At 45.6% G+C, this 576,716-nt stretch overlaps 3 long non-coding RNA genes across 3 annotated transcripts; 2 read left to right on the forward strand and 1 right to left on the reverse strand.

The window, feature by feature from the left end:
• Window positions 1-158,793: 158,793 nt before the first annotated feature.
• Window positions 158,794-170,983, reverse strand: LOC134732706 (uncharacterized). The gene is made up of 3 exons (XR_010116128.1): window positions 170,864-170,983; window positions 170,532-170,601; window positions 158,794-158,857 (listed from the first exon to the last, which is right to left on the reverse strand). It is a non-coding gene; the product is annotated as an uncharacterized lncRNA (long non-coding RNA).
• Window positions 170,984-251,211: 80,228 nt separating this feature from the next.
• On the forward strand, window positions 251,212-259,651 carry LOC129464799 (uncharacterized). The gene is made up of 3 exons (XR_008651751.1): window positions 251,212-251,234; window positions 252,267-252,442; window positions 259,407-259,651. It is a non-coding gene; the product is annotated as an uncharacterized lncRNA (long non-coding RNA).
• Window positions 259,652-359,214: 99,563 nt separating this feature from the next.
• LOC134732707 (uncharacterized) lies at window positions 359,215-361,949 on the forward strand. The gene is made up of 3 exons (XR_010116129.1): window positions 359,215-359,285; window positions 359,377-360,528; window positions 361,752-361,949. It is a non-coding gene; the product is annotated as an uncharacterized lncRNA (long non-coding RNA).
• The last annotated feature ends 214,767 nt before the right edge of the window (window positions 361,950-576,716 follow it).

Consider the following 576,716-nt stretch of genomic DNA (forward strand, 5'->3'; position numbering starts at 1 on the left):
CCTCTCATGGCAGCCGACTTTACAGGGCACTGGCTCTGCAGTCTCCAGGGAATGTCCCTTCCTTCCCATCCCTTCACACCTGCAGGCAGCATCTGCTGGTGTTCACCTGCCCTGCGGCTGCACCACCCCTGGAAATATCTTGTACATTAACTCTCCTCAATCCTACTTATTCCTTTTTTTTTTTTTATTTTGGGATAGAGTCTTTCTCTGTTGCTCAGGCTGGAGTGCAGTGGTGCCATGATGGCTCACTGCAGCCTTGACCTCCCAGGTTCAAAGGATCCTCCCAACTCAGCCTCCCAAGTAGATGGGACTACAGGTGCACAGCACCATGCCCAGCTAATTTTTTATTATTTGTAGAGACGGGGTCTCACTATGTTGCCCAAGCTGGTCTCAAACTCCTGGGTTCAAGCAGTCCTCCTGCCTTGGCTTCCCAAAATGCTGGGATTACAGGTGTGTGCCACCACACCCAGCCTCTCCTCAATTATTCTGTGTGCTTGCTGCCTATTTTGGGGTGGGACTCTGATAGATACATTCAGCATATCTGTTGTCCATTTGTTTTATTCCAATCTGTCCACGTCATTTTTGTTTTGTGCATGTTTCTTTTAAACACTACATGACTGGATTTCTAAAAATAGGCACTCTGAGAACTCTTTATTTTTGAACAATTGATATATAATTAGTATTACGGTTGGATTTATTTCCACTATATTATTTTGTGTTCACGATTTTTCATGCCAGTTCTTTGCTCTTTTTATTTCTCCTTTTCAATCTTGTATTGTATTGATTACTTTTTTATTACTTTTTTCCCCTCTGTTTCTATGTAAGTTATGTATTCTATTTATATTCTTTTGGTGATTACCCTTAAAATGTCAACAAGCATACTTGACCTACAAAAGTCTAAAGTTAATCAATATCTCTACTCTTTACTCCAACTCTCTAAGGACATATCAACTTTCATATTATTCTTTTCAATATTTTCCACCTCCTTTTAACCCCCAAATTATTCATCTTGATTACTATTGTTCCTACAGTCACAGTGTGCTCAGATTAACCCAGAGTTTCACCACTTTCTTTGTTCACTATTGCTTCTTATATCTAGTCCTTTTATTTGGGTTAATTTTCTCCTTACTCAAGTGCATTCTTTGGCGAGTTTTTCAGTGAAGGTCAATTCATCTTAGTATCTTTTTTTTTTTTTTTTTTTTTTTTTTTTTGCTCATTACCCCACCCTCACTCTTTAATAACAGTTTGCTGGGTGCAGAATTCTTGCTGGACCTTTATCATCTGGCAGTAACTGGCAATCATATTCCTTTCTTTCCGGCACCATTAGTACTAATGAGGCCAATCTGATTATCTCATTGACACTCTCCTTAGAGGCCCCTCTTTTCCCTGGATGCTTCTAAGACTTATTTTTGGGATTCTTCAGTTCCACCAGAATATTAGCGTCAATGTGTTTCCACCCCTGTCACTTGAACTCTGGGATTCCTTAGTAAAGCTCTGTCTCTTTCACGAAACCTTGAACAGTGGATTCATCCCATCTTCTAGAGCTCCTCATTGTGGCTTTTATGCTTTCTTCAGGAACTCTATCATCTCTTTCTCACCTCCCTGGGCCTCCCTTCTTCCTACCTCTCTGGGCCACACGGCACGTCATTCATTAAATCTCTCTCACACATATTCACTTCGCTGTGAAATCCGTCCATTGAATTTTACGTCAGAGTGGCTAGCGTTGTTCTCGTTTTTAGAAATTATATCTTATTTCTTTCAAGTATATCTCACCTAAAATGGATTCCTAGCTCTTCTTTGGTAGCTTAAAATAATGGAAACACAATACTCTACAGTCTCCGTAATAGTGATACTGGCCGGGAGTGCTGGCTCATGTCTGTAATCCCAGCACTTTAGGAGGCTGAGGGAGGCACATCATTTGAGGTCAGGAGTTCGAAACCAGCCTAGCCAACATGGTGAAACCCAGTCTCTTCTAAAAATAAAAAATTAGCCAGGAATGGTGGAGCATTCCTGTAATCCCAGCTACTCGGGAGGCTGAGGCAGGAGAATCACTTGAACCCAGGAGGCAGAGGTTGCAGTGAGCAGAGATCAGGCCATTGCACTCCAGCCTAGGAAAAAAGAGTGAAAATCCATCTCAAAAAAAATAAAAGTGACACTCGTTCTCTCTGTTAGGGGCTCATGCTTTCATTTGCTGTGTCTTCTGACTTTTCCTCACAGAGATTCGTGATGTTGATGATTCATTATTTGTGTGTTTTCTATGAGAAAACGGTGTGCTGGATGGATGGTCCTACAGAGTTTCCGTCTTTTTTTTTTTTCATTTTTTTCTTTTTGCCAGGGAATAGATAAGTCTGTAGTCCCTGAACACTTTGTGTCTTAATTCATCAATTTGCAATTCTTATATGGTCCCAGTCATATGCATGTGGACCTCACTTGCAAGTCACACACTGGAGCTTTGATTGAATGCAGGGTCTTTTTTTTTTTTTTTTTTTTTTTTTTTTACTTTAAGTTCTGGGATATATGTGCAAAATGTGCAGGTTCGTTAAGTAGGTATACATGTGCCATGGTGGTTTGCTGCATCTATCAACGCTTCACCTAGGTTTTAAGCCCTGCATGCATTAGGTATTTGTCCTAATGCTCTCCCTCCCCTAGCCCCCAACCCCCCAACAGGCCCTAGTGTGTGATGTTCCCCTCTCTGTGTCCATGTGTTCTCATTGTTCAACTCCCACTTGTGAGTGAGAACATGCAGTATTTGGTTTTCTGTTCCTGTGTTAGTTTGCTGAGAATTATGGCTTCCAGCTTCGTCCACGTCACTGCAAAGGACATGATCTCATTTATTTTTATGGCTGCATAATATTCTGTGGTGTACGTGTGCCACATTTTCTTTATTCATTCTATCATTGATGGGCATTTGGGTTGGTTCCATGTCTTTGCTATTGTAAATAGTGAATGCAGGATCTTTTTGAAACGTTTTTCTTTAAGCTTCCAGCAGATGACCAGCTACCTTTTTTGCTACCTTTTGCTTTTCCAGGCTAGCATTTGGGGTCTTCTTTTGTTCCTCAAGCATCTCCACAATTAGAAACCATCTCACTTCACACGGTGCAGAAATTGTTCTTCCAGGCCCTTGACGAAGCAGACACTAGCACGGGTCTCACTGTGTGAGGAAAAGTCAGGAGAGCCGCAGCCAGGCTGGCCAGCATGGAACCAGGACGGACGGCTCCTCTGAGGGGAGGAGCCAGGGGAGAAGCTGGGGAAAGGGATGCAAGGGAGGCTTGGTTAAGCTTCGGAGAGTCTTCCAGCCAGTGTGGGCTGTCCGGGGAGGCCCAGGTCTCAAACACAGGCAGCCCCCGGGCAGCTTGGTGTCTACACAAATATGCCATGAGTCTTTGAGAATATCAGCAACCCCAGACCTCCCACCCGTGCTTCATCTGGAGTCTGCGATGCCCATTCTCCTGATGGCCCCAAAGCCAGGGAACAGGTCTCTCATGGAGGCTGACCTAATCCCAAGCCCAGGGACCCATTCCAAGGGTTCTCTGAGCAAGCTTTGAGCTCCCTGTTCATTTCTGACATGGAAGGACTTCCTGTTTTTTTTCTAACTCAGCTGTGTATTTATGCATTTACTTATTTTAATTAATATTTCCTTACATATTATTAGGGAGACAGTTTCAGCTTTAGCGGGGGGCCTGCACATTAACAAAGTTTTTTTGTTTTGTTTTGTTTTGATTTTTTTTTTTGAGATGGAGTCTCGCTCTGTCGCCCAGGCTGGAGTGCAGTGGTGCGATCTCGGCTCACTGCAGGCTCCGCTCCCCGGGTTCACACCATTCTCCTGCCTCAGCCTCCCATGTAGCTGGGACTACAGGCCCCCACCACCACGCCCGGCTAATTTTTTTGTATTTTTTTTTTTAGTAGAGACGGAGTTTCACCATGTTAGCCAGGATGGTCTCGATCTCCTGACCTCGTGATCCGCCCACCTAGGCCTCCCAAAGTGCTGGGATTACAGGCGTGAGCCACCACGCCCGGCCACAAAGTAATATTTTGTTTACAATTGTAGACAAAGTGTAAGGCTTTCCATTTGAACAGTTTCTTGGAATGCATTGCCTTGTTCTTTGTGATGTGTCTCCGCCCTCACTTGACACTGAAAGCCATCCCAAGTGGATCCTGGGCCTCTCTGGAAAAGCTAATTGGTGTGTGTGTATGGCGACAGGGAAGCCTTGCCCATAGGAATCAACTTAATCAGCTTCGGTTATTTGTTACTGTTACTTAGTAACCCATCGGTTCTCTGTAAGGCTCTCCTTCCCTTTACATTTCTGAACTTACAAGGATCTGATTTAACAGATATCTTCCAGAAGTTTCATAGGTGTCTTCATCGTGGTGATGAAGTGAACAAGCACTGAGCTTTCTGCAGGTGCGGTTCTGATACCGGCTCATGCATTCATTACCGCCAGCCGCCGTGCTCCCCTGCAGAATGGGAAATCGCCACTTCTTCCCTTGGTACTTTTCCTCACCTGCAGCACCCCCCAGTCCTGGGCACTGGCGACCAGCAGAGCCCCCAATCCAATCCCACCAGTTGTCTCTGCTTTAGGGCCTTGCCCTGGCCCCTCTGGATCCAGTCCTTTGTTGACATGACTAGGAAACCTTTCTTCTTTAAAACAGATCCCATAAACATCACCCTCTGTCCTCCCCTAACTCGAAGAAGAGGAGAAGGAGGTCTGGTGCAGACAGCAGTGATCCCCTGACCCCCGGGCTCCACACTGCTGAGGAAGGCAGAGCTGAGCTCCAGGCAGAGATGGGTGGGGGTCATGGAGTCCCTGAGTCCAGAATCGAGCCTGAATTTGCCCTGACACTGCGTCTCCATGTGTGAGGCCAGCACATCCAGGCAGAGCTGTCGTTTTCTTGCCATCAAATGCATCCTCACCGACAGGTTACTTCAGGGCTGCAGCCTCACTGCTCAAATTAGCACGCCCTCCCCAAAGCTCACCCCAGTGTACTCAGAGCCGCCAGCACGTAATTAGCTGATGATAAATATTTGTTGAACTGAAATGAACTCTCTGGAAACAAAATTATTTGAACATGATTAAATAGTTTTTTGATGACTCAAGGTCATCATTGTGAACCATAATTATTCCATTTTGTTATATTGAAGAGGTGGCTTGAGGCACTATTAGTCTGGCCAAATTACCCCCAGTAGCTATTCCTTTGGGGTCTGTCTTCTTTTCCTTCCTCTCCTCAGGGACAGCTGTCTTTCGCTGCAGCTGCTCTGACACTACGTCTGGTACGTCTCCCACGCTGCCGCTCAGGGTAATTCAACATCAGGACCTGCAGGTAGGCCACAGCCTTGCAGGAGAGATGTGCCCTCCAGTTCCATCAGCAGCCTCAGTCTCCCTCCTGGTACAGAGTCCTCCCGTTTTGTCTCAAGAGTGTCAGACGCTGACACTCCCAAAGAGGGGAGCACACAAAGGCTCCAGCCTCCAGGCCCCCCACACCTTGGCATCTCCTGCTGACCCCCAATCTGTGGCCGGATGTTAGAATGTCCTGACCACCGGAACGTCTGACCCCTGGAGGTGGCGGGAATTACAGTAGCTACTTATCAGAAACTGATACCAGGAATGATTCATCCAGTCCTGCCCAGGATTGAGAGCGGCACCAACAGCTCTGGAGAGCCTGTCATGTTCAGTAAGAACTGAGACCCCCAGACTCCCACAGCAGCAGAGCCCCTGATTCAGCAGGGCCGGCTGTCCATGGTTGCTGCGGCCTTAATATTCTCCGCAGTGCCCCACCCACAGCACACATGTGGGTTCTGCACGGTCACCAAGCTGGTGCCGGTCTGGCCGTGCTCACGTCCACTGCCTGGGCCCTCCCTCCTCTTGTCTGTCCTCCCCAACTCCCTCACCCACTGTCCGATGGCTCTGGGTGCCTACACAATGGCAAGCACAGGCAGATGCCGGCCGGAGACTGCAGAGTGGGAGGAGGGGAGCCAGGGCATTCCTCCTCCTCCTCTTCTGTTTTGACTGCACCCCCATCAGTGCGTGCCACAGTTTGAGGTTCCTCTAGCTGCAGATGGTCCCCCTTTGTGAGGTCCCTGGGTCTAGCCTTCCTTAGTCCCACCAGCTCTGTGTTCCGGCAACACCCTCACCTCAGCTCCTCCTTCCCGGAAGCACTAAGTGGATTGCTGCCATCACCCTGCCGATTGCTGAATCCTTTGGCTTTTCAATTTTCCTGGTACTTTTGTAACACCCCTGTCCCATCAACTGGCTTGGATTGTTTTCTTGACTGGGCTGAGATGAATACATAGCTTTTACACTACTTGCTGAACTGGGAGTCTATGGTCTGGATCCATAATGACTAAATACCCATAGGGTGTTCAGCTAAAGCCAGGGAAAAAGGGAAGGTCAGTTCCTTCCTGCCACTGCTGTGAGTTGGTTTTTATTTTTAAATCTCTTCATCAAAGATCATATCCAAAAGTTGTCACCTCGCAAAAAGACCTAAAATCCACTTATTTCACAAGCACAGTTAAGTAGGGCTCCAACTAAAGTGCTGAATCTGCAGCAGGTGTAGATGAGCTGGGCCGTCACCTATGACAGTGTTCATGGTGCGTGCCCGGGGGAAGTGCCGATGCACACACAGAGGGTGTAGAGTATGATGTGCATTGCCAGCACACAGGCACAGGAAGGAGGACACACACAGGCTGATGACGCACTACCAAGCTCCAGGACCAGCCACTACACTGCACCCTTCAGCTGGGCTCAGACCCAAGAGGGTGTCTGTGCTGTGGCTGCCAGGGAAGCATTAGGAAGCTGTGTTGGCATGAATGAAATTCAGATACTCACATTTTGACACTGGAGATCAAGCCAGGATTCAACCCAGAATATTTAAGCTGGAGTCTTGACAAGTAGGAAATATGCACCTGAAAGTTTCTTTTTCACTGGAATATCGATGTCTTATTATATACCAAGGCAGATGCTTTGATGTTTAGGCAAATGAAGAAATAAAATAAACATCTTCATCCTGCACTTATTTAATGTTATACATCCCATGTTTGCTTTATTAATAAAAGTAGCTTAAAAAGATTAATAAAAAGAAAAGAATAGAAGACATTTCCAATCCTTCAGGAAAAGTTCTCCCATAGCCTGTGTTCGTAAATTGCTGCACCAGAGGCTATGGCCACGTGCATGCGAATTGGCCAACATTTTAGATTGTCCCAATGTGCTGATAATAAAAAAACAGTAGATCTATGTAAATGATCAGTGACAATGCCCTTTTCCTTCAGTGTACATCCATGAATACAACCACACAAATGTTGATTGAAAATCAGCTGCCCAAATGGACATGTTCACCTTAAAATAATGATTCTCAAATGAATTTAATTCCTATGAAACATGAAAACATTGTATTTTATTTTATTATTTATTTATTTATTTTTGAGACGGAGTCGCGCTCTGTCGCCCAGGCTGGAGTGCAGTGGCGCGATCTCGGCTCACTGCAAGCTCTGCCTCCCGGGTTCACGCCATTCTCCTGCCTCAGCCTCTCCGAGTAGCTGGGACTACAGGCGCCCACCACCACGCCCGGCTAATTTTTTGTATTTTTAGTAGAGACGGGGTTTCACCGTGGTCTTGATCTCCTGACCTCGTGATCCGCCCGCCTCGGCCTCCCAAAGTGCTGGGATTACAGGCGTGAGGCACCGCGCCCGGCCGAAAACATTTCCTACTCATAAGTAGGCGTGATTGACGTTTGGCGTCTATCGTACAAGGAAATGCGCGGTGGTAGCGCCTGCATTGCGCTTGGGGAGCTGCCTGCACGTGTTTGGAGAGTGGACCACATTCTTGTGCGCACCAAGCTTCGTGCTCACCCACCCCGCTTCTGCTCCATCCTGGGTAGGTGCAGCTATCCCATAGCTCTGCAATCTTTTCCTTTTTTCTCCCTGTCAGGAATCCACTGCCCCCACTACGGCAATGGCCATTAGGAACAAGAAATACATCACCTAGACACAAATTGTCTTCTTTCTCTTGTGTGACAGTTTCCAATTCTGTTTTCCCATTCTAGTTCTTATCTTGCATGCAAAATAAAGATTTTGTAAATGACTCAATACCTTGCACCCACACCTTCTCAGTTTCTACGGAAGGAGTCTTGGTCCTGCAGGCCCCTAAACACTCAGGCTTTCTCTGAAGCTTGCAGAAGAAGCTTGTAGCACAGCTGTGCTACATGAACCCCTCAAGCGTGGGTGGACATCGCTGCAGAGGGGCGTGTAGGTGCTGGGTCACTGCTCAGGACCCAGGCACCTCACTGAGGAGAGTCTGAAACTGCAAGCGTTGTTGCCTTTAGGATGCTGAGACTTTGGTCTTACTTAACATTCCTGGAGTCTCTATAGCAGCCAGAGGACATGCGGTCTTTGCGTCTGCAACAACTGTAAACTGAAACCAACGCTTCGATTGACTTAGTCTTCCAGGCGGCATTACAGCCAGTCTACATTTCTTAATCAGAGTTATCTCATCATGCCGCAGGCGTGGGCCCTTAGGTAACTTCCTCTTCTGCTGAAATTTAATTCCAGTTAACAGATATGTATGACCGACGCTCACACTCTACACTAATATAAGCGAGGAGATTGGGAGAGGAGCCCTTCAGGAAGAGACAGGGTCAGAGGAGAAGGCTTATGGGCTGGTGGCGTGGGGAGGGGGCAGGAAGGTGGGCCCTGGAGGGCGTGAGCGTCTCCCTGGTGGGAAAGAGCAATGGGATCCTTACAGGCTTTCAGGGAGTGGGACGCAAACCCTCTGCCATCATCTCCAGAGAAAGGAATTAGACCCCTTCATCCTAGCTTCTTTCAAAGAACCCTCCTCCACTGACCCCAGGCCCAGTATGCCCCATCTGTTTGAGTAGAGTCAGGAAGAGAGAACCTGCATGATTCTGTCGGGGAGAGCAGGTGACCTCACAGTCCTGAAAGCATCCACGTTCCAGCTCATAGGCTGGGGGAGTCAATTAAGAACATGATTGTCCTCTAGCACAGCCCACTGTAGCATCTCACAATCAAACACAAAATGGATTTTGAATCAAGATGACTGGCTCCACAGTTTCATAAGAAATTTTGCTAGCCTGGCTTGACTTACTGCCTGCATTGAATTCAATTCAGATTTCATTAATTCCAACACATTTTCATGGACTATCTTCTCACAGACAGGGACAACCTGGAGAATATAAAGTTAAAAGAATATGCCTCCCACCTTCCTGGAGGCTGCTGTGCCCTCAAAAAAAGAAAAAGAAAAAAAAAAAAAAAAAAGAGGAAAGAGCTGTAAGTTAATCCCAGTGCTGAAGACGAACTCTTAACTGTATTTCACATTTATCCTTTAGAACTTTTAATAGCAAAGGCTTTCTCCTGCTTCAATTAACCTGTAATTTTGTAGACGCTATCTTATTTTTGTCCAGGGAACAGCATGACTGCAACACGACTCATGAGGGCATCTGATGAGTTTGGTGTGGAATAACAATCTCTGGGGTAATGTAACATTTCAGACTCCAATGCTCAGTAAAGTTTTTTCCATACTGAAGGGGGGACATCAAATAAATGAGTTAAACTTGAATTAAGGATGGTGTAAAGCAGATGCATCCGTCTCTATGTTGGTGACATTGTCAGGAGATCCTACCTTATCGGGGTTTACACGTGGCAGCCCACGGTCAGGAGCCCACGATATCTCGTGATTGCACAGCCCTTCAAGCTTGACACGTTCTTTTTCTTCTCCTGTTTCTTTTTCTTCTCGTGAAGAGCACACAACCATTTGTAGGGCTCTAGTAAAGACACAGCGACAGCATCTCCTGTTTGCCCTGAGATGGTGTTTCACACGTTTTAGATTACGGAGCTTAAATTAGCATGTGCGATAAGAGAGGCTGCATCTTTTCTTGTCATCAGGACAGCCTGTGCTGGCCGCTGAGGCCGGGATGGTGACCTCCACACAGGCGGCCTGCAGTAAGGCGAGTCGCTGTTGGAAATTATTTATCACCCGAGCGGGTCATTCCGTTTCAGACTCCGAGGCCCACGCATCTAATTGACACAGCAATAATGGCCTATGAACTTTTGATCCACTTAATTGTTAATAAGAGGTTTGATTAGCAAATAAAAGGCCTATTAGGTGAGCTGGCTCTTTTTTTATAATAGCAGAGGTACACATCTTGCGAAAAGAAAAATGAAAGTATTGCTGCGTTCCCCCCTTTTAAATAAGCCACTTGTTCTTTGATGTTAAGTAACGTTAACTCCGAAGTTTGGACATCCTGGGAAACTCACATGTAGACACAGGCATGCTATATATATATTTTAAAATGTGCTTATAAATGCATTTTTGATCGTCATAATTCTCATAATTCTTATGATGCTTGCCCTGTATGAATGCAATTTAGAATTTCACTGGCTCAGTGTAAACTGCAGAAGAAGCCATAGATTGATCTTACGCAATTGATTTCCTTCTTTTCTTTTTCTAAAATGAAATGGAATTTATATTTTTCTGATAATTAGCATACTATATGCTCATTGTAATGAGTAATTTAAAGTACTATATGCTCAGTTTTAAAAAGTGAAAATCACCCATAATTCTGCCTCTGAGAGATAAAACTATTGTTAACACAGTGTGGACCACTGAGCCCAGCTTGCACCCTGGGCAGCTCCAGGGGAGGCTGGTCATGCCATGCTCTGCTTCCGTGGCTCCAGAGCTGGACACAGCAGAGGCTGCACAGTCCCTGAGGCAGCCTGCATGTGTTTGTGTAAATTATGTGGAATTGAGGGTCTGTATGATTGTAAAAATATGCTTATATTGTTTAGAATCAGATTTCAGTATAGCAAAAATGTCAATGGCTTCCCCAAAGAGATATCATTGTATTCTGAGTCCTCCACAAAGAATGTCATGCCTTGACATGTCTATACGGCTGTCCTTAATTGGCACGTAGAAATGGATTCTCTGGTAGCCTAGTGCATTGTGGGTCAGGGTGGATCTCAATGTGGAGGCCCCGCATTGCAAGTGCAGCTGTTCTGCTCGGCCTGCAGCAGGTGGCAGGGACAGGCAGGTGTGCGTCACTAGAACCACGCTGCACTTCGGATGCTGCTCACAGTGTGATGGGATGGAACCACGCAGGAGAGGCTCTGCTGCCATCTCACCGTTAAGGCTCAGCAGGTGCCGTGCTAATACATGCTTGAGAGTGAACACCTCAGGCTGTCAATCACCCCAGCTCTACAGCATCCTGCATCCTGGCCCCCTGACTCATGCAGCGTGTGACCTTGCATGATTCACATACTCCCTGAGCCCCCCACGCCCCTTCTCCATATGAAGCGTGGGGATTGAGGTGAGCCTCTCTGAGATCGGAATGTGGAAAACACTCTGCAATAAGAACATGAACCCTATTGTTCTGACTTATAACACTATTTTCAGTAACAGAAATCAGAGAGTTGCATGTTTGTGTGATTTAGTTTCATCAAATAACCTAGTTCCTAAGTGGCAGACAAGATCAGCTGTGTTGATAACACAGGAAGCAGGGCAGAAGGCGAGCATCAGCACATGAGACGCTGCAGGTGTGGCTCACCTGAGTGGGGTGGTGGCAGGAGGAGCTCCACGGAGCTCCAATCAGCAGCTCGAGGATGATGGCCTTTACTCACGCTCTATACCCAGCCCGGTGGCCTCAGCATCAGGCGATAGGTTTTGCATATTTCAGCAGAGTGTTTTCACCCGCAGTTATCCCTGGCTCCAGGTCATCTAAGGCCGATAGATGCTACACTGGACGGGCCAGCTCACGGCCTTCATCCACCAGGAGAGGAGCGGCCCGAAGTGTTTTCAGAGCTAGACCCAGGAAGAATGGTCACCTGGCATGAGGGAAATATTTTCAGAGAACTGTGTGTGGGCGGGAAGTGTCTGCCGGAATAAGCAAAGAGGCAGGTGTGAGAGAAGAGGTGCACCCCAGGAAGACACATCTGGGAGGGTCCAGGGGCCTAGGCTTGGTCCAGCGAGGGCAGAAGACTTCCGGGAGAAGCCCATCTTGTGGCCGCACCCTGTGGCTGGGGCACCAGGACAGCCGGATGGGTGCATCAAGGGCACAGCTTCTTCGATGTCTGTGGTGCCTGCTCATGATCTGGTGGCCCCTGCCAGGGTGTGGAGTTTCAGAGAGAGCTGGTGGACAGGGAGTGGCCCAATGCCACAGAGGCCAGTTCTTTGGGAGCAATGTGAACGGTCAGGAGGAACTCTGGAGAAGGTGCAGACATCTCATTCCCAGCGACCTGATGGCGCCTGTGCATCCTGGTGGGCACCCATCTGTGCTCTAGATGGGGCAATCCAGCACAAGTCCTCAACCTGGAGCCAGGGCCCTGCTCCCTCTCACCTCCGTGGCATCCTTGGCCATGCCTGTCCCACCCCACACTCCTACGTGCCCTCAGAAAAGGAGGAAGGGAGGGCCTGTTCCTATTCTGCCCTGAAGCTTACCTCCACCCTGCCCAACACATGCAACGTGTCTCTATAAGACCACTCATTTTTTAGCCCCAAACATGTGCTGTTTTCCCCTATTTTCTCATTCTATCTTGTGTTTCTCTCCCGTTGTTCTATAAGATTCTAGAAGGTCAAAAGCATAGTGCGCACTTAGCACAGTTCTTGTCACCAAGATGTGAGATGCATGAATGACTCATTAAACAGGTGAGTATCAGTAGAAGCCACACTTCTTCGACACCAAAGTGAGCAAATAGGGAGAGACTTCAGTCATGACAAGCATTTTGAAACTTCTGCACAAAAGCAGAAATTGTCATTTTCGATGTTTATATATTTGTACAGAAACTTACAATAAAATTTAAAAAGCAGAATGAGAATGGAAGTGTGAATGGGCACGTTGAAGTGTTGGTGTTGAGTTCCATAAAACTAGTTGTAGTTCTGACCCAAAGCACTTCCATTGGACACCAATTCTCCATGGGGAACACCCTGTCAACGTCACTGAATTTGTCACTTTCTCCACAGGGAATCATTTGGAAGGCATGGAATACGGCAAAGAATAAAAATCTGAAGTTAAAACTTGAGAAAATATGTATATTAACAATTAAATTCCATCTGAATTATGATTCCATGTGAACAAAAGATAAGTTCTTAAATCGAGAGAAATACTTTGCCTAATGGCACATATAAACCTGGGGCTGATAATAAATTAATGAGAAGAATGGAGAAAATAACGCAGGGACTAATTATTTCCTCATCCAAAGATTGTATCTCAAACCATGTCTACCTGACACTAGGCAAAGCGCCGACCTAGTAAATATCATGTTATTTAATCAAGAAGAGTCAACTCGCTTATTTCAAGCCAAACAATTTAACTCTGAGAACATAATTACTTGAATCAGTTATCTACATTGAATAAATTAAGCAGCTAATTGTTACATTTTTACTTCATTTTCTCTTATTGCAGCTTTACATGAGATAATACAAATCTGTTACTTCTTGAAACATGCAAATCATTTCTCTTTACCTCCAAAACGCTCATTTGTCACCATAAAATTTTCAGGTCAGAATTTCACATCCATGATGGAGTAACTGATCCTGAAGCAACCTTCTCCCCCTGAACAGCCGTAAAAACGGACGGACGAGATGAGACAGTGGTGTTCAGCCAATGTCCAGGGAGTAGAAAAAGAAGGTAAACTCAGAATGTGAACTCCATGGTCACCCAGCTCTCATGTGGGGACAATCCACAATTGCAGAACAATGTGCTGGTTTTTGCAAAGTAAGATGATCCCACTGAATTGAGGAGGCAGAGGTCAGCGTTTAAGACACCAAGACCAGTGTGAATCTGTGGGATGAGGCATTGAGACAAGAGAGCTTCTGGTGAGGGATCTCATTAAACAGGTGAGTATCAGTAGAAGCCACATTGGATTCCATAAGAAGATCCCCCTGCGAGTCCATGGCTAGAAGCTGGGCTGCACATATGTGGGGTGAGAACTTCTGAGGCTTGCCACACAGCAGCTGCTATGGACCTGAGAACAGAAAGGAGATGCTGGAGACCGGGCAGTGATGGCCAAGAGAGGATCCAGGCTGCATTTGGAGTTCCAGCCCTGCCAGAGTGGGATGGTCTCTGAAGACCTTGCTTATACTCCTGACATCCAGCAGACACCTCAGAAAGGCTGAGCTTAGCAGCACAGAGCATCAACCAGAGCAAGGCATGTTCTAGATCTACCCTAACAAAGTGCAAAACCCAGTCTACACAAGTTAAATGAAATTAGGCAGCTATTTACTGCCTTCAAAAATAAGAATCATAATCTTTCAGGGAAAGAAAATGAAGGCCAGAATTTCTAAATTATACCACACATTCTGACTTCATTATTCCTTCAAAAATAATTAAGGTATAAAGAAAAAGGAAAATGGCATTAGCCACCAAAGAATTTATGGCTACAAATACTGATATGTGTACATGCATACACATACAGTTTCATGAAGTAAAGAAAAAACATGGTCATAATCAAATAATGAAGGGATCTGAGTAGAGAATAAATGATATAAAAAAATCAAAATAATATTTCAGAGGTGAAAAAATAACAAATAAAATCCAATGGATGCTCTTGGTAGCTTGTAGATGATGGAGGAGAAAAAGTTGTACTTGAAGGCAGAAAAACAGAAACTACCCATTCTTAAAATGAGACAGAAAATGACTTGGAGAAAATTAAAGTGAGCTTCAGGACTTGCATAAAATTATTACGTGGTTCAACATTCAGTGAATTGGAACATCAGAAGGAACAGAAAGCAAGCTTGGGATAGGAAAAAATATAATTGAAAAAAAATTACTAAACCTTCCTGAATTTGATTTTGATTTATAAGACACTGACTAACAGATCCAAGAATATCAGTGAATCGTGTGTGTGTGTGTATGTGTGTGTAGCAGGGGTGTGGGAGAGAGACAGAAAGATGCAGAGAGAGATAGAGAGAGACAGAAGGACAGAAAATGAACCACAACTAGATACATCATAGCCAAAGAGCCCAAAAAAAGATAAAATGACAGTCTTGAAGGCAGCCAAGAAACAAAATAAAACACAACAGCAGAAGGCGTGCAGAGAACAAGGATATTACTCATTTTTTATCATAAACAATGGAAACCAGTAGACAATGGAACACCATCTTTACAGTGCTAAAAAGAAGAGAAAAAGAAATCCTATATTCAAATATAATATTTTTTAAAGAGTGAAATAAAGACATTTTAAGATTTAAAAAATCTGAGAATGCTGAAGGGACATTATATACAATGGAAACTTGAATGCACAGGGAAGAATATATTGAAAGTGGAATCTGAAGAGATGAATATAAAATAATTTGAGTAATTTCTTTTCTTTCTTTCATAATCTATTCAAAATACAACTTTTGCCAGAGAAAAAAACAACAGCACTGTATGATGGGGATTTTATCTCTGCAGAAGTGTATATATTATATATATATATATATATATGTATACACATACACCTATATAAACACACACACAGACATGCACATGCACATAATATGGCAATTTCAAAAACAATGAGGGAGGGGTAGGTAGGATTATATACAGCAAATTTATTACATATTTAAAGTGAGATACAGGCAATATCAGGCATAAAGTAAGGTTTCAAGTGGGAGAAAATAAACTATTGAACCGAAGTAGACTAATAAGTTGAGGATGCTTATTATTAGCCTTAGATAACTGCCAATAATGATAATAAATAATTGTAGATTAGAAGCTAAAAGGTGAAATCAAAAGGAATATTAAACTATTTTATTACTTCAAGCAAAATAGCAATAGAATAACAGAGGGAGTAAAGGAATAAATGAGGACCGAAGAGTGAAATGGTAGATTCAACACAATCATATCAAGTACATTAAAAGCAAATGGACTCATTATGCAAAAATATAAGACAGAGATTTTAGACTGATTGGAAAAGCCAGATCTGACTAAATTCTGTCTACTAGTGATGTGTTTTAAATATAAAGACAATCATTGAAAGTAAAAGGATGAGATAGATATAGCATGCAAAAATTAACATGGGAAAGTTGGTTTGGTTATATAGCTATACAACAAAATAATAAACTGGATGTCTTCAATTTTAAAATGTTAAGGTCTTCAAAAGACAGCCAGGCCTGGTGGCACATGCCTGTAGTCTCAGCTACTTGGGAGGCCGAGGAGGAAGGAGGGAGGATTGCTTGAGCCCAGGTGACAGTGGGCTATAATGGCTCCACTGCACCCCAAATTTGCTGATAGAGCAAGGCCCTGTCTCAAAAAAAAAAAAGCTTCAAAAGATGTTATTAAGGACATAAAAAAATCAATCTACAGCCTGGGAGAAATGGTCACAACACATATGTATGACCAAAGATTTGTATACAGAATTTCTACACACATATTTATTAATATATATACACATATATTTGTATAATACTACATATAGACATATACATGCATATTTATGTAATGTATAAATTTGTGTAATACATATATATCTACATAGATATACATAAATGTATGCAAATGAACAATAATAAAAAATGTTGTAACAAGATAAACATCCTAATAAAAATGAGTGAACTATTTAAATAGTCATTTCACAAAAGAAAACATATAAGTGACCAACAAGCATGTGAAAGGTGCTCAGTATAATAAGTTGTCACGTATATTCACAGTAAATTCACAATGATCCCAAATCCCACTGAACTTTAAAAGATTAGTAGTGTAAAATGTTGAAGTGGACAGAGCTAATGGAAGTCTCATATCCTGCTGGTGAGAGTATAAAATGTCAGAGCCATTTTGCCCAACGATTATAAAGTCAAGCCTATATTTACTATACACTTACTATATGACCTGCTCCTAAATATTTAACTAGAAGAAAGAGAAAGTTATGCCCATAAAAATATCTTATAAAAAAATGTTCAAAGCAGCTGTATCCATAATAGCCCCAAACTGGAAACGACACCCTTGTTTATCAGTAGACGGATAGATAAATAAATTTCAGGGCATTGGTGCAACAGAAGAATGTTCAGCAACAAAAACAATGAATTACTAGCAACCAGCATAGGTGAACCTCACAGGCGTTATGCTGAGCAAAAGAGTCCAGACACAGGAAGTAAATACTATGCAGTCCCATTTATACGAATTTCTGGAACAGGCAAAATCAATCTGGACTACTAAGAATCGGATCAGCGTTGACTTGAAGAGGTGTCTTTTGGCGGGGCAGAGACCTGAGAAAGCTTTCTGGGGCTTGAGAAATGTCCAGCGTCTTGATGGAAGTAGTTACTAAGATGTGCATGTTTATTAAAGCTCATCATATACTGTACACTTAAAATGTATAAATTTTTTGTATGTAAGTTACACCCCAACAAAGCTGATTAAAAGCTAGTTAGCCCAAGTGAGAGTTCACAAAGCCATCTGAGCTCTCTATGTCATGTTCTCTGCAACCATCGGTATTGTCCTGTGTCAGACTTTGGGTGGGGGGGGGGGACAGTCAAGCATGCAGCACCCCCAAGGAAGCAGCAAAACCAGGGCAGAAGATCCGCTGCTGGCCACCGTGCATAGTCACATCTGAATGCCTGTGGTTGCGTCTCGGGAAGGTGGAGATCAAGGGCTAATCAATTCTCACGGCATCAGCAGCTTCCATCCGGCTCTCCCTTCTGCCAGCTTGCTAATTGTATTGAGAATGGACCTATTGTTTGGAAAATCTGACAAGTAAAATTGTTTCATCCAAGACTGCTCATCCGTAGTCATGTTTCCAAAAGAAAGTGGCATAAAATGGAGTAAATGTTCATTGTTGGTCACCAGTGAGTGGGTACTCTGGACTCCTTACTTTGAAATTTCGTTACTTTCCTTAGAGGTACAATTTTCTTCTAGTTACTTAAAACGTCAAACACTCATGCTATCTAAAATTTTAGCCAATTATGCTTCTTATTTACTGCTTAAAGCAGTCGGCGTTATCTATAATAAACTTGTCAACTTCATTCGCAATTTATATCAACTATAGTTTATGAGCTTCATCACCTTAGAAGCACTACCAATTTTGCTTTTTTTATTTTCTTTCGAAGCCCATAGAGTCTAATGTTTCCTACTTTGCTTAGATTATTGTTTTGTCATTAACATTTGTTTTGGCTTTAGTCCCAGCTCTTCAATCAGCACGTTATCATTTCACAATTAAAATGTCTAATTTATTTCCTCATGTTCCTGATGTTATTGAAGTTGGCTAGCACTCTCTAGAAAGGATGCCAAAACCTTCGTCGGTACCAAGGTAACAAAACATTTGTCTCCTTTTATTTTTCTGTTTTCATTATACAAATAAAATAAAATATTTAACCTATAGTCAGATGCAAATTAATTTATCTTTATTTATTTTATGAAGAAATTACTTTGCCTTAAAGGTGCTTTTGTAATCTCTCATTATCTCATTAAAAAAGGAGGTATTGTTATAAAATGTAATATTAAGATATTAATTTTAATGAAACAGTAATTCTAAAAGATACCTTACAGCTATAGATAATGCTTTAAGGGAAAGAGAAACAGTTTATCTTCATTGCCTTTTTAAGCTGACATGTCTATAAATTATTAACATGATAAGCAGAATAACTCTACTGAAATTTTTAAAATGGAACTAAAATATAATTTCTTTGCCTTGACACTTAAGATTTTCCTTTTTGAAGTTGCATTTATTCCTAATATAAACATTTAAAATTAATTGAGGTGACTGTTAAATTCATCCCGAGAATAGATAGGCCTGAACCTGGCTGGGCCGAGTGCAGCCCGTGACTGGGTTTGGAAGGCTGGGTTTTTGTGATCGATGAGGCTCTCAGCCTGTGAGGTCCCCGGAGCCAGCTCTCTGGGCTTCCACCTATCATCACTCACTGAAGTCAGCCTGCTGGCCAGGAGATGAGGCAGTGTCACCAAAGATCAGAACGCAGCATTTATCCACGTTCACTTATTCTGCAAATGTTTCCTGAGATCACACTAGGCACTGGGCTCCATCCAGCGCTGAAAACAAAAACAAGCGGTCCCTGTCCTCAGGGGAATTTCATTCTAGTGAGGGAGAAATAAGAATTGAGAAATGCCTTTAGAAATCATGACCAGGGTGGAGCTGAGCTCATCAATGTCACAAGGCCCTGTTAGGGGATCTATTCTGATAGCTGAAAGCGAAGCTTGGTGGGTTAGGACGCCACTTTAGCTTTAGCTCTCAGGAGTCTAAGGGGTGCCAGGGCTCAGCTGGGCAGTTGGCACTTGGGGCCTCTCACGCTGTTGCAGTCAGATGTTGCCGGGGCCGGACTCGCCTGAGGCTCAGCCAAGCTGGATACCCAAGATGGCGCACTGGCACGGCTGGCAGTGGATCCTGGTTGTAGCCTGGCTGCTCAGATATCAGCCAGAGCCTGGAAGGTGACCGCTCTGTTGCTTGAGCTTCTCAGGACACAGTGGGTGGCATCCCAGAGGCAGCATCCAAGAGCGAGCATTCCAAAGGGCGAGAAGAAGGAGCTCAAGGCTGTCAAAAGTCTCCATCAGATTGTCACAGTGTCACAGGCTGAGCTGCTCCATCAGAGCAATCCTAGAGCCCACCCAGATGGACGGGGGTCAGAAAAACAGCCTCTTCCCAGCATGAGCTGGGCAAGATCCTACTGCTGAAGGGCATGTGGGATGGAAGAGAGTGGTGCCATCAGGTTGGGAAAACACAGTTTATCACCGGTTCTAGGAAAGCTCCTGGGACCTAGTGATGTTCATGCAGAGACCATCAAGATAATAGGAGGTAAAGCCATTAAACACTTATCATGTTTATGTGCCGAGGGTCCAAGCACCTTCACACGTATTCCCCCTCATTTAGTCCTTACAACCTTCCTAAGGGGTAGCTAATATTTCATGTTAGAGATAAGGAATCTGAGGCACAAGGCATCGAGCAACTGCTGAGGTCATGTCTGCTATGAGGCTAGAACCACCCGTCTGCTACTACACAGCATGAGATTTATCCTCCATGATGTCACATAAAATACTGGGCAGGGTTTTTGCCAGCTTAGTAGCGCAGGGGTGTTGCATGTACCTGCCCTCAGGTGGACAAGGACTCAGGTAGGGTGAAGAAAGGAGTACAAGGGCAAGAACGAGGGCAGGGGGCCAGCATGAGGGGTCCAGAAGGGAGTCCTGGGCACGTGGCAGGAGGCTCTGAAGGCAAGTCTGGGAGTTTAGTTTTTCTCAGGGAGAAGGAAAACCTCTGAAATATTTTAAGCATGAGAATTTCCCGGTGACCTAAGTCATCTCCCAAGGTCACTGTAGCTTGCTGTTGGAAAATGAATTTCAGGGAAAATGGAACATCAGGAAAAAAAGGCAGGATCCAGGCAAGGCTGCTGCACCTGCTCATGGGGAAGACTGAGGGTGGATGAAGGCAGAGGCAGCAGCAACAAAGCAACGATGTGTTTGGAGGGACACAAGATGGAAAGGCCACATGGGCACGGTGAGGGAGGGAGGCAGCACGGAGGTGCGCCAGGGCCTCAGATTTCTGTAATGAAGGCCATCTTGATGGTGGCATCTGTTTCTGAGAAGGGAACCCACACTGCGGAAGGAGCAGATTTGGGGAGAAAGCCAAGAGTGTGTTGGTCGACTTTCTTGCCTCACTTTACTGAGACTTTTCCTTGAAGACTGAGCAAAATTGTTAGCATACCCACAATAGACTATTCCACATGTCTCGAGCTCCCCAGGGATTGATGTCTCAAATCTTGGGTAACAGGATCAAAATGGTCACCTTTTGGCTTGGGAAGGGGGCAGATTTTCGAGTAACATGGTGCCTGATACCATCCTCACCAGCAGCATCTCCAGGGTGTTGGCCATGAAGACCTCCAGGCTCCTTTTGGGGATGTCACCTGACTTAGCACACAGACGGTCAGGAGTGGAGAGTAAAGAAGTGTGGCTGAAGTGAAGTGAGAGGGGGCTGGAGAAATGGGGGGCGGATCAGAAATGGAGGTACAGGTAGAATTTATCTATCGCTTTTCCCAGGTTAAGTATTTTGCTGTTGTTGTTGTTGTTGTTGTTGACAGTATGCCCTTTCAGTTAATTAAAATAAAAGGGCCAAAGCAACACCTTAACCCTTAAATTGATAGATAAGGCCCAGCTCCGTGCAACAATAGGTGATGTTTTTCAGCTGCCAGGGGAGAGGACCAGAGCTGTCGGTGGCATGAGTTTTTGAGGCATTTTGCGGGGCTCCTCTCTAGAGAAGAGGCATCTCATTCTCATGAAAACACGAGTTTCAGGGAGAATCAATTCTATCACAGTGGCCATAACACTACTTGGTGGTCCAAGATCTTGGGGAGAAAGAAATAAAAAATCATTTAAATTGAGGTTATAGATAGAATTTTCTCTTTAAGATCAACATTATATACAGCTTAAAAGTGGCTCTTTCAGTTTGGAAATGGGTCAGATATATTCATTACATTGACTTTCTTTCAGATCTTGATGCTCAAGGAAGGGTTGCTTATTGGTATTTATTTTGCTCTAAATTAGCTATTTGCTTATTGACCCAAAATAGTTATCATCTCAGCTGGAAATATATTGGAACTCTGGTTGCCAAACAAATATTCTGCAAAAGATGAATAAAAGCATATGGGAGGAAAACCCCACCAAGCCTGGCCTGCCGGGGCTCTGGAAGGCGTTCTGGCTGGCAGCCATGTGCCCCGCCGCACGCCGGCATCCGGGGATGACAGTGATCGATTTAACAGTGGGAAGGTATTAATGATATTCAGCGCTGATGGCTGAGGCACTTCACCGTCATTTGCATTTCGATTCATCATCTCTGCATTTATCATTATGAAGAGGACGCCAGAGCTAATTAAAGTCTGGGCTAACAGGGTGCCCGGGGAGGCTGGGGGGCACTAACGCCGAGGAAGACCTGGGAAAGTTTCCAGCAGGAAGGACACCAACCTTACAGCAAACCCAATTAACTTAATTCTTAACGAATCCATGTGAGGCTCTTCCAATTGGGTAGACTGGGAGATTTAAACCACACTTCATATTTTATGCTTAAATCCAGGGCTCGGCGCTAACATGGCTTGGCTGGTGTTCTCTTATTCCATCCCCCGGACCCACAAAACCCCATCTTTGAAAGTCCTTACATTTTGAAATCCAGAATACACATTTTCAGTGTACGTTTTTAGATAGAAACATTGTGGTTTTTGTTTGTATGGCGCTGCAAACTCCTATACCGTTGCTTCAGAATTCAAAGAAAAAATTCTCTACAAACGTAATTCAAAGAATAAATTCTGGACCATTTATTCTCTATATTAACACAAATCATTGATGCACATATTCAGAATAAAATGAGACAATTATAATTCCGTTGTAGAATAAATACACCACAAGTTATGGTTCCCAATGTCTATTTTTCACTATGTGCAAAATTTCCTTCATGCATTTTCATCTGTGTTTTCCACCCTTAGTATCCATGACAATAAATGGCATCATTAAAGGAATGTAATTTTTCTTTATGGGTTTTAATTAGACACTGACATTTTGATTCTTCTTTGCCACTGCATAGCAGATCTACAGTAGGTGGTTTTGGAGGGTTCAATTCAGTTCTTTACTCTGAAGTTGATCCAGGAAAATTGAAGACACCCTTTGATACGGTTTGGCTCTGTGTCTCCACCCATATCTCATCTTGAATCGTGATTCCCATGTGTCGAGGGCAGGACCTGGTGGGAGGCGATTGGATCACGGGCGCGGTTCCCCCATGCTGTTCCCTGGATAGTGAGTGAGTTCTCACGAGATCTGGTGGTTGAAAGGTGCTTGGCACTTCCCCTTTGTGCTCTCTCTCTCCTGCTCCACCACGGTGAGACGTGCCTGCTTCCTGCTTCCCCTTCACTTTCTGCCATGATTGTAAGTTTCCTGAGGCCTCCCCAGCCATGTGGAACCATGAGTCAAACCTCTTTTCTTTATGAATTACCCAGTGTCAGGTAGTTCTTTATGGCAGTGTGAAAATGGACTAATACACCTTTGGAGAAAGCTCTCTGTGGAGTCATATTGAAGAGAAATGGAGAAGACTGATCTTGACATTTTGTAGAACTGGGACACCTCTCTGGGAAGCACCCTCTCTCCCCTGATGAATGGAGACGGGTGGCCCTCTACAGCCCCTGACTTGATGGTACAACAGAAGAAGGCAAGGTAAATGGTGGCCACACATAGTGATGTGCATCCCAAGGAATGGCCGGGTCCCGATTTAAGACAAAGGTTTTACAAAGACTCTTCTCCCTGTGGAACGACAGTGGGTGAAGCATTGCTTGAAAGAAAATGAGAGGTGAATCTTTGTGTCCATCTGTACCATTTCTGTGCTAGGGCACACCATGGCTTCTTCACGGCCACTGTGTGTGGGACTAACTCTCTTCTTTTGTCCTACAGATGAAGCAACCACAGGTCAGGAAGGTCAGCCTCCCACCTGGGCAGCTGGGTGGCTGCCTCTGCCCCTTCATCCCTGTGTGACCCTCACGTCCAGCAGTGGAGTCAGGGCTTCTTGTCTACTTCAACCTGGGGCCTGGAGCCCTCCCCTGGAAAGGAATCCCAAGACTACTGGGGCCAGGGGAGCCTCATTTATAGCTGGGCTGTGTCTCCCGGCCCTGAGCAGAGGAGCTGCACAGCAATTGTGCAGCAAACACTGGGGAAGGGAATGACAGACGAATGAACACACGTGCTGGGAACCCTCGCCTGACTCTCACCCCCTGCACACTCAGACTGTACCATGGGGTTGCACCCTAAGGTCCCATCTGTATCCAACCCTCACTCCTGCTCTGAGCCATTTTATTCTTTTTTTTTTTGAGACAAGGTTTCTCTGTCCCCCAGGCTGGAGTGCAGTGGTGTGAACACAGCTCACTGCAGCCTTGATCTACTGGGCTCAAGCAGTCTTCCCAGCTAAATTTCCCAAGTAGCTGGATGACAGATGCACACTACCACACTCAGCTAATTTTTTATTTAATTTATAGAGATGGAGGTCACACTATGTTGCCCTGGCTGCTTTCAAATTCCTGGGCTCAACGGATCCTGTTCCCTTGGCCTTCCAAAATGTTGGGATTATAGGCATGAGCCACCATTTCCAGCCTACCTCTTCCTTCTTAAGCAGCCCCCTGGCTCCCAGCTGGCTTGAGTCCTGCCCATGGAGTGGCCCCTGCTGCCAGCACTCCCTGAAACGGATCGCATTTCTGCAGAGCTTCCCACGGGCTTCTGGAATCACGGCTGGTCCAGCCCTCTGGTTCCCCCTCTGCCCCTCTCCATGAAGCCAATCTGTGATGTCCCCATGGAGGGACTGTGATCTCTGCAGTGAATGTGGCACCCTGAGCATGGCAACAAAGAAAACCATGTGATGCAATAGTCAGAGTTATATATTTAATGAAAAATAACAAAGTCTGAAATTGATGAAATTAAGCTTTTCCTGTTACCAACTTAATGTTAATCTAGAAAGCTCACCTGCGATTTTGAACATTGTGTTTCTATACTAATTTATCTCACAAACGAACTGCATTATTCTGAATTCACAAGTAGGAGCACATGGAATTAAAATGGTCTGGGCAGAATTAAACACTTCTGAGCCAGAGGTGAACACTTAGCACAGAAATACAGCACGTCATTCAGCACAGCATCCATTATCCCACCCTTCATTAAGCCACTAACCTTGTGGTTCACCAAAGATATACAGAGGCCGAGTTTTCCATTTCATAATTCAATTCCAGTGAGCCAGTTCTCAAAGTGTGCAAACTTCTCCCAGGAGGGAGTTCAGCACCATTATCATCCACATGGCCATTATTACCCTCAAAAGACATTTATTAAGCACTTAATTGTGCATTGCATCGGGCTAGATGGTGAAGAGAGAAACTGAATTTCCTGTCTTCTGTGAACTTACTGGGCATACAAGAAAGTGAATAAAATGACAAACCAAGAAAAGAAATAGAGAGTTAAAGAAAGCAACAGGTTAGAGGCTGTAGGCAGTACCCAGGAAAGAGAATCAGCCCGTGTCCCAGAGCTGGAGGAGTGGGTAAGACCCGCTGCCTTGGACCTGTGCAGAGACAGGCAAGGTGACAGCAAGTTTCAGAAACCTCAGGGCATCGTGAGTTGATCTTTGTATCCGGTGAGATGAGATTGGAGACTATTCTTCTAAGTGAAGTAACTCAGGAATGGAAAACCAAACATCCTATGTTCTCACTCATAAGTGGGAGCTAGGCCATGAGGATGCAAAGGCATAAGAATGATACATTGGACCTTGGAGACTCAGGGGTAAAGGGTAGGAAGAGTTTGAGGGATAAAAGACTACAATTTGGATGCAGTGTATATTGCTAGGGTGATGAATGCATCAAAATCTTACAAATCACCACTAAAGAACTCACTCATGTAACCAAACACTACCTGTTTCCCAATAACCTGTGGAAATTAAATTAGAAAAAAAAGAAGCACAAGGATCTAAAATAATGACGACTTTGAATAGCAACAGCAATAACCTTGTGAATGCACTTTAGAGGTCCTGACTTTGTCCCTTGTTTTCACTCTCTAATGTCACAAGTGTTAGACTTTGCTTAGAAAGCAGAGGCAGTGTCCCATCACCACGCAGAGAGACTGCAGGTCCCCGGAGAGGATGGGGACAGGTCAGAAACAGACTCCCAGCTTGGCTCAGCCTCTGAGGCCCACAAGAACACTACAGCAGTGAGGGGTTGTGTCTGTCTTTCCTGGGCTCTGGGGCCCCACCTGGGTAGGGTCGGCCGGGGGATGGCATGGCTTCCTTGCCAAGGTCGGCTGGCTGCAGAAGTGCAGGCCAGGCAGTCTTGGGCTTGCTGGGAGCCCTGGCTTTCTGTGTTTTCCAGCCTGCTTGCTCCACAGTGTTCTCATCTCGGTTCCAGACGTGTGGACAGACACCCTCTCTGATTCCCAAATCTCCACTGTAAATTCCTGGAGAAAGTTGCAATTGGTCCATGTTTGGTCAGGCAACAGACTCGCTGCCCGGGGCCTGTGGCAAGTGCCCACCAGTGGATGGGTGATCTCGGTGTGCTGGAACACTGCCCCACCTTAAGGATTTGCTGCAGAAGTCACCAGGACCCTCAGGGGATGGACACCATGAACTCTGAGAAACTTTCTAATCAAATTAATCAACATGTAGCATTTCGGTCAAGAGACAACATGCTACTTTGCCACTGAAAACTTTCTATCAGCTTTATTTAGTTTTATTTTACTTGTTATATCATACAAAATTATTTGTGTTGTCATTATTGAGGCATCAATTAATGTTCAGTAAAATCTGCTCATTTTACTTGTGCAGAGGGGTGCATATTGGCAGCTGTCTATCATCGTGAAACACCGCCTTCTGCCCATTTGCAGTTGATCCTCTCTCCCCAAGCCTGGCCCCTGGTGGATGCTCATCTGTTTTCTTTCACTCTGTTTTGCCATTTCTAGATTTTTATATGGATAAAATTATTTAGCATGAGTATTTTTTTGCCTGGTGTTTTTCACTTAGCAGCACGCTTTTGAAACGCAGGCATGCCGTTGTTGTCGTGTGGCTCACCCGTCTCCTGCTGAGAGATACTGCACGATGTGGATGTGGCACGATGTGTTCGTTCATCCACAGCAGATGGCGGTTGGGTCCCTTCCAGCCTGGGCAGCTGCGGATCATGCAGGTAGGAGCTTTCATATATGCGTGTCTGTGTAGGTGTGTATCTTCATTTCTCTTGGGTAGATCCTAGGAGTGGCATTGCGGGGAGGTTGTGATGTTTAGTTTCAGAACATGCTGCCGGACTCTTTTCCAACATGGCTGCACCATTTTGCATTCCCACCAGCAAAGCAGGAGCGCTTCCATTGCTCCCCCTCCTCACCAACACTCCCTGTGATCAGCCGGCTTCACTTTATTCTCCTAGTTGCTGGGCAGTGACGACCTCCCTCCTTCTTTTGATTGACATGCTTGAGTTTTCATGCTCAATTCATGCCGGTATATTTTTAAATGTTGCGTTCACACCATCAGTAGGGGCCACTGTTGAAGCAGCACCATGCTTGGCTCACAGGCAGCAAGCGCATTATTACCTGTGGTCATGACTGTTGCTGTCAGGGCAAGTGGCCTTGCCGGTGCCAGCAGCGGAAGCGCAGCAAAGTGCATTTGAGAACCTCTAAGACGTGTCTGCATGTGGCATTTGGAACCCCGAGCTTCATGTGGGTCTTGTGTTGGGAGACCTACCCCTGTGTATTCTGCCTGCTTTTCTCCACATCCCATGACCACCTGCCACGAATGCTGTCTTTACTCAACAGCACAGCTGTCGCTTAAACCAGTAAGTTTTCCTTTCTCTCCTTGGCTTAAATATAACCCCAGACCCTGACTATCATCCTCTGGCTGAATCAGAGCAATCTTTACAACTTGATGTTTATTAAAAGCACAGCCTGTGGATTCGTAGAGAGATTGTGTCATTTTCAACTCCATTTTATCACAGTTCTTTGAATCTGCCTGTTGTGAACTGAATGTTTGTGCCTCCTCATTCAATGTTGAAGCCTTAACCCCTAATATGACGGCGTGAGGAGGGGAGGCCTTTAAGAGGTGATTAGGGAGAGATGAGCTCACCTGAGTGGGGCCCCTTCTTCCTGATAGGATTAGTGTCCTTATAAGAGCAAGAGAGACCAGAGTTAGAAAGCAGATGAGTGGCTGCCAGAGGCAGAAGAGCAGGGAGAATGGGCTGCAGAGCTTCTTTTGGGGGTGATGGAAAAATGTTCTACAGTTACATAATGAGGATGGTTGTATGACTCTATGAATAGACTAAAAACACTTGATTGTACACTTCAAAAGGGGGGATGTTATGATATTTGAATTATATCTCAGTAAGTGTCATTAAAAATACAACAGTGATGGCTCACGCCTATACTCCCAGCCCTTTGGGAGGCTGAGGCAGGAGGATCATTTGAGCCCAGGACTTTGAGACTAGCCTCTGCAACATAGTAAGACCCCATCTCTACAAAAATTAAGAAAATAAATTAGCGTGGGGTGGTGGCAGGCACCTGTAGTCACAGCCACTCTGACTCGGGAGGCTGAGGTGGGAGGCTGAGGTAGGAGGACTGCTTGAGCCCAGGAGGCTGTGCACCACTGCACTCCAGCCTGGGTAACAGAGCAAGACCCTGTCTCAAAACAAACAAACAAACAAACAAAAACAAACAAAAAACCCCAACAAAACCTAGAACTATAAATGGACTAACTAGTTCTACTAAATATACCCATTTTGATTAACCTTTTGTTGGGTGTACCTGGACACTGGAGCTATTTTGACAGATTCAGGGCAGACTTCAGGCTCTTTGCCTCTGGGATGGAGACTGGAGAGGTCTTCAGAGACACCCAGAGATCGCTGACTGCAACTATTCAAAAATGTTTATGAAAACAAGTCTTTGTCCAGGAGCATGTGGATATGCAGGAATCCTTATTGCCAATTCTTATTTTATGATAGAATAACGAATATGTAATATCCTGTAATTAATATTTTCTATTTAGAAACTTCTAAAGAGCAGACACCTGAAATGATCAGCAAACTTTGAATGAGTTTTAGATCTGTTGTTGGATTTTCTGATATGTGCTACATTTATCAATTTCCGCAACTGTTCAGTTTAATCCTGTTACTACGTGATTAAATATTAAACGTATTTAGGGTAAGTTAATTCCCAGGCTCTACAGTTAATCCAAGCCCAGGAAGGTCAATGAATCAAGAATTTGAAGCACATCAAAGGTGCTGTTTGGAGAAACTCCACACTTCATCATAGACAGTCGCGTGCTGCTCAGCTGTGTGACTTGTGCCTGGAACTGCTACTGAAGTTGGGGTAAAGGGAGAGTCACAGGCTCTGTGGGCTCTCGGGAGCTCCCTGTTCCATGGGGAGAGCAGGCCTCTACACCTCTTGGCTCCCTGTCCTGGAGGGAGCCACACATGCCATCCTCACCCCTCCTACAAGGCCACCTCCACAGCCTCTGCCCCAGCTCTGGAACAGCGGGGCTCCTCACTCTGTGTCCCCTGCAGCATCTTCCCACTGTAGCTGGGCCCCAACACCCCCGGCGGGGTTACTGGTCTTTGTTTAGTGGCCCTTTTCGCCACCCAGACTGAGAGCACCCCAAGATTGGGGCTGGTCCCCACTAATGTCAGCCCAGAGCACGTGAATAGCACTCAGCCCTGAGCCTTCTCGGATGGCAGTGGAGTGGACGGTGTGCTGTAATTCTGTTCATGTGCAGACATTTCAGAACCCAGGGTGGGTATGGGGGATACATGGAAACGAGCCCTTCCTCTCTTCCACTATTGCTTGTGCTGATGTTTAAAGAGAAAGGGAGATGGAAGCTACCCTATAAATATGCCTCAATTCTCTGAGAAAACATCTGCAAGGCTGATTCGGAGGGGCCCACAACTGCTTTCTTGTTGTCATAAAGTCCGTGGTGGAACAGAAAGTGCTTGGGCCAGAGGGAGCTGAAACCCATCATTTTAAATTGGGCTGAAAAAAGCCATTCAGTTCCACTCCATCTGAGCTTACAAAAGCCTTTGCTCAGGCCTCCGAAGACCCCAGCCACCACCCGCTCCTGGTCCTGGTGCCCCGCAGGCCACGCTGACGCAGACTGGAGGAAAACAGCTTGGAAGCGTTTGGCTGGAAGGGGGACACATCCAGGGCTTGGAGGCAACACCACCGCCTTGCCTGTGGGCACTTTTCCTTTTGTCCCATCAGGAGGTTGCTCCCATCAGGAGGCTGCTCCACCACACAGACACCCACGGCAGGGTCTGCACATGCAAACATGCACACAGGTACACACTACACAGACACACAGCAGAGTCTGCACACACGAGCATGCACACAGGCACACACTACACAGACATGCACAGCAGAGTCTGCACAAGCAAACATACACACAGGCACACACTACACAGACACACAAGCATGCACATGGGCACACAATACATAAACACTCACAGCAGAGTCCGCACATGTGAGCATGCACATGGGCACACACTACACAGATACACACAACACAGTCCTCACATGCAAGCATGCACACAGGCACACAATACATAGACACGCACATCAGAGTCTGCACATGTGAACATGCACACAGGCACACACTACACAGATATGTACAGCAGAGTCTGCACATGCGAGCATGCACACAGGGCACACAATACAATACATAGACATGCACATCAGAGTCGGCACATGCAAGCATGCACACAGACACACAATACACAGACATACACAGCAGAGCCCGCACACACATGCCTGTCCACAGGCACGCACCACACAGACACACACAGCAGAGCCCGCACGCGCATGCGTTGCACACAGGCACGCACCACACAGACACACACAGCAGAGCCCGCACACGCATGCGTGCACACAGGCACGCACCACACAGACACACACAGCAGAGCCCGCACGCGCATGCGTGCACACAGGCACGCACCACACAAGAGATCCAGGAAGAAGACCCGGAGGTTTTAACAAAACAGGAGAAGACACACGCTTTTTGAAAAAGAGAAAAAACACTATAAAGGCCGAAGTTGAACTCATCGATTGCTGGTCACAGTGAGCCAGCGCTCCCAGGTGCGTGGGAGCAGGAACCAGGCTGTGGAGCTCTTCTGTCTGCTCCAGGGAGAGAGTCTTTGCTCGTGGCCTCTGTGTTGCTAATGAAGTCAGTGGAGCCCAGCACAAGTATGTGAAGCCTGCAGACCAGACTGCTGTCTGGGTCCAGGGGCCGCGTGGCATGTGACACTGAATATATTGGTCCCTGTCCCCATGGCTGTGCACCCCAATCCCAGGGCTTGAGCCTCCAGGTGAAGTGAGAAGAATGGGAGGGAAGAGGCACCAGCAGCAGGTACAGGCAGGTCAAGCCTCAGACGGCTTCACGGCTGGGACACCTGGACCGAGGTAGCCAGTGAACAAGGGCAAAGGGCTTTGCAGCAGCAATGGCGCAAGGCCAGGATGTGGTGTGCATCCCCATAACCATGCAAAGCTTGGCCTGGTGTTTTCTGAGCTTCTTTGAGAGGCACAACCAGAAAAGGAAACACCACTGCATTTTTCCTAGGAATGATTAGAGTAGTCACTCTTATCCCAACCACCAGTCAGTGTTGCTAGGAAGGTCAATGTCTGTAACAGATCCTCAGAACCCAGCAAATCCAAACCCTTCTGCTCCTCAAAAAGGACACAGAGTGGGCTGGGACAATCTGAACCCATCACTGAAAAAGAAGTGAAAACTTAAAAGACACAGGGTAAGAGCAGTGCTCCCACAGTTAGTTTATTGGAAAACTGTGAATTATTTATATATTGAAAGAGAAAAAGGCATTTGCTAATGAGAAATATTGTAATAAATAGATAGATAGACAGATGACTGGATGGATAGATGGATGGATAGATAGATAGATGAATGGGCAGATAGACAGACAGACAGACAGACAGACAGACAGACAGATAGTCAGATGGATGGGTGGATGGATGGATGGATAGATGGATGGAAGAATGAATGGGTGGATGGATGGATGGATGGATGAATAGATAGATGGTTAAATGAATAGATAGATGATAGATGAATAGACAGATGAATGGATGATAGATAGATGATAGATAGATAGATAGATAGATAGATAGATAGATAGATAGATAGATAATGGATGGAAGGGCAAATAGATGGACGGATGCATGAATGAAGGATAGATAGATAGATAGATGATAGATAGATAGATAGATAGATAGATAGATAGATAGATAGATAGATGATAGATAGATAGATAATGGATGGAAGGGCAAATAGATGGACGGATGCATGAATGAAGGATAGATGATAGATAGATAGATGATAGATAGATAGATAGATAGATAGATAGATAGATAGATAGATAGATAGATAGATAGAGGAATGGATGGATAATTGGGGGAAAATAAGTGTTGACAAGCACGTGATTCTTAGGACTTATTATAAGATGTAACTCCTGAGTGTCTTAAAGGACTCTGGTATGATAAACCAGAGGCATCATGGTGGCAGAGGTCACTGGGGATGCTTCTTATTTGATAGAGAAAGGCTCCCAGTCTGACAGCAGAAGTGACTTTGAGTTTCTCTGTGTAGAACAGAGCTGCACCCACCATTGTTAGTAGGTTAGTTCCCTGGGTGTAGATGCTGAGTTCAGGGTGAGGGCCCCAAGCTTCTGCTGCTGAAGGATGGCCCCAGCAGATGAGTGTGTGTGTGTGTGTGTGTGTGTGTGTGTGTGTGTGTGTATTTCTGAGCAGTTCCTTCTGAGGGGCTCAAGCCAGATCAAAGAACAGAATCCAAACCCCAGAACCAAGGGGGACCCTTGGAGATGATCCTTTCCTGCTGGCAGTCCACAGGAAGTGAGAAGGGGAATGTCCTTGAGTGAGTTTCTCAAGGTGTCGTGGTGTCAAATCCGTCCCCTCCACTCATCAAAGCAGGGGCAACCACAGCTGCTGGTTGACTAGCATGTATGTGTAACGGGTTTGGAGTTGAAAATAGAGAATCAAATACAGTATCATTTCCCAAAGGAAACTCCTCAGCACTACCCGAGTGACCAGGGTTATTCAGGATCCCTTGGAGGAGTAGGGTAGAACTTCTCCAGTCACAGGTGTGTTCTCTAGTTGCTGGTGAGCCAGAGAGGTTCGTTTTGGCCTCATAAACATTAACATGCACCTGCCAGCACCTCCACCACTTCCCTTGCGTGAGGTTAGGTAGGAAAGTTCGGGAGCTGGACCTGCTGTAATTACGGTCGGGGTGGACTGGGCAGGAGAGGAACTTACACCTACTCATTTGGGCAATGCCGAGGATTTTCCTGTGGGAAATGATATTGTATTTTATTCTCTATTTTCAACTCCAAACCAGCTATATGCACGTGCTAGTCAACCGACAGTTGTGGTCTCCCCGGGGGACTCAGTGGGGTGGACGCCGTGCCCAGGGCCGATCAGGAAGAGGTGAGAGAGGATGAGGAGAGGCAGGTGAGAGGCCTGCAGAGAAGGTGTGCAGGCTCTTTCCTGGTCTCCTTTTCTTTTCTCATTGTTTTCTTTGCTTCCAACCTCATTCTAATTGTCTCCACTTTCACTTAAAATTTTAAAGCCACTTCCTGTTTCCTCTTTCTCTCTTTCCACTTAAAAAAAAGTTTTGTTTCCCTCCATCACCCCACGCCCCCGCCCTGTCCGCTTCTTGCCCCAAGATTGTCTTAAACCTTTTCCTTTCGCCCTCCCCTCTGGCCTTCCTGCTGTTTCTTTTTTTTACAATTTTTAAGTTATTGAGAGCCTCCTGTGGCCACAGCTCCCCTGCTGGGCCGGTGACAATGGGTGAGGCCAGCGGCTTCTATAGAAGGCCAGGCTTCAGGGCACGGCTTCCTTCAGCGGGCTGCAGAGGAGGGGGAGGCAGGCCTGAGGCTCTGGTGGATGACAAAGGCTCCTTCATGCCCTTTTGCTCCTTCAGAGGGGGCGGGTGGGCTGTGCCCAGTGCACAGGCAACCTCCAGGGCCCTCTGTGGCTGCCTTTTGTGGAAAAGGTTTCCCAGAAATTCATTGCTGAATGGCTCCTGGAAACCCGATCCCTTCTCCTCTGCACTCTGCTTTGCGTTCCTCTCCTTTCTGCATCAGTGAGGCATCCTGTGAGCTGAAGGTTCCAAAGGAGACGGTCCAATGTCACTGTCCTCCAAGAGGTTAGGTGAAGATGACATTTTCTAATAAAACTGCAAAAGGGTTTGTGAATGCCTCGTTATTTTTAACTTCATCTCATTGAAAGCACAGAAACACAAACATGGAGAACTGGATTAAAACAGAAAACAGACCTAAAAGCACAACAGAAGCATCAGAGCGAGCCTTTAAAATAGCTCCGAGTTTTGGGTTTGTTCTGCCAGGGAGTTTTCTGAAGAGTAGCGTATCTCCCTCCGGACTTGCAGCGGGCATGTGTGAGTTTAAGAGGCACAATGAGCGGTTCGTGTCCCAGCTGCATGCCCACAGACGCAGGATCGTGCAATGCAAACAGAGAACGAGACCCTTCCTCCCCACCGCCCCCCAGGACTCAGTTCAGTGACAAACACAAGAACACCGAGCCACCAAATAAAACAGAAAGACACCGTTTTGTTAAGCGCCCTGTCTACGCAAACCGAACAAACAGGGCTGGGGCTGGATTCTGCGGCAGCCACAGGGCCGTCATTAGAGCTAACAAGCGGAGGAAGGCGCCGAACAGAAGTACAAAGTCAACCTCATGAAAAATAAGAAGGGGAAGGAGGAGAAACAACTCTAAACAAGTTGTTTTTGCGGCTGCTCTTTGTGATAAGGGACGCCTCTGCTGCTTGCTGTCAGCCCGGTGCCGTCTGCCGCAGGAAGCCAGGGGTCCTTGAAGGAGGAGACGCTCCTGAATTATTGATCAATGATTAGCAAATGCAATCGAAATTGTAGACTCGATGTTGTGCAGCAATCCATAATTTATGAGTGGACAAAATAGGAGGTAGCGGAGGTAGCAGTAGGTGATTTCAGCCCCCATATTGATTACTTAAAACAACAGGAGGTAAGTATACTCTGACAGATGGAACAAAAGCTGCCAGCTCCCGGGCTGTCCGTCAGCACAGCCCACGAGCTGGGGGAATACGCCGACTGCAGAAGCAAATGCATTTCTATTGTGTCTCTTTGATCATTCTGCTGTTCTACGAGACCAAAGGACATATTTGTTTATAATTTATGTATTCTCTTACCGTGAAAGATTGATGGTTCCCTGTTAGATGCTCTCGTATCTAAATATCCAGGTAGTTTGTACCTGTGACAGCCGGCAAAGCGGTGTGAACACTGTGAAAGCGTTTTCCGCCGTCCACGCGGTGTCCCGGGGTGGGGGGAGGAGGACAGCAGGGGCCACACTCACTCCAGCCACCCTCAAGGCCTTGCCCCTGGGGACTCTGCTGGGACACAGCTGAAGATGACCCGATTGTAACTCAACAGTCAGGTTTTCTCAGGGTGGGCATCTGTTGTAGGGGACGTGTTTGCTTCTGAAGAAGAAGTTTTAAAAAGGACCGTTCAGAAGAGAAAATTCTATTTGATTTCCCACATTCATGAAAATTCTATGTTAAAAATACATAATTTTAATTATAGACACAGTAACAGACAGTTTGGTTAATTTAGAACAGTCGTTCTCAACTTGGGTGGGGGGTGATTTTGCCCCCGCAGGGGACATTGAACAATGTCTGGGGATATTTTGGGATGTCACAACCGGCATGGGTGCTGCTGCTGTGGGTGAGGAGAGGCCAGGGAGGCCACTGGCATCATAAGATACAATACCCAGGACCGGCCCCGTCAGCAGAGAACCCCCCAGCCCCAGAGCCAGAGGGTGCCCAGGCTGCAGAATCCTGATTTAGAGGATAGAAACAAAAGAAAGGAAAAGAAATAAAGCACCCCTCCTTCCCAGCGAGACCCAGACATCTCCTCTGAAGGGTGCTGGCTCCCAGCTCTGTGAGCACCTGCTCAGGGACTGGCTCTGCTGTCCACCTGCCCGGGGCCAGCTGACCAGCCGAGATAAGTGAGGTGGTCTCTGAACCTCTGGGTCACTGCCCCTTCCCCTGTGACAGGGGGAGGACAAGCGTATCCCCTCATAGTGTGATGTAGAGTGTCCCAGACAAGGCACAGAGCCTGGCACAGAGTGTGCATTGAATGTAGGTTAATTCATCAGTGTATGCATTCTGGCCATTGTTTCACTAAAGAGCACAAACTCCAGCTCAGCTCTGTCACATCAAGAATTCTGTGCAGCATCTCAGCTCTACTTACTTCGTTTTACATCTATCTATCATCTATCTATAATCATCTATTATCTATCTATTCATCTATCTATCCATCTATCTTTCATTTATTTATTGATCTATAAATCTGAAGAGATGAGTTAAAACAGCTCCAACAACTTTTCTAATTCCCAGCCAAAAAAGAATGTAGTGAGAATTGAGAATAAGAAGGATGGTTTTAAATAACCCTATTTTTAAGATCTGCAAAACTCTGTAAAATATTGCAGAATAATATTATAAATGACAACAGAAGTGACACAGCAAACCCTGTTTTTGAAAGTCACTGTGAAATAGATGATGGATAGAAAAACAATCTTACATTAGGGGAAAATATTCAAAGAGGCTTCTGAAATCAGTTTGAAACTCCTGCCCTCTATGGTTTTAAAAATGTAAAACAAACAAAATGGAATTTATTCACCAGCATCTTCATGGTTTTTCATCATCTTTCTTAGAAGTATAGCTTTTAACTAAACTATATTTTTGGAGTAGTGGTTTAGCAAATAAAAAAAGCAAAGAAAAGAAAAAACATGCCGTCATTCCAGTTGTTCTAATTATTTTACGGTGAAGACCTAGGAAATCATGAAACAACTACACAGGCAATAGCTTCTAAGCCTTTGTAGATTGCTTACTTCTTTAGGAAATGGAAACAAGCTACACACCCATGGCACCCCACATGGCATACAGAATGCCAGGGGCCCCTGGGTTTCTGAAGCCCACATTCAGACCCTGTGACTTTGATCACTTGTTGCAGCATGAGATGAGGTCTCAGGATATTGCTATACATCGTGCTTCCTCTGCAGACTTCTATTTATGTATAACAGCTCTGTGAGATATGTGACTGAGGATGCACGGAGGCTACCAAACTCATCAGGAGTAGATGATGAGTTTATCTGTTCATTAATAGACTTTTCCTAAACTGCTGAAAATAATTCAGGTTCATAAACCCTGAATTTGCAACTGATAATTAAGAACTGCAAAGTACATGATGTAGTCTGCTAAGTCTAGCAAATTTTGGTGCCTAGCTATGGATTACAGCTCATCAGTGCAGGCTGTCTCATTAGAACATCCCACTCTATGAGGAGATTGCAGCTATCCTGGGAAGCCCTACAATGTCTGGCCAGGTGTGGCTGCTTTATCTGCATGGCTGCATCCCTAGGAAGGTGGGACCCACGTATCCTCACCCTGGATCCCACTGCAACCAACGGAGTGGAGCAGGAGTGATGTTATGTGACTTCCCAGGCCAGGTCATAAAAGGTAACCCAGGCTCTAACTTCAAAAACCCATTGCCGTCCTAAGCTGTCACATCAGAAATACAGCTGCCCCATGGCCACTGGGCCAGAGGGCCACATGTGGATGCTCAGGTCAAAAGTCCCAGCTGAGCTCAGGCTTCCAGCTACCCCACAAACCAGGCATGTGAGGTGTGCCATCCTGAGTCCCCCACAGCAGCCATCTGCCCCTGAGCATCACTGGAGGGCCTCTGTCCATGCCCCTGAGAACAGAAGAACCACCCAGCTGAGCCCTGCACAATTCCTGACTCATCTCACCAAATCATGGAGTATGAAATAGTGGGGCTTTTTTGTTTGTTTGTTTGTTTGTTTGTTTGTTTGTTTTGACAGAGTCTTATTCTGTCACCCAGGCTGGAGTGCAGTGGTGCCATCTAGGCTCACTGCAAACTCCGCCTCCTGGGTTCAAGCAATTCTCCTGCCTCAGCCTCCCTAGTAGCTGGGATTACAGGCACCCACCATCACACCTGGCTAATTTTTGTATTTTTTTAGTAGAGATGGGTTTCACCATGTTAGTCAGGTTGGTCTTGAACTCCTGATTTCAGGTGATCTGCACACCTCAGCCTCCCAAAGTGCTGGGATTACAGGCATGAGCCACCATGCCTGGCCAACAGTGGTTCTTTTAAGCCACTGAGTTTGGAGTAGTTTGTTACACAACAATAGACAACTGGAATACCAGGATAATCCAAAATTACAATGGGAAGGATTCTATGGTTAAAATAACATAAACGTATTAATAATTTATTTCAAAGGTGGCATGTTATTTCAGTGGCTTTCAGATCCCAGATTACAAACCACTGTTAGAAATTGTACACAAACAGTATCACACAGGAAAGCTTGGCTTTATCACCTGCAGTACAGTCTGATATTTTCTCTTCTGTTTCACTCTTATTTTGTTATTAAAATGCTGACAAAAGGCAGTGAGTTGCTTCCAGCACCTGCTGTGGGTCACGGCCCAGAGTTTGAAAAACACAGCAGGATACACTTTCCTGTCCACAGTGACAGCTCCTATTGGCTTTATTACTTTGTTTGAAATGGAGGTACTTTATTTTTCTAACACCTGTTTGGAAAATGTAATTTCCTTTAAGGTTAGCACTTGCTTCACTTGCTCTGGAGCTGTTGAGAGGCACATTCAGGTTTCTGAAATGCTGCTGAAATCTGGTTCTTTTACATGTCCTCAGAACCTGTGTCTGGGGGGCCATTGGAAGTGTCTACTGCATAGAATGGCAGACTTGCAAGAAGTCCACCCTTGACCACAGAACTTTCCACATTTTTTATTAATTGACTTGGTGTTTTCTTACTTCCATTTCTGCTTGATGAAAAATCACCTGATTTTAATTTTACAGGAGTAGTTCATAAAATTCAGTGATTTCCCATTCAAGCCCCAGGCTCCTCCTCCTCCTCAAAGCTCTGTCTGTATCCTTTCCCTGCGGCGCTGAGCGTGCTGGGGGCCCATCCTGGCAGCTTCCCTGATATGGCTCCTGGCATCGGTGGTCACCCAACTTCTCCTAGGTCATCTCCAGTGTCCTCCAGCCGACACTGGCTGTGTCTCCTGGGACCCACACACCTGGTCACAGAGGAAGAAGCTGGCCTGCCTGCCCTCAGCAATGTGGGCTCCCCTCTGAGGGCACACACACTTTCTGGGCTCCCTCACCAGACACAGGCTCCCTGCAGCCCCCCAGCTGCAGATAGCACTAGTGGGGGCCTCTCCTGATGCCCTGCACTCTGGACAGGCAGGGCTGGCCCCTTTTTGGGGGTCCTTAGTGGAGGTCTGGCCACTCCTTCCCTCCCGCCTCAGGCTGCAGAGAGGGTGATGGGAAGGAGGATTCCACCTGTGCCCTGACTAAATCGGTTCTTCCCTAATTTCTGTAGATGTTACTTTCTTCAGAGTCCAGGAGAACAGTTTTGAATTGAGTTTCCCTGGCTAGGAAAAATTTCTCCTGACTCTTGCTCCTGGATGAACTCTGAGTTCAAGGCTTAGGCTTTGCATATTCAACTAATTTAAAGAACAATAGTCTGCTCTTCCTAAAACACTCTTTTATGGAAAAAGCCTGGTCTTAAAAACCAAAACGTTCTGTCTTTCACAAGAACTGATTCTGCTTTATGCTTAAAAACAAAGCAAAATAAAAAGGTATACCCAACAATCGCAACCATGAAGATGCCTGTACTTAGAAATTCACTGGATTTTTTTCCTCTGGATTCTGGCGTGTTCTTTCTTCCATGGGGCATGTGTGTGTTTGTGGTGTGTGTCTGTCTTTGTGTGTGTGTGTTTGTGTTTGTATGTTTGTGTTTGTATGTGCATGTGTTTTTGTGTGTGTCTGCATGTGTTTCTGTGTGTCTATGTGTGTTTGTGTATGTGTGCATTTGTGTGTGGAGGGGTCTGTGTGTGTGTCTGTGTCTGCGTGACTGCATGTGTCTCTGTGTGTGTCTGTGTGTGTCTCTGTGTGTGTCTGTGTGTCCGTGTTTGTGTGTGTGCCTGTGTATCTGTGTGTGTGTCTGTGTGTATTTGTGTCTGTGTGTGTCTGTGTATCTATGTGTCCATCTCTGTGTGTCTGTGTGTTTGTGTGTCTGTGTGTGTTTGCATGTGTGTGTTTGTGTCTGTGTCTTTATGTGTGTCTGTGTGTGTGTGTCTCTGTGTGTCTGTGTGCCTATTTGTATCTCTGTCTTTGTGTGCCTGTTTGTGTGTCTGTATGTGTGTCTGTTTATGTGTCTGCGTGTGTGTGTGTGTCTGTGTCTGTCTCTGTGTGTGTGTCTGGATGTTTCTGTGTTTGCATGTGTGTGTGTCTACGTGTGTGTCTGTGTGTGCCTTTGTGTGTTTCTGTGTCTGTGTGTGTTTATGTGTGTGTGCCTGTGTGTCTGTGTGTATTTGTGTCTGTGTGTGTGTCTCTGTGTCTGTGTGTCTGTGTGTGTTTGTGCGTGTGTGTTTGCATGTGTGTGTTTAATGTGTCTGTGTCTGTGTATCTTTGTGTGTGTCTGTGTGTGTTTGTGTGTATGTCTCTGTGTGTATCTGTGTGTGTGTTTGTGTGTGTCTCTGTGTGTCTCTGTGTGTGCCTGTGTGTCTATTTGTGTCTCTGTGTTTGTGTGTCTGTTTGTGTGTCTGTATATGTGGGTGTCTCTGTGTTTTTGTGTCTGCCTGTGTGTGTCTGTGTGTATGTGTCTGGATGTCTCTGTTTGCATGTGTGTTTGTGTGTATGTCTATGTGTGTGTCTGTGTGTGTGCTTTTGTGTGTTTCTGTGTATGTGTGTGTGTTTCTGTGTGTGTCTGTGTGTGTGGTGTGTCTGTGTGTGTGTTATGGAGGAGGACTCCTAGAAGCATAAAGGAGACCAGCAAGACAAAGATCACTTTGCTCTGGACTCCGCCCAATCATAGATAATTACAGAGATTCATGAACTCCAACTGTCTTTTCCTCAAAACAGTGAGCACGTAAAACAGAACAGAACAAAACAAAAATTTGTCTGAAAATGAAGAGGCCAAATAAAGACAATAAAACCATAATAAAAGGATACTGCATAAGAAAATTTAAAGAAACCTAGACAAGTTCACTGGAAAGAAAATCAAAGCTCTTACTTTATACATGATTCCTGGGTTCTGTGAACTTGAGGGGAAAATTAGAAAAAGCTGGGTGTGGCCCTTAATTCTGTCCAACCTGACAAAAATAAACATTTAATTGTGTGAGTTTCCACGTCACTTGGCCGAGAGCATGGACACATCAACATTCCATGAGCTGAAATGCGTGGCAGTCATAGCAGACAGTGCACTCACCCTTACTAAGAAAGTGTCCCTGCATTCTCTCACTGTCCTGTTCCAAGACGGACCAGAGTTTCGGGGTCCCTGGGTTGTTTTTTGTCACCTGCCACACCTCCGGTGCCTGTGACTGAGCGAGTGGTGGATCTGTTTTCGGGGTTGGGAGGAAAGAGTCTTTGAGGATGGAGCTGCAGGACCCTTGCTTTGCTTTCTCATGATTTGATGCTTCTCGAGATAGCATGGCTACAAATCCTGCCAGATGCGGGGTCCTGACACTGTGGTCGCCCTGACTTTCACGTCTTGTGTAGCTGCTGCCCTCTGATGCCAGCTTATTAAGTGAACTCTGCCTTTTAAAGATTAATTGATTCATGAACTTAAATATAGGGCTGTGTTTGTAGAAGGCCTTTTTCCTTTGTGATGCTATTTAATGATTCAAAGGGGTCTCATTATAGCAGCATGGCACCCTATTCTCCAGCTGCTGTGCCATATGCTGCAGCCACCCGCGGACGCAGGGAGGGACGGGGGGCCTCTGCCTGGAGGAGAAGCCCGTGGCCGGGAAGGAGCTTCTCTCTTTCTGGGTCCCTGGTTTCTGCCTTGCTGACCAGCACCCCAGGGCTGAATTACTACTGCTCACCTGCAAGTAAATAAACAAGACATATTTTAAAGGAAAACGAAACACAAGCCAGTGTGGGACACGAAACCGCATGTGCTTTCTGTTGGAATCTTGTTGGGATGTTTTTCCAGAGGTTCGCCGTGTGAGGCTGTGTTAAGATGAGTTATTTTAGGCCAAGTTTCCTTTGGTAAATCAGTTACTTCACTCCTTAGATGACATGGTACACGAACACACTTTATAAGAATTTGGTTTCTTAGTAAATTATATTCTAGTAAATGTTACAAGGAGTTCCAGCAAAAGGCGGTGCAGGGTGATTGTCCCGCTGGAGCCATTGTGGGGGTTTAGGGGGCTGAGTGAGAGAGGCAGTTGGGCAGCTCCATGGCCCAGGACGGAGAACGCTGCCCCCACGGCCCCATGGCCCAGCACTGAGAACGCTGTCCCTGCACCTAGAGGCCAGACACTCAGGGTTGGAAAGGAAAATAGGGACGAGAGATTCTGTGTGGCCCGCGTAAAATGGAAAGAAACCTCTGAGAGGAGCTGGAAGCTGGAGCAGCTGCCACTGTGAATCTCCAAACACTGTTAAAAGGCAGGGCGATCAGAGGGGCCAATGGGTTTTTCCCACCAGATATGGAAAATTAAGTGCCACTCTTGGCCTCTTGCTGGTCTGTGAGGCGTGGCTGAGTTTCAGACTGCAGGCTGCAGATGCTGGACAGTTGACCTTGACACCATGGAGTCCCCGGTTGGCCTTGGGTGGCACACACTTCTGCAGGTGACTGCCCTGAGCCTGGGTGTTCTGCATTTGTGGGGTGCAGAGTCTGTGATCTGATGCTATTTGGTGTCTTTGAAACCCTTCAGAAAGCAAGGTGCACGTGGATGTTGCTTTATCTGAAACAATTCCACAGGCCCCGCAGGAACTGCTAATGTATTCATTCTGGGCAAAGACAGCATGAGACACAGCTGCAGAAAGACCTCACCTCTCTGACTGCAGCCACCCCTCCACCTGAGGCAGAGCAGAGGAAAAGCTGGGAGGGAACCCATTTCGTACACAGAGACTTCCATACTTCCCTGGGATTTTATCATTTCTTTTGGCATTTTGTTATCTGAGTGCCTTCATACAGCATTGGACCTCTGATACCCTATGCGAGGACTAAGAATAGACTAGGAGTGAGTTCCACCCAGATGCACCAAGGTCAAGGAGCTGCTTAGATCGACCTGCAGATCCTGTGCTTTTCCAGCCCATGATGGAGCAGGAGCTGCCTCTATCCTGGGACTCACAGGGAGAAAGGCCCTGGCCACCCACCTTGTCCACCTCTTAAAATCGGTTCTATCAGCCCCCATGGCCGGATCAGCACCTGTCCACTCTTTAGCAAGTTATAAAGACAACTTATTAAATACACAATCATGTGCCTCATAAAGACATTTCAATCAATGACAGACCACATAGATGATATTGGTTCCATAACATTATAAGACTGTATTTTTACTGTAGCTTTTCTATGTTTAGATACACAAATCCCTACCATTGTGTTACCATTGCTTGCAGTATTCAGTACAGTAGCATGGTGTGCAGGTTTGTAGCCTGGGAGCAATAGTGTGTACCACACAGCCCAGGTGTGTAGTAGGCTAGAACATCTACGTGTGTGTAAGAACACTCTACAGTGTCTACACAATAACAAAATTGCCTAAAGATGCATTTCTCAGAACGCATCCCCACTGTTAAGCGACGTATGACTGGTTATAGTTGATTTGTTAACATTGAACTTGCAGCCAACTGCTCTATAACTCATGCCTGAAGCAAGCTCATCTAACACAACTGTTTGCTCCATAAGGCACATCACAGCCTTCTTGCCCTGGACAGCACTGTAGCAGTATGCATGGGGAGTGTTTTAAACTGCAAAACCACAAACAAAAAGCACAAAAACGAAAAAAAAAAACCCTCCCGAAACATGTGGCACTAAGTAGGCTACAGAAAGGACAATTATGTACTGCATGAGTGCTGAAACAAGAGGGTGCACACACACATACATGTATAATACACACACATACATACACAGGCACACAAACATACACATGAGGCACACACACATACACAACACAGGCACACACACATACACATAATACACACACAAGCATATAACACAGGCACACACATACATAATACACACATATACATACAGGCACACACACATACACACATAATACACACATATATACACACAGGCACACACACATACACATATAACAGACACATATACACACAGGCACACACACATACACATATAACACACACATATACACACAGGCACACACACATACACATATAATACACACACAGGCACACACACATTAATACACACACATATACACACAGGCACACACAACACACATATAATACACATACACACAGACACACACACATATACACACACATTTACAAACAGGCACACACAAATACACATATAATACACACATGCTCACATACATAGAAACACACAGATATGCACACACAAAATACACATATATACATGCTTACATGCACAGACACACACATGCATATACAATACACACACATGCATACACACATACATATACACAGACATGCACATTCACAATACATGCATACACATATATGTGCACACATATGTACACACATGCATACGTACACATACACACATATAATACACACATACGTACACATTCACACATGTAATACACACAAACACATATATACACACATATATAATACACACATACACACATATACACACATATATAATACACACATACACACATATACACACATACATACACACATACCCACACACATACACAAAAATACACACTCACACACACAGTGCCTTGAAGACTGGTCCTGTTTCTCCAGGTTGGCTGTGTGCGTTGCAGCCCAGGTCAGCTCTGAGTAGCAGCCTTTGGGAACAAAGCTGTCAACGTCACATGGTAATTTCCTATCAAGTGTCTTGGCTCATCTCCAGAGACAGCCTCATATTTTTGCCCTCATATTTCATGAAGTGAAATGAGATTAATTTCAGCTTCTTCATGTATGGTATGATTGATTCAATGAAAAATTTATTCATTCATTTGTTCATTCAGACATTGGCAAAGGCACACTTAGTCTCTCTGCTAGGGGTTGGGGTGGTTTGTGGAGAAGAAGAATCAATAGACTTGCTTTTGCCCTAAGTCACATTTTGTCCCCATCACTCCCTTCCTTCCTTCTTTTATTTCTTGATCACATTCTGTATGTCCTAAATATCACTAGAGATAAAAATATGGGTCAGAAGTAATTCTGTCTTCAGGAATGTGGCTTCCAAAGTGGGGTGTTTGCAAACAGTGCCCTGTGATGTATCAAGTGTTCCTTGATATTCGGTATCTCTTGAAAAACTGGCTTCCCGGGGCACTTCCCCAGATCTAGTGTCTGCCCTAAGTGCCCGTGAGCCTCATAAAGGCTCTAGTCTAGAGTAAATACTTAACTTGGTTAAAGCCGCTAACGTGAGGCCGGGACTGCGCGAGCCATGGCTCCAGTGCCTGGGTTTCTAGGTAAGCCCATCTCCAGGATCCTAGTGAGAGGAAACCAGGCTTCAACAATCAGGAGCTGCCCACTGCACTCTCACTGGGGAGTTTCCACCCAGATGATCCCAGCAGGGCTAGTGGCCCTCTTCAGACGGCAACGATTTTCCTCGCCTGGCTCTGTTTACCATGCAGTCTTCCTCCTGCCATGCCGGTGAAGCCAGGACCAGCTTGTCCAGAGCTGCCGGGTTCCTGCATCCCCATCCACTCAAGCCAGCTCTCTGAAACTGGAATGTGCCTCAGTTTATCTTCTTACAATGTTAACGTAGTGTCTCCCAGGCCTGAGACCTGCAGAGTGGACACCATTGATGGGTGCAGGGGGACGTCCAGGTCAGGAGGGCACAGAGGGGCTGGCTCAGTGTGGGCAGTGATGGGCCAGGTGAGCAGGCGGAGGACCTACCTCTTCCTGAACTCTCAGAGGAGGGAGCCTGCCTGCTCCCCCTACATGCTGGAGAAATTTCCCTGGACAGAATGCGTGTTTCCATTTGACACGAAGCCCACCTAGAGTGCTGGTAGTTGTTCTGGAATTGTCTTTTCGGCACAGGGTCCCACTGTGTGTTCTCTCCTTCTGTGAGGAGTCTCAAGAGGATGTGGGGCCAGCACCATCACCTCCTCTACCTTTCCGAGGAGAAGACAGGGAAACTTCCTTCTACCACAAAGGCCTCAAACTGCTTCTGGATCCTTGGAAATCCTGGCTACTTGAATTTGTTTACTGATTTCCTTTGCTTTCTTTACATCCTTAACAGTTTTACGAGTCCTTATGATTCTTGTGTTCATTTCTGGGTTATTAATAGCTTGTGAATAGCCCTTGCCCCTGTGTTCACTGGGGGAATTAAAGGTCTTGTTGATTTGTAACATGTGTTGCATGTCACTGCACCGCCCCAGTGCACACCCTCACTGCCCCAGGATCAAGCTACTGTGGGTTCTGCCCCAGGCACTGAGTCTCGGTGGCCAGAAAGGCCTTCAAACTGTTGGTTGACAAACCAGCCACACAATGGTCATGAAGCCGTGGAAAGAGCAATTCTCCGGCCACCTCAGTAGCCTCACCTATGTCTCGGGGACTAAGGAAGTCTTGAAGATGAGACTCAAAGTAGTTCAAACTCCAGGGAGTTTGCCGCAGACGTGGGGCAGAGGATGTCTTCAGGCAGAAAAAATGGCTCATTTGGGCTCTTATGGTGAAGTTAGGAAGTGAATGACAGCTGATTATTCACTCAAATAGCACAGGGCAAGACTGCGTGGCACTCAATGGACCACTGAGTTTCCTAAGAAAAAACTGCTGAAAGTGGAACAGAGAGCAGGATGCAGAGCACAGCCCAGGCACTGGACAGGAGTCTCCCTTCCATGCTGTCGGATGTTCATTCCAGAGGCGGTAAGTCAGCGGGACGAACGGGTCAGGGAAGTAGAAACAAGTGAGGCCGCGGAGACGGCCTATGCGCTCCCTTCCCGGCACCCATGTGGCCACCTGGCAGCACTGGCAGGGAATCCGCAACATGCAGAAGGGCCTGAGAGCCCCACCTGCGCTGGGCCTGAGAGGAGAGCGAGCTGCTGGCTCAGCTGCTGCTCCAGGAGTGTCTGGACCAAGTCTGCCCTGCCCTGACTTGTCACTCAGTCTGCTCCTATCTCTCTGTGCTGTGCGCCTCTGAGTATCCTGAGCCTGAAACGTTCAGGGCTCCTCCATGGACTGCAGTCCTCAGCCTCCCTGAACTGTCTGTGGTGCAGAAAGACTGGCGTCATCTCAGGCTCCGGGGAGCAGAAGGTGGCCCCTCTGGGACTCTGCCCTTATAGACTGTGTGCCTGGTTTGCTGCACTTGTTGAAGTGTTATTCTGAACTTTGCCTGGGGAATCTGATGAGCAACTCTCAGTTTATTAATTAATGGCGATATTTGTATTTCATGATTGCAAACTTGCACATAATGTGACTTGATCTTGCTAGCAGAGGAGGTTTTGCCTGGGTAGTGCCCGAGGAGTGAGTTCTGAGTTCACAAGGAGACAGCGTCTTGTGTTGTCCTCAAGAATGAAGGCTCCTCCCACTTCCCCAGCTTCTCCATTGAAAGGATGAGAGGTGTTTCCTCTAGAAATATCCAGGCTGTCTTTCGGGAAGTTAATTTTATGATTTCAAAACTATGGCCCTATTTTGACTTTTAGAACAGATATTTACTAGTCTGTTCTCACACTGCTATAATGACCTACCTGAGACTGGGTAATTTATGAAGAAAAGAGGTTTAATTAACTCACAGTTCCACAGGCTTAACAGGAAGCATGGCTGGGAGGCCTCAGGAAACTTATAATCATGACAGACGGCAAAGCGGAAGCAAACAGGTTTTACCACAACGGCGTAGGAGAGAGTGAAGGGGGAAGTGCCACCGGGTAACACCATTGGATCTCATGAGCACTCACTCACTACCACCAGAACAGCAAGGGGGAAACCCACCCGCATGAGTCAATCCCCTCCCGCCTGCCCCTCCACCAACAGTGGGGACCACAATCTGAGATAAGATTTGGGTGGGGACACAGAGCCAAACCATATCAATATGCTTAAGGAAAGTAGTTTTTATTGATTCCTTTATAAAGTTGAAGGTGCAGGAGTCTCCATATTTTTGAATCATATTTATAACATCTGAAAGACCTGGGCAACGATATTTTAAGAATTGCTGTTTATTTTCAAGTTCTATGCAAAATATGTGCATATGCTCCCCGCATAGGCATAGTGTGTATTCATTAGAAAGTGGGCATTTAATTGCAGAAATAATGTCCAACCGGTCGTGGGTGTTCACTATCCAACTTACCTTGTGGAATGTCTAACATAAGCAATGAACTAGGAACTGCCTGAATGCTAGAGATGTCTGGTCTGAAGTGAGTCACACTTATTTTTGTTTGTAAGCAGATCCACATTAAACAAATAAAATCACACTTGTCGGCCGGGCGTGGTGGCTGACGCCTGTAATCCCAGCACTTTGGGAGGCCAAGGCAGGCAGATCACCTGAGTTCCGGAGTTCCAGACCAGCCTGACCAACATGGAGAAACCCTGTTTCTACTAAAAATACAAAATTAGCTGGGCGTGGTGGCGCATGCCTGTAATCCCAGCTACTTGGGAGGTTGAGGCAAGAGAATCGCTTGAACCCAGGAGGCAGAGGTTGTAGTGAGCTGATATCGCACCATTGCACTCCAGCCTGGGCAACAAGAGTGAAACTCTGTCTCAAAAAAAAAAAAAAAAAAAATCACATTTGTCCTGGTGGGAACACAGGAGTGGAAGACAGGAAGGGAGAAGAAAGGCAGGCAGAGAGCTCAGAGCTCCGAGCCCAGCGTCTAGCCAGGCTGGCAGCCCCCAGGGAGCTCTGCAGCCAGGCCAGCAAAGGAAGATTCAGAATCAGGATTTCTAAGGCGGTTTTTGTGACCCAGGGATGAGCAGCTTGCTTTCCGGGAACAAGCACAGCAGCGTCCTCCCACCTTGGCGGTTGAGCATGCAGACTCATCCCTCTCTATGGTCACTGTAGTGGGACCCCTGCTTGAGAATCTGCTTAAGATTCTCGCTTTTCTGTTCACCTTCTAATGAGTACTTCATCCACAATAACCTATGTTTTTTTCCTAAAAAATAGTATAAATAAAGTCATAGCACAGGCTCCTCCTTTTATCGGGTGACTCTGAAGGGACAATCCTGTGTTAGCAGCCTTTTTTGGAAGATATATTGGACTTTAATAAAATTTGATCAATGCATTTAAGTCAAATTGAATTATATGTAAGTGGATAGGGTTGACATATGTTTCAATATCTGCGAGTGATACATTATTCTCCAGTGAGCATAAAATTTAATGAAATATAAATACCCATTAATCCTCATGTTTCAACCAATCAGTCACTGTTGCTCCTGCCTGCTGTGAGCAGAAGCAGGCCCAGAAAGTCATCTGTTTCATCTAAGCAGGAGCTCCAACCTGGAAAGACATCAGAAGGCTGTGAAAGAGAGGAGGCAGAGGCTGGGGAGGCTGCCAGCACCTTTGTGGGGACGCCTCGTGCAGCAAACAAAACCACGCACAGAGTCTGCGAGCAGAGGGGCTGGTGCCTTTGAAATTGTCTGGGGAGAAGTACAAGAGTAGAGCGACAACTCCTTCCCTGAACATATTCTTGCCTTCTTGTGTTAAAGTTGATCTGTTGCTAGACATTGTGCAAAGTGCCAGGCTATGCCAGTTCTGCAACCAGGAGCCACACAAAGCCATCAGGCTGCACAGGAAGACCGGGTCCTTACCTTGTCCTGCATGGGGAATGGGGCAATGTGTCACCAGCAATTTCCCCTTCAAATGTATATACTGGGATAGAAAAATAGAATAAGAGAAGGGGGCTGGGCGCGGTGGCTCAAGCCTGTCATCCCAGCACTTTGGGAGGCCAAGGCAGATTACTTGAAGTCAGGAGTTCGACACTAGCCTGGCTAACATGGTGAAACCCCATTTCTACTAAAAATACAAAAATTAGCTGGGCATGGTGGCAAACACTTGTAATCCCAGCTACTCGGGAGGGTGAGACAGGAGAATCACTTGAACCCAGGAGGCAGAGGTTGCAGTGAGCTGACAAAGCACTACTGCACTCCAGGCTGGGGAACAGAGTAAGACTCGGTCTCAAAAAAAAAAAAAAAAGAATAAAAGAAGGGGTGAAACGTGGCCATTTTCATTTCTAATCAAACACTTTTTGGACTGCACTGGTGCCTGTGCCTTTTTCCTTTGCTTCTAAGAAGGAACCAGAACTCTCAGCATCACCATCTCGGAGACTGAGTGTGCAGCTGCTGCATGCTTGTCCTCTGAGTCCCATCTCCATGATCTGAGGACGCTCTGCCCCCAACTCTGGGCCTGGGTTGTCACTCATAAGTTGTCCTATGCCCTCAGACCCCATGAACCAAAGAAGCACTTGGATAACTGCAAACCACTGGCGGCGAATCATGTGCTGTGATGTGAAGGGCTATTTATCCACAACATCTTCCTTTTGAGGGGCTGCATTGTATTTCACAGAAAGTCTCAGCCAAGGGTGGTGTTAATGTCTTCAAAATGAGACCCACCAGCCAGTTACCTGGCTGGTTTAATTAAAGTGCAAATGCATTCACTGAGCTCCAGCCCCATGAGCCACACCGTGCTTGGTGATGAGAGAGCACTGGGAAGAACCGAGGTGTGTGCCCGGTTCTGGGCCATTAGGGAGGCTAGGGGGCCAGAACATCGTCATTAAGAGGAACCATCAAAGCCCAGAGGTGTGACAGCCGCGTGTGTGAGGGCTTCAGGGAAGGGGAAAGTCACCTGGAATAGAGGGGAGACATGCATAGGAATGGGGGGCAGCCCCTATGGACAGGAGGAGCTGGCATCGCATCCCCAGGGAGGAGAGGAGGGCCCTGGAGGCAGAGGGGAACCAGCAGTGGGACGTGAAGGAGGGACCTGAGGCTGCCCGAATCCCTCTTTCTGATAGCGGGAGGCCACTAAGCAGGCGGCCCTGGAGTTATGGATGGAAAACCCATCACGGTGCCTCCCAGGCCAGGCTCTCTGCTGCCCCAGCTGTACCGAAGCCTTCACATGTTGCAGCTGGGATACAGGAAGAAGCAAGCAGGCAGCCATCCTGGAAGGAAGGCCAGTGTGGCTGAGACGGCCCCCAGCTCTGGGGCTCCCAGGCAGCTCTGCTCCCTGCAGCCATTCCAGGGACGCAGGGCTGAGTCTTTACTTCTGCGGGCAACGCGACTAGGGCCCAGGTAAGGAAGTGATCAAGTGCCCGCAGGTGGAACCAGAGCTGAGGGTGGAAAATGTGCCCTCTTCCATGCTTAATGCCAGCAGGCGTGTTTTCACTTGAGATTTTCTTTTTAAACACAGGAAAGAAACACACAGTCACAAGGAAGATTTGTAAACTGGTAAGAGAGGTGAGACCCCCAAAGTAAAGATGGAGTTTTTGTTAATTGGATGGAGATTTATGATGCCACTAATGTATTTATTGACATTTTTATTTTTCCATATGCTTAACTCCCAGTTAATTAATTTACATAACATTACATGGAGAGGACTGCTCTTCTCATTTTTATTTCACAGACGAGAGCCATAAAATTAACTAAATTTAAACAGCCCACAGCAGAGGAAGGATGCGTATTTCTGCCTGTCGTCCATAAATATAACAAGGGGAAAACCAGCGAGACGCTGACTGCCCCACCAATTGGAAATCCAGCGGTGAATTTTAGAGAGTGATGATTTTTGTACACATCTTGGAATCTAAATGATGTGCGGTGATACAGGCCAATAGACTTTAAAAATCTGTTTCCTTGTGTGTAGAATGAATGAGGACCACCGATTCCAGGAGCTTCTCAGGAGGTGCCTGGGAGCCTGCTGCTGTGCCAGGCCCGGCAAGGCCCAGCCTTCTTCTCGGGGCCATCCCAGGTCACACACTGGGCCCTGGGGTCCTGGGAAAAAGATACATTTTAACTCTGGATTTTAAGATGCTGGGACAGTGCCTGACTTTACGCACATGAAGCAGAATTCAAGTTCCCTGTGGTAAGATTTACATCTGGTTTTGACTTCTTAGTGCACTTTGAAATATGTTAAAATAAGAGATAATGTGCAAAGTGTCTTAACAAACACACGAAATCCACAAAAGATCACAAGGGAATTTTGGAGGTGATGGACACGTTAACTACCTGGATTGTGGGGACGGTATTGCAGGTGTGTATCTATGCTGCAACCCTTCAGAATGTTTCCATTAAATATGTGTCCCCAAATAAGGGATGGGAAGAGTTGCCGTCACGATCAGGAGTTACACAGACCGCTGCTGGCACCACCCAAAGCTGGGTGACACCTTGGCCACGTTCCACCATGGACCTTTGAGAAAATCAGGAGAAGCACCCAGGTGGCCCTGGAGTTGTGGTTGGAAAACCCGTCGCAGTGCCTCACAAGCCCGGCTTTCTGCTGCCCCAACTGTACCGAGAGCCACGTAAAGCCATCAGGCTGCAGTGTCAGAGGAGCAGGTGGGAAAAGAGAAAGTCCACTGTGGATGTTTTTAAAATTAAAACAAGCTTTGATTTTAATTTGTAAGACTCTCTGTTTTCAGATAATCCACCTTTCTCCATTTTACACTAGTAAAAAGAAAGCATCAGCTTCAGACGCCCATGCCCTCACTGCCGACTGGCACCTGGGGTTTGGGGTCCTCCGAGGTGCAAGGAAATCTATGTCTCGCCGTCAGTCTCCAGGGACACGGGACAGCAAAACTGCAGCATCTGCCAGCAGCCGTGCAGAGCTACGCTACGTTATCACCTAGATTCGGGCAGTCTCCTAGCCAGAAAGGCCTGGTGTGGCCGGGGGACAGTTGTCAAGTCCCTGCAAAACACATCTCATGATTTAAATGATCCACTGTGGAAGCTTAAAGCTGGAAATTTTGCACAGTGGATGGTGCTCAGCCCTCTCTGGGTTGAAGAGAGAAGCAACAGCTTTCTTGTCTATAATTCAGTTTGGACCAAGCTCCTTGTGTCTGTTACTAGCTGTGGCCTCTCAACTCTAAACTCACCCTCCTGGAGTAAACCCAGCCTTGCTGCACGAGGGTTGACTCTGCCAGGACGTCTCTTCCCTGCCAACTTCATCGTGTTGGACTCCGCCAACCTGGGCACCCGTGGAGACCATGGGCCTGGATTGCCCCTTTCTCCTCCTAAGTTGCTGTCATTCCTGACAGCATTTCTCCTGCAATGGCCTCTGGCTGGGTACGGTGTCCAGCTTCTGCAGTCCCCATGCAGCCTCATCTCACGGTCATGAAGACCCCAAATCAGCCATCAACACCCGCTCGTCCTCAGGGGCCTGGGGTCTGACTCCTGCTCCTCACAAACCCTCCCCACGTTCCTGGGGCCTCAGTGCAAGGGGCACAGCTGTTCCATTTCAGGATTCCCACATTAGTTTTCTTTCTCCAGTATCTATCTAATCAATTTCCTATATCCAAATATTTCTGCTAAAATATTGAGCGTCATTTCTGATTTCCAGGCTAAACTTTTGACTGATCACTCACACATCTAGGACACCAAAAAAACTAGAATGTGAGAAAGAATATTCTGAGATAGCAAAATAGGTGCCCTGGAGTCTATATCCACAGGTGTGTTTTTCTAAGTTACGGACTCCCTGCTGTGTGCCAAGCAATGTGGTAAATGCGGCAGGCACCAGGGCCAAGTAGCTCCTGCCCTCTGTACATTGGATCAGAAAGCACAAGAAGTCAGCCACAGGTACTACCGGCCAGCGGATCAGGAGACTGTGGGATTCGAAGACAGAACAATTAATTCTGATGCTGTGGATTTCACAGGAGAGGCAAACCAGAGCTGGACATTGAAGAATGAGAGGTTTGGCCAGCAGAGTGAGGGATGGGGCTCTCTGCAGGGAGGAAGCGGCATGAGGCAAAGCATGCCACTGGGAGGAGGAGCTTCCAACCTCACCTGGAGCCTTCCAAGCTGGCCGGCAAAACTAGGAATGGACACTTAGAAAACTGTAAAGTCCCACACCAATAAGCCTAGAGACGTTCAGACCCGGAGGAGTAAGACCAGGCAGTCTATTGGCAAAAGAGGCATCAAACCACAGGATTCCAACACAGGCCTTCTTAAGAAGAGTTCAGGGCAACGCTCCGTGAGTGCGTCACTGGGCTTTGAGGCCCTGCTGTCCTGCAGTTCAGGGCAGGCGGTGACTGCAAAGTGACGGCCGAATGCACCTGACGTCCTTAGCCAATGAATTCTGTCAGCAGTTTCAGAAAAGAATAAGGTGACATAATAATTTTAGGAATGATGAAGGGACAATGATTTAAACACACACAAAAAAGAAGTTTTGGAGTCTAAAGGGGGATTCATTTGGCTTTTCGGGAAACAGGATTTCGCATTGTCCACCCCTCCCTGTTGGGGAGGAGGAGAGCTCGCTGGAGTTGGAGGCTGCCTGGGACCTCTGCATATGGGGACAGTGAATGCTCTGTCCACGTTCATGAAGCGCACTGGGAAAAGGTGCCTTTCAAAGCCCAACTCCTGCAAAGAAGCCATTCGATGCCCATTTCTCAAGGGGAACACTAAGGCACTGATTAGCCACACCAATGCCCAGACACGCCAGCCAGCAGCACACACCATGCTGCACCCAGGATGCGCACCCTGGGATCCGAGCCGCACAGCGCCCACCGAGGCCTGTTCCCACCCACTTCAGAGCCTGCAGTCAGTGCCAGGGATTTAAGAATAAACTGCCCACTTCCCCTCCTCTCATTCAACGTGCCGTTTTCTCTCCCCGCTGCCTTTCACGCCAAGCCTCCGAAGCTGCGACTTCAAGACAGGCCTTTTCATTCCAGCGCTGGCGCCGCCCAGCCCCCGGCTCTTTGTGCCGCCGTCTGCCCAGCAGCCCAGGCTTGGCGACCGCGCTGCACAGCTTTTGTGATTCTGCTGATGATCCCAGCCTTTATGTTCCATCCAATGCTATTTCCATTTTCCTGAATTCCTTCCTGCGAGGATGCCTGTGGTGCAGCCAATGCGCTGCCTCATCTGGGACCATCTTTCAATTAACCTCGCAGACGAGCCTGGCCCATCTCGAGAATGCCAGAAGAGAGCTTCCGAGGAAGAAAAACCTCAAGGTCGCAGAGCTCTTCAGATTTAATAAGCTGGCTATGATCTCGCAGTCCCACTGAATGGAGAGAATACGGGAAACAGCTCTGGGCAAGCGCGAATCCTGAATGGAAGCAAAGCGCTGCTTCCTTTTAAAGAGAGAACTGTGACCCCATGGGATGCGGAGGCCCGTTCTGCCCCGGGGGATGGACAAGCCCTACTTGGCACAGGTGGTGCTCAGGGAACCTCAGACCTGGCCTCACACTCCCTGGAAGCTCTGGGCTGTGTGGTGTGATCTGGCTTGACTTGCTTCCCGTGATGAGGATGCCAGAATGATCCAGAATGTGGCCAGAACCATATACTCTAAAAGCAATCAAACAAAATGCATACAGTCTTCTGCTGCCTAAGGATGTTTGGTCAAGAATAGACTGTGTATAGGATGGTGGCCCCATAAGATTGTAATACCATATTTTTACTGTAGCATTTCATGTTTAGATCTGTTTACATACAAATCCTGACCATTGTGTAACAACTGCCTGCATTATTCAGCACAATTTCAGGTCTGTAGCTTAGAAGCAATAGGCTAGGCCATACAGCCCAGGCGTGTAGCAGGCTAGACCCTCTAGGTCTAAGGACACCCTGTGACATTCACACGGGGAGGGAATCACCTGAGCATGCATCTCCCAGGAAGTGTCCCCGTCTTGATTTGAAGAGACGAGTGACTGTACTTTGTGGGGTACAGTTCGTGTCATTTCCTCAGTCCTGCGAGTCCCTACAGGGGACTTTTAACAAACTGCCAGATGCTTTGTTAACTGCTTAATACGCATTTTTTACTTAAGCCTCTCAACCGCCCCTAACTTGGGTAGTATTATTGTCCCCTTTTAACCGATAAGAAAACTAAGATTTTGAGAGGACAAGTAACTCAGCCAGGATAAAAAGTCAGCAAGTTTGTGACCTAATTTCAGAGGCCACACTGGGATTCACTGCGCCCCATTCCCTGCTCCCCCCTCTCCAATGAATTGAAGCATCATTCATCAGGTCTGTGAAAGTGTATTGCTTGACTACTGAGCACCAAGTCCTGTGCTGTGCACTTCTGATCACATGAGTTGGAGAAGATAATGAGAAAATGATAAACAATGAATAAGCCTTCAAGGAGACCTTGAATAGGAAAGATGGGGATACCCAGGGATAAATGCAAGAAGCACAAGCGTTTTGAAAACTGTGTGTGTGTGTGTGCGTGTGTATGTGTGCGTGCGTGTGTGTGCGTGTGTGTGTGCGTGTGTGCGTGTGTGTGTGCGTGTGCATGTGTGTGTGCGTGTGCATGTGTGTGTGCGTGTGTGTATGTGCGTGTGTGTGTGTGTGTGTGCGTGTGTGTGTGTGTGTTTGGGAAAGAAGAAAGGACAGTAAGATAACTCTTCACTAAAATTATTTTAATAAGTATAGATGCATATGTGTTTTTTTTCCTTGCCAGTATTTGATTGTATTCAGATCTGTAGTAAGTGAAAAGGTCTCCATTTCCTACCTGGAAGAACAGGAAAAGTCAAGGCTGGACAAGGCTTCTCGAGTAAAACTCCAACCTGATGAAAACCCTGTATTACTCCACAGAGGCAATGTTTTTTAGCTTCCAGGAAGAATTTTGCTATTGTTTCAAACACGTTTTGAAAAATCAATATGGTACACTAGAACCGCATTTTTAAAAATTTTTAATTTAGTATTTCTAAATTTAAAATTAATTTGAATAACAGCCATATTTGTGTGTTTTGAAAAATCCAAAATCCTTAGCCGAAGAACATTGTAGAGGCACAAGTTGAACTGTCAGTTGGGCTACTCTGCTGTGACTTCTGGCTGGCCAGGTATGCCTCTTTCCACAGTTCTCTTCCTTCAGGTTTTCAGTGACTCAGACAGGTCATATCAAAAGTCATACAAGTAAAGCTAGCAACACATTTAAAGTTGCTCAATGGCCATATGGCTAAAAGGCAGTGCCCACCTAATAGATGTTGTTCCATAGAATAAAGCGAGGCTCCATCCTATACACAGTGCAAGACTCAATAATATTTGTGGACTTACCTTGAAGTAAGCAGAGAGAAGCACAGACAGAGAGGCTGCAATCCTTGGGGGATATTTGCTTGTTTCCTGGGAGGTGGGGGCTCCGTCCACCCACGGATTCACAGCAAAATAAAAGTGAAAACACTTAACTAAATTCTCTACATATATTAATGTTCAAACCATGGTAACCACAGAGCAGTGCATTGAACAAGAGTTAAGCATTTTCTTTGACCCTTTTCATATAATATAGAGAAAAATAAATCTTAACAACATGGACTTCTGTGCTAGGAACTACAGACCCAAACTAAAGGGATTTTCTTCTTTTGTGATAGAAACTGAGCTACATGTTTAGAGCTCTATTTCCTATTCATCTTTCTACCTCACTCACTCCTCTGTGAAGTGCAGGGTCAACCAGCCCAGCTGTCTAACTCAAGGCTGTGAGACGTTTCTGCCTCCTAAATAGAAATACCCCTTGGATGCCCAAGGTGGGCTGCAGAGCAGAGCCCTTGCCTCTCCCTGCACAATAGGACCACCTGCAAGGGAGCGCAGAAACAGTAGGTGCACCTGCTCGCCAATCCTCTCCCTGGACTCATCCCACTGGTGTGGGAGGAGCAAGGCTTTTCTGAAGCCCCCTGAGTGGCTTGTGTATAGTCAAGGTTGAGAAGCACCAGGCCAAGAGCTGGAAACCTCCATGTCAGAGGCCTGGCTAGGTGGTGGGTTCCACCTGTGCTTGGTGACTGAGCTTCTTGCCTCCATTTGATTTTTTTTTTTTTTTTTTTTTTGAGATGGAGTCTCGCTCTGTCTCCCAGGCTGGAGTGCAGTGGCGCTATCTCAGCTCACTGCAAGCTCCGCCTCCTGGGCTCACGTCATTCTCCTGCCTCAGCCTCTCCGAGTAGCTGGGACTACAGGCGCCCGCCACCACGCCCGGCTAATTTTTTGTATTTTTAGTAGAGACGGGGTTTCACCATGTTAGCCAGGACGGTCTCGATCTCCTGACCTTGTGATCTGCCCACCTCGGCCTCCCAAAGTGCTGGGATTACAGGCATGAGCCACAGCGCCGGACCCTCCATTTGATTTTTATTAAATCCTCCAGGCATGGCCTGTAGTCCCTCAAACTGAAACCAAGATCCATTAGGCTTTTTAAAAACTTAATAAGAAAATAGTGGAAGGGAATGCCAAATTTCTCCTTGATCTATATCTTTGTGCCTATGGCCCTGCATTGCATAGGGAATCCCTGTTCACTGGAGGACAGTAGGAAATCCAGAGGAGCAAAGAAAAAAGTCCCAGTCACTCATTCAGTACACAGCCTTCGTCCGCAGGGACATCTGCCTGCACTGCAGCTGGGACTGCCTTGGAGACCACGCAGACCCGGATGTGCATTTGGATTGCCCAGCTGCACCCCTCCCACCTCCATGATCTGCAGACACCAGCTCCGCAGGTACTGCTCACCAGGTGCAAAACCAGAAGAGTGTGCTCTCAAGCATTTGCTGATAAATGGAAAAATGAAGAAACAGCCCCTCTGCAGAGTCCAGCTCAGCCTCAGACAGACCTGAGCACGCCTCCACAGGGAGGGTGGGCAGGCTTGGAATATTGCTGAGGGGCAGGAAAAAGCTGACTTGCCTACACAGGACCGCAGAGGCAGAAAGGGTCTCAGCATGTGTCCTCCGAGGCTTGCTTGTGGCGTCACCTCCTCCAGGGAGTGTTCCCATGCCAGTTTCTCTGGCCGAGATGGGCACTGGTCTCTGTCCTTGCACAGCACTGTGTGTGTCTGGGATGGCCAGTATGGCAGGATGAGATGTTGCTGTCTGGCCTTGTGATGAGGATGCATGTGAGTCAGGAGGAGGTAACGTCTTACGTGCCTTTGCACCAAGCAGGAGGCTGCCCCCGGGGCCCCTGAGCATATGCCCTTGTGGTGATCACACTCCTATCGGCATCTCAGTGATTAGCATGCTACAGCCAGGCTGCGCTCAGGGGGTGGTCTGTCTCACCCAGATCTTTAGCCTGAGTCAGAACAGCAGCCGGTTCTCAGTGTGACAGGAAATGAGACACCAGCACATCCTAGAGCAGCATCCCCACACTGAGTTCCATACGGCACCCATCTCCTACAGAACATTGGCACCATTCCTCAAAGAAAGGGCTGCATGATCATCATACAGCCCAGAGAACACTTGGACCAGTTAGTAGGTTTGTCTTCAACTCAGCAAAGGGTTCATGATGGCCTTGTTTCACTTGGCCAAGTAACCCCTTGATCAGGGCAGCATCTATTAATGATCCCAGAGACAGTCAGACATTTCCGCAAGGGGCACTGGGCCTCCACTGGACCCAGAAACAGAATCACCAGGGCTGGGGTAAGTCTCTGGGAGGAAGGGGCCGAGAAGATACTGCTTAGAAGCTGGGAAGTGATTCTTGAATTCCAGGCCTTGCTGCGTCAGCCAAGGACACTGGAGAACAAAGAAAGATGTAGGCTTTTGATCCACTGGTGTTCTGGCCCTTTCTCTACCACGCATTCATTCAATGTGCACTTCTGAACAAGAATCCCCAACGTGTCCAATTACACATTTTTATAAGGCCTTCTCCTTCCCAACACCGTGGTCAAGACCAACGTGCCCCAGTTGCCATCACCTCGACTCACTTAGCACCCACTCATCCCACCTTGCCAAAGGCACCGTGTTCCCCCCACACTGATGGCTTTTTTTCACTTTCTTTCTGTTTCATGGCAGGGATTTCCTATGGCTGTGAAATAAGATGCTCACATTGAAGCACAGACAAGAGGTCAGGAGGGGCCCGTGAGTGTGGGGTCCTGAAATCCACACTCAGTAAGTGTCCTGGTGCAGGAAGCGATCAGCCGTCACCTGCTGCTGCTGAGTGGACCCGGGGCTCACCAGCCTACGTGTCACTTGTGCCCTTGACAGGAGCAACATTCCGGGAGTGGTGGGGCCGGCACTCTGGTTCAAATGGGACAAGAGGAAATAGAAATTGGCGAAAGACACCAACAGACAATGAACTCAGGAGGGCAACCATTTTGAGTGAGCTCACAAAAGTCATTCGAGGCTTTGTTCCTACTGCGTTTGTTTAAGAACACACACGACAAAAACAAACAGAAAAGAACTCTTTTCAATGCTCATATTTTTGGTGTTAGATTGACATCGTTATTCCAGGTTGTTTCACACCTGGTGTAGGATAAAGCAAGTGAGAATTTATGTTGATGTCACTCCAGCTGGGATTTGCAGTATAAAAGTAAGAAAAACAAAGGTAATACAAACAAGGTTAAAAACTATTTCCCCAAATTTGAATTGGAAATGAGAATAAACTCATGATATTATCTTTTCAAGATTTACATCATGCCCTAGCTCTGAATCAAAGGTAGCAAGGAGCTGCCCTGGCCCTGAATTGAGCAGTGTGAGAGCCAGAGGCCCTCAAAAGGGACAAGTCGGGGGTTGGCTCCCAGCAGGTGCAGGGAAGGCTCCTCTGTGCTAAGAGAGTGACTGCCAAGAAGACAGGTGCCAACATGGGCCAGCATGGGTGGCCTCGGAGCAGGTGGACAGTCTCTGCAGAGGTTCTATCCTCTCGGGAGTGCAGAAAGCAAGGCTACCAGCTGAGAGCAGGAGGGGGAGGCAGGTGTGGGAGGAGAAGGTATGAAACCATCCTCTAGCCCTGGGGACCTGGGATGGGAGAGAAGGGGTTGGGTTGATGGAGTGAGGTGCAGGCTGCACTGCACAGAGAACCCCAGGCTCGGAGATGATGGTCCTCCTGGAAGCTGGAGCTATCAGCACAATTGTGTCCAGGGTCTAGTACACAGACTTGGAGCAGGCATTTTGGGTGTGTGCTGGGAGGGAGCTCACATCGAAAACAGCATCAACGAGGCGATGGGGACTGGGGCAAGGGGCAGTGAGCCAACGGGAGTGTCCATGAATTGAAGACCCCAGTGGGGCTGCGGCTTTGGAGCTGAGGGTCCTGAGGGCAGGAACAGAGAAAGGACGAGCAGGTGGTTGGTGAGTGGAGACCACAAGCGGTTCCCGATTTCTTAGGATCGCAGGGGTGAGTGCTGAGTGGGGTGGGAGGGTCTCGGGAGGAGAGAAGGATCACAGTTCCCATTGTTGGAATCACAAGACTAGGCTGGGGAGACCCACAGTCCGGGCCTCTTGTGTCAGTGCAGGCCAAGCCTGTCATGACATAGATCCTGACGGGAGCGAAGCCTGAGTGTGGTAAAGTGGAGGCAGACAGATGGGAATTAGAGCATAGGATGGAAATCCTCAGAAAAAGAGAAAGAATTATAAAAATCCAGGACTCTCAAGTCCCAGGCTATGCCAGCCTCCATCCCATGAATCAGAAGCAAAACCACCAGCCAGGCGAGGTTGGTTTATGAAAACAGCGTCCTCGTATCCAAACCTGCATAACTGGACATAGTAAGAAATCACTGACCCCTTTCCCACCAAGCCTCGCTCACTTTGCGACCTGCTAGAATGAGGGCCTTGACTCAGCACGGGTGCACTTTGATGATGAGATTCGTGATGAGTGGATGCAAAGCTCAGGACTGATGCCATCTATGTCTCCCTGGACAAATGAATGCAAGCCCCAGCGACCCACGTCCAGGGGCAGCAGGGGGTGGGGGGTCTGGAAAACCAGAGAGGAGGCGTTGCCGTCCAGCAGTCACTGAGAGAGGGTGAGGCCAGAGTGATCCAGGCCTGGAACAAGGATGGGACCCAGTGACAGCAGGCTCCTGAGTGTCGGAATGTATTTTCCATGTACTAAGTGTCAGGCTTCTCAGTATGGAGATGCTTTAAAAAGCTCAGGAGAAAACTCAAAGCCACAGTTAATTTTTAAGTTGCTATTCCCTTACTATTACATATCCACAGGGTGTAGGCTGAGTTTTATTTTTATCAAAATAAAACTAGAATAATAATAATAATAACTAAAACCTCGTCCCTATTTACAGATTTATACTGACTTACATGAGACAGTGATTAAAATGCTATAATCATTTTTCTGTCGGGCAAAGATTATACATTATCTGTAGGTAGTTCTTATTCTCTTTGTGATTGAAAACTCGAGTCTGTCTACAAATCATTGTTAAAATGCATATTGTTAGAATATGATAATTGTTGATTTTGCAGTTTGTCTTTTTTCTCCATTTTCTTATTCCTTCATCCTGTTTATTAATTTATTATTCAGTCATTTATTAAACCTGTTGAATTTTCTAGTCCCCCAGGGGAAAAAAATCACAGAGCTAGATGGTTTCTCTCCTAAAGCTGTGAAATAACAACAAAGTCCTGGGTGTGCACCTGTGACGTTGCCTCACGGTGACTAGGGAGTGTCAGTGCCTGAGGTCAGCCCACGGGACAGGATCTGATGGCCCTAAGAAGCGTTTTGTTGTCAGCTGTGGTGTCAGTTTACCGCCTCTCTCCAGAGTGTTCTGCAAGGAAGAGGACTGTGGCAGAGCAGAAAGGGCCAAGGAAGGTCCACTCTGAAGGCAGGAGGCCACGTGCCTGTCCCAGGATCCCAGAGCCAGGACTGCAGTCGGGGACCATTCAGGCTGGACTGAGTGGCCACGCTGAGGCTCCAACTGAGATCTGGAGCTTTAGGAGAATGGAAATATCACATGCCTACAATTTTAGTGTGGGACTGAATGTGCACTTCCTCTGTGACACCCTCTGTTATTAACACCAGGGCGCCCTTCTAGCTTATTTGGGAATGGTTCCTGTGCACAGGGTGGAAACACTGGGTGACTGGTAGCCTCTAGTGTGTCGCTGAAATTGTATATAAGCTGGTATTTTCATTTGGAAAATCCAGACTTTGTATGAGTCATAGTATACAGTTGCAAAGAAGAAGACCAGTTCCAAGTTGTAAAAGCAAACGTGAGCTTAGTTAAGGCTGTTATTAGCCCCCACGACTTCAGGACAAGTAAGACCCAGACGTAGGTGCCAAGAACAGCATTTGGAAGTGACACCCAGCCACTGGGCAAGAGTCCTCTGGTGGCTCACACCTTTAATCCTAGCACTTTTGGAGGCCAAGGCAGGTGGATCACCTGAGGTCAGGAGTTCGAGACTAGACTGGCCAATATGGCTTAACCCAGTCTCTACTAAAAATACAAAAATTAGCCAGGTGTGGTGGTGCGCACCTGAAATCCCAGCTACTCAGGAGGCTGAGGCAGGAGAATCATTTGAACCCGGGAGGCAGAGGTTGCAGTGAGTTGAGATTGTGCCACTGCCCTCCAGCCTGGGCAACAGGGCAAGACTACATCTCAAAAATAAATAAATAAAGAGTCTTCTGCCCACATCCCCAAAGCTGTCCAGGCTTCTGGTCCTGCCCTCGTGGGCTGGGTGCAAGATCCTCCAGGTGGCTGTTCCCAGACAGCAGGTGCTCCTGGGGGGCAGATGCCTTATCTTGTCTTCCCAGATCACCCCCTGGCACACTAAGACAGCGTCTTATGCAGTTCTGCATGGCAGTCCCCAGCTGCACATCAGCTCTGCTGTGGAAGAAAACCGTCCTTGCAGCTGGAGGAGCCCTGGTCACTCTGATGTGGGCTGATGTGCTGCCCTGCCCCTCTGATCATCCAGGAAGGTTTGTCTAGTCACCGTTTCAGCACACCAACACAAAACCCAGGTTATTGTTAAAAGACGCCTATCTGGCTGGGCGTGGTGGCTCATGCCTATAATCCCAGCACTTTGGGAGAAGGGGGCAGGTGGATTGCTTGATCCCGGGAGTTTGACATCAGCCTGGGCAACATGGTGAAACCCCATCTCTACAAAAAAATATAAAAAGTAGCTGGACTTGGGTGGCATGTGCCTGTCATCCCAGCTAATGGGGAGTTTGAAGCTGGAGGATCACCTGAGCCCAAGGAAGTTAAGGCTGCGGTGAGCCAAGTTAGTGCCACTGCATTCCAGCCTGGGTGACAGAGTGAGACCCTGTCTCAAAAAGAATGCACATTTTATTCTTTAAAGTTTCCTCATTGTTGGACAAAACATTCAGAGAGTGGGCTGTCATATTGCAGGGGAGATTGTGACACGGAATTTGCTACTAACGCTTTGCCAGCATTCATCCAATATTCAGTATCAATGTCACCAGGATGAGAGGCGAGATGTAATGGGAATTACAACTGGGTGTTTTTTTTCTTTAAATGCACTTTTTGATGAGTGATACATGTTTGAGCATGGGTTCTTTTAAAATCACAGTGTGTTTTCATCAAAAGGGCTAAACCAAGAGTAAGAGATCCCCAGCTCTGAGGGAGAGAGTATAAATGTTTATGAAAGTGTGTGTGTGTCTCTAAGTTGCCCTGTCTTTGTCTGCTATATAAGTGTATCTCAACAGGCTAAATAGGTATTTCTGAATTTGTTTATAAATAAAATACACTTAATATCTCTTTATATGCACAATATTTCAGGGTAATCTCATTATTGCCTGGACTATCATGAATAAACTGGAATCAATTAGACGATGTAAAAGGAGGAAGATCCTTGGAAGTCCTAGATCAGAGCATTTTTATAAAAATGCTTACATTTGGCAGCCTTGCTGACCCATCCAGTGATTTGCATTATAATAGTTACATTATAAGTACGCATTTTTCTCTGTCACTGTGATGTAGAAGATTTAATACCACAGTGAGCGTGACATATCTGAAACTGTAAGAGAAGCTGTTGAAAACAGAGTCATTTCTGAAGGTTTTATAAATGCCTTATGGTCCATTTATTTAAATATTGTCAATATATAACCAGAAGCTCATTTGGTAAAATTTTACAGTGTTGCCTCCTTCTTTCCCATCATTTTTCATCTTTAAGTTGTGGCTGCTCTTTGTGAGGTACGGGAATATAGCTTACTGCAAACCCAGTATTTCCACGTTCTCAACAACCCAGCCCTGCACAGTGGAAGCCCCACAAACGTCTCCCCACCTGGAGGTGAGGAGGGGAGCAGCAGGGCTCGCCATCTGAGGCCCGCACACCTGCATCCATGAAAAGCCTCCTCCTGCTCCTAGCTTCTCTGATTGGCTGAAAGTGACATCACAGAAGCCCAGAGCCAGCGTTTTGGGCAAGCCCAGGTGCTACACAGCGTCGAGTCGTGATATGCACCTCGCTCGTCTTTCAGAGTCTGCCTGGTAAAAAGTTTGAAGTTAAGAACAGATAAACAGAATGCACCCAAAATGAGCAGCTATTAATCCCTCCATTCTAAAAAGGCCACCTGCAGGACAGCAAAGGGTGGCCCCAGGGCACTCATCAGAGCGTAGTGCTGACTTGAAGAGGGTATCATTTTATTGACGGTTATTTGCCCAAGTGAAAATCAGAGCTATCAGTGGTCCCTTCAGGGGTATCTAGTTACAGGGTATTTACTCTCTCACCTTATTTATGCAGGGTTTTGCCACAGTGGTTCCAATATTTTTAGTTGGAACGTGTTGGAGAACAAGAACATTTGGTGGTGCATTAGTCCATTTTCACGCTGCTGATAAGGACATACCCAAGACTGGGTAATTTATAAGAGAAAAAGGTTTAATTGACTCACAGTTCCACCTGACTAGGGAGACCTCACAATCATGGTGAAAGATGAAGGAAGAGCAAAGGGATGTCTTACATGGCGGCCCGCAAAGAGATAATTTGTGCAGAGAAACTCCCCTTTATAAAACCATCAGATCCCCTGAGACTTATTAACAACCCCAAGAACTGTACAAGAAAGACCCGCCCTCCTGATTCAGTTACCTCCAACCGGGTCCCTCCCGTGACACGTGGGGATTATGGGAGCTACAGTTTGAGATTTGGGTGGGGACACAGCCAAACCATATTGGGGGAAGTTGATATTTTGCTAGGAATCTATGCGGAATTCACCGTTACTTCAGCATCGTCCTTCAAACATGGCGTCTCAGCCCAATTGTGTTGCTATAACAAAATGCCACAGACTGAGTATAAGAGAAGGAAAAGGATTTCTCATTGGTTGGGAAGGTGGAGAGTCCAAGGTCACCGCACCAGAAAGTTCAATGTCTGGCAAGGATGTCATCTTCTCACATCCTCACATGATACAGAGGGTGGAAGGGAATAAGGCACTAGGGTTTCCCTCCATCCCCTTTTATGAAGCCGCTTATCCCATGCATGAGAGCCCCACCCTCATGAGCAACCACCTCCTAAAGCTCCACCTCTTAATACCATTGGCAATTAAGTTTCAACGTGAATTTTGGGAGATACATTCAGATCATAGACCATCCTCTAATTTCTTCCACGTATAATTTAAATTGGTATTATCCAATCATATCAGTGACATTTATTCAACTGGCTTCTTAATTTTGCTCAACAAATATTTATCAACACCTAAACAATACATGCCAGATATTCTACCAGGTCACTGGAATAAAGATGATAGCACACCTAGGAATTAGCCATCTGTCAAGTGAAGGTTGCATTTTGGAATGGGAGAGCAAGGGGCTTGCACCACTGCAGTACCAAGCAGGCCAGGCCTTGACACTCAGCTTACTACACACAGCCACTTTTCATCTCTGTACTACAGAGAATGTAGCAGTCAGGATCAGCTAGGTGTGCTGCAGTAACAAGCATGGGAAAGCTTCCTTTCCTGTTGCAGCACTGTCATTTGTGGGCTGTCATCTCCCCAGGAGAGCTCCCTCCACAGGCCGGCCCTGCACTGCAGGTTGCATTGCCTCAGGACAGCTTTCTGTCTGTGTGCCCTTCCCCAGTGTCAAAGCCAGGAAAAGCGTGGGTTAGCAAACAAAATAATGACCATGAACCTCTTCTCCTTGGAAGTGATCCATGGTACTTTGACTCCCATTTTATTGGCTTAACCAAGTCACATGATTATGACTATCTTCAAAGGGAGTGAGGAGGTGCTCTCTTCCCTCCACAGCTGCAAGAAGAAGAGACCCTGCCCTAGTGGCTCAGTCTAGTGATGGAGACCTTGAGTATGAGCTACTCACATGCCATTTTATTGAACATGAGTGACAGGCAGCTCACTCTCAGTAAATGACACTGCTGAGCTTGAACTCAGGCAGTCTTTCTATGGAACTGTCCACATGGCTGGATTGCTGTGTGTGGCACTGCCTCCAGAAACCACAGAGGAGTCCGGGGTTTCTAGGGGAAGCCCAGGTACCCTTCAATGTGGCAGTGGCCATGGCCCCGCAGAGGCAGGGGAGGGAATTAAAGGAGGGGCTCGAGAGCTGTGCTCAGTGCAGGGCAGTGCAGATGGAGGTGCAGGTGGAGTGTGGGTGTCTTCCTGGCCAAATGCAGCTGAACCCCTGGCTGCAACATGCCCATCTGTGGGGAGGCCCTCTGCTGGGCACTAGCCTCTGATTGACTGTTGTAGCAGCCTTGGCTAATTGAACTAGCAGACACATTTCTATTCTTCCTCAAAATGCGTTAGCAAAGCAGAAGGCATACCTGTGACTTGGGGTTGGGTTTACTTTTTCAGGCTTCTTTGAGGCTGCAGGGGACTGTTGTCCCTGAGAAGCCAGACAATGTGTTAAATATTTTATGAGGTTGGAATTTTTTACCTCATTCACATCATTTCGCTTGTTTTAATAATTATATGTTTTCAATGTTTTCTATATTTGTTATAGGGTTTAAAATAATAATGCTTAAAATTTCAGCTTAAAATCTGCCAGCCATGATTTTTGAATCTGGGTCATTCCTGTAGACTCTCATGTTCATCTGAATTGACTTTTATTACAATGTTTCTAAGTACGTACAAATAGGATGGTGGGTACAAGTGTCTCATGCTTGTATCATCCATACAACCATAAAACTAAAACTGATTTTTAAATTAAACATAAGCAAAATTTCAAATCCTATGTAATTCAAACTGCAACATAAATTTAATGTGACAGATGAGGTTGTTTTGCTGAAACACAATTGGAGAAGGACAGGAAGGTCAGCCTAACCCACAATCTTGCATTAGTTGTCCACAGTGCCTGTAATCACACATTAGAGAGTAATTCAACCAACATTCAAATATCCCAGGAGGGGTAACATGTCAACTCGTTTTCATCAATCAATGTCTCTGTTTTGTGGTTCTGTGAAAACCCAGGGTCCTCTGGTTCCACAAATGTTTGATTCTGCTTTTACCCTAAAAAGTATGTTTTTAAACTCAAATATTAGACACATACACAAACCAATGCATTGTAAACAAGACAGAACCCAGTGGAGACCCTGACATGTCACTGAGGAGCTCTGGTAGTCTGCTTTTTTGGAATATACCACTGACACGTTTAGACCTGGCCATTTGGTCATGAAGGCTGGGGCTCTCCCTGGTCATTTTTAAATTAAAGCCTGTGTGTGTGTATCTGTTGTGTGTCTCTGTTAGTGTAAAATCACATGTGATTCCCATAGCACCTCGTAGTTGTGAAAAATAAGGTAACACATCCCCAATAGTACAGTACACGTTCATTATTTTTGGAAGTTTTAATGTCTCTTATCTGACCTTTTATAAGCTGAATAACCTCATTTAGACAACTCAAGGTCAAAATGTTATAATGCTTAGACCCATGCTTTGGGCCAGGGAAGAAATGGGAGTTCAAGAAACATATCAACCCAGATTCTGGTTGTTTTGAAACTCCGAGTAAATACCTAAACAAGGTCAAGACTGAAGTATCTGAGATTTATTAAAATGACGTTGGATACTATTTAAGCCACATTTGATAAATATTTTATGTGCAAGAATGAAGATTCAAACTGACTGTGGAAATATATGTCAAATTCACGGACTCCCTCTAAATCACATACATAGAATACACAAGATGTGGTCTGGTGTTATTGGGTATCCTTAGCATTTTAACTTTGAAATAGCAATACCTTTTCATTTTTAAGCTTCTACAATAATTCAGCTGAAACACAACTTCAAGTTAAGCAATTAGAAAAGTTGCTACAAGTTGTAGCTGCTTAGTTTTGTAAGTCAGAAGATTCTTGACGCTTTGCAAGCTAAAGAAATTACCAAAAAACTGAGTGATAAGGCAAATATGAGTCTAACAAATAACCCTAATTAAAGTTTGCATTAATCAAAACCTCCCAATCTTTGGATTGATTTTTGCTACATGTAAATATAAATTTGAGCATATCAAATTAATTCATATGACTCAAACACTACTTTTCTCTCCTTTTTATATCATGGAGCTTTGAGAAAAAGTAATTTTAAGAAAGTTATACTGCAAAAAAAGTTTGAAATATATTGAAATAATGTCTTTTGAAAAGCATGGACAGGGATTTGAGAAATAAGGTTAAAAATAAAAAGTGAAGTCATTTTGGCTACAGAAAAGGAAATAGGCACAGAATATTACAGAGAGAGCAAGTTTAAGGATGGGGAACCAGGAGCTTCTCTGAGACAACACTGGGTCGTGGGACCCCTGGATGGGTGTTGTGGTCTGAATGTCTGCATCCTCCTTAAATTTCTGTGTTGAAATCCTAATCCCCAAGGTTACGGTATTAGGATAGGTTCTTTTGGGAGGTAATTAGGATGATGGCGAAGCCCTCACGACAGGATTAGCACCCTTATGAGAAGAGACCCCAGAGAGCGCCCTGTCACTTCCCCCAGGAGGACAAGAGAAGACACAGCCTATGAATCAGGAAGTGATCCTCAGCAGACACTGAATCTGCTGGTGCCTGGATCATAGATTTCCCAGCCTGCAGAACGCTGAGCAACACACTTCTGTTGTTTAAAAGACATTCAGTAGATGGTATTTTGTTATAACAGGCTAAACCAACTAAGACAGGGATGAGAAAGGCAGTGGCATCAGCATGGGAAACCCACTGTACCCACTTCCCAAGGGTGTTGAGATGCCTCAAGCTGGTTTGCTATTGAAGTTTTAAAATTTGAGATTTTAAAATCTCATGAGATTCATGAACTCCACATTTACTTTATGCAGTACTGATATTAGTGATGTGCTATTGAGAGAATGTTAGACGGAAAATACCTCATGAGTGAATTGACTTCACCTTTGGAATGCAGTGGTATTTGATATGACCACTATTAAAATAAGTCCTCACATTAACAAGTAAATAGGCAAAAACAGATAAGTAGATGCTAACAATATATTTCAAAAATAAATGTTAATTACTAATAAAAAAACTCTTAGTAATCTACAAATGGAAATTACAGTCTTTGTACATGGTTTTCAAGATCTCATCTGAAACACTCAAGGTCAGACTTGGAGTTAAAACAAGAGAAATTTATGTTAACTTTAAGAACAATAAGTGATCTTGGTTAATATTATCTTTTCTTGTCAGTTCAAGCCAATGCAATAAGGCAAGAAAAATATAAGATTTATGAATAATGCAGGTTATAAAAACAACATTTTCAGTATTTGCAGAAGATAAAAATATCTACCTGGAAATTCAAAAGACTTAACTGAAAAACTATTGGAAATAATAGGATAGGTGGTTTGTTACAATACACACAAAATGTACACTCTATATATCAGCAGACACATGCAATCTTTGGAAAAAGAGATATGATTTGTAAAGAGGTGCATTCACACAGTGTGCATGTACATAGGAAAAAATACAGAGATAAATGTAAAATTAACCCTACTAATGCACATAAAATAATACCATACGTGAAAAGATGTAAATAAGCTAATGAATAGAACTCTCAGTATTATGAATATGTCAATTTTTATAAATTAGTTAATAAGTGCTAGTTCAACATAAATTTTGTCTAAATTTGCTTAGAAAATGAGATAATTCTTCTAAAATTTACTTAAAAGAATAAATACATGACAAATTTTCATTTTAAAATGCCAAGTCATAGAGCATCTTGCAAAGGCATACCAATGGAAAAATGGTGAGTCCAGAGGCAGACTCAACTCTGAGTAAGAATGTTGTATATTGTAATTCAGCACTGCAGATCATAGGAAACCATGCACTATTTACAAAATGGTTTTGAGCTACTGTTTAACCGTTTAGAAAAAAAAGTTAAATGACATTAACACAAATTTTAGAAGGTACTTATATATAAATTATAAATTTAATAATAAAAATAAAATACTACAGAAAAACACTGTGCAACAGAAATATAAGTCACATATGCAATTTAAATTTTGTAATAGCCAAATTAAAAAGTACAAGTAAACAGGTGAAATCAATTTTAATAATACATTTTATTTATTCCAATAGATCCAAAATTATCATTTTAACAGGTACTCAATATAAAAATTGAATTTTTCCACTCTTTTTTTCATACTAAGATTTTGCAATTTAGTATGCACATCTCACTTTGGAGCAGTCATATTTTAAGTGTTCAATAATTACATTGTATCAGGCAGTGGAAGCCAGAAGATAAACACAAGTGAGAATTTACATTTATAATTTCCTATTAAGTCCCCCTAAGCATAACGCCAAAGGCAAAAAAAATCCCACAAAGATTCAACTATGTGTCCATAGAGTATAAAAATCATCTTTATATAAAAATAGTTATTAAAACACAAATATTTATCAGAACAAGAAACACTTTGATAGAAAAATGAACAAAGATCTCCCAGCAATTCACAAAAGTCAAACACAAACACTCAATGAGCAAATAAAATAAAAAGAACAAAAACACTAGAGACGTCATGCAATTTAAACATTGGACATTGTTTTAAGAAATCAGATTACTGGAATAAATATCAGAAGTGCCGGCTCTCTCAGGCAGTTTTACAGCTTTCCTGCTGGGGTTGGGAGAGAGATGCGAACCCTCTTCTCAGCATGGGTTCGGATCCCAGTGTCAGCACTTATATCTGGGTTACCTTACAAGAATTAGTTAATCCCTCAGATCTTCTATTGCTTCATTTGTAAAACGAGAATAAGAATAAAGCTTGCTCCGCTTGGCTACTGTAAAGATTAAATAAGACTGTGTGTGTAGAAGCTAGAACGCAATAACCAAGCAATAAATCTCACCTCATTACCAGAGACAGTATTTTTTCAGATAACAAACGTACATTGAGAACAACTATTTGTAAATTACAATTATTTATATAATGACTTAGCTGAGTAATCTTTGTTGTATAGTACACTGCTCATTTTCTGTAGGTAACATAATTTAATTGGAAAAATAAGTGTGGATTGCATCCTCTTATCTCTCTCCAGGTTTTTCCAGCCATTATTTGTGATTACATACAGTTTTAGAGAAGTGTAGACTCTTCAAGTTACCCATTGTGAGCTCGTAATGCACTTACAGAGCCTGCTTCATCCATCCAATGGCACATATGTGCCCTGTGTGTGTTTGAGTTCATATGTTGGCTAAAGACTAGTTATAGGCAGCTGACCCTGGAACATCGTATGATCAGTACAGAGATTTCTGAGAAGCATGTTTATATCTGTGTTTATATGGAAATGTGCTACTTTCCTTCCCTCTTCGGTGGAGTGTCAGAGCTGCCCTGTGAAGGAAATAATGCATGCAGTGGTCCATTTCCAAGACAAAGTGTTGAACCGGCTTAGGTCGGCAAACTACAGAAGACACAGGATATACTAGGCCCCTGCTTGGATCACCGATGCCGGCTTGTCAGCCTCCCCCTCCTCACCTGCCCCCTTCCCCACTTGTTTCCCTCACCCGAACCAAAGAAGTTTAGTCTAAGTTAAAAGTTTACTAGCCTACAAAATAGCTCATTTTGTCTGTTCTTATCAGCCTGCCCAGCTACTTAGGTCGTAAGTTCTCCGAGTCTCTGAGTCCATTCTTTGAGTTTAAATGACTATGTTTGTTTTCACACCGGAAGTGATAATGTGCTGGAATATTAAACATGTTTGAATTCCAGACAATGCACAATTAACTACAAAACTTGCAATTTAATTATTATTCTATCATGACATAATTTTAGAACTGGGAGGACTCAGAAAATATTTAGTCTGAAAATATCTTTTTAAAGCAAAGCTGGAAGCAGGGGCTGGGAAAACAAGTCTGTGAATGAATTGAGCCCAACCCAGGACTTCCCCATCCCGGCAGCAATTCTTCGTGGCACCTTGCTGTGTAGAGTTTTCTAAAGTTAACAAACTGCAAAGCTTCACAATTGAAATGCCATTTTACTGTATGCTTAATAAATTGTGCTTTTTTGATGGAAACATTTGCCTCTGGGGTCTTTAGTCTACACATACCCAGAGACAGGCACGTGCTCACACATGCACACACGTGAGCACACACACACTAACATGTCTCCACCCCGTCAGGTGGAACCTGCATTTGTCTGAGGAATGGCGAGCTTTTAAGCCTGCGTGATTACAGAATTCCTAGATCCTGACAGTGGCTGGAAACTGAAATTACTACCTTGCAGATGTCCACATTTGGTTAAGTCTCCAAATGAACTGCTTCAAATAAGAACTTAATTTCGGTTTAATAGGACAGCCAGTGTGTACTAATTAAAGACAAAATGATTCTTGAAAAGGCATTTACTGAGTGTTTAACAAGTATGTAATAGGAGCGGACCAGCTACATACTGTGGCTGCTGAACTTAGACAACTGGGTTCTTACTAACCAATTGGTGTTTACTCATCAGGAAAGACCTATCTTGGCAAACCTTCATCACTTCACAGGGCAGAATTTCTGGCCACTGCAGGTAGACGCTTAGGTTTAATTGTTTCACGGCACGTCTTGGGATTCCAGAGGTTTTCCTCCCGTAAATCAGTGACTCTTTTGACTGCTTCAGATTCTTTGCTTACTCTCATTTTTTTCATTTTGTCTGAATCCATTAATAAGTCCTTTCATTTTATGCTGGCTTATAGATATTTTTAGTTTACATTGAAAATTTGAAATTAAAATATTTAAGTCATTTTCTATTTTTACCAGTAAGATATTTTTATCCATTATGCAAAAATCCATGTTGAAAAAGGTGGATGCAACTTGTAGCGTACATTGAAATGGTTAAACATTTTTGGTTTAATAAGAAATTATGGAGTCACCAAATCAGAGCAGAGCTGTCTTAGTCTGATCAGGCTGCTGTAACAAAACACCATGGAATGGGAAGCTTCAACAACAGCCAAACCATGTCCCAGGGCTCTGGAAGCTGGGAGTCGGAGACCAGGGGGCCGGCAGGGCGAGCTCCACAAAGGGCCCCCTTCTGGCTCAGAGATGTCCTCCTGCACGCTGAGTCCTTACATGGCAGAGAATAAGGAAGCTCCCTGGATCTCTTCTTATAAGGACACCAATCAATCACATCGCATGGTTCTCACCCTCACGACCTCATCTAGCACTGGTTACCTCCTGCAGGCCCCACCTCCAAATCCCATCCCATGGAGGGGTAGGGCTTAAACACAGGAATTGTGGAGGAACACAGTTCACTCCGTATCCACAGTGGTTTCCAGGAAAAATGAAAGTGCTTTTATGGAAAGTAAAGGAATGAGAGAAGAAACGTAAATACAGCACTAATTCCCCAGTCTCCACTGAATTCTCCCGTAGCTGGTTTCATAGAATATTCCTGGATAGAATGTGCCCTCCACAGTTCTGGGAATGTATGAATACTGAAACCGCCTCCAGATATATACAGATATTTTAAGTAACAGCAAACGTTTTTCATTTACATAATAACTACACCCAGTACTTTGGCTTTGCAGAGCCAGGGGAAATCACCACCAATTGCTGTTCTATTCTTTTGCTTGGATTCAGGACAGACACTTCTGCCCTGCTCTGACACGTCCAGGAGCTGCCTCATCCTTCTGATGGGCCTGCCTTGGCCTGGGTCCCCTGGGTTCTGAAATCTTCAGTTTGCCCTTCTAGGTGACCACAGGCCAACTCTGGGTGTCCCCAGGGATCCTCTCTCCACAGAGGCCTCCTGCCCCAGGGAGGGCCCACAGCATCCTCGGACCCCACAGGACAGTGGTCATCAGAGGTTGGTTTGCTTCATTAGAGGTGGCAGCCAGGCTCCTCCTGGAGGGACCTTTGCTTCCTGATCCTTCCCAGCACTCTGGGCTTTGGACTCTCACACCTCTGATTCCTGCTGGCACAGGGGCTCCATTTGATGGGGACCCTCCCTTGGGGTGAGGCTGGTGCTGCAGCCAATAGGGTGTTGACCACCCCACACAGGGGAGAACTGGCACAGGCCACAGAAGGGCAGCCAGGAAAACCTTGGAGTTGGGAGACCCCTAAAAAGTGAGCAGATGGGAACACCATCCAGGAAAACAGGCTCGTCCCAAAAACTCTTGTAAGGGAAGACCAAGGATGTCAAATCCAGTTAACTGGTGCTCAGTCATCCCAGGAAAAATGGAGACAGCTCACCGTGTCCTCCTGCCCAGCCTCAGCACTGCACTGGTGGGCTTAGCAGCTATCTAGAGACCACATGGTTCATCGCAAGCACTTCAGGGGGTAGCTGAGACCCCGAAACATGGCTTCTCTTTTGGCCTGGCATGAACACACTTGGACCAGATAGCAAGGACGGCATGCTGGTTTCCTTCAACCTTCTTTATAAGAACAAAACACTTATTTTCCATACTTAGTTTCCCAGTACATTTGTTTTTACCTTAGGATTTTACTTTTACCTTAGAGCTTCACCTACCTCAGGGTCATCCAGCACCCGTGAGTGGTCACCGACCCAGACACCACAGTGGCTGTGTCTTGTTTCACGTGGACATGGGCGTCCTCTTCTGAGGGACACCGTGAAAGGCATGGGCCTCTCCTGGGAGAAGAGCTTTCAAATTCAGGGCTATGGTTTTCCTCAACAGTAACCATGATGTCAAAAACCAGCCCTTTTTAACAGCTATGTTCTGATTGTAAAAATCACTAAACTCTAATGATAATGACATATTTAGGCCAGACATGTTTCAAAAATAAATGCTTTGGAAAATGCCTAATTGTTGACTATTCCAAATGCCACTGGCATCTTGGCAAACTTGTATAAATGTAATCCCATGTATAGAATTTTAAAAATTATGTGGTAGTTTTTCAAGTAGCATTTGAATATTTTTTAAATAGTTAAATAGGAATGGTAGTGGTGATTTGTTCTTTAGAAAGAATTACATCTCTATTCATCTTTTTTTAAACTAATTTCACCTAACAAATCATGATGGGGTGAGGGTGGGATTTGAATTGTAAGTGTTGGCATCTCTGAGTGAAATATATTACACCAGACGCTTCAGTCTCCATCATAATTGTGTCACATCTCACCAGGATTTTCATAATGCACCATGTGCGATGGCTGCTGGGAAGCAGATGTAGTTGCCAGGCAGAGCAAAAGGTGTGAGCACTTATTATTTCCCAAATTCAATAAAGTGGTAAGAAGATTTATGATAAAAGAATGGCTTCAAGTTCATACTACCTAAATAGTGAAACCATGGACTTTTCACCCACATTGACGTGAACCAGGACAGCAGGCACAAAAGGGTCAAAATTGTCATCATCATGATAATAACTCACATACATAGCACATGCTTTGAGGGGCCCTTTGCTAGCCACTTTACATACGTGAAGTCCTCAGTTCTCACCGGGACCCTAAGAGGAAGGTTCAGTCATGAGCACCTTCGGCTTAAAGATGAGAAAATTGGGGTTCAGAGAGGTCAAGAGACTGGCCAGGGTCACGGGGCTGGAGCCTGGAAGAGCAGCTTCACGTCCAGTTGCACCTGAGGGTAAGCATCCTGGGTTCCATGTGAACTGCCTCTCCCATAGCACCAGGGGTAGGTGCACACATGCCTAGAAACACAGGCACAAGCATGCATGTGTGCACATATTCACGCAGGTGCTTGCATACATGCATGGGCACACATGTATGCAAGTGCAAGTACGCACACAAGCACATGCGTGCACACAGGCACTAACAAGCGCACATCCACTCAAGTGTGCATGGATGTATTTGAATGCACAGTCAGACACTGACACATATACCCAAAAGCATTGCATGTGTCCAAACACAGGCACACAAAGCATGCACACGTGCACATGCAAATGAGCATACACACACACACACAAACATAGGTACATACCCAAACAGGCACATGTGCACACATGATCCCATAACAGAGATATACGCATGTATGCAGGTACACACTCACAGAGGTACTTATGTGTACACACCCAAACCTATGCACACACCCATGTGCAGGAAGTCAGTGCACACACACACGAGCACTGTCAACACGAAGGTCAGCTCTGTGAAGTGTGTATGAGAAGCTGAATGTGGCAAATGAGAAGATCCATGGAACGTGACATGTTATTTCACCTTTAAGCTGAATTGTAGGGGTCCAGGCATTTGTGAAGGGCTGACCTCTCAGACCCTCATCATATCACCACCCACGGTCTCCAGGCAATTAGGGTCCCAGCCGGCGTGGCGGCCTCACCATCACCCTCTGTCAGCTGGGCTTTGGGGGGAGGGCTCTTTCTCCAAACAGAGTGCTCAGCCGTCTTCTGGCCTCTCCTTGTTTATCAAGACGTTCCTTCTGCCCAGTGCCGCGACCCACTCGCATGCGGATGGAGGTGGAGGAAGATGTGCGTCTTTCTCTGAAGGGCCCTGCCCAGCCATTCCAGAACCCACCACCTCACCACAGACAGCTGCTCCTTCCAGGGCTGTGAGCTGCTCCTAGGGAGAGAAAAAAGTGTCCTCACTCAACAGGACCCTGACGAAGAGAAAGGCTCTGTCGTTGCAGGGATGGCCTCTAACGTCTTCCCGCCTGATGTCCCTGTGTCCGGCAGCAGCGTGGTCCCTGCAGCCTCTTCCTTCCGGCCTGGATCCTGACTCTGGCCTCCACCACACCAGGCCATGCCCCTCGGCCCCACAGGGCCCCACAGCTCTCCTTGTGGTCTAGACATTGCATGCTTATCTTGGCATTGGCTTCTGATAAATTCTTTGGTTTGAATCATCTGCCTCTCCCAGAGGCTGGTGCCCCTAGTTCTGCACAACCAGCAGAATAAGCCAGCTTCATGGACTTGTCTCTTCGTTCAACTTATTTGGGTGGCTTTGCAGGTGGGCGATTGCACAGACAAGTGCCTCCTTGGCCCTGTCTCAGGTGTGGGACCCACAGAGGTGATCTTCCCTCCTGTTTTTGTTACTATCATCTTCTTGACTAGCCATTTCTATATGCAAACCAGCCAATAACCAGTTTACAATTGATTAGATAGACTGGGAATTTTCATTAGGTGAAAGACAGGCTGGAGGTGGGTCTCAACTATGGTGTGGTCATCTCAAAAATATATACTAACAATTCAATGATGAGCTTAACATTTTTGATGTTTTTTTGATTTTAGTTCAACAAAATGAATTAGCTTCATAAAAAAGTTTTGCTATTTTTTCAACTTGAGCGAAGATATTAAATATTAATATAACTAATTCATCTTTAAAAATTGTAGATGTTTATCAGTGCACTTATTTTTGAATTCTGTTGCATGCAGCTTAATCCACTTATTTTATCTTATTTATTTATTTATTTGAGATGGTGTCTCACTCTGTCGTCTAGGCTGGACTGCAGTGGTGCGGTCTCGGTTCACTGCAACCTCTGCCTCCTGGGTTCAAGTGATTCTCCTGCTTCAGCCTCCCAAGTAGCTGAGATTACAGGCATGTGCCATCACAACAGGCTAGTTTTTTTTGTTGTTTGTTTTGGTTTTTTTTGTATTTTTAGTACAGACAGGGTTTCATCATGTTGGCCAGGCTAGTCTTGAACTTTTGACCTCAGGTGAGCCATTGCACCCAGCCTCAATTCACTTATTTTAAAATCAAGTTGCATACTATCTGAAGTAATGACATACACTTTTCTTGCCTTTTTATCATTGGAATCTGCCAATTTGTGCTAGATGGAGAAGGTATGGAACATACAGATAAAGATAGCAGATGGTAAATTGCTACTCTCTTCGTGAGGACATTTCCTGTTAACCCTGCAAGGCTTCATGTCCCCCATTCCTAAGGGCACAGAAGCAAAATTCAACAGAAGAACATGTGGTGGCCATTCACGGTGAATGTGCCTGGCATTCTGAGACCTCGTCTGCCATCCTTAAGATAACGTCCACGGTGAGTGAGCCTGGGATTCTGAGACCTCGTCTACCATCCTTAAGATAACGTCCACGGTGAGTGCACCTGGCATTCTGAGACCACATCGACCATCCTAAAGATAACGTCCTACCTCCTTCTTGATTTCTATGTAATGCCCTCACATGTTATCTTCATCTAATAATGAGTAAATTTTAAATAGAAATAAATTTCATTGAGGAACAATCTTCAGAACTAAAACAAAAATGTAATCTTTCTCCTTGTGTCTTACGGCTTAGAATGTTGGAAAATGCTTTGAGCGCAATTCAGTGAGAAACATGAGGCACTCTAGATGATTTCAGAAGAAAAGCTTATATTTAAAGATGCAAAATGTTTCTTTTATTTTGGAGTGTAGAAGGGAATCGGCAATTACAATGGGTGTTTGAATGTTCTTGTCAGCCAACTCCTGTGTGTTCCGTGAAGAAGACTTGGGACGAATGAGAACATTTGTTTTCATAACAGAATCCACCAAATGGTTTAAAAGAGCCATTTCCCCTGACAGTTGTGAAAGTGAAAGCTGATTGGTAGAAATTTTCCTCTGGCCGCCTACTTAGCACCTAGCCAGAGCATTTACCGCTATGTCTGCCTTTGCTTTCAACATAAGGAGTTTCGGTTCGTTTTCTTTTTCTGCATCAGAGACAGAAGCTGTGAGAGGCAATTGAGCAACTTCATGCTCCACAGCCCGGCTGCCAGGGAGCTGCATTGGCACTTCTGCAAGGAACTGGGGCACACACAGCTGGACCTCAACATTAATTCCTCAATAATTCATGACGCGCCTATGAAACTTTAATGGTGAGTTCGAAAGTAATGGCGTGGCTGCCATGTCCCCTGATTGTTCATAGAGCAAGTTGCCTGGAAATGCTGTGGACGCTCCATTGGAACCCACCATCCCCGGCTGAAAGGAATGCAAAAGGTGAGTTTAGAAAATGCTGTACCGTCTGCTAGTCACTGAGAACAAAGCAGAAACATCACCTGGAAAGCACTAAAGTTCATGAAAACATGACATCTGTGGCCATAATCATTTAATTTTCTGTCCTCCATCCCCCGCTCACCTTAAATACAAATATCACAAGGTCTTTAGACTGTTTGCACAATTGGATAGTTTCGATAGAGAAGGAAAAAGAACAGGCACATTCTGAGTCGTTCCAGAAATAAGAAATAGGCCCAACAGCTGCCATAAAAAGGCAAATCTGGTCTCTCGTAAGGAAGACTTGTCTAGTAAAGTCATTCACGAAAGTAAGAGATGCCTCATGGGACAGTAAATAGTGAGATCAAAGCAGTAAGAGATGCCTCATGGGACAGTAAATAGTGAGATCAAAGCAGTAAGAGATGCCTCATGGGATAGTAAATACTGAGCTCAAAGCTGAAACAATTGCTATGGAGGGTGTGGAATCAGATGATGCAGCTCCTATGGTCCAGATGACCAGGAGTCCTCCAGCCACTCAGCTGGGCCTGGCTGGCTGATCGGAACCCAGCGCTGTTTGTTCCACGGCTACGCTGGCCACTTCAGGTGCAACTGCCCAGCCAGGGCTGATCCGCAGACACCTCTGGGTGCGGCTGGTGGAGGCCGCTCTGCAGAAACAACTCTCTGCCGTTGCCCAGGTAAGAATTGTGGCAAGGAAAAGGCAAAAAGGCGCCAGAGACTTCCAGGTGGCACCGACTCCCCACTGAGCCCGGCAGGCGCAGCTCCTGGCTGAGACTACTTTCAGGAGCGTCAGAAAATGCTTGCATGTCTTTTGGAATCAGAGGAGAGAATGAACTTCTAAGTCAAAAAAAAGTTTTAATATGTAATATGAATATATTTGTCTTTATACCAAAGCAGCTGAAAAATACACTTTTTTGTTTGTATTTTATATGTTTTATGGAGGGAGGGATCCATGAGAGCAGAAGCCTGGAGTGTGGAGGAGTACTGCCCTGTCTGCTTGCGGTCTCAGGGGTCTCTGGGGGTCCAGGGGCCCCAGGTCTTGGAGTCTTTGGGTCTCAGGATCTCAGGGCTCTCTAGGTTCTCAGTGTCTCTAGGTTTTCAGAGTCTCTAAGGTCTTGGGGTCTCCAGGGTCAGGGCGTGTTGGAGGCACAAGGAGTCCCAGAAGAGCTCCCTCGGGTCCTCGGAATTACAGGGGCCCTCTGGCTGCCCTCAGGCCGTTTGGAACCTGCTGGAGGCTCAGCCTGGTCCTGTGCAATGACCTTATGTTTCTAGAACAGATTTTCTTCAAACACATATTGTCTTTAACAAATATTGGTGCAGAAACAGCCTCCACTCTGTGTCCATGGAAGAACAGCTCCTGATTCTGCACGGAGACACAAGCAGAGCCAACACCAGGTGTCCCACGTGGCCAGCAGATCCACCCTTGGCTCTGCATGCCCAGGGCCAGATTCACCCACGTGTTGTTTGCACACTTGCACTAGAGTACTAGGCCCCAATGCAGGAAAACATCTGATAATTCATGTTTCCAATCATTACATCAGTCATCCCAGCGCAGCCAGGCAGTCTGACTTGAACCAGCAATAATTTTGCTGAGAGCACTGGGACACCATATTTTCACTCCATCGATATTTTCTGTGCCTGGCAAAGTTGGCCCAGGGGTGACATGCCAGGGTGCCCTGAGGTGCCCAGCCTGGGCAGCCACGTGCTCCGCTAGTCATATCTGCCTCAGCATCCCAATTTGCTCACCTAGCAATGCCTGCCACAGCAAGCAAGCCTGCCAAGTTAGTCATGCCCACTCTCACCTGAACAACCTCAACCTGCAATGTCTGCCAGGCCTGGAACTTGCTGTCCTCCTCCCCACGCCACAGGTGTCTTTACCCCTCCACAGGTGTCCCTGCCTCCTCCATGCAGGTGTCCTTGTGCCACCTGCAAGTATCCCTGTCTCCCCAGAAGGTTTCCCTGTCCCCCTTTTTTTTACAGATGTCTCTGTCTCCACCATAGGAATCCCTGTCCCTACACAGATGTCCCTGCCTCCTCACTAGATGTCCCTGCCCTCTCCCCTGACAGGTATCCCCATGCCCACCACAGGTGTTCCTGTCTCTCTCCTGTAGGTGAACCTGCCCCCTCTGCTAAGAGGAGCTCCACTCAAGGGAGGGGGACAGTCAGCCCAGGACACACGGCCAGCTAGGATCTGTTTCCTGCTGGGCTGAGCACAAGTTCAATGTTTTAACTATTTTTAACAATTTCATTTATATCCTTGATAGTAGCCCTTTGTTCAAAAAAATGTATCACAAACATCACATCCCATTCTATTGTGTGCTTTTCTACTTTCTTAGTATCCACATACACCTATAAATATATGTGGGATGTGTGTATTTTAATTGTTACCAGTCACTAATATATAGGAATATAATTGGTCTTTGCATGACAATTTTGTACATAGCGATTTTCTCGATCTCCTTTTTTTTTTCACTTTTTTTGAGACGGAGCCTCGCACTGTCACCCAAGCTGGAGTGCAGCGGCACGATCTCAGCTCACTGCAACCTCCGCCTCCCGGGTTCAAGCAATTCTTCTGCCTCAGTCTCCCTAGTAGCTGGGACTACAGGTGTCCACCATCACGCCCCACTACTTTTTGTATTTTTAGTAGAGATGGGGTTTAGCCATGTTGGCCAGGGTGGTCTCGAACTCCTGACTTCAAGCAATCCACCCATCTCAGCCTCCGGTAGTGCTGGGATTACAAGAGTGAGCCACCACTCTCGGCCTCAATCTACTTTTTAATTTTAAAAATCATTTTGGATTATTTATATATATGATCATGTCATTTACAAAAACAATTTTATTTCTTCTTTTTGATTGTCTATATTTTATTTTGCTGAGTGTGCACATATGCATGTATTTGTATTCTCATTTCTCATGTCAGAGGAAAGATTTCAATATTTCATCTTTACATATGACGTTACCTATAAGTTGTTCTAAAAATACTCTTTGTCAGATTTTTTTTAAGTTTCTTTCTATATCTTAATTGCTGGAATTTGTAGAATTTATAGCAAAGAGAATTTAACTTTTCACATGCTATATTTACAACTTGTAAGATGTTTAAAAAAATATCTTTGTTACTTTGTTGAAGCAGTATTATGTATTGAATGACTTTCAAATGTGAAATTCAATTTGCTCTCCTTGAAGCAAGCTAAACTTTATTGTGGCATTTTCTCATTTTTCATATATTGGTGGATTTGCTCAGAAAACTATCAGGGCCTAGAGATTTCTTCACTGGAAAATTTTTACTTATGTATTTAATTTCATAATACATTCAGGGATATTACAGTGTTTTATTTTTTCTTGTGTCACTTTCAGAAAGTTGTATTTTTCTAGTCATTTAGCAATTTCATTTAAGTTTTCAAATTCATTGCCATACCTTGTCCACAATTCCCTCACATTAGCTTTCAATGTCTGTAGGGTCTATAGTATATCACATTTTCACAGATATTGGTTTTATGGCCTTCTCTTTCTCTCTGTCTCTCTCTCTGCATTCTCTCCCCCTTATGATCTGTCTTGCCAAGTTATTAATTTTATTAGTTTATTCAAACTAATTATTTTTATTATATTATTGGGTTGCATTTTGCTACTTTTAGCTCGTACTTTTATTATGGGCCATTTTTTTTACTGTGCCTTAATCTTTTAAATTTCTCAATGCATGAATTATGAAAAATACATTTAATGCCATAACTTTTCTCGAGACAAAATGTTAGGTACGTTACTCAAGTTTTCATATAAGAGTTTTTATTTTGATTATTTTAAAATATTTTAAAATTGATGTTATGATTAATTCCTTGACATCATTTATATAGAGGTGCATTCCTTTATTTTGAAATATATAGGTATTTTCTACCATTTGACCCAGCAATCCCATTACCGGGTATATACCCAAAGGATTATCGATCATGCTACTATAAAGACACATGCACACATATGTTTATTGGGGCACTATTCACAATAGCAAAGACTTGGAACCAACCCAAATGTCCATCAATGATAGACTGGATTAAGAAAATGTGGCACATGTACCCCATGGAATACTATGCAGCCATGAAAAAGGATGAGTTCATGTCCTTTGTAAGGACATGGATGAAGCTGGAAGCCATCATTCTCAGCAAACTATTGTAAGGACAGAAAACCAAACACCACATGTTCTCACTCATAGGTGGGAATTGAACAATGAGAACACTTGGACATGGGGTGGGGAACATCACACACCAGGGCCTGTCATGGGGTGGGTGGAGCGGGGAGGGACAGCATTAGGAGATATACCTAATGTAAATGACGAGTTAATGGGTGCAGCACATCAACATGGCACATGTACACATATGTAACAAACCTGCACATTGTACACATGTACCCTAGAACTTAAAGTATAATAAAAACAAACAAACAAAAAAAGCAACTACTATTCCCCCTGAATGCAAATATGCAGACGTTTTATAAATTTATTAACCCTTACAGACAAAAGAATGTAATAAAATTTCTAGCAGGATAAAAAAAGAAATATATAGGTATTTTCTAGTTTATTCTTCTTATTTTGAGTTTTCGCTTGCTTCTACTGATGTCAGAATTTATACTGTGAATGATTTCAGGCCTGTGAAATTTGTTGAATCTTGTTTTAGGGCCTAGAACTGGCCAATTTTTTTACTGCTGTATCATCCCTCAAAAGAATGCTTATTCTGTAGTTGTTAGCTGTGGTGTTCTGTGTATGTTAATTGGGACACACTTATTAATCATTTTATTGAAATCTTCTTCATCTGCACTGGTTTATGCCTGCTCTATTAATTTTTGTGAAGTGTGTTAAATTATCCAAATATGGTCAAGCACCATGGCTCATGCCTGCAATCCCAGCACTTTGGGAGGCTGAGGCAGGCAGATCACTTGAGGTCAGGAGTTGAGAGCAGCCTGGTCAACATGATGAAACCCCGTCTTTACTAAAACTGTAGAAAATTAGCCGAGCATGGTGGTGAACGCCTGTAATCCCAGCTACTCAGGAGGCTGAGGCAGGAGAGTAGCTTGAACCTGGAAGGCAAATGTTGCAATAAGCCGAGATCATGCCACTGCACTCCAGCCTGTGCAACAACAGTGAAACTCTGTCTCAAAAAAAAATTATCCAAATACAATTTTGCAGTTTTAAATTTCTCCTTTAAAGTTTCTCACTTTGTCATCTATATACTGAATCTCAAGTATGTAAAAGCATTGGAAAGTAATCTGTTTTTTTAACTTATTCTTCCAGTCTCTGCCTTTCAGTAAAGGAGTTAATCAATTTACTATTAATGTAATTACTAATAAGGTAGGATTTTCACCTGTCACTTTGCTATTATTTTCTATATTTCTTGTATCTTTTAATTCCTCTATTCTCCCTTATTGCCTTCTCTTGTGTTAAGTAGGTATTTTAATAGCCTTGTAATATCTTTGGAGTTCTTTTCTTTTGTGATTCACCTGAGGATTATAATTAACATCTTAATTTGTAACAATTTAGTTTATTTTAATATTAACTTAACCACAATAGTATATAAAAACTTTGCTTCTATATAGCTCCATTCCTCTCTTCCTCCTCTTTTGTGTTGTTATAAATTACATATTTATACATAATTAATTGTATGTAATAAATTAAGGCCTTAAGTGTTGTAAATCCAGCCACATGTGTTTGTAATTTTTGCATTATATAGGTTTTTAATCAAATAAGAGAAAAAGGGAGTTATAAAATGTCTTACACACTTCAGACTTCTCTAATGAGATACCATGGAGTAGGTGGCTTATAAAACAACAGACAGAAATTTGTTTTTCATAGTCCTGGAGGCTGATGATGTGAGATCAGGGTGCCAGCATGGTCAGGTTCTGGTGAGGGCCCTCTTCTATGTTGCAGACAGACAACTCCTATCCATATATTCACATGACAGATACAGAAAAAGGGAACTCTCCGGGCTTTCCTGTATAAGGGCACTAACCTCAATTATGAGGGCTCCAACATCATGACCTAATACCTTTCAATATATGAATTTTGAAGAGACATAAACATTCAGAGATATATATATATAATATAATCTAAATATATATCTGAATGTATACATGTATACATACACTTTCAGTGTGTATATATATATGTGTGTGTCTGTGTATAGATACATTCAGCATATATATATATATATATATGCTGAATGTATCTTCCATTTCTTTACTCATGGATTTGAGTTCACTTTCTAACATCTCTTCATTTAATCTTAAAAATCTCCTTTTAGTTATTTATTATAGATCAGATTTGACAGTAACAGTTCTTTTTAAAGTTTTTATTTATTTGGAAATACTGTAACTTCTTCATTTTTAAAGGACAGTACTTCAGGGTATAGAATTCTTGGGTTGATAATGTTTTGACTATGTCATTCCACTATCTTCTAGCCTCTATTGTCTGTAAGAAGAAATTAGCTGTTAATCTTATTGATAATAACTTATGCACGATTAGTTGCTTCTGTGTTGCCACTGAAAACCGTAACTCTGTCTTTGACTCTCAACAATTTAATTATAATATGTCTTGGTTGGCTCTCTGAGTTTATTCTACATTGAAGTCATTTAATATTTTTAGACATTTAGATTAATGTTTTTCATTAAATTTGGGGAGTTTTTGACCATTATTTTCTAAAATAACCTTTTTTTATCCTTTCTTTATCTCCTATCCTTCTAAAAATCCATTATGCATATGTTAGTGTGCTTGATGGTGTACCACAGGTCTCTGAGGCTCTGTTCATTTATCTTCATATTTTTTTCTCTCTGTTTCTCACTAGACAATTCCAATTGACCTTTCTTCGAATTTGTGGATTCCTGCTCAAATCCAATGTTGAGCCACTATAGTAAAATCTTCATTTCATTTATTGTAGTATTTAACTCAAAAACTTCTACACAAAAGTTTCCTTTTTGTATCTTGTATTTTTTTATATACTCTCTATTTGGTGAGATATGATCTTCATACTTCCATTTAGTTATTTAGCCATGGCTCCCTTTAGATCTTTGGACATATTTAAAACAATTTTTTAAAATGCTTTGGCTGTTATTTCTAACATCTGAATTCTTTAAGGACAGTTTCTATTTACTGCACTTGACCTCACTACCCCTTTATGTTTGGCCCATACCTCTTTGTTTATTTGTATGTCTCATATTTGTTGTTGCTAAAAATTGAACATTTCTCATATGTAATGTGGCAACTCTGGTGATTAAATTCTCCTCATTTGCAGGGTTTTATGTTGATGTTCTTTGTTGCTTTGTTTTAGTTTGCTTACTTACTAATTAATTCTGTGTTTTTTCATTACGTGTGGCCACTGAAGTCTCTACACTTTGATGGTCAGCTAATGAGAAGACAGGTATTTTCTTAGATGCCTGGAACCAATAAGTCTACAAGTCTTTGCTGAAGGACTTTGTGTGCAGATTGGGGAACACCTTTAATACGTAGTGAGCCAGGAAACACTCTGCCTTTTTCTTTACTTCCTGCTTGTACACAACCTCAAGATTAGCTAGAGGTGAGAGCTTAATGCCTTCTCTGCTCTTTCTTAAGCATCAACACAGCCCTATGTACTCACATGTCCTTCTAGATTCCCAGGAATACTGTGCAGTTTCTGAAGCTGCATTGATACTGCATTTTCTAGCTGTTCCTTTTTAGTTATTTGATTAGCTTATTGGTTAGCCTAACTGTTGCCCCCACTGTTATCTGCTCCCTCAAGCAACCTCAATGTTCAACAATTGATTGTAATTGTTTTTGACATACATCACTGTAGGAAAGGCTGTTATTCTGAGTGAACTTCATGTGATGTCAAAAGTAAGCACAGCCTCATGAGTGAGTCTTCCCAGGATCTACCAGACAGGTCAAATAATGCCAATTCTTTGCTTTGAAGGGTCTCCAGCCCAATTAATTCCTCCACAGTGGCTTTTAAGATTCCACTGTGATTGTAGGCTATGGGTTTTTAAACCTACCTAGAGCTGGGAAGGAGAACATGTGAATAGGAAAAAGTAAAATGCCATAAAGCTCCTGCTTACTGAGATTCATTGTTTTTTTTTCCTTAAATAAACACTCTTTGGATTGCTTTGAAGCTTTAGTTAATTTTCAGAGCTTTGAAAAAGTTGATTCTGACAAACTCCACGCTGTTCTGCTTAGCGTTACGTGTGAGAAAATTTTCAGAGGTCCTTACTTTGCTATTTTCACTGACGTCTAGTTTCCTAACTTGGCTTTTAAAAGTTGTGTCCCATGGCACGGAATTCTAGTTTGGGAGTTGTTTTAGTTTCAGCATTTTCAATATGTCATATGTCATATTTTGGCTTCCATTGTTGAGAAGTCAGCCATGGGTCTTACTATCTTTGTTTTGCACTTTTGCAGTTTGGGTGATCTTTTTGGTCTGGATTTTAAAACTATTTCTTCTTTGTTGTTGCTGCCACTGCTGCTGTTGTTGACGGTGGTGGGGTTCTCTCTTCTACTAGATATTTGAATTTTTCATTGTCACAGTGACTGGAATCATTACTGGCATTTTCTTGGCAAACACTGGGAATTCACAACTTCTGTGATGCATGGGGGAGTCCTGCGAGCTACCAAAGGATTTCAATCCATTTCAGTGGTGCCATTGGTGGCTTGCTGAGGAGTCATGACAAGGGAGGGTTAAGTGACTGGAGAGAAACCCGCACCACACATGACTTCCATGCTGTGGTGTCCCACGCTTAGGACCCTCCACTGCTGGGGCAGAGAGTCACAACTTTTACCTTTCATGGACAACATGATCTCAGAAACTAAAAAGGTCCATATCTCCTGGGGAACGTCCTCAGATATGCCTACAACTATGTGTCTGGGGAAGCCCCCATGGGGACCCTGACTCAGAGAGCAAAGCGTAGAGCAGAAATTGAGATGCATTTTCCTGTAGAAATTGGCAGTCAGATGGAGTGAGTTGTAGAATCCTTGTCTCACAGGAAGAAGCACGTCATTCGTTAAAGTCAGTAAGCAGCTTCAGTTCTGAGGTGTCAGGATGGCTCTCACTGTGAAGATGCTGAGGGCTTGGGTCTAGAATTCAGGAAAACATGCTTTTCCAGTCTTGTTTTTCAGAAGTCAACAGATCAGGTGAAATAGAGATAGTACGATTCTATCTATGCCTATGAAATAAAGAATAAGACTTAAAAGGCCCATTCATGGTTGTTCATCAGCCACTCTCTCCTTTTTATTTCAATCTAGGCAAAGCTAGACACTCTTCATGTAAATTTTTCAATTTGAAGACTTCATAAGGCATCAAGTCATGAAAGAGAAAGAGCTCATAAAAATCATCTCATGCCTATTAAAAGTTCTAATTATTAACTTGGGGTCAATTTACTTCCTCCTCTGAAATCTAGTATCTGGCTAAATAGCAGTTTGGATTTTTTGTCTGTTATGGTAGCAATACTTTCATTTTCATGTCAACCCTGTCCTTTGCTGTCCCTCTCTATGTAGAGAACATCTAGGATGCATAAAGTTCTCTCACGAATGCAGTTCTGCAAGGGAAAAAGGAAATAAAGATAATTCCTGTGTAGCCAATATACAAACAGAGAATTCATGTTCATGCATCGTTGCCTGATGGGGTTTTGTAGATAAATTCTTGGGGACATAAAAGTGCCCAGTGGATTATTTGAGACTGATAAGTGTGCGGTTTTACTGCAGCCTAAGGGCCCACCGCATATCTGGTGTTATCTCAAGGGAATGATGCACTGTGGGTTGTTGATCTTCACAGCCTAGATCTATCTCCTCAGTGTTCTATAAAGTCAACCGATCACAGCACGCTAGGGTGCTGCTCCCAAATAAATGTCTTCAGTTTCTGATATCTGAGCCTGTCCCCTAAAACTCACCACACTCCCTCTCATTCTTCCCCGAGGATTCTCAGTGTCTGGAGACTTAATTCCTGCTGCTCTTTTAGAAGAGTAAAAGCCATATTTTATGTCCTGCAAGACAGTGTAGCAAGGGCAACTGCTAGAGAAAAGGGCAGCTTTTGTAACTCCGAAGTGCTCCAAAAATCGGCATAGGCAATTAGATTCTGCCGCTCCAAGAACAACAAGACCATTGAATGTGGAGGACAAGGGCTTTAAATAATAGAAACTCCTATTAGGTGAATTTATGAAGAAACTGTTTAAAGTTATAACAATAATGTGTACCCTTCAATACATTCTACTCAGTGAATATGTAAGTGGTCCTGAATCATTTATGCCAACATGCAGGAAACTGATAAATTTTGAACAAATTTAATTGAAATCACCCCTGGAGTGAGTGTGAAGGCAGGATTAAATTTAATGGTCTCACGGAGTGTCGAAGCCCAAGACTGCTCCCTTCTGAAGTCTATTTTTTTTCCTAAATAAAAGATTCCAAACCTCAGTCAGGAATGAATGTGAGTTTAATCACATCGGAGAAATGAAAAGCATGTTAGTCTGCCATGTAATGAGACTTAAAGAAGATGTTTAACCACACAGACCACAAAGTTGAGCTTCCCTCTAATACCAGGATACGGAGAAACCCCTGCCCTCCTGGGAACAGATGCTGTTGTCCTGGCGCCATCCCCTGGGGTGTCTTTTCCTAGGGCGCCCTTGCATTTGGAGGGTGTGTCCCCAGGCATGACGTTCGCTGTCCAGGAAGGCATCCCCACTGGGCGCAGCCTCGGGCTGATTCAGAAAGTGCCACCTGCCCAACTCAGAAGTTACAAATCCTGGCCAGGCGCAATGACTCACACCTGTAATCCCAACACTTTGGGAGGCGAAGGCAGACAGATCACGAGGTCAGGAGTTCGAGACCAGCCTGGCCAACATGGTGAAACCCCGTCTCTGCTAAAAATACAAAAATGAGCCAGGCATGGTGGTGGGTGCCTGTAGTCCCAGCTACTCGGGAGGCTGAGCCAGGAGAATGACTCGAACCCCGCAGGCGGAGGTTGCAGTGAGCAGAAATCATGCAGCTGCACTCCAGCCTGGGCGACAGAGTGAGACTCATGTCTCAAAAAAAAAAGTTACAAATCCTCAACTGACACCTTAGGGACCGCACGTGAGCAGACAGGGCCAGCTCTTCCAAGTCACAGAAAGCTCGGGTGGCGCGAACTCCCTGAAACAGAAGCGCTCCCCCATGTCAGGAGCCCCGTGTGTTTTGTGTGTTCTTGTAGAATCAACCTCAGCTGGAGAGGGGCTTTCTAACTCCTCTGAGGTCGTTTGTAGAGAGCTATAGGTTTGCCGAGCGGCCTCCATCTCCCGCAGGGAGCATTAGCGTGTACCAGGAGAATCAGGTTCCACTGGCCCACCAGGCTGTCTCTGGAGCTTCACTGGGGGAAGACGGCATTTTCTTTCTGCCTCTCAGAGGCCTAGGGATGGTGGGGAAAGAGGGTCCGCCCCAGCTGGCTGATGGCTGAGAGGCCCAGGGCCCTGCTTTGTCATCATCTGAGCCTCTCAGCTGGATGCCTGGGAGAACTGGAAGGGACAGGCAGTTTGTTCATTCAACTTATATTTTTGAGTAATTTTAATAATAGCGGATCTATGCTTCCTAATCCGGTTCCACGGGGTCAGTGGGGGCCAGGCCAGCATCTACAAGGAGTCCAGGGTGAGGTGCCAGGGGAGACGCCAACAGAGTTGCCCAGGAGGAGGTGCCCAGGGGGAGGTCCCTGGGGGAGGGGCCCAGGGGGAGGGTCTCAGGGGGAGGTGCCATGGAAGGTACCTCCGACAAGGCGTGGAGAAGTTCCCCCTCCCTCACCCGCAGGAGTCCTTGCACCATCCATCAGAATGAGAGGAGCCGGCCTTGTGGGATGATGGATTTACAATCCTGAAAAATGTAACTCTGTTAACAGAACTCCGAACATCATAGCCATCACTTCTTTACACGTGAAATGGCCGATCTAGGAAAGAGCTCCCACATGTCAGCCAGAGATTTCCATAAATAGCATCTACAATCTAATTTCTATAGAAATGATCGTAGAAGAGAGTTTAAAAAATAAAAACCAAAACCAACAATCACAACATCAACTCAAAGACTGAAAAGCCACTGCCGCTGGTGTTGGAGGAGATGAAAGAGGTGGTTCTAGGAGGGACTCCACCCCTCACTCCACAGCTGTCTGAGAGGCTCAAGGCCTCAAGGAAGCAGCGGAGAGACGATGGAACTGGGTCCGGACGCCTCCTCCAGGCAGGCAGCACCCAGGAGGCAGGAGGGGCTGGGCTTCCTGGAAGGAAAGTACTCATTTGGCCCCAGGTGAGCTGAGGTCACCCGTGTGCCTGAGACGGGGCCAGCTACCTCCTCCACCACAATCAAGTGATTGTAAGAATGAAATATGAAGAACAACCCAACTTCTGTGTGAAGAGCTGTAGACAGATCTCAGCTCTACAGAAAAATAGAGGAAAAAAAAGGGTACGCTCCTTTCCACTTCCCCACAATTATTATCTTCTGCAGTTTGTATTTCTATTGTATGGATACTGCCCAATAAATAAAAATCCCTTTCTCTCTCCCTCTCCTTCTCTGATCTGTCTTCCTCTTTATCCCTCCCTCCCTCTCATTTCTCTCTCCTCCCTGTAAATATTTCTCTCCGCTTGCCCTGTCCCCACAGTGAACATCTTGACACAGAGGAAGTCCGGGTAGTACCTAGGTGGAGTGTTTTCCACCCTGAGTCTAGCAGTCCCAGCCTGTTGCAGCAAAGCCACGTAAGAAGATGGAAGGCGAGGAAACCCACAAAGCACTCATCTGAACACACAGTGCAGATTAGAGCCGATGGTTCTGCACCCTCCTTCCATAACCAGGCTGGGCTCGGCCCAACTCCACTCACTGGAGCTTGTCCTTGGAGCCCAGAGCCTTCATTTTCACTTCATTTCCAAATATAAAGCCATCAGCTGTGTCAGGCACTTTGATTTCTCTGGATGTCAGGCTTGATTTTCAAATGTAAATGTGCCCCAGGTTAGTCTTAGTAAGTTACCTGGCCTGGGACCAGGAGCACACCTGTCAGGTGCGGCCCCCTGACCTTCCACCTTCGTGTAATCCTTCATGTTTCTCATCAAAGGCACCCTCCCGCCAGCCCGGAGCTGAATGCAGAATTATTCTCAAAGGAATTTATGACAAATACAATAATTCCTTTTAATGCAGGGATTGCTTTATCCACCAGCACATTAAGTATAGTACAGCACCAGGAAACAGCCATTATGTCTACAATTACCATATCATAGTTAGACAACACAATTCATCCTATAATTGGAGTGTGGAATACACAGTTTCCTCAGCACAGCGCCTCCGATGCGGCCCTAGAACATGGGTACAAAGTGCTCAGCCAGGGCCCAGGGTATTCTTTCGGGGTCATTCACACCTTAGAGGCTGTTTGTGGTATTGCAATGTCTTTACCAGACCCCCTCTGCTTCTGCTGAGTTTTCCTTGGTACCTGACTTTTAGGTTATATCAGTCTGATTTCTATATCAGAAGCTAGAGGCTTCAGGAGTGATGGGAGCACGTCTGATGCAGCTGTGCCTTTCTTCCTCTCGGGCTGGCACCCTCCTCTCCGTGACAACGGAACCACTCCTGGGAACTTCCATCTGCCCCTGGGACTGAGCTTGAAGTTCTCACACTGCCCCCACCCAACAGCATAAGAACAAGTCTGAAAACTCAAAGTCGTCCCCTTACAGAAGAGAGGCCAGTCGGGTGCTACATGATGACGGAATGGCATTTTATAACTTCCCTTTTCTCACAAAAATACGTGACACGTGCATCTCCATGCCCTGGCTTCTTCCAGAACCTCTCTGAATGTCTGTGCAGGATCCCGCTGTACAAGTGGTCCTCTGTGTCACCAGCCTGCGATGATGGGACTTATCAATGGTGCTATGGACAGAACGCTGCCTCCCTCACATCTCTATGTTGAAGCCCCTACCCCACAATGCAGTGGTGTTTGGAGATGGGGCCTGTGGGTGACAGGGTAGTTTAATGAGGTCCTGAGGTGGGGCCTCCAGGGTGGGATTTTTGACCTTAGAGGAGAGACACCAGAGAGACTTATTCTCTACCATTCAAGGACAGCAAAGAAGGTGGCCGTCCACAGCATGGCAGTGGGTCCTCCCCAGCCCCTGACCAGGCTGGCATCTTGATCCTGGACTTCCAGCCTCCAGAAGCATGAGAAAATGAATCCCGTTGTTGAAGCCACCCAGGCTATGGATTTCACTACGGCGGCCCGAGCAGACTCGTACAGGGGGATTTCAGTTTTATGATTATGAGAAATGGCTCAGTGGATGTGTGACCTGCTTTTCTAGTTTGCAATATGTCAGGAGCACTTTTTTCTGACAATTAATTACACTTAAATATGAGATTTGAAGTGTTCTGATTATGAAAGCAATGGCTGCAGCAATTTCAAAAAGTAATAAAAGTATTTCTTAAAAGAAAACTAAAGATAACTCATAGTCTTACTTCCCAGATTTATTTCAACGTGTTACAGTAGTGTTCTCCCTAGACTTTTTCTCTGTAAATAGGTATGTATGTAGAGAGATGATAGATAATTTGTGGTTTTCTCTTAGAAGTTTGGGATCGGCTGGGCGCGGTGGCTCACGCTTGTAATCCCAGCACTTTGGGAGGCCGAGGCGGGTGGATCACGAGGTCAGGAGATCGAGACCATGGTGAAACCCCGTCTCTACTAAAAATACAAAAAATTAGCCGGGCGTGGTGGCGGGCGCCTGTAGTCCCAGCTACTCGGAGAGGCTGAGGCAGGAGAATGGCGTGAACCTGGGAGGCGGAGCTTGCAGTGAGCCGAGATTGCGCCACTGCACTCCAGCCTGGGCGACAGAGCGAGACTCCGTCTCAAAAAAAAAAAAAGTTTGGGATCATTACATCACTTTTTAAAAATTCTACTTTTTAAATGTGTATAATATGAGAAAGTTTGCTTGCCATCGTATAGCATTTTGTAGTAAGGACACGCCATGCTATGTTGATTATTTTTCTTACAACTGGTCCTGTTCACACTTTTACTGTTATAAACTACACTATAATGGACATGTGTGTGCATAAATCCTCTTGGCATTTCTAATTATTTTCATAGGATGTATTTCATAGGAAGTGATTTCTGAATGTAACCAAATAAACTGATCTAACAGCATTTTAAGCATGTGCATTATTTTCTATCCTCCAAGAATGAAAGTAATGTGAAGCAATTTAATGGTCGGATAGCACAAAGCCAACATCTGGGCTTTACTGGAGTTCAGCACAGCTTCTTCCACCTTCTCACTCCTTCCAGACACGTAGATGGTACATGCAGTATATGCTTTAAAATCAAAGGAAAATAATAGTGGATTTGCAGAACTTGATCTGGGCTAATCTTGTCTCCTTCTCGGGCAAGACTAACTACAAAACCAAAAACAAACAGACAAATGAAAATAAGATATAACTATAAAACATTTGTTTTAGGACTTCGACAAGTTTGTAAATGAAGAATTGTGGCTACAGTGAAAGCTAAGAGGAAAGAGAATCTAATTCCACCAGAGGTGCAAGGAATACCTTTTTGGGTCCTTTAGTAAAAATACCTGGAATTATGGGTACAACTTCTGGAGAATCTCCAGTGTTAATTACATTTATCAGCATAGCCCTCCCAGGTGTTTTATGCAGGAGCCTTTGTCCTTTGGAGCAGTTACAATGAGGAACATGTTCCAAACAGGCACAGCGATTCCCTTCTCATCTTCATTTGCTGCTGGCCAGGAAAAATCCAGGGTCCGTGAGTTCCCACTGCCACGTGTTCACTCACTGTTTTGGAAGTTGATTTTGATGATTTTCTGCATAGCATGATGAAATGGAAGTAGCCCTTGGCTGTTGGATTTGGCAAAAGAGAGGATTTGGCTAACGAAGGTCAATGGTAAAGGTGATTTTTTCACCTGGAAGAAAATTCTGGTGAGGTGGTTTCTCCCAGAAGTTACCTCCAGGGACTGTAAGTGAAGGGGCCACAGGGAGTGAAAGCCACAGATAAAAATCAGTGCAGTGAAAGGTTTGATAAATGTCTTTTCTCTCTTTATTGTACAACTGCAAATTCATCTCTACATGAAAAATAGACCATCTCTTTGAAAATGTTCAAAGACATTCTTTCCACATTCTGAAGCTGTTTGTGAAAGATCTCTGTTAATATGTGCTCATGGGAGTGGCATTTTACCAGAGGCTTTATGTTTAATATTTCAAATATATAGGAGTAATATTAAAAGACAGGTTGTCTGAGTATGTGTTAGTTATTACATAAGGTTGGACTCTCCAAAAACACTGAATTTGGGTGAGAGCCTAAGGTTTATGGCTGAAGATAATGTAATGTCGTATAGAGGTTTAGGAATGAAAATATGAAAGGCTTATGACTTTTAAGACCATCTATGTTAATGATTCTTTAGCAAAATTGTTTTCATCTATAAATGCACATAGTGTTTATTCTCACCTTTGATTTTATTTAAAGATTCTGTGGATTTTATTTCACATCAGATGACTCTGACAAGTTTATGCTAGTAAAGTATGCAATTAGATGTGATTCCAATCTTTCTAATTAATTGAGTTACCATCAGGGTAAGAATAATGTTGTAAAAATATGTGTATGTGGGCGGTGTTCCCTTGGGCAAGGTAAGATGCACACAAGATGAAACCATGATCAAAAAGAAAGAAACATTTAACTTAAAATTAAAAGTACACATTGCATTGTTGAATAGAAAGAATAAAAATCATATACATCTTGCATTCTCTGCAAATGTGTTTATGTTTATTAGGTATGAATTTGCCTAGAGTAATCTCAAATAGAAACATGCTCTGTTTTGGGGACATTTACTGTCTTCACCCCTTTGACTTCAGGGAATGAGTTAGACAGCGTGAAACTCTGGGCAATGGGAGTGCAGGCTGGACTCAGCCCAGTGCCCTGTTTTCTCCGCAGGCACGAAGCGCACAGCTACTATGGTTTTTCTCAAAGCCCCATTTTTCAAAAACTAAAAAACTTGTGTAAACATATGCTAACCGTCTACTTGCAGGCGGTTGACTTTGCATATATGCACAGACATGAACCCATCAGCAGCCAGAGAAGACCTTAGAGATGATTTCTTTATTTTTATTCATTGTGATGTATTGGCTTATGTTGTTAGGTCCATACTACACCTAGACACAATTTTAAAATATTTTAAAAGTACTTTTTTTTTTTTGGAGACAGAGTCTCGCTCTGTCGCCCAGGCTGGAGTGCAGTGGCACGATCTCAGCTCACTGCAAGCTCCGCCTCCCGTGTTCATGCCATTCTCCCGCCTCAGCCTCCCGAGTAGCTGGGACTACAGGCACCCGCCACCACACCCAGCTAATTTTTTGTATTTTTAGTAGAGACGGGATTTTACCGTGTTACACAGGATGATCTCGATCTCCTGACCTCGTGATCCACCTGCCTCGGCCTCCCAAAGTGCTGGGATTACAAGCATGAGTCACCGCGCCGGGCCACTTTTCTCATTTTTGTAGTTTCTAGTCAGGCAGTTAATCAGGCACGGGACATGTCTGATGTGTGTTTGTAAAAATCATATGTAATTGACAGTGTTGACAAAGAAAGTTGACTGTGCTGTTAGTGTGGGCTGGTATTTTACGTACATTGTCACACCCAATCATAGCAATGGCTTGGCCAGACAGGTACTATTATCATGACTCTGTTTTACAGGTGAGGCCCTTGAGGCTTCAGGAGTTTAGGTGAGTTTTCCAGAGTCCCTAGAACTAGGGAGTGACAGCAGGACTTTGCCATGATCTGAAGCTACTGCCCTTGCCAGCCTCGCTAGGCTAGCATTGCTCAGCCTGACACTGTGGATATTTGGGGACATGCTTTTCTTGCGGGAGGGAGTTGTCCTATGTATTTTGGGTTGTTTAGCAACATCCTGGACTCTGTCTACTAAACGTCAGTAGTAGCCACCAGTCGTGACAATGAAAAACGTCTCCCAACAGCGCCAAATGTGCCCTGGAGAAAAGCCACCTGGGTTGAGATGCAGTGGGTGCCTTCTCTCCTCTGCTGATGCAGCAGCTCTTATCTCTGACCCAGGGCTCCTCCTTCCCAGCCCTGAGCTTTGGCCTGGTCACTAGGGCCTCATGTAACCCCACCTTCCTTCCACTGTCCCCAAGGGGTGGCCAGGCCTTCTGGGAGCCACAGCCCAGTCCCCAGAACAGCTGGTGGGGCTGAAGTTCTCACCAATGGGAGGGTTCCAGCCAGAGTCCACTGGGCCGGAGACTGCACCAGTGATATGATCATTCCAAAGCTTTGAGCTTTGTGGGAAAGAACAGCCAGGAACATTTGGATCAATGATCTGAACAGAGATACAGAACCAGCATGCCTTGAAGTAGGGTAGCTTGTTCCCTGACAGGGTGCTAGGGGAGAGAGCCCAGGCTTCCCCCAGCCAGTAGCTGCTTGCACTGCTCTCAGGGGCTGGCACTCACATCCTGCTGAACCCACCTTGGGGTGGCCTTGCTGAGCTTGACCTCCCTGACACTCATCAAGCTTATTCAGAAAAGACAAGGAAACCACGGTCTTGCTGGAGGGTGGGCAAGGTCTTCTCCCTTCAGGACACTTGGCTGCACAGAACCTTAGAGATTCTGAGAACATTCCTCAATCCCAGGGAACTCCTTTTGCACACCATGATGGCCCAAATTTCTGAGATGGAAGATGGCCTAATTAGCTAGAGGAGAAAAACATCTGTCCACGGACCAGAAACATTGCCAGCAGGGGAGCCATTGGAGCCAGAGGTATGATATGGTTTGGCTGTGTCCCCACCCAAATCCCATCTTGAACTGTATCTCCCACAATCCCCACATGGTTGGGAGGGACCTGGTGGGAGGTGATTGAATCATGGTGGTGGGTCTTTCCTGTGCTGTTCTTGTGACAGTAAGTCTCACGAGATCTGATGGTTTTATAATGGGGGGTTCCCCTGCACAAGTTCTCTCTCTTTGCCTGCTGCCATCCATGTAAGACATGACTTGTTTCTTCTTGCCTTTCCCCATGATTGTGAGGCCTCCCCAGCAAGGTAGAACTGTAAGTCCATTAAACCTCTTTCTTCTGTAAATCACCCAGTCTCTGGTATGTCTTTATCAGGAGTGTGAAAACAGACTAATACAAGGTGCAAAGGGAAAGTCAGTCAAAGAGCCCCAGAGAAGCAGAGGGGCAGAAAGAGATGCTGGGGAAGGAGGAAGTTCGGAGAGGCAGAATCAGGTCCTTCAGACACAGCAGCGAGGCTGCAGGGGACAGCATGGTGCCCTTTCCAGACAAACACTCTCAGCACTCTTGGCTTGTATTGCTTTTTAATATGTTTTAATTTCCAAAAATTATGTTGGGAGTACCAGCTACTTTTGTTTTAATTTTTCATTTGGCAGTTCTGGCCCCCTTCTCCTCATCATTCAACAATGACAAAGCCATCGGTAGCCTTCACAGTAATTAAGCTCTGATTAATTCCAGAACTGTTCTCAATGCGGTTCACTTAGACATAGCTCCTTCTCTCAGTCAAGAAAACCGAGGCAGGTGGGGCTCAGCAACTCACTCAAGGTCACAACGTGCCAGGCGGGCAGGGCCAGGGCTGTGGGCTGCCAGCTTCTCCAGGCGATGGCTCAGCTCACTGAACCCACCTGAATGAATGATTTTTAAAACATACATTTCCATTTAGTGATTCATGCTGGGTCTAATTCACTTGCTGTTTAATGTCACTTAGAATCGTCCGGGGACTAAGCCCCACAGAGAACAGATTTTAAAAGTATATTTTAAAGATAAAGATGGGGCTTTAATATTCTACAGAGTTTCAAATCCCTGGACAAAGAATGTCAGCTTAAATTTAAAAGAAGCCCTCTAATATCTGTCTCGGAAAAAGAAAAAGGCAGCATGTGCCTTCGAGGGAGCAGGGGACTCACCTTTTTCAAATTACAGTTTTCAAGTCTGATACAGCCAGATAATCATCAGCGGCTCAAATAAAATCATTATTTTGTCAGAGAGAAAAAGCATGTTCAAGGGGAAAATTAATGACAGCAGAGAAAGAACAAAGTTGAGTCCTAACAGAGAGGCTTCTGCTAAGATTAAAGGAGGGTTTGCGCTTCCCTCGGCTTCAGGTGTTACTCAAAATTCACTGTAAAGGTTGCATAAAAATCTTTTCTTGACAAAAGCGGGGATTGGGCAACCTTTTCAGGAGAAATGTGAAACTTCGTTTCCCCCACCCCCGATCATAGCTTCAGATGTTTGGGTACATCTATTTTTTTTTTTCAGGCTGTTAGTTCTCACTTTTAATCTTAACTATCACAGCATTATTTTAACCTAGGGGCAGAATCAGAAGTAAAAATTATGGTGACCCCAGAATAGCATCCCCTCCTGGAGGGAAAAATCATTCTTGATGATTTAGAAAGAAATTTAAAGAGGCATCTAAGCCTTTTAAACCCAAATTCAAAGCGCGAACTCGGAAGCAGGGTGGCCACATTTTGGCAACCAGCTTCTCACTATAACATCAACCGATTTTAATTTGGTGGCTGTGGGATGGGAGGGAGGGCTGCATGCCTCCCCCAGGCCGGGTGTTTTCCCAGGAACCTAAACTCACCCATGGTCCATCTGGGTGCCCGCAGGCTGGAGCCTGCACTCCTATAAGGATCCACGGAGGCTGCAGTTTGTCTCTGGAGGGCTGCATTCGTTATCCCAGCCACACTGTTACCGTCTCCAGCCTCTCCTTTCTTCCACAGGTGGCTGGGACTGTAGGGTTAGGCTTGGACCCCACTGCTTTGAAAGCTGGAGGAGGAGTCCACAGGTCTAGGCTGGAGGGGATGGAGGAGAGAGAGGCCTGGCTGGTGGCAAGAGGAGGCTTTGGAGTGTCTGGTGCTGCCTTGGTTGTCCCAGGCGTGCCCCTGTTAGCCACTCCTCCGCTCAGTTGAAATTTCATGGTGGGAGGGCACTCAGACGTTTGTGTGGTCACTACTGGATGGTCCCTGCATCTCTTTTATTCATTTGGTTTTCTCTCAAGAGGGTCTGGTTGCTCAAAGAGATGGTCCGCAGGGAATGTTCTCTTTCAGGGCCTCACTCAAGCAAAACCTGCCTTTTCCAAATTCTCACTTCCGTGTGCTCCTCAAAGGTCATTAACCAGTGGGAAGTTCTCATAAGAGAGTAATTTCAATCCTTGCTTGTATACTAAGATCTGGGGAGAGGAAGATTATCTAATATTTGAGTCTGTAAGTGCACTTCACTTGAACAGAATAAAATTATTAATATTATTATTATAAGATTAGCAATGTGGACACTGTTACTGACAAGCGTGTGAATTGTTCCATTTCCTTCACTAGATTCAGGGATTTGGCCGCTATGTCTCTTGTAGATGAAGCTGTTTTGCACAGCCTAAATTTCCAAACTTCTGATTGTTGATAATGTGGGAATGTTTATTCTAAGTCATTTCTAGGGAGTTCCGGATCTAGGGGACTGAATGAGAACGTGAGGACTTTTGTTTCTTCTGTACTTGAAGGCCTGGTGGGCCCTACACACCCACATGCATTCAGAGAACTAACACGCAAAACAGAGACGCTTCACAAAAGCACACCCACTTCATTCTAGGCACAATTTGTACACTTTGGTTGAGGGTCACTTCATGCTTCTGTTGGGAAAGGCAGATTTACAGAGTGACAACATAGAACCTTGGTTATGTTTCTATCATGAAAGTTAACACCTGCATTCAGGTCCTGGAAATATCAGTTGGGTCTAGATTTTATTTCTACACAGAGGAACAATGGATGAACGGCTGGGCAGATGACTGCTCCGGCAGCCCCCAAGAGAAGGCTGCAGAGGAGGCAGGGGTGCCTGAATCATTCCGCATCTCCCCATCCAGGACCTGGACAGTCCACCTCTGTCCCTGCTGTCTTCAGGGTCTGTTGGGGGTAGCAGGGAGCAGAGCTTGGGGGCCAAGTTTAGGGAAGCCCAAGACCTTCATGGCTGCTATTGATTGCACAACAGACAGGTGTCTTTTCAACAAGAGATCATAAGTATAGGCATAGTTCACATCTACTAAGTGTCTTCTAAAAGGAAAAAAAAAAAACTTTAATTTCAAACCATATTTGAAACCTAGTTTCAGTTACATATTCTTAATTCAGATGGGAACAAAATAGCGAGAGTTGGATATCAGCCTAAAGACAGGACTCATGCTTGCACTGGAGAAATTTTACTTCTTGTGAAAGAGTTTGGCATTCATAAAGAGCAGAGAGAAGTGGGGGCAGGAGAGACAGCACACATCTTGCAAATAAGTAATGAGCTTGAAATGGACATAGAGATCAATGGTATGCAAAATACTGCCAGAAGTCTAGAGTGTACCCCAAGGCTTCCTGCTGGGACCTGGGGTGCTTCACCTGGGACCAACACTTCCCATATCTCAGCCCCGTTAAAACAGCTTTTCTGACCTGCTGCGTTTGAAAATGGGAGCTCAGAGGAGGCGCCGGTGGTTAATCACACTCTCTGCTCTCAGAATACCAAATGAAAAAGATGAGGGAAAGAACAGATGTGCAAGCCAGAAACGGAGAAGTTAAACCAAAGAAAAGAGGCACCTGGGAAAGACAGGCCTGTTCCAGAAAGGGTTGGCTCAAGAGTTTCTACAGGACGGAGAAAGAACTGCTGCCGAACTCACGAACACCACTGAGAGCCAACAACACCACGGGTGCGTGTGTGTAAATCTCTCCGCCAGGAGCAGGAGCGCCCTGTGCTCTCAGAGAACTGCTGGGGGGACCAGCACCCCAGGATGGGCACCCACATCCTCTCAGCATCATATGGGGTCTGAAGACAGCACACTCACACGCCATCCACACAGACTGTCCTGAATCTTTAAACCTTCTGTCACTGAATTCTACACAGCCCCCTTGCCCATGAGCAGCCCCCGGTCCTGAATGAGGTTAACCTCATTCCTGCACGCACCCATTTTTTTAGGGGATTATTGTCTTGCCAAGGACTTATGAGCAATATTCTAGCTAATTCAGCATATTTCTCCCAGCCTTCTGTGTGATATTTTGTTGGAACTCACACCTAACCAAGTCTGAGAAGTGGTGTGTAGAGGCGCTGCTTGACTTTTGCAAAGCAAAAGCAGCCAAAGCGCCACTGGTTCCGACTGGGTGACGGCTGTGCTTAGGCCCTGGAGCGGGCCTTGGCAGGCATGTTTACCTTCTGGGTAAACACAAACATGATAGCATCGCCCGGACGATGAATAGAGCTTTTGTGAGAGTGTTACGGGTGTTACAGTACTTAAAGGAGACACATCTTACTCCAAGATAACTTTAAATGGATTTAAAGTGCATTGCTTGAAACATTGTTATTTTAAGAGGATCTGGTTAAATCTCCCACACTTTTAGGAATTCTGCCTCCCAAGAGGTTGCTTTTCAGTGTGCCCCTTCCGTAGGAGTGCAGGAGGCCACAGAGAAGGCGGAGGAGAAAGACCCATCTGTCCTCTGTCCAGCATTTCCGTAGCTATAGGACCGAGTTTAAAAATCGAGGCAGTAGCCTTGGAGCAATTGATTTTATGACTTGCAAGTGGGCCCACAATCCCTGCACACCAGAAAGAGGACCTACTTGGGGGAAAGAACTCACCACAAGGGTGAGGGAGGGCCATGTCCCCACCCAGGGGCAACGTGGTGCAGTCTGAGAAAAACGAGGTGTGGTCCGCAGGCGCCGTGTGCGAAAGAAACGTGAACGGGAAAGGCCACCTGCGTCTGGGAGGTCTCCAGGCCAGCAGAACGTGAGAAATACTGAAGGCTCTTTCCAGAGCAGTGCTCAATGGTTCAGGGGTTGGACAACAAAATAGAAACTTTGAGGGAAGATTTTCAAACACCTGAATTCTTTAATTGAATAGAAGAGAAAAAAGTACTGTCTTCCCTCCTCTAACATTTCCAGAAAGGACCAAAGATTGGCTGCCACAGGCCACATTTTCAAGGTAGGTTAGCTGTGTCTCTAGAGTTCTAGAATAATCTACCTGTGTGTCTTGCCGAAGCAGCTAAGTGGCCTACCTGCTCCTTCCTTCCCCCACGTTTCTTATCTCCCAGTAGAGCAAGGTGTGGATTGAATCAATCCTGGATTTACTGAGGATCAACTAGGTGTCACTGTGGTAGCAGGGAAAATACCCAAGGCTGAGTCGGGCACCTGCTCAGGATTGGGGGCTGGGCTGGGGCTGGGAGGGGGAGGTGGTGAAGAGGAGGTTTAAGACGGGTTATCATTTCTCCCGCCAATCCACTGATGTTGCTAATATGATCAGAATGGGCAGGCTGCCCCGTGACTGAGGTTCGTCTACACATAGACGAGGCCAAGCTCCACCCAGGCAGCCCACGGAGTCCTGGCTCACACGCTCACCTCCTCCTGACCCAGGCAGCCCACATGCCACCCAGCCACCTGTTTCAATTACAGACTTTAAAATATTTATTCTATATGGTTATGAAAACTTGATACTGTATACAACATTTGATCTTGTTCTTAAAAAGAAAAAAAGAATAAAAGGATTAGAGAGGAATGGAATTGCATCCTAGACAGCTTCCTTTAGGAAGGTAATGACCAGGGAGGCTGTTTCCACACCACTCTCTCTCCGTATTCGAGATCCCCTCACCACCCCCAGCTCCTATAACAGGATCGGGTTAATGAAGAGGAGCTGTAAGGTTTGTGTTTTCAATGCATGCGCTGACAGGCAAAGGGGGACTGATTGAGAGCAGAGAACCCCAAATAGGCCCAGCTCAAGACAAATGAAGGCTGGGTTGGGGGGTGGGGTGTGGTCATGGGGAGCAGGGGGAAAGACAAGAAGAAAATGAACAAATTAACAATTTGGCATAAAACGTATAAATGCAGTTTGATTTATAAACTGGAAGGGTGATAAAATATCATCAGGGCAAAACAATAGTATTTAAATGTTTGCAAGGGACACAAGCCCTTCCAAACAAATGCGCGATAGCAGCGTGCATCTGTGGGAAGAGCGTGCTGGAGATCGACAGACCCCTAGTGTGTGGCCTCGTCCAGGCTCTGCTGTCCCCACTGAGGGGTCTCTTCTCTGCAGTCATGGCGCTCTGAGAAAAGCGTTGCGCCATCAAATAGAAACCACAGCAGGAAGGCAAAGGAGACACAGCAGCCTCTAACCGTCGCCCGTCCATGACAGTCGCCCACCAAGCGGTTGAAATCCAGCAACTCAGAGGAAGAAATCCACATTTCGTATATAGTTGCATGGCTGCTACGGCCCGTTTTAGACCACAGGAGACCTTAGTGTCCGTGAGTTTACTGCAGAATGCTTGCCTTGCAAGGTCTGGAAGAAGCAGAACAGGGGCAGGGCCCCCGGGCCAAGATGGAAGCTGGGTCCCTGCTTCTCATGAAGGGCTCTGACTGTGCCCTCCCTGCACCCTCCACCTGCATCTCCTGATCCCCCGCTCCGCTGCAGCCATGGTGCACACACAGGCCAATGAGCGTGTGGGTTTGCACTCACGTCCATGGAGGGCGTGCGGTCCCAAGCCTCCGGGCTCAGCATGCACAGCCCTGCCAGGCCGCCAGCATGGAGGGCTGGAACAGCAGGGACCCAAGGAGCCCTGAAGCCTGCGAGGGAGGTATTGGCAGGCAGGCTGCTTCCTCCTGAGGCTGTGAGGAAGAAACTCTCCCAGGACCCTCTCCTACCTTCTAGGGGTTTCCTGCAATGAGTGCTGTTCCTTGGCTTGTGGAAGCCTCATCTCACCTCTGCTCCATCTTCACAGTGCTGTCCCGTGTGTGTCTGTCTCTGTGCCCAAGTCCCCCTTTTGATAAGGACATTGATCATGTGGATTAGGTCTGCCCACTCCAGTATGACCTCATCTTAACTAATGAACTCTGCAATGACCCTATCCCCTTTTAAGTTTTATTTTATTTTCAATTAACACATAAAAATTGTACATATTTATGGGGTACACATTGTGTAATGATCAAATCCAGGGAATTATCATCCATCACTTATTTGTGTTGAGAACATTCAAAATCCTTTCCAGCCATATTCTGAAATACACAGTACATCATTGCTAACTCTAGTTACCCCACTGTGCAACGGAACCCCAGAACTTATTCCTCCCTTCTAACTTTGTGTCCACTGACCAACCCCTCCCTGCAACCCATCACTCCACCAGCCTCTGTTCCCTGCTGTTCTTCTTCTACTTCTAGGAGATCAACTTTTTTAGATCCCACATAAAAGTGAGATCACAAGGCATCTGCCTTTCTGAGACTGAAAGGCAAATACTTAACATAAAGTCTTCCGGGTTTATCCACGTTACTGTAATGCCAAGATTTTATTCTTTTCATGGCTGAATAGTATTCCACCGTGTACACACAGCACATGTGCTCTATCCATTCATCTGTAGATCGGCCCTTAGGGGGATACCATGTCTTGACTATTGCGCATGCAGGCGATAGTCTTTTGAAATAGTCCTTTTGAATTACTGATTTCCTTTCCTTTGGATAAATACCCAGCAGTGAGATTTTTTAGCTCGATTTTTAGTGTTTTGAGGAAGCTCTGCGCTGTTCTTCTCAGGGGTTGTACTAATTTATGTTCCCACCAACAGCATGTAAGTGTTCCTCTTTCTCCACATCCTCACCAGCACTTGTTATATTTTGTGCGACAAACCTATTTCTAAGTATGGCCGCATTCTGATGTACTGGGGTTACAATTTTCTCATGAATATTTTGGGGAAGCAAGTCAATCTGTAACACTCAGGTGCAACATTTAAAGGCTGCCAAAACACTCAGTCTCCCAAATATATAATATTTTAATGCAATATTTTAAAATGTCTAAATTAATGCAAAATATCCATGATGGACAAAAATATAAGAACGTGGCATAAATACAGGATCCGAATTGCGAATTTTTCACCTTGACTTCAGGCTTCCTTGTGGCTCAGTGCAGGACAGTCACGGATCCTGCTTTTATTGAAAAACTTGATACTTTGGTGATAATGGACTTTCGTTTGCATTAACTTTTTTTAATATGGCACTGAATGTGATTTATCTCATGGCCGGCTGTGTCGTGTCCCTTGCCTGTGCCCGAGGTGAGCACCTGCTAGCTTTCCCCAGTCCTGGCTTCTCTAGGGTTCAGTCTGATGGAGACAAAAGTCAGCAAAACTACCGAGGAAGCTGTGTCAGGGCTTGTGTGTCCCATGGATAATGGCGTTTCCAAGCATCCCCAAGATCTATGTCTTCTGAAGACTCCTCATGCAAGGGTCGGGGTCTGCCCGGCAGCCAGAGTCAGAAACTGACTGCGTGCCCACTAAGGCCCCAGTAGAGGGGCCAGGGAGAGAAAGAGTGTCTCCTGGAGACAGGCCAGACCCTAAACTGATGTGATGAGAACACGGGGACAGAAGTTTCCCAGCACCATCCACTCCCCAGCTCCAAACGATTCTCCCCGCAAGCAACAGGTAAGAAGAGCAAGTGCCCACAGGGGCTGGCCTCTCCTTCCTTTCCGTTTTCTTCTCTAACCTGCCCAGGTTGGGCCTGGGGGAGGGGAGGAGGCCAGGCCCCAGGTGCCAACTGACGGTGATGGAGTCACTTGCACAGCAGCCTCTCCTTGACCCCAGCTCCCGCTGGGCCTGAATTCTCACCTCTCCTCTGTCCTCAAGGTGGTAACACTAGACCTCTCGCTCCACCCAGGTGACCCTCCAGCCAGGATCGCTGGCATCTGAATGACCCCGGCTCTCTGATTTTCCTGAAACCACACGAGCTCCCTGCCTTGGAGCAAGCCTGCCCTGCTCTTGATGTTTAATGGGGCTTTTGGTGATAAAACTTGTACCATGATTAAAGCAATGATTGTATCTTCTGTGCTCAGCACAGCACCTCTTCATGCATTAGTAATACAGGCATTCAATAAAGCCTCATCTGCCTTCCGCTGACAATTGTTTAACTTTTCTCTACACTGCGAGGCTCGTGTTCTTTCTGCAGGATGACAAAGCTTGCTGCAAGGCGGGGAGACACTCCCATTGAATCTGGACTTTAATTATGGATGCCCTGCATGGCACATTCTTCTACGTGTGTTTCTTCCCTCCAACAACACCCATTTAAGTCAATAATCAAAGAGGGGTGGAGACAAATGTTGTGTAAGTCCAGCCAGAGATGGCTCCTCATACCTGGCTGACTCAATGTCCTTGTCATCCTCCCACAGGATACTCACTCCAAGATTTGCCACCACAGCTGCCCCGGAAGGCCTGTGCCGACCACCTCAGAAGATGGTTCTCCTCTCTATTGGCCATGCTTTAAAAAGTAAGTTGCTGCAATCCAAAGCTAAAATTGCATTCAACTATCTGAGTTCCTCAAGCAAAGTTAGGATCACAGCCACCTTTGCAATGAGCGGCAGGTGCTCCCTGCCCCGATTTTGACCATTCTTTGTGTGTTTCCAAGCTGCAGAGTGGGACAAGCTTAGAGAGGGTTTCCCCTGAGCTCCCTGAGCGAGAAGTGGTGTTTTCTTGGCATGTTGATATAGTTTCTCCCTGCTTTCATCATATATCTGTTTAGCTCATGCTAACAGATTGAGTTGCGTGGCACAGAAGGATGTCACTTCTTTTTTTTTTTTTTTGAGATGGAGTCTCGCTCTGTCCCCCAGGCTGGAGTGCAGTGGCATGATCTCCGCTCACTGCAAGCTCTGCCTCCCGGGTTCACACCATTCTCCTGCCTCAGCCTCCCGAGTAGCTGGGACTACAGGTGCCTGCCACCACGCCTGGCTAATTTTTTGTATTTTTTAGTAGAAATGGGGTTTCACCATGTTAGCCAGGATGGTCTCAATCTCCTGACCTCATGATCCACCCACCTCGGCCTCCCAAAGCCCTGGGATTACAGGCATGAGCCACCGCGCCTGGCCAGAAGGATGTCACTTCTAACAGGGACATAGCAAACCAGCTCACGAGATCCCTGAATTCTGCCATCAGTGAACAGAGGATCGAGTGGTCATTCCACAGTCTCAAAGACAGGCCTGGCTCTGCATTCTGACATTCTGGTGTCCAAGCCTCAGGTTTTACCTTATTGTAAAGATCATAATTTCAGTCCACCTGGTGGGAGTGGCTAGTGATTACATCATGCACGTGAGCCTCTAATTTGGAATGTTCTGGGTGGAGAGAGCAAAGCTGCCATGGGCCGAAACCCTTCTCTGGGCACTCTTGCTCTAAACGTCGAAGCATCACCCAACCCTACCCTGTTTGTGTGTAGGGTCCCTGCATCTATAGGGGAACCTGCTCAGTACAGCCAGGTGAAGTGAGTCATGGAGAGAAATGAAGTGCATGTTCATCCATTGGAAGGAAGGCATCACGTTTTTTCCTAACCTGCACCTATCATACCCCCTTTCCATTATGAAGTGGTGGCTGTAGATGCCCCAAAGGCCAGTCATGTGCCAGCCTTCCGGCCCCAACAGGTGCTCACACACCCACACAAGCATGCACACCCATGCACACACACGGCACAACCCTTCACACAGGCACATACATGCACACATATACACACACATGCACACTTCTCCACACAGGCACGCACACACACACACATCCACACCCCTCCACACAGATATGCAGAGGCATATACACGCACACAAAAACACACACATCCACACCCCTTTACACAGACATGCACAGGCACATACACACACACACACACACACACTTCTCCACACAGGCATACACACACACATATCCACACCCCTCCACACAGATATGCAGAGGCATATACACACACACACACACATGCACACCCCTCCACGCAGGCATACACACACACACACACACACATCCACACCCCTCCATACAGATATGCAGAGGCATATAACGCACACACACACACACATCCACACCCCTTTACACAGACATGCACAGGCACATACACACACACACACATGCACACTTCTCCACACAGGCATACACACACACATATCCACACCCCTCCACACAGATATGCAGAGGCACATACACGCACACAAAAACACACACATCCACACCCCTTTACACAAACATGCACAGGCACATACACGCGCACACACACACACACACATGCACACCCCTCCACACAGGCATGCACAGGCACATACACGCACATGCTCACTTGTCACAGAAAGACTCTGGCTCTGCAGACCCCACAGGGCTCCAGGAGGGCTCCTGATCCTCCCTGCTTCATTTCCACACAAGGCCACTCTGCCCCGTGCAAGAGGTCACATCCAGTTCGTTGCTCGTTTAGAAATATTTTTTTTCCTGTAAAGAGGAAGACCCATACATTTAATAAGGAAACGCAGGACTCTACATTTGTAGAAGTATCTGAAGTTTTTAATGAAAACATTTCTACTAGCTCAAAATGCAAAAAAGATTTCCAAATGTCCTCTCTGATATGCATCTTCTTCAGGCTCAGGATGGTCTCTCAGAGGCTGGTGAGCTCCCCTGCTTTCTTTCTAGAATGTTTAGTGGATGTGTGTCAAAGTAGCAGCAAGAAGGACAATGGACAAACTTGTGGTTTTTAATTGTCGTTTCTGAGATACCGGAGCAACAAATCTGGCTGCCATGAGCAGTGATTCTGCAGCAAATTTCCCACTTTTGTTGTTGAAAGCTGATCCCTCTGCTAAGCTGTGCTAGAGCTGAACTGTAAGAATCTTGGAAAACTTTGCCAACATTACTCAAAATAGGCAGCTAGATTTTTTTTTTTTTTTATCATTTCCAGGTGCATTTCGGGGATAAGAGAGTTCTAATGGACCTAAATTGGCTGTGTGATCCAAACCCCAGAAGTTTTACTCACACATTTCAAAGAGATACTGCTTTGGAGTCTTATAGGAAGATAATATGTTCCCAAATCAAGCATACTGATCTGCAGGACCGCTCAACACATTTCCCGTAAATGCTTAAAAACTATTTTCTTCCAAACAGTCTTATCTCAGTTATCATTTTCTTATTCCAAACTCAGGGATGAGATGCCCCTGCCACCAGCCGGAAGGACTTGCAGCATTAGGCTACACATGCTCTAAAATGTGCTGAGGATGCAAGATCCAATTTAAGGACCTGCAGCAGGTGCCCCTCACCACCAACAGACCCCAAGGCCCTGCCAGCATCCTGGGTTCAGGGCAGTCTCATTCAAGGTGCAACTGTTTTCCTCCTTGGGCAGACATGATGTTGACGGCCCCTATTTTAGACAGAACAGTTTCCCAACAGAAAACTTTAAAAGACTGAAGTTTAAGAAGAAATTAGCTTCTCATGAAAATGCTTTCTAATACAGTTCCCTCAAACCAGAAAACACTGTGTGTGTGTGTGTGTGTGTGTGTATGTGTGTGTGTGTGTGTTTAGTTAGGATCTATTTGGGACAAGAAAGTTGGGATCTTTATTTTGACCTTGGATCTGGGAGCAGATAGACACCACTCACCACTGAAGAGATTGTACATTTCACTTCTGATTCTTAGGACTATGAACTCTGGGACAAAAAGTACATCAGTATATGGCCAAATAAGAAGAGGTGGGGAATCAGTGAGGTGCCCTCATTGAGCTAATTTTCCTGAGTTCAGAACCTTGTGGAATTTCTCATAAGCTCAGCCAGGTTCATCCTGGTGAATTTCTTCCCAAGAGACCCATTCTACAGAGCCCTGGCCCAGCTGTCGCCTCCTCCTTAAAGCACTTTCAAAAGCTCCTGGTCTTTTGAAGTGACATATATTCTGGCTCTTGAAGCCTTTCTACCCATCCTTTATTTACCTAGGTGCATTCCCCACTACGGGCCCATGCCGGATTCCTGTTTTCGGGTATTCTGGTGTGAGGAGTTCATGCACATCATGCCTACATCTGCCCTCTGGCCTGGAGGGTTCCATGCTGTTGTTCTCAGTGTCTAGACTCAGTGCCACCTGCATTTGATTATATTCTCTCTTCATTTCTGTCCAGGTATCCTTCATGTGTGGAGTCCCCCACTCCACCCCAAGGAAAGCCCTTTCGGTACCTCTTTGAGCTCTTAAAGGCAGGGACTGGGCTTCATGCTTCATTGGTGCCTGCTGTACCCAGCGAAGGTCTGGACACCTATTAATCAGTCCAGAAATGGTTGTTGGCTTTGAAGCTGCCAGGGAAGAGGGGCCACCCTTCTGGCCAGAATCCTCTAGATGCAGAGCCCTCACCCCCCAGGGACGGATGGGTTCTGGCCCTTTCCACCTGGCGAGATTCCTGGCAACGTGGAGCAGGTGATTGTGCTGCTGGAGCAGAACAGTAGAGCCTCCAGGCTGGGTGGCGGATCCCGCATCAGGGTGAGATACGCTGACCAGGGCTGGAGATGCTGTTACTCGGACTCTACCAGAAAGGAGCAGGATTCCCTGCTGGGCTTTCCTTCCCAGCCCAGTGAAGCAAGCTCAGGACACCTGCTCATGGCCATGTGAAGGTGATAGGGATGCCAGATGTGACAAGGTCTGTGTTCCAATCAGCTTGGCCAGAGCAGGTGGTGTCTGAGAGGGATCCCGCTCCTCTACAAATGAGCATAGTTTTTTTACTAACCCATGCTCTGAGAGGGCCTTTGGAAACATATCCTTGAAATACACTAACATTGTCTGTTTACTCTAAAGACTTAAGGACCAGAACCACGATTTAATCAAAATCTGAATCTCCCTTAAACACCTTTCAAAGTCTCCAGGCATCCGGATACTCCTTGGCTAAGCTTTGCATTCCACTTCTGAGTCTAGCTGAAAATTAAACGTGACGCTCACGAGCAGCCTGGCTTGGTCCCTTTGGGTCACAGATCAATAGCGCTTTGCATCTGCCCTTTATGGTTGCACTCAGGCTATTTATTCTTTTTGACACACATTAAAAAATATTACAAAGAATGTAGTTAGCATATTTAAAAAGGTAAGGAATCTGTTTTCTCTTTACATGAACAAACCTGGTAAACAAATGAGCTTCTCTAGACAGGTGAATATCCATTGAGATTGTTTCTTGGAGTTTAAGGTACATTATTGAAGGCTTACATCCTTTTTCTCTTCTAAATTTCACTGGGTTGAGAGGAACAATCATTGCCTCTAAAGTACTTGGAAAGGACCATGAATAAAGATGGATGAAAAGGAGTGTGTTCATTTTCATGCATCTTACTGGTTTTTGCTGCAAAATTACTGATTTACTTTTTGAATTTGAACAAATTTGATGCAAGATAACGATTTATGTATAGACTGGTGAGAAAGATAAGCTGACTATAAAAACCAAAGGCAAAAGCCATTATTTTTAGAGATGGGTCATTCATGGACTGGCAGCCCCTAAGGAACTGTAGGTAGAAGTCCCAGTGGTGGGGAGTCAGCCGCCCAGCCCTGCAAGGATACCCTCGGACACACTGCACGGGAGGCTCTGCTCTCTGTTCTCTGAAATGCAATTTATCTTATGCACACACACACACACACACACACACAAACACACAGAGAGAGAGAGAGAGAAATACACAGGCACTCACATGGAGACGCCCCTCAATCCATATAAGCACATAGATGACACCCAACAATTTCCAGAGTGACCAGATTGGAGAGCGAAGGCATCACTGCAGTGCTCATGGCAGTTGGCAGCTGCAATGTCAACTTGGTTGTAGCTGTCTCTCCTGGCTGACATCTGGACCACATGGAGACAGGCAGCTCTCATTAGCTGAGATGACCTTGTCTTTACCTGGCCAGAGGGAAGACTTCCCAAGAATGGTGAGAAAAATCTCACTTCCACTTTGGGCCGTGGGAGGTACTGGATGTTGGTCTGAGTGCTGGCCAGGCCTTCTTATAAATTCTGAATATTTACCTAGCCCCATCCTGGAGCTGTGAGTTACCACTTACATATTAGAGTGCTCCCACCATTGAAAAGAAATGGCTGCTTCAGACAGCTTCGGGTCTTCAGGCATTGGTCTAAACATAGGAAGGACTCCTCAGTCGAGCTTTGTGTTATGAACCTGAGTCTAGTTGAAAATTAAATCTGATGCCCAGGAGCAGCCTGGCTTGGTCCCTTTGGGTCACAGGTCGATAGCACTTTGCACCTGGCCTTCGCTGGAGCTCTCAGGATGCTGACTTCTTTTGACACACATTTTTTAAAAAGCACCAAATGCAAGCACAATATTATGATCAAGCTTTAATTTATTCTATAAGACAATGTTGTAATCAATACTGTAAGCACACACCTTGTTTTCTGTGTGAGCTGGGAGAATGATGTCCATTCATGCAATTCGGATTGATTTGGCTGGGGAAAAGATATGCTTTCCAGACTCTGCAAAGGGGAGACCAGGGCTCTGCTTGAGAGTCCGGAAATCTTTCTTCTGAAGCATGAATGAGCAACCTCTCAGCATTCAGGCTACCCTCCGGTTCCCCTTGGAGTAACTGGGAGCTCAAGGGACCCCAGGACAAAAGCCAGTGGCCACTGAGCTCCTGAGACTGTCATCAGAGCCACTGCCAAAAGCCTCTCTTTGCTGATTACTACAGCAGGGAAGCTTAATCTTTGGACCATTGGAAGGCAGTACTTCTCTGAGGATTGTTTCAAGTAAAAGGAAAGCAAACAAACAAAAAACAGGAGAGGGGCATATTGAACCCAGTGCCTCAGAGTCCTCGTATTAGCCTCTTGAGTGGTGTGGTGGTGTAGCCTGGAGTATTTGGTGGAGCTGCATCAGGCCGTGGGGAAGCAGGACCCCAACTGTGCCTGCCACTCTGCTTTACAGCTCCATCATTTGGAAGGCAGCTATGCTCACCACTGTACCACCAATGCCTGGCTGCCTCATGTGTGAAGAGAAAGCCCAGCAAGTTTCCTGGAGTGGGCCCAGTCTCTGATGAAGAAATGGGGCAGCCAACATAACGGAGCTACAGTATGATTGCTGGGGGTCAAAACCTGATGAAAGATGTTCGCACTGCAGAAATGCTAGCCAGGGATCACACATCTCTTCGTGGATAGAGCTAAGTCCCTTATGCTTTTAAGAGGAAATTTTAAAACTGGTTTTTTCAGAGGTTTGGCCAAAGACAAATTATTTGGAGAATAGAGCCAAGGAATAATGCTACTTGAGTATCCAAGAGACCACATTATCAATGAGTTCAATTTGGAAGAATTAATAATGACATGTTTATGTGTGTGTGTGTGTGCGTGTGTGTGTCTGCGTGTGTATGTTTCTCTATGTCTGTGTGCATGTCTGTGTGTGTCTGTGTATGTGTTTGTGTGTGTGTCTATGTGTTTGTATGTATGTCTGCCTGTGTCTGTGTGTATGCCTGCCTGTGTCTGTGTGTGTGTCTATGTGTGTTTGTGTGTGCACTTTTGTGTGTGTGTCTGAGTGTGTCTGTGTGTATGTGTGTCCGTGTGTGCCTTCCGTGTGTGTCTGTGTCTGTGTGTATGTCTGCCTGTGTCTGTGTGTGTGCCTGTGTGTGTTTGTGTGTGTGTCTGGGTCTGTGTGTATCTGTGTCTGCCTGTGTCTGTGTCTGTGTGTGTTTGTGTGTGCTTTTGTGTTTGTGTCTAAGTGTGTCTGTGTGTGTCGTCCGTGTGTGTCTGTGTCTGTGTGTATTTGTGTGTATGTCTGCCTGTGTCTGTGTGCCTGTGGGTGTGTGTGTGTGTCTGTCTGTGTGTGTGTCTGTGTGTGTCTGTGTGTGTTTGTGTGTGTGTGTGCCTTCTATTCAATCAATGAGATGTGTCTTTGATATGACCCTGTCTCCATGGGGCCACCCACACTCTCATGTTGAACTGCAGGACACAGGCTTGACTGTCTCCATCACCAGGGAGAGAGAGTTGATGAGACAGACCCCACAGTGACCCCTTCCATGAAACCATGAGACAGACAACCAGATGGGCTTGGCCCCACCATGGTTATTTCATTTTAAGAGTCCCCATTTGTGTTAACTTCCTTCCTGCATTTTATTTATTAAATAAAGAGACAGAATTTTTTGTTTTGCTTATTATTTACTGGATTCCTTGCCAATTCAATAGTGAGATGGAAAACCGGTGTCTTGTTCAGCCTCCTGTGAGTAAGAAATTGTCTATTTATGGAAAAATAATATTTTTTTCTTCTAGTACAGAACACATTCGAGGAATTTCAGCAGTGGAACGCCCCTGTCCATTCAAGAGTGCCCATATGCAATGTTCTCACCTTCTATTCTGTCCTAGGTTCTATTGTTTCCTTTATCTTCCCAATAATGCTAAGCCCACCCATAAAATAATGGAAACCTGATAGAGTGCTTCGAGTTATAAAGAGAAGCTCCAGAGTAGTGGGCATGTCTTGGACTGGATCCCATGAAAATTAAATACTAAGTTGATGAAGCAATCTCATTAGTGGGTCGATTTAACTATGTGGTATTCCCTGGCTTAGATCCCTAAAGAAAGTATTCAAAAGTGGTTTGAGTGTATTTTGTTTCTTAGAAAATTGAATTAATCAAGTGACAATACATTTGTTAGAAATGAGTACAAGTTATTAAAAATATTCAACGAGGATTTATTGTGCTCCAGTTGTGAGCCAGGCATGTCTGGGTGGTGGGGATGCTGCTGTGAACATGGCGGGCCAAGTCCCAGACCTCATAAGCCTTATCACCAAGTGTCATTTATTTTCCATTTAGAATAATTTATCTCTGTAACTTCTTTATTACCAGTTCTTTATTGAGTTCCTATGGTTATTATATTTTAAATTATAAAAAACAATAAAATTTAACCATATAACTTGGTGTTACTGCTTGCTTGATGGCTCAGGAGGCCAATCTATGCCTTGGCAATGGCTACAGAAATGTATCTTGCTTCTCAGTGCATCTAATATTCTAAGAGGTGGACCACTTGATGAAAATCTGATGCAAGTTAAATTTCTAAAACAAGCATTAAGATTTTTTGTGTTCTATTAAAACATTAAATGTAGTATTTCTTTAAACAATGTCTTAGATTGGATTAGTGTATGTTTAAATTTGTATAAATTTATATAAATAGACTAATCCGGATTCCACAAAGACTGTTAAAGCCTCTTCCATTGTCTGACGGGGTGAAGGTACCCAGGTCTGTGCGGCCCGTGGAGTGGTGTAGAAATGGGGCAGCTCGTTGCCGTGAGCATTTACCTGTTCATCCAGCCTGGGGTTGCTGTGACAACACGTCCCCAAAGGCCAGCTGTCTCCAAAATGCCCAGGATCTCGTCTTGGAAGTCATAGGATGATCAACCATCACTTCATGCTCAGAGCCAAGAGGCTCCTCGGTGCCATACCTGGGAAAGTCGCAGGTAAACTGGTCAGGCTGATCCCTCTACGTCCGCCACACTCAGCTTCTCAAGTAAGTCAAGGAAGCAGCCTGGCCTCAAGAGGGAGCAAATCCACTTCTCGGCGGGGGGCGTGGCAAAAATGTGATCATCTCAACCACACACAACATAAAGGAAGTCCTGATAGCATGGGAACATATGGAGAAGAAGACACACATGGTTGCAGAGATACCATTCTCCCCAAACTACTCCCTAAATTTCATGCAATTACAGTTCAAATTTCTATATTGTCCACTGTGGAAGATTAAAGTCCAAAAACAGCCAGTAGATGGATATATTTCCTAACACTCTAAAGTGGAAGAGCAATGACAGAGTAAAGATAGATGAAATTGTTACATCACGTTTAACACATTTATTATTCGTATGGGAAAGTTTGGTGAAGTTAAATTCTTACCTTACACCATACATGAAACTGTACCATAAGACCTCAGTGTCAAAATCAACATCTTAAAACATTTTGAAGATGATGTAGGTGGTTACTTTCATTATTTGGGGTTAAAAATTATTTCCTCAAAAAGACACAAATGCAGGAGGAGTAAAGAAAAACATATAAACTTTTCATTATATTAACATTAAAGACTGGGCAAAAAAAAAAAAGCACCATTAACAAGGAGATAAGAAAAGTCAATAACTCGTATTGTAATTAAGTAAGCGAAGGATTGGTTTCATGAATTAAAGAGAAGTCTTTAAATATATGTAATCTTACAGGACTATATACAAGGGAAAATATACAAAGAAATAGATGACAAAGCAAAGAATTAAAATATAGAATTTACAGAAAGGGACATTGGAATGATTCAGATAAATGAAAATTAAGGTATCAGACCATACTCATTAGTTTGGCAAAAACGTTTAAAGTCTGACTCTAGGAAGTTTGGTTGAGAAAGTAGAGAATTTAGGCATCTCATACTCTGCTGGTGAGGGTAGAGTATGAATTAATAAAATAACTTCAGAGGCAAACATGGTGAAGCCGAAGACATCTCTATATGAGTCCATTTCTAGGTAGGTGTCCTAAGAATGTTGATTTCAATATTGTTTCAGATAGGAAAAAAAAAACAGAAACAATGTAAATATGTAGCACAAAAGAGAGTTGGTAAATAAATGATGCAAAATTCATGAACGGAGCACTTCACAGGAGTTTAAATCATGGACTTCATCTGAAGCAGGGATCTGCAGACTATAGCCCACAAACTAAATCTGGCCAGCTGCCTGCTTTTGCAAATACAGTTTGGCTGGAACCCAGCCAAGCCCATTGGGTTATGTATTATCAATGGCTACTTTCACGTGACAAGGATACAGTTGAGTAGTTGCCCACAAAGCCTAAAACATCTATTATCTGCCTCTTTACAGAAAAAGTCTAAGGCAATATTTCAGAACCTAACATGGTACAACAACTCCAAAGCAAGTTGCAGAAAGAGATCTGCAGTGCAATGCCATGTTGATCTAAAGTGTAACAACATGTGAAATAGTACTCTCTATTGTTTATGGATAAGCAGATGTGTAGCAAAAGTTAAAAGGAAAAAACCCCACAGGACAATTAACACCAAATCTTCGGTGCAGGTGCTTCTGGGGAAGAAAGGGGAATCCAATGGGAGAGGCACACTCAGGGAGGGGCACACTCAGGGTGCTAGCATTGGCTTAGTCATTTTTCTATTTCTTTAAAAATGATCTGGACAATACAACTACATTCTAGGATTTGAGGCCGACGTGGGTTTGGGTGTAAAACATTCATTACATTGTTCTCTACACATTTCATGAGAAAATGAACTGGCAGAGGACAGCGGGAGAAGCTTAGGGCTGGGTGTAAGCAACCTGCACCCTCTTTAGGAGACAGGCAATCGCAGAAGGCGACCAGGGAGGTCTTGGGGTCCCCAGCTCCTCCACCCCTGCTTTATTTTGTTTGTTTATTTCACTAGAGTAAGTTTCAAAGGCTTTTCAGATATAAGAAACATACAGAAATAGGTAACAACGTAAAATCAGCATAAACTGGATTAAAACTTCTAAAGCAGATGGTGGGTCTCCATTGAAAGTGTCGATAAACACTTCAGGGGTGTCAAAGAAAAAACTAAAAGTGGAGACCACAGTTTCCATAGAGCCTCAAGACCAACTGCCCATTGCCATGTAGCCCAAACTTAAGTCATCCTGATTTCCCCCAAATTTAAGCTCTAATCATAAACAAAACATGAAACATAAGCTTTACGTCCTTGTCAGCATTATTCAGTAACATTAGGCCAATCAACTACAGACAAATTAGCTTGATCAGTTATTTTTGCCTTTAAGAAGAATGTTAGTGTGTAACAGCCAATGACAAAAAGTTCCAAATACCTCCTCCAGCTGTTCTGTGACCACTCTAAGTGGAGCTTCTTGCCACTTTTGATGGCAAATCTCTGGTTTCACAAACTGTTCTTTTGTATGCACAATAAACTACGTGTTTTAATTTTAATCAGATTACATTTTTGACAGGGCTAAAATTTGCTGGAAAAATGACCTACATCCAAATCCAGCATATCGTGGTAATTAGGTATTTCTCCTTTTTCATCCACAGAATAATACACATTTCACTTCTGAGATTATTTTGCAGTGGAAGGTAGGCATATCAAGAGGTAGCTTGAGAAATTCAGGCACAAGAGCTGCGTCCTCTTGGTTCCTAAGGGTTGCAGCTTGGATTCCCGAATTGCTGCAGGTTGAGACAGAAATCAGGGTTCAGGCGGTCTATTAGGCAGTGCTCTTGGGTTGGCCCCTGTGAGAAGTGGGTCAACATGGATTAAGCAAAGAGGAGGTGGCTGCAGGGCTGTCTCCACGGAGGCCTGGACCCACCCCGGGCAGCTCCCAAGTGAGAGGGCTCTGTAGACTCTTCTCAGGGTGGGGCTGGCTCAGAAGGTTGCCCCAGAAGGAGGTGTGACTTTGGGCGGAGCAGGCACTTCCCCTGAGGTGGCCACTGACAAAACTGACACAGAAGGCTGTCTGCTGGCCTCACTCCCAGCAGCTAAGGAGATGCGTTTTCCATCGTTAAAGGTAGACCCAGGTGACGCCTCCACTGTCACCTACACCCGTCTTTTATAAACAGTGACTTTCCGGGTTAACAAAATCCCAGAGCACTTTATACACTTTAAAGGCACATGATTACTGACCTTCGGTAAAGCTGCAGTTACCTAAAGCCAGTGTTCCTCTAGTTCAGCATCTTCTGGACTATTTTATTAGGGGTTCAATTTTGCTTTATTGAGCTTTATTGGGTAAGCTGTTGTTTGGAAGTAATTTTGATTATTAGAGAAGTTAGATGGAGTTCATATCTTCCTTCCTTGAGGGTCTGCAGGATTCAATTGTATTCCGTCTCATCCAGCTCAAGTGCTGTGCATTTAATATGACTAGGCAGGCTTCCCACCGTGCCAGCTGAGCCAAAATCAGAGGAGCAAGGCGCCCTCCTGAAGGGGTCGTATCCTCCCTGGGCTCAGAGGACTAAAATCCGTCATCAAGAAAAGGGGCTTTGAAAGGAGGCTAGCCTCGATTTTTTGAAAGACTAGTATCTCCTAGCCTCTCAAAAATTGAAGTTTTCTCACCAGAAAAATATGGAGTCACTGCTTCTTCTATCATGGAAGGGTTGTTCAGATCAAATTAGATTTCACATTTTACAAATTAAATGCCTGCTAAGAAGTAGGTACTACATTGGGCCAGGTGTGGTGGCTCATGCCTGTAATTTCAGCACTTTGGGAGGTCAAGGCGGGCAGACCACTTGAGGTCAGGAGTTCGAGACTAGCCTGGCCAACATGGTGAAACCCTGTCTCTACTAAAAATGCAAAAACTTGCTGGGCGTGGTGGTGGGAGCCTGTAATCCCAGCTACTCGGGAGGCTGAGGCAGGAGGATCACTTGAACTTGAGAGGTGAAGGTTGCATTAAGCAGAGATTGCGCCACTGCACTCCAGCCTAGGCAATAGAATGAGACTCAGTCTCACAGAAAAAAAAAAAAGACATAGGTACTAAATTAATATAAGTTTTGTTTCATCCTATTCCCTTAAAATTCTACTAGATCTCCCTCTCTCATTTGACATAGGTAACCAATTGCTCTCACGTTACTTACTAAATAAATATTTCCCCAAATAATTGGATATGTTGTTTAAAGTTTCACATAAAGCACTTATACACCCTAGGCTCAGCCTCTGGTTTTCTATTGTGTTCTGTTGACCTGCTTGTCTACACCTGTACCAGCACCACATCCAACCCACATCCAATCCCTTTTGCTTCCAGCTGTGACAAGCCAGGAACTCTGTTTTGAGGTTGGTGACCTCAACAGTCTTGACCTTGAGCTCGCCTGTGCTCTGAGCTTCTGGGTCCACTTTGCTGATCCTCTGGTCTGCATTCTCCCTGCTGTTTCTATTTTATGTTTTCTTTGTGTTTCCAGAGACATTCATGGGAGATCTCTGGTTTGTTTCCCTGCAATGTGTCACTCATACATGGCACTGTGCTGGTGATGCAAGTGAGCTCTCCAAAGATGCAAACTTGGTTGATTGTTCGTTTGTTTGTTTGTTTGTTTGTTTTCACATCTTCATGGTTCTCCAGTGCATTCCCTGCAAAATCTCTCCAAAGCTTCACCATTTCAATCAAGCTGTCTCATGCCCTCTCTCTTCAACTGGGACCTTCGGTTTTGTTAAGAAAATTAAGTTCACTTTTGTCCTCCATGTGTCAAGGTCTCTGCCATTTTTCTCAGTGGTTCTCCTACATCTTTACTGGCCCTCCTGCACCCTCCCGGCCTCACACCTCCTCCTCCTCTCTGTGATCCAAGACCCACGCTCCCTCCTTGCCTGGTGAGCAGATCCTTGCCTAGGTCCTTGGTGGGATGGCTCTGTGGAAAGGCCTCTTCCAACATTCAACTCCATTGTTCCCCACTCTCCTCATCTTCAAAAGCCGCACATGATCCTCCTGCCTTCTATCACAGAGCCCTGTCTCTTTCCTTTACAGACTAATGGCCCCAGTTTAATGATCTGGTAAACGAATTCCTCACCAACTTCTGATTTTCTGTGGTGTATCTTGCCCTTTCTGAGCTGTCATCTGTATGAAGACCTGCGGCCCTGCCCTGACTTCATCCCCCTTGCTCTTTCTCTAGCACTGCTGGCTACTGTGGCAACCTTCACCTGCGACAACACTCTTCCCCTGACCCCCAGGCCAACCACAGATAAATCCATTCTTCTGGCTCCTTAATCTTAAACAGATAGGTTTGTCACCTTCATTTTCTTCTCATCTAAATTCACTTAGGTGTTGCCATTGCTCGTGTGATTCTCCACATAACCCTGCTTTTACTTCAGCTCCGAGAGAATGATTCTCCCACCTTCATGTAACAGCTTGAGCACAATTATTCTTAGGTTTGTATTTCCAATCCTGGCCTCACTCCTGTCTTCAGTTTCTTTATTTGCAACACCTCTTGAGCAGTTGTATTCGAGGCCATGACTTAAAGTTAGCCTGTGAAAACCCAATAGAGCTCTCTACCCATTTGTCTTGCTGATGACCCAAATTCCCGTTTCCTTTCCTGGGAATGCTGTCCCAGGGTGCAGAATTGAGGCCTCGTCTCTAATACTGGGCTTCTTCCCCAGACAAGCTCTCCCTCCCCAAACAATGTGAATGTCCAGAAGCAAGAGATGATATTCCTTTTTCATTTCCATGTATAAAAAGGGCTTTATGTGGCCAGGAGTGGCCGTTCACACCTGTAATCCCAGCACTTTGGGAGGCAGAGGTGGGCAGATCACCTGAGGTCAGGAGTTCGAGACCAGCCTGACCAATATGATGAAACCTCGTCTCTACTGAAAATACAAAAATTAGCCGGGCATGGTAGCACGAACCTGTAATCCCAGCTACTTGGGAGGCTGAGACAGGAGAATCGCTTGAACCTGGGAAGCGGAGATGCAGTGAGCTGAGATCACGCTATTGCACTCCAGCCTGAGCAACAAGAGCAAAACTCTGTCTCAAAAAAACCAAAATGCTTAATGCCTAGAAATATCTTTTTTTTTCTTTTTTTTTTTTTTTTGAGATGGAGGCTCGCTCTGTTGCCCAGGCTGGAGTGCAATGGCACCATCTTGGCTCACTGCAAGCTCTGCCTCCCAGCTTCATGCCATTCTCCTGCCTCAGCCTCCTGAGTTGCTGGGACTACAGGCACCCACCACCACACCCGGCTAATTTTTTGTATTTTTAGTAGAGACGGGGTTTCACTGTGTTAACCAGGATGGTCTCGATCTCCTGACCTCATGATCCGCCTGCCTTGGCCTCCCAAAATGGCTATTGAATTACCTCACTCATCAAATCATCAAATTTTGTTATATCTTCTTTTCCACTTTGATGGCCTCTCTACTTACATTGAAAATACAAAACACTTTTCTGTTAAGTTTTTAATTCAGTGTCTGTGTGTCTGCATGTGTGTGTTTGTGTGTGTGGATTTTCCTATAAGGACATTGTGATTATTTGTTTCTATATAATTCATTTTGACACTGAACTCATCCACTGCCCCAGCCTATTGTGAACTGGTTAAGCCTATTAGTAACCACTCTTTGGCAGTTCTGTGTCATCTGAGTGTCTGCTTGAGATGGCAGCAATTTCATTATCCAAGGCATTGATTCACCTTTTAGACAAATAACCTGGGACAAGGCCTGAGAACAGGACAGGGAATTCTGTTCCAGGTTGGCATGGGTCCACTGGTTCACACACTTGATTTGGTCAAAGGATGTGCTGAAATGCAGATCTCCCAGCAATCAAAGACACTATTTATTAAAAGCTGGTTGTGTTGACACTTTCCTATATGATTGAATTCTTAGAGCAGCTGATGTCATGGATATTTTTATCCTCTTTAAATGGAGCAGGATGCTCAGGAAGGACTCTTTGATAACACCGTGGACTATCTGAGACATCCACTCACTTTCATAACATTCCCTCTGCTCGAATCAATTATACTAATCACTTGTGTTTAGTCAAAGTTTCCTAAAACCACTGCACACATGTGCACCAAAATTGCACCAGCACAGAATTCTCTGCCTCCCCAATATTTATCTCTGCTTAGCCTTGCTGTGTGATACTTTAAGGAAGCCCTCTATTCGCACAGTCTCTGCTTCAAGCTCTGTAAAAAAGAATATATAAGATTATATTCTACAGGTGTTATGGGATTTAATGAGATCGTTTATATAAAGCATTTTCATCGTTGCCTATGGTATAGATGTTCAATAAGAGTGATCACTTACCCTTTCCCTGCCTCCCTCCGTGGCTGTTATAACTACTGCCTGGGAAGTTCATTTGCTGATAAATCATCCATTAAATTGTAGCATTGATTTGCTCTTATCGTGAAATCTTATTAAAGCATTTTATTATTATGTGGGGTTTTTTTCCAAATACTTACTGTCTTGACAACTAGATTAAAAGCTTCTAAGAAGCAAGAGGAAGTCAGGATGTGGTAGGGCCCCTGAAAGTATAGAAGTATAGCTCAGTGCTTCTCATGGTGATGTCCAGATTCCCAGCTTTGATATGCAAGATGATACCAGGTGTGCGTGTGTGCATGTGCATGTGTGTGTGTGCATGCGTGTGTGTTGTGCGTGCTTGTGTGTGCGTGCATGTGTGTGCGTGTGTGTGTGTGTGGGGGGGGGTGTGTGTGTCTTGTTTGCTCTGAAATACCCTCTTGAAGACCAATTATAGGATTACAGGTAATTTGCATTTAATTATTCATACTTTCTATAATTTTCCAATTTTACATCAAAGCTATTTTTATAATTATAATGAATAAATACATCCCACTAAATGGCACGGAAAAAACATAAAATTCACTGATTGGGTCTTTTAATGTTAATTTGTTGATTCCTAATTTAAGGTCTAGCTACGCAACATGGCTGACTCTATGTACAGATGAAAAGATGGAGACAGGAGGGTAAAATGCAGCACCCTAGGCATAGCACTCGATAAATAAGTGTTGATTTGTGACAGCATGTACTGACAATCTCCAAAATTGAAAGCAGAAAGGAAAAGAACAGCATTCTCTGCACTCTTGATCCTGGCTGCTCTCCCCTCTCTCTCTCTCTCAGTCCTGTTTTAGGTGTCCCGTGAATGGCTGATAGCTTGCTAAGCCCTGGAGAGGAAAGAGATGGGATCATTAATCTTGGTTATGGCCAGCTCCTCGCTAACACAGGGCCACTTTCCCTTGGTACCTTGCCCTCTCGACACAGAGAGATCCTTTTGATGCCAAAGAGAAGATCCAGCACATACATAATTTAAATCTTTAAAATTCTAAAGTAAATGTATTTATCCATTTTGACAAGAGTACAGAGAGAACATTCCCAGGCATTTTATCTTTAAAAACTTCATTCTCGAACATGTCTGCATTGCTAAGCCCCAGACTTCTTTATGACTATCATGACGAATTGTTCTAGACCTCAACATGAAAGGTTTAAAGTCACAGAAGAAGCTGGTTTTCTCCTGGGATGCATTCTGAAAAAGCACAGGTGTGGGTCTGCTGGGAAGAGAAAGGAAAAGGAACGGGAGGCAACTGAAGTGAAGGCTGAGAGCAGCAGGCTACGGGATGCTTGTCTCACTCAAGTAGCAAAAGCTGACTGTTGCTGTTCTCACTGACCGTAGTGAAGATTGCCAATCCGTAAATTAATGGGCCTGTTTCAAGAATCAGCATCAGAAAAACGACCTCAATGGACACCGGGGCTTACTGTCTTCCCTACCTATCAGCAGCGGACAGTTTTTCGTAACAGTCCTTTCCTTCTTTGGGAAAGAGTACAGATGAAACATAACTTCTGATAAAAATCTGTGTAAGTTTATGGGTTATGGTTCACATCATAGATTTTCAGGTTTATTTTCTAACTCACAATGCACTGATGAATCTTAATAGAAAGGAAACAAAAAGTGATTTCCTTGTCTTTGTGACTTCTAGACCATAAACTTTTGGAGGATGAAAGGTAGCCAGGCTCCCAGCAATTGCACAAGATGTGAACCAGGTTGGAAGGGATTCTTACTCCAACTAACAAAATGCACAGATAAAGTATTCCTTAAGATTTATTTCTGTCCAAATTCAGGTGGGACATCTTGTTCTAAATTCAGTTCCCTGATCTCCGGGTAAGTTTTCTGTTTTCCCAAAGTTGCCTTTTGTTGTTTCTGGTAAAAATGTGATGCAGACGCCCAAGTTCTGGGACTCCACTGTGAGTGCACGCTATGAGAAGGACGGGAGAGGAAGCGGCTCAGCAGCTGGGGGCGGCCAGAGCCCAGGTGTGGCGGAGTGCGGGTCTGTTAGGAGGCTCAGCACCATCCCCAGGATGCACCAACGCCCTGGGCGGAGGGCTGCTGTCTTCTTCTGCGAGTGAGAGCAGACTAAAGACTGGTGAGGTGATCACATTTCTCTGTCTGACTCGCATTCCAGAATATTCTGTTGAATGAGCAAGAAGGAGGTCGGAGGAAAGCCTTATGCCTGTAGCTGCCTGCGGGCAGCGAGGAGCGTCTTTCCGGGCAGCTGAGCTGTGATGCCTTCCCGCAGCCATGTGGCTCCTCCTCCCCTGGCCGCCCATCGCCCCACGGGATTCCTTGGGTTTCATCCACGTCTGGGAGCTCTCGTGGCACGGAGCCCACTAGCCGGTTCGGAGCTGGAGGTCCCGTCGCAGCTGCCCGTAGCCGAGGCATCCGAAACTCTTCCATGGGAGAGAGAGGACCCACAGGCCGCATCTCCACAGAGAGGGTCCTACGTTGTGATGCTTCCAAACTTCCTCTGAAACTTGCACCACTGACCAGGGAGGAGGTCTTGGCAGACACTCCTGGGCAATCATGTACTTTTGAATAATTGCCAGTTTTCACTGGCGAGAGTATTATCCCATGACACTTACATGCATGTGTGTGATGATTTGTGAGACAATGTGTTTATATAGTTAAATAATCCTGTATGCATATATGTATGCTTATGCCTGTTTGTGATGAATCTCTGCTCGTTTCCTTTTCTGAGGTTTGGGTAGATGTCTCATGCTGCCCTTTTGATTCTGGACATTTAGTCTGTGAACCCAGAGACTATCAGCTGGATGACAGGAACACGAAGAAATACTCTGGACATTTAGTCTGTGAACCCAGAGACTATCAGCTGGATGACAGGAACACGAAGAAATACTCTGGACATTTAGTCTGTGAACCCAGAGACTATCAGCTGGATGACAGGAACACGAAGAAATACTCCTCACCGCTGCACAGCAAGGCTGCCTCCCACAAGGACCATGGCCCTGCTGTCACTGCTTCATCTTGTGGGTGAGTCTTAGACCTGTGGACTGGCAGGCTGTGGACAGGTGAGACGCTCTGTGGGCTGAGCTGGTGGCCTCTCAAGCAGCCAAGGCCCCACCCTTCGTGTCTCCTGTACCTTCGTCCTGTCCAGGAAGAGCCACAGCCGTGGCTCTGAGGTCTGGAGGCCACATGCAGCTCCACACGCAGGTATCAGTGACTCCAAGTCTCAGTGCTGCTGGGCACTGGCGTTATTTCTCACCTTCTGAAATCTTCGAGAGCCTCTGTGTATTTCACTTCAAATAGAGACTAATTTCTAACCTGTGTTGACTGTGGGGTGGCCCTGAGCCATGTGCTTGGCCCTGTGGAAAGCGTCTGGGTCCCGAGTGGACATTTCTTCATTTGTGAAGGCAAGGGCCATGGCATGGTGAGGGTGGCAGCCTGGCACCCCTGTGACCACTACCCCGGGCTCCTTTCTCTCTGTTGACCTTCTGGCTTGCACCTCCTGACCTGTGACACCTTCCGATTGTTATCTAATCAATTCAGCTGAAATTAAAAAGCTGTGTTTGTATTTGCTCTCACACCCTTGGCGCAGTGTTGGAGGCTGTGACCTTCCTGTATTGGTGTCTGGCTGCTGACGGCGCACTGCCACCAGATTGCTTTGCTAATAAATAATGAAGCACCATCTGAGGTCAGGGAGGGCTGCTGGGCCAAGCAGGACCTGCCCCCACCCAGACCCCGCCTCCTGGGAGGTCCTTGAATGGAAATTGCAGCTGGCACTTGCTCGGGAAGCACTTTACTTTCTTGACTTTCAGTGCATTCATCTGATTTGCAAGAGGTTGATTTTTATTTTGTTTTTATTATGGTAAAATGCACATAACAGAAAAATGACCGTTTGAACCAGTTTTAGGTGTACACTACCATGGCATTAAATTCATACAAAATATTGGGTTAACCATCACCACTATTTCCAGAACGTTTTCATGATCCCAAACAAAAACTTTATATCCATTAAACAATAAGTCCCCACCTGCTCCTTCCACAGCCCCCGGAAGTCTGTGTTCTGCCTCTGGCTCTGAGAATTGGCCCTCTGGCTATTTCCTACATGCGGAATCATACATCTGACCTTCTGTTCCGGCTTCTTTCACTTAGCGTAGCACTGCAGGGTTCATCCATGTTTGAGCATGAATCAGTGCTTCCTAAGCAGGAGTTGATTTTTAGCAACTTCACTCTTTATGCCACATACAGATAAGTGAAGAATTTGGAAAACATTTCAGTATCAAACTAAAATGCCCATAGAAAGCACAATTCTCTGAAAATAGAAAGAAGTCTCACCTGCTTTGAAACTCAGAAAATTAAAAAGGCCACTTGAAAGAAATGCCTGAAAATTAACTCTAAGTTTGCTCTAATGAGCATTTCAAAGACTCAGCAATTGATCATCTGGCATTGTGTTGGAACACAGTGAATCGTGGCTATGTGAAACCACTTCACTTTACAAACTCGAGCAAGCATTTAATTATAGGATACAAGAAAATGAAAATACATCTAAATTATTATAATACATGAGGATGATAAGTAGCCAATTTTAAAATATATGTATGATTTGGTATTTATTTTAAGCTTAGAGAATTTATGAAAAAAGTGAGAGCCTGATAGAATTCACATGTTGACTAGGTACTTTGTTTCTGATTTCATGTCTTCTGGCGCCTATCCCAAACCAGTTGCTGCATTCACACTGCCTCAAGACACTACAGCCCAATCTCTGAGGTCCCAGAGGGTTTGGGGAAGAAGTGGGTGGGAGCCACAGGGACAGAGGCCAGATCTGCCTGCTCTGCCCCTCTCTGAGTTCTCAGGGTTAAACCCAGGGTCTGGTACTGGCAAGTGAGGTTTGAACATAACAACTGAAGCGACCAAGAAGGCAGGTAGCCTAGGGAGGTGCCTCAGTGTGGAGCCATCCTAAAAATCTTGGCACCTGGAAGAGACAGTACCACTCAGAGGACATCCTGATGCCTGGCCACAGTGACCCAAGGCACACATCTTCAGCATCCATCCCCTGAGTCTGGCCCCTTTCTGCACCATGCCCATCGACTCCTTAGCCTGAATTATGTGATCCTCAAGGCTCTCCTAGTACTTAGTGCTTTAGTTCGTCTCTTCCTGGGGTACATATCAGGACAATGATAATAACTTAGTGATAATGGTGGTGATGACAATGAGTTGATGTTGATGATGATGATGATGATGGTGATGTGATGGTAATGGTGATGGTGATGATGATGATGGGGATAATGATGATGGTGATGGTGATAAGAATGAGGATGATGATGATGTTGATAGTAATGATGATAATTATGATGATGGTGATGGTGATGATAATGATGATGGTGATGGTGATGATGATAGGGATGCTAATCATGGGCATGGTGATTGTGATGATGATGACAGGGATGGTGATGGTGATAATGATGATGATGATGGTGATAATTATGGTGATGATGATGGGGATGATGACGATAGTGATGGTTAGGATACTGATGATGATAGTGATGGTAATGGTGGTGATGGAGATAATAATGATGATCTTGATGGTGTGGTGATGACAATGATGGTGTTGATGGTGATGATAATGATAATGATGATGAATGTGATGGTGTTCATGATGATCGTGATAGTGAAGATGATGATGATGACAGTGGTGATGGTGGTGATGGTGATGATAATGATGGTTATGGTAATAGTAATGTTAATCGTGGTGATGGTGTGGTGATGACAAGGATGATGATGTTGATAGTGATTATAGGATGATGATTATGGTGATGGTGGTGGTGGTGATAATGGTGACAATGGTAAGAGAAATAACTTCAATTTATTGAATTCCTACTATATACTGGGCATGGTAAGATTTCTCTGCATTCTTTGCTCAAAGTAAAAAGCAGTACTGTTACCCCTGCACAAGGACACAGGTCAGCAAGATGAAGCTGTTTGTTCAAGGCACCTAGTGGGAGTGGCAGAACTGGCTGACAGGTGTCACTTGCTATCTACAGAGCTTTTTCTCTTCCCAGTGTTTGATGTTGGTTGATAGAAAAAACCCCTGTGAGCTTCTCCCTCTCTTCTTTAAAACACTCAAGATGTGCCAATTGGTGAGAGTGGTGTGATCTGGCAACCACAGATTCTACATTTGACCTATTACATAAGGAGATTTCCTCTTTTAAATGTACTTTTCTCATCTATAGTGTATTCTCTCCAGGTGCTGTCTAAACATGGGTTACTTTCCCATCACCCCGATCCGCATCTCTAGCTTCTTTCTGAGTGCCACAGCTCTAGTTAACTCATTTTGCTTCTACTTCTTATGGAGAACCAACGGCTGTAGAATTCAAAGGGAGCCAAAATCTCAGGTGGGATGTATAAAGATTGTAGGTTATTAAGACAGATCGAAATGGAGGGTTTTCTATTGCCTTGTCTCACATTATTTTTAATAAGTGGACACTAAGAATTCTTTATTTTAGGCCAGTATCTTTTGTAAATTTGGAAAATAATTGAAAAAAGTGGATTATAAAGAAGCCTAGAAAAAATAGAGAAAGAATTAAATGTCCATGAAGAGACAATTATTTGCTTTCCATGCTTCATTAAAGCAAATAAAATCTTCAAAGCATTTTCCACATTTGATTACAGTGTCAAAATACAACTTAAGACATTTTCTTTACTTGAACATTACATGACACCCTCACCCCAGCTAATGTATGCACATAATTGTGTAGATAAGCAAAAGAAGTAAGTTATTATGTTTTAATGGGGCAACTGATTTATTTCTATTATTTCACCAGAATATTTCATTCAAAATTACACAAAAATACAACTCTTCAATTATAATGTTAAATACTTCTTGATGGAGAATAATACTTTATTTTTTTGAAAATCTGATATCTGTATTTTTATGTGCATTTATTACACATATAAAATTGACTTTTCTCACTTCATACCACTGACTTTTATTATGACTTTAGATGAGTGACATAACTCTAGCTGAATGCCAGCCGATTAGATTATCAGCAGTAAGTATAAAAAAATACAGCAGTAAGTATAAAAAAATTATACAGTAAGTATAAAAAAATGAAGAAACAGAGGCAAAGAACACAGAGAGTAACAGGTGTTTCCAAAGTATGAAAAATAGAGCATAAAGAAAAGATTATTGGAAGTGATAGCCATTCTCTATGGCTGGTTGACCTGCTGAATCTCCTTAGCCACTATAGTCAGGACACCGGGATGGTGAGTTGCAAGGTGGAACGACAGTTATGTTTCTATAGCACTTTACCAGGCTGCAAAGTGACCAAACTACTCTTTAGCTTCTAAGGTATTATAGATGGCAGGAGGCTTCTCTTGTATCCCCACAGAGCTCAGGAAAATGATGAACATGTAATAGATAATTCATATATGACCTCTGGTTTTTAATTTGCCTCAAAATGATGATATTTAGAAGTCCGCATGAAACAAAACTATGTCATTTTCCTTAAACCTATGACATTATCACTGTGTGGAAGGCTGGCACATGCTTTTGTAAATGCAGAACATCAACTGGCCCTTCTCCTTCTGTCTTTGCTGGTTTCACAAGTGGGCCTACAAAGAATTTTCTGATTTTGTAACAATCTCTCCCATAAATACCAAAATATTATTTTTATCCTGAACATTCAGTAACTTTACATCATAGAAAAGTATTGAATAAAGTGGATGTTTTGGCAAATTAAAAAAAAGTCACTATTCATTTAGGAATTTGGCAGGAGAAATCTTAATTTGTATGTTAAAATTTCCTCCCTGAGTTTCCACTGAAAAGAAAATACGCTCTTTCTCGTTTTTGTTTTGTTTTTTTTTCCTACTCCAGGAAAATCCGTGTATTTATTGAAAATATCTGTGTATTTCACTTTGTCCTGCTGTTGAAAGGACACTTTAAAGCCTATCGTGTCAGATAAAAGTGCTGGGCGTGCCCACGACAGAGTGAAGAGACTGGTTTGCCTATAATGTTGAAGCAAATATTTACAGGGAAAGAATTGAGAGGTGAGGCTGAAAACAACATTAGAGGGGCTTCTCTTTCAACATGGATGAGTGAAAACCTAAAACCAGCTATAAATTCTAGATAAACTACAGAGACAGCTGTCTGGACCCCTTTGGAGACTGAACAATGCCCAGGATATAATCCAAAATTACTCAACACAAGAAGACTCAGGAAAATATGACCCAGTATAAAGGGAAAAGCCAAAAACAGATCCCAAGCCCAAGATGATTCTGAGGTTGGGCATCTTCAAAAAGGGCTTCAAAGCTCTACTGTTACTATGCTCGTAAGGATAAAGAAAAATATGTTTGTGATCAATACAGAGATAGAAAAATTTACCAGTAAAATTGAAGACATCTATAAAATTTTATAGATACTTCATAATTTTAAAAAATCTGAAATTTAAAAAATATCACCAGAAATGTAAAGACTCATTGGCTTTGAAAATAGATCAATAAAGATCATCTAATATAAATAAGAGAGAACTAGAGGTAACTGGAATCCCAGAAGAGGAGGAAAGAGAAAATGGAAGGGAAAAATAAATATTTGAAATTTAACTGAAAATTAGGGGTAATGACTTGATTTTTTGTGTATAATCTCAAATGCTGAAATGGAAGATCTTTTAGGAATTTTGAACTCTGGGGAATTTTCGAATAATAGCCAGATGCATACTAAGGAAGGAAGACCACAGAGACATAGAGACCGTGGGGAAGCTGTTGCGGTTTTCTATATGATAATGGTAAGGCAAAAACTAGCACATTGTTGATGAAAATTGAGATAAAGACACTATTTGAGAGACTCTTCTTATTGAGTGACAGGACAGGATTGCTGTTAAGGGAATGTAACTAGTTAAGAAAAACTTGGAAGCTTCTGGAGTGGGTGGATGGAGAATGATGCTCCTACATGAAATTCTGCATGTTATGGGATAGCCCACGCCACGGAGTAGACAGGACAAGAGGAAAGTGTTGCCTGGAAATGCCCTCATCCCACTCTCCTACCTCACTTATGAAATAGAGCTCTTTAGAACCTTATTTTGCATTTCTAGAACTTAATTGTGTGCTCAAAGGATGGTTTGTTCTCACTAGTGATGGTTCAAATAAGGTGATGTGGCTCTAAAGATAACGAATGTATCCTTGGGCAAGACTTAAACAGTTAATTGTGGACATGGGTCACTCAAGCTATTGAGCTTCCATATTCTGTAACACAGCCAAGCTAGAGAGGACAGGAAGGGAATGGACCTTGCAGCTTATGTGACAGGGCATACAAGCTTCAGGATGGTTACCTTTTGAGGCAAACGGAGTGTTATGTGGTCAGCACACCTGGGCCAGAATGTAGGTGGCAAAGCGTCCAGAAGGGCACTAGAGAAATGGCAGTGAAGTATCCGGGGGCCGGGAGGTGAATGGTCCTCCCATGGGTCTGGACCAGTCTGAGCAGTACAGGGAACTAGAGACAGATGTCAAGGACATGTTTTCAGAGGCTGTCTCTCAGGTTGTGTCACAGAAAAAGAGACTCTGACCAGAGCTGGAGGGGGCAGTTCCATGGGTGAAAGCAGAAAGGACTTGAGCTTCAGTTAATCTGAGAATGAGAGGGAGAGGTTTGCTCCACAGGAAAGCAAAGGCCCAGGAGCATGGGCCCTGGTGGGATGGAGAAGGTAACAGCTTGAATCAACAGGAGTGACTGTTGATGACCTGTGAATGGAAGATGTCACCAAGGAAGGCCAAAAGAATTTGGGGCTCTCTGTGAATCTGGACATGCAGTAGCAGTTAACATTGCAAGGTTACAGTGCTGGGAGTGTTTACCTGTCCACTTCCAACAAGAATGAGGGACTACCCCCACCCACCACCAGGAAAGTTTCTGGAAAGTGAAGTGCTCACCCCTCAGTACTAACTGGAAAAGGCCCAGCTGAGAGCCGGAGGCAGGCGACTGCATGCCCCAGCCTTCTGCAGCACCCACACCTCATGTCCTGCTTGAGTGGTGGTGTGCTGACTGCCGAGGTTGTTGCAGCGGCAGGCTCTGAGGCCAAGGAGGGTCCCTCGGAGCAGGTGGGTATGCCAGGGCACTTCCACTCGGAGGCCCACAGATTGCACAGGGATCTCCCATGCACCCTCACTGGGATGCATTTCCGGCTGCTGAGGGGTCCGAACTGCCTTTTCCAAGGAGATTTCAGGAACCCTCTCTCTTTAGATCCCTCCAGCACCTGACCAGCCTCCAAGTGTCAAATCAAAATCAGAGAAGCAAACAAACCATGCATGTTGCTCACATCTGCTTTTGGGTCATTTTTCTTCAGTCTCCTGTGTTGGTTTCCTTATGCATGCCTTTGCCACCCAAAACCATTCAGATGCAGTTACTTTGATGGGAACAGCCGGAAAATCAAATGCAGTCAGGATTTTAAAATGATCCTTCTACCTACCATAAACGGGTCTAAATACAAGCACATTTGGAGTGCTACACAGGTGTATATTTTAATTTTTAGAATTTACATTTGAGGGCTGGGCACAGTGGTTCACACCTGTAATCTCAGAACTTTGGGAGGCTGAGGCAGGTGGATCACTTGAGGTCAGGAGTTTGAGACCAGCCTGGCCAACATGGTGAAACCTCATCTCTACTAAAAATAAAATTAGCAAGATATGGTGATGTACTCCTGCAATCTCAGCTATTTGGGAGACTGAGGCATGAGAATCACTTGAAGCCGGGAGGCGGAGTTTGCAGTGAGCCATGATTGTGCCACTGCACTCCAGCCTGAGCAACAGAGTGAGATTCTGTCTCAAAAAAATACAAACAAAAAAAAGAATTTACATTTGAGTTTTGATTCTGTTTAACACAATTTTATTCTATCCAATTTGGGGGAGTATATTAATGTCATAAAGCAAGATACTGGTGACAAAGTGGGGTGAATGCATGACTCAGGGAAGCCAGTTGGGACACTCCCCTAATGCTGTGCTGCTTGTCCTCTGAGGGCCTAAAACGTGTGAGGATTGACATGTGGTTTCTGGAGCATAGGCAACAGGAACAGGTGCACCCAGGCAGCAGCGCACATCCTGCCTTGGGCTTTCTAACAGCAAGTTGAATTGTTCATGTTTGGATTAATATGTGCCTGAGATGCATTTTATTAGAAATATTTTCATCTTCCATGGTAGATCCATCAAATTGAAGTTAATTGACCAAAAAATGCTAATGATTAGTTATTCCCAATTGCTACTTCACATATTAAGAATTAGGTGAATGGAAAGCTCTGTGAAAAGCATTATTATGAACGAGGAAACACTTAATAATAAAATATGGCCAATCTGATTTGCAATACCCATCATCTCACAATCTCACCAACAAATGTTCATTAAAGGTTCAAAAGAACACACTTTATTGTGGGTCGTGTATTAAGCATGTGCTGTTCTCCAGACAAAGGTGAGGCAGAGAAGTGGGAAAATTTCCCATGAGCACTCAGAAAAGAATGAGAACATTGAGTTTAATGATGGAGAATTATAAGCAAAGTCTGCATGTAGAGGAGAAAAAGTGCAAGAATAAAAATTGCCTTGTGTAGGAAAGAAATTTGTTATTGCCCTGACGAGATTAACTGTGGTAATTGGCACTGTTTTTTTTTTTTTTTAACATATTGTGCAGCCCTGCAGAGGCGGTGGTAATAAATAATGTGCACTTAGCTGCTCCATTGGTCATTCGTAGCCATATCACAGCCACCTCCCCCATTCAGGGAAGATAAATGTGATTTAAATTAATAGCCGGTCCTAAATAACTCCTCAGCTGGTAAACGGCCCATTTATCAGGCCCAGACAGGCAGTGTCCTTTGATTCATGGCCCCCCCCTTACAATGTGAAGGGTGCGTACAAAAATTGTTATTACTTTTTAATAAAGTGTAGCAGTCAGTCTTCAGTCATTTATCAGAAACGGTGGCATTCTGACAAACAGAAATATCTTAGCAGTGGATGAATGAGAGGGATAAAGGACACATTTCTCAACAAAAATAATCACTGCCTAAATAATCTCATAAAAGTCAGTTTTTAAGTACCTTGAAATAAATGTATTCAGAAAGATACAGCCCTTGTGTGTTGTAGAACTGAAACCTAAACAAACTATTTTAACATTCACCTTCGCAGAGAGGAACAGCTTTGCTACTGTGGCCACCTCTTTGTATGGTAAGGATTCTAATGCATGCAGAACCAGGTGCAGACTGCAGTTGTAAAAGAGCCACCTACACCCTTCCACCACCAACGGGGAGTAAGCAGAAATCTCGTGACTGTGCAGCAGAGACCTGCAGGCATAAATCAAATGCTAGGAAGAGGTGATGAGAACGGAGAATGTGTGACAACTTCCCACATTTTTAACACTGAAACTCTGTTGTTATTTTTAATATTCTCCTCTTTAATATCTTTCACAACAGCAGTGCGCTTGATTAGATCTTGATTTATTTTGCAGCTGACGACTCTCAGATTCCCATGCTTTTGAAAATATACTTGCAATTACCCACATAATTGGATTGGTCAGCAAAAATTACGAAGGAAGCTCAAAGCCTTCTCTCCACTGAAATCCTTTCTCTCTTAATTAAATAACAAGTACAGAGTCTCCAGTGTCAGCAGGTCGTCCTTTCAAAGACGTCGGTCAGGTCAGAAGGCTGCTGAATGCCGATGGCTTCCTCAGCCATCTCCTTTGTGCTCCTGGATATCAGGCAAAACTAGAGGGCTCCCCACCGCTGCTTTTTGCTACACATAACCACTGCGGTGGCAGGAACCTTGGCCAAATCGACTTTTGTAGGGCACACAGCAACCATAACCAATGAGTTAGCAACATCAGAAAGGCTTAGGAGTGGAATGTTCTTTGCAATTTGTAGCGCTTGAACTGTGATACCATTTCCAAGCCTCACTAAAGTGTGACTTTCCAATGAACTGACGTATCTTAAAGAAGGGATGCCTGGAAATCAATTTAACTCTTAAGAGAAACTTGAGTGTCTCCCCTTCCTACACTGTCTTGCTCCTTTTCTTACGTCAGTCCAGATATAAAGGATTTTACCTCTCTGGATTAGTTCAAATTTTTACATTTAAATTCCTTAAAAGATATTGAAATCTCTATTTGATAGGCATTGTTAAATGAATTAACATTAATGAATGTGTCAAGAGGTCAGAACAGTGTCTGGCAAGTACCACACGATTGTTGGACATCACTCTTGAGGCTAATGCACTCACGCACCACTAACATAAGAAAATGGAGCAAAAGGTGATGTCGATGAAATAAACAAAAGTAAAAATAATTGAAAAGGTCATACATACCCTTCAGAGGATTTGGGGTTTTAAAACAAATTTTCTCTGGCTGATGTTGTCAAAAGCCATAACCAGGCAGACTGAGCAACTTGAGCCATGTCACCATTTTTGTAGATGTTTATTCCACTGAACAGTATGGCTTCATTCTGGATACAGGGGTCACTTAGTCTGTCCCTAGTCATTTCTGTATCCTGTGAATTTTCAGGTCTACGATATCAGCTCACCACACACAAAAAAAGCCAAGGTTGGCACTACAGCTCAATGTCACCAAAACAAAAGTAGTCATTTTCACTGCAATGGCAAAAAAAAAAAAAAAAATTGTGTTTTAGTAATGCATATATTCTCTCCCCTAAACATGATTAAAAAAATATGTTGTGATCTCCCATGGTTCAGGCTCCATTTACAAAGAAGGGCTGCATTTCGCAACTTTTCTAGATGTGGGTGTTCCTGGGAAGCCAGTGTCTCAATCCAGTAATAAATATTAAAAGTTTCCTTCCAGCTGCATTAGCGTGAGTCCTGGATCTTCAGAAGCGGCATCGCCTTGCAATATATGGATTGTCAGATCAGGCACACATTTGCAACATGTTCTGCTATTTCTGTGGAAGAATATGATTCTTAGCTATTCAATTAAGGAGAGTTTTAAGGGAAAGAGTTCTTGTGGAGGAAAAGGAATAGCTTGCTGCTGGTGCTGTCAGAGCTATATTTGATTTCTTTTTCTAAAACCAGTTTCTTCATATTTTCATTCGAATTATATTTTCTATCTATGGATTAGTGTTTTAATTTTTACACCCCAGTCCCTCACTACCATTGGTTATAGCAAAAGAATCTCTGGCCACCAGTTGGTCTGTTACACGTAAACGGGATGTGGGGAATGAGTCAAGGTGCAGGAGAGCCTGTCCTCTGTCCCTAATGCAGTTCTTAGACGCCTAAATAATGTGAATTTTAAAGACAGAAACACTTTGCTTGCACATTTTCTGGAAAGTGAGCAGGCCAGCTCAGCCACCAGTGTTAGACTCAGGGGCCTCCTCCATCAGTTCCACAGTAGAGAATGGAGCACTTCCGAACCCCCCAGAGGACTGGCTGCCCTGCGCTTCCTACACAGGTAATAGTCAATCCATTAACCTTTGCTTCCAGCTTGACCCACAGCCTCACGCAGCTCCCGCACCCCTCTTTTAATACTTTCCCCTTAATAGTTGCTCACCCGCAGCTGGAAAGGGCAGAGCAGCTCCTTGCGACATCGCCTGTGCCCTACAGTAATAAGCTTCGGCTCCCTTTCTTCCCACCTCCTGGCTCACTCTAGTGTCAGCGACCATTTTTCTTTCTTTCTTTCTTTTTTTTAAAGAAGCTAATCTAAAAAGAGCTGTGGAGGCAGAGGTCGTGTTAAACTGTAACGCAAATGTTATTCCTCGATTATCTGGCTGGGGTAAATGTCAACTGCTTGAGGCTAAAGCAATTGGAGAGCGTGTGTGCGGCTCGAGGCTGGGCTGCGGCCTGGGTTGCACTGGCAGCCTTGCTTCCCCAGTTTCTCCCTCCTCGCACGTGGCCCAGCCTGACCAGCTGGGGCTGGGCCAGGTCGCCGCATTTTCTTCTCACCCCGAACCTTTCCCTGCGTGCACCTGTCTTTAATAAACACCTCTGGTAAGTTAAGTCTGTCCCCTGAATGTCACGCATCCTCTTGGAGAACAGGATCGCCTTTAATAACAAAGGCAATGTGTGCTCTACCCCACGTGCATGCTGCATGCAGATACTGGGGTTTTTGCTACAGAGGTTAAACGCCAAACACCGAATGTGTTCTGCAGACTAAAAAGTATTGGTACACTAAGTTAGAGTAAAGCCTTAATAGTTCATATGAACATGTATATTTTACATACAAAAAAGAGACAGAAAAATAGCGGAATTAGAAAATGTCTGGGTGCCCTGCTAGGCCGCTGATGGATGGGGGAAAAGCTAAAAAGAGAAGGAGCCAGCCCTCTCTTTAGGACAACGAGGTGGGATCCTGCCCACCAGGGCTGCACCCCGAGCCTGGGCTTCTCCACCGCGTCCATTCTCCTCCTCTCCTCTACAAGGTGGGGAAGAAGCTGGCCTTAATCTCAGTGAAGCAAGCTTTCCAGTGAGGGGCACTGTCCTGAAGCCCACATTTTTTTTTTGTTTTGAGACAGAGTCTCGCTGTTGCCCAGGCTGGAGTGCAATGGTGCGATCTCTGCTCACTGCAGGCTCTGCCCCCCCGGGGTTCACGCCATTCTCCTGCCTCAGCCTCCCGAGTAGCTGGGACTACAGGCACCTGCCACCACGCCCGGCTAATTTTTTGTATTTTTAGTAGAGACGGGGTTTCACTGTGTTAGCCAGGATGGTCTCGATCTCCTGACCTCCTGATCAGCCCGCCTCAGCCTCCCAAAGTGCTGGGATTACAGGCGTGAGCCACCGTGCCTGGCCGAAGCTGACATTTTTAATGTTCCTGGTGGAGAGGGCACAGAGCACCCCCTCGTTGTCCACAGTTGGCACTGGGGTGGGAAGGGGAGCTCAGAGCCACCCAGGAGTGCAGAAACGGGAGGAGGATCCCTTCCACCAGTCAGAAGGGAGCTCTGGATAGGGACACATCACAGTTGGTCACCAGTGTGGATGCAGGTTTGGGTTTCACTTCTGCTCTCTTTCTTTTTTCTTTCCTTTTTAAATTTATTTTCTGGTCCATTTCCCTGGGTGACAGGTGAATCTTACTACCCTCTAATTTCAAGTGTAGGGATGTATGTATTTGTAATTTAAAGCCAGCAGTGGCAGGTCACATGCTGTCCAAATGACAGGGCATGAATAGCAGCTAATGCCTCTGCTCACCCAGGAGGCGGGCAGGTGGCAGGGCCAGTGCACGGGCCCCTGGGTTCACGGGGAGCCTCAGAAGTGCTCCCGGTGAAAGTGAAGGTGAAGGTGCTCCCCAGATCTTGCTTCAGACCCAGGCTGTCCAGTCCTGGCACTCACCTGCAGAACCCCTGATGAGGACCCTTTTCAAAGTGCCTGCCCCTTGGCAGAGGTCCTGGAGAATTCTGGAGGAGACAGGCAGGCCCCAGGGAAGACAGTTGTCTGGGGGCAGAAGGCTTCAATGTGAGGTTAAGAAAACCCACCATGGAGATGATCCCATTCGGCTGCTATGAATCCCCAGATTTCCCCCTTCCAACACATCCCAGACCCTAGGGAACAGCCGGCGAAGAGCCCACCAGCCCTCCTCACCCTCCCTCGCCATGTTCCATGGGATGACTTCTGGATCTGAGTTACATGGAAACAAAATGGTCTAAACCAGTATTTCTCAGATTATCTGTGGAGAAAGTCCGTGTGTGTGTGTGTGTGTGTGTGTGTGTGTTTAGTTATTTTCCAACTGATGTGTATGAACACTTTTTAAAAATATTTTTAAAAATTCCTAGTATGAGGAAATTTTACACTCATAAAATTCTATACTCAAATGCATTTTAGTATTAGATTCAACAGACATAAAACTGTCCTGTCCAGTTGTTAAAAAATACTTTCCAGTGCTTCAGTCCTGTTTCTATGCTCATCTCCTATGAGTCAGTAACAAATAGTTGTCAGAAGAGTTTGCACTCTCCCCAGATGACGTGCCTGTCTTTAAGCAAGATTTATTCACCTAGAAAAGACAAACAAAAACCAAGATGCTGGTAGAAAATAATGACAACCATAAAACCTGCAGTTCACTGAGCGTGCACTGTGCCTCAGCTCTGGCAAAGATGGTTTCCTGTTGAGTCTGCATAAAGTATGAGAATTTTTAAATGACTGCCGCACTATTTCAGATGCCAAAGCTAAGGCGTAAGGTAGGCTTGCCTGTCCAAGGTGAGTGCACAGTGAGGGCAAAGCAAAGGCACGCCTAGGAGCATGTCGCTGGTCCTGGTCAGTGCCCTCCTGGGGGATGGGAGTCATGGGGGTGGCTCTGTCCCTGGGGGAGCCAGGCCACACAGATGACTGCTTTCCCCAAGAAAAAATCCACGGTTTCCCTTTCCTACTCTTGCATTGGTGTAGACCAAGGCATGGTTTACCTAATATTCAAAAGAAAGAATAAAGTGATACATCAAATTTTTAAAATTCGGAATAAAAATTGCACATATATGCCACTATTTTTTAGATGCTGAGATAAATATGGCTTAAATGGAAACTGATGATTTATGTGTTTCTCTGTTCAGTGAATATTAGATATTTGCACATTAAAATATAGAGGAAGAATTTAAATCTAATTCTAGCTCTTTCAAATGTTTAATTGTATTCTAATTTTATGATAATGAATTAAAAGGTTATCATGTGTTGATGTAACATCTTCCTTCAAAAGAATTCCATGCATTTGTTGAAGAAAAAAATGGGCTTTGCTAGCTTCCTGTAACGTATTTTGGTGAGATCACCATAGATGAATTATTTCCCATAGTAATTAGCGTACAGGGTACTGCCCAGAGACACTGACTATTTTAAAGCATTATTTATATTGCTCTCTTTCTAACAGGACTTTGCAGATATTTATGAAACTCCAACATTTGCGTTGCTTCTTTTTATCTTTCTGTTCACCTGGCCCTGTTACAGCCTAATTGAAATACAATAATTATAAATGGGCTTAGTTCCTCGATTTAATTTCCTTGCAAGCAGTGTAATTTGTTTTTCTTTGGCTTTGTTAATATACTTTAATTAAAAGATTTAACAAAGCTAAGAAAACAAAACGCCATTGGGGGCATTGCACCCTGGGTTCCTTCTGCAAAACAACACTATTTGGCTGTGTTCAAGTCCATCTTCTAAAGGGTAAGAGAGAGAAGTCCTCCTGTACAGACTGAATAAAGCTTACAAGCCCCATATACTCAGAGCATTGATTAGTTACAGAGGCAGGAATGGCACAGAGCTCAGGAGCAGGAGCTACCTTTGTAGCCAACACTGCCACAGCCACAATGTATGTCTTTGGGTGGATAGTTAATTCAACTGAGCCTCCATTTCCTCATCATCTTAAATGGGCACTGATATATGTACCAGGCAGCTAGTTTGAGTAATACATGTCTTGTTCTGACAAAGTTCTTATTAGCATAATTTTCTGGGGCAAGGTGGCTAGTTAATCACCAGCAAATGTGTTTCCCAAATTTGGATAAATAATTTAATCTACAAAATTAAATGGATTATTATAATGTCAATAAAACATTTTAAAAATATGTTTCTACATCTCTTAAAGTGCTAATGACCAGCTAATACTAAAAACCATTTTAAGTCGATTTTACAAATATTTTGTCTGAATACAAAATGCCTTACTGCAGTTCTTGATTGTTTAAGTACATGGCTGGATTTGCTTTGCTCAAGTCTACAAATCAATTTAGAAGCATCCTAATCCCCCTGGGATGGCAAACAAGAAGAAGCAACACAGAACACCAATGAGAAAACAGCCCTGAGGTCAGGAAACCATGCCAAGTCTGCTACCAATCAGTAACGTGAACTTGAAAAGTCACTTAAACTCTGCGGGCTTCAGTCTCCCCTGTGAAATAGGTAGGTGGGACTTATCAACTTGCAGGAAAGGAAGTCTTTCCAGCACAGAGAAACGGGGGTGGCTTTGCCAGCATGGCCCACACAGCCACGCATCTCATGGTGTTCAACCTTCCACCACTCAGAATCCCCTTGTTATATGAATATCTGGGTTATCAGCAAAACATGAGCCAATAACTTGCTAATAACAGAAGAGTCACTTTTGAGGCATCGGTCATAAATATGTATGATTGCTTAAGAAGCCATGAGTCACTCAAGATGAGGAACAATGGGAAATAAACATCAACATAAGGCATAGTCTTTGCAATTAAAGCTCCTTTTCTCTAGGTCAGGAAGCAGCCGTCAAATTCAGTCTTAGCCAACATACTCATACCTGCAAAAGGAATTTAGGCACGCTGCATACTAGCATGGGCTGAGCTTGGGGTTAGGAATCAGAAAATAACCATGACTGGCGTGGCTGCACTCACCTGCTTGATCTTGAGCAAGGCCTTTAGCCACTCTGAGTCTCACCTGCATCACCTTTCAATGGAGGTAATAAGGTAATAAGCGTTTTGACGTTTTCAGAGACAAACAAGATAATATGCACAAAGATGTTTTGAGAACTGTAATATGCTTTGCAAATGTTAGTCTTTTAGCTAGGATTTTATTTCAGATTGTAAATTATATTATGATTGAAGAAAACTTATTGGTGGAAGTTGAGCTCGAATTGGGTTCTGAAGGATGACTGAAATTCAGATAAACAGAGATGATTCTAAAGTGGAGAATTTACTCTGGGGAATTTGTGGACCAGCCAGGCCCCTGCCTGTAGGGAACAGACACTGGGTGCTGGAAGAAGTGTAAGTGGTGGGTGTTAAAGGCAAGCAAGGGTTGGCGGCCTTGGGAACCGAGCGTGCTTGCTAATACATTAGGTGAGTACCACCATCCCACAGCTGTATGACAACTCCCACTTATACCATGCATTCAATAGTTTACCAATCACATGTTAGAAAAAAAAAAGACCATTTAGGGGTAATTACAATCATGAAAAATGCCAGGAACATCTCTAAATATCTCAAAAATGCCCGTGGCCCCAGTGGCACAGCAGGGGATGTTCTACTGTGCTGGCATCCACCTCGTAGTCTTCTGTGCATTGCCACAAGGAGCTCTGGGCACCCAGGAATTTCCAGGTGACATGGACTTCAGTATTTCAAGTAGTATTTGTGAGCAGTCAACATCATGTATCATTTTCCTTTCTATGAATCAGAAAACAAAGAACATACTGTTGCTACACAACTTAGGAAGAAAATGTGAACATTTCTATTACTCAACAGTGTGGACACAATATGTGGTCCTAAAAGGGAAGACAGTTACCCGTGAAAAACATCACCATCCTGATTAGGTTCTGGATTCCACGCAAAATGATTTCCTGAAACACATCATGGATTTGGAAGTTTTTGCAGCATCCATGAAAAGGCACTTGGTAAAACTAACAGCTAACTTATTGAATTTTTTTAAACAATTGAAAGTTACTTGATATTCTTTTGATAGCTTCTACCATTGCCATATACTTTGTATTATTGCACAGATACAGCATTATCTCTTTAATATGCTGTGTTGCCTGATAAATTATGCCACTGTTTGTTGGCTGTGGATGTTGCCTTTTATTCGTTTTTTCATGGTCTCAGGAAGGAAAATGAAACAAAACAAAAGAACGCTCTGATGAAAACAAATTAATTCTAGTTTTATTCATTCAGCAAATGTTTATTGAGGGCCCAGTTCATGCCAGGAGGTTATGGGTAAAGACTATTTGAGGGCCCTGAGTTTTTCAGGGACAGAAAGGAGGGGCTAAGGCTCAATACCAAGCCAATAGCCCAGGATTGAAGTGCTGAGAAAGATGGTCCCAAAGGTGTTTAAGAGAGAACAAAAACCCAACAGTAAATTTTAATACAGAGAAAATAGGATGCTCCAATTACAGAAAAAAATAAAGTTGACTTTAAAGCAGTTTGTTTAAGAAACTGAAAATTGGTGCTATCGATAGAATGAAATAATTGGTTAGTATAATAGCCTTTGTATTGAATGTGTTAAGTTTATTTATCCATGAGTCATTTTTAGAAAGCCCCTTATGTGCCAAGTGATAAAAAGAAAAAACAAATCAAAGTAAAAATATTAGTCCTCAATTTGTCTAGTGGGCCAGATAAAGTAACTATAAAAATCAGTAGGATAGGTTGTGTAAAAGCAGTACTTAGAAAAAATTCTACCACAACGAAAGTGATAAAAAATGATACAAAGAGATATAGCAAAAAAATACAATCCATTCAAATAGAATAGGAAATGTTCAAATAGTATACATATAATTAATATAAATAAATATATAATATAAATAAAACATATAAACAAGTGCTATAAATATAACTTGTAAAACATATATCTTATTATATTTCATGTTTATAATGCATATCTATATATAATCTATAACAAGAGTAAGAAATAGGAGAGAGATGACCCAAAAACAGAGGGGAAAAAAACAAACAATAATAAAATGGTAGATAGAAACCCAACCATATTGATAATTACACTAAATGTAAATGGTCTAAAAGGCAGAGATTATCAAATTGCATCTAATTTAAAGATATTCAGTTCCAGGCTCTTTCAGTAAACCCATTTTAATGATAAAAACACAGTAAGTTTGTAAAACTATTTTTAAAAATTCTATTTAGACACTAATCGAAAGAGACATGGAGTAGCTATATTAAGGTCAAAGCACAATTGGAAACAATAAATATTGCTGAGATAAAAAGAATATTACATAGTGATAAACAGGTCAACTTACCAAGAGGACATAACCATTATATGTGTGTCTGCACCTAACAACAGAGATTCAAAATACATAAAGTAAAAACTTACAGAATTTTAAGAAAAAAATTGATAAATCTATAATTATAGTTGGATACCTCAACATCGCCTTGGCAATTAGACAGAACTACTACTTAGAACAAGCAGACAAATGCAGAAATAACTCATGAGAATCTGAACTACATTATCAAAAAACCTGACATAATTGACATTTGAAGATGACTCCATCCAACAATAGTAGGATACATATTCTTTTCAGGTGTACACTGAACATTCACCAAGATACATGATATTCTGCAATGAACCATACATCTAATTTAGAATAATTCAAATTAAACAAACTGTATCTTAAACCATAATGGAATTAAATTAGAGATCAATAACACAAATTATTAGGAAGCACCCTTAGATATTTGATAAAGAAAAGACTTCTAAGTAATTTGTGGGTCAAAGAGAAAATCATAACAGAGATTAGAAACAAGTTTTTAAATAAATAAAAAACTTTTTTAAAATATTAAAGTTTGTGACATGAAGCTAACACCTACATAAAAAAAGTTTGTAGCATTAAAATGTTTATATTCAAAAAGGAGAATATGTCAAATCCATGCTCTAAGCTTCTAGTAAATTAAAACCAAAGCAAGCAGGAGGAAGAAACTAACAATAAGACTAGAACATGGTGGAATTGAAAACAGAAAAATAATAGAAATAAAATATTTTTTTAAAAAGATAAATAAAATTAACAAATCTCTGGCCAGATTGGCTAAGAATAAGAAAGAATTACCAGTACAGGAATAAAAAGGTGACATTACTATAAATCCTACTAAAATTAAAAGAATAATAAAGAAATTTAACAAATTATTCATAAACTTGACAATTTAAATAAATGAAATATATAAATTCCTTGAAAAATACATGCTACAAAAGCTGATTCCAGAAGAAACAGATAACTTCAATAATCATATTGTGTTAAAAAGACATTGGTTTTGTATTTGAAAACATTCCTACAAAGAAAATTCCGTGCCCATATTAGACCAAACATTTAAGGAAGAAAAACTACTGATTGGGCACAAACTTCCCTAGACAATTGGAAGGCGGGATCAATTTACAACTCAACTTATGTGGCTGGCATTACCTGTTACAAACAACAGAGCACGACATTGTTCTGAAATTATAGACCAATATTACTCATGAATATAGATGCAAAAATCCTCCACAAAGTTTAAGCAAGTCAAATCTATCAAGATAGAAAGAGAATAATAAAACAAGGTCAAATGACATTTATTCCAGGAATGCAAGGCTGCTTCAACATTCAAAAATCAATTCATGTAATTCATCATATTCACAGACTGAAAAAGAAAAACCATTTCAATCATACAACAAAATCCAATGACTAATTCTGTTAAAAAACTCTCAGCAAATTTCTTAATCTTAGGGATGCCTTAATCTATAAGACGTCTTATTAAGGCCATCTTTAAAAAATTCTTCAGCTGACATTGTACTTAATAATGCTTTCTCCCTAAGATTGAGAACAGACAAGAATGTCTACAACCTTTACTCCTTTTCAACATTGTACTCAAGGTTCTAGCAAGTGTAGAAGATCAAGGAATAGAAGCAAGACATTCAAAAATAAAATAAAGAAATAAAATAGTTGTATTCCCAAAGTGAAGGAGAAAATTATGTAAGCCATAGAGACAGGTGAATGCTTTCCAATGGAAGGAAAACCAGAGCTGAGATTAGAAAGCAGGGTTGAGATTTGTCATCAGACCACAGGAGAGAAACATTCTTCAAGTGGATCCAAAGAACAAGGAGAGATCCTGGCGTATTCAGGATCTGAGATGATTGCAGAGTCCAGTTCCTATGGATGAGGGAGTGGTGGGGAAGAGGTGCCACAGCTGGACAGGGTCCTTCCTGCATGAGCACTGCAGGCCCTGGACCATGTGTGGCAGATGCAAGACCATGGCGTGTGGGGGAGAGTGAGGGTGGCCCCTGGGGTGCTGGTCCTGATTTTCTTGACACAGAATGTGCTCTTTGGGGTAGCTTTATCCCCCCTTTTCTGAATTTCTTCCCAATTTTTAAAAATCAAGAAATTTCACACCAAATAGTGGGGATTTCTAGTAGATGGAAGGAGAAGTGAGTTTACATCTCTGCATGAAGAGAGTCCACTGGCAGGTGCCGAGAAATGCATTTCCTGTAACCAGATGACACCAGCTGCTGTTCCCTGTGGAACTCTGCACTGAGTGTGGGGTGTGGGCAGATTGGAGTGGCTGGAGGCTGAATGCAAGGACCAGGAGGCCTGGGAAATGATGAGCCTGGACACCGCATGGGTGGAGTGGAGGAGGCAGGTGAAGAGACCCCAGGAGCCAGATTCACCACGTGGTGCTGACTGCCAGGAGAAGAGTGATGAGGGACGCTGGGCTGACCTCAGGGTTCCAGGTTGTTGCTCGCACTGATCCTCGTGACGTTGCTGTCATCATCTTCACTTCTAACCACTCTCTTCACTTCTAACACTTATTTTTAATACAAATTTTCATCGTTAAAATAATTAACTTGCCATGCTCTTGCAAGTACAGTACAGCTGTTAAAGAGGGGAATGGTTGTATTTGTAGGGTACAGAAAGCTTTGTTGGATAACTGTAGACCACGGTTTCCATGGGATGATGTAGAAGTGGTATAGAGTGAAGAGATACTGAAGCAAAGCTCTATGTGGACACCTGGCATTTCCACCCTAGCTCAAGAACACAGAAAATCCTTCTCCCTTTTACAGTAATAACCAATGGAAAGCTCACTCTGTGCCAGCCAGTTTTCTAAGTATGATACATGTTTTAACTCTTTTAGTTCTCACAATTGCTGTGTCATTATTCCCATTTTCCAGATGAAGGAATGGGGTCCAGAGAGTTGAAATCGCTTGCCCGGAGAAGGAGACAGTGCCCCACAGAGCTAGAGTTGAACACAGGCCATCTGAACCCTGAGGCTGAGCTCCTGACTGCGACAAGCATTGTTTTGATGCAATGCTTTGGAGAATGTACTTTTAGGGCGAGATCCATCAAACCAATTCAATTTCTTTGTCTAGTTTTCACAGAACAAAGATGGTTTGTTTTCTGTTTCTTGAAATTATTTTCATTAGAGTTAACGATCTTTCATGTACTTTTTTAGTTTCTTTCTTTCTTTTTTTTTTGAAATGAAGTCTCACTCCATCAATCAGGCTGGAGTGCAGTGGCATGATCTGCCTCCTGAATTCAAGCAATTCTCTTGCCTCAGCCTCCTCAGTAGCTGGGATTACAGGTGCCCACCACCATGCCCAGCTAATTTTTGTATTTTTAGTAGAGACAAGGTTTTGCCATGTTGGCTAGGCTGGCCTCCAACTCCTGACCTCAGGTGATCTGCCTGCCTCGGCCTCCCAAAGTGCTGGAATTAAAGGCATGAGCCACTGCTCCCAACCCCATGTAATTTTTTTTTAAACAGCTGTTTCGGTTTTGTTGTTGTTGTTTGCTTGTTTGTTTTTTGTCATTAGTTTTAACAAGAGCAGTTTTTCCTGGAGTCAAGTTTGCTGTCACAAAATTTGTCAGAAAGATTTCACTATTTTGCCATGTTTTAGTCAATGATAAATTTTAAGGTATAATATTATCCAATGTCAGTTCTGTTTTTCTTGGTTATTAACATCTGTAATATTTATTATGATTTGCCTTATTTCTTGCTTAATACATTAGAAAATTCAGAGCAATTCTTCCCATGGATCTCAGATTTCCTCTGACGAGCAAAGGGTGAAGCGTCTTAACCTCAGGGTTGAATGAAGTCTCTAGGCGTGAGGGCAGAATCATGGGTCACAGCTCTGTTTTCAGCCTTAGACTTTCATAGGCCATCTTCCCCTGTTAGTTGTGTTAGTTTTCTTTTGTATGCTCCCTCCAATTCCTTAGAAGACTTTTGTTTTATTTTGTTTTAAATGCAAGATAGGGAATCAAAAGGCTCACTAGTCATTATAACATATGGGAGAAAACCTTAAATTAAGAGCACTGAAAACCAAACAATCAACATACACTCGGCATTCTGAGAAGACCTCTTCTTTCTCCGGAAACTTCCCTCCTTTTTTAAATTTTATTTTATTCTTTGGAGACTGACTCTCACTTTGTAGCCCAGGCTGGAGTGTACTGGCACAATCTTGGCTCACTGCAGCCTCCGCCTCCCGGGTGCAAGTGATTCTCCCACCTCAGCCTCCAGAGTAGCTGGGATTACAGGCGTGCACCACCACGTCTGGTGAATTTTTGTATTTTTGGCAGAGATGGGGGTTTCCCTATGTTGGCCAGGCTGGTCTTGAACTCCTGACTTCAAGTGATCCTCCCGCCTCGGCCTCCCAAAGTGCTGGGATTACAGGTGTGAGCCACCGTGCCCAGCCAGAAACTTCCCTTCTCCCTCCCCTTTCCCCTGAGTTTGCTCAGGGCTGTGGAGCGCCAGCCCCCCTCACACTTAGCAACAGTCATATTTAGTGATCTTCTCATCCGTTTAAATATACCTGCTTGATTCTAAATTAAATATGCAAAAAATTGGGGTTGCAGATCAGTTAACTTGTATAGTCTTCAAAAAATTGTGAAGAATAAGTGGTTCTCCTCAGAATAGCCCCTCCCAGATCTCTCCATTGGCCAGTTGTCCCGTGCAGACAATATGATGATGAAGATGATGATGATGATGGTGATGGACACCTAATAGCATTTCCTGCTCCCAAGCAGCTTTCGGAAGCGTGCTTTGAGTTCTTGACCTTTACGAAAAAGTGAACAGTTGTACGCTTAGGACAGATTTTTCAGTGTGTTTAAGGCTTGTGATGACATGTCATTAGAGTATGCTTTTTTCAGGTGGCCAGGACCAGAGATAGTGAATGGGGCTTACTGTCTGAGCGCCTGAGGAAATCCAAGGGCAGCCAGCCTCCCAGAAGGCATCCAGCCTGGGGCTGGAGCAGATGAGAGGTCCTGTGTTGCTGCTAAAACTCCCCAGCAGGACAGGAGACACCGCGGCCCTTGTTCAGCCCTCTGGTTGGGGCGGCACCTGCTGCTCAGCTTTGGAGACGCTACTCAGTTCTTTCTATTCTGACCCCACCTGTCCGTGATGCTCAACTGCGCGAAGCTTCTCTCTGCTCTATTTATCTTAAATAAACTCAGCTCTTGGTGCAGCATCCATCCCAGCTGCGCATTAGGAGCTTCCTTCTCTCGCTCACATTGCTCAGGAACGTTGGGGATGGGGTCTTTGTTGTTCAAAGCCCCTTGGGGAGTTGTCTCTGGTTTTCAGCTGCTCATGCCAGGGCCTCATGCTCTATCCCAAAGCCGGGCCTCTGCCGCTGGCCATTCGGCCTCCTGGTGAGTGACTATGCCACCAGGAGCGCCACTGGCAAGCCCAAAGCAGCGGCACTTAGCATTTTGCTCTGTCCCGTGCATGCACCACCGATTTTGGAGCCCTGATTCCTTGGAGGGCTGTTGGGACTGACTGGCAGGTCTCTGCCACAGGAGGGACCCACCCCACCTCCAGGCCCCAGCATCACAGGCCTAGCCTTTCCTTAGCGCTGTACCTTGGCTCCCAAAATGCCATACCATCAAGCCTGTTTAGCTCTTGTGCCCAGAACCCAGGCTTCAAAACCTCATGTGTCCCTGTACTCCTGTGGGGTAAGGAAGACCCCAGCATCCAAGTTGGCAGTGCTGTTGGCCAGAACTGGTCTGCAGGAAGATAAGGCAGCTGTATTTCAGTTGGCTTAGGAGTAGGTTGTGCCAGCAACCCTTAATGCATTGTATATGTAACGGCTTTCTCTCAAGCTCCCTAAAATACTGAACTGGCTGTCCAGCCCCCATCATGCAGATGTGTCCTGGCAGGATCCCACCCCTGGTACCCTCTTGAGCTCAGTGTGTAGAGTCAGATGGGAAATGACCCTCTGGTCACTGCAGCCCAGGAGACAGAACTTGGAACTTCTCGAAAGGGGGCTCTGGACATGGCACCAGATAAAGAACCTGGACACGTCCTAGGTTTATGGAATTATCAAGTTCTTTTCAAATAATTGACTTGGAAGTGTTTGTTCTGTTTTCTTTGTGAATTTAACAGTGAATGACACACCCAAGCTGGACCAAGGGTTGGGCAGGTTCAAATGCAGGAGCCAGCAGTGCCAACCCTCCCAGCCTGCCTGAGGAGCAGAGCCAGCAAAATGCTGGGGCGAGGGGCAGTTAGGGGCAGGGAGGTGGATGGGCTGTTGCCAGGTGATGCTCACCAACACTGGGTTGTGTTTCTAGCAGATTTCTTGAGGGCAGGGCTCAGTAATCGAGGCCCAGGAGCTCGGACAGAAAGCGGCTGCCTTTATGCCTAGGCTGGTTCTCCTGAGCTCTGCTGTCTCACCATGACCACCACAGCTGTGGTCTTTGAGAATGTTGAAACATCTAGACTAATACTGAAATGGGAGGAGTCCCCTTATCCCCTTGCAGGGCACGCAACAGGGGTGTGGCTTGCTTCTTCCTTGCCCCACTGCTCAAACCCCTAGGGGGAGGGTGCAGATGGGCAGGTCGTGGGAAGCGTTTTTGGGCTTCGACCCCACAGCAGAGTCTAGGGTTGAGTGTTTACAGCTTCCAAAGCCCCAGTGGGTGTGTGTTACAGTCTGCTCTTTCAGCTCTACCATCTGCAGGCGGCTTGTGTCAATCAGCTGTTAGACCCTTTGCCTTATCGCAAGGACAGAGAGCTTTCTGTATCCCAGGTTCTTGCCTTAGTGTACCAGAAAAATTGGATCACATGTGAGAGCTTGGAGGATGGGTGCAAGGTTTTATTGAGTGGTGGAGGTAGCTCTCAGCGAGGTGGATAGGGAACCAGAAGGGGGATGGAGTGGGAAGGTGGTCTTCCCCTGGAGTCAAGTTGCCCAGTGGCCAGACTGTCCTCTGACTTCTCCCGACAGAATTCCAAGTTGTCCTGGTGGCGATGGCCTGCCAGTGTCTGCCGGTGTCTGCCAGTGTCTGTTCTTCTGCTCCTCCCGACATCCAGATGCTTGTGTCTGTGCCTTCAAGGGTCTCGGGTTTCTATGGGCATGGGATGCAGGGCATGGCAGGCCAGCGTAGTCTTGGAAATGCAACATTTGGGCAGGAAAACAGGAGTGCCTGTTCTCACTTAGGTCCATGGGCACAGGCCTGAGGGTGGAGCTCTCTCTCCAGGGACCCTGCCCTTCCCTACCCAGCACTTCCCGGCCCCTCCTGTATCAATATACGAAGCTGTTTCTCTTGTCTGCCCGCAGACGTCTACCTCCTCCACATTTGATGAAAATGATGAAGATACATTAATGAGGGGCAGGGAGTGATCTCCACACTCATTTCACAGAGCAGACATTCAGGGAGGCCTTGGAGACATGGATTCCACTCTCCCCAAATTCACACTCCCTGTAACACTGAGAACTGAGGAAACTGAGGTGCAGGGGAAGGTAATGATCCCATCGTTCTTTGTTTGACAGTTGTGGGAGAGGATCAATAAAGTCCTGTTTATAAAAGAGCTGAGTTCCTTAGAGGATGGTGGTTATAAATATCAGGGTGTGTGTAATCAGGTCAGTGTGGAGAGGGGGCCTTGTATTTACCCAGGAGAGCAGGAGGAGACTCAGCCTCTTGCAGCCCTGAAATATCCTCTCTCCGCACACACGCAACACTTCCCAATCATCACGAGCTGCCCCCGCGCACGGGGCCTGGCACGAGTAATGAGAAGGCGGTGTCTGAGTGACAGCAGGATGCCCGGGAAAGGGCAGCCCCGCATGGGGCCTGGCAGGGCGCCCCCGCGCGGTGATTCAGGGAGAGCTTCGCGGAGGGAAGCGGCTTCCGCACAGCGCAGCAGGTTCCTCAGCCAGGCGACCTGCAGCCAGCCCTGAGCTACTCCGTGGCGCCCCGAGACTCCCCCCTTTGCAGCGAGAGCCCAGCATTAGAGACACGGTCCGTGCAGCGGGGGACCATGGTGATGGACTGCTCACCACCGGCTCAGTGAAAACCCAAAAGAGGTTTAGCGTAAAGAATTAAATTGCAGAAAATGCACAGTCATTTCAGCTCTCAAGTTGAAGAGCAACAAAAAGACAGGCTGCATAGACAAAAGATGCAGCTGGTTCCCAAGGTTTAGGTTTTATCCCATTCTCAGGGGCACACGTGTGGTGTTCTGTAGCTTATGAATGGGAGTGTGTGGAGACCCTCAAATACAGCCAGGAGCTCGGCTGTCATCACACAGGTTTCTGGGTGGCAGCCCCCATCATGCGTGGTCAAATCAAGATGAACGGGACAGCCCAGCTCACCTGCACACACCTGAAAATGATGCTTACAAGCTGTCACATGGGGAAGAAAGTGCTGGTTGACAGTCTCCCTGTGTAATCCTTAGAAATGGTAAACCCTTCTTCAAGAACCCTGGCATCATTCTAAATATTCATATGGGGATCATTTAAAAATTACTTTTAAACAACTTTAGATTTGCTAAATGATAGCCGTGAACAGACACTATTCATGATTTGGAAAATGTATTTTTCCCGTAAGTCCCCTGTAAAACATATTTTCTATCAGAACAGTTTCAAATCCTATACTCCTGGAGTTATCAGTTTTAAGCTATGTTTTTATTCCATTGCATCAAAATAAAGTAACCAAATCCAAAGTTAAATCTCCGATCATTGCCCACAACAGCCCCAGCAATTCCCATAGAAAGTTGTCTGCCTTTTTTTCTATAAAGTAGGGAGCGATATTCTCCAAATGCCTGCACAACTTTCTATTTAAATCCAGAGCTGAAGATGGGATTCAGCTTGTCAACACCATGAAAGGAAATAGGAAAAGGCCATTTAAAACACCATGTACTGGGCTAAAGAAAATACAAATATTTTCCTATTATTAGAAGAGGATTAAGAAAACTCTAGAAAATAATGACAGTATCATTTCAACATATATTTAACATGCTCTAAAATGTATTTAAAAAAATGAATGCCTCCCCCCAAAAAACAAACAACAACAACACCAAAACAAAACAAAACAAATAAAAACAAGAATAAGCAAGAAGCTGCAGTGGAAAGGAACAGACAACTCCACATGAGCCAGAAAGACTGAGCTATGCTGCAGATCTGCATTGGAGCATGTAACATGGAAGTCTCCAGACTGCGTCCCCAAATGTGGATTTGCCTCTCCTAGGTATTTGCTGCACTTCTCTCTTTGTGCCTGGCTCATTTCACTCAGCATCGTGTCCTCAGGGTCCACGTGTGTTGTAGCATGAGGCAGAATTTCCTAACTTTGTAAGGCTGAATCGTATTCCCTCCTGTGGATGGACCCCAGTATGTAACCACTCATTCGTCTCTGGGCCAATGTGCATTTTAACAGGCACTCTAGGCCAGCAGCCGTGGCTCATGCCTGTAATCCCAGCACTTTGGGAGGCGGAGGTGGGCAGATCATGAGATAAGGAGATCAAGACCATCCTGGCTAACATGGTGAAACCCGATCTCCACAAAAAAATTAGCCAGTTGTGGTGGCACGTGCCTGTAGTCCCAGCTACTTGGGAGGCTGAGGCAGGGGAATTGCTTGAACCTGGGAGGCTGAGGTCGCAGTGAGCCGAGATCACGCCACTGCACTCCAGCCTAGCGACAGAGTGAGACTCCATCTCAAAAAAAGAAAAAAGAGAAAAAATAACAGGAACTCTATGACCGATTGTAACCAGCAGCCTTGCTTGGCCTCAGGTCACTCTTAAGGATGTTTCCCACCTCCCAGTTACCCTTCTATCCCTAAGACATGCCCCCAGCACTGCCTCACTGCGGCTTCAGTGAGCCACCAATGCCCCTCGATGTCAACCTCCTTGTGCAATTCAGGTGGACTTTTCCTGGCGTCTTGCACCCCCTGGCACTGTCAATGCCCCTGATTTCTTCCCCAGCTTGCATCCAATCCTGCTCCAGATTAATCCCCACATCAAGTGCCCTCTCCTGGTCCTGTCTCTGCAGCACTGGGTCACACCCTGTTCTGTGGCCTGGTCTCTGATCTTTATGACTGAGCAAACCCACCTGTCCCTAGCCCACAGTGGTCACCTGTGGGGGAATCGATCTGCTGGGCTTTGTAGCCACCCAGGTCCTTCTGAACAGAACCCCTGCCCTGCCCACATCTACTCTGGGCAGTGGAGACTGTCCCTCCAAGCAGGCGTTCAGATGAGCAACAGTTCAGCAGCTGGAGATGTGGTCAAGGGCAGACTGTGGACGTGGCTCCACGGAGGGTGAGGGGCCAGAGCTGTCCAAAGTTCAGCAGCACAGGTGTTCCGAGCGTCTGGACCTGGGGCGTCAGCATTGTCTCCATGGGGTGCTGAGGACGCTGCTCCTGGCTCCAGGACAGCCCAGCCCGTTCTGCGACCATCGCTGGCACTCTGTCAATGGACTAGACTAATAGTGTGATTTACTTCTGTCTTAAGCTAGCTGGGGTGTTTCCTGCTGCAACTATGACAAGGAATGCAGGTAAGCACCGGGAGACAGCACAGGCAGCAGCCTTGGCAGGAAAGGGAGCTTTGGGCAGGCTCTCGGGCCTGGGCAGGCAAGGGACTGTTGAGGACCAAAAGGTGGCCACCAGAAGGCCATGGTCCACAGAAGCTGAACAGCCTACTAAATTTTAACCTCCGGCCACCTGAAATGAAATCAAAGGCGAGACGTTGGCATCAGGTAGAATAAAGAACACAGAGATTTAGGGCTGCAGGGCTGCATGACTTGAAGAGAAGGGAGTCCTCAAAATGCACTCTACCTGGCTTGGGTGGGGTTAGGGAACCTAGGACCATCCAGACAGGGCCTGGGTGTCCCAGCCTCTCTCAGCCTCATGCTGAGGGCGCTGAGCATGGCTTTGCAGATGCTGAACAGCACTGGCAGTGGCACTGGAAGTCAGTCTGCCAGGCCTCTCCTGTGAGCATCAGAACCCTGGTCAAAAGAGAGTGGGAGCCCACAGGGAAAAGTAATAAACAGGAGAATTTGGGTGACTCAGAGAGCCCTCAAGCCCCCAGCCCCAGGGACCCCTTCTGCAGGGGAGGCAGCCTCCCCGCTGCTTCTGGTCCAGCCATTCCTGCCTTGCTTCCTGGCCCTGTTAGGATTTTGTGTGAGACGTTTGCTTTTGTACGGATGCCAGCTCTATACATGTTCTTTGTGGCCAAACATACAAACTGAACCAAACCTCAATGTGCCCTCGGACAGTAATTTGCAAGATCTTCATAATTTATCTCAGCGAAACCTTGGAGAGTCAATGTTGAAATGAGTTAGGAAAACAAGCAAAAATAAAATAATCTTAGATTGAGTTGAATTTATTAACACATTTGTGCATCTACCAAAAAATTCTAGATGCAGTTACTAAGCTTAGACACTAGGTACGATTTTGTCTCTTGCCTAGTTGATTGAACAGAAACTTGCTAGTGGCCTATCTTGAACCAAATTGGAAAAACAATTCTTGGATTATTACAGGGATAGGAACCCAGATCTCAGCAGATGAGGGCGACAGATGAGATTTGTTACCACGGCTGCTCCTCACTTCTGACTGCGCCCCCGGCACGTCCTTTCCGGGGATGAGGTGGCCGCCATCGTGGCCGGGGCTCCAGAAACTCTGAGACGGACTCCTGTTAATTGCCTCTCAGCCTGCAGATGAAGTGAGGAGGCGCCCTGGGAACGGTCCCTGGTTTCAGTGAGAATGGCCCTGTGGCAGCAACTATCTGCAGGCAGTTGGGCAGGTTGATAAGCAGATCTCCTGCCATCTCATCTGCGAGGGGCCACTGGATCCCCCTGTCCTCGGGAGTGAAAGAGAGGCCTGCTCTCAGGTCCAGCATCCTGCACCCAGGGCTGACGGAAGAGATTCTGAGGAGTTCACCCTAAGTGGAAAAGCTCTTCTCAGTCACCCAGTTTCTGCTTCTGCACCCACTTTGGTGATTGGTCTCTATTCACCTCCCAGCGATTCTCAAATTCCGTTCCTTGTGCCAGGACCAGGGCCAGACAGAGCTTCACCAGTGAGGGAAATGAGGAAGATGAGGTGTGCGCTGCATGGAGGAAAACGCACTTACTACAGGTGAATGTCTTTTAGTCTGGGGTTCCGTCTCCACGCTGCATTTTTGTTACGGAGTCCCTTATCTACTTATGAATAAATGGTGGTTTATTTTGTCATCACAGAGCAAGAAAATAATGGCAAATCTATTTTGAACTTCAAAAAGTTTTCGAAATTCTATTTGTCAAGGAAATTTGAAAGGTAGAAACCATTAATTTGGAAAAAAAAAAAAAGGAAAATATGATTGTCACTAGTCTAGCAAAGAATAAAAAGAAAATCAAGCTTCCCCAAGGTGCTGAAAACAATATCTGTGAAGCTGCACATTTCCAAGTTCCGGGCTCCCCATGCCGTCGTGAAGCTGTGTTTGACCGGATTTGCCTCTCTCATCACTAGTGACCTAGAGCCACACTTTGCCTTGTGGGAGCTACCCCGGGTCACAGAATCACTGCGCATAAGTCTGGATCTCTGCATTGTGGGTCACGGTCACCAGGGGCATTGGAAAGGCCTGCAAGCCGGATCCCCAGCTCCCATCCTCTGGAGCCAGCATCACCCCCAGGCTTGTGGCCCCTTTGCCTTATTGCATAGTTGACTATCTTTAAAATGGAGGGAGTAACACTGTGAAGTAAGTAGGAAATTCAAAATAAAAGAAAAGGGAGGGAGAGTCCTGCAAAGCTAGAAAAATAAAAATACTTTTAACCAGGATGACAACTGGGAATTTTCTTCAACAGGTGTCTTCTGCAGAGATGTCAAAGCCGCTTCCCAGTTGGTGGCGATTCTTCTGAGAGTTGGTTGCATTTCCATTCACAAATGGGCCATCAGCCTGCAGGAAAGGGCCGTTGGCATTTCGGGTAGGAGGGCACACTTAGCTTCTGAGAAGGGGAAAGGTGCTCCCATCCCTGCCCTTCTGTGGCTGAGCTGGGCTCCTCCACGGGCAGGACCCAAGGCCAGGCAGGCAGAGCTCAGTGAGCACCATTGGGGCTGAGGATCTGCACAGCCTGGGGGTCCGAGGACTTGCCACCCACAGACTGTCAGCCTCTGGAACCTCTGCAGGGGGGCTGTGTCTCCAGGGCACATGTGTGCTCAGCGCATTCCCTGCCTGCAGTCCCGCTCCCCGAGAAATCTGATGCCCAGGCCGTGGGGTAGCTGCAGCCCTGGAGTCACGACGTCACCATGTCTGTTTCTTCTGGTCTGCTGACCACCTTGAACCAACCGCCACCAAGCACCAGGGCCAGGATCGGCCCAGAGACAGAAGGGGCCACAGACATGGAGCTGTGTGAACAAGATGCTGAACACCATCCACCAATAGAACAGCTCAGACAAGGCCACTGAGTCCGTCGAATCTTCTCTACGATGTGATCCACAGACAATGCACAGGCTCTATGTGTTTACAACGAGCAGCTTTTGTGAATTTTGCTCTTATACAAATAACACGAATAACTAGAGCCCGTCTTCTACTGCTTTCATTTTCTGCCGAGATTTTAAAGGATTCACCTTAAAATTTGAATTTTGTTATCAGAAATAACTCATACTCCATTGACCTAGGATGTCTGAGGCTGTTTTGGGCTGCCATTCAGGGGCTCTTGTAGATTGAGCAGTTCCCAGACTCACATGGCTCACTCTCCTCACTTCCCTGGGAAGATGGGAAAAGAGCCTGGGAAATTCTCACCCTCTATGTCCTTTGGGGTCCCATGAACAGTCTGTCATCGTTCAGTCATTGTCAGTGTGTAAAGTAACTTTGGTAACTGGAAAGTTTGCAATGGGGTCAAGTCACCACAGTAAATATCTACACCACCCCCCAACATGGCACCAGACACTGACTCCTACCATGTCTGTATCGATACCGCTCCATTGGATAAAGCCGTGAGTTTGCAGTTTTCCTTCCTAGGAAATGGGAAGGAGATCTGTTCTGCAGGGTTATAGTGAAGCTCAGGCTAATTTAACAAACCTAAAAACCAGACTCCTACTAGATTATTTAGAACTCAGGAATACGTGCCATACAACATAGTTTGTTTTGCACAAATATCAGCCAAAATCCACATGTTGGAGGCTACAAACCTGGGGTCCTTGTTCTTTCCTTCTGCAGAAGCCTAAGGAGGACATCTGGTCTCTGCGTGCAAGATCAGAGACTGACAGGACTCAGCCATCTTCTTACAGGATTGAAAAGACATTTTAAGTGAGTTTCAAGGGCTGTTTAGGGCTTCACCTGACATCTTAGAAAAAACATTTATTCCTTGGGATTCACCTACAGCTTTTAAGGTTCTGATTGATCCCAGGACAGAAACACTTGGCCCAAGTGACCTTCTTGGACACACCGAGGTGTGGCCGGGGTGACCAATAGGGAGGCTGGACTCTGGGCCAGGCTGCAGAGAGCAAAGCGAACCAAGGAGAGGCCAGACAGTCTCAGACTCTTGAAGTCCAGCCGCCTCCTCTCCACAGCTAGGAAATGATTCTCAGACTTCTAGGCTCTTTGCAGAATACTAACCACCACCAAACACTGCTTGTTAGTGAGTGGACAGACAGGCTCAAGAATTTGTGCTTTGTAAAACCAATCTTGCTTGGCAATAGAGTGTTAAAAGCACTAGGAGGTTTTAATTAGATTTCTGGATTTCAAACCCCAGCATGCAATATAGGCTTTATGAACAGAGAGATGAGTAATCATTTCAACATGAAGTCTGGGGTGGAAAGAATGGATTCAATCACTTCCTTAATCAGACATCTTCAGGGTTCAAACCACACTCAGGGTGGCTAGGAGATTTTATCCCGCATTCCCTGTACGAGAGACTGAAATGGTGAGCAGGAAATTGAACTGTTCTCATACAGGAAATAACAGCACTCTGTCAAAATCTACAGAAGAAACATGTGTTCAAATTTTCTGTCAATGCCCAACATATCGAATCAGGGAGCAAGAGGGGGGTAAAATTACAGGAGTCATGGTCCTATCAGCTCAGGGCAGCATCCTGCAGCATGGGGTCAGCAGTTGAGTGTCCTGGATTTGCAGAAACAGGCTGGATGAATGCAGAGGTTTCTCCCATAAACATATATACAACCTATAAAACTTGTACATACATTATGTGCATGTGTATGTAATATGTAGTATAATATATAACATGCAATACATAATAGAATGCATTGACTATAATGCCATATATTTGTATGTAATTTCTGCAATTTTAAGCCAGTTCTTGTTGCCTCCCTTTATCTGGAGCTCTTCCTTTATTTGGGTTGTAAATTATGAATAACTATTGGCTATGGCTATTGTTTTGCACAAGCTGAGAAATATTCTACTGTATTGCACCGTTTTTACTATGTAGCACTCATCAGTTGATGGACGCTTAGGTAGTTTCCATGTCTCGGCTATTGTGAAAAATGCTGCAGTGAACATGTGGTCATGGATAGCTTTCATTTCCCTTGGGTATATACCCAAAAGAGGGATTTCTGTGTCAGGTGGTAGTTCTATTTTGTAATGTCTTCAGGAATCTTCATACTATTTTTGTTAATAGTGGCTACACCAATCTACATTCTCACATACGGTGTATAAGTGCTCCTGTTTCTCCACATCCTCACCAACACCTTTTATCCCATCTTTTCGATAACAACCATTCTAACTGGACTGAGGGGGTATCTCATCGTGGTTTTGATTTGCATCTCCCTGATGATTAGTGATGTTGAGTAACTTTTCATGTACCTGTTGGCCATTTTTATGTCTTCTTTGGAGAAATATCTATTCAGGCTCTTTGCCTAGCATGATGTAGGAAAATGATCCCTATCTGAGTCATTTTATTTAAGTCGGTTTATTACGGTCAACTCTTAGTTGGGTCTTGTTTTCTTATTTACTCTGACAATCTCTTTCTTTCATTGTTGTATTTATACCATAGAAATTTAAAATAATTATTGATTTATTTGTATTAGTATCAGCCATATTTGTAACTTTTCTGGATGTTGCATTTGTCCTTTGTTTCTGCACCCCACCCCCTTTTCTGCCTTCTCTGGCAGAAGTACTATAAGATTATATTTTATTTCCTCTCTTAGCATTCAGTTCTCTTAAAAATATTTACTGTGCTGGGTGTGGTGGCTCACACCTATAATCCTAGCACTTCGGGAGGCCGAGGAGGGTGTATCTCTTGAGGTCAGGAGTTCAAGACCAGCCTGGCCAACATGGTGAAACCCCATCGCTATAAACAAACAAATAAATAAATAAATAAACATTAGCTGGGCGTGGTGACCTAGACCTGTAATCCCAGCTACTCCGGCGGCTGAGGCATGAGAATTGCTTGAACCTGGGAAGCCGAGATCACACCACTGTACTCCAGCTTGGGCAACAGAGTGAAATTGTTTCTCAAAAACAAAAAAAAAATTACTAGCTGTCCCAGACTTTTCTCAAGGGCATGTTAACTAATGTAAATCCACTTTGAAATACCACTATGCCTTCTTTTTATTTTTTTTTTTTGAGAGATTTGTAGTTTGATTTAGTCTCACTCAGATTAATTCTGCTTTTGCTGCCTTTGCTTTTGGTGTCATATCCATGGGATCAATCCCAGGAAAGGAAACAATCAGCAGAGTGAAAAGGCAACCTACACAATGGGAGAACATATCTGCAAACCATGCACTGAGCAAGAGATTAATTTTCAGAATAATGGCCGGATGTGGTGGCTTACACCCAACTCAACAGTTTGGTAGGCTGAGGCAGGTGGATTGTTTTAGGTCAGGAGTTCAAGACCAGACTGGCCAACACGGTGAAACCCTGTCTCTGCTAAAAATACAAAAATTAGTCAGGCACAGTGGTGCACATCTATAATCCCAGCTATTTGGGAGGCTGAGGCAGGAGAATCACTTGAGCCCGGGAGGCAGAGGTTGCAGTGAGCCGAGATCACACCTCTTCACTCCAGCCTGGGCAACAGAGGGAGACTCTGTCTCAAAAAAAAAAAAAAAAAAATCAAAATATATAAGGAACCCCTGCAACTCAATTGCAAAATAAGTAATAACCCATTTGAAAAATGGACTGCAGACCTGAATAGACATTTCTCCAAAGAAGATATACAAAGGCCAGCAGGTACAGGAGGTCCTCACTTAGTGTCATCAATAGATTCTTAGAAAATGCAACTTTAAAAAACGATGCCTAATGAAGCCAATCGTACCATAGGCTAATTGATGTAAAGCAGGGTTAAGGTCCTACAGCATATTTCCTGTCACTAAAACCATCATCCAACTGCTAAAGACCAAAACACTTATAATATTAAGCATTGAAATAAACGTGAGCTGTACATACATGATTTACCCAATTATTTCAGTTCAGGGCTGCAGGGAGACAGAATATATCCCAGCAGCTCAGGGCACAAAGCAAAAACGAACCCAGAACCATGAGGGAATCTTTCTCATTTTTGTCTTGTGAGAATCTAATGTGGTTTGGGTCTGTGCCCCCACCCAAATCCCACATCGAATTGTGATCCCCAGTATTGGAGGAGGGACCTGGTGGGAGGTGGCTGGGTCATGGGGGTGGATATCTCCCTTGCTGCTCTCACAATAGTGAGCATGTTCTCACCCCCTCTCTCCCTCCCTCCTGCCTGGCCATGTAAAATGTTCCTGCTTCCCCTTCTTCTTCCACCATGATTTTAAGTTTCCTGAGGCACCCCCAGCCATGCTCCCTGTACAGCCTGCAGAATTGTGAGCCAATTAAGCCTCTTTTCTTTATAGATCACCCAGTTTTAGGTATTTCTTTATAGCAGTGCATAAACGGAATAATACAGAACCTAATGAGGTTGCTGGAGGTAAAAATCATTAAAATGTGGGGTCTCCTCAAGACTGCAGTCCTCCAGGAGCTTCTCACTCTCAGCTTCCAGAAATTCACTATAATTCCTATTTACAAGTTTCTACAGTTCATGGATCCTGGGGCCCCTGCTCCGGGTAAGCCCATCTGAGCTGGACTTCCTATATGTGCTCTCTCTTTACAAATGTACTTTACTGATGGGTCTAAAGAAAGTCACTGATTTTCAGTTTGTTCAGATTTTCTTGCTGTAGGGATGGGAGTGAAACCTTACACACACTCTTAATGTGTTGGTGCAGAGGCCGGAAGTTCACGTGTCTATGTTCATCTTCCTAAGTCATTGAAATAAGGGGAAGCACAGATCAGTAATGAAAATACAGTCTCCAACTTATGATAGTTGGATTTAGGATTTTTCAACTTAACAATTGTGAAAAAGAAATGCACATTGAGTAGAAACCGTACTTCAAACACTCATACAACCATTTTATTTTTCACTTCTAGTCCAGTATTCAATGAATTGAATGAGACATTCAACACTATTACAAAGTAAGCTTTGTGTTAGGTGATTGCCTAAATGTAGGCTAGTATCAGTGTTCTTAGCATGGTTAGGTAGGCTAGGCTATGCTAGGCTATGATGTTCAGTAGGTTGGGTTTATTAAATGCGTTTCTACTTGGGATATTTTCAACTTACGAATGAGTTTATCAAGAGGTAGCCTCATGGTAAGTCAAGGAGCATCTGTGTACACAAACTTGTAATTAGCATGATATATACACACACATCCCACATTAAGCTGCCCAAATAGCTCAAGTACCTCCACTATCTGTCTACACTCACCTGTTTCCTTGGCCTGTACCAGATCTCATCAGATCATCATATAGGGCCCTCAAATGCCACCCCCGAAGTCCAGAAGCCACTGGCACTCTCTCCTCTGCACAGAAATGCCAACTCTAAACTTTTCTAGGGTTGAGCCGTGGAGGTCTGGCTCGGTCTTTAAAATTTATCTAAAGTTATTTTCTCTGTGAAAGCTAACACTTAAATAGATTGATTAATTCATTTATTTGTGCATTCTGTTAACAAGCAATCTCAAAGGCCTCACAATGGCTCAGAACTGAATTCATTTCTGGGGAGCCCCGGTCCTAGCTCCACATTCCACAGATGGGGGAGCCTTGATATCTGGGATGGCATTGAATGTATTAGTCCTTGTTTTTTTCTTTCTTTCTTTCTTTTTTCTTTTTTTTTTTTTAAGTCTCACTCTGTCACCAGGCTAGAGTGCAGTGGTGCAATCTCGACTCACTGCAACCTCCACCTCCCAGGCTCAAGCAGTTCTCCAGCCTTAGCCTCCCGTGTAGCTGGGACTACAGATGCATGCCACCATGCCCAGCTAATTTTTGTATTTTTAGTAGAGATGGGGTTTCACCATGTTGGCCAGGCTGGTCTCGATCTCTTGACCTCATGATATGCCCGCCTCGGCCTCCCAAAGTGCTGGAATTACAGGTGTGAGCCACCACACCTGGCCTTCCTTGTGTTTTAATGATGTTTCCATCCATTCGGCCACTCCTGGAGGCCAGGGCCTACATTTTCACTTGTCCTTGATTCCCCCAAGCACCTCTGTGAGCCCTCTCAGGGTTGCCTGATTGGTTCAGTGAAGACTTTGTTCTGGGAGGTTCAATTCCACCACTGACAAATGCCTCGATAGCTGAACAAGAAGCCCACATGGGAGATGTGGGCATGGGGAAACTCGGCTGACTTGGGCTGCAAAGGGCCTCAAGCTGAATGCACATGCATCCAAAACCTATTTTGATATTTAGTGTATTTTTAATAATTTAGAGCCTTATTAGTGTTTCTAGTCCAAAATGCAGAAAGCAAGTGCAACAATTTCTTGTAATTTTTGGTCAAAAATTGGTTTGATTAAGGATAGATACTATTTTCATACAACTGAAATACTTTCTGAAACATTAGCTGAAATGCTCCCCCACCCCAACTAAGAACTGGATATCTCAGGAAACATCAAAGGTAGGTGAACGTGTTGTGCTATTACTGCAAAACTGTAAGAAGTGGGATTGTTAAAGAAATGAAGAGAGAAGTAATAGAAGTTGCTGTCGCCATGGCTGTGGCATCGGAGACTACACAGGGAATACTCCAAGAAGGTCTAGAGAAGGGTGAGGCGCTTTGAGGGGAAAGGAGAGGGAAGGAGAGGCACCAGGCCCTCCTCAGCCCCAGCCCAGGCCCTGGCTGCCCCCTAGAGTCCAGGGGCAGTAGTCTGGGCTTTGTGCCCTCATTTCTGTTTCATGGAAGGAATGTCTCAATGAAGCCCAAACTTTTGTTTCTAATAGTTGTTTGTTTGTAATAAGTATTTCTTCATATTAAACTTGTTTAAAAAGATCACTCGGTCACACTTGGGACTTACGAAAGCTCTGGGAAGATGCACAGATGTTCTTCCTTCTCAGGGTTTGCAGGGATGAAGTGTGTTTCCCTGTGGATTTAAAAGGTGACCCACTGGCTTACTGTCTGCAGTATCAGTTAAGCACATACTGATTATGTATTAGACTGTTTTCATGCTGCTGATAAAGACATATCCAAGACTGGGCAATTTACAAAAGAAAGAGGTTTAATTGGACTCACTGTTCTATGTGACTGAGGAGGCTACACAATCATGGTGGAAGGCAAAAGGCATGTCTCACGTGGTAGCAGACAAGAGAAGCAGAGAACTTGTGCAGGGAAACTCCCCTTTATAAAACCATCAGATCACATGAGATGTATTCACTATCATGAGAACAGCACAGGAAAGACCGACCCCCATGATTTGATTACCTCCTACCAGGTCCCTCCCACATGTGGCAATTGTGGGAGCTACAATTCAAGATGAGATTTGGGTGGGGACACAGCCAAACCACATCAGATCATGAAACCTAAATGCTTGTTTGTTGGATGATCCACCCATTTCCTTCCTCACCTGGTGTCACATCACTGGGGGCAGCCCTGGTTGTACAAGTTGTGAGTTGCCTAAGACTTGCAATAATTCCAATTCATGTAAGTGAAGAAAATACTGAATGCCTGTGTGCTCTGACCCTGCAATGCAGGTGCCTCACCTCTGTTAACTGGAGAGTGGCAGGGCTGCAGCAGGCAGCTAGTCTCTGGGCGGCAGTCAGGGTCCTGGTCTTCTGGTTCACCCCTACCCAGCTGAGCAGCTGGACCCCCTGTTTCTCCAAAAACATTGTTGCTCCCAGGTTCGGTGGGGAGCAGGAAGCCAGGCTTCAGCTCCTTCAGGCTCTTGTGTGTTTCACTGAACCCATAAACATAAACAATTCTTTCAGAGCCATATCTGAGGGTCAGAAACATGAGCCACCTCTTTTAAATGAACGTATCTTTCAGTAACAAAAAGGAAAAGTTTTGAAAGAAAGGGGGAAATGATTGGCAGTCTTATCTCAAATTAGCATGGGGGCAGCATGTCATGGGCTGATTCTTACTAAAACGTGCCCTCAAGGCTAACATCACCCTCCAGCCACATGCCATCTCCTGAGAGCCAAGCCATGCTGACCACTCTGCCTGCAGGCCTGCTTGTGGGTGGGGCGATGGCTGGAGCTGGTAGAAGAGCATGGCCCAGGCCTGAGGTCGACTCTGTGAGGGGGGCGGGGACCTGGGCAGAGGCAGGGGTCCGCAGAAGCCCCAGTAGCCTGGGCCCACTTCAGGCAAGAGCTCACCGGCACACGTGTGTTTTTGAGTGTGGGTGCACCTCTGCAAAAATGCTGGCTTTTTCTGGAAAGCATCTTATTTTCTTGGTAAACACTGAAGTATTTGGGGACCAAAATATCTGATTTATAGACACTGTATATATAGATAAAAAGTGAAAAACTGTGCTTGTGGAGTGGGAGGGGAAGGGAGAAAGACAGAGTGAGGGGCAGGAGGTTTTCCAACAACACTTAAAAGAAGTCAGGGTGGGGACTATGCAGAGGGGAGATGGATTTTGTTGACTCTCTACCTATTTCTTCTTTCTCTTTAATATTTTCCCTCCAGAAGGGTGGGTTCCCCTGAGGATGTTATATTTAGAAAAGCAGTTGGAATGAGAGGGTTACCTTTCAAATCCTCCAGCTAGTTGATCAAATAGAGCCTCCTTGTTTCTAGCTCTGAGGCACAATTATGTGTAAGCAGGACCCCCTCTGAGAATTCAATTCAGTGAGAACCCAAAACTGGAGCTGGCATGGGAGCCCATTTGTGTCTTAGCTAACATAATTATTCCAACACTAATCCTCTGCTAACACATCTGTCCTTTCTTTCTGTGCGGAGAATAGGAAATCATACACTATGCGTGGAAGTTGTTTCAGCTGTGTGCGTGTCTGTGTTTTGCTAGCAGAATGATTCTTTTGGATGGAAGTTTCCTTTATAGCTTGTGGCAGAGCAGCCCTGATCACCCCTCTGACTCTGGCAGGGTGCAGGAGCATAAAGCTTTCCTTTCTCAAAGTGCATTTAGATCCTATCACTCCTCACCCGAACCCTATGTACTCAGCTTGGCAAATAGAAATCATTCCATATTACAGATTAAAATATAGTGAAATTCAGATCAGCTGGATTATGGCCACACGGCCAATCCCACTGGCCTAGATGGGGCTAGAAGGCACTGCTCCCAGACGTGCAGAGCTAAGGCTTCACCCAGCAGGGATGGGAGCAGGCCATGGCCGCCCTCGGAATTCAGGCTTGTCTCAGAAAACCAAGGTGGAAGCAAGTTCCCCACTCCTCCTTATGTGCTCCTCATTCTCCTCCTCCTCCTCCTTCTCCTCTCTGGCTGAAGGGCTATTCTCCAATGGCTTCTGCACCCAGCTTAGAGCTGCCTTCCTGGGCATGACCATATATGTTGGGACCTGAGAAGCTACAACCTCGGTGTGTTACTTATGGGTTATGCACATCCCTTCAATGTAAGGACTAGCTTAGGGTCAAGCCTGCAAGCCAGCTCCAGGGCAGCTGATTTCTGTGGTGGATACACACGTGCGGTGCACTAGGAGTCAGGCCTTGAGCTACACTACCTCCCTCATTTTTGGCACCGTGGAGAGGCAGCGAAGCGTCCCAATCTTTGGAGTTTTGTCGGATGTGAAACATCAGGCCCTTGGGTGTGAGACACTTCCTTATCTGTGTGAGCAGGACATATACCTGTCCTTTCCCCCACAGGAGGCTCCTGAGGCTGAACTAAAAGGACAGGCTCTGCCCCCACAATTGCTACCTGCTGGACCCTCACAGCTACTGGGAGTGGAGAGAGCAAGGCCCTAGGAACTGGGACAGTTGTTTTTTATTTTTGTAAATAATTTCTGAAGACTGACATAACTCACAGCCATTTCATTAAGAGGCTGAGATGATTAAATGGTTTAATCTAAAACGCAGAGAAAATCCCATTCAAGAGGAGCAAGATCTCTGAGTCTGGAACCAGTGCTTGAATCTGCTCCAGGTAGAGCAGGGGCTTTCTTGAGCGTGGTGGGAACTGGAGCAGTGGCCCAGCAGGGTCAAAGGCAGGGCCAGGCTGGGTCACCCAACCCTCCCCCCAGCCTGCTCTGACAACGCTGCCCAGGTTGTGCCTCGTGGATTCAGTGCCCTTGGTTGGGCAAGCACAGGTCACCAGCAGAAGTGAACCCACTTTGCCCTGATGGCAGCGGAAGGGGAAAGCCATGGCCTTGTGGGCCCAAAACAAGCGTGAGTTGGGTGACCTCATGCACACACAATGCTGTGCAGATTCGGGGTAAGGCACTATATTAGCCCGTTCTCATATTGCTGTAAAGAACTACCTGAGACTGGCCGGGTGTGGTGGCTCACGCCTGTAATCCCAGCACTCTGGGAGGCCAAGGCGGGCAGATCACCTGAGGTCAGGAGTTCAAGACCAGCCTGGTCATGGTGACACCCCATCTCTACTAAAAATACAAGTAGCCCAAGGGACCTCCTGGGTGGAAGAGACCCCTGAACGCGCATGAGGGCAGCACAATGAAAAACTGGCTCCCTCGATTCTTACACAGAACTATTTTACCCCATTTGACATTTTAAAGGATAAACTAAGGTGTTGGGATATTTTGCAAGTATTCCTCCATATTTATTCTCGCCATTCCCCATTCATGGTTTCAGGAGGGACCAGTCAGATGGCACCGAAGTCTCATGAGACTCTGTGTCTTAACTCCTGTCTGAAGTTTCTGGAAGCCTGTGTGGCTGAGAGGAGAGAGGCTCTGCGTGGTCATCAAACTGGAGGGTCCTGGGGATGGGCAGAAGAGGCTCCTGGGAGGTCTGACGACACTGTCCTGGGTCCTAGGAATCTCCCTCATCATCAAGATATGACCCTGGGAGAGGAGGCAGTGGGACAACTGAGACTGAATCCCCAGTACCCCAAGGGCAGCAGAGGCCACACAGGGAGTGAGCTGGAGCAATAGCAAAAGAAAGCTCCTGTATTTGATGGTCTCCAGAATTCAGACACTGACTTGCCTCTTGTTAGAGAAACTGCAGAAAATAAGCACTGGGAAATGACCAGTGGGGTCCAGGACACTTTGATGTGACCCAGACCTTGGCTGCCCGAACAGTGGTCCAGGGATTAGAACACTGACGTCGCCTGGGGGTGGTAAGAAATAGAACCCCATCTTCCCCCCAGATGCTGAGCTGGAATCCGCTGCTTCACCAGGTCCTAAGCTCCCCACACACCTCAAAGTGGGAGAAGCCAGATTTTCTTGAAGACCCCATTCTGTCCACTTTGAATGAATGCCCCACTCACTCAGCTAGAAGGGCAGAGAGGTACTCACGGTGCCTGGCACGGGTCCAGGGGCCACCTAAATGTCCACGAAGGGCAGACAATGCCAGAGGTGACCTCCTAGACCAATAGGCAACCACACAAACATGCAGAGAGGACCAGGACTCCTAGAGCAAAATGTTATGCAAAAAGAGGCTCAATCCACACCCTTATTAATATTTTGTTAAACACAGCATGTATACATGTGGGACATGCTTCTAAACAATATCAAAGGAACAATTGTAATGTTTGCATTGTCATTTGTTAGAGTAATGGAATTAAAACACATGATCTTGGCTGCTTCCCTCTCTCCCTGAGCTTACGTTATAATAGTCTGATTTTAAAATGACATTATCAATGTATTTATCAATATCACAGGCCATAAATATAAGTTAAAATATTGAATTGAAATGAAACAAAACACAATGAGGATCTTATACACTGGAGGAAAGGAGTTGCTTAGAAAGTCTTGCTAGAAGTGGAGGCGCTCCCTCACCCTGGCCAACTGAAAATGCAGGTGTGATCATTTGTGCAGAGCACACAGTGCATGGGTAACCGCCTTTTCCCTTGTGATTTTGCTTCTGGGTTTCTCTTTGGTGGCAGGTAAACACTATGTTGGCATCTGACCGCATTTGGGAGTACCGGGCCCACTCACCTGGACAAGGGGCTCTGAAGGCACGGTCTGTGTCCTGTGTTTCTGTGATATCCCACAGCACCCGCCATGACTTGAAAACAGAAGGCATTAATACAGCTGTGAATTTGGTTTCTTTGGGACATTTTGACAAAATAATAATGATAGTCACATGTGCTACATGTTAACTCTGCACTTCTGTACAAGGCAGAAATAAACACATTTTTATTTGTATTATCTCCATTCTCACACATACACACAAAAACCCTGTGAAGTAGGGAGTGGTATTCATCCTTATCTTACAGATGAAGAAACTGAGGTGCAAAGGGATAAGGTAAATTCATCAAGCAACTTACTCATCATTGAAGAGTGGCAAAAGTGCCAGACGCATTGAGTGTGCTGAAATGTGGTTTTATCGTGCTGGTTGTCAGGAGCCTGCAGTGGGTGATATGATAGGCTAATGGATAGCATTACTCTCTGAATGGGAGTCACCACTATCTGGAAGATAGAGAGTATTTTGCAGAAATATAACATTGCCATGTATTCTCATGGTAAGAGGATGCTAACTATTCTATCTGGTACACGATAATGATCAGCGGCTTTAGACTCAGGCACGCTCGTCCTAAGACCTTTCCTCACCAGGATAATTTCTCAAGACAGATCATTAACTGAAGTTCTCCTTAGACGACAGACACCAGAAGACAAAGACATTTACAGAGCCACCCTTGGGAGCCCAGTTGTCATCTTGGCTCGGGAAGTGCCCACATTCGTCTGCTAAGTGTGGGAGTCATCTGGAGCTCCGCTGGGGGCCATCTGGGACTAGAAATTTGACTGGAGTTTGTAAGCAGGACCCCCTTCCAAGAGCAGAGAAAGCGTAGCCTGGGGGGCTGTCCCTGTGGATCCGGAGCACCTCTGGAAGGGACACATCCCAGGAAGACGCGCGGGGGCCCTCCTGGCCGCCTCTGGTAAGTCTTTCAGGCCTGTCTTCACCAGCGTGAATTTATCTCTTTCAAAGGGCAGACACTGACGTCTGCATGTGTACTGAGCATCCTATGTTTTCTGGAAAGTGAATGTGCGGAAGCAGCTAACAGGACACGGGCGTACGTGAGCAGATTTATCCTGCCTGCCTGCTGAAGATGCTGTCGGCCGGAGGCTGAACTGCCAGCTTCACAGATTTCCTATAAGTTGCCCATTATTAAATTTTAATTACATAGTTGAACTAAGAGCTTTATGCTAATAAAGACAAACTAGAAATAAAACTTTCAAGAGGGACAGTTGTCCTAATCTATCTCACTTGGGTCTAGGGAGACAGATCATTGTTACAATGGAGTCCTCATCTGTGATGCTGAGAGATTTACTTAAATGGCAGCCACACTTGCAGAGTGACAAGAAACTCCCAGCTTCGTCTTTAGATACAAAACCATCACAGGTGCGTAGCTGTTTCGGACCCACAGAGTAGACCTGGCTGATGTCTCCAACGTAATCCGCCACCACAGAGAGTGGCAACGTTCACTTCCTCGGGAAAGGGGATGGCAATCTTGAAGCTGCTCTTGCAGCTTTACTGCATTGCAGAAAAATACAAAGTGAGCCTGTTCTTTCAGGGGCAAAGTGAGATGGGGCGCAGGCTGGGAGGACTTCTGGGTTCGTTGGAGAGTTTAACCTCTTTTCAAGGGAGGGTCACTATGGGAGGACTTCTGGGTTCGTTGGAGAGTTTAACCTCTTTTCAAGGGAGGGTCACTATGTTAGCAGGAGCATCTGCTGAGCTCGCTTCGGGATGGCAAGTGTCTGTCATCTATAGAGGCCACGTCCAGAACGGTCACTGATCACGGCTGCATGATGGGGTTGCGTCATTTTCACCTGGACCACAGACACTAAGTCCACTGGTCACGCTCCCCCTTTATTTTTTTCTCTAGTCCACATGGTATACTGCCTCTTCAATTGTTTTTCTCAACTCAAGAAGAATTGTGTCCTCTCACTCTTGCTCAGAGACCTTCACTGAGATCCTGTAACACTTTTGTAATTTATAAACCATAAGCCGCTTTATTAACTCGATACATTATGGATGGTGCTGTCTGCCAATACAGATAGGCATTGTCTTCGTTTTGTTTTGTGTGTGATCATGTTTTCGTCAAAAAGCACCAGGCGTTTCCGGATAACCACAGGAGGACAAACACAGGTTTGTCTCTCCACATCCCAAAAACCCAAGATGTCAGTAAAAGACGATGAAGGTATAAAATAAAAAGAAAAACTACTAAAGAAGTGATTACCACAAATGGAAGATGCCAAGACATGCCCGTGACTGGGAAGCTGAGGAGGGTGGGGGGCAGAGGAAGGCCACAATGAGCTGCTTGCAGAGGGTTGGGGACAGCGCTGGTCTCCAGGAGGGAGACCCATTGTAGGGGCAGATCCCCACCGAGCCGAGACCACGTGGAAAGAAGTCCAGGTAAGGAGCCCTGATCTCAGGCCCCCTCCCAGCCATGAGCAGCACCCTTCAGAAAAGCCTGCTCTGGGGGCTGTAGCTTCTGGGTCAGCAGGTGCAGCCAGGGCAGGAGGAGGGCTTACAATCAATGTACTGAACAAACTGGCCTTAGATGCAGACAGAAAACAGCTTACTTAATTTTTTTCCTCAACCTTGTTCTCCCCTGGGGACCACCTTCTTCCTCTCCTGGATTATAGCTTGAGTGGATTCCTTAGCTATTCAGGCCCCTCTGAGTGAAATTTATAAGCCCATCCTGTTCAATATTAAAGCTCCTATCTCTTGCCCAGGGTCAGACTCCCCACCCCCCGCCTTCTGCAGGTCCACAGTGCCACAGGGAAGACGTGTTTCCCCCACAACAGAATGCTGAAGGATTCGCCTCTGGAGGGAATGACTAGCTCGATCCTGACACACAGAAAAATGGTCCTGTCTCAGCTCCTTATAAATCCACCACCAGATGAGCTCTTCCAAGTACCCAGAAGCTCAGTCAGCAGTTTGGCAACTGTCTTCAATACAGGGGAAGAGCCATGGGGCAACGCTTTGTTGAGGGGAGCCATGAAAGCTTTTACCAAGAGAGATAGAATCCAAACTTTCTCTAGGAAGGTACAGGAAGACATTTCACCAAATAGTGGAATAACTCCAGGAAAAGAGAGGTATCAGCTCTAGGAGTCAGAAGCTCAAACCCAGGCAAAAGGCAGAGAAAAGCACCAGAATGAGGGTGAACAGAGACGACATCTGAGGGCAGCCCTGACGACAGCCTGTGTTAGAAAATAAAGAAGAGAGGAAGGAGGCAGGAAGGAGGAGAGAAGAGGGAGGAAGGAAGGGAGAGAGGAAGGAGGGAAGAAGGAGGAGAGAAGAGGGAGGAAGGAAGAGAGAGAGGGAAAAAGGGAAAAGAAGATGGAAGAGAAGAAAAAAGGAGGAAAGGGGAGGAATGGAGAAAAAAAGAAGGGAAAGGAGGGAGAGAGGGAAGAAGGGAGGGAGGAAGGAAGGAAGGAAGGAAGGAAGGAAGGAAGGAAGGAAGGAAGGAAGGAAGGAAGGAAGGCAGGCCATAATTTATGGAAAGTATTAACCCTGTTGAGAATTTTGGAGTTAGTGCTGTGAGATCATGAAAGTTTCTCAAGACTAAGCAAATGAAAAAGCAAGGCAATTATTACCTTTCTCTTCAAAAGTATGTGTGTCTCTGGTGTGTGTGTGTGTGTGTGTCTCTGGGGTGTGTGTGTGTGTGTGTGTGTGTGTGTGTAAGAGAGATTTTTCCGAATTGTGACATGATTCCATTACAGAATGAGGAAAGGAAAGTTTGGGTGCTTGGTGGCAGGGAATATAAAAGGGCAAGGAACACAATAGAAAATGTCTAAAATAATTTTAAAAAGCAAGCGATGACAGAAGTCATTGATTGTGGAAGTCAAGGGTCACTCCCAAGGGCAATGCTTGTTCAAGTAGGGTCCCCAGGGCCAGGAGCGTGGAAGTTACCAGGACTTGTTGGAGATGCAGATTCTGGGCCCTCCACAGACCTAACTCCGCCACCCTGGGCTGGGGCCCTGTCTGGGGGAGACCCTGAGAGGCAGGACCTGGGGCCGGCTGGGAGGCTGGGACCAATCAGGGATGGGTTTAGTCTTCCCTCGTAAACCTTGAGAAAAGATTTGACTTTGTACATGTGTTTTTCTTTTCTGATGAAAACAAATGCTCAATTTTTCAGAGAAATATAAACACACGGAAAAATTAAAACCATAAAATGCTGCCCCTAGTATTCACTATTTCAGTGTGCACTTTTTTTTTCCGTTAATATTTTTGGGAGAGAACAGGACGGGATGGGCCTGAGGAAATGAGGGTGAGGCTACAGCTGTCCTTCACTTTCGGCTCTAACTAGCTCCACACTGCACACTCACAATGTGCACGCATGGCATTCACAGCAGAACGATCAAGCCCCAGTTCCAGTGTTTCCAGAGTCAGGGTCTCCCTGTGAGGCCCCAGCCCAGCCAGCTCCAGCCTCACCTGCACAGCCGTGGTCTCCCTGGCAGCCAGGGGTCCTGCCCACTCCCACTGCAGCATCACAGGCCCCCTCTCTTGCAGCCTCCGTGACCTGATGCAGTGACTGTGTGATGAGAGCGTACCCATGAGACTCTCCACTCCTTCAGTAGGGACTGTGCGTGCCCCTCGGCTCTGCCCCCAGAACGCGGTGAGATGCCTCACAAATTGCCCCACTGAGCCCAGACGTTCGCTTAACTCCCTTCAGATGCATTTGGGCTTTTGTGTCTCTCTCTTGCTCTGACATTTGGCCCCAGAAGGCGGGGAACAGGGCCTCCTGAACTCTACTGGATGGTGTCTAATGCCAGTTGTGACACAGGGGCCACACACAGGGAGCTGATTTGTAGGGGAGAGAACCGTATCTGTGACGGCCCAGAAGGCCCTCAGGGAAGGCCCTGCCCGACGCTTCAGGTCTCCTGGAGTCTCCTGGTCCATCCTTCCACATCAGTTACTGAAAAAGTGATACTCGGTGGGCCTGGCCCTCTGTGTCTGAGCACAGGGCTACACTGTGCCCTGGCCCCAGGGGACAGCTTGGTCTAAGGGCATTGCTCTGGCCAGATCTAATGCCAGCAGCTCTGCTCAGCCTGAGTCTCTGCACAGCATTCCTCCCTCTGTGGCTGAGGACAGGGCTGACCAAACTGTGCAGCTGAGCACAGGCACCCACGCCAGTGTCCCCGCATCGCCGGGTTTCACTCTATCCTGAAGTCTCATATCTGTTCTAAAATTTGACAGGATGCCTGGGGAGATTAAACCCAATAGTAAATGTAACATTTTCAAAATTAAAAATACAATGAGCAACATCAATGTGAGAATAATTATAAATAAACAATTAATCAGCAGAGAGAAATCTACAAGTGGAAAATCATGTGAATGTCCCAACAGTGAACATCTAGAACTCTATAAAATGCAATTAAATTACACAAACTATAATTAACTTGCCGTCTCCTGCAGCCTTATTTAAAAGAGCATTGCTATAAAGACGTTCCACGATACCTGCACTAAAGGAAGGTGAGGCACGGCTTGCCCACTGCTTTTCTCTCCTATTCAGCAGAACTTTCTAGTTGCCAAGGTTAACGAATCCACTTAACCCACAGAGACCTGAGGGGCAAGAACTAGGTCCTGACACTACCCATGTCACCAGGAAATGGCCTCCGGTGAAACGGCGTCCCCACAACTGCTCCCTGGCTCCGAGATTACTGGCCGAGGACGGTCTTTTCTATGATGGGGGCTGAAGTCCGCCATGAGGCATGCCTTCCAGCCTGGCGTCCACTCCAGCATGTTGTGTGGGATGCCCGTTATCCTGCGAGTCAGGTCTTGTTTAGGGAACTGGGTCCACACAAGGAAGCAGCATAAAGGCCTCTGTCCTTCCATCGCTTACTGAAGCAGCAGCGGGACCCTCGGAGGGAGAGAAGGCAGAGCTGGGGTGGGAAGGCAGGGCAGGGGGGTGGCATGGAGACAGGGGGTCAAAGGCAGGAGGTCATTGGAGGTGACATTTGAGTGAAGGGTGGAAGGAGGTGAGAAAATAAGTCATAGTGACACCTGTGGAGTGAGGCCCTGGGGAGGCACGGAGGGCAGGTGCAAAGGTCCTGCTGTGGGCATGTGCCCGGGGCACCCCAGGAGCAAACCTGGGCACTGCGGCTGGGCCAAGGAGAACAAGCCAAGGATGAGGGGAGCACCCAGAGCGAGGGGAGGCTCAGGCAGGGTCAGAAGGAGTCAGTCTCCTAGTAAGGTAGAGACCGTGGGATGCGTCCAGCAGAAGGAGGGGGCCAGAGGGCATCCTGTTGAGCCTGTTTGCCTTCTGGTTGAAGAGCAAGAGCTTTGCCGCTGTGTTGAGAATGGCTGTGAACTGGAAGCAGGGGACCAGGGCGGAGGCCACAGGAGGGGGTCCAGGTGAGAGGGGGTGCGGCTTGGGCCAGGGAGACGGTGTGGAGAAGGAGCTGGTCAGGGGTAATTTGAAGGGAGAGATGGCAGGGCCTTCCATGTCCTCAGTGCCAGTGGCTACAAGAAAGATGAGACAAGGATGACACCCAGGCTTGTCCTGAGTGCCCGGAAGAGCCAGCGACCGCCATCTCTCCAGATGGAATGAAGGAGGAGCAGGTCCTGGAGAAGCCAGTGACCATCATGACTCTGGAAGGAATAAAGGAGGAACAGGTCCTGGGGGAGGGGATGTGGCGAGCTGGGCAGCACTTGTAGAGTTTGCAATCCTGTATCCAGAAAAGATGTTCACGTTTGTGATAACTTTATCCTTGAGATCATTAAAATGCTAACAGTTTAACTCTGGAGAAATCCGGATGGGCCTTATGTCATTCTGGGTATGGAATCCCCCCAGACTCCTAAAACCCACTACGGTGTTGAACTCTAGAATCAAAACCAGTTTATGAAAATGGCTGGAAGCTGAGAACCCAATTATTCCACACAGAGGCACGCTCTCCACGGAGCTTCTGGCCCAGTTTCTTAATTCACTGACTCGATTATATTAACTGGGGAATGAGATTGGTTTGCCTCTTTGGAGGTTTTCTTGACTCTGTTGGTGACTGAGGGGATAGAGATCTGGGCTTCCTGTTCCGGATTTTGAGGGTTTCCACACGGCCTATGAATGCAAAATCAGGAGCTCAAGACATGCTCCTGGTTCAGATAAATTGAAAGTAAAATTTTCTCCAACAGCAAGACAGGAAAAGGAAGACAGAACTATCGTGCTGGCTCTCCTCCCTCTGCACGCCAACCTTAAATTAAAGTACCTGGTGTCAGGCAAGGCACTCAAGGGGAAGGTGTGAGGTTCTGTGTCTGAATGAATTGGGGGTGGAGGGGATAGACAGAAGCCCCTCGTCCCAGGCCGCAAGGGGGAAGCCCGTTTCTCTACACTGGGGTGCCTTCGCTAATAATGGCGAGACAGTTGGCTTCTCACATCTGCAGCAAAAGAGAGAGAGAGACGGGATGGAAGTCATTCCCAGGCCACACCAGCTGCTGCCACTGCCTTCCCTGCTGAGCCTGAAGCCCTGGGCCCCACTGGCAGTGGAGCAAGCTGTTGACATCCCCAACTTATGCTACCTGGGGACAGTGGGCTGATGAAGGCAGGCGGCTCTCATCTGGTGAGGGGTGCAGAAATCGGTGCCCACAGCGCGAACACAGACCAACACACAGAACAGATGGCCAGACACCCACTCGGCTCTGCTTCTGGGGCTGTTTACATTCTTAAGTGACTAATTTTGACATGTTATACTACTAATGAAGTTTTTCAGTGTGACCCGGTAAACTGCTGTGCAGCCGAGACCGCGTGACTTAGCTTTACAGACCTGTGTTTTCCTATTCCACCAGCAGCCGACGGCTGACGCAGCTCGGGTGGAATCACAGTGAACGCTGTGTCACCCGGGATGGGCTGCGTGGAGAAACTTCCTGAGATGTCTGCTTGCAGTCCAAATTGGGACCTGCAGACTTTTCTCTAGCCACATGCCTGCGTCGCCAGTCTGTAAATGTTCTTGAGGACAGGAAATAAAACCGGGCAGTCTGGCAGCCTGGCCCTGTGGCCCCACGAGACCACGGAGGCCGAGCAAGCGCCATCGCTGTGGCTCCTGAGCCGATGGGCAGCTGCCCATCTTTCGGATCACTTCTTGTGTCTGAAAACTGAGCCCCCTGTGGGTAAGAACCCGTGGCCTAGCGAGGCTTCCAACACTCCACAACTTTTCTGGGCAGACGTCCTGCTGCAGAGAGAGCTTTTCTCCTGACACATCGTTGGTTTATATGCACTTCAGGAGGCGGCCAAAACACACAGCCTGCACAGAACGAAGACCCACATGGAGAAAACGGAGACCCGTGAACTGATCTGAACCGCGTGTGGTTCAGCTTAGGGTGACCCCGGACAAAAATTCAGGCAGCTTCTTAAGTTTCTCAAACCAGTTTGCATGTTCAGACTCAGCAGTCTGTAAATCAAAACCACCTAGAGAAACAGGCCATGAAGCCCGTGCCCAGCTCACCTGGACCCTGTCTGCACAGTAAGCTGTGCGGTTGACACGCTGTGCCATGCACGTGCCAAGCAAGCATGAACGATGGCAGGGCTGAGTGCTGCTGCTACCCTCAGGAACCTGCCCCGCCTTCCAGCTACTTCCAGAAATCAGACACCGAAAGTGTAGAATGGGTGCAGAGATAAGTCTCTTGCAAGTGGAATTTGAGCAAATAATCTAGATTAACTGCCTGTTAACAAATGAGCATGTATATTAAACACATCTGTGTGTATTACGTATGCCCTTATTTATAGATACGGATTTGTGGATATCCAAAGTATTTTCATAGCAACACTGAATAATAAAATTCTTATTAATTCTGATAGTTATTAATAATTTAAATGAATACTACTGCTCTATTTTGTGGTTATAAAGAGTTCATATTAAAAGTAGATAATTTATCAATTTTCTATCAAGTCTTAATATATCTCTAATCTTACATTTAGTTCCATATATTTTTCTCACTTGTATGCTTATTATTTCTGAGGATGCAAACTAAAGTAAAATATAACCCTTTGTCTGAAGGAACTTGGTAACATAGAAAGTCATATCTATAGATACAATATGACACAGAAGGATAACTCTATGAACACTGGATCAATATAATATCCAGTGGCTTATAACTACAGTATCACTAAAAGACAGATTGGACAAGCTATCACTTGACAGCAATGCCAACCTAGATAAAGAGTACTCTAAATAGAATTTTAGAGTAATAAAGGCACTATCTAATCACTGTTTAAACAAATAAACCCAGCAGATCTTATAATTAGCCATATCTTAAATATATAACTTAACAATTAGGATATAGTGACCATAGAAAGACATAGAGTCAGGACGGGTTGATACAAACACTTATCCTGTTAAAAGTGGTCTAATCAAAACAAAAGATTTGTATCTCACCCAAATTTTGAATAATACACATCTCTACTTAGCCACATATCCCATATCCGCTGGTGTAGAATTGAGATCTATGTAAAAAAAAATCTTTATCTGTACAAGTGTGCTTACAATAGTGTTCATGGGAAAAGCTGACCACAAACAGTGGGAAACTAAGTCCTCTTACGGGGACGTGGACAATTCTAATCTGAAATCATGTAGGCAATACCTTCACGGTGAAATGAGAGGCCCAATTTCCTGGAGCCCTTGAGCAAGTCTCCCTCTACGAGACGGGGGACTCCAGGCTGGAGGTGGGGTGAGATGGGCTGGAGTTGGGGTTTATGTGCCCAAGGGGCACCCCTCTGCAGACCTTAACAGGGGTAGCATCCAGGAAACAGATTGCCATCTTTTAAATCTGCATATCTTGGAGGTAAGTAGGGGAAAGACCCCACTGTGTCTCATCTTCATGGGCCGATGTGGATTCTTTGCAACAAAGTTACAGTGTTGGAAAGCAAGTGGGTGAAGTCACATTTCTGTGTGGCTGGAGTTCTCTGAGCAAAACTTCCTGGCAAACTGGGTTAAAGGATGAGGAAAGGCACACAATCCTTGAAAGTTGAAAAAACAATACCCCAGAGAGATTTCAAGTACATCTCTCCTGGAATAATCTTTTAAATTCTAAACTCCTAGAGTCCTTCTTTATGTCAGAAAGCAGGAAGGGATTTGTTTATGTCAGAAAGCAGGGGTTTCTTTGCTCTGGAGACAGCACAGCAGTGCGGTAGTTCTTACAGAAGCATGAGATTTGTAATTTGGGGATCCCCCCTGTAGTGCAAACCCCCGTTTTGTACATGCAGGTGACTTCTGTGTCTCAGCAGGATTGGGGCATGGGACATGAGCATTACAATTATCCCGGAAGTCAATCATCAGTCTTCCTTTGATCCAGAAACTTCGTGTGTGCTGTTAAGATAAAAGAAATAAGTATAAATATTGAAAACTTATCAGATGCTTCAGAGGGTCCCAGACGCAACACCACATTGGGGTCCTTTTTGTTCCAATCACTGAACTCAGAGAGTTGGAGGCGGGATGCCTTCTTCTTCATGGCAGCACAAAACTGTGGCACTTTGAACCCTTCTCCAATGGGCAGAGATCGGCACAGCCGGAAATCATCTCACAAACTGCCTTTTGTGCAGAGTGCTCCTGAGTCCTGAAAGGAATGTCTCTGAAATTCTAGCAACACTGGGAGAATGCAAAGAGTGAAGTTGACTGTTTGTTGCACAAGATTCATTAACAGGAGCGTGAGCATGAGGAGAGAACTCAGAGAGGCCCCAGTGGCCACTACCCTCAATGTTTCCTCAGTGCCCAGCAACTTCCCACATCTGCCTTTTCTTCCTGCTTTCTTTTTTTTTTTTTTTTTTTTTTTGAGACGGAGTCTTGCTCTGTCGCCCAGGCTGGAGTACAGTGGCGCAATCTCGGCTCACTGCAAGCTCCGCCTCCCGGGTTCACGCCATTCTCCTGCCTCAGCCTCTCCGAGTACCTGGGACTACAGGCGCCCGCCACCACGCCCGACTAAGTTTTTGTATTTTTAGTAGAGACGGGGTTTCACCATGGTCTTGATCTCCTGACCTCGTGATCCACCCGCCTCGGCCTCCCAAAGTGCTGGGATTACAAGCGTGAGCCACCGCGCCTGGCCTTCTTCCTGCTTTCTTAGCAGTTGTAAAAGAAACCAAAGAATCAAAGGTTGTAGAGGCGGCTGTCAGCATTTCCCCTCTGGGTACAGCTTGCGGGAAGATTTGCAGGTGAACTCAGTGTGGACGTCTTCTCTATTTTGTAATTTACTTTCTGGAAGACTTCGCTTTCCAAGAGAGGGATCATTTTTCTCTACACTATAAGAATGATGTCACTCTCTTAAGGTTGAGAAGTAAAACTTGCACTAATCATAAAATTCCTGTTCTTGTCCAGAAAAGTATTAAGACATCAAGTCTCAGCCTGACCAAGGAATGGCAGGGTGTCTGTTCTGGATTAGAAACCTCCTCCCCTCCAGTCGCAAAGGCTGTTAATCATCACCATGGCGTCTCCGGTTAACAAGGTCAGAAACGCCAGGAGGACAGGATGTGGCTCCTCTCTCCTTGTGCCATCTATGGCCCGACTCTGAACCATTCTTCCTACACCCAGGACAATGTCAGAGGAAAACCCTGGGTGCACCGGGGGCTTTTGTTTGGATTAAAATAAGATTGGTCTTCAGACTTGAGAGCCAAGGGACCTAGAAAATGCAAGATGCCAAAAGCCAAGGAGCAACTGAGGACCAGAAAGCATCATGTCCTGCAGAGGAGACCAAGTGCTTAGGATATTTTAAATCTCCCGGAAGAAAACCCCCATGCACAAGGAAAAGTTTTAAATTGTAAATATTGTGATGACTGAAAAGAGACTGGAAGAGTGAATATCAGCCAAATGGACCTCATGATGAATGGACAGACAAAACAGACATCGGGGCAGCTGCGTGCCCTTTGCTGGGTGCACGGGGTGAGGTCTACGGCGGTAAGCAGACAGACAGACAGACAGACAGACAGGACAGACGGGGGCCAGACCACAGGCGCGATGGACTCAGCCTGACTTTGTGCATTTCCTTCACGTGCTGCATTCCCTGCGTCTTTGTGAGCTGAGCAGCCTCGGTCCCAAACAGCGTTGCTGCAGCCGGGGTTTTGCAGACACGTGACTAGGAAGCAGCGGAGTGCAGACAGGGAGAGAGGAAATGATGGAGGCAGGTGTGCCACCCGTGGTGAGCTGGCAGCTGCTGTTGGTTGCGGTTCCACCAGGCCCGGCTGTGCTCCCTGGGTGCCTACTGCAGGACCCAGAGCCTGTACCTCAGCTGGTGGGTGTGGGGGGGGGGTGTGCAGGAAACAGCACAGAGCTCCAAAGAGGGAGAATTTAGAGAAAAGGGAATCATTAAGAAATGGGTGATGTGCTTGGCGTGCATCAAATGGGCCCATCCTGTGCTGAGCTGCTCCGGCCTCCTCTCACCAATGTCTGAGCATGCTGTCAACGTGGGGGCCATCAGCAATTGCTCAGGCCTGCCCTCTTTGTTTCAGAGCCCTCCATTCAGCAAATGTCCTCTCACTGTGGCCCCCCACAGCCTGCAGAACGATGGATGACCGGGATCCACGTGAGTTTCCTGGCCAGACGTTACAGCCCCTGCAGCATCTGGAAGAACGGCAGGGTGGAGAGCAGGTGACCCTAAGGAGGGGCTGAGACGCCTCCTGAGCCGTGGGTGTCCATCAGCTGCATGGCCGCGGAGCTCCTCAGCCTCAGCACCTGCTCACACTGGAGAAGCTGTGACCTTCCTAGCTTTGCTGCAAGAGTTCCCCAGAGCAACAATCCATTATGGGCACTGGGGGAAGCGCCGGTGTCATGTGAGGAGTTAGGCTAAACTCAGATCCTTTTCAGCCTCCCAACCTGAAAATCTATGGCTATCAAGATTCCTGTCATAGCTTTCTCTCGCCAAGCGCCAACTATGCATTAGAAATAGTAGTGTGTGTGTTAGCTATCACAACAATGTCCATAGAATTCTGGGAGGTGGGTTTTCTCTCCCCCAGTTATCCCTGGAGAACACAGAGGCTGACAAGCCCACTGGTCTGCTCCATCCCACGCAGCAAATAGGCCCCTGGTCAGCCTGGATCTGTCCGAGGCCGATTGACCTCAGGGCTATGCCCTTTCATTTCAACACCAGTCAAGGTGGTCACATGGTAACATGTGAATATGTTTTTGAAACTAATGTTGACCATGGCATGCCTTGTCATTCTAGGGATCATTACCCCACAAACCACTCTAGAAAAGTGCCCACAATTTTCGATTCTAAAACAGTTTCAAGGTTGGTTGGATGTCGGCGAACACTTTCGGGGAAAGCCTATTTTTTGAGGTGACCCTGTAGGATACTCACGGAATGTGAAGGCTTGCCTATAAAACGGCAAGGTTTTCTGCGATACGGAAACACCACCTGTGATTTCACAGGCCAGCAGCAGGGTTGTGGGGAAAGTCTGGCTGTGGGGTGAGCCCAATCTGGACTCCCACCCTCATTCCCAGGTAAAGGGCTTGGCATCCCTGCCTGCGGGCTGGGGTCGGGGCGCCACACCCCATTCTATCAATCATGGGGGCTCATGCATAAGGACATAGAGACACCCATGACAGGGCCACAGTGGAGCATGTTGCTTGCATTCCTACGGGCCAAGAGAAGAAGGAGAGAAGACTTCCATGTGGCCGGCGAGTCCTTCCCAATTCCAGACATAAAGTGTCTGACCCTCAGGAACCACACACACCTCATAAACAGATGGGAGAAGCAGAGATAGAACTTGTGCCTGGGATAACCTCACTGAGCCTGTAAAGATGTGAGAGGCAGACTGGCCAGGCTGTGGGTGGAAACTGGCCAGCTGGTCATCAGCTCTCCTAAGCATCAGTTACAGGTACAGAGGCTCGTTCCAGGAAGGGATGAGGTCTGACCCAGAGATTTCATCCATCCGTGACAACGTCAGCTCTGCCCATTGGCCTGTCATTCACATGAGGCTGAGTTCCTGCTGAAGAATGGTGAAGTTAAAGCAATGTCTATCCCATTGTTTGCATAGGTAAATTTTCCTTGCCTCTAGAACTGGAACGAGAATACCTAATTTGAACAGTTCTTCAGAGACTTCACAAGCGTTGCATATTCAAGGAACCCAGCAGAGAACCTGGGACATGGTGGGTAAGAAGCAAACAGGAGCCCCAGAGACCAAAGACTGAAATTATGCAGACAGCCCCTCACTCTGGGAACTGTCCTCTGGTCCCTCAAGGACACGAGACACTCCCTAATTCCTGATGCCGTTTCTTACTTGGTGATACCTGTGTGGTTTTCCTCCCTCGGACCTGCCATTTTTATGGACAACAATAACCCTGCATTCCAGGTGCCTTCTGCCCGGGGGATTCTGTTGCAGGCCTGCTGAGTACACGCTCTGTTTTCCCTCCTGACTCTCAGCACAGTTCAGCAATTCATTTCTCAGGAAGGGCCAGCCAGGCAGTCTGCGGGTTGCCCTTCCGCGCCTGGAGTGAGCACACGGCGTCGTCTGACCTTGAGAGGGCAGGCGGACGGCGAAATATGAAGCTCAGTACCTGACTCATGAATCGCCACGTCAGACTGAACATAATGGAAGCAAATTATGCACAAACAAGCTGTGGGTTAGATGAGTGATCATTAGTTTTGAGCTCCTGTTTTCAGCCTAATCCACTAGAAAATTAACTCATGTGGGGCAGGTAGTATGGTTTTCTTTGGTATCCAAAAAGCCACTCTGGCTGTCGTGTTTGGCCGGGCTCCTGCGTTTTGTGGCTGAGTTCCACGCTATTAGTTGCCTTGTGGAGGAGCTCCGGGGGCTGCCCCAGGACACCCCAACCCCACTGAAGCAGTGTCTGGGACCAGGGGCAAAACTAATGAACAAGAATTAAAATATCAACGACATCTGTTGCTCAAAGAACCGCACATGCAGGAGTGAAATGCCGTGGGCAGTTTGTTAGCGCGCCTGTGACCTTCATGAAGAGAGGGTCTTCCTTACCCTCCGGGGCGGGGACCGCACCTCTGGGCGCTCCAAACTGCAGACTCCTCTCCCAGAGCTTCCCCAACCACGGTTGTGTTGGAGTTTACCTAACCTTTTATTTTCTTAAATTCAGGAATGTGCACTTGGAACTTGTTTGTTTGTTTTTTAAGATGGTTTCGCTCTTGTGGTCCAGGCTGGAGTGCAGTGGTGCGATCTCGGCTCACTGCAACCTCTGCCTCCTAGGTTCAAGTGATTCTCCTGCCTCAGCCTCCCTGAGTTGCTGGGATTACAGATGTGTACCCCATGCCTGGCTTTTTTTTTTTTTTTTGTATTTTTAGTAGAGATGGGGTTTCACCATATTGGCCAGGCTGGTCTCAAACTCCTGACCTCAGGTAATCCACCAGCCTCGGCCTCCCAAAGTGCTTGGATTCCAGGTGTGAGCTACTGCGCCCGGCCTGGGATGTATTTTTTAAACTTTAGTGACCTGAGCAAGGAGCCCACGTGGGCCCCCGCTGTGTTCCACAGTATTCCCTGTGAGCTGGCGGGGTCCTTCCTCACTGTGGGTGCTACAGAAGCAGAGGGGTCACAGAGGCAAGCCCTGCAGAGAGAGCGGCTCCCCTCGCCGGCAGCCCTGTAGAGATGAGCAGGGGGTTGACACAAAAAACGTGCTCCCATAGGTGGCTTACTTGAGCTTGCGAAGGCCAAACAGAGCCCTGGCCCCCATCTCTGCTTTCACAGGAGCCGTGTAAAAGGAGGCCAGGTAGGCACCTGCAAGCCCCTGGGTGTGGCAGATTCACCTCAGGATGCCCCGTGCCTGCTGTATCCTGGGCAAGGCATCTTGATACACGGGTGACCAAAAGGGAAACCACCACCGAGAAATTTAAGTCTGTGCTTAATTAAGAAATGTAAGCTTAGGTGCAGTTCCTGGATCTGATGGCTGTGTATGTTCATCTGTATGTTTGGAAACTGAAACTTATTTTTTATTATGATTATTATACTTTAAGTTTTAGGGTACATGTGCACAATGTGCAGGTTTGTTACATATGTATCCATGTGCCATGTTGGTGTGCTGCACCCATTAACTCGTCATTTAGCACAGGTATATCTCCTAATGCTGTCCCTCCCCCCTCCCCCCACCCCACAACAGGCCCCAGAGTGTAATGTTCCCCTTCTTGTGTCCAAACTTATTAACTGACATAAAATATAAATACATAGTCAAGTGCAGAACTTTTCATGGCCCCAAGTCGAGCTTTTCTCAAAATCCCCTGAGGTTGAGGAGACCTAGAGTGGACCCGGCTTATGGGAGAAAACAACCCATGATGCGCTTTGGAATGAAAGACAAAGACTCCGGCCTGTGAAGCCATCATGGCAGCGGTTTCCACCCGCACTGTTTGGGCTTCAGTCACTCCAGGGACCCTACTTGTCCCTGCAGGGACCAGCAAGCGCATCACTGGCCCTCGTGGGCACACAGAGGGGTGTGAGACACCTGGCTCCACGCCCCAGGCACAGAGTCACTGTTGTTCAATGGAGGGTTATGTCTGCTGTGAGCAGAGCAACACATCTGGGTGCAGGCTTTCCTTCCCGTGAAACAAGCAGAATGCAAAAACAAGCATCTTAGGGCCTGGCACGTGAGGCAGTGAGAGCCCACATGTCCCTGAGGACAAGGGACTGAGAAGGGAACCTACCTGAGGGGAAGATGGAAAATTCCAGCCCAGAAGTTTTCTCTTTGCTGGGGCTGCTAGGTGATGCGGGTTGAGGCCTCCTGTGCTGGTTAAAGCCATTTTGAACATCAGCAGCAAGCAGGAGGGCCGGCGTAGGGCCAGAGAGTCCCTGTTCTCAGAATCACTCATGCCCCCACTGCAGGGAGGGAACTCCACTCCCACCATGGGCAGGGGCCACCGACCTCAGGAGCCTTTGCCTCGGTCTCCTCCTCCTTCGTTCCTCATTCATTCATTCATCCAGGGACCACCGACCTCAGGAGCCTTCACCTCGGTCTCCTCCCTTGTTTCTCATTCATTCATTCATTCATCCATGAGTCTACTCACTCATGCATTTAACAAACATAATCTGTAAAAGCTGATGCTTTCTGTGTGTTCACTGCAGCACTATTGACAATAGCAAAGACTTGGAACCAACCCAATGCCCATCAATGATAGATGGATAAAGAAAATGTGGTGCATAAACACCATGGAATACTATGCAGCCATAAAAAAGAATGACATCATGTCCTTTGCAGGGACATGGATGGAGTTGGGAGCCATCGTTCTTAGGAAACTAACACAGGAACAGAAAACCAAACACCGCATGTTGTCACTCATAGGTGGGAATTGAACAATGAGAACACTTGGACACAGGAAGGGGAACATCACACACTGGGGCCTGTCGTGGGGTGGGGCGAGCGGGGAGAGATAACATTAGGAGATATACCTAATGTAAATGATGAGTTAATGGGTGCAGCACACCAACATGGCACATGTGTACATATGTAACAAACCTGCACATTGTGCACACGTACCCTAGAACTTAGAGTATTAAAAAAAAAAAAAGAATGAGGTCACGTCCTTTGCAGGGACATGGATGGAGTTGGAAGCCATGATTCTCAGGAAACTAACACAGGAATGGAAAACCAAATACTGCATGTTCTCACTCATAAGTGGGAGTTGAACAATGAGAACACATGGACACAGAGGGGGACAACACACACCAGGGCCTGTCTGGGGCGGGGGGGGCAAGGGGAGGGAGGGCAATAGACAAATACCTAAAGCATGCGGGGCTTAAAAACCTAGATAATGTGTTGATAGGTGCAGCAAACCACCATGGCACATGTATACCTATGTAACAAACCTGCACACTCTGCACATGGATTCTGGAACTTAAAGTAAAAAAATAAAAGTTGATGCTAGATTCTAAACATGCAGAGTTGTCAAAGACATTCCCCACCTGACATGGCAGAAGCGCAGTCCAGATTCGTTCAATCTCTGTTTAGCCCACACGTCATTGGTTGTACGTGGGCCTTGTGTGAGCCACCAGTGATCCCAGGTGAACACGAAACAGTCTCTGGTTTAAACCACAAAGAGCTCGCGGTGTGAAGGCAGGTAATAGCGATGTAATGTAATAAGGCTCTGATACGGATGGAAGGTAGGGAGCTGCAGGGTGTGAGACAGTGTGGTGTGCAGAAGACACGTGTGGTTCTGCTGTGATGCCTGGAGTATGAGGCCGAAAGACAGTGAGCGCGCCTCTCAAGGTGTGACCCAGGGTCCGGCTTGTGAGACTTCACAGGGATATTGAAGAACTTAATTCCCCAGGATGACAGGCATGTAAATTAGAAGCAAGGATTCTCAGTAGGGAAAGCGGCACGGGTCTCACAATGACGTCCCTGCAGCCATGGAGGAAACCCTGGAGGGAAGCCTGGAGGAGGGGGTGCGTGAGAAGTTGCTGCATGATCCGTGGAGTGTCCGCAGGCAGAGATCAGCGGCAGACGTGATTCGCAGATCTGATAGGGTCAGGGAGGAGAGTGAAGGGGTCAGCGGCAGACACGATTTGCAGATCCGATAGGATCAGGGAGGAGAGTGAAGAATTCCCAGGAGGGCAATTGAGGGACATGAACTCCAGAAGCAGCTCAGAGAGGACGTCCCCAAGGCCTGAGCCTCAGAAGCTCAAACTCCAGGGTGAAGGAGGGCGGGAGATGCGGTTGGAACTGAGTCTACGGCCATCCCAGTGGACGAGAGTGAAGGCTGCACAGCTCACGAAACAGCTGAGTGTGGGGGTGGCCTCGTGCCCCTGTTCCCCGGCAGCACTGGCATCTACCTGTGTCCCAGCAGCATGCACAGCACCTGTTCACACTCCCAACAACCGACCTGGATGATAAATTACGCAGTCGGGCTCCTGGCTAACAGCCAAACTCACCATCACTGATGGGGAGGGATAGGCGGGGCCCAGGGAAGATTGGAGGTCACCCTTGCTGGGGAAGGGTTGGCTAGAAGGCTGCACGTGCACAGGTGGTCTCTGTCGAGGTTAAAGTGGGAAACTCAACTGCAGATCCAAGCTCGCGGTGGAGGGGAGATTTAGAGTTGGAGGAGGAGGAAACTCGGCCTCCCTGCAGGGAAAGAAGCAGGTGTTCGGCGTGTGGCTCCAGAGTCCAGTGAGACCCTCTCGCCCAACCAGGAGGAGTAAACTGGTGGCCACCGAGCCAAGCAAAGGGAGCGACCCTGTGCAGAAAAGGAACCTGGCATAGTAGGTCACCGTGGCTCAGCTCAGCCCCGGAGCTTCCACGCGCAGCCATGAGCCTCGCGCCAGGTGCAGCAGAGGCAGGTCCACGTCCTGTGCAGCTGCTGGTATCTGCACCGTGTGTTTACATATCAGCCGGGGAAACAGATTCCACCTTCACAGGGAGGGGGGAGGGGGACATTCTGATGAACTCCTTATTTGCGTCGCTTCATTTACCCACCTGATGACTCCAGGAGGGCCTCGTTATTATGACCATTACACAGGCAAGCAAACGGAGGCTGCTAACACCGGAGCTGGTCGCTGCCTTGCTCCATGTGGTGTGGCTCCAGGGAGGGTCAGCGAGGATCTGTCCATGCCCCGGGGCTCACTGCTTTGTCCGTTGTGTGTGGACCACGCGCAGGGTGGAGGTGGGCCTGAGGGCACCAGGCACAGAGTGGCACTAGGAGGAGGCCTCCGAGCGCCTTGTCCTCCCACACACAGCCATCACAGCCTTTGCCAAGATGCCAGCATTCACCATTCCTCCCGCAAGGCCTGGGGTCAGACGGGGCCATGTCTGGTGCCGGCTTCTCTGATGCCAAGGATGTTGTGTTTGCATCTTTGTGATGAGGGCCTTTGTCCTGATTCCTGGAGCCCTGGGCACCATCCTCCATGACAGGACCCAGTTATGACACTCTGGGGGTTTTTCCCAGCTGGCTTTTCAAGGACTCCTGGTTTGAGGTTGCAGCGTCTGTGGGGCCTGAATAAAATGGAGCTGGACTCGTGGTGTTTCTGGAGATGCTCTCGCAGTGCCTCCTGGCAGCCGTGTCAGAGGACGTCCAAGTGCTGCTTGTTTTAACAGTGAGTTTGAAGAAGGGCAGGCAGAGGGGGATTGAACCAGTGAGGTCCCCACAGAGTGGGCAAGCTCAGGACCCACCAGCTCTCACTCCCCCATTCAGGGACATTTCCATGCGTCACTGAAATACATGGTGGGTGCCCTTGGCTTGTGGACGTTGTAATAAAGATCAAGTCCTTCCTGGGAACACGCAGGACAACTGAGTGAAGAGAGGCTGGGGCACCGAATCTGACTGCCTGGAAAAATGGCCAGCCATCCTTTAAACTGTACCAGAAACACAGAATCTGAGTAATGATCATTGTAAAAGACACGTTCTCCATCAGGAAGGTCCTTTCTGCTATTAACCATTTTTGAACTCTTTGATAATGAAAAGGAAAAGTCGGGAGAATCTTTAGGAAGGCAAGTGCCTTCCCCTTGATCTGAGAAGCCCATGGAAACTCCTCTAGAAGAGGAGCCCCGGGTGGCACACCTGGCAGGAAGACCTGGAGGGCCGGGCTGCGTGCTGCGTGCTCCTCCACTGCTCATTAATCACAGCCTGTTACTGTAATTTTAATGAATGTTTATCTTATTTTCTTTGTGTAATCCAATTACTTTTGTTTTCCTAGCCAGCGTCAGGGATCTCTCTGTTGCCAGCATTCTGCCAGTCAGTCCACTTTAGAGAGGAACAATTCAATTCATTATCATTAAGCGTCTACTTTTAATACCACTTTGGGGGAAAATCGGTGAAAGAAACTCCATGTGGCACGGCCCTTGCCTGGCGTGGGGGAGGTGGTCTGTTCTGGGCACCTGAGCGCCCCAAGCCATGGTCCTTTGGGTCCCTGATGCCACTCTGAGCTCACAGCTCATTATCAACCTGGCATCTGGCAGCCCCGTTCATGAGGAAGAAATTCAAAGTTAAATGTGAAGGTTGTGAAAATGGTCGCTAGTGGAGGGATCCACGCGAATCGACCACTGATGATGTCATTGGCCAGGGTGACTGGGGTGGGAGGAATGCCCTGTGTTTGTGTGTGCATGCATGTCCATGTATGTGTTTGCATGTGTGCTCTCTGCATGCACACCAATGCATGTGTGTGCATGCATGTCCAGCATGTGCGTGCTCGTGTGTGTGTGCATGCCTATTCATGTTTGTGTGTTCTGTGCATGCACGCATATTCATGTGTGTGTTCTATGCATGCATGTCCAGCATGTGTGTGTTTGTGTGCATGCATGACTATTCATGTTTGTGTGTTTTGTGCATGCACACCTATGCGTGTGTGTGTGTTCTGTGCATGTACAGATCTGTGTGTAAACAGGAGGCCACCACGTTATTCCAATGGCCCCTGCCCTCTCTTACAACTCGCGCTGGTGGGAGCAGCAGCCAGGAGATCACAAGCAGGGGCAGAAAAGAGCCCAGACTCCTGGTTCCTCAAGTCAGCAGAGAAGACAACAGCGGCTGCAGCAGCCGTTTCCACTTGACGGATGTGTGAGATGTTAGAAACCTGCTGCTTTCTATCTCTCAGGAGCCAGTGCTGCTAGACTCCAAGACTAGAAACGGTACCCACATTCTTTACCTGCTTCTCTGGACCAGCCCCTCTAGCACATGCTGAGGGAAGGAGGTTTCCGCCCACCTTGTTCCTCAGGGAGACTTTCTGCCAGTTTCTGTGGAGCCTGCGGAGTTCAGAGTCTCCCTGCTGGCTGGAGGGGTGCCAGGGGCAGTTGTGCAAGCCACTTGGAGGCCGCAGTGCAGCACAGAGGGGCCTCAGACCTATGAAGGAGACAACTGAGCATAACTGGAGGCCTGGATAGAGGGCGCAGAAACGCAGAACAAAGCATCTTCTGAGCGTCAGGTGACCTTGTCCAAGCAGCAGAAGTAATTGAGAACCACAATTACCCGTTGGGGGTCAGCAAATTGCACAGAAGGTGAAGGTCTACATTTACAAGGTAATGACTTAGCCTAGAAAAATCATTAGAGAACTGCGTGGTTGAACTGTAGTGGGTGTGTGGATTAGGAGGAAAACAACTGGAAACAGAGAGCTTATCCAGAAATGTCTAGCTGGAGACTAGCCCGGCACCCAAAGTTCACAGGGAAATGAGCAAAGATTAAGGGCTTTGATAGGTAATACATGCTAAATTATGGAATATTCCTGAACAGTTAGCCAGTCAAAAAGAATACAGCTCTCTCAATATTGACACATCTGGGGCTTCGTTGAAAATGTGCATGCTTGGCTGACCCCAGCAGCGAGGACTGAAATGCATTCTCACTCTGACGGACAGCATCGCGACTATCCAACACACGGTCTAACAGACTTCTAATCTCGCGGCACTTACTTCCAGCTTGAGTCGGTTTGTTTTTTTTTTTTTTTTTTTTTTTTTGAGACTCAGTCTCACACTTGGTCCCCAGGCTGGAGTGCGATGGCATGATCTCAGCTCACTGCAACTTCTGCCTCCTGGGTTCAAGCGATTCTCCTGCCTCGGCCCCCTGAGTAACTAGGATTACAGGCACCTGCCACCATGCCCGGCTAATTTTTGTATTTTTAGTAGAGACGGGATTTTATCATGTTGGCCAGGCTGGTCTAGAACTCCTGACCTCAGGTGATCTGCCTGTCTCGGCCTCCCAAAGTGCTGGGATCACAGGCATGAGCCACCACACCCAGCCTGTTTTCACACATTTTTGGAGCAAAGATAGTTCACGGAAAACATCTGCTGCTATGAGTGGATTCTTCAACATAGTCAAAAGTGTGCGTTGTACTTTTCTATTTGCTACTTATTAAAGCACAAGAATCAGCGGCAATTTTCTCAAATGTCTCTGAACTACGTGAAAATAATGACAGGAAATGATTCACTCAAAAGTATTGCTTGAATCCTGGAACACCAACCAAATGCAAGGAAGCATTATTACAAAAGCATTTTGTGTATTTAGTTATTTCAATAAAATTGAAAATAATCCCTGACATTGTTTGGGGCAAACGTGTGCAAAGACACCATTCTGTGTAGGCAGATGACCTTAGGGCCTTGTTAAAATTTGAATTCTGATTCAGGATGTGGACTGGGGTGAAGTCTGAGATCCTCACGTCTAACAAGCTTCCAGGCAATGCTGATGCTGCTGGACTGTGTGTCGAGTCTCGGTGATGCCAGACTGTGTTGTGAGTCACGAACATTTCCAGAACAGACCCTGAAGCTGCCTCTGCTCCCCCAGCCTTGTGGAAGGGGTCGGGATCACCGCCTACTGCATAGAGCTGAGAGGAGGATTCGACCCACTGAAACATGGAATGTCTTTGTTCTGTCTGACACAGAACCAGCAAAAAAAATCAGCTAATGTTAACACTGTTGAGTGTTCTTTATTTAATCATTGGGTGGTGCTAGATATATACTGATATCCTGATCTTGGGAAAAATAGTGCTTATCTCACAGTTAAAAATTGCTGTTTTGTTGTGAATATGTATAAATAAAATCATAATTTTCAATGACTCAAAACATATTATTTGATATTAAAAGTTTGATAGACAACTACTGCATTTAATTTATACTGTATTTGAAGCATTCTAGACACTTAAACAATTTTTTCATAAAAGCAGTTTTTTAATGTCTTTATCTGTAAAAAGTAACCTCAATTAAAGCATGAAATAAACCATCATTATGTTGGTTTCTCTAGCCACAAATGTACACAGGAGGCTAATTAAATATCACCACATTAAATGTATAATTTATCTCTATTGTATGATTGCTACTTTTATTTTAAATGGAAAAGTTTCAACTTGAAGTACTTTGGCTTTTAAACTACTTCTATATATGTTTTATAGTCATGCATAACTAGGGACACAGGTGGGGTTTTAAGAGGCAGGGTTGTGAAACTGAAACCACGTGAATCTGACTTCAGTCATTTGACTATGAATATTAAACCTGTTCCTTAACCTTGCTGCACAGGAGCACAGCTGGAAAGCCTCTAAAACTGCCCACAGTAGTCTTCACTGAAGAATTCCAGTTTCATCTGTTTGGAGTGTAGCCCCGCATTGGTAATTTTTGGAGCTCCTAATGGAATCCAGAGTTTAGAACCACGGCCACAGCAGAATTCTCTGATGTGCTTTTGTGTTTTTCTCCACATCACGTACGTCGGGAAGCTACCAGAGAATCCAGTTCTCTTGATCGTCCAGTGACCATCATTAAAATCCAAGGTGAACTGGAGCAAACACATTTTAGCCACTTCCGTTCCCAAATTCTATAGATGCAGAGTGTGCATTAAATCTGTCTACTATTTATATGCATTTGGTTTAATTGCCAGAATATTTTTTTGCTGCAATCTTTAAAGGGCTTAGAGAATAAGGAGAAAAATACCCAATAGTCAATAAAGTTTCTCCTCGTCTAGGATTTGTTCTCTTGCCTGTGTCCACAGCTTTGGGAACTTTACTGCACCCAGGATTTGTGCCCTGGAATGAGCATTTGTTTAAAGATGAAAGTTGTACAGAGGCCTCCAGCTGTGGAAGAAACCCTGGCCCAGGCAGCTTACTCTCCACATGAAGATGAACTGAATGTGAGGACCAAGGATTGGCAAGTGGAGTGTCCTAGCTCTACAGACAGAAGTGAATCCCTAGAGCAAGAAGTACAGCATGGAGCTGACTAAATAACAACAACAACACAAACAGAAAACAACAACACAAAGGAAAACACATGACTCTTCTCACTTGCCATGACTCTCTGTTCTTTGCAAAGGAACGTTGATCTGGGTATCAAAATCCATCACGCATCCTTTCTTTGCTTTGTAAGCTGAAATGATCTAGGAAGTCATGTTTATTGTCTCTGTTGATGGCATATTACTTTGTGAGAGCTCTTACATTGATTATAGTATTCTTGCTTAAGCATTTTCTTAATACACTTCTCTTGCATTTAACTTTGTATTTCCTACATTTTTGTATAAGTTATATTGCAGAGCACCAGTCATATATGCATTTTATCCTTCTAAAGTAATTAACACAATAATTTGCTTAAGAAAAATATCAAGAAGATTGCTTTTAATAAAATGTATTTTAAGACATAGAGAATAAATTAAAAACCATTCATATGTTTAAAAGTAAAAATGAAAGGTCTCATCATTGAAATTAACTAAGGAGTGACATAAAGATGGCAGAATAGGAGGTCCTCAGTGTCAGTCCCCCTCGCAAAAAGTCTAACTAATGACTATCCACAGATAAGAACACACATAAGATTTTTGTGAACAATCCCAAAACTCAAGAGTGAAGTTGCAATATCCTCTTCAACCACAGAGCTGTGAAAAGCAGCATTAGAGGAGCAGGAGGAACAGATTCCTTTGACAGCAGCACCCCGCCCCCACCTCAACAGAGAGGATTCCCCTGGGCCTGTGGTTTCTAGATAGGGTAAAAGAGAGTCCAAGGTGGGCGCTCAGCTTCCTCAGCTTTCTGGGATTCTTCCCAGGAGGCCTACTTCTGTCTCATCTCGCAGGGAACACTGAAGTTACCTGCAGTACTAGACCACTGAGGGCTGGCTAGAAACAATATGGAAGGTGGGTGCACAGAAACAAGGGCATGCACCTTCACAGTAGCTCTGTGTTCCTTCCAGTGGTAGCACCTGACTACAGATGCCAGCCAACAGCACAGCCCACACACAAGGCTGAGCTAGTTGCTTCCAGAAGCATGGTTGAACATTCCACCTGGCTTTTGTCCCCAGCCAGCCACCCTGCTCAGCCTCAGAGCCCACCCTAACCTCTGACCTGGCAGGGAGGCTAGCTGAAACCATGGCTGTCTGCAGAGCATAGTCTCTGACACCCGATCCTGAGTAGCCAAATAGTGACCCCAACCAATCTCAGAGCTTAGTATTTAGTGCTGCCAAACTGCAGAATTCAAAGAGTGCTGCCACCTGGCCAAGGAATACAGCCTTTGACCCTGCCCACTTAGAGGCAATAGTAGTGCTCAGCCAGGAGCTCCACCTGATCGCAGACCCAGTCAGTGGCCTCACAGGACAGCAGAGCCCAGTCAGCAGCCCCACATGACCTAAGAGTGCAGGCACTCCACCTAGAGAGTCTGATGGCAAGCTCTGACTGCCCACTGTTGGTACCAGCTGGCCCATCCAGAACCACAGGCTAGACTAAGAGTAAAGGTCTACTTCTACCAAAAAAACAACTATAAATGCCAGAAGAGATGGCTTCTTCCTCAAATCCACAGACACCAATGCAAGTACACAATGATTATGAAGAATCAGGGAGTTTTTGACACCACCAAAGGAAACTAATAAGGATGCAATAACAAACACTAAATAAATGGAGATCTATGAACTGACTGACAAAAAAATTCAAAATACACCTCTTAAAGAAGTTAAGAGACCTACAAGAAAGTACAGATAGAAAACTAAGTAAAATTTGAAAATAAATAAATGAACAAAATGAGAAGTTTGACAAAGAAATGTAAATAACCATCCAAAAATCAAACAAATAGAAATCATAGAGATGAAGCATAAATGATTGAACAGAAAAAATCAGTAAAATTTTGCACATAATCAAGCAGAAGAATCAGTGAACTCAAAGATAAGACTTTTAAATTATCCAGTCAGAGGAGGAAAAAGAAATAAAAAAGGGATGAAGAAAGCCTATAGGAACTATGGGACATCATCAAGAGAACCAATGTTCATAAAACAGGCATTCCAGAAGGAGAAGAGTGCACATGAAACATTCTCCATGATAGATCATATTTAGGTCACAAAATAGTTAACAAATTTAGGAAGATTGAAATACTATCAAGTATCTTTTCTGACCACAATAATGTATAACTAAACATCAATAACAGGAAAAATCTTGGAAAATTCACAAATGTTTGAAAGTTAAATGACATGTTCCTGAACAACCAATGGGTCAAAGAAGAAATCAAAAGGAAAATAAAAATATCTTGAATAAAAACACAACATACTAAAACTTACGGAATGCAGAAATGTAGTTCTAAGAGGAGGGTTTATATCAATAAGCATCTCTATCAAAAAAGAGAAAGATATTAAACAAATAACTTAGCATTACACTCTAAGGAACTAGAAAAAGAAAAGCAAAGCCCGAATTTAACAGAAGGAAAGAAATAATAAAGATCAGAGCAGAAACAAATGAGAAAGAGAATAGAAAATCAATAAAACTAAAAGTTGATTTTTTGAGAAGATAAACAAAATTGACAAACCCTTAGCTACACCAACTAAGAAAAAAAAAGAGGGGAGACTCAAATAAATATAATCAGAAATAAAAGAGGAAACATTGCAACTGATATTAGAGAAATACAAAAGGTCATAAGGAACCACTATAAAGAATTATACGCCAAAAAACTGGTTGATCTGGAAGAAACAAATACATTCCTAAAACCTACAAACTACGATGACTAAATCATGAAGAAAGAAACAATACGAGTAGACCAATGATGAGTAAGGAGATTAGATCAGTAATAAAAAGTCTGTCATCAAAGAAATGCTCAGAACCTAGTGCTTCACTGGTGAATTTTACCAAACACATGAAGAAGAACTAATATCAGTGCTTCTCAAACACTTCCAAAACATTGAAGTGGAGGAAATACTTCTAAACTCGTTTTAGAGGGTCCATATTACCCTGATACCAAAGCCAAAAAAGGACGTTACAAGAAAATTACAGACCAATGTCCCCGATTAATGTAGATACAAAAATCCTCAATAAAATACTAGCAAACTGAATTCAACAGCACATTATAAAGATAATTTATCACAATCAGACATGATTCATTCCTGGGATACAAGGAAGTTTCAACATATGCAGATCAATAAATGTGATACACCATATTAACATGATGAAGGACAAAATAATATGATTATTTCAATAGATGCAGAAAAAGCATTTGACAAAATTCAACATTTTGTATGATTAAAAACTCAACAAATTGGGAATAGAAGAAATTTACCTCATCACAGTAAGGCCCATATATGGCAAGACCTCAGCTAATATCATATTCAATGGTGAAAAGTTGAAAGCTTTTCTTCCAAGGTCAGGAACCAAACAAGAATACCCACTCTCCCACTTCTTTTAAACTTAGTGCTGGAAGTGCTAGCTGAAGCAACTAGGCAAGGAAAAGAAATAAAAGGCATTCAAATATAAAAGGAAGAAGTGAAATTGTCTCTGTTTGCTGATGACATGATCTTATACATGGAAAACCTTAAAGAATCCACCAGAAAAGTTGTTAGAACTGATAAACAAATCCAGTAAAGTTGCAGGATACAAAAGTACATACAAAAAATCAGCAGCATGTTTATACACTAACAGCAAACTACCCAAAAATGAAATTAAGAAACAATCTGATTTACGATAGCATTAAAAAATACTTAGGAATAAATTTAACCAAGGAAATGAAAGATCTACTTACATAAAATTATAAAGCATTGATGAAAGAAATAGAAGAAAACACAAAAAAATGGAAAGCTGTTCTGAGTTCATGAATTAGAAGAATTAATATTGTTAAAATGTCCACGTTACTCAAAGAGATCTATAGATTTGATGAAATTCTTATCAAAATTCAAAATCCAATGACATTTTTCACAGAAATGGATATCAAAATATATCACGAGGATTTAGTAATCAAAACAGCATGGTACTGGCATAAAACCATAGCAACCAATGAAACAGAATAGAGAATACTGGCATAAAACCATAGCAACCAATGAAACAGAATAGAGAATACTGGCATAAAACCATAGCAACCAATGAAACAGAACAGAGAACCCAGAAACAAATCCACAAATTTTGAATCCATTTATTTTCAGTAAAGTTACCAAGAACACATGATGGAAACAGATCGTCCCTTCACTAAATGGTGCTGGGAAAACTGGATATCTACATGTAGAAGAGTAATATTGGATCCATATATCACACCACATATAAAAATCAACTCAAAGTGGATTAGAAATTTACACATAAGATATAAAACTATAAAACTACTAGAAAAAAGCACAGGTGAAAACCTTCAAGACATTGAGCTGGCAATTATGTTTAGGATAGGACTCCAAAAGCGCAGTCAACAAAAGCAAAAACAGACAAACAAGATTGCACCAAATTCAACAGCTTCTCCACAGCCTAAGAAAGAATCAACGGAGTGAAGAAACAACCCATGGACTGGGAGAAAATATTTTCAAACCATACATATGATCAGGATTTAATATCCAAACTATATAAAGAACTCAAACTACTCAAAAGCAGGAAAATAAATAACCTGATCAAAAAATAAAAGATTAGACATTTCTCACAAGAAGATATACAGCCAACAGTTTTATGAAAAAAGTGCCAAGACACTTTAGAGAAATATGAATTAAAATCACTACATATCACCTCATAACTATTAGAATGGCTATTATCAAAAAGACAAAAATAACAAATGTTGATGAGAACGTGTATCAAAGGAAACCCTTGCATACTCTTGATGGGCATGTAATTAGTACAGCTATTATGAAAAACATTATGGAGGTTCCTCAAAAAATTAAAAATAGAACTATCACATGATCCAGCAATCCTCCTCCTGGGTATATATCCAAAGGAATTGAAATCAGTATCTGGAAGAGATGTCTGCACCCCATGCTCATTGCAGCACCATTTGTAATAGCCAAGATAGGGATGAACCCAAGTGTACATCAAGGATGAATGAATGAAGAGCATGTGGTAAATATACACAGTGCAGTATTATTCAACCTTGAAAACGACAGAAATCCTGACATTTGCAACAGCATGGATGTGCCTGGAGGATACTATGCTAAGTGAAAGAAGCCAGGCACAAAAGGATAAATGCTGCATGGGCTCACTCAAGGTGGGGAAAAAAAAAAAAGTATAACTCTATAAAAGTCAGACTTATGTAAGTAGAGAGTAGAATGGTGGCTACCAAAGTTAGTCGGAGCAGGAAAGGTGTTGGCCAGAGGGTAAAAAATTTCAACTGGACAGGTGGGGTAAGTTTTAGTGATCTGATGCATAACCTGATTACCATAGTTAATAATAATACGTATTTCAAAATTGCTAGCAGAGTAGATTTAAAATGTTCTCACTACAAAAAAATATAAGCATGTGAGGTGATGGATACGTTAACTACCTTAATATTACCATTCTACAATATATGTATATTAAAACATCCCAGTGTACTCCATAAATATATTCAACTCTTACTTGTCAATTACAAACAAAAAAAATCTAAACAGGAAATTAACCAAAAAGTATGGAAAATAATGTATTCAATGGGTTAATTTTTATACCAGCAATGTGCTTGATTCTAAGACTGCAAAGGTGGACCACACAGAGAGCCCCTGACCTAATGAAGGTTATGGCACCAGGGCGAGGAAGTGGACACCCAGGGGATGAATAAGAAACAGCAGCTTCGTCATCACCCGATGGCTAGGATAGTAAAAGTGAAGAGGCAAGTAGCTTAGGCCAGGGAGGGCAAGGGTTAGGAGGTGAGTTCAGAGAAGGCTTCCTGGAAGAAGTGGTCTCAGATGAGACCAGAAGAAGTAGCAGAAAGGAGCCAGGTAGGCCACACATGGGCAGGGATGGCTAAGGGCCATGCGCAAAGGAGCATGGGTAAAATTGGGGTTGTCTAAAGGAGCCAGGGTGGCTGGAAGTCGGGGGGAGGTCACCAGAGACCCAATGGTGCAGAGGCTCTCAAATCACATCAGGGATTCTAAACTTTATCCTAAGGACAAAGTGGGGGTGTGACCATGGGAAAGGCCCGATCAGATCAGGCATTTAAAAAACTGCCCTGACTTCTGTGCAGAAAGTCTCATAGCCATCTGGGTGGCATGCTAGGTTTGTGTGCGTGAGGGTGAGGCCTAGGGAGAAGAGGCTGAATCAGCTGCATTTAGGACTTAGAAACAGGCAGAGTGGGAGCAGAGCTGGGCGTGACTCCTGGGGCTCTGTCCTGGGTAACAGATACTTCTCCAATTCCCCAATAGGACTACACAGGGTCAGGATTGGGGACTTGGTGGAAAGGAGATGAGGACGGTTTCAGATATGAGTGTTGGAGGTGTCCACGGAACACCAAATAGAGACAGCCAGCAGGCTTTGTCCAGATGACTTCGGAGCTCAGCAGAGAAGGCTGAGCACAAGCTAGAGACTTGTGAGGGATTGGTCAGTAAAGATGTGAGGATCTCAGTGAAGTTGACTTCACCAGTCAGGTGAATATGAATATGAATAGGAAGAGGCCCCAGGAAATGTTCTAATGTTGCTGCTATTTAAGGGCAAGACAGAGAAGGAAAACAACTTGGAAAGGAGCTGAGAAGCAGCAGCAGGGGAGGTAGAGAGAAAACAACAAATGCCTGCAAACACGAAGGAAAATGTTATTCTGACCCCAAGTCTCTCCAGAACAGAGGGCCCTATAGAGTTTCTAGGGGCTGTTCTTCTGTGCAAGATTGGACAAGATGATCAATCTTGCAAGAGTTTTAAAACAATGCAGGAGCCCCTGTTCAATGTTAAAGTCCCACTTCTTCCCTGGGACGTGATGGGTCTGCCCCTGAAGGGACAGAAAGAACCAGAAGTGTCCCTCGGCTGCCTAGACGGGTACATATGCACCAAGGCACATTGGATGTTTCTGTCCAACCCCTATGATAGTTAGTTTTTAGGAAGGCTAGAGAAAACAACAAACAAAAAATAATAAAGAGAAAGGAAGGAAGAGAGAGAGAAACGGAGAACCAAGAGAAAGTTAGTGCATCACTCAGTCTCTCAGAGCACTATTGGCATCTTATTTCAATAGCTCATTTCTACTGGTGTTTATTTTGCAGAAACAGACATCACAGAATAACGTCCAGATGCACACGCATCACTGGCTGCCTCCAGGTTCCAATGTTTGAAGTTAACTACTGGACTCTTTGGGATTTGCTGCTGGGCTCTGTGTTCTGTGCTTTCATGAACAGCATCAACATTTACTCACTGCTGCTCATTTTAGTGACACCCTGTTCATTGTCATTCCCCAGGGATGATCCATTTCCCCAGCAGCCTGGTGTCCCTTTGAGCTGAGGAACCAACCTGCATCTCCCGAGGAGCACCCATGTCTCCATTGCCATCTCAAGGTGCATCTCTCTTACCTTGGAATCATCCTCCCCCATCAGCCGTTAGCAGTCAGAAACCGTCAAGTGATCCCTGAGCAAATATGAAAACATCAAACCCACCATACTACTCAGCATGCACACTAAAAACAGCAACCCTAATTATGTTTTATGTTTGCACACATCTTACACATTTGTTTTAAGATTTCATGTGTATATTTGCTTCAATGTTATCTCTTTTAAATTGTTAACTGGAGAGCGGAGAAGTATATTTTTAATGATGTTTGCACAAGGCTTAGCATTAAATCGCAACCAGAAGAACAAGGTCAAATCAAGTAATTCATGGGAGTTCAAACATGTACATTTTTCCAAATCAACAATTTAAAATGTGTATTATGGTGTATCGCTTGTCCATGTAGGTATCAGAAGCTAACATTTATTCAGTGCTTACTACATGTGTGTGCCTTTTCAATGCATTTATGTTTCCCAGTATAATAAAGGCAGGCATTATTATTACCTGCACCTGACAGGTAAGGTTCTTAAAGCACAAAGTATATCACTAATTTGCCCACATTCACACTGCAGGTAAGCTGTGGAGCCAGGATGCAAACTTTCTCAGGTGGGACTCTAGTGTATGCTGCTCCCTAAACTCTCTCACTCAGGCTCCTCAATGATGGCATCTCTATGGTTTTCTAGGCTGCATAACAAGTTGCCACAAACTTAGTGGCTTAAAACAACACCCATTTATTATTTCAGGATTTCCATGGGTCGCAGGAATGAACACAGCTTAGCTTCATTCCCTAACTCAGGGTCTTACCAGGCTACAATCCATATGTCAGCCAGGGCTGCAGTCTCATCAGAGGCTCAACTGGAGAAGGATCTGCTTTCCAGCTGTTATTACTGGCAGATGTGTCCCTCTGCAGTTGTAGTACCAAGGTCTCTGTTTTCTTGCTAGCTGTCAGCAAGGGACCACCCTTCACTCCAAAAGGCCACCTTAAGTCACTACTGCATGACATTTTCACAGCATGGCAGCTTCTTCTTCAAAGCCACAAAAGGACCCTCTCACTTGAGTCTGCTGAGTGGCCTCACATGATTACATTATTACCTAATCATGAGAGTGGCAGCCCATCATCTTTGCCACACTTGGTTGGTTAGAAACAAGTCCCAGGCCTCATCCACACTCAAGAGTAGGGGTTACAAAACAGCATGACTCTTGGATCACCCTACTGTGTGTTTGCCTCAATGCTAGTAAGAAAACAATATTGATGCTGGAACCTCACAGTGTTAACTGCACTTGGTTGAATTTAATCTCCATTAAATCTCAACTTTTCTATCTGAGAATCAATGAATACAACACCAGAAAGAGACTTGCCTGGTAGGAGACCTGAGCTCTCTCCAGGCTCTGCCACTGACACCCTTAGTAAGCACAAAGAGACCAGCACTGGATGGGCATACTGAGAATGTAATTTATTGTATAAGCCAGAATACTTGGAGAGTGAAAGAGAACAATGTTTTTTAACTTTTTGTGGAGATAGGGTCTTGCTATGTTACCCAGGCTGGTCTTGGGCTCCTGGCCTAAAGCAGTCCTCCCACCTCAGCCTCAGCCTCCCAAAGTGCTGGGATTACAGGCAAGCCACCACACCCAGCCAGCTGAGAACAATTGTAATAATAATCCCACAATAAGTAAAACCAGAATCCCCCTAAGCAGATGAGGATCTCCAGTCTTGCTGGTGATACTCATCCCTTGGCACAGCCCTGGGAAGTCCAGAAGCCACAGGGAAGATGCATAATGTGGCGGGGGACTCTGTGCATGCACGTGATGACTGGACACAGGTGCAAACCCCACTGCCCATCCTCACCTCCACGCAGTCGTGGATAAGCAGCTGTCTCCCAAGTGCAAGTGAGGACAATTGAATATCTTGTATTAAATCTTTGATGATGTACATAAAATTCTTAGCAAAAAGTTTAGAATATGAAAGTCCCTGATGAATGGCAGCCATTGTTATCACCATTACGAAATGAGATTCAATTTTTGGATTGCATTTTGTTGTTATCATTGTGTAACTTGTTGAAAATCAAGCACAAATGAGAAGCCCATAACTTTTGCTGGAGGTAGAAATCTTTCCCTGAAAATGAGAGCAGGATCTGCAGAAAGAGCCACAGACAAGGAGAAGTGTCTGGTTGGAAATTGAGTGGAGGTGCCTTCTCTTGGAGGGAGCCAGGAGGCTGGGACAGAGAGGGAGGAAGGGAGAGATAGGGTTTGGTGGTCCACAGAGAAGAGCAGAGTGATGTCACATGAAATGGCCCACAAGCAGACAAGCAGAAAACGTGCATAAATGGTTATAGAGATGTGGCCTCTGCAATCCTTTTGATTTGTTTTCTCTGCATTTTCAGTAGACATTTTGGCCTCCATGCTCAAATGGTGGGCTCAAGCCACCAGCTGATGCATAGTCCTGGGTGAGTGTGGGATGGACTGTGGCCAGCCTGTGAAGGGCTCAGATGAAGTCCCAGTGCCTGCAGTACAGTCTGGGTGGCAATCAAGGGTCATGGCTGGGTTCAAATATGGAAGGAAAAGGAGACAAACACATGTGCTCACAAAGGGAACTCCTGTGGGGGTAATGGATGCATGGGGCTGAGCAGAAAGTGCAGGTGAGGAGGTAAGGAAGGAGGCATGGGCCAGGCTCTGGACAGTAGATGCCAGGCTCATGAGGGTGGTGGGCTGGAAGGGAGAGGAGGAGGGAGGAGCCCCATGGCTGGGCAATGGCTTTGCAGGAAACTCACTAGAAACACAACTTGTCAAGGCTCCCTCCACAGTCTAAGCAGATTAATTCTCTTATTTAAAAACATCCTGCATCTCTGTCACTGAATCCCGCTTTAATTGTGCACACCAGATGACATTTTTAGATAATTGGCCACGCACATTGTCATCATTTTCCACATATCCGCAGGAGTGGATTCCATGCCACTCACATATTTCTAATATTTTGCACTTACCTTGAAGCTAATTCCTATCTGTTTTTAATATCGTGGCTTTTTGATGATCATAGCTCTGTTCGCAAGTGCCTTGAAGGGGCGTTAAACAAAAATGCAAGGCATGCTGGGATCCTGTGCAGTTCCATGTTGCCCCATCGTGTTCTCTTTCTGACATTAGCATAAAAGAAAATCTCTGGTCATTACAGCATCCTTAACACTCTTACAGTCCCTCAGTACACTGTATAAAAATCTTTAATTATTGCAATAAAGTAGAGGTTCATATTATCCGTGGTGCATCTTGGTTCCTCTTCTGCAAGTCCCTCCCTGGGGCCTGTAATTGCTTTAGCCAACCATTTACCCAAAGCAAGAGACTAATAGAGAGTATATTATTGTTTAAATAATGCATTTGCTTTGAATATACAATTATGGAGAGGGGATGGGGAATCAGGAGAGGAATATAATTTAGTGTGGATCTTCAGCAAGCAATTTGGGTTTCTTCCGTGTTCTCCTTTCAAAGGCTCTGAAAGGAATATGTTCATTTTCTTAGCCTGCATCTTAAATAAGGCTTGTCTATGCATGAATGGGGACAAGAATGTGTGGACTTTACTGATTTCTCTTATCCCAATAATTCATAGCAAGCCCCACACTTTCATTGATTAATCAGTGACCTGCATCAATGGCTAATAAATTGAACTAAGTGATAATTTAGTTGTCATTGCCACAGAAGAGAGACAGCTGCCCTTGTTGAGCCAGCGAGATTTGAAGCACATTAAGCCGATATTTATTGAGGGTCTGTTATGGGCCAGACACTGTGGGATTGTAAAGATAAATACACTGAAAACATTAACCTTGAGTATCTATAATCTAGGCTGGGTGGAAAGATAAAACACCCCACGGAATAGCATAGTATGCAGCTTGGAAGCTGCTAAGAGTCAAATATAAAGAGAGGCAGCCACAAATGAGCAAGTCATTTCTGTCTCCCTGCAGAGTGGCTACCGAACTCAGCCTTGACAGACAGGTGGTGCATCAGCAAACCAGAGTCAATGAAGCACTCGGAGGATCCCGTCCCAAACGGGGGAAACTCAAGACAAGAGACAGGTGCAAGCAACGGTTAGGCAACTCCAAGGAGCTCAGAAACTCAGGAGACAGCAGCGTTGGGCAAACCACAGACCCTGAACTCACATCTCCTCTGGACCAGGGGGCTCTGCAGGGTATGGAGCCTGCTTATGAAGGTGGCTGGTGTGGGAAACCCAGGAAGTGAGTTGAGTTTTTCCCAAGAGTGGTTATAGTCCATCCATAGTCAGATTTTTCAGGCCCATGAAGTCTTCCTAATCAACGAACTGGCATTTTCAGAAACTCTGGGATTGTACAGACGCTAAGGCACCTCTGGTCTAAGGAATAATAAGCGTGGTAGGCGATCAGGAGTACCCCAGTGACCCTGGGGCTTGGCAGGCAGAGCCAAGGAGGGAGACGCAGAAGGGCTGAGCGCCCAGGGAGGCCAGAGCCAGACCAGGCTGCAGAGAAGGCCAGCCAGGTGTGGGAGGGTGGACCACGCGCACCAAGAGAGCACAGCCCAGTCACAGCCTGTGGACGGGAAATCAAGGAGGCCGGGAGGCCACGCACATTGTTAGCCCCACACCAAGGGGCTGGAGTCCCACATGCAGGGGAAGGCGCGCTGCGGGTCTGGGGATGTGCAGGCTGAGCCTCCTCCTTACGCTGCTGCCAGAGCATGGTCGGATCTGAGTTGCAGAAAGAGAAACAGACACCACTCAGAGGACCACAGTGCAGAGGGTGCGGCTTTCCATTTAGTCGAGCTGAGGTTTGCAGGAAGTGCATCCTGGTCAGTCCCTGGGCACCGCCTGATGCAATGGCGTAAAGATGAAGAAGACATGACCCGGTCCTGGGGCTTTCCTCAGAGATTCTTAGAGGGAAAAAGGCCTGGGAGAGAAGGTCAGGTTCTCAGCTGGGGTGGAGCAGAAAGCATGCCTGCACACACGAGGGCAGATTTGAAGATCCAGGGACTCCCCAGCTGCATGGAAATTGGGCATCCCTGGCCACCCTGTCATCTAAAGCCCAGTGAGTGGGCTGCCAGGTCAGCTTCCAGCCATAGATGTGGTACTGATGACGGCCATCACCTTGGGCCACTGCATAAGGTGAACATGGAGGATCCCAGCTAGGGAATTCCTGCTCCGACCTCTCCCACCATAGAGGATCCCAGCTAGAGAATTCCTGCTCCGACCTCTCCCACCATAGAGGATCCCAGCTAGGGAATTCCTGCTCCGGCCTCTCCCACCATAGAGGATCCCAGCTAGGGAATTCCTGCTCCGGCCTCTCCCACCATAGAGGATCCCAGCTAGGGAATTCCTGCTCCGGCCTCTCCCACCATAGAGGATCCCAGCTAGGGAATTCCTGCTCCGGCCTCTCCCACCATAGAGGATCCCAGCTAGGGAATTCCTGCTCCGACCTCTCTCTCCCACCATGCAAGGTGGCTCAAAGAATGCGCGGGACTCAGACTTGTCAAGGCTAAGAAGCCCTCTCCCTCTCTATCAGCTTATTCTGGAGGACTTTTTTTCAAGAGGCCAAGTGCTTGAGGAACAGGGAATGTCACCAGGCATCTCAAGTACCAGGCTGCTTAATGGCAAAGACAAGATTCCACTGCTCAGTCTGGAACTCAGGAGCAAAGGATCTGCTGCTCTTTTTCTCTCCACATTGCTTTAAAAGTGTATGCTAATTCTAATCCCCAAACTGCCCTGCTGGCTCTCAAAATTATAGAAAAGAAAATAACTAGCAGCTGTACCAGCAGCGGGGGGCAAACCAGCCACCACTGTGATTCTGGTGTAGATGTCTGGCCAGTGTTCTTAAAAGCTAAATTAACTCCAAAGTAAATTTGAGCGTTGAAATATATATTCTTAACTTCTCAGGAGTTGTTGTCACAACCTTGTGTTAGGGTCAAGATTACTATCCTTGCCTAGTCCTTGCCTAGCACTTGGCCTTGTGCACAAAAACTGTCCGACAGATGTTTGAGGAATTCACTCAACTACCCATTGTTTTCATGTGTGAGGAGCAGGTTGCAGAGAGAGCTAGCGAGGACTGTTCATGCCAGAGGGGCTTAGGATGCAATGCTTTTATCACATTGTCTTCCAGTTTATATAAAAAATCAGAATGTGAAAGATGATACAAAAATCTATCAATGGTTTCCTAAATTAAATACCAAGTGCTACACTTCCAATGACATAGGACATAGATCGATAGGAGGGGTTGTGTGTGTGTGTGTTTACTGGACGTGGACTCCACAAGGATTGGTCATTTGCCCCAGGGTTGCACAACCCAGTGATGGCAGCTGGATCTAAGTTCAAAGACCACTTTTGATAATAGTCCTCTTCCCAGGTGTTTGCTCAAGGTGCTGATGGCGCAACAGACTAGATCCCCAGAGAGAAACTCACATTAAACTCCATGCAGTGCACGCACCCACACACTTCTGCACAGATGTGAAAGGGCAGGTGAGGCTCACACTCCTACTTGTCCTCCCAGGGATGAAGAACAATCAACATGCTGATTGATAAGGAGGAATGTCCCCTTCTATTCAATATTAGCCACAGCAATCACCTGTGTAGGCTTCTTCCAGACAACGTTCCTGAAGGGGTAAAAAGCGGCAAAAGTGGAGACGTGGTGAGCTGGGTTCTCCCCAAACATGCATGATCTGCTTGTTTGCTAGGGACGGCGGCACCTCAGGGAGCCAGTCTCAGCATCCCTGCCACCCGCTTCATCCTCGTTCTTTGTATTTGATGGACACAGTTGAATGTGTCAGTCCTGTCCTTCACGGTTTTTTTTTTTTTTTTTATTCCTTCATGCTTTTATTTTTTAAAGTCTTGTTTTGGAAATCTGTTTGTATGATGAAGCCATAAAAATTTTTCCTACAAAAGTTGCAAAGCTACCCCTATCATATTTAGTCTTTTCATTTGTGTAGCATGCAAGTTAGGGAACCCCAGCCTCTTCATTTTTGCCTATGGGTAATTAATTTTCCAGATCAGTCACTATGTCCTCCACCCTCCACTGGCCTGGAGTCCCACCTCTGTGAGCTGCAGAGCTCCCAGGCAGGGTGGGTGGGCTTTGGATCTTTCTTCCTGCCTGCTGTCTCTTGTTGTGCCCATCCTATAGTGTGTTTATTGCCACGCCCCTTAGTTTCTACACCTGTCAAACAAAGTGCCACAAGGTGGGTGGCTGAACACAATGGAAATTCATTCTCTCTCGGTTCAGGGGACAGTTCTCAGCACCCTCCAGAATCAAGGGGTTGCAGGAACATCTCTCTCTCTGGAGGCTCCAGAGAGGAGCCCGGCCTGCTCTTTCCCGGTTTCCATGGCCACTGGGCATCCTTGGCTTATAGACGCATTCCTCTGATGTCTGCCTCCATCTTTACATGGCTTTAGCCTCTGTTTGCCTCTGTGTTTTCTCTCCTCTTCTTGTAAGATCACAGTTACACTGGATTTAGGCCCCACCCTACTCCAATGATAAGTTCATCTTAACTCATTCCATCTACAAAGACCCTGTTTCCAGAAAAAGTTGCATTCACAGGCACTAGAGGTTAGGGTTTGATCATATCTTTTTAGGGACACAATTATTCAACTCACAGCACTGATGCTTTATGATAATGAGTTTTGATAATTAACATGATGAGCACTCCAGTATTTTCTTCCTTCAGAAATTTTTGGCTTGTTTTCAAGCTCCTTGAGAAACCCAATAAGGATTTTTAATTGGAAATGTATTAAATTTACAAATAAATTTAGGAAAAACAAATTTAAGATATTGAGAATTCCAATATATAAATATCTTTCCATTCAACTTAGATCTTTAACAAATTTGTCTGTAATAAAATGTTATAATTTTCTCCAAATAAAAGTGATATGGTGTGACTGTGTCCCGACTCAAATCTCATCTTGAATTGTCCCCACATGCTTTTTCTGTAGTGTTGTCATGGATATATTCTTTTGTTCATTTAATTCATTAGTATGGCAAATTGCTTTAATACACTTCCTAATGTTTAACCATCTTGCATTCCTGGGATAAGCTTAACTTGTTCAAAATGTATAATTTTACCACTTCTCAAATTAATTTATGTGGGAATGTTTTCTTTATATTTGTCTGGCATTTTGTCTGTTTGGTGAATTTAATTTGATAATACATTAAAAATGTTGAATACATATACACATGACACATTGGCCTGAAGTTTTCTTTTCTTATTACATATTTTTATAATTTTAGTGTATAGCACATATCAGCCTTATAAAATAAGTTGGAAAGTATTCCATCTTTCTCTATTTTCTGAAAAAGTTTGAGTATAATTGGTTTTATTATTTCATAATCGATTAAATCGACCCATAAAATGACTTAGACCTTATAAACCACAAGGATATATATATCCTTTTAAGAAATATATATATATAATTAATTTAATTTCTTTTGTTATTATAGGTCAGTTCAATTTTCCTATTTTCTTCTAAAGTCAATCTTGATAATTTTGATAATTTGGGTCATTCTAAAAATTTGTTCACTTTAAGTTGTCGAAATGTTGGCATATATTGTTTGTAATATTTTCTTATAATCCTTTTGAATTCTAGGAGGTCACTAGTGATATCCATTATTTTATTCTTAATTTTAGTAAATCATGTCTTCATTTTTTTTCTTGCTCAGTTTAACTACAACTTTATCAATTTAGTTTACCTGTTCAAAGAACCAAATTTAGCATTTAATTGCTTTTTTGGGTTTCTCTTTCTATTTTATTAATTTACATGATGATTTTTGTGATTCTCTTCATTCTGTCTATTTTTGGGTTTATGTTGCTCCTATTTTTCTAGTAATTTAAGAAAAAAATTTAAATTATTGATTTGAGTTATTTTTTAATATTAATGTTAAAAGTAATATTAAAAGATGTTAATTCCCCTTAAAGCTGTCCTTTATATAAATTTTATAATTTTGATAAGTCACATGTTCATTTTCACTGCATTTAAAATATTTTTAAAATATTCAGAATATTTTCTAACTTACCTTGTGATCAACTTTTTGTACCATGAGTTATTTAGAAGTTTGTTGTTTAGTTTCCAAATATTTGTAGATTTCTTTTCTATTGTTAATTTTTAATTTTATTGTGGCTGAAAAATATATTTTGCATGATTTCAACCTTGGCAAATTTATTATATTTATTTTATGGCTTGGCTTGACACATAGTTTAGCCTGAGGAATATTTCATGTATTTTTTAAAATAATGTGCATTCAGTTGGATTGGGTGCAGTTTTCAATAAAGGTCAGTTCATTGCTAATTTTATTTAACTATCATTAAATTTTCTGTCTACTTTTTCTATTCTTTAAATGGATTTGTGAAATCTCCAACTATAATTGTTCAGCTGTTCATTTCTCAATTTGATTCTGTTGGTTTTTCCTTCATGTATTTTGGGACTCTTGTCGGTACCTACACACTTGAAATCAGCATATTTCCCTGACATTTTGATCTTTTTATATTTATAAAATATTTCTCTTTGCCACTAGTCCAGTTTCTAGTGTCTGAATTGCCTGTTGAACAGTCTATTTTGTTTGATTTTAGAATGGCCATTCCAGCTCATTGATGGTGAATGTTTGAATGTGAATGACATATATACATATATGTATATATTATATATATAATATATATAATTAGTTTCAAACCCATTTGTGCCTTTTTGTTGTATATATTTAAAGTGTACAACATGATATTTTGAGTTACATATACTTAATTAAATGATTACTACAGCAAGAAAATTAACATATTCATTTCCTCACATAGTTACCATTTTGTGTATGTGTGTATGCTAAGGATATCTGAAATCTACTGTCTTTGAAAATACAACACAATATCATTAACAACAGTCATCATAACATACATTATAGAGTACTAGCCTTATTTATCCTAGGTAACTATAACTTTGTACCCTTTAACCTGCATTAGTGTCTTGAATCTAAAATATTCCTCCTGTAAGCAGTACATAATTGGGTGTTGTCATCTTGTATTTTATCCAGTAGCATGGTCTCTGCATTGTGACTTGAATGTTAGTCCATTTACATTTAATGTAATTTTTAGTAGGATTGGACTTATAGCTGCCATTTTCCTAATTGTTTTCTATGTGTTTTGTGTGTATTTTTGCTTCTCTTTACTTTTTTGTATTAAAGAAATATTTTTATTGTACCATTTTAATTCCCTTTACTTTTAACTATATACTTTAGAATTGTTTTAACTGAGGTGCCATAGGGATATATATATAAATATAATACATATATATATGCACATATATTAACTTATTTCAGTCTATTTTAGGTACATACAGACCTAACGACAATAAAATATGGTAACTTTAATACATCTCCAATTCCACTCGCTCATCTCCCTCATGTATGCATGTTTATGTGGGTATATGTCTGCATGTGAAAAAATATTTAAACACATGTATGTAATATATATTATAAATATTTATAATTAACTCAATAACATAGTGTAATAATTATTGCTTTATACAATTATATGTTTTTTAAAGAATAAAGAATAAAGGAATAGGCTGGGTGCTGTGGCTCATGCCTGTAATCTCAGCACTTTGTGATGCTGAGGCAGGCAGATCACCTGAGGTCAGGAGTTCAAAACCAGTCTAGTCAACATGGTGAAAACCCATCTCTACTAGAAGTACAAAAGTTAGCCGGGTGTGGTGGTGCACGGTTGTAATCCCAGCTATTCAAGAGGCTGAGGCAGGAGAATCGTTTGAACCTGGGAGATGGAGGTTGCAGTGAGCCGAGATCGCGGGATTGCACTCCAGCCTGGGTGACAAGAGTCAGACTCCATCTCAAAAAAAAAAAAAAGAAAAACGGAATATATATGTATACGTACACACATATATGAATATATACATACACATCATATTTTATATTGACTAATATGTTTACGATTCCTGATATTTTTCTTGTTAACATCTAATATCATCTCCTTTCATCCTGAAAAACTTTCTCTAGTGTTTCTTACAATGCAGTTTGCTAGCAAGAAATTCTCAGTCTATATTTATCTGGGAATGTCTTTGTTGTCATTTTTAAAAGGCTGTTTTGTTGGAAATGAAATGTTTAGATAATAATGTTTGTTTTGCTTCAGCATGATATATTATTCCACTTATTATTGATCTCTAGCATTTATGTGAGAAGGCAACCACTATTTTTACTCCTCTATGCATGCGTTGACTTTGTTTTGTTGCTCTCAGGATTTCCTCTTTTTCTTTGTCTTCCAACAGTTTCCCTATGATGTATCCAGGTATGAAACGCTTTGATTTTATCGTGCCTGGAGTTCTTTGAACTTTTTGGATCTGTAGACTTAATTTTTTAGCTGAATTTGGGAGTTTTCAAGCCATTAATTTTTTTTTTTTTTTTTAGATGAAGTCTTGCTGTATCACCCAGTCTGGAGTGCAGTGGCATAATCTCGACTCACTGTAACCTCTGCCTCCCATGTACAAGTTATTCTCATGCCTAAGCTTCCCAAGTAGCTGAGATTACAGGTGCCCGCCACCATGCCTGGCTAATTTTTGTATTTTTAGAAGAAACAAGGTTTCGCCATGTTGGTCAGGCTGGTCTTAAACTCCTGACCTCAGGTGATCCGCCCATCTTGGCATCCCAAAGCGCTGGGATTACAGGCATGAACCACCGTGCCTGGCCTGAAGCCTTTAATTTTAAATATATTTTCCATTTTCTTTTTTTCTCCTCTCTTTCTGGTATTCCTGTTACATATGTGTTGGGATGCTTCATGCTGTTACAAATTTCTCTTAGGGTTTGTTCCTGTTTTTACTTTCAGTATTTTTCTCCCTGTTCTTTATATTAGATAATTTCTGTTGATTTATATTTAGTTTCACTGATTCTTTCTTCTGCCATCTCAAATCTGCAGCTGAGCACATCTTGTGAGTTTTTCAGCTTGTTTATAGTACTATTCAACTACAGAATTTCTGTTTGTTTCTTTTTTGTGGTTTTCATTTATCTATTGAGATTACCTTTTTGGAGTTGCTTTCATGATTTTTTCTTATATCCTTGAACATATTTCTAATAGCTGTGTTGAAGTCTTCGTCAGAAATAAAACATTTGGTCCATTCAGAGCCAGTTGATATTGACCGCTTTTTGTCCTTAGAGTGAGTTTCATTTTCCAGTTTTGCAGGATGTCTTGTAATTTTTTTGTTACATTTGAATGTTTTAGATTACATTGTAGCAATTCTGGGCCTCCGAGTTATTCTCTGTTTTTCTTTTTCTTTTTTCAGGTTGACCTTTCAATTTTTCATCTCTAGTATTTCTTTCAGTGTCACTTGTTTTACAATGACTTGATTTGTGAATGAGGTCTTCACTCTTAAATGAGGCTTTGCTGCATATACAAGTCTTGATTGAAGGCAAGTTAGGAAGAATATCTTGTGCCTTTGGCTGTTTTTAAAAACTTGTTGTTTGTCTTCAACAGTCTAGTTGTCCTAGAACATGTGTAGAGTTAGAATTCCTATTTATCTAGTTTCCAGTTGCTGTGAACCTGAATCTGAGGGTAGATGTTTCACCAACCCTGGAAAATTCCGTCATTGTTTTTTTTTTTTTTTTTTTCATGTACTGTTCTCTTTTATCTGCTCTTTTTTTCTATTCTTGGAACTCTAAATTTACTAGGCCTGCCCTTTTAACTTTCTTATCTTCCTTTATTTGTTCTATTGCTTTCTCTTTTGGCTGCGTTCTGGAATTTGCTTAGATCAACTAGTTATCTATTCATCTTCCAGCAAAATATTACTATACTAATTCAATATAAAGAAAACTAGAGGGAAGCTGGCCATATATAGTAAGAAACAGCAAAGATGGCAACCTTCCCCTTCCTCTGGGAGCTCTGCCTCAGTGAGTTGCAGAGCTGCTATAGACTCAATGACCTCAGCATGGGGTAGCTGAAGACCCAGGTTGGGAAGACCTCCCCAGTGAGTGAGGAGATACAGGATCAGGGACCTATGTATGAGTAGGGCTGCTGCAGTATGCTAGGGGTCTGCTCCTAGAAAACTAGAGGGAAACTTGAAGACACTAGTGTGTGCTGCTGACATGGAGACAAAGAGAAGGAGCAAGTAAATACATCGCCTTCAACTGATACATCCAGGTGCATGTATCAGGATGCATCGAGGAAACAACTCCACCCATGGAGAGTGGAGAAAAGTAAGGCAGAATGACTGCCCACCCAGGAGTGACACAGAGCCAGGGGAGTCTCCCCTGCACAAGGAAGCAATGAGTGAGTGAGCGACCCCAGGGGACCCATGCTTCTCTCACAGATCTTTGCAACTTTTGGGTTAGGAGGTTTCTTTATGAACTCACTCCACCAGGGCTTGCAGTCTGACATGCACAGCTACATGAAGTCTTAGTAGGGCATCCACGCAGGCACATGCAGAGCCCAGGAGTTTTAGATACCAGGACTTCCCAGCAAAAGCAGCTGCAATTCCGGCAAAGTGGGAAGTTAGACCCCATACATACCCTTAAGACGGGCTGAGCAACAATGGTCTGCAGACCCCACTTCCACAGCACCTTGCAGAATAAGACCTACTGGCTTGGAAATCCAACCAGCCACCAGTAGCAGTGTTACACCTCCCTGAGATGGAGCTCCCAGAGGAAGGGCTGGGGCACCATCTATGCTATTTCAAAGCAATTAGCCATTTCAGTGCAGCCACCCTACAAAAAAGCAGCCAGACTGCTGGTTTTATGTGAGCCCTGACCCCATTTTTCCTCACTGGACAGGACCTCCCAGTCAGGGTCACCAGCTACCCTTGCCAGTGTTTTCCAGCTGGCAGTGGTTCTGAGCCTTCCTGGGACAGAGCTTTCAGGGGAAGGGATGGGTCACCATCTTTGCCGTTTCATAGCCTTAGCTGTTGTTGCCTTCAGGGTCTAAGGAGTCTGAGGTGACTAAGAACTGGAGCAGTCCCCTGGCACAGCACAGTAGCTCTACAAAGAAGTGACCAGACTGCTTTTTCACCCAGGTCTTGGAACCCATTTCTTTTCATTGGGTGGAGTCACCCGAATGAGGTCTACAAACGCCCCTGTCAGTGTGTTTAGGTCAGTAACAGGTCCATACCTCTCTGGGATGGAACTCCCAGTGGGAGGGGCAGGCTGCCATCTTTGCTGTATTGCAGCCTTCACTGTTGATACTTTCAGGTGCTGGAAAATCTGGGGTGACTAGGGGCTGGAGCAGACCCCTAGCATACTGCAGCAGCCCTACTCATACATGGGTCCCTGATCCTGTATCTCCTCACTGGGCAGGTCCTCCCAACCTGGGTCTTCAGCTACCCCATGCTGAGGTCATTGAGTCTATAGCAGCTCTGCAACTCACTGAGGCAGAGCTCCCAGAGGAAGGGGAAGGTTGCCATCTTTGCTATTTCACACTTCTCACCTTTGTTGTCGCCAAGCTCTGGAGAGTCTGCAGGGACCAGAGGCTGGTTCAGACCCCAAGCACAGAGCACCCACCTCACAGAAAAGTGGCCAGACTATTCTCCACACAGGTCCTGGTCTTCAGTTCTCCTCACTGGTCAGGGCCACCCAACCCAAGACATCATTCAGCACAACCACCCTGCCCCCACCTGGTTACTAGAATCAGACACAACTCAGCAGTTAAAGGCTCACCTACACACAAAGATGAGAAAGAACCAATACAAGAACTCTAGCAACTCAAAGGGCCAGAGTGTCTTACAGTCTCCAGATGATCACACTAGTTTTGTAATAAGGGTTCTTAACCAGGCTGAGGTGACTGAAATGGCAGAAATAGAATTCAGAATATGCATAGGAATAAAGATCATCTAGATTCAGGAGAATGGCAAGACCTAATCCACGGAAACTAAAAATCACCATAAAATGATACAGGAGCAAACAGATGAAATATCCAGTAGAAAAAATAACCTAATTTATCTGATAGCACTGAAAAACCCGCTACAAGGATTTCACAATTCAATCACAAGTATTAACAGCAGATTAGACCAAGCTGAAGAAAGAATCTCAGAACTTGAAGACTAGCTCTCTAAAACAAAACAGACAAAAATAAAGAAAAAAGAATAAAATGGAATGAACAAAACCTCTGAGAAATGTTAGATTATGTAAAGGGACCAAATCTGTGAATCACTGGCATCCCTGAAAAGAAAGAGGAGGAAGCAAACAACTTGTAAAACATATTTCAGGATATCGTCCATGAAAACTTCCCCAACCCTGTTAGAGAAGCAAACAGTCAAATTCAGGAAACGCAGAGAAACCCTGCAAGATTCTACACAAGAAAATTATCCCCAAGACACATAATCAGCAGATTTTCCAAGTTCAAAATGAAAGAAAGAGTGTTAAAGGCAGCTAGAGAGAAAGGGCAGGTCACCTGCAAGGGAACCCCATCGGGCCAACAGCAGACCTCTCAGCAGAAACCTTACAAATCACAGGAGATTGAGGGCCTATACTCATCATTCTTAAAGAAAAAAATCTTCAGCCAAGAATTTCATATCCAGTCAAACTAAGCTTCCTTAATGAAGGAGAAATGAGATACTTTTCAGATAAGCAAATGCTGGAGGTGTTTGTTACCACCGGACCCACCTTACAAGAGATCTTGAAAAGAGCTCTAAATGTGGAAAAGAGAGACAATTACCAGCAAACACTTAAGTACACAGACCAGTGATACCATAAAGCAACCACATACACAAGCCAGCAAAATAACCCACTAACAACACAATGACAGAATCAAAACCGCACATATAAATACTAACCTTGAATGTAAATGGGCTAAATGCCCCATTTTAAGGGCAAAGAGTGGCAAGCTGGATAAAAAAGCAAGACCCAATGGTATACTGTCTTGAAAAGACCCATCTCACATGCAATGACGCCCATAGCCTCAAAATAAAGGGATGGTAGAAAATCTACTAAGCAAATGAAAATCAGAAAAAAAAAAAACAGACGTTGCAATCCTAATTTCAGACCAAACTGACTTTAAACCAACAGAGATCAAAAAAGACAAAGAAGGGCATTACATAATGGTGAAGTGTTCAATTCAATAAGAAGAGTTAAATATTCTAAATATACATGCACCAACACAAAAGCACCAAGTTTCATAAAGCAAATCCTTAGAAACCTACAAAAAGACTTAGATTCCCACACAATAATAGTGGGAAACTTCAACACTCCACTGACAGGACAGATCACTGAGGCAAGAAATTAACATACATATTTAGTATCTGAATTCAACATTGGACCAAATAGATCTAATAGACTTCTACAGAACTCCCTATCCAAAAACAACAGAATATACATTCTTCACACTCCACATGGCACATACTCTAAAATCACCCACACAATCAGACATAAAACAATCCTCAGCAAATGTAAAAGAGCCAAATCATACTAAACACATTCTTGGACCACAACACAATCAAAAAAGAAATCAAGACTGAAAAAATTGCTTAAAACCATACAATTACATGGAAATTAAACAACCCATTGCTGAATGACTTTTGAATAGTGAAATTAAGGAAAATAATGAAATTAAGGAAGAAATTATGTTGTTTGAAACTAATGAGAAAAAAGATACAAAAGTATCTTTGCAACACAGAATCTTTGGAACACAGCCATTGCAGAGTTAAGAGGAAGTTTATAGCACTAAATGCCACATCAAAAAGTTAGAAAAACCTCAAATTAACAATTTAACATCACAACTAAAAGAAATAGAGAAGCAAGAGCAAACCAATCCCAACTGAAGGAGACTGAGACACAAAAAACAATACAAAAGATCGATGAATCCAGTTGTTTGTTTGAAAAAAGAATCAATAAGATATGCCACTACCTAGACTAATAAGAAGAGAAAGAAGTCCAAATACACAATTAGAAAGGGGCCAGGTGCCGTGGCTCATGCCTATAATCCCAGCACTTTGGGAGGCCAAGGCAGGTGGATCACCTGAGGTCAGGAGTTCAAGACTAGCCTGGCCAACATGGTGAAACTCCATCTCTACTAAAAATACAAAACAATTAGACAGGTGTGGTGGTAGGTGCCTGAAATTGCAGCTACTCAGGAGGCTGAGGCAGGAGAATCGCTTGAACTCAGGAGGTAGAGATTGCAGTGAGCAGAGATCGCATCATTGCACTCCAGCCAGGGCGACAGAGCAAGACTCTGGCTCAAAAAAAAAAAAAAAAGAAAAAACAGAAAAGAAATGACAAATTGGATGTTACCACCAACCTGACAGACATACAAACAACCACCAAATACTGCTATGAAAAACTATATGCACACAAATGAGAAAACCTAGAAGAAATGAATAAATTCCTGGAAACATACACATTCCCAAGACTGAACCAGGAAGAAATTGATTATCTGAACAGACCAATCATAAGTTATAAAACTTAACCAGTAATAAATATCCTACTAACGAAAAATAGCTCAGGACCAGAAAAATTCACAGCCAAATTCTACCAGATGTATAAAGAAGAGATGGTACCATTTCAACTGAAACTATTTTTTAAAAATTGAGGGGGAGGGACAATAAAAGAAAACTTCAAACCAATATCCTTAATGAAAATTGATGCAAAAATCCTCAGCAAAATACTTGTAAACGGAATCTAGCAGCACATCAAAAAAACTAATCTACCATGCTAAAGTAGACTTTATCCCTGGGTTGCGAGGTTCGTTCAACATATATGCAAATCAGTAAATATGATTCATCACATAAACAGAACTAAAGACAAAAATCACATAATCATCTCAATAGACGTAGAAAAAGTTTTCAATAAAATTTAACATCACTTCATGTTAAAGACTCTCAACAATCTAGGTATTGAATAAATATACCTCAAAATACTAAGTGGCATCTATGACAAACCCACAGCCAACATTATACTGAATGAACAAAAGCTGGAAGCATTTCCCTTGAAAACTAGCACAAGTATTCCTTCTCTCACCACTCCTATTCAGCAAAGTACTGAGAGACCTGGCTACAGAAATTAGGCAAGAGAAAGAAATAGAGGGCATCCAAATAGGAAGAAAGGAAATCAGACAATCCTTGTTTGCAGACAGCATGATTCTATACCTAGAAAACCCCATAACATTGGCCCAAAGTTTCTTCAGCTGATAAACAACTTCAGCAAAGTTTTAGGATACAAAGTCAACATACAAAATCAGTAGCATTCCTATATACCAAAAACAGCCAAGCCAAGAGCCAAATCAGACATGCAACCCCATTCACAACTGCCACAAAAAAATAAAATACCAAGGAATACAGCTAAACAAGGAGGTTAAAGATCTCTACAATATGAATTATAAAACATTGTCTAAAGAAACTGGACATGACAAAAACAAACGGAAAAACATTCTATGTTCATGAATAGGAAGAATCTGTATCATTAAAATGGCCATCTGCCCAAAGCAATTTACAGATTCAATGCTATTCCTATCAAACTACCAATGATATTCTTCACAGAGCTAGAAAAAACTGTTTTAAAATTCATATGGAACCAAAAAAGAGCCCAAATATCCAAGGCAATCCTAAGCAAAAGAACAAAGCTGGAAGCATCACAGCATCTGACTTCAAACTATACCACAAGGCTACATTTACCAAAACAGCATGGTACTGGTACAAAAACAGATACAGAGGCCAATGGAACAGAATAAAGAACCCAGAAATAAGACTGCCCAACTACAACTATCTGATTTTCTACAAATTTGACAAAAACAAGCAATGGGAAAAAGATTCCCTATTCAATAAATGGTGCTGGCATATCTAGCTAGTCATATACAGAAGATTAAAACTCGACCCCTCCCTTACATCATATAAAAAAATCAACTCAGAATGAATTAAAGACTTAAATGTACAACCCAAAATTATAAAAACCTTGGAAGACAACCTAGGCAATAACATTCTAAACATAAGAACTGGGAAAGATTTTATCATGAGGATGCCACAAGCAGTTGCAACAAAAGCAAAAATTAAAAATTGAGATCTAATTAAGCTTAAGAGCTTCTGCACAGCAAAAGAAAGTATCAACAGAGTAAACAGACACTCTACAGAATGGGAGAAAATATTTGCAAACTATGCACCTGACAAAGGTCTAATATTCTGCATATATAAGGAACTTAAACAAATTAACAAGCAAAAATCAACCGATGCCATTAAAAGTGGGCAAAGGGCATAAACAGACACTTTTCAAAAGAAGACATGCATGCAGCCAACAAGTATATGAAAAAGTTTAATATTACTGATCATTAGAGAAATGCACATCAAAACCACAATGAGATACCATCTCACACCAGTCAGAATGGCTATCATAAAATGCCAAAAAAAAAAAAAATAGCAGATTCTGGCTAGGTTGCAGAGCTTATACATTGTTGGTGGGAGTGTAAATTAGTTCAACCTTTGTGTAAGGCAGTGTGGTGATTTCTCAAGGAGCTAAAAAACAGAACTACCATTCGACCCGGAAATCCCATTAGTGGGTATATACCCAAAGGAATATAAATTATTCTGTTATAAAGATACACGCACATGTATGTCCATCACTGCACTATTCACAATAGCAAAGACATGGAATTAACCTAAATGCCCATCAGTGGTAGACTGAATAAAGAAAATGTGGTACATACACACCATGGAATACTATGCAGTTATAAGAAAGAATGAGATCATGTTCTTTGCAAGAACATGGATGGAGCTGGAGGCTATTATCCTTAGCAAACTAATGCAGGAACAGAAAACCAAATACTCCATGTTCTTATAAGTATAAGCAGAAGCCAAGTGATGAAAACATATGAACCCAAAGAGGGGGACAACACACAATGGGGCCTACCTGAGGGTGGAGGGTGGGAGGAGGGAGAGAATCAGAAAAAATAACTATTGGGTACTAGGCTTAGTACCTGGGTGATGAAATAATCTGTACAACAAACCCCCATGACAGGAGTTTCCCTGCATAACACACCTGAACATGTACCCCTGAACCTAAAATAAAAGTTTAAGAAACAAAAAAGAAAACTAGTATTTAGCCTGATTACAAGTTGTAAAGCAGTGGCACTGAATCAGGAATTACTGATGTGTTATCTGCATATGAAAAACACACATTGAGGAGTGAAAAGAATTCTGGAAATCTCACACCAAAACATAACACCTAGAGAACTCTTGTTTTAGGCTGGGATCACCCACCCATATTGGTTATTTAGGTTGAATTAACTGGGAACTGAACTGAGCATTAGTCTGGGAAGAGACAAACCTCCTTCTCAGGCAAAGCTCTTCTCTGTGGCTTGGAAAAGAGGAATAAATATATTAATATACTTCTCTGGGTGCTTGGAGAATTTGCAGGATAATGTCTGTAATGAACTCTAAGCTTCTTAAAAAATAATCCTTACAAAGTCATGCAGGGAGACTCATTATAATGGTGTCCTCAGGAGAAGCCAGGCCAGGTGAGAAGTGTGTGGCATTATAATGATGTCCTGGTGGTGTGTGGAGAAACAGACCCCTACGGATACAGCAGAGCAGCTGGTATGTAACATAGAAGTCAAGAAAAGTCATTTTTGCACCATGACCAAATGCTTTTTTTCTGTCTAGGTAGAGCCTACACTTGTGTGGTAGGACTCGTATACAGGCAGCTCTGAATTTCCATTCTTACTGAACTCCTTCTATGTGCAAAGCAATCAATACAAAGGTGCTTGTCTTCGATTCCTTGACAGTGTCTCATGGTAATGCTCATATTTAAACACAAACAAATAAAATGATGAAAACCAAAAGATCCCTGCTAGATCTGTGACCCCTGTGGATTGCATGTGATTTTTAAAAGTGTCTCCAAAGACCCTGGAGGGACAGTGAGCTGAGAATAGAGATATCACGTCCCTTGGCTTGTGCTTATGAAATCCAGAGAAAGGAGATTAGTGTTTTCATTGTGTCCAGAATTGGGCATTTCCATAGAGCCATGTCCTCAAAAAGACTTTCTTTCTGAGGCAGGAAGGTGGCTGACAGGCTTCCTAATAAACTCATGATTTCATTATCTGACCGTGAGCATGCCCTTTGACCTCTCTGGCTCAGTCTCCCCATCTGTGAGGTGGCGGGGTTGCTGTGACGCCCCAGCACTCACAGGAAGGGCCACATGACGCGCTTGGTGCCACTGTCATTGTGCACCCTGTGTTGCGGAGTCCGTGGTGTTCTGGACGGTCTGCTGGAAGGTGGGCAAGGAAGATTGGAGGTTTCCATGGGCTGGAGCCGTTTTATGAGTCACCTCCCACCTCGCTCAGGGTGCTGAGGAACACCGCCGTTTTGTGACACACTCAGCGTCTTTCTTTCAAATGTCACTGAACTTGGAGAAACCCGGGCTTCACAGTCATTCTAACGGATCTGTGGAACACACATGCAAATCGTGACGGGGCCTGTCCGGGCTGCGCCCTGGGCTCGCTGCCATTTCCTAGCAATACCGACACCGGGCTCGGGTCTCAGAGGTGCTGAATATTAAAACATGCAGACAGTCCAGGATAGCAGCCATCGCCAAACTTTAGCAGTTATATGGGAAAGCCACGTAGGTGCCACGACCTTCTTAGATGCTATTTTCACTGTGAAACGGTTTTCTAGAGTGTAAATAAGCCATTGTAAAGCCCCATGTCTATTCTAATCCTGCACCACCTGACAGAACCGGACATGGTAGTAACATGCTCCAGCTGCCTCTGCTCGTTCTTTTTTTTTTTTTCTTTTTGTCTGCGGTGCCCTCTCCTACGTCCATCCCCACTGTGTTCACAGCAGTCATTTAACGAGGCGCTCTAATTAGCAGTGCTTTGGGGTAAGGTTGGACACTTAAAGTAGTTCCTCACTCCCCAGGCTTTCTTCCTCAGTAATAATTAAAAACTGAGGACGAGATATTTAAACTGTTTTGCTGCGACGATGGCCACAATTTCCCCAGAAATGTCAAGAGGGCATGAGGTGCGAGTCTTCAAAGCACCTCTGGAAAGTTTGCAGGCTCACGATGTGGCATCAAGAATTTCAACGAGATCTGTATTCAAATGACCAAGAAAGAGAAATGTATGCAAGTTGGAGGAAAATGCATTGGTTACAGTTATAATAAAGATCTCAACTATATTTAAAATGCATTGCTTATGGAAGGAAAATAAAGTTTTTCTTAACATCCAAGTGCATAATTATTTTATTTGCATTAAATTTTGTATAATTTTTCATAAGGGCTACCAATAGGAGAACTTAAAATTAAATTGAGGTTATTTGCGTCTCACAGCTACAGAGTGGAAGGAGGCTTAACAGTGGGTCCATGCAGCTAACTCCAAACTGGACGACACGCAATGGCTTGAAATCCGCCGTGGTGGCAGCATTCACACTACCAAAATTGACAAGTGCTATGCATCAGGCTGGATTTATCGTTTTTGATCATCTAGACTTGAAAGAGTAATGGATAAATGGCAATAACGCAGATATAACTTTAAGATGTGGTGTTTCTACAGCTATTACATCGTGAATGGCACAGAAAACTAAGGAAGCATTCTTTCAGTATTCAAAAACGACCGCAAAATTCGGCAAAGAAGTTGCTCTCATTGTTGCATTGATGAACAAGTCCCAACATATGTTTCCGCTGTTTCTCTTTTGTCTTATTAATGTGAATAAAAGATCAACGAACATTCCTGTCAGAACTTCAGTTCATTACGTGTGTGTGTGTGTGTGCGCATTTTATTTTCCATGTAGCCACCATGAATCTTTCAATTAGATCCTGCTGACTTCTGAGTTTGAATGCTCTACACAAGCATTCCTCGTAGGAACAGCAATATGTGTTCTCTCTACCAATAGGAAAGTAAAGTAAGGTGCTATACAAAGTAGATTTCCATTGGTCTCCACGTTCTCTGTTCTTTGACACCTCCTTATTTCTGGTTCTCTGAAGATTCTCCACCAAGCTTTCACGTGTGTCTGTGCAGCGCTGTTTCTCCTGGCAGAGTGTATTTTATTTTGTTTTTATTGTGCCTGTGTCTCCAGAGACATTTCTCATTTCTGCATCGTAATTGCTCACTGCTTCTTTACCACCACCTTCCCCTCTCCTCATCTCAAACTGCAAGGAGTCAGAAGGCAGACAGGCAAGCCGAGGCGTGCACAACCGCCGGAAGTGCAGCGTCTTCTCTGGCGGGAGCAGGACTGCCAAGGAAAAGGGGCCCAGTGGCCTGGGATTCTCCATCCCTCTGCCACAGCTAAAGAGGAAAATACGCTTTTGACGTACCACTGATGACAGGAGCTGTCCAGTGGTGGGCAGGATTTGCAGGCTGTATCCCAAGTCTTCCACATTGGTGGGTGGAACGGGCCATAGGCACAAAGGAGTGTGATTGTCCCTCCCTGGGCAGACTCCTCCCAGCTCTCTCTGAGGGTCCCCGGCCCGCCTCGCCTCACGTGAGTACCTTGGGACAACTCTCTGGGGCCTATTTTTTCTCTGTCCATCCCCTGGGGTTGTTTCTGATGCTGGCGCCCAAATCAGCAGCTCTAACACCAGCACCATAAACAGGTAGTGACAGTAGGCTGCAGCCCACAGACACCAGCTCACAACCACCAATGCCTCCTGCCAGGGCTGCTGTGGCCCAGACAAGGCCCATCCCAGCCGCAGGAGGAGCTGCTGTTGCCAAGTCACTTGGTAGCTGGACCTTTCCACGAGCCACAGAGATCACAGGAAAACTGAGTTCCCTTTCCCTATTTATCAGCCGTCCTTCCCGGGAGGCAGGTGGCAATCCATGCCGTTTGGGCTGTAGGATTCCGAATCACCCTAAAATTTAATCCCAGTGCCTCTGGGGGCTCTGGAGGCACATGCACTTGGACCCTTCCACATTTGGACAGGCATACAGCCCTCTGGGTGTCACCGCCCAGGGCCTCTCCTTGGGTCCTGTCATTGTGCGAGTCCTCCCCGGTTAGAGGAACCCACAACTACCTCACGGTTGGGTTTTGTTTCACCAAAGTTAGTGTTTCTCCACTCTGACCACTGTGATGGGTTGAATTGGTTCCCCCCAAATTCACACTTTGACGTCCTCACTCCCAGCACCTCAAACGCTGACTGTATTTGAAGACAGAGTCGTTAAAGAGGTAATTACCTGAAAATGAGATTACACAGATAGACCTTAATCCAATCCAGTGGTGTCCTTAGAAGAAAGGAGAAATTAGGACACAGACATGCAGGGACAACAACGCTGTGAGGACCCAGGAAGACAGATGCAGTCTACAAGCCCAGGAGAGAGGCCTCTGGAGGAACCAGCCCTGCAGACACCTTACCCTCGGGTTGCAGCTTCCAGAACTGTGAGAGAATAAAGGTCTTGTTTAAGGCCCCATCTGCGGCGTTTTGTCCTGGCAGCCCAAGCACAGGAATGCAGCCACCAAATGTCCACAAGCACATTTATGTATCCAGGGCCTGGGTGTTTGCAGCCCCCGAAGCAAAGGAGGTGAGTGAAGTCCAATGTGACCGCAGTTTGGATAACTTTAGAACGTGTGTCCGTTCTGTAACGTATCATGTCATTATGTGAACGGATGTTCGGTTTCTCAAAACACTCAACCAACATGCACAATTCTGAAAGGAGCCGTGTGTTCAGCCTGGATCCAGGTGGTCGGAAGCCCACAGATCAGAGATGAAACAGGAACAGAAGCTCACGGCTGTGGCACAATGCATAGCACGCGTAGGTCATGTGGACACTTCCGGAAGTCACAGGGAGGCTTCAGAAAGGACATTATTCCTCACCTCATTTCCATTCCATAGGTTTGCATATTAAAAACAAAGGGAATCTGTAAAATCAGAGTCTGAAGGAGTCAGCTGCCCTTTTTGCTTTTGTTCTTTTTAAAGCAGCCATTGCGTTGATAACCCAAACACAGACTGAGGTGTGGGCCCCGCGGGGGACGCCCTCTTTAAAGCGTCTGAGAATAGGTGGTGCCGGACAACACAGCAAGTGTCCTCGAGTGCTGGGGACTGACCTTTCCATCACTGCGCGTGCCGGACACACAGACCACAGGCGCAGGGGCGGGGAGGCCTTTCCGCCACATCCTTACAAAATGAGCCCCCTTTCAAAGCGAAACAGCATTATTGATCAAAGCGTAGGTGGCTCCATATGTAGAGAAGAAACAGCCGGTGTCACCCTGGGCCACTCGCACACAGGAGCACGGACGCCCCCTCTCATTAAAAACGGGTTGGATTGCATTCCAGGCCCAGCCTGCAAAGTTAATGACGAGCTCGCAATAAAGCACCCGCATGGATGTGAGCCTTGTACGACCCCGCGATGGACCGCGTTTTTCTTCGTGGGCCTGAGCAGCAGGCCCGGCCGGCTGGTATTTGACACGCAGGCAGGGATGTTCCCGGGGGCGCTGCGCGGCTGACTCACTTCAAAGTCCCAGCCCTGCTGGCTTGGTTTACACCTGAGCCAATTAGCTCCGGAGATCAGAAGAGGCCTGAAAACGGAGCCGAGCCCTTCTTCTCGGGATGGAGAAAGTCACTTCATCCCAGGTAAATGATACAGAAAGAACAATGCAGGGGACGGGGGCGCCAGCAGGAGGCTGTACCCTCCCGAGGAGGAGCTGAGGCGCAGGGCCTGGGCGTTGGCGAGCCCGGTCTCTCTCGGTGTTTGTTGGGCTTTTATTGGCAACAAAGGGGCAAATTGAAGTGAAGCCGTCTGCAGTCTGTTTGCTGCACATCAAATATGCTGTAAGATATGCTGATTCGCGCTTCTCCTGAATTATTGAACACTGAGGCTTCCAGAAATCAGGCAGTGGGGGGAGGCCCAAGAGGAGGGACCCTGAGGGAACAGCCCTGCCTTCTGCAGGTTCCACTGCGTCTGCGGAAAAAATGGAGGCCTCCAGTGCCCCCTGCACCCTCCTCAACTCCCCGTCAGTTGTGAACTTGCTGAACGGGCCTAGGGCCTCAAGGCAGATGAGGCTGGCTGCCGGTTTTTGGTTCATGTTGGTCAAGGCTGTGGCTGGGCGAACCTCCTACACAGAGCGGCTATCTGTGCATAAGTCAGGTGGGTTGTTTACACCTCCCACAGGTGGAGTAGGCCAAAGAATGGCATCTACTTCAGTCAGGGCAAAGTTCTGCCCATTAAACGAATATGTTCTGAACACCCTCCAGGGATGAGGAGGCACGTTTTGGTGTTAGAGACACAAGATGAAGGAGGCACAGCCGGACTGCATGGCGGCTTGGCCTCTGTCTGGCAGGGAGTGATTGACACAGGCGTCCCTGCTACTGGCATCACACAGGGATTGCGGAAACAGGAGTGGAACTGCAGTTCCCTTTAGAAAAAACATAAGAAGAAGCAGAATATGTATATTTTTAAGAGCTGGTGCATGTATGTGGGTGCGTGTTCTTGTGTGTGGACACGTGCATGTTTCTGTACAGTGAGCTGAATGGTGCAAAAGTGATGACAAGGGAACGTCGGGCAAACCCATGTCACAGGGCCCCGAATACAGCAGCCAGAACAACTCACTTACTGAAAGCCTAAGGTTATGTCTTGATTAAACTCCTTCACAACTTAAGATACGTTTTATTTCCACAGTAAGTTGGAATTACACTCCTGAATTTTGCAATAAGACAAAATCTCAGGCATTTTTTTTTCTGTGATGATTCCAGGTGACTGCATCTCCAGGAATGGAAAATCAGCCCTTCCTCTGGTGGAATTAGAGATCATGCTAATTAGAAGGCCCACTTTGGACAGCTCGCTTGGAGTTTAGCCAAGATGTGCATAATTATTTTTCTAATAATGGAGCGTGGAGCCCATGGCCTGTGGGTGTGTCTGACTGTGGAGTGAAGCTGTGACCGCAGCCTATCGGGGGCAGGATGGGATGACATGAGGCCCCTCCCCTAGAGGACACCCTGCCCACTGAGCACGGAGGAAGAAGAAGTTAGGGGCCCCCGGGGGACTCGAAGATGCTGCTGGCTGACTCGGGCCCCACTTCCCAGGGTTTCCTTCCTTCCTCCTGCCATACCCTCCTGGAGAAAGGGCCTTTCTGGCTTCCCCAGGTCCTGGATAATAAGCCTGCTCTGCACTCATGATGGACATTTGGAGGGGTCATTAAAGGAGAGGGGGGCAAACATAGAGCACTCCACATTTTGTTTCTGAAATAGCATCCTCTTCTACAACCTGTGCACACAGTTCTAAGGAAAACGACTAAAGGTGTGAAGGTTACTTTGACGGTCCTGGAATCAATGTGAGATATGTCCTTCCTTCTCTCCCTACTGCTCCCACTCTGTCTCCTTCCAAGCCAAGCACCAGCACAGTCACACACATATGTGCACAGGCACACATGTATCATAAATACATACATGCATGCACACAGCAAGGCACAGGCACATGTATGCATCACTGGTACATGCATGCATACACACAGCACACACATGCATCACAGGTACATACACATATGCACACAGCAAGACACAGGCACACACATGCCTCATGGATACATGCATGCACACTCAGGCACACACATGCATCTCAGGTATATGCATACAAACAGGCATGTACATCACAGGTACATGCATGTACATGCAGACACACACAGGCATCATGGGTACATGCATGCACACTCAGGTATACACATGCATCACAGGTACATGCACACACACAGGCACACACATGAATCACAGGTACATGCATGCACACACAGGCACACACATGCCTCATGGGTACATGCATGCACACACAGGCACGCACATGCCTCACAGGTACATGCATGCACACACAGGCACACACATGCCTCATGGGTACATGCACGCACACACAGGCACACACGTGCCTCACAGGTACATGCATGCACACTCAGGCACACATATGCATCACAGGTACATGCACACATGCACAGGCACACACCTGCATCATGGGTACATGCATGCACACTCAGGCACACACATGCATCACAGGTACATGCACACACCCTGGCACACATGTGCATCACAGGTACATGTGTGTACACACAGGCACGCACAAGCATCATGGGTACATGCATGCACACACATGCATCATGGGTACATACATGCATGCACACAGCACAGGCACAGGCACGCATGTTGATATGGTTTAGCTGTGTCCCCACCCAAATCTCATCCTGAATTTCCACCTGTTGTGGGAGGGACCCAGTTGGAGGTAACTGAATCATGCGCATGGGTCTTTCCCATGCTGTTCTCGTGATAGTGAATAAGTCTCATGAGATATGTTGGTTTTAAAAATGGGAGTCTCCCTGCATAAGCTCCCTCTTTGCCTGCTGCATCCATGTAAGATGTGACTTGCTCCTCCTTGCCTTCTGCCATGATTGGGAGGCCTCCCCAGCCACTTGGAACTGTGAGTCCAATTAAACCTCTTTCTTTTATAAATTGCCCAGTCTTGGGTATGTCTTTGTCAGCAGCGTGACAACGGACTAATACACACGTCTACTGCTTTCCTTTGTGTGCAGCTGCTCAAGGTTCTTGTGGGTTGTCTGTACTCACTCTCCAGGCAAAGCCCTTTCTGCTGCCTCCTCACAGCTCAGCACTACACAACCCTCTCTGTGCAGCCACATGGCCACCTTCCCCAGAGAGCCTTGATTGTCCCCCTGAAAAGACAGTATGCATTGCATTTTTCCCATAGCACTTCTGTTTGGTAAACAGTGAAGCAAATAGATCATCTCCCAACTGGACACAAATTTCTCCAAATGCAAGATTAATTGGCTATTTTAGTAAATGTGTATTGAACATTGACCACATACCGGAACCCACACTGAATGCTGAAGTGGGAGAGGTGGCAGGTGCTCAGAGACGATGTCATCACTGGTGAGGGGCACCCGGTGAGGAGCAGAGACCCATCTGCCAGACGTTGGATTGGTCCTGCTGTGATTCAAGGCATACTGTTAGTAACAGACACAGAGAAACCTTCCAGGGGCAATGATTTGCAACAATTATCATTTTAATTTAGTCTTCACGAACTTGTATTAGTAAAACGGCTAAATACTTTCCAGATAGGAATGAGGTGTTAAAAATCAGAGCTGAAGTAACAAATGTGTCTCACACTGAGACATCCTTTCCTTCTGACAACTTCTGGTTCTGCTGAAATGCTGTTAAAACACTCATGCAGGAATAGTTGGAGTGGGTGACTTTACAGGTGAGTGGCTGAGCTTTTAGAGTGGCAGCTGGACTTTTTCTAACCCTCTTAGCCACGTGTGCCCGGGGCCACCCATTGACCAAGCAGCCCTGGATCCCTTCCTGTGTCCCAGGGTTCATAGATTAGATTCAACAACATGGACACAGCTTCACAGTGAGGTCTTAACTGCGTCCCCAAGTTTAAAAGCATTAATTGCAGTTGTTTGTTTGTTTTTTTTTTTTGTGATGGAGTCTCACTCTGTTGCCCAGGATGGAGTGCAGTGGCACCGTGTCGGCTCACTATAACCTCCGTCTCCTGGATTCAAGTAATTCTCCTGCCTCAGCATCCCGCGTAGCTGGGATTATAGGTGCCCACCACCACGCCCAGCTAATTTTTGTATTTTTTTTTTTAGTAGAGATGGGGTTTCACCATGTTGGCCAGGCTGGTCTGAAACTCCTGACCTCAGGTAATCCGCCTGCCTCGGCCTCCCAAAGTGCTGGGATTACAGGCATGAGCCATTGTGCCGGGCCTAATTGCAGTTTTAGGAAGGTGCTCCTCCCTGCTTTTACTGGGGCTGGGCTCCGGCGGAGGGCAAGTGTTACCCATTTGGTAAATAGATGATCAGAGCCTGTGACGCCGACTGGGAAGAGCTGAGATTCCTGGGGAGCTGAGAGATTTGCTGCGGGGACCTGAGCCCCTGGACCATATCTCCCACCCACAGCTGGCTCTGGGGGCCCCCACGGCTGCTGTAGAGCATGAGGTCAGGCAGGCACACGCTCTTTTCATTATCAGTCTTTAGCTCCAAATGCTTCTGCAGGAGCCCAGGCTCTGGGGAGCTGGACTGACCACACAGGAGCCCAGAGTCCTAAACCCGACGAAACCCAGCCTTTCTCCAGGGCTGCCTCCCCGCGGACCCACTGCCTGCTTGCCACAAAGGCAGGGATCATCACTGGCCTGAGCCAGGGCCCAGGCCAGCGCAGACCCCCAACAGCAGCAGGGTGGGTGGCTCCGGGAAGCAAAGCCATCACGTGACCTGGACATGCAGCGGCACCCGGGATCTCTAACTGCAGCCCACACTCCCTAAGCCCCTGGTTCAGAATATCAGGTCTCCTGTCCCTCTTCTGGGCTGGAAGTGGTGCCATTTACTATGATATTTCCTCCAGCAAACAGCAGTTAATAAGCATTTCAAGTAACGTTTCAAAGGCCTCTATGTGTGGATAGCAGGAGGCATATTTCCCACTACACCACCTGCAATGGACTGAATGAGTCCCCCCAGCATTCTGGGTTGAGCTTGTCACCCCCAGTGTGATGGTGTTAAGAGCTGGAGCCTCTGGGAGATGATGAGGTCAGGAGGGTGGAGCCTCACAAAGAGATCAGTGCCCTCACCAGCGAGGCCCCGGCAGCTCTCTTGCTTCCTCTGCAGTGTGAGGACACAGTGAGAGGCCCCCATCACAGCCCAACCCTGCTGGTGCCCTGATCTCCAACTTCCAGCCTCCAGAACTGTGAGAAATACATGGTTATTGTCTAAAAGTCACCTGGTCCATGGTATTTTGTTATAGACCCCAAACTAAGACACCACCCATGAAATTCACATACCCCTTGTTCATGGACACCCAGAATTAAATAAATGTCATTGAATATCTTGGGCCATCCAGAAAACGTCTCTGGGAATGCAGACGTGAATTCACCTCTGCAAAATGTTAGCATGTAAAATTCCCAGGCATATAATTGTTGATTTATGCACCATATCTCCTCATGGCAGGTGTGAGACACTTATACATAGACACACCCTGTGATCACATAAGAGAGGGCTGTTATCACGGTTTCCAGGGCTGGTGCACGTGTGTGTACGTGAGCCCACTCCCACGTGCCGGGTTGGAGGTGCACAGATTCACAACACACATGCTCTCCTCAGATGGCCAGGCTCACAGTCCCTCCAAACAGAGGAGGAATTGGAAAAAGGAAAGCATCTGAATAGGTACACAGGAGGCTGGAGAACTCCAGTCAGATAAATTAATGCTTCATCATTCTATATGTCTAAATTAGATGAACAGACCACTGATCCCTCTCCACAGAGCCCCAGCCCTCCCCCAAGGCACAGAAGGAGATTTTGGTACCAGAGAGCTGCCCTACGAGGGAGCCGTGGCTGGTGGCAGTGGCCATCCCTCCTACCGGGCATTCTCCCAGGCCATGGAGACATTTGACTATATGAAACAGCAGGAAATCATTTTTTGGTGCTCCATATAAAAATAGTTCTTTGGCAGATACCCTCTTATCTTTATTAAATTTTTAATATTTTATATCCACAGTTGTATTAGAAATTTGGCCTGAAATGTCAAAAATCTAGGTGTGGTGCTAAGACTCAGATTGTCAATCTAGAAATAAATTCTTCCTGATTTTCTGAGAATTGAAATCTCCTCAGGGGGCCCATCCTCAGTTCCCTGATTCTAATGAGGAGGGGAGGGGGTGACTGTAAACACTGGCCAAGGCTGGCTTCCTGTTTTATAAATAAAGCTTTATTGGGACTCAGCCACACCATTTGTGGCACAGCATCTGCGGCTACTTTCACACCACAATGGCAGGGCTGAGTAGCTGCCCAAGAGACCACATGGAAAAAATCTGCCACCCCTGTTTTAAAGGAGCTTAGATACGTAGGCATTAGCAGACACACAAACCCACACTCACCTTGGTAAGGCTTGGGCTGAACTTGGGAACAAGAGCAGACCGAGGCATGGGGCTCATTGCTGGGCCAGAGACACAACTTGATTAGAACGCGCCATTTGGAAGAAGTGTCTCAAAGCCCCAACTGGGTGGTGGTTCCAAGGGAGGTGAAAGGCTAGACCTTCTCTTCCACTGCTGCGGTGTCCCCAAATGTGGAAGTGGAGGCAGGAGGCAGGCCCCGTGTTTCTCAGCAGGACGAGGCCAGGAATCCAGGGACAGCAAACGTGACTCTAGGGGCCAGCGATGCAGAAGCCAGAGCAGCCCCTCCCTCGGAGCGCTGGGCTGTCCCCGGCTGCAGACTCCCCACGGGCTACTCATCGCCCGGGACTGCGCATGTCAGAGAGGGGCGGGGCCTGGCGAATCTTGTTCTCATGCAGAGGAGGCAGCCCTGGGGCAGAGGGAGGGGCCGCCAGCCAGTCAGAGCCCACTCAGGGAAAGACCTAGGGGAAGATGGCTCAGGAGAGGAATTGGCCCCCACCCACCCGTGGAAGCCTGAGAACTGCAGGTTCAGGAGGCTGGGAGGGGCCACAGCCAGCCAGTGGGCCTGGTTTCCCAGGATGGCCCCTGACGCTGATGCCAGCAATAATGACTCCTTCCTTTGTCTTTCCAGGCTGGTGGGGAAGGGCCTTGCTGTTGCTTAGAGCTCTGGGTTGCTTCTCAGTGCCCTGTTTGACCTCTCAGCCATCCCAGCACTGGTTTAACCATATCCTGGTGTTAAGCCTCATGTTTGCCTCTCTGGACTCCTAATGACGGGGGCAGGTGTTCAGGACACTCGTCCCCTTTGGACCACACAAGGATGAAATCTTGGGCCAGAGTGTACATTTCCATCTATCAGAATCTTGGCAGAGACGTGGGAAGCGGTGTGGATGGGGAGTGTCAGAGTGTGAATGGCACATTTTAAAGAACCAGGGGTGACGTCAACTCAATAGGAAACCACAGCAACCAGGGAGCCAAAAGTCACTGGGGCAAAGCGATGATGAAGGCAGGTACCCGGGCCCAGGTATTGCAAAGTACAATGCACTGGCGTGATTTCCTGCCTCGCTGTCGCTGACCTGGCCCCTTCCCCGAGGCGGCTGAGCCCTGTGGTCAGCAACCCCCTGCCTGCTCAGCTGGACCTGGGCTTCGGTCCCAGCTGTCACCAATTCTGTAAAGTAGAAATAGTAAACGCCCCTTCCTCCCACAGCTTTCACGGGACTCGGATGGAATAAGCCACAGTTCCAGGCACACCTGACTGCTTCCCAACGCTGCCTTCTTATTTTCCTCTCCAATTTCTTCCAGGCGATGCCTGCTCACGCTCGCTCACTCCGAGTTCTTTTCTGTCTCGAGTGACTGCGTGGGTTACAGTATTTTCCTGGACTCCCGTTCTTGCCTCTGCCCACAGTGACTGTCGGGAGCTCTGCTCATCTTCTCAGATTTTTAACCCTACTTGCTGTTGATGAATGCTCCAAAATGTGCTCCTGTGCTTCTTCCATGTCCAGGTGACGCACAACTCCCAGCTGACGGAAGGCATCCCCAGGCAGAGGAGGGAGGGCAGGTCAGACTCATTTCAGGAACGCGTTGTATTCCTAAAATGTGTGGTTGTTTCCAAAGGACTCTTGAGAAGGGATTTTGACTACGAAACAATGTTTGACCCCAACAAACACAGCAGAGAGCTCAAGGAAAACCATTCGAATATGTATGTTATGCCTATCTAGAGAGATTCATCTTTTTTTTTCTAAAATTAAAACTACGAGCAGCCAAACAGGGTTATAGTTTTAACCTCAGGGTTTAGGTTCCAGGCAAACGTGTAAAATGAGTGAAACGTGCAGAGATTAAGAAAGAGCACCTGTAGTCCCAGCTACGCGGGAGGCTGAGGCAGGAGAATGGCGTGAACCCCAGGGGGCGGAGCCTGCAGTGAGCCGAGATCGCGCCACTGCACTCCAGCCTGGGTGAAAGAGTGACACTCCTCAAAAAAAAAAAAAAGAAAGAAAGATAAATCAAAGGACAAGAAAACTCAACAAATCTGAAACATTTCCCTGCCCCTCTTTTCCCCATTCACTGTTGTAAGCATCTATCTTATCATTCAATACCAAATTCCTAAAATACTGTTCCACATCTTCTGCCTCCATTTTCTCATTATTCAGTCCTTTTGCAACTATTTGAAAAAAAAGGGCTGCATCTGATTAGAATTAACTTTGATTAATTCGTGTTAAGTTATCAAATAAAGACTCAATAGCCTCTCCATTAATCCCATTAGAGTGGGGTTTTTTTGTTTTTTTTTGTTTTTTTTGTTTTTTTTTGAGACGGAGTCTTGCTCTGTCGCCCAGGCTGGAGTGCAGTGGCGCGATCTCGGCTCACTGCAAGCTCCGCCTCCCGGGTTCACGCCATTCTCCTGCCTCAGCCTCCCGAGTAGCTGGGACTACAGGCGCCCGCCACCACGCCCGGCTAATTTTTTGTATTTTTAGTAGAGACGGGGTTTCACCGTGGTCTCGATCTCCTGACCTCGCGATTCGCCCGCCTCGGCCTCCCAAAGTGCTGTGATTACAAGCGTGAGCCACCGCGCCTGGCTAGAGTGGGGTTTCACACCTCTCATCATGCAGCCCTTTTTATTCTCACTTTCCTACTGTTTTACTCCAGGCCGTAACTCAGAAAAACACTGTTTAGTGAAGACTAGTTCCTTAGGAAGACAGACATTCTTGGCTGGACTCCGTTTTTATAACCGTATTTCCCCCACTGGGGAGAAGACCCTCAACTTTTTACCTCAGAAACATTGTTTTTCACCACAATAAAAGGGTTACTTTTCTTTCAGGAAGAGATTTTGTGAAAACGAATGTTTCATCAAAGAGCAAAGATAGCCAGGACCAGCTGATCCTTCTGCTTCTCTCTAGCTTATGCGTCTGCTTCTCTCCAGCTGATCCCTCTGCTTCTCTCCAGCTGATGCCTCTGCTTCTCTCCAGCTGATGCCTCTGCTTCTCTCCAGCTGATCCCTCCGCTTCTCTCCAGCTGATGCCTCTACTTCTCTCTGGAAAGACTTCTCTCCTGAGCCCCACCCTCCACCTGCCTTGTTGTAGCTGTTAGGACAATACAACCAGAAAGGAGATCCCAGGGCTTCCTGCCACGCTCCAGACTACAGCTGCTGCCAGGGGCTTGTGGGTGAAGATGGAACTGGGAGGGACAGGACTCACCATCAGCTGCCCCTACCCACCCTCCTGCTGCTGACTGAAAATCAGATCAGTGCCGGGGCACAGTCTCAAACGTCAGCTCACACTCCAAAGAGAACGTTGCAAAAACATCTCCTGCCCACCCCACCTCCACCCCAGCCCCAACTCCTCATCCACAGGACAAAATAATTAAGTGTTGGCCTGAGCGTGGTGGCTCATGCCTGTAATCCAAGCACTGAGAAGGCCGAGGTGGGAGGATAGCTTGAACCCAGGAGTACTAGTCCAACCTGGCAGCACAGGGAGACTCTGCCTCTACAAATAAAAAACTAAAAAGAAATTCTCTGGGCGTGGTGGAGTACGGCTGTGGTCCCAGCGCCTCTGGGCTGAGGCCAGACGGCGGCTTGAGGCCAGGAGCTAGAGGCTACGGGGAGCCAGGACTGCGACCCTGCACTCCAGTCTGAGCAATAGAGTGAGGTAATCTTAAAAAAAAAAAAAAAAAGAATCAAATTAACTGTTGACTCTTTCAGATGTTTTTCCTAGCATTCCATTTTGTATTTTAAGTAACACATTTATACTGCTACTTTCTGATTATTTAGGGTTAGAAGCTGGGTACTGACTCTCTCCTGTGGAAGGTGATAATTCAGTGGATGTATTCCTCAAACTCCACTGCACATATACACACACACACACACACTCACAACCACCACCCAAAGTAGACTACAATTTCCTTTCTTTGTACAGATTTTTCTTTCTGTTTTATTTTTCCTGCCTTTCAGAATTTTCTTTTACCTATCACTCCTCTGCACCCAAACTTTTTGTTGGAGCTAGAAGATGCCTCAAGATTCAGGGAAGCACATCGGCCCCTTTCATTAAGGTCTGGAAGAGTCTCTGCATCCTGCCCCACCAAGGCCAGCTCCCCAGCTCTTCCGGGCTCCCCTTCACCCTTCACCTGCTGGCACTAGCACTTCTTCCACGTCTGGGACTGTGCTTGGGATCCTCCCTCATTCTCTTGGTTGAAACACAACGCCAATTAGCTTTTGGGGAAAAATGCACACAAGATCTTTTATCGAAACTTTGAATGTTTGAAAACACTTTTAAATTTTACTTTGACATTGGAAAGCTTAGACAATGTTTTAGAAATAATTGAAAGAGTGTGAGTGTGAGTGTGTGTGTATGTGTGTACGTTATTGTTGGAACTGAAAGAATCCCAATCTGAAAACCATTAATGAATTCAGGGGTCCTAGGCTGGGGCTGGACGGTTTTCTGCGAGAAGGCCTCAGGCTCCATCCACCCCTTGGAACTGGAGAGGAAAGGGTTGGGAGGCCCTGCACGGGGCTCCGGGCTTGGGAAAACGTCTGCCCGCGTCCTGAGCTGTGCAGGCGTCTTAGGGACCACAGCCCCACCGGGTGAGGCTCCAGTTGAGCTCCCTGCCTGCTGGCCTGTGTGGGGGTCAATGGAGCAGCTGCACATCTGCGTAGGGGGCAGCAGGGGTCTGTGCATTCTGCTTTTCATCAAACGCAAAGACTCATCCCGCTTCCCGCCCTCCCCACCGTCCTGGCCTTCAGGGCTTCTCGGTGGCTCCTGGGCTTGGTGATGCCCTTCCACCTCCCGTGTGGGTTCCCTTCCTGAGGCTGTGGCGTCAGTTCCCTACGTTCGCGAGGCCAGGCCACGTGTCCAACCACCTTCAACTTCCAGAATCACCTGAACCCGCCTGATGAGCTTTCATCCCCTTTTCGGTTCTCTCTCTCTCATAAGTCCCAGCTTATTTTTATTCCTTTATTTTATGAAAGCTCCGAGCAAGAGGGGACTCAAGTGAGCCTGTTCAGATATATAAAATGAACTGGAAGCATATTGATTGTATATTAAGAAAAACAAAAGAAACATTGGTTTAAAAATATATTGGACCATTTTCCCACTATGTTCTGACAAAATAAATTCTGTCTACACTTAGAGGCTCGAGGCAGACATAGAAGGAAGTTGCAGGTCCCCCTGGGGCTTTCTCTTCTCCCCAGTGGCTTTTCTGGATTCCTCTGTTGATTCTTCCTCCCTGATTTTATATGGGGCTGCCAGAAAACAAACACCACCACCACACACGTACATGCACACGCGTGCACACACATACACACACGTACAGGCATGCACACTCACACATGCACAGACTCACACGTGCACGCTCATGCACACACTCACACATGCACACTCATGCACACACAAGTACATACACTTGCACACTCACACATGCACACATGCACACGTACACACTCGTGCACACACATACACACGTGCATACACACATGCTCAGGCACGCATGCACATACAAGCAAGTACACACTCTCACATGCACACACGCACACACGCACAAACACGTGCGCGCGCACACACACACACACACACAACTTCTCAGAACTCCCAGGACCCAGCACATGCCTCAGGGTCTTTAGGGGGAGCGAGGCTCGAGGGCACTTACTGCTCCTCCCTGACACCCGCCACAACTTTGTCTACCATTTAGGCCACTTCAGTAAAGACTTTTCTATCTACATTTTCTAGAGGAACTTTTCACTTGCCCTCTCTGATCTCTCTGGTATTTCATCTCTTCTGCTGCTTTCTCTACCTCTGGGGCCGGCTGGGGCCTCAGCTTCATGGTATCTCAACCTGGGAGGCCTCCCCTCTGCCTCGCATCCCATGTGCCCAGGCCCCAGCATCCAGCTCCTCCTCCCTGAAGTTGGCATCCTTGCAATTTCAATTTCGTGTAATTCCTCCTGTAGCCTCTGGCTTCCCCGGTAGACAGTCACTGTCCCAGGCCCCGGCACCCAGCTCCTCCTCCCTGAAGTTGGCATCCTCGTGATTTCACTTTCGCGTAATTCCTCCTGTAGCCTCTGGCTCGCCCAGTAGACAGTCACTGTTCCGTGTGCAGCACCATGACTGGCTCTGACCAAATGGCAAGTTCCTGACAGATATTCCCAGGAAGCAGCTACCCCAGCTCTCTGTCCTGATGCACACAAGTCCCTCGTTACAGACATTCCACGATGTGCACCCACCTCCACCATTTCAGGTGGGAATTTTGAAATAAAATGTATGTTCTTCCTTTGATGTTAATAACTACAGAGTTATTTAAAATTCTTATTGGGCTTGATTTATGAAAATAACACATTAATTTTCAAATATATAAAAAGTACTCCCAATGCTTAAATGTGTGTTTTTATGCAAATTTTTATATATAGGTTGAATACCAAGTTTATGCTCATGATGTTAAATACTGAAACTCAAGTGTTATGTGGCACCCTGTGGTACACAGTGCACCATATAAGCGTTTTAATGTCATTCTATTTTATTTTTATACATGATCCCCTCACACACATGCATACCTGGGTGTTTTTTCTTTTGGTTTGAATAGGAAGAAGTCAACCCTGATATTTAAGAGTGGCTTGCAACACTGAATTTTTGTTTCTATTGGGACAACTGATATCTTCCTGTTTCTTTTTTCCTCAAATAATTCTGCCCCCCTGATGTGGTTTGGATTTGTGTCCCTGCCCAAATCTCATGTAGAATTGGAGGAAGGTCCTGGTGGGAGGTGATTGGATTATGCAGGTGGATTTCCCACTTGCTGTTCTGGAGACACTGAGTGAGTGCTCATGAGATCTGGTTGTTTGAAAGTGTGTAGCACTTTCGTTTTCACTCCCTGTCTCCCCTGCTCCACCATGGTAAGACATGCTTGCTTCCTTTTCACCTCTCACCATGATTATGAGTTTCCCGAGGCTTGCTAGCTTTGCTTCCTGTAGAGCCTGCAGAACCATGAGCCGATTAAACCTCTTTTCTTCGTAAATTACCCAGTCACAGGTAGTTCTTCATAGCAGTGTGAGAATGGACAAATACACCACTTAATGCATCTTTAGGTCACAGTTTTGGCTGGGCGTGGTTGTGTACACCTGTAGTCCCAGCTACTTGCTGAGGTGGGAGAATCATTTGAGCCCAGGAATTCGAGGCTGCAATGAGCAATGATTATGCCACTGCATTGCCAGCCTGGGCAACAGGGCAAGACCCTGTCTCAAAAAACAAAACAGAAACAGAGCAAAACTAAAAAGAACAGACAATTCTACAGGCCCCAGGATCTGGCTTGAGACTTGGTACAGTGAATGTGCTGAAATTCAGCTGTGATTGCTTTCCCATTGTTCTTTCCCCAGTCTGAAATTTTAAGAACATACAGTATAGAAAATTACATTTTTTATTATTTATTTATTTGAGACAGAGTCTTGCGCTGTCATCAGGCTGGAGTGCAGTGGCTCGATCTTGGCTCACTGCAACCTCTGCCTCCCGGGTTCAAGAGATTCTCCTGCCTCAGCCTCCCAAGTAGCTGAAACTACAGGTACGCACCACCACGCCTGGCTGATTTTTGTATTTTGAGTAGAGATGGGGTTTTCACCATGTTGGCCAGAATGGTCTCGATCCCTTGACCTCATGGTCCTCCCTCCTCGGCCTCCCAAAGTGCTGGGATTACAGGCATGAGCCACCATGCCTGGCAGAAAATTACATTATTTATAAGTCTACATTTTAAGCAATTTCATTGTTTTATCACTTAATTACAGCTTATTAATTTGCTCAATTTTAAAATAACCATTGAAGTTAATAAGGTCTGTAATGTGGCAACAAATATTTCCCAGGGTACACATTTTCTAATGCAGGTAAATACATTCACATGGCAGATACTATGAAGAGTAAAATAAAATAGTAGTTTTTAAAATGCAAGACTATTAAATTTAACTGTAGGCTTTTAAAAAATTAACTTTCATCGCCTTCAAATAATTTTAAAACTTATATTTCTTTCATTGAATCTTAAGAAAGCAGAAACAAGATCAGAACAAGACATTTATATTAAATAACAAAAGGAAAAGTTTCCAGTACCAGGAGCTATTTGATATTTGAATACGTTACCAAGAGAAGGTACCAAATTTCTGAAGCTTTAAGGGGAAAAAAATGCATCTGTTTGGTGTAACTTAAGTATAAATCCCACAGTTGAAAATGCCTGGCTGAGATGGTGAGGGGCAAAGCTGGCCCTCAGGTTTACTCCAGGGCACTGGGGCAGGAGATTTTTGACACTGCTGAAATGGCAAAGAATCAATACTGTGCTTACAATCTGCAAGTATCACAGTGAAATTAGCTGTCAATATTTCCCAAGGTTCTTTTTGCACAACTTAGTACTTGATTGGTCCATCATCTTCTCCAGCAGCCCTCTTTCTCCCCATCTCTCTCTTTCTTGTTTCTTTGTGTATTTATTTTTATTTATCATTCCAGAAAGGACATGCTGAAATATACACAAGAATGAATACCAGGCAGTGTAAGGTTAGACGGCCAGGACTGGGAAGTGGGGGCGGGGTCAAAAAGTGCAGGGAGGCTGGCTCCACGCACACCTTCCCCCAGAGTGGGTTCCAACTTGTAGCCCAAAGTTAAATATCCCAAAGGAATAAGCTGAAAGTTTTCTTTTTCTTTTGATTTTTCATGGCTAGTGATAAATTCAAAAATTGAAGCAAGGGAAAATTAGGAGAACTCACTGGATAATTCATAATTAGATTATGAAAGAACAAAGCGTGTGTTTGTACCAAGACTGTCCACCACCCTGAGTGGAGATTCTCTGGGCGTGCCTGGAATTCTTACCTAAATCACTGATAGATAAATATTGGCACAATGCAGCATTCCATTCTAACCATCTAAATATTCCATGACACTCGACATTTCTGTCTCGCAGGGTGACTTTGAGAGATAAATGAGATGATGAACATAGAAGCAAACTGTGGACTATGCAGAGCTTTACAAATGAAGGAATTTACCTTTTATGGAAGAACGTTGTTACGGAAGATCTTCATTCTTTGACGAAATGACCATTCTTGCACATGTGTGATTCTTTGTGACATGAGTAAGAACAGAACACTATGTGTATTATTAGTCTGTTCTCACGCTGCTAATAAAGACATGTGTGAGACTGGGTGATTTATAAAGGAAACAGGATTAATAGACACACAGCTCCACATGGCTGCGGAGGCCACACAATCATGGTGGAAGGTGAAGGAGGATCAAAGGCACATGTTACATGGTGTCAGGCAAAAGAGCATGTGCAGGGGAACTGCCCTTTATAAAACTATCAGACTTGGCCGGGCACGGTGGCTCACGCTTGTAATCCCAGCACTTTGGGAGGCCGAGGAGGGCAGATCACGAGGTCACGAGATCGAGACCACAGTGAAACTCCGTCTCTACTAAAAATACAAAAAAAATTAGCGGGGCGTGGTGGCGGGCGCCTGTAGTCCCAGCTACTCCAGAGGCTGAGGCAGGAGAATGGCGTGAACCCAGGAGGCGGAGCTTGCAGCGAGCCGAGATCGCGCCACTGCACTCCAGCCTGGGCGACAGAGCAAGACTCCGTCTCAAAAAAATAAAAATAAAAATAAAAAATAAAACTATCAGACTTACTCACCATCACGAGAACAGCATGGAAAACACGCTCCCATGATTCAATTTTTTCCATCTAGTCTCTCCCATGACATGTGGGGATTATTACAATTCAAGGTGAGATTTAAACGGGAACACAGAGCCAAACCACATCACTATGGTTTTTGGGGAACTCCCGGGCTTCCCTAACCACACAAAATCCACGTGGCTGTGGAAAGTGCAGCACTGATTTTTCTTGACCACCCCACCCTCCTGGCCGTGGGGAGCACAGCATCCATTTCCCACCCTCCTCTTGCACCTGAATGCTTCTTGGATTAGTCACCTGCAGCCTCAAATCCTGGGTAATGCCCAGAAGGCACCCCAGCCCTTCCAGCTGACATCCTTCCATTGCTGAAGAGCAGAAGGTGCAGGGAATGCAAGCCCTGGGTGCAAACATTGTCATGTTATGTGTGCCTCCCAGTGCCACTTCCAGTGGGGAAACTGATCCAGACCAGGCTGGGCAATGCCAGGGCCTGTTTGGTCTCTGACTGCCCCATCTCCCGCCCCCGTGGGCGCTCGGGGTTAGCACCGCACTCCTTAGGCTCCTGTCTCCTCTTCAAAGGGTGAAATGTGGCCACACACTGATCCATGTGACTTCTTAATTCCCCTCCGGGGCATCCTTTTCTTCAACAGATGTTTTCAAAATAATTAAGTAATGGGGATCATGCATTATTGAAAATGCTGGATGCCTCCCTAATGTTCTTCACATTTGTACATTTGTCAGCACAAAATTGAGTGCTTGGAAATGTTGTGCTTATTTATTTTTCAAATTACTGAACACTCACCCTAGCCAACTGAGGAGAGGAGAGGGGAGCGGCAGCTCAGCAAGCTCTCTGGTTCCTGCAGATGTTCCACAATCAGTGGTTTAGGGAATCGTGAAGTCCTGTAGGATTTGGGAGCTAAGAACCCTTTAAAAGACTTCCAGCTGATCACCCATCCATAAAATAATCCCTAGAATTAGGGTTATTTATTTATTTTAAAATTTCAGGAATTTCACATTCTCTATTTTCCAATATTAAATAACTCTCGGTCTAGGAAAATGTCCTTTTTCCTAGCCATATCTGTGCAGTATCTAGAACCTTAAAGTCTGCTTCACCTATGGCCCTTACTGTAGCCTTGGAACTTGCTTGGGGCAAATATTACATTTCTGAAGGCGCCCTAGTTATTTTCGTGTGACTCTAGATTGCTATCTCCCTTTCAGAGCATATTTTTGGCATTGGCATTTATTGTTAGAAAATATTCGAACTTGATGCTGCACGTCTGGGCTGATGACCTGCAGTTTTTCACTTCGTGTCTCAGATCTGCTTGGTAGACACTCTCTGAGGTCACAAGTGACTGAATGTGTCTTAGGATAAGATGCTTTCAACAAGGTAGGCAGATTCTCATGCCCATAAGAGCTGTTTGGATAAAAGCATGTCTTTCTAAAGGGAATTTTCTGGAAAAATACATTGTTCCAGAATGCCTTGGCTTTAAAGGTTAAAAGCTTGCTTATTTATTTTTTCCACAAATATTTACAGAATAGTCCCCTGGTTGCAGGGTCTGTAAACTCAGCCATAAATGTGACAAAAGACCCCCAGTTTTCATGGAGCCTGAACAGATGGGAAAAGGTAATCGGCAGTGTCTTAAGGCACGTCCAGATCTCCTGACAACTGTATGCATGCCAAAGTGTCATTTCCTGGTGATCGTATTCCCAATTGTTCCATGTGAAGTTGGCAATTGACCTGTTTTCTGGGACTTACAGGGAGGTCATAATTGAAGCCTGGGTTCAGGGCTGCTGGTTAGTTACGGTGATCTCTGTAGGCAACGTGGCAAGCAGGACAATGACCTCACACACCATCTGCCCCCCTCCCACCTCTACTGCAACGGGGAAGCGCCAAGGCTAGTGCCAGAACCCGTCCAAGATTCTGAAATGGGATTTGTGAGGAGGCGTCAAACAACATGATAGAGGAGTTTGGGCTCTAGTAGTACAAGACAGAGGAAGAAGGGGGAGAAGGATATTTAAAATACAAAATCAAATGGTATTTCTGGTTCTAGATCCTTGAGGAATCGCCACACTGTCTTCCACAATGGTTGAACTAATAATTTACGCTCCTACCAACAGTGTAAAAGCATACCTATTTCTCCACATCCTCTCCAGCACCTGTTGTTTCCTGACTTTCTCATGATGCCATTCTAACTGGCATGAGATGGTATCTTATTGTGGTTTTGATTTGCATTTCTCTAATGACCAGTGATGATGAGCTTTTTTTCATATGTTTGTCAGCTGGGAGGGGAACACTGCACACCAGGGCCAGTCAGGGGTTGGGGGGCTAGAGGAGGGATAGCATTAGGAGAAATACCTAATGTAGATGACGGGTTGATGGGTGCAGCAAACCACCATGGCACATGTATACCTATGTAACAAACCTGCACGTTCTGCACATGTACCTCAGAACTTCAAGTATAATAATAATGAGGAATAATAATAATAAATACAAAATCAAAAGAAGAGTACATATTTCTTTTTCATACTAAAATGGCATTTTGATAATTTTTGACAAACGATTTTTAAAAATCACCATCTAACACTATATGCTTTTAAGAGACTTTGGATATTAAAAACAAAGGACATTTTTTATACCTGACTGAAATGTTGTGTCATGAAAGTGGCATAGTCAGTCAAAATACTTTCAAATACGAAGTATAAAACTGATGTTTTAACATGTTGATATCCCCAAGATTTATAAAAATTCTTGTGGAGAAAAATGAATAATGACAGAACTTCTGTTGGGGAAGATGGAGTACATTTTTCCTATTTCTTTCTCTAAAAATAACTAAAAACTCTGGACATTACATAGGAAACAACTATACAATGACTCTGGAAGGTGGAGAGAGGACAGACTGGCTAGAAAACCTGGGACCCAGGAAACAACATGGTGATGAATTAACTGGGTTTTCTTCCTGCTTCAGAAATCCCAGACTTGATGCTAAAGTTAGCAACTCAGAGATTCCAGCAGGTGCAGAAAAACAGTTCAAGAAAAGCACTCTCTGTATACAAAGGACCAGGAAAGGAGTAGCCTAGCAAGACAGAAAACTTTAGACAAATCCACACTACTCCCTGCCAAACGCCACCTAAAAACCATGGTCCCACCAAACCCATAGCAGCCAGGGCCAGGGGAGCACGTAGACTTCCACCCTCATGAAGTTGTAATGAAACATCCCAACGTCCCAGCAAGGTGGTGGCAGAGAAGGCCAAGTAGGGAGGCTGGATTCTCTTCACCACTGGGGAGTAACCAGGCCCCCTACCCAAGATCGGGGGACCACATGAGGAGCCTGAACTTCCACCCCAAGCACCAGTCATGAGGTACACACCTCCCCCTTGCTTCTGGGTGGGGAGGCCTGGTAGAGAATCAGGAATTTCACACCTGCCCAGCAGCAGTGAGGCCACTCCACCAGTGGGACAATGGAGCCCACAGGAGAAGCCAGAGTGCCCACCCCGGCTTGCAGGAAGAAGAACCCCTCCCTTGTGACGGCAAAGGAGGTTATTGCGATCTTGGACATTCAGCCCCGTATCCTTCCACTGTTGAAGTGTGCCAGAGAATATCAGCTAAATTAAACAGTGTAAAGAAGATCCTGAGTCTCAAAATAGAATATAAAAATATTACGATTTCCATTAAAAATCACTCACCATACCATAAACTAGAGATGTCATAAATGTTAAAATTGTCTGACAAAAATTCAAAGCAGCCATGAAGAAAACGGGCTTCAGGGAAACATATGAACACACTTGAAGAAAACTAGAAAATGGGAAAATCACAGCAAACAAACAGTAGACGTAAAAAAAAAAAATAGCAAGTGGAAATTTGAAACTAAAAGTACAAGAATTTAAAAAAAGAGTTTACTTGACACTACCACAGAGGAAACAGAAATGGTAAACTTATAAATAGAACAATAGAAACCACCCAATTTGAATAGCTGAGAGCAAATAGATAGAAAAAAAAAACGTTATCAGAGCCTCAGGGATCTGTATGACAATGATTTTTTTATAAACTAACATTTATGTCAGTGGAGTCACAAAAAGAAAAAAGGGAAAAAGAAAGGGATTAAAAAGTGCTCTAAGAAATAATGGCTGAAAATTTCCCAAGTATGACAAAAGAGAGAAATCTTTAGGTTAAAGAAGCTGAGCAAAACTTCCTCAAAATAAAATTTCCAAAGGAATACAGTTCCCCAAATGTATACAAAGACACATCATAGTCAAGTTTCTGAAAACTAAAGACAAACTCTTGAAAGAGAAGTAATACTTTACCCATAGGTGAAAAAATGGTTCAAAGTACAGCAGATTTCTCAAAGGAAATTATGGAAGGAAGTGGCACAACATTCCTGCCACTGGAAGACAAGAACTATTAACCCAGAATCACAACGAAGTGAGAATCTTTGAGGAATGAAGGGTATATCTAGACATTCACAGATGAAGAAAAACTAAGAGAAAACTTTTCATCAGCTGATTTACCCTAAAATAATGGCTAAAGAAATTTCTTTAAACAAAAAGAAAATAAAAGAAGAAATCTTGGAATATCAGAAATAAAAAAGGAAGATTAAAAGAGTTGAAATTATAGGAAAATTCAATCGGTTTTTCTTCTTCCTGAATTTTACAAATTATGTTTGATAATTGAAACAAACATTTTAGCAGCACTTGATTTACTTCTAAATATTTGCATGGAAATACTTAAAATTATTTATAAACAAGGAGGGTAAAATGACGTAAGAAGAAGTAAGGTCTCTATATCTCACTCAGACTGGTAAAACAACCTTTGAAAAAAAGCACAGGAGAAAACCTTTGAGATACAGGTTAGGCAATGGTCCTGAGATTTGACACCAAATATGATCCACAGAAGAGAAAAATTGATAAATAGGACTTCATTAAAACTAAAAACCTTTACTGAATGGGAAAAAATGTTAAAATATAAAATAGCAAGCTACACATTAGGAGAAAATATTTGGAAACAACGTGGCCATCTCAGGCTAATAGCTAGATCATATAAAGAACTTTCAAAGTATTTTTTACAATCAAGTAGAAAATGAGAAAAAGACGGGAACAAACATTTCATCAAAGACAATATACAGATGGCAAAAAGGCACATAAAAATATTATCAACATTATTAGCAATTAGGGAAATGCAAATTGAATGAAAATGAGACATCATTACACAGCATTCAGAATTGTTAAAATTAAAAAAAAAAAAACAGTGACACCACCAAATGTTTCAAGGACATGGAAAAGCTAAATCTCTCGCAGATAGCCAGTGAGAATGTAGAAATGGTCCAGTCATTCTGAAAGACAGTTTTGTACTTTCTTTTTTAAAATTTTTATTTATTTATTTTTATTTTTATTTATTTATTTATTTTTTTTGAGATGGAGTCTCACTCTGTCACCCAGTCTGGAGTGCAATGGTGCTATCTCAGCTCACTGCAAGCTTCACCTCCTGGGTTCACACCATTCTCCTGCCTCAGCCTCCCGAGTAGCTGGGACTACAGGCGCCCGCCATCAACCTCGGCTAATTTTTTTATTTTTATTTTTTTTTTTGTATTTTTAGTAGAGACAGGGTTTCACCGTGTTAGCCAGGATGGTCTCGATCTCCTGACCTCGTGATCTGCCCGCCTCGGCCTCCCAAAGTGCTGGGATTACAGGCGTGAGCCACTGCCCCGGCAGACAGTTTTGTAGTTTGTTAGGGAAATGTGTCAACCTAAACAACAAACAGAGAGACACTCTTTAAAGGAAAATGATATTATTCAGGAATAGGACGTAGCAGTGGGAAACTTATGCCTTAGCAAACAATGTGTGTATTCAGGGAGGTCAAAGAAGACAAAAGTTTTCAAAGGAAAATGGAGGAAGATGACATAATTGTCTTGAGATAATTACCCTTGGCTACAGGTATCAAAAACAAGACGGACTCCAGTCCAAGGTTGGAGAGGCATGGCGGATGTTCTTACGAGAATAGTGTGTGTGTGTGTGTGTGTGTGTGTGTGTGGTGGGTGGGGTGGGGGGTTGCAATGGCCTTTGTGCAAGGTTCTGGTTTTTGCCATTTTTTGTGACAGTTCTTGCTGTCAGTCATTTATGCATGAGAATCCTCCCTCCAAGGCCTTTTCTGGCTCTATTTGTCAGGGCTTGTTTGTTTGTTGAACAAAAGTGATTCCATTTTGACTCTGACAGCTTTCACACGTGCAACTAGCCTTTGACCCAGCAATTGCACTGCATGCCTTGGTCATTATCCCAAAAAATCAAAATGTCTATTTATAGCAGCTTTGGCATAACAGCTAAAAACTAGAAACAAACCAGATGTCCCTCAATGGGTGAACAGGTCTGTCTACATCATGGAATACTACTCAGCAATAAAAAGGAATGAACTATAGATCCATGCAGCCACATCAGCGAGCCTCCCAAGAATTATGTTGAGTGAAAAAAAAAATTTCACAAAGTTACATGCTGTATGATTACATTTATATATTAAATTTTAGAAATTGAGAACAGATTGGTGGTTGCCAGGGGTCCGGGAGGAGTGTGGGTGGGAAGAAGTGGGTGTGGACATCAAACAGTGACAGGGAGATTCTTGTACATGGAAAGTTCTGAGCCTGGATTGTGTCAGTGTCAGGTTCCTGTCTGTTACATTGTACTACAGTGTTGCAAGATGTTACCAGTGAGGGAAACTGGAGTATGTGGGATCTTACTTTATTATTTCCTACAAAGCAGGGGAAACTTCTAAGTTCTTGAAATTGCTTAAATAATTGAAAAAACAAAGAACAATTGTAGAAGCTACACCTGTTTCCTCATTTTGAAATAATGTAGAATTAAGTCAGTTATTTATACTTTTATTTCATATATACGTACATATATAATACATATATCGTAGCAGATAGAAAATGTTTTGTGTTTGCCCTAATGGGAGCATGGAATAAATAGAAGCTGCTTACCTTTCAAAGTCAAAACTTCTGTGAGCAACATAACATTTGGCAGTTCCTGCAGTTGGTTCCAGTAATTTTTATATGAATGTCTTCTTAGATAATTATCTTGTTCACCAGAAGGAGCCAAAAGAAAGGCAGAAAAATTATAATAGTAAATGAAGACACATCCAAAAAGGAATACAGAATACTTGCAAGGATACTGCCAGGAAGTCTAAATAGCAGACCGGCCTGAGACGTGTAAAAGTGTGATTGAGTTAGCACGGGCCTTGGGGGGGTTGTTTGTTTATATTTAGAATAAGCGGAGCAGGAGGGCAGCCAGGCCCAGGTGCTTGATGGAAGCTTTACGAAGTCACTCATGGAGGGACGATGGGAGCTTCCAGCCCCACTGCCTGTGGCTTCCACATTCTTCAGCAGGTGAGAAATTGTGTGTTCTCCTTGCCCAGGAACAGTGCTCTTAGTCGGCGTGCTGAGATAATTTGTGCAGGGATCATTGTAAATTACTCTGTTGTCACTTCTCTTTGTCTCTGATAACACAGCTGCTGGTTCCTCCGAGCCAAGCCTTCACCTCCACATTCCATAAACAGCAGGATAAGTCTCCCTGGCACATATCAGTTTATGGAGTGAAAATATTTGTTTGTTTGGTTGCTTTTGATCATGCCTGGAAACAAATTCTAAGTTCTCCAGGCTGTGGGCAGGCTGCCTTGCTGAACACATTCTGGTCACCATAAAGTGGTGATCACAATAGCTGTCTCGGTGTGCGGTCTGCAAAGACAGCCAGGAACTCTCCCACAGCACCTGGCTCTGAAGAGGACGTGGTGTTCCATTCCTCTCTCTTCCTCGTCTAGACTACAAGATGCTTGAGCGTAAAGGTCACGTTTAAAGTCACATTTCTGTCTAGTACCTGGCAGCACGGTGTCTTCAAGGGACAATTGAGGTCCCTGAGCTATGCTTGGTGAGGTTGAGGACACTCACACACACACACACACACAGACACACACACACGAAAACACATTCACACATATGCACAAAAAACATACAGAGAGAAAACACACAGACAGGAAACACACACAGACAGGAAGCACACACAGAGGAAATACACAGAAAACACAGTCACACACACTCACAGAAAACACACACGGAAGGGCAGTGTGTGTCGTAGATGCCAGGATGTTGTATTACCATGGGAAAACAGCATCGTAGAGGCATAAACCTCCTCTAACTGAAAAGGTCCCACACACATGTAGCTGGAGATGAGCACAATATTGTTCCCTATTTTAAAAAGGATGGCCCTTGTCAGCAGCTCTGGGCCACAATCCAGGGTCAGGTGAAGTGGACAGTCCTCCACACCCCAACTCCAAGCGCGGGGATGCTCTGTAAGAGAACACACTCTACTAAACGCAGTGCTACGAGACTCATGCTAAAATCTATGTGTACATCCTTCTCCAGGTCCCTCATAAGATTATCACAAACAACATGGAGAAATGTTGGCCTGCTGAAAATAGAAGTGCAGAGACTCTCTCCTGTGACAGAATAAGGCATGGAGCATTAGCAGAACTGTATCCTCAATGGCCCCATAATGATACCATCTTTTATTCCTTTTAGTAGCCTCATCAATGCCCACAGTGAAGATGTGTCCGTGTCTTTAAGAGAATCCAGCGGAATGGAATCCCACTGTGGTGTGTTTCTGGACTCGAAATTCATCATGGTTACATTTTAATCCTTGGGCAACCAAAGACCATCAGCATCATAGTGATGCAAGTGGCACTTTAGTTACAATCCCCATTGCTAACAAAAGTACCAAGAAAAAAGTATTAGATTAAGTGAGAGACTTTGTTTCTACAGATAGTAGAGCAGTTTGCAAGCCGGGGAGACACAGTCATTGGTACAAAACAGAGGTGCACTCCATGAGAACCAAGAGAGGGGCTGTCTTTTATGGAAAAGGTTTCCTCCCAGGCTCCCATCCTGGTCCACCACATAAATAAGGGATGCAGGCTTCTTTGGTTTGCATTGGTTGATAAGATTGACGTAGACCAAGCAACCTGGTCCACTATGTAACTAGGGGATGGAGGCTTGTTTTATTTGCATTGCTTGATAAGACTGACGTAGGCCAAGGTCTGTTGTGTAGGTCCAGAAGGAGAAGTGGGACTTCCCATCCGCCATCAATTCAGGCACCGTAAACAGGAACAGGCAACCCTGAGGGTCCCAAGATGACACAAACGTGTATTTTCTGCCAGGAATGCAGAATACACATGTGACCTGCAGTCAGCAGATGGCCAGGTGCCTCCACCTTGAATTTAGGCCAGTCAGCCACTTGGGACCCATCTTGAGGGACCAGCTCCTTCGGGTTCACTGTGGACCTCAGAAGGGCAGTGTGTGTCGTAGATGCCAGGATGTTGTATTACCATGGGAAAACAGCACCGTAGAGGCATAAACCTCCTCTAACTGAAAAGGTCCCACACGCAAAGACACGGAGCTCCAGTCATGTGAGAGCACATTCAGTTTGGGGAAACCTTTTTTGGTCTCTTCCCATTCTCTCTCCAACGAGACACATTCTGTGCATTCCAAAGAGATGGAAAATCTTGCACGAGCCAGTCCCGTGGTGTGCACTGGTAACTCTCCAAATTTACAGCATGTCGGGCTCATCTTCATAGTTTGTTAAAAATAAATGTCCTAAACTCACCCCCACCCCAAAATTCTGATTCAGTAGCTCTGGAGTGGGGCCCAGGAATCTGCATTGAAGACTGCCTTCCCCGACACCCCCAGGATCTGAATTTGGTGGCCTCTGCACTGCACTGAGAGGGAGGACTGTGGCATTCAGAAGCCTCCTGTTAGGGGCCGTGTTAGGGGCCGTGTTAGGGGCCGTGGGGTCCCAGCGTGACTCCAACATGGTTCCCCCACCCTGGCACGGCCCTCTCCACTGGCAGTGGACACCATGCTCTTGGAGTGACCAGAATCACTGTGGAGGTTCGTCAGTCTTTTTTGTTTGTTTGTTTTTGAGACAGAGTCTCACTCTGTCACCCAGGCTGGAGTGCAATGGCGTGATCTCGGCTCTCTGCAACCTCCACCTCTCGGGTTCAAATGATTCTCCTGCCTCAGCCTCCCAAGTAGCTGGGATTACAGGCATGAGCCACCACACCCAGCTAATTTTTGTATATTTAGTAGAGACTGGGTTTCACCATGTTGGCAAGGCTGGTCTCAAACTCCTAGCCTCAGGTGATCTGTCTGCCTGAGCCTCCCAAAGTGCTAGGATTATAGGCATGAGCCACTGAGCCCGGCTAGAGGTTCATCTGTCTTTTAAGCCTGCTTTAATAGTGTACAAAGAATACATATTTTCTTTAATATTCATAGATTGTTTCTTCCCATTTAAGCTTGAGAAACAGCTTGTTTGGACATGGGTGTGATCAGAAGGATACATACGAGCTAAAATGTATTAGCATGTTTCATTTCCTGAGGACTTCTGCCATTGTAAAATAAATGTCATTTCATTTTAGGCCTTCTTTTAACATTTGGTGAAAGTAAGCTGTCCATGTTTTTTTTTCCAAAATGCTTGGCCCTAGTAGTTGTTAGAAAATGTACATCGTACTCTGCAGGCTTCACGAATCAGTGAGAATTCAACTAGTCATTAAAAAGACATATGGAGTTTTAAAACCTCATAGGCTTCTGACAAAATGCATTTCACTCTGAGCACTTAAGAATTTCCAGACTGGGCACGGTGGCTCATGCCTGTAATCCCAGCACTTTGGGAGGCCGAGGTGGGTGGATTACGGGGTCAGGAGATCGAGACCATCCTGGCTAACACGGTGAAACTCCGTCTCTACTAAAAATACAAAAAATTAGCCGGGCGTGGTAGTGGGTGCCTGTAGTCCCAGCTACTCGGGAGGCTGAGTCAGGAGAATGGCGTGAACCCAGGAGGCAGAGCTTGCAGTGAGCAGAGATCGCCCCACTGCACTCCAGCCTGAGCGACAGAGCGAGACTCCGTCTCAAAAATAAAAAATAATTTCCATGGAGTTGATGAAGAACGTGCCAGGCATTCGAATGAATGGGGTGCAGCCTCCTTCCTTGGGTCTGCACAAAGGGGAGGAGCTCTTGTTATCCTGTACACATGACTCAGCAACGTGTGCAGGTATTCCCAGGCCCGGGTGAGGACAGCAGCGTGAGGACAGCACTCAGAGGACAGGAGAACGCTGGTTTCTGTGCAATCTTAACATTGTTGCAAAAGAACCCGCACAGGGTTTTACAGCCAACCTAATAGGTGCCCCTTATTGAAACAAAGATTGGGATCTGCTGATGGGGACTGCCAGCTCGGGGTGGGGGTGGGGTGGTGACCACCACGGCAGGTCCATTTGGGTTAATTATGCGTGGTTTGCCCCCAAATAGAGTGCTCCCCTGTGGAGTTTGAGATGGTGGGTGGCCACCTCGCCAGCAGACCGAGGAGCTGTTTCCCAGAGGTCCTGGGCAGAGCAGTTGAGTGCTGTGCTCTGCAAGGGGACCTGTCGCTTGCGTGTGTTTACAAGGTGCCATGTGGCCGTATCTGCAACTCAGGTGTGGTCTTGTTCAGTCCCCTGACTCAGTGCTCTAGCCTCAGCTGCCTGAGGGCCTGCACTCCACTCCTGAGTGGACAGAAGGATGTCTGTGCTGCAGGAGGCCCACGCCCATCTGCCTTGCCTTGCCTCACAGGAGAGGTGTGACTTGCTGAACCTGGGTCTCCTGGGAAGAATCCTCTGTTGGTTTCTTCTCTTCTGTCATGCAGACCTATCCCATTTCTGCAATAACTGCCTGCCTCCCATCACACACTCTTGCGTGCCTTGCCTCTTGCTGTCTGAGGGGAGCTGGAATAGAAATGCCCTTGCTTCCTGTGAGTTTGGAGACAACTTCAGAAGACTAATTGTGTAGGCCCCTGAAGTTGTTCCTGAGAGCCCTGAGGCTGGGTGGGCCTGTGGATTCCCAGGCTGTCTGCACAGCCCAGCACTTGTTTCTGAACTCCAGGCTTCAGCCCTTTCTTTGAATGGCATGGGTGGCCCTAAAAAGATAGAAGGATAGAGCATAATGCCAGAGGAAAGGTTTTCTCAGAACACTGAGGTCCAAAGACCTCAATGAGAGGCAAAGACCATGCGAGGCCATAGCAAGAAGGCAGCTGTCTGCAAGCCAGAAGGAGAGCCCTCACCAGAACTCAAACCCACCAGTCTCCATCTCAGACTTCCCAGCCTCCAGAACTGTGGGAAAATAAACTTACGTTGTTTAAGACACTCAACCCATGGCATTTTATGGCAGTCCCAGCAGATTACTATCTCTGTGTTCTCTTAAGCTCATAAAACATTTTCTGTTCACCAAACGTCAGCTGGAAATTGTTTGGGGGAGAAAGCAGGAGGGGTGTGGGGTGCAGTGCTGGCACAGAGCTCAGCCGAGCTGATGTGCAGCTCTTTTACTTAAACATGACTCTTACTGCAGTTGAAGATCTAATCTGAAAATTTCCCGAAGCTCTTCTGGCAGCTGCTTTTTTGGTTCTTTCCATGTGGTTGGGAGGTGTGATGTGACTGCTTGCTTGCTGCACTTCCTGATGGGTGAAGGAGAAGGAGGCAGAGGAAATGGGTGCACATTCAGGGCATGCACAGACGCTGCATGCTTGAGAACTATTCACACCATAAACTCTGTTTCCTGCTTCAGGCCCAAGTTATGTTTGCCAACGTCAAGGACGAGACACACAACTTGATTTTGCGGAAGACATTTCCTTTATTTAAAATAAGTGGCTATTTCTTGTTAAGGCCTAAGAAGTAAAACGGAAAGTAGCGTGCAGAGATGAAGTAGGTTGGCTGGTGCTATAGGGTTGGCAGTTGTTCCCCGTCCAGCCTGGCTGGTGGGAAAGTTCTGTCCTACCCTGGAGCTAACCCCAAGCTCTGGGCCTCCCTGAACTTCTGGAAAGAATGGTCCTGGGGCTCCCTACTGCATGCGGGTCCCTGGACTGGGGTGGCTGGGCAAAGAAGGGGGGCTGGGAGATGCCAGAGGACTCACATTCTTAGTGCCAGAGAACACTAAGTAAAATAGGGTTAGACAGGAGTGAAGTGAAGCTCATGCTCCAGGACATTTAAGAATATTTGTAATAACGTAGAAGATGTTTATGCTACAATGTTAAGTATAAATGCATTTACATGTATATGTAAAATATAGTGTGTGTGTGTGTGTGTATGCTTAGGAAGAAATTTTAAAAGCAAAATAAAATACAAATTAACTCAGGCCCAGAGCTGGAAGAACAGTTAAGAGAGGCTGGGACTGCTGTGTCATAAATTAATCTTGATGTCCTATGGGGCTCCTGTACCCTTGGATTTAAACGAGGTTGTGTTGGGAGGAGCTAGCAGGAGGGGTCTCCGGTGCGGACTTCTTTCTGTAAGCAGAGGGCAGCCCTCGACAAGGGTTTGGTTCAGGACTGGCCACTGAGGTGCTGAGCAGCTGGGCTTTTCCTCCTGGCAGAGAGTGATCTGAGAGAGACTGAGGTTGGTTTCTAGATCATTCCTGATTCTCTAGAGTTAGTGAATTCCTTCAGTCCTGATGTGAGGCCTCTTTCCTTCATATATGTATAGGGAAGCTATGACGAGGTGCTTTTTCAAAGGCCAGGGAAGGGATCTCTGACTTTTTTAAAGATTTAATTTTTATTCTAACTTTTTAAATTCACGCAGGAAAAGAAACGCACAAATACACAATTCTTCTTCTTTTTTTCTTTTTCTTTTTCTTTTTCTTTTTCTTTTTTTTTTTTTTTTTTTTTTTTTTTTTTTTTTTTTTGAGACAGAGTCTCACTCTGTCACCCAGGCTAGAGTGCAATGGCGTGATCTCAGCTCACTGCAACCTCCACCTCCTGGGTTCAAGCAATTCTCCTGCCTCAACCTCCCAAGTAGCTGGGATTTCAGGCTCCCATCACCACGCCGGGCTAATTTTTTGATTTTTTGCATTTTTAGTAGAGATGGGGTTTTGCCATGTACCAAGCTAATCTCAAGCTCCTGACCTCAGATGATCCACCTGCCTCCGCCTCCCAAATTGCAGTTTTTACAGGCGTGAGCCACCACGCCTGGCCAAATACACAATTCTTTCCCCAAAGTTCTGGGACAGAAGAGCAGATCTCAAGATGGGGCTTCCACTGAAACCCCGCCTGACTCTCACAGCCTGGTGAGCAGCACCAGGCAGCCTTCAGAGATTGCTGAGCCCTGGTCTCCAGTCCTCTCCTTCTTGCTGCCCTGCTCTCTGTCTCCACCCCTCTGCCTTCTCTGATCATGAAAATAGCCAAGTAGAGCCACGGTTCTGGAAAGAGCTGCTCCGAAGCCTGTTACTCCCTAGGAAGAGCTGGCGGGCAGGCCAGGTAAACACTAACACAGGTACTGTTGGCATCACTGACCATGGGTTTGCAGCACAAAGAGACATAAAGACCAGAGACCACTTACTGAGTTTATCAATGGACCAATCCACTGGGCCTACCGTGGACCACCCAAATTTCACCTGTTCACCAAGAGAAGGTGGGTCAACTTGTACCTTACAGAATGGCTGACACAAGCCAAACATTAGAATATAAATGATGAATGAAGTCTTTGACAGTGTCTATACTAAAAAGAGAAAATGTAAAGGACTTCTCCAACTAAAAATAGAAAACCACCTCTTTGGTCACGTTCCAAGCATGAGCAGAGGCCACAGTTCAACTCGAACAAAGGCCACATTTTCACGTTTTGGGGTTTCTCTGGCCTATAATCTAAGAGAAATGGCAAAGGGGGTAGTTCAAAAAAAGAAGCTCAGAACTTTGATATTTTGCTGCTTGCTGCACAACATTACCTGCTTCAAAAGAAAAAGAACATGCAACATTTCTTTTGTGTTTCTGCCTGTAGTCACCTAAATGAGTCTTCCTCTGAAAGACGTTTAACAGTTTTCACCATGTTACATAAACCAGGAATTTGCTTTGGGTTGGTGAGCTACCTTCTACCGAGTTAAACATTTTTGGTCATTGTGCATGTCTGCTGCCTCCACTATATTTTAATCTTCTGAGGTTTCTGTATTATTTTGTTTTCAGTTATTACCTCTTTTTTGAAAAGCTAAAGATACGGAAACTAGTTAAGAAGGCTTTCTGGGCATCAGATATCTCTTATCAAGGATGCCAATGACTTCTGTGTCAATGAATTCCAAACACATGGTCCACGTTTCCCTTAACAGCTCATGACTTCTGAAATGCAGGGGAAAGAGGCTTTGCAAAGTCGTCCTGTGGTGCTTTTCCAAACCCCTTGCCAGAGACCAAATGCACTTTGATCTCCATGTGATGTTTTCCCCAAATAACTGATGTGATATGTCAAAAATCAGTTATTAAGAATGAATGTACACAGGCACAGATTCATATAGATACATATCTACAAGTGGGTGTTTATTTTTAAAGCTAGAGTGTAATAGAGAGTTGATGCTGAGATTTCAAGATACAATTCGAGAAATATGGAATGGGTAATAAAACTGTATAAGGCAAACACTGTTAGAACTACAGCAATTCAGAACTTCTTAATGGGAAAACATGTTAATTCTATTTCTTTCTTTTCCTTTTTCTTTTTTTGACACGCCCATGAGAAGATGCGGTGACTTTTGTCAGGACAGCGTTCTCCACGCTGGCTGCGGGTGACAGCCTGAGCCCCGGTATAGTATTCCTGCTGGCCTCAGAACGCCCTCCCAGGCAAAACCTGGGGCCAGCCTGTCTGCCGTCTGAAATGCCCTCCAGATTATTCCAAATGTGCATGTTAATGACCATCAGATCTGAGAGTTGGTGGAGAAGTTAAGATAAATAGAGAAAATCCTGACCGTGTTTGCTTTGGACCACATGAGACTCTCGAATTATTTTTAGGCTTTAAGGATGATGCACGCAGGGCACTCAAGGACGGCTTCAGCAGCGGATGCTTGGCCTCTTATTTCTCTGGGCTAACAGCTCTGAAATTGGAGAAGCCGCGCTGTGCCTGCAAAAAGCACTGAAACCGGACTGAAAAAGACACAGGGAAACCCATGGGAGCTTCTGGAAAGGGTGGCTAGGGGGTGTCCTCTGGGGGGCGAAGCAGTGAATGAACCGCAGAACTTGACGGTTGGTCAGCAAAGCCCCTGCCCCCACATCTCCCTCTTACCCCCACACACGGAGAGGGGGACGCAGAGGGGAACACACACCCTCTTCAAGATAAATCATCAGTAGAAGGCAATTATTATCTATTAACAAACCACAGTCTCCTACTAAGTGAATCCTGTGGCAAAGATTGGCACTCCTACCTCCATGCCTGGCATCCGAGCTGTGAGGGAAGGAGCCTGTTTAGTTTTCATCAAAACCATTTGATGAATAAAATCATATTCCTTTCATTTGAAAATCAAGTAGCTAATGGTGGTGGTGGAACTTTCATTAGGGCCTCTTGTGAGTTCATATGAGGCCAAGAGTGAAGAGAGGAGACTTTCTTTGCTGGGGAGCATCTGCCTGCTCTTACATTCTTGTTAATTGAATTAATACCCTGAGCCTTAAATACCTGGAAACTTTGTACGTAAAAGGCCAAAGAAGGAATCGGAGCTGCTGGAGATGAACTGATCATTAAAAGCGGTGGGAAGCGTGGACTGACTGAGAGTGGCAGCCCTCAGGATGGATGCCACGGGACAGCATTGCACATGGGCCATCTCACGCTGTCTCCCAGGCTCCTCTCTCCTGTTCCCTAATATTTTTAAGCACCAATGCAGATAATTCAGCTTTTCTGAAAACCCAAGTCTAACTTAATTATAGTTCTGCTAAAGGGGGAAAAATGATATTAGATGCCCAAGCTAAAATAAAATGAACTCCACTTTTTTCTTCCTTTATTAGATTTTAATGGTATTATTATAATAATTAAGCTTTTCATTAATTTTTCCATGCTTATTGAGTCACAGTTCCCTGCAGATTTGAATCATATTTAACGTATAATTATGGTGGTCCATTTTTAGAAGAAAACGTGAATGTGGGGATGTGGGACTCCACCTGGGCTTCCTAAATTAAAAAAGGCAGCAAAGGGCCGGCTCGGCAGGTGTGTCGGGCCAGACCTGGCAGCTCAGCCATCTCATGTGCTCTGGGGGTAGCGGGGAGCTGCCCGTTTTAGCTTGGATTCACTGCGTTGTGCGTGATTCAAGTCGGCTCTGGAGGCCTCCAAGATGAGTGAGTGAAACACGCCAGTGCGTGTTTGCGTCCAGCATCTGCAGGGCTTCAAGGCGGAACGAAGAAGTGGGCAGGTCCTGACTCTCCTGTTGGGCTTCGGACACCAGGCACTCTCTGTAAAGGTGTCTGGGGACTCCATCTCCATGCGGGCCACTTAGATACAAGAAGGCCAACAAAGTCCATACGCGATTTTAAACAACTCAGCCGACGTGCTAATCCATTGTTTTAGCTCCTTTTCAATGAGGAATGAAGACTGTTCACCAGCTAGACACGGGAAGTTTAGTCACGAGACGTGTTTATCTAACAGCGAGCCTCGGATCCCCTGTGCCTCATAGCTAAGGGAAAGAGGGGAATGAGGATAGGAGTGGAAGCAGGGGTGAGCGAGCACAGGCCCCCAGAGGGAACATGGGAGATGAGCGTGAAGGGGCCCCTGCTTAGGAGCAGGGGAGTGCCACACGTGCACAGAAACTTCCAGAAGAAAGTCCTAGAGGCCCTTCCACTGCTGGGGGGAGGGAAGGAGAGACAGAAAAGCCTGAGAGAGAGGCAAAGGGATGGAGACAGAGAGAAGGGGAGCAAGTGTGAGAGAGAGACAGAAAAGGGACAGACAGAGACAGACGGAGAAGGGGAGTGAGAGAAGGAGAGAGGGAGAGACAGGGAAAGGAGGGAGACAGACAGGAGAGAGAGATGGGAGAATCTAAGGGAAGAGAAGAGCGAAGGAGATGGGAAAGTCTGGGGACCCAGGGTAACAAACACAGACTTTGCGGCATTCCACAAAATCCTTTAAAATACGAGCTTTCCCACGGAAGCTGGCCCACCTTGGGTAAGGTGCTTGCCCTCTTTTAGCTTCTCCTCCATAAAATCATGTCGGCCTGAGCAGGACTGTCTTGAGCTGCCCAGGGAGCCACGGTGGGCTGAGCCGCTGACGGCCGTGCCTGTCCTCTTGCAGGTCCCAGAGATGCGGGGAGAAAGCCGCGGACACACCTTGCCCCCGAGGCCTGCCTGGGGACGTGTCATTCCCAGCTCTCAGTCCCCAGGGATTCGGAGCAGCCTGGCCCTCTGCTCTCTGCAGCAGGTTCCTACATCAGTGCTGTGTCCTGCAGACACTTGGGGAGCACCTTCCGTGCAGGGCAGCCACAGCCAGACCATGCACCAGGCCCCAACACCCAGCCCGGACGTGGGGCCCACAGGGACTCCACCTTCCCCCCTGGATGGCAGGCATGTGATTGGCAGCTGGCGAACCTCTGCAGTGGGCCCAGGGGCAACACCGGAGCTGCATTTATTTCTCCAAGACCCATCACATGACTCACGTGACTCCTCCAGGAGCGAACTCCCGTGATGGCATCTTCTCCTCCCCTGCGACGAGCTACCTTCTGAGACGCATGGCGAACGGCGGACCTCAGCCTCCGGGGCTGTTGTTCAGATGCCACCGGGCACTGGGCCCTGGCCACATCCCAGACTGTTGTGTCAGGAAGTCACCCCCCTCCCCTCATCCACAGGGAATGAAACCAGAGCACGGAGATACCAGGTGAGTTTGCCCAAAACCACCCCAGTGCCCTGGCCCTCAGAGCCAAGTTCCCCGCAAGAAGTTAGATCTGAGAGCAGGAAGATCACCAGTGATAGACTCTTGCTCAGGACAGTTGACATGGCCGGAACCTAAGCCTAACACCCTCCCCGCTGGTCCTGAGCAGGGTGGGCAGGACACGGCCGCATGGGAGGGCAGCTGTTGTCAGGAAACAGGCACGCCACACAGGCCAGGCAGCTGCCAGGGAGGAATGGGGCTCCACGTCGGCTCACCCAGCCAGTGCTGCGGGTCTGCAGAGTTCTCCACGCAAAACCATCCCTGCTGATGAGACACAGACTCCCAAGCACCGTTATCCATTCGGCAGAAGCACGGTATCTGCCTCACTTTCCTTATTTATGAGCTAGAACTCCCACACCTGCCTTTTGGGGTTGTTTGGAAACCGAAACAAGAACATAGACCAGCCAGCGAGGGGCTCCTTACCTCACTGGGCATACCTTGTCTTCCTTCCATGGCTTAGAAGAGCTGCGAGCAACCCCAGGCAGAAGAGGTGATGGCAAGAACTGAGGGTCAGGGCAGCGCTGGAGGAAGCACTTGCACCCCATTTTGTGGAGTATAGTGCACAGGTGGCCAGACTTGTGGGAGGTCACTCCCCGACCCCGGGATGAAATCTGGCCAGGGCACTTGGAAGCCGTCCATGCCCATCTCATGAGGAGGGCATGGAACTGAGACCAGGCCTTGGCAGCCACCTTCACGCAGGCCTGTGCTCACATCACCCCCAGCATGTGGGGATGCTGCTGGGGCTCAGCCAGCTCCCCGCACTGCTGGAGTGGAAGAGGAAAAGAGACCCCAACCCAGCCAGCATTGTGGCAGCCTCAAGCCTCAGCCTGGACAACTGCTGGCATCTGCCTCCAAATCTGTAGTCCCTGAAGTCAGCGGTGTGTGTCCCAAGGTCAAGCCACCCTCTGGAGAAAAGTTAAACCTAAGGAAGAAACACAGGCCCCTGGGATTTAAGCCAATGAATTTATTTTTTGCAATGAATCAAATTTTTTTATCATTAAAAAATGTGATAAACATGACTAAAATTGTGACGCTGCCAAAAGTACACTGTGTGTGTGTTGACATTCTGCTTGGTTACGCTTAGAGTGTGAGTCCCCACAGGCTACTGAGCGGAATCAAGGTCTGTGCTGGGCAGGTGTGCGGAGTGACTGCAGGGGCCGGGGGGGTCTAGGACAGGCAGGCAGTGTCATGCAAAGGCAGGGACAGTGGCAGGCAGCGAGTGAGGCCCATGCGTCCACATGTGCGTTTTCTGCATCTTATCTGTTAGGAAACACGAGTGCTTTCTGGAACGGTAAGCATAAATCCCCACAGCAGTTGTGGACGTCCAAGCATTTGGGTTTCCCGGAGCTGATTTTCACTTTGCACATTGCAGAATGTGCATTGGAACTCACTTGAAAGCAAGTGTCCTTCCTCATTATAGACAAGTACATTTCCACGTCTTTGCAAATGTGTGGGTGTGTGTGCCCAGGCCAGGCCTGTGTGTGTTGATTGCGCATGTTTCTCTGGTCAGGGATGTCTGTGGGGCCTGGGTATCCAGGCACTAGCTGCAGAAATGGGTCTGAAGCCCCTCCAGAGGTGGATCCAGCCAGCCCACACTGTGCTATTTGCTTGGTGTGTCTGTGTCAGGGCAGTAGCTTGGCTCTGTCTGCCCTGTTGGTTTCCTGCCCCCATCCTCTATGCAGCTTGGCCCTCAGGACGGTCCTTTCTGGAGTGTTGGAAGGATGTACTGGCTTCCTGGCCCAGTGCCTATTGTTCCCCTGGCTGTGGACGTGGTGATCTTATGTTTCCCTCATTCCCTCCCACAGATCAGCTTCCGGTGCTCCGCCTTGCCTCCTGGATGCCCTCCAGGGAACAGACCCTGGTTGGCTTCGCCCCACAGTGTGGACTCTGGTGGTGGGATATGTCCATCATGGGCAGTCTTGTTATTGCTGTGTGGTCCAGGGTTTTCAGACTCTGCAGGCTCTAGAAGAGGAGTCTTCCTGCCTTGTCCAGCCTCTGGGGACCTAGTGCTCTTGGGTTTGGGGTCACATCACTCCAACCCCCACCGCCATCCTCATGCAGCCTCCTCCCTGTGTGTCTCCCCAAGGGCAGTTGCTGCTGGATTTGTGACCCATCCTAAATTTGGATGATCTCATCTGGACATCTTTAACTTAATTTTGAGGACCTTTTTCCAAATAAGGCCACATTCTCAGCCTCTGGGGGGTTGAGATGTGGACACATCTTTTGGGACCACAGTTGAGCCCGTGTAGATGGCGTCCCCCCGTCTCTCCTGTACCCCCGTCGCATCGCAACTAAAGGTAACCTTAGAGGGTAACTGTTAGGATGGAGATGGGGAGAGACAAGACAGGAAGTGGAGAAGGCACACAAGGGGGAGAGGCCCTCAGATCGGGCCCTGCATGCTCCCCAGAGCTCCTGCTGCTCCCGTGCTCCCTGCTCCCGCCCGTGTGCCACACTTGTGAGGAAGACAGCAGCAGGCTGGCTGGGCGGATGCAGGCAGTGCAGTTTGCCAGACGCAGCCAGGTGGGCTTCTGTGATGCTGACACGGGAAGGCAATGGAGGCGCTGGTTGTGCACACACATGGACTGTGCTCCAGGCCGAGGCTGGTGTGGATGGGACGACTCAGGGAGGGGGCTCGCTGTGAGGGGGGTCATGGAAAGCCGTGCAGACCACCATGGGGACACTGGTGTCGACTGTGAGTGTGGAGGTAACCACAATGCCATGTGGGCTGGGAGGGGGAGCATCAGACCCATCACCTCTGGGGAGGGACCTGGGGCAAGGCTGAGAGGAGCAGGGTGACTGAAAACTGTCTACAATCACCCAAAAAGGGTCACAAGAAGAATGGTGCAGGCCTTGCCACAGGTGCCAGAAGATTCCATCCAGCCCCTGCACTAAAATCAGTGTGGTACTGGCCAGGGAATGGGCCAACGGAAAATGCAGGCCCTAGAAGCCAGGAAGTGTGTGATCCACTGATCACAGAGTAAAGATGGTTCTGACGGTGTCAGCGCAGGGGCCTCCTGTTCTGTCAACGTGGCTGCACCACTCTCACTTAGAAGGAAAGAAAATCACAGTCCTACCTTCCACCAGCAATAGGAGTAAAATGCAGACAGATGAAAGACTTACTGGAGAAAGATAAAATAATAAGCTCACTGCAGACACTCCTGGGAGTCCACACATACACGAAGGGCTGCTGGCTGATGGGAAGCTCTGGGGCTGTAAAGGATAGGCCTTTGACCTCACACACGTCAAAATCACTTCATATGGTGAAGATGCAATAAAATGTCAATAGACAAGCACGAGATTTGGAAAAACAGTACATGTGGCAAGTCCAAATAGAAAATCCACTACCCAGAGGAAGAGGCAGCTCAGAGACGAGCAGGTGCAACGGCCGCCAGGGCAAGAAACAGTGCTCAGACTGCGGAAGGAGGGATGTGCAAGTGAAGGTCATGATGGCGAAACCTGAAACCGGCAACGACACTCTGCAGCCTCCGAGAGGTAAGAGGAAGAGCACTCATACCCAGGGTGGAAATGCAAAGTTCAACAACCTTTGTGAAAAACAAAACCTATTACAATTAGGGAAGCACATACACTTTGACCCAGTCATCTGACCCTTGGGAATCAATCTCCCACCCCTAAAAGTGCCAGCATTTGCAAAGTTGCAAGGGGCAACGTTGTTCACAGCTGCAAAAAGCCAGCAGCAGGGCGAGAAGCCACTCCAGTAATCCTGATTCATTCCCACAGTGAAATACTAGGTAGCATGGAGAAGAACCAAGAAAGCCGCCTCACAGAGAAAGATCCTGGGAGTGTCTTTAAGAAGTAAAAGACGTGTAGAAATATGATTGTTCTTGTGTGAAATCACAGAAGGGGTGAGAGAAAAGAAAACTCTGCCTGGACTGAACAAAAAGGAATGTGTGAGCAATCTTTTTAAATCTCAGAATTTGCATATTTGTATAATTACATTTAGTCACACACATTTGCATACAATGCATGTGTGTTTATACCTGAGTGGGCATTCTCTACTTGCTTCCCTGGACTTAACACTCAGCTCTGTTTTGATGGAAATTTACATTTCCTTTCTTTACCAACTGTTGCCTGAAACTTCCAAGATCCAATGTGCTAGTTAATTAAATGGAGGCATTTGAAGGCTGCCCTAACCCGACCTCTGGCTCAACGAACAAAAATGTGCGCCAGTGGATAGGTGAATACTGAGGGATGGCGAAATGGGGAAATCTGTCCTATCCAATACCTCCTCCCCTGAGAGTTCCTCTCCTCATGGAAGATCCATCTGTGGTCTGGGGATTGCGGGATTCATCCCTTTTCAGGACTGAGAAGAGGTGTGATTGATAATTATGCAACAATAGGCCTTCCAGTGTAAAAGCTCACAGACGCAGACAATGGGACAAGGAATCCTTAGACCAGACGTTCATGAGGCTCCTCTGAGCCTTCTTCTCCATGAGGCCTTGTCCTTGGTCAGCTGAGCCCAATGTTAGCAAAAATCCTAAGCCAGCCTAGGAATGATCCCCCGCAGCGACATCCAGCCAGGCCTTTCCTCCTGCACTCTTGGTATCTGGCCAAGTTCTTCCTGGTGGTTTTCGGCCTCCCTTCCCCTCTCACCCTACTATACATCTCTGCTGGCGCTTCTTTTATTTAAGTTGAATTCAGCCCCTCTCACCTGTTTCAAGTCTTGAGTGACGTCGTCTTTCTCTTTCTAACACACATTAGAGTAATTTCTCTGTAACAAATTTGAAGTGGTGCTTTTCTCATGCAAATTTGCTTTCAAAGCTCCAGTGCTCCCCAGCTGGATTCTGAAGCCTCAGAACTGTCCCTTGACAGGACCTAGGGAGAAGGGAGGCAGGTAACGTCCTGGGCCCTGGGTGGAAAGCACCCCACAGATGACCCTGCAACAGGCACCCCGGACCATCCGTCGCACAGCGGGGCTGGGTGCCTGAAGAAGTCAGGAAAACTTCCGTGAACCCTGAAAGAGTCAGTCCCTCAAGACAGATCTCAAGTTGCAACTGGTCCTAAATTCAAACACAGCCCGTGGCCAGCAGCTGACTCGAAGCCACACAGGTACTCAGTGTTTCAACTCTGTTCCTGTTTAAGTGTCTGAATTGACGGCTGCCTGCAAAGCCCATTTCACCTCCTGGGCCTAAGGAAAGAATGTGACCTGAGTGGACCAATCAGAACTGAGCAAGTTTGCATCCCTCATTTGCACAGTGGACCAGGGTGGAAACCTCGGTGGGAACTTTCTCTGTAAAAGGCATTTCCCCCTCTTTGTTCTCTAAGAGCACACCTTTGTTTTGAGCCAAGGCTCTATCTCCTCAGTGTGCCATCGGTTTGCTGGAATAAAATCTCTTTCCTTTTTTAAAAAGAAAATCCTTTTCAGTAAGTAGATTTGTTAACTTTTCCAAAATCCAGTGGTGCTGGGTGCACTGGCACCACCTCTGATGTGGCACACAGGGGCCCTGCAAACTCCCAGCCCCAGATGTTCAAGGAGAGTCTTTGCCGACAGCATGACCTTCTTACTGTCATAAATTTAGTAAGTTTGAGAAAAAATTCTGGTCTCGTAGTTTTCCCAAGTGATTGCTTTATTGTTTTACAGCGAGCATGTCGTGGACTGTAGAATAGTATCCTGGGACTGCCAGCTGGCCGGGGATGGGCACGAGGGCAACCTTGAGTCACAGCTCCTACAAGGTGAAACCCCTGATTGAAAATGGATTTACTCAGAGAGGCCTGGAAAGGTAACACGAGAGGGGGCCTTTGAATATTACCATATAAATGAAACCCGTGTCTGAGTTGGGAAAATGTTTGAAAAATGCTTTTTTCTAAGGAATGGTTTGTAAGTTGTTTTATTTATTGAATCCTCACCTGAATATTCGGAGTATCTTATTTTGGAAGATGTGTGATATAACCAAGCACAGCACACAGAGGGCACATGCACGATAATTAATACCTATGGTAGACAGGCTGCAGGAGGCTTCCAACACAGAACAGGAAATGCACATTCTCATTTAATTTTAATGTAAAAAAATCCTGAGAGTATCACGGAATGTATTTGTTGACATTTAAAGTGCAACAATTTACACACAAAATAAACCAGTATTTGTCCCTTCATAGGAAAATGAAAATGGCAGCGGCTCCTGCCATTTCCCCCATAAGTGAATAAAGACACAGATACATAAGCCTTTGTGGGTATCCATTTCATCGCTTTTACCTTGGCAGGACTCTGTGTGTCTGTGAGTGGTGGCTGTGCTGGGCAGGTGACGGGAGAGCACTGTGCCCTAACATGGCCTCAAAAAGGAAAACCAAGGCCAAGGGAGGAAGCACCTTCTGCAGGAATCCACCAAAATCAGTTTCCTCCATTAACACCAGCAGTCACAATCCTTTACAAATCAATAATTAAAATGACATTGAAGATGAATACAAACAGCAATATTCTGTAGACATATTTTCAGACTCATCCTCAGTGTTGGTTCAAGGTGCAGCCTCAGAGAAAGGTTCCAGTTTCGATGTGGGACCATCTCTGCCTCCTCCTACTTTCTGAAAAGTACATCACATGCCCTTTAACCCACCTCCTCCCCTACCCTGACGCATCCTTGGGCCAATTTCAGAAAGCTTTTGTGTAAGGAGAATGTCACAAATGAGTCATTGAAGAATATGCACCACTCGGCATGTAAGGCTTCACTTTTCTATAAGGAAAACCTGACATCATTATTTTACCTTCAGGGTTCTCAAGAAGAAAACACCCCCGTACAAGACCCACACCGACTCCAAATTCCCAAGGCTCCAGCTCTTTCTTCTTGGTGACCTCTCACCTCTGTGGATGCCCCCAGAGGCAGCTCTGGCCCAAAGGTGGCCCTGGGTTCTGCAGCTGTGGCCTCTGAAGGTGCCTGCCTGGAGACTAAGAGTAAAATCACTGAAGAGACGCTCGTCCACGCAGGAAAAGGGGTTGAGAAGCGGAAGCACACTGCCTTGAGCTGGGGCTCACAGCAGCAAATGCCCTTTCTTTTTTTAAAAAAAAAAAAAAAGAAAAAAGGAAAAAAAAACCTTTTATTTTAGTTTCAAGGGTACATGTGCAGGTTGCATGTCATAGGGGTCTGGTGTTCAGATTATTTCATCACCCTGGTAATAAGCATGGTAACTGATAGGTAGTTCCTTTCATCCTCATCCTCCTCTCATCCTCCACTCTCAAGTAGGCCCGGGTCTCTGTCGTTCCTCTCTTTGTGTCCATGAGTACTCAATATTTAGCTCCCACTTATAAATGAGAACATGCAGTCTTTAGTTTTCTGTTCCTGAATCAGTTCGCGTAGGATAATGACCTCCAGCTCCAACCATGTTGCTGCGAAGGACGTGATCTCACTCTTTTTTGTGGCTACAGAGTATTCCATGATGTGCATGTACCACATTTTCTTTCTCCAGCCTACTGTTGATGGAAATCTAGACGGATTCTATGTCTTCATTATTGTGAATAGAGCTGTGATGAACAGATGTGTGCATGTATCTTTATGGTAGAACAATTTCTATTGCTTTGGGTGTATAACCAATCATGGGAGAGCTGGGTCTAATGATAGCTTCCTCGTAAGTTCTTTGAGAAATCTCCAAACTGCATTCCACAGTTGTTGAACTCAATTAACTTCTCCACCAGCAGTGTATAAGTGTTCCGTTTTCTCCTCAACCTTGCCAACATCTGTTACTGTTTTACTTTTTAATCATAACCATTCTGACTTCTGTGAGACGGTATCTCATTGTAGTTTTGGGTTGCATTCCTCTAATGACAAATCATGAGGAGCATTTACTCATATGCTTGTTGGCTGTGTGTATGTCTTCTTTTGAAAAGTGTCTGTTCATGTCCTTTGCCCACATTTTAATGGGGTTGGTTGATTTTTGCTTGTTAATTTGTTTAAGTTCCTTATAAATTCTAGATATTAGACCTTTGCAGATGCATAATTTGCAAATATTTTCTCCCCTCTGTACAGTGTCTGTTTACCCTGTTGATAGTTTCTTTTGCTAAGCAGAAGCTCTTTAGTTTAATTAGGGGACCTCTCATTTGTCAATTTTTGCTTTTATTGCAACTGTTCTTGGCATCTTCGTCATGAAGTCTTTGCCAGGTCTATGTCCAGGATGGTATTTCCGAGGTTTTCTTCTAGGATTTTTATAGTTTTTGGTTTTAAATTTAAGTCTCTAATCCATCTTGAATTTATTTTTGTATATGCTGAAAGGAAGGGGCCCAGTTTCAATCTTCTGCACATGGCTAGCCAATTATCCCAGCACTATTTATGGAATTATGAAAAACTATTCTAAAATTCATATGGAACCAAAAAAGAGCCTAAATACCCAAAGCAATCCTAAGCCAAAGGAACAAAGCTGGAGGTATCACATTACTTGACTGACTTCAAACTATACTACAAAGCTACAGTAACCAAAACTTCATGGTACTGGTACCAAAACAGGCACATTGACCAATGGAACATAATTGAGAGTCTAGAAATAAAGCTACACACCTACAGCCATGTGAGTTTAGACAAAGCTGACAAAGACACACTAAGTACTCTCTTCTTAATGTCTGTCTTTCTTTGCCAGCCAAGAGCATGTGAGGCAGAGACGTGGCCTCAGGAGTCTGTACCAACCATGAGCTGAGTGTCCAGGTCCTATCCAGTGACCAAAGGGACTTCGACTTGCTGTCCCCATGGGACTCATGGCCCAGGGCAGGGGATTACACACAAGGAAGAAGAGAAGGCTCAGTTCCATTTGTTCGTGATGACCTGCTTTTAATAACAAACTTAATAGACAAATGCAAACTCGATCAGGATAGAATTAAGGGCTCTGGAGGCAGACATGCCTGTGCCTACATGGGGGATGTCCATCCTGCTAAGTGACCAGGGGCCAGTGGCCCTGAGGTAAGCATTGCTGCTCCCTAAACACCCTAATATGTCAGGGCACGTGTGGTGAGACACCCCTGAGACCACATGAGATGGAGTGAGACAGCTCCCAGCCGGGGGTCCACACTCAGGACAGACTCGGCTCCCGGCCTGGCGTCCATGCTCCTGACAGACACAGTCCCCATGCTCGGGACAGACACAGGCCGACTCTGGCACTCCACGCCTTCCTGGTACTCAGGCTGCCCCTGCATGAAGCACCAGCCCTGCCTGCGGCTTCTTTGGCCCTGCGGGAAGCCGTGACTTTGGCAGCATCTCTGGGGTTGCCCGGGGTGTGGAGCCAGGTTCTGGGAGTTGGTGTGGGGATGTCAGGGGCCTGGCGTCACCCTCCTGGGGGGCTGACTCATACCTGTTAGAAAAATCACAAGGAGGAAGAGAGCTCAGCCCCTCTCACCCTCGTGCGGGAGGCGGGTCTCTCCCACTGAGCACTGGCCGTACTGAGGCCAAGCTGGACAGGAAAATCACAGGCCCCAGAGCTGCCTCGCTCTGAAGCTGAGAATCAGTGTGGAGCAGAGGAAGTTCCCACAGAGTAAGGAAGATGGGCTGGCTGAAGGCATGTGTACTGGGCAGCCTCAACGTCAGCCAGGTGATCGGGAGCTGGGCGGAACGGCAGGTCTTTGGGAGCTTCACGTGCTCATGGGTCCCATCTCATGTTCCAACAATGAGCATCCAGCCCAGGCCCCAAAGAGGAGCCTGCTCTGCTGGCTGCACACCCCAGGAATGCCTGCTGGCATTTGCAGAATACAAGCCCTTCTTCCTTGATCTCTTGTATTTCCCTATGAAAGAAAAGAAATGAGGAAAAAGGAAAAAAGAAAGGAAAGGAAAGGAAAGAAAGGAAAGGAAAGGAAAGGAAAGGAAAGGAAAGGAAAGGAAAGGAAAGGAAAGGAAAGGAAGAAGAGCAGAAAAGAGAGAAAGAGAGAGAGAAAGGGAGGGAGGGAGAGAGAGAGAAGAAAGAAAAAAGAAAGAAGGAAAGAAAAGAAAGAAAAGAAAAGAGAGGAAGGAAGGAAGGAAGGAAGGAAGGAAGGAAAGAAGGAAGGCAGACAGGCAGGCAGGCTGGTGGCAGGTTGGCTGACGCCTGTAATCCCAGCACTTTGGGAGGCCGAGGTGGGCGGATCACCTGAGGTCAAGAGTTTGAGACCAGCCTGGCCAACATGGCGAAACCCTGTCTGTACTAAAAGTACAAAAACTAGCCAGACTGGTGGTGGGTGCCTGTAATCCCAGCTACTCAGGAGGCTGAGGCAGGAGAATCACTTGCACCCAGGAGCAGAGGTTGCAGTGAGCCAATATCGTGCCACTGCACTCCAGCCTGGGCGACAAGAGTGAGACTCCATCTAAAAAAAAAAAAAGAAAAGAAAAGAAAGAAAGAATAAAAAGGACCTAGAACTGCAGGGGCAGGGAGATGCAAGGATCTTCCACTTCGGCCCTCTGTGCCTCCACTATTCACTCAGCCAACGTGAGGTGGCGTGTCCCGGAACTCTCAGTAGGACTCCATGGGCCAACACAGACATGCTCTGTTATTCCACAATAGACTCACCGCACTGCCACTGAAGGTCCCTGTGCCCTTGACTAGCCAAGGCATCGTCCGCAGCAGTGGTTTCATCATCTGTAACGTGGGCTATGGAACCAGATTAAAGTTCTCAAACCTCGGTGTGTGTCAGCAGCACCCAGAAAGCCTGACACAGAACACCCAGCGTGAGGTGGTTCTTGGAAACTGTGAGGCTCGCGAACACACCTGGGAGTCCACGGACAAGGCTACTCTCCCTCCTTCCACTCTGCCTGCTGGGACTCTGGGAAGATCTCCATTTGTAAGGCATATGCACATTTCTTTATGCCACGGATGTCTTTGGAGTTCATAGATTCCAAATGTCTTTGGAATAATAGATTCCAAAGCTTGTCTATACTCTTTTTATTTTTATGTATTTATTTGATTTAATTTATTTATTTATTTTTGAGACAGGGTCTTGCTGTGCCTCCCAGGCTGGAGTGCAGTGGCGCAATCTTGGCTCACTACAACCTCCATCTCCTAGGCTCCAGTAATCCTCCCACCTCAACCTCCTTAGTAGCTGGGACTACAGGTACACATCAACACACCTGGCAAACTTCTGTATTTTTTGTAGAGAGGGGATTTCACCATGTTGCCCAGGCTGGTCTCAAACTCCTGAGCTCAAGTGATCTGCCCGCTCGGTCTCCCCATGTGCTCTTCTTTTAAAAGTCTCAGGACCGGGAAACCTTGGGGCCAGCCTTATTGGAAGGCATCCGGCTTGCTTGGTACCTTGGGGTCGGTGGCGGTCAGGCACCAAGAGGAGGGCAGAGAGTGGACCATCTCCCCAGCCCAGGCCATGTGGTCTCTGCCACTAAACCCCCCGACTGCAGTAGGCAATTTTCTGAAGCTATACTTGGAAGGTTTGGCAAACCAATATTTATGTTTGAAAAACAAAACAAAAAAAAATTGCATATAGTTTGGATGTCTCCTTCAAGTCTCTTGTTAAGACGTGGTCCCCAGCATTGGACTGCGGCCTGGTGGGAGGCGTTGGATGGTGGGGGTGGATCCCGCGAGGCTTGGTGCCGTCCTGGTGATGGTGAGTGAGTTCTCACGAGATCTGCTTGTTTAAAGGCGTGTGGCACTTCCTCCTCTGCCCACTCCGTCCCCGCTCTCGCCACGTGACTGCCTGCTCCTGCTTCGCCTTCCACCATGAGTTAAACCTCCCCGAGGCCTTCCTAGAAGTGGAGCAGATGGCAGCACCATGCTTCTTGTACAGCCCATGGAACCGCATGCCAATTAAACCTTTTTTCTTTATAAATTACCCAGTCTCAGGTATTCCTTTATGTGCAAGAATGTCCTAGTACACCACCCAAGGTATAAATAAAAATACAAGACATAATGAGTTTTCCTCCTGGGACAGGGCAAACGCATTCATAGGGGGCAGGGGCTGGTCTTGAAGCCCCTTGATGGTCTGGCCCTGGGGCTCATGGCCTCCCCAGCATTTCGATGCCCATTCCACTGCAGAAATTCCTAGAGCTTGGTCATCTCAAGAAAGCCCTCGCAGGATTCCACTGGAAAGCCGACCACTGATGCCATGGCCCGCAGCCGCTTTCTTCCGTAAGCCGGAAGAAACACTCTCCAACAAACGCTGACGAGGTCGGCCTATGGAGCCAGCACTTTCTCAGAACCAAGAGGCTGCCGGGGAGGGCTCCGGAGAGGTCTCCTCCCTGAGTACGCTTCGCCAGATGGCGAGGTCCTTCCCAGCAGCTGACCGTTCGTGGGGAGAATGTGTTTGGCACGTCCAAGCTGTTCACATCAATATATTATTAAAGGAAAAGAGAAAACCTCCAAACATTCAACTACAGACTGCGGCTCATGGTACGAGGCTGCAACTTCTTTCCAAAGATGCTCAGAGCAGACCTCCCCTTGATGAGCAAAGAGAGATGTCTTTCCTGAGTCCTCGTCCCCAAGACCATCCTCCCTCCTAAGGGTATCTTCAAACACCACCTCCTTGTCTCTCGCGGATCCTCCTTGGCCCTGGCCAGGAAGGCCACTGGGCAGGTTGGAGGAATCAACACAAATGGATATTGTTGCTCACGTACTGTGAACTTCTCTCTCTCTCGTATCCGCAGAGAGCACGGGGCCTTCTGGGACTCTCTGTGCCTTGTTTCATTTTTAATGACTGTCCCTGAAAAGCAAGCAGAGCAGGATGGTGTCACCTCGGTCTATTTCATCCCTGATCAAACATTGTCTGGCAGCTGTTCTGAAGGTCCCTGGCTGTGGATCGGTGGGGACAAGGCAAGACTCCTCTCCACCTGCCCCCTCTTCTTTGCAGGACAGCAGAGCCCAACCTGTGGCTCCTTCCCTGCGGCTGTAACTTTAGAATCGAGGGAGTCTGTGCTGAAGAAGAAACATTCCCGAGGTGCGGGCCCTGCTGTGGATCCAGCATCAGACCCAAGTCTGCAGGTCCATTTGCAGACCCACCCAGCTGTATCCCCAATCTCTAGACCCAGCGCAGGTGTGAGAACGGGGGCCCTGAAAGGTCTTCAAAGCCACCTTTCCTCTGGGGCACCAAATTGCAGCCATCCCAGGCACAAGGACACAGTGTCTGCTGTCTGCCTTGCTGGCTGAGCTCCCTCGTGAGGTCGAGTTCCTGAATATTTCAGTTTCCCTATATGTGTATAAAGGGACCACGGGTGCCTGCGGGCATCCGAAGCTCCAGAAGCATCTTCTCATCCCTCTCGCGGAGCACTCCTTCAGTCTCCTATGAGCGGTGAGTGTCCTGGCAGGCTGGTCCCCAATTCTAAAGTGAGCTTTACTCTCTGGGAGAAAATTCTCTTTTTCATCCTTGATGAAGAAAACCAATGAAAAGTGGAAAATTCTGTTGTGCAGAGTCTTCTTTCTTCAAGAAGCCAGACTTTGGTTCATGTCTCCCCCATTGGGGTTGCCCTGTTGTTTTGGGTGTGTAAATAAACTTTACCTAGTTGAAACTAATCCGTGACTATAAATAGAAGTTTAATTTCTTGGAAAACCTCACTTTTAAAAAAGAGCAGATGTCCAAATGTACGGATATGTATAATTTTCACTTTTCTGAATAATTTCATTGTTAATCATACAAAAAGTAGTGACAACTTCAAATGCCAATGAGGACTTGGAGAAACTGGATCACTCACACATTGATGGAGAGAATGTGAAATGCTGCAATCACTCCCAAAGAGTAGGGCAGTATCTTGCAAAACTAACATGCACGTACTTCTCATACCACCCTGAAACTGCGGTCTTGGGCATTTACCCCAGAAAAATAAAACTCTATGTCCACACAAACCCTGTACAGAAATGCTTATGGCAGCTTTATTCATAATGGCCAAAAGCTGGAAATGACCCATGTGACCTTCAGTGGTTGAAAGGTTAATGAGACGGTGGTGCTTCCACACCACAGGTTACAACTGAGCAGTGGAAAGAAAAAGCTATAGGTAGGTACAGGCAGCAAATAGGAGGGACTCAAGGTCATCACGCTGCGTGAAAAAAGTCAGTCTCAAAAGATTGCCTGCTGCATGATTCCATCTATCATACATTCTTAACATGACAAAAATATAGAGATGAAGAAGAGATGAGTGGTTTCCCAGGGTTAGGAAAGCAGAAAGCCAGGGTGTGGTGGGGGCTGGAAACAGCTCCAGGCCCTTGTGGTGCCACAGCTGTGGATGTTGATAGTGGTGGTGGTGGAGATAAGAATCTGCATGCATAATAAGACTGCATAGAACTAAACACACACGTGCACAGGCATACATGCATGTGTGTACACACAGATGTTCACACATGTACAAATGCACATGCAGACAAACACATGCACCGCATGACATATACACACATATGCACACACACGCTGGAAACACACATGTACATGTGCATACATACACATGGGCATACACATGTTCACACATGCAGAAGCACACACACACAAATACATGAACCGCATGACATATACACACATATGTACACACACACTGGAAACACACATGTACGTGTGCATACATACACATGCATACAGACATGTTCATGCATGCACAAATGCACACACACAAACACATGCACTGTATGACATATACACACACATGCAAACACACACTGGAAACACACACATACACACGCATGTAAAACTGGTCCAATCTGAATAGGCTCCGTGGATTGTTCCAATAGCAATTTCCTGCACCCTTACCCCATTGGGACTGGGCTGGCCTGGGAGAAACCTAGACCTGCACATCACGGCATCACGGTGAGAAGTCCTCTCGCTGTGCTGCAGAGAGGAGGATCTGGTGTGGATGCACTGAAGCCAAGCAACGTCCTACCACGGGGGAAGCTGGGTGGAAGGTACAGAGGGTCTCTAGCAACACTTGGAACTAAATGGGAATCTATCACTACCTTGGAATAAATACTCTAATGTTCGTTTTTTGTTGTTGTTGTTGTTTGTTTTTTTTGAAATGGAGTCTCGCTCTTGCCCAGGCTAGAGTGTAGTGGCATGATCTCTGCTCACTGCAACCTCCACCTCCCAAGTTCAAGCAATTCTCTGCCTCAGCCTCCTGAGTACTTGAGATTACAGGCACCCGCCACCACATCAGGCTATTTTTTTTTGTTTTGTTTTGTTTTGTTTTGTTTGTGGATACGCGGTTTCACCATCTTGGCCAGGCTGGTCTTGAACTCCTAACCTTGTGATCCACCCACCTCAGTCTCCCAAAGTTCTGGAATAACAGGCATGAGCCACCTAATTTTTGTGTTTGTGTTTCTAAAAATGAAAATTAAATCAATCATAGATTAATGTAACTAGGAAGCTCTGCAGGTGCCTATACATACACACATGGGTATAAAATATACATGCACATATTCATATAATATACACACATTTTATATAGGTGCATATGATTATGTAGTGGCATTTATTTCACCACGTTTTGTGTTTAGGGGAGAATAGAGGCAGTAGAGGTTTTTAGATAAAGACAGCATGGGTGGGCATCCGTTAGGGTTGTCTCAGGTCATCGATTCATCTGATGCTTCATCTATCAGAACATGAGGAAGACGCTGTTAGGGGTGACGAGGGAGGCTGCCGATCCCAGACCAACACTAGCACTGAGTGCCAGGTCTCGAGGCACTTCCCCACTCAGCTCCTTCCCCACTGCCCCCGTTTAGTCATGTCCTACCAGGTCTGAAATGACAGCACACACTTCCCACCTGATGGGGCATTGGACATGCACATTTCCAGCTTGAGGTTTTCAGATTATTTTTTGAGCCTAGGTCAAACTGGTTTTTGAGACAATAAAACAAAACTGCCTTATTGGACAAATCTGATGTTTTGATTCGTTTCTTCCTCACTTCCCCTGCAATTGAATATCAGCTTGCTACCAAGAGCCAGTGATTTGCTAGTGTATGATGCAGAAAGTGAAGGACCAAAGGGCACCAAACTGACCTCTCCACGGAGACATGCCACAGCCCCAGGCCCGGGGTGGTCGTTCCTGTACATATGGGAAGGCAACTTCATCGAGATTCCAAGGCTGGAGGAATGCTGGCTCCTCCATCCTAACTGCCCACCAGCCTGGATCCTATGGCTGTTTTCAAAATACTCAGCTGAAGGTAAAACGGAGGTCTGGCAAATAGGAGGGGAAGTCTTCTCAGGCCCTGGTGGGTGCAGAGCTCAAACCTTCTATGTTCATGTGCAATTAACTCATCGAGCGCCCTGCACCCCAAAGGCCCCATTTGTCCCCCCTGGATTGTCTATGAAGGGGTGAAGCCGACTTCTGAAATTCTGAGCCTTCCTCTGAGAAAAGCCACTGAGGTGAGCAGCCAAGGGGAGATGTCCAGGAGTTAGAGGCTATGATGGCAGCAAAGGCCAGTGGTTCTTTCCTGCTGCCATCGCCTCATGCAATGACGCCCCCATCTCAGCAAAAAACAGCTTCCTTCATAGCTTTGAAGAGCTGGTCACCACCATCGATCTTGTTCCTGGGAAGTTCCTAGCACGTCATTAATGCCTTTGTAACTATTCGTGTGTAATGAAGTCCTTGCTTTCTGACCTCTGAACCTATGTAATATTGTATGGCTCTGGACCCCCTGTGAAGTGAGAATTTGCAGAGGGTCCCCCATATCAGCTCATCACAAATCCAAGCACTGATCAGGGAGCTACCATTTCTTTTTTTTCCCAGTAGAGGCAACTCTTACAATCACCTGGACTTCGCATCCACCGCTGCCACCCCTGAGTCCAGGAGCCCCTGTCCCACCTCTGTGGGTGCCGCCCTGTGATCAGCTTCTCTCTCTGGCCATGTGGTTCTCACCCATCCAGGTCCTGCTGTCTCCACAGGACCTGATGGATCTGCCTCCTGTCCCACAGGTGGTGCGGCCCACGAATTGTCAACATCATGAGGCAGGCAGGTCCAAAGCAGAAAACAGCCCTTCTCCTTTACTGAGAAGTCCACGTAGGACACCTGGAGCAGCTGGCAGCTTCAGCCCATGCCTTTCAGGGTCATAGGGCGAAACAGGCCTGTAGTGTGGACCAGTGCTCACCCAGTGTTCCTCAGTCTGCTCCTTTCAGCTGGGGAGGCCTTGGGTCCCCTGAGATCACCTTGGCCCCAAACCCGACCCGCAGGCAGCAGCAGCCTTCCCGACCAACCGGGACCCTGCATTCGGCCGGGCCCCCAACCCAGGCTCAGCCTAGGCTCAGCCCAGGGGCCACTGTCACCATGCACCCTCACTCTGGTGGGACTGGCCAGCCTGGAAGAAACCTAAACCAGCTGGTGACCATGAGAAATCCTCTTCGTAACTGCATGCGACTGCAGAGAGGCAAATCTGGTGTGGATGCTGAGAGCACCTCAACTTTCACATCTCTGGCCTGTTACTCTTCCAAGGAATGGGTCACACAGCCGTAACACTGTGACTTTATTTTGTCCTGATGCTCGAAAAACTCCTTTTGTCCTAAGCTGCCGACCTTCTCAATCTCCATTTAATCTCTCAGCTAACCCCAATTTAGGGCTCTTTCCCTTAACAAACGGAACAGTGTCTCATCATAGAAGGTCATGTCCTAGGAACAGAGAGGCATGTAAAATAAATGAGGTAGGCCCAGGGAGGGGCTGGTGCAGGAGAGATGTGACCCACTCTCCTTCCCACATGGTAAGGTGGCCAGTGGATTAGTACCCTCCAAACCGGGACCTGCTTCTGCCTTCTCTCCAAAACACGCAGTATATCCACACAGTCTCTTCCTGTAAGTACAAAAACAAAACACAAGAAACAGACTAAACATGTCAAAGAGTGGAAAAGCCTGGCACATATGCTGGGATTGTGTAATTCCCTGGTAGAAACCATGAAGCTTCTACAAAACTCTATTTTTTTGTCATTACTGCACAGGAGAAAAAACGCTATCAGAGCCCTTGAAAATAGAGCAAAGGGCCACGAGGGCCAGGAGGCTAATCCAGGATTAAGGAAAATGAGCTCTGAACGCAGACAGAAAAGCACTTCCCCCACAAGGCCGAGAAGGAACACAAAAGACAAATAAATTGTGGATTGGGACCAAGTGGGAGAGAGTGTCAGTTAGGGTGACTCATTTCATTTAAACACTCCAGCTCATCTGGAGGAGACATGCAGAGAAGAAGAAACCCACCCAGGCCAAGGACAGGACATTTGCAGAGAGCTCATCCTCAACACAGGAGACAGAGCCCTCAATAGCATGCCAACTCCCTGCCTGCTGTTCACCTGCTGCAGGCCCACCCGTCCCCTCACCACCTGTCACTCACCTGCCACAGGCCCACCTGCCCCTCACCTGCCCACAGGCCCACCTGCCCTTCACCTGCCTGCAGTGCTACCTATTCCTCACCTGCCCACAGACCCACCTGATGCTCACCTGCCACCTGTCCATCAGGCCCTGCCTGCTCCTCCACGTTGCCCAAGGAGGGCCTGGGTCAGGCCTGTTCTGCCTCTATCTGTCCTTGGCCATCACTGGACACTATGTCCCAGTCAGAGGCCAAGCCCCACAATGGCCCTGCTGACCTTTGACCTGGCTGAGCCCACCCCTGCCTCCTTCCAGGAAGAGCAGCCAAGCCACAAGCACCCTTGTGTGTCCCTGCTGTGCATGTCACCAGAACATGTTCCACACACATTGATTTACCAGTCATCCTTACTCCCAGGGGAAGGATGACGGCTGCCCAGAAACAGGATCCCGGGAACCAGGCAGCCCATCCCAAAGAGCAGGCTGTAGTGTAAGGCCCTTTGCCCCAGGTCAGGGAACAGGGGCACCAGGATTGCCTTCTGAGGAGAGGGGGAGGTGAGTGTGTTCATAAGAAAAGGGCGCCGTGAATTCCACCATTCATTGTCAGGCAGAACTGCCCGTGGCAAGCTCTTGGCCCCTGATGTTAGACTCTGCCACAAATGCTATAGGTGATATTCATTGCTGTGTTTACTCTACATTCTATTGTCCAATAAAATACCTTCAACTTTTATTCTATACAATGGTTAAAATCTGAACTATTAAAGCCAGATATTATTATAAAGTTATATTTTAGTTGGTTACTTAATCCAAGGAAGACTGTTTCTTCCTTCCCTTTCTATAAGTGAGGAAGTCACTCATATATCTGGGCAGGTCATATGGCACCACTGCCCCGTTAGCCACTGGCCCTCTTCGTAGCAGAGGCAGGGCTCCATGGCTGATGCCCCTTTGTGCAAGGATGCTGAAGGAAGTCACAGAACCAGCAGCTCTACTCTCCCATTCATCCACTCATCCACCCAGCCCATCCACCTGCCCACCTGCCCACTCATCCATTCACCCACCCATCCACTTGTCCACCCACCCACTCATCCACTCATCCGCCCACCCACCCATCTACTTGTCCAGCCACCCACTTATCCACCCACCCACTTATCCACTTGTCCACCCCCCACCTGCCACCTACCTGCTCATCCACTCACCCACCCATCCACCTACCCACTCATCCACCCACCCGCCCACTCGTCCATCCACCCACCCACCCATCCACTTGTCCATCCACCCACCCACCCATCCACTTGTCCACCCACCCATTCACCCACCCATCCACCTGCCTACTCATCTACTCTCTCACTCATCCACTCACCCACCCATCCATTTGCCCACCTACCTACCTGCTCATCCACTCACCCACCCATCCACTTGTCCACCCACCCACTCATCCATTTACCCACTCACCCACTCATCTACCCACCCACCCATCAACTCGTCCATCCACCCACCCATTCACCTGCCCACCTGTCCACTCATCCACCTACCCACCCATCCACCTGTCCACTCACCCACCCACCTATCCACCTGCCCACTCATCTATTCTCTCACTCATCCACTGACCCACTCATCCACCTGCCTACTCATCCACTCACCTACCCATCCACCTGCCCACCCACCACCAATTCACCACCCACCCATCCTCTTCTCCACCCATCCACTCATCCACCCATCTACCTGCCCACTTGCCCACTCATGTACTCTCTCACTCATTCACTCACTCACCCATCCACCTGCCCACCTACCCACTCATTCGCCACCCACCCATACTCTTCTCCACTCATCCACTCACCCACTCATCCACCTTCCTACTCATCCATTCACCCACCCATCCACCTGCCAACCTACTCACTCATACACCCACCCACCCATCCTCTTCTCTACTCATGCACTCACCCACCCGTCCACCTGTCCACCTACCCACTCATACACCCACCCATCCACATGCCCACCCACTCATTCACCACCCACCTATCCTCTTCTCCATCCATCCACTCACCCACTCATCCACCTGCCCACTCATCCACTCACCCACCCATCCACCTTCCCACCTACCCACTCATTCACCACCCACTCATCATCTTCTCCACTCATCCACTCACCCACCCATCCACCTGTCCACCTACCCACTCATACACCCACCCACCCATCCACATGCCCACCCACTCATTCACCACCCACCTTTCCTCTCCTCCACCCATCCACCCATCCACCTGCCCATCCATCCACCTGCTTAGCCACCCACTCATCCACTCACCCACCCAACCACCTGCCTCCCTGCCTACTCATCCATCCGCCCACCCATCCCCTGCCCATCCACCATCTACCCACCCATCTGCTCATCCACCCATCTATCCATCCACACACTCACTTATTCAGTCATCTACCCACCCTTCTATCCATCTACTTACCCATTCATCCTCTCACTCATCAATCCATTTACACATCCACCCACTCTTCCACCCACCTGTCCATCTATCCATCCATCCACCCACACATTCACCCACCCCACTCATCCACACATCCACTTGTCTTCTCATCCACCTGCCATTTATCCACCCATTCATCTGTCCATCCATCCACTCACCCACACATCCAGCCGTCTATTCATGAATCCGCCCATCCACCCACCTATCCACCCAACCACTCACTCACCCACCCACTCACTCCCCCACCCATCCACCCATCTATTCATCCACCACCCATCTGTCCATTCATTCATCTATCCATTTACCACCTACTCGATCACCCACCCATGCAGAAACTTCTACCAAGCCATAGAATCTTTGGTTTACCTGTGACACACCAACACATGTCCTCTTTCCAGGGGAATAGGCAGGTAAAAAATTCTGCCTGCAATGTGAAGAGGACAGGAGGAAAGAGAGAGCTGCCCTCCCAGCTCATCCCTTGAGGAATGCCGAAGGATCAGTTCTTTCAGGAGCTGGAGGTGCCCATTCCTCTCATGCACAGGAATTAGAATCAGAATCAGGAAGGGAGTATCTATTTATAACACAAAGAAGTTAGGAATGGTGCAAACGGGCATTGAAGGCCACAGGGGTCTGCCTCCTGACCCTTAATGAACACTCAGCGTCCCCAAGTTTGTAATAGACCTGGCGGTCTTTGTGTCTAATTAGATGCATACAAGAATTGACATAACCTTTGACATCCACATAATGGATGCAGTGATGTTCCTTGTTCTCTCCACCCATGAGGTTAAATGGAGTTTTTAAATAAATACATAAATACTAACTCGTGGTTGAGGCCCATTGTCTCCCTGGATCTCCTGAGCCGTGGCATAGATCTGGCTACTGATATTAAAGCAGGAAGCCATAACCTGAGCGTCTCACGGCTGGTGATGGGACGCCACACCAGGCTCTTCTGAGGCTCCCGCACTGAGATTGGTCCCCCAAAAGGCAGGACGCCCTAGTTGGTCTCGGACCTCAACCTAAGTGGTTACGCATTGTAACGACAGCTCCTGGTCACTTCTGGGGCTGGCGGCGGGGAGGAAGGACCAGAGCATAATTTAATTGCTTTTCCTTCCTCCCTCAGGTCTGCATGTTATATTATATTGAAAAGTAATTATGCAGTGAAAGTAAAATGTCAGCCGGCGCTGTCTGGGAAGCGGCGGCACAGATGTGAATTATTCTCTTCCTCGCGTCTTGCAGACATCTCTATACCTCTCTCGGTCACACACCACGGTGTGTGCTCATGGGCTGGAGTATTTATGCACACAAGATGAGATTTGCTGTTTTTTTATTTTTTTATTTTTTTCCCTTTTCCCCTTGCAGCATCTAGATCTCAAGCTGAGTTGCCTCGTTGGCAATGATTGATTACCCAATATCTAATTAAACCTGATCCAATCACTTATTATGCAGAGTGGAACAAACAAACTGAAGGCGGCTGTCAGCACCGTGATTGATGATGTGGCCAGCCCGGCTTTTGTGGCTCCTCATGTCCCGACGCTTGTTACAACCGGGCAAAGCCGCGCCGGACCAAGCGCCTGTCACTCCCCGCCGCCCGCAGCTCCCACCACCCTCGCCACCCTTCCCTTCCTCCAAGTGAACTTTTAGAGGAAAAGTAGACGGAGTGGGAAAAGGAAAACAGGGTTATTGAGGACCGATGAGATTCCGTCTAGGTTGTTCCAATAATGAGATCAAAGTCTTCCTCCGTCGAGTCTTGAAGCATCAGGGGGTGGACGGCAGGGTCTCGAGAGAGGTGGGTGTGGAGGAGGAAGGGTGTGCGTGTGTACGACGCTGGATGGGATCATCTTTGGCGATGCGTGTGAGTTTGTCTGCTGTGATGCTGTGTGTGTGTGCACCATTGCACGGTGTGTGTGCACCATTGCACAGTGTGTGTGCACCAGAGAGCTGCCTGAGGCCCGAGCCACAGCAGTGGACACACCTTGGGGAGAATGACAGACAGGACACTGACGCAAACCTAACAGGGCAATGATTTTTTCTCTGTCGTCTGCCAGGCAGGATTCTCTTAGCAGCTCTCATTTATAAATTTTTCAGTTTTAATGTTTTAATTATTTAAAATGCAAATAGATTCAAGAAGAAAGCAGCAGAAAATACAAATTCCCTCAACAAATTCCTCGTGCAAGGGCTACAGGGCTGCAGGTGCAGGCGCTGTCCCACCACGAGGGCCTGTGTCCTGAGAGCTGGGGTGCTCCTGAGCTTGGGGGCCAGGTCCTCTCAAAAGGTGATCAGATTGGATGGGGTGAGGCAGGTCTAATGTAGAAGACAGAGGACAAGGGCCCTGTAACAAACACACCTGCAGTTGGGAGACTGAGCATATGTGGAATACACGCCATAGGGAAAGCCGGCAGCATCGTGGACCATCAGTGCTCAGCAGACCTGGCTGTGCTCCCGTCCATACCCTTCACAGACCTGTGCACGGCTGACTCGCCACCCACCGCCCTGCACCCCCAAATGGCCAAACCTCCTCCGGCAGACAGAGCTTCCTCTCCTTTCTCTTTCTCTCTGAGGCAGTGATTCCACAGGGAAGAGTAACCACGCGGTCCCTCTCCTGTGACGACTCACAGACACCAGTGCCTCAGGTTTGCATCCCAGTAGATGAAAAACAACAGCACAAGCTGGACACGGTGGCTCATGCCTGTAATCCTAGCAATTTGGGAGGCCGAGGTAGGCGGATCACCTGAGGTCAGGAGTTCGAGACCAGCCGGGCCAACATGGTGAAACCCTGTCTCTACTAAAAATACGAAATTACTGGGCATGGTGGTGCATGTCTGTAATCCTAGCTACTTAGGAGGCTGAGGCAGGAAAATCACTTGAACCTGGGAGGTGGAGGTTGCAGTGAGCCGAGATGGCGCCATTGCACTCCTGCCTGGGCGACTGAGCAAGACACTGTCTCAAACAACAACAACAAAACCAGCACAGCATCAGGGACCAAAGGAGGGGAGAGGCCTGAGGCCTCTCACTTCAGGAAACACCTGATCATTGGCGGTGGGGCCTCGAGCTACACGTGTGAGACTGAAATGCAGACCTGAGAGGCGTGAGGGTCAGCAATGTAGGGACTGTCACGGGGCTAGAGACTCCAACAGATGCCAGCTCGGGGGGTCAGCACCCAGTAGGGGAGCCTCCTGTTGGTGGCCCGTGCTGTTCCTGGCTCTGTGCTCATCCCACTCCCAGATGCCCCTGGAGGGGTGAAGGAGCTGGCAGGGTGCACACACTCAGCCAGGCCATGGTGGGTCCTGCTCCCACGCTGTGTGCATCCTTGGCTGTCTGGGAGGCTCTGGAGTAGGAAGTGCATAAGGGACAGGCCCCTGAAGAATGGGGGCTTCAACAAACAAGGGTAGGAGGCTGTGGGCCCCAAGTCCTCTGTCCCTGGTGCCTCCCGACTCTATCCCAGGGCCCTGGAAAGGCTGGGGACTCCCAGGGCACATGCAGCATCCGTGGGCAGAGGCTCCTCTGTTCGCTCTCATGAGCTTCAGGGCCCATCTTCTCTTGTACATGACAGCACAAAAATGCAAAAGCAAATTGCAGGTGTGTGCATTTCTTCTGGGGAGGCCTAGACTTGGTTTAAATTTTCAAGTTTGTGAAGAGAAAGAAGAAAGAAAGAGAGAGAGATGAGAGCCATGTCTTCTGTTTTCTGTGAGCCCTGTCCATTACTCTGCAGCCTAAAAGCACCCCCATTAGGGAGCTGCCCCTCCACACCTCCCCCTGTTAAAGCCAGAGGTTTACCCAGGGCACTCAGCAGTCCACCCCTAGCATGGAGAGGAGCGGGCCTATAGGCACCAGCTTCTCCACGCTCTTCCAGGAAAAGGAAAAGATATGGGATTTGGAGCCTAAGACCCAGATTCACATCCTGACTTCCTGAATGTCGGAAATTCAACAAATCTCCTGGAGTCAAAGTTCTTCATTTGTAAAATGGGCACATTTAACCCAGCTTTGAGCAAAGAGAAAGTGATAGAAATAGGAATCCTTGTCACCTGGGAGCGTTCCTGAGGTTGGATGAACGGGTTTACCTGTGGGAGGGTGGGATAGGAGGGAGGGCAGGGCCACTGGCCCCCTTCCTGCTGAGCCCTGGAGCCCTTCCGTGCTGGCCACATGGCAGCACCCGTGGGGGGACACACCTGGGGCTGACATACATTTAGCGGTCCAGTGCCTGTTATAAAAGCTTTTGCACACTAAGAATGAATTTCTATGCATCATTGGCCTTCCAAGGTATGCTGGATAGAAGAAAGATGCAAAATACCAAAAATGTTCCATTTTTCTGATTTTTCACATAGTTTAGATGTGGATTTTCTTTATGCCAGCCCCAGCATAAGGTTTTCTCAAATGCCTCTTCTCCCTCCACCTTCCACCCTAAACCTCTCTCCCTGACCCAAGACCACTTTTCCAGTTTGACTTGAAACTCCAGATGTGAGTTGGACATAGGCTGTTTAAGTGATATAAGCTGCCTGCTTTTCAGAATTTGCTAATGGTTGAACTTAATTGATTGGAAAATTTAATTTAAATTAGAAATATACTCTGCCCTGGGCCAGGCACTGTGGCTCATGCCTGTAATCCCAGCACTTCAGGAGGCTGAGGCAGGTGGATCACGAGTTCAGGAGTTCAAGACCAACTTGACCAACATGGTGAAATCTTGTCTCTACTAAAAATACAAAAATTATCACAGTGTGGTAGCACGTGCCTGTAGTCCCAGCTACTCTGGAGGCTGAGGCAAGAGAATCACTTGAACCTGGGAGGCGGAGGTTGCGGTGAGCTGAAATTGTGCCACTGCATTCCAGCCTGGGCTACAGAGCAAGACTCGGTCTCAAAAAGAAAAAAAAGAGAAAAGAAAAAAAAAAAAGAAATATAGTCTGCCCTGGTCGCTTGGTCAACACAGCCATTTCATCAACTTTTCAATGCGGACAGTGCACATTATAAATGGCGGAAGATAACTCAGGGCTGGTGCCCCCGATGCTTCATTCTGAATCATTATTTCCTTTTTGCCATATGCTCTCTCTGCAGGACGCTGCGGGGCAGGAGAGAGCCATGTGCCTTTGGAACCCTTAGATACAGGTCACCGGTAAAGCAGGGCGAGGACCTAGGAGAAAACTGTGGGACTGAAGAGAACCTTGGAAGAAGACTTTAGCGGCTTTGGTGCTAAACTATTCTCTTGTAAAGAGCAGGGGAAAATTGTCTCTGTGAACTGACCAAAGCTGGTTTGCATTTGTGTGAGCGTCAGGTCCTGAAGGAAACTGGTCCTCATCATAAATCTGGTTCAGTTTTCTTTAACTTTCACTGTGTGCATCCTTCCTCCTTTCTGAGCAAGGGGTTTCTTAGTCCATAATCACCACATTAAGATAGAAACACAGTGGCAAAGTGGCAATTTCAGACTCTGTGGAAATGGGCATTTTTAAAAGAAGTGATAGAAATAGGAAGCCTTGTCACCTGGGAGTGTTCCTGAGGTTGGATGAAGGGGTTTACCTGTGGGAGGGTGGGATGGGAGGGAGGGCAGGGCCACTGACCCCCTCCTTGCTGAGCCCCGGAGCCCCAGAGCCCCAGAGCCCTTCTGTCCTAGCCATTTGGCAGCACCCACAGGGGGACACACATGCAGCTGACATACATTTAATGGTCCTAATGGGTTTGAGCAGAAGTCAGGGTATTATGAAAGGAAGTTTATTGTATTAGTGTACCTTGTCTTTGAGTCAGAGCTCTGGGAAATATGGATTTGTAGAGCAGATGGAGATCAGGTGGTTACTGGCTCTAGTGAACACAGATTATTGTTTACAGTAAACATGCTTTGTCCATCAGAGATAGGCTGGATAATGAAAACGTGGCACATATACGCCATGGACTACTATACAGCCATAAAAAGGAATGAGATCCTGCCCTTTGCAGGGACATGGATGAAGCTGGAAGCCATTATCCTCAGCAAACTAATACAGAAACAGACAACAAAACACATGTTCTCACTTAAAAGTGAGAGCTGAACGATAAGAACACACGGACGCGTGGAGGTGGGAACAACACACACTGGGGCCTGTGGGGGCCCGGGGGAAGGAGAGGATCAGGAAGAATAGCTAATGGATGCTGGACTTCATACCTAGGTGATAGGATGGTCTGTGCAGAAAACCACCATGCCACACGTTCCCCTATGTAACAAACCTGCACATCCTGCACGTGAACTCCAGAACTTAAAATAAACGCTGAAGGAAAAAATAAAAAGAACATGTTTCATCCTAGCGTGTGCTGTAATCTCAGCTACCCTGAAGGCTGAGGAAGGAGGGCTATTTGAGCCCAGGAGGTCCAGACCAGCCTGAGCAACATAGTAGGACTCCTATCTCTCACTCTCTCTCTCTCTCTGAAGAAGGAAAAGGAGGAGGAGGAGGAAGAAGAGGAGAAGAAGAAGGAGAAGGAGAAGGAGAAGCGGAAGGAGTTTTGAAACTGGACTTGAACTCTGCAGAAAGATTTTTGAGTCCAATTCACTGAATGAGCTTCAGAATTATAAAGAAACATTGACTTTTGATATCCACCCATTACTATTTTACCAGTTATAGAATTAATGATGAAACATCTGCCAAGCAAGTATTTTAATCCTGTTAAGCTGGTAGAGAGCTGAAAAAAAAAATCTACTAGAGACAAAATCTGGTTTTTCACAGCAATGGAAATCAGTGTTTTACATAAGGGCACAGTGAGTCCTGCCCCCTGGATAAAGCCAAATTCAGCCCAGAAAGGTTATCTCAGGCGGGCACTTATGGTGCTTTTCTCTAAATTTTCACTTCAATTAATCTCTAGAAATTCGGTGTCTGATCCCCGTGACAGTCGCCTCTGGCTTCTTCAGAGTGACTGCCGAGGAAAAATTATCTGACACATATCAAACACGCAAGAAACCACACTGGACAGCATTAATCAAAACTTTCTCATTTCCCGAAGAATTAAGCATTAAATAATTAATCCCAGCACTACGGGCAGCTGTAAAAGAGGCCTCATGCCTCCCTGCTGGTAGGAATTTGTCCTTGTCTAAAAGACTAGATTGATATATTTATTATTTATCAGATTAATCATGGCCAGGAACATTATAGATTGGCAGCCCAGCCCAGCCGGGGATGGCGTCTGGCCCTTATCAGAGCAGCGAGGCTCCCACTGACACCACATGCAGAGGGTGGAGGAAGCAGCTGCCCTCCAGCCTTTCCTGCAAAGGAAAAGGTGTTTAAAACATTATTTTAAAAAGAGAGCGAGAGAAAAAAGGAAAGTCGAAGAAGACAGCTGATGAGGAAGATACCATTGACCTGGGGCCAGAGGAAAGGCCCGGGGCCGTGGGAGAGCCATGGGCTGTGGGCCGGAATTTCAAGGGACGCTATGAAGCCAAGATCATGAGCTGTGAGTCCCAGCTCCAGCGGCGCCGCGTGTATGTGAATCAACGCTGCCTTCTTGACTTGGAACTCTTCACATCCCTTAACCTCGTCCTTCAGTGGCCCCGACCACCACTCCCTGCAGGCAGCTGCTGTCTCATTTTTGGCTGATCTTTGTTTGCAAGGCTGGGTCGCCACTCAGCTGTCCTGGCTGTCCTGCAGGCTGAGCGCATCTAACTGAAGACAGGAGAGAGCAGACGTCAGGGAAGAGCCCTGCTCCATGCCTGTGAATGGTGGTGGCTCTCATTTCATTGTTGAGATACTTATTTCATCAGAACAGGCGGTTTCTAATCAAGCAAACCCAAGCGGAGAAGGGCCTGAAACCTTTCAATCTCATGATTGATTCACAGACATTTTAAGGAAAAAGGGGGTCGCTTGGGTAAATAAATTTGGGGAACTCTGGGTAAATTGGCTTAAATGGGCTGCCTTTCTGCAGGACTGCTCAGAGCCTTCATAAGGCTGGATGGTTTTGTGGGACCCTGGACGGCTTTACGTAAGCAATGCTTCCCCGCCGGGGCCCAAGAACACACGTTCGGCCCCCAGCCTGGAGACTTCAATCCCTCAAACATGGCAGCCTCTCCAGCCCCAGCCACCTTCTGGCACAGGGCCTGAGTGAGGCAGGTCAGAGACTGGGAAGAGGCCAGGAGGGTCTGACCACACCCTCTGTCCACTGAAGGATGCTGTCGTTACTGAAAGGCAGTTGATTCACTTGTTAATAGTGAGGAGGCCAGTCTGGAGGGGTCGAAGGACACACACTTTGGTTGACAGAAGGCAGCTCTCCCAGCCCTTCGCACAGTCCCTGGGGCAACTCCACGAGTCCGAGATGGAAAACTCTCCATTTTATTTTCCTTAGTAAAACTTAGCACGGAATGCTATTGATACGTATAAATATATTTATGTACTAAATAACTATACATGTTTATTGAAAATGATTATGTGAATAATTCATGCAGAATAAACTTTATTTTCTTAGAATAAAATCGACTGACCTTGAATTACTCAAACAGTGGCTTCAGGTTTGCTGTGTGAATGTGGATTTCATCCCCAGCCTCTTCCAGGACTCCCTCCCCTGACCACCTCCCTCCCCTGACCACTCCCCTCCCCTGACCACTCCCCTCCCCTGACCACTCCCCTCCCCTGACCACCTCCCTCACCTGACCGCTCCCCTCCCCTGACCACCCCCCTCCCCTGACCACCCCCCTCCCCTGACCACCCCCCTCCCCTGACCACCTCCCTCCCCGACCACCTCCCTCCCCGACCACCCCCCTCCCCTGACCACCCCCCTCCCCTGACCACCCCCCTCCCCGACCACCCCCCTCCCCTGACCACCCCCCTCCCCTGACCACTCCCCTCCCCTGACCACCCCCCTCCCCTGACCCCCTTCCTCCCTGACCACTCCCCTCCCCTGACCACCTCCCTCCCCTGACCACTCCCCTCCCCTGACCACCTCCCTCCCCTGACCACCCTCCTCCCCTGACCACCCCCCTCCCCTGACCACCCCCCTCCCCTGACCACCCCCTTCCCCTGACCAACCCCCTCCCCTGACCACTCCCCTCCCCTGACCACTCCCCTCCCCTGACCACCTCCCTCCCCTGACCACACCCCTCCCCTGACCACTCCCCTCCCCTGACCACCCCCCTCCCCTGACCACTCCCCTCCCCTGACCACCCCCCTCCCCTCACCTGACCACTCCCCTCCCCTGACCACTCCCCTCCCCTCCCCTGACCACCTCCCTCCCCTGACCACTCCCCTCCCTGACCACTCCCCTCCCTGACCACTCCCCTCCCCTGACCACCTCCCTCCCCTGACCACTCCCCTCCCTGACCACTCCCCTCCCCTGACCACCTCCCTCCCCTGACCACCTCCCTCCCCTCACCTGACCACTCCCCTCCCCTAACCACCTCCCTCCCCTGACCACCTCCCTCCCCTGACCACTCTCCTGCAGGCACAGGTCTGCCCACCATGAGTCCGTGATAGCAGCCACAAGCCAGTCACAGCATTGGACCAATGCCCCCCTTCTGTTCTGCTAACGGTCAACACTGGGCCAACTGTGGAAGACCCCAAGCCCCCCATTCCTGGGGTCAGAAGCATGCAGGTCTCCGTTTGGCAAACACAAAAGCTGAAACAGAGATGCTTTCTCAGGGAAGAATTCCTGCGTTTGGGAAAGGAAATTGTTCCCTGCAGCTGCGCCTAGCAGGCTTAGGCGTCCAGGATTCTCTCTGGGTTTAATAAGCATCACCTTTTTCTAAGGTGCTGTTTGGTTGCCAAAGTCAGATAAAATATTTTGTTTTACAGATAGAAAATCCAAGATACTAACAGGTTTAAGTGATGTTTTAATTGCCACAACTTTTCCATACATAATTTAACTACAATTTCACCCTTTCTCTCAGTAATAACTTAACTGGTACAATATAAATGACATCAGATTAAAAAATGTATTAACAGTCCACTCATTTCTCTCAGGAATGCCATAAATGATCATCAGTGGATTTAGAGAAGGTTTGTGAGGAATATGAATAATTTAATTTCCATTGCTCGACAAATTTGCAAATGTTTTTAAGCCACCTAACTTTTTTCCTTTTAGTTTGACTAACTAGAAGTTGTTTTCGTTATTTCCAATATCACATATGTATTCTGCTCACAGGTGTGTGCGGTCCTGCGTGTAGCTCTGCCTCCCGCCGATCCTCCGGACTGCACACAGGTGGCGCAGGCAGGTGAGCAGCTGTGAGCTGTGCTGCAGGGTCAGTGCTGCCTGTGACCGCAGGGCACCCCAGGTGAGGACGGCCAGCCCTGACCCCGGGAAGAGCGGCCAGGAGGAACAGGGATTTCTCAAACGAGAATGGATTGAGGAAGCTGCGTCAGGTAGGAGGAGCCTCCTGAGCAGAAGCAGAGAGGCCTGGAGGAGCGGCCTGCGGGCTGGGGCGGCTGCACAGAAAAGCAGAGGGGGACCTGGAGCCTGCAGCACTAGAGGCCTTTACAAACCTGACCTGGCTGCAGTGAGACGTGTGAAGGCAGAATCCCATGGTCCGAAATGATGAACATGATGGACAGTAACTATGCAGTGTAGTAACGAACTCTAAACCTATTGAAAAATTAAGGGGGATTCCCATGTTTTCGCATGGAGTTGGGTTTTGAATGAACCCATTGAAGACATTGAAATTCTTAAAATAAATGAACAAGCATAGAACAGGCTGGGGTGGGCGTGGGAAGCGCTGTGTTCCCTGCCTGGAGACATAGGGGCTGTCCCTGAGCCCCACCCTGCCTCTGCCTGCCCTCACCTGCTGTCCTTCCTCCAGGAACGCCCTGTGTCTCTTCTTTACCAAGATTCTGCTTACATCCCTGCTGTGGTCTGAATGTCTGTGTCCCCCACCAAATCCCTATTTTGAAAGCTCACCCTCAAGGTGGTAGCATCAAGAGGTGGGACTTTGGGAGGGAGGAGATCAGGCAATGATAGTGGTGTGCTCAAGATGTGGCAGTGCCCGACAGGGAGAGCTGACTGTGTCTCCCACTGTCTTTCCATCACATGAAGACACAGCAAGAAGGCAACCCTCAGAGCCAGGGGGCCTCCCCAGAGCCCATCACTGTGCCCACACCCTGATCCTGGACCTCCAGCTCTGGAACTGTGGGAATAAATGTCTGCTGTTGGAGCACCGCCAGCCTGTCATGAAGCCCAGCCTAAGGTAAACCCCCTTCCTTGGGAAACTCCTCCTCAATCTCTCTGCAGGTGGCTCCTTGGTGAAACCCCCTAGACCCCCTTGCCTGCTCGGCCACCCCATCCACCCACCACTGGTCTACCACATCTCACTGTCTACAGCTCTGTGTAACCAGCTCTCTCTCTCTGTAACTAGCTCCCTGTAAGCAGCTCTCTCCACACTCAGAGCAGTCCCTGACTCAGAGCCCACCCAGCTTAGGCACAGGAGGGGCCGCGTGGGCTGAGCCTGCTGAGGGCACCTGTGTGGACTCAGGGACCATGCTGTTCTGTTGACGTCTTCCTATATTCAGAGAATCTGAAGCGGTTAGTTGGATGGTAAGGCCGGTTCTCTCTAGAGAAGCCTCTTTCTGAAGAACTCACACCACCATCATCCTGCCTTTAAAACAAAGCCAGCCCTACCCACCACCAGCTGTGTGGGCTGGGACAAAAGGGACCAGAGGCTGGGCGACAGGCTCCCATAGAAACTCAAGTCTGATCCACACTCCAAACAATTAGCTCTCCAGAGAACCACCGGAATTTGTATAAGGAGTATAGGGAGAGGAATTAAAATAAAAATAAATTAAATACATTGGTATAATTCATAATTTTTTGGTAAATATAAATAATCAACTCAAGATGAAATTTTGAGGTTATCAGTAATAATCAATGGAACTAAAAAAAAGTCAAAATTTTTTCCCCTGTTTCTAGGGCAAGAGGATTTATAGGTAAATTTCATCAAGATTTCAAGAAACATTTTATTCCAATACCATATGAATTACAAGAAAGTTAAAACAAAACCACAAAAAAGCTACTCAATTCAAATCTTAAAAATAAGAAAAATCTGGGTATGAATAACCTGACAAAGACAGAGTGTGAGAAACACAGCTCGGGCTCACATACAGGTGTCTGTGTAATCCCTGAGAGGCAACTTTTACATGTCTGGGGATTTTGCAAGATGGTTGTTCTATCAGTCCATTCTCATACAGTCATAAAGGCATACCTAAGGCTGGGTAACTTATGAAGAAAAGAGGTTTAATTGACTCACAGTTATGCAGGCTGTACAGGAAGAATGGCTGGGAGGCCTCAGGAAACTTACAGTCATGGTGGAAGGTGAAGAGGAAGCAAGCAGGTCTTACCATAGTGGCAAGAGAGAAAGGTAGAGCAAAGGGGAAAGAGCTCTACACTTGTAAACCACCAGATCTCATGAGAACTCACTCACTATCATGAGAACAGCAAGAGGGAAATCCACCCCATGATACAATCACCTCCCACCAGGTCCCTCCCCCAACACTGGGAATTACAATTCAACATGAGATTTGGGTGGGGACACAGAGCCAAACCATATCAGTTGTTAAAGGTAGCCATTATTTAAAAAAGGTTAAAATAAACCCATATTAGTTATTTAAAATATCCATTATTTTAAAATTTACTATTGGCTATTGTTAAAAATAGCCATTATGAAAGCCATTATGACATTATTGTGTAAATTTAAAATTAATAAATTGTATTTTTAAAGGCATTGCTTACTAAAGAAGCTTCCCGTTTCACCCTCTGCACACCTGTACTCCCGCGCCTGTGTGGTGGAAATGCACTGAGGATGGCAACCGTGCTCGTCCTCTCCCGACGCTCCCGGAAGTCCCCCTGGCAGCCTGAGGTCAGCACCCCCGCGGGAATATTTACACCATGGAGCCTGGCTTGCTTCGTTGTTCCACTGGGACTTGCTTCGTTGTTTGGTTTTGTTGACTGTCTAAACTTACAGAAGTAATGGAGGACAAAATGTAAAATATGAAATCAAACGTAAAGGTGGCTCATGTCTTTAGCCATGTTTTTGTGATGAGCACAGTGAACTGAGAAAAAATTCTCCCTGTGTTGGAAAAAATTCTCCCCTGTATTGGAAAACTATTATGCAGTTCAGCAAAGGAGCCCTCTCATCACCGACAAATGAGTCAAATTCCAACTGAGCTCTTCTCGTCAAACTTTTGTGTCACTAACATAAATCAAAATATCAACCAACCTTCGTCTCATTCATACTGAAAGTGATTGTCAGTTGCAGCCAGAGGTTGGCTACAGAGTCAGGAGTTCAGCAAATTCAATAAAACATTCTGAGGATCAATTGCTTGTGTGACATTTACAATAAAGAGTATTGTATATTGTATTATTATTTGTTGATTATGTGCCAAACATCCTTTATATCAGTAGAACTTATTTTTTAAAAATATGTAAGTATATGTGTGCGTATAATTTTTTCAGAGCGCTAGATATTTACCAGCACTCCTCTGCATAAAATACTAATGAATCAGACTTCACAATTCATTAAAAGTCAAATCTACCAATATCAAAATTGATTTATCAAAAAAATAGGGTGGCTTACCTTAACAATATATCTATTAATATCGTATATGGCATTAATAGTTTATTAGAAAGCCATGTAGCTAGATAAATAGATATTACAAAGGCAAGCCCATTAATATCTTCATATGTAAGAATTATGTGTCATAATTATAATATGTATTAAACTAGCATATATCATGAATTTCAAAAATCTATTCAAGAGTATGTACTTAATCTGGTAGGGAATATTTGCCCCAGCCCACCAATCAACATCATCTAATAGCAGAACACCCGAGGTATCCTCACTAAAATCCAAGCACTCAAGGCACTTCCCAACATTCTGCTCGGGCACAGCTGTGTTAAGGGGCTAGGACTCCCCTAGATTGGAGTTCAAATTCTACCTTTCCCTCCACCTGCCCTGTGGTTGAGGCAAGCTTTGGTTTGCTTGTTTTAGGAGTCTCTGAGGATTAAATCAGATGACATATGTGAAGTACTCCTTGTGGCCTCTTCTATACTGTAAGAGCTAAATACTTTATGGACAGTGCAATTCTGCGAGCCAGAAATAATTGGCAAAGTGACTGGGAAGCAGGAAATAAAATTGCCATTATTTGCTGATCATGTGATTTTTGCTGCTGGGCTACACTAAAGAATCACCTAAAAACAAGTGAGCAAATGAAATAGCAGGTCGGGTGGAGACACACACACGCTGTCACCAGATCAGAGGCTTTTATGTCATACTGCAATTGACATTTATAATCTATGATGGGAAAGTGATAATTCAATTCATAAAAAAGAACAATTAAGAAATGAGTAGGACCCATCTGAAGTATTGTTATAATTTGAAAAATATAGAAGAGTTTGAGTCAAAGGTGAAATTGAAAATATGCCAGTTGTTTCTGTTTAACAAATTAACATGGGAACCATTTTGGAGGTCTATGTGACAAAATGTTTCTAAAAATGTGTCTGAAATAACAAAATTACTGCAGATAGTTCTCCCTGCTTCCCTGCTTCCCTGCCTTCCCTGTTTTTTGTTTGTTTGTTTTGTTTTGTTTTGTTTTTTGAGACTGAGTTTTGCTCTTGTTGCCCAGGATGGAGTGCAGTGGCGCCATCTCGGCTCACTGCAACCCCCGCCTCCTGGGTTCAAGTGATTCTCCTGCCTCAGCCTCCTAGGTAGCTGGGATTACAGGCACATGTCACCACACCCAACTAATTTTTGCATTTTTAGCAAAGACAGGATTTCACCATGTTGGCCAGGCTGGTCTCGAACTTCTGACCTCAGGTGATCCACCCGCCTCAGCCTCCCAAAGTTCTAGGATTACAGGCGTGAGCCACTGTGCCCGGCCCTGCTTTCCCCTTTTGCCCTCAATTTTCTTTTCTTTTCTTTTTTTTTTTTTTTTTGCTTTTTTCATTTTTGTCTTTATAAAGAAAATTTATCTAAGCTAGAAGATTGTAAAACATGTAAGGTTACAGTCATTATTTGGCTTTCATGCTAAAATATGCAAATGAAAAAACAGATATACACATTTGAATATGAAGATTAGCATTTAATACATGGCAAATACGTAGGGCATTAATAAATATGATAACAAGATAGTTTAGAAGCTATATGTAATAAAAATGAAAACACGTGACATACAATAAGAAAATGGGGTCACCGATCTCTGGAAGCAAAAGGATTTTCCCAATATGTCAGTGTTTGAGGCAGTGTGCAAATGCACATTGATACCTTTGACCACATAAATGATGAACAGGCTTGCATTTAAAAAATAAAACTAAGTGGAAGACACACTGAGAAAATATTGCAACAGATATGATTTTAAAATCTCTTATAAATGAAGTAAGATAAAATATTAAGACCTCAACGGAAGAGGAGCGAGGCGTGTGAACTGAGCTGTAGGCGGGGCAGGGCCAGGATAGTAGCGACCGCAGGTTCACAAGTCATAGCGCTGATAAAAGGTAGACAATCAGGAAACAGCGTTTTTATCTATCCATTTTGTAATTTTATTAAAAATGAAAATACCAGTGGAGACCAAGTGTGCTAACGTGACTACCTTCATTTACTATCGTGCATGCATATTCACCGTGACAGTTTCATAATATGCATTAAGATAAAGGCTGCTCAGTGATGGCATGAATTCAAATTCACTGTAGAGATTTTTGTTGGGGCAAAAGGTAACAAGAGGATACAAAAATAAACCACAAGTACACTATTTATGTTTTTACCGGGTATTTCCACTTACATGTATGTGTGTATTATATATATATTTGTGTAGTCATGTATTTGTGTGTACAGATATAAAGATATTTCCATAGCAGAGATTATATTAATATATAGTTTTTATCTTGCCTTTTTACTTAACAGAACTCTTTACCATTTAAACCATGTATTTTTTTTTATTTATTTAAAAAAAAACAGGATTCACGGTCAGAATGTGCAGATTTGTTGCATAGGCAAACGTGTGCAACGGTGGTTTGCAACACCCGGTGACCGGCCCTCTAAGTTTCCTCCCCTAAGCCCCAAAACCCCTACAGACCCTGGTGTGTGTTGTTCCCCTCCCTGTGTCCACGTGTTCTCAATGTTCAGCTCCCACTTATGAGTGAGAACATGTGGTGTTTGGTTTTCTGTTCCTGTGTTAGTTTGCTGAGGATGATGGCTTCCAGCTTCATCCATGTCCCTGCAAAGGACATGATCTCATTCCTTTTTATGGCTGCATAGTATTCCATGGGGTATATGTACAACATTTTCTTTATCCAGCCTATCATCGCTGAGCATTTGGGTTGGTTCCATGTTTTTGCTCTTGTCAATAGTGCTGCAATACACATACATGTGCATGTGCATGTGTCTTTAGAGTAGAATGATTTATATACCTTTGGGTTTATACCCAGTAATGAATGGGCTTGCTGGGTCAAATGGTATTTCTGGTTCTAGATCCTTGAGGAATCGCCACACTGTCTTCCACCATGGTCGAACTAATTTACATTCCCACCAACAGTGTAAAAGCTTTCTATTTCTCCACAGCCTTGCCAACATCTATTGTTTCCTGACTTTTTAATAACTGGCATTCTGACTGGCGTGAGATGTGGACCATGTATTTAAATATCCTCAAAGATATGCCATTAATGGCTTCATAATATTAATATCTAATTTTGGGAACATGTTTTATTTAATCCTCCCCTAACACTGTCTATTTAGGTTCTTTTGGAGGGTTCACCGCTGCGGGTTGTTCTGCAGTGGACAACTGTAAACAAATGCCCTTTAGTGCATCTGAGATCATTGCCTGAGCATTATCTAGTGACCCATTTCCACCACAGGGTCCCTGCTCCCCGAGAGCTCCCTTGGGGACCAGCAGCCTCCGCCCTGAGCCAGCCCATTTCCACTCTATGAGCCAGAAGACTGAGAACAGCTGGGTCCCAGCAGAGCCATGACTGCCCATAACACGTGAGAGGCCTTCCACCCCCTGTGCCGTGCCCACGCTGTACCCGGAAACTGCACTTTGCAAGTGTGGACGCTGGCTGTGGCGCTCCTGGAGGAATCACCTCCAGGGGACTGCAGTGGTCAGCATCCTTTCCTCAGGAATGTGACGCCTGCAAAGTGGCACGTAGATTCATGCATCTCACATGGGGAAAGGCGTTCTTACACATTTCCGTTGGCTCCATTTGTCTTGGGAGTGTCCTTTCAAGACCCTGGTGACATTGAAAATTGTTCGGGCACTGTGATTATTGGATCTGTTAAACGTTCTAGTTGGATATTTGGTACAATGGATTTCACTCTATACAAATGAAACCCGAAAGCTTTTTTTATTTCTACCTATTTAACTTAAGAAAGAACAAAAAAGACAAGAAACATAGCTGTACAAATTAAGATAATAAAATTAGCATTTCCATCCACATGAAGAGGTGGCGTTGTATAACCATCCTTTTGCTTTGATAATAAAAGTCTAATCTTATTTTGGTTTTAAGAAATAGGACATTCATCTTATTAAAAATAAATATTTTATGCATGTTTTCATAATCTCCTTCATAGCAGATTGCTGTTGGAATCGTGCATATGCTTCTGTCTTTTTCCATTTGGGTCTGGTTACAGAGTTTGATGATTTCTTCATTGAAGTTGTTTCAGCCCACTGAGCATTAATACTTTGAATTTGTATCATTAATTTCATATCTGACCCAAAGCTATGTTTTTATTACATTAAAGAGTGCTGGAGTAGATTGTGTTCATTTAGAAATAAGTATTAGAAAAAAAAATCCAACCAAGACTCTATTGAAGCTGTTTCTATTTTATCCATACCTGTTTCTCTTTAAAACTGGTTGGCAAAGGTCTTTTCTACTGTTTTCTATAAGCAGAGCAAAGAGGACTCCTGAGTCCCAGGTTGACCTGGGATGACCTGGGATGACCTGGGTTATCTTGGGATGACCTGGGATGACCTGGGATGTCCTGGGATGTCCTGGGATGACCTGAATGTCCTGGCCCCTGGGGTTCAGATGTAGATCTTCACCAAACCCGTGCTGACTCCTCTGACTGCCCTTGGGGTCAGGGACAAGAGGATGCTCACTTGCAGGCTACCCCTCTCAAGGTGATCCCATGGCCGCCGCCTTGATGTGGACTTCCCACTCTTCAGGTCCTGGGAGTGGCCCCACTGGTTTCAGAGTTCTTCTGTGCACAGCAGAGGTCAAAGGGAAAGACATGTCTAGAGAAGAGGAGGTTGGCAGGGGGTTCTGGCTGAAACCCACAATGGGCTGGGCAGAGCCTGGGAAGATTTGTTGTTCTTTTGTGTTTTATTTTATTTTATTTTTAGCATCACTTCTACTTAATTTAATGCTTACAAGCAACCTAGTCCCTCAGGAACTTCCAGTGTGAAGACTTTCCACTGGTGTTGAATCAGCACCTTGTGTGGGCTGGACCTGGGGAGTGCAATCACCAAAGCCACTCTGCCTGGACCCCCCTCTCGAGAGAGAGAGAGGGAGAGAGAGAGAGAGAGAGACTTTATTTTACAAAACAGTTCAAAACACTAAGCTTCTGGCCCATTCTGCCATTGTGCAAACTACAAATGCTTGCTCAGAAGCTGAGGGGCACCCTTGAGTAGCATGTCTGAAAAGTGAATAAAAGTCCATATAAAACAAATACTCAAATAGTTCCATAGGAACACAGATAAGTGTGACCTATATCCTAGTCTTCCACATGGCTGATCCGTGCCAACCCTACTCTTACAAAGACATTTCAAAACTAGCGTAATTGAGTTAAATGGTCCTACCAAATCCCTTCATTCAAGCTAAACTTGCAATTTAACAACTATAGGAGTGATAGCTACACGTTAACACCACACATTAACATGCTTAACACTACACATGAACACGCTTCTGGGTACTGTTACGTCCTGCTCGAGACACAGGCAGGATGCTGACGTCCTGCTCCTCTGCTTCGGGCACGAAGTCGAGACTCCAGATTTGCTGCAGGAGTTGCCGTGGGGATCCTGACTTCACACAGGAGACGGTCGGCCTCTGGAAGTGCCTGGCCCCTTGATCCTTGAAATCTATCTGTGCAGGTGGTCTTTGCCTCAGCCCCACAGGACAACACAGGTCTTTCCTAAGTCACAGGGAGACAATCAGATTGTCATGTCCAAGCCCCCTGAAGTGGAACCCACAGTCTCCTTTCAGCCTGCCCTCCGTTCCCCTCCGCTCTGCAGGGCCATTGCTGCCGTGGACGTAGCTCTCACACTCCTCCACTCTCGCCAGCTGCTCAGCATCAGGGTGTCGGTGGGGAAACAGCAAGGGATAAGGGAACAGTAAAGGCCTTACTGGTGGTGCTGCCGTGGGAAGGGGCTGTGGGCAGCCTGTGTCCGACCAGGGCCTCATGGTCCTGTGAGGGTTGCCTCACTGACCACACGCCCACGGGCGCATACACACATGCTGGGCTCCCCACGCCAGAAGTCCTGTAGCATGCACGCTCTCAGGCAGGATTTAAAATGCATTCCGGCTGCTCTCTTTCCCTGAAGTCCGCACGGTGGGCCCAGTGATGCCCATGAGCCTCTTCTCCAGCAAGCTCCAGGCGCTCAAGCAGATGCCCACTTAGCCAGGCCCCTCACCAGGACACCACGTGATGCTTTCACAGCGAACATCTAGAACGCAGGTGGAAAACTCAGTCCCCTGGGAGTCCTCGCTGGAGGGACCCCTGCCCTTTGCACCTGAAATCTGATGCAACGTCAGGTGTTTCCATTTGAAAGGTGTTGCCCGTCTCAGCCACAGAGCCCCCCAGAGAGCAGACTTTCCGTCCATCTCTGTGCCACCGAGTAGCCGTGGGGCTTATGCAATTTCTTCTCTTTTCAGGGGGATCTCGCCTGCTCAGAGATTCGTTCCTGAGATGGCGCTTAGTTTCCCTGCTCCCACCTGTCTTTGGAGTCAGCGCCTTCCCCAGTGCCAACCTTTCACCAAGGACTCAGTCACATCATCATCTGAGACTACCGACACCCCCTCCTGAGGGGCTGAGTACGTTTCAGAGGGGGCTAATGTCAGCGCTGTCCCTCCTCCAGACGGCCCTCATGCTGCAGAAGCCAGCTCCATTTCCAAAGGAGACACGCGGCGGGCTGGGTCCTTTCCTGCTGTGAGAACACCGTCCCATCAGCCCTTTTCTTTTCACACTAGGAAAGAAATGAGTTTGTAGGACGAGCACAGCCCCAGTGGGTTTGACGCTTTCCTTCTGTGAACAAGCATCAGAAAAACACTTTCCTCGTTTGGACGATGCCAAGGGGAAGCGAAACCAGGCTGAAGACCTGCGCTCATGCCCACTTCAGTTCTGCCACTTGAGCTTCTAGCAGGTGGGCAAGGTCAGAGAGACTCGAGTGTCACTGCTTGAAGGCCACGTCACCCAAGGATGGTGAGGCCACCGGAGGGGCAGGGCAAGGACACAGGAGCGGTGGGCTCAGGGCGGGAGGGATGAGCACGCAAGGGTCTGGCCACAGAGACGGCTTCACCAGCCACACACAGAGTCCTTTTGGTGTTCAGCCACTCACAGACCAGGGCGGGGTGGGGGTGAGTGCGGTCACAGGTGACATTCTGGTCTTCCTATGTCCTCGTTTCAAATGTCTTTTCAGCTCCAGAGACGCTGCCAGGGTCAACAAACTATAACTGGCAACACACATATTTCTGCATGCTTAGGCTCATGCACATTTCTGCACACACACATTCACTTCTGCACACGCAGGCACACACACTCCGGCACATCCTTACACATGCTCCTGGGCACTGACAGTTATACACTCACGTGCGCCCTATCACAACTGTGTATCTTACACACACGCACTAATGCTTGCACCCAAGCTCACACACACACACGTTCACACACATCCACACATAAGCACACACTCACACACTCTCACAGGAGCACACACCTGCTCACTCTCTCACGGGAGCACACACTTTTTCTGCCTCCTCTCCACTGACCTTTGCCAGGAGAAGCTGACGTGTGGAGCTCCCTGCGTCACCCTGATGCGGTGACGTTCTATTACAGCAGGGCGAGGGCGAGGTGGCCACTGGGAGCCCAGACTCCTTGCCCGGCCTCTAGCCAAGGTGACTGTATCAAGCAGGAGGTCTACAAGGCCCCAGGTCCAGTGTACCACATGGCCTGTGGCTGCTTCTCCTTTTTCCCCCACCACAGAACCTTTATCTGGCCTTCTCTTTAATGTCAGTGATGATAAACTCTGCAAACACCATAACTGAACACCCAAATGGCACATCTTCTACTCCCCAGAAATCCACCCATGAGGAAGAAGTTGGATGGGCTGTGCTTGCAGCAGGGGCCAGGCTCGCTGCTACCCACAGTTGGACACTTCAACAGGGACTGCCCTTCCATAAATTACCACCACCAAGAACTAGGCAGGAAAAGATGGAGACCTAAGCAAAGGGTCTTTCTCAGAAAAGTAAATGATGCATAAGACCACAGGTTGCAAAGCTTGTGGGAGATAAGGAGTATAGATATTGTACCCGTAAAATGACGACTTGAAAATTTGTTAAGCAAATATCAAATAGATGCATACAGGCGCCAGAGGGAGCACTTTGGGGTGTTCTATTTACAAATTTTTAATTACATTTTCTGTTAAAATTGGTTCTCCAAATAATGAAACATAGCAGCCATTGCATTGGCATTGCTCTCCCGTGTCCCGGGTGGCCTTGCTGTGGAGCGCCTGGTCGTCCTGTGTGCCAGTGTCAAGTTTGTTAATTAGGCTGAGCGTGACACATGAGAACCTCAACCGGAATCGGCCCCCTGGGTTGTGGGACAGGGTCACTTCCACACTGGCCACTCTTCTTCTGAATGTCTCCAGCATAGTAGCTTGTTGGAGCAAGAGAGTATATTTATTGTTTTACATGTTGGTGGGGTATATTGCTAATAATTTTCCCTTGCGTAGAAGCCTTTGATATACCTGCGTGTGGAAGTCTTCCATCTGCACAGCAGCAGGGCTCTCGCTACCCTAGGTAAGCCCTGGTTGAGGATTTCCACAGGGTAGGTCTTCAACCAGGACTGGGATGTCTGTCTGTACGATGTGGTATTCACCTGAGGCCCCAAGCTTCCTACAGATAGTGAATGCATCCCCTGATTAAGAAGTGGGGTGGCTCCACTTGGTTTGAAGTCTTCTGTCATCCTCACCTCTGTGTGCATCTGAGCAGAAACAGAGGTGCCAGCCATACTAAGAGAGCCTTCTGTTGCCTCCAAGAGCGTCCCACACAGTACAGAATTCTGCAGAACCTTTCATCTCGCGAGCCTTGGCGTATAGACAGTTCCATCCCAAGACAAGATTGCACATGAAAAATAAAGATCTCCAGGTTTCCTCATGGGGAATTCAAGGAAGGGTTGTTCCACAGCGTCCACAAAACCACCCTGACTCTGGAACATGAGCATCAGACCTTGTTTCTGAGCTGGGGTATATTGCTTGGAGGGGATCTGGGTGCACAATTCCCCAGGGGGCTTCATGTCTCTGTCCCCTTCCGGGCAGGTTCCACAGCTGTGCCACTGCCTGTGCAGGCTGCACTCACCGCTGGTGTGTTGCAGGTGGACATGGCCTGAGTCTTGGGGTGTTCAACCATGTCTCCATGCCTTCCGGACATTCCAGAGGGAGGCCTCTTGTTCCCAGTACATTTCATGCTGGGAGAAGTCGGGGAGCTTAGCTGCCTGCCACAGGAAGAACAGACCCCGACTCTCACAGGCACCTCTCCAAGGCCGGCACCAGCTCCTCAGCCCATCATGGGCTCCTTCTCCCCCTGGGGGCCCCCTTACTGTCCCTCCTAAGCTGGAGCAGTCCCTCCCCGACCCCCACCAAGACATGATGACGTGTTCATCCACACTAGGTGAGGCGGAAGTTCTCTGGAGATGTTGGCATTTAATTGGCCACTGGGTTTTAACCAAGAAAACTGTGAGTCATTTCTAGCAGGAAGGGGAGGCTGAGTTCAACCTCCTCCAGCGGCCTCCAATCTTGGAATCCAGCTCTGGGGCACAGCTTCCTCCACGCAGAGAGTCACTAGTTCATCGGGAGTCACAGTCATGGGCTGCCTGCTTGGAGCTGGCAGCGTAAGAGGGCCACAGGAGCAGGCGGGGGCCGTGGGGAAAGGAGGTCACCCAGCAGACACCTGTTGCTGTCATTCTACAGGAAAATGAGCGTGGAGGGCTGGGCTAGGCAGCAGAGGAGCCGGGAGGACCCTCCATGGGTGAGGGCTGTGCAGACACCAGCCAGGAGCAGGGGGAGACAGAAGCACGTGTGGACCCAGCTTTGTCTGTAAGGTCAGAAAGGCACCAGTGTCCCCCAGAACCCCAGGGGTGCCTGCAGAGAGACTGATTCGCCTGAGACCTCCAGGCTGAAAGGTGCCCCAGATGGACTTGGCCCCAGGCCTGTCTGACTCAGGTGTTCTCTGAAAATGGAACAGAGCCGTGTATATGGCAGTGGCCCACAGGCCCTGTTACGCCTGCCCCCTCACACCAAGGGCCAAAGAGAAATCCAGGAACAGACGCTGCTTCTTTCTCATCAGGGCTGTGCGAACGAGGCCCTCAGCACACGAGCCTCCCTCTCTCTGCCTTTGCCTTGATTAGGGGGCTCTGAGCATTGCTGAGACCCTGGGCCACCCCCATTAAGCCTGTTGATGCCAATCCAGAGGATCCGGGACCCCAGGAGGACTTCGGAGGAGCTTGGACCAGACAGAAGCTCAGCGCCCCAGGTGTGCACCTCTGCTCCCGGGGGCCTCCATCCCGCTCCCTTCCCATGCCCATTGTCACACACATCCACACACACACACAGACACCCAGAGACACACTCATACACATACATGCACACACACACAGAGACACAGACACACAGACACATTCATGCACATACACATACACACACACACACACACATACAGATAGACAAAGACAAATCCACACACACCCATACGCATGCACATACAGAGACACATACATGCAGATATACAGAGACACATATGCACACACTCACACACACAGACACATGAGCACACAGATATACAGACACACACACCACACAGAGGCACGTGCACACACAGATATACAGGCACCCACACACCCACACACATGCACACACAGAGACAAATGCACAGACACCCAGAGACACACTCATACACACACATACACATACATGCACACTCACATAGAGACACATACACACAAACATCCACGCATACAGATATACAAAGACAAATACACACACATGCAGACACACAGACACAGATATACAGAGAAAAATACACACATATACACATACAGAGACACACACACACAGATATACAGAGACAAATACACACCCACACACATGCACATACTCATACACACACACAGATATACAGAGACAAATACACACACATACACACACAGATATACAGAGACAAATACACACACACTCACACACATGCACAGAGACATACACACAGATATACACATCCACATACACAGAGACACATACCCACATCCACATGGTACACATCCACACATGTGCACACATGGACACACAGCCTCCAGGGCTCTGACCTCTGGATGCGGGGCAGGTGACTTGAATTCCATGGGCTTCTGTTTCTTCACACATGTCAGGAAGTCTTTGGACAAGATTGTCTCTAAGGGATACTGAGTTCTAAGATTTAGATTCAATTTCCCAGCTTGATAAGGGAGCTACTACAGGAATCACGACAGGGAACAGTTTCATGTTGATTAACCTCCCTGTCACCAGCTCTTAATAGATGCTCACTCCACACACACACGCACACACACACGTGCACACACAGAGATGCATGTACACGTGCATGCACACACATGCGGGCAGATGCAGGTGCCCCCACACCACCCTGTGCCTGAGGGCAGACAGTCCCCGCAGCCGGGAGCCGTCACCCCAGGGGGCTCCAGCCAGCCTATTTCAGGAAGAGGTTTTTCCTGAATACCTGCTGTCTCTGGTGTGAACACTGAAAACGCAAACATACCCCTGCACGTGCCCGCCCACGCATGCACACCCTCCACACGCACACATGTACACGCAGGCGCACACACATGTGCATGCACATACACTTCAGCATCTGGTTCAGAGTCTCTGTTACATAAAACTCATTTGTCACCGCTCTTGAAATTACTTATCACCACACATAAATAAAGGTATAAATTGAATAACTTTAAGAGAGCTCATTTAAAATTTATTTTTACAGAAATGGGTGTTATGTTTTTCAGAAATCAATACACTTCTCTGAGATCAAGGACTTTTTACAGACAAGTTTTTGGCCTGAAATTTCTTCAGAACTTTGTGCATAGAGACGTGAGTGCCACCTATAGAATGAAATTAGAGGCATGTATTTCCTCAGAGAGAGAATCGAGGAAAAGAAAAGTGAAAGAGAAGAGGAAGAGGAAAAGTAGGGGAGGAAGGTTAAAAGGGAAGCAGGCATTTCAATTTCCTTTTAAGGCAATTTTTTCCTGTATCATAAGGACTTTTTCCAGGAGGCTATGAATTTTATTATATTTCTTAGTTTATATTACAAATTTAATTAAATTCAGTATATCAAAGATCTGAATAATCTTTAAAGAAAACGAGGGGTATAAATAAATACAATTTAATACAATTGTAAATACTAGATAAAATAATTATAAAGATAAGATTTATTCAAAGAGGAGAAGGCCTTGCTTTAAATAATTGTCTTTGTATCTTAGTTTCAGCAAAAATGAAATGACATAAAGAGTTTTGATAGTTTCAAATCTTCCTTACCCCCACAGTACAGTAAAACCAACAGAGAATTTCACCCAATTTGTTTTCTTTGATCTTCTTGGCTGCCTTTCAGTTAGAGCTGTGAAGACGGAAAGTGTTTTTCTTCTGACCATTTCACAAAAGCGGTCCCTCTCCTGTTTCCACTCTTCCCCTCCTGGTCTGGAGTTTTCCTTTTCATGTTGAAAAGTGTTTTAATTGCAGCAATGGGAGGGAATACGGAGCCGTTTATCTAAAGCCTTTCTGCTAGTTATATATCTTTAAGTTGCAAATATATCTGGCTTGTAATTTAAATCATAATTGTACTTTCTATGGAAGATACTAGGATGGAAAGCAGAGGGCAGCCTACCACATACAAATGCCACTGCACGCATACTCACACACACACACACACACACACACACACACGCAAAGAGAGAAAAAAGAAAAGAAAAAAGGATGAGCGGGATAAAAACAGCTTGTGTCAGTCCCAAAAAAATCCATTTGTGATCACAAATGAAACATTTCCAATCTCATAATGGGTAGACTGCTTGGTTTAATACCAGCCATGCAAAGCAAGACCTCATCAAAAGGGGAGCTGCACGGAGGTCCCAGTTTTCCATTAAAATAATTTCAAAAAGCTTTTTTTCTCCCATTGAAAGAACCCATTTTGCAAGATGATTTAGCTCAAAATCTGCTGGGAGTAACCCCTGACATAAAGTCATATTGTGTTGGAGTTTAGTCCTAAATTCATACATCAATTATTTACTGTCAACGCCGATTGTATAAGTGTAGAAAATTACGAGGAATGATATTTTCTCTCAGGCAGAAAAAATGTGATACAGCAGATACGCCCCACCTAATGTGCCGCCCCGCTGTCCAGAGCCCAGAATTATTTATGCATTGGAAAACAGTGTGTGCTGGGGCCAAAGGGAAAAGACAGAAGGGAGAGAGAGCGACAGACACATTATTTTAAACCTTTCATAACACCCATAAATATTTCATAACAAATAAATAAAGAATGTCGGGCTTGTGTGGAGACAGCTGTAGCCGCACGGTTCAGTGCTCGCGGGGCTCTGGGGACCCCGCACTTACCCCCCGTTAAGCCTCTATTTCTTTTTAATCATCCACTTAGTGCATTGTGGGTAGAGGCTCTCCAGGTGAGCAGAGTGCTGAAGGTTACGCACGTGGAGGCCGCTTTTCATCTGACTTCAGGGTTTATCCTTTCCCGTTTTATTTAGAAAAATAGGAAAATGGGATCTTCCTCCTGTGTCCAGAGGTCTTATCAGAGGCCCTGTCCCGGGGCTTCCATCCTGACCTGTATCGCCTCTCCAATATCCCCCTCCAAAAGAACTAATGATGGTCCAGCTGGTGGAACCCATCTGTGAGACTCACACCGTTTAAACTCTACCACGGAAGACCTTCCTCACGCGCCGCTCTCTCACTTCAGGAGGCACTGTGTGCTTCCCGAGGTGTCTTCCAACTTCACTCGCTTTTAAATCAATGGGAAACCTTCATGGTAAAAACAAACAAAAAAAGGCAAGACAAACGTGAAACCCCGGCAGAGCACAGTTTGCTTGTGCGTCAGGGATGGCGCGAGAGGTGCGTGCGTGCACGTGCACCTGTGCATGTGTGTTTCTGTCTACTGTTGTGGCAGGGACACACTGACCCACAGTATGTGGGGGGTCACCTGGGGAAGGGTGTTGTTTACCATGAGGGGGAGCAGCAGGTTTCACACGTAAGAAACTGTGTGTGCCAAGGGCTTTGGCTTCCTGGGTTTTCAGAGAGTAGGGGGATGGGTGTGCCCACAGGGACATTGCCCTCCGGGCAGAGGACACTGCGTAGTTTCTTTATCCTCATGGAGCCTGAGGGACCCTCCCACTCAAGCAAATTCTTCCCATCCACTCTCCGTGACAGTGGTTTGTTTGGCAGGTATTACTGAAATTCCCCTTACAGACTATTGTCACTGGCTGGTGAGGACCTCACCTGTGGCCACCTAGCACCTGCCTCCTCCTAAAGCAGGGCTCAGAGGGGATTCTGAGGGTTTCCCCTCCTAGAACGAAGATGCATGCTGTAGCCTCTAGATCCAGGCAAAAACTAAACATAGCAGCGAATCAGAAGGCCGGCCAGGCGCCCTGCCACCAGCCGGCGTGTGGACTGCAGGGCTCCAGGCTGCTGGCCCGGCCTCAGTTTCAGGGGCCTCTGGTGAAACCCTGTTCCACGAAGTCTGAGACCAAAACGTCCCTTTCCAGACACTGGTGCAGCCGAGGACGGCCTGTGAGCTCACCTAATCAGGGCCTGAGCCCGAGGCTGACTCGGACACGGCAGGGGAGGCTGGGGTGTGTGTTTCTGGTGCAGGCCTGGATCACTGGCATCTCCCTCACCCTGAGCCCGGGGCTGACTCGGACACAGCAGGGGAGGCTGGGGTCTGTTTCTGGTGCAGGCCTGGATCCCTGGCGTCTCCCTCACGCTGGCGGCTGATGTCCATTTTTCCCAGTGTTGCAAGGCGGTGGCTCCACGCGGCTGCGCTTCAACTCTTCTAGAATCCCCTGCAGGTCTGGGATGAATTCCTGAGCCCCAGGTAAGGGCTTTTGGAGGTGGGGCCTTGGGGAGGTGACTGTGCCATGAGGGTGGGTCCCAGGGAGCTCCCTCAGCCTCTCTCCACTGCACAAAAACACAGGAGGAAGCAGCTCTCCACCAGCCAGGAGGAGCCCTGGCCAGAGCCACGGCTGCACCTTCCTCCTGGACTTCTCAGCCTGCGGCTCCATGAGAGCGGATATTGCTGTGTAAGCCCCTGCCCCTTCCTGTGCAGGTTTGTCCTGGCAGCCTGAGCTCCCCACGCTCCACTTTGTAGCAGTCAGCAGCTCCCCTGGGCGAGCTCTGTAGTGGCATCGCAGGACTCGTTTCTGAAGCCACGCTCAGATCTGTGTCCTCCGGACAGCCCAGTGACGTGGCGAGGCCCTAACTCTGTTCTGTGTCCCTCTTGCTTTCTGTTCCCAGTGACTGAGTCCTTGCTTTTCAGATTCTCATAGATCTCGTCATTCTGTCCAGGGCGTCTGTCTCCAGCTTCTGAGGGTTGGCTCACCGATCTTTGGAAAACAAATCTCTATTTTCTGAACTTAGGAAGAAAGGTACATTGCAAGAACTCTTACAGAGTCATCATTTAAAGATTTAATAAACCTCCCATTATTTTTTAAACACTTCAGGATATAACAAAGATCTCAAATAACCTGCTAAATATTTATTTCATTAATACTTAAGTGCACATTTATTTTTCACTAATTATTGCACATGTTGCTGAGGTATATCTACTATAAGCTCATCCACAGTAATTTCAGGTTTTGAAGAAAACAAGGCATGGACATCTAAACTTCACTCCCCAGCCCCAGGAGGATGTGCTGGGCTTTGCTGTGGGTTTAAGTCCCAACTGTCACTGGCTCTAATGTCTGCTGTCCCCACCTGCCCCAGACGCCCAGGAAAGAGCCGCATCCATGTGTAGCGATACATCTGGCCCATCATGGAAGATCCCAGTGACTGCCTGCAAGAGTGGCCTGAGAAAGGGCATTTGCACGATGTCATCCTTAGATAAAAGTGGGAGGCTTTGCAGGTGTCGGGATGACCGGAGGTGGCAGTTGGGAGAGGAAAGGAGACTGCAAGGGAGGCAGGGGAAAGGTTCAGGGCAGATGCCCGTCCAGGTGCCAGCCTCCTCAGGGGATGGGGCTGCAGAGAGTACTTCACACCGCGTTTGGCTCCATCCTGGTGCTGGTTCCCTCTGTGACCAACTTCATGAAGCCCCGCGCCTGGATGTCACCTTCACTTTCTCTGCATCATCCCCAGTGTAAGTTTTACCCAACAGTGGCAGCTGCTTTTTATAGGCAATATTTTCCTGAATGTCAATTTCAAATACAGTTCCCAGACAGTTAAGGGTGTTTTGTTTTGTTTTGCTAGTGTTTGTTGATAGCAATTTTTTTCAGATAAGAAAACTTTATTTTCAGAATAGTAATTCAGATAACATTAAATCTTGGAAACTTGGCTGGTCGCTTACTTGAGATGCTTCAATTACTTCCACGTATATCCTGAAGGGTTTGTTAAATATTTAAGAAAAAGGAATCCTATTTTACTTAAACGTGCAGCACGTGTTGATAGCCTGCAACTCTCTTTCAGGTGTGCCTGTGAAAAGAACCACGGAGACCAAGAAGCCTCAAGTGGCGTCGAGGTGATGCAGCAGCCGTGCAAACTGGCACCATAATTTCCTGACGGTATGAACCAGTGTGTGTGTGGAACGCAAGGAGCTCATGTGGGGGCTGGGGGGAGGGTGTGAAATTCTAAGGCCTCAGGTTCTGACAATCGCTTACTTTAGGACAAGCTGGACTTGTCCAGTGATGGTTCCCCCAGGATTGAGATAATATATTGTTTATGAGAATGTTCTGGTGAGATGGGAGCCCCGTTCAGATGAGCTGGCCCAAATGCTCCAGGGAGGACTAGGCCGGGTCATGGCCACAGTGGGGCTCTTCATTGCTGCCCAATGGGGCACTACTGGAGACTGGAAACCAGAGAGGACGGGGCTCCAGAAACCTCCAGGAAACGCCCCAGCCTCAGGGGACAGCCGCTTCCTGGCCGGATCCTGAGTTATCATTGCCATTCCACCAGCCTGAGGGACTCACCACCTCCCACTGTCAGCCTCCGGCTCAGCTGCCAGCCTGCAGCACCTTGTTAGTGGGCTACTTCTACTCAAGTCAGCACACCCGTGCAACTAGCGTCCCCAGGCACATGGTCTCGCAGGCTTCCCTCTCTTGGGGCCAGCGAATGGAGTCACATGGGCTGGATCTGCAGCAATTAGAGTCACAGGGCTGTGTCTGCAGTGATTAGAGTCAAGTGAGCTGGATCTGCAGTGATTAGAGTCACAGGGCTGGATCCACAGTGATTAGAGTCACAGGGCTGGACCTGCAGCGATTAGAGTCACATGGGCTGGATCTGCAGGGATTAGAGTCACGTGGGCTGGATTTGCAGTAATTGGAGTCACATGGGCTGGAGCCAGTGGTATAGGCATACAAGCTATGTTTTCTGCCCACTCCTTGACACTCGTTGCCATGTTTTCCTGTGAACTGTGGTACACAAGTATTTTGAGATGAAGGCTACCTGGGTTTGCTCCACAGTGAGACCCCTTCTCGTAGGCTCAGGGCTAAGGTCCACAGAACTGCCTGTTCTCAAACAGGTGAGGAAAGCTCATTCAGGTCTTGAAGTCTCAGTCAGGAGAGCTTCAAAGATGTCCCTTCCGCCATGATTCTCCACGTGTATTCTCAGTGGTTATCAGGAGCAACTGTAGGGGGATGGGAGTTAGTGGGTCTTCTTGTCCATTTTGAGGTGCAGATGTTGCCTTGGTTACTTCTGGAGATGCATCCACATTTGAGCACGGAAAGTTATATAGATAGGCTCATGAAGCATTCACATAAGGAAGCTCCAGTTCTTCATTTATAAAATAGATTGTTTTGATGCTAATAGTTCTTGACCCCTCTCTATGGGCTCGACATGATGCTAGGCCAGGCACACATCAGTGAGCAGGACATGGCCACCTTAGAACTTCCCATCCCTTAGATTATTAAGTGACATAAAACACAGAAACGTCCATTAAGTGCACAAATAATATTCAAATATGAGGCTTTATTGCATTGGCCAGCCACAATGGTTCATGTCCAAGAAAGTCACTATTTGATGACCTTATCTCCATTGCTGTTGAATGAATGCTCCTCTTCCGTCCTCCTCTGATGAACCCCATGATCCCAGCATGTGTTCCCTCCAGGGAACTAAGACATGCAGATGATGAAAACGCTGAGGCTGAGCATCCCAGGGCTTTCATTGGGAGGTGTAGATGTGGGGACTTCAAGGAAGCACGTGGGAAATTTGGTAATTTAAATAGAGGAGCTGCAAGACACAGACTCTTGAGGAGTCCTTAGGGAAGCCCAAGGCCAAGAAAATAAAGACTAGAGAAGAATATGAGGTCCCTGGCACCCATAGCTAGAAAAATCTTTAGGTAAAGATGAACTCCTAGCCACATTCACATAAATACTCATACCAGAGGTCTATTTTCCTCAGAAAATGACAAGCTATGTCAAAAGGCAAAAACCAAAACAAAATAAAAATACAAAAACTTAGTCTAAAAAGACAAATTGAGCATCAGAACAAGACTCAGCCATGGCCCTGATGAGGGAATGAGCAGATGGGAATGTAAATAATTGTGAATACTATGTCAGGAGCTGTAGTGGGAAAGGTAGAAAGCATGGAGAACAAACAGGGACTGTAAGTAGAATGATGGAAATTCTGAGTCTGAAGAATTTGCTACAAATCCTACCAAAAAAGAACACTGTGATAGAAACAAAGAATGTTAATCAGTGAGCATCACTGATGCTCCAGTGATCCAACACAGCTGAAGAGAGAATCAGTGAACTTGAAGACAAGTCAATAGCAATGTCCTAAATTAAAATGCAAAGAGAAGAAAGAATAAACACACACACACACACACACACACACACACACACAGAACATTCTTTACTGGGAATGGGAAAATTTCAAAAGGTATATATATATATGTAATACCAAAGGAGAAAAATGTTAATGTTAATGACAGACTCAAAACCACACATACTAGAAGCTCAGACAACACAAAGCAGAATAAATATAAGATGAAGAAGAGAGGAGAAGAAGAAAGGAGGAGAAGGGAGAAAAAGAAAAACTATACACAAGCATAGTATTTTCAAACTGTAAAAAATCAAAGAGGAAGAGAAAATTTTGAAAAAAGCCAGAGAGAAGAACAAGGATGAGAACTGCAGATGACATCTTATCAGAAATCATACAAGCAAGATATGAGTGGAGTGAAATATTTAAATTGTTAAGAAAAAACCCAAGAATTCTATAACCAATTAAATTAATCTTTAAAAATGAAGAAAAAATAGCCTTTCTCAGACCTCCCTCCAAAAAAATTCTTAAGAGAATGTATCACCTGCTAATCTGCCATTAAAGAAACAAAGCAGTTCTTCAAGAAGGAATATGATATAAATCAGAAACGTGAATCTCCATAAGAGAAAAGAGTCAGGGAAGGAATAAATGAAGGTAAAATGTATTGGGTGATTATAATATGTGAGTAAATGAAATGACAGCAATATCACAAGGGATGGGCGGGAATAATCAAGAATTCTCTGCTAGAAGGCACCTGCACTCCACATGGAGTAGAATAGTGTTCTTTGTAGGTGGACTTAGATTAGTTAAAATGTATATTGTAAATTCTATGGAAGCCACTATATTTTAAAGAAGTGTAATTGATATGGTAAGAGAAAGGATAAAATTGATTCTTATAAAATGGTCAGTTTAAACCAGAAAAGTCAGAAATAGAAGTCTTCAAATTTAAAAAAAAAGTTACAAATATGGCTAATATTAATCTAACTAGATAAATCATCACTGTAAATGTGAATGGTCTAAATATATCAATTAAAAGAGCAAGATTATCAGAGTACATTAAGTGGATTAAGAAAATAAGACTCAAGTATATGTGTTGTCTATAAAAATCTACTTTAAATATAAAGATACAGAGACATTAAAATAAACATATGGAGACAGATTCATCGTTGTATTAGTCAGCGTTCTCTAGAGGAACAGAACTGATAGGATATATATCTATATATCCTTTATATATATCCTTTTTATATAGATACATATCCTTTATATATATATATATCCTATATATCCTATATCCTATGTATATATCCTATACCTATAACATTTATATATATATATATCCTTTATATATATATCCTCTCTAGATATATATCCTATATGTATATCCTGTATATATATCCTGTATATATATATATCCTATATATCATATGTATATACACACACACACATATATATATATATATATATATATATATGGGAGTTTATTAAGTAGTATTAACTCACATGATCACAAGGTCTCACAATAATCTATCTGCAAGCTGAGGAGTGAGGAAGCCAGTCCAAATCCCAAAGTTGAAGAACTTGTAGTCTGATGTTTGAGGGCAGGAAGCATCTGGCATGGGAGAAAGATGGAGGCTAGAAGGCTAAGCCAATCTAGCATTTTCATGTTTTTCTGCCTGCTTTATATTCTAGCCATGCTAGCAACTGATTAGGTGGTGCCCACCCGGATTAAGTGTGGGTCTGCCTTTCCCAGCCCACTGACTCAAATGTTAATCTCCTTTGGCAACACCCTCACAGACACACCCAGGATCAATACTTTGCATCCTTCAATCCAGTCAAGTTGACACTCAGTATTAACCATAAGAACTCCGACCCTTGTTAACTTGAACCAATACACATCTCCAGAGATCATACGTAATCTTCAAATAAAGGCAATAATAAGGCCATAATTACACCTGACATAATACAACTATCCTTTGTACAACCGGAAATGCACCAATCCCCAAACCAAATGCTATTACATAAAGTTAACAATACTTACATGCTGATAAGAAGTCAATAAATTTTATGTCACATGATAAAAGAAAAAGGAAATAAAGATATTTTTTAGTGCAAATGTATACATGCACAAACGTTTTTAACAAAAGAAGGAGGAAATGCTCATGATAATTACAGTCATCCTTTCTGCAACTGGTCACGTGGTCATAGCTGGTATTGATGACTGCCTTCTTCTATTACCCATTCTGTATTCCCTTTGCCTTCAGCAAGCACCTCAGCAGGTTTTTTTGTTTCCTGGGTGTAGTGACCCAAACCTTCATTCCTGAAGGGTCTGGGCCATTTGTGGTCCTGCCCAGATTGGGCTGTTGTAGTTTCCAATTGACCTTGATCATAGGGCATAGTAATACTACAAGATGCCCTAATAGATCTCCTGTACTCCATACATACTCTTCCTTACCTCCATTGTGGAGTGGTAGACTGATTTCATCTTGATAGTCCTGGTCAGTCACCCCAGCCAACACTGGAACTCCCTTCTTAGCCTGTTGACTTGAATGTAGGAGGAGCTCAAAGTGTCCACGTGGCAATCTTAACTTCCAGTTCAATGGAATTGTTGTGTCTCCTGGTGGCAGCATCCTTCCCTCTGGTACTAAGACCTCTGGCCCAGCAGAACATAATGTCTTGGGAACGGATGGCAAAAATTTTGCTAGTGGATCACTAGGTGATGGTGAGTCGTGCCACTTCCATTTCCACCTCTTGATTCCTGAACCTGTGAATTCTGGCTATGAGAGAAACAGTACCATATCTTGGATGCTGATTCTGAGCATACACGGCCCTTTAGAGGACTTTGCCCCAGCCCTGAAAAGTATTGTCACCTAGTTGACATTGTAATTATGACTTCAAAAGGCCATTCCACCATTCTATTAATCCAAGTGCTTCAGGGTGATGGAGAATATGGTAAGACCAGTGAATTCCGTGAGAGTAAGCCCACTGCCACACTTCTTTAGCAGTAAAAGGAGTGCCCTGGTCAGAGACAATGCTGTGTGGAATACCATTACGGTGGATAAGGCAATCTGTGAGTCCACGGATGGTAGTCTTGGCAGAAGCATTGCATGCAGGATAGGCAAAGGCATATCTAGAGTAAATGTCTATTCCACTGAGGACAAACCTCTGCCCTTTCCATGATAGAAGAGGTCCAATATAATCATGGCACAAGGTAGCTGGCTGATCACCCCGAGGAATGGTGTCATATCGAGGGCTCAACATTGATCTCTGCTGCTAGCAAATTGGGCACTCAGCAGTGACTGTAGCCACGTCAGCCTTAGTGAGTGGAAGTCCATGTTGCTGAGCCCATGCATAACCTCCAAACGTGCCACAATGGCCACTTTGTTCATGGGTCCATTGGCTGATGACAGAGGTGGCTGGGGAAAGAGGTTGAGTGGTGTCCACAGAATGAGTCATCCTATCCACTTGATTATTAAAACCCTCCTCTGCTGAGGTCACCCTTTGGTGAGCACTCACATGAGATGCAAATATCTTCGCAGTTTTTGACCACTCAGAGGGATTCGTCCACATACCTCTTCCTCAAATTTATTTGTCACCAATTTTTCAATCATGCTTCTTCCAAGTCCCTGACCATCCAGCCAAACCATTGGCCATAGCCCATGAATCAGTATATAATTGCACATCTGGCCATTTCTCCTTCCATGCAAAGTGCACAACCAGGTGCACTGCTCAAAGTTCTGCCCACTGGGAAGATTTCCCTTCGTGGCTGTCCTCCAGGGATGTCCCAGAAAGGGGCCGTAGTGCTGCAGCTGTCCACTTTCAGGTGTTGCCTGCATGTCGTGCAGAACCATCTGTGAACCAGTCCCTAGTCTTCTCTTCCTCTGTCAACTGATCATAAGGAACTCTCCTTGAGGCCATCAGCACAGACTGGGGGAGAGAAGGCAGGGTGGCAGGAGTGGAGACGAGGGGCATTTGAGCCACTTCTTCATGTAACTTACTTGTGTCATCAGGACCTGCTTAAGCCCGATCACGTATATACCACATCCATGGGATGATGGAATGCTGCTGTGCATGACCCACTTTATAGCTAGATGCATCAGAAAGCACTCAGTTCATGATAGGCAGTTCAGGTAGCGTGATGACTTGATGACCCATAGTCAAATCTTCATTTTACACCAAAGCCCAGTATCAGGCCAAGAGGTGTCTCTCAAAAGGAGAGTAGTTATCCGTAGAAGATTGCAAGGCCTTGCTCCATAATCCTAGAGGCCTCCACTGTAGTTCATCTATGGGGGCCTGCCAGAGGCTCCAAACAGCATCCCTATCTGCACTGACACCTCAAGCACCATTGGATCTGCTGGATCATATGGCCTGGGTAGCAGAGGACTTGCACGGCAGCCTGGACCTGCTGCAGAGCCTTCTTCTATTCTGTATTCCTCACAAAACTGGCAGCCTTTTGGGTCACTTAATAAACGAGCCGGAGTAACACACCCAAATGAGGAATGCATTGCCTCCAAATTCCAAATAGCCCCACTAGGCATTGTGCCTCTTTCTTGGTTGTAGGAAGGGGCCAAATGCAGCAACTTATCCTTCACCTTAGAAGGAATATCTCAACAGTCCACACACCACTGGACCCCGAGAAATTTTACTGAGGTAGAAGTTCCCTGCATTTTAGTCAGATTTATTTCCCATCCTCTGGTACACAAATGTCTCACCAGTAAGTCCATTGTGTTTGCTACTTCTTGCTCACTGGATCCAATCAGCATAATGTCATCAGTGTAATGGACCAGTGTGATATCTTGTGGAAGCGAAAAGCGACCAAGGTCTCTTCGAACAAGATTATGACACAGGTTGGGCATGGTGGCTCACGCCTGTAATCCCAGCACTTGTAGAGACTGAGGCAAGCAGATCACCTGAGGTCAGGAGTTCGAGGCCAGCCTGGCCAACATGGTGAAACCCCGTCTTGTAAAAATACAAAACATTAGCCAGGCATGATGATGAGTGCCTGTAATCTCAGCTATTAGGAAGGCTGAGGCAGGAGAATCACTTCAACCTGGGAGTTAGAGGTTGCAGTGAGCAGAGATCATGCCATGCACTCCAGCCTGGGTGAGAGAGTGAGACTCCATCTCAAAACAAAAGAAAAAAAAAGATTATGACACAAAGCTGGAGAGTTGATATACCCCTGAAAGAGGACAGTAAAGGTGTATTGCTGGCCTTGCCAGCTGAAGGCAAATTGCTTCTGGTGGGCCTTATGGACAGGAATGGAGAAAAAGGCATTTGCCAGATGAATGGCTGCATACCAGGTACCAGGAGATGTGTTAATTTGCTCAAGCAATAAAACCACATCTGGTACAGCAGCTACAATTGGAATTACCACTTGGTTAAGCTTATGATAATCCACTGTTATTCTCCAAGTTCCATCTGTCTTCTGCACAGGCCAAATGGAAGAGTTGAACAGGAACGTGATGGGGATCACCACCCCTGCATCTTGCAAGTCCTTGATGGTGGCACTAATCTCCACAATCCCGCCAGGGATGGAATATTGTTTTTGATTTACTATTTTTCTAGGTAGAGGCAGCTCTAATGACTTCCATTTGACCTTTCCCACCATGCTAGCTCTCACCCTAACAGTCAGGGAGGCGATGTGGGGGTTCTGCCAGCTGCTAAGTATGTCTATGCCAATTATGTATTTTGGCACTGGGGAAATGACCACAGGGTGAGTCCAGGGACCCACTGGACCCAGTGTAAGTTGGCTCTGAGCTAAAAGTCCCTTAATTACCTACCTCCGTAAGCCCCTACTTTAACTGGAGGACCACAATGATGTTTTGGGTCCCATGGAATCAACACCAGTTCAGAGCCAGTGTCCAGTAGTCCCCAAAATGTCTGATCATTTTCCTTTCCCCAGTGCACAGTTACCCTGGTTAAAATCCAGAGGCCTCCTTGGGGAAGGATGGGAGAAAGATACACTGCATAAATTGTCGGTAATGTAGTGGGGTCCTTCCTCAAGGGTACCAAGCATCCCCTTCATTCAAGGGGTTCTAGGTCTGTAAACTGGCTCAAGTCTGGAATTGATTGAGGGGACATGATTCTCTATTTTTATAATTCAAATTAATTTTTTGTCCATTTGACCTAGAAGTTTTCTGTTTGTATAATTTAACTATCAATTTCACTTCTAGGAACATCAGGATTACTTAGCCAATGCCAGAGCTCTACATGAGTCAGACTATTCTGATTGCTGCTTTGCCCCTGCTATCCATTACTGTAGCTACACCCACCTTGCCTTTGAAGGTTGAGTGCTGCCACTTGGCCTCTGCCACCTTGGGATCCAGTTATTCTCATTGAATTTAAATTTTGTAGTTGAGTGACTGTGGTTCCCACTGGTAGATCTGACATACGCAGAAAAGCAATTACAGGGCTCTTCAGAGGTGTAGGTTCTGCCCTCACAAATATATTTCGCAAAGCATTGGTCAAGGGTATATCTTCTGGGCCCTCCCAGCTGGGAAGAGTAGGTCTAAAGTGACTAATCCACTCCACCATCCCAATCTCCCTAAGCCTTCTGCTCCCTTCCTCTACATAAAACCAAAGGACATCAGGCATTTCCATCTCACTCACAGTGGGCAATCTTTTAATCCATATTTCAGCTAACCAAGCAAACAAACTATTAGAACCTTTTTTTAACTGCCTGAGCTGCAACATTAAATGCAGAGTCCCTATTTAATGGACCCAAATCAATAAATTCAACCTGATCCAACTCCATGTTCCTTCCACCATTATCCCACACCCTTGATATCCATTCCCATCCCAACTCTCCTGATTTCTGTTTATATAAATTACAAAACTCAAGCAGTACTTTTCGAGGGTAGTGCACCTCCTTGTGGGTCACACTCTGAACCTCACCTCTAGGGGCTTGCCAGAAGTAAAGTCTAGTTATAGGTCTAGAAGCAAACAGGGGTGGCGGGAGTAGGTCCTGAGGAGAATCAGCATGGTCTTTCCTGGCCACTGCCTCAGGGAAGTTCATCACTGTTGCCTCAGGCAGTGCAGGGTTTATCTCCTCAGACAAATGTGTAAAGGCTGATGGCAATGTGGGTCAGAGAGGGGATGTTGCCACTACTGGGGATGGGGAAGCTGTTCCTTTTGGCAAAAAAATGTTCCTCAGAGTTTACAAGCTCAGTGTCCCCAGCTTCATCAGGGTTCTCCCACTTGTCCCCATTCCTAGTTGTAGGGTCCCATTCTTTTCCAATCAATGCCCTCGCTTTAACAGTAGACATCTGGTGAGGCCACGCATGCACCTTTTGTTGCATGTCAGCCACTCTCATGATAAGAACTTGTGTCTGATTTTTCACAATTTCAGCTCTTTCTCTACAGGAGATTAGACTCTGACTCAGGGCAATCTTAGAAGATTTGAGGCTCAGTATCTGCTTCTGAAGCTGGGAGATAGAATCCCTGAGTTCATCATTTTCTTTCATCACTTTTCTAGTGAAATCGGAGCAACCAACCAGGTTCATTATGTTCCTTGGTTCTCCACATATGGTCAAAGGTATTATGTATAAAGTCATTAAATTCCTTGTGTCTAATGAACAGTGAATCAGGAGTGTTAAATGCATTTATTTTGCATAACTCTCTAAACAGTTCATGACAAGGACTACCAGTGTTCTCCATACTATTAGAAGTTAGCATTTTTGGGTTTAATCATATTAAGCTGGCAACTCCAGAAACCCCAAAACCAACAAAATAATGCCATCCTTAACATTCTGTTCTCAAACCACTGCACTCCTGGTACCAAAATCTGTACTTACCAGCCTTCTCTAGAGGGACAGAACTAATAAGTTATATAGATATAGATATAGATATAGATATAGATATAGATATAGATATAGATATAGATAGATAGATAGATAGATGATAGATAGATAGATAGATAGATAGACACACACACACACATATATATCAGTTTATTTAGTAGTATTATCTCACACGATCCCAAGGCCCCACAATGGGCTGTCTGCAAGCTGAGGCATGAGGAAGCCAGTTGAGGTCCCAAAGCTGAAGAATTTGGAGTTTGATATTGGAGGGCAGGAAGCACCCAGCATTGCATAAAGATGTAGGCTGAGAGGCTAAGCCAGTCTAGCCTTTTCATGTTTTTCTGCCTGCTTTACATTCTAGCCATGCCAGCAGCTGATTAGATGGTGCCCACTCAAATTAAGGGTGGATCTGCCTTTCCCAGCCCACTGACTCGAATGTTAATCTTCTTGGCAACACCCTCACAGATACACCCAGCATCAATACTTTGCATCCTTCAATCCAATCAAGTTGACACTTAGTATTAACCATCACGCAAACTAAAAGAAAGCTGGAGTAGCAGTATTAATTTCAAAGTCGACTTCTGAACAAGGACAATTATCAAGGATAAAATTAACTACACTGTACAATGATAAAGGGGCCAATTTTCCAAGAAGAAAAGATAACTCTCAATGAATGTACATCTTAACAATGTAGTATGACAATATGTGAGGCAAACACTGAAAGAACTGAAGGAAAGATAGACAATTTCACTGCTATGGTTGGAGACTTCAGTGACCTCCTGTCAGTAGATCAAGAAAGCAGAAATCAATAAGGATACAGTTGACCTGGACAGCACTGATCATTAACTTTATCTAATTAATGTTAATAGAATATTCCATCCAACAACCATAGAACACACATCCTTCTCAAGCTCAGATGGAACATTTACCAATATAGACCACATCCTGGGCTACAGAACACACATTAACAAATTTAAAAGACAAGAAATTATACAAATATACAAACTATATTCTCAGATGACAGTAAAATTAAACCGGAACTCAGTAACAGAAACATAAACGTACAATACCCAAATATTTGGGAATTATGCAATGGACACTTAAATAATGCCAAGGCCCCAGGATTCTCAAAATAAATTTTTAAAAATTTTGAATAAAATGAAAATGAAAGTATAACTTTCACTTTCAGAATCTGCGAGATGCAGGAAAACAGTGCTTAGAGATAAATTTATAATATTAAATGAACCTATTTGGAAAAAAAAACCAAAAGAACTAAAAATCAGTATTTTAAGCTTTCACTCCAGGAAACCAGAAAAGAAGAACAATGTACGCCTAAAGCAAGAAGAAGAAAAGAAACATAGAAATTAGAGCAGAAATTAATAAAATGGAAAACAGGAAAATAACAGAAAATCACGGAAAGCATAAACTGATTCTTTTAAAAGATCAGCAAAATGGATAAACCACTAGCCAGTATAAGCAAGAAAAAAAGAGAGAAAAGACCAATTACTAGGACCAGAAATAAGAGGGGATTATTACCACTAATTCCTGGACATTAAAAGTATAATAAAAAAATACTATGAACAACTCGATGCCCTAAAATTTGGTAATTTAGATGGAGCTGACTTTTCTTGAAAGAAAAAAACTACCACAATTCACACAAAGAGAAATTGATAACCTCATAATTCTATACTTATTAAAGTAAATGCATCAATAATTGATATGGTTTGGCTGTGTCCCCACTCAACTCTCATCTTGAGTTATAGCTCCAATAAATCCCACGTGTTGTGGGAGGGAATTGGTGGGAGATAATGGAATCATGGGGCAGTTGCCCCCATACTGTTCTCATGGTAGTGGATAAGTCTCATGAGATCTGATGGTTTTATAGGGGGAAACTCCTTTCACTTGGTTCTTATTTCTCTTTGCCTTCCACTATGTAAGACAAGCCTTTGCTCTTCCCTTGCCTTCCACCATGATTGTGAGGCCTCCCCAGCCATGTGGAGCTGTGAGCCCATTAAACTTCTTTTTATTTATAAATTACCTAGTCTCAGGTATGTCCTTATCAGCAGCATGAGAACGGACTAATACAATAGTTAATAAGCTTCCAAAAGTTCTCAGAGCCAATTGATTTCACCAGTGCCTTCTTCCAAATATTTAAGGAAGAAATGACACCCATTCTCTACAATTTTTTCCAAAATATAGAAGCAGAAAGGAACACTTTCTACCTCATTCTATGAAGCCGTGATGATCCTTATACTAAAATTTGATAGATATTTCAAGAAAGAAAAACTATAACCCAACATCTCTTATGAATATAGATGGAAAAGTCCTAAATGAAGCCTTAGCCAATTAAAACCAATAGTGCATGCAAAGAACTGTACATCAAACCCCAACAGTATTTATTCTGGGTATGCACATCTGGTTCAACATTTGAAAAATCAATCAATAGGATAAATAACAAAAATCATACAACAATTGGTGCATAAAAAGCAGTTGAAAAAATCCAAGACAAATTCATAATAAAACTCTCACCAAATTATGACTAGAGAAAAACTTCCACCATGTGATTAAATATAAACAAATATGGCTTGGTGCGGTGGCTCACACTTGTAATCCCAGCACTTTGGGAGGCCGAGGTGGGCGGATCACAGGGTCAGGAGTTCAAGACCAGCCTGGCCAAGATGGTGAAACCCTGTCTCTACTTAAAACTACAAAAATTAGCCAGGCACGGTGGCAGGCGCCTGTAATCTCAGCTACTCGGGAGGCTGAGGCAGAATAATTGCTTGAACCTGGGCAGCAGAGGTTGCAGTGAGCCAAGGTTGCACCACTGCACTCCAGCCTGGGCGAGAGAGAGAGACTCTGTCTCAAAAAAAAAAAAAAAAGAAAGATGCTCAATCTCATTTGTCATCAGAGAGTTGCAAATTAAAACAAAGTGGAGTAGCATCACATACCTATTAGAATGGTTAAAATGAAAAAGAAAAAAATGACAATACCAAATGCTAACAAGGATGTGGAACAACAGAAAATGGCAACGCAAACGGTAACGCAAAATGACATCGCCATTTAGAAGACAGTTTGACAGTTTCCCACAGTCTTACCAAATGATTCAGCAGTTGCAAAATACACTCTGGTCTATGTATACAATGGAGTACTTTTCAGCAATAAAACAACAAGAACTATCAAACCATGAAAACACATGGATGAAACTTAAATGCATATCATCAAGTGAAAGAGGTCAGTCTGAAAAAGCTACCTGTTATGTGATTCCAGCTACATGACATTCTAGAAAAGGCAGAACTGTAGAAACAGCAAAAAGATCAATGTTTGCGAGGGTTTGGGGTGGAGCGTACAGTGATGATGTTGAGTACGTGAAGCATAGGAGATTTTTAGGACAATAAAACTGGCCTGTATGATACTGTAATGTTGAATACAAAAAAAAAATTAAGCTTTTGGTAAAGCCTATATAACTTTACAGGGCAGAGTAAACTTTAGTTCATCCAAATTTTTAAAATTTGATGCAATGAGGTTCCACTTTTCATCTAGAAGTTTAATAAAAGTCATTATCTCAGTCTAACTGTGAGGAAAACATAAATATATAAATTGAAGGACATTCTACCAATACCTGGCCAGTAATTTTCAAAACTCTTAAGGTCATAAAAAAAACAGTCAAAAAAAATTATGTGACATGTCTTCACAACCAAGAAAAACCCAAGTTGAGTTTAGCTAAGTTAACTGCCTGCTAAACAAAGCAAAAATAATCAGTACTCTGTGGGGCACATAATCGAATTCAGGGTCAACAAATGGAGAAAGAGGAAAATGGGACAATGACAGATACTGACCCAGTATGACCCAGAAGTTTGCAGAGGCAAGGATTTAAAGACATGTTGTAACAATTGTCATGAAGTTGGCAGAGGCGAAGACATATTGTAACAATGGTCACCAACACAAATGAAGATATACTCCCAAATGAATAAAAATATAGGAAAATCTTAGCACAGAAATAGAAATGGAAATTCTAGAACTAAAAAATACTTGAAGTTTAAAGAATCAGTTGATGATTTTAATAGCAGATTCAATACAGCATAAAAATCAGTGAACTTGAAGATAAATCAATACAAATGATCAATCTGAAGAACAGAGAGAAAAAAAATTGAAAACATCAACTTTAGATTCAAGATAATCATTGAGCACGAAGAAAGGTTCATGTAGAGAAAAACACACATAGGCTTGTTGCAGGCAGACTTCTGAGAACTCCAGTTAAGGAGAAAACCTTGAAAGCATAAGTGGTACATTATATATGGAGGCATAGTGATTTGAAAGGCCACACCAACAAAGGAACAATACATTTAAAGTGCTCAACAAAAGCAAAAACAAACACTGTGAACCCAGAATTCTACACTGAGAGAGAGCATGTTTCAGGGATGAAGGCAAAATATAGTCCCTAATAAAACACACTGGGAATTTGTTGCCATCGAACTGTACTATACACAGTGCTAAAGAAGCACTTTAGGTTAAGAAAAAATAATACCAGAAGGAGACTCAGTTTCTCCAGCAGGGAATGAAAAGCACCAGAAATAGTAAATATGTGGTTAATTACAAGACTATTTTTTCTCTCAATTTATTTCAAATACACACCTTTTTAAGTAAAAAATTATAATAGGGTCATGGATTTTATAATCTATATAGATATAATTTATATAAAAATTATACTATAAAGATAAGTGGGTGAGATCGGTGAACTATATGGTTGTAGAACTTCTATATTTCACTTGAAGTGGTGCAATATTAACTCTAAGAAAACTGCAAAGCATCTTCTCAGATGTATAAGATGCACATTGTAACCCCTGCAGCTATCATTAAAATAATAATGCAAAGAAGTGTATGTAGTTAGAATGAAAATGGAAATGAAATACCAAAAATATTTAATTTATCATAACACAGATTAAAGCAGTGAATCTAAACAGAATGTATTAAATAACAGTAAAATAGTAAACCCAAATCCATCTATGTGAATTATATTAAATGTGAGTGGATGAACATTACAGCGTAAAGGCTGTGCGCGTGAGACATCCCTTTTGTGTGAGACAGACAGGAAAACTGAAGCCAGTCATTGGATGACTTCAAATACCCGGGTGTCTAAAGTCATGTGGATCAACTGCTCATTGTTCTACTGGTTTTTCAAGTTGTATCCAGAAAGTTTACATTGGGTAGATTTTACCCCCTCCTTCAGCACAGAGAGGCTCTGGAGATCCAGGAGCTGAGAACGGAAGCAGAGAAGGGAGGCCTGCGGTGCCCAGTGCACTCCACCAGGGCAGGAGCCTGGGGCGGTGCAGGTGGGAGGAGCTGTGCCTTAAATGAAGGTGCCCTCTCTGGTGTGAGGGAGCCTTGGGGGATGTGGGCTTCTTGAGCAAGTTTTATTTTTTATTTTTTTTAACTTTGATGAACATAGAAATCACTGAGAATACCTAATCCTAGAAAATCCACCGAATCCCATAGGTCTGGGGTGGAATTCCCAAATCTGCAACAATAGCAGGCACCCAAGTGCAGATGCAAAGACAAGAGCTGGAAACACTAGACCGGAGGGATCAGGGTGCCTCGAATGTGGACGGTGCCAGGTGCATCAGAGCCCTGAGTGCTGGCTGCAAGCTGGGTCCTCACTCATTCACCCCACCGACCCCAAGCTTCACAGCGTCACCAAGCACCGCTTTCCACATGTGTGCCACCAGAGCCGGGCCAAGAGCCCCTCACCAGAGGCGCTGCCCTCACAAGGGCATGCTTGCCTGGGTCAATCTACTTCTTTACTTCAATAATTGAAATAATTGTTGGAGCCCAGATTTAATGGTATCCCTTGATTAATCTCACTGTAGGCTTCTGCAAGGTGGATTCTAGGCTGGGGTGCGCAGAAAGTCAACTTCTATTTGCTATTTTTCAGCCATAAAATGCCTTTTACAAAACAAAGGCAGCTGAAGCCGGGGCGTGAGGCACCGTCGGCAGGTCCCCGGGGAGCTGGGGCAGGGCCCGATGCTGCTTCACTTCAGTGCTTGCTCCATTTCATAAATTGATTCTCAAGCGGCAATTCATTAAGTCACTTAAATTGTGCACATGTACCTGCAATTTAAGCAACGCTAAAATAATCTGTCAATAATCAAACATATTTTATTATGTTTTCCCTTCTGGCAAAAAGGTAAATAATCCTTAAACAGCTTATTTTAGTCACTTACAGAAAATGGACACAGCCTTTTCTAGGATATGGGTCATGGTCACGTGTAGACAATTCTTTTGATACTGCCAGCTCACAATCGTCCCTAGAAAAGCCAAAGTCATTTGCATTCGATCTAATTCAAGGGATAAAGTGAGAGAAAGGATGCATAAAATTGGAAATACGGACACAGGCCTGAGAGTTGTCCAATGACATTGCTAAGCAACACTATTTGCTAAAAGCCAATCAAAGCAACTCTGAAGTCAGACATTCTTTACTTTTTTTTTTTTTTTAGATGGAGCCCCACTCTGTCACCCAGGCTGGAGTGCAGTGGCATGATCTCAGCTCACTGGAACCTCCGCCTCCTGGGTTCAAGCGTTTCTTCTGCCTCTGCCTCCTGAGTAGCTGGGATTACAGGCGTGCACCACCACACACAGCTAATTTTTGTATTTTTAAGTAGAGATGGGGTTTCGCCATGTTGGTCAGGCTGGTCTCGAACTCCTGACCTCGTGATCTGCCCGCCTCAGGCTCCCAAAGTGCTGGGATTACAGGCGTGAGCCACCGCACCTGGCCCGAAGTCAGATATTCTGAACTTGATGTTAAGCCGTGAAGAAGGTAGCTCTCGTGAGTGAGGTCTGGGCTTGCAGTTCTCTCCGTGGGGCCCTGCTGTGGGCAGGAGCCCGTGGATGGGGTGACGAGGTGCGGGGCGGGCTCTGTGGTCCTGCAGTTGCTCTGGGTCTCCTAGCGAGCCTGTGTTCCTGGGCTGCGGCTTCTCAGTTTCTCTGGGTTCCGCGCTGGGCGGGACAGCAACGCTAGCATGGGCTGGAGGTGGGCATTTCTCTCCCAGTCGGTGGGCGAGTCTCGTAAAAGAGTTTCCCTTGCAGAGAGGCCTTGTCAAGAAGAACTAAGGGCTCTGGTTATTTCTAAATAGTTCGTTTCTCCTCTCCCGGCAGAAGCAGGAGGGGATTTTTCTCTGATCTTCATTGTGAGGACCCGGCCAAGCCCCTTGAGGTAAAATCCACAGAAGTGTGTGAGGTTTCCCTAAGACAGGACCCTGGAGGGTGTAGCCTCAGATCCGTCTATGTTGAGCCTGCAGCAGCTGGTCCAGGATGGCTCCAGTTTCCGGCCTCGCACTGGGACGCTGGCTCCTGTGGAGGGTCCTGCCTCGATGGCAACACTGTGACTCTGCACTCACCTGTCTGTGGCTCCGATTGGGGCAGCCCTGGGCCTTGACTTCTCTGAGGGATCTAAGAACTGTCAATTTTCAGTTCGCTCAGCTTTTTCCCCAAAGAAAAAGCTGGGGATGGGAGTGAGGACTCCCAGGATCTCTCCTGCCAGCCCGGAAGCCACAGTCTGAATCTCGCTACCTTTAAGGAAATGAATCCAGCCTCCAGGGCTTTATAAAGAAGACAGAATTCCTGCTCAGGGGTGTGGCCTAAACCCCGTCCCACTCAGGGGACTGCATGCAGGGAGGGGCAGGCCCTCTTCACATTACAGCAGACTGAGAGTGCAGGTGCCTTGGTTAATGCCTCCCAGGTGTGGCTTCTGACAGGTAGGTCTGCTGGTGTGGCCCCGAAGCTGTGTCTTGAGGATGTGAGGCTTGGACCTCAGACCCCTGGGCACTAATCGCTTGGGTTACATCTTACACTGAGTGCCCAGGGTTTTGGGGGCCTGAACAGCACATGTGCCCTAAAGCTGACCAGGTTTCTGTCTTGATCTTACCTGTGCCTCATCTTCCTTCTCTAGCCATCTGGTCCATCCCAAGTGCTAACTTATGCCTTTTCAGCAAATTCTGTTCTTCCTACATTCAGATTTGGGTCCAGGGCTTGTAAGCCACCCCTTAATTGGCGTCTACTCCTTACTTTTTTAAATTTCAGCTTTTATTTAGACTCAGGGGTACGTGTGCAGGTTTGTCCCGTGGGGTATATCCTACGGACCTCTTCCTATCCTCTGTCTTCAACAAGTGTCACATGAATCATGATTGGACACAGCTATGAGATGGAGGCAGTTAATTCCTTGAGCATCTATGAATGTCCAACACTGGCGCTGATTCCTGCGGGCTCTGGGCAGCTCACCTTCCGGGATGGCTCCATCTCCTGAGATGTGTGGGGCCGTTCCCCAGGGCAGAGCCAAGCACGGCATCTTCCTAGGGCTGCCAGCACCTTAGAGAGCCCACGGGGGGAAAAGCAGAGCGGGTCGCTTGGGGCCAGTGGCTTTTGACATCTGTGATGAGGGCGGATGACAGACATAGGAAATGATTCTGATTGTTTTAATTATTGTTCCTCTGAAATCATTCCGCCACAGACAGCTTGTTCGCCTGCTCCAGACAAAACTAAAAACCTGACTCGTCTTCCACATGGCAATAGAGGACAAAGGTTACATCAGGCAGTTCTGCTTCACTTTAGGGCAGTGGCATCCCCCAGAATACACACACTCCTGGCCCCTGACACCATCCCAGCCTTCCACTCATTCCCACATGGCCCTGGACACATCTGGCTCCTTACCCTGTGGCATGCCCACCATATGTGCATTAAACATCTCACTGTACTTCGTTCTACTAAGCAACAATTAAGAAAACAACAGCAGCATGTACATACTAAGCAGAAAAAGACTTAAACTGCTCCTGTTAGCTAATTGTTTCCTTGAATTCCTTAGTCCATGTTTTTGCATGGCTTTTAATTTGTGCTTGACTTCTGGGGGCTCTTGTACCTTTAAACATCAGCATTAACCAGGCTTATTTTAAATCACTAACTAAAAGAAAGAAAACCACATTAAGAACCAGAACCACATCTTTAAACTCCCCTTGGTTTCTGGGACAGGGATCCCCTGCCCTCCCTGTTTAAAATATCAGGAATATGACATGGCCCACTGCAGGGGTCAGCGGAGCCTCCACCCAGCACTAAGGTGCTGTCCGTGGCCCAGATAGAGCTGGACAGGGAAATCTTGACGTGCAAATCGGCTGCTCACCTGGGCTAAGGTGATGGAACTGTAAGCCCAGACCTGTGCCTACACTGGTTCTCCAAGCCCTGCTCACATGTCCACAGGGTCCTGAGAGTGTGCTGGAGGTGACATCTGAAGCCACACGCCCTGGTCCCCTCCCGCCCACAGTGTGTTCTGTGCCTGTTCCCGATCATGTTTTTTGACTCTAGTTCCCCCCTGGCATGGTAAACAGCATTTATATAAAAACGTCCCTGATTTATTTATTTTCGTTCCAGTAGACAAAGGAATAGACAGTTTGTGTTCATTTCATAGTCACATGACCTCTGATAGTCTAAAATGTCCATCTGTAATCCAGGCGACTGGGCAGTGTTCTTCTAATATTCTGATCCCTAGCTCCGCAGAAGCAGTTGAGGCCGGGCACAGTAGCTCACGGAATGTGTAATGATCAAGGTGGGGTGTTCGGGGTATCCCCCGCCTTGAGTGTTCATCGTTCCTATGTTGGGGACATTTCCAGTCCTCTCTTCTGGCTACATTGAAATATACAATGCATTGCTGGTGACTCTAGTCACCATACTCCACAATCAAACATTAAAACTGATGTCTTGGCTGGCCACAGTGGCTCACGCCTGTAATCCCAGCACTCTGGGAGGCTGAGGTGGGCAGGTCACGAAGTCAAGAGATCGAGACCATCCTGGCCAACATGGTGAAACCCTGTCTCTACTAGAAATACAAAAATTAGCTGGGCATGGTGGCGTATGTCTGTAGTCCCAGCTACTCTGGAGGCTGAGGCAGGAGAATCGCTTGAATCCGAGAGGCAGAGGTTGCAGTGAGCTGATATCGCATCACTACACTCCAGTTGGGCAACAGAGCGAGAATCCGTCAAAAAAAAAAAAAAAGAACTGATGTCTTCTATGTAACTGCAAGCTTGTAGCCACGCCCCTCATACAGATACCTCTGATGTCTGTCATGCTGCTTTCTAACTCTGTGAGATCAAGTTGCTTAGCTCCCACACACACGAGTGAGAACATGCAGTATTTGTCTTTCTCTGCCTCGTTTATTTCACTTAACATAATGACATCCAGTTCCATCTATGTTGCTGCAAAGAACATAATTTCATTCTTTTTTATGGCCAATAGTATTCCATTATGTACATATACCGCATTTCCTTTTCGTAACTTTTATTTTAGGTTCAGAGATCCATATGAAGGTTTGTGTAAACATGTGTCGGGGGGTTTGCTGTACATATTATTTCATCACTCAGATATTAAGGCCAGTACCCAATAGTTATCTTTTCTGCTCCTCACCCTCCTCCCACCCTCCGCTCTCAAGCAGACCCCAGTGTCTCCTGTTTCCTTCTTTGTGTTCGTAAGTTCTTATCATTTAGCTCCCACTTACAAGATCAAGTATAAGACCTTGATCATGTGAGAAAGTGTGGTGTTTCGTTTTCTGTTCCTGTGTTAGTTTTCTAAGGATTATAGCCTCCAGTTCCATCTATGTCCCTGCCAAGCACATGATCTCATTGTTTTTCATGGCTGCATAGTATTCCATGGTGTACATTTACCACATTTTCTTTATCCAACCTGTCACTGATGAGCATTCAGGTTAATTCCATGTCTCTGCTATTGTGAATAGTGCTGCAATGAACATTCATATACATGTATCTTTACGGTAGAATGTTTTATATTCTTCTCGGTATCTACCCAGTAATGAGATTGCCAGGTCCAATGGTAGTTGTGCTTTTAACTCTTTGAGAAATTGCCATACTACTTTCCACAATGGTTGAACTAATTTACACTCTCACCAACAATGTGTAAGTGCTCCCTTTTCTCTGCAGCCTCTCTGGCATCTGTTTTTTGTTTGTTTGACTTTTTAATAATAGCTATTCTTACTGGTGTGAGATGGTATCTCATTGTGATTTTGATGTGCATTTCTCTAATGAGCAGTGACATTGAGCTTTTTTCATGTTTGTTGGCAGCATGTATGTCTTCTTTGGAGAAGTGTCTGTTCATGTCCTCTGCCCACATTTTAATGGGGTTGTTTGCTTTTCTCTTGCAAATTTATTTACATTTTGTATAGATGCTGGATATTAGATCTTTAGCAGATACATAGTTTGAAAGCATTTTCTCCCATTCTGTAGGTTGTCTGTTTATTCTGTTGATAGTTTATTTTGCTGTGCAGAAATTCTTCAGTTTAATTAGATTCCACTTGTCAATTTTTGCATCTGTTGTGATTGCTTTTGATGTCTTTGTCATGAAATCTTTGTTTCTGTGTCCAGGATAATATTGCCTAGGTTGTCTTCCAGGGTTTTTATAGTCTTGGGTTATATGTTTAAGTCTTTAATCCATCTTGGTTGCTTTTTGTGTGTGGTGTAAGGAAGCAGTCCAACTTCAGTCTTTTGCTATGGGTATTCAGTTATCCCAGCACCATTTATTGAATAGGGAGTCTTTTCTCCATTGGTTATTTTTGCCAACTTTATCAAAGATCAGACACAGATGGTTGTAGATGTGTGCCTTATTGTTACGCTCTCTATTCTGTTCTATTGGTCTATATTCCTGTTTTTGCACCAATACCATGCTGTTTTGCTTGCTGTAGCCTTGTAGTATAGTTTAAAGTCAGGTAACATGATGCCTCCAGCATTGTTCCTTTTGCCTAGGATTGCCTTGGATATTCAGGCTCTTTTGTGGTTCCATATCAATTTTAAAATAGTTTTTACTAGTTCTGTGAAGAATGTTCTTGATAGTTTGATAGGAATACCATCGAATCTGTAAATTGCTTTGGGCAGTATGGACATTTTAATGATATAGATTCTTCCTATTCATGAGCATGGAATGTTTTTTCATTTGTCATCTCTGATTTCTTTGAGCAGTGTTTTGCAGTTCTCATCATAGGTATCTTTCACCTCCCTAGTTAGCTGTATTCCTTCCTATTTCATTCTTTCTGTGACAATTGGGAATGGAATGCCTTCCTGATTTGGCTCTCGGTTTGGGTGTTGTTGATGTCTAGAAATGCTAGTGATTTTTGTACATTGATTTTGTATCCTGCAATTTTGCTGAAGTTGTTTATCAGCTGAAGGAGCTTTGCACCCAACACTATGGGATTTTCTAGATGTAAAATCATGTCATCTGTAAAGGGGATAGTTTGACTTCTCTTCCTATTTGGATGTCCTTCATTTCTTTCTCTTGCCTGATTGCTCTGGATAGCACTTGCAATACTATGTTGAATAGAAGTGGTGAGAGAGGGTATCCTTGTCTCATGCCAGTTTTCAAGGGGAATGCTTCCAGCTTTCGCCCATTCTGTATAATGTTGGCTGTGGGTTTGTCACAGATGGCTCTTATTATTTTAAGGTGTGTTCATTCAATACCTAGTTTATTGAGCATTTTTAACATGCAGGGGTGTTGAATTTTATCAAAAGCCTTTTCTGTGTCTATTGAGATAATCATGTGTTTTTTATCTTTAGTCCCGTTTATATGATGAATCGCATTTATTGATTTGCATAAGTTGAGTCAACCTTGTAATCCTAATTTCAGACAAAACAGACTGCCAACGAACAAAGATCAAAACAGATGAAGAAGGGAATTACATAATAGTAAAGTGTTCAATTAAATAAGAAGGCTGAACTATTATAAATATATATGCACCCAACACAGGAGCACCAAGATCCGTAAAGCAAGTTCTTAGAGACCTAGAAAGAGACTTAGACTCCCACACAGTAATAATGGGAGACTTAAACACTCCACTGACAAGACAGATCATTGAGGCAGAAAATTAGCATACATATTCAGGACCTGAAGTCAACATTGGACCAAATAGATCTGATAGATCTTCACAGAACTTTCCACCCAAAAACAACAGAATATACATTCTTCTCATTGCCACGTGGTACATACTCTAAAATCAACCACATAATTGGACACAAAACAATCCTCAACAAATGTTAAAGAACCAAAATCATACCAAACATACTCTTGGACCATAGCACAGTAAAAATAGAAGTCAAAACTATGAAAGTCGCTGAAATTTATGCAACTACATGGAAATTAAACAACATGCTTCTGAATGACTTTGGGGTAAATAATAAAATTAAGGTAGACATCAAGAAGTTATTTGAAAATAGTTAGAACAAAGATACAACATACCACAGTCTCTGGGATGCTGCTATGGCAGTACGAAGAGGGAAATTCATAACATTAAATGCCCACGTTAAAAAGTTAGAAAGATCTCAAATTAACAACCTAACTTCAAGACTGAAAGAATTAGAGAAGAAAGAACAAATCAACCCCAAAGCTAGCAGAAGACAAGAAATAAAAATCAGAGCTGAACTGAAGAAAATTGAGACATGAAAAAACAATTCAAAAGATCAATGAATCCAGGAACTGTTTTTTTGGAAAAAAAAATAAAATAGATCACTAGCTAGACTAATAAAGAAGAAAGAGAGAAGATACAAATAAATGCAATTAGAAATGGCAAAGGGACTATTACTACTGACCCCATATAAATAAAAACAACCATCAGAAACTACTGCAAACATTTCTATGCACACAAACTAGAAAACCTAGAAGAGATGGATACATTCCTGGACACATACATCCTCCCAAGACTAAGCCAGGAAGAAATTGATTGCCTTAACAGACAAATAATGTGCTCCAAATTTAAATCAGTAATAAATAGCCTACCAATAAAAAATATCCCAGGACCTGAGGGACTCACAGCTGAATTCTACCAGATGTACAAAGAAAAGCTGGTACCATTCCTATAGAAACTATTCCAAAAAATTGAGGAGGAAGGACTCCCCCCCAACTCATTCTGTGAGGCCAGCATCATCTTGATACCAAAACCTGGCAGAGACAAAACAAAAAAGAAAAAAAATTCAGGCCAATATCCTTGATGAACATCGATGAAGAAAATCCTCAACAAAATACTTGCAAACTGAATCCAGCAGCACATCAAAAAACTAATCTTCCATGATCAACTAGGCTTCATCCCCAGGATGCAATGTTGGTTCACATTTTCTTTATCCATTCGTCCATGGGATCTGTGGACATTTAGGTTTGTTGCTTATCTTTGCTATTGTGAACAGTGCTGCCATAAACATGCAAGTGTAGGTATCCCTTTCATATACTGATTTCTTTTCCTTTGGCTAGATACCCAGTAGTGGTATTGCTAGATTGTATGATAGTTCTATTTTTCGTTTTCTGAGAAATTTCAATCCTGTATTCCACAGTGGCTGTACTAATTTACATTTTCACCAGTAGTGTACAAGGGTTCCTTTTCTCCACATCCTCACCAACAGCTGTTATTTTTGGTCTTTTTCATAATACCCATTCTAACTAGGGTATAATGATACCTCATTGTGGTTTTGATTTGCATTTCTCTGATGATTAGTGATGTTGAGCAATTTTTCATATTGGTCATTTGTATGTCTTCTTTTAAGATTGTCTATTCATGTACTTTGCCTACTTTTTAATAGTATTATTTGTTTCTTTTATTGTTGAGTTGTTTGAGCTCATTTTATATTCTGGACTTTAGTGCCTTGTTAGATGAATACTTTGCAAAAATTTTCTTTCATTTCACAGGTTGTCTCTTCACACTCTTGAATGTTTCCTTTGCTGTTCAGAAGCTTTTTAGTTTAATATAGTCCTATTTGTCTATTTTTGTTTTAGTTGTCTGTGTTTTTGAGGTCTTAGCCATAAAATGTTCACTTGGGTCAATACCCAAAGTATTTCCATCAATGTTTTCTTCTAGTCATTTTATAGTGTTGAGTCTTACATTTAAATCTTTCACCCATCTTGAGTTAATATGGTAAGAGATAGGGGTCCAGTTTCATTCTTTAGCATATGAACTCCAGCACTATTTTTTAAAGAAGGTGTTCTCTAATGTATGTTCTTGGCTCCTTTGCCAAAAATCAGTCGGCTGTAAATATGTGAATTTATATCTGGGTCCTTCATTCTGTTCCATTGGTCTATGTTTCTATTTTTATATTAATAACATGCCATTTTGGCTACTATCACCTTGTAATATATTTTGAAGTTAGGTGATGTGATTCCTCCAACTTTGTTCTTTTTGCTCAGAACCACAATTCTTAAAAACAAATGATCCTAGACTGGTAGTGACTGAATGCCACTGGCAGAAGCAAATGGATGCAAAGGCATAAGAATGATACAATGGACTTTGGGGACTTGTGGGGAAGAGTGAGAGGGGGTGAGGGATAAAAGAGAACAAATATGATGCAGTGTATACTGCTTAGGTGATGGATGCACCAGGCTCTCACAAATCTCCACTGAAGAACTTACCCACGTAACCAAATACCACCTGTACCCCAATAACTTATGGAAAAATAAAATTTAAAAATTAAATAAATAAAATCCCAGTACCCATATAGTCTAGAGAACATTACTGACTTCACAGGTCTAAATTAAATAAGATAGTGTTTGCCTAGTGCTTAGCATACATATGCTCAATTAATGGACATTTTAGCAAGGGCAGAAGAGGACTCTGGTTGGGTTTACAATATCCTTATAACCTCCTTGACACTGTAATCAAGAGGAAATGAGTTTCTGATTCCTAACTTAAAATAAAGGTGGCAAATCTAGGTAGTATAAAGTGATTTTTAAAAATGAAGCAAATGGAAACATTTTCTGGAAGAATGCACCTTCATTCTAGGCCTCAAATAATTATTTCAGTTCCTGATGAGCCACACAGTCAAAAGCTATTGGTCACACAAAGGAATCAAGGATCTGTGATAAAAATAAACAAGCAAGCAAACAAAATCTAACAAAAGAAACATACAACAAGTAGGATGGGAAAGATTCCAGAAAATAAAATTATTTGGCACAGAATTTTATTTTATTTTATTATTTTATTTTATTTTTGAGACTGAGTATCACTCTCACCCCATATGGAGTACAGTGGTGCAATTGTAGCTTACTGCAGCCTCCAACTCCTGGGATCAAGTGATCCTCCAGCCTCAGCCTCCCAAATATTTTTCAAAATAATTAAACTAGAAAATGAATTTAAAATATGAGTGAAAAGAGGAGATTTTAAACAGTGCCCAGGCAGATTTGAAACATATCTAGATAGACCTTTTAGGAATGACAAATTAACCTAAATAACACATTCAGTAAAGACCTTCACAGCAAACTGCAGATAGCTAAGGAGAATTAGTGAGAGGGTAGCTAGATTAAGAAAGGTTAACCAGAATGAGACAAGGAGTTTCAAAAGGATGGAAGCAGAGAAAATCTAAACGTATTTAACAAGAGTCCCAAGAGAAGAAAGGCAAAGGCAAAACAGTTTTCAAAGTGATAATGGCCGAACAATTTTGTAAAATTAATGAAAATTAATGTAAACCATAGTCTCAAGAAGCCCAGTGAATCCTAAGAAAAGTAAATAAAAAGAAACCTATCTCTTCCCAAACCATGGTGCAAAAGTTAAAATCAGCCAAGCGGGAATGATGGCAAATAATGCCTTAAAAGCAGCCATGGTTAGATTTTGTCAGCAGCATCAATGGAAGCCAGAAGGCAGAGAATAACCTCTTAAATATGTTAAATAAAATCACCACCAACCTTGAGTTCTAGACCCAAAATATGCTTTCAAGGGTGAGAAAAAAATAAAAGAAATATTGAAAAAAATAGCCACAAACAGGTCTGCACTAAAGGAAATTCTAGAAGATCTGTTTCAGGCAGCATGAAAATAATCCCAAATTCGAATTCTGAGATTCAAGAAGGAATAAAGTACAAAGAAAGTTATAAAATATGTGGGAAATCTAAAAGATTTTAGGCTGTATAATATAATATCTCCTGTGCTTAAAAATTAAAAAAAAAGTCAAAATACTCAATAACAATTTTATGTAAGTTTCGAGGAAAGTAAATGGAATTAAAATGTTCTAAAATCTTTATATAATCTGGGAAGAAAATAAAAGTGTTGATTAACTTTAGGCTTTGGTATGTAAAGTATGGCTGGTATAGTTTTTAACATAGAAGAATAGAAATAAAAATATATAACAAGAGACTAGAAAGAGGAAAAAGCAAAATAATAAAAAGTCACTATATTCCAAAAATATAAGAAAAGACAAAATAATATAGAATAAGTAGTACAATTAACAGCCATAATATGATAGTGGATTTAAACAAAAATGAGTAGTCATATCAAATATAAATGGATCAAATAATCTTATAAAAGGTTAAAAACAAGCAAACAAAATACTATGACAATGTTTAAAATCAGAAATCAAAAATCTGAAAGTATAATTCCTCATAGATAATAAAGGAAGGTAATCTTTAGCTCCTTTTTACAAACATGCTTGGCCAGGTGCCGTGGCTCAAGCCTGTCACAGCACTTTGGGAGGCCGAGGCGGGTGGATCACGAGGTCAGGAGTTAAGGACCAGCCTGGCCAAGATGGTTAAACCCCGTCTCTACTAAAAATACAAAGAAAATTAGCTGGGTGTGGTGGTGGGTGCCTGTAATCCCAGCTACTCGGGAGGCTGAGGCAGGAGAATCGCTTGAACCTGGGAGGCGAAGGTTGCAGTGAGCTAAGATCACGCCACTGCACCACAGCCTAGGTGACAGAGCAAGACTCCATCTCAATAAATAAATAAATAAATAAAATAAAAACCATCTTAACTGTAACATCCGTCACAAACTCTATGGAAACAAGCATTACCAAATATAAAGGTCATTTCAGAATGATAAAAGTAAATTTATCAGGAAATTATAACCATTGTAATTAATGTGTACCAAATAACATGATCTCAAAACCTGTGATGCAAAAACTAGCAAAACTTTATGAAGAATGTGTGAATCCACACACATACTAGAACATTTTGATAACCATCACTCCATTTGCAGTAGTTAATAGAACCAACAGCCAAATATTTACCAAGTATATAAAAGAGTTGAAAAATACAATTAAAACATTTAATTAATAGAAACATATGGAACACTGCACAAGATACTTTCTTTTCAAGCAGATTTAACAAAATTATTATATATAATTATATATAATATAATTATATTTATATTTGCATTTATATATTTGCATTTAAGTTGCAATTTGTTTCATTGCTAAGGAGATGAAAAAGGTATTTTGGCATATTGTTCTTTTGTTAGTTACCTATTAATTTTTTTGGTCATTTTTTATTGCTTTTTGTGAGTTTTTAAATGTATATGTCAGAACCACTTCTTTTAAACATATTAACCTTTCATCTGTCACATTTGCTAAAATGGCATCTTTGTATTGGTGGCATTGGCTGTTAACATTAAGTTGTTTTACGGATGTAGATAATTTAAAATCTAGGGTTGTCAAGTCTTTGTGTCCCCCACCACAGCGGGCATAGCGTGGTCTGACTCGCTCAGACACTGCTTCATACCCACCTTGCAGTCCCTGCTCCTCGTTATTATTTAGTTTTCTCACTGAAGCTTTGTTCTCTCTTCTCCTTCCTCAGTTTCCCTTCTAATCCCTCTCCACAAGGGCTGTGCCTTGAGCCCAGTGGGAGCACGCCCACCATGGCGGAAGCCTTCTCCTCCAGGCAGAGACAAATAAACACTGCCCAAATAGAGGGCTTGGAAATGCAGGGTTGTGTGATGTGGACAGTGGAGAACTAAATTCTCCAATTCACCTTGAGCACTCGCAGTGTGTCTATTAGAAGCACTGGTCTGGAAACGTGAATCCACAGCTGCATGGAGAATTCAGATGGAGGAAGAAGCTCCAGCGTCTTCTGGGGGCTTTGCTGCATCTTGGCATCTGCACTCATTATGAGCTAAAGCAAAATAATCCGAGACCAAAACACCAGGCTCTTCCACTGGGGCCAGTATCTCTAGGCTGCAGGGCCCAGAGCCCCTACTCCAGTGCAGTAGAGGGGTTCTAGGGCCCCTGGAGTGGAGATCCCAGGCCCCAAGGAAGTGAGTATCTCTGTACCTCTCCTCTGAACATCCACCCCTCAGAAGGGGCTCATTTAGAAGGAAGGATGGCCCCGCACCACGAGATGATCACAGGCCTGGACAAAGACAACCTTTGGAATTAGGTGCTGATCTTAAAGACAGCATGGCCAGTGTTATTAAAACCTGGGTTCTAGAATCAAACAATTCAGACCCTGCCTCCAACACTACCAGGGTCCCGACCTTGGCAAGTCACCCGGACTCCAGCCTCCTTTTTCAAACGTGTAAAGTGGGCATTCCAGCATGACTCTTCCCTTCCAGTTGTTAGGACACAGCCTGGCACACGTTGACTCGTGGGTGTTGGAAAGCATGACTACTTGGAAGTGGCCAGATGGCTGTTGCGAGACTGAGGCGGCCCTAAGCGTGTGCTCAGCCACATGATTTAGATGTTTAATGTCAACACTCTACAATGTGCTGACCTCAATCCTTTTCATCCAGTTCTGCAGCAACTGCTGAACCTGGGGCCACAGAGAGGGGTTGTGGAAATCATTGGGAAAGCAATACGCTTGAATTAGGAAATCAGGGACCGTCCAGAAGTCCCATCTTTGGGCTTCATCTAAGGGGTAGATGTGGGTCAAAAATCTTATTTATAGGACAAATCCTTAAATTACTCAGAATATTAGAAAAATACTTGTCTGTTAACCCTCAAAGGTTAATAAAGTTAGCTTTTACAGAAGCATGTGTTTCAAAAGACATTAAAACTCACAGATTTTGTGCATGTTAAGGAAAAATCTGTGAAAATATCCCCTCTCTTCTTTATTACTTCTTTCTTTATTACTTTACTTTATTACTTCTTTTTTTATGACTTCAGAAGCTGCTGCACCTTCTTCTCCAATTTGCTACCCATTCTGTGGCTTTCCTCTTGTTTTCTGCTCATAACCTTTACACTCCTTTCCTGAGCATGTGCTATAATTCTCTCCCCTTTTCTTTATCTTCTTGTTCCTACAAGCTGGCTTGAATAAAGGAATCATTATCACCAGGCCCACAATGGGTCCAGACATGCTCAGTCAAGATGCTGTGCAGATGAAATATTGATCAGTCCTCAATGAATGATAGTGCCCCCATGGAAAGAGCACCCCGAAGTTAATGGGTCCTCCCATGCACGCCACAAACGAGGCATTCAGCAGCACAAAGAGTCCAGGCCTGCGAATTATAATTACTCCCTACAACAATAAACGTCAGGACTGTTTTTATTTATTGACCACAACCAATGGCCGTCTGTGGGCTACACATTGAAAATTCATTTTACAAACCAGCGGCCCGGATGGACTGTTTGCTTTCTTCCAGGGACTGTGGATAATTAACCCTGGAGCTGCCGCCAGCCCTGGTGTGCCGAGTTCTGCAACAGGAACACAGGTCCTGGGTGCACTCCTGCAGCGTGCTGGGTGCCCCGGGCCTGGGTAGGAGTTGCAGGAGCCTCCAGCACAGGCGAGTGGCTCTGAAGGAGGAAGGTGCTAAGGAGCCATCGCAGGTCCCGCCGCTCCAGCCAAAGCACTCTGGTTGGCATTTGAAGCTCTGGTGCACGGGGCTGAGCTGTGCAGACAGCAAAAACCACACCTGCTGGGAGAACCAATTGTCCAGCCAGGTGACTGCAGAGCCTCCCTCCCAGCCCCAGTGCCTGGGTAGCCAAGGACAGCAAAGCCACCTCCATCCCCACTTGTCTCTGGAACTCAGTTTGAAGATTAATAAATTTAACTTTTTTTTTTTTTTTTTGAGACGGAGTCTCGCTCTGTCGCCCAGGTTGGAGTGCAGTGGCGTGATCTCCGCTTTCTGCAAGCTCCACCTCCCGGGTTCATGCCATTCTCCTGCCTCAGCGACTACAGGCGCCCACCACCACGCCCAGCTAATTTTTTGTATTTTTAGTAGAGACGGGGCTTCACAGTGTTAGCCAGGATGGTCTCGGCCTCCTGACCTCGTGATCTGCCCGCCTCAGCCTCCCAAAGTGCTGAGATTACAGGCATGAGCCACCCCGCCTGGCCAAATTTAACATTTTTGACTGGTACATTTAACATACCAACACCCTGGAAGTTCTGGTCCTTAACTATTCACCTTCTCTCTGGAAGAAAGCAGTGTGTCAACCACAGTGCCTGTGATGGGGGGTGCTTGAGGGAAGCTGGCCAGGGGCCTGCCCAGGAAGTTCCGGGAGAGTTCTAGGCACCGAAGGTGACCGTCTCAAATGGCTGCACCTTCAAAGGTCTCTTGCCCCGGAGAGGGCATCACTGGCAGCAGAGGGCTGGGGTCCCCATACCAGCGACCAGCACGGCTTCCACATGCTAAGACCTCCCTGAAGTCTCACGGAGGGCTCCTGGTGATCAGGAGTCTCTGATGCCAATTCAGTGCCCCTCAAGGCTTCCTCTCCATCACAGAAGGAAATGGGGAGCCCAGGAGGAGAGAAGGGTGCTGCATGAGGCAGGAGCCAAGCAAAGCCCTCTGGGGGAGGCCAGGTCATGGCGGAAGGAGCTTCCCCAAAGTCCTAATGGTGGCCGTGGCTTCCAGGAAGCTCTGGGTGATGAGGTTGAAGTTCTCAGTGCTGGTTTTGCTGACACAGCTGCCAGTCCCCGAACCCCTGCCCCCTGCTCCGGCCGCACAGCTGCCTGCATCCAGTTTCCTACGTTGAAGCCCCTTGAGCTGCTTCTGCTCCCCTGCTGGGACCATGGCAGATCTGTCACGTTTGCGGGAGAAGACTTAATTCAGTTCTGGATTCAAGTCACATTTTTATTGCAAAATTAACCATCACATCACACATTATGTGCATAGCAATGTATTGTGCTGAACACAGACCATGCCTCTGAGTAGCTTAAGATGCTGCATTCACCTTAGAAGGGCAAACAGAGCAACATCTTAGCCCAGAGCTACCTCACCTACGAGCGCCACGAGCACATCTGGGTCCCGCCAGACTCAGGGGCTTCTGTGGTGAGTTGAGGGTTTGTGATGCCCCAGAGGTGAAGACACGTGAGCTGGGGCAGGTACCAAGTCCCCCCATGTCCCAAGTAGCTCCATGCCTGGGACTGGGCCTCAGGACAAAGAGGGATCTTGCAGCACCTTTTGGCCACCCCCAAAAAGAATGTATCATCACTGCTCATTGTGAATCCATTTCTTAAAAGTACATCAAGAAACCTCTGGGCCTGGAGGCTGCCTTTCTCTCTCAGGAAGGACTTGGTCAGTGAACGGGATGACAGAGGTGGGAGGGAACCAGGTTCTTCCAGGACCAGTTTTGTGACATGGAAACTACACTTGGAGCCTGAGGTTTGCTGCGGTGCCAAAGTGGTTGACCAATGGCTTTTTCTCGAGTCCCTTGTGGAGCTAGGGCTTGGTCACCACACAAGGACCATGACTGCCCCTTCCCTGACGTGCTCTCAAGGGTGCCACAGCCTGGGACAGGAGTTCTTGAGGGAGCGTCGATGAGAGGGTCCCAAGATTCAGACACAAACGCAAGCAACAGCTGCTGGTGCTGAGCAGCTGGGCTGCATCCCCGCGGGTAGTCAGTGGGAGGACGCTTCATCCTCTTCCTTCCAAATCCCTGTGGGATGGTCAGCAGAGGGACCCTTCACCCCTTCCTGCCAATGTTCTGTCTCATGGAAATATATTTGGTCTTACATTTTAAACATTTTCTCTTACAAACGGGATAAAACTTAAAATTTTAATTTATAAATTAGATAATTCCAATGTTTGTTTATATATTAAAGGTTATAAGTAAATCAACTTACAGATCAAAAGCTATAAAATACTCCAGAAAATTAGTAAGAATTGGAAAATTAGAGGAAAATAATTTAATGATGCCTCAGAAGAAGAATTTCTAATAAAAGGAGGATGATTTTCCATGAGTTGTGAGTTATCACATGGTTGTCTGTATAGCTACACTCTGACCTTACCCCTCCAGCTGATACCTAGTGTGTGAGATTTTAACATGAAACATAGCTGGGGCACTGGTGAGGAGGGAGCACTTGGGTTTCCAGCATTTTTAAACTTTGCTAACTTGGAGGAAAGGGCATGGCGAGACAGATGAAGTGTTTGTTTTGCTCATCATTGCATCCTCAGTCCTGGAACAGGGTGGTTGAGAGCAGGTACTCCATGAATACTCATTGGATGACTAGATGGATGAATAGGTGGGTAGATGAATGGATGGGTGGATAGATGGATGGGTGGATGGATGGATGGGTGAATAGATGAATGGATGGGTGGGTAGGTGGGTAGGTGAATGGATGGGTGGGTGGATGTGTGAATTAATGGATGGATGGATGGATGGATGGATGGATGGATGGATGGTGGGTGGATGGATGGGTGGATGTGTGGGTGGATGAATGGATAAATGGATGGATGGGTGGGTGGAAGGATGGATGGTGGATAGGTAGATAGATGAATGGATGGATAGATGGGTGGACAGATGGAGAGACGTGTGAATGAATGGACGGGTAGATGGTGAATGGATGAATGTATGGATAGAAGGATGAATAGGTGGAAGGATGGGTGAATGGATGGGTGGGTAGGTGGATGGATGGATGTTGAATGGATCGGTGGGTGGATAAATGGATGGATGGATTGTGGATGGATGGATAGGTGGACGGATGAGTGGATGGATGGATGAATGGGTAGATGTGTGGGTGAATGGATATATGGACGGATGAGTGGATGGATGGATGGTGGATGCAGAGATGGGTGGATGTGTGGGTAGATGGGTGAGTGAATGGATGGGTGGATGAATGTGTGGATGGATATGTGGATGCATGGATGGACAGATAGATGGGTTGGTAGATGAGTGGGTGAATGGATGGATGGATGGATGGATGGATGGATGGATGGATGGATGGATGGATAGATGAATAGATCAATCAATCAATGGATAAATATTACACACCCTAAACTCAAATTTGCCAGAAAAATTGCATACAAGAGCTATTCCATCTCTCACTTCTCATCTGAAGTCCTTGTGTCCTCCTGACTAGACTTCACATGCACAACACAAGCACAACTCTCAGACCTTGACTAATCATTAGGTATGATTTAAAAATCCATGGAATCAGCCATGACCACAGAGTCCTTCACATAACTGACTCTTGAAGACTTGGAGGAAGAGTTGATGAAACAGTGGAAAGGCAGCCACTGTGTTGTCCAAAGCCCAGTCTACATCTGCTGGCCTAGCATCAGCAGTGATCCTTGTGAATAACTGATGCTTACAAAGATGTTTTAGGATCCAGATATTTGTCTAAGAGGAATTTATATTAATTAAGTTGTCTTATACCTGCAGTTTGTCAGAGCCTCCCACGGACAGACACTTGGCCAGGCCACTTCATAGATAACCAGTGATGCTGAAGTAGGGAATACTGTCCTTTTTCTAGAGACAGGTCCAGTATGCCTTGCACAGCATCTCCTGACCTTCTGAACTTCATTCTCTGGAGTACAGCTTTCTCATCTATAAACCAGTCAAAGTGTAACCTAATTTACAATGTTGTTGTTGGGATTAAAAAGATCACAGGTCCTCAGAAGTAAAACTCCTAGAATGTCACTGGAGCCAAAGGCCATTCAATAGCCCTTCGTTCCCTCCCTTCCTCCCTTCCTACCTCCTTTCCGTCTTTTCTTTCCTTTTCTCCTTCTTCTAGTCTTCCTTCGTCCCTTCTTCCCTTCCTTTCATTACTCATGTTTAACCTCAGATTAAAATGCAGTGAAAATATACTGTTTTTGCTTTGACCATGATAAGTCAGAAGAAGGAAAGAAAGCAGTTTCAGAAACCTGACGTTCCATCAGAGCCAGGAAGACTTGGAAGGAAATGTCCTGGTGTTCTCTGACTGAGTCTTTGAGAGATACCAAGGCTCAGGGCCTGGCTTGCGTATTTAAGCTTTCTCTGTAACAGCTGCCTTACGAAGGGTATTATTTGGGGTATTCTGGGACGAAATCTGTCTCTTCAAAATTGATATGTTGAAGACCTAACCCCTAGCACCTCAGAATGTGACTATTTTGGGAAATAAAGTTTTTACAGAAGTGATTAAATTTAAATTAGGTCGCTAAGGTGGGTCCTAACTGAATATGACTGATGTCCACATTAGAACAGAGAATTAGAATGCAGACATGCGTGTAGGAGAGACCATGTGAAGGTTGAAAGAGAAAACAGCTGTCCCTAGGACAAGGAGAGAGGCTGGAGCAGAGTCTCCCCACTGGTCCTCAGAAGGAACCAAACTTGCTGGTACCTAGACCTCAGATTCCCACCTCCACACTGTGAGCAATAGATTTCTGTTGTTTAAGCTGCCCAGACTTTGATATGGCAGCCTTAGCAAATGAATGCACAAAGTATCAGCACAAAGACCCCATAGAAAGGGCAAGGGTGACAAATGCAGCTGGCAAAGTCTGAACAGCAATGGCTCTGCTGGGCCCCTTGCCAAGCAAGTGCTGAGGACCTCAGGTGGATCTCAGGATCTGGTCTGCATGGGCTACAAAGCCAGCTGTGGCCTCCATGTTGACTGCACATTTCTAGTTGGGAGGCCATGTGTTCTTGGAAAAGTCACCAGTGCTTAGTACCATGGAGGTCCTGGACAGTGGTGTGGTTATGACTGATCCCTGAAGAAACAAAAGTTCCAGGAAATATTGCCCTCCTCCTTCTTGTGGAGACATATTGTTGGACACACCATTTTCCTGTGAAATTACAGAAGGAGATACACGTGCTGTCCTCTGAAGGACACCTGAACCCACTCATCCCTCTCCACGTCCTAATTTCTCCTCCACGAAGGTCAAGAGTGTGTCTTTTCAGACTGAGCACTCTGGGCTAGGAAGAAACTGACCCCTACCACCAAGTAAGATGTGCTGACCAGAGGCAACTGGGCTGATGAGAACATGCACTGTCCACAGTGCTGGCTATAGGATGCAGGACTGACAGCCGATTGTGGCACAGGTGATGTTACTGAAAGTCAACAAAGCCATTGATGATGATGAGAATGATTGTCAATTTCCGTGTCTCCATTTTTCCCCACTGAAATTTGAGCGTGATAATTTGTGTTGTGTAACCCTACCGATGGGATTTTTTTGTTGTTTGTTTAAAACTCAGTTTTTAGCCTACCTCACGTGCCTGCTCATGGAAACACTGAAGAACCCTTCCAAGGGGACAGAGGCAACTGCATCTTGGCCCAGCAGGGAAGGACCAGGACCGCACACAGGAGCTGGCTTCAGGCTCAAACCACTCTGGTGGGAAAGCAGAGCCGGCCCCTGCCCACCTGTGTGGCACTGAGTGAGGTGTTAGCTTCCCCTGCCCCTGGGGGCTGCCACAGGGTTTCAGGGAATATCACACGGGAAGCACCTGGACGGAGGAGGCTCTCCAATGATGGTAGCCTTGGATCCATGGATGGTTTAGGTAGAGCAAGCGTGGAGTTGATTTCTTACTGAATTGAACTGGGACTAAGTCATTCATTCCCTGAAATAAGCGGATGAGAATGTCATATGCATGTACAGGCACACGTATGCACACACCCAGAATAACAGGGATGTTCACTAGATGAATCCATTGCACTGACCTTTTTTAGTCTAAGAACAGAACCAGCAATCTCAACTTATTGTTTCCCTCGGTGCTAAGTCTCAGGGCTCGGGGTTCCCTACATTTTATTAGCAGGACCCACAGCTGTCCTCTCAGCAAAACGTAAAATCAGCAGCGAAGGGGCTGTGGAAACTGAGCAGGCAGTGATGTGTCCACACAAATGCCTGCAAACCTTGTCCTCCAGTCAAAACGCGAGGGCATTGAACATCCAGCCTGGACTTCCAGGACACAAACGGGCCCCTGGCCGTTTTAACACTCCCGGAAAACTGCAGAGAAGTGGGCATTGCTATCCTTGTACGTTAAGGTCAGTGCAGTCATTTAAAGTCGCTGTGGCAGAGACTATAACCAAAAACTACCGATTGTCCAATGCAAGGAGCGATTTTCCAGGGCCCGTTTTGCCCATACCACGTACAGATCCCCTTCAATCTTTTTGCTGCTGTAATTTCAAATGTGGACACACACCTCTACAGCACATTTCAAGAACCAGACCATTTTTAAAATTAATTTTTAATAATGTGTAATAATCTGAGTGGCCCTGGTCTGTGTGCAGAATTAGAATTCCTCTGGTAGAAAAAGAAATATTTGTGCAGAGCCTTATGAGCAGAACTGGCCCGAGGCTTCCCCGGGCTGATTGAGAAACCGCAGCGCCGCGCTGCTTAACCCCCTCCCTGCCGCTTCCCACCTGCCCGCCTCTGCCAACACAGGGAGTCACTTTGGCTTTATTACATAGACAAAGCCTGAGGAGGAGAGGCTTGCTGATTGCAGAAAACGGACTCTTTGAAATTGAACACGGGCTTTACTTAAAACTGCCTGAAGACCAAGAGGCCACAGCTGAACACATTTATGCCACCAGCCACAAAGCCTCAGGATCCCCCACGACCATGAAAGGGAGCCCTGATCTGGACGTCCCGTTGATGAGGTCGGGAGGAGACCTGGTAGCCGGTGGCGTCTTGCCTCCCCTTTGGCCTCCTGGGATTCACAGGAGGGCCTGACATCAGCAGCTGCATTCCTTCCTGGAGGTGGATAGATCACAGGTAGCAGAGAGCATCAGCAGCAGCCTGTGCTCCCCAGATAAAAAGCCTGGTGAGGTTGCCGATGTTGCCATGAGCGCCCATCAACCTGAAACTGAGCAGCAGCTGACCTGGGTGCATCTGAGTCTCTGCAAACTCTGCCGTGTGCGACAGCATGTCTTGCCCGGTGTTGTGCTGACTGAGACGCTCCTGCCCTTGTCCGGCTGGTGATAATTACATCTATTCATGATTTCCAGTGACCTGAGAACACTGTCTGTGGCTCAAAGAATGTTCTTCCCAAAACCAGGTTGAAAAGAAATTCATTTCCAGCCTCTATTCCCCATGGGAAAAAATCAGACTTAAAACCAAAACTGAAATTTCAGAAGAATAGAGTCGAAAGAGTGAAAGTAGCTGCTGAGGGAGACTTCTTCTTCTGTTTAGCTGCAAATCCAAGGCCCTTCAGAGCCGCAACATCCACGTGTGGCTGGAACGACTTCAATACGACAACCTCAGGGCAGGGTTTGGATTATTAAAATGAACACACTTCTTAGTGAAAGTCTAAAACAAAGATCTGTCAGTGGCCTTTGAAAGCATCCGTTGATTTTTCATCTGTGCTTTGGAGCAGATGATATGATTATTTTTGTTAACAACAACATCAAGTGGTCCCACTGTATCTGAAGTTCGCCTAAAATAGTTTGCCTAAAATGCATCGTTCTATACCAGCAGCTACTCTTTGTCGTAACTGGAAACAAAGCCCACATAACTGAGGGAACCGATGAGTGTCACCCTCTTTCCTGAAGGAGAGAGGGCACGTGGCGTCTTGCTGCACGTGTTCTGGGTGTGCAGCCTCTAGGCCGACCCAGGACACGCGCACTGAGGCGTTCTGAGGTGAGTGAGGTGAGGTGGGTCTTCCCATCAGAGTCTGCGAAGCCTCAGCGTGCTGGGTGGTTGCAGATGACACTGGTGTGTAAAGAAGGAAGACCTGGCTGGCTGGGCCGCTGGCCACTTCTTCACCTTGTAATCGATCGCATTTTTACTTAATCTCTCTCTTATTTTTCCAGTGTATTATTATTAACTAAGAAACGGGGAACTGATCTTCAAGGAGTAGGTAGCTGCACCTCCTCTGGGGTCTGATGTCTACACCACCTGATGCTTTTTCCAGCATTTTTCCTGAGTGCTGTGAGCTTGTGGGAGCCTCAGGGCCTCACCTCACTGTGACACTGAGTCGCTCTGCAGGGACCCTGCCCTCACTCAATCCTCGGCGTCTCAAAGCCACACTATGTCCACAAAAGCCCCTGAGCCTGCCACACCAAACACAGCAAAACATCTGTGCTGAGGAACCCACTTCCTAGTGAATTCAGCCACTTTGGAAAAGAATCGTGCAGCACCATCTCTTTGGAGAGAGAGAGAGGGTGATGCTGGCATTTCACGTCTCGAGCTTTAACTCAGCCACACAGCCCCCTTGCCATCCCAAGTCCCAGTGAGTTCTCATGCAAACTGTTTTCAATCTATATTGATCTCAAAGCATGGCAGTGAGAAAGCTGTCCTCACAGAGCCTGTGGCCACCCAACCTGGGGGCCCTTAAAGACCCCCTCCCTCACTCATGCATCTCAGCTCCCAGTCCCCAACCCACCTGTCTGGTCTCACTTGCCTCACATTAGAAGCACCTGAGGAGGTGCTGCAGGTCCTTGCGGGGCAGCTGTCTTAGGTCAGCCTTTGCATTGAGACTGGCCCCTCCCCTTCCTGGTCCCAAAGTCTGCAGCAGAGTCTAGCCTGAGCCTGGGGAGGGGCGGGCAGCTCCAGGGTATGGACCTGCCACCCGGGTGTTTTCGTGTAAGACACAAGAGCTATGGAATGCCCCCAGGGAGGAGACTAGCTGGAAGGCCTGCACTGCAGTCTGCAGGTGAGAACATACACCTGCTGAGACGGGGCGTCACCGTCCTGGAGCCCCCTCCCTTACCCTGGGGAATCTGTGTCAGAGCAGCCCACCCCCCACGGTTTGGGACCCCACAACTGCAGAGCTGCCTATGAGGACACAGTGGGACTACTGGACCATACCACAGTGCCCTGGCAGAAAATGGGTGGCATCCCACAAGTGAGTTGGGGGCTTACTACACGGAGCCTGCTGCCAAGTTTGGGCAGGGCAGAAAACCACTTCAGATAGGAAAAGCCCCATCTGGAAGCCAGGCCTAGCAGGGATCCATGTCCATCCAAGGCTGGAGGGCCAGAGAAAGAGTCCTCAGCAGAGCAGGGGGGCGCCCCTGTAGGAAGCGTCGGGGCGGCACACCTGGCCTCTCTCTGCCCACCCTCCAGCCTCTCCACCTCCTCACTGGGGGCTGGACACGTGGCCTCTCTCTGCCCACCCTCCAGCCTCTCCGCCTCCTCACTGGCTAGACCTGACCAGAAACCAGAGGACCAGAAGGGCGGTTGGAGCACCCTCTTTAGGTACCTGGTGGACAAGGCGCAGCATGAAGAGGCAGAGGCTGCCCTGGACAGGTGTGTGACAAGAGCCAGTCCTGAGGAAGGCTTTCTCCCTCACGACCAGAGACAGACATTGAGCACCCGTAACAATACCCATACAGGAACTATATCCAAGTAGGACTGATATCCACCTCCTCACTGGGGGCCTTACCTGAACTAACAAGGGAGTTCAATGTGCTGACAGCAGGCTTTGAAATATCTGTGTAAAGGCTTTACAATCATCAAAAATATTTTTTAAGTGTAAGCAACCCAAGGAAATGTAGCGTGAAGCAGGAAGAACCAGCCACATGTAAATAGTACTGCAACTCCACTGTGGGGAACTGGCAGTGACAATGCGGTCTCAGAAGACCTAAGTCCAGAGTTCTTTCCGCGAAACCTGTGTGCCCAACGGAAATTATCTGTGCCTCAGTGTCATAAAACTCCACAGAAAAGAGCTGTCTCAATCTCTTTCTTAAAACAGTTCTTTCGTAACAAATATTATTTTATTGGAATGTGCTCACTTTAAATCACTCGGCAAACATTAGCTATGGTAATAAAAGCCCTAACAGATTCATTTGATAATACTGGAGTGAGGGGTCTTATCTCAAGGACATTTTTTGTTCCAAATTCTCAAACCACATTATGTCAACAACAACATTAAGTTTTTGAGGCTGTACCGCTAGTCAGACATGTCTCTGGGAGCTCAAATGCCTAGAAGTGTCTAAAATGACTTTAACGTAAAGAGATCACAATATAGACTAATAAAACCTGTTTGCCAAGCTTTCAACTTACAAATCTATAAAAGGTGAACAACAGCAATATCTTATGACCTTAAAAATAAGATAATTTTCTGAGAGCTTTCATCACAATAAAATAAAGGTGTGAAAGCAAATTCTAATGTATATTTTACCCTATTACATAAAACAATTTCACAATTGTTAAATTATGAAATTTTAAAATAGAACTTAAATACTATAACTTTTTAAAATTTGCTGTAACAAGCTTTATTATTTATGAGACAATCATTTTTTTCCAAAAGTAAAAACTAAACATTTTTAAACATAAAAGTACAAGACTAACAAATAGATACCACTGACTAATGACACAGAGTTCCCTTCCTGTGTGACAGGGTTCCTGTATGGATACAGTTCCTGCATGGGTACAGTTCCCGTGTGGGTATAGTTCCCGTATGGATATAGTTCCTGTATGGATATAGTTCCTGTATGGATACAGTTCCTCTATGGTTATAGTTCCTGTATGGATATAGTTCCTGTATGGATATAGTTCCTGTGTGGATATAGTTCCTCTATGGTTATAGTTCCTCTATGGATATAGTTCCTGTATGGTTACAGTTCCTGCATGGATACAGTTCCTGCATGGGTACAGTTCCTGCGTGGGTACAGTTCCTGCGTGGGTACAGTTCCTGTGTGGGTATAGTTCCTGTGTGGATATAGTTCCTGTGTGGATATAGTTCCTCTATGGTTATAGTTCCTGTATGGATATAGTTCCTGTATGGATATAGTTCCTGTATGGATATAGTTCCTGTGTGGATATAGTTCCTCTATGGTTATAGTTCCTGTATGGATATAGTTCCTGTGTGGATATAGTTCCTCTATGGTTATAGTTCCTGTATGGATATAGTTCCTGTATAGATATAGTTCCTGTATTGGTATCAGTCCTATATGGATATAGTTCTTGTATGGGTATTGTTCCTCTATAGATACAGTTCCTGTATGGGTCTCATTCCTATAGGGATATAGTTCTTGTATGTATATCATTCCTACATAAATATAGTTCCCGTATGGATATCGTTCCTATATGGATATAGTTCCTGTATGAGCATTGTTCTTGTATAGGGATATAGTTCCTCTAGGGGTATAGGTCCTATATGGATATAATTCCTGTATGGGTATCATCCTGTATGGATACAGTTCCTGTATGGGTAGCGTTCCCACATGGGTATAGTTCCTCTGTGGGTATCATTGCTGTATGGATGTAGTTCCTCTATGGGTATCATTCCTATATGGATATAGTTCCTATCTGAGTATCATTTCTATGTGGATATAGTTCCTGTATGGGTATCACCCTGTATAAATAGAGTTCCTCTAAGGGTATAGTTCCTGTATAGATACAATTCCTGTAGAGGTATCATTCCTATATGGATACAGCTCCTGTATGGGTATCGTTCCTATATGGATAGTTTCTGTATAGGTATCATTCCTATATAGATATAGTTTCTGTATGGGTATCATACCTATATGGACATAGTTCCTGTATGGGTATCGTTGCTGTTGGACATAGTGCCTGTATGGGTATAGTTCCTGTATGGCTATTGTTCCTATATGGATATAGTTTCTGTATGGGCGTCATTCCTATATGGATATAGTTTCTGTATGGGCGTCATTCCTATATGGATATAGTTTCTGTATGGGCATCATTCCTATATGGATATAGTTTCTGTATGGGCGTCATTCCTAAATGGATATAGTTTCTGTATGGGCGTCATTCCTATATGGATATAGTTTCTGTATGGGCGTCATTCCTATATGGATATAGTTTCTGTATGGGCGTCATTCCTATATGGATATAGTTTCTGTATGGGTGTCATTCCTATATGGATATAGTTTCTGTATGGCTATCATTGCTATATGGACATAGTGCCTGTATGGGTATCGTTCCTAGATGGATACAACTTTTGCATGGGTATCATTTGTATATGGATACAGTTCCTTTATGGGTATCATTCCTATATGGATATGGTTCCTGTATGGATATGGTTCCTGTATGGACATTGTTCCTATATGGATATAGCTTCTGTTTGGATATCATTCCTATATGGACATAGTTCCTGTGTGGGTATCATTCCTATATGGATATAGTTCCTTTACAGATATCGTTCTTATTTGTATATAGCTCCTGTGTGGGTATCATTTTTATATGGATATTGTTCCTGTGTGGGTATCATTCCTATATGGATATTGTTCCTGTATGAGTATCGTTTCTGTATGGATATAGTTCCTCTACTATATGGTTACTGTTCCTATATGGATATATTTCTTAGATGGGTATCATTTCCATATGGACATAGTAGTTCCTATATGGATATATTTCCTATATGAGTATAGTTCCTACGTGGATATAGTAGTTCCTATATGGACTTAGTTTCTTTATGAGTGTAGTTCCTTTTTATTGGTGTTGAATGTAACTTTACCAAGCAGGTAAAAATTTAAATACAATACCCAACAGATTTCCATTTCTCTTTCCACTGGCAGCATCACTGCTGTCGCTCTGTAGCTTTCCTGATCAGGAACTCAATGAGAGAATCCCAGATTTTCTGGCTCCCGGGGGCAGGAGAAGCATGTGTAGTTTAATTTGGGCTTAAGTCTTAGTCTCAATCTCCCTGAAACCAGAGGACTTTCTAAATCGTGTTTTTAAGTGGAGCAATTGGCTCCTCTAGAAATATCCTGCAGCACTGCCCACCCTCCCCTCTGCGTGAGAAAGAGCAGAAGCGGCCTTCCCGCTTGCCCCGTCCGGTGGGTTAGCAGACCTGGGATGCTGCCGGCCCGGGAGGACGGTGGCTGGACCCAGGACCCTGTGTGAAACAGGGACATCTGCTGGCTGGGCCGGGAGCAGGCTCTGTCGGGTGTCATGCCAAGGATGAATTCAGAGTCCCCAGTCTGTTCTTAGGCTCTGAAAGGGAGTGGGGAGAGGAGCTTCACACACGGGTGCAGATGTGAATCCTGGAACCATGCACTTCTCCAGAGCTGTGCTGGGGCCTCGGGGGCTCCAGCCGCCCATCCGCAGGGACTGAGGCTCTAGCAGCCCCAAGTTCACTCTGGAAGGAGGGGCCATGTCCAGAGACCCAAGTTGCACCTTCTCCCCTGCGTGTGTGCACCTGTCACGTTTAATTGGTGGACTGAGGATGAAATAGAGGCGCTGGCCGGCGAAGTGTCTGTGGAATTGTTCTGTGACTGGAAAGCCGGCTTGGGTTCTTGCCTCTGCAGGAGAGGTGACCAGCAGAGTGTGGTGGGCACAGCTGAGATCCGCCCTAGTTTTGCAGATGCCGTTCTGTTCCCTGGTCCATCCTCACTCTACTTTGCATGGTGTTTACTCCTCTAGCGTGGAGCAGCGTGGCCTTCGCAACTGATGTGGCTGCTTTCAGACGTCGCTCCGTGGTTGTGAGCCACAATGGCAGCTGCAGAAGCAAAGGTGCTCAGGGACTGTGCTGGGGCTGGAAGACAGTCTCCTGTATCCCTTTGCTCACTTGCTTCATTTGTGACTTCCAGTGAGCTTTTCTCCTAAGACGGTGCCAGCACAGGCGGCGACGTGCAGATCCAGGAGCTGCCACTCTTCACGAGCCTTGTGGGTCTCCCCCGGCTGAGTCGCTGGTGCTTTCCGGGTGCCTAAGCAATATCTGTAAATGATGAGATGGGATTATTTACCTGCTGTCAGCTCTGGGGGCTTTTCACAGGAAACTTTGCAAGCCCCGGTTCATGCGCCGTCTCAATGGAAGGTTTCCAGAAGGGAGATGGTCACTCTAATCTCCGTAAGAGACTGAATCATTTTTAGAGGCTCATCTTCATTTCCCCGATACAACACGAAGCTTCAGCCAAGGCCTTCAGGCACCACGCAGAACTCCTGATCATCGGAGGGGATGCCCATCCATAAACAGGCTTCCTGCTGGTGTCCTCCAGGGCTTAATGTCTGCACCGGCTAGGCCCGACCTTTAAACACTGTGATGATGGTCGGGATCCAGGCCTCCGCCTCTTCGCAGGGTGAGGACGGGGCAGGGGACGCAGGCTCAGGTCTAATTGTTGAAATGTGTTCTTGAACAATGGCTCCCAGGGAAAATTTAAAAAAAAAAGAAAAAACCCACAGAGGTGCTGAGTTGTGAAAGAAGGCTGTTTGGGGCCTGGTTTCCTGAATAGACTTGTTAAATACCATGGCTGATATATGCTGATGGAGGGAGGCCCGGCCAGCTGAGCGGCCCCTCTGACGGAGCAGGCCCGGCCTTCCAAGCTCCTTTGGAGGTAGGCGTGAAAGCCAAACTGCACTCTCCCCTATATTTTTTTTTCCGTTTCTGCCATGCAAAGATAATCAGGTTTATGTAAAGTCTGTGTGCTCTTTTGACAGCCCATGGTATCTCATTAATTCAATCACACCAAACACCATTGTTCCCAAAGTGTTTGAAATGCGGATAGGGACGGAGGCTTTTCTAATCCTGTCAATCATTGTTAACATTTTTCTTGCAGTTGCCATGGCTGGGGCCGGAGTTCATGAAAACACAGAGTGAGACCCAACAAAACACGAATAAAGACTTATTTGAGATACTCTTTTTAAAGGCCATCTACCATGCACGGAACATGGGAAGTGAATGTAGACAAGTTTGGACACTACACGCACAGAGAGGAAAGAGCGTAAGGAAGAATTTGAAAATCAAATAGGCCTATAAAAACTTGACCCAAGAGTCTCTGGGAAAAACCCGCTGAATTGCTCCCTGGTAGAACAATGCTCTTTCTTTCGTGCGTTCTTCAGGGAGACAATGGCTCATATATTATAACACATGCCACCGGGGTCTTTACACCGTTGTAAGCCAGCTCAGACCCACAGAATGCTGATCGCGGACAACAAGAGATTGCGCGCCGGTAATGCGCTCTTTTTCTGGCTGCACTATAAACAAGCACTGGGAAAATTATTCATGCATAGAGGCCAACAAAGCCGAGATGGAGATTTGCGATGTCACACAGCGCGATCATGTGACACACTTAAAAAAAAGGACAACAGGCATTCGCCCTGAGACGTTGTTAAATTCCCATTTCATCTGCATGAATGTGTCCGCGGCCAAGTCGCCACATACTTGTGGTGGCTGTGGCTGATCTGGGGACGCCACACGGATTAATGGGGCCGCAGTGTGTACAGGGGCAAAACTGGATGGCAGTGGCGGAATTTCCCAACTTCTGAGGTTCCTCAGGATCACTCTGAGGACTCCTCCAAGGCCTCTGTTCTTCTCTCATTGGAGAACAGTCATGGCTGTGGACACCCAGCTGACTCTGGTGCTCGGCTCGGCAGAGATGACGGGGCCAGCACCGTGGGCTCCTCTGCTGGTCTCACGTTTCCGTTTGGTGAAAAGCGGCACAGTTTGGGGAGGCATGTTGATTTTTAACTTGGTTTGCTTTGCTCTTTTTATTGTCATGTTATTTTTCTTTCTTTCAGGGGTGCTAACAAGCCCAAAGAAGGGCAGCCTCTTCTGATGAGCTGCTGGTGAAGCCCAGCGTGGCCTCTGCAAACTCATTACCTCCCCTCCGTGCCCCAGCATGGCATCTTACCTCCCCTCCGTGCCCCAGCATGGCGTCTTACCTCTCCTCCATGCCCCAGCATGGCGTCTTACCTCCCCTCCGTGCCCCAAAACCAGAGCAGTGCTCCAAGGTTTACGATTTAAGCTCAGCACCCTCTACTCAAAACGTCAAAGGACACTCAACCCAGCCATTTCTCCTCATCCCCGTGGCCAAGGCCATGACAGGCAGTGCCTCCCACACTTGCATGAGGCACCCTACTCCCCCGGCCTCCCTGCTCCATCTGGGCCTGGCACGTATAGCCCATTCTCAACCCTTCCCAGTGAGTCAGGGCTCCTTCCTTGGGGCCCAAGACCTCCAGGGGCCTCGGATGGCTTAGGGTCAGAAGCCAGGGTCCCACCCAAGCCCCATCCCCACCCCCACTTCCCTGGCATCACAGTCTACAGCCTCCCTCCCTCCTACCCAGGCCCACAGGGTTGCCAGTCCCTGGGACATACATCCCCAGATAACCCCCACCAGCCTCCCTCTCCTGTGGCTCTCCGTGAATCCGTGGTTCCCCTCGCTGCTTCCTGTCCTCTTTGGGCATGTGGCAGTCACATGGGAGTGTCCACTCCCTGGCACACTCGTGACCTGTCTCCATCCTGGACAGGAAGCTCCAGGAGGGCTGAGCCTGTCCTTTCTGCTCCTTGACTCTTGCATTTGCAGCCCCTGGCTCTCGGTGGCGGCCCAGGGTAGGTTCTGAGTGAAGGTGTTGGGAGTGCCTCCTATAGGGATGGGAAGACAAGGAGGGCCTCCTGTAGGGAGGGGAAGACATTCCTGCAGAGGTCGCTGTCCATCAGCCACGTTCTTGTGGAGACCACTGTCCACCAGCCGCGCAGGGCTGCTCCGAGTGAGTGGCCACTTCCCGAGGACCATGTGCCCTGGGCGCCTGGTAAGGGGCCACGCCTTGCTCAGGATTCCCACTGTGCCCACCTGACCTGCCTTCTATTGCCTCGCGTTTGGTTGCCTGGATCTCATCCGATGCTGTGCGTGTCTGTCAGTCTCCTCAAGTCCTGATCTGCAGCCAGGAAAGGTATAAATACATTTCTCAATAATTTGTGAATAAAAGAGTCATGGGCACATTTGGCTTAAGGACAACACAAATCTCAAAGTTAAAAAAAATACTATTTTTAAAATTACCAAAAAGAATCTGACCTCCTTGCTGTGTCTTTTTTTAAAAAATTGTCTTATATGCTGGAATCTTGCTGTCCCTTAACACCAAGAGCTTGTATATTCCTTCTTAGCTAGGAATCCATGTATCCCTTTCTTCGTTATTGCTTTCATGGTGTCATTTTTAGTGTATAAGGACCTTTCTTCAACAGAGCTCACCTGCATCGTGTTTTCATCTTTGTGCTTTGTCATTCTCACCATTTGGTTCTGAGAAAGCCCCAGAATGGTGAGGAATCTCAGATGCAGCACAGGTCCTGCTGGGGTGGCCCTGCCCGGACGGCTCACCCAAGGGCCCTTCAGAATCTGATCACATGGCTACAAGGAAAGACCATTAGATTGTTTGAATAAAACAAAACCATCAATAGTAAGAAATTAGTTAATGCTCTAGAATTCTGATTCGTAGACACTGTCCCGGGCGTAATTCCTCCAACAGCAAAAATAAAGCAACAGCACAAAGTGTTTCACTAGAAAAGGAGGGAGAGAGGGCCAGAGAGGGCTGGGAAAGAAACAGAAGGAAGGCTGGGAGGTGGGGAGAGGGAAAGAAAGAAACCTTCAGGAATAAGAATAATGACCTGGGGAAGATCATCTGGAAAGGGAACTAAGGAAAGGTGGCACAGCCACGTTCTGATTTTTTTTCTACTTCTCCCCAACCTCACCTCCAAATGTGCCTGAGGGCACTGCTTTCGGAGGAGGCTCCTGCTCTCACACAGCCTCCGGGATGGTCCCTGTGAGCTTCACAGTTGCCCACACATTTTCCCTTAGCCTTTTCCCTGTTGAACAATTTTGAAAGGAAAGAATCCTCACTCAGCTAATTCAAGAATATTTTTACCGACTTCATCATTCTTATCTTATTAAAGCTTACATAGCTCACTTTTTAATCAAATGATATATTAGTTTAATAATAAAAGTTCCTATTCATTTTCACCTTCCAGTATGAACATACTGTCTTTTTTTAAGGACCTATATTTTCCCTTTATATTTTAATAGGGCTACTTATAATAGATTCTCTCTCTGGATGCATTGATAATTAATTACTTCCTTTGGTGCTAATGGCCTCTCACCCCTTCCCGGGCTTCTGTTTTACAGGTTCTGACAGCATACCCTTCTTCCTGGTCATGCCCTCTCCTGCTCTAGAGGCTGTTTAGGCAACTCTCAATTTTCCATGACCACGAAAGGAAGGAAATGTTTCAATAATCCCAAACTATAGATGAGTTCAAATATTTGATATTTGGCCTTGTGATACGTTTTAATATAAAACCACATTAAGATGTCAGTGTATAATAATTTTGAAAGGGATTGTGCATAAGTTTTCATTTTTCTAGTGATGATAAACACTTTGATGTCATGTCATGTGTTTTAGCGCATTACATTTAGTTTAAAGTCGCTTCCATAGCAATTCTCCTCACTTTGCTCTCTATTAAACTGAGATTCTGTGAACATTTCAAGTTTAAGGCATTTGAAAATAAAATAAAATCATGAAACGAATATTAAAATATTCACCTTGCCTTCCCTGGGCAGCCATCCAGGTGAACCCTGGCAGGTGGGAGAAACCACCCCCCAACAGCAGTCACTGCAGGAAAGCTACGGAGCAGGTGCACTGGAAGATCCCTTCAAGAACTAGGACGGTGCACCCCCAGCTCCACCCAGAGCAGGCGTGGACCCTGTGAGCTGGGCCGTCCCTCCTAGCACGTCGCTGTCTCCATGCACTTTCCCACTGAGAAGTCAGGCCACCCTGCACGCTCTGAGGCCCTTCCCAAATGGGCCAGAAAGCTGGAGCGAGGGACCAGGGTCAGGCTGAATGCCTGATGGTGGAAAAAAGAAATGCCAACAGCTATGCTGGTCCTGTTTTTTATGCACAGGGAATATCCTTAGAGCATCCGCCCTAGCCATTTTGCTTAAGTTGAAATCAAACAACTGATTATTTCAGAACAAACAGGCTAGCAAACATTGGTTTAAATTAATGCAAAATTTCCAGACTTGTTTTTAATTATAACCTCAAACATATGAACAGAGAAAAACCAGAATGATGCCAAGATAACAGGAACAAAACACTGCCAAGGAATGAGTCTTAAATTATGGAGAAAAATCTGCAAAAGACCCGGCAGCTTTTGAGTCAAGACACTATTTATGACAAAAATCCTCAGCTTCCATTCCAGATCCTTCCCTATGCACTGATTCCTGTACTGCAAGGCAATTTCTCTGGGAAAAAGAAAATTAGGAGGCATGGTCCTAGAACAGTGCCTCCTGGCACCTGGGAGGGGCTTGATCCCGGACATTCCTCCTGCCAGGGTCACCTGTGAGCACTTCCCTCACCCACGTGATGAAGGTGGAGCCCTGGGAGGCAGCACGATTCCACCCGGACTGTGCCAGGCTGGGACTCAACCTGGTATCTGAGCTCAGGTCTTTTGTTTCCTCGTGTTGCCAACCCCCCAAAATTCCAAGAAAATAGATCTGAAATGAATTGAAATATCACCTAAAAAAATTTTCCATGTGAGTTTATATACAGTCTAGTTAAGAAACTTTATGGGTAGTTTGAAAATGTAAAGGCAGGTTCTGGAGACCAGGAGCCAAACTGCCAAAGGCAGCTTAAAATGCATCCTTCACAGACGTCCAGTGGCCCGTGAAATGCTGCTGCAGCCGTGCATTTGCTGATGGGTGTCTCCTGGCAGGCAGGCAGCTGAAACCCAAGACAGCCAGGAGGAAGCAGACAGGCAGGTTTCTGAGCTGTTTGCTGGCACTCCTGACATGCACGGGAGACTGGCCATGTCACCCCCTGGTCTTCCATCTCTCCAGTGAGTGAACGGTGCCCATTCAGAGCTCCCAGACCCTACGGTCCATGCAAGACTGACGGAATGAGCTGGGCCTTCGGAAACAGGTATTTCTGGTCTCCACAATGCCCGGAGAACCTACAAGATCTGTTGCACCCAAACTGGTCTGATTCTTTCCAAATGCTCCCCGTCCTGCTCCGTGAGCTGGGAAATGGCACGCCCCACTTGCTCAGATCTGTAGTCTGTGTTTTCCGCAGGTGCCAGGCTGTGTTTTACCAGCTCTACTGCACTCCAGTTGATGGCAGCTGGGGTGGAGACTGCTGGCCGACTGTCTCGTTCAAATGCCCAAATTGGCATCAAGGTTCCAGTCCCATCTCATCTCCTGCTGTTGCTCTCAAAAGCAAAGCCGGCATCATCATAAGTCCTAGGTTCCCAGGCTGGGGAGCGTCTTGAGATGTCATGGTCCATTCATGAGGGGGTAACTGAGGCGTGGGACATCCAGGAATTTGCCCAAGACACGGTCTATTGGGCCAAAGCTGGACAGAGAATCACAGGCCCCGGCTGGTGCCAGATCCGCCCTCCTCCCCAGCCCACCTCTGTTATGAATTTCGCAAAAGAAAAATACAATTATGATTCAAGTTCTACTCTTGTTCTGTCACAATCTATGTTCTTTTCCAAAGACAGGAAGGTCAGCCCTGGCCTCCCTTGCCAGTGTGTGGGATTCTCCAGCTTCCAGTCGGAATTGCATCCACGTGGGGACCAGGGTTGTTTGGCCGGAGCCTACTTGAAAGAGATGGAGCCGTTCAGCAGAGCAGATCGAGATTTCTCAGTTCTAGTCTCTGTTACCCATGACTGCACTGCCGTCCCACTCAGAGCCCATTCCGAGCCCCCCGGCTGGGATGGCCACCCCACGCAGGACTGACCAGGGCGGGGAGGAATTTTGCACTCACAGAATACAAGAAAAAAAAGCCATTCTTCTACGCGTGCACAATGAGGTGGTGCCCATTGAGCTTGAGTGTTTTTTAAGTGAGGAAGAGTTAGGCTTCTATCATTTTCACAAGCGTAAAAGGAAATAAAATTAGATTCTGCCTCTCACACCACTGTGTGTTCCAACGGTGGGCATGTGTGTGAGATTTCAAGCTTCCCAGTGCCCAGGAAACTTTGGGCCCTCGAAGGGTTAGATACATGAATCTACCATGAAACAAGTTTTATGTGATATCTTTGTGCGTTGCCAGAAAGGTGAACCCTGAAAGAGTGAGCTTGTTCTAACAACAATCATCTCCCAGATATCATTTTTCCTTTAGTACTTAGGAAACAATATATCCGTCTTCCAATTATTTGTGGGGTTGAAGGAGAAAGGTAACGTGTCTGAAATCCCTAGGTATTTCCCAGATATTTTAAATAAACATTCAATAGTTTCAAATGTTTCCCCAGAAAAACCACTACAGATTGTTATAGGCCTCCAAAGTTTAGGGAGGATTTTGTTTGTTTTGTTTTTCAACCGTAGAGAAGGATCTCTAAATGAAGAAAATACACATATTGAAATTACAAATCATGCTACGATAAAGACACATGCACACGTATGTTTACTGTGGCACTATTCACAATAGCAAAGACTTGGAACCAACACAAATGTCCATCAATGATAGACTGGGTTAAGAAAATATGGCACACACACACCATGGAATACTATGCAGCCATAAAAATAGGATGAGTTCATGTCCTTTGCCGGGACATGAATGAAGCTGGAAACCATCATTCTCAGCAAACTATCACAAGCTCAGAAAACCAAACACCACATGTTCTCACTCATAAGTGTGAGTTGAACAATGAGAACACATGGTCTCAGGGAGGGAAACATCGCATGCCAGGGCCTGTCAGGGGGTGGGGGACAAGGGGAGGGGTAACATCAGGAGAAATACCTAATGTAGGTGATGGGTTGATGGATGCAGCAAACCACCATGGCACATGTTTACCTATGTAACAAAAGTGCACGTTCTGCACATGTAACCCAGAACTTAAAGTATATATATAAAAAAAAAAGCAGAACGGCAGTCAGGCATGGAGAAATTTAAAAATTTATCTAAGTCGTTCACAATACTTTTTAAGAATTGCCTGACTAGCAAGAATTCACCAGCTTAGTCTCTACTAATTCAGAATTTCTGAAAAGATGAGGGGCAACCAAAACTAAAATTATACCTTTTTCTCCATCTCTAAAGTGTATGGAGAAAAAGTATTAATGATACAAGTCAAATTTTCAGAATGCTGCTTGAACTCTTAGGAGACTAAAATATTTTTCAAGTACTCTCAAGCATTTGAGAGAGATTTCTTTGTATCTGAATAACCCATATGCCAAATACTTCTTCCAAGTTAAGTATGATGGAAGTTAAGAGAGTTACCTCTTCCTGAAAGCATGGAGCCATGTCTTGTTCAAGTGTGATTTGCACAGTGGATTAAGGGAAGTTGGACTTTGGCAGATAGAGCAGGGCACGGTCCCCTCTGGGCACAAGTATCCAATCCCATCTCTCCGTTCAGCTCAGTTTATTAAACAGGTGTCATTTCCTACTGTGTGCAAGGCCCTGTTATGCTCCCCATTAAGGGGCCTCTGGGCACGTGCTGTGTTTGCTGGGGCACTCAGTATCTTTCTGACTCATCAAGCCACCAGGGTGAGCTACTTACACAGCAGGTGCTCAGGTGCTGTTTGTGGATGTATCCATATATTCAGCCATGGAGCTGACCTGGGGCACATCTAATTTTTAGCATGGAGTAGGGACTAAGGGCCACTCCAAAGGCGCTCTAAGATCTCCTGATGACACCTCTTCTTTCTTGGAGAGAGTGTGGGGAGGGAAGAATAAACAAAGCATCAAGTACGTAAACCAATTTCTTTATCTCTTTGCTTTGGGTGCCTCGCTTATAGCAAGAAAATAGGAAAGATTTCTGCCTTGTGAGAACAAGCTGCATATTGTGAGGAGAAAGAGTAGGTAGATTTGGATTAGCAAGCAAAACTGTGTCCTATTTTGAAGAGCTCTTGATTCTATCCGACTGTGTCGGATTGTTGAAAACGCTAACATTGTGTGTGACTATTCATTTTCGTCACCTGCTCTTGATTAATCCCGTTCTAAATGGCATCTGTAGACCCTGAAATCTCATACCACTTAATTAAATTAGCGACACATTTGTCTCCCCCGTTTTCCTATCAAAGGGTTGTGCTCAGGAGAAATAAAACCTTTGTTCCCCGCTACTCCGTATAATTTACACCCTTTTCTCCCCCTCTCTTCCAGCTCCTGGCTCAGATGCTAAATTGTCACCAGTAACAGGGAGCTATTAGGGTTAGCGAAGCATGTCGAAGAAGCCGCAGTGGAAGCTCGGCTGAAAGGGGCCTCAGCTCCCATGGAATGGCAGGGTCAGGAATCCAGAGTCCAAATTGTTCAGCTTGGCTTTGTACCAAAGTAACACTTTTTGAACTAAAACGTTTGACCTCTATAAACAGAGGAGAGAATAGAACTGCCTCTGAATAGCAAGACAGAAGGCAGAGACAAGCGCAGCCGGGCAGTCTCCACGGACTCAGCCGTGGGCGCTGAAGACGACAGGTTTGCAGTTCTGCTCCGTGGACACAGGCAGGTCGAGATGGAAGAGATCATTCCATTTCACTTAAACCAAAGGCTTCGGCCCCAACGTCATGTGAATTAACAATGAATTGGAATACAAGTGTGAGTGAGCGAGTGGAAAGAGATGTGTTTATCAACAGAAAATTCTAGATGCTCTTTACATTTGCTTTTTGGCTCCAGAGGTTTTCAGTGTTGAAAGGCACCGTGAAGAAGTCACATTTGCCCTCGTTTGCACACATGCTGGGATAATAGCTGCATTTGCCTCTGTTTTGTTTGTGTTGCACAGAAAACTCTTGCATCTTGAATGTGCAGGATGACTGCCAGAGATACGAATCCTCCTGCTCCATGAAACAAGTGCCTTCCCATGGCTTTAACCCAGAGGGAAGACGTCTGGAGGCAGATTTCACACATTGGCCCTCTGAGACTGGGGCCATGTCAAGGAGACCCCACCGAGTGCCCACCCTGACAAGAACACACAGACGCCTGTCTGGCAGGGTGGCAGCTGCTGTTGACCCCGGTCCTGCTTATCAAAGAGGAAGGCAGCCTCCCCTGGATCCACAAGTGACTGGAAGGCATTTCAGTGCCCAATTTGCTTCCCGTGCTTGACCCTGATCTCAGCAAGTCCTACGTTAGCATGAGCAGAGCTGATGCCCTGAGCCGACATTCCTGTGATTTTGGATGGCCACTTCTTTTCTTCAGCAAAACAGGTCCCCTTACAGGAACCAGAGCCCTGTCTTGTGCTCTACCAATGTTTGCTATAGACACACACAAACACAGCCTTGACCCTTGACAGGCTCAGTAGTCAACTCATGAAATAAAAGCCAGAGATGAGGCCGGGCGCGGTGGCTCACGCTTGTAATCCCAGCACTTTGGGAGGCCGAGGCGGGCTGATCACGAGGTCAGGAGATCGAGACCACGGTGAAACCCCGTCTCTACTAAAAAATACAAAAAATTAGCCGGGCGCGGTGGCGGGCGCCTGTAGTCCCAGCTACTCGGAGGCTGAGGCAGGAGAATGGCGTGAACCCGGGAGGCGGAGCTTGCAGTGAGCCGAGATTGCGCCACTGCACTCCAGCCGGGGCGACAGAGCGAGACTCTGTCTCAAAAAAAAAAAAAAAAAAGCCAGAGATGAGATTCACATGGAATCAGGAAAGCAGGCCAGTGAAACTGAACACAATCAACACAAATAGAAAACGTGCAGGAAGGAACACAAGTTATATCTTTAAAGCAGGTGCATGAAATTATAGTAGGTGCATGAGCCCCAAGGTGTTAATAATAGAAGACGAAGCCAGTCTCTGTACCTGCCCGTGCCACTGTGTGCATATTCATCACTGCCTGCTGATTGCCACACCACATGTCAGAGTCGCACGTGATCAGTTCTGCTGGGAAGAGTTTCACGGCATTGGTTTTTTTCATGATGTGAGGGTGTTGATCTTGCTGGTGATAAAATAGAGTTGATCACATGACAATGGGGTGATTACAGGTGGATTATCTGGCAAATGATGAATACAAATAGATTTTTTTGGAAGCAGCTTAGAAACATGCTAAACTAACTCACGTTCATTAGAAATGTCAAAACGTCCTCATTCATTATTTCAAATCAAATATGCAATTTACAAGAAAGGAACCCAGCAGAGTGCTTACGGATTTTAATAGGTGTAAATGGGAAGATGGGAGGCTTAAGAATATGGAATGGATTCCTAAGAATTAGCAGAGGGGCAAGGAGAGAATGGGTGAGAATGATGCACAGGACAGGCCCAACAGGGACAAATGCAGCTTTCAAGCTCCTGGTTCAAGCACCCAGAAGGGAAATGTTACCCAGAATGGTCTGCCTGGAGGAGAGCCGAGGGAAACACCCAGAGGAGAGTGGTCTCAGCATGGGTGATGAGGAGCCAAAATCCATTTTCAAAAACACATCAAGTTCCAGGTACCATGGCTTCTTTAACCCAGTCAGTTTATCCTCCCACCACTCCACAATGCAAGCTCTATCCTCCCTTCCCAGACAGGATGCAGGGGCCCCTTGTGGAGTTTCTGTGGTTCTTACCAGCCACTCTGCTACTCAGTGAGGAACTCAGTGCAGGCTTGGAGCCACCTGACTCCAAATGTCAGCTTCCTCTTCCAGATCTCACAGACACAGATGAGAAATAACAGTGAGATGGTGTTGTCAGGTGTGGAGACACATCTTCTCGAAGTCAGGTGTGGGATTTCAAGAGAGAGTGGCAGGCCCTTCTAAGACAAGCCCGTTAGAAGTGGTGTATGAACCATCCATGCAGAGCCCCAACCAAGAGAGTGTCTCACTCCCAGCCCTGTTGGGAGAGCACCAGCACCAAGAACCCAGGCCACATGTTGGAAGGGTGCTGAGCAGAAGCTTGGACAGGGATGGTCCTACACATGGAGGATGACAGGGTGACTCAACAGCCTCCTCTCCAACAACTTTTGCCACATCAGTAGAGTTTTTTAATTTATGACCCTGAAATATGACTGAAAATATTTTCCATACAACAGAATAAAATGACCACTTTTCTTTTTCCTTAAGAAAAACAATGCAGAGATGCATTTAGTGAACAGCAAATTTATTTCAAGTCATCAAGGAGCACGTGTTCTCTTTTCTTGATCTCAAGATTACACCCTGTTATGATGACTTTGATGCTGTTTTGACCAATCATGGCACTGGCTTGTGTTGGATTTGTAGTCAATAGAACTTCTTTGCTGGAATGGACCTCTTCCAATCCAGGGTTCCTGCCACGTTTTATTTAAAGTCTAGTTGTAAGATGTGCATTTGTTATTAATAGGATTTGTTCTGTTCATTTCTTCTTAATCGTTTTTAAATACTGACTTGGCCAACTTGAGTTTCAAGTCTTCCCACCAGCACCTCCTATCGCAACGACATCTGCTGATTCTCAAAGGCTGGTGCAGAGACCTGCCCAGGGCTCCTTGCTCACCCAGATGCATGGACACAGAGCTCTGCAGACAGATGGACTGACAGACAGATGTTGTAGATGCATGGCCATGGCGGCCTACTCCGTCCCCCTTCCTGCTGCAATGGGAGTGTGTGACGTGCCATCCATGGCCTGGAGAGCAAACGGCAGGCACAAGACCTAGATAGTTCTGGGTGCAAAGCTTCTGCAAACTCCCCACTCCTGATTGATTCTTCAACTGTACAATGAGGACATGTCCCACTCCCGACATTGCTGCAAGAGTTCAATGTTGTAAGCCACACAGGGAGTGCCCGTCACAGAGGAGGTAAATAGCATCAGACAGTCCCTTACTCCACAGGTCCAGTAGGTGCCCTGGGAGCCTCCTCTAGGCTGGAGTTGAGAAGTGCAGCCATGGTGAACTGGGGCCAGATGTTGACTCTCAAATCCAACCACGGTGGTGCCCAGAGCATGAGGGTCCCCTCTGCCAGGCCCCTCTCATATATGCTGTGCCTTGTGGCCTGGCAGCAGGTCCTTCTGCCTCCTAATATGGAAAGGGAGGCTGGAAACCCCCAAGGGACCAAGTAAAGTCAATTTACTCATAAAAAGGCAATGTATTATGATAGGATTCAGATTTTCAATTGAACGCTGTAAAGGGAAGTTTTAAAAGTCACATATAATTTGATTTAATAGGGTTGCTTCCCCCGCTCAGCAGGAAAATGGGATGCAGACAGAAGTGTGATTTTCATTTAAATGTCTTCATATGAGAGATGACGTGCACCATCAATCTTCTAGTGACAAGGAAAGAGGGCAGGAATTATTGATGTTTAGTAGCCACAGGATTATAAACAGGGAAATTGAAGGTGATCCTTAATTGACAGGGCCTGTCTGCAGCCGTGGGAGAGCCTGGCCTTTTCCCACAGTGAGAAGGGAACACAGAAACAGCTGCAAGGGGTGGGGCAAGAGCGACATTGGAATCCAGAAGATGAGGGAATGGGCTGCAACCTCAAACGGGGCTCTCTTCCATCCGCAGCCTGGCAGTGCCAAAAGTCATCCCAGATCTCAGGGAGCTTCCGATACAGTGTCCAGGGACCCAAGAAAGAAGCTGCAGTTTTAGGTCGTCATTGACTCTTCAAGGTTGGCACATACTTGGGTCCGGCTGTGCTACCCCAGATCAAGCGGTATCCCCAGGAGCGGGACGTGGCACTGGCTTGTAGCTGGAGGTTCCTTCCTCAGCACTGCCAGGAGGGGCTCTGCACCAGGAGTCCTGACCAGCATCCGCTGAACACTTTAACTACACTTACGACGCTGCGAGGTCTCATTCTAAAATCTGTCACCTGAGCCATGTGCTTCTAAATGTTAGGAAAGAAGAGAGTTGGCGTTTGTGAAATTGCCACGTGAATCATAGAATACCAGGCACAGGTGAGATACTATCGTGCATGACATTCCAGAATAATTTCTCTCTTTTAGGAGAAATTTTTAGAAATGTTCGTATCTGTCGATATCTGAGTTTGTCTACAAATGGCCATGGAGGACACTTGTCAAGGTTCCAAGCCTCATTCGACATGTCTTTGGCGTGACTCTGGATCTGAGGTGGGGAACGCACAATCACAGCCATGGACACGCTTCAAGCCATCAGGCCGTGGCCTTCTCCTATCGTTTCCTGCTCCAATAGGTTTGCAAGTTTGCAGATAGGGAAATGCCGTGGCCAGGGGTCCACCACACTCTTCGAAGAATGTGGCTTCTTGCAGGTAAGACGGCGTGGGGTCAGGTGGAGCTGCATCTGGCTCTGCTGCTAAGGGGACCATCCTTGCCGCAGGTGGTACATCTGTCTAATCAGTCTCCTGCAGAGCACCCCTGCTATATCCTGCCCAAATGCCCACCGCCGATGGAACCAGACGTAGAGGACACACAAATGATGCTGAAAGCCACCCAAGTGAAGTCTAGCAAGGATAAATGTGGGTGCGGCTGAGATTTAAAGAGCCACCCTCAGGGTCTCAGGATGGCAGTGACCTAGAGCGGCAGTAATTCATGTGGAAAAGGATTTGATGGTCTAAACTATGAGCTGAATAACATGTGATAGGATTAGAAATGTTTGCAGTTCTTAGAAAACCCTTGAACTTCTCAACAGCTTGGACAGCACAGGCAGCGGGGGTAAGAGAAGGCAAGTCCTGGAATGGTCTGAACACACAGGCAGGTGGCAAGGCCTGTGCCAAGGAGCAGCCGGGACGGGCACCTGCCCCACCTCCTGTCCTGTCAGTGCAAACCTGCAGCAGAAAGGGCCAATGCACACAGCCCTGAGAGTGCTTGGGACCAGGAATCCTGAGCAAGGACCCCCAGCCCAGGTACCCACTAAGAGATGGTGCTTGGATTTTGCAGAATCAAGGCGGCTCAGAGGACAGGTGCTGGACAGGACAGGCCCAGCTCAGCAGGGCAGAGGCCAGGTGGAGGGCTATCCCCAAACCGCTCGGGGTAACCCGGGCCTCACACGGCAGCAGCGCTGGAAAGAGCTGGTGGCTGCAGCAGGAAGTGCCTCCTTAGCACCTCCAAGCACACGGAGGACACTTGGGAAGGGCTGGAATCCTTCCTGAGCCAAGGCCAAGATGCACGGAGATTTCAGTGTTGATATAAATCTGATTTTATCCAGAACTATGGACTACTGAGGTCCCAGATGGAACCACCCCCAATCTCTAATCTTTTTTTTTTTTTTTTTTGAGACAGAGTATCGCTCTGTCACCCAGGCTGGAGTGTAGTGGCGCAATCTCAGCTCACTGCAACCTCCGCCTCCCGGGTTCAAGCAATTCTCCTGCCTCAGCCTCCTGAGTAGCTGGGACTACAGGCACCCGCCACTACGCCTGGGTAATTTTTTTGTATTTTAGTAGAGACGGGGTTTCACTGTGTTGCCCAGGCTGGTTGCGAACTCCTGAGCTCAGGCAATCCGCCTGCCTCGGCCTCCCAAAGTGCTGGAATTACAGGTGTGAGCCACTGCGCCCGGCCCAGTCTCTAATCTTCAGGAAGCTGCCGAGGAACCTGTTCCTTCCTGAAGGGGCTCACGGGGATTCTTCCCCCGAAGGCGGTTCGCCCATAACCCGTCATCACCCATTCGCGGAAGGATTCTTTGTATAATTAATATGTTTATCAATCCAAGCCTCATAGTGTAGGATGATGGAGTACAGACCGGAATATGAAATGTTATGAGTTCAGGAATGACCTTCATTACACCAAAAATCACAGGCTCATAGAGCCCCGGGATGCTGTATCAGACCGATCCTATCTGGCATCTCATAAATCAAAGACCTTCCCCTCGGATTGGCTTCTCCTATGTGAGTGCCTGTGCTGCGGCTTTATTTCACAGGCTCTCAGGTTCATCAGAGAATTAAGAGACAGTGATTGATTCTTAACTGGAGCCCATCAACCCCAGTTAAAATTTCATAATATTCACATTAATTAAAGTGCTTCATTATCCATTTTCTTTTGCATAGAGTGAGTTGGGCACCTCCGGGTTTTTGAAAAGCAAATATATTTGAAATGAAGCCCTGACTCATTTCATTTTAACCACCAGGGAAACAGTGGCAAAATTCTAAAACAGGGAGTGTTAGGAAGTAGCTGCCAAAGTACGTTTCCCAGAGTAAAATCACCAGGAGCAGGTCTCATGCTGCCATGGCAGAGGTGCAGATGGACAGCCGGGATTTTGGGCCACAGTTGCTCAGCCATGAGAAATGACTCCGTGTTTTATCCACAGTTGTGTGGTAGGAAAGTTCCAAATGATGGAGGCGGGGTCTGAGAGGCTCCACAGTCCAGCAAAAGTGCCGCCTGGGCAGCCATGGGTGGTTCTGTTCTTCACCTCTCTCCCCTCCCCTGGAGACCCCCACACCGGAAGCCCCACATCCCATGTGGTTTGGACTCCTACAGGAAGGATTTTCTCCTGAAATCCCTATGAGGTAGAGGTGATTATCATTCCTATTTTACTGCAGAGAATTCTAAGATTTAAAGGTTAGAAAAAGTCTGCAGCACACTACAGCATCTGCTTCCATCTACATAAACTCCATGGCATTGAAACAGAGAAAAAGGATCAGGAACAGACAGAGGTTAGGGATCGCTGCAATTGCCCTGCGAACTTAATCAACCTAAGTTATGCATGTAGAGCACTGGAGATAACACGTTATTTTCAAGCAAGGAAATAATCATGCATTTTGAGGGAAAACAAAACACTTACCAAGATACACTCTATTCTAGACCATATCAGAATTCTTTAACAAATTTGGTAGAATTCAAATTATATAGAATATATTCTCTGACCATAATATAATTAAATTAGAAACCAATAACAGAAAAAAATGTCTGGAAATAGAGATATTGAGGAAGACTGAAATAGCTGGAGAGATACACCCATGTTCATAGATCAGGAGATTCCATTTTGTTAAAATATCAGTTTTTTCCACATTGATCTCAATCCCAAACGTTATTTTTTTGTAAGATTTAAAAATCTAATTCTGAAATTAAATGGAAATGAAAAGGATTTTAAATGGGCAAAACAAACAAAAACAGTTGGAACACCTACAGTGTGGTTTCAGGACTTATGATAAAGTTATAGTAATTTAGACAGTTTTATAATTGCACAAAAAAATCCAAGTATATAAATTTTTAAAAGAACAGACAATCTGAAACAGGCTTGCATGTGTGAGGTCAAATGATATTTTTTAAAAGGATAAGATTTTTACCAAATCATGATGGAACACATGGTCAACCACCTTGATTCCTACCTCACACCACATACAAAATGACCTTGACATTGAAAAGGTAAAGCTTTAAAACTTTAACACTGAAAAAATTCTTAGTATTTATGTTTCATAAATATTTCTTCAATGCTTTCACAAAAAAAGGATACAAGAAAAATCAATAAATTGAACTTACCAAGATTAAAAACAATTGCTCTTCAAAACTTATAAAAATCCAAATTCAAGCCACAAATTGGGAGAAAAATATTTGCAAAACATGTATTTGACAAAGGATCTATATCTAGAATATACAATCAACTCTTATAGGTTAAAAGTAAGAAGAAACATTCAGAAAGTGGGTAAAATATAAAAACAGATACTTCATTAAAGCAGGTGTATGGCCATCACATAAGCACATGGACAGAAACGCGACATGAGTCACTAGGGGAACTGGAGATGACACCACAGCAAGACACCATCCCATTGCCATGAGAATAACTAAATTTAAAGACCAACCTCACCAAGATGTGTCAAAGATGCAGAGCAACTGAAACTCTCAATCATCCAGTAGGAAAGGGAAATGGCACAACCACTGAAGAAGACAATTTGGAAGCTTTTTTAAAGAGTTATACCTACACCCGCCATTAAAGATCCAGCATGACCGAAGAACAGTGAGTCTAAACATCAGAAAATTCCCTATTAAAATGCAACTTCCAGCCTCCCCCAAGAAAGGCAAACTCCTAGGCTCCTGTCACTTATGACATTGTTTCGTAACAAAGATGACTTGCTTGGGTGCCTGAGGAAACACAGGATTCCCCAGTGGCCTTTGTGGTGGTTGGCCACGAGGTGTCTGGAAAAAGAATTCACCTGTAGAGGAATGGAAAGAGGGGCTCTACGCTGCCCCTGCCATCCTCATGGGCTTCATTTTCAGCCAGGTTAGCAGGTCTCGCCCTTGTCTCCCTCCCCATACCCCAGAAAGCGCCAGCTCCACTGCAGTGGACACAGCCCTGCCCACAGGCTGCCCCTCTCTCTGTGTGACTTGGCCACTGTCTTCCAGCTCCTGGACCCTCTGAGACCCATAGATAATGCAGCCATTATATTTAGATAAATGCATGCCCAAAATGAAAACATAAATACACAAAAACTTGAACATGAATATTCATAATAGCTAAATAATAGAAATAACCCAAATGTCCACCAACAAGTGAACAGAGAATAAGTTATGGAATATTCATACAATCAAATATTACTCAGCAATAAAAAGTTACCAGCTATTGAAACATGTGACAACATTGGGGAAACGTCAAAAGAATTACGCTGAGTTAAAACAAAAAAGCCGGAAGCAAAGAGCATGTTCCATAGATTTCCATTTTTATAAAATGCTAGAAATTGCAAACTAATCTATTCCGACAGAAAGCAGGCAGTGATTGCCTGGGTGCCGGAGGGGTGGGGTGGGGAGGAGGGAGGGATTACGAAAGGAATTTGGAGGTGACAGATAAGTTCACTACTGATGTGGTGATGATTTCACCACATCAAAACTCATGAGATTATGATTTAAATATAAATATGTGCCATTTACTGGATGCATAAGATAGTTCAGTAAAGATGAAAAAAAGAATCTGAAGTTCAAACAAAGCACATGAGTCCTTAGGCCTATAAACGCCATTCACATTCACCTGGCCAGTGAGAGGAGAAGGACCTGGGTGTCCAGGGGTGTCCTGCAGACCCCAGCCTCTGGGGCTGGCACCAGGCCGGCATCCTCCCAGTGGTGCCTCAGCCTTGCCAGGTGCACATCTGCCTCAAGCCAGGAAGGCTGAGGCTCAGAGAGAGGGTCCAGGAGCTGGAAGACAGTGGCCAAGTCACACGCAGAGAGGGGCAGCCTGTGGGCAGGGCTGTGTCCACTGCAGCGGAGCCGGTGCTTTCTTTTCTGGGGTGCGGGGAGGGATCAAGGGCGGGACCTGCTAACCTGACTGGAAACGAAGCCCATGAGGATGGCAGGGGCAGTGCAGGGCCCCTCTTTCTGTTCCTCTCCTGTTGAATTCCTTTTCTGGACACCTCGTGCCCAACCACCACAAGGCCACTGGGAATCTAGCGTTCCCTCAGGCACCCAAGCAACTCATCTTTGTTACAAAGTGGAGTCATAATTGACAGCAGCCTGGGAGTTTTCCTTCCCTGGTGAGGGTCTGGAAGGTGCATTTTAATAGGGAATTCTCTGATGTTCAGACCCACTGTTCTTTGGTCATGCTGGATGTTTAATGGCATAACTTGAGTCACTCTGACCTTTGTGTGGGGTCAGATGCCTTCCTGGTGAAGACTTACATAGCGCATGGTCTGTGCACCCCTGTAAGTTGCACACACTTATGAAGATCAGTATATTTAATCTTTCCAAGACCACATGACACAGTTGGTGCATGGTCCCGTGACGCAGGTGGGAAGCCTGGTCACAGATGGGTGAGTCGCCTGCTCCAGGCCACATCACCGACCACCCAGTTGGTTTTGTGCCCAAGTGTCCGGTGCCAGACTCCAGTACTCAACACTAAGCCCAAGATTGCCCCTCACCCTGCCCACACCCGCCCCCCCCCAACCTCGAGATCTGGGAGCCAGCCTTCCCAGGGTTTATGCTGAAAGGAAAATGTCTCATTTTAGGAAATCACATCATAACTCATCATTCATTAAAGCAGATGATTAATTACAGCACATAGGAATTAATATAGAGACCAAATACCTACCTTAATTTCAGTAACTAAACAAGCCCCTCACTATGGGTAAGCCTCAAATCTCTGCTCTTCAGTTCCACCGTCTATACAATAAACAGAGCTCCCAGCGGCCCATGGCACCAACTTTCTCTCTGGAGAGGTGTCTCTTTGGTGAACGTCTCCAGGAAGAAGCGCGACTCTTCTCGCTCCAGATGCTGATGCTCCGGGGCGCAGGGTCGGGTCGAGGCGGCTGCTGTAGCTCCTCTGTGCGCTGCCGTCCCCCTCTTCTTGGGTCCCATGGGAGCAGACCCCCTCAGAGCATGGGAATGCATGTGAGTTTCGGTCATGCTGCAGCTTTACACCCACACGGGCTGCTGAGAGCTGCTGCCACGCCGTCTCTGTGGCTGGAACCCTGGGGCTGGCTCAGGACTATTTGGAGGAACTATAGTGGATGCCTACAGGTTTATGTCGCCTCCGCATCTACCATGAATGGGTTTAGCTTTCTCGTGCCAGAGCCAGGGTTCAGTCACCCTTGCACGGGTGCAGTTTGACGCCACACCTAAATGGCTCAAAGTGGCGGCCAGAGGTAAAAACTCACAGACGTCTCTCTCGCTGCGCACACGGGCTCCTCGTTTTCCTTAAAATGGGTGATTCCTTAAAATGGGCCATTTGCCTGTGAGCTTAAGGCACCCCCCACCCTAGTCCCCCATCTACACAGTGGGCTGCCGGGAGCCTGCTCTCTCCCTGCCCGTGCTTCCTGACCCCTGAGTGTGTGGCCTCCAGGAGTGCTGTGTGGCCCCCAGTCCGTAAGTACTAAAATCTCAAACGTTCACATTGCGGTTGTATCACCGAAGCCACACCCTATCCCTGACCCTGAGGCTGCCCTGAAGGAAGGGGCCGTTGTAGGTGGACCTCCCTCCTGTGGGGTTTTGTTGGGGCCTCTGCTGGCTGCTGGAGACAGAAGCTGCCCGTTGATTTCATGAAAGTCCAGGAGGCTGATTCAAAACAAGCACCCGGGTTGCTGAAATGGGGCTGGAACCCATCCCGTGACCCAGGGTGGGCAAGACGAACCCTGTGCCCATTTCTCCCCAGTGGCTCTGCGGGGCCTGCCTTGCATCTCAGGATGGCGTCCTTCCAGCACCTTCCAGCACGGAAACGCGAGCTGCAAACCACAGAGGAGTGCGGGTCAGCTCGCCAGGGCTGTCCCTGGAAGCCCCCAGGTCCCGGGGCCGCCTGCTCTCACTGCCTGTTGGTGCCCCTACCCCACCTCCATCCTCTAGGGGTGCACCAGGGCCAGCCCTTCAGCCTCAAGCCCCAGGTGGGACCACGGTAAGTGGCGTCCAGAGATGAGCAGCAGTGCCCTTAGCTTCAGGCTCCGTTGGGGTGCCCATCTAGCCCAGGTGTCCCTCCCTGCATAAGCCAAGCTAAGGCCCCTGATGGCCTCTGGACTTTCCTTCCTCTGCCCCAGGCTAGAGGCTCACACCTCCTTGACCCTCACCAACCCATAAGAGGGGCTGGCCCTGCCCTAGATGTCCCCCATAGTGACAGCCTGTTGTGGGCTCTGCTGCAAGCCGGAGTAACCCCTCCGCCAGCTTCTACCGCCCCCTCTCCACACCCCCTCATCCTTTCTCATCACACTCCCTGATGGTTTCACCCTAAGTAAAGGGTAGAGACGAGGCTTTTTTCTTGCCTTCCGTCAAACCATCACCCAGCGGCCTCCTGCTCTAACCAGCTCATCAAGGTGATTTGGGGAACAAAGTGGGTAAGAAATTCAGTACTGGAATAGGAGGCGGTGATTCATGGGTTGTGAAGAGTTAGGGGATTGTTCCTGGTGTCCTGGAGTTGAGTTGGTCCTGTGTTCCCCTAACCCTAACCCCTAACCCTTAGCCCCTAACCCTTAACCTCTAACCCTAACCCTTAACCTCTAACCCTAACCCCTAACCCTAACCCTAACCCTGGACAGATGTGGGCCCCCCAGGGAACTGCCAGGGCAAAGGGGAGAGGGGACATGGGGGCCTGCCACAAAGTCCACCCAGCCCGTGTGAGTGAGAAGTTCAACATCCACCTGTCAGGTTTCCTGAATGTCCCAAACTCAAGCAAAAAGATGATGTGGAAACTAGAGTTTTGTCTGGTGCGTTGGTTCTTTTATAGACCAGCCAAGTGCAGTAGTGAGGAGGGCGGGGAGTAGAACAAGGAGTTGGATCTGTAGCTGACGGATAGCAGCCAGCTGAGAGAACCCACGACCTCCAGACCAGCCCACACCAGGAGTTTTTAATAGTTCCCCAATTCTCAGAGACAGAAAAAAGTTTAGAATATTTTTTTCCACTTTTCCATCCATTCCTATAAAATAACTTCCCTCTTGTTCAAACAAGAGGGCAAATGTGAAGGCGGACGGCCATCCTGGGTGGAAGCAATCCCGTTCCTTTCGATATTTTCCTAACTCTTCTCTTAATCCCGGAAACCGTTTTACTCTGGCCAATCTTGAGGAGTATGTGTCAAACGTGAACAGTGTCCTGTGGTTAAGACACGATGTGAAGTCATAGCAGGAATTTCCACCTTATTTTAGGGACAGCATTTCCCCCGCAGACTGGAGCGACTCTCCGTTTTTATGCATTGGTGAAACTGAATTCTGTTAATGCTGGCTTGGACTGTTTTTATGACTTTAGCTGATGACACCAACAATTAAGGAGCTCCAAGTTGAACAGAGACAGTCCTTGGTCGGAAAGCACGATGTGCCCCCCTCAGAGGACAGTGAAGGGGAGGAAGCGGGGCGTGGGACAGGAAATGCTGACCATGCTCCCTAGAGTCAGAAACATCCTTGATGACTGCCATTTGTCTACCGGGAAGAGAGATGCTGTTCCAATCATGCGCGGCCTTAATTGCAGTAAACTGTGACATTTGCACATTTGCAGGGACCACTTTAAAAGTCTTTCCATCCTTATAGATCCATGAAGAACAGCAGGGGCCGCAACAAGGAGGGAAACCGGCAGAGAAACAGAGGGTCCGTGGGCTTCCCCTCCCCTGGCAGCCTCCCCGCGGGCCCACCCAGGGCACTGACGTTCCCAGCGCCAAGACTACTCCCCCGTCCACTGCTTTGTTCCAGAAGCCTTTCTTCAGAAGGACAGGGCTCTGACTTCAACTCTGCTCCCAAATCAACGCTAAAGCAAGAGAACTGAATCTCAGGCTCGTTTACACTGAACCCACCAAGACCCAATTCACTCACCCCCAGCGCCGACTCGCCCTCTGTTTGCAAAGAAGAAACACAAACACAGCCCTCACGAGACAAGTTATCGAAGACAAACAACAAATAAACAATCAGTCCCAGGGTCAGGCTGTTTGCCGCTGGTGTTTGAAGAGTAGCAGACTCTGTGTAAGGAAGAGGGCAAGGGCACACAGGAGGTGTCCCTCGGAGCTCAGGTGGGGCCCTGGACACTCCTAAGTATTGACAGGGCACTCGGTCGGGGGACCTTGTGACTCCCAAGGTTTAAGGAGCCCGCATTTCCAGGCAGCATTTGAGGAGCAAGGGGAAGCTGACTGTAACGCCTCAGGAGCGGCAACACCCTCCCCGCCTGCTCCCCAAAGAGAAATCCCTGACACTGGGTTAAAAATGCCAAGGGCCTTACTCCTGGTTCCGCCTTGAGTCCTCCCAGCTCCCTGGCCCCTCCTCACCCAGCCACCTGACCAGAGCCTCTTCCACTTCCTGCTTCTGTGCCCTGGGTGGCTCTGAAGCCCCAGCTCCATCATCTCCACGACAACTTGGAAAAAATGCTCAATGTTACCATTTCAAATTTTAACTCTATCTTAAGTTTATAAATTTATAGCATACATTTATAGCATGTCATATGTAGCATCAATATATATGCACCTAAATGTATATACACTTATAAATACCAAGTTTATTTACATGTGTTGCTGAAAGGATTAACTGCATTAACTAAAGCAGAGTGATCATAAAACGGAAGAAAAAGCAGTTTTTGCAAAAATAAAGCAGCTAAATAATAAAGAGAAAAGGCAAAAGGGCGAAGTAAATATAACAAAAGCTTTTTTTAAGAAATAAATATAATTGAGCACAAATCTTTTCTGTACTGGTCAGGAATTTATTCATCCGCAAGTCACAGGAAACCGATTATTAAGCCACTATTTCTTCAGGTAGCGTGAAGTCCATGGATGGGCACCACACACCAGCTCTCACAAATTTACCATCCACCCTTCTCCTGTGTTGACTTTTATCTTTGTGCTTTTTGTCTCATGCTCACCAGACAGCTGCTGCAGCTCCAGACACCACATCCGTATGAGGATGGGAGGAGGAAGGGCTTTCCCAGCTCACCTGTTCCCTTCGTCTCTCCTTAGGACCCTGCAGCAAACTTGTCTTGGATGTCAGAGTCCAGCCCAAACTGTCCACTGTCTGCTGAGAGGGAGGCTGAGAAGCCTGGGAATGGCCTGGTCCAACCAGGGTACATTGGCTCAGGCTGGGCACAGGCCACCTTGAGCAAAAACAGGTCTTGTTTGCAAGGCAGAAGGCAGGTAACATCCTAGTGACACCCCTGAGAATTCTAGAAGCCCAGCTAAAAGGAGAAATTCGACTTCGACCAGAAGAAGCAAAATACTAGGAGGCACTTGTCACTTAGGTCTCCAGGGAGGAGGCCCTGCGCAGGGTGCAGCTGGACAACGTGCTTGCTGGCGGCTTCACTGTGGCAGCAGCATCTGCAGGAGGGGCCACACTGCAGTGCCGTCAGCAGGTGGGCAGGGCTGCTCCACACAGGCCATCCCTCTGTCCTCCTCTGTACCCCCTTCACCCCTGGCCACCATGACCTTCACTCCACCTGGCCCATCCCCCTCCAACTGGCCCCCAGTGAGCACCCTGCCTGCCTTGGGACTGCAGTGTCCTCTGGATTTCAGTTCTCTCCATGATGTCTCCATGTGCCTGACGCTCCAGGACAGATCCTCTGGAAGCCACAGCCTGGTCCCATGCACGAGGTCCTGCTGGGGAAGAGGAGGCCTCATCTTCCCAGGGTCAGGACCCTCCCTCCTGGAAGCCCCTCAGAGCTGCAATCAGGGAGACATACAGGCTAGAGGCCAGCAACGTGGTGGGCATGCAATACCCCCTGCGGTGCCAGGCCCTGGGGTGGTGGACACCAGGTCAAGGCAGAGCCCGCCTTCTTTCCTGCGTTTGCTGCACCCAGCAGACCCTGGGCATGTAGAAGATGCCGGAGACATACACAACCAGCAAGCGCGCAGGGGCAGCCTGTGTCTGCAGGTGATACGGAGGTCTGTCGTGGGCTGGATGGTGACCCCAGAAGACATTCCCGCATCCAAACTCCAGGAACGTGTGGGTGTGGCCGTGCTTGGATAAAAGGTCTTTGCAGAATAAGTTACGATTTTGAGATGAGGAGGCCATCCCGGATTATGCGGGCCCTAAATCCAATGACAAGTATCCTTACAAGAGGCAGAGGAGCAGAGAGAGACAGAGGACAGATGGCCTCGTGAAGATAGAGGGAGAGGCTGGAGCAATGTGACCACACCTCAGGGGTGCCTGGAGACCCAGACGACAGCACAGGCAGGAAGAAGCCACCCCTAAGACTTGGCAGGGACTGTGGGCCTGCTGCCTTCTGGATTCCAGACTTCTGGTCTCCAGCCCCAGAGGAAAGTACGCTTCTGCCACTTTAAGCCTGTTTGTGGTCATTTTTTCTGGCAGCTGCAGAGCACACAGAGGGTACAGAGACAGGGAGCCTTCAAAGACAGAGACAGACACTGGACGAGGGCAGAACCCAGGTGCAGTGTTTTGTAAGCCAGGCCAGAAAGACCATGAAGATGGGAGGCCAGCTCCGTCCACAGAGGGGAGGAGCAGCACTCTCTCAGACCGCCTTCTGCAGCAGTGCCACCTCTGGAAATCCGCACCACCTCTCTGGGTCCCCAACTGTAGAAAGGGACAATGACCCTGCTTGCCTCATGGAGACACTGTGAGGGTTAAATAAACTAATAAACATAAAACAGGAGCTTTATGCATCAATACTGTCATGATTTTTCCCTTAATTTCTCAATATAGCCCAAACCGACCCTTTGGATGGAGGAGACTATGAAAGGGCCTCTTGTGAATGACTGAAATGACCACATCTCACCTGCTCTCCATCCTGTACACGACTTCAACAGAAACCGAGTGGAATCGGCCCCGGCTCTGACCATCTAGATGGGCCTCCTGCAGTGGATTCCGGAAGCACGCTTACATTCCTGGAGTGTTTTTGTAAAGCCTGTTTGGTCCTCTGTTCACCCTGAGAGCTCGGGGTGGCAGCCTGCTGTTATTTTTCCAGGGGGAAGCTCGACGGGAGAGCAGCCCCATATCTCGTGAGAGGACGCATGCCCAGGCCTGCAGCCTGCAGAGCTGAATGGAATCTGAAAACAGAAAATCTGACTTGTCGAGGGAAATCGAGCTCCCAAAAACCCCGTTTTCTTTCATTTGGCCCAAGGGACAGTCTCCAGGTCCCAGACTTCACGGAGAAGGCCGAGGGAGACGCTCTCTCCCCTCTCTTCCTGGACAATGCTGCTGTGAAGGGGGTGGCGGGGCCCCGTGGAGTCCATGCCGGGAGGTGGGCGCCACCCTCTCACCCCCGAGGCATCTGCTGGCCGGTGTGTTCACGCTTCCTCCCGGGTGCTGAGAACTGAACTTGGTCTTCAAAGGAAACAGAAGATGTATCGTGAGTGATAACCACGGACAGGCCTGTTTACAAGAGACGCGCAGCCGCTCCTGGAAGGGGGGCTGTAAACTATTTCCCGATGTGTCTCTGTGGCTGCGCAGCCTCATGAGGCCTCAGGAGCAGAAACAAAGTGCAGGCAAAGTCTAGTTCCAGGGCACATTCCAGGGCACGTCACCACCGAGCCTCAAACCGCCCCGTAGGCAGGTGATTTGTATCCTGTAATTGACAACAAAACACTGGCTTCACAGGTGATTATTAAAATATCATTATGTAAGGAAAGTGTGAGAAGGTGGTTCCTAAAATCAGAACAGAGCAGCGTCGCCTAGTGATGGCAGCCCGGCCTCCTGTGGAAGAGTCACCAGCCCGCGGCCGCCACCAGCTTCCCTCCAAGCTGCGCTCACCCCTCATTGTCATGAAACTTGCAGGAAACGCCACCATCTCTGTTCGGGTTGAGTTTGTAAATTAAAACCTCAAGTCAGTGTCCTCTGCATTTTCTGAGCCTCCCAGTCAACTGCAAACCCAGAGCCGTGGCGTGGGGGCCCGGGAGCCTTCTGTAAATAGGCTTCTCCGCAGACATAGGGGGAGAGCCCTGTGATCCTGGCCTTGGCTTTGCCACTTCATGATTTCCAAAATTCCTCCAGCCCTGGCGGTGACGATGGCTCCTTGTGTGGGTGTGATTTTCCCACGTGCTGCTCACTTGCCTGCTTGGATGTGGTTTCATTGTGCTGTAAGCTTCTGTGCGATGTTTCCCTAACTCTTTTCCTGTTCTGTAGAAGAGAATAATTATGCACACACCTGGCACAGTCAGGTTTGCTGGCATCCTGCTGGTCAAGTGAAGCCTGGTTCTCAGCCCAGGGTCTGAGTCAGGGACCCTGCAAGGCACAGAAACCAAGAGGAGTAAACAACCCATGGCCTTTAGAGAGATCATCTCGTGGAGAACAGTGGCTCTGAACCCTCCCTCTCCTTGGTGAGGATCTAAGTTCTCACGGGGCAGAGACACGCAGGGACAGAAGTCAAGCCCACCAACCCCGACTCCAGAGGAACACATTGGTTCACTGCAAGCATTTCCATTGCTCCACACCGACACATTGCAATGCCGGTCTGGGGCCCTGGTTCTACACTGTCACCTGCCCCCTCCAGGGGAGGCTGTGGGTCTTGCCGCAGGGGCTGGGAGGCCCTGAGGGGGCCCCTCCCACACCTTTGGCTCTGCACCTCCATGGCGGTGTGCCAAGGCTTGGGCATGAACTGGCCAGGTTTGCAGACGTCCAGGACCCCTGGGAAATATCCTCTGCTGTTTGGAGGTGCTGGCGCCTTTCTGCCATGGGGCTTGTCTGCGAGTCCACCCCACGGCCCCTTCCTGTGGAGCCCAAACCCTCCCAGCCAGGCCAGGTACGCTGGTGAGCGGGAGTGATGGGCACAGCAGGGGACGCCGCCCTGGGTCCCTGGAGCGGTGCAGGCCCCTGTCCATCAGTGTCCGGAGCTAACACCCCAAGGAGCTGGGCCCGCAGCACCCACACGGCTCATGGTAGCAGAAAGGACGGCCACCAAGGAGCTGGGCCCGCAGCACCCATATGGCTTACGGTAGCAGAAAGCACGGCCATGTCCAGGCGCCACCCACGCTGGGAGGGGACGCTGGGTGTTGGGACAATCCAGCGGGACTCCTCACCCAGACCCAGGCCCAGGCGCAGGGCCTGGTGGCACAGGAAGGCCTGAAGGCTGAGCTGGACTGTGGCTGAGAAAGAGGCAGAGGACTGGAGGTTGCCACCCAGGACACAGTGCCCCAGTAGGAGGTCAGAGGGGCTTGCACCCAGCGAGCACCACGCAGGGCCAGGCAGCCCAGGAGACCCAGCGAGACGTGGAGCAGCACAGGGCTCCATGGGGTTTCCCAGGGCTGCCTCAGCACCAGGGCAAGTCGCCTCCTTCATCCGAAGGCCTTCAAAGGGCTGGCTTCTAGGCGGCAGCAAGGGAGGCAGGGCAGGCAGGCGGATCGGGGATCTGAGACGTCCTGCGTGATCCCCGCAGCAAGGCAGCCTTCCCCAACGGTCACGCCCAGCCTGCCACCTCTTCTGGGCTGCTGGCTACCCCTCAGGCCTGACCCCTGCTCCTCCTTCACCTCTGTATGGCCACCACCCACCTTGCCATTGTCACGTGACCTTGGGGATACTCCTCTCTCCATGAGCCCTTATATTTTAAGAAGGAACTTGGGATTCTGAAACTATCCCTAGGCCTTAAGAAATAAAGGAACAGACCAGGCATGGTGGCTCAAGCCTGTAATCCCAGCACTTTGGGAGGACGAGGCAGGTGAATCACTTGAGGTCAGGAGTTCGAGACCAGCCTGGCCAACATGGTGAAACCCCATCTCTATAAAAATACAAAAACTTGCCGGGTGAGGTGGCAGATGCCTGCAATCCCAGCTACTCAGGAGGCTGAGGCAGGAGAATCATTTGAACCCAGGAGGCGGAGGTTGCAGTGAGCCAAGATCATGCACTGCACTCCAGCCTCAGTGAGAGAGTGAGACTCTGTCTCAAAAGAAGAAAAAATAAGAAATAAAGGAACACCTGCTGCCACCCTTCAGGAACTGCAGATGGGCTGAGCAGGGGGGCAGGAGGGTGGGGCGAGGGGGACAGCCGCTCCACGATGGATCCTGGGAGTCTGAGCCTGGGCTCCTATAGGGCTGGAGGCTGTGGGATGGGATGAGGACTCTGGGAGAGTGTAGATGCCTTGGAGGACTTCCTCTCCCCAAGGATGTAATGCCACTCCCTGAGGTCACTACCGGGCAGTGGACAGAGCGTGGTCACCTGGGCTGCCTCTGGAGCTGGGGCTGCTAGAACCTCAGCACCACTGAGATGTTCACATCTGCACAGAGACTGCCTTCCGCCGGGCAAAAAAAGATGAGAAAGAGGGCTTTGGGGGCCCCGAGCTGGGCTGCCTCCTTCTTACCAGGGCCTAGAGTCGCTAAGATCACACCCCAGAGTTCAAAGAGGAAAATTAGATTCTTGCCTTCAGCATGCTTGGAGCCACTTGGAAAATTTTATACATTCTTCAACCCCCGTCTTTCTATCAGCTGCTTGTTAAATGTAACTACATAGCTACATGGGCTGTCTGTACAGCAGATTATTTAAATCATTTGCTTAAAAGCTGTACTTTATTCACATTTAAATTCAGTTATTTGAAATAAATTTACCTTTAAATCATGTGTACATTACAGGTCATAGTAATTATGATTAGGAAATATGTCAGGCACTGACAAATAAATCAACAAGTGATCAAATGATAAGTTGGCCATTGATGTTTGACTCACTTTTTAATCCAGAATTCCATCTGCAATACTCAACGTGTGTTCAAAGGTCCAGGTTTCTCTGTACACCACCTCCACTTGCTCAGGCAGAACCAGCCATGTCTCTGATACAAGTCAGAGCACTGAATTCCATATGCCTTTAATTCCATGCCTGCCTCATCTGTGTGTTCCAAGGAACAAAGAAGAAAGATGGAGAGATTTCCACACTGCTTAGCATTTAGAGCCTGTAAAATTTATTGTTTTCTTCCTGTTTCTCAGGATCTCTGTAAACGCCTCAAATCACAAGTTACTTCAGTATTGCTTTACCTTACAAGAAAAACAGGCAAGAAGAAAGTAACTGGTAATTATCCATTTAAGTAATTAAGAAAATTGATTAACAGACAAAAGTATTCTTCCTGAAGGAATTTTAAAACAGATTTCTACTACCTGCTGCACCATTTATAAAATACATAAGGGAATGTCAAGAAAAATTAATGGAGTAATTTCTTAAATATGATGAGAGAGAGAAGCCTGGAGAGAGAGACGAATTCCCTGGGTCCGACGGTTCCCCTGTCGGGGCAGTCGTCTCCAGGCCGGCAGCATCAGCGTCACCTGGGAGCCCGCTGGAAATGCAAATCCCAGCCCCTCCAGCCCTGGGGATTCTGCCTCCAGCAGATCTCCGCGTGCACCAGTTTGAGAACCCCCCCGCCCTAAATCCTGGCTTGGGGCCATCCCTTGGGGCCATACCTGCTGCAGCCACCAGAGCCTCGTCCTCCCACTTGCTGCCGGTCAGCTCCAGGCAGTGTGGAGGGAGGATGGCTTTCCCCAGTCCCACCATCGGCGTAGTCACCAGGGGCGCTGCCCAGGCCAGCGCTGTCCTCACCATTCCTTTGTGGACTGGCAAGGTGCTGCGAGCCAGGCAGGAGCCCGCGAGGACAGGCAGCTCCCTCGGGACCCGTGGGCTCTGTGCTGCCGTCTGTGAAGCCAGAAGCGGTGAGCACTGAGTGAAATAAAAACAAAGCTGGGAGCTCTTCTCTCCAAGGGTTGTCTCTCCAACACCTGTGCCGCAGGTGCCTGGGGGACCAGTTCCTGTCTGAGATTCAGATTTCTAGCCTGAATTCTAGAGGTCTGATGCAAAGCCCCTGCTTTGTGGGATTCTACAGCTGAGCCAGGGACAGGCCACCGATGATGGCATCAGCCACCCTGGGGATAAGAGAAGGCCAGGGAGCAAACAGAGTCCATCCTAAGGCCCTTTTCTTCCAAATTAATCTAGAAATGTAAGCCACTTATAATAATAATAAATTGAGAAAGTAACAAACATTAGCAACATCCTAATTATAAAAATATAAAATCATTAAGAACTGTAAGCAGCATAAAAGTTGCTTTTGAATCTGATGAAATGACCTACACAGATTAACATGCAGGGATGCAGCATGTTTTGGGGGCTGTAAGGGAGGGGCTGTGGGAACCTGAGCTGCTCTAAAGCCACAATCATTCCGTCAGTGCATTCTCAGCACAGCACCCCTCACCCCGCATCCTGCATTCAGCCCCTCTGAGCTGTGGCCCTCCGCCCCACACCCACCCAGACAGTGGGGCCCCATCATCGGTCAGTCTGCAGCCGGGAGGGCAGCTGAGGCTGGACGCAGAGCGCAGCTCTGGGAGCCAGGGGAGCCGCGCAGCATGGGGCGCCAGGTTCTGGACCATCCGTCGTTCATGGGGTGTCAAAGCTCTTTCCAGATAATTTAAAGTTTTAAGGAAAAGCAAAAAAAAAGGCATAAGATTTCAGAAAATATATCTGCGGAGATTTATGTGAACTTTGGATGGGGGAGATATTTTTAAACATGGCCCCAAATGTGGAAAATCTCCAAAAATCAATTTGGCAGGTTTGGCTAGAAGTAAAAAGCGAGCATATAAAAAAGCAAATATATATATATCAAAAAGGTCAGTTCACGATTTAAACAAAAATGCTAATAAGCATTAATATTAGAAAAAGTATCCGTCCACACCACACATGATTGCAAAAGCGGGGACTAGATCAGAGTGGGGAAGGGAACGCCCCCTCACCCACCACTGCACAGAGAATCCAGGTCCTGGGAGGGCTACCAGGAGCAGGGCAGCCCCAGGGCCTGCCTCTGGGACCGTCCAGGCACTGACTGCAGCCTCGAGCAGGGACCACTCCTTTGAGCCCGCCAGGAACAAGCTCAAAGCGCAACTCCAGAAATATTCATTTCAGGATGTTCAAAGTAAAAAATCGGAAGCGCTAAGTACACCATCCAAGAAAATAGCCCAAAGAAGAAACAAAACCACACCATCCGGGGCACTCTGCGCTGTGAAAATGAGGCCCAGGGAAATTAGGGGAGAAAAGATCAAGACTTTTCCTAACGGGAAAAGTTTAGAAAGCATTGTAAAAAGTGCTACCTTTTTGTGATCACATATCTGAAAAAAAAATAGAGAACATATGAGTAGGAACTTATGATGACACCTCTGTAGAAAGATGCACATACACAAATTACGTTTTGTATTTTCACCTCTTATCTGACTTCTATTTGACAACATGATGACATTTTTACAGTTACTATACTTACACTAAAAAAATTAAAATGATAGTAGAAGAAAAGAAACCTCTGAAGGTTCTATTTAATTTCTCTATAGAACAAGGAAACAGAGATTTCACGAAGCTCTGGAAAAACACTCTGTGGCTTGCCTGAAACACAGCCTTCTCCCCCAACCCCAGCAGATGTTTGTGGTAGAAACAGCACAGAACTCCATAACCCTGCCCCATCTACCATCCAAAGGTGCTCTATGGATAAAAAGAGATTTTTTTAGAAACACCTTGACATATGGAAAAGTTAATGTGGATATTCAAAAATAAAGTGTTATTATGACTCCACAACTCATAAAATTCACAGGAATGAGTGCCAAGACAGGATTTACTTTTAAGGATTTTGTTCATCCTTATCACCTGGCTTCTTGAGGTCTATGGCAGTGATTCTCAAAGAACCTTGCATGGTCTTGGTGATCCTAGGTGGCTTTTAAACAAGGCTCTTTGGAGAAGAGGCTGACCCTTGTGTCTGTGGGAGCCCTGGGCCCCAGCAGGCCATCTAAATCTTCCTCATGTCAGAACGTCGGCTGGCTATAAATAACTTAGACTTCCATGTCTGTGCGGCTCAGTAATTTCTCTTCCTTTCCCCCTAGGGCTGAATACTCCTTCTACAAATAGTAGCAGAGAGCCCTGTGAAGCCCCTTTAAAAGCGTCCGCAGGCTGCCAAGAATTCACGACCACAGATAAGATGAATAATTTCAGGCACAGTCCTGCTCTGCCATGGCCCCCGATTCGTCAACTCCAGGGCTCCAGAGAAACCCCAGCACAATTGCCAACAGGCTTCATTGAAATGAAAACATCATTTTTCCTTCTGTCCATCTCAGGGAAGCCTGGAACTGCCTCTGATAATTAATCCACTGAGGGAAATCAATACTACAACTGGTTGAAGACGAAACAACCCGTAGCAAAATAAACTTGCCAATGATGCTTCAGCAGTTTCTGCAAGCACACACTGTCGGCTGCAGATGTGGAATCTAAATAAATGTTGCTTTCTGTCCAAAAATAATCCCACCCAGAAAGTCAATTACCCTGAACCATTTTATGTTCTATGCCGCTTGCGTTATAAATACAGCCTTTGTTCTCCCAATGTGGGCTAGCCGGCTTCCTTTTCCCATTAGAATAGCAAATGAGGCTACAATGTGATAGGTGGAAATAGACAGAGAGGTTCAGGTGTGAATGATTGATGAACAATGAAGAAAACACAGATTCGTCCCATGCGCCATTTGTAAATCCAGGGTGAGTTTTTGGGATTTGTGTTTGTTTGTCGTTGGCTTAGGTTTTTGATTTTTGCTTTTTTAATTTAATTTTTCATTAGAAAGGCAGGTTGAGCCAGCAGCACAAACTGACTCGTAGTTTAGCCCATGGCTCATGGTAGAGTGTGGTGGCTTCACCAAGTACAGAAACGACTGAGGGCCAGGCCATTTATTCATAAGAAGCAATGGTACATCCAGTGTTTGATGGGCCACGGTTCATGCAGAAATGAAATTTGAATAAGTAAATCCACCACGGCAGAGTATTAGGTTTCCACGAGAAAAGTGTTGTCACGGCAAAGGTCCTGCCCGGCCGCCTCTGGCTCACCTGTTGGCTGACACACCTGAGGCTGGCTGGGCTGCATAACCTGCCCAGGCAGATGAAAAGGGGAGAGGCGACACCTGTGCTGGGCAGGCACCCCTGTGCTGGTCGGGCACCCCTGTGTTTGGCACTTTCACGTGTTCTGTTTACCAATTCTTACAGTAACTCCTGCAGCAGACCTGCAGTAGTTCAGGGATGGAGTCAGACCACCCAGCTCTGAATCCTGGCTTTGCCTCTTGAGAGCTGTGCAGCTCTGGGCAAGTTGCGTGCCCTCTCTGTGCTTCAATTTCCTCTTCTATGAGAATAGTGCCTCTCTCGTGGGGTTGCCATGAGGATTCATAGTGTTACGTTCAATAGGGCTTAGAATAGTATTGGGGTGTTCCTGGAGCTCAAGAAGTGTTGTTTTTTGTTTGTTTTTTGGTTTCTTTGTTGTTGTTTTGAGATAGAGTCTCAGTTGCTCAGGCTGGAGTGCAGTGGTGCAATCACAACTCACCGCAATCTCAACCACTTGGGCTCAGATGATCCTCCTGCCTCAGCCTCCTCAGTAGCTGGGACTACTGGCACCACGGTCAGCTATTTTTTTTATTTTTAATTTTTGTAGAGACAGGATCTCTCTCTGTTATCCAGGCTGGTCTCAAGCTCCTGGGCTCAGGCAATCCTCCTGCCTCGGCCTCCCAAAGCGCTGGGATTGCAAGCGTGAGCCACCACGTGCAGCCTGTTATTCCTGTTGGTATCCCAGAAAGACTTGCTTGAATTTACACAGGAAGGGTGAGGCAAAGAAGAACCTGACCACATCATTTAGGCTCCAAATTTCATCCTGTTCCCATTGTTTCCAGAAGCGGAGAGAAGGTGAATGAAGACTTTGGCATGAGCTTGCTTTAGGAGCAGCTGGGTAGGTAGGTAGGTGAGGCCTCGAGTTCTTTTGAAAACTGAAGCTACTTTGGAAGCAGCCACATATTGTTTTTGCCTTCGAATCCCTCTCCTTCCATCTGAAAGAACAATATATAATTCCCTGTTTAAACCAAGTTTTCCTTTATACAATGAATACACTCATTGAATGAAAAATTGGAAGAAGACAAAGAAAATATAGAGAAAAGGTGTTTCATGTTGTCATTGAAGAGAAAGAAGAAATACCCCCATTATCAGAGATGGCCACTACTGTGGAAAGTCTCCACTCGCCCTGTGTGAACCTGGATGGCTGCTGTGACATCCTTTGTAACTGAAGTAAAGTCAGATGATCACAGGCCTTTTGAGCCACAAATTGAGCCCAATTCTGAAGCCATATTCTGTTCTGTTGGCTTTTAAAACCAGCAGCAGAAAACAAAAATGCATCTCTGCTGGGGAGAAAGGAGCCTCATCCTACATAGGAACAGACACTCCAACTGTGGCGCTCCGTCTTCATCCTCGGTACCAAATATATTCACATGTGTAACATCTTCCCTGAGGTCTCCGCCAGTATGTCTCCCTAGTGTAGAATTCTGCGATGAAGTTTTAACCCACCTCCAAACCTCTTCCTTCATAAAGTTTCACGTTTGCATTTTGCAAAAGGCAGCAGCTGCAGTCATGCTTAAAAGGAGGTGATGCTAATTATGCACAGATACCCTGAGCTACAGGATAATCCATTAGCCACACCTCCCTTCCTTGCAAACAACGTTTGAGGAAGATGCTCCGTATCTCAGAGCCAGGGGCTCAGTTCATTAGAGCTGAGCTCAGAAGGCCTGTCTGGGATTCCTCTCCCTCTTCTCCCTCCTTTCAGCACACTGAAGCTTTCCCTGGAGTTCAGAACAGATTGAAATGATTTTGGAGTCTCCCTCTGGGGAGACGTGAAAGCTCTTTTCGTAGCAGAGGTTGGTTTTCTGCTATTGATCTGTTCCCTGCTCACCAGCAGCCACAGTGCCCGTCGTTTATTTATGAGTCACAGCAACGCCAGATCCAATTATAATCATTACGTTGACGAACGCTGTAACCCGCGGGTAGAGCATCCCCAGGCATGGCTGCCCCTGGGTTCCCACTCACCGAGGGAGCTCAGCCTCTCTCTCTCCGGTCTCCTCGGGGTGTCCCAGGGAGGAGAGAACCCTGGAAGGAAGGCCTGGAGGGGATGGGCCTGGGCCCACAGGGTGTGTCCAGTCCCTGCTGTGGCTTTCAACGCCCCAGGTTTGCATCTTCATTTCCAGTGCAGGAGAAATCAGCTGAGGCCCCATCAGCACTGTGGCCAGGGGGTCCAGTGCAGGGAACTCAGCCAGGCGCTCCTTAGACACAGACCAGGGTCCTCCGGGCAGCCAAGGGGGCTGCAGACAGAGCAAAGTCTGGCACATTGCCCAGCCTGGCGTGGCCATGGAGAGCCTGCAGGGAGGCGGGAGGAGCCCCGAGGAGGAGCGGGAGGTGCTCTCGGCCCTGTCCTTAGCTCCAACCGCATTCCCCAAGCCGCCCTGGCTTGGGAAGGGAGGAGTCGCCTCCCCGCACACGCCCCTGCTCTATGGCCGTGCAGATGTCCACCAGGAGCCTCTGTGGGACCCTCGTGGAAAATGGGTGGGCGTCGGGGTGGGCACCGGGGCTGCTGAGAGGCGGTCTGGATGCTGCCCTGCAAGGCTGTTATTCCCCGGCTACAAGTGGTCGTCATTTCTGAGTGGCCCGAGTGGCGAGGCTTTGGCCTGCCTTGTCCACTTAAAAGATCATTAATCACCACCCCAGTTTATAAATCAAGGAGGCCGACTCGCTGCGCCACGATGAGGTCAGGCGCCCGAGAGTACTTAGCCAATTCCCAGCCCGGCCGCGCCCTCCTCTCCTCGGCAGCGCCCCATCCATCATCCCGCACCCACCGAGGCAGCGCTGCTGACAGAGTGCCCGCCAGCCAGACAATGTGATCCCCCAAGACTTGGGGGCCGGAGCTCTTTAAAATTTCCAACCAGTTCCTTAGCCTTTTGTGTTAACAAAACCTATTCATTTCGGGATTTGGCAGTTCAAATTATTTCAGACAAGACCCCAAGACAAATCGTTATATGATAGAGTCACACGGCGCGAGTGGCTGCGGCAGAGGGACGGATGCTGTTCGCTGAGGGAGGGGAGAAAAGGAGCAAGGCGAGGCCCTCGCCCGGGGCTAGGGTCCTGGCCAGGGTCCTCGGCTTCCCCAGGCGGCACTGGCCCACCAAGGGCTGCGTGCACTCAAACTGTGCACATTTTAGAGTTTGTTTTCTGTGATGGGGAACTATGAAGAACTCAGCAACGAGCTATTTTTCCTCCTCTATTGCATGACCTGCTGAGTTGCTTTTACATATTTCAAACAGAGTTGTTGGGTTTTATTATCATTATTATTATTCCCCGCAAAGAGAAAACATAAATTGTCTACTGTCCAGGAGAAAGTGTGGGAGGTAAGCGTAAGTGGAGCCGACAGCTCCCATTTCCCTTGCCCCAGCGGGACAGTGATGGGCAGGGCTGGAAAATTGTGTTTGAAGCAACGTGGTGACGTGTGATGACCTCCCGTTCACATGACGATGAGCACAACAGCCAGTGGGACCAGTCTCCAGTCTCCTCAGTCTCTTCGGGAGAAACAGTGTGGGTGTACGGGAGGACAGGGAGAAGGGGCGGAAGGCATTTGGTAGGACCTTTGGACTCAGAAGCTAATGAAAGCATAATTGTAAGGAGTAGGTGGAGGGCCTGATAAAAGCCGGCCCTGGGCGTGGGCCACCCCGATCCTAATTCCAATTTGTGACCCCCATCTGTTTTGCATGAAGAGCCCAAGCCACAGGCCCAGACGGGAACACCTAGCCCCCTGCCAGGGTGCCAGCGGATCCTGACAGGGATGTTCCTTCATCAGAGAAGCCACCCACAGTGTGACACGAACATTCTTTCAATCTCTCGTTGCTCTGAATGAAGGGAAAGAGCCAGGGCACATCCATAAAGAACAGATGGCGTGTGGACGTGCTTGACCACCCTCATGTCTGTGAGAATGCTCTGCGTCTCAGGAGGCACCACGCCAGGGTTTGGGGATCCACTGGCGACGACCAAAGTGCTGTCCTCACACATGGCACCTCCTTCCCTCTCTCCTCTTCAGCTAAAAGGAAATATAGTTCGGGTTTGTTACTTATTAATTTTGTTGCTTCATCTTCCTGGAAAAACCGTCACTGTCCCTGCCCAAGAATATTCACAAGCTTGTCACCCCCAACAGGCTCCAATGTGGCTGACTCATTTGCTCTAAGATGCATGGAGTCCTGGGGCTGCTCCTGCCTGCTCCTTGTCCACCACACTGTCCCGTCAGGGGAGGCCTCGGAGGGACAGGCACCAGGACTTCTGTCTTTGAACATGATCTTTTTTTTTTTTTTTTTTTTGAGACAGAGCCTCGCTCTGTTACCCAGGCTGGAGTGCAGTGGCGCGATCTCGGCTCACTGCAAGCTCCGCCTCCCGGGTTCACAGTATTCTCCTGCCTCAGCCTCCAAAGTAGCTGGAATTACAGGCACCCGCCACCACGCCCGGCTAATTTTTTTTGTATTTTTAGTAGAGACAGGGTTTCACCATGTTAGCGAGGATGGTCTCGATCTCCTGACCTTGTGATCCACCTGCCTTGGCCTCCCAAAGTGCTGGGATTACAGGCGTGAGCCACCGCACCCGGCCGAACATGATCTTTACAAAGTGAATCAATGGCTTCTCTGAATCTCTCAGGCAGGACTTGGTTTCCTGTCCCCACCCACCTGGGCACCTCCCTTCCCAGGGCAGCGCTGTCTGTGAAGCCTCTTCCTTTTGTGCACAGATTTAAAAATAGCACCATTTCCCTGAGCAAATCTGGTGTGGAGCAGTTTTCACGGTCATTTCTCCAAGGGAGACATCAACGTTGCCCAGCTCCTCCCGGCACAGAGCCCAGCAGCAGCCATCACGCTCACACCCGCTCCTTCGGCCAACAAGGACATGCTCCGAACGTCCTAGTTTTAAAGCACGCCTGGCAGCCTTTTAATGAACACAGTGTCATTAAATAATTAAATTAATCCCCCTCCTTTTCTCCTGGAAGGAGGGGTAGACTGTGTGTGCCGGGTTCACATGGGCCAGTCCCTTCCGATATCTGCCTGGCTCCAGTGGAGGCAGCACACACAGCCCCTGAGGGTCTTCGCCTTCCCACACCCTCCCCATCAGCAGGAATCCCTTCTCCACTGCAAGCGGCTCTCAGGATAGCGTTGGATAAAGTTCATTCACTTGAGACTGTAAATGACTCAAAAACATGAAAACATGAAATGCTGACTATGCTGCTGTCATTTATCCTTGGCAAATAATAAGAGTCCCCCTTTTGCTCGTTAAAGGAATATCTAATTGTGAATGCGAGGCATCCGTGATTGCATTCATTTTTATTTTTATTCTTTGGCTACAAAACAAATTATCACAACCCGGCAACTTAAAACAACCTGCGTCTATTCTCCTGTGTTCTCGTGGGTCCTTTGCCTTGTGGGTCCTCTGCCCTGGGTCACACCGGGCTGCAGGCGAAGCATCAGCTGGGCTGAGTTCCCATCTGGAGGCCTGAGTGGGGCAGAACCAGCTGGGGCTGTCCTTGGGCCCCGTAGCCGCCTGCAGCTCCTTGTCATGCAAGGCCACCTGACACAGCTGCCCACTTTGAGAGGCCCATGGGAGTCTCCAGGCTGCTGAGACCGAGTCTTTGGAACAAAACACAATCACAAGACAGACATCCTATCCCCAGGGACTGCCTCTTCTGGCTGGAGGCAAGTGGCTTATGCTCGAGGAGGAGAGGGATCCTGGAGGCCAGGCCATGGGGCCACCTGAGGGTCCGTGTGCTGTGGGAATGGGCTCTGTCCACATACGCACTCCCGCACAGATTGCAACAGGCCTTCTCCACAGACAGGGTTTCTAGAGCCTGCTTTGTCTTCATATCAACAGAGGGAGCTCCTGCCTCCCCCAGGTCCACAGACTGGACAGTCTGGGCAACCTCGTGCAGGACGACCGTGGCCGCCCCCTGGGCCCTGGACACGGCCCAGGAAAGATGCTTGCTGGGTCTCTTTTACTCTGTCTCCATCCAGGGCTGTCAGGGTCCGGAGGCAGCTCCGAAGTGGATGTGGGCGATGTTTACTGAGCAGCTGCTGTGTGGAAAGGGGCCCCTGGGAGCCGGGGCAGTGGTGGAGAGCTGAAGACGAGCCTGTCCTCAGGGGCTGCTTGCTGGGGTCTCCTCTCCACTGGCCCCCACACTCCCACCACAGTCAGCAGCTCCCCGCTGCTGTGTTCTTGGGCAAAGCCACTCAGCCTCTGGAACCCCGCCTTTCTCCCTCGACGGGGTGGGTTAACCGTCTCCGAGGAGTCCTCCTGGAGGAGCAGGGGCTGGATGCAGGTGGAGTGCTGGGCACTGCAACAGGCACCCATGCCGTGAGCTTTCCATGTCTGTCATCCAATGATGCCCAGCAGCTGCCTGCAGCTGTCAGGGACTGTGTTCCTACTTCCCTGTGGTCCAGCCTCTGCAGTCTCCTACCAGGGCAAATCCAGCCTATCAGATGAGGAGCCAGACTTGGCCTCCACGCCAGCACCCCTCAGGCCCGCAGCTCCCTGCAAAAGGCGGCTTCTCCCAGGCACCTGGGGAACTTGAGGCAGCTGCTGTGTCCCAACCTGGCAGATTCATGCTCTGGGCACGTCCCCTCTGCCAGACCCCACATAGCCCAGAGCCCCTCAGCTGGCTGCATAGATAACAGTCTCAATGTTGGGCCCTGTTGGCCCATGTTCTAAATCACGTCCTCTTTGGCAGCTTAGTTTCTCTCCTCATGCCCCAAGTCCAAGTGACCGCTGTGTCCTTCCGGCTTCTGCCAGAGATCCATGTGTGTGCACACATGTGTGAGAGTGTGCCTATCATATAACACTGAGAAGGTGTGAGTGTAAGCGGGTGAGTAAGGATGTGACTGGGTATAAGTGTAAGCAGGTGTGAGTGTGAGTGGGTGTGTGGGTGTGAGTGGGTATGTGTGAGTCAGTGTGAGTCTGGGTATGAGCGGGTGTGTGTGAGCAAGTGTGAGTGGGTGTGAGGTGGAGCAAGTGTGGATGTGAAAAGGTGTGTGAGTGGGTGTGGATGTCAGCGGGTGTGAATGTGAGTGGGTATGAGTGTGGATGTTAATGGTGTGAATGTGAGTGGGTGTTAGTGTGAGTGGGTGTGGGTGTGAGTGTGGGTGTGAGTGTGGGTGTGAGTGGGAGTGTGAGGAGGTGTGAGTGTCAGCGAGTGTGGATGCGAGTGCATGTGAGTGTGAGCAGGTGTAAGTGGGTATGTGTCAGCGAGTGTGGATGTGAACGGGTGTGTGAGTGGGTGTGGATGTGAGCGGGTGTGAGTGTGAGTGGGTGTGAGTTTGAGTGTGGATGTTAATGGGTGTTAGTGTGAGTGGGTGTGAATGTAGCGGGTGTTAGTGTGAGTGGACGTAGGTGTGAGTGTGGGTGGGTGTGAATGGGTGTGTGAGCGGGTGTGTGAGCAAGTGTGTGAGTACCGGTGTTTGCATATGTGTGCAGAGCGAGGAGAAGGTACTTCTCCTCATGTGACTCCCCGCCTTCGTCCGTCTGCTCACAGGCTCACAGTGCTCCTGGATCCAACAAGAATAGGTGAGGGGGCCGGGCGCGGTGGCTCACGCTTGTAATCCCAGCACTTTGGGAGGCCGAGGCGGGCGGATCACGAGGTCAGGAGATGGAGACCACGGTGAAACCCTGTCTCTACTAAAAATACAAAAAATTAGCCGGGCGTGGTGGCGGGCGCCTGTAGTCCCAGCTACTCGGAGAGGCTGAGGCAGGAGAATGGCGTGAACCCGGGAGGCGGAGCTTGCAGTGAGCCAAGATCGCGCCACTGCACTCCAGCCTGGGCAACAGAGCGAGACTCCGTCTCAAAAAAAAAAAAAAAAAAAAAAAAGAATAGGTGAGGGGGCTGGGCACATCGTGTTCAAAGTAGGGAGTGGGTATCTCCAATTTTACAGATGAGAAATACACACTGAATATGGAGCCGTGATCTGCTAAGTGGGCCCCAGCTAGAAGCTTCAGTCTCTTTGAAACTTGCTGAAATGCACTTTCCAGGGCCGGACTCAGGTCCTTCTGACTCGGAGGCCCAGGGGTGGGGTCCAGGACCGCGGCTCAGCTTCTAGGGGTTTCCAGTGCACTCTCAGCTCTGAGCCCACTGACTCCGCCCTCAGATCAGGCTCCTCCAGCTCCAGATCTCAGCTGGTGTCGCACACGCGGGCACATGCACACTCACACACGTGCATACACACGTGGGCACATGCACACTCACACACGTGCATACACACATGGGCACATGCACACTCACACACGTGCATACGCATGTGGGCACATGCACACTCACACGTGCATACACATGTGGGCACATGCACACTCACACGCGTGCATACACACATGGGCACACGTTCAGGAGAAACAAGCCCCTCATAGTAGCTGTCACCATTCACATCAACCACCCTCAGAGTACACGTCCAAAATGTATTCTTACATTCCCATCTTTACTGGCATTTTTTTTTATGGTATTATAATACTATTTAGCACATTTTCATGAAAAAACCATAGACCAAGGAGAAGCCATTATACACAGAGTATGAATTATGAAATTATAAGTTTTCTAGGCACATTTAATTAGGGGCAGAACGGGAGTAGCAGTATCTCTATTTGTAAGTTGGAAAAAGAAAACAGAAAGACGAAAGACGCACTTAATGCTCCTTTACATCTTCACAAAAATAGTAGGCACTTAAGCCCATTCAATTGTTAATTCATCAGGAAAATAGTCTTTACCTGTGGTGATTCGGGAAAACAAAGCGGCGAGGCAGCGGCCGCCCCCGCAGGCCTGGGATAGCAGGAAGCGCCCCACCTGCTCAGGGCTGGCTGGCCTGTGTGGGACCCCTTCTTCCCAGCTCCAGGGGCTTCTGCCTCTGTCCTGAGCTCAAGCGCAGACGCCTTGCCTCCAGCCTGGCTCTTGACCCCTAATCCGAATGGGATCCTCCGAGCAGCGTGGATGTCTCCTCATGATGTTGTGTGCTTTACAAATGACCAAGAGTTTAAACTCCGGTCTCGCCATCTGTGAGTTTCACGCTGAAACCAGGAGCATGAAAAGCAGACGTGAACTCAGCCCAGCAGGGACTGAGGCCACTTGTAGAAAAGTGTCTAGAACTTCTGTGAAAGCAGTAATTAGAGATAATACAAAAATACAGGCCGGGCGCGGTGGCTCACGCTTGTAATCCCAGCACTTTGGGAGGCCGAGGCGGGCGGATCACGAGGTCAGGAGATCGAGACCACGGTGAAACCCTGTCTCTACTAAAAATACAAAAAATTAGCCGGGCGTGGTGGCGGGCGCCTGTAGTCCCAGCTACTCGGAGAGGCTGAGGCAGGAGAATGGCGTGAACCCGGGAGGCGGAGCTTGCAGTGAGCCGAGATTGCGCCACTGCACTCCAGCCTGGGCCACAGAGCGAGACTCCGTCTCAAGGGAAAAAAAAAAAAAAATACAAACCAGGGAACCAAACCAGAGAGCAGGCAGGAACGACTGCTGTGGGATCTCCAGGCTACGCTGTCAGTGCCAGACGCTGAGTGCGGCTCACGGGATTCCTGGACCTGGGTGCAGGGCAGAGGCGCCCTGGTGGGGCTCAGGGCCCCAAACGGCAGCAGGCAGATGAAGAAGACATGACCAGTGGGAGAGGAGGCCGGTGAGAGACAAGGAAGGCCCCTCTGATGATATGTCGGGGACGGAGTCTGGGGCAGGCGTGGGTGAGGGGAGAGTGGGCTGGGACGTGCCAGATGCTTGACCAGGCCCAGAGGCGCGCAGGGCAGGCGGGAGGGCTGGCAGGTGGAGGGAGTGTGTGGGCTCTTCCTAATTGTAAGAGAAATCTGCCTGAGGGTTTGCAAGGTGCATGGCAGGGGGTCCACGCGCTGAGTAAACAGTCGCCTGGCCGCTGTGCCCCGAGGCTGCCGCAGGGGTCCTGCAGGTGTTGAGGTCCCTGGACCCCAGGGGAGCACAGAGAGGGGAGAGAGATGGTGCCCAATGTGCTGTGCAAGTGGCACCAATGGATGGGATGGGTGATGAGGAACAAGAGGAGTTCTGCGGAGCAGGTGCTCCTTAAACTGAGTATCCTCCCTGGGTGAAGAGCTGACCTGTGAGGCAGAGCCCAGAGACCAGGAGAGCAGGCTTGGCAGAGCCATCACTATCCCAGCAACAGGAGAAAGACGGAAGTCCAGCTCTAATGTCACCCTGTGTTTTAAAGATAAAATTGTTAAATTACTCAGGGCTCATCTAAAACGCCTGGTCATGTGACCCAGCTCTGGGGGATGTTTTGAGGATCAACACCAGGCCTGGGTTCCCCGTCAGTGAATTGACAGCCACAGAGGTGAGGCCTTGGATGCAAGCCTGCAGTCGGGACAGAAAGGCGCCCAGGTGGGTGCCCAGAGCCAACAGATTCCACCTTCACTGCCTCTCAGTGCTCCTGCCCTTCCTAAGCTGCTGGGGACACGGCCCAAACCCCTTCCCAGAAAGCAGCAAACACTAGATGGAGAAGATGCAGTGGTCCAGCCAGGTGGACACCCAGCTCCCAGGCAAGGCCCCGCACTTCTGAGCACCATCTCACCACTGCACTCAGCCTTTGTCCCCTGGAACCCCTAAAGTCATCCTTTAAGTGGAGGCCATTCCCATGTTAGAGATGAGGACACAGTCTGAGAACAGCCGAACGCCTGGCCTGCATACAGAGCAAGAACGCAGCAAGTCCAGAGGGATGAGAGAGTCACCGCTCCTGCGGGTTATAGAGTCCTAGACCAAGGAAACATCTTATACCAAAAATGCAAAAGCAAACTAAGTTCATTGAATGGCTGATGTCATTTAAAATACAAAATCAATAATTGTCCTATATCAAAAGAGCAAGCATTTGGAAATACAAAGGAAGAAGCAATTCGGTTCACAAAAAATAGATAAAATATCTCTAAAAAAGCGTAAGGAAATACAGGACAATATGTTTTTCAAATTAAAGCATTATGTAAAGGTATAAGAGAATATTTGAATAAATAAGAACAACTCTTATTCTTAGCTAAAAAGACCCAGCTTAAAAAGATATGATCTATATTTTTTATATATTCCCAATTAAAATAACAATTAGAATCTTTGATGTTTGCTGGTAGGAAAACAGCTTGAATAACATGACATAGGACACAGGACTCTAAAGATCTTCCAGAAACATAAACATTTTAAAATAGTCAGAAAAGTTTTAAATAAAGAGGAATTCAGAGGAGCTGCCTTATTGAACACTGAAATATATTATAAAGCACAATCAATAAAACTATGCAAAACAGGAGAGAAATCATCATGTAGAACAGCCTAAAACATAGAATCCAGAAATGAAACACTTCAGAATGATTCATTTAATAAAAGTAATATTTCAGATCACCAAATAAAAGATTAATAGCTTCTAAAAGATATTGAGACAATCTACTAGTTAATTAGATAAAGCAGAGATGCCTTTCTTGTGCCTTACAACAAAATAAATTCCTGCTGGAGCATCAATTTAAGTATAAGAATTTAAAACTCCAAGAACAAAATCATAGATGATAAAGAAACAATGAATCTTTTCTTTGAGATAGGCTTTCTGAATATAACAGAACAAGCAGCCAAAAAACATGAAACTCTTCATTTTGAATTCATAATAATGAAAAAAATGTTTACAGAAAAACATTTTACAAAGTCAAATGACTAACTGAAAAACATATTAGCAACACACCTTATTAAAGGATCTCTTACAGATTACTAAGAAAAGCAGAACTTATTTGAGAAAAACTGAAAATTCAGAGTAGTGAGAAGTAAAAACGGCTAATAAATATTTGAAATGATGTAAACTAATGCTACCAGGGTTTCTTATTTCTCAAATTGGCAGGTTGTTTTGTTATGCTCCTCCCCCACCCCGATTGACTCAGGTAATGGAACACAGACTCTGATCACCTGTTGCCTAAGAAGTATTCTAGAGCAAAGTTTTGGAAGTCCACTTGACAATGTCTTTCAAAGATTACAAGGTGCATAGCCTGTGTCCTGACAATCACATTTTCAAGACTGTGTCCCATCAGCATACCTGCATGGGTACAGGAATATAGAAATGATTTGTGATGGGAGAAAATGGAATCACCCCTAATGGCCATCATTAGTGGGCCACGGAGTACCATGCAGCCATCAGAAATAGGTGAAGCTGTAGACAAATGTCACTCCAAGATTCATTAAGTGAAAAAACAAATTCAAAACAATATGTGTAATGTGGGGCCATTTCTACATTAAAAGGATAGGTAGATGAATAGATGAATGGATGAATAGATGGGTGGATGGACAGATGGGTGGATCGGTGGATGAATCAGAGGGTGGATGGGTGGGTGGGTGGACGGATGGGTGGGTGGATGGATGGATAGATGGATTGGAGGGTGGATGGGTGGGTGGGTAGGTGGGTGGGTGTATGAGTGTATGTGTAGATAGATGGATGAATGGGTGGGTGGATGGATGGGTGAATGGTGGGTGGATTGCCAAATGAACAGATGAATGAATGGGTGAGTGGGTGGATTGGTGGTTGGGTGAATTGGCAGGTGGGTAAATGAATAAATGAGTGGGTAAGTGGATGGATGAATGGGTGGGTGGATGGATGGGTGAGTGTGTGGGTGGACTGCCAAATGGACAGATGAATGGATAAGTGAGTGGGTGAATGGGTGGATGGGTGAATGGATGGGTGGATACGTGGATGGGTGAATGGATGGGTGGGTGAATGGATGGATAGGTGGATGGGTGAATGGGTAGATGGGTGAATGGATGGATAGGTGGATGGGTGAATGGGTGGGTGGGTGAATGGAGGGATGGTTGGATGGGTGGGTAGGTGAATGGATGAATAGGTGAATGAGTTGGTGGGTGGGCGGATGGATGAATGGGTAGGTAAGTGGATGGATGAATGGGTGGGTGAGTGGATGGATGAATGGGTGGGTGAGTGGATGGATGAATGGGTGGGTGAGTGGATGTATGAATGGGTGGGTGAGTGGATGGATGAATGGGTGGGTGAGTGGATGGATGAATGGGTGGGTGAGTGGATGGATGAATGGGTGGGTGAGTGGATGGATGAATGGGTGGGTGAGTGGATGGATGAATGGATGGGTGAGTTGGTGGGTGGGCAGATGGATGAATGGGTAGGTAAGTGGATGGATGAATGGGTGGGTTAGTGGATGGATGAATGGGTGGGTGAGTTGGTGGGTGGGCAGATGGATGAATGGGTAGGTAAGTGGATGGATGAATGGGTGGGTGAGTGGATGGATGAATGGGTGGGTGAGTTGGTGGGTGGGCAGATGGATGAATGGGTAGGTAAGTGGATGGATGAATGGGTGGGTGAGTGGATGGATGAATGGGTGGGTGAGTGGATGGATGAATGGGTGGGTGAGTGGATGAATGAATGGGTGGGTGAGTGGATGGATGAAAGGGTAGTTGAGTGGATGGATGAATGGATGGATGGGTGGATGATGGATGAATGGTTGGGTGGGTGGACTGACAGATGGACAGACAAATGGATAGGTGGGTGGATAAACAGACATACACATTGCATGCAAGTATATGTTTACATATACACAATAAATATCTACATTCAGGAAACAACAAAGGTCCCTCTGGACTGAGAACTAAAGAGATACTGTCAAGCCTGACTCCCAGTTTTGCTGTTTGCTGACTGCATTTAGGCCTCACCCCTCTTCTTCTTCTACCCCATATCTGTCAGGCTGATAAGAAAGCCAGGCTGCTCCCTTCTTGAGCACCAGTGGGAGATGCAAACCAAGCGAGACCCTGCCCACATGTGTGAACCTTCGCCCGAGCCCCTCAACCACGAGGAAAACCCTCACACCACTCCACTTTCATGGCCCTCTCGAGCTGTTTCTGGAACAGATTGGGGTTCGCTCTGCTTTCCCCGCAAAGGCTCTTCTTGTGGGTAATACGCCACCCCATGCCCTCCTAGCTGTGTGGCCTGATCCGTCCAACCTCCAAGCGTCCAACCTGATCCGTCCAACCTCCATTCTGTTTCTGTAGGCGGCCACAACAGGAGAGAAGGGAGTCATTACTCTTCTTAGGACATCTTTTTGTACTGTTTGAATTTGTTTGCAATAAATAAACTGTCTTTATAGTCAAAATGAAATAATAAAGTCATTCAAAAAGAAGCAGTTCTGTCTCCAGCTTGCTCTCCCTGTTAACATGAGAAGAGTTTCCTCAGTGTAGGTGCCCTGCGTCCAACAATACCAGGGCAGGGCGGGGTCCCCAGACGCTTCTCACCATGAGCTTCCTTCCAGAAAATCTGCACCTTGAGTTCAGTCAGGCTTTAGAGTTTCACCAAGTACGAGATGAATCTGATCAACTTTTCAGCTCCAGGCACTTGGTCATGTAACAAGTGTGGGAAATGATTTCTAAAAGCAGCAAAAATTATTAAAGCTCAATTATTCATGATGGCACTGATTATTTTTTCCATGCTCCCTCCTATCTGTCAAGCCTGGGTTCCACTTTCAGATGAAATACAACGCTCGGTCCTCAGACAGCCCCAGAGGTGACAATTAATAATTAAAGACCAGTTGATGATAATTACATGATAACTTTACTGACCAAGCTCAAACGGAGGGGGTGATGGACTCGGAGCCTGTGGAGGAGAAGAAGCCCCCCACCCAGCACCAAGAAGGGCTTCCAGAAGGAAGCTGCATTCCCAGCGACACACGCCCGTCATGTGCAATCCCATTGAGGCTTGATTGGGGTTTTATTCGTCGAAAAGCTCACTTTAAGACCTGAGAGTCACCTTTCAAGGTTCTCGCGGAGTTCAGGGGTCTCCCACGCCCACTGCTCCAAGCTACAGCACTGATGGCAGATCTTCTGTACTCAGTGCACTGGTTCAAATGCTGATATCTTCCAAAAAGGCCCTTGCAGACACACCCAGAAACGATGCTTCACCAGCCCTCAGGCATGGCCTAGCCCAGTCAGGTTCACACCCCAAATTAACCACCCCTCCTCCATGACCTCTCCTGTGATCCCGACTTGCAGGGGAGGCTGGTGCTCCTCCAGCCTTGGAATAATTAGGATGGCAACGTCAGCTGCCTAAGCCCTGCTGCTCACAGCCAAGAAAGACAAGGGCTGTGTGCTAGAAAAGCTCACACAGAACCGGGTGGAGAGTAATCAGATAGAGTCCCTTGGTGAAACACTCTGCGGGGAGTAGTTTTTACCTGGAAAGTACCCTTCACGTTACCTTCACCATTTATTACAAGAGTCATGGGCTTCCTTTCTGGAGAAAGGCAGGATATTTGCAAGGCTTTTGTTAATGTCAGAAAGTTTGTGGGGCTGAGTTGCCACGAGAGGCTCAAGGTAAAATGGAGGAAAACACAAAAGAAAAAGGTAAATTTGGGAGTGAGCTAGTTTTCAAGAACCTGATAGCAAACTCTTCCTAGGGTCTATTTTTTAAATCGGTTGTCACAGACTTATCAAGAAAAGTGTCTTGCCACTCAGCAGCAATACTTAGGGAGTTGATTTTTAAAAATCACAATTTGGAAGATGTCGCTCCCCGTTGTTCTCCAGGTGCATCCAGCTTGTGTTCCTGGTGGCTGCCCTGACCCACAGTGCCCAGGGCCACCTCTGTACTCTGCTTTGTGGGCATGGAATATAAGAACTGTGGGGAGACCTGGATGCTTCCACATGAGCTAGAGAACCTGGAGGAGCAAAATGAGACCATGGCTTTACACGTCCTGTTCCAGCTCCAGGTATGAAACCAGGAGGGGTGGACTGAAATAAATGTCTGACTCATAACTCAAGAATCCAAAACTGAAGACTTGGCATGGGAACGTGTAGGCAGGATCCAATGGGGCCGTGATTCTCAGTCCCTCAAACTCTGCCCAAACCCCTCTGACAGTAGCTGGATCCCTTCTTCCCATCCGCAGGGTTCCTCTCCCCTTGCTGCAAGAACCTGGCATTAAGCTCTCAAGAGAAACAGAACCAAGAGAGAATGCATAGCTATATATGAGGTGATCTCTTATGCAAATGTTATGGAGGCCGAGAAGCCCCGTGATATGCTGTCTGCAGGCTGAGGAACCAGGAATCTCCACTTGGTGGTGTAATTCAGGTTGAGTCTGAAGTCCCGAAACCAGAGAAGCTGACGGTGTAAACTCCCAGCCTGAGGCCAAAGGCCCAAGCACCCGGGAAGGCTGCCAGCGCAGGTCACAGAGTCCAAAGTCCCAGTAGCCAGGAGCTCCAGTGTCAAGGGCAAAGGGCGCTGGTCTCTTTTGTTCTTTTCAGGCCCTCGGCAGATTGGTTGACGCCACCCTCACTGCTGATGGCAGATCTTCTGTACTCAGTGCACTGGTTCAGATGCTGGTATCTTCCAAAAAGCTCCTTGCAGACACACCCAGAAACAATGCTTCACCAGCCCTCGGGCATGGCCTAGCCCAGTCAGGTTCACACCCCAAATTAACCACCCCTCCTCCACCATGACTTCTCCTGTGATCTCCACTTGCAGGGGAGGCTGGTGCTCCTCCAGACCCATGCCCGGCTCCTCCCATCCTTCCTGCATCTGTAACCAGATGCACGCACGAACAGGCCCAGGGAACTCACAGTTGATGGGAACAGGATTTGGAGCTGCAGGCAGGAGGGAGAGAGCACAAAGTGTGGCCCACAGCCCACGCTGCACGCACCAAGGGCTCACAGGGCCTCCCCAGCTTATATTGACAGAGACCTACATAAGACGCCTGGGGCCCTGGGAGTGTTGTACCTGGGTAGGAAGAATATCACACAAGAAAGGGCAGGTGAATGGATATAAGGGCTCCAAGCAGAATTCTGAACTCATGGTGCCATTCCAGCGTGGCTCTAGCAGTGTGCTTAGCTGGTTAACTATAACTTGTACCCAAAGGCCATCTACAGTGAATGTTTTACCAGAAACAGGTCCCAGTCCAGACCCAAAGAGAAGGTTCTTGGACCTTGTGCAAGTAAGAATTCGGGGCAAATCCGTAGAGTACAATGAAAGCAAGTTTATTAAGGAAGTAAAGGAATAAAAGAATGGCCACTCCAGAGGCAGAGCAGCAATGCGGGCTGCTCATCTGATTACACTTACAGTTGTTTCTTAATTATATGCTAAACAAGAGGTGGATTATTCATGAGTGTTCCAGGAAAGCGGTGGGCAGTTCCCAGAACTGAGGTTCCTCCCCTTTTTAGACCATATAGGGTAACTTCCTGACATTGCCATGGCGTTCGTAAACTGTGGTGGTGCTGGCGAGGGTGTCTTTTAGCAGCCGATGCATTCTAACTATCGTATAATAAGCAGTGAGGATGACCAGAGATCACTGTCCTCGCCATCTTGGTTTTGGTGGTCTTTAGCCGGCTTCTTTACCACATGCTGTCTTATCAGCAAGGTCTTTGTGACCTGCATCTTGTGCCAACCTCTTATCTCATCCTGTGACTAAGAGTGCCCAACTTCCTGGGAATGCAGCCCTGCAGGCTTCAGCGTCATTTTACCCAGCCCCTATTCAAGATGGAGTCGCTCTGGCTCAAACACCTGTGACAAATGTTGAGATTCAAGACCTCCCGTGTGTACCATAGAGGAAGCTATCCAGAGGCTTGGTGAGATGGGAATGTGGAATAAACATGTTACGTGAGCCAGGCTCACCACCCCAGTGACGACACCTGATTCAGCCTGTCCCTGAGAATGCTCCCGGGGGAAAGGCACAGCCAGCTCCAGTGAGGAGGCTCTGCAGGCCGAAAACATGGCGGGAAGGGTTCCTACATAGCACAAGAGTGAATACACGGATCTCCTTACGTGGCAAGAGATGAAAATAAGCTCCAGAACGGAGCTTATTCTGGTTTCTCCAGATGAACCCCAAGCACAATTATGCATCTCCATAAAGGGGAAAGGTAGAGGAAGTTTGGGTCAGTTCCACCCAGAGGAGGAGACCACGTGAAGATGAGGTAGAGATCGAACCGATGCGGCCACAGCCGAGGGACCCCCGGAGTCACAGAAGCCATCCGGGGCAGGGAGGATCCTGCCCTAGAGGGAGCGCGTCCCTGCGACACCCTGATTTTGAACTTCTGACTCCTAGAACTGTGAGACAAAAAATTTCTGGTTTTTTTTTTTTTGAGACGGAGTCTCGCTCTGTCGCCCAGGCTGGAGTGCAGTGGCGCGATCTCGGCTCACTGCAAGCTCCGCCTCCCGGGTTCACGCCATTCTCCTGCCTCAGCCTCTCCGAGTAGCTGGGACTACAGGCGCCCGCCACCACGCCCGGCTAATTTTTTGTATTTTTAGTAGAGACGGGGTTTCACCGAGCCACCCGGTTTGTGTTATACCTGTTACATGGTTCCCCAGGAAACTCATGTTCCCCAGCGCGGGAATGGCGGCGTTCATCCGGGTTCTTTCCTGCCTCCTCTATGCTTCCCAGAGTTCCGGAAAAAGCCGAGTCCAGATACTGTCCGTGTTCAAGCACGCAGATGACTAAGTGAATCATACGTCTCCCCGGCAGACACGTATCCCCACCTCTAGTGAGCGCCTGACGAAAGCGGGGGAACGTGGACTCCGCAGGGCCTGCGTTCAGTGGTGGATCGCGGTAACCCTGGGGAGGACTGCGGAGGATTCGGTCTGCCTGTCACGGTTCACTTCCACAAATAAATGGAAAAGTTGGATGCAAATGTTTCAATGTGCTAATTTAAGGTGGAAGGTTCATTTCTGTTTATTGCCTTATCCCGTAATTTTGCTGTAGTTTTTTTCAGATTGGAAAGTAAGAATAAACAATAAGTCTTAAAATGTGCATTGCTTCCAAACTGATTCATTTCCCTACAGCACATAAAAAGCGCCCCATACAGATGTTTTAAAACTACAGCCTGTAAAACCCCAGCCTTATGATTTTGATGACAGGAGCATTAAAAAACAAACTATCCGGCATCTTTCAATTGACATCTATCTGTTTAATGGTTTAAACTCTATTGCTTTGGTAATGTTCTCCTAATGCCCCATTCATTTTGTCATTCCATCTCTGAAAAAATCTAATCTTGATCTCTGGCTCTCCATTTTTCTTACCTCTTTAATAATAATCCCGGCAACAGCATATCAGTATGGAAATTGCTTCTGAAGAACGTTGTAATAAATATATGGCAGGCATATTACATAGGATTTGCTTACTTTTGATTTAAAAAGACAACATTTAATCTAAGAAGTTAAAACTCAGAGTATACATCTTGCACTTCCAAAGCTCGTAAGTAAATGCAGATCAGGCTCTCTCCCTCCTCACCCATTCAAAATTCATCGCTTGCCATTCGCCTCTTAAACAGTGGGTGCAGGTCACGAATGCATATTCCAGTGCTGGGCAAATATTGACTCTAACTGCAGGAACCACCTGGCTCTGGGCAAACGGCTTCAGCTACGGAGTAATTGGGGTCTTGACGGGGAAGCAGGGTCTGAGGGCGTCGTCAACCCCCTGTGTGAGGAGGTCCAGGGATGAGGGATTAAACCTGTTTGGATGTTTCTGCATGAAGAGTTGCTTTGAGATGTGCAGAGTTCTACACTGATTATATTACGGATATTTTAATACAAAGGAATCGATGTGAAACTAATGTTGAAATGTTATTTTAGTATCTTCTCCAGAAAGGCCAGAAGAGGCCTGAGCAACAAAAGGAACAGAACCACACATTCATTTCGGTTAACACCTGCTTTCTGGGTAGAAGAGCAAGGGCCTTTTCTTATTGTTGAATATAGAGCATGAAATTTTAAAATCTTAGAAAAAAAGAATATTTGAAATGATCAACGCTAACGCTCTCAATTCATATAAGGAAATTGCGGCCGAAAGAGATGAAGTACCTCTGGAAGGCCTGAGCCACCTGCATCCTGAGTTCTCTGTCCCTGAAATGGGTTCAGAGTAATCACGACCGTATTATTTGACTTGAATTCCAGCCAACACCTCGGTGCCATGACAGTCATTTCTATTCTGATTGTCCCAACAGCCTCTTAACTCTCCTACCTACTGCGGGGTCCCTTCACTCGCATGGTGACCACAATGATCTTTACGAGATCAAAGTCAAAACAGATCCTGCTTGTGCTTAAAGCCTGTCCACACCCCAAGTCACCCCATGAATAAAGTCCCAAATGCATAATACAGACTAGAAAGGCCGCAGTCAAGCTCCTGTTGCCCCATCCAGCCTGTCTCTCCCACATCCCCACACACAGCTCTGGGTGAGTTCCCGGCCCACCAGACTCCTGCACGTGGCGGAATGTGCCCTCGGCCCTCCTCGCTGTGATGTGTGCCGTTCCCGTCGCTGGATCACTATTCTCCTCGCTGTGACGTGTGCCGTTCCCGTCGCTGGATCACTATTCTCCTCGCTGTGATATGCGCCGTTCCCATCGCTGGACCACTATTCTCCTCGCTGTGACGTGTGCCGTTCCCGTCGCTGGATCACTGTTTTCCACCTTGCACCCTTTTCTTTTGACAGAGACAACTTTATTCAGCTCTTGGATCCGACTGCCTTAGAAGTTCTTTCTGAAGCCCCAAGATGGGAGTAGTCTTTGCATCTGTCCAGCATCCTCTCTGCCAGCAGACAGCTTTCCCACCTCACGCCCCCATGGTTCTCTGGCAGGGCTGCCCATACCCCCTGGCTGCAGTGCTGGCAGTGGCCTGGATGCATCTTGAAGGCCTGCCACAGTCGAGGATCCAGGTGGACCTAGAAGGCCCACCGGCCCTACTGATGTCCCCAGGATCTGATATGCAGGTTTAGGAGAGGTGAGTTCACTTTCTTCTGGCGTACCTGGAGGCATGGCCCACCTGCTGTGTCTGTGGCTGCGCCCACCAGGGTGGTGCCCAGTCCTCCCTCACTGCTCACAAGCAGCATCCTGAGTGGGAAAGAAAGTGCCAACTGGGAGACAGAGGCTGAGCCACAGACAGACAAAAGTGGCCCTAATGTCAGAGTCTGGGTGCCCCAGCCCACCATCCTGGGTTCCCCAGGCTACCAGCCATTCTCTTTGTTTGTTCAAACCAGTTCATGTTGAGTTCTGCCCCTTTTAACCATGAATGTGATGATGCCATCACCTTCCTCATGGCCTCCTGCCTTTTTTTTTTTTTTTTTTTTTTTGGTGGATGGGGCAGTGGGGGAGGAGCCCTCTGATTGTTTATGCATTGACTGGTTCCCCGCAGGAATGCCAGGTCCCAGGTCCCTGCAATGGTTCACATTTACTCTATGCAGTGTCTGTAGGGGTTCATAAAATGGGAAGTGAGGAGGTAGCTGTTGAAAAAGGGAAGAAAGATGTAAGGAGAAAGGGAAGAGAGACAGAAGAAGAGAGGGAGGGAAGGAGAAGAGGGAAGAAGAGAGAGAGGGAAAGAGAAGAGGGAAGAAGAGAGGGAGGGAGAGAAGGAAGAAGAAAGGGATGGAGGGAGAAAAGAAGGGAGGGAGGGGTGGAGGGAGATAGAAAAAAGAGAGGGAGAGATGGAGGGAGAGAGGAAAGGAAGAAGAAAAGGAAGGTTCTAATACTTTACTATATATTGCTGGAGGAAAGAACTATAGGCTAACATCAAGGAGAACTCAGGTTCAGCATGGCTTAGCCACAAATCCACTGAGTATGGCCAAATCTCCACTCCCATTGACACTTCAGTCTTCCGTCTGTGCAGTGAGAGTGTAAATGGTCCAAAACCCTCCCCAGCCTCGACACCGCTCTGTGAGATGGGAACGAGCTCTTCAGGTGAGTCTGCTGCCACTGAAGGAGTCCACGGAGACTGGAAGGCACCCAGTGTGGACTCCACAGCCTGGAGTCAGGCATGATAAGGGGTTGGACTGAACAATCTCCAAGCTCCTTTCTGAAACGTTTATAAATCTCTAGTTTATAAGGAATGCATAAAAATAAGATTGTGAGGACCAATATCTGCCCAGGCTCAAAGCCCCAGCACAGCATCTGTTGAATTACTATTACTATTACTTTATTTTAAGTTCTGGGATACATGTGCAGGTTTGTTACAAAGGTAAACGTGTGCCATGGTTGTTTGCTGCACCTGTCAATCCATCACCTAGGTATGAACCCCGGCATGCATTAGCTATTTATCCTGATGCTGTCCCTTTCCCCAGCCCCCCAACAGGCCTCTGTGTGTGTTGTTCCCTTCCCTGTGTCCATGTGTTCTCATTGTTCAGCTCCCATTTGTGAGTGAGAACATGAGGTGTTTGGTTTTCTGTTCCTGTGTTAGTTCGCTGAGGATAATGGCTTCTAGCTCCATCCATGTCCCTGCAAAGGACATGATCTCATTCCTTTTTATGGCTGTATAGTATTTCATGGTGTATATGTACCACAGTTTCTTTATCCAGTCTATAATTGATGGACATTTGGGTTGATTCCATGTCTTTGCTATTGTGAATAGTGCTGTAATCAACATATGTGGCACCTGGTAAATTATTGAGTGACCCTCAGGTTCTGGGACCCAGGAAACAAGTGGCTGTAGTTGGGTGATGTGGCCACTAGATGTCGCTAGTCCCCCTCGGGCAGAAGAACCCTGGGTTTCTACTCTTCCGGTATCCGGTAGGGGTCTGGGCCCAGAACCGGGGGCCAGGGCAGGCATCTTCAGTTGGAGTCTCCCTTCCTGGCCAGATGAGGCAACAGACAAGGAAATCAAAAAGCGTAAGGTTAGTATGGCACTGGCTTTAAAATTGGATCTTAAAAGCGATAAAATACACATACAAGGTAGATATTTACTGTGGACTGAAGTTCCAGGGAGCAGTTACCAGAACAATCAGGATTTGTGGGCACAAGCGGCCTGGGTGGCAGGGGGCTTCCCAAAGCCCCTTTCTTCAAGCATTGACCGGAGGGCCCCCAAGCCCAGCGGGGGTTTCTGGCTTGGGCCTTCAGGTGCCCAACAAGGTGCCACGTGGGGAACTTCCCACGGCCTGCATGGGTTACGCAGGCATCTCCAGTGCTCAGATGCCCTCCCACTGCCCTGACCCTGGCCCTGCCCAGGAGGCAGCCTGGGCTGCTGCATGAAGACCCTCGGCTGTGCAGAAATCACAGGACGTCTGATTTAAAACTCAGGGAGCAGACAGAGTCGCATCCAAGCCAGCTAGACCCTTGATCTGGTTTGGCTGTGTCCCCACCCAAATCTCATCTTGAATTGTCACTCCCATAATTCCCATGTGTTGCGGGAGGGCCCTAGTGGGAGATGATTGAATCATGGGGGCATTGTTCCCCCGCACCGTTCTCAATGCAGTGAATAAGTCTCACCAGACCTGATGGTTTTATCAGGGGAAACCCCTTTCGCTTGGCTCTCATTCTCTCTCTTGCCCCCGCTATGTGAGAAGTGACTTTCACCTTCTGCCATGATTGTGAGGCCTCCCCAGTCATGTAGAACTGTGAGTTCATTAAACCTCTTTTTCCTTATAAATTATCCAGTCTCAGGTATGTAGGTATCAGCAGCGTGAACACAGAGTAATAGACCTCTTCTGTAGAGAGATGAGTCTTTTCAATTAGAAAATGTTCAGTTCCTAAACAGCCCATTCAATGCATGTTTCAAAGATGGTTGCCTGTCATTTAATCTTTGCAAATAGTGGAGAAGGGGGCACAGATGGGCCAATGGACACCTTGTCTGTGTTTCTTTGGCATCTCCTGAGATCCTGATACACTCCACGCATCTGATGCTCTGCGAGGTTCTCCTGCAAATGCACATCTCCCCCACAGGGGTAGTGGTGAGGGCTTCAATGACAAGGGCAATGATGAGGACCCACACAGCCCTCCAGGCGACAGAGGACTCTCCTGTACGTGAGCTCCTCTGATTCTCCCATCAGCCTCGCGAGGTGGGCTGTGTTACAGTCGCAGAAACATCACCTGTCATATGGACCCCTGACTCTGCCATGGGCTATTTCCTGAGTGGCCAGGGAGTCTGGTACTCCCAAGCCCAGGGAAAGGCTGGCTCCTGGGAGGTGGTCCCCAAGTCCCTAATGAAGAAACCCTCATTTTACATAGGAAGGAAACAGAACCTGTCCCTGACATCGTCGAACATCAGTGAAAACCAATGCTGACCCTAAAAGCAGCAAAGAATGAAAATTAAGAAAAACAAAAACAAGAAGCCACAATGAGCTGGCTTCTCTGTGGTGCATTCTCCAGAGGACACTGGATGCTTGCAGGTCAAGGAGGTCCATGGTGTGTGAGGAGAGGAATTTCATGCAGCTCTGGCCACAGCCTCTCCCCTCCAGCTCCCAGCACAAACCCAGAGGCTCTGGACTCACTGGGAGTCCAAGGAGGCCGGTGTCTCCCAGGCAGAGCAGAGGTCAGCAGGAGCCCTGGGCCTCACATGCACAGCTGGGACCCAGAAATGCTGTGTCCACCTGCCCATCCGCGGACCTGTCTCCCACTGGCTACAGTCAGAGACTCCAAGTGGTCTCCTAGTAACCAAAAAAGACTTCAACACCAGCCTGTCTCTTGAGAGGGGGCACATGCCTGCCTCCAGCTTCATTACCCGGCAAGGAAGTAAGGAGTCTCTCCCAGGCCAATTATTCCCACCCAAACTTCAAACACTGATCAACAAAAATTACTTCAGTGGGAACTAGCTTGAAACCCGATGACGCTGCTGCTCTGAAATCAATAACACTTAACCCCGGGCTTCTAGCCACTCACTCGGTGGCTGGGAAGTGCCCCCTCAGGTGACTCATCCTGAAAGAAGCCAATGAGTCAGCCACACAAAGGCCACCCGGCAAACGGAGGCACAGCTTCACAGCAGCAGAGAGGCCCGATGAGGGGCTGTGTCGCAGCCGTCTCCCACCTGTATCGGGAGGAGGGAAAATGACCACCTCGCAATGCCACAGCAGCAGTGCAGTCTTTCTTCCCGAGAGCGTCACGAAAAATCAGACTTTAAAAAAATGCTTAAAGGTGATGTCTGTTCAGTCTTGAAACAGCAAGTAACACAGTTGTAGGTATAATTGCAAAACAGATTATTGTCAGATCTGATGTCTCTGCAGGGTGCAGGGGGGCAGAAGTGCAGCTGCTGATGGCCAGGCCCAGACCAGGAAGGCCAGAAGGATGCACTGAAGATGCTCCTGTTGGTCACATTTGCACACTAGATGGTCTCCAGCTGCTCATGGACCACAGACGGGGCAGGGGCAGGGAGTGCTGGTCAACCAGCCCTCTAGAGAAACCCCATAGGTGGCCTTTGTACATGTCCACGTCTCACGACCTGGAGCGCATGTCCTTGTGCTGCCACCCAGGAGCAGGAGAGGACACACTTCCTTGGATGGTTAGGGTCATGAGACTTGGGGCAACTGCCGTGTGTACCCCCATCCTGTGTGTACCCCCTGTCAGTCATCTGCTGTGAATCCCGCATGGGGCAAGACAAAGGAAAAGCCTGGGTACAGGCTTGGAGCAAACCGGGGTGAAAGGTAGGCCAGGTGTCCACAAAGCCCAGCTGCTGTGGGAAAACCTGAATGCAGCAGGGTCCAATGAGGGAGGGTGGCTTTCCTTCGCCCAAAACCTGGCGCAGGTAGACCAGGGCGGGGGGCAGCAGGGCAGGTCAAAACCCCCAGGCCCTTCTGCCAGGGTGGCGACACCCTCGGCACACAATCGCATCTGTATTCTCCCTCCTGTCACCAGCAGAAGGGACACAGTGAGGACACTCAGGCTGAAACCACGGCCCGTCTGCCAGAACCTGGCCACACTGTCTCATCTGCAGCTGCAAAGCTGGGACTGGTGGTTCAAGCTTGGGAACATGGCCCAGTCCTTGGTGAGAATGGGTATTGGGAGACAGCGACAGTCTCTGCTGCCAGTCAAGGACCAGTTGGGGGCATCTCCAAGGCCCTACCCTGAGGTTGTGACGTGGAAGGGGCACCAACATGCTGAGGGTGAACTCACGATGTGGGCAGTGTGGCAGACCTGGGGTGTTTGGAAATACGCAGGTTGTCTGACCTCAGCATAACTGGGAATGGCCAGGGTTGAGGATGCCAAACTGCCCTTCACAATGGGATTATCCTACTAAACCCTGTGGCACCCCCACAAGAAGTGCACTGGAATGCCCCAGATACCTGGGCACCCAGTGGGAAGTGGCACAGAGCAGAGGGTGACGGCAGGAGGAAGAGGAGGGGGCGACGGGCCCTTCAGGGCAGGCCAGGCTTTTCAGCCGAGCAACTAGGACTGCCCCAGCTGTGGGCTATGCCTGCAAACCTGAGGGTCGTGTAAATCCTGGGGCAGAAATGAATGGGAGAATTAAAGTCTCCTGTGGTTCAGGAGGTGGGGCTCAGAGTCATGCCAATGAAGCCAGGCACAGTGGCTCAAACCTGTAATCCCAGCACTTTGGGAGGCCGAGGTGGGCCGAGGTCAGGAGTTTGAGACCAGCTAGGCCAATATGGTGAAACCCTGTCTCTACTAAAAATACAAAAATTTTTCTGTAATCCCAGCTACTTGGGAGGCTAAGACAGGAAAATCACTGGAACCTGTGAGGCAGAGGTAGCAGTGAGCCTAGACTGCACTCCATCCTGGGTGACACAGCAAGACTCCATCCCAAAAAAAAAAAAAAAAAAAAAAAACGTCAATGAGAAGATTCTAGGAGCTGAGCCTTGGTGGCCCCGGGCTGAGAAACAGGTGCAGCGGTGATGTGGGGACCCAGGTGAGAGTTGAGAAGGTGGCGTTTGGAGGAATGGGGCAGAGGGAGTGGGCTGAGCCTCATCAGGGAAGAGACATAGCAGGATGTGTTTCTGCGGACATGGTGTGTGGCATAGGAGACACAGTCAAGGCCAACTCCAGCTGACTTGGGGCACGCACATGCTCCAAGGGGTAGTTCCTCTCATCCTCTCACCGAGAAAACCAGCACCAGAGATAGAAGAGGTTTGTGGAAAAGACAACAAGTTTACTCTGGGATGTGTTAATGCAGTGGGCTGCATGTGTTCACCCCTCCCCAAATCGATGTGTTGAAATCCGAATCCCCAACATGATGATGAGGAGGTGGAGGCTCTGGGAGTGATTAGGTCGTGATGATGAGGAGGGGAGGATCTGGGAGTGATTAGGTCGTGATGGTGAGGAGGTGGAGGCTCTGGGAGTGATTAGGTGGTGATGGTGAGGAGGTGGAGGCTCTGGGAGTGATTAGGTCGTGATGATGAGGAGGGGAGGATCTGGGAGTGATTAGGTGGTGATGGTGAGGAGGTGGAGGCTCTGGGAGTGATTAGGTCGTGATGGTGAGGAGGGGAGGATCTGGGAGTGATTAGGTCATGACGATGAGGAGGTGGAGGATCTGGGAGTGATTAGGTCATGATGATGAGGAGGTGGAGGCTCTGGGAGTGATTAGGTGGTGATGGTGAGGAGGGGAGGATCTGGGAGTGATTAGGTGGTGATGGTGAGGAGGTGGAGGATCTGGGAGTGATTAGGTCATGATGGTGAGGAGGTGGAGGATCTGGGAGTGATTAGGTCATGATGATGAGGAGGTGGAGGATCTGGGAGTGATTAGGTCATGATGATGAGGAGGTGGAGGCTCTGGGAGTGATTAGGTCGTGATGGTGAGGAGGTGGAAGATCTGGGAGTGATTAGGTCGTCAGGGTAGAATCCTCCTGAATGGGATTAGTGCCCTTAAACCAGGGGCCCCAGAGGCATCCCTGGACGCTTCCACTATGAACCAGAAAGTGGGGCCTCACCAGACTCCAAGTCTGCTGGGCGCTTTCATCTTGGGCTTCTCATCCTCCAGAGCTAGGGGCAATAAATTTCCATTATTTATAAGCTACTTGGCCTACATGTTCGGTGATAGCCCCCAGATGGACTAAGAGTTGAGTTTAGAAATCTATAAATATCTTCTTCTGGAAGCTGAAGTCCAGGTTGGGACATCAACGTATGAGACAGCTTGCAACTGCTGTGACTGGACAACCTGTGGTGCCAGAGCTTCTCATTCCGGCATCCTCAAACCACGTGGCAGTGCAGGGCTGAGGAAGCCACGTGCATACTCCAGCCTCATGGAGGGAGCCTCCTCCCATAGGTGGTTTTGCAAAGGGACTTTCTCCAGCCTCACAGAGGGAGCCTTCCACGAGAGGTGGTTTTGTGGAGGGACTCTGGGTTTGCCTTCTTTCACTGTGCTTGCACTTCTGTTTGTCCTCCCAGGTCTGTTACTCCATCTCCTTCCAGGGTTGGACTTTTTCTGAACACCTGGGTGTGCGTGTGCATGCTAGGACTCCATAACCTTCTCCACTCGAAAAGGAGAAGAGATTCAGAGCCTGTGGGTGGAACAGGGCTGCTGGCCAGGTGAGGTGCCCTGGCGTGGGATGGAGGAGAATCCCAGCTGGGCAGCATGGAGAGATTTGGAGAAATCCAACAGGTGTGGGCGTGAGGTGAAAACCCTCCTCTGTGCCACACAACAGCCGAGTCATGATTGCTCATGCATGATTCTGGGCAAGTGCACTCTCCCTGGAATGTGTCTGTTGAGGGAGAGGGAGGTGGGGTGCATTGATGGGATCAGCACCTGTGGCCTCAGAAGATTGTGTCACCTGGTCCTCTGTCACCCAGTGGCATCCCAAGGAAACGGGCTGCTCATGTTGAATCCTAGAATAGCCACTTGCACGTAGGTTATATCTCTATAATCAAACAGCAAACGGGGCTCTGCTGGCTGCTTTTCTTATAGCACCATCTACGGCCTGCAGGCTTCAAAGGGAGCCATCGTCTCTCAGGCAGCCCTCCTGTGGGTCACCTGATGGTCGGAAGGAGGGGTGAGGCCCCGATTCAGTGGCCGTCAGTGTGAGATCACAGGTGCCACTCAAGGATCCTCCCAGGTCGATTACTCCATCTCCTTCCAGGGTCAGGGTGGTGGGGAGAGGCCTTTCCACCAGAATATCTGTTGTGACAGCACTTCATGGCTTCCACATTGCGAAATACCACCCATTCTGACCCTTCAAAGGAGTCACTTTGCTACAAGCAAAGAGCAGGTGGTTTAAGCAGATTGAGTGATGCATGGGCGGGTGCCGAGGTCTCGGAGCAAGGCTTCCATGTTCTGGGTGGAGCTCACCAGCTCTGAACATGGATCTGTGGGGGTCAAGCACTCAGATCTGAGGGGCCGGGCAAGGTGCAGGGCTGAGGAGGCACAAGAGTGTTCATCACTGACAAAAAAAAAAAAAAAAAGATAAAGAATTGAATCTAAAAATGTAGAGGTGGCTAAAAAAATTATGGAATATTCAGGCACTTAGGTGTTTTATAATTACTTTAAAATAGTATTTTAAATTATAAATGTATAATTTATAATTATAAAACAATAAAATGGCACTCAAAGTTCAATGAAATAAATGACAGAAATGTTTAACTTGGGCATGTTCTAACTTCTATAATGCTTATATGTTTATATTTTTTACATGGAAAAAATAGAAGAAATACTTGTATTTACACCTGCAGATACTAATATGCTCTTATTTTTATCATTATGCTTTTCCTTAATATCTAAATATTCAACAAATGTTATTTTTAAAACAAAAAATAACTTAGGAAAAAGAAAGAGGAACGGGCGTGGGTGTGAGGCTGTGGTTCCCATCAGCCACTGTGCGGTGTCTGGCCAGTTGTTGAAGTATGATTCTGGCCTGGTTCAGCTCAGCCTCGCAACACTCCCAGGAACCCTTCGTGCTGGTGACAGAGCAAACCTCAGTGCATGCAGGGGCCTGGCATGGGGGAAACGCTCTGCACATGGACACCAGAACATTCTATGAGGATGGTTTGTGGATTCTCCACTTAGGGAGGAGCCTCAGATGTGAGGAATGAGCGTCCGGGGCTGCCTGCAGGTCCCCAGGGGCTCCAGTCCAGAGCCGAGCCTCCCTCTCTAGCTCACCCTTGTTTTGAGTGACACCCACAAGTCAGGTGCACTGAGCTGGGGCAGGAAAGAGCTGAACACCATGTTTGCTGCATTATTGTCTGAACATTTTGGCAGGAGAAAAATCGTTCTCATCTCTTTCTGAAAGCTGTGATTTCAGCATGGAGCGCCATCCCTGGGAACTGGAGCTCCCCAAGCCCACTCCTGTCTGCATCCGGGCTGCAGCTGACGGAATTACAGAAAACACACAGGGAAGAAGGTGATTGCGGGGGGTGCTGGGACATCAGAACCCAGCCACACTCGGAGCCTCGCAGATTCCAGAGTGCCTTCGAAACCTCAGGCGGGAAAGGCGTGGGAAAGCACTGATGTGGTGGTTCTCCCCTGCCATGTAGCTCTCACCACAGCCTCTCTGTTAGGCAGCCTGGCATCCCCGTGCCAGCGACATCGGCAAGATGGGAATGTCCAGAGGAAATGTCACCTTCTGTCCTCAAATAGCAAACAAACAAAAAAGCTGCTCAACACTTTAGCTGTGCTTCCTCGGCTCAGAAGCAAAGAAGGACTTTTTAAATACGCATGCACACCCACACACACCCTCACACACCAGCTTTCGCTAGGTGTCTGTTTTAACACGTGCATGTGCCTTCACTTTGTAGTAAAGTGGCAATTTCTTCTTTCTTCAAAAATAAAAGCTAACACTGTTAAATGCCTCTAGCACCACATTAGAGTTATACAATAAGAATGGTGTTGCCTAGAATATTAGCTTACAAAAGCAATGTAAAATTAAGAACCAAACACAGCAGTAATGTAATGTAAATAAAAATTACAACATCTGCGTAAAATGTTCTCCGTCGCACGGCCCATGTGGGGTCCTGAGCCTTCCAGATCAGTGTTCCAAACTGACCTGGATGAGGGGGATTCCACACTCCACAGCCCTGGGTGCTGCCGCCCAACCTGTCCTTCATCCACCGATTTTATCCCCTGTAAGCATCCTGCCCCTACAGCCACCTGTGCCTAATTCCCAGCCCCGGTTTCAGATGCTAACTCATTAAAGTGGGAACAGAACACTGAGCATCCTGGCTCCATCTGCTCATCCGCACAAGGAGCCCGGACATGAAGAGGATGTGCAAACGGCCCATGCCCACACCGCGAGGCCCAACGCCCAGAATGCCAGCTCCCAGGCCATAGCTTGTGGCTCCAGCCCTTCCCCGACTCCCTCCTGTGAAATCTACCCACGCCACGAGGCTCAACGCCCAGAATGCCAGCTCCCAGGCCATAGCTTGTGGCTCCAGCCCTTCCCCGACTGCCTTCTGTGAAATCTACCCACGGTGACATGCCCAGCCAGGGCCTCTCAGCCTCACGCCGTTGCCGTGGGGGCCAGACGGTGCTTTACCAGGTGGTTAACTAGTGCACTGGGGGATGTTGAGTGCCCTTGAGCCCAGACCCCAGTAGCATCCCTCACCCGCCCTGCCCCCAGTTCTGACCATCAAAACTGTCTCCAGACACTTCTAAAGGTCCCCAGGTGGGCGGGGGGGTGCGGAGAGCAGAGTCACCTCCATTGAGAATTAGTGCATCGATTAGCTTAACCTCGGACTAGATAGAGCTTTTAGCAGAGGAGATGACGTTCCTGAATACACTGCCTGCTATTTTCCTTAACAAACGGTATTGAGTAAGAACAAGGTAGTGTACCTTCAAATACAAAAGAAAAATGAGTGAAAAATGAGCCGAGAAAAATAAACAGATGATAGAGAAAAAAGCTTTGAAGCTGATAATGGTCTAAAAAATAAAATTTATTTTCGTTATTTCTCTTACGTGCTTTGGAACCGGGGTTTATACTGAAACTTGAAGAAGATAGAGAGACTTTGTGCCTTTTATGCCCCATTTTGGCACTGACTGGAACGCCAACTTCCAGGAGGCTTGAAACTCCTAGAAGTGTCACTTGGCCAATCCAGGAATAGAGGAACCCAGCCCCCTCTCACCAACAGGAACTCTCTCAGGAGGGAAGAGAGCTTGTGCCGCGGCCGCCCTCCTCCTTCCACACCAGGCTCCACTCTAGCCACTGGGAAGGTGCCTTCCGATTCCTGTCTCCAGATATGTTCCAGATTTCTTTTCCTTGTTGATGGGTTCAAATAGCATATTCCACCGCATGGGGCCTTCCACGGGTGTTGGGCATAGGGCACTTCGCTGGCCATCCCCGAAGTCATCCACAAGCCACCTCTCCCAGGAACGCGGCATTGTTCTGTGGTCTTGTCACAGAGGCTTCACCATGGTCACCAAAGATTCCGGTCTGCCAGGGGTTCCTTCCTAATAAAAAGCTGGAGCCACGTAGGGGCCTGTGTGTGACCCTGTGCCCCTGACTGGATGTGCCTACGACCCAGGTGCCCCCTCCTGGGGTTATGGGGACAACAAAGCCTCCGCCTCTGAGGCAGACGGGAGCTGGGGCCATCCAGCCTGGGGTGGTTCCAGACATGACCACACAAATGCTTTTCTGTGTATTGCCTTCCCAAAAGGTGGGGATCCCACACCACAGCCGGGCTCAGCACCCTGCATGCTTCAGAAAATGGCCCTCCTCCCGTTCCCACTGGCCCACTCCTGCCATTTCCCTAATGTAAATATTAGCCAGCTGTGACCTAGTGGTGCACTTCCAAAATTACTACAGTGCCCATGATGATGTACTGAATAACACAGTGCACGACGGGGCTGCAGAGCAAGAGAAGAGCATCAGCCCCAAATTCAGATACGGGCCCCCTGGACTGCGGGATCTTAATACACAGAAGAGCTCAGGTCTAGCATTCCTGGTTGTTAAACGAGATTCTTTGTGACTTGCAAAAAAAGGAAAACACAGTGAAGAATTATCAGGGCCTCCTCCACAGAAGTAATCTACATGTGTTTATTTAATAAACAGAAGATGGCTTTATTATACACATTTGATTTCCATATGCAATCGTTTCCTTATCTGTCACTTGTATCTAAGCAGGGTGCTTTATACAAACCTGAAAATGAAAAATTCAGCACCGGGCACAGGAAACTCATTTAATGTCGAGAGCAGTCAAAATCAAGATTTCTTTATTTGTAGTAACAACGCTGTTAAATCAGAAAATTACTCCCCCTTTCTGCATGTCCTTCTTCCTTTACGATTTCGTTGTTTGATCATAAATTGTCGAGTGCTGTGACTTGTCTCCGCCACTTCCCACACTGGCCGAGACAGATTAAAAACTCCGCACACAGACCAGCCTCAGCATACCATTAGCATATATATGAGATTTGAGACATTTTCTAATATTCTGCAGCAGGACTCATCTGTCAGCCAGGTGATGGATTATAAAAACTCTGAGCTTGTTTGGGAAATAAAAGGGAGGGGGCGAGAGGAGAGGTGGAAAGGGGCCCACCGTTCCTCTTCCCAACGCACGCTCCAAGGGGGTTCAGAAGTCCGTGTCCGTCCGCTTCGGGAAGCAGAGAGAGTGTCCAGAGCCCGTTTGTCCCAAAGCAGGGAACCGCCAGCCCAGGACAGGGATGTGGGGTTGATGTGGTCCCAACAGGAAATGGGAGAACTTTCAGCTCATCCAAGCATTTTTTTTTTTTTTTTTGACGGAGTTTCACTCTTGTTGCCCAGGCTAGAGTGCACTCACGTGATCTCGGCTCACTCCAACCTCCGCTTCCCAGGTTCAAGCAATTCTCCTGCCTCAGTCTCCCAAGTGGCTGGGATTACATGCATGCACCACTATGCCTGGATAATTGTGTGTGTGTGTGTGTGTGTGTGTGTGTGTGTTTATATATATTTAGTAGAGACGGGGTTTCACCATGTTGATTAGGCTGATCTCAAACTCCTGACTTCAGGTGATCTGCCCGCCTCAGCCTCCCAAAGTGCTGGGATTACAGGTGTGAGCCACCGTGCCTGGGCCCCCAAGCATCTTAAAAATGCAATGCTTTTGCTTCTAAATTACATGCCTCTCAGGGTTAATAAAACAAAGTACTGAAAATGTGAATTCAAGGTTTAAATACTGGATCCAATAAGATGCAGTATTGTCCCTCCTGGGAATTAGAATGTAAGCTTGGGGCAAGGGGAGTGCTTTGGAGAGAGAGAGAGAGTGTGTGTGTGTGTGTGCGTGTGTGTGTGTGTTGTCTGTGTGTGTTTCATTCTCCAAGGCTCTGTCCCCATGATGCAGACACATCCATTGACTCAGCATCCAGTGAGTACTTGGGTTAAAGACCAGTGAAATTGAAGACTGGGAAGAGCAAATCCTTTGTTCAGGTATCGTAACTACAAACAATAGGTGTGATTATTTTCCTCCTGCATTTGATTTTGTAAAGTCTTGGAAAAGCACCCAGTGATGATTTTCTGCCAAACATTTCAAGTGGGAATCAGATGAATTGCTGACACTGAGTGAGCTGCAGGTGCAGGATTAGGAGCCCCCCAGGAGTCCTCAGTGGGTGGGAACCCAGGGAAGGCCCGGCCCCCATGGGAGGGCCCAGCTCTCTCCTGTCCCGCCCCGCGCCCCAGTCACGAGCCTGGAAGGGCGACACTGACTAGTGCCTGGTCCTTGGTGTGTGTCATGCCCTTGCCTAAGCAAACTAATACGAAAGAAAAACTTTTTAGGGGCTGGGGGAACCACACTGCTAAGCCCCTATGTTTAGAAAGTGAAACTGCAAGACATCACTAGAAAGATTAACCCAAACCCTGCTGAATGCTTAGCCATGGAACTGCACATTTGAACAACGGATTATTCTGAAATTTTGCTCCTGGAAGGGAGAGAAGAGAAAGTAGACAAGGATGACTCACATTCACTCACGCCGTGCATTTGTCAAGAGCGGCTGCCGTTTGCAGGGCACAGTTCATGGGTTCCAAGGCAATAGAGACACCAGAGAGAAAAGCTTAGGCCAAAATCCCTGGGTTCACACAACCAGATGAGGAGAGAAAGAAGCATGAAAGGAATGAATTGGTATAAAATGTCTTGTAGGGACTGGAGCCAAGGAAGTGTCAAGCAGGAAAGCACTGGAAGGTGGGGGCATTTTGAATCCCTCAGCAGGTGGCATCTGCGCAAAGACTCCAGGAGATGACAGAGTCAGACCAGGGACATTGCGAGAAGAGCCTTCTGCCGGGAGAAGAGGAACTCGCAGCCCGGCCTTCGCCAGGGGTGGAGAGGGCCTCTGCGGGAGCGCGCCCAGCTCAGTGCACAACCCAAGAAGCCCGGTGGCTGGGAATGGTGAGCACAGCCGGGGCTCAGAGGCGGGGGCTGCAGCCTGCAGCGTCGTGAGGGCCGTCCAAGGCACTGGCTGGCTCTGAGGGCCGTGGGGCCACTCTGGGGTCCTGAGCAGGAAGAGTGGATCTGACTTTCATCGCAAGGGGACCAACCTGGCTGCTGGGTCAGGAACGGACTGAGGTGGGGGCCAGCTGACCCCTTGCGGCACTTCAGGTGAGGGATGGCCGAGCACGAACTGCTGAGAGCCGGGAGAGGACGCGTCCCACTCTGGAGCAGTCCTCGGACAGGCCCCGCAGGCTGCTGTCAGACTGGACGTGCAGCGTGGAGAACAGAAGGAAGGGCTGGCCCAGGCGCAGGCTTGGGCGCAAGACGAGATGCCGTTTCCCGACAGGCCTCGTGCGCGATGCTTCGGAGGGGACTGGAGCCTCCAGGACAGTGGACGGAGGAGCTTGCAGCCGGGATGGGGTGTCCTCTGCTGGAGACAGAGAGGTGGGTGCATCCTCCGGTCAGGAATGCTTGGATTTCCCCAAGAGGGGCTGACGCCATCGAGCAGGAGGACTGAGGACCGCGGCCTCCAAGGTCAGGAAGCCGCTATCCACGTGGCTCCAAGGGATCCCGGGAAGCACACGGGGTCGGGGCAGCGCTCCCCAGTGGCACCAGGCCCTCCCTGCCTCAGTTTCCTCCCAGCACACTCTACAGTTTACGACCAATTTTGCTATCTGTCTTTCCACCCTGAAACGAACATCCACAAGGGTAGAGGCCTTTGCTGCTGCCACACCCAAAGCTCCACGCAGCACTTAGCACAGGAAGGGATGCCCTGTAAGTGACATTCAGAGGCCATGAGAGATGTGCTTAGTAAAGGGGGCGTCACCGGCCGTCAAACGCTACTGCCAGTGAGGAGGGAATCAAGCCTCAGCAGGCCGTGAGACTCCGCAAAGCGCCCTGACTGCGGGCATTGAAATTTTTGGCACAGAGGCGGGAGCCAAAGCCTGACTGTGGCCAAGAGACTGGGTGGAATTGGAGATGGTGGAGAACCCCTGAGCAGAAACAGAGGCAGCATGGCTGCTGCCATCACAGAGGGACGTCCGGCGTTCCTTCTGTGAAACAGAAGAAAAAACGTGTTAAAAAAAAAAAAAAAAAACAGTTTCCTCGTAAAGGAACGGTGCAGTGAGAAGTCACTGGCAAAGAGACTGGGACAAGGGAAGCTCCTCGGGAGCAAGGGCCGGGGAGGTGTGGCCACAGCATGGTGTGGCCCGTGGGAGACACCAAGTGCTGACCACTGTGTAATACGGGAGGCTACAGTTCATGTGTCCACCACTCTTCACGTGGCTCCTGTGTGTCATGTGTCCACCACTCTTCACGTGGCTCCTGTGTGTCATGTGTCCACCACTCTTCACGTGGCTCCTGTGTGTCATGTGTCCACCACTCTTCACGTGGCTCCTGTGTGTCATGTGTCCACCACACTTCACGTGGCTCCTGTGTCATGTGACCATGGGACGTCTGTGGTCACCATAAACTATGAGGCCGTTATGCTTCATGTCACTCCTGTACTCCACGTGACCGCGACTGCTCCTGGGGCCCCTGCATGTCCTGTGACCCCGTGCCAGGCTGCCTCACCACAGGTGCTTTGTGTGGCTGTTATGGGCATGCGCAGTTTGAGAAACAGGCTGAATTTCTCCGGTGGGTTCACATACAGTGGGAAATAGAAAGGAGGAGTGGAGACAGGACCTGCATCAAGGGACCCCAGGAAGCCCGCACTGGACTGGGAGTCCTGGATGTTTGAGGAGAAGCCGTGTACTCCCACAGGTCACAGAGCTATCTCTCCGGCTCCTGAGAAACGGCGATGATGCCCCTACTGAGAGATTTAGGGCACCCCCGAGTTGCTTTGGTCTGCTGTGGATTTGCTTTTCTTGGGTGTGCATTCCGTCATCATCACTACACCAGGAGAGACTGCGATCGGGGGGAGAGAGAGAGAGAGAGAGCTAACGAGGGAGGGAGGGAGGAAGGGTTTTCATGTATTGAGAGAGCTAACGAGGGAGGGAGGGAGGAAGGGTTTTCATGTATTGAAAAATGTCTCCAAGTATTTGGAACCCTAGCATGATCTGTTATTTCTACTCAGAGTCTGAGCCTTTAAGAACATTTTTTGAAGCAGAGAAGAGAGGGACCATCTGACAAGTATTTGGTAAATGAATAAGGGAATTCCAAATTTCACTGTTCCACTGTTTCACTGTGGTGGTGCTGGAGGTTCTGGACAGTTTGCCTAAGGCCCCTGTCTCCAGCTTCAGCCAAACCCTCAATACCACACACAGTCCACCTCTTTCCTGCCCTCCATTTCCGCTCGAAGGGGCGGGGCTTCCCATCTCCCCTTTTATGGGAGTCCTGATCTCCATACCTGCTTTCCTGGGAGGCCCCTCACGGACACGTGGTCAGGGAGCATGCCCTCCCCTCAGGCAGAGCTGGAAGATAGAAAGCCAGGGAACCCCTCTCATCAACTCCTTCCAAGTTCCTGGCCTTCTGTGTGGGGGGATGGCTGGAAGCGCCTGGCCTTCTGTGTGGGGGGATGGCTGGAAGTGCCTGGCCTTCTGTGTGGGGGGATGGCTGGAAGTGCCTGGCCTTCTGTGTGTGCCGGGGAGTGCACCGGGAGTGACGGCAGACAGGGTCTGTGCCTTCTGGGAGTAGGTTCTGAGTGGCAAGGCCGAGCCACTCTTTAGGATGCGGACTTCTTGTTCCCTGTTCACAGCCTCTGCTGAAATACAATGAGAGTAAATTCCCAGTTAACTTCCTGTTCCCCAAGTCGCCTGATTTTCTGTTGGTTGCACAAACGTCCTATTGTTTTATTCCTAGGCCACAATGGAACATGCTGGTATTTAACTTTTTATATGAAAACACTGCCTTTCCAACGATGCTGTATTCTTTAGGATACCAGGGGGCATGTAAAGCTGTATCCCTCTCTCTTCTGCTAGGGAAGGCCAGATCCAGTCACCCCAGGCTGGGCTGTCACAGCCTCTGCAGGAGCGCCGGGTTCCAAGCGATGGAGTCAAGGGGTTGGCTGCCGCACTGTGAGTCTCTCAAGCCAGTTCTGTTCTATGGATCATCTCGGTTGTATGGAATGATCAAAAGTATTGATGGATAATGGATCATTTCTTTTTAAAATGATTGATTGCTGTAAACGAAGTACAGTTCAAGGAAAAACAATGCACACACTGATGAACCAGAAAGGGCAGCTGGAGGCTGGCTCCCCACCTGCAGAGGCCGGCTGCGGAATCACGGCTCTGCTCCCCCTCTCCCTCACCGTGCCCTCCTTTTCTCCCTCTTTGCCATGGAGCAGGGTGGACGGCACTGGCTTTATTGTACTTGTCGTCCTGACTCAAGGCAGAGCACTCTCAACTCTGCCCGAGGACTCTGAAAGTCTTGGCATTGAAAGGAAACTTTCACACTAAGTGCTGCGGAGAGGGAAACGCGCCACCGATTGTTTCGGCAGGCTAAGCACTTTCGAGACGATATATTTGCCCTTGAATTATGTTTTTCTTCTGATGATGATTTGCGGTTCTTGAAAAACATCGCTGTTTAAAAAAAAAAAATTCAAAGGAGACAAAGGAAATTAATAAAGTCCCTGCTCGGAGGGGGAAAAGCAATAGAAGCTGCCAATAGGAAGATTTCATGCTTTCGTTAATTAAACGAACAAAGGAAAAGACAGGACAGGAGTCTGTAGCCTACATTACGGCTCCACTAACCAAAAGTAATAGACAATCTCCCGCACTTGGTTCCTGTGAGCACATTGAGAGCAGGTAATGGAGATTTGGGACTGGAAGGCTTTGCCGCTGTCAGGAGGAGGGGTCCCCTTCCCCTCTCTTTTATTAAATGACGAGGTGCAGCCGCCTGTGTCCTATCTCTGCCTCTTGCAACTGTTGGATTGTATTATTTTACATTTTGATTGAAATGATGTCACCACCAGATAAAAGCCGGGCCGCACTGTAATTGAATCAGCCCACATTGTTTATTCTGGTGATCCACAGCCGCGCTCCGCTTGTCCCAACGCCACAGACATAAAAGATCCCCTCCTGTTTAACACGCCGCTGATTAGATCTCTCCGCAAAAAAGGGATCGAACTGGAAGGTCGAGGGCCCAGAGAGAGTTAAGTGAAAAAAAAAAAAATTGGAAAAAAAAATTAAATGAGAAGGGACACCATCTGCCAGACTTCTCAAGTGTGACTGAAAGTTTCCATAAATGAATTTTGCACGGTGTCAGCGCCAGATGCAAACAGCTCTGATGGACAACACCTAAATGATGGGTAACGGGAACGGGTGCGTTTGGGAGACATTTTTACCTCCCTTCCGAAATGCCATTCCCGTGTTCTCATCTGCAGAATAACCCTAGCTTTATTTATAGAATACATTTGCATTTGCTTTATTTGGGCATAAAAGTGACATGACATCTACAGGGATGATGAAAATGAGGGAAATAATTAAATGTTTATATCCAATTATTTGGCTTTTTTAATAACCATGTTTCTCCCCAAAATTCTGCTTCTAAAAACATAGCTGTGATGATATGTCTGTTCTATCTATAAAATTAAACATAGCATGAAAAAAGAAGTAGTGTCATCACTATTTGTGCTAGCAGGAGAAATGGTTTTTTAACCCTATAAATTTCAGTCTAATGACCAAACTTTGTTGTGAGTGAAGGTAATTTTTCTTTTTTTTTTTTTTGAGACGGAGTTTTGCTCTTGTTGCCCAGGCTGGAATGCAATGGCGCGATCTCGGCTCACTGCAACCTCCACCTCCCAGGTTCAAGCAATTCTCCAGTCTCAGCCTCCCAAGTAGCTGGGATTACAGGTGCCTGCCGCCATGCCCGGCTAATTTTTGTATTTTTAATAGAGATGGGGTTTCATCATATTGGTCAGGATGATCTCGAGCTCCTGACCTCAGGTGATCTGCCCACCTCGGCCTCCCAAAGTGCTGGGATTACAGGCGTGAGCCACCACGCCCAGCCAAATGAAGGTAAGTTTTACATATATGTATATAAACAGAGTTGTGTAGCATACATTTTTGTGGATTTTCCTTATTTCTGGGTCTTGAATTCCTAATTCTCTCTCCACTCACTCAGCCATAGGTTCAGTCCTTCCCATTAGAGAGAGGAAGATGGTTCCATCCTCCCCATCAGAGAGAGGGTCAGAAACCGTCTTACTGAAGGGACACAGTCCAGCACAGGAGAACCTTTAAGCAAACCTCCTTCACCTTCATCGTGAAGCTGTTCACATGGTCAAATGTTCAAAATTAAAGGAATGCTAAATTTACTTTTACTGTTGCTGTTACACAGGCTAACTATGCCTCTGTCAGAAATGGAAGATGGCTCGTATTTATTTGACTTGCTGGTTGGGAGGGTCTTGCCACCGGTGGACCCAAAAGCGGCCTGGCCCATGGTGGTTTGCTACGTTTTGCTTCTGATCTCTCTGCAAGGTCGCCTGGCACCTTGGAAAACCTAAGCTCATAATCAAACTTCAAAGACCACAAAGTATCTCTCCCTTAAAAAATCCACATTTTAGTCTTAATGCTTTTTCCCTGAAAAAGAAAAAAAAAGCTGGCTAGGCAGGATGCATGCCTGTCTGTTAAGTAGACAGACAAATTGTGGTTACCCCCACGCAGTGGAATATTGCTCAGCACTGAAGAGAAATGGTCTATGAAGTCACGAAAAGACATGGAGGAACACTACGTGCATACTGCAAAGTGAAAGAAGCCAGTTGGAAAAGGCAGCCTCCTGTAGGATTCCAGCCCTATGACACCTTGGACAAGGCAAAATGACGGAGACAGTGGAAAAATCAGTGTTTTCCAGGGACTCAGAGAAGGGAGAAACAAGTGGAGCACAGAGCAGGGAAACTCCTCTGGATGAGACGATAACGGTGAGTCCATGTCATCGTAGGCTTGTCCAAACCCACAGACTGTACGATACCTAGAGTGAACCCTCATGTCAACCATGGACTTCTAGTTAATAGTAATAACGTGTCAATATTGGATTATTACTTGTAACAGCTGTACTACACTATTGCAAGATGTTAATAATAGCAGAACGAGGGGTGGGGCATATAGGATGCTCTCTGTACTCTACACTTTGCTTAGTTTTTCTATAAATCTAAAACTTCTTAAAAAACTGATTATTTGGGCCGGGCGCGGTGGCTCACGCTTGTAATCCCAGCACTTTGGGAGGCCGAGGCGGGAGGATCACGAGGTCGGGAGATCGAGACCACGGTGAAACCCCGTCTCTACTTAAAATACAAAAAATTAGCCAGGCTTGGTGGCGGGTGCCTGTAGTTCCAGCTACTCGGAGAGGCTGAGGCAGGAGAATGGCGTGAACCCGGGAGGCGGAGCTTGCAGTGAGCCGAGATCGCACCACTGCACTCCAGCCTGGGCGACAGAGCGAGACTCCGTCTCAAAAAAAAAAAAAAAACTGATTATTTGTTAATGCACAATTTATCTTACCTTTAATATTTTTCTTGGAAATTCAGGATGTATTTTCCCCACACCAAAGCATGCTGTAGCCCTAGGCCAGTGCTTTGGGCTTCTTCACACCTGTGGTGTCTCTCTCCCACCACCAGAGTCTCTTCTACAAAACAGAGGAGGCCCCAGTCCAGCTGGCGAATCAGACTAACTTCCAGAACCCACCTAGCGCCTTCTGCTCTTCCTTTTTGGACAGGAGGAAAACCAAGGCTTGGCCTCACTCTTGGGCCCAGGACTGTGCCCCTTCTTAGTAGCCCTGGCAAAGTCGGAGGGACCCTCTCTCCAGCAGGGCCCGATCGTCGTAGGACAGCAATTCGGGACAGTCCCATAGGCATCCCGCCTCCTTTCCTGTCCAGAGATTAATAAAGTTTCCCCTTCAGATACGTCCTCAGCACCTGTGGCCATTTCACAAATTTAAATAGTGAGGAAAATACCGTAACAATGTAATTTAATTTGCTTTTGGTTTCTTGTGAAATCTGTATTAAAGGAAACATGCCCAGATCCATTAAAATTTTCCCTGCCCACACAAATGTGTTTTTCAGTTAATAACCACCAACAGAGGCGACAGAGAGAATAGCACGGTCAGCATGTCCTTCGGCCTCCTGGCTCCCACTGCCCTATTTACCTCCTGCTGTTGGGGCGAATCTGTCACCCGTGGAAAGGTCCCTCACTCTCAGCTCCCCAGCGCGTTTGCTCCACACTGAGCTGCAGCAGGCTCCCGGTTCATGGGACACAGTCTCCAGCCATGTCCCGTCCCACAGCCTCACACTGGGCTTGGAGTCCATGGTCCATCCCTGTGAGCACCCTCACACACCCCCCCATGCCTTTCTCCCCATCCTGCAAAAGTGCCAGCAGGGCAGGCCGTCTTCTTCCTCTTCTGAGCCTGTGCCTTAAGCAGCCAAGCTCTGAAGATAGAAAGGTCCCCCGCCCAGTCTCCCCACCTGTATCCACCACCCTGCAAGCTTACTGTCTGCCTGGGCATCTCGCTGTCTTGCCTTTAGCAAAAGTTACTCAGGAATGTCCCCTCCATTGTCAGCCTCTGACTCTTCCATCTCTCTTATAACTCTCAGGAATGAGACCAATGTTGGAAAATTGCCTCTACAGCAGAGACGAAGTAGAATCCACCAGAGCACAGACCCACACCCCACACCCAAGTCTACACTCGTGGGAGTTGCCTCCCCTCCTTCCTGCTGAGGAGCAACAGCTGACCACCCTCCCCTTGCCCTGGCCCCTCCTGGGCCCTCCTTCCAACATCCCCTCACAGGGTCCACCTTACAAAGTGCACTGTGGTCGCTTGCATTGAATTGAGATTTAAAGCTACTCTCCCTGGAGCCACATTCCGCCATCCCAGCTGCTTCCCCACATCACAGATGCTCTTCCCTTACCCTTAACCCCAGGCCACTGCAACCCATATCCCACCCACCTTCCATCAGGATGGCCCCCAAAACTCCAGCTGCTGCTACGGCTTCATCTCATCCTGTGGGCTTCCTGGGTCTCCCAGCCATCCGGCCTGCCTTCCTCCTGCAAGCCCTGCCTGTCCCTGCCTTCACTACCCGTCCTACCCAGCGTGTCCTCCTGCTGCTCCCCTGGGCTGCTCCCTCTGCTCCACTCCCTTAAAACGCAGGGCTCTTCAGGCACGGTCCTGGGAATCCCCACCCTCTTCCACTTCATATCAGAGCTCCTCAAAAAACGTGGCATGAAGGGGCATGGGCATGTCGAGAGCCATTTTCTGCCCCATTCCTCGGGGTGTCTTGGGGGTCTGCTGCTAGAGCCCACAGCCTCCTGGATCTGACAATAATCAGCCTCTTCCTTTTGCCCAATATTATATATGCATCGACTACACCGATGCTCTGAAGGGCTTTGTCCCTTAGGGAAGGCAAGATAAATGCTCAGTTTTCTGACCTTTTATGCAGCAGTTTTTAGAATAACGAGCTGGTGCCCTGGCAACCTCAGAAGGTTGATGCTGATGGTTGTGATTGTTTTAGCACAATTAGGAACTGATAGGCATTAATGAGAGTGACGCTCTTCCACTCATGGCCTCGCCGCCCTTATGGATGTTCAGATTGGCCCCTGCTGGGCCAGTGGGGGCCTCTTCCGTGGGCTCCTGTGTCCTGTGACCTGGTTCTGGTTGTCACTGAGCACCTCCTCGCTGTCTGAGGTGACAGATGCTCCAGAGTTGTCCTTTCTACTTCCCGCCCTACACCTGGAATCTGCCAGTAGGCCAAGCAGGCCTGGATTCCTGTAACTGATGACATTTGGAGACTAGTGTGCTGGTGTGAGGGCGTCTTGGTACTGGATTAGCATCGCATCCAGGCTGCCCTGGAGAAGAGCTGGAGAAGTGCACATCATGAGTACACTCTGCCATTGCGGAGTCAAGTGCCAAATTGCAGACATCTGGGCTGAACACCATGGTTTTGAGCTGCTTCTGCCCATTCCTCCTGCAAAGCGTGACTGTGAACCCCGGGCAGGAGGCAGGAAACACCCAAGGGGGACTCTGGCTGGCAGTGCAAAGAAGGAGAACTGCCTTGGGAACCCAGGACTGAAAAGATAACACATGGCAGGGCACCTTACATCCCCAACCAACTAAGAAGACCACTCAGACTCAGCACTTCTCGAACACAATGGCAGAAGGCAGCCCAGGGAGGCTCATTGCTCTTGGGATCAACCCGGAGTTCTTCTGACACCACGCGAAGGACTTGGCATTGCTAGGAAAGAGGATCAATTGAGACCTTCAGTAACAATCAGTGCCTAGGGAAGCATCTCTTTCCCTGTGAGCCCTGGGACCCCCATGCCAGAGACACTGGGACAGCTGGGGGTACCTAGGGGAGCCCCTGTGACACCTGCCAAGTCAGGCCCCTTCCTCCTCCTGGCTGGAGACTCCTTGTCACTGCGAGGAGACACCTGGTGCCCTGGCCTGGGGAAGCCCTTCCACCCCAGAGGCAGTCCAAGAAGAGACCAGTGTGAGCCCCACGAGCAGCAGCTAAACCAAGATCAAAACAACCCCACAAAGCCCTCAGATTAAGCCATCGGAACCACAGCTCACAAAGGAGGCCAGGACCTGCATGTCAAAATACAGCAGGGGGACTCCATGCTGAAATAAAAAAAGCAAGTAGGACCCAGTGTCTCCTAACATGAGAGACAAAATGCCCAGGGGACAACAACCCATGACACCAACAAACAAAACATCACATTCTGAATTTTAGAAAACAATCAATTGATGACAGCTCTCTGATACAACCATGTATCTGAAGCTAAAATTATCTAACAAAGAATTTAAAGCAGCTGTCATTGAAATTCTTCAGCAATAAATTACAAGTTGCCTTGAAAGAAATTTTAAAAATTTAGAAGTTACAAAAACTATCCAAATCGAAATCATAGAACTGAAAAATCACAACGATGGAACACTGATTGGAAAGAAATTTTTAAAAATCACCACAAAGAAATAGAAGTTACAAAAACTATCCAAATAGAAATCGTAGAACTGAAAAATCCCAAAAATGGAACACCGATTGGATGGGCTCAACAGTAAAGTGGAGATGACAAGGGAGATGATCAGCATACTTGAGGAAAATTAATAGAATTTACCCAACCTGAGCAACAGAAAAAATAGAATGAAAAATAAAGAGACCCTCAGGGACCTGTAAGACAATAACAAAAGGTGCAATAGTCACACCACTGGAGTCTCAGACAGATGAGAGAAACAGAGTGTGGTACAGTTTGGCTGTGCCCCCACCCAAATCTCATCTTGAATTGTAGTTCCCATAATCCTCACATGTGGTGGGAGAGACCTGGTGGGAGGTAATTGAATCATGGGAGCGGTTTCCCCCATGCTATTCTCATGACAGTGAGTAAGTTCTCATGAGATCTGATGGTTTTATAAGGGGCTTCTCCCTTCGCTCAGCTGTCATTCTTCTCTCTCCTGGCGCCATGTGAAGAAGGACATGTTTACTTCCCTTTCTGCCATGATTGTAAGTTTCCTGAGGCCTCCCCAGACATGCAGAACTGTGAGTCAATTAAACCTCTTTCCTTTATAAATTACTCTGTCTCAGACATTTCTTCATAGCTGCATGAGAATGGACTAATACGGTGTCTGAAAAAGTATTTGAAGAAATAATGGCTGAAAACTTTGCAAGTCTGGTGAAAGACACAAACCTACACATACAACAGAGTGAGCAAACCCTAAATGAAATACACAAGACAAACAACAACAGCAACAAAAGAAACTCACAAACTCGTCCCAATTAAACTTCTGAAAATGAAAAACAAAGAAAAAATCTTGAAAGCAGCCAAAAAGAAGCAGCTCCTGACCTACAAGGGAACCCCAAGTTGAATAACAGCAGCTTTTTTACCCCAAAACTTAGAGCAAAAAGAAAGTGGCCCAGCATTTTTGTAAGTACTCAGAGAAGAATTGTGAGCTATGAATTATATAGCCAGTGAAACTGTCCTTCAGGAATGAGGAGGAAATGAAGAAATTCTCAGAGGAAGGAAAATTAAAAGGATTTGTTGCTGACAAATTTAATCTTGCAAGGTTTTTACTGAATCTCTTTAATTGTGATAATACTTAAAAGTAGAATGTTTTACCCAAAACTCTTTACAGATTCACTGCAATCTATATCAAAATTCCAGTGACATCACAACAAAACCTTAAATACCCAGAGCAATCTTGAGCAAAGTGAATCAAGCCAGGGTCATCACACGAACTGATTTCAAAATCTAAAACAAAGCTATAGTAATAAAACAGCATGGTACTGGCATAAAAACAGCAGAAACATAGACCAGTGGAACAGAATAGAGAGCACAGAAATAAGTCCACATATCTATGATCAACTGATCTTTGAAAAAGCTGCCAAGAGAACCTAATGAAGAAAGGACAGTCTCTTCAATAGATGGTGCTGGGAAAACTGAATATTCACATGCAGAAGAATGGAATTAGACCCTTACCTCACTCCATATATAAGAATGAACAGAAAGTATATACAGACCTGAGACCCCAAACTGTAAAACTACTAGAAAAAAACATAAATATTAAATAAAGACAGGGTCTAGCTCTATTTTCCAGGCTAGCATGCAGTAGCATAATCATGGCTCATTGCAGCCTCTAACTCCTGGGCTTAAGGGATCCTCTTGCTTCAGTCTTCCAAGTATCTAGGGCTACAGGCATACACCACTGTGGCCAGCTAATTAAAAATAAAAAAACTGCTTTTGTAAAGATGAGGTTTCACTTTGTGGCCCAGGCTGGTATTGAACTCCTGGCTTCGAGCAATCCTCCTGCCTCGGCCTCCCAAAGTACTGGGATTACAGGCAGAAGCCACCATGCCCAGCTGGAAAAAGCTTCTTGACATTGGTCTGGGCAAAGATTTTTTGGATATGACCCCAAAAGCCCAGGTAGCAAAACTGAACATAGACAAATGGGATTGCATCAAACTAAAAAGCTTCTGCACAGTAAATCAGCAGAGTGAAGAGGCAACTTACAGAATATGAGAAAATATTTGCCAACCATGCAACTAATAAATGGTTAATATCCAAAATATAAGGAGCTCAAATGACTCAGCAGCAAAAAACCAAATAAGATGATTTAAAAATGGACAAAAGACCTGAACAGACATTTATCAAAAGAAGACACACAAATGACGAATAGATATATGGAAAAGTGCTCAACATCAGTAGTTTTCAGGGAAATATAAATCAAAACCACAATGAACTCTCACCTCACACCTGTCAGAATGGCTACCATGAAAAAGATAAAAGATAAGTATTGGTGAAGATGTGAAGAAAAGTGAACCTTGTACACTGTAGGTAAAAATTAAACTAGGATAGCCACTATGGAATACAGTATGGAAGTTCCTCAAAAAATTAAAAACAGAACTACCATGTGATCCAGCAGTCCTTCTACTGAGTATTTCTTCAACCTACCTCAGTGTGTCGAAGGGGTATCAGCTCTCCCCTGTTCATCACAGTATTCAAAATAGCCAAGATATGGAACCAACCTAAATGTCCACCAACAGACGAGTGGTTAAAGACAATGTGGTATATGTACACAATGGAATATTATGCAGCCATAAAAACGAATGGAATCCTGTCATTTGTAACAACATGGATCAACCTGGAGGACATCATGCTAAACAAATAAGCCAATCATAAAAAGATAAATACTGCATGATCTCATTTATATGTGGAGCCTGAAACAGTTGAACTCACAAAAGCAGAAAGTAGAATGCAGTTATTAGGGCCTGGAGGTGGGGGCAAAAATAGGGAGATGTTGGTCAAAGGATACAATGTTTCAAAAAATAATGAATAAAAATTTATATTTTTATAAATAATAAAAATAAATAATATATTATTAAAATAAATATAATAAATAATATTAAAATAAATATATTTATTGAAAAATAAATAAAAATATATATTTTTTAATAAAAGTAGTACTTTCTCAATTGATTATTTTGAAAACCTTTAGGATTGCTTTTACTGGAAGGAGGAGAAATGGTACCTACAAGATTTCCCAGACAACCTGTCAGTCTATGGATGCGTAGCAACATCGCGTAGTGAGCAAGTATGATGAAACGAAACTGCCGGGTCTGCCATGCCCTGCTCTGCCTGTATCAATGCTGGGTGAGTTAAGAAAATTTAGCAGCTAATGAAAGCAGCAAAATTATCATTTATCATCTGGAAAATCCACAAAGTGCCTGGAAATTCTTGACATTTTCTGGAATGCTTCCTGCCAATGCAAACACATGTAATTTTTTATAAACGTGTTCAACACCATCGCAATGTGTTTTACTGTGATTAAAAGCACTTCGAAATTTTCCAAATTTTCCTCTAATCCAAAACGCACTCCTGGGGGCTGACAGGGGTCAAGCGGGGAGCAGTCTGCTGCAACAACACTAAATGAATGTCAATAAATACTCATTATTCCAAGAGGAAAAAAAATGTTTTATCTATCTTGGAAAATATTTTTTAAAACGTAAATGAACCTGAGGCACAAAATCAGCTGAAAAATCTATATCTCTAGGGAGGAGGAACTAAAGGGGAAAAAAAAAACCTATTCCTTATCAAAATGATGAGAATAAGAGTATTGCATGGCATGAACAAAGTACTGAAAAAGATTTCCGTTTGACCCGGTCACAGCCCACCTTGTAGATCTGCTGCAAGATTTCTGGGCTACTCCAGGCTCCACATTACAGAGCCCTTGGCTGGGAGGAAGCCCTGTTCTTCTTCAACGCCCTCAGTCCAAATTCCAGTGTCACACAGCAGTTCCATCATATTAACTTTGGAAATCTCAGGTTAAGAAAAAGTGTTGCAGTTATCTGTGAAAATGTATGAAAATAACTCAAAGAGGGGATAAAACAGGGAAATCAGCTGTTCAAAGAATAAGACAGGCTTGGTCACATTTTATGACAGATACTTAAAATATGTATCATAAACAAATAAACCCTTTGGCTTTTCCTGAAATCCCATTCCTCACCCCTTAACTTGCCAAACTGAGTCCACGATAGTATAAATTGACAGTTCATGTTCTTGAGGTTATAGACTTTATGCATGACTCCACTGTAAATATTTGATAAGATGTATTTTGGCATTTATTAGAAATCAAAAGTACAATTCTGACAGCTTTAATAAGGACCTATGATAATTACTTATTTTTAAAGAGCCAGGAAATGTAGAAAATTAGTTGCCTATCCATGGGGATCTTATAATTTCTTAGTAGTCAAATATCAAAGGTTTTACAAAGAAATTTAAAAATCATCCACTTTAAGTGGAGTGAACCTTTTATCTGTCGAGATGGTTGCTTGTTGTCTTAACCATCCGCCACTGCATGTGATGGGGCTTTATGTTCATGCTCAGGAGTGTGGGCAAGTGCTCAGAGCTCACCTTACAGGTGACCTGAGATTCTTGAGCCCTTCGGCGCTGGAAACTGGGTCTCTTCCCACGGGCTCCTGCACAGGAGTGGAAAACAGACAGACAAGTAGACAAACGAGAATGTAAAGTGGAGATTTGTGATTTGGTGTTTATAAACCACAGGGTTCTCCCTCATAAGATGATAGGAAATATGATTCAGAAGTTGACATTAGTTATTAGTAGTTATCATGGTAGTAACAGTGTCAGGTAAAAATGTGACAAGCATTTAGAATCCCTCTCCCATTACCTCCCAAGGAGAGTCTGCACAAGCCCTTGTTTTCCTTGCTGGATGTGTGAATGACTCCCTGCATAGCAAAGCCAGGAGGAGGTTTTCTGAATGACAGTGGAGACTCCCTTGCTGGAGAACACAGGAGAAAAGGAGCGAGAGGGGAGGGGGCAGCTGAGAGTGTGGGCCTGGGCGGGAAAGACATGAAGACGGTGCTGTTGAGTAAATTTCAGCGATGCTCTTTCTACTGGAGAACACCTGCATTTCTTTTAGAGGCTTCCTGGAGTGTGCGTGTGTGTGTGTGTGTGTGTGTGTGTGTGCTGACACAGCATCCTAGTGAAATGAGCCTTAGGGAAGGAACATGGCGCCCGGGTCTTAGTTGCCCTGTCTTCATTTATTGAGTGTTTTCTGGATGCCGAGTTCTCTGGTATTCCCCTGTGAGTCAATAGACCAGCAAATGGAAGAGCCTTGTCTTTCTTACTGCAATGTCTGTGATCTTAAAAACCACCACCACAGGGCAGAGAATTTCTCTGAGCAAAATCCAATTTGGGACTAAAATCGTGGAAATGGGTTCTAAGGGGTGTCCGTTGCTTCCCGACTGGAATTACTGATCCCTGCAGCCTCTTCCAACTGCTGCATCGTAACTGCTACACGTTGGCCAAGCAGAAGTTTGGATTGGGTGGGCTGGCTGGCGTTTGTGGAGGCCACCAACTGACTGGAAGAGCCTGGACATAGCTCTGAGGTCTCATCACTCCTCCATTGGGTCCTGCACCCACCAGAAGATGCCTGGAGAGAAACGTGAGATTAAAGATTGGTAAGGGAAAGCAAAGACTGTAAACATGCCATTTTCCCCCAAATCCAGGAAATCTTAGCTTTCTTGTAATAAATAGTAAGAAAACCTTTGAGGAAGCAAATGAAATGTTTACCCGACTGTCATTAGGCTCCCTGCATACAGACACAAAGATCCATGGGCACTGGGCAGGGAAGGAGATGGGAAAATGTGTTCAAAGTAGTCGTGCTTTCCTTTCAGACATCAGAGAGTGCTCCATCTACTCCCGGGGGACCTGGCACTGTGGGGAGACCGAGAGGGATGAATTCTGAGTGCTCTTCATTGATAACATGAAGAAATGGCCATGCAGGAAAGATAACTGATGAATCAAAGAACTATTCTTCACCCCATGGTGCTGCAGGAAGCTTTGTAGCTGTCACGGATTCCCAGGAACTCCGTGTGTTGTGGCTTAGTCTCCTGTGTGGTGGCATTTCATGATGGGGCCTTTGGCAGGTTATAGGTCATGTGAGTGGGGCCCTAGAAACAGGATTAGTGCCCTTAAAAAAGGGACATGAGAGAGCTTCGTCTTCCCAGCGCCCTCCCCACCAAGAGAGGACACGGCGAGAAAACGCTGTCTGCAAACCTGGGGGAAGGCCCTCACCAGACACCAGGTCTCCTGGTGCCTTGACCTTGGACATCGCAGCCTCCAGAACGGTGAGGAAGAACCGTTCGTTGTTTGAGCCACTCCATCCGCAGCTTTGTTGGAGCACTGTCAGCTGGCTAAGACGGTAACAAACATTTAAAGAGATTAAAGAACCTAGAAATTCTGGTAGAAATGTGTACACAGCATCTACAGGCAGCAGAGCCTACATTTACTAAACTCCAGGACATAGTAAACAACTGATGAGCAATGGGTGGGTCCTGCTTATGCCAGAGGACCCTGGTTCTGCAGGGGCAGGTAGGTTGACTTTGAATCCTGTCTGTACCCAGACACGGTCTTCAGCAAGTCACTTGGCTTCTGTGCTCTGTTTCTCTCTGCATGGAATGGAGGCCACAGCATCTAAGCGAGAGGGTGGGGTTACAGATGGAACACCACAATATCTACAAGAGGTGCTTAACACGGGATCTGTGTCTAGTTGGTGAAGAAGGAGGTGCCATTTTCTTTTCCATGCTTGGCAGGGAAGGAACCCCTCACCCCTTCCCACTGCCATGGCTCCAGTGCCTCCTCCGCCTCCGCAGTGATGTGACTGGCAGACAGCACGCTTCCGGGTACTCCTCCCACCCATCCCACCCATGGCTGCAGTGATCATAGTTCACAGGCAGCCTGGACTCCACAGCCAGGAACAAGGCTGGCTGAGACACTCCAAGAAGCTGCTCTTTTCCACCCAGACATTTAACCCTCATACAAGCCCCAGGAAGAAGGATGATCATTCATTATCCAGTTCAGGACAGAGATGGTGCTTAGTCTCTCTATGGCCACAGAGTTAAACATCCAGCCAGAATTCAAACCCAGATTTCCTGACATCTCAACTCCTAATTAAAATTAGCTTCAGGCTTCTTGGGCAAATGTACCAGGCATCTCGCTGTGGCACCAAGGGGCACGTGGGGAAGTCCTGGGCAGCAGGTGCCTCCTGCCACTTCACATGTCGGTGGCCGTCCCCTGGCCCAAGCACCCCACAGACACCCAGACAATACATTTTTAATTATAATAGTTATTTCACTTTTACTCTGTACGTACATATGTCCTGACTGCCTCCACAAAGACCTGCAGAAGTTTATAGAAACTGACAAAAAATAAAACAACGTAGAAACATAAGTCAAACATTGGTGTCGGAACCCACCGACTCACCACCCTTCATAGCCCAGGAGGATCTCTCAGTGCTGATGACACCCTGCCCAGGACAGAGGCTGGTGGCAGCTGCTGGAGGCACAGAGGGCGCTGCTTCTGCTTTATGAGCCCTGCCAGCCTCGGGCTCAAGCAGGAATCAAAAATCTCTGCCTGTACTTGAGCCACAAAAGCCTGTCATTTTTCTTAAAGATCCTCATTTAGCAGGAAATCCAGTCATCCTACAACTTGACCCTTGTTCCCTTCTTTTGTAAGAATACGCACTGAAGTTTGACCCCCGTAACTGATATGGTTTGGCTGTGTTCCACCCAAGTCTCATCTTAAACTGTAGCTCCCATAATTCCCACGTGTTGTGGGAGGGACCTGGTGGGAGATAACTGAATCATGGGAGTGGGTTTTTCCCATCCTGTTCTCATGGTAGTGAAGAAGTCTCACGAGATCTGATGGTTTTATAGATGGGAGTTTCCCTGCACATGCTCTCTCTTTGCCAGCTGCCATGGAAGAAGTCCCTTTGCTCTTCCTTCGCCTTCTGCCATGATTGAGGCCTCCCCAGCCATGTGGAACTGTGAGTCCATTAAACCTTTTTATTTTAATAAATTATCCAGTCTCAGGTATGTCTTTATCAGCAGTGTGAGAACAGACTAATACAGTAACCTAGAACACCTGTAATGCAGGTGAGCTGGGGTTGACCTTGCTCTAACCTTCTAAAGGAAGCCCATCCCTCCAACGTGGGTATAATTTTGTTAACCACGCCCATCTTGAAGACAGTAATAAAAGACAATTCCTGATCTTGAAAGGGAAGCAGAGAGACAGAAATGCACCATTCCCCTGATGATTTCACATGGGGAGGAAGAAAGTCATTCCTTTAAAAAAAAATCAACAACAACAACAAAGGATTCTAGGGATTTTGAGGGTACTTTTAAGGGAACCAAAAAGATCTCTCTGACTTGGCAGGAAGGGCAGGCAATGTGGCTGTGCCAGCAGGGCCATCCTCCAGGGAGGGGGAGTGGCCCCTGCTCAGCAATGTGCAAGCTCCAGGCCACATGCAGTGGGGCCTCTGAGGACGACATCCCAGCAAGTCTATGTGGTGGCCTTTGCACAAAAGTCTGTGAATCTCTTCTTCCTCTTGGGTAAGGAGAGGGGTTGGATATGAAAGGACCTCATTTTTCCCTCCATGTAGCTCTCCAACTGTCACTAGCTTATGCCTAGACCCAAGTCATGCAAACCCTGAGTACCAAGCTTTGCAAGAGCTGGCAGCCTCTGCAGCAGGATGAGAAGGGAAGGCACAAACAGCCTGCAGGAGAACTTGCTGGAAATGATCTGCAGAGGGAGGCAGGGCAAGAGATCACACCCCACAGAATCAGGCCAGCTCCCCTCCCAGGGAAGTCAGGGCCTGAGGAACGGCACTTGGAGGAATCTGCCAGGCACCGCGGGCTCAAGCCGTTGTGCACAGCACACGGGCCACTCATTCCACATTTCCAGGGAGGGCTGTTCATGTAGACCACCGTGCGAACTGGGCCTGTTGGAGGGGGACAGCTTACATTTACACCATCCTCTGGGTCAGCCCTGAGACCTCCCACTTGACCCACCCACCAGCAATCTCACACTCCAAGTCCAGGGAGTATTGACTCCTTCTCACTCACCGTTCGCTGGAAGGGGATCTCGAACGATGGGAAGGATGGGGATAAGTTGCCAGCACCAATGCTTCTGTACTGCTTGGTTTAATCATCCATGTCAACCCCACCTTCATACCCACGTGCTTTTGTGAGACACTCAGTGATCCTTACACAGGTGACTGAATTGGATGTCCATTTGGAGCAATCACTTTGGCTTTTATCCTGAAAAGACAAAATCTTCGATGATCAATTACGTTGCGATTTTGAGAGTTATAACTGCAAGAGGAGAAACCAAATGCCACAGTTTAATTATACACTTAAATCTAGATTTGCATAGTTCATCTCAGTATCTATAGAAATTATGATTAGGTGCATAAAATTGTATCTGCCATTTGCAACAGATACTGATATCTTTCTATACAGATGGAGTTTAGCAAAAAGCCAATTCACTAATATGGAGTTTTCCTTAAAAAAAAAAAAATGACCTTGGTTCAAGCTGTAAAGTCTCTGCCCTTGTAGAGCTGAGCACATCCCGTTCACAGCCCACAGGATGCTGCGTGGATTCTCCCAGCTGCAGCGCACACCCCAGCCCACTCTCAATCCTAGAGGTGTGGGCAAGGACTGATTCCAAAGACTTCAGTTTTGCAGGAAAGGACAGAAGGAATATAAAGTAAGTCTAGAACCAGGGACATGATTATCCCCCAGGCACCTTCTTCACTCACTGGAACCCTCACTGCGACCCAGCATGGGGCTGTGCTAGCCTGCGAGCTCTGTCAACACCAGAGCAGGCCAGTGCAGATACAGGCAGAGTCTTAAGCTGTGGGCAACATTTGACCAGGCAGGCAGAAAAATTCTTCCGACCTGATTAGGAGTTTCAGGGCAAAGCTAGTTTTACCATAAAATATAGCACCAGGAGTATGTTTTCCAAAGTCTATCATTAAATTTGGCCTCCTGGGAGGCCACCCTCATATCCTTATCTTTCTTTAACCTATGACTAGCCTGACATTGTTGAGGGTGCATGTGTGCGACCTGTGTCTTCCTCTATGTCACTGAAGAGTCACCAAAAGTATGAGGAAAAAATGATGTTCAAGCATCAACTGTATCTAAAAGTGCATTGTTTATAAACAGCCTCTTGGCCAGACTGAGAAATATTAAAGGCTCATATTTGAGAAATCACATTCCCCAAATGGGATATTGGCAACTCTTCCATTTTTTGTCCTTATTCTTTACAGGAGACATAGAAGCTGTCACTTCTCAGGCCCATACCCAAAAATTATCTGGTCCGAATATTCTTCTGTGATGCCATTTTGCAGGGTTGACATAATCAGGGCAGCATAATTCAATTTTGTTAATTAGCCATTTATTATAGTGTGGGCAAGACATAAACACTTCCATGAATCACACACGTAAATAACAGAAACTAAAAGTAAAATGAATTTTCCCCATCGGCAGGGTAATAGTTTAATTGTACACAGTTATTCTTACATTAAAAGCTGCATACCTGGCAAGCTTTATCGGGTAACAGGGACTTTTAAATGTGCCAATGTTTCTACACAAGTAACGTGGGTCAATTGCAAAAGGGATAACCATAATGATTAAATCATTAAAATTTTGTCTATGCTTCACAGAGCATAGAGAAAATTAACTTCCCACCAACCTCATTTTTCTGCTGAACATGAAATAATGATTTTCTGCCAGTATAATTACAAAGCTAACATCTGATAGAGTCAGCATCCAGGGGGGATTATCACGGGCATGAGTATTAGACCTCATTACCAGCTTGACTGCAAAATTATTACATCTTGTAATTGGAGGGTGAGATTTATATACAGATTGGCCGGGTTTCTGTAAGATTGTAATTACAAGCTTCGTTGGTTTGCTACTTATCACACGGTGCAGGAGGCGGCAAAAACAAGCAGAGGGAAGGCCATTTCATTAAGCTGTAACCCTATCAAGGGAGGAGCGCTGTAACGTCCCTGTATTTATTAGGCCAAACAGAGCTGTTTGCAGAAGGGGAGGCCATTTATTACCGCCTGACAAATGGGATTTCATTTATTTAACCTCGGTGATCTATTTCAGTAAAATGTACAAACGAGCCATCCATTTTATGATTCCGGAGTCAACGCTCAATTATCTAAAGGCTAACTGAGTGTTAAAGTGGCCATCTGCTAGGATGAATTCATTGATTTAATTTGCTTCATGTTGCTGAATGATTCTGGGTAGGCGAGGAGGTGGGGCGGCTGCCTGAGTGGGGCCGGGCGCCCCGAGTGTGTGCGCGCGTGTGCCTGGATGTGCACGCGCACGTGTTTAATCCTCACACAATGCAAGGAGGCGATCAATAGCAGCTTAAATTTTATGAGACAAGGAGTTAAGTTGTTCAGCTCAAGCCAGAACACCTTTGTTCTCCCATAACAAGTAATCTCCGCGGCGGAATTAATATTGACAGACTGGCTTCTTTGTGGCTAATTTGGAGGGCACCCGGGCCAATTGGCGGGCGGGCGGTGATAGAGCTGTTATCAGCGTTCATTGCGTCCCGCGCGATCGATTCCCCGGGCCGCCTGCAGGAAGGAGGCGCGCGCCTGGGCCCCGGCCTCAGCCAGTCCGCTCTGCACTCCGGCTTTCAAAAGGCGGCTTTTGCAAAATAAATAAATAGGAAGGAAATAAATGAGGAAGGAAATAAATGGGCGTTTCTTGGCGAGGCGGGTCTCGGTGTTCTGAACCATGGGCTTGGGGAGGAGGAGAGGAAATGAGGGGAGGGCGGCGCGGAGGCGGTCAGGCCCTGCTGTGTTCCAGGGACCCGCGTTCCCCAGGACTGGACCCCGACCCCAGCGGTGGCTCAGCTCCTTAGGGTTCGATGCCCCCCGCCTAGTCCTTGCCAAGCCCCACAAGCTGGTTCAGCCTCTGTGGAATGAACAGGAAGGTTCCATGGCAGGAATGGACGTTTCCGGGGTGGGGCAAACGGTCTCTCTAGGGCGCTCACAGGGAAGTTTCTAGAACATTCCTCTCTGCGAGATGCTGCTCTCTCAACTCTGAAAGGGCCCTAGTGGGTACAAGGACCCCCCAGACAATAACTCATTTATCTTGTAGCCGACTCAGCGCACATGAGAAGCTTTCCAGAGAGGGGCACAGGAAAGCCGTGCACCCTGCGTTTCTCTCCGCGGCCGCACAGCTGTGCATGAAATCGGGACAGCATCACACTCCAGAAGGGAAAAGGACAGGCCTGTGCTGATGAGGGTCATGGCTCCCGCCTTTGATGCCCGCGTCCTTGCGGGTGGGTGGAGGGTGGGTGGAGAGGGTGGCAGCCTCCGCTCTGCTGCTGGCCAAGCCCAGTGCTTCTCTGCCCACAGCACACGGGCAGGAACTCTGGATTCTTTTCATGCACACTTTCTTGTTGTGGTCACAGTGTCCTCTGTTCTCCCCATCTCCTCCCCAGTGAGCTCATTGTCTGCCTCCAGATGTGGGCTCCACCGCAGGCCTCTGCCCACCTCTCCCTCGCTCACAGTCCCTCTCTCCCACCCATGCCTTCTCCTCTAAGTCCTCTGTTCCTAAGCAACTCTGTTGGAAGAGCGCACTAGCGTCCCCTGTCAGTGTTGAGAAGGACGACTTCTCCCGTGTAGCTGCTCCTGTGGACTTCTAGAGCTGCCCGGGTCCTGCTGCACACCTGGGTCCTGCTGCACACCTGGGTCCTGCCGCACACCTGGGTCCTGCCGCACACCTGTGTCCTGCCGCACACCTGGGTCCTGCCGCACACCTGGGTCCTGCTGCACACCTGGGTCCTGCCGCACACGGCCACTGGCTCACTCTCCTGGTGAATGAGCCTTGGCCAAATGCAATCACTGCTCCTACCAGTGCGTCTCCTGGGTTCCCGCGCAGGATGTCCATGCAGCACGCCAGGGCATCACCCGGGCGACACTGTCCTCAGAGAACAAGAGAATACTGAGAGGCCTCAAGAGGTGAGCTCTGCTGAGTGTCAGTGCGTCTTCAGGGCCTGGTGGGGACTGCAAGGGGCCTGGAGTCCGCCTCGTGGAGGCAGCGGTGCAGAAGCGCAGGGAGTCTGCCATCGGGTTGTCCCTGCAGGTGTGATGATTCACAAGTGCCTCAGCACTGCACGTTCAGTTCACTGGGAGAGAAGCCCACCTGTGTTTTTAAACAAGTATCCCTAGTCCAATACCTCCAGATGAGAGTTTTCCCAAAAGAATCAGTTTGGAAATTCTCTGCCTTTATGAGCATTGGAAATATTCTGCGCCTCCTGTTTTCAAAGTCTTTCGTGTATTACAGGGCATTGTTTGAATTACCCAAATAGTGGCCGCTCTTTGCCATTGCAGGGGCCCATTTTTTTTTCTTTTTTCTTGAGACAAACTGAAACCAGTGTTTATGTCACATTTGTTCTGTGCATTTAGTTTGTCTACTCAATGTTGTCATTACACTGATCAACTTGTAATCTTTAAAAAATATTTACACTTGAAACTTTGAAAATCATTAATGAATGGGCTAACCTATGCATTATAAGTTATGTACTTTTAAAATTTATTTTAAGACAGTTCTTGGCTTCTGCCAGGAATCTACAGAATAAATATGAGCAATTGGTCTTGTGTTCCATTTGCTCATAGATAAAATAAGCAAACTTGACATATCAAGTATTTCTCCTTAGAACCTGAATTATCCTATTGATTTTTGTATCTAAAGAACTATATGGCACTCTATCTTGCCTCTCTTATTTGCTATTTTAGGGGCAGGCTGCTTTAGGCTGTATTTATTTAGATCAATCGATGTGATGTAGTTGTTTAATCATTTGCACAATCTAAATGGTTCCCACAAGCCATTGAAACAGGAAACTGACTTAGTTGGTCTTAGAAATAGCCACAGTAGCCAGATTAGCTGCAATGCTTGGATCAGGCAGTTGCTTAAAACACAAACAAACACAAAAACAAAATCAACAACAATGATGTCAGTACAACCACAGCCAGGAGAAACCACGTGCTGTGTGGACTTCCAACCAGATGTCTGCGTTTGTGTGGGGTGTGGGGGGACCCACAGTACACGGTGCCCAGGAGTGATGGGGAAGCCCAGCTTTGTTGATTATTCGGTTATTCTTACCACAGGGAATTGAAGACTGGGGTTGTGTCAAGATTTGAGCAGGACTCCGAGAGTTGAAAGTGGCATATCCCATGACTGACACCAAAATGCCTTTTCCAGTAAAAGGAAGAGTTTAAATGCTAGCCTCCAAGGATCACAGACCCACATGGCCACCAGAGAGAAGGCAGAAAGGTATCCCAGCTTTAATGAGACTCATTTCCTCCATTCAAGGCACTGACTCCAGGGAGCCTTCTTGTCAGAAGTACAATCTTTTTTGTCTGCACTTAAAAAAAATAAAAAGTGTTGTTCAAATCCCAACTGTTTTCAGCAATAGAAAGCAGCACAGCAAGATATGTCTAGCATTTTCTAAATATCAATGAGTTATTGTTCAACTCATTCTTTCTACTTCAAGACAGCAGAAACTACAAGATTAATTTATGTTGTTCATCCCTTGAGAAATTGTCCAATTTATAATAAACATTAGTACATAAACCTAGACACATTCACATTTATTACTTATATCTAATATGCTCAGTCTCAGGAAACTGTATTACCTTTTTTCAGAGTACTGTAATGTTACAAATTAGTTTGATTCAGCTTTCTCCCTTAAATAATTCCTTCTAACAGAAAACCCTGTTTAGATTATTTCCATTTAATGCAATTATTGATACAGTTAGATTTAAATCTACCACTTTGCAAGACGTCCATGTTTCCTACTTGATTTCTATTTTCCTCATTTTCTGCCTTGTTTTAGATTAATTTAATATTTTTATGTCTTAATTTTATCTCTACTGTTGATGCAATAGTTCTATCTATCCATCTATCTACCCATGTAGCCATCGATCTATTCATCCATCCATCAATCTATCCAGCCATCTATCTATCCATCTATCCGTCTATTCATATATACATCTATCTCTTCATCTATCTATCTATCTATCTATCTATCTATCTATCTATCTATCTACTCATCTAACCGTCTATCTTTCTATCCATCTATCCATCCGTCTATCCATCTATCTATTCATCTATCCATCCATCTACCTATTCATCTGATATGGTTCGGCTCTGTGTCCTCATCCAAATCTCATCTCAAATTGTAATCCTCATAATCCCCACATGTTGAGGGAGGGACCTGGTGGGAGGTGATTGGATCATGGGTGTGGTTCCCCCATGCTGTTCTCATGATAGTGAACAAGTTCTCATAGACCTGATGGTTTTATAAGTGTCTGACAGTTCCTCCTTCACGCACTGTCTCTCACCTACCACCATATAATATGTGCCTGCTTCCTCTTCTGCCATAATTGTAAGTTTCCTGAGGCTTCCCCAGCCAAGTGGAACTGTGAGTTAATTAAACCTCTTTTCTTTATAAATTACCCAGTCTCAGGTAGTATACTTATAGCAGTGTGAGAAAGGACTAATACACTATCATCTATCTATCTATCTATCTATCTATCTATCTATCTATCATCTATCTCTACATCTATTTGTTCATCTATCCATCTATCTATCCATCTACCAATCTATCTACATATCCATCTATCTATATACATCTATCTATTCATCTATGCATCTATCTGCCTATCCATCTATCCATTCATCTATCCATCTATCTATTCATCTATCTATCCATATATACATCTATCTATCCTTCTATATATCTGCCTATCTATCTATTCATCTATCCATCTGTCTACCTCTCCATCTGTCCTTCTATTCATCTATCCATCCATCTATCCATCTATTCATCTATCTATCCATATATACATCTATCTATCCCTCTATGTATCTGCCTATCTATCTATTCATCTATCCATCTGTCTACCTATCCATCTATCCTTCTATTAATCTATCCATCCATCTATCCATCTATCCATTCGTCTACCTATCCATATATACATCTATCTATCTCTCTATATATCCGTGTATCTATCTATTCATCTATCCATCTGTCTACCTCTCCATCTGTCCTTCTATTCATCTATCCATCCATCTCTCCTGCACCTGTCCTTTGGGCTACTATTGTCATACATTGCACTACTACTGATTTTACAGAATTCCATTTCCTTTCATGGTTGCTCTGGCAATTTAATACACTTTTTTAACTTTTAGTAGGTCTACTTTTTATGTAAAATATTGAAATCTTACAGCTTTAAGGTCTATATTTCTTCCCTGCCCTTATGTTATTATTGCCATACATAATACAAGTACACATATTAAAAACCCATGACACAATGTTACATTTTTCAAAAATTTATAGCTTCTATGAAATCAAGGTGAAGAAAGGCAAAAAAGAAAAATAGTATTTTGAATTTCTTCAGATATTTACCATTTCTGATACTCTGTGTTTGTCCCTTATGTTCTGAGCTTCCATCTGATGTCACTATTATTCTCCCCCAGGAACTATCATCAACATTTCTTGTAGTGATGAGTTCTTTTAGTTATCTTATATCTTAAAATGTCTTTATTTTACCTCCATTCTTGAATGACAGTTTCACTGGATATAGTATTTGGAGTTGACATTCATTTTCTTCCAGCACTTTAAGGATGTTAGTCCACTTTCTTTTGGCCTCCATGGTTGCTAATAAGAGGCAGCTCTTGACTGATTTTTATTGTTGTCCTAAGCTATATTTTCCTCCTCTCATGCATGCCTGGAAGTGGCTTTGTTTGTTTGCTGGATGTTGAAAACTGTTAATTTTATGTTGCTGGCTGCCAGATTTTATTAGATTCCTATAAAGAATCTTGTGAGTTTTTTTCCTGTTTGTACTTAGGTATTTTTGAAATTCATTTGATCTTTTGAGGATTTGAAGCTTTGTTAGGGAAAGTCAGAGTGCTACATAGTCTAGAGCTCATTTACCTCCACTTCTGAACCAACCAACGCGTCTTCGGACTCTATCTGATGCCTTATGTATTATGGGTTTTTCCCACATTGGCTTGTTGGCATTCAGACTATTCTCAGCTCTGTGTAAACTTTGAGAAAATTTTCAGCCTACTGCTATCAGATGGTTCTTTCCATTTGCAGTAGATTTTTGTTTTTTCTTTCTTGAGAACAGAGATGTTTTCCTTGTCCTGGTGTTTTTCATTGCATTTCTACATCTTGGTGAGGATTTCTTTTTAATTCTGCTGCTTGGGGTTTGCTGGGCTTCATGAACTTGAGATTCAGTGTCTACTGTCAGTTGCTGACAGTTCGGAGCCTACCTTTCTAATGCTACCTCCTCACCATACCCTTACCTCTCTGCCCTTTCTTTGAACACTCTTGTGTATTTTCTGTATTTTTGTAACTCTGTTGTGCATCCCGAGTCAGTCCTTAAAATCTGTCTTGCATGTTTTATATAGAGTAACTTAGCTCCAATTCAGCCTGTAAGGTCTATGTGACCCACCCACTGTGCTTATTTCGATTATTATGTTTTTCATTTCTAGACATTCTATTTGGTTCTATGTCAACTCCACATGTCAAGCTTCGTAGTCTCTGTTACCTTCATCATTCGTGCATTTCCTCTTCTGATTTTTAAATATATTACATGTGTTTATGTTCCGTTTCGGGAGATGCCAATGTCTGGAGTGTGTGTGGTTCTGATTTTGTAGCTGTTTCTGTGCATCCTGGGTTGTGGCAGCTTATTTCCTCATTTTCGTATGAAAGTTTGTTCTGACCTCATGTTTTATGGAATTTCATCCGTGGGAAGTCTTTGAGGTCATTGTCCTTATGTAAAGTATGTTCCTGAAGAAAAGACCTGAATTTCTTTCTGCTTGAGTGTAACAGTATGAATAGGAATGTTTCCCGTCATTCTCTCCATTAGAGTCAAAATTAAGACGGATTCTATTCCAGACCTGCGTTTTCCAGACCTCCCACTAATGACACGATTCCTCAAAGCCCAGGCTCTGTGGCACCCCTGGCATGACCTCCCTCTCACCCTACCCAGGCCCTGCCTCCTGTCCCACCCAGATGAGACCCTTTACACTCAGGCTCTAACCGCCAGACGTCAGTGAACACCCTCAAGGCGGTGGCTTAGCCCACGGACCCAGGGCAGGGGACCCAGGGCCGCTATAGGCACCTGAGTAGGTTACTCGCAGTGCCTGCAGCAGGGAGCCATGAACACGCCCTGTGATGTAAGCAGTTCCTTCCTGGGTTGTGCAGGAAGAGCCACAGAGCCACAGCTTCAGCATCATGCCTTCTTGTAGCCCAGTCACACTTTCAGTGAGCCTAGCATTTTCAGAGACCCTGGGTGAGAGGGACTTCTCCGAACATGTAAGAGTTCAGAGTTCTGAACATATAAGAGTTCACTCTTGCCACACAGAAAGAGTGCTGGCAAGGCTAATTCCACAGCCTTGTTTTCCCCCAAGTACCCTGACTTCCAGTCAGCACTGGTCATCTCTGCCACTGCCTCACTGTGCCCACACCTGGCCTGCAATTTATTTCTGTTTACCAACCAAAGGCAATATCTGTTCCATTTTGTAAGTTAAAAAAGAATGTAAACTCTTCATGGAAATGTATTTAAAATTGCCTCAATCATTTACTTAAGATGAATTAAAAATTCAGAATTATGACAAGTAATACTTGTATAAGTTACCTATGTAATTACTGTATTTCAATAAGAAACTACCAGAAGAAGCTAAATGTATGACATAAATATAAGACAAAATATTACATATAATTTGGAATAAGATTAACAAAGAAAAACCTGTCACTTTAAAGCAAAACATATCAGTGGTCTGGCTTAAATTTGGGTTAAATTCAGGGTAAGCCCAGTCAGATGAGCCATTTGGATGAAAAGCTTTCAGCTTGTGTTTCTTATGAGAGCTCCCTGAGGAAGAAAATTTCTTGCTATTTCACATCCAATATAAGTCCGTTGTTGGTGAAAAGATGACTAAATTGGTTCGTCATTTTGTAATAAAATATCTCATGACTTGTTTATCTGATCAATGAAGAGTGCATTCTCAAGCTGTTCGGTGTTAATGGGCCCGTTGCCCTAAAATGGTGAATTATTGACTCTCGGGGAGACATGGGGGTTTGAAAACTCAGATCAGATTTCCTGCTTGAAATCGACAGATTGCAGTTAAATTGTTAGAATCAAGAATGCATGCCCTTTGCCTCTCACACTGTGGAGATGCCTAAAATGTGAAACCATTGCTAACAACATTATGAAACTAGCTTTTTAAAAAAATTACATCTTGACACAAAATTGCAGATTCAAATGTGAAAAAGTTATGCACATAAACAGAAATATTTTGGTGCAATTTGAAAGGTCCAATTTCTGTGCTCTGGTAATGTATTTATCTTAGTTGGTTTGAGCTGGGTTTTGAAATGTTATGCACGCGTTCATTCACCATTCAAGTATCCATTTATTTATTTATCTGCTCACCAGGTTTTTACTGTGGTCTGACCACGTGCCAGGGACTGTACTAGCAATGAGGGCACTGCAGTGTAGAGATGTGGTGCCTGATCTCAAGGGTCTCATGGCCGTCCTAGGGAGATGGCAAGCAGATGTGCCACAGATTTGAGCCACGTGCTGTTGATCCAGAGCCTGGCTTTACAGTCAGGTGAGCGCAGGTGCAGGGAAGCCTGTATCCCAGCCCTGCTTGGCAGCCTGGGAAGATTGCTCACCTCTCTAAAACTCAGTTTTCCTATCTGTGAAATAGGCTTCATAACAATATTGGCTTACAAGGTTGTATTATGAGGAACCAGCAAGATGACCTACCTAGAATGCTTGCTACCCACCTAAGAGATGGAAGCCCTCACGGACGGACGTTCACTAACACTATGTTCCAAAACACACGTGCCTCAGAAAACACAACGAGGTGACCCAACAGTTGTCAAGTGTTCCATTTCCCGGCTGCTGTGTGGCAGCACCGGCTACAGGCCCTTACAGCCTCCCCTGTAGGCTGCACAGAGAAAAGTCCAGACCGGCCAGGCCCCAGCATCTATGGGCTGCTCCCACCTCACCTGTAAGGGCCACAGCATCAGGATCCACTTTGCAGGACTCTGGGAGGAGATGGTGTGTTTATTAAAAATCAGAGACCACTCCCTTCTCTCTGAAAACTACCAAGATAATCAGGAAAAGAAAAAAATAGTGATACCTTTCATAAAATTAGAAAAAACCTCTCACCACCGCAATCCCCAGAAGGACTGTGGAGCAGGCTGGAACTTGGCCCACATGCTGCCCCGAGGTCTTCAGGCGAGCGACACAGCTCAGGCCCCGGCTTCTACAGCTGCAGGAGAGCAGCGGGGCAGCGGGAGGGGGCAGCTGCCTTCCCTTACGCTCACCTCTGCGGGGTCTGATTTGTTTCACTGCAGTGCTCCTCACCTGCAATCTGCCATACACGTGGCGCCACGGCCTCTGCTTCAGGACACCCACTTCCCCGGCCTCCTGCTGCCTGGCCACCCTCCACCGTCACAGCCTCCGTTCCTGGAAAACTCTGCTGCCCTGATTTTCTGGGGCACATTCTCCCTGAACTGGGGCTTCCACTTGTCTTGGCCTATTGAGTGGAATCATGAAGTTGCAGTGATGTCAGATGAACAAGCCCAGGGGTCTGGAATGCACCACGATGTCTGTCATTAATAAGGCCACACGGCTGTCTGGAAAGTCACTGAGTAGATTCCAGCTGCTTCCAACACATAAATAAAGGAGCTATGTGAGGAGAAGGAAGTGTTAATTAGCTTTACCATAGTGATCATATCATGTCACTATGTCAGTGTACATGAGAACGACACATTGTGCACCTTAAATATATACAATTTTTATTTAAAATGTAAAATAATGTTAGGCAATCAATGAAAGTAAATGATAGTAAAAACCCAATCTAATGGTCTTTTATCCAGTCTAATGGTAGTAATTGGGTACAATTATTAGTATACGAAGTAAACTGGTCTCTCAAAACTTTTAAGAGTAGTAAGGTTTGGTGCAGAGAGATAGAGACACCTGAGCGCTTACAGCAGGCAGGTTCTGGAGGAGTCACTCAGGAGTGGCCTGTGCCGTGGGCTCTGCATCCCCGCAAGGCTCACAGTGGTGCTTTCACACACAGTTGTCTTCCATCCAATCCTGTGCCCTCCAGCTCGGAGCCACCTGCCCAACGTAGCTGTTGGACACTTGAAGCCTGCTTAGTCTGGCCAGGCACAGAGGCTCAGCCCTGTAATCCCAGCACTGTGAAAGGCCAAGGTGGGCGAATCACTTGAGGTCAGGAGTTTGAGACCAGCCTGGCCAACATGGCTAAACCTCATCTTTACCAAAAATACAAAAATTAGCCAGGTATGGTGGCATATGTCTGTAATCTTAGCTACTCAGGAGGCTGAGGCATGAGAATCGCTTAAACCCAGGAAGCAGAGGTTGCAGTGAGCTGAGATCACATCACTGCACTGCAGCCTGGGTGACAGAGAAAGACTCTGTCTAAAAAAAAAATCAATAAAATAAAGGTGTAAAATACGCACCCAATTGCTAAAAAAGAAAAAAGAAAAGAAAGTAAAATGTACATGCTGAAATGATATTTTTGATATACTGGGTTAAATAAAATATATCATTAAAAAAAAAGAACCATAAACTCAAGTGTTTTAGGGACCAGGCAAGGAGGAAGAAGAGAGACATCCCATGTACGGGAGAGGTGGGCAGGCACCTGGGGAGGGAGGAACCCCGCCTGAAACTGTTGCATCCAATCTCCGCCTGGGTGGACAGATCGCAGCTGCCGCTGAACAGCTGCTTGTCCAGCCATGAGCCCACAGACCCTGTGCTGAGGCCCCCAGCAACATCTTTCCATCCAAATCAAGTCCTGTTGTCAGAAGGAGTGCTGGCTTTGGAGTAAAGAGAATCTGGGCTCAACTCCAGGTGAAGTGAATTATTTCAGTGTTGGAGCCTCAGTTTCCCCGATGTAAAATGGGCCCAGTAATACCATCCACCACCTCCCAGAGTGACTGCAAGCTTTAGGATAGAAACTTGTGTCAGTATGTACCAAGTTCACATTCTAAACTTGACTCCTAGGAAGCACTGACTAGTGGTTGCGCAGTGATGTGGTCTAGATATTTTACCAGTCATGCACGTTCGTGCTTGAAAATACTTCCAAGTAACTTGCGTCTGCTTCACAGGTGAGGAGACACAGGCTCAGAGCCCCTGGGGGGCAGTGTCGGCAGTCCTCTCTGAATCACTGGCTTCTCCAGTCACAAAACACTTATCGTTGTGATCTTGAAGAGTAAATTTAGAATCTGACCCATGTTTCAAAATAACCACATAAAGTTCCTACTAGGTATTAATTTTTTTTTTTTTTTTTGCTGTGGTAAAGCATAGAGAATAGAATACTTGCCACTGTAGCCATTTTTCAGTGGACGATGCAGTAGCATTAAATCTATTCACAATTTTCGTAGCCCTCACCACTGCTATCCCCTAAACTTCTTCACCATCCCCAACATAAGCTCTGCACCTCCAATAACAACACCCCCTCCGTCCCATTACCCAGCCTTGAGTGTCTCTGCTCTACCTTCTGTCTGTGAAATTGCCTATTCTAAGTATTCCGTGTCCATGGAGACATGTCATATCTGTCCTTCTGTGTCTGGCTTACTGCGCTTCATGTGTTTTGCAGGCCCATCCTGGTTGCAGCATGTATGAAAACTTCATCCCTTGTTGAGGCTGAAAGCATCCCCTTGTATGGACAGACCACGTTGGGTTTACCCATTCACCTCTCAATGGGCATCGTTGCTTCTGCCTTTTGGTTATTGTGAATGATGCTGCTATGACTTTGCTGTATAATTACCTGTTTCAGCCTCTGCCCACAATTCTTCCAGACATATAAGCCTCGGAGTGGAGTTTCTGTGTGATACAGTAGTTCTACATTTAACTTTGTAAAGAGCCACCAGACTTTTCCTTGCCAACTACTGGGTAATAGTTTTTACTGGAATTTACAATTTGTTTTGGGGGGTTGGGCCCTTACCTCACCATCCACTAAAATATGTTATACTGTGAAATGCACTAAAGTTCCAGAAAACAACAGCAACAACAACTTAAGACCATTGCAAAATAAAATACAACATACATCATAAATGCCTTGGCCAAGAATTATGTATGGGAAGTTCTAGAGGAAAACCAACAATTTATGATTATAGTAAAATAAAACACAATGTAAATCATAAATGCCCTGGCCAACAATTACATGTATAAGAAGTTCTAGAGGAAAACCAACAACTTACGATCATAGCAAAATAAAATACAACATAAATCATGAATGGCCCGGCCAACCCTACATGTACAGGAAGTTCTAGAGGATAACCAACAATTTAAGACCATTGTAAGATAAAATACAACATAAATCATAAATGTGCCAGCCAACAACTGCACGTATGCAAAGTTCTAGAGTATAACCAACAACTTAAGACCACAGGAAAATAAAATATAGCATAAATCATAAATGCCCTGGCCAACAATTACATGTATAGGACATAGATGACTTTAAAATTACTATACATTGACCAGTGTTTTTACTGTGGTTTCTTCTGCTTCAAGCTTAGCCCTAAGAAAAGGAAAAGAGAAAAGCATAAATAAAACAAAAAAGTTGTAGCCCCCTTTTGTCTTTGTCTCCACTAGAGACTAAGTATTTACCCCTGGTCTACCCCATCAGTTACTTCCAGAGACATTCACTGAGTTCCACTCACTGCCAGGAACTTCGCTGAGTCCCAGAAGGGGTCACATACGCACAGTCCTATTTTTATATATACTTTTCACAATGGAAGAGGACTTGAAGGATAGAATTGTTTTCTCCTTTGTTTTCAAGTTAAAACCCAGAGTCCTTTAGTGATCATCTTACCCAGGAAATAGGAGTAGTTGACAGAACAAGAGAACTGAGGCCTCACCCCTGACCCCCACCATCCCCCAGCTTTGTGACTTGGGCCCTTCAACTTTATTTCTCTGATCTCGATTTGACTTTCTATGCAGGAGGAGCAGAGTGTGGACCCCGTCCCCCTGTCACTGGGCTGGGCCTGGAGACCCCAGCTGAGCAGAACAAGAAAACCAATTGCAAGGAGACTTGTGATGGGGTCGTGAGGACACACCAGGTGTGCCGAGGTCTCAGGGACATACCCAGGTGTGTTGGCGTCTCAGGGACACACCTGGGTATGTTGGGGTCTCAAGGATATACCCAGGTGTGTCGGGGTCTCAGGGATTTACCCAGGTGTGTTGGGGTCTCAGGGACACACCTAGGTATGTCGGGGTCTCAGGGATATTTCCAGGTGTGTTGGGGTCTCGGGGTCACACCCAGGTGTGTTGGGGTCTCAGGGTCACATCCAGGTGTGGGGCTGCAGAAGGAGTTGGCCAACCCCCTAGGAGATCTTATCCGTCCTGGATATCAGAAGTGGACTAGGCACTGTCCGGTGAGGAAGAGAATGATGTGGTGATGGGGTTTTCTTCTGATGAGAAACCTTCAACCTTGACCTTAAACTGGCATGGGTGTGAACTTCCCACATTCACACCAGGTTGAGCCAGCCCATGGAGCTGACACAGGGGTCTGTCTCCACTGATGTGGAGCGAGGATGTGGGGGTCTCACAGCTGCCACCCCAGGAAGGAAATTTGAGATGCAGCTTTTCTAAGTGTGAATTTAGGACACATTAGTGATATTAAGCAGTTAGAGGGGTGGGTGTCCGTCGAGGTCCCCCCAAAGAAGCAGTGCTCAGCGCTGCTCCAGACGCTCAGTGAGCACCTCAGAAGAAGCTGGGTTTTTAAATAAATGAATACGATACGAGGTCAGTCTTGAAGACTCTGCTTTTAAAATGGAAGCACTTGTGGAAATTGCTGGAAATGATGCAGGCCTGTGTAGAGCAGAACTCAGGGAGGCCTCAGGGGTGTGAGGTCCTCATGGGTCCTCCTCTGTGGCAGCTGAGCCCTGAGGCCTGAAGAGCAGCTCAAGGCCTGGTCCCCTCACCTGGCACCGGGAGCCAATTGTGGACCAAAAAGGGCATCATCCCCAGTGAGCGGCCATCAGATCTCTCTCCTTGAATGCACATCTCCCATCTGGACTGCTTAGGCTCTCTACTAAGAATCCTAAGCCTTTCCGTGTTCACCTGCAAACAGAAAGTCCTAGGTCTTCATAATAAATAACCCGTAAGATTCAGAACTTGAGTCATGGTTAAACCTCAGTAAAGATGAGCAAGTTTATAGTAAAAGGGAATATGGATGAAAGAGAGCAAGACTGTAAGGAAGGGGAAGGACAAATGTGGGGGCTGGGGGAAGAAAGAGAGAAAGAGGTAGAATAAGAGGAGAGAGAGAGAGAGAAAGAGAGAAGGAATGAGAGAGAGAGAGAAAGAGAGAATGAGAGAGAAAGAGAGAGAGGAGAGCACTCTGTTCCCATACTCGGGTCCCTTCAGGAATGAACACAGGAACCTAGGCTGGATGTGAGGTCACTGTGCCTCATTTATCACCTGCCTCTAGGAACTGCCACCCTCAGGTCATCTGGGAGATGAGCATGGGTTTTGTGATTTCATGAGGGAAGGAGAGGAAAGCAACCCACCTCAGCTCAGCAAAATCCTCATTCCAGCTCTCGGGACATCCTTGCACTCTGGATCCCCTGCGTGGCAGAAGTCACAGATCACCCAGAGCAGGGGGACCTGCATGTCTCTAGCAAATTTGCTATTCCTGCCAGGTGAGCAGGCGCCTTTTCTGGCAGATCAATGGCAGCCTGGTGGCTTTCCAGCACCCATCACCCCCTCAGCCCACCCCATTCTATCACAGGAAGAGCCAATCACGTTTTGGGAGATGCTTGGTACCATAGAGGGCATCTCCTTAGGCACAGGTGCTGGGACTGTGCACAGGGTCGCCTGCGGCAGAGCCCACCATGGACCCTCTCCTCTTCCTGGCCCCACAACACCTCATCACGAGTCTTGAGGTCCTGGGAGATGCAGACCTGGCTTTCCAGCCACCGCAGCCCTCAGTCACTGCAGACGTGGTCGCCAGGGGACGAGGTCACAGACATTCTTTTGGTGTCGTCCGCTGGAGATATGATCACATGCTCAACCCTGAAGCAAGAGAAACAAACTGAGAACAGAATTGGAGGCGGGAATGGGAAGAGCCGCTACGATCCATCAGCTCACCTGTGGAGAGAGAACCAAGGAAAAACAGTATTGATTTTTTTACAAGCCAGTGCACAGATTTGTCAGACAAAAGAATAGAGATGTCAACCCCTGGACCAGCTCTCCAGCACGGCAGGGCCTCAGGCGGCTGGAGCCAAGGCGGCACTCCGCGACTCCCACACTGGCTGCAGAGGGGATGGGCAGTTTGATGAAAGAAGGAAACGCCAGCCCTCGCACGGATATGCGTGTCAGTAACTCCCACCTGAGCAGAGCTCAGAGTTGCTTCTAGCACAGCCCAAGAGAGGTGGCTCCCTGGTCTCAGCATCTGCCGAGGTCACCTGTCTCCGCTGGGGGCTGTGGGAGGCGCTTCTGCACGGGGTCACAGGAAGGTTTTGGATGTTTACCTGAAAGGTGGTTCCATTAGAAAACTCCAAAACCAGTAGACATTTTAGATTTAAAAGAGAATCCAGTACATATTTTCATCTCCTAACCCAACAAAAGGGAATCTGAGCTGATTATTAGCAGTTTACTCTTTCACCTGGCAGGCGGCAAAGAGCACAGACATCCCCAGGTCTTCAGATGCGCAGATGGGGGAATTTGTCCACCAACGCACCCTCGAACAAACACCTGAACACACAGGAAAACTCGGTGTATCTGGAGAAGGAATGTGTTCGTTAATTGCATTTTTTAATATCTAGCTAAGCACAACATCCCTTTAGAGTACACCTGTCCTTTAAAATTCTTTCTAAAATAAATCTGACAATTTTCCTGATCTACTGTGCTGAATAATTTGACGACATTGGTCATCTGATGACGTTGGTCATCGTGGCTGTCAGAGGCCATTCAGAAAATAATATTCTGAGGTTGAAGGACTCCAGGTAGGGAGCCCCATAGAAGAGTTGGAACTGCTTCATTTTTGTGTTTACTCCTTTATTCAGGCTTGATAGGTTTCTCTGAGTTTTACCTTCCTCTTTCTAAGAAGGAAACTGCTGAGTCATGTAATTTAAAGTTCCCATTGGTCATTTCTAATGAATAAAAGGTTACGAATGTCGAGTAGTAGTTGGGTGCCATAAAACATGAGTGGTCAACATTCTAACCTCTAAATAGTTTCTGACAATACGATTGCTACATTTTGAAAATTATCATAGCTAGGTCATCATATTTGGCATATACTCAAGTATGTTCTTTCATGTACATTTCTTAAACACGCATGTGTCTCCTGTGATATTAAGAGAAACGTCTCTTCTTAGATGCAATATCTCAAACATTAGAAAGTGCGGTCGCCTAAATTGCATTCACAGAGCTCCACTCTGCGGGATTCCTGAGTGGGAGCCGGGGCGATCCCCCACCACGGTTTCTGGAAGACTCTGATGAACGCATCCACCAATGGGTGGGGAAATTAGGTCAGCATCCTGTGGTTCAAGGATCCTAGGATCAGTGACCGGGAGTTACAGGTTTGGGCATCACTCGGCATAAGTGGCTGTGAAACCCTAGGGCAGAGTCCCCTCTGAAAGCCCATCTGCTTGGACATGAAGTGCAGAAACTTGGGGTGAGTTGGGACACAGCTGGCTGCCCTGCCCAGCCTTGAGCTTTGGTCTTGCAGGAAGCTGGGTCCCGGCTAGTGGAGCGGGCTGGACTGTGGCCAGGGTGAGGGCCCAGCCCGGCTCCCCGCCCACCGTCTGGTGACTGGGCCACGGCGCTGGGACTCGAGTGCTCCTAGTTCACAAGCCACCTCCTCTGATGGAGAAACCAGACAGAGGCGGCCAGAACTGGAGCACACCGTGTCCTTTCCCAGCCAGGGGACGCCAGTGTTCCCGTGGCTGGGGCCAGGGCTGGCCGCCTCCTCCCCGATCCTGTCTCCCCTGTGATAAGTTGTGTTCTCTTGGCAGTGGAACTCCCTAGAGAGTGGAAAACGTCATGCACTGACAAAAGAAACCAAGTACAATGTTATCATGCGGTAAATATTTTATGGCCAAGGGCACAGTAAGGAATAATCTGAGCTAAAATAAAGCAGGGAATTGGATACATCAAAGAGTTTAGTGTTATCAGCCATTAAGGAAGGCAGCAGTGAGGCCACAGCACAGCAGCGGCCTGGACAGACACCCCTCCGTGCAGGCGTGTGCCTGCGAGCGCCCACACATGCGTGGGGCACACCGGCTTCGGCGTCACACACCCCTGGACGTCCACTCTTGGTGAATCCTCACACAGACCTTTCCTGCCTGGATAAGGGCTTCCTTTTGGTTTTGTGTATCATGTGACACACTCTGTCACTCGTGAGTGGCTTCCCACCATCTGAAAAGGTGCAAACTCATGGCCCACGTCAATGACGCCCCATGCCAGGATGCTCTCCTGCGTGAAAGCTGGCTGAAGTTCTCGGTCTGCCCATGTCAACGACGCCCCATGCCAGGACGCTCTCCCACGTGAAAGCTGGCTGAAGTCCTCTGTCTGCAAGGCCATGAAGGAAAATTCTAGTGACTAATCCCCACCAAGTCATCATTTAAGAATTGTTTTGAAGTTTTGCTGGAACACAGTGTGCATGGGTTTATATTACGTTTTTGTTAGCTTTGTAAGTGGTGTATGAATCATGTTTTTATAAATGGTTGCTCTGAAGTTGACAATACACAGCATTAACTTATCAAGAATACCCAAGAATAACAAATAATATGGCATCACTTCCCATGTAATTTAATAATCTTACAACTGCCTGGTTCCATTTCCCACCTCCCAGCCCTTGTGCTATTGTTAGCAGACATTTTGCTTCTACTTATGTTATAAACCCCAAATGTATTATTACTGTTTAAAACAATGTTCAATTAAAGAGATTTCCAAATACGATAAAACACGCTTTGTATTTGCTGATGCATTTTATACCCACTCCTGTTCCTTTGTGTAGACCCTCATTTTTATTTCTTATCATTTCCCTCTGTCTGGAAACCAACTCTAAAATGTCCTTTAGTGCCTCGTGGTGCTGGCTGCTGACAGTGGCATCTCTCTACTTTTGTATGTCTGAGACAATTTTCACATTGCTTCATTTTTTAACTGCCTTATTGAGGCTGAATTTATATAACAATTATACAATTGATATATACATTATACATATTTAAAATATAAAATTGGATAGATTTTTAAAGATGTAAAAACCCATAGAAAACACTGAATCTATCAGAATCAGGATAATATCCATCTCCTTGGGAATGTGCTTTGTGATAATGTTTTGAAATTGTTCCTTCTTACTTCTCTCTCCTCTACCCTCCCTAGGCAATCACTGATTACCCTCTGTCTCTAGAGATTCATTTGCATTCTCTGTAATTTTATAAAATAAGATCATAATTATGTATTATTCTTTGTCTGGCTTTTTGGCTCAGCATAATTATTTTGAGATTTGTCCATGTTGTATGTCTCAACAGGTTTTTTTTAACCTTTATATCACTAAGTTTTACTCCACTGAATGGATGTATTTAGTTTTTATCCATTCACTTGTGGATTAACATTTGGGTCATTTCTGGTTGTTAGCAATTACAGGTAAAGCTTCCATGGACATTTGTGTTCAAGTCTTTATAAACACATATGTTTTCATTTCTCCTGGAAAGTACATAGGGATGGAATTGCCATGTCAGATGGTAGTTATGTGTTTAATTTGAAAAAAAACTGTTTGCATAACACTGTGAATATACTTAATGCTGCCAAACTATGCACTTAAAAATAGGTTAGATGGTAAATTTTATGTTGTGTGATTTTTACTACAATTTTAAAAATAAAAATAAAGCAAATAGATTTGACTGAAAAAAAAATTAATGACCACGACACGTCACCTCTCTTAGACTAGTCATTGTGCCATAATATCCATTATTTGCATCTATTACTAATGTAGTTAATACTTTTGAAGATCCATAAATGCTCTTAGATAAATAAATTCAGCTATTTCACTTTTTAATCACAGCATGATCAAGCATTTAGATCAATAGTAAAAACTGTCTTCATTTGACTGATTGTTTTGTGTATTAAAATATTATTACACATTATATATGATTTAAAAAGGAAATATACTACATCAGACCTTCAGGGAAATTTGACCTAGTTTACAGGAAACAAAAGGTAATATAATTGAAAATTCAACAAAAGTGCCCAATACAAGATTTTGATGAACAAGTGTGGAGTATTATATTAAAAGATTCTTCACAATAGGCTGAGGTGGGCTTCGTGCCTCTGGTTTCTGCTGCGGTCTCATCTCAGTCTGCCAGGCACACTGGAAGCCATTTAACACCCGCTAAGATTTGCTTCTCCTTCTCCAGTCCTTTCTGACGTGATGTTATTCACACTTTTCTTTCACGGACAGTATGCAGCTACTCGCTTTAAAAACGTGCTTTGGAGCAGGAACGTCGAGGGACACTGCTGCCTCATGGCCACTTAAGTGCTCAACCAAGCAGCTGTGTGTGGCTTGTGTGAAAGACTGAGAAGCAAGCTGCCAGGTGAGAAGGTCAGTGGGAAAAAGGAAAACTCATGTTAAATATGTGTGAAATGTGTGTAGAAAAGAAAGGCAGAACAAAGGTGCCTTGGAAATTCTATGAAGTCTAACACTTTGTATAACACCCACATATTGAGTATTACACAGTAGTGTTTTGTCATTTATCGTATGATCCAAACTTACTTACCTTTTGTTTGAAAATGTTTATATAATTTTGCAATAAATCCCTATACCATTAATAGGCTCAAAAAATAATATTCAGAGATTTTGAATAAAAATCGAAAATACACAACTAAAAAAATATATAAAACTTTTCCAAAGTGGTTGTAACATTTAATATTTTAACCAGTGACATGTGAGCATTCCAGTGCCTCTACAGCCTCACCAGCACCTGGCATCATTAGTCTTTTTAATCTTAGCCATCTAATAACTGTGCAATGATGTCTTACTGAGGTTTTAACTTGCATTTCTATAAGAGCTAACGGTATTGATCATCTTATCGTGGGCTTATTTTCCATTCACACATTTCCTATGGTGAAGTGTCCATTCAAACCAATAGTTCATTTTTAATCAAGCTGTCTCTTTTCATTTTATAGAGTTTTAACAGTTATCTACATAGTCTGGATAAAAATCCTTCACCCTATAAGATAAGCACATATTTTCTCCCAGCCAATGGCTTGTCTTTTCATTACACTAGCCGTGTTTTTCAAAGAGCAAGTGCTTTAATTTTTATGAAGTCATATTTATCATATTTGCTTTTATAGACCATGCCTTTGTTGTCATATTTAAGAAATCGTTGGCTGGGCGTGGCGGCTCACGCCTGTAATCCCGGCACTTTGGGAGGCTGAGGTGGGCTGATCATGAGGTCAGGAGATCGCGACCAACCTGGCTAACATGATGAAACCCCGTCTCTACTAAAAATACAAAAAAATTAGCCAGGCGTGGTGGCGGGTGCCTGTAGCCCCAGCTACTCGGGAGGCTGAGGCAGGAGAATGGTGTGAACCTGGGAGGCGGAGGTTGCAGTGAGCCAAGATAGTGCCACTGCACTCTGGCCTAGGCAACAGAGTGAGACTTCCTCTCACCGTCACCGCCCCTGCCCGGGACAGTTGCAGAGCTGCTCAAAGGACTTTGTGGGGCTCATTGAGGCTGTATTTGTGGATTCAATTATGCATTTTTAATTCTGCAAATATTTGCCACTGCTGCCTGACCTGGAGCCTGTGTGTCCAGATCCTCTGATCGAAAGCCGCCTGCCTGTGGATCAGACCCCGTGGTGAGTGGTGACAGCCCAGGGGTGTGGAGGCAGATCACCCCGCTGGGTTGCTGGGGAAGGCTGTGTGGAGGCCATAGGGTCTGAGCAATATACTAAGACATAGTTAAAGATTTCCAGCGAGAGAATCCATGAAACGTGAAACGTGGAGGCTGTGGGGGGTCGAGTTAGGACCCTGGATGTCCACATCCTGACCCCCAGAACGTGCAACCGCCGCCTTCTATGGAAAGGGGGCTTTGCGGATGTGATGGGGCTGAGGCTCCTGAGATGGGTGATTTTCTTGGATGATCCTGGCAGGCCAATGAAATCACAGGGTGCTTCTGAGAGGGAGGGAGGACAGCAGAGAGCGGAAGGTGATGTGGCCATAGAGCCAGAAGTGACGGAAGGGGCTGCCAGCCCAGGGGTCCAGGTACCACCGGAAGAAGGAAAGACAGAGACATGGGGTCTCCCCGTGCCCAGCCCTGCAGAGACCCTGACTTCAGCCCAGGGGCACTGATTTGGGGGTTGTGGCCTCCAGAACCCTGAGGGAATAAGCCTCTGTTGTTTTAAGCCACCAAGTATGTGGTACGTGTTATGGCAGCCACATAGCAGGTGTGAGGAAGCTGGAGAAAGGACTGAAGATGGGATGCAGCTGGGACCACCCTGCTGGGCTAAGGCCAGTTCTGGAAAGAGACGGGACAGCTCTCCCTCAGGTGCAGGGAGGGAGGAACCTGTGAGTCAGCGGAGGGTGGGAGGAAACGTGGGAGGAGCCTCCGACAGCCTAGAAACGCGGGGGTACAAAAGCCAGCACCGGCCTGCGAGGGGGAAAGCTGGCCTCTTACGCCCGGGAAAAGGAAACTCACAGAGATTCCCACAACTACACCCAGCTGTGCAGGAGGCCCACGTCCTGTCTCCTTTCATTTTCTCCTCTCGGTGAACAAAAAGAGAAGAAAATGCCAGGAGCAGAAGGTCAAAGGGAAGCATCGAGAGAAAGAGGATGAATTGACACCTCTGGCTAATTGAAGTGAAATCAGGTGGGGGAAAAGCCTACTATGAGCCCACTTTATAACCTCATACCCGTCCCCTGCTTCGGGCTTGTTCTCTGCTGCTGGGGTGCAGGGCCCCCTCCTCGTTCTCACACCCGTCCCCTGCTTCCAGCTTGTCCTCTGCTGCAGGGGTACAGGGCCCCCTCCTCGTTCTTAAACCAGTCCCCTGCTTCCAGCTTGTTCTCTTCTGCAAGGGTACGAGCCCCTCCTCATTCTCATACCTGTCCCCTGCTTGCGGCTTGCCCTCTGCTGCAGGGGTGCAGGGCCCCCTCCTCATTCTTAAACCAGTCCCCTGCTTCCAGCTTGTTCTCTTCTGCAAGGGTACGAGCCCCTCCTCATTCTCATACCTGTCCCCTGCTTCCGGCTTGCCCTCTGCTGCAGGGGTGCAGGCCTCCTCCTAGCTCTCGTAACAGTTCCCTGTCTAAGATAACGCTGCTTTTCTCTGGGCTTTCCAGATCACAGAGGCCATGAGACCCATGTCCAGACGGGCTTAGGAGGGAGCTGTGGGCTCAGCTGGTTGATTTCCTCTGGCTCGGGTCGCTCCTACTGCTCTGAGGACAATAAGCTTGGCCATCACCAGACACCAGAGGATGCTGAAGGAACTATTTCATGGACTCCGATCATGTCTTACTACAGTCCAGGTACAAACTTTCCTCTAGAAATAAACAGAGGGATGCTGCTTCCCAATTTCAGCAAAGGCAGTGGAAAGATCCCGGTCAAAAGCAGAGACTTTGGGTCCAGGCCCTCCGGCTCACACCCACTCTGATATGGTCTGGCTGTGTCCCCACCCAAATCTCGATTTGAATTGTATCTCAGAATTCTCACGTGTTGTGGGAGGGATCCAGGTGGAGGTAATTGAATCATGGGGTGGGTCTTTCCCGTGCTGTTCTTGTGACAGTGAATAAGTCTCATGAGAGCTGATGGGCTTATTAGGGGTTTCCACTTTTGATTCTTCCTCATTTTCTCTTGCTGCCACCATGTAAGAAGTGCCTTTTGCCTCCCACCATGATTCTGAGGCCTCCCCAGCCATGTGGAACTATAAGTCCAATTAAACCTCTTTTTCTTCCCAGTCTCAGGTATGTCTTTATCAGCAGCATGAAAACAGACTAATACAGTAAATTGGTGCCAGTAGAATAGGGCATTGATGAAAAGATACCTGAAAATGTGGAAGTGACTTTGGAACTGGGCAACAGGCAGAGGTTGGAACAGTTTGGAGGGCTCAGAAGAAGACAGGAAAATGTGGGGAAGTTTGAAACTTCCTAGACACTTGTTGAATGGCTTTCCCCCAAATGCTGATAGTGATATGGACAATAAGGTCCAGGCTGAGGTGGTCTCAGATGGAGATGAGAAACTTGTTGGGAACTGAAGCAAACGTGACTCTTGTTATGTTTTACCGAAGAGACTGCCCTAGAGATTTGTGGAACTTTGAACTTGAGAAAGATGATTTAGGGTATCTGGTGGAAGAAATTTCTAAGTTGCAAAGCATTCAAGAGGTGACTTGGGTACTATTAAAGGCATTCAGTTTTATAAGGGAAGCAGAGCATCAAAGTTTGGAAAATTTGCAGCCTGACTATGAGATAGAAAAGAAAAACCCATTTTCTGGGGAGAAATTCAAGATGGCTGCAGAAATTTCCATAATTAGCAAGAAGCCTAATAGTTAGATTCTAGCTATGAGGCTACCTTGAAATCTCACAGTCACACTCTAGGTGTTAGACTACCTTGGAATCTCAGAATCTAGCTATGAGACTATCTTGCAATCGCACAGTTAGATTCTAGCTGTTAGACTTTGGGTGGCAACATTTGCTAAAGTTTCCCAGTCGTTATGCGTGGGCCTTGGGACCTTCTCATCCTGTCTGGAGAGCTTTAGCATGAGCCAGTTTTGCATGAGCTGGAGACAGAGCAGAGGCTGATGAAGCCCTGATTGAAGAAGCCAGCGACTGACGAGGAGACCCCCTTAACATATGCACCCTTTGCACCTGTTCCCAAGTGCACACTGCATTTGGTGACTGATTATTTTCCTATCATCAGTTGAGGCATGCACCCTTGGTTTGTTTACCTCACTGCCATTCCCAATTCTCCCTTCTCTCTTCCGTGCCTCAAAGAGAAATTCTTAAAGACCAGTACTCTGTTTTCCAGGATCTCTTGTAGCTACGATTCTCCATGAGACAAGTTCTAGCCAAATTATGGAAGAGGAAATGTGTTGGGGCTTTCCAGCAACCCTATTACCTAACAGGAACCCCATTATTTTCTAGATAAGAGATGGGCACACGCTTGCTGGCACATCTCTATACCCCTCCCTATTCCTTGAGCACCAATGTGCAGTCTGCAAACCTGGCTCCTGCCCAGTGGGCATGGGTCAGCCAGCACGAGCACAAACCCCACTGGGGGCATCAGTGGGTGGCTCAGCCTACACCAGTGGCCTCTGCTCACTCCTGTCCATTCTTCTGTGAGTAAGAGAAAGCCCTGTGTTTGAAGCTACTGTAAATCCATTTCCTGGTTTTCAAAAAGTAAGATTATAAGGCAATGCAAGTATTACTTTGCAATAAACCATTGCCAAATCGCCTTCCAGCTGGTAACTAATTACAGTCTTAGCAAAGACCTCAAATGAGAACCTACCAGCCTAGCAGGCAGCCCACAGAATTGTAAGCAATAATAACAACGTGTTGCTTCACGTAACTAAGTTTTGAGATGATTTGTTACAAAGTAACACATGATTGGAGCAGTTCTCCTAAGTCCTGGGGCAATTCTTTGCTTTCTGGCCAAACAGGATGCCCTGGGCTCTCTCTGCCTCAGCCTGGAATCAGCCTATTCTTCGGGAGCTCTGTTTCCTTTCAGTGGAAGAAGGTAATTAGGAACCAAGGTCTGGGCACCAGGTGTGTTCACTGCTGCTGACAGACTCAGCTTTTAGGCTCTCTCAGCAGACAGGATTGGGAGAAAGGTAGATATGGACATGACATAGATGGGTACAAATATATGTCTAAATGTCTGCATTGTGAAAATAAAATCATGAATTTACTGATACCTCTAATTCCTATGCAAACACACAGGGAATAGCTCAGTCTTTTCTTTTTCCTTATGTGAAACTCCCTTCTCCAGCCCTGAGAAACACTGGCATGCGTTTGCTGAGGCCTAGAATATGCAAAGAATAGTTTCAGATATGCTACCCATAAAAGTGTTAAAAGCAAGCCTGTAACTTGATTTCAATATTTGCAGGGGACTTTTTAGTTACAATTTACATACAGTAAAATGCACAAATCTTAAGTGTACAATTTGATGAGGTTTGACAGATGCATGCATCCGTGTAACCCATAAAAATATTGAACCTTCACGTAACCTCCAGAAAGTCCCTTGTCTGCCTTCGCAGGCAGCCCCCACTACCACAAAGCAAGCCCTCTTTGTCACCACAGATTAACTTTACCTGTTCTAGAACTTGGTGTGATGGATTCATGAAGTCTGCCCTCTCTATCTCTGACTTCCTTTGCTCAGCATGACACCTGTCCGTTTCATCCAGGTCATCACTTGCATCCACAGTTTGTCACATTTTTACTGTTATGCCATTATCTGAATACACACAATTTGTTTAATCCACTATTTTTTTTTTCTTTTTTGAGATGGAGTTTTGCTCTTGTCGCCCAGGCTGGAGCGCAGTGGCGTGATCTCGGCTCACCGCAACCTCTGCCTCCTGGGTTCAAGCGATTCTCCTGCCTCAGCCTCCTGAGTAGATGGGATTATAGGCATAAGCCACCATGCCTGGCTAATTTTTGTATTTTTAGTAGAGACGGGGTTTCTCCATGTTGGTCAAGCTGGTCTTGAACTCCCAACCTCAGCTGATCCACCGCCTCGGCCTCCCAAAGTGCTGGGATTACAGGCGTGAGCCATCGCGGCCGGCCTAACCCACTATTGCCTTTGTGAGCATTTGGAGTACTTCTGCCAAAAGCTGCTGTGAAACACGTGTTGAATATTTGAAATGTTCCTTCACACACTGAACATTTTGTACAAGTTTTTTCAAAATAAACTTTTATTTCTTGTGGGTAAATATCTAGCAGAATAATTGCTGCATCATAGGTAATTGTGTGGTTAGTTTTATAAGGAACTGCCAAGCTTTTCCCAAAGACTGGTGCACTTCAACAATCCTGGGCTGTTGTATGAGAGTCCTCATTGCTACAGATCTTTTCCTTTATTTGGTGTTATCTTTTTAAATCTTTTTTTTTTATTATACTTTAGGTTTTAGGGTACATGTGCACAATGTGCAGGTTTGTTACATATGTATCCATGTGCCATGTTGATTTCCTGCACCCATTAACTCATCATTTAGCATTGGGTATATCTCCTAATGCTGTCCCTCCCCCCTCCCCCAACCCCACAACAGTCCCCGGAGTGTGATGTTCCCCTTCCTGTGTCCATGAGTTCTCATTGTTCAATTCCCACCTATGAGTGAGAACATGCGGTGTTTGGTTTTTTGTCCTTGCAATAGTTTACTGAGAATGATGTTTTCCAGTTTCATCCATGTCCCTACAAAGGACACGAACTCATCATTTTTTATGGCTGCATAGTATTCCATGGTGTATATGTGCCACATTTTCTTTTTTTTTTTTTTTTTTTTTTTTTTTTTGAGACGGAGTCTCGCTCTGTCACCCAGGCTGGAGTGCAGTGGCGCAATCTCGGCTCACTGCAACCTCCGCCTCCCGGGTTCAAGCGATTCTCCTGCCTCAGCCCTCCAAGTAGCTGGGACTACAGAAGCATGCCACCATGCCCGGCTAATTTTTTGTATTTTTAGTAGAGATGGGGTTTCACCATGTTAGCCAAGATGGTCTCAATCTCCTGACCTCGTGATCTGCTCACCACGGCTTCCCAAAGTGCTGGGATTACAGGTGTGAGCCACTGCACCCAGCCTGTTTTTTCATAACACATTTTCCATGAACTTTTTTTTTTTTTTTTTTATTATTATACTTTAGGGTTTTAGGGTACATGTGCACAATGTGCAGGTTTGTTACATATGTATCCATGTGCCATGTTGATTTCCTGCACCCATTAATTCGTCATTTAGCATTAGGTGTATCTCCTAATGCCACATTTTCTTAATCCAGTCTATCGTTGTTGGACATTTGGGTTGGTTCCAACTCTTTGCTATTGTGAATAGTGCCGCAATAAACATACGTGTGCATCTGTCTTTATAGCAGCATGATTTATAGTCCTTTGGATATATACCCAGTAATGGGATGGCTGGGTCAAATGGTATTTCTAGTTCTAGATCCCTGAGGAATCGCCACACTGACTTCCACAATGGTTGAACTAGTTTACAGTCCCACCAACAGTGTAAAAGTGTTCCTATTTCTCCACATCCTCTCCAGCACGTTGTTTCCTGCTTTTTTAATGATGGCCATTCTAACTGGTGTGAGATGGTATCTCATCTTGGTTTTGATTTGCACTTCTCTGATGGCCAGTGATGATGAGCATTTCTTCATGTGTTTTTTGGCTGCATAAATGTCTTCTTTTGAGAAGTGTCTGTTCATGTCCTTTGCCCACTTTTTGATGGGGTTGTTTGTTTTTTTCTTGTAAATTTGTTTGAGTTCATTGTAGATTCTGGATATTAGCCCTTTGTCAGATGAGTAGGTTGCAAAAATTTTCTCCCATTCTGTAGGTTGCCTGTTCACTCTGATGGAAGTTTCTTTTGCTGTGCAGAAGCTCTTTAGTTTAATTAGATCCCATTTGTCAATTTTGGCTTTTGGTGCCATTGCTTTTGGTGTTTTAGACATGAAGTCCTTTCCCACGCCTATGTCCTGAATGGCATTGCCTAGGTTTTCTTGTAGGATTTTAATGGTTTTAGGTCTAACATGTAAGTCTTTAATCCATCTTGAATTAATTTTTGTATAAGGTGTAAGGAAGGGATCCAGTTTCAGCTTTCTACATATGGCTAGCCAGTTTTCCCAGCACCATTTGTTAATAGGGAATCCTTTCCCCATTTCTTGTTTTTGTCAGGTTTGTCAAAGATCAGATAGTTGTAGATATGCGGCATCATTTCTGAGGGCTCTGTTCTGTTCCATTGATCTATGTCTCTGTTGTGGTACCGGTACCATGCTGTTTTGGTTACTGTAGCCTTGTAGTATAGTTTGAAGTCAGGTAGTGTGATGCCTCCAGCTTTGTTCTTTTGGCTTAGGATTGACTTGGCGATGCGGGCTCTTTTTTGGTTCCATATGAACTTTAAAGTAGTTTTTTCCAATTCTGTGAGGAAAGTCATTGGTAGCTTGATGGGGATGGCATTGAATCTATAAATTACCTTGGGCAGTATGGCCATTTTCATGATATTCTTCCAACCCATGAGCATGGAATGTTCTTCCATTTGTTTGTACCCTCTTTTATTTCATTGAGCAGTGGTTTATAGTTCTCCTTGAAGAGGTCCTTCACATCCCTTGTAAGTTGGATTCCTAGGTATTTTATTCTCTTTGAAGCAATTGTGAATGGGAGTTCACTCATGATTTGGCTCTCTGTTTGTCTGTGATTGGTGTACAAGAATGCTTGTGATTTTTGTACATTGATTTTGTATCCTGAGACTTTGCTGAAGTTGCTAATCATCTTAAGGAGATTTTGGGCTGAGACAATGGGGTTTTCTAGATATACAATCATGTCATCTGCAAACAGGGACAGTTTGACTTCCTCTTTTCCTAACTGAATACCCTTTATTTCCTTCTCCTGCCTGATTGCTCTGGCCAGAACTTCCAGCACTATGTTGAATAGGAGCAGTGAGAGAGGGCATCCCTGTCTTGTGCCAGTTTTCAGAGGGAATGCTTCCAGTTTTTGCCCATTCAGTATGATATTGGTTGTGGGTTTGTCATAGATAGCCCTTATTATTTTGAGATATGTCCCATCAATACCTAATTTATTGAGAGTTTTTAGCATGAAGCGTTGTTGAATTTTGTCAAAGGCCTTTTCTGCATCTATTGAGATAATCATGTGGTTTTTGTCTTTGGTTCTGTTTATATGCTGGATTACATTTATTGATTTGCGTATGTTGAACCAGCCTTGCATCCCAGGGATGAAGCCCATTTTAGCTATTCTAATGTCTCTGTGTTGTTTTCTTATTTTCTGATTTGCATATCCCTGATAAATTGTGGTGTTGAGCATTTTTCCATGCAACTATTTGCAGGTAATTGTTGTAAAGTATCATTTCAAGTGGATAGCTCTTTCTATTGTATCATTTTTCTATTGTTGTAATGTCGTATGCATTCTTTATATAATTTGGACACATACTAGTCTATGGTCAGATATGTGTTATGTGAATATTTTCTCTCAGTCTCTGGCCTGCCTGTTGATTTTCTTTATGATATCTTTTGATGACCTAACATTACTAATTTTTATGAACAATGATCCATCATGATTTTATGTTACATTTTTTGCACTTATTGTTCTAAGAAATATCTGCATACTCCCAAGTTATGAATATATTCTCCTAAGTTCACCCCTAGAAATTATGTAGCTTTTAAATTTAGGCCTACAATCAATATCAAATTAATATTTAAATATGACATGGAATAGAATTCAGGTTTTATTTGTATCCATACGGATATCCCATTAGTCCAATGCCATTCAACTTCTGCAGCACTTTTGTAAAAATAAGTAGACCGTGGGTCTACTTCTGGACTCCCTGTTCTATCCTATTGATATCCTACTCCTATGGCTCCATGCTTCCTGGTCTCTGTCACTTTATTCAACTTGGAATCGAGCAGTGTAAGGGACAGGGAGAGCAGACATCACGGCCCATTTCCAGTCTTGAGGGCAAGCGTCGGTGCTTCCTGTCAAATGTAAGCAGAATGTCTATTTCACAGATGCCCTGCCTCCGATGGAAGAAGTTCCTCTCTATTCCTAGCTTGCTTATAACATACATAGGCGCAGTTATTTCTGATTTGGTGTTTGTTTTATTCTTTCTTTAAATGTCCTTTTCTGTCTGGATGAGATTCTATAACCATTCATTATGACCACATCTTCTTCTAAGTCCTGGAGTCCATTTTTAGTGATTGTTTTTAAACCATTGTTAATTCTACTGTCTGGGTCTCCTCATATCTCATTTCTGTAACCTGATTTTTTTTTTTTTTTTTGAGACGGTGTCTCACTCTGTCACCCAGGCTGGAGTCCAGTGGCGCAATCTCGGCTCACTGCAAGCTCTGCCTCCTGGGTTCATGCCATTCTCCTGCCTCAGCCTCCAGAGTAGCTGGGACTACAGGCGCCCGCCACTATGCCCAGCTAATTTTTTTTTGCATTTTTTAGTAGAGACGGGGTTTCACTGTGTTAGCTAGGATGGTCTTGATCTCCTGACCTTGTGATCCGCCTGCCTCAGCCTCCCAAAGTGCTGGGAGTAGCCTGATTTCTTTATTGAGTGTGGGCTCCGTTTCCTGCATCTTCACGTGCTCAGTTTGTGTTTTGAATACTGGATGCTTGAGTTCTGCGCTGAAGAGATGCTAGGCTCTCCTGCTTCTCTGGTGGTTGATGCCATTTTTACACCAGGTGCTTTACGTGGCCGGGCTTACACCCTAAACTCTGACTCCCTTTTGGTGGACAGAAGCCAGCGTCTCCATCCACCTCCTCCAGCTGTAGTTTCTCTGGACGTTTTCCTCCAACTCCTGAGACCTTAAGACTGTGGCTTTCTGCTTGAGTGATTAGGGCCCCACCCCTGAGCAGCAAGGGTATCCCCTCAGGTAAAAAGCCAAATATCTGCCGATCATATCCAGTGTGGTACCTTCTCACAAGGATTCAACACACTATGTATTTTTCCTGCCTTCATTCACTCTCCACTGCATTCAAATTGTTGGGAGTTTTAAAATTATTTGTGCAGGATTAAAAATTGTTACCTGCAGAATAATGCATCTGACAAGCTTCTCCCCCGTGACTTTATTTCCTGTGTACCCCACGATTATCTTTCTTTTCCTCAATATTGAGCTCACCCATCATCAGGCCTACCCTCAGCACCTGGGAAGTAAAATCGTTGCTAACAGGCACAGTGGTAGAAATTGTATTACATGTACACATGAAATAAACACAGTCAAATCACTGGTCTAACTTCCACACAGCCTGAAGTTTCTGAACCTAAGCATCCACGCCTGGATTCTGAGAAGCCCCCTGAGTTCTATGAGACTGTGTTCCCATGCACTCAATTCTAGTTTGGCTGATAGAGGAGAGAGAGGAGAGCCCTCACCAGGTGTGGTCCCAGGCTAGCCTGGAGTGACGGGACACTGGGATGACACCGATGGCAGAGCAGGCTGCCTCACGTGCCCAAAATCTGTGTGGTTGCATCTCAGAAACACGAAGCTAACTCATCTCAGACTGGAAGTAACTGTCACCAGAGCATCTCATTTTTAAAAGTCCAGGATGGCTTCACGTCGCAGCTAAAACTGACCTGCGTCACCTAAACCAGCAAGCACTTGCAGCATCGATGCTTCAACCAGCTGCATGGGCAAACAGGCTACTGGGGGAGAACCAGGACAGAAAAGATGATGGTGGGAGGAGACGTGGGGAGCAACTGGGCAACTCCCTGGTGGTGGGCAGCTCGAGGCACCGGCTCCCCAGAGTGCTGCCCCCAAAGGACTGGAGGAGGTGGACTCCTGGACAGCACAGCTCTTCCTGCACCCACTATAGGACCATGGATGCCAAAGACAACTATGTTCATGTCCTTTCATCTCAGCTACATCTGTGCCTAGAATAGGGCAACATCTGTCCTCATCTGAATAGAGAAGATTGAAAAAATATGAAAAGTATAAGGAAAATAGCAAAATCTACTGCATAAGAAACCTTATCTATTTGATTGCCCTGCAAATAATAATTTAGAGGAAAGAACTGCAGGTTTAAATTGGGATTCTATGCCCTCTCCTGGGGGTACTTACAGTTAAGGATTCACTCGATGTATATGTACCACATTTTCTTTATCCAGTCTATCACGGATGGGCATTTGGGTTGATTCCACATCTTTGCTATTGTGAATTGTGCTGTAATGAGCATATGTGTGCATGTATCTTAATAATAGAATGATTTATACACTATGAAATACTATACAGCCATAATAAGAAATGAGATCATGTCCTTTGCAGGGACATGGATGAAGCTGGAATCCATTATCCTCAGCAAACTAACGCAGGAACAGAAAACCAAATACTGCGTGTTCTTACTTATAAGTGGGAGCTGAACAATGAGAACGTATGGACACAGGGAGGGGAAAAACACTTAACTGCAGCCTGTCAGGGGAGGGCAGGGGAGGGAGAGAGCATTAGGAAAAAGAGCTAATGCACGCTGGGTTCAATACCTCGGTAACGATGGGTTGACAGGTGCAGCAACTATCATGGCACCATTTACCCATGTAACAAACCTGCACATCCTGCACATGTCCCCGGAACTTAAAAACAAAAACAATAAAATAATTTGAAAAAAATTCACTTGAGACACGTTTGAGTGACTAAACCTATTCCTCGAAATCCTGCTTATGCCCGTCACAGTTTCATTCATCCAAGCCAGCGCTGTCGTGTTCAGTTTAACTTCAGAAGGGGAGCATATGTGCTAGAAAAACAGATCACTGAAGATCACATTACTATTGAATCTCTTGAACTTCATATAGGACTGTGAAATTCACAAGTCACTTTGACAACCACTGGATAAGTTTTTCCAAGATAGTTTTCCCAATTTAGCACTTACCACATACCGTGGGTTAGAATATTTGACAAAAGCTGTTTCCCTCTTTTGGCCTGCCTTTTTGAGTTGTTTAATGGAATCGTTAAGGGATAGTAGATAGAATTCAGTTCCCTTTCATGGGAGTTGAATGTCCACCCTGCTTAGAATGGAAACGGAACCCTGGTGCCCAGGAATATGAGGTGCTGACTGAGGCCTTTGCTGATGGAAGTCTCCGGAAATACCGACTTACAGGTTCCGCCCCCTCCAATTTCTACTTCCCATCTCTCTTGAAAACAAGTCAGTTTGCTACATTGTGTTAAAATCAAACTCTACAGAGAAATGTGTGCAGCAAGGAAGGATATTTAGCAAATTAACAAGGACTTTGTTTAGATTTATTATTCATACTAATCATTTAATCATTTGAACAAAATACTGTATTTTCCTATATTAATTAATGCTTATCCCCAGTAAGAGATTTATACAAAAATTTTACAAACATGCATACAATTTCCTTGTATTATGTACTTGAAACTGAAGGCCAGGATTTGTCAATATTTTTGCATAATGACAGTTTTATTAAAAAGAAAGCCCTTATTTAAGGGCCTCCTAAAAACAGTCACAACATGATAATTATTCTTCCTTCTTCTGTGTCTGTCCCATGCTTGACTATGACATATCTCTTTTAATATATTCTTTTATATTATTGGTTTTTTAGAAAACAAACCTGTTAGTGATTATTATTTTGGTATCAATGTCTGAATTTGATTACTTTATTACAATCTCATATTTGTCACTGAATTTTGCTGGGAACTAGTGATTCATTCCATGTCTACAGGAATTGTTCCTCTTAGCTCTCTCCAGAGTCAAAGGGAATTCTTGATAAGTATTTGGGAAAATTATTCAAAGAAGCAGAAACGAGGTTGTGAAATGGATATGGTTTGGCTGTGTCCCCACCCAAATCTCATCTTGAATTCCTGTGTGTTGTTGGGGGGACCCAGTGGGAGGTAATTAAATCATGGGGCAGGTCTTTCCCGTGCTGTTCTCTTGGTAGTGAATATATCTCATGAGATCTGATGGTTTTATAAGGCAGAGTTGCCCTGCACAAGCCCTCTCTCTCTTTGCCTGCTGCCATCCATGTAAGATGTGACTTGTTCCTCCTTGCCTTCCACCATGATTGTTAGGCCTCCCCAGCCATGTGGAACTGTAAGTCCAATTAAACCTCTTTCTTTTGCAAATTGCCCAGTCTCAGATGTGTCTTTATCACCAGCGTGAAAACAGACCAATACAGAAACCAAAGCCAATTGTGGGGTGCCAGGGAGCGTCAGTGGGATTCTCTGCATAGTGGGTGGATTCCCATCCTGGGGAAAGACAGAGACCTTCCTCTGAAAGTAGACACGCCACATGTGCTTCCCAGAACTTATATTAGTTGTGAAATGAAGGATCAAAACCATAATGAAATAATAAAAGACAGCATTTGGGGAAGAAATGCAACCAAATTCAGTGACAAGAATGAGATTGTATTTGTAATGTGAATGCGTATTTGTATGTGAATATCCTTCCTTGCTGCACACATTTCTCTGTAGAGTTTGATTTTAACACAATGTAGCAAATTGACTTGTTTTCAAATTTACAAATTGACATTTGTAATGTCACCAGACAAATACAGAAAAATAGGTGGAATAAAAGTAATTGAGCTTAGTGTTAGGAATTAAAAGTAATAGACTTCTAAAATTATTTTCAAGTGAAAATGACACTTGTAGTGTGCCTTAAACACATATATTTTGGAAGATTATTGCTCTTGCTTTTATAGCCACACAGTAAGTAAGTCCATGAGTTTAACCTAAAAATAACCCTTTGGGATACATTGTGAGCCTTCCTTCCAGTGATTTTCACCTGCACTCAAATATGTTCTGTGTGGTGATTCTGATGCTGAGGCCTGAAGGCATGACACCTCAATAACTCTGAACAGTCGTCCTCAATCACAAAATTAGACAAGAAAATGTCAAATACAATGTGTCAGAGAAATGAGGAAAGAAGAGAAGTTGCTTCCTTCAAATGTTTATCTCCAATAATTCGCCTGCCCCAAATTCCAAATTTTGCTGGTGAAAATTAAATACATTGCATCCTAGAATCAGCCGCTCACCTAACTCAAAGCCTGGTGGGAGGATAGGATTTCCCAGCTGGGACCTGGTAACTAACTGCTAATAATTTTCACATTGGAAAAACATGAAAAGCTCTTCCCATGTTGAACAGTTTTTATTTCAATTTGCAAAGGGCATCAGCCCCTACCTGGCCTAGGATGCCTGGGACTGCAGGCCCATACTCCTGCCATTCACAGCTGGGGCAGAAAGAGGTCAGTGCCATGGCTGAGACACCTTCTCCAGAGTCCAGGTGCGGAAGCTGCAGGCTCCCGGAAGCTTAGCAAACTCCACTCCCCTGTGCACTGGAATGAACTGCTCAGGAAGCCAGGAGCCCAGCCAGCCCAGCCATGGAGCCTCCTCCCTGCCCTCCCAGGCCCAGCCAAGTGTGAGGCCTTTCCCCAAGGCCCTGGCTCCCAGTCTCTCAGGTAGCAGCTGTGGAGCCCTGGAGCCAAAGAACTGGGGTTCCATGAGTCCAGACCCACCTTTCTGCTCAGCATCCCTCTGTCTACCCACCCATTCTCTCCTGTGAGACCTAGCGTGCTCCCACAAAGAGATTCTTTTTTTTTTTTTTTTTTAATTTTAAATTTCTTTTTTTTTTTTTTTTTATTATACTTTAGGGTTTTCTCTCGCCTTTAAAAATGTTACATTCAGAATGACAAATGGCACAGTCTGCTCACATAAACAGGCCATCTTTCCTCCCCCTGCTTTATGTTAGAGACAGGTCTCGCTCTGTCGTCCAGGCTGGAGTGCAGTGGTATGATCATGGCTCACTGCAGCCTCAACCTCCAGGCTCAGGGGATCCTCTCACCTCAGCCTCTAGAGTAGCTGGGACTATAGGAGTGTGCCACCAACCCCAGGTAATTTTTGTTTTGTTTTGTTTTTTTGCAGTGATGGAGTCTCACTATGTTGCCCAGGCTGGTCTTGAAGTCCTAGGCTCAAGTGATCCACCCACATCGGCCTCCCAAAGTGCTGGGATTATAGGCAGGAGCCACCACGCCCAACCCCTCTTTTCTTTTGTAAGACAGACTTCAAATGCAAAGCAGAGAGCTGGGGACTTGGCAAGAGTGGGAGTAACTAAAGTGATTGGTGTGGAGAAAGTTAAATTATTTTGATTTGTGAAAAGTTTTATTAAGAAAAAAAAAACAGACTTGGCATGGTGGCTCACGCCTGTAATCCCAACACTTTGGGAGGCTGAGGTGGGCGAATCACGAGGTCAGGAGATTGAGACCATCCTGGCTAACACAGTGAAACCCCGTCTCTACTAAAAATACAAAAAATTAGCCGGGTGTGGTGGTGGGCACCTGTGGTCCCAGTTACTCAGGAGGCTGAGGCAGGAGAATGGCATGAACCTGGGAGGCGGAGCTTGCAGTGAGCCAAGATTGTGCCACTGCACTCCAACCTGAGCGACAGAGCAAGACTCCATCGCAAAAAAAAAAAAAAAAAGAAAAAACAGTGTCACAGGATCCTTAGGGTGTTGCTTTTCCAGCCAGAAGCCTCTGTGGTCAGCGGCACCTTTGCCCAAGTTTTGCTCAGGCCCACTGGGCTCATTCCATTCACTTGGCCTGGCAGGCTGTGCTCAACTCATGCTTCCAGCCTGGATCCCATGCCTGGCAAGGGTGAGCCAGGCGTGGAGCAGCAAGGGGTGCATGAGTGAGCAAGCATGGGGCCTGGCCACTGTGCACTCTCAGGCATATCGGCTGTGGCAGGACGGGCAGCTCCAGGTGCCAGCACAGGTGTCAGCTCCCTGCTGTGGCTGGACCAGGTGTACCACAAGTGGCTTCCACTGTGGGCACTGGGGAACATGGTGGCACCCAGGAACTTGGAGATGCCAGCAACTGCAGAGCCCCAAAGAGGGTGTCACAGACCTGGATTAGGGAGCTCCTAAATCTGGGATCCCCAAAGGACTACAGCTCTTCTCTCCTCCTCTCTTGTCTCCTTCTCGTCACCGTCAATGTGGTGAGCAGGGAGATGTGTTTCAGTCCTGTTTGTGTTACAGCTCTTTCAGTACCCCCATTCAGCAGGTCCTGAGTTCTTGTCCCATGTCCAGGAAGAATGAGGTATGCAGACAACTGGAGGGTGAGCAAGGTAAAGAGGTGCTTTATTGAGTAACAGTACAGCTCTCAGGAGGCCCAGAGTGGGTAGCTCTTCTCTGTAGGCAGGTTAGCCCATCATCTGCACAGCCCTCAGCAGGAAGAAGACCTAGAGTGGGTAGCTCCTCTCTGCAGGCAGGTCATCCTGTCATCTGCACAGCCCTCAGCTGAAAGAAGATGTGGAGTGGGTAGCTCCTATTCATAGGCAGGTCATCCCATTGTCTGTGAAGCCCTCAGCAGAGAGAACACCCAGAGTGGGTAGCTCCTATCCACAGACAGGATGTCCCATCATCGGTACAGCCCTCAGCGGGGAGAAGACCTGGAGTGGGTGGCTCCTCTCCACAAGCAGGTCGTCCCCACGAGTGTACAGCTCTCAGTGGAGAGGAAACCCACAGTGGGCATTTCCTCTCCACAAGCAGGTCATCCCATCATCTGCCCAAGTCTGGCTGAGTCTGGGGTTTTTATTGGCTTCAGAGGGGAGGAAATGCATGCTGATTGGTCCATGGGTGGCCAAGGATGGGCCTGGAAAAAGCATCATAAGTTCTCATTCTGGTCTAGGGAACTGGCAGCCCAGCCCCCAGGCTTCAGTCATCCCTGGCTTGAAGGTGGGGTTTCACTGGGGACCTGCCCTGTTCCACGCAGGAGCCTGTCTGCCTCCTGCCACTGTTCATGGTGCCCAGGCTGTTCACGCCTCAGGGCACCAGCAGGCCCATACCAAGCCACCCTCAACCCCACCTCGGCCTCCCTCCCACACTCTTTGGTGCCCAAAGTCTGGAGGGGACTGAGGTGACAGGAGGCTGGCATATCAGCACCACCCCAAGCCTGCACACACCCAGTTGGCTCATGACAGCACCTGGACTTGGCCACAACTTTGCTCCAAAATCAGAGCAGATGCCAGGAGTGGGGAGAGCCCAGGCAGTGGGAGCACGCACTTCCGAACCTGCGGGGTCAGGGGGACTTCTCAAGCCCCTGAGAGTACAGGGATGCCCAGGTCCACATCCATGGCTGGACAGCTGCAGCTGTGCCCTGGAGCAGGGGGTTCCCCGCCCACCAACTCTGAAGGGGGCGAGACTCCCACCTGTTCCTGGCTCCATGAAGTGCACAGCTCCAGCTGTACCTCCCCTACTGCAGCCAGCATCTTCTCAGTGTCCACTCCAGATGGGCTGCCACTATCATCAATAGGAATGCATGAAAAGTGTTTAAAAGTTAAAATAAACTACATGTGTGTATGAAGTGAAGGGTAAAAGCCCCCACCCAATCCCTTATCTACCCTAACCAGAAGTAGTGGTATTGATGCTTGAATGTGTGTTTGTGCATAAATGTCCAACAATACAGAAACCACAACATATATGGTTAAGAGCCCTGCCTAGGGGCAGGTCTTATGAGCCACACCTAAGCTTTCCATCTGAAAGGTGTAAGAGCATTTTAAAGAATGCAAAGATTGGAGTGTTCATCACTTCGACTCATGCATGCCTACTGTGTGCTTTCCAATGGCAGCACATCAACTTGTTAATAACCAAGTGTGGCTTTTGTGCACAGGATAGACTATTTACAGCTACTTGGTTTAAGGTAATATTTGACATATGAATATATATGTGTGTGTAAATATATATATATAAAATATATATATATGCACACATGCACACACACACATTACCAATTTAAAATCCTAGATTTCCTTATGGATTAAAGTCTAATTTGCAACTATTGTTACTCTAGTTATAAATCTTGTAAAGTTAGGGGAATCACCCTTCAGTTTTCCATTTATGAATGTAACTCAAGTTAAACTAACCAATTTTCTTAAACACTAATTTCATTTACAATCTAGCTAGTGAAATTTCCTTAACATCTGAAACAGTGTATCTAAAAATTCACTATACCTGGGGTTCTTTTAAATATGCTTTGACTGTCTGAGCATTGATTTCTCTAACAAGAAAAACCTACCCAAATATTTAGACAATCTGTTGCAAAGGGCTATGAAGTAATAAGGAAACATGGTATCTTAATCAGGTTTTTGCTAAGATATCGCTGCTTAAAGAACCTTAAAATTCTAGCAGTTTCATATAAGTTAAAGTAATAAGCATGTGTCTCTTGCCCAAGGTCTAAGGACCAGCTGAGGGCTCTGCTCCAGGCTGGGGGTCAAGATCATATCTGCCCCATGACATTCTTACCCTAGAATCCAGGCTTGGGAAGCAAGGGCTGCAAGAGTGTGTCCTTCTCGTGGGGAAGGACTGAGCCCAGGAGGCCAAGATGAGCACACTCATAGCTCCAGCTTCCAGCACCCAGAGAACGTCACATGGCCAAACGCAAGCCAACAGGGCAGGGAAGAGACTCTACCAACCCTCCTGGCAGCCACTGGAATGAGACGCTGACCAAGGTAGAGAAGGAATGATTCCACAATGGGAGAGTGTGGAGACCTGGGCATTTGCCTGATCACCACATCTAGGTATCAATATTAACCACAGTCAAAGTTGAATGCAGGACAAAAAGGGACTAAACAGGGTCTTTTAAACTGACAAAATGTGTAATACACAATGAAGAACCCTAGCTATAACACTAAGAAATTATTAGGCTACAAGGAGAAATTTAAAGTTCCATGAAGAGTTATCAGAGATGAATGCTGTTCTCAGCCTTTGGCACATTAGGTAGAGAAAAACACTAGGATTTGTGAAACATAATAAGTAAACTGTAACTTAAAAGCTACATAGCAAACTGCTTCCTAATGGCAGAGACTTCACTGTTTCTTAGAATAACAAACATTGATAGAAAATAATCACATGCCAGTTTTCAAAGAAACCCTTAATGAATTTACAGAATGATGTGTTTGTACCACAGTTTAGAGACAATAAAAGAAAATTTGAAACAAATAACAGATGTTTAAAAACCAATTATGCTATTCAAAGCACAAAATCTTTAATAGCTATTCAAAGAAAATATAAAAACTTCAAATAAAGACTAATTTTAAAAGTGAAGTGAGAACCCAGCACATGAAAATGGGCAAAATGTGGCAAAGGCGAAATGCAGAACAAACGTGAATATGTCAATGTTCTCTGTGCTTCGAAAAGAAAGAGATTGTTGTGGGTTCCTTTCCTGTGGAATACTTCCAGCTCTGGAGGAACACAGAAGTTCCATGCTGGCCGGCATCGGGCAGAAGGAAGTCCTCCTGAATAATTTCATGAAGCTGCCATTGCCTCAATGATCAAGCCTTACTGAGATAAGTGAAAGGTTGCTGGAGTTAATTATCTCTTTGAAACATGTGGGTTTCTAGAACTCTTGTGTTTTCTCAATTTTCTAAAATCAGTATGTATTTCTTCCATGCTTTTTTTTTTAAACTATTGTTTTAGATAGCAAAATGGTAGTGGGAGAGGCTTTTCCAGAATACGCAGGGGCGGAGAGTCGTGGAAATGGTCCTGCACCCCACAGACAGCACCAGGAAGGGTGTTGGTTTATTTCCTGGTTTGTTTATAGTTACTCTGCATGCATGGGAGGCTGGCCCATGACTGGACGCTGATGCATCTTGAAGTCATTCCTCCAAAAGTGCCTTCATTGTGCTCTGGAGGAAGGCAGAGCTGGGAAACCCAGTTTCGCACAGAGGCCCACGCACAGAGCCTAGTCTGAGGTGCTGGGCAAACTAGCGGGTCTGCCTTCCCTCGCCCACATCCTTCTAGTCTATTCTAAGGGGCCACTGGGCCTGTGCTCATGCAGGAATGGAATAGAAATTGGCCCCAGCTACAGCAACTGCCCAGTCATTGGCTCCAGGTACGCTGCCTGGTGCCAGGTGTGAGTCTTCACGCGCCCATCTCTGGCACTGGCGTCTCACCTGCTTCATGACCCCATCCTCGGTGTGTCTTCAGGAGAGCACCTGGCCAGAGAGAACCTAGCATCTGGGTCTGCACATCCTCCAAAGCCTGCCCATCCGTACGCTCAGCTTCCCTAGGCGGCCATGGTCCACGTGAACGCCACTCCCCGACAGGCAGCCCGACACTGAGTGCTTTGGCCTCTCTGGTAAACACACACGGAATTCTCCGGTATTCAGCAGCTGCTTTGGGGCCTCCCATTAAGTTCAGGACTCCACAGGAACACCTTCCAGCATCATCTGATTTCATCCTCCCAGCAAGGCCATGAGGCAAGGCTCACAGAGATCGACACCTGCCCAAGGCCAGTATTGGTCAGGGGTTGATCTGACCTCCAGGCCTTGTGTGTCCTGACTTGGCTGCATTAACTTCTCCAAAAATTGTGTTCTCTGGCATTCTCGTGGTTCCAATTTGCTGTTCACTATTTTTCTCCAAAACATGTTGCAGGATGAAAAATCCTTTGCCTGTAGTATTTTAAACAGTCACTAAACGACTTGAAAGAGAATCGTTTAAATACATAAACTGTTTTCCTATGCCTAGTCTGACTCTCTAACGATACAATTTTTAAACAAGTAATGAAGTTTGGAGCAGCAGCAGTGACACAGCACAAACCACTCGACCCTCAGTCCTGGGGATGGTGTGGAACAGGGGTCAATTCCATCTCTGTGGGCCTCAAAAGCCTCAATTCAGAAATAAACTCTGGAGTTACTTCCAGAGCTAATTCTGTGACTTCACAAACACCTCTCACTGGTGATCTTAAAAGATGGTTATTTCCGCCCAATTAATTACCTCAGAGACTGCACTAACTCAAATTGCAGAACCATCTGGGTGTTATCGTGTTGTTGAGTTTCATACTGCAATACTAAAAGCACGTGACTTTTCTCAATGACCATCCTCAGCCTCTGTTTCTGGATTGATTCCTGCCAGTGTCTTTTACTTGTCTGTTTCTGCAGTTTGGGAGAAACGCTTCATTTGTTAGAAGCCAAAAATAGAACTGAACCTGCTTATCACCACAGGATTCTGGGGAACAAGGTCGCTGGGATGTTATCACGAGTTGTGTTATAATGAGGGTAATTCTGGTCAGGTTTAATTAGGCAAAGTTGCTGCTTGAAGAGGCTGGGTCCACACTTCAGGTGGGCTGCAGCACAGGGGCTAGGAGGGACATCAAGGAGGTGGGGCATGCCATTAGCCACACAATCAGCCACCTCCTCTCTTTTAGATACCTCGTTGTCATTGAAAAGCAGGTGTCACGGGATATGCCATCATGAAAACATTTGCTATTAGGAGTTCATTATCTAGACATGATGTGCCATGCACTAGTATAGCAGCTATTTTAAGCTCTTTGTTCCTTAACAGAGTAAGTTCCCAATTATCCATCACAAGAGAGGGTCAGTGGCAGCAGTGAACTCGATTGACAGGCAATTAAAACCATGCACATTTAGCTGTAAAATGAACAGCACAGGAAAACAGGAAAAGATACTTTGTAGGTTGCTAAATTATAAAGCATTTTAAATTACGTTCTTAAGTTGTTACAAAAACACCACATTTGAATGTTGACTTTGAAATCAAATAGTAAAAAAGCAACGGAGCTTGCACTCTGCACCCGAACCACACATTCCACATTTTAATTATTTCCATTATTAGTTCTTCTGGTTATTTTTACCTCCATATCTTTTTTTTTTTTATTTTGTTAGTTTCCAGCTCATCTTTTTTTTTATTATACTTTAGGTTTTAGGGTACATATGCACAGTGTGCAGGTTTGTTACATATGTATCCATGTGCCATGTTGATTTCCTGCACCCATTAACTCGTCATTTAGCATTAGGTATATCTCCTAATGCTGTCCCTCTCCCCTCCGCCAACCCCACAACATTCCCCAGAGTGTGATGTTCCCCTTCCTGTGTCCATGAGTTCTCATTGTTCAATTCCCACCTATGAGTGAGAACATGCGGTGTTTGGTTTTTTGTCCTTGCGATAGTTTACTGAGAATGATGTTTTCCAGTTTCATCCATGTCCCTACAAAGGACACGAACTCATCATTTTTTATGGCTGCATAGTATTCCATGGTGTATATGTGCCACATTTTCTTAATCCAGTCTATCGTTGTTGGACATTTGGGTTGGTTCCAACTCTTTGCTATTGTGAATAGTGCCGCTATAAACATACGTGTGCATGTGTCTTTATAGCAGCATGATTTATAGTCCTTTGGGTATATACCCAGTAATGGGATGGCTGGGTCAAATGGTATTTCTAGTTCTAGATCCGTGAGGAATCGCCACACTGACTTCCACAATGGTTGAACTAGTTTACAGTCCCAACAGTGTAAAAGTGTTCCTATTTCTCCACATCCTCTCCAGCACCTGTTGTTTCCTGATTTTTTAATGATGGCCATTCTAACTGGTGTGAGATGGTATCTCACTGTGGTTTTGATTTGCATTTCTCTAATGGCCAGTGATGATGAGCATTTGTTCATGTGTTTTTTGGCTGCATAAATGTCTTCTTTTGAGAAGTGTCTGTTCATGTCCTTTGCCCACTTTTTGATGGGGTTGGTTTTTTCTTGTAAATTTGTTTGAGTTCATTGTAGATTCTGGATATTAGCCCTTTGTCAGATGAGTAGGTTGCAAAAATTTTCTCCCATTCTGTAGGTTGCCTGTTCACTCTGATGGTAGTTTCTTTTGCTGTGCAGAAGCTCTTTAGTTTAATTAGATCCCATTTGTCAACTTTGGCTTTTGTGGCCATTGCTTTTGGTGTTTTAGACATGAAGTCCTTGCTCATGCCTATGTCCTGAATGGTATTGTCTAGGTTTTCTTGTAGGATTTTAATAGTTTTAGGTCTAACATTTAAGTCTTTAATCCATCTTGAATTAATTTTTGTATAAGGAGTAAGGAAGGGATCCAGTTTCAGCTTTCTACATATGGCTAGCCAGTTTTCCCAGCACCACTTATTAATAGGGAATCCTTTCCCCATTTCTTGTTTTTGTCAGGTTTGTCAAAGATCAGATACTTGTAGATATGCGGCATCATTTCTGAGGGCTCTGTTCTGTTCCATTGATCTATGTCTCTGTTGTGGTACCAGTACCATGCTGTTTTGGTTACTGTAGCCTTGTAGTATAGTTTGAAGTCAGGTAGCGTGATGCCTCTGGCTTTGTTCTTTTGGCTGAGGATTGACTTGGCGATGCGGGCTCTTTTTTGGTTCCATATGAACTTTAAAGTAGTTTTTTCCAATTCTGTGAAGAAAGTCATTGGTAGCTTGATGGGGATGGCACTGAATCTATAAATTACCTTGGGCAGTATGGCCATTTTCACGATATTGATTCTTCCAACCCATGAGCATGGAATGTTCTTGCATTTGTTTGTATCCTCTTTTATTTCATTGAGCAGTGGTTTATAGTTCTCCTTGAAGAGGTCCTTCACATCCCTTGTAAGTTGGATTCCTAGGTATTTTATTCTCTTTGAAGCAATTGTGAATGGGAGTTCACTCATGATTTGGCTATCTGTTTGTCTGTGATTGGTGTACAAGAATGCTTGTGATTTTTGTACATTGATTTTGTATCCTGAGACTTTGCTGAAGTTGCTAATCATCTTAAGGAGATTTGGGCTGAGACAATGGGGTTTTCTAGATATACAATCATGTCATCTGCAAACAGGGACAATCTGACTTCCTCTTTTCCTAATTGAATACCCTTTATTTCCTTCTCCTGCCTGATTGCCCTGGCCAGAACTTCCAGCACTATGTTGAATAGGAGCGGTGAGAGAGGGCATCCCTGTCTTGTGCCAGTTTTCAGAAGGAATGCTTCCAGTTTTTGCCCATTCAGTATGACATTGGCTGTGGGTTTGTCATAGATAGCTCTTATTATTTTGAGATACGTCCCATCAATACCTAATTTATTGAGAGTTTTTAGCATGAAGGGTTGTTGAATTTTGTCAAAGGACTTTTCTGCATCTATTGAGATAATCATGTGGTTTTTGTCTTTGGTTCCGTTTATATGCTGGATTACATTTATTTATTTGCGTATGTTTTTTTTTTCTTTTTTTTTTTTAATTATACTTTAGGGTTTTAGGGTACATGTGCACAATGTGCAGGTTTGTTACATATGTATCCATGTGCCATGTTGATTTCCTGCACCCATTAACTGGTCATTTAGCATTAGGTGTATCTCCTAATGCTGTCCCTCCCCCCTCCCCCCCACCCCACAACAGTCCCCAGAGTGTGATGTTCCCCTTCCTGTGTCCATGAGTTCTCATTGTTCAATTCCCACCTATGAGTGAGAACATGCGGTGTTTGGTTTTTTGTCCTTGCGATAGTTTACTGAGAATGATGTTTTCCAGTTTCATCCATGTCCCTACAAAGGACACGAACTCATCATTTTTTATGGCTGCATAGTATTCCATGGTGTATATGTGCCACATTTTCTTAATCCAGTCTATCGTTGTTGGACATTTGGGTTGGTTCCAACTCTTTGCTATTGTGAATAGTGCCGCAATAAACATAAGTGTGCATGTGTCTTTATAGCAGCATGATTTATAGTCCTTTGGGTATATACCCAGTAATGGGATGGCTGGGTCAAATGGTATTTCTAGTTCTAGATCCCTGAGGAATCGCCACACTGACTTCCACAATGGTTGAACTAGTTTACAGTCCCACCAACAGTGTAAAAGTGTTCCTATTTCTCCACATCCTCTCCAGCACCTGTTGTTTCCTGATTTTTTAATGATGGCCATTCTAACTGGTGTGAGATGGTATCTCACTGTGGTTTTGATTTGCATTTCTCTAATGGCCAGTGATGATGAGCATTTCTTCATGTATTTTTTGGCTGTATAAATGTCTTCTTTTGAGAAGTGTCTGTTCATGTCCTCTGCCCACTTTTTGATGGGGTTGTTTGTTTTTTTCTTGTAAATTTGTTTGAGTTCATTGTAGATTCTGGATATTAGCCCTTTGTCAGATGAGTAGGTTGCAAAAATTTTCTCCCATTCTGTAGGTTGCCTGTTCACGCTGATGATAGTTTCTTTTGCTGTGCAGAAGCTCTTTAGTTTAATGAGATCCCATTTGTCGATTTTGGCTTTTGTTGCCATTGCTTTTGGTGTTTTAGACATGAAGTCCTTGCCCACGCCTATGTCCTGAATGGTATTGCCTAGGTTTTCTTGTAGGATTTTAATGGTTTTAGGTCTAACATATAAGTCTTTAATCCATCTTGAATTAATTTTTGTATAAGGAGTAAGGAAGGGATCCACTTTCAGCTTTCTACATATGGCTAGCCAGTTTTCCCAGCACCATTTATTAAATAGGAAATCCTTTCCCCATTTCTTGTTTTTGTCAAGTTTGTCAAAGATCAGATAGTTGTAGATATGTGGCATCATTTCTGAGGGCTCTGTTCTGTTCCATTGATCTATGTCTCTGTTGTGGTACCAGTACCATGCTGTTTTGGTTACTGTAGCCTTGTAGTATAGTTTGAAGTCAGGTAGTGTGATGCCTCCAGCTTTGTTCTTTTGGCTTAGGATTGACTTGGCAATGCGGGCTCTTTTTTGGTTCCATATGAACTTTAAAGTAGTTTTTTCCAATTCTGTGAAGAAAGTCATTGGTAGCTTGATGGGGATGGCATTGAATCTATAAATTACCTTGGGCAGTATGGCCATTTTCACGATATTGATTCTTCCAACCCATGAGCATGGAATGTTCTTGCATTTGTTTGTATCCTCTTTTATTTCATTGAGCAGTGGTTTGTAGTTCTCCTTGAAGAGGTCCTTCACATCCCTTGTAAGTTGGATTCCTAGGTATTTTATTCTCTTTGAAGCAATTGTGAATGGGAGTTCACTCATGACTTGGCTCTCTGTTTGTCTGTTATTGGTGTATAAGAATGCTTGTGATTTTTGTACATTAATTTTGTTTCCTGAGACTTTGCTGAAGTTGCTAATCAGCTTAAGGAGATTTTGGGCTGAGACAATGGGGTTTTCTAGATATACAATCATGTCATCTGCATACAGGGACAATTTGACCTCCTCTTTTCCTAATTGAATACCCTTTATTTCCTTCTCCTGCCTGATTGCTCTGGCCAGAACTTCCAGCACTATGTTGAATAGGAGCAGTGAGAGAGGGCATCCCTGTCTTGTGCCAGTTTTCAGAAGGAATGCTTCCAGTTTTTGCCCATTCAGTATGATATTGGCTGTGGGTTTGTCATAATTAGCTCTTATTATTTTGAGATACGTCCCATCAATACCTAATTTATTGAGAGTTTTTAGCATGAAGGGTTGTTGAATTTTGTCAAAGGCCTTTTCTGCATCTATTGAGATAATCATGTGGTTTTTGTCTTTGGTTCCGTTTATATGCTGGATTACATTTATTGATTTGTGTATGTTGAACCAGCCTTGCATCCCAGGGATGAAGCCCACTTGATCATGGTGGATAAGCTTTTTCATGTGCTGCTGGATTCAGTTTGCCAGTATTTTATTGAGGATTTTTGCATCAATGTTCATCAAGGATATTGGTCTGAAATTCTCTTTTTTGGTTATGTCTCTGCCAGGCTTTGGTATCAGGATGATGCTGGCCTCATAAAATGTGTTAGGGAGGATTCCCTCTTTTTCTATCGATTGGAATAGTTTCAGAAGGAATGGTACCAGTTCCTCCTTGTACCTCTGGTAGAATTCAGCTGTGAATCCATCAGGTCCTGGACTCTTTTTGGTTGGTAAGCTATTGATTATTGCCACAATTTCAGAACCTGTTGTTGGTCTATTCAGAGATTCAACTTCTTCCTGGTTTAGTCTTGGGAGGGTGTATTTGTCGAGGAATTTATCCATTTCTTCTAGATTTTCTAGTTTATTTGCATAGAGGTGTTTGTAGTATTCTCTGATGGTAGATTGTATTTCTGTGGGATCGGTGGTGATATCCCCTTTTTCGTTTTTTTTTGCATCTATTTGATTCTTTTCTCTTTTCTTCTTTATTAGTCTTGCTGGTGGTCCATCAATTTTGTTGATCTTTTCAAAAAACCAGCTCCTGGATTCATTAATTTTTTGAAGGGTTTTTTGTGTCTCTATTTCCTTCAGTTCTGCTCTGATTTTAGTTATTTCTAGCCTTCTGCTAGCTTTTGAATGTGTTTGCTCTTGCTTTTCTAGTTCTTTTAATTGTGATGTTAAGGTGTCAATTTTGGATCTTTCCTGCTTTCTCTTGTGGGCATTTAGTGCTATAAATTTCCCTCTACACACTGCTTTGAACGTGTCCCAGAGATTCTGGTATGTTGTGTCTTTGTTCTCGTTGGTTTCAAAGAACATCTTTATTTCTACCTTCATTTCATTATGTACCCAATAGTCATTTAGGAGCAGGTTGTTCAGTTTCCATGTAGTTGAGCGATTTTGAGTGAGTTTCTTAATCCTGAGTTCTAGTTTGATTGCACTGTGGTCTGAGAGACAGTTTGTTATAATTTCTGTTCTTTTACATTTGCTGAGGAGAGCTTTACTTCCAACTATGTGGTCAATTTTGGAATAGGTGTGGTGTGGTGCTGAAAAAAATGTATATTCTGTTGACTTGGGGTGGAGAGTTCTGTAGATGTCTATCTATTAGGTCCACTTTATGTAGAGCTGAGTTCAATTCCTGGATATCCTTGTTAACTTTCTGTCTCGTTGATCTGTCTAATGTTGACAGTGGGGTGTTAAAATCTCCCATTATTATTGTGTGGGAGTTTAAGTCCCTTTGTAGGTCACTGAGGACTTGCTTTATGAATCTGGGTGCTCCTGTGTTGGGTGCATATATATTTAGGATAGTTAGCTCTTCTTGTTGAATTGATCCCTTTACCATTATGTAATGGCCTTCTTTGTCTCTTTTGATCTTTGTTGGTTTAAAGTCTATTTTATCAGAGACTAGAATTGCAACCCCTGCCTTTTTTTGTTTTCCAGTTGCTTGATAGAACTTCCTCCATCCCTTTATTCTGAGTCTATGTGTGTCTCTGCACGTGAGATGGGTTTCCTGAATACAGCACACTGATGGGTCCTCACTCCTTATCCAGTTTGCCAGTCTGTGTCTTTTGATTGGAGCATTTAGCCCATTTACATTTAACATTAATATTGTTATGTGTGAATCTTATCCTGTCATTATGATGTTAGTTGGTTATTTTGCTCGTTAGTTGCTATAGTTTCTTCCTAGCCTCGATGGTCTTTACAATTTGGCATGTTTTTGCAGTGGCTGGTACCAGTTGTTCCTTTCCATGTTTAGTGCTTCCTTCAGGAGCTCTTTTAGGGCAGGCCTGGTGGTGACAAAATCATTCAGCGTTTGCTTGTCTGTAAAGTATTTTATTTCTCCTTCACTTATGAAGCTTAGTTTGGCGGGATAGGAACTTCTGGGTTGAAAATTCTTTTCTTTAAGAATGTTGAATATCGGCCCCCACTCTCTTCTGGCTTGTAGAGTTTCTGCCGAGAGATCAGCTGTTAGTCTGATGGGCTTCCCTTTGTAAGTAACCCGACCTTTCTCTCTGGCTGCCCTTAACATTTTTTCCTTCATTTCAACTTTGGTAAATCTGACAATTATGTGTCTTGGAGTTGCTCTTCTCGAGGAGTATCTTTGTGGCATTCTCTGTATTTCCTGAATCTGAATGCTGGCCTGCCTTGCTAGATTGGGGAAGTTCTCCTGGATAATATCTTGCAGAGTGTTTTCCAACTTGGTTCCATTCTCCCCATCATTTTCAGGTCCACCAATCAGACGTAGGTTTGGTCTTTTCACATAGTCCCAAATTTCTTGGAGGCTTTGTTCATTTCTTTTTATTCTTTTTTCTCTAAACTTCCCTTCTCACTTCATTTCATTCATTTCATCTTCCATCAGCGATACCCTTTCTTCCAGTTGATCGCATCTGCTACTGAGGCTTCTGCAATCTTTGCGTAGTTCTCGAAACTTGGCTTTCAGCTCCATCAGCTCCTTTAAGCCCTTCTCTCCATTGGTCATTCTAGTTATCCATTCTTCTAATTTTTTTCAAAGTTTTTAACTTCTTTGCTATTGTTTTGAATTTCCTCTCATAGCTCAGAGTAGTTTGATCGTCTGAAGCCTTCTTCTCTCAACTCGTCAAAGTCATTCTCCGTCCAGCTTTGTTCCATTGCTGGTGAGGAACTGCGTTCCTTTGGAGGAGGAGAGGTGCTCTGTTTTTTGGAGTTTCCAGTTTTTTTGCTCTGTTTTTTCCCTATCTTTGTGGTTTTATCTACTTTTTGTCTTTGATGATGGTGATGTACAGATGGGTTTTTGGTGTGGATGTCCTTTCTGTTTGTTAGTTTTCCTTCTACCAGACAGGACCCTCAGCTGCAGATCTGTTGGAGTTTACTAGAGGTCCACTCCAGACCCTGTTTGGCTGGGTGTCAGCAGTGCTGGCTGCAGAACAGCGGATTTTTGTGAGACCACAAATTCAGCTGATAGTTCCTCTGAAAGTTTTGTCTCAGAGGAGTACCCGGTTGAATGAGGTGTCAGTCTGTCCCTACTGGGGGGTGTCTCCCAGTTAGGCTGCTCAGGGGTGAGGGACCCACTTTAGGAGGCAGTCTGTCCGTTCTCAGATCTCCAGCTGCGTGCTGGGAGAACCACTACTCTCTTCAAAGCTGTCAGTCAGACAGGGACATTTAAGTCTGTGGAGGTTCTTGCTGAGTTTTTGTTTGTCTGTGCCCTGCTCCCAGAGGTGGAGCCTACAGAGGCAGGCAGGCCTCCTTGAGCTGTGGTGGGCTCCACCCAGTTCGAGCTTCCTGGCTGCTTTGTTTACCTAAGCAAGCCTGGGCAATGGCAGGCACCCCTCCCCCAGCCTCGCTGCCACCTTGCAGCTTGATCTCAGACTGCTGTGCTAGCAATCGGCGAGACTCCATGGGCGTAGGACCCTCCGAGCCAGGTGCGGGACACAATCTCCTAGTGTGCCATTTTCCAGGCCCGTTGGAAAAGCGCAGTATTAGGATGGGACTGACCCGATATTCCAGGTGCCGTCTGTTTCCCCTTTCTTTGACTAGGAAAGGGAACTCCCTGACCCCTTGCACTTCCCGAGTGAGGCAATGCCTCACCCTGCTTCGGCTCGCGCACAGTGCGCTTCACCGACTGTCCTGCACCCACTGTTAGGCACTCCCTAGTGAGATGAAACCGGTACCTCAAGCAGAAATGCAGAAATCACCCGTCTTCTGTGTCGCTGGGGCTGGGAGCTGGAGACCGGAGCTGTTCCTATTCGGCCATCTTGGCTCCAATTCCACACTGCTGATTTGCGTATGTTGAACCAGCCTTGCATCCCAGGAATGAAGCCCACTTGATCATGGTGTATAAGCTTTTTCATGTGCTGCTGGATTCAGTTTGCCAGTATTTTATTGAGGATTTTTGCATCAATGTTCATCAAGGATATTGGTCTGAAATTCTCTTTTTTGTTTATGTCTCTGCCAGGCTTTGGTATCAGGACGATGCTGGCTTCATAAAATGTGTTAGGGAGGATTCCCTCTTTTTTTATCAATTGGAATAGTTTCAGAAGGAATGGTACCAGTTCCTTCTTGTACCTCTGGTAGAATTCGGCTGTGAATCCATCAGGTCCTGGACTCTTTTTGCTTGGTAAGCTATTGATTATTGCCACAATTTCAGAACCTGTTATTGGTCTATTCAGAGATTCAACTTCTTACTGGTTTAGTCTTGGGAGGGTGTATTTGTCGAGGAATTTATCCATTTCTTCTAGATTTTCTAGTTTATTTGCATAGAGGTGTTTGTAGTATTCTCTGATGGTAGATTGTATTTCTGTGGGATCGGTGGTGATATCGCCTTTTTCATTTTTTATTGCATCTATTTGATTCTTCTCTCTTTTCTTCTTTATTAGTCTTGCTAGTGGTCTATCAATTTTGTTGATCCTTTCAAAAAACCACCTCCTGGATTGATTAATTTTTTGAAGGGTTTTTTGTGTCTCTATTTCCTTCAGTTCTGCTCTGATTTTAGTTATTTCTAGCCTTCTGCTAGCTTTTGAATGTGTTTGCTCTTGCTTTTCTAGTTCTTTTAATTGTGATGTTAGGGTGTCAATTTTGGATCTTTCCTGCTTTCTCTTGTGGGCATTTAGTGCTATAAATTTCCCTCTACACACTGCTTTGAACGTGTCCCAGAGATTCTGGTATGTTGTGTCTTTGTTCTCGTTGGTTTCAAAGAACATCTTTATTTCTGCCTTCATTTCATTATGTACCCAATAGTCATTTAGGAGCAGGTTGTTCAGTTTCCATGTAGTTGAGCGGTTTTGAGTGAGTTTCTTAATCCTGAGTTCTAGTTTGATTGCACTGTGGTCTGAGAGACGGTTTGTTATAATTTCTGTTCTTTTACATTTGCTGAGGAGAGCTTTACTTCCAACTATGTGGTCAATTTTGGAATAGGTGTGGTATGGTGCTGAAAAAAATGTATATTCTGTTGATTTGAGGTGGAGAGTTCTGTAGATGTCTATTAGGTCCACTTGGTGCAGAGCTGAGTTCAATTCCTGGATATCCTTGTTAACTTTCTGTCTCGTTGATCTGTCTAATGTTGACAGTGGGGTGTTAAAATCTCCCATTATTATTGTGTGGGAGTTTAAGTCCCTTTGTAGATCACTCAGGACTTGCTTTATGAATCTGGGTGCTCCTGTGTTGGGTGCATATATATTTAGGATAGTTAGCTCTTCTTGTTGAATTGATCCCTTTACCATTATGTAATGGCCTTCTTTGTCTCTTTTGATCTTTGTTGGTTTAAAGTCTATTTTATCAGAGACTAGAATTGCAACCCCTGCCTTTTTTTGTTTTCCATTTGCTTGATAGATCTTCCTCCATCCCTTTATTCTGAGTCTATGTGTGTCTCTGCACATGAGATGGGTTTCCTGAATACAGCACATTGATGGGTCCTGACTCCTTATCCAATTTGCCAGTCTGTGTCTTTTAACTGGAGCATTTAGCCCATTTACATTTAAAGTTAATATTGTTATGCGTGAATCTGATCCTGTCATTATGATGTTAGTTGGTTGTTTTGCTTGTTAGTTGATGCAGTTTCTTCCTAGCCTCGATGGTCTTTACAATTTGGCATGTTTTTGCAGTGGCTGGTACCAGTTGTTCCTTTCCATGTTTAGTGCTTCCTTCAGGAGCTCTTTTAGGGCAGGCCTGGTGGTGACAAAATCACTCAGCGTTTGCTTGTCTGTAAAGTATTTTATTTCTCCTTCACTTATGAAGCTTAGTTTGGCTGGATATGAAATTCTGGGTTGAAAATTCTTTTCTTTAAGAATGTTGAATATCGGCCCCCACTCTCTTCTGGCTTGTAGAGTTTCTGCCGAGAGATCAGCTGTTAGTCTGATGGGCTTCCCTTTGTGGGTAACCCGACCTTTCTCTCTGGCTGCCCTTAACATTTTTTCCTTCATTTCAACTTTGGTAAATCTGACAATTATGTGTCTTGGAGTTGCTCTTCTCGAGGAGTATCTTTGTGGCGTTCTCTGTATTTCCTGAATCTGAATGTTGGCCTGCCTTGCTAGATTGGGGAAGTTCTCCTGGATAATATCTTGCAGACTGTTTTCCAACTTGGTTCCATTCTCCCCGTCATTTTCAGGTACACCAATCAGACGTAGGTTTGGTCTTTTCACATAGTCCCAAATTTCTTGGAGGCTTTGTTCATTTCTTTTTATTCTTTTTTCTCTAAACTTCCCTTCTCACTTCATTTCATTCATTTCATCTTCCATCAGCGATACCCTTTCTTCCAGTTGATCGCATCTGCTACTGAAGCTTCTGCAATCTTCACGTAGTTCTCGAAACTTGGCTTTCAGCTCCATCAGCTCCTTTAAGCCCTTCTCTCCATTGGTCATTCTAGTTATCCATTCTTCTAATTTTTTTTCAAAGTTTTAACTTCTTTGCTATTGTTTTGAATTTCCTCCCGTAGCTCAGAGTAGTTTGATCGTCTGAAGCCTTCTTCTCTCAACTTGTCAAAGTCATCCTCCATCCAGCTTTGTTCCATTGCTGGTGAGGAACTGCGTTCCTTTGGAGGAGGAGAGGTGCTCTGCTTTTTCGAGTTTCCTGTTTTTCTGCTCTGTTTTTTCCCCATCTTTGTGGTTTTATCTACTTTTTGTCTTTGATGATGGTGATGTACAGATGGGTTTTTGGTGTGGATGTCCTTTCTGTTTGTTAGTTTTCCTTCTACCAGACAGGACCCTCAGCTGCAGGTCTGTTGGAGTTTACTAGAGGTCCACTCCAGACCCTGTTTGGCTGGGTGTCAGCAGCGGTGGCTGCAGAACAGCGGATTTTCGTGAGACCACAAATTCAGCTGTCTGATAGTTCCTCTGGAAGTTTTGTCTCAGAGGAGTACCCAGCCGAGTAAGGTGTCAGTCTGTCCCTACTGGGGGGGTGCCTCCCAGTTAGGCTGCTCAGGGGTGAGGGGCCCACTTTAGGAGGCAGTCTGTCCGTTCTCAGATCTCCAGCTGGGTGCTGGGAGAACCACTACTCTCTTCAAAGCTGTCAGTCAGACAGGGACATTTAAGTCTGTGGAGGTTCCTGCTGAGTTTTTGTTTGTCTGTGCCCTGCCCCCAGAGGTGGAGCCTACAGAGGCAGGCAGGCCTCCTTGAGCTGTGGTGGGCTCCACCCAGTTCGAGCTTCCTGTCTGCTTTGTTTACCTAAGCAAGCCTGGGCAATGGCGGGCACCCCTCCCCCAGCCTCGCTGCCACCTTGCAGCTTGATCTCAGACTGCTGTGCTAGCAATCGGCGAGACTCCGTGGGCATAGGACCCTCCGAGCCAGGTGTGGGACACAATCTCCTAGTGTGCCATTTTCCAGGCCCGTTGGAAAAGTGCAGTATTAGGGTGGGACTGACCCCATATTCCAGGTGCCATCTGTTACCCCTTTCTTTGACTAGGAAAGGGAACTCCCTGACCCCTTGCACTTCCCGAGTGAGGCAATGCCTCGCCCTGCTTCGGCTCGTGCACAGTGCGCTTCACCGACTGTCCTGCACCCACTGTTTGGCACTCCCTAGTGAGATGAAACCGGTACCTCAAACAGAAATGCAGAAATCACCGGTCTTCTGTGTCGCTCAGGCTGGGAGCTGGAGACCGGAGCTGTTCCTATTCGGCCATCTTCCCATATCTCTTAATAATATGTTATCGCACTATTGATTTATCAGTTTTTGATATTACCTATTGGCTGTCTACAGTGGGAGATTGTAGCTCATTTATATTACTTCCCCCCTCCACATTTGACCAATATACCTACTGTACTATTTTTGGTTCCCATGTTGATTACTTTTATCATATAATTGGAATTCTACTTCTTGTTTTATTAACTATAGTGTGGATGGTTTCCTGCTTCACAAGATGAAATTGTTACATACTCTGTATTTCCATTAATTCATCATCTCTCCCTTCCACCTGTTCCAATTCTTCTTCCAGATTCTATATATTACTTTATATTGTCAAGTTTGATTGCATTTGCATTCTATCCAATAATGATAATTAAGAATTCTCTGAATTCTGTCTATATTGGTTCTAAAGCTTAGAAAATCAATGAACCATATTTATATTATGGTCTTGGTATATTATTTGCTGCAAAGTAGAATCATATCTATAATTGTATTTCCTTCCTTTTATAGCTTTTTCGTTTTTCTAGAGTTTCTAATTGCCTTGTTTTTCTGCATTACTTGTTTCTACCATGTTCTTTTTACCATGTTCTTAAGATTTGATATTTTAAAAGCACTATCAAGTCAATGAAATCACCCACCATTATTTTTTTCTTCCCAGGGACTTCCCTTTTGGAGAACTCTATTCTCCTGGACTTATCACTCTGTACCCCTATTATCCTGGGACTTCAGTTTCTCAATGTCCTGAGTTGTATCCACTGTTCTCTCAGATCCATGTTTTCTTGATATTCTCCATTATTTTCTTGCTGTCCATCCTCATATAATATCTTTAGAAAGGGTTGGGGCATGAATCTTTGCACATTCACAGTCTATTGATGCTATTTGCATAGTTAATAATAGTTTGACTTGTATCTAAGGCTGAGTTCTCCCAACAAATACCCTGGGACAAGGAAGTAAGTGCAAGCAGTTTGTGTGGGAGGTACTCTCAAGGATCTCTTGTAGATGGCCGGGTGCGGTGGCTCACGCGTGTAATCCCAGCACTTTGGGAGGCCAAGGTGGGCAGATCACGAGATCAGGAGATCGAGACCATCCTGGCTAAGACCACGAAACCCTGTCTCTACTAAAAAAATATAAAAAATTAGCCGCTCATGGTGGTGCGTGCCTGTAGTCCCAGCTACACGGGAGGCTGAGGCAGGAGAATAGCAAGAACCAGGGAAGCAGAGCTTGCAGTGAGTGGAGATGCACCACTGCACTCCAACCTGGGAGACAGAGCAACACTCTGTCTCAAAAAAAAAAAAAAAAAAAGAATTTCTTTTAGGTGCATGCAAAAGTGAGGAAAAGAAAGCAAACCAATATGATGTGCCTCAAAGTGAAGGTTACCACTAGGAGCAGCAGGACCTCTGGCAGACTGTGTGGTAGGCATGGTCTCCAAGTCATCTCATTCAAGCTGGGAAGGAACCAGAGTAACTGGCAAAACCCCCATTTCCTGTGTGAGGGCTGCTCCCCGGAGTGTTGACTGCCTGAATTGTCTCAACTGCACAGTTTGGCTCCTTTGGCCAGAGAAAGCCCTTCTGCAATGATCTGCAAGGGTCATAGTAGGATGCAGTCACCCTCTCAAGACAGGCCTTGCAGAGCACACCATGGACATCTGCCTCCAGTGCGTAGAATTCTACACAGGAAGTCACTTTGTCTAGAATTCTTTCTTTAAAAGAAAGAAGTCACTTTCTTTTGGAAGTCTGAAGCCCATAATCACTGTGTTTTGGGATATAACCCCCCGTTTCTTGATTATCTAAAAGATGCTCTTATTTAAAAGATACAATATCTTCTTGAATCTTCTCTGAGAATATTAGAGGAGTTGGTCCAGTGTTTCCTTTTGTTCCCCAAACTGTTTCCTTCAGAGCCAGGTTTTTCTGTTTTGTGGATTACTGTACACATGGGCAGTGCTTCTTAGACAGTGGCTTCACACGGGAATGAGCAGGCTGTAAAGCAGCATTACCACGGGAAGCCCCCAGTGACAGCATCCAAGGGGTTCCACTGAAGGACCAACCTCCTCACAAGTGAGTTCTGGCTCCCATTCTCCCCCAGATACCTCCCTTAATTTTCTGGAAGGATGGGTATGGGGGAGAAAATTCCTATTAGAACATCAAGCAAGGTAGCAAGAGGCAATTGGCCATATAGGTCCGGATTTGGGGACAGAGGACTGAGCTAGAGACATAAACGTCTGGGTCATTGGCTTATAGATGTTACTTAAGCCACAAACCTGAATGAGATCTGACAGACAGAACAGACAAAGAAGAGAAGTCCAAGACCTGAGATTTGAGGACTAAAGAGAAATATGTGAAACTGGGGAGCTGGGAGGTGGCAGGAGGCAAGTGTTAGTTAACAGACATTTACCATCTCAGTGCTCGAATGCCAACGTCCATGCTGAAGGTGTCGGTGGGGTTTGTCCCTCCGGAGGCTGTGAAGGAGAATCTGTTGCACATCCCTCTCTTAGTGTCTAGTGGTTTGCCAGCAATTTTGGGGATTCCTTACCTTGCAGACGCATTGCTCCAATCCCTTCGTTACACAGCCACCTTCCCCCCGTGTCTCTTCACATCACCTTCTCTGTGTGCATGTCTGTCTCTGTGTCCACATTTCCCCCTTTTGTGAGGCCTCCAGTTACAATGGACTGGGGCCCACCTTAGTGACCTCAATAAGGCCACTCCTGAGGTGCTGCAGGTAAGGATTTTAACATATCCTCTTGGGGGGTTGTCCTCTTAGCTCATTTCCTCCCATCCAGGTCTCAGGATGGACACCCCATGCCCTCCAGCTTCTCTGTACAGTGTCCCCCAGGACTGCCCCAGTGCAGAGGCGACTGCCGTGCACCCACATCCATCACCAGCCCCCTCTCACTCATGTGCTTTCCAAAGGTCATATTTAGTTTTTCAAAAATGTGCTTATGCCAGGCATATTTCTGTTGTAAATATGCACGTTAATTAAATGTTATACAATCTGACAAATGTGAAGTCAGGGTTATTTTTCATGGAAACCAAGTCAAGTGCTTGGGAAACATTTGCTAGTAAGAAAAGTGACTCACCACAGTTACTGTGAAATTAAGATTGGATAAAATCACCATAAAAGATTGGGAAAATCTCTCAGAAGTGTAGAAGGAGTCTTCACTCAGATTGTGTTGTAAGCATTGTATGTTCTTGACCTATTTGAAAGAAACCCAACCTGTACATTGAAGTCAATATACTATGCATGAGGTTTACAAAGAAAAAAACAGAAAAGAAAAATATATCTGCTCAACTCCAGTCAATAACTTATACTCAAAGAAAAGACCTGGTCTCCACATCAAAACACTGGCCGGTTAGTGCCATGTATTTGTTTAAAATGGAAAGGAAACATTTAAGGTATTTATTACTGGTTTTATAATGCTGCTTCTTGGCTGTATTACAAAAATATGGATCCTACATTAACATCACATTTCCCAGTTGAGGCTCAGAGTCCTTAAATATTGTATGTGTTGTAGGTAGCTGAGTCAGGGTTGAACACAAGCAGTGGAATTGCAGAGCATCCCCGGAGCTTGTCCCTCCAGTACAAGCAGCAGATTGACTCACGGAGGGGCCCAGAACTGACCCACGGAGGTCTTAGGAGTCACAGTCTATTCGACACAATCTATTGGCCTGGTTAAAGGTTAACCTATGAGTTTCAATTTTTCTTTAACTTTGTCTCAATTTCTTTTTCAACCTCCATGCTTGGTTTCTATTCTAGCTTTCCCATGTTTCAAATTTTTAGGCGGGGTGTGGTGGCTCACACCTGTAATCCCAGCACTTTGGGAGGCTGAGGCAGGAAGATCACTTGAGGTCAGGAGTTCAAGATCAACCTGGGCAACATGGTAAAACCCCGTCTCTACTAAAAATACAAAAATTAGCCGGGCATGGTGGTGCACACCTGTAATCCCAGCTACTCGGGAGGCTGAGGCAGAAGAATCCCTTGAACCCGGAAGGTGGAGGTTGCAGAGAGCCGAGATCACACCACTGCACTCCAGCCTGGGCGACAGAGCAAGTTTCCATCTCCAAAAAAAAAAAAAAAAATTAAATTTGTATATGATCACAGAGGAAAACCCAGCCATTGTGGACAGGAGAAGACTGAATGCTGTGTCCATGCCCTCACCTGTCCAAGGAGCTGGCAAAGACAGAGTGGAGAACCCACCTGTGCCTGGGATCCTTCCAGACCCGGTGGACACGACAAATTCAAGAGCGAGTGAGATGGAGAAAGTCTGTCCCCCTCAGGACCATCAACAAAAACGGATGAAGCTCCTGCTCTATCTATAAGGTATTATGCTACCAAGTGGCGGTGCATGGACGGGTAGGGAAGGACACTGCATCAGCGGGACTCAAGCCAGGCGCCAGGCTCCTCTCATGTGCACATTTCCTCATTCAGTGCTCACAGCCAGCTCTAGGGACAGGCGCCAGCTCTAGGGACAGGCGCCAGCTCTAGGGACAGTGTGATCCCCAGCTCTCAGGTGAAGAGGCTGGAGAAATGTTGAGAGAGTTGAGACATCCGCGCGGTTACAGCGGAGACAACCCTCCATGCCCGCCATCCTGAGCATCCAACAAGGACCTAAACTGCAACAGTGATCTCACAAGGCTCCTCCTCTGTGGAATTGTATTTCCGTGGCTGCCTATTTTCTGTTTCAGGGCTTAGAAGTCTCACTGCACTGCCTACATTTACACACGTAGGCAGCAGAACACCCAACAAGCAGATCTATGATCTCTCACATACTTTGAAAGTGGGCTGCTCCGTTGAGTCAGCTGAGAACATTTGCCTGTCTTCCTACCTCTGAAGGTGACCTCTTGGCCAACATTTCAGCACAAGCAACCCAGCTATGGCCAGTCCCCCAGCCATGATTTTCGTGATCCCCTTTTGAAATCTGGCCGTGCCGAAGTGTTAACCTCAGGCTGTAACTCTGTGATTGATTCGGCTGATTTTCAGGGGCTCCTGCACTTAAAGAGGCACAGTTGGCCCCATCGGCTGGCAGGGACCTTTACATCCTGGCCCTGAGCGCGTCCTGGGAAAGGCCGCCATGGCTGGGGAGCCCTCTGGGTGCAGAGTGATCCTGGGAGCTGCCTGTCCGGGAGAGGACGAGGGCACGCGTTGTCTACAATGCTTGACGAACTGCAGCCTTAGAACGGTCTCGTGATAATATTGTCAGGACACAAGTACAGTAGGTGGGCAAATTGCTTCTTGGGGAAAGACCTTGATTATTTTCTGAAATTATGAAAGAAGAAGAGACCTTTAGAAATTTGGAACATATAAAATAATACATCTTTTAAAATTACCCATTAAACCTCCTCACCAAGGGATTGCTACTACCATCTCATCTGATTTTCCTTCCAGGATAGACACATATAATGTCTATTTAAATATATGTTAAATACACACAAAATATTTTGTATATAATATGTACTTATATATGATCTTTGTAAATTCACAAGTGTTCTGTTTTTGTGGCTTTTCATCTCGCCTTTCTCATTTAGCACCTCAGCGCTCGGCTCTGTCTGCATCTCTGAAACGCTGCCAACCTATAGCCTGGGTCACTATATTTAGTTTAGCATCTCTGCTCTTAGAAAATGGGTTGTTCCCAGCTTTTCCCTTGTTATAAATTATACTGTGATGTCAGTTACATAAATGTGACTTTCTGGTTTCCTTGTGGTATTTTTCTTTTTCTAGACGGGGAATTATTGGGTCAAAGCAACAGAAGAGAGTCCTCATGGTAAGCACGGCTAAACTGCTTTCCACTGACGCAGAGCTGACCCACACCTCCACCAGCCACCCACGGACGGGCTGTGCCCTTGCACTGTCACCAACACTAAGCGCCACCACAAAAGTGGACGTGCCGATTTGGTAGGTGAAAACTGGTATTTTCATTTTTTTGTTTTATTAATTTGTGCATCTTGGCTTACCCTGAGGCTCCACATGTTCCTAAAGTACACTGGGTGTTCCAAATTTCCTTTCTTGCTTTGACCGTTTATATCCCTTCTATTTGGTTTTCACGTTTTCCTTAAAAATTTCTATGAAAATAATTGGCAATTAATGTTCCAGCCCTTGCATGAATTTTTAAGTGGTATCAATTAAAGAGAAAAAAAATTTGACTGTATGCTTTCCCAAAGCATCAGACCTTGCATTTCACAGGGACTTATAAAAGGTCAATAATACCTCAAAGTCAGACTTCAATCTGGAAGAACTGCTACCAGAAGGAACAAGCCTTTAGCTGTGCTCCACTGTTTGAAATGAGCTAGAATTTTGACTTCTTAAAATGTCAACCTCATAAATTCACTCTGCCAGACAAAATCAGGCGCATTCATTGTTCAACAGATATTCACTTAGCTACTATGACGGTTTAGACCTTGTCCTTAAATAGCCTGAAATTTAGATGCAAAGATGAAATTTGAAATCCTTTATCCTTTGTGCTCTTTCAATCCCATTTAATCCAGTCTTTCCAAATTCAGTCATTTTGGGTTAAAATATATAAAGCACTTACAATGTTAGTGCAGATGAAATCTGGAATCCTTTTTTAGTTTCTGGCGGTTTAACAGATGCTCAGAATAGCTCTTTCACACTAAAATGACTATGTCTGCATCCCCTGCCTTGAGACCGCTGCTCCGTCCTGAGTGCCCTCCCAGACGCTGAACCTCAGTCAGACTCGGGCAAGAAGGAGATGGGTGTCGGAGACAAAGCAGGAGCAGCTCTGGGAGGCCACTGGAGATAATGGGGCTTTATTTCTGGCAACAGAACAGGATTTAAGAGACCTGAGCCCCATGTATCCTAACTTGAGGCCACAAGGACTGACCCCTCCCCTCTGTTACAGCACAGCCCATCGAGCCCACCTTCTCCAAGGAGCAAGTAGAATCTGCCCACACGCCGAGCCTCTGGGGTAAGCATACCCAGCCTGATGGCTTCGCTCAGCTGCAGGAAAGCTAGTCACCTTAAGCCTCAATTCCCTGATCTGTAAAATGTAAACAATAATAGAGCCATATTGTGATGTATGAAGGACTGTATGTAGCTTAGTGCACTCTACAGAACAGGCCCCATAAAGGCCGTCTGCATCTACTGGGCGCCTCTCCATGGGGCTACGGCAAGGCTTGCTGCCCACAAGCAGAATGGAGGGTGCCGAGGTCTCCTAGAGACAGGTCTGTTCTGACCGTAACAGCCAGAAAGTTAACCAGGTCCGAATTGAGGTCCTGTTTTGTCAGAACACCGTGGGGCCCCACAATATCCCCTTTCTGGGTGTGGGCTTGGGGAAATGGGTACAAGGCATAGGGGCCTTTGGAAAGGGCTGCAGGGAAAGCCCCTCTCACAAACCCAGGCTTCTGGGGATGGGCCAGGGAGGGACCTAGGAAGCTATAAGGTGCCCCCTAAGGCAGGGCACCACTAACAGCGATCAAGTCAGGTGTAAACTTCACAAGAGAGGCCTCCTAAGTGACAGATTGTAGGCTGGGGCATGCCGGGTGGAAGCAGGCCCGTCACTCTGCCAGGCAGAAAACAAAAGCCTGTGCCACAGCCTCCTGGAGGGCCCTCAGGAGGCTGTAACCCCTTCACACCTTATTGCTGGGAAGTGACTTCGCGATTTGATGCGTTAAAAACAAGTTGAGGCGAGGCTCCTCTCCAGTGAGTTGGAACCTCCGAGTGACAGGCCTCCCTTCCCAGCTCTGGCCCCTCCAGCTGGCGCTGGTTCAGACAGGAGCCTCCCAGAAGGAAGGGGGTGAGGAGGCAGGTGCCAGCTACCCTACCCAGCTGCGTGTTCCTGGGAAGGTGTTTAAATGAAGCACTTGATGCTCCTCAAATAATAATGGTAATAATAATGAAGCCTTTCTACTCTGGATTCTCATTCATCCTGGGGACCAGCAGGGGACCAGCCCTCCTCCATCCCCCCAGCCCAAACCTCTGTCGAGCCCTGCTCAGCTCTTCCCAGGCCCCGCCCTTCCCAAACCCCTGCCAAACCCCTGTCCAGCTCAGCCTAGCCATGCCAAGCCCCTGCCCAGCCCAAACTCCTGTCCAGCACAGCCCTGCCCTGCCCAGCCCCTCTGCCAGGAGTGCAGCACCGGCTGGAGCCAGCGTGTGCACGAGTGGCCAGCAGAGGGCGCACTGCCTGGGCCCCGCCGTCCGCTGCCCGCCGCTCGCCCTGGCTTGACCCAGACTCGGGTCAGACCCTGACCCTGACCCGGCCCGGCCCGGCCCGCGGAGAGAAGAGCACTGCGCCTGCGCAGCATCGGGGCCGGGCTGGAGGGACGCTGGCGGCGGAGGTGCGGCCCCGGGCGGGCGCGGTGATCGATGCCCAAGTCAAATGCGTTTGTGCCACCTGTTGGCTCCGGGCCCGCACTGCACGCGCCGGGAGGTGGCTGCGCGGCGGCTGTCGCGGGCCGTGGTCCCCACTGGACCTCCCAGGGGTGGTACCTGGAGGGAGGGTGCAGAGGGGCTCGGGGCAGCCTCGCCAGGGAGAGGGAGACGCCTGCACCGCGGAACAGGCTGCGGGGCCGCCGCGATCAAGTGCCGTCCCATAGTGCAGAGAAGGTTCCAAACGGCAAAGACACTGACTCCTCTGTAAAGAGGAAACGCCTGGTTAAATGCTGCTTTTCAACAGTGCAGTATTTTAACTTATTTTTAATCTAATATTGTGAAAAATCATAAATTGATTCGTTTGTGGGATATTTTCCAAATTCAAGATTTGACTAATGTGCATTATTTTCACTAGGAAAAAAGTTACTATTATAAACGTGTCTCATTTTTCTACACACATTTTTTCTTTTTAGTGAGTGCATCTTTTAAAATACATGTACACTACCAGATAGTGTTTAAGCCACATGAGTTGGAAGTAAACATAACTACATGGCGTTTAGATTTACAAACAGTATTTTTGAACGGGTGATGTGGCTCACGCCTGTAATCCCAGCACTTTGGGAGGCTGCAGCGGGCAGATAACTTGAGGTCAGGAGTTTGAGACCAGCCTGGCCAACATGGTGAAACCCCATCTCTACTAAAATACAAAAATTAGCCAGGCATCGTGATGAGCGCCTGTAATCACAGCTACTCTGGAGGCTGAGGCAGGAGAATCGCTTGAACCGGGAGGAGGAGGTTGCAGTGAGCAGAGATTGCACCATTACACTCAAGCCTGAGAGACAGAGCAAGACTCCATCTCAAAAAGAGACGGGAGGGGAGAGGAGGAAGATTTACAAACAATATTTTTATAACCAATTTGACCAGATGTCATATTTTCCACAGATATTTTGGCTTGTTTGGTACATGTTTGTGGGCACACAGAATTTGGTCTCATCTGGGCCTCGTGAATACCTGGAAAGGTGACTGGGAAAGATATGGCTGTGTTCACACGTTAGTGCATACATTCCAATCAAAACAGAAAGCTGGGCTCTTGAGAGAATGTACCGAAACAAGCTGGGTATTAACTGTTCCCATATCACAACTATGTCATATGTGATCTGTGTAACTCAGGGGTTTTGGCATTCATTTCTTCAGGAAACAAATACTTTACCATGAATTGTAAGCACCACAAAAACATGAAAAAGGCTCTGCTTACAGCTGTTGACATCCTAATAGAAATGAAAGGCATATGCTTTTAAATGTATACATACAAAAAAAGGAAGCAGAGCTTGATGCTAACTAAAGCGCACCCTTCACTGCCAGGGAAAATCAGCTCTCTCCTGATTTGCCCTTCTCTTCTGCTTAGCCTCAGTGTGAACCATTTCCTTACCTCGCCATTAGTAAATAAAAGAGGATTTGCGTTGCAAAGGGTCAGATATTTTACCATGGTCAGCAAATATTATCCGGTCCTTTATGCTTACTGGCATACATTTTGTTTACACAACGTTATATGCATAAGTTAAATATATTTAGCCCTTTAATATGAAATGTGTTTCAATTATAGCTTACAATAATCTAGCAAGGGAGACTTTGCATAAATATGAGGAGTGGAGAAAAGAGGAATTCTACTGTTTATGTGTATATAAAACACACATAAAACACACACATGTATACATATATGGTGTATATATACATATACATACATATGTATATATAATGTATAAATTTCATATAATTATATATATTTAATGAAATATATTATATATAATTATATACAAAATATATACAGTATATTATATATACATATATTATATATAACATATATATTATATATTACACATATATTACACATATGTGTATTATATATTACACATATGTGTAATATATATTATATATTATATATGTATATATATTTTTATACATACATTATATATATACATAATATATTATATATAATATATATATACATTCTATATATTATATACATATGTTATATATGTGTAATGTATTATATATTACACATAGATGTATTACACATATATATTACACATATATGTAATATATATTTATATATTATATATATGTTATATATATGTATTATATAATATACTGTATATATTTTATATATATACAGTATATATTATATATTACATATATGTACATACATATGTATGTATATGTACATATACACCATATATGTATACAGTATATATATTATATATAATTATATGTAATATATTGTATATAATTATATATAATATAAAATATATAACATATTGTATATAATTATATATAATATAAAATATATAATATATTGTATATAATATATAATTATATATAAGATATATATTATATATCTTATATAGAATTATATTGTATATATTATACAATATATAGTATATATTATACAATATATAGTATATATTATATATTATATATTGTATATATTATATGTAATATATAGTATATATTTATTATATATTATATATTATATATATTGTATATATAAATATGCACAATAATATACAATTATATATAATATACAGTATATATTGTATATATTATATACAATATATACATTATTATATATAATATATACAATATATACATTATATATATTATGTTATATATAATATATACCATATATAGTATATGTACAATATTATATATTTATATGTACAATATATATTTATATGTACAATATATATACTATATATATACAATATTATATATTTATATATACAATATTACATATTTATATATACAATATATATTATATATAATATATACTATATAATATATAATATATACAATATATACTATAGATACAATATATATAATATATAATATATACTATATATTGTATAATATATACAATATAATTATATATTATATATACTATATATCTTTATAATATATATACTATATATCTTATAATTATATATAATATATACAATATATATTTATAATATATACAGTATATATAATATACAATTATATATAATATACAGTATATATTGTATATAATTATATATAATATATAGTATATATTGTATATATAACTAGGGCTGTTAGAAGAATATATATTCTATTAATATATCTTACACATTTATAAATAATATTATGTATATAAAATTAAGGTATAAGAAGAATAGCCAGAGTGTTGGACTGAATGAGATAGAGAGTAAGGAAATGCAAACATTCGTTTTTTATTAACAGGACCTCCACATGGGATCCAAATTCAGCGACTTAAGTAGATCCTAAAGATTATATCAGGTTTTAAATATCAGGAATAATAAATAAATATGGCATTTTTAATAGCAACTCCTGCCCCGCTAACAGATGAAGGGGATAAGGCATTCTCTAGTCATCCTAACAGAGCAACTCTCATTAGTAGTAGCTAATATTATTATTGCATGAAAAGGCAGTTTCCTAGAACAGTGTGGGGAGAGCAGATGACAATTTCATCCTATAGCCTGCGGTTTTTAATATTAGGAATAGAGATTTTTTTAAAAAACAGCATGTTTCTGGGCAGATGGAATGCAAGATGACCATGCCAAGTGAACCATCCAAGGCGCCCTGGCTTAGGGTTTGTTTTGTTTTGTTGTTTCGTAGCACTATGGATAGCAACACTGCAACGCAACGGAAGGACAGATTAAAATTTTCACTTACCCAAAGGCAAATGGAGAAGCTCTTTTCTCTACCACAGCCCAAAAATTCTGCAAAGAAAGAGCATTATTCTTTAGGGAAGTTTCTACAAACTAAATTGTGTAAGAAGATATAATATCTGCTGGGTGCGATGGCTCATGCCTGTAATGCCAACACTTTGGGAGGCTGAGGCGAGGGATCATGAGGTCAGGAGTTCGAGACCAGCCTGACCAACATGGTGAAACCCCGTCTCTACTAAAAATACAAAAATTAGCCAGGCGTGGTGGCACATGCCTGTAATCCTAGCTACTCAGGAGGCCGAGGCAGGAAAATCACTTGAACTCGGGAGGCGGAGGTTGCAGTGAGCTGGGATCGCACCACTGCACTCCAGCCTGGGTGACAGAGCGAGACTCCGCCAAAAAAATAAAAAGATATAATACAGTCACTTTTTCCATTATTCGTTCGTTGTTTATTGAACGTTTCAGGCACAGTACTGGGCACCAGAAGAATAAAGATGACAATGACATGGACAGTGATGGAAATGAATGTGCGAACTGAGAAGAGAGAAACCGGTAGAGGGACATGTATCAAGGTGGGGGCAAGATGAAACATCACAAACAAAATCTTAGAACTTTTTTCAAGAACTTTCAAACATATACATTAATTCTTCAGCAACTGTTTATCAAATGTTTAATATTTACTGAAAACGGTTCTAGGAGCTGAGATCACAAGTGCTGCAGGGAAAGTAAGGGGTGTAACCTCCAAGAAATTAGAATCTGGTGGGGAAACTGACACCATCACCCAGCCACACAGATAAATGTAAAGTTCTACCTGCGCACCTCAGTTACTCAGTGGAGTAATTTATAGCACGGGGAAGATCATGGCAGATTTCACCTGCTAGGGGAGGTCAGAGAAATCCTTCCTGAGAAAAGCACCACTGAGCTGAGCTATATAGACAAGTACGCACGATGAATTAAAGATAACCACAAATTATATCGAGAGTTGTGACCTATTCTCCCTTTGATTTGAAGCTAGTGCTAAGGTCTCACTATAACCAAAAATATGTGGGAGACGTAAGATGGCATGGCTTCCGAGGCTAGGCGAGAAAAGGTTGCAGCTCTTGCCTTGGTCTCCAGGTTCACCTGTTCCCAGATGCTTCCACTGAGGTTACTCTTTTTTACAACTTGACCATGATGTTGTGAGTCTCCCAAGCCACGTGGAGACACCCCCAGTGCAAGCACTCTGTGGGACAGACAACCTCAGCTCCTAGACAGCAGACAGCACAGACTCAGCTGTGAATGAGCCCCTTAAATATCCAACCCACCAGAGTTTTAAGTGACTGCAGCCTCCAAAGCAACTCCCACTAAGAAGCACTCGGCCTAGTCCCTGCAGCAATGCTGGCCTACAGAATCTGCAGCCATAATAAATAGTTGTTTGTCTGTGTCACTAAACGTTGAAATGAATTGTTACATATCCATAGAGAACTAGAACAGAATGTGGTACCTAGAAGTGGAATGCTGGCAAAATCAAACCTAAAACCTGCGACATTGATTTTGAGCCCAGCAGCCAGTCACTGAATGTCCTCATTGAATGTCCTCAATGCGGTAGTTGGAAGGGCTTGAAGGGAAGTGAGAAAAATGCTATTGGAGGCTGGAGGTAAGAAACCCTTGTTATACAGAGACAGAAACTCAACAACACCGTGTGTTGCACTAACACAGGACATGAGAGTACAGCTAACCATGATCTCACTGAGGACACTGCTAGGCAGAATATTCATAGCACTACCTGCCTTCTTCTTGCTGCTTGTAATAAAATGTGGGAGGAGAGAGATAAACGAAAGACCATCTATTTAGTTTTTGAGTAGCGTGTGGATGAAATGTCAAGAATATTTTTTCCAATGAGAAAAATGCTTGTGAATGAAGAGATGACCTCAGAGCTAAGATCAAATTAAGGTCACTTCCAGTAAACTAGAGCTTCACAGAATTCAGGGCATGGTGGTAAGAGCCCTCAATAAGATATCAGAAAGTTTCAGGGTACTGTATCCTGCACACTCTCCATTAAGCAAAATTCCTGCTAAGCATTTTAGGGCATGTCTGATAGATTCTCTCAGCTAGACAACAGTCTAGTTTTAAAGACCTTCAAGGGCATTGTCCCTGTGGTAGCCTCACAGAAGGTCTAAGGTAGAGAAGGATTTATCTTGAGATTTGTGAATATGGCTTTTGCGTAATGGAATGAATTATAAATTGATATATAAAAATTCATGTAGTTTTTAAAGGAATTAATATACTTAAGTGAAGAAGACAGAGGTTGTCAAAGTGAAAAGAGGCCTTTGGAGTCCCCCAAATGTCTGGCCAGGAAGCAGACCTAGAAAGCTACACAGCTGCAACCGCAGTCCACTTCTTATAGAAAAGGCAGAGCCAGGAGCCCAGACGGGAGAGCCACGAGCCTTGGAGACTCATTCCCAAGGAGCAAGACTGGGCCCTCACTGAAGGGGCAAACACCTGAGCCTGGCAAGATTTCAGAAATGCTATGAACCCGTGGCTGCTGTTGTCCATCATCGTCCCCTTTTTGAATGGACGTGTTTATTGAGTCTTCCTCACTGTCACTGTTGCACATTGGGTGTGAGAGAAGAGATGTACCCAGATCAGAGACCTATGGACTGAGACAAGCACACTTGAAATGTGGGTTCTGAATTGGGGGCCTTGGGGGGAAATGGAAAAACAATCACTAAACAGCTAGTCATGGAAGGGTGACGTTGAGAGAGATGATCTTGAAAACTAAATTGTAAAACCACACTGAGGGCAAAATGTCATAAAAGAGAAAGTCAGCAAATGAGAGAATTCACTCCCAAGGAAATGGAAATGATAAAGCAATCTAAAGAGAACTTTAAAATTAGTCTGTTTAACACCAAAAAGAAAAAAATAGGAGGAGGAGGAGAAGGAAGAAAAAGAGTAGAAAACATAGCAGAAAGATTATAACATAAAAAGAGCCACCATAAATCAAGGACATCTGGATTTAAAAATAACTAGCTTAAAATGCTGAAAGTGAAAACATAGGTAGCTCACTGGATAAGCAAATTTGAAATGAGAAAAGAGAGAATTTAGCATAAGCATATTAGAAATTTAGAAATTTCTAAGTTTAGAGAGAATTTAGTGTAAGCATTTAGAAATTTTCTGTGAAAGGAAGAAAAACGGGATACAAAAAGAGATGTAGGCATATGGTGGATCTTAGAATCTATTCCTTCATACCACCACTACGGGACAGATGGGAGCGTGATGGGCAAGATACAACCAGGAGCGATGGGCTGAATATTCTAGAACAAAAAGATGTGATCCACAGTGTGAGGCTCCTGAATAAATGAGGGTGGGATCCAAAACTAGGTGGAGAGACCGTGCTTCTCCAGGGAAGGGCAGCTCCTCTGTGGTAATGGGCAAAGCAGTGGGTGGTGCAATTGTCTGGTGTTAAGGATGAGGCTCTCAGCTGAGGGCCTCTGTAATCTCTGGCAGCAGGAAATGCATGAATGCTGTGGGGAGGAGGTTTGAAGAGTGTGAAAGCTAGAAACAGCCATTGCTGTAACGGGAGCGAGGGGTCATGAGGACAGGGTGGCAGGCATTTTGGGAAATACACATGACACATGAAATTCACGATGTTTGCTAAAGGGACCATATACTACTTTTGTTCTGATGTAAACAGTAAGAATTGTTAGATCTTCACTGGTTACCTTGGTGTCAGTGCCTGGCAATCATTTTGCTACCAGACAGCAAGGATAAAGCACAACCCAAAACACGTTTGTGAAGAGCCCTTTTTAGAAGTCAATAATGCCATTCATTTTGCTTTCACTAATGAAAGGGCAGCAAACCACAAAAATAAGGGGAATGAAGGAGATGTGACCCTCACAGGGGAGGCATCTGGAAACAAAACTGCAAAAGGCGTCATCATGTTCACTCACAACCCTTCTCTCATTTGGGAAACTGTACCATAAGGCAGGAAACAAGGAGGTGAGTGCCCGATACTAGGGGTCTCATCGGGCAATGATTACAGACCACAAAGAACACAGACCCAACCTTCTCCTCTTCCCGAAAAGGGGCTGCATCTCAGCAGTGAGGTGGCTCTCCCAGGGCCACAAGCTGCCACCTGCAGAGCAAGTCTCCTGCCCCGATGCTGGGGGCTCAGGCACGTGTTTCCACAGCCCTTACTCACTGCCCACCAGGCTTCTCCAGGGCTGGGACACAAGCGCTGAGGCCTGTCACCCCAACCCCAGCCCCACGAGAGGAGAGATTCACAGACACCACCATCACAGATGCAGACACCAGCGAGCTGGTGGCCCTGGCCTCTCCACGGGTCACCAGCCCTGCTGGGAGCTGCACTGGCCATGTGCTGCCTCAGGTGTGAACCGCCATCAGACCTCTTATCAATGCAGCAATGGTTTTCTGAAGACACATGTACGGGACTTTTCCCAAAACTTTTCTTATACTTTTCTTTACCTATTGATGATATTTTATCCCATCCTTCATGACAGGCCGTAGAGCTAGGCTGAGACATGCTGGCTAAATGCGCTGTGGCATCTTGGACAGGATCTTGAAACAGAAGAATGACAGTGAGTAAATAAGAAAATCTGAATAACATTCAGACTTGAATTAATAATAATGTGTCACTGTTAGTTCATCGAGCATAACAGATGTATTGTTCTAATAGAAAATAGGACTCACTGTACTGCTGCCATAATTTTTCTATAAATCTAAAGTGTTCTAAAGAAAGAGTAGTTTATTTTAAAAATAATAATAACCAGTTATGGTACTATACACAAAGTGACGGCTCGGAAGTAGAGATGGGACCTTCTTGGGAAAGCGATTAGACAAAACTTACCTGAATTCTTGGTTATAATTCTGTCTTTCCAACAACAAAAAAAATTCACCTTTTAGTTATCTAGTCTAAGAAATGTTCAGAAGCCCTGAAAACTTTTATGGACAAAGGCACTATTGAAACAAAATTTACAGTAGTAAAAAAATGTAAAAAGTAGGAGATTGTGATGGATCCATAAGCGGAAACAGAATGCTACGAATCAGGCATAAGATGAATCTGAAAAACAGAAGAAAACATTGACCACATGATCACAGTGCCTTAAGGAAATGCATTAGCATAGTGGCAGCAGTTACCTTTAGACAGTGAGGGACAGTAAGGCAGGTTTTCAGTTTCATCTTTGTTTCCAAATGTTTTATATTGTCGAGATATTACTTCTGAAATAAGGGAAACATACACATATAGGAAAAGAACTAGTTTGAAATGAAAACATTAACACTTGTTTTTGTATCTCTAAATATTAAACAATAAAAGTTTTGTTTTCTACAATTTTAAAAATTCAGATGCAGAATCAAAAAGAAGATCATGATTTTTACATAAGCTTCTGTTTTAAAATAGTTTTTCCTACAACTCTGTGTGACGATGGAAAGAGGGCCAAGGCTCTATTGCTGAAAAATCTGAACCGGAATTACCCTCCTGGTGCAATTAGAGACTTCAGATTGTACCCTGATGCGATGAACAGCTGATTCAGCTCCCTCAGTTCTCCACCTGTAGATCTGGAGAATGTACTTGTGCATAACTTTGAATGCAACAATAAATTATGCATCCAGCACTCAGATGATTAAGTGACAGGAGTGCGTCACCTGTAGGAAGAACCAGCAGTCACAAAGCATACAGTAGCAGCTCTTTTGAGCAGGAATGTTCTCAGGAACACTGAGGTCATCCTGTGTCTAAAATATGCCATGAGATTCTTTGCACGTGCCTTGAGACTGCTGGAGATGAATGATAAGAACTTTGGCTTGATGACTTGTTTCCAGGGTAACACTTCTAGTAATGCCACATTCTCCAAGAAATGAGAGTGATAACTGAAGAGTTTTGAGACACCAACATAACTGTGCATACTCTGTGTCTTGGTTTCTTAAAACATTGTACCACATTTCCAGAAGTCTTGAATAAAATTGGACTCCCTAGAGAAATATTGTCAAAAAGTTATAAAATGCTTCTGAGTAAACAATAATGTGTCAGTGTTTCTGCCCAACGCTCTACTGTGATGGCAATACTAACAAAGAAATACACATATTTTTTAACTCAGATTTTATTCTAAGTTGGTGGGTTTCCTAGAATGGTGGAGGAAGACACTTAATAAATTTCCTTCCAAAACAATAACAAAACTGGACAAAATTGACAAATACAATATTGCAGAACTCTGGAAATCAAATAGAAGCATTTCAATAATTGGGAAGCATGTATCGCACACACACACACACACACAAAATCGACTAAACCTCAGGTAAAAGCATTGTAGACTGGTGTTTTTATAGAAGCTGTTTTTGCTCTGCCCACCCCAGATTCAACCATGTGGTGGTTCTCCCTAGGCTGGGCAGGCAGTGCAAACTGACAACTTGGCTGCCAGAGGGGGCTGATTTGATGTGATGTGGGGTGTGGTGTTTAATAGAATAGCAATCCTTGTGGCAAAAAAAAAAAAAAAAAAAATACCCAAAGGCAAACATTGCAGCAAGCTATGTTAACTGACTGGTTTTAAAATGCATTACCCAACCCACACACAGATTTATTGGCAAAAGGCAGAAGCTTTATTAGCTCAAGATGTTTTAGCACAACCATTTACCAAACATTGTATGTTAAGCTATGCTGACCAAAAGTGGTCCCTGCAAAACTAGGCTTAAATATAAAGCCTATATAAATAATAAAATAAAAAGGGGGTGGGGGGAACCGAACAGACATACTAGTGATCACACACTGCAGGAGAAAAGGAATTTACAAAATTCGTCCAGGCAAATCACTAAACACACAATAAGCAAAACCTGCAACCACAACCCCCACAGGGAGAGGGAGTTGTGATCTAGTTGCTACAATATATGACCTACAATGTCAAGGTTTAAAGAAACATTGTAGGACATGCAATGAAACAGGACAGTGTGATTCTCACATAAGAAAAAGCAGTCAATAGAAACTCTCTGAGAAGACCCAGATGTTGAACCTGGCAGACAAAAACCTAAAAAACAACTATCATAAATATGCTCAAAAATTGAGAAAACCATGTTTAAAGAATTTTTTAAATATAGTGATAATGACTCATCAACCCGAGAATATCAAAGAGATAGAAATTATTTTTTAATCCAGTGGAATCTTTGTAGTTAATAAGCACAATAATAAAAATGAAAAATCAAACAAAAAAAGATTTGGACTGACCAAATAAGAAACCAGTGAACGTGAAGACAGATTGAAAGAAAGTGTTTAATTTGGAAAAGCAAAAGAAAGAGTAAATAAAAATAAACAGAGACTTAGAGACCCACTGAATACCAAGAAGTATCAAATTTATGTTTAATGGGAATATCAGAAAAGCTAGAGATCACGTGGCAAAAGGATATTTGAAGAAATAACTGAAAACTTCCAACTTTGATGAAGAATCTGCACACTCAAGAAGCTTAACAAATCCTAAAGACAAACAGAAAGAGACACACAGACACATCATAGTCAAATTGTTGAAAAACAAGTAACATGAGAAAATCATGGAGGCCGCAAGAGAAACAAACAAACAAAAACCACTCAGCACATGTAATAGGCCATTCTCGAATGGCTATAAAGAAATACCTGACACCTGCTAATTTATAAGGAAGAGGTTTAATTGGCTCACAGTTCTGCAGGCTGTACAGAAAGCATGGTGCTGGCATCTGCTCGGCTTCTGGGGAGGCCTCAGAAAGCTTGCAATCCCACAACAGGCCCTGGTGTGTGATGCTCCCCTTTCTGTGTCCATATGTTCTCATTGTTCAATTTCCACCTATGAGTGAGAACACGCGGTGTTTGGTTTTTTGTCCTTGCGATAGTTTGCTGAGAATGATGGTTTCCAGCTTCATCCATGTCCCTACAAAGGACATGAACTCATCATTTTTATGGCTGCATAGTATTCCATGTTGCGGGGTGAGGGGAGGGGGGAGGGATAGCATTAGGAGATATACTTAATGTTGAATGACGAGTTAATGGGTGCAGCACACCAACATGGCACATGTATACCTATGTAACTAACCTGCACATTGTGCACATGTACCCTAAAACTTAAAGTATAATTTTAAAAAATGTACAAAAAAGAAAAAAAAAACAAGCTTGCAATCATGGCAGAAGGCAAAGGGGGAGCAGATGTGTCACACAGCAAAAGCAGGAGCAAGTGAGAGTGTGGAGGGGAGGTGGTACATTCCTTTAAATGACCAGATCTCACGAGAACTCACTCACTATTGCAAATTCAGCACCAAGCTATGAGGGATCCGCCCTCATGATCCAGACACTTCCCATCAGGCCCCACCTCCAACATTAGGGATTACAATTTAACATGAGATTTGGGCAGGGACAGGTATCCAAACTCTATCACCATATATAAGGGAACCATAATGAAATTAATAGCAGACATCTCATAACAAAGAATGTATACAAGAAGGTATTGGGATGACATATTAACAGTTCCAAAAGAAAGAAAGAAAACTATCAGTAAAGAATTCTATAGTCAGCAAAAATATATTTCAAAGGTTAAAGCAAAAATTAAAAAAAAGACTTTTCCAGATAAACAAATATTGAGAGAGTTTGCTGACAGTGTGTCTGGAATTGGTTCCTTCCTGTGGGTTCTTGGTATCGCTGACTTCAAGAATGAAGCCGTGGACCCTCGCAGTGAGTGTTACAGTTCTTAAAGATGGTGTGTCCAGAGTTTGTTCCTTCAGATGCTCAGTTGTGTCCGGAGTTTCTTCCTTCCGGTGCGTTCCTGGTCTCGCTGACATCAGGAGTGAAGCCGCAGACCTTGGCAGTGAGCGTTACAGCTCTTAAAGGTGGCGCGTCCAGAGTTGTTTGTTCCTCCTGGTGGGTTCCTGGTCTTGCTGACTTCAGGAGTGAAGCCACAGCCCTCCGCAGTGAGTGTTACAGCTCATAAAGGTAGTGCAGACCCAAAGAGTGAGCAGCAGCAAGATTTATTGTGAAGAGCCAAAGAACTAAACTTCCATAGCAGAAAAGGGGACCCAACCGGGTTGCCCCTGCTCGCTCAGGTGGCTAGCTTTTATTCCCTTATTTGGCACCGCCCACATCCTGCTGATTGGTCCATTTTACAGAGCACTATGTCCATTTTACAGAGTGCTGATTGGTCTGTTTTTACAGAGTGCTGATTGGGGTGTTTACAAACCTTAAGCTAGACACGGAGCACTGATTGGTGCATTTACAATCCTTTAGCTAGACAGAAAAGTTCTCCAAGTCCCCACCCGACCCAGAAGCCCAGCCAGCTTCACCTCTTAATAGCATGCCTATCCTACAAGAAATACTAAAGGAAATCCATCAGATAGAAAAAACATGACACCAAACGGCAACTCAAATGCCCATGAAGAAATAATAAGCAATGTTAAAGTTCTTATGCAGGTAAACATAAAGACAGTATAAACATATTTTTGCATTGTTCTTTGAAGTTATTTAAAATGCAATATAAATGCTTATATATACGTGTAATATTCGTGACAATGACAGCAAAAAAGGAGGGAAAGGATGAAATTGTATTGGAGCAAAGTGTTTCTATTTTGCCAGAATTAAGTTAGTATTAACATCAAATAAACTATGATAAGTAATGTGTATACTCTAATCCCTAGAGCAATATTTCCCAAGAGAATAACATTTAAAAGGAATAAAATTAGAAAATTGCTATTGAACATAAAAGAAAGTAGTAAAGAAAGAATGGGCAAACAAAAAAGGCATAAAATAAAGCTAGCATCAAGACGGTAGAAATAAATTCAGCCATCTTATGGTGGAAATAAATTCAGCCATTACTTATACTAATAAATCCATTAACTATACATGGATTAAAAACTCCAATCCAAGATTAAAGATGGTTTAAATGAATTTAAAACAAAACAACCAGAAAAAAATCCAATGTTATGCAAGAAACACACTTTAGTTTCAAAGACATGGAAGTGTTAAAAAGCAAATGATGAAAAAACATATACCATGCAAGCAGTAACTGTGCAACAGCTACAGTAGCCATACTGATATCAAAGTAAATTTTAAGACAAAACACATTACTAAAACTTAAGGAGGATTTTTACAATTACAAAAAAGTCAATTTACCAGCAAAATATAATTGTAAATATATACACACCTAATAACAGAGTGTCAAAGTACATGAAATATTTTTACAATGAAGCAAAACTAATGAAACTGGAGAAAGAAATAGACAATTGCACAATCATAGTTGGGCACTTTAATATCCCACTCTGAATAACTGATGGAAAACTAGATGAAAAAGTAGCCAGGATACAGAAGATTTGAACAACACTATTAACCAGCTTGACCCAACTAATATCTAGGGACCATTCTCAACAACAGCAGAATATATAATCTTTTCAAGTGCATGTAGACTGTCCTTCAATATAACCATGTGAAAAGCCAGAAAACAACTCAGCAGTTAAGTCATCAGTCAAATTAGAAGACAATTATGCACTGGATTATATTTGTAACAATAGTCTAAGGATTTAAAAGCTAAAATGAAACCAGAAAAATAATTAAACCAGAAAAATCTCAAGTTTACCAGGTTTTACTTGCTCAAATTTGTTCTAGTCATTTAAAATGAATAAATTCAAAACAGAGAAAAAGTTTTTGAATGTTAGAAAAAGTACTATTAACAATTGAATTGACAATTCAGCTATGATTTCTGATTAATCCACTTTATGCTAAAATGCATTACAGCTTATGACGAAACACAGAGTAAATGTAAGTTAAGATTATGGTCAACTGTTTCAACAATGAAAGGCTGACTTTTAGTGCCAGTAAGCAAGAAAAAAGAAAGAAGGGAAGGAAATAACACAAGCCCACAAAACCATTTTACAATATTCGTTCTGTAAATGTTGAGTGGCTGGACAATGTTGGACTTGCTACCCAGGAGGGTGCCATTAGGCTTTGCTACATCTTTAAAAGGTTATTAGTTTTCAAGTAATATGTTAACATCCCCAACAACAAAAACAAACCACTGTCCCGGATTTGTGTTTCCAGTGTCGTTCTTAGCACACTGGGTGGCTTCCTGTGGAGTCCACACTGCTATAAAAAACCATCTCCTCCTAGCTGAGGGAAGCACCGCCCTTCACAGCAAGCCTTTAAAAAACCATCTCCTCCTAGCCAAGGGAAGCGTTGCCCTTCAGCAAGCCTTTAAGCCTTACCTAATATATAGCTAGCTCTAAGATGACACAAGCCTCAGATGGACTGACAGGTGTCTAGACGGATAATCCCAAATTGTTTTCCTAATATTTAAATTCCCAACAGAAGACAAACGAAATAAAATTTACTAGTAGGGGGGTGGAGCCAAGATGGCCAAATAGGAACAGCTCTGGTCTACAGCTCCCAGCGTGAGTGACGCAGAAGACGGGTGATTTCTGCATTTCCATCTGAGGTACCGGGTTCATCTCACTAGGGAGTACCAAACAGTGGGTGCAGGACAGTTGGTGCAGTGCACTGTGCACGAGCTGAAGCAGGGCGAGGCATTGCCTCACTCGGGAAGCACAAGGGGTCAGGGAGTTCCCTTTCCTAATCAAAGAAAGGGGTAACAGACGGCACCTGGAAAATCGGGTCAGTCCCATCCTAATCCTGTGCTTTTCCAATGGGCTTGGAAAATGGCACACCAGGAGATTGTGTCCCGCACCTGGCTCGGAGGGTCCTATGCCCACGGAGTCTCGCTGATTGCTAGCACAGCAGTCTGAGACCAAACTGCAAGGTGGCAGCAAGGCTGGGGGAGGGGCACCCACAACTGCTCAGGTTTGAGTAGGTAAACAAAGCAGCCAGGAAGCTCAAACTGGGTGGAGCCCACCACAGCTCAAGGAGGCCTGCCTGCCTCTGTAGGCTCCACCTCTGGGGGCAGGAGACAGACAAACAAAAAGTCAGCAGGAACCTCTGCAGACTTAAATGTCCCTGTCTGACAGCTTTGAAGAGAGGAGTGGTTCTCCCAGCACGCAGCTGGAGATCTGAGAATGGGCAGACTGCCTCCTAAAGTGGGTCCCTGACCCCTGAGCAGCCTAACTGGGAGGCACCCCCTAGTAGGGACAGCCTGACACCTCACTCGGCCAGGTACTCCTCTGAGACAAAACTTCCAGAGGAACTATCAGACAGCTGAATTTGCAGTCTCACGAAAATCCGCTGTTCTGCAGCCACCGCTGCTGACACCCAGCCAAACAGGGTCTGGAGTGGACCTCTAGCAAACTCCAACAGACCTGCAGCTGAGGGTCCTGTCTGTTAGAAGGAAAACTAACAAACAGAAAGGACACCCACACCAAAAACCCATCTGTACATCACCATCATCAAAGACCAAAAGTAGAAAAACCTACAAAGATGGGGAGAAAACAGAGCAGAAAAACTGGAAACTCTAAAAAGCAGAGCATCTCTCCTCCTCCAAAGGAACGCAGTTCCTCACCAGCAATGGGACAAAGCTGGACGGAGAATGACTTTGACGAGCTGAGAGAAGAAGGCTTCAGATGATCAAACTACCCCGAGCTACGGGAGGAAATTCAAACCAATGGCAAAGAAGTTAAAAACTTTGAAAAAAAAAATAGATGAATGTATAACTAAGATAACCAATGCAGAAGAGGGCTTAAAGGAGCTGATGGAGCTGAAAGCCAAGTTTCAAGAACTATGTGAAGATTGCAGAAGCCTCAGTAGCCAATGCAATCAACTGGAAGAAAGGGTATCAGTGATGGAAGATGAAATGAATGAAATGAAGCAAGAAGGGAAGTTTAGAGAAAAAAGAATAAAAAGAAACGAACAAAGCCTCCAAGAAATATGGGACTATGTGAAAAGACCAAACCTATGTCTGATTGGTGTACCTGAAGGTGACGGGGAGAATGGAACCAAGTTGGAAAACACTCTGCAAGATATTATCCAGGAGAACTTCCCCAATCTAGCAAAGCAGGCGAACATTCAGATTCAGGAAATACAGAGAATGCCACAAAGATACTCCTCGAGAAGAGCAACTCCAAGACACATAATTGTCAGATTCACCAAAGTTGAAATGAAGGAAAAAATGTTAAGGGCAGCCAGAGAGAAAGGTCGGGTTACCCACAAAGGGAAGCCCATCAGACTAACAGCTGATCTCTCGGCAGGAACTCTACAAGCCAGAAGAGAGTGGGGGCCTATATTCAACATTCTTAAAGAAAAGAATTTTCAACCCAGAATTTCATATCTAGCCAAACTAAGCTTCATAAGTGAAGGAGAAATAAAATACTTTACAGACAAGCAAATGCTGAGTGATTTTGTCACCACCAGGCCTGCCCTAAAAGAGCTCCTGAAGGAAGCACTAAACATGGAAAGGAACAACTGGTACCAGCCACTGCAAAAACATGCCAAATTGTAAAGACCATCGAGGCTAGGAAGAAACTGCATCAACTAACGAGCAAAATAACCAACTAACATCATAATGACAGGATCAAATTCACACATAACAATATTAACTTTAAATGTAAATGGGCTAAATGCTCCAATTAAAAGACACAGACTGGCAAATTGGATAAGGAGTCAAGACCCATCAGTGTGCTGTATTCAGGAAACCCATCTCACGTGCAGAGACATACATAGACTCAAAATAAAGGGATGGAGGAAGATCTACCAAGCAAATAGAAAACAAAAAAAGGCAGGGGTTGCAATCCTAGTCTCTCATAAAATAGACTTTAAACCAACAAAGATCAAAAGAGACAAAGAAGGCCATTACATAATGGTAAAGGGATCAATTCAACAAGAAGAGCTAACTATCCTAAATATATATGCACCCAACACAGGAGCACCCAGATTCATAAAGCAAGTCCTGAGTGACCTACAAAGAGACTTAAGCTCCCACACAATAATAATGGGAGATTTTAACACCCCACTGTCAACATTAGACAGATCAATGAGACAGAAGGTTAACAAGGATACCCAGGAATTGAACTAAGCTCTGCACCAAGTGGACCTAATAGACATCTACAGAACTCTCCACCCCAAATCAACAGAATATACATTTTTTTCAGCACCACACCTATTCCAAAATTGACCACATAGTTGGAAGTAAAGCTCTCTTCAGCAAATGTAAAAGAACAGAAATTATAACAAACTGTCTCTCAGACCACAGTGCAATCAAACTAGAACTCAGGATTAAGAAACTCACTCAAAACCGCTCAACTACATGAAAACTGAACAAGCTGCTCCTGAATGACTACTGGGTACATAACGAAATGAAGGCAGAAATAAAGATGTTCTTTGAAACCAACCAGAACAAAGACACAACGTACCAGAATCTCTGGGACACATTCAAAGCAGTGTGTAGACGGAAATTTATAGCACTAAATGCCCACAAGAGAAAGCAGGAAAGATCCAAAATTGACACCCTAACATCACAATTAAAAGAACTAGAAAAGCAAGAGCAAACACATTCAAAAGCTAGCAGAAGGCAAGAAACAACTAAACTCAGAGCAGAACTGAAGGAAATAGAGACACAAAAAACCCTTCAAAAAATTAATGAATCCAGGAGCTGGTTTTTTGAAAAGATCAACAAAATTGATAGACTGCTAGCAAGACTAATAAAGAAGAAAAGAGAGAAGAATCAAATAGATGCAATAAAAAATGAAAAATGGGATATCACCACCGATCCCACAGAAATACAATCTACCATCAGAGAATACTACAAACACCTCTACGCAAATAAACTAGAAAATCTAGAAGAAATGGATAAATTCCTCGACAAATACACCTTCCCAAGACTAAAGCAGGAAGAAGTTGAATCTCTGAATAGACCAGTAGCAGGCTCTGAAATTGTGGCAATAATCAATAGCTTACCAAGCAAAAAGAGTCCAGGACCTGATGGATTCACAGCCAAATTCTACCAGAGGTACAAGGAGGAACTGATACCATTCCTTCTGAAACTATTCCAATTGACAGAAAAAGAGGGAATCCTCCCTAACACATTTTATGAGGCCAGCATCATCCTGATACCAAAGCCTGGCAGAGATACAACGAAAAAAGAGAATTCCAGACCAATATCCTTGATGAACATTGATGCAAAAATCCTCAATAAAATACTGGCAAACTGAATCCAGCAGCACATCAAAAAGCTTATACACCAAGATCAAGTGGGCTTCATCCCTGGGATGCAAGGCTGGTTCAACATACGCAAATCAATAAATGTAATCCAGCATATAAACAGAACCAAAGACAAAAACCACATGATTATCTCAATAGATGCAGAAAAGGCCTTTGACAAAATTCAACAACCCTTCATGCTAAAAACTCTCAATAAATTAGGTATTGATGGGAAGTATCTCAAAACAATAAGAGCTATCTATGACAAACCCACAGCCAATATCATACTGAATGGGCAAAAACTGGAAGCATTCCCTTTGAAAACTGGCACAAGACAGGGATGCCCCCTCTCACCACTCCTATTCAACATAGTGCTGGAAGTTCTGGCCAGGGCAATCAGGCAAGAGAAGGAAATAAAGGGTATTCAATTAGGAAAAGAGGAAGTCAAATTGTTCCTGTTTGCAGATGACATGATTGTATCTCTAGAAAACCCCACTGTCTCAGCCCAAAATCTCCTTAGGCTGATAAGCAACTTCAGCAAAGTCTCAGGATACAAAATCAATGTACAAAAATCACAAGCATTCTTGTACACCAATCACAAACAGAGAGCCAAATCATGAGTGAACTCCCATTCACAATTGCTTCTAAGAGAATAAAATACCTAGGAATCCAACTTACAAGGGATGTGAAGCACCTCTTCAAGGAGAACTACAAAGCACTGCTCAATGAAATAAAAGAGGATACAAACAAATGCAAGAACATTCCATGCTCATGGGTTGGAAGAATCAATATCATGAAAATGGCCATACTGCCCAAGGTAATTTATAGATTCAATGCCATCCCCATCAAGCTACCAATGACTTTCTTCACAGAATTGGAAAAAACTACTTTAAAGTTCATATGGAACCAAAAAAGAGCCCGCATTGCCAAGTCAATCCTAAGCCAAAAGAACAAAGCTGGAGGCATCACGCTACCTGACCTCAAACTATACTACAAGGCTACAGTAACCAAAACAGCATGGTACTGGCACCACAACAGAGACATAGATCAATGGAACAGAACAGAGCCCTCAGAAATAATGCCGCATATCTACAACTATCTGATCTTTGACAAACCTGACAAAAACAAGCAATGGGAAAAGGATTCCCTATTTAATAAATGGTGCTGGGAAAACTGGCTAGCCATATGTAGAAAGCTGAAACTGGATCCCTTCCTTACACCTTATACAAAAATTAATGCAAGATGGATTAAAGACTTACATGTTAGACCTAAAACCATAAAAATTCTAGAAGAAAACCTAGGCAATACCATTCAGGACATAGGCATGAGCAAGGACTTCACGTCTAAAACACCAAAAGCAATGTCAACAAAAGCCAAAATTGACAAATGGGATCTAATTAAACTAAAGAGCTTCTGCACAGCAAAAGAAACTTCCAACAGAGTGAACAGGCAACCTACAAAATGGGAGAAAATTTTCGCAACTTACTTATCTGACAAAGGGCTAATATCCAGAATCTACAATGAACTCGAACAAATTTACAAGAAAAAAACAAACAACCCCATCAAAAAGTGGGCGAACGACATGAACAGACACTTCTCAAAAGAAGACATTTATGCAGCCAAAAAACACAAGAAAAAATGCTCATCATCACTGGCCATCAGAGAAATGCAAATCAAAACCACAGTGAGATACCATCTCACACCAGTTAGAATGGCCATCATTAAAAAATCAGGAAACAACAGGTGCTGGAGAGGATGTGGAGAAATAGGAATACTTTTACACTGTTGGTGGGACTGTAAACTAGTTCAACCATTGTGGAAGTCAGTGTGGCGATTCCTCAGGGATCTAGAACTAGAAATACCATTTGACCAAGCCATCCCATTACTGGGTATATACCCAAAGGACTATAAATCATGCTGCTATAAAGACACATGCACACGTATGTTTATTGCAGCACTATTCACAATAGCAAAGACTTGGAACCAGCCCAAATGTCCAACAATGATAGACTGGATTAAGAAATACACCATGGAATACTATGCAGCCATAAAAAATGATGAGTTCATGTCTTTTGTAGGGACATGGATGAAACTGGAAACCATCATTCTCAGTAAACTATCGCAAAGGACAAAAAACCAAACACCGCATGTTCTCACTCATAGGTGGGAATTGAACAATGAGAACACATGGACACAGGAAGGGGAACTTCACACTCCGGGGACTGTCGTGGGGTGGGGGGAGGGAGGAGGGACAGCATTAGGAGATATACCTAATGCTAAATGACAAGTTAATGAGTGCAGCACACCAACATGGCACATGGATACATATGTAACAAACCTGCACATTGTGCACATGTACCCTAAAACTTAAAGTATAATAAAAAAAAAAAAATTCTACTAGTAAAAAGGTGATTGCAAAACTAAGTCAAAAGCAGCCTTTGTGAAACCACCACCACCACCCCCCCCACCCCCACCCCCCCCACCCCCCCCACTCCCGCTGTGCTCCATGGCCTCATTCTCAGGAAGGCACAAGTTTCCTCTGTTTTGGCATCCTGCTCAGGACCACTCTGCTCCTATCCACATCCACAATGACTCTGTAATTAACTGGGCATGGTGGCAGGTGCCTGTAATCCCAGCTACTCGGGAGGCTGAGGCAGAGAATTGCTTGAACCCGGGGGGGGAGGGGGGGGCGGAGGTTGCAGTGAGCCAAGATTGTGCCACTGTACTCCAGCCTGGGCGACAGAGCAAGACTCCATCTCAAAAACAAAACAAAATGAAAAAACAAAAACCATCAGATCTCATGAGAACTCCCTATCACGAGAACAGCATGGGGGAAACCCCCCACCATGGCCCAATCGCCCCCACCTGGTCTCTCCCTTGACCTGTGGGGATTATGGAGATTATAATTCAAGGTGAGATTTGGGTGGGGACACAAAACCTAACCGTATCACCATATAATTGCAATCATCTTTTCAAGATCCCTAACCTGGGTTTGGTATTGGAGCCTGCGTCTCCCCTGAACTGTGACCTCCTGAACCTCCTCTTGCAGGGCCCATCTGCACAGATTTGAGCAGGTGACATCGGCAAGGAGAAGCAGCAGCAACATTGGACAACATAAAGTATGGGCTGCACAAGAAGTTGTCCGTCATGTACACAAATTAACTAGTCCTGAGGGCTGCCCAGCTGGACTCTAGCTGCCGCTTCACTGATGGATATCTTTAAGGGCATCTGAGAAGAAAAAGATTGGCACTTAAGATCATTTTCTGCATAATCTAAAATTATTTTTACATACTTCATGTCTCTGACCTTCACTTGCCTCTACATTTCTGGTTATAATATACTTCTCCTAATACTGTTTGTTGTCCAGTATTATTTCTTGGTCATGTTCTGCAATTGTATTGGGCTCTTTTACTGTTAATATAGGCTCTGGTTTTGTTTGCGGGAGCTGAGTTTGCTATCTATTTTCATGCCATATATTTTGCTGTTTTTAATACCATTTAACCTATGTAACATCAAAGCAAACATACTACAGACATAATTGCTATTTCTACACACCCTGCTTTAATTAATTTTTGTATGAACTTTGAGGTTCTCAGAAAAGAAATCTCCCACGTGTGAAATTCTGAATATTTGATTATACTGCCATCAGACGCTTCTGCTAGTACCTTTCTCCTGGGTGCTGTCAGTGGCTCCCTGATGCCCTGGGACCCACAGCAAGGCTGGGGCCAGACGGATGCTGGCTTCACAGAAGCGTGAGAACAGGTGACTCTCCCGAGGTGTGGTGAGCAGCGAGCGGGCAGCTCCCACGTGCCACACTCAGAGCTTATTCCCCAGACTCTCAGGTGGCCACACACCCAGAAAAGGCTTGGTAGACCTCATTATGTGGGAAGGGCATATAGTTAGAAGCTGAGGTTTTTTTTTATTTTCATAAAAAATGAATATTGTCAAGTCATTAACATTTTGGAAAACCGAGAATAAAAAATAATCCTGCAGACTTAGCCAGATATAAGTACTGACAACTTGTATGTATTTCCACCTGGGTTTTGTTGTTGTTGCTAACTCTTCTCTACATATCAGTTTTTCATAACAATCAAAGAATATCATCTCTACTTTACAGAAAGAGAAACTGAGGCACTGGCAGGTGGGTAACTAGCCAGAGCCCTCTTCAGTTGGCAGCAGCCCTGGCTGTGGGCCCCCCTGCGGATAGAGCGGTGGTCACCGCTGCAGGATCTGAATCCCCTCTGGGACCTGCACACACGCACCGAGACTGCCCCGGCCATGATAGACCAAGAGACTGCATGTGAGTGGGCAATGCTAACAATCACCCAATAAATCCTCACTCACCGAACCACAGTGCTGATGCGTTTCCAGATCAAGGCCTTCTTTGGTTAATTTCATGTTGAAAATGTTCCCCACGCATGAAAAATGGTGGGAACGTGTCCCTCGTCCTTCACATGCTCCAGAGCCGATTGGCCATCGTTTTAATCGGGTCCAGGTCTGCTTGGCTGGAGGTCACTGTGTTGAAATATCTTTCATGTCTGGAATTACTTTCTCAGGAAAGATTCCGGAATCAGCGGACAGCGCCCCCTGAGGCGTCCCCACAATGGCCCATCCTGGAACTTCTACAGTCATATCCTCCTGGAGAAGAAGGAGTTTCCATTTCACCCAGTTCCACCAAACTGAGTATTACCGCTTGCCCTATTTTACTGGAAAACGATGATTTTATTTGCATTTCTGGTATTGCTAAAGCATTTGTGTATTTCGTTAATGTTTCATGTCTCTTTCTCTTGTGTGTAAGCATCTCTGGCTCTGCTGTTAGCATTTCTGTCTCCCTTTTTGGTTCATACACTTCCAGCATATTCAAACTTTGTCTTCCAAATTTGTTACACACATTTTTGCTCTTAGGCATTTGTCTTTGCTAAGAGAAGTCCGGCATTTTTTTTTCTTCCTATCAGAACAATACACATACATTGTGAAACTTTGAGAAACAAAGATAAACCAAAAGTACACATAAATATCCACAATCTTAATCGCAAGCAAGAACATCATGGTGAACATTGCCATGCATTTCTCATTTTTCTCCATGAATAAGTACATATTTCGTTTCTCAGAAATTGAATCATACAGTACATGCTGTTTGCAATTCGCTTCTTTTTCTAATTTACTGCAGCACAAGTGTTTTCATGTGTCACCAAGCATTATTCTCAGGGCACTGCTGTTTAATGGATGAATATAGTCTATTGTGAAAGTAACACAATTTCTATCCTGCTTTTCTAGGGCTGTGCCACACACTGGATTGCTTTAAACAATAGAAATTTGTTCTGAAAGTCCCACCCGAAGGTGTCAGCAGGGTGCTGTGCCCTCGGAAATTCTGGCTGACACCCTTCCTCACCTCTCCCTGGCATCCGAGGATTGCAGCCACCCTGGGTGTGCCGACGGTTGTAGACTCGCTGCTTCCTTCTCTGCCCCATCATCATAGGCTGTCCTCTGTGTGTCTGTCTCTGTGTCATTTTGCATGAAGCTCTCCATCAAGTACACAAATTAACCAGTCCTGAGGACTGCCCAGCTGGATTCTAGCCGCTGCTTCACTGATCCATGCGTTTAAGGTCATCTGGGAAGAAAAAGATTGGCTGTTAAGATCATTTTCTACATAACCTAATTTTTTTTTAACCTACTTCACATCTCTGACCTTCACTTACATCTACACTTCTGGCTATAATATCCTTCTCTCACTACTGCTTGTTGGACCCATCCTACTCCAGGAAGACCTCGTCTTAGCAAATCACATCTGCCAGACCCTATTTCTAAATTAGGTCCCGTTCTAAAGTACTGGGGGTTTGAACTTCAACATATCTTCTGGGGGACAACAACTCAACCGTAACAATTTCTGTAACCTGCTCCCTCTTGTTCCACAATGAAACTGCTCTCAGTTTTCTTCTTTGATCAATATGTCAGTTCCTGATCATCTGTACACTTCCATGACCCTTTCCTCGGGGTTCACTGTCGGAAGTGGGATTGATCGAATGTTTGCCGTCTCCCATCCCTGTGGAGTGGGCGAGGACAGGACTCCCCGTATTGTTGGCAGCCGTCCTCCTCTGTCTCGGCCTGGAGTGGCCACTCACCGTGTCAGGATAACTCGCAAGGACCCGTAGAGGGAGAAGCTCGCCTCAGGGCTTGTCCTGAGCCACAGCCTGAAGACCCAACTATGGATTACACAGGTCACGTGGTAGAGAGAAGGAGGAAACCCAGAGTTGCTCCAGCTTCCCTCTCACCCTCATGCTGACTCTCACGCAGCTTTCCACGCTGAGCTAAATGAGGAGTCCCTGGTCTCTGCGTGTCACTATGGCCTGATGACAGGGTCAACTCCTGGGCCCTCCCTAAGCCCCTGGGGCGTTCACTGAGAGCTCAAAAGTGCAGGTCAAGCCTGAAATGGCAAGGAGCATTAGGCACACAAGTGGCTCCCAGCGTGTGGTCTGTGACGTGCTGCTGACATTGTCTGCCTCCCAGCTCAGGGCTCCCACCACCTGGGCCCCAGGGTCCCCCACGGGTGCACCCAGGTGTCACGGGGAAAGCATTACTTTGATTTCTTGCAAAGTCATTAACAAGACAAGCAGCGCAGTAAAAAGTGTTTGTGATCTTATTTAGATCAAGCTTGTGAGCTTGTTCCATGCGAAGTTGGAACATCGAGACCAGGAGGCCTCTGTCTGAACATCCGTCTGCCTGTGGCAAAGGTCACTGTCTCTGTGGTGCTCACCCCAGGGTTACAGGGCAGGGAGAGACCCCCAACACTGACCACTCTCCTGAAAACTGTCACAAGTGGGCCTCGCTGAGACTTTCTGAATGAATATGTGACAGAAAGGGCACTCTTGGAGCTGCTGCCCCGCCGGGGCCCCTGGCAGCAGAGAGACTCTGCTTGTCCACGTGACCGGGCCTCGCCTGGGCCAGGAAGCAATCACAGCGTCCTTTCTCCCACTCTCAGCCCTGCCTTTATGCACTCTGGGGTTTGTTTCAAAGAAGGAATGTGTTCTGACCTCTTCTGAAGCATCCCCTGAGGCAGAAGTCATGGGCCCCTCATAATATGCAGCCATAATTCTCTCGCCTCATTGGGTCACTGTGGCAAATCTCTCTGTCTGTTCTGTAACAGAAATATAAAAGGTGAAGCACAAAATTTTTTAAAAACAAAGAAGCACTGAGACAGATCCTGCAGGTGTCACACTTCACTTTCTGGGGAGGGGTTAATGATCTAGATGAGACACACACGAACCTTGATGCAAGTTGTCAGAAAGCAAGGAGGCCGGCAGCATCTTCAGACCCCTCCGTCTCCCCAGAGAAGGGGAAAATGTCATCACTGGTTGGTATGGATCGACTCGCATCCACCTCCCAAAAGGTGCTGAAGCCCTAACCCCAGTACACAGGAATGTGGCCTTTTTGGAAACAGAGTCTAATGTGGATGTGATGAATGAAGAGCAGGTCATGAGGGAAGGCCCTAATCCAGCATAACCACATCTTTATAGAAAGGAGACATTGGGACACAAAGAAAGACGTGTGTAGAGGAAAGGCAGTGTGAAGATGGAAAGAGACATCTACAAGCGAAGGAATGCCTGCGGCCACCAGAAACTGGGAGAGCCCGGGAATGGCTCCTTCCTCCCAGCCTTGGGAGGAACCAAGCCAGTGCAGCACCCTGACTTTGCATGTCTGGGCTCCAGGACTGTGAGGCAGTACATCTCTCTTGTTTACGGCGCCCGTGTTTGGTGCTTGTCACACAGCAGGGACAGGACACTCATACCTGGGCGATACTCAGAACTGCACTCACAAAAGACACACCTCACTCCACTTCTAGACTCCTGGCTTCCTATGGACAAAGGCTGTCCTTAAATGCCTCCAGACATCTAGCACAAACAAAAAGACACAAAACTTGCCAGGGCAACAGGACATATATGCACACCGTGCTCCACAGGCACACAGAGAGAAGACGTGGCGTTACCTGGCCCCAGCCTCCTTGCCAGCCCAGCAAACCTCAACCCAGCCCCACGCAGTCCTGGGCAGCTCCGACAGAACCTGCTCTTTCCCGGCTCTTCCTGTTGAGGACTCAGAAACTTTTTAATTGCACTGAGCACCGCATTTCATTTCTAATCTAGAAGCAGCCTCTGTCAAATGACTGTGCCTAGCTTGTCACTCCCACAAGCAAACCGTGATAACAGCCAGGGCTGCAGGAGGCGGCCCCCGCCCTGCCCCTCACCAAGGGCAGCTCACTTGTGTCCTGGGGGCATGCCCAGGGTGGCTGCCATTCCTGGCGCACACGTCTCATTGTAACAAGATGCAGAAGCATACTAGCAGGCTCCTGTCATCTGTAGCATTTCAGGCAGGTAATAAACTACCCCTCATCAAACTCAATAGATATATTTTTTGTAACACCTATGAATTTCTCCATTTGATGATCAAATATATGTGAAGACATATTAATCAATTGACTACAATATGATAAAGTCTGATGCAATATCATAAAATCTATTGATATTAATTTATGTCTCCCTAAGTGGAGGTGAAAATTCTGTAATGGGGATGCAATCTAGTGTGATAGACACAAGCAGGCTAGCAAGGTGTCTGCAAGCCGATTGCTTGGATATAAATCTGGGCTCTGCCACTGACCGGCCTTGGGCAGCCTTGGACAGGGGACCTACTCTTTCTGTGACATGGTCCCCGCATCTGTTAAATGGGGTTAACGACAGGAGCTCCCACACAAGAGGGCAAGAGGATCACCTAGATGATTGTCCGGTAACAAACGTGCTTAGAACATTGCCTAGCACCCTTCTTCCCTCCTCATTGCAGTATGGGAAATGGAAAGATGATGCCTGTGGAGCCACACACACTTGATTGGGATCTAGAGCCATCCTCACTGCAGGGCCTTGGGCCAGTTCCCCAACTCTCTTTGAGAGAGATTACGACATTGACAAATAAGACGGTGAATTAGGGTTCTCTGGAGAAGAGGGCCAGTAGAATGTGTATATCTGCATGGAAAGAGGGATTATTTTAAGGAACTGGTTCAAGCGATTCTGTAGGCTTGGCAAGTCCACAATCTGTGGGGCTGGCCATCAGCAGGAGAGCCAGGGAGGAGCTGATGGTCTCCAGGACTTGCCCTGTTGCTTGGAAGGTGGTCAGTGTCTTCCTCTGATCATGAAGAGGGGGGTGGGAGGGCAGCCTCCTGGGAGGCTAAGTCTGCACCCACCAGGCATAAATCTGTGAAAAGTGTCTGAGTGTCTGGGGCCACTGGTCTGCATTGCAGGCAGCAGGTGAGCAGTGGAGATAAGGGCAAGTTCAGTTTAAGTCCACAGGCGTCTGCTAGCAGAACCCCTTCCTGAGGGAGGAAGGCCAGGCTTCGTCCTGTGCAGGCCTTAAACTGATTGGATAAAGCCCCACACTATGGAGGGTCCTTTAATTTACTCCAAGTCCACCCATTGAAATGTTAATCTCATCCAAAAACACCTTTACAGAATTATCCATAATAATACTTGACCAAGCATCTGGGCACCAGGGCCCAACCAAGTAGACACGTGGGATACAGCCATCAGGAGGACTTTGCTCCAGAATCTGTGGTCCCCACCCCCTACCTCCAGAGGTGCTCAGGCAGACCCCAAAGAGCAGCCACTGTAGCAACAGCAGCAGGGCCTGGGGAGGCCGCAGCCTGGACAATTGGAGCGTGTAGTGACTATGGATGCAATGGTTCAGATGCACAGTGGACAACAAGCATTAGCTCCAGCCTCATGGAAGAGACCCACAAGCGCCCCCACTGCAGAACCGTCTGCACGGCCTCTGTCCAGCAGCCCCTGTGCCATCCTCTCACAAGTAGACCCTTAGCTCCTGGAAATGAGGATCTGCATGTTCCCAGCACCAGGCTGGACAGGGATGCCTGTTGGAACCACTCCCATCCCCCATCCCCCATCCCCTGAGCCAGCAGGACCTGATGCTGGAAGACTGGCAATAACGCTGCCCTAAAGCTGAATGGCATTAAATGGTACCAGGATGGCCCCAACGCATCAAATATCATTTTATGCTGCAATTTAAGCATTAGGAACGTAACTTTTCTCTGATTTTCTTGAAATGTTTTATACACAGAGGGCTAAAAATGAATCATTCAGCAAAACATGGGTGCTTTCTAGGTATTCATCGACTCACTTATTCGCATTCCCATAAAGCTACAAGAGGCTTTCAAAAGTTAAACTACAGAAAATGTACACGGTGGAAAGCTTTTTGGCTTTTATTTTCTTCCATGACTACAGTCAGAACCACAAACCAGGCTCTGGATGAATCTTGTTCCTTCTAAAGACGGCTGGAGCGAGTATGTGCACCACCAGCCCATCCATGAGGCTAACGGGACGCAGCTGTTAGGTAAATAAGCTTCCAGGGGAACTCAGAACACAGATATTCAACCGCAACGAGGGCCCCTGGCAAACACAACCCCCAAAGGTACACCTCGCAGCCTCCCCTCTGCACATGGGATGCGGGACGAGCGGCTGCCTCCGCTCCACTCTTACAACCGATGCGAACACCCACAGAGCAGGTGCAACAGTCCAACCCCGCCCAGGCACACAGCTGCAGCTCTCCACACTCACCCATCCTCATTCATAGATATAAAGCCATGGCATTTCCCAAATAATAAAACTTTCCACACCCACAGGCTCTCTCAAGGGGGCCTTGAGCCTCATAAGCTGGAGGTTTGTGTGACTTACCTGATGCTTGGAAGGTGGTCCATGACTCCCTCTGATCATGGTCAGGGAGGGGACTCCTGGGAGATTAAGGCTGCACCCACCAGACACAAAGCTATGAAAAGTGTCTGAGCATCCAGGGGAGGCAGGTCTGCATTGCAGGCAGCAGGTGAGCAGTGGAGATGAGGACAAGTCCAGAACCCAGAGGGCTGGCCAGATGTCCGGCACAGGCACAGCCCTGGGGGTCTTTAGGGCATCGTCTGTCGCAACCCTCAACCCCCGCAAAAGAAAAGAAAATCAGGAAGCCACGGTGGTGGCCCATTTGTCAAGGTCTCTGCTTTCTGTGGAGAAAGATAATTTGCTCCATAAATAATGAATTAGACATGTGTCCCTGGGGCCTGTTCCTGGAATGCCTGGCAGAGCCACTGTGGGATTCCAGGTCACCGTGGGCCGCCATTCTCAGAGATGCCAGGACAGATCTGCTTAAAGTTCTTGCAATTACCCAACATCGATGGAATGTCTTCTTGGGGTCTCACTAATTCTATCTAGATGTGGCTGAGAGTCAAAAAATGTCAAGATGTAAAAACATCCTTTTCCAATTACAAGGAAATGCAAAGGATTCAGCCCATGTTCCATGTCTCTGGGCTGCTACAAATAGTATTTAGTGTGACTGTTTTCACTGGGATTTCAATGGTTCAAAACCAGCCACGTAGAAAAGATTCCTTTCTCTCTCTCTTTCCTGAAAGCCCACTCCATCTGCCTGTCTAGGCAAGTCCGGAATGTAAAGGGGCGGGCAGGGAGTGTGGCCAGAGTGATAAGCGCGGCGAACGGCCCCCAGTGAGCTCCGGAGGGATCCACACCCCTTGTGTCTGTTCCCTCCTGCCAGCAAGGAGGGCCTGGGAAGGAAACCGCGGGAGCCAGGCGAGCCGAGAAGCATTCACAGCCGCATGCCAGGAAGCAAGTTCACGCAATCGCTTTCACCCCACTCAGCAGCCAGGCCAAGAGGGACACTTAACCCTCCTCAAAATCCAGCCAAGAAAGCAACGGCCCGGAAACAGGGGAGACGCGGGGCTCCTCGCCCAGCCTCCTGCAATCTCCAAGCCCGGCCAGGAGACATTCCCGAGCACTCGCTCCAGGGGACCTGTTCACGCTGGGACCTGTTGCTGGATGGCTTGAATGCAGCTGGACAGAATTCCAGAGTCACCGCCATGCTCCAGTTCCAGACGCCCTTCTTTCCACCATGTCTGGCTCCCCGCTGGGGTCGCCGCTGCCTCCTCCTCCTCCTCCAAGCAGCTCAGGCTCCCTGGGCCCCTCCGTGGCCTCCCTCCCACTGGCTCCGGGTCCTCCTGGCTTCTCAGGTCTCTACAGGGAGATTTTATGAGTTTGGCAGGACCTCGGGTCCTGGCTGCTCTCCCTCCCTCCGGGCACCGTGACATGTAGCAGAGGGGTCTTTTCAGAGAGTTGCCCATGCTGTGGACAAGCAAGTCGCGCCCAGGGTGGAGGCTCAGGCCGTGACACATCAGCTGTCACTGGAGCACCCCGCCTGTCAGCTGCCACCTCCGAGCCACATCTCAGCCGCTTCCCCCGGCCCCGGATCGAGGCTGCTGCCAGCCCAGGCTGCGGGCTTAGCAGGGAGGCCACACTGGGTCACCTGGACAAGGGGACAGTGCCTGCCTCCACCTCTCTGGGGTCCTAGCCTGTGGGGACTTGCTCCTGGAGCGGGATGGGGACACGCGTCCCTCAGGCTGAGGCCGTGCGACTCACGTGCGGGAGAGGCTCTCCAACGTTGTCATTCCTCGTTCTAAACAAGAGACAGACAAACGGACGGCTTGAAGGCAACTGTAAAAGCTTTTGAAAGGAAAATCTCAAGACAGCCACTGAGTCAGAGGCTGCGTGTTGTTCAGTTTCGTGGAAACGGAGACCCCGTACCACACCCAGAGTTCACCCGGAGGCGCCGGGGCCGCGGAGCTGGAATTTCAGACGCTCCCGGCACAGCCCTGGTCCTCCTCCGAGGCCAGTGGACGGGCGTGCCCTGAGACCACTCTGTCATCGTCCAGCAGACTCGAAGCCCAGTGGATCTACCCTGGCCCCAGCAGCAAGGGGCCACGTAGACGCCCCAGGGCAGCCCTGCTCCCCAGAATCTGCTAGGAGACAGGATGGGTGGGAGCCTGGCCTGTCTGTCCATCATCCCCCTAGACCCCCCGGCTCTGCGGGCAACCCGAGCTCCGTTCTCCCGCAGGCACCTGCAAGCTACTTCATGGCTGCCCCATGACTGCGAGGCGGTTGAGGGAGACTCGACGTTTCCGCAATAACGAGACTGCAGTGTTACTGCGAGAAACTCACATGGCTGAGCCCGTGTTCCCTTTGGTCCGCGTCACACACATCCGAGGCTCATCAGCCTGGTTCCCTACACCAAATGTGGAGATGTCGTTACGCAGGACCGGTGGTGACCGGAGTCCCAGCCATCCTCAGCCTCACAACAACAGCCCCGACCCCGGGTTCGGCAGGGGTGGTGAAGACCATGGCACGTGGCTCCCGTGACTACGGATTAAGCTAAGTGGCAAAGATAGGATTCAGGTGCCTCATCAGCTGACCCTGAGTTAATCAAAACAATACGCTTTTTCTGGGTTGACCTGGCCGTCACGTAAGCCCTTTAAACCTGGGTCTGAGGTCGGGGAGGCTGGAGTCTGCAGCAGGTGCTCCCTGCTCCTTCCAGGAGTTGCACAGAGGCGAGGAAAGACACCTGCCAGCAAGCATGGTCTGGGAAGAGGAGCCTGAGCTTCCCATGAGGCTTGCTGACCTCAGCCTGCCAGACCCCAAGCAGAGAGCTCCTGAAACTCTGCCCCGACTTCTGGCCCAGTCTTTTGGGCTGAGAGATAATGTTTGTGCTAGTCAGTTATGAGCAACAGATAACTAACATAAGACCAGGGAAGTAATCACCCCAGGGTGGACATCCGAGGCGGGGCGAGTGCATACAGTGTGGACGTAGGTTTGTCATGGCACAAATCCTGGTTTATTCCCTGCTCAACCCCAGCTTGGGTGAAATTTCTGGTAGATTCCATAGCATGTCAAGTCACTTTCATATTAAAAAAATTAATATGTAGAGTCTCTGGGTCACAGGTCAGCCTGGTCTTAGTTGTTCAAACAATGACCCGCTGGGGAAACCCACTGTGGCTGCCCCTCAGACACACAGCAGGCTTGGAAGTCCTCCCCAGGCTGGTGCGTGGACTCCTGATCTCCTGACCTCCCGCCCCTGCCCTCATCGGCCATTTCTGCCTCCTGCAGGTGTCAGTGGGAAGGCGGAGAAGGATCCAGAAGAAAGGCACAGAGGTGAGCCACCGATCGTGCTACTGATCTTCAGCTTGGCGGCTTCCTGGCAATTCCCCCATGTGAGCCTCACTCCCAGGTCCTGGAACACATCTCACACTCGTCTTCTCCCTGGATGGCAGCCCGTGGTCCCTCCCAGACAGCTGCAGCCCAGCTCCCCCAGAGTGTCCCTGGCCCCCTAGGGAGCAGCCTCTGAGTCTCACCTCAAGGAAGTTCCAGTGCCTCTAGCCGTCTGCCAGCGAGAGGCACTCGACCCAGCTGTGCCCGGTGCTCCAGACCCAAACAGCTACCCGGGGGGCCCTTGCATCTTCTCACTCGGCTTCGGCTGAGGGTAAAGCCTCCACCTCATGGAGAGAGTGCGGCAGAAATGCCAGCAGCCCTCCCATCCTCTGGGAAACCACCTCTCAATTCTCTTCCCCACCCCTTCACACGGCATCCCGCTGTGCCCTAGAGGGGGCTGGGAAATGCCCCTTTCCTGCCCCACACAAGGGCTCCAGCACCGGAAATGCCCCTTTCCTGCCCACACAAGGGCTCCAGTGCCTGAAATGCCCCTTTCCTGCCCACACAGGGCTCTAGCGCCTGCTTTGGAATGTGGACCTTGGCATGTTCTCTCCGCTTTGGGGACCTCATCCGTCAGTGCCATTTTGATGCTCTGCTCAAGTCACCCTGGGAAGGGAAACTCCTGTGTCGCTATGGAACGTGTGTTAGGGTCACTGTGGAATGGCCAACAAGCCTTCCCTCCATGCTGTGCCCACACCCTGGGCCCTGTGACATCCCATCGCCGCCCAGGGAGAGGTGAATTCTTTCTCCCCAGCCCTTCTACTGGGGCGGCCTTGCAACCTGCTTTGGCCAGCAGAATGCATCCGAGAGTCCCTGTGCTCTGTGGTCCCATGAGCAAGACCAGAAGAGTGGGGGGGATGAGCGACCTGACACAGCAGACAGGCCGGCTCCACTGAGGCCAACCAGCCCCAGCCAACCTGAGGCTGCCCATGGCACCGGAGAGTCCAGCCGAGAGCAGAGGAACCGCTCGGTGAGGCACAAAAGCAAATCACTGACCCTATCACAGCACTGCACGCTCAATAAATGCTTGTTGTTCTAAAGCGCCAAGTTGAAGCTGACTGGCATGCAGCAGGGGCTGACTGAGGCGCAGGTTGGAGAGCCCTTGATATGAGGCCAGACCCAGCACCCTCACTTGGAGTCCATCTCCTTCTCCCGAGGTAGCACCACCAGGTCCCCCCTCTTTCCTCCGCCTCAGCTGCACTGTGGTCACTGTTCATGTGGAATCTTCTCTTCCCAAGGCTGCTTTCCTGTTGAGATAGATACCTCATTTTTATCTTGACTGCCTGGCCCTTCCTCCAGATGCTTCTAGGCACCTGCCAGTTCTACCCACAAAACCAGAGATAACACTGCTCTTTCGAGGAGCATCACCGTTGGATCAGTCACTCACACACATTTGTTGTAACCACCGAGACATGACCAGAAACACCAGTCTTCAGTGTCCCCAGGACATCAGCCTGGCTCAGCGCAGTCCAGGGAAGATGGGAGACAATCTCCCCGCTGTGCCTCCCATTCTCACCCTGCTCTAAGATGGACTTGGGTTCCTTTATCATCAGGGAGAGATGAGAGGACGGGGCCCCTGCCTGGGAGCCGGCCTCTGCAGATGGCAGAGAACAGCAGGGGAAGAAGAGGCCCTCCCAGGAGAGTGTTCCCGGCACAGCGGGGCTCAGCTGAGTGAGGCCCCTGAGTTCATCAGGGCAGCTCCTCCCCAGCTAACACCTCCACATCACTTGAGCTGGCTCAATCCACGTGTTCATGACCACGAATGGAGCTAGAGACAGTCCAGTGTTGACAACGTGATTCTACAATGCATTTCTCATCTCCGTAAATTATGGGTGTCACTGTTTTCATTATTTACATAAAATCAGTCAACTTTCCTAATACTTACTTTCCTTCACGCTATCTTGAAAGCATAATGGTACATTTTTTGCTGACATTTTACCTGATTCTGTTGAAGATTTGATAGTCTTTACCCATATTCTTCAAGCCACTTTGTGTCTGCATTTGTCATTGATTTTGGACAGCAAGGGTCTGACCTCCTCCTAATGTCTGGGGAACACCCACCTTTTTTTTTGGTTGTTGAGATGGAGTCTCGCTCTGTTGCCAGGTTGGAGTGCAGTGGCGCAATCTCGGCTCACTGCAACCTCTGTCTCCTGGGTTCAGGCGATTCTCCTACCACAGCCTCCTGAGTAGCTGGGACTACAGGCATGCGCCACCATATCCAGATAATTTTTGTATTTTTAGTAGAGACGGGGTTTCACGGTGGTCTCGATCTCCTGACCTCATGATCCGCCCGCCTCGGCCTCCCAAAGTGCTGGGATTACAAGCGTGAGCCACCGCGCCCGGCCATATCCAGATAATTTTTGTATTTTTAGTAGAGACGGGGTTTCACCGTGTTGGCCAGGCTGGTCTCAAACTCCTGACCTCAGGTAATCTGCGGGCCTCAGCCTCCCAGTGTGCTGGGATTACAGGCATAAGCCACCATGCCCAGCCCACCTTCTGAGGCCTGGGGGACACAGAGCCCTGCACACCCCAGAGAAGCAGAGCTGGGACTCACCCTCCCACTGTCCTGAGGCTGCTGCAACACCCTGCTCCAGGCCCCTCCAAGCCCTGCCCTGGGCTTTGAGTCAGGAGCTGATGTCACAGAGAGGCCAAGAAGCAGTGGCTGCAGCGGCCCTGGAAGCAGGCAGGGTCCGCAGAGGCTTTCAGGCCAGGGAGTCAAGGCTGGTGTCCTGTGGCCGAGACAGCTGCAGCTTCGCTGTCCACATAGACAGATCTCACAGCCGAGGTCCTAGCAGCCATCTGTAGCCGCCACTCCCACCCACCCACAAGTCTCCTCCTGCCCCAGTCGCAAACTCGCAGAACTTCTCACACTTCTTTGAGCCACTCCTTTGCCTTTGTTATGTATTTAATGGCATCCCCCAAAATTCATACATTGAAGTCCTAACCCCAAGGACTTTGGAATGTGACTGTATTTGGAGATGGGGTCTTTAGGGAAGTAATTAAGGTTCAATTTGTTCATTAATGTGGGTCATGTGGTAGACACTGCTAGGACAGGTGTCCTTATAAGAAGAGGTGAGAGGCCGGACACAGTGGCTCATGCCTGTAATCCCAGTACTTTGGGAGGCCAAGGCGCGTAGATCACGAGGTCAGGAGTTCAATACCATCCTGGCCAAGATGGTGAAACCCCGTCTCTACTGAAAAGACAAACAAATCAGCCTGGCTTGGTGGCGCATGCCTGCAGTCCCAGCTACTCCGGAGGCTGAGGCAGGAGAGTCGCTTGAACCCATGAGGTGGAGGTTGCAGTGAGCCGAGATCACGCCACTGCACTCTAGCCTGGGCGACAGAGCATGACTCCATCTCAAAAGAAAAGAAGAGGTGAGGACACAGATAGGCACAGAGGGATGAAGGAGAAGACGCCATTGACACACCCGGGGAGAGGCTTCAGGAGGAACCAACCCTACTTACACCTCAGTATCAGACTTCTGGCTCCGAGAACTACATTTCTGTTGTGTGAGTCCCCAGCCGAGGTGCTCTGTCATGGCAGCCGGGCTGAGCAGGATGCCTTCAGGTGAAGTCCTGCTGCTCACTGACCACCCGGCCTCAGCCCTCCTGCTTGCAGCTGCAGGACCAGCACTCTGTTGACTACTGACCATGGCCAGGTGCTGCCTCTCCCCACCAGCGTCCTCCCCCATCCACAGTAAGTAACAAGCCTCATGCCCAGTGCTTGCCGCCCTTTGCCCGTCCGTATTTGTCAGCCTCCCAGGGTGGCCGCACACCTTCATGCTATGGCTCGAGGAGTTCCGCCCTGATTTCCAACTTTCTTCCTTCACCACCTCTTTAATACGCCTTAAGTTTGATTTTTTTTTCTAAGTTTTATGTTTTCTCTTCAAAAAATCACTTTCCACCAAATTTTCTTCATCCTCCTCCCCCTCCCTGCTCCATCCCAGGAACCGCCCCACCCCATTACCGAACCAGCAGGCTGTTTTCAGCAAGACCCTGGTTAGGTGTGAGGCTGCTGCCCCCCACCCACATGGCCTCTTCGAGGGCTTCAACCCAGCTGCAGTGTGGCCCTGCGGGTCCTAACGAGTCCACAGGAGTCGTGTCCTACAAGACACCCTTCCATCCGTCCTGGGGTCAATCCTGTTTCCCTGCAGGCTGTGCTGTAACACCTCCAGGTACACGTGGACCTGATGTCCAGGTGTGAGCACTGTGTTCTTGGAGCCGGTGGGAACCGGCAGAATGGAAACGAGTTAGCTAGCTGGCAGAGTGTCTGCTTAACGCAGATCTTCCCCTCTGGACAGGATTTTGGAGGGTGTTGCTTGCTGATGACAGGTGGCCAACCCCTTTGTGGGGCGGAACTTCCCACGAGTGGAGGAGAAGATGCAGCTAGCCTCGGGGAAACTGGAGAGGGGAGTCTTTCTCCATGCCCATGGGGGTCCACGCCCGCAAGGGGTCAGCTTAGACTCTCGATATGAGCACACCTGAGGGACCTGCCACCCTGAACATTGCACTGAGAGGTGGCACGAAGGGGCAAGAACAGTTGAGATCTGCCCCAAGGCTCCCCACCATTGAAGCCTGGTCCTTAGCCACCCGTGGCTGCTGTGACCCTGTTCACCAGCCAGCTGCCATTAGACTGAGTTTGCCATCTTTGCTAAGTGAAAAAACAAAGATAACTAGTATTAGTAAGTTACCCCTGCCTCTGACCCATATAACACAAGGTCAAGACTTTCACATATGAAATACAGAGATGTAGGAAACTCCTTATGTGCCATCAACATTCGAGCCTAGAGTCTACCCCAACACCACACTAAATGAGTGAGATAATCACCTGAGTAAATTGTGCACAATTTAGAAATATTGTCATAAAGAAATGCCTGTTCTGCTATTGATCTGCTTAATTTTATTTTTGCTTTTCTGGATTTAACTTTCTAGGCTGAAAATCGGATAGAGTATGTCTAGTTTCCAGTCCAGCAGATTTCATCTATTGATTCATGCACATCATTTTGTCAAAATCCTTCTGAAGTTCTTTGCTGAACCCACTTTTTGCTTGTCTCCTCTACTTCGGTTTCAGGTCAGCAGAAAGCACACCAGCTGTGAAATTAGCCTGCATGCCCGCACATTAGCGCACTCCGAGTAGGAAGGGCAGACGCGGCAGCAGGATCAGGTACCATCGGCCCCTTCCTGGCATATGCCTCCTTCTTTAAAGCTTATACGTGAGACTGAAATTTTCCCATAATTACCTCATCGCAAAGGTGGGTTTGTTTGGAAAGTTCCAGCAAAGCCTGCTTGTCTGTCTTGCTATTTTGCAAGACTGAAAAAGGACAACGGAGATGATGAAAATGTGTGTGTGGATAACTGGCAGGAACCTTCCTTTAAGTCAAAACTGTGCAGGGTTGCAGAATTCAGAGAGAAAAATATGGACAAATTAACTTATTAAAACCATAAGAAATGTGCTTCTATTTTATGCTCCGATTAAGACCTTTACCAAAACATTTCAAGCCAATTAAAAATATAATTTTCATTCTACTGCCCCTGAAGGATGGGTGGTGAGCTGAGCTCTGAAGGATTTCACAGGAGGCACCTCTCAGCCTCCACACGTTCTCACACAGCAGCTGATAAGCAAGATCTGAAAATAATTGCCGGTTGGAATATTTACAAAGAAAATCTCATGAATGAGTTAAGTTGGGTTTCTATTGAAGGGTACTGACTTTATTTTCATTGTTCTTGGAGAGCTTCCTGGGGAGATGAGACGAGGTTTTAAAGATGGTGCTGCTTCTACTCCGAAGTCTCACCGTGGTTAGAAACGCAAAGGAAGAGTCCAGTGGCTGTAGCCAGCTCCTGCCTGTCACCCCAACCCTCTTCCACGGAGGAGACCTGGCCGTACTTCCCAAATCCTTTCCTAAGTATCCTCCTCTCCTCCGTGTTTAGAGTGAGACGCTTATTCTAGGTCAACCACAGTGATGACTATTTTGCATTTCCCTGAACTTCCTCCAAGACTGTCTCCCAGAGTTTCATCAGGAAAACCACAAAAGAAATGCAATAAACTTTCGCATCTGCATCCAAAATTCTTTTCTGGATTTAACACGTTGATATTTTAACTGTCCTCATTGTTATTCTTTTCTGACATGCTCATTCATGTCTCCGTGTTATACACAATTCCTTTCAAGTCACCTGGTCTCACACATCCCCCATTAAAATGTTGTCTGACCTGCTCGTCCTGCTGAACCACTCCTGGATGGTACAAAAGATTTGTGCAAGACCTAGACAACTGTGCTCTTCATTTTCCAAAAGCAGGACATTTTCATGAAAGGATCATCATGACCTTTGCCCATGACCATTCTACAACGATCATGTCCTTCATTCATGGCCATCACTCGTGATCACTGCCCATGACAATTGCCTATGACCTTCACTGACAGCCATTGCCCAGAATCATCACCAGGACTTTCATTCAAGGCCTTCATCTTGACTTTCTCTTGTGACCATCACCATGGCCATCACCCATGACCATCACCAGTCACCATTGCCAAAGGTCACCATCCATGAGCTTCACCATGACCCTCATTGTGACCTCCCACAGCCATCACTGCGACCTTCACCTACAACCATCACCAATCACCATTGCCTATGACCACCACCCACAGCCTTTGCCATGACCCTCACTGTGACCTTCACCCATGGCCATCACCAGTCACCACTGCCCAAAGCCACCATCCATGAACTTCACCATGACCCTCACTGTGACCTCCCACAGCCATCACCATGATGTTTACCCATGACTATCACCAATCACCATTGCCTATAGCCATCATCCATGACCTTCACCATTACCCTCACTGTGACCTTCTCCCACAACCATTACCATGACCTTCACCTATGACCCTCATCCATGGTCATCACAGATAACCAGCACCCGTGACCCTTGCTCATGACTCACCCACAACCATTGTCCATGGTCATTGCTGTGACTTTCACCCATGACTGTCACCTAATACTATTGTTCACATCCATTGACCATGACCATCTCCCATGACCATGGGCCATGACTGAAGAAGTACTCCTTGTGTCATTGAAATTCCTCCATTTGAAGGACACAATCTATGACAACAAGATAGATCTGGAATCTAGGACAAATCATTCTTAGAATGAAAATTGATGCAAACACTTTAACTGAAAAAGAGGGACAGATGTCAGCTATGATATAGGAAGTGAAGCAAGCTGTCTACATAGCCACTTCCTCTCTTTGTGCCCCGCAGCTCTTAGGCACCTGCTGAAAACCTCAGGCAGAGTATGTGCCAGCCTCAAATGGGTTGCTGCCATGTCGATGTGCACCTGCCTCTCACCCAGCACATCTAGCCAATGGCAACAGGAGCCTGGGTGCAACAGTCCCCACAGGTGCAGAAGTTTGGAAGATTTGCTTCCACTTACCATAAAATTCAGACACCCGCTTGAACATTTCACCTAAAAAGAATTAGGTTTAATTCATAATATATGAGTTTTCAGGAAACACAATTTATTAACTTGGGCTATCACTGGCCAAGAACCATGAGGAAATTTAAGACCATATATCCAAATACCTACCTTGTCCACTGAAATAATTGACAAGGATCATGATAAAAATTTGTACATATTTTGCTTTTTCTTAAAATACTCAGTTTTCATCAGCTCAGTACTACAGCAATTTGCCACAACTTGAAAATCTTAATCTTGGTTTTTGGATTTCAACAACCCTCCCAGTTGAGCTACATGCTATATTTACTGTCTTTCTAGTGGCTTAGTCCTCATTTTCTCAGATCTCTTCCTTTGGGCTGGTATGTCTGATTTTTAACCCTTGCTATATCATGCTTTCCTTTCTCTCCCACCCATGAGGGCAGGTGGATAAATTGAAAAATCACAACCTGGCGAAGCTCCTCACCTTCACTTACTCTATTTATTGATTATTTTTTATTGTTTCTCTTTGGAGTCTGATTACTTCCTGCAGAAGAAACATGACTTCTTGACCTGAAACATGAGACAGGGAGTTGATGATTCGGGGGTAAGTGCAGCCTTGCCTCTTCTTCCTTCCCACCATTCTCAAAGGTAGGTGGTGAGAAGCAGATGTCAAAATGAATTCTAAAGTCATACATGACGTTAGCATATTAATACACATCTTAGCATGCATGTATAAATATATGCATGCATGTATACGTGTGTGGCTGTGCCTACATAGATATGCTAATCGTGTATATATGTGTATGTGTGTGATAGATAAATTTTGTTCTGTTTGTGTCTAGATGTATCCTTGATGTAAAAACTTTATCTGCCAAACTAGGATAAAAGAAGTTATGATTGCTTAGATATTGAAGGTTTCATAAAAGAAACAATATTTTGTGACTTCTTTACTATGATGAAATATATAACACACAAATATTAAAGTTACAAGCTTTAATATTTAACCGGTGGCCAGCCTACTGAGATGTGCTTCTCATTTCCACAAGGGCCCTGGTACAAGCAGCAACTCGTTTTAATAGACATCACGCATTAAAAAGGGGAGGACTGTTAAGTCATGATTCAGCTAAGAGCCACAGGGCACAATATGTTCTGTGGGTCAAAAGCACACGTCCTCAAGGAACAGGTGCACTAGAACAGCGTCTTTGTTATTAATCCGGAAATTGCATTTTTAGAACTGATATTGTCGACTGCATAAGTCCCTATTTTTCCCCCTGTGCAATTTTTTTTCCCCAGAAAATCAAAAAACTTTCCTTTGTTCCCTCTGAGTGGACAGCTAGCCCCTACCACGCTGACTTTGGGCAGTGTCCTTCTGCGGCCGACACTCTTGTGGAGACACTTGGCTCTTTGGTGTGTCTTTCCCTCAACCATATCCTGCACAGATGGCCTCTTTAGGGAGGCCGGGCAGCTTGGCTGGCTGTGCCTCCAGAAGACAGATTGTCCGGTCAAAGGGTGATGGAGAAGGTGTGGGGCGCCTACGACTGCTGAGACAGCGGTGGCTGTTACGGAGTCCTTCCCCACCCTAAAGACTGAAGGGTGGTCCTGAACACTGGATGAGATGGGAACAACTTACCCAAGGACATGCATTGCTTGGGTCTGGTTTATTTTCTAAGAAGAAAACATGTGTGTCTGGGACAGGTGTCTTTGAATGCTGTCCCACCCTCCAAGTCCAGCAAGATTTTTCCAAAGCTCCTGTGCACTTGCAGAGAGAAAACAGGGGCCTCAGGAACACCCATCCTGAAAGCAGGGGCCTCAGGAACCCCCATCCATGTCTGATGAATCTCCACCAGACTCGCCCCTCTCTGCAGCTGGGGATCTAGTGGGGTTATTATGGGACAGATGTAAGGAAGGGTCTTGATCTTGAAGGATCCACAGGTGCACTGCCCTGGGTTCTAGGGACAAGGATCCTGGTCCTGGCTCAGCCACTTGGCCGCTAGGCACTCACTGTGTGAGGCCAAACCCAGCATGCCAACCCCAATCAGGCCAGCATCTCGCGCCTGCTGCATGTGGTGAACAGACGGCACAGTGTCCACTGGCAATAGCTGCTTCTGTGGGGAGACTGGCTAGAAACGAGCGAGAGGGAAGAATGACAAGCCATTCAGGGAAAATAGTGGGTGTGTAGAGGTCCCCACCAGCACATATGGCTGTCAGGAATCTGTAATTGCATGAGTGCTCTTCAATTAATACTGCCTTAAACACTTCCCGTTCATTTTCAGTAGTCATTAGCCCATTGGTGAGCCAGAGCAGGCTCCAGGATCACAGATAATGCAGGCAATTACTGAACCTCAGTGTGTTCTGGCGTCCCTTCAGGCGCCTGCGTATGGTAGCTCTACAACAGTGAAATGGTTTCCTGTCATGATTTAAACGATTAGAACCCATGTTCAAAACATGTAAAACATTTCTATAATGTTGGGAAACAATTTGCTTGTCCATGACCTTGGAGCTCTGCAGAAACAATGTTTTTTAAATTTCCTCCAGCTGGAGACTTCAAAAATTTATTCAGATTCCAGATATCATAAAGGGGAATCGGCTTGTGAAAAGTCACACAGTCCTTAACTAACACTCTGACTTACTGAAACATCACCTTGTCCTAATCCCGCCTTCTTGTCTACATATTTGTCCAAATCCCCGCTTTCTTGGCTATATACTTGTCTGAATCCCTGCCTTCTTGGCTACATACTTGTCCTAATCCCCACCATCTTGACTACATACTTGTTAGAATCCCCACCTTCTTGGCTACATACTTGTTCAAAACCCTGTCTTCTTGGCTATATACTTGTCTGAGTCTCCACCTTCTTGGCTACATACTTGTCCTAATCTGTACCTTCTTGGCTACATACTTGCCCTAATCCCCACCATCTTGACTACATACTTGTTAGAATCCCCACCTTCTTGGCTACATACTTGTTAGAAACCCCACCTTCTTGGCTACAAACTTGTTCAAAACCCCACTTTCTTGGCTATATACTTGTCCAAGTCCCCACCTTCTTGGCTACAACTTATCTGAATCCCCACTTTCTTGGCTACATACTTGTCCAAATCCCCACCATCTTGGCTTTATATTTGTCCAAATCCCCACCTTCTTGGCTATATACTTATCCTAATCCCCACCATCTTGGCTATATACTTGTCTGAATCTCCACCTTCTTGGCTACATACTTCAAGTAGATGCAGAGTCAGGTGCTTTTGCAACAACCCTGACACTCTTGACCCTTCAGAGGACTGAGATCTGCTGGATTTCTGGGAAGCTGGTAGTTGTCAATCTTTGGAATCTTTGCAATAACTGACCAGCCATTGGAATCAGTTCCCACTGGCTTCCCAGAGCCTGTGTCTTCTATGCTCTAAAATAATGAAAAGACTCAACTCAAGAACCTGTGTGGCACCTGGACCAAACTCCCAGTTAATTCAGTTGTGGTCATTTGCATAAGGAGGTAATGGTGCTGGAGTAGTTTGGCTTTGTTCCTGCAGCCAGGAGACTCTGAGACAGACCTCAGGCTGGGGAAGGCAGCCTCCAGGTCCTTGGGAAGACCTGCACCCAATAAACACATTGTGTCTTTAAATGGGTGTAGGGTATGAGTGTCAAAGCACAAGCTGCTACAAAGTCAGCTACACAGGTAAGCAAAATAAAATTAAAGAATATGGCCCAACACAATGGTTTTCCAAAATGAATTCTTCTACTAAAAGAATCTCCCAGACTGAGTTTTACAATAAAATTTACTGATATGTGTTTTACAAGAAACTAAATGATAAAATAAAAAGGCAAAATAAAGATATGGGAAAAATATATAAGGCAAATGCAAATAAGAAATGTAGAGAAGCCACTATTAATATTAAAGTAGAAATTAGATAAAAGCATAAAATGGGAAAAGATAATGCTTCATAAGGATAAAGAATGTATGAGCCATGAATTTTATTCCCTTACCAACAGGTTGAAATACAACAAAAACTGTTATAAATACAAGGAGAAGTGGACAAATCCACAATAATTACAGGAACCATTAACACAATTTTAGAAACTGACCAATAATACGGCATACGAAAAAAATAAGAATTTGAATACACAACTGAAAAGCCTGACCAAATAGATATATAAAAATAAATTTCCTAGCAGAGCATAGAAATTATTTTTAAACACCTATGGGACATTTAAAAATACAGCATTTATTAGGCCATAAAGATAACCCCAATGAATTTCCACAGCCTATTACCATGGTACTACCTTGAAGATTAAATACATTATACCCACACTGTCATTAACACACAAACATTGTGTGGAGTGGGGAAACTAGAGGCACTGCCTTTCAAGTCAGGCTCAGGACAAGGATACAGGCCATCACTGCTCCCATGACTCTGGTCCCTGCCAATGCAATAAGACAAGAATAAAATCAGAGTCATTGAGTGTGAACTGTTGATCAGAGTGACATCTCTTATACGAACGTTAGGCAGTGTAGGCAAAAATGCATGTAAATAACTTAGGAAGAGCCAGTGGTGGTGAGTCTGAACTTGTGAAGGGAGAGAATAAATCAAAGAGAAAAAAAGAAGCAGAACAATGGAAAGGTTTGAATTTCTTAACCCAGAAGTGAGGACTGTCAAATATATAATGGACTCAGTAGAGTTAAAACTCTCAGTCAGGCTGGGTGTGGTGGCTCATGCCTGTAATCCCAGCACTTTGGGAGGCTGAGTAGGGTGGATCACCTTAGGTCACGAGTTCCAGACCAGCCTGGCCAACATGGCAAAACCCTGTCTGTTCTAAAAATACAAAATTAGTCAGGTGTGGTGGCACGCACCTGTAATCCCAGCTACTTGGGAGGCTGAGGCAGAAGAATGGAGAATCACTTGAACCCAGGAGGTGGAGGTTGTAGTGAGCCAAGATAGCACCACTGCACTCCAGCCTGGGCAACAGAGCGAGACTCCATCTCAAAAAAAAAAAAAAAAAAAAAAAAGGCTCTTAGTCAAACCCATACCATACACACTTCCTTTTGAGCTAATGAGACATCCCCCACCTGTTTACTGTAATAGCATTTTAGAAGTTAAAAACAGATTTAAAGAAAAGAAAGTATATTTAGGGGTGGGGTCCCACATAATCTGGTTAACTCTAACGTGGGTGGTTTGGCTAGGAGCCGCTAAGGGGTGTGTGTGATACACATCAGGTTCTGTTGAAAGAGGCATCCCTTCCGTATGCAAACCTGAGCCTGCATGCCAGGAAAGCTCCTGGTTTACTCACCCTCTGCTCAGAGGAGTGTCCCAGCCAAAGGATGAGGAATAGGCAGGGAGGCAACAAGAGATCAAATACTACAACAGTGGAATCAAAACTCTCATAGATGAAAAGACTTGATGTTCACCTGGAAAACTGAGGATGTTCAACAGCAGACAGTAAGGGTCCCTGCGGGAGGGGGGCTACAAACCTCCCTGAAGCAAACACTCCACGTGCTCCTCGAGCCCTCTGAGGCTGTGCCCACCCAAGAATCCTACCTCCGCATGAGCTGTTGTCTTTCTCTGCTTTTCTACCTTAAGTGTTTTTCTGAAGCTGAGCTGGGTCACTTGGTTCCAAACCCCTTGCCCATCTTTTTATTGGGGGGGGGGGTTAAATTATTATTGACATTTGTGAGTTCTTTGTATATTTAAAGCGCAAGTGCTTTATCAAATATGTGATCTGCAAATATTTTCTTCCAGTCTGTGATCTGTCTCTCCATACACTTCTCAGTGTAAGTTATTTCTTCCTCCTATCGATCATGCTTTTGATGTTGTATCTAATATATATTTGACTAATCTGAAGTCTCAAGATTTTCTCCAATGTTTTCTTCCAGAAACTTTGTGGGTTTTAGTCTTTCATTTATGTTTCTAATCCATTTTGAGCAAATTTTGCATATGATAGAATGAATTTATCAAAGTCCTTTTTTTTCATATGGATCATCAATTGTTCCACAAAGGATAGGAAGACTGTCCTTTCTCCATCGAATTTCCTCCATGCGTTTACAAAAGACCAATTGACATACACGTGGGTCTATTTCTGGACTCCTTATCCTATTCTACCACTCTATTTGTGTGTCTTTATGCCAATACCACACTGTCTTGATTACTGTAGCTTTATAATAAGTCCTGAAATTAGGTAGCAAAAGTTCTCCAAATTTGTTCTTCTGCTTCAAACTTATTTAGCTATTCTAAGTACTTTGCACTTTCATGTGAATTTTAGAATCAGACCGAACATTTCTACAAAAAGAGGGCCTGCTAGGATTTTGATTGGTATTGCTCTGAATCCGTACATAAATCTGGGGAGAGCTGACGCCTTGACAGTAATGAGTCTCCCGATGTATTACTGTGGTAAATCCCTCCATCTAATTAGATCTCATTCAGTTACCCTCATCAAAGTTTTGTAATATTCAATGTGGAGGTCGTGCACATCTTTTGTCAGGTTTAGCCCTAAGCATTTCATGTTTTTATAATATTATAAGTGGTATTTCTTTCCATTTAAATTTCTAGTTGTTGCCAGTATATAAAAACATAATTGATTTTTGTATATTGATCTAGTAGCCTGCCATTAGCTGAGCTTTCTTATTAGTTCTAACAGTTGTTTTATAGATTTCATGGGATTTTCTTCATAGATAAGCGTGTTGTCTGAAAATTAAGACACTTTTATGTCCTCTCCAATCTAGACACCTTCTATTAATTTCCCTGAGTAATTCAGGGACCTGGTGGCACAACGTCGAATGGAATGGCCGAGAATGGCTATCCTTGCCCGGCCCTGGGCCCTCAGGGGAAGCATTCTGTCTTTCACCATTAAGTGTAGCATTGGCTGTAGGTGTTTCTTCTCAGGAGGTTTGGTAGGGTTCAGCAGTAAAGCCACCTGGACCTGGAGTTTTCCTTGTGGGAAGGTTTTTACTACATATTTAATTGAAGAGACATGAGGCTATTCAGCTTATCTATTATTTCTTTTTTTTTTTTTTTTTTTTTTGTTTTGTTTTGTTTTGTTTTTTGAGACAGAGTCTCGCTCTGTCGCCCGGGCTGGAGTGCAGTGGCGCAATCTCGGCTCACTGCAAGCTCCGCCTCCCGGGTTCACGCCATTCTCCTGCCTCAGCCTCTCCGAGTAGCTGGGACTACAGGCGCCCGCCACCGCGCCCGGCTAATTTTTTGTATTTTGTAGTAGAGACGGGGTTTCACCGTGGTCTCGATCTCCTGACCTCGTGATCCGCCCGCCTCGGCCTCCCAAAGTGCTGGGATTACAAGCGTGAGCCACCGCGCCCGGCGCTTATCTATTATTTCTTGAGTGAATCTTGGTAGATTGTATCTTTTAAGGAATTTGTCCATTTTATCTAAGTTTTTAAATGTATTGCTTTTTTCCAAATTTCTTCTTCTTATAATTTAAACACCTGAAGACTCTGTAGTGATGTCATTTCTCTCATTTCTCATATTGGTGATTTGTATTTTCTATCCTTTGTTCGCTGACCAATCTGACTTGAGGTTTATTAATTTTACTGACTGTTTCAAAGAATCAGCTCTGGGGTTCATTGCTTTTCTCTAATGCTTTCTGCTTTTCTAATTTATTGATTTCTGTTTTGATGCTCACTATTTTCTTTCTTCTCCTACTTTGAGTTTCTTTTGCTGTTATTTTTCTGTTTTACTGACATAGAACTTGAGATTATTTATTTATTTTATTTATTTCCTTCTTTTCTTTTTTTAAATTATTTCTCTGCTACCTGGAACAGCATATTTCCTTCTTTTCTAATGTGATCATTTAGTGCTATAAAATTTCCTGAAAGTGCTGCTTTAGCTGCATCTTGTAAATTGTGATATGCTATGCTTTTGTGTTCCTTCATTTCTAATATTATCTGATTTCTCTTTTGATTTGCTATTTTACTGATGATGGATGATCTAGAAGTATGTTATTCAGTTTCTAAGTATTTTGAGATATTCCAGGTATTTTATTGATTTCTTGGTAACTTTCATTGCAGTCAGAATATATACTTTCTCTTACATAAATCCACTGAAGTTGAGGCTTATTTTATGACACATTAATTGGCTCTATCTTGGTATATGTTTTATGGGCAATTAAAAAGAATACTTACCTTGTTAGGTGAATTGATCTACAGCTGTAAATTAGATCATGTTGGTTTACAGTGTGGCTCATGTCTTCTATATCCTTACTGATATTATGTCTTATTATTCTATTTATTCCTGGGAGAGGAATGTTAAAATTGCTTGTTATAATTTTGGACTTTTTGATTTATTCACACATTTTCTTCAGTCTTGGCTTCATGTATTTGAAGCTCTGATTTTAGGTTCATAAATATTTAGGATTTTTATGTCCTTTTGATTAATTAATACCTTCATCATTATGAAATGGCCTTTTTCATCCCTAGTAATAGCATTTGCTCTGAAAAATATTTTGCATCATATTAATACAGCCAGTCCAGCTCTCTGTTGATTTTAATACATATTTTTATATCTTTTTACTTTTAATCTATTTTTGTCTTTGTATTTAAAGTGGATTTCCTGAATTTGGCAAATAGCTCTATTTTATCCAATATGACTAGCTCTGCCTTTCAGTGAGGGAGCTGCTTTGACATTTGCATTTAGTGTAATTGTATGGTTGGCTTTAAGTCTATCATCTTGCCATTCGCTTTCCGTTTGTTCCGTTTATTCTTTACTCACTGTCCTATTTCCCGTCTTCTTTTGGATTGGGTGGTCTTATGATTGTATTTATGTCTTTTGCCATCTTCTTAGTTATTATTCTTTTTGTACTGTTTAGGAAGTTACATTAGAGTGTACAGTACACATATTTAGCCTATCACAGTCTATCTTGAAATAGTATCATACCAATTCATATATACTATAAGACGCCTGCAATCACATACTTTTCTCCCTTCCTGATCTTTGTGCTGTTGCTGTAATAAAGTTTACTTCCACATGTTGTAAACCCAAATTACATTATTTTTATTTTATATAGTTTGAAATAGTCAATTATTTTTCAAAGAAATTTAAATAATAGAAGAATCACTTTATATTCACCATTCTAGTTGACACTTACAGTGCTTTTCTTTTCCTTCGTGGAAATCCAGGCTTCCATCTGATATCAGTTTCTCTTTGCCTGAAGGAACTCATTCTACCTTTTTTATTGTACAGGCTTGCTGAAGATAAATTCCTTCAGCTTTTGTACATTAAAAAAAATCTTCATTTTGCCTTTATTTTTTAAAGATAGTTTCACTAGGTAAACAATTCTAGGTTGACGGTTTTGTTCTTTTTTATTTTTTAGTATTTTAAATGTGTTACTATGGTGTCTTCTCACTTGCATTGTTTATGACAACAAGTTTGTTTACATCCTTATCTTTATCTTCTGTATATTATGTGTGTTTTTTTCCAATAGCTACTTTTAAAGTTTTCTCTTTGTACAATTTGATTATGGTGTACATTGCTGTAGATTTCTTCATATTGTTCATGTGTTTTGTTAAAATTCTTGGATCTGTGAGTTTACAATTTTCATAAAATTGGGAAATGCTTCGGCCATTGTTTATTCAAATATTTTGGCACCTCCCATTTTCTGCTTCTTTCCTTTCCTGTTAGTTGTTGATTGGCTGCCAGATGTTGTGAATTTCACTGTTCTGGGTATTGGATTCTTTTTTATTTTTATAACTGTTTTTGAATTTCATTCCAGGATGTGTTTAAGTTACTTAGAAATGGCTTGTTCTTTTAGAGTCTTCCTTCTAAATTTTGTTTGCTGAAACCAGAGCAGCTGTTAGACTACAGCTAAAATTGGCCCATTACTAAAGTTAAACCCTTCTGATTGCTCTGCTCAATGTCCTATATGGCATAAGGCTTTGCATTCTGGCTGACAGGAAGAAGCAGCATCCTCAGCCCTGTGTGGTATCTGAGAATTGTTCCCTCTAATCCTTTGGGGCAGCTTTCTCATGTGCATGCACTGGTCAGAGCTCCAGTGAACCCTTGAAGGCAACTCTCTGCAGCCCTCACCCCACCAGCCTTCTGACCTCTGGCTGTAGCTGCCCTTCCCTCCTTGGACTCCCGTCTCCTCACCTCAGGCATCTGCCACCTGTCTTTCCACTCTGTATTACTTAGCTTGGGCTCTCATAACAAAATAGCACCTAGGGGGTGGCTTAAGCAACAGAAATTTATGTTGTGGAGCCTAGAAGTCTGAGATTATATTAATCCTTTTTCACACTGCTATTAAAAAACTACCTGAGACTGGGTAATTTATGAAGAAAAGAGGTTTAGTTGACTCACAGTTCTGCAGGCTTAACAGAAAGCATGGCTGGGAGGCCTCAGAAAACTTATAATCATGGCAGAAGGTGAAGGGGAAGCAAGCACATCTTCACATGGTGGCAGGAGAGAGAAAGAGAGCAAACAAGGAAGTGCCACACTTTTAAACCATCAGATCTCGTGAGAACTCACTCACTATCATGAGAACAGCAAGGGGGAAATCTATCCCCATGATCCTGTCATGATCCAGGCCCCTCCTCTGACATGTGGGGATTACAATGCGAGATGAGATTTGGGTGGGGACACAGAACCTAACCATATCACTGGTATACTTGACATCTGAAGCAAGTTTTGAGACCCTCTTTCCTACACAACACAATTATTTCAGGAATAAAAATGTAACAATCAGTAGTAGTAGTAATTTTCTTTATGTGTTCTTTAGATTTTAAATAATAATTTTAAAGGAATACAACTTAATTCTTTTTATGTTTTATTATTATTATACTTTAAGTTTTAGGGTACATGTGCACAATGTGCAGGTTTGTTACATATGTATACATATGCCATGTTGGTGTGCTGCACCCATTAACTCGTCATTTAGCATTAGGTATATCTCCTAATGCTATCCCTCCCCCCTCCCCCACCCCGCAACAGTCCCCGGAGTGTGATGTTCCCCTTCCTGTGTCCATGTGTTTTCATTGTTCAATTCCCACCTATGAGTGAGAACATGCGGTGTTTGGTTTTTTGTCCTTGCGATAGTTTGCTGAGAATGATGGTTTCCAGTTTCATCCATGTCCCTACAAAGGACACGAACTCATCATTTTTTATGGCTGCATAGTATTCCATGGTGTATATGTGCCACATTTTCTTAATCCAGTCTATCGTTGTTGGACATTTGGGTTGGTTCCAAGTCTTTGCTATTGTGAATAGTGCTGCAATAAACATACGTGTGCATGTGTCTTTATAGCAGCATGATTTATAATCCTTTGGGTATATACCCAGTAACGGGATGGCTGGGTCAAATGGTATTTCTAGTTCTAAATCCCTGAGGAATCGCCACACTGACTTCCACAGTGGTTGAACTAGTTTACAGTCCCACCAACAGTGTAAAAGTGTTCCTATTTCTCCACATCCTCTCCAGCACCTGTTGTTTCCTGACTTTTTAATGATGGCCGTTCTAACTGGTGTGAGGTGGGGTCTCAAAGATCATATGCAAATTCAGTAAAATATCTCACTTTAAAGGAAAATTTGCCTTAACTTTGCACTCAAACACAACACAACATCTCACAAATTGCAGCTCTGCCTTACTATTCACATTTTAAATACAAACAACACTGAAAAAGGTTGCTAGAATGACAGAACTGAGTGTCTTGAATTCTGTGTCTTTGTATTTAAAATCACTCTGCTATTATTCTCTATTCAAATCTACTATCTAAATGCAGGAATATGTAGTACACAGGCTAGGTGACAAAAACTGTCAGCAATTGAGCCAAGCAATTCAGAACTATTAGTTAAATGCTTTGGAAATAAACATGTAGGGGCCAATTTTATAACTGGGAGTTCTCCAAATTAATCTTCATATAGAATGTAAATATTTTATTAAAACATAAGTAACAGAAATAAAATAAATAGTAGCTTAAATGCATATTATTATGTAAATCACTGCAGCAATTTCTTAAAATCAAAACCAACCTTTTTTTTTTCAGGGAGGAGGATTTGAAGATGGTTATGTGGTGTCTGTATTGAGTGGGTGCTGTTACTGTTATAAACCCTCCACAGATGGAATAATATATTTCTTTTCTGGGGAGGCAGGGACAATTTAACCCATAACAGCAATGTTGTATTAGACAGTTTCAATTAATGTATATATTTCAACAAAACTTGTTTTATTAAAAATTGACCACCCATTCTAATCACATAAATTGGTCAGGGTTTCATTTTTGTTTTTGTTCTGTAAAAATGCCTTCTTCTAGAAGGATATCTCTCTGATCATAAAAGTTCAGGAAAAGCTCAGAAGGATTTGGTCCAGGAGGGAGGCCGGTGTCTGAGCCTTGTGGAAGGAGCCCAGCCGTCCAGCAGGGAGGGAGCCACTGAGCAGCAGATGCTGCGGGCTCTGGCGAGGATGCCAGAGGTCACCCCACAAGGACAAGAGGAAGGACACAGCAAACGTGCCTCTGCCTCCCCATTGCGGTGTCATTAAACAACTCGCAACACCTACCCAGCAGCCCAGAGAGAAGCTCGGGGCCAGGACAGCATCGATGGATCAAGTCCACCTGGAGCATCTGCTGGGCTAGGTGGAGGCAGGAGATAAATCATGGCTCCTCTGATCCCTGCCATCCAAGAGTCTAGGCTGAGGGTCGGCCTGATGGCATGCCCAGCTGCACCATGGCATTAGTAGCACAAACTCGTGACTTTTCACATTAGAACACTATGTCGATTCAAGACACCATCTACACCAAGTCTATCATAAGCTCACATCTGGGGAATTAAGAAAAAATAAATAATTATGTGGTGCCAAGCTGTACCAGTTTAGGTGAAATTACTGAATACACAAATGGAATCCCATTTTTGACTATGGCTAGACATGGATCATTCTCATCAAGATGATTCACAATAGAGTGGGGTTTGTTTTAATCATTGTCTCATGTTCGTAAGAGGAATACTTTGATAGAAAGTGTTGCTTGTGGCCGGGCGCGGTGGCTCACGCTTGTAATCCCAGCACTTTGGGAGGCCGAGGCGGGTGGATCACGAGGTCAGGAGATCGAGACCACGGTGAAACCCCGTCTCTACTAAAAATACAAAAAATTAGCCGGGCGTGGTTGCAGGCGCCTGTAGTCCCAGCTACTCGGGAGGCTGAGGCAGGAGAATGGCGTGAACCCGGGAGGCGGAGCTTGCAGTGAGCCGAGATTGCGCCACTGCACTCCAGCCTGGGCGACAGAGAGAGACTCCGTCTCAAAAAAAAAAAAAAAAAGAAAGTGTTGCTTGCATTGGTTCAAGTCATTCAAGTCATGTGTGGCAGTTAACCAGCGGAGAGAGCAGGAACAGCCCCACAGCCCTGCCATGGGTTCTGCACCTGGCTATGGGATCACTGCTGAGATAAGAAGAGGCCACCTTTGGCATGTGTGGCTTCTATTATTACCCACAGTGCATTCAGGCTCCTATACTAGTATCATCTCCCTCTTCTTTATCCCCCCTTTATTTTCATAAAATAATGAAGACAACAATTTAATTACTAATCCAACCACTTTATCTCCTCCATTGGACAAAACATTCCTCATTGACAAAATATTGACTAAACTATCTCAGTCACAACAAGAGACAATTGGACTCCTGCTTATTAAGTACTCTAGGAAAGTGTACATTTCACTTATGAAATGCATTCTGAGATTTTCACCTATAATGATGAAATTCAGATTGTCTATGGAATATATGGAAAGTTAGGAAACCTAGTTTCCCATAGCCTTTTTCTTCTCAAACAATAAGTCCTAGGAATATCTGTAAATATGACTACAAACCCACATTGTCACATTATTATTATTATTTTTATTACAATAAAAAGAAATGAAGAACTCAAAAATCAAAGCACAAGAAGCAGCTCTGCCTTGAAGAGCCCTTTTATTTTCATAAGAAAAAGAAGAACAGCAAAGCCTTCTTCACTCTGAGGTTTCCTCCCATTGAATTCCTACAAAAACAACGGTCCCCAGGTTTATTTGGCCCCATCGTCCTGGCTAAAGGATTATTTATTGGTAAAGCTTCAACAGGGGCTCAGGGCTGAAACACACGAGGATCCCAAGTGCCTAACAGACAGCTCCACTGCAGAAAAGAATAACAAAATGTGAGTCTTGTCACTACACAGCCAGTATAGACCAAAAAAATGAGTCAACTACATCCACCTTCGTCCAATCCAGAGATGGGTTCACAGATCCTGCCTCTGCAACGGCGAATAGACACTGATCCTGCCACTGCACACTCCTCCTTCTGATGTTTTCTGTGACGGCTTCAAGCATCAGTCAGCAGATGCTGACCTTGGCCATGCCTCCAGCAGCCTCTTGTTACCTAGGGGACACTGTACTGCATACCACTGCTTTAAAGAAGGACTATAAATCATGCTGCTATAAAGACACATGCACACGTATGTTTATTGCGGCACTATTCACAATAGCAAAGACTTGGAACCAACCCAAATGTCCAACAATGATAGACTGGATTAAGAAAATGTGGCAAATATACACCATGGAATACTATGCAGCCATAAAAAATGATGAGTTCATGTCCTTTGTAGGGACATGGATGAAACTGGAAAACATCATTCTCAGTAAACTATTGCAAGGACAAAAAACCAAACACCGCATGTTCTCACTCATAGGTGGGAATTGAACAATGAGAACTCATGGACACAGGAAGGGGAACATCACACTCCGGGGAATGTTGTGGGGTGAGGGGAGGGGGGAGGGACAGCATTAGGAGATACACCTAATGCTAAATGACGAGTTAATGGGTGCAGCAAACCAACATGGCACATGGATACATATGTAACAAACCTGCACATTGTGCACATGTACCCTAAAACCTAAAGTATAATAACAAAAAATAAATAAATTAATTAATTAATTAAAAAAAGAAATTTACTGAAAACCAATAAAAGCAACATATGTGTATGTTGACAGTTCTCACACACATTTTTAAAGTACCTTTTAGAATGACAATATCATTTTATAATTATCTTTTTCACAGAAGTCCTTTTAATATCCCACAGGACAATGGAGAGACTGCAGGGCCCGGTATGGGAACTGTGGTCCGACACGGCAGCCGGTAGGATCCTGCTTCGTGAATTTGCCCTCTGAATACTGAATGCGAGAGAGGACGGTGGCATTGGCATTTGTTCAGGAACGACAAAGGCAAGAAGCACATTGCCTTATTTGGTCAAAGGCTCAGGACTGAGAAGATATGGGGAAGTCAAGAGGTCTCCATCCGGAATGAGATTGGAAGTTGGTGCCTTAAGACCTGAGACTTTGAGAATTATTAGGTTGGTGAAAACGTAATTGTTATTTTTGCCATTAAAAGTAAATTGCAGTTTTTGCCATTAAGAGTCACGGCAAAGAGTAAATGCCATTACTCTTAATGGCAAAAACCTCAATTAGTTCTGCACCAATTTAATACAAAGAATAGGAAAAAAAATATGATGCGTACCGACTGAGATTTATTTTATCAAAATTATCTCTATGGTAAAGAGTAAAATTATATAGAAGAGGAAAGTTTTAAGAAAGTTCAACATAAACCAAAGATGATATTCCGTAAGTCAACACGGTTTTCTCGCAGGCCAACGGGAGGGATTCTGCAGTTCCCGGTGAGGGTGTTCCCTGGATTGAGAGCATCAGCGGGAGGGCTGAGCACCTCGTCCTCGGTGGACCTGTGCTGACTCACACAGCGGAGTTCCTCCTGTTCTCTCAGCAGACGGCTCCTCTTCCATCCACCACACCCAAAGACTCCGCCGAGAGCCGAGGGTAAAGAACTTTCACCACTAGGATTGCCTTGGATGTCAGAAACTTTAGAAGAGCTCTCAGGAGGAACAGAAAAGGAAGAAAATGCAGAAAGGGAAGCTTGGTAGAAAACGTGCGCAGCCGTGTTTATATTAAGTGTATTTGGTGTGTTCCCCACATTTCTCTCTGTCTCCTAAATTGACAGATTTCTACGTCCGCTTCATCATATTAAAACATTAATTATAGAAAACCTTATTTCCTTTATTTGCCTACAATATTTCTATATTAATTTTTTATAATATTCTAAAATGCTAGTTAAAAAAACTGAACTTCGATATCATATATATTAAATTTTATTTTAAAATAAATTTATTAAATTTTAAATTGAAATTCCATTAGCTAATTTTTAATTATTACTACAATGCAGAATTTTCTTTAAGCAATCAAGCAAAATCACATTAAGAAATATACCAAATTGCATATGCATTGTTATGTTTAATAAACTGCAAAAGATCTGAAATCTCAAAGGGACCTAACAATTTAAAAATAAAAATCTTTGCTTTCCTGCAAATTTGTTGTAGTTGGTCTTTTTTAGCAGCAGCACAGATACTTTTCTGCTCTAGTCTTCACATCTCTACAAAGTGCACACTACGACCCTCACAGTCGCCCAGCACTAGTAAGGAATTTAGGATTCCTGGGCATGGGAAGGAGTCTCTGGGGCTTGGTGAGGGATGCACCGCTCTGTCTGCTCTGTATCATGGACCCCGTCATAATCCCTGCACTTTGGGAGGCCGAGGCAGACGGATCACCTGAGGTCAGGAGTTCAAGACCAGCCTGACCAACATGGTGAAACCCATCTCCACAAAAATACAAAAAATTAGCCAGGCCTCGTGGCAGGTGCCTGCAATCCCAGCTGCTTGGGAGGCTGAGGTAGGAGCATCTCTTCAACCCAAGAGGCGGAGGTTGCAGTGAACTGAGATCGTGCCACTGCCCTCCAGCCTGGGCAACAAGAATAAAACTCCGTCTCGAACAAACAAAAATGCCGCCGCCACGGTTTAATTAGTGTTTGCAAGCCTTTTTGCAAAAACTAAAAGCCAGAATTAGGGCCAAGAAATAGAGAGCTTTGATAAGCATAATGAGAGAAAAGGAATGGAAGTTTGTCTCATCACAGAATGTGGGGTGCCACCATGGTGACGCACAGCATGTGCCGCGCAGACGCGAATGTTGCAAAGTGTCTACAGTTGAAGGCATCCACTTCTGAGGGTTTTCTTATGGTTGGTCTAATGTTCAGTATGCAGTCAGGAACTCTTCCTAATTTCTGCAAAGATCGTGTTAAATAACTATTTAAAGTATCTTTCAATAATGCCACAAAACTAACATACTCAGTTGAACAGTAAAGTTATCAAGTGGCACCTTATTAAAATGAGGATTGGCAGAATTTTGGCTAAGAATAAGGTTTAATTATACTGACTAGGAAAAAATCCATGAATATAATTCAATTTTCTGTCATGTACTTGTTTCCTGCATTAGTGTTGAAACTCAAATGAAACATTTATTTTAAAGACCTGGCTTTCTATATGTGCTTTCTCCTTTACTAAATCAAAAGTTTTGCAGGAAAATATTTATATTTTGCTTTACCTTACTCTCCAACAGTGTCTAATATATTGTTGATAAATGAATATTTTATGAATAAGCAAAATAATCAATAATTGAATGAAGACATTGGTCTCTTTAAACATCGTGTTATATTTCTGTTGATGAACTTCAAAAATTTTAAGATAAATCAGAATAAATAAGTCTCTTTTCTTTAATAAAATAGTCAATAGAATGAATAATTTTGAAATCCACTGTAACTGCTGACCTCAAAGAAATCAAAGGCTTATTGTGCCCTTGGCATCAATGCGAAATGTGCACTGCTAAATGTTTTTGATACAGAGATTGTTCTATTCCGTAGTGTTGTTTTTTTTTCAATTTCAAACTTAAGCTGTTAACTTTTTTTCTTATGGCATAAGTATCTGTTAATAAGTACTTGTTGAATAAATGACAACACTTTTCTCTTTTTTTTTTTTTTTTTTTTTTTTTTTTTGAGACGGAGTCTCACTCTCTTGCCCAGGCTGGAGTGCAGTGGCACGATCTCTGCTCACTGCAAGCTCCGCCTCCCGGGTTCATGCCATTCTCCTGCCTCAGCCTCTCGAGTAGCTGGGACTACAGGCACCTGCCACCATGCCCGGTTAATTTTTTCTATTTTTAGTAGAGATATGGTTTCACCGTGTTAGCCAGGATGGTCTTGATCTCCTGACCTCGTGATCTGCCCAACACTTTTCTATATAAAAAATAAAATTTCAAAATGATCCACATTCACAGACAGTTTTCAATTTTCTTTTCCTTGGCAGTCTTGCTCCATATATACATTCTGATAATTCTGATAGATAGATATAGATATAGATATAGATATAGATATAGATATAGATATCTCCCTATAGATATCTCCCTATAGATATCTCCCTATAGATATCTCGCTATATATATATCTCTCTCCATATATATATCTCCATATATACACACTCTATTAAAGAGTTGCTATTCTAGGATATATGTGATGTAATCTGTTTTTCCCCAAAAATGTAATCATTACATTTTGCTACAGCGTATATAATAATATGTAAAATAGCTATGGAATACTAATTGAGTACATATTCCACAGTATTTTAACCATATATCATTGTTGGGCACTTAGATTATTTCTAATTGTTCATTCTTAAAAATAACATTCTAGTTAAGACCTTTGTACATATGACGTTTGTTACATAGGTCTTTGTATTAGTCAGGGTTCTCTAGAGGAACAGAACTAACAGGATAGATGTATATATGAAGGAGAGTTTATTAAGAAGTACTTACTCACATGACCACAAAGTGAAGTCTAACAATAGGCGATCTGCAAGTTGAGGAGCAGGGAAGCCAGTCTGAATCCCAAAACCTCAAAAGTAGGGAAGTCAACAGCGCAACCTTCGGTCTGTGGCCAAAGGCCCAAGAGCCCCTGGCAAATGACTGGTGTGAGTCCAAGAGTCCAAAAGCTAAAGAACTTGGAGTCTGATTGTCCAAGGGCAGGAAGCATCCAGCACTAGAGAAAGATGAAAGCCAGAAGACTCAAGTCTACTTTTTCCATCTTCTCCTGCCTACTTTATTCAAGCTGCAGCAGCAGCTGATTAGATGGTGCCCACCCAGGTTAAGGGTGGGTCTTCCCTTTCCAGACCACTGACTCAAATGTTAATCTTCTTTGCCAACATCCTCACAGACACACCCAGGAACAATACTTGGCATCTTTCAATCCAATCAAGTTGACACTCAATATTAACCATCACAGCCATTTTCCTTCTTTTTTATTGAAATGAAATTATTTTATTCTTTTTAAAGTACCCAATTTAGTGGCTTTTATACATTCACAATGTTACACAACCGACACCACAAATTCCAGAACACTTACATCACCTCCAAAAGTCATCCTGAATCCATTAAGCAGTCACTCCTCACTTCCCCTACCTCCAAGCTTTGGCACCCACTAATCTGCTTTCTGATTCTATGGATTTGCCTTTTCTGGACATTTCTATGAATAGAATCATGCAGTATGTGGTCTTGGGCATCTGGCTTCCTTCCCTTGGCATCATGTTTTCAAGATTCGTGGTGGAGTGGCATTGTCAGTGCTTCCTTTTTCTTTGTGGCTGAATAATATTCCATTGCATGCATAGATAGTAGTTTGTGCATCCATTTATTTACCCGCTGATGGATATTTGGGTGCTTCCTACTTTGGGCTACTATAAGTTGTGCTGTGATGAACATTCTTGTACAAGTTTTTGTTTGAACATAGGTTCTCAGTCCCTCTGAGCAGACATCTAGGAGTGGGGTCATTAGATCAAATGATGATTCCATGTTTAACTTTTGGAGGAGCAGCCCGACCATGCTCCAAAGGGCTCCCACAACTTACAGTCCCAGCTACAACACCGTATGAGGGCTCCAATACTAATACCTATTTCCTTACTATTAGTATATCCATTTCGTTGAGTTTGAAGTGGTATCTCATCGTGGTTTTGATTTGCATTTCCCTAAGGACTAATGACATTGAGTGCTTGTTAGCCATTTGTATACCTCCTTTGGAGAACTACCTATGAAAGTTCTTTGCCCACTTTTAAATTGGGTTTTTGGTCTTTTTGTTGTTGAGTTTTGTTTTGTGTATATTCTGGATACTAAACCCTTATTTTATATATAATATGGTTTGGATGTGTCCCCACCCTGGGTGGAGGTAATTTAATCATGGGGGTGGTTTCCCCCATACTGTTCTCGTGGTGGTGAATAAGTCTCAAGAGATCTGATGGTTTTATGAATGGGAGTTCCCCTGCACATGCTGTCTCTTCCTTGCTGCTGTGTAAGACATCTTTGCTCTTCCTTCATCTTCCACCATGATTGTGAGGCCTCCCCAGTCATGTGGAACTGTTAGTCCATTGAACCTCTTTCCTTTATAAATTACCCAGTCTCAGGTATGTCATTTTAGCAGTGTGAGAACAGACTAATACATATTATTTACAAATATTTTCTTTCATTTGATAGGTTATGTTTTCACCTTCTTAGTAGTGTCCTTTGATTCACAAAAGCTTTTTATTTTGGTGAAGTCCAAATTATCCATTGTTTTGTGGTTTTGACTATGCTTTCAGTGTTACGTTTAAGAAACCATAGTCTGACCCAAGGTCACAAAAATACACCTATGTTTTCCTATAACAGTTTCATATTTTTAGCACTTATATTTAAGTCTTTTTTCTATTTTGAGTTGACTTCTTATTTGGTGTGAGATAGGGATACACAATTGTTATTTTGCATATGGATATCCAGTTGTTCAGTACTTTATTATTATAATAATAATAATAATAATTATTATTATTATTATGAGCCTACATCAGGCTTTGCCCCAGCACTATTTATTAAAAAGTCTATTTTCCCCCAATGAATGGTCTTAGCACCATTGTCAGAAATCAATTGGTCATACATGTATGGGTTTATTTCTAGAATCTCAATTCTATTTCCTTGCTCTGTATGTCTATCTTATGTCAGTACCATACTGTTTTAATTACTGTAGCTGTGTAGGAAGCTTTGAAATTGGGAAGTGTTAGCCCTCCAATTTTGTTCTCTTTTTTTTTTTTTTTTTTTGAGACGGAGTCTCGCTCTGCCGCCCAGGCTGGAGTGCAGTGGCGCGATCTCGGCTCACTGCAAGCTCTGCCTCCCAGGTTCACGCCATTCTCCTGCCTCAGCCTCTCCGAGTAGCTGGGACTACAGGCGCCCGCCACCACGCCCGGCTAATTTTTTGTATTTTTAGTAGAGACGGGGTTTCACCGTGGTCTCGATCTCCTAACCTCGTGATCCGCCCGCCTCGGCCTCCCAAAGTGCTGGGATTACAGGCGTGAGCCATCACGCCCGGGCTGTTCTCTTTTTATACATTGTTTTAGTTATTCACGGTTCCTTGCAATTCCACACATTTTGGAGTTAGTTTTTCCATTTCTGGAAAAAACAAAAAAAAAAAGCCCATTGAGATTTTAATAGTGACCATTGGTCACTTTGGGGAATATTGTCATCTTTACAACATTGTCTTCAATCCATGAACATAGGCTGTCCTTCCACCTACTGAACTCTGTTTTACTTTCTTTCAACAATATTTTACAGTTTTGAGTGTATGAGCCTTGCATCTCCTATGCTGAATTTATTACTGAGCACTTTATTTTTGATGTTACTGTAAATAGAATTGTTTTTATAATTTCCTTTCTGGATTGTTCATTGCTAATAGTATAGAAATAAAACTGATTTCGGTATGTTGATCATGCAACGTTTCTGAACTCATTTATTAGTTCTAATAGGTTTTCATAGATTTCTTTAGGGGTTTCCATATGCAAGATTATGTGATCTGTGAGTAGAGAAAGTTTCATTTCCTCCTTTCCAATCTGGATGCCTTTTATTTCTTTTTCTTGCCTAATTGTCCTGGCAAGAACTCTAGTCCGATGTTGAATAGAAGTGGTGAGAATAAACACTCATCTTTTTCCTGACCTTAGGAGTTATGTTTTCAGGCTTCCAACACTGAGTATGATGTTAGCTGTGGATTTTTCATATACTGCTTTTATTACATTGAAGTAATGATGGAGAAAATGATACTTTGATCTTAGGTCTCTGGTAAACAGTTGTCTAAACTCTTAAAAAGCAGAATTTTTTTAATTGTCAATATATCATTAACTGTAAGAAAAAAAAAATCCTGTGCTAGATTTAGATAATTTAAGTGTTAAAACATGTATCACTTGACTTCCAGAAATGTCCCTCCAAAAGATGTGTCCACAACAGGACTAACTCTGATGCACCATATTGATGCACCATTTTAAGAACCTTTCTAGCAAATGAGGCCCTAAGAAGAAATAGGTCATCTCAGGAGCCAAGAAACATTCACTGAGTATCTTAGAAAGATTGTTTTAGAAAGCAGTCTAGACTCCCGTCTTATCAATCCCAATCCTTAAATGCTGAACAGATAACTCATTGCTTTATTCATTTACTCATTCACCCAACAAATATTCATCAATCTCCAAGTAGTATCTCAGGCACTGAGGATCCAAAGGGAAATGAATAGGCCCCCACCCCAGGGTGCCCAGTGCTCTTGGGGGCAAGCTTGAAGCGCGCTGAGATGCAATCTGAAATGAGTGAGAGAAACAGCAACAATGCAGCTTATGGCACTAACAGATTCCAGGGGAGGAGTGGGTAGCCAGCCGTTCACTCACTCACTCAGCAAGTACTGCTATGGTCAGTACGATAAAGTTCAAGATGCTACTGTCAACCAGTGGGGTGCATGGACCAATAAACAGGTGGCAACACGGTGTGATCAATCAGTGGCAGAGCACAAGGAGACCCCTTTTTGTACTATTTAGTTTTTTGGAGATCAGGGAAAGTGAATTGGAGGAATAACAAAAAATAAATGTGAAGGCCATTGAGGGAACTGAGAACACATGAATTAGTTGGGCATTGGCAAACCAATGGTCAGGACATCTCTAGGATAAAATTCCATTCCCAGCCACTTGAGAAAAGATAGGGATTTAAATACCAAGCATGAGACATGTTCTCAAAGGACCTCGAGCAGCCTGTTGAGATGGGGGCCAGGAGGGATCATCTCTACTTTGCAAATGAGAACCAGAAATCAGAAAACAAATCCAAGGGAATCAACCCAGCTCTTAGATGTGTCTCCAACACCAATTTTACCTTCACCACTCATAATCCCCCTCCACCAAGCCCTTGTTTGAAACGTGGCCATTGCAGTGGTAAGAACTGGGTAGTGCTGGATCATGACATGATTCACCCAGTCTCCTCCTCACTCTATCACCCAGCCAGGAGCAGAGGAGAAAGACAAGTCACTACCCTACTCAGTGACCGATAGTGCTTCTCAAGTTTATCTTGGGGATAGTGGTTGATCTCTCAGCTTGAAGTACATGGTGGGTTCCGTGAACAACACACGTTTCTTTTGTTCTTTACTGGTTGCATTTCGACTGTCTAATTTATTTTAGTACCACTTTAATTTCTTTCAGGCCCTGGGCCTGTGCTAATCTGCATTTCCAAAGTTAGAAGACATTTACCTACAAACTGACAAATTGTTATTATTCTTTGTCTTTCTTTTGGGTTCTTAAAGAACCATAACTAGAGGCAGAAGTTAGTTTGAAGAGCATATTCCCAGAGCACCCCCTGCTGTCAAAGAAAAAAAAATCAACGACACCTATGGGCCAAGGAGCGAAGTCTTGAGGCACGGAATAAAAATGAGACGTTGGGAAAATTAACTTGCATTCAAGAGCGTAGAAAAGGAGATGTTATCACAGCAAGCATGTTCTTTATATGATGACTTAACCTTAAATCTTGATCTTCCACTGTTTTACTGTCTGATTGATAACCTGATAAACTTGCTCAATGTATTTACTTAGTCTTTGCTAAAGTATTAAGTGCACTTTAAATAAGACAACTTTTCCCCATGCTTGCATATCCTTTGTACTGGTAAGAGTAGGTGAACTGCTAGAACAAACAGACACAAAACGTTCGTGATTTAACATGAAAAACTTTACTTCTCTCCCCATTCCCAGAGCATTGTGTTGGAGGGGGTGAGGGTCTCAGCTCCACGCAGTAATTTGGGGCCCCCAGGTCTGTGGCACTGCCATCTTTAACGCATGGCATCCAAATCTACCATGGACTAGAACAGTAAAAAGAAGATTATTTAAGCTGGAGGCAGCTTCCGTCTCGCCCACCAACACAGGCTTGGGCAGAACTCACAGGTACAAGGAGACCTTGGGCTGTAATTTGGCTGCGTGCCCAGGAAAAGGAGAAACACGGCGTTAGTGAGCAACGACATTCTCTGCCAGTTTCCTGTTGTAAAACTCTTTCAAATTTCCACGACTGCTCTTAGGTGATCTAATCCAAATCTGAACTGGCCCACTTGCCCATAAACACGGCAAAAACTTAGAAGCTGCTGAGCCCTGTCCGCCCAGGTCCTCTTCTTCCTCTACGGAGAAGCTAAAGAGACACAGGTCTGAGGGTGGAAACACAGTGATGGCTTTGGTGGTGGTTTCTGGGAGGGGCTCTTGTCTGAGGTTCAGGGCACCTTCCCCTTCCTGACTCTCTCTGGCGCTGGGGTGCATGCCTTGCCTAGGATGCTTGACAGGAGTTCCAGCTGCAAAGCACATTGCTGCAGTGCGTTCTCTGTGTGTACCTGAAACCATGGTTTCCTGGCGCTCTTTGAGAAAGAAGCTTCCAGCAAAGAAGTTTCAGGTCCCAAGTTCATGGGGATGATTGGATCCCACTCCTCTCACTGAAGCCCTCTGGACTGTAAGCTGTCAGAAGGCAGGGGCTGGTCTCCCGGGCTTCTGTGCGTGGGGCTACATGGCAGCTGAGACGTCTGGAGCAGAGCTAATGGTTAATGGGTGAAGGTGGCGTGTACTCCCAGGACGCCCCGGGGAGCCCATTAAACTGCTTCATTGGCTGCTTTTACTTGGATATGTCAGGTCTCATCCATCTATTCCAACTCTGCTCACCACATCCAGGGGCTGAGAAATCGCTCAATCGCTAGACGTCTTCCGTTGCTCATTCTTGCACAATTTGCCCCGTGATTCTATCCAGCGATGCAAATAGCCAAGCTCTGAGACAGGAAAGTTCTGAATGTGGTTGAGGGCGCTTGACTTGGGACTCTGCTTCTCTTGTAAATTTATTGTTTTTATGGAGATTGTATTACAATATTAGAACATCATTCGAAGAGGCAAGGCTCACTAAAACTACTGATAAGTAGGGAGATAGCCGTGTCTTTTGACCTTCAAATTGTTATCACAAAATATTTTAGATTTAACTTTCCTAAAAATCTGCATGAACTTAAAAGTTCCTGAAGAGGTTGTTTTGGAAAAAGACTATTAGGAGGAAAGCCAGACCGTGCCTGAAGAGTAAAAACTAAAACCGCGTGAAACATCTCACAGGCAGCAAGACCCTGCTTGCTTAACGACGAACTTAACGACGAACCCGGCCACCCTAACCAACACCCCAAGAATACAAAGGAAGAATTCTAGCTTTTTGAGTGAGCGTTTTTTTTCTAATGTCCTAAGGATACTTCATTAGTGCTTTGTAGTATCTGATAGGACAGACACCACAGTGTTTTTTCTTGCTGTCTTTCCAGAATTCCCTGGAGATATCATGAAGTTAATTACAAACATAATTTCAAAAATTACATGATCTGGGCACTGCCCCTCCCCTCAGCTGAAAGCCAGTGTGGACCAGCCTTCTTTGGCTGGTGTAGACGGTGTTCAAGTCACAACTAAATCGCGCCTTCCTCCTCCGCCTCTGCTCTCCTTCCCTCCTTGTTTAATTGCACCGTTGCTGCCAAGCTGCTTTTGAAATATACCTCCACTCTCAGCATGTCCCAGATGAAGCAGGTTTAATGAATTGGTTTGCAGGGAGACTTGAATGAGTCACCAGCACCTGGGGCCCCAGGGATGCTGCATCAGATAATCACTCATTGTTGCTTTCTGGTGCCAGAAAGAAACCAAGAAAACAGTTCACATTCAGAAGAAAGGATGGCTCGGCAGATGGAAACAGGCGCTGGCGGAGCTGTCGGCCACTCACAGCAGGCAAAGCACAGCCCTCGGGAGCTGGACCGGAATCAGATGTTACACATCTGTGTGGGTGCTGCTTTCTTCTGCCAAAGAGGCGAGATCAAGACGGCCCAGAAAAATATCGATTATCTCTCAATGTCTAAAGCCAGTTAATGGCTGCATTCACACAATGAACTCCTGGACCCGCTTAAAGCCAGCAGCTGCTGATTGAATTGGGTCGTCGGTGACCTTGTCCCTAGCTAGCTTAGAGCAAGAACACAGAAGTAGGAAGAGTGTGGCTCTATTTAATA

Source organism: Symphalangus syndactylus, chromosome 16, assembly GCF_028878055.3.
Source record: "Symphalangus syndactylus isolate Jambi chromosome 16, NHGRI_mSymSyn1-v2.1_pri, whole genome shotgun sequence".
NCBI lineage: Eukaryota > Metazoa > Chordata > Mammalia > Primates > Hylobatidae > Symphalangus > Symphalangus syndactylus.